This window comes from Lithobates pipiens, unplaced genomic scaffold (assembly GCF_037356315.1).
Source record: "Lithobates pipiens isolate NorthernLeopardFrog02 unplaced genomic scaffold, aLitPip1_a1.2 Scaffold_18, whole genome shotgun sequence".
NCBI classification, from domain to species: Eukaryota; Metazoa; Chordata; class Amphibia; order Anura; family Ranidae; genus Lithobates; species Lithobates pipiens.
Genome location: NW_027507758.1, coordinates 321,850,951 through 322,427,666, shown reverse-complemented (window position 1 = coordinate 322,427,666; position 576,716 = coordinate 321,850,951). Strand labels below are relative to the sequence as shown.

Here is a 576,716-nt window from a genome sequence, read left to right as displayed (position 1 = left end):
TCAGAGGGAGATATGGACCAGCAGATAGGGAGGAGAAGCAGGAATAACTTACATTGCTCAGGAGGGACAAAGCAGACTGCAAATGTATCAGGATGGAGTCATGGACCATGTACGGTCACATCTGGCGCTCCCAGTACACCGGCACATGGCTCCACAGTGTGGTCTTTTTTTAACGTGTCCACTGCTGACAATAGTGTTGCCATCTGCAATCTTTGCAGTCAACGCATTAGTCACGGTAAGCCCAACACTCACCTAGGGACGACCGCCTTAAAAAGGCACATGAGCTGCCATCATCGAGCCCAGTGGGAGCAACGGAACACACAAAGCCACACTCCAGGCTCTCACCGTCCAGCCTCGTCTTTTACTTCTCCTTCTCCTCTCTCCTCACAACTGTCCTCCACTCCACCTTCCATCACGCCAAGCTCACGTTTTTCTGCAAAAAGGCAAGCTTCCGTGGGCCTAATGTTCGAGCGTAAAAAAATTATGACGCCGGATAACCCTCTTGCCCAATGGTTGACGGCTGGCTTGTCAGAACTCATAGCCCGCCAACTACTGCCATATAAACTGGTGGACTCGGAGGCCTTTCGCAAATTTGTGGCCATTGGAACACCACAATGGAAGGTCCCAGAAAGGAAGTATTTCTCAGAGAAGGGCATCCCAGAGCTATATGGCCATGTTCAGCGGCAAGTGAATGTAACTCTGGCACACAGTGTCGGTGCCTAGATACATCTGACCACAGACAGGTGGTCTAGCAAACACGGGCAGGGAAGGTATATCACTTTTACTGCCCACTGGGTGAACCTTCTGACGGCCGTCAAGCATGTAACCCGTGGCACCCATGTAGATTTAGTTTTACCACCACGGATTGCATGCAGGCCTGGCTCTTCTTCTCTTCCTCCTCCTCCTACTCCATCCTCCTCCCTCTCCTCCTCGGCTGACTCCTCCTTTTCCGCTGCTAGCGTCTCTTCCGCTGCGCCGCCCAAGCTCCCCAGAACCTATTTGACATGCCAGGTGAGACGTTGCCATGCCGTGCTGCGTCTGTTGTGCCTGGAAGCCAAGAGCCACACTGGCCCGGCACTCCTTTCAGCTTTGCGTTCACAGGCAGATCAGTGGCTAACACCGCTCAATTTGACAGTTGGTAAAGTGGTGTGTGACAATGGTGCCAATCTGCTTAGCGCATTGAAACAGGGCAAAATTACGCACGTGCCATGCATGGCACACGTCTTAAACTTGGTCATGCAGCGATTCGTTGTCAAATACCCTGGGGTCCAGGACATCTTGCGGCAGGCAAGGAAAATCTCGGCCCATTTCAGAAGATCTTACACGGCCATGGCTTGCCTTGCTGACATTCAGCGGCGACACAATCTGCCGGTCAGACGTCTTATTTGCGATTGCCAGACGCGATGGAACTCAACCTTCTATATGCTTGATAGGCTGCTCCAGCAGAAACGTGCAGTTAATGTCTACCTGTATGAACTCTGCGGAAGAACAGGTTCTGGGGAGCTGGGGTTTTTTTCACCGCACCAGTGGCTGCTCATGCGCGACGCATGCAGACTTCTGCGGTCATTTGAGGAGATCAGCAAACTGGTCAGTCGCAGCCATGGCGCCATCAGTGACATGGTACCTTATGCCTTCTTTATGGAGCATGCATTGCGTCGTGTCATTGATCAAGCTGTGGAGGAGCAGGAGCGGGAAGATGAGGAAGTCGCAATGCTGGATGAATTCCCAGGGGGGGCTACTCTATCTGAGACAAGTGAACAACAGGAGTCTGAAGAGGAGTCAGAGGAGGATGGTGCCGGGGTGGATGAGGAGGAGCAAGAAGAGCATGCTTTAAACCTTTCTGGGATCCCTGTTGTTGTGCGTGGATGGGGAGAGGAGAATGAAGAGGACGACATTATCCTGGATGATGAGCAGGAGCCAGGCCACCACACCGCTTCCAGTTTAGTGCAAATGGGGGACTTCATGCTCCAGTGTTTTAATAGGGACCCCCGTATAAAAAGCATAAGAGTCAAGGACCAGTACTGGGTGGCAACGTACTTAGACCCCCGGTACAAACACAAAATGGCGGAAATGTTACCGCCGTCACAGAGGGCTGTCAGAATGGAGCACTTCCAGGCCTTGCTTCGAGAAATGCTGCATTCTGCTTTTGCGTGCGCTGGCAGAGGAGCAATTCCCACTCCCAGAGAAGGAGTTGCGGGTACCAATCCAACAGCGCCTGCAAGAGGCAGGTTTGAAGATTTATTGGTGACTTCGGATATGAGGTCATTCTTTCAGCCGACCCATCGACAGTTGTCATCCGGATCCAGCATCAGGGAACGCCTAGACCGTCAGGTGTCCGACTACATCGGGTTAACGGCCGATGTGGACTCTCTGAGGAGTGATGAACCCCTGGACTACTGGGTGGGCAGGCTTGACCTCTGGCCAGAGCTTGCCCAATTTGCAATCGAACTGTTGGCTTGCCCCTCGTCCAGTGTCCTGTCCGAAAGGACGTTCAGCGCAGCAGGGGGGATCGTGACCGATAAGCGTACTCGCCTAGCTCACAACAGTGTTAACTACCTCACATTTCTAAAAATGAATGAGGCATGGATCTCGGAGGAATTCAACACATGTGACCAGTAGACCATGTATATGTCTATAAACAATTTTTTTAATCGAGCACACAGACCTTCTTTCTTCATTTGGCTCACTTCCTTGTCCAAAAAAAGCAGACCGTACTATATGCCTGTACCCTCCTCTTTGAAGAGGTTGAGCAGTGTCATATTTCTACTGGGGCTGCTTATTATGAGGGGCTCCCACCATCCCTGTGCTGTGCTGACTTCCTCCTGGGGCTGCTTATTATGAGGGGCTCCCACCATCCCTGTGCTGTGCTGACTTCCTCTTGGGGCTGTACCTCTGCTGTGCATATGATGAGGGGCTCCCACCATCCCTGTGCTATGCTCATTATGAGGGGCTCCCACCATCCCTGTGCTATGCTCATTATGAGGGGCTCCCACCATCCCTGTGCTATGCTGACTTCCTCCTGGGGCTGCTTACGGTGCAGGTGTCAGTGCTGTATATCACGGTGCTGGTGTCAGTGCTGTATATCACGGTGCTGGTGTGAGTGCTTTATGTCACGCTGCTGATGTCAGTGCTCTCTATCACGGTGCTGCTGTAAGTGCTGTATGCCACGGTGCTGGTGTTAGTGCTTTATGTCACGCTGCTGATGTCAGTGCTCTCTATCACGATGCTGTTGTCAGATCACTCTATCACGGTGCAGGTGTCATTGCTGTATGTCACGCTGCTGATGTCAGTGCTCTCTATCACAGTGCTGATGTCAGTGCTGTATATCACGGTGCTGGTGTTAGTGCTTTATGTCACGCTGCTTATGTCAGTGCTCTCTATCACGGTGCTGGTGTTAGATCACTCTATCATGGTGCAGGTGTCATTGCTGTATGTCACGCTGCTGATGTCAGTGCTCTCTATCACGGTGCTGCTGTCAGTGCTGTATATCACGGTGCTGGTGTTAGTGCTTTATGTCACGCTGCTTATGTCAGTGCTCTCTATCACGGTGCTAGTGTCAGATCACTCTATCACGGTGCAGGTGTCATTGCTGTATGTCACGCTGCTGATGTCAGTGCTCTCTATCACGGTGCTGCTGTCAGTGCTGTATGTCAGGGTGCTGGTGTTAGTGCTTTATGTCACGCTGCTGATGTCAGTGCTCTCTATCACGGTGCTGTTGTCAGATCACTCTATCACGGTGCAGGTGTCATTGCTGTATGTCATGCTGCTGATGTCAGTGCTCTCTATCATGGTGCTGCTGTCAGTGCTGTATGTCACGGTGCTGGTGTTAGTGCTTTATGCCACGCTGCTGATGTCAGTGATCTCTATCACGGTGCTGTTGTCAGATCACTCTATCACGGTGCAGGTGTCATTGCTGTATGTCACGCTGCCGATGTCAGTGCTCTCTATCACGGTGCTGCTGTCAGTGCTGTATATCACAGTGCTGGTGTTAGTGCTTTATGTCACGCTGCTGATGTCAGTGCTCTCTATCACGGTGCTGGTGTCAGATGACTCTATCACGGTGCAGGTGTCATTGCTGTATGTCACGCTGCTGATGTCAGTGCTCTCTATCACGGTGCTGGTGTCAGATGACTCTATCATGGTGCAGGTGTCATTGCTGTATGTCACGCTGCTGGTGATCATCTCCTTCACCCTCTTCTTTGCCTACCCTGACCTTCCCTCTCCTCCATTGCCTTCATGCGCTCCACAGTCCTGAATTGTCACAACAATTTCACATATAAAAAAAGAATGCTTGTAGTTGTCGATCCCAGGTTCACCTCATACATGTGTTATGTCATTGGCCATGTGGTGGGACTTTGTTTGCACAGCTATTAATTATTTTGTGGCTGCAAATTTGACCTGTAGGTTTGCAAAGTTCGCCTCCCATTCAAGTCAATGGGGCCCGCCGCGAATGTTACGGTCGGAAGTTCGTCCATCACTAATACTGTCCTCCTAATACAGACATTTCATATTTCCTTAGTATTAAGGAATACTAACTACTACTGCATTTATTGGTATTTTTTGTGAAAGGCCAACACAAAGTGGCACATAATTGAAACATTTGGATATTTTTTTTATAACCTAACCCTGCTTTAAACTTCTCTACAAATGTATCTCTGACCTGTTTGGTGTGTTACTTGGCCTTCATGATGTTGTTTGTTCACTAAGGTTCTCTACCAAACTTCTGAGGGCTTCATAGAACAGCTGTATTTATACTGAGATTAAATTACACACACTCTACTAATTAGGTGACTTCTGAAGGCAATTGGTTCCACTAGATTTTAGTTAGGGGTATCAGAGTAATGGGGGCTGAATACAAACGCACACCACACTTTCAGATATTTATTTGTAAAAAATGTTAAAAATCATTTATCATTTTCCTTCCACTTCACAATAACGTGCCCCTTTCACCTAAAATCCCAATAAAATACATTTACATTTTTGGTTGTAACATGACAAAATGTGGAAAATCTGAAGGGGTATGAATAGTTTTCAAGGCACTGTATCAGTGCATTACTGTACATTTAACACAGTATATATCCATGCCTTACTGTATGTTTAACACAGTATATATCAGTGCATTACTGCAGGTTTAATGCAGTATAGTTGAGTGCCTTACTGCATGTTTAACACAGTATATATCAGTGCGATACTGTATGTTTAAAGCAATATATATCAGTGCGTTACTGCACATTTAATTTGATATATCTGATAGCCTTACTGCAGTTTAACGCAGTATATATCAGTGTGTTACTGTATGTTTAACACAGTATACATCCGTATGTTACTGTATGTTTAACGCAGTATATATCAGTGCATTACTGTACATTTATTACACTATATATCAGTGCATTACGGCACATGTAACGCAGTATATATAAGTGTGTTACTGCATGTTTAACACAGTATATATCAGTGCATTACTGCATGTTCAATGCAGTATATTTAAGTGCAATACTGCATGTTTAACACAGTACATTTCAGTTAGTTACTGCACATTTAATATAGTATATATCAGTGCATTACTGCACATCTAACACAGTATATTTGAGGGCATTACTGTAAGTTTAATGTAGTATATATCTGTGCATTACTGCATGTTTAACGCAGTGTATATACATGGGTTACTGCACGTTTAACGCAGTATATATCAGTGCATTACTGCACATTTAACATATTATATATCAGTGCATTACTGCATCCTTAACACAGTATATATCAGTGCATTACTGCATGCTTAACGCAGTATATATCAGTGCATTACTGCATGCTTAAAGCAGTATATATCAATGTGTTACTGTACATTTACGCAGTATATTTGAGTGCATTATTGCATATTTAATGCAGCATATTTCAGTGCATGAGGGCATGTTTACCACAGTATATTGCAGTTTATTTTAGTGTGTCAGTGGAGTGTGTCTGTGTAGTGAGTACTCACGTTAAAGTGCACCAAACACCACTTTCCATTGATTAAATTGCATCCACGTACACATTTCCACATCTTCATTACATTTTGTTAATATTCCCCCCCCATCATGACTTGGAGGCCAAGAATGAGAGGCAGTTGTTCCTATGACACTGTGAGGGGGCCAGTAGCATATGTGTCCACAGGCATAGGTGGACGTGGTCTGTCCTCAGGCAGGGCATCATTTCCTCTGTTTAGTGATGTTGCCTGTGCCATCCAGCCACAGCATGCAGAGGAGGTGGTGGACTGGCTTACTAAACCATCATTATCCTCCTCATCCTCCGTCACCCAAACAGAGACTAGTGCACACTAATGCAGCTGCCAGAGTGGCTTATTCTGACTCCTTGTCCACAGCTTTTTCTGCCATAGCTCCAGTATCAGGCATGGAGAAGACAGCTGAGTTATTTGAACACAGTATCAGCCACTTGCTCCTTGAAGGTGCACAACCATTACTTGATTCAGATCTTGGTACTGAGGTTGGGAAATGTAGAAACATGAGCCAACAGAAAGGGAAGAACACTGGTAAACAACAAATTGGCAATCATATTCCCCCAGTAGCAGCATATTGCCAAGTTGTCTCCAGTGATAATGAGGATGGAGGGTATGATGATGATGATGATGCAGTCACTGATGTGACTTGGGTGCTGCATCCATCCAGCCATCATGGAAGACTAGAGAGCAGCAACCCTATTCCACCAGATCCCAGTCCAATTCCCATAGCTCAGCTGTTTGTGCCTTTTTTAGCTCATGTGCAGCCAATCGGACTGTTGCAATTTGCAAACTTTGCATCAAGCACTTTAAGCCCTTGTACACACGGTCGGAGAATCTGTCGGAATGAGTCTTATCGGACCGTGTCGTCAGATAATCCGACTGTGTGTGGTATGCATCGGACTGATTCTGTCCGAATCTCCGTCCGATCCAAATTTCCAACATGTTGGAAAGATTTCCCGACCAACTGGGCCGGACGGACCTAATCCGATCATGTGTAGAGCATTTTCATCGGACCAAGTGCCACGCATGCTCAGATCAAATTCCTACATCAAAGCTATTGGCTACTAGCCTGAATGTAGTCCCATCGTAACGAAATTACGTCATCACGTTCTGAAAGATCGGATTTTTGCCAACTTGGCCCGACCGTGTGTATGCAACAGTTTCGGACACAATCCGTCGGACTAAATCCGACGGGCAAAATCCGACGGATTTGGTTGGCAAAATCTCCAACCGTGTGTACGTGGGCTAAGAGTGGCAAAAACACCAGCCATTTAGGTACCACATGCTTGATAAGGCATTTTACCCCCCAACATTCGTTTGCAAGAGCACCTGAAAGCCACACAAAAGGGACGTAATTCTGCTTCTTTTCACTCACCATCTTTCCAGTCTACCCCCGCTATACCTCATGACTTCTCTACAGTCTCCACTTACAGGGATGATGGTATAGCCCAGGGTGTTCCAGGTCCTTGCAGCATGTCTGCCAGTAGTACATCACCAGCTGTAGACAACAGCAGGCACATTTCTCTGCCCCAGCTGCTGCAGCAAGAAAAAGGCCGGCTCAGCATTTTTTTTCCCATGCCAATGGCTGCTGATAAAGGATACATGCACCATTTGAGGAGGCCATAAGCATGGCGAGCCATGACAATGCATGCGTCAGTGACACAATCCCTGTTGTGTTCCTGCTGAAGTAGACTCTGCATGGTATTATGAATAGGGCACTCGAGGCAGTGCAGTAGGAGGAAGAGGAGGACTTCCTTTCCTCCAAAGGCCCACTTTATGCAGACATCACAAAACACACAATAGGAGAGGGAGGAGGATTCTGGTAGCTTTGGAGGAATTGAAGTTGAGCAAGACATACGTCAACACTTAACAGATGTTTTTTTCCATCTCCAGAACCCTTGGGAGTAGTACGTGGCTGGAAGGAGGCAGTTCCAGATACTGTAATCCTCAGTGACCCCCGAGAAATCTGCTTCTCATGCCTTGCAGTGCATGGGCTCCCTCATTCTTCAAAGCCTGCAAAAGAACCTGAGAATATGTGGTATCAAGGAGAAGGTTCACTATTGGTTGGCAACCCTCCTTGACCGCCGTTACAAGGAGAAAGTCTTGGAACTCATCCTGTCCCCCCAGAGTGAGCAGAAGATGAAATTTCTTGAGGACACCTTAAGTAGGAGTTTATGTAATGCCTTTACCGACTCTGGTAGGTTACAGTCTGGTGGAAAACATATTTTCGAGGCTTCTGTTGGTCAGGTGAGGAGCGGTGGAGAAGGGGGCCACCTCAGTGATGCCTTTCAACATTATTCCTCGATGCCCAGGGCTGTCAGCTCCACATGTCAGCAAAGTCTTCATCATATGGTTGGAAATTATCTAGGGGTGAAAACAGATATGGACGATCATGAGAATAGACTACTGTCCTTCATCGTACCTATGATACCCTGATTAGATTGGCCCTATATCAGTGTGGCCACAATGCTCTTCGTATTATGTTCACTCTTATTCTGTGTACTTTTTATCACTTGGTGTGGGCCTGTCCTATTATTGAGGAGTTCTGGACATAGGTGGTGAAGTTTCTACATGACACTATGGGCTCTCCAGTAACTCTACACCATAAGCTGTGTTTATTGGGACTGTTTTACATTCCTAACCTTGACAATTTCACCAAAATTTTCTTACATGAAACCCTTTTTACAGCTAGAAAACTGATTGCAAGATTTTGGATGAGGGCTGTTCCCCCACCCTCAATTTTTGGATTAGTGAAATTAACAATACATTGCCCTATAAGAAATGTATGTACATTCACAGGGGTTGCCCATCCAAATATAACAAGGTCTGAAATCGTTAGTTGCAGTGTACAGTGACACGCAGATGAATGCAATTGATATGGTTATTCGTTCCTCCAAGCATAATGGTGCTATTTGTGAATCATTTTGTCTCACATCATTGTTTATTGTTTCAATTGTTATTAGGAGTCCTATGGGATAAGGCAGAGTTTCTAATATTGGTAAAACCTCTGTCATGTCATTGCTAACCCCATCCATATGCAGTCCTTGCTAGCTTATTGATGTGGGTACTCGGTTATGTTGATTATTACTTTAGGGAATAAGCCTTTGTATTGGTAATTGTAAAATTATTTACTATTCATTGTACTGTTACACTTCACTTTGTTGGGGGATTTATTTACTTGTAATTGTATCTCCTGCATTGATTGCAACTTTTGTATTGTGATCTCCCATGTGTCTATGCTCCAATAAAGATCATGTTTCAATTATAAAAAAAAATATGGCAAGCAATTATAGTTGAGGGGAGGAGAGCAAAGAAGGCATTATCCTAAACTTTCTGGATTTACTGGTACCACGTCCTTTAAAATTACATTTGCCTAAAAAAAAGTCAAAAAATCAAAAAATCTCTCAAAAACACAAGACTAAATAGGACTTTCACAGTACCACACCAAAAAAGCTTTGTTAGATAAAAGTATTCAATTTTTATTATAAAATTCAGTAAAAAAATCACATATAAGGGACTATATTACACATGTAGAGAACACTGAACATACACGTTTACAGTTCCAGAATGATTCAGGTTATCGCAATATCCAAATTTAATAATTACCTCAATAATTGTAATTTCAGAATGTAAAATGCCAGTCGTAGCATCTTGACTGTTTCTTTCACATGTTTCACAGGACAGAGTCTGCTTCTTCAGGAAGAGCAGCTTTAGTAGATAAAACTGTTTAAAAATATGAAAATAAACATATACTAGTTTTACATGAACATCACAGGGTATATGCAAAAAGGGTCTAGGTTGTATATATTGTGTAACAACACTACCTGTCAAGACTGTATACAACTTATGCAAGCATATACGAGGCAATGAAAGACAACATGCCATATGAGCGAGTGGACCCCAAACCAAAGATCTCCTAATAGGTGATATATTAAAGCCATTTGATCCTCTGAAAAAATAAAAGGCACCAAGATATACTTATAATATGATCCATGGAAATGTATTGATAAATACACACCAGATGCAGGGGCAAAAAGATCACCTGTAAGAAGAAACCCCACGTACTAAGGTAAATGAATCATGTCCAGACTCCAAACTTAGTGCCCAAAATATATTACACCTGGATTCATGGGAGGCTGGCAGGCCACTAAGTCCCCTGGCCTTATTGATGAAACTATTCTTACATTGATTGTTACATGAATCTTTTAGCAAAGTTATGTGGTAGGCTAGTTAATCCTACTTCTCAATGGGCTTCCTGTCAAATTGCAATACTATTTTTGTTGTGAGCACCCTGGGAGTCTTCCTAGGAGTTATTCCGCCATTTTTTTGTATATCGTTTACTGTAAAATATTGTATATCTGCTTGTATTATTTAGTAGGGCATGTTTTAAAACTGTGGCAATTGGGTGGGGGGGTTCTATTTTGGATTTTCTTTTGATTTTTGCTAATTTATAAATGTTGATGTTATTTCCAATTTTGGTATAATACTTACCTGATTTACAGTGGTGTGAAAAAGTGTTTGCCCCCTTCCTCATTTCCTGTTCCTTTGCATGTTTGTCACACTTAAGTGTTTCGGAACATCAAACCAATTTAAACAATAGTCAAGGACAACACAAGTAAACACAAAATGCAATTTGTAAATGAAGGTGTTTATTATTAAAGGTGAAAAAAAATCCAAACCATCATGGCCCTGTGTGAAAAAGTGATTGCCCCCTAAACCTAATAACTGGTTGGGCCACCCTTAGCAGCAACAACTGCAACCAAGCGTTTGCGATAACGTGCAATGAGGCTTTTACAGCGTCCTGGAGGAATTTTGGCCCACTCATCTTTACAGAATTGTCCTAATTCAGTTACATTAGAGGGTTTTCGAGCATGAACGGCCTTTTTAAGGTCATACCACAACATCTCAATAGGATTCAGGTCAGGACTTTGGCTAGGCCACTCCAAAGTCTTCATTTTGTTTTTCTTCAGCCATTCGGTGGTGGACTTGCTGGTGTGTTTAGGATCATTGTCCTGCTGCAGAACCCAAGTTCGTTTCAGCTTGAGTACACGAACAGATGGTCGGACATTCTCCTTCAGGATCTCTTGGTAGACAGCAGAATTCATAGTTCCTTTTATCACGGCAAGTCTTCCAGGTCCTGAAGCAGCAAAACAGCCCCAGACCATCACACTACCACCACCATATTTTACTGTTGGTATAATGTTCTTTTTATGAAATGCAGTGTTCCTTCTATGCCAGATATACTTGGACACACACCTTCCAAAGAGTTCCACTTTTGTCTCATCGGTCCACAGAATGTTGTCCCAAAAGTCTTGGGGATCATCAAGATGTGTTGTGGAGAAATTGAGACGAGCTTTGATGTTCTTTTTGCTCAGCAGTGGTTTTCTCCTTACAACTCTGCCATGCAGGCCATTTTTGCCCAGTCTTTTCCTGATGGTGGAGGCATGAACGCTGACCTTAACTGAGGCAAGTGAGGCCTGCAGTTCCTTGGACGTTGTTGTGGGGTCTTTTGTGACCTCTTGGATGAGTCGTCGCTGCGCTCTTGGGGTAATTTTGGGCGGCCGGCCACTCCTGGGAAGGTTCACCACTGTTCCATGTCTTCGCCATTTGTGGATAATGGATCTCACTGTGGTTTGCTGGATTCCCAAAGCTTTGGAAATGGCTTTATAACCCTTTCCAGACTGATAGATCTCAATTACTTTCTTTCTCAATTGTTCCTGAATTTCTTTGGGTCTCGGCATGATGTGTAGCTTTTAAGGATCTTCTGGTGGACCTTACTGTGTCAAGCAGCTCCTATTTAAGTGATGCCTTGATTGTGAACAGGTGTGGCAATGATCAGGCCTGGGTGTGGCTAGAGAAATTGAACTCAGGTGTGGACAACCACAGTTATAGTATGTTTTAACAAGGGGGGCAATCACTTTTTCACACAGGGCCATGATGGTTTGGATTTTTTTTCACCTTTAATAATAAACACCTTCATTTACAAATTGCATTTTGTGTTTACTTGTGTTGTCCTTGACTATTGTTTAAATTGGTTTGATGTTCCGAAACACTTAAGTGTGACAAACATGCAAAGGAACAGGAAATGAGGAAGGGGGCAAACACTTTTTCACACCACTGTATGTATGCAGCATTGTCAGTTGAATAAGTGGACCCCATAATTTCCTTAATATATTATCACTAACAATTGGTTTGGATACAAGATGTTAAGTATGCTGATGTCTCACAGGCTTGGTTCTCCCTTTTGGTTGCCATGGAGATACATTTGGTTTTGATTTGTCTGTGTGGTGTTTGTTTGCGGTGGTGGAGTGATGTGGGCATTCTTCTTATATCCTGCTGCCGGCTATTTTGTTAAGATAATTCTTCCTCTTTCTGTGTCTTTTGCATTTAAGAGGACACACCCAACTATATGGCTCAAACTGCTCACATCATGTTGGACGGTTGTGTGGCTGGATTCGTCTCCTATTTGAATTGCAACAGGCAGATTTTTTTTCCTTTTATTTGGTTGAAATAAAAACAAGTATACTAGGTCTTTTTTTGTCATTTGCTTTCTGTTGCTGATGATATTGTTTGCTAACGCAGATCCCATGGATCTCTGTTATCGTCACCTGCCCTGCCTGTTGGCCCTTCCTCTCTGTTGACACCCCATGTGTTTTTAAGAATTTCTCATAGGCTTTATTCTTACATGTGATTCTTGACTATATTCCTGAGTAAGTGATGAACATAATGTTTAAAATTCCATATTGATATCTGTATTGTAAATGGGTATTGATGAGTGTCCATTTTTGAATTCCAGGATTCCAGGACTGTTCCTGAAGAAGAAATGCATTGGAATTGGAACAACATTATTTGGACCATAACAAATTTCCGAGCCTATGCTGCATTAACGGATTCTGCATTACATCATATGGTCAACTAGCTGAGCTTTTGGTTATTTCTCACATTTTAACTATGAGCCTGTGTTTTCTATGTATTTTTAGCTCAATGTTTAACCACTTGCTTACTGGGCACTTAAACCCCCCCCCCCCCCCCCCTCCTGCCCAGACCAATTTTCAGCTTTCAGCGCTGATGCACTTTGAATGACAATTGCGCGGGCATACAACACTGTACCCAAATGAAATTTTTATCATTTTTTTCCCACAAATAGAGCTTTCTTTTGGTGGTATTTAATTACAGCTGGGAGTTTTATTTTTTGCTAAACAAACAAAAAAAGATGCAAAAAAAAAATGTTTAATAGTTTGTTATAAAATTTTGCAAACAGGTAATTTTTCTCCTTCATTGAAGTGCGCTGATGAGGCGGCACTGATAGGCTGCATTGGTGGGCACTGATAGGCTGCATTGGTGGGCACTGATAGGCTGCACTGGTGGGCACTGATAGGCATAGTTAAGGCGGCACTAATAGGCACAGATAAGGAAGCACCGATGGGCACAGATAAGGCGGCACTGATGGACACAGATAAGATGGCACGGATGGGTGGCACGGATGGGTGGCACTAAGGGGCACTGATAGGTACCACTGATAGATGGGACTGATGGGCACTGATAGGTGGCACTGATAGGTGGCTCTGATAGGTGGCACTGCTGGGCGCTAATGGGCGGCACTGCTGGGCACTGATTGGCACTGGTAGATGACACTGATGGGCATGGATATGTGGCACTGGGGTGCAGCACCTTTGTTGAGGCAGATTGTGGGCACTGCTGGGTGGCACTGTGGGCACTGCTGGGTGGCACTGCTGGGTGGCACTGTGGGCACTGCTGGGTGTCACTGTGGGCACTGCTGGGTGGCACTATGGGCACTGCTGGGTGTCACTGACCGGGGCACTTATTTTTTAATGAGGTGGCACTGGCAGGGGGCAGGTGGGCACTGGCAGGGCTGGCCGTGATCAGGACTGATGTCCCGATCACGGCCGCCGGTGATCGGCTCTTTTTTTTTCTGTCAGCGCGAGGAGGAATAATAGCCGATTACCGGCTCCGTTGTATCACATGATCAGCTGTCATTGGCTGACAGCTGATCACGTGATAAGGGGTCGGGATCGACCCCTTGCTCGGATCAGTGATCAGGCGAGTCTCATAGACTCGCCGATCACAGAGCGCGCCGCGCGCGCCCCTCAGGTGGCACGCAGGCTGCTCGTGCACGGGACGACGTCAATAGATGATGGCTACAGCGCAGGTCTTAAGTGGTTAACTACCTCAATACTGGGAACTTCCACCCCCTTTCTGCCCAGGCCAATTTTCAGCCTTCAGCGTAATCGTACTTTAAATGACAATTGTGCGGTCATGCAATGCTGTAACCAAATACATTTTTTATCATTTCTTCCCACAAATAGAGGTTTCTTTTTGTGGTATTTAATCACTGCTGGGTTTTTAATATTTTTACAAATAAAAAAAAGAAAGGCCAAAAAGTTTGAAAAAATAAATTTTTCTTCGTTTTTTGTCAGAAAATGTGCGCTGATGAGGCTGCACTGATGGGCACTTATGAGGCAACATTGATGGGCACTGCTGAGGTGGCACTGAAGGGCACTGATGGGGTGGCACTAATGAGGAGGCACTAATTTGCAGCACTTATGGGCACTGATAGGTGGCACTGATATTTAGCACTGATGAGCACTGATAGATGGCACTAACGGGCACTGATAGGTGGAATTGATGGGCACTGATAGATGGGACTGATGGATGGCACTATTGGGCGGCACTGATGGGCAGGCACTGATGAGGAGGCACTCAATTGCAGCACTGATGGGCACTGATAAACAATAAAAAAATTTTTTAAACCCCCCTTCCCCTCATGCTCGCTCACAGAAGTGAATGTATATGTATATGTACATTTTTTTTAAACATAGCCTATGGAGATTTTTAAGTACCGAAGTTTGGTGGCATTCCATGAGTGTTTCCAATTTTAAAGTGCGAAATGTTCAGTATCTATTTACTCTGCGTAACATCATCTTTCACATTATACAAAAAAATTGGGGTAAATATTGTGTATTTTTTATTAAAGTGGATGTAAACCCGATTAATGAAATCTGACCACATATATCTGCAGTGCTTACTTATCTCTCTCCAAAGCTCTAAGTTCAGTGTGTTTCTGCTGTTTCATTGCTCTGTTATCAGCATGATAACTTCTGACAAGTTCTCCGTCAACTGAGTTGAAATTTGTGTTGGGGAGGGTTTACTATAAATAGATTAGCAGAGAGATTGTCTTGTCACAGCACAGCTCTGCACATTCCTTCCTTCCTCTACCTATGTGGAGGGGAGGGTGTGTCTTTCATCCAATCAACTGTTACACAGTGTATGCCAAGAATCCCCTCCTACTGCTGAATCAGGAAGTAAAAATTCTAACCCGATGTTAGAATTCTAAAGAATATAGCAAGCTGAAGACAGCAGATATACATTTAAAACTTATGTAGGGAGATTTGTTTCATCCCTGTGTATCATCTGAGGCTGTTCACTTCACTGGGTATATGTGAGGGTTTACATCCACTTTATTATTTTACTTACTGTTTTATTTTCCCAAAAGTTGCATTTGAAATGTTTGGGGGTTCTAAGTAATTTTCTAGCAAAACAAAAACAAAAAATCCATTTACATGTAGGAGAAAAATGCCAGAATCATCTTGGGTGGCAAGTGGTTAAATTGCACAGTGTTTTCTACATGTGCAATCTACTCCCTTGTATGGGATCTTTTTGGTGTTGTGCTGTGAAAGTTCTATTCAGTCTAGTTTTTTGAGGGTTTTTTAATGCAAAAAAAAGTGACACTTACAATCCAGTAGTCAAATCTGAGTTTAAATTTTTTCTTAACTAGGCAGAAAACCTGGTGGGATTAGCATCAGCCTCTGCACTGACCTTTATGAACAAAATAAATATGGAATGTTCAGAGGAATCCCTTCTCAGCTGCCTTCTTCCATAAAGATCTTCCACCAACCTTCTTCCCGGCTATTTTGGGATGGTCTGAAACACATTACTGGTAAGTTGTTAAGAGCATAGTGACCTCTAGTGGCAGAAACAGCCTGTGTGGAATGATAAGCAATTTTGCTGCATAACAGGTGAATAACGTATGCTAGCATTGTAAAACAGTTCTGTGGCAAATGTACAAAACAGGCAGAATAGCAAATATATCTGAAATGACTACATATAAAAGTCATACTGTGTGTGTATTCACACGCAAATATATATTTTTTAAATTCTGAGTAGTTATATTAAACTAAAAACTTAAATCTAACATTTAATCAAATAACAAAAGGGTCTGAATACTGCAGAACATTATTATGAAAACAGACCTCTTCAAGCACAGGTATTATACAACCTAACTATTTGAAGAATGATTGAACTCTGCTTGTCTTTGTTGCATAATCAGCTGAATAAAACATGCTGAATAAAAAGCACTAATTATGTCAAAGCATCTTGAAAAGCAGCCATTAAAATAAGGGTGTCTTGTCTTGTACACACACACACACACACACACACACACACACACACACACACACACACACACACACACACACACACACACACACACACACACACACACACACACACACACACACACACACACACACACACACACACACACACACACACACACACACACACATCTTAGCCTAGCTAAATAGCAGATACCCAATGTACAGTATAGTGCTGTACCTTTCAATGTCTTTCCTGTTACACACTAGAGCATAGAAGTGTTATTTTATTTAGAACACAAGCGTGATTGGTGGCATACTGTAATTTTTCATTGTGATACTGCATTGTTTATTCTGATTATGTTCTTGGAAAAAAAAGTTGAATGACTTTAAGGAAACGTTTGGTTTTTGAGGTTAAAATTAGAGTAGCTGACTCTAATGCACGCACAAACCAGAACACTTTGTGTATACAATCGCTTCAGGATCAACTTGAAACTGCCCATTCCAAATTAGAAGATTTGGAAAACAGAAGCAGACGATACAATTTCCGTATCAGAGGCATCCCCGAATCCACTTTAGATGTGCAGGACTCAGTCAAAGCCTTGATTAAAGATCTTATCCCTGATATTCCTGACCACAGGCTGGAATTGGATAGGGCGCACAGAGCCCTTCAAGCCCCTCGTCAAGATGGCCTCCCCAGGGATATTGTTGTCAAACCCCACTTTTATGGGGTCAAAGAGGAAATCATGAAGCGATCGCGTAATAGAGAGGACATACTTCTGAACGGCAATAAAATCCAGATTTTTGCTGACATCTCTCCGGCTACTATCCAGAAGAGGAGATCCCTCAAACCGCTCCTGGAAGTCCTCTCCCAGAAATTGATTAAATACAGATGGGCCTTCCCCTTTCGCCTGCAATTCCAGTATAAGGAGAAATCCTACAATTTCACAAACTTCCAAAATGGCGAACGACTACTTCTCCAGCTTGGCCTCATCTCCCAGGAGGTCGACCATGACCAGATGGAAACCCGTTCCAGCTCCTCTAAGAGGCCCCCTCCGACCAGCCCGCCTCCCCCGATGTGGATGAAACAAAAGTCGAAGAGACACCGTGACTCCATCCCCCCAAGATGAATCCCTCGGCCTGCGTTCCCTGCTGGGAATGGCCCTAATCCTCTGCCTAGGCCGGCTCTTTCTCTTTTCGTTAAGAATGATCCATCTATACACCCAGACAGGTCCTTTTTTTTTTTTTTTTTTTTTTTTTTTTTTGAACTATTTTGCTTTTTTTTTTGAACATTTTTTACTTTATTTTTTTTTTTTTTTTTTTATGTCATTATCTCTCTTATCATTATATATTGTCTGTTTGAGCCTGTCTGTATAACCCCATTGTTTTGATGGTTCACCTAAATGGTTCGGACCCCTGGAGGTCCCATCGATATTTTGAAATGTGTAATGCCTAACGGCCGGAGCGGTACTCTTTGCCGCTCCCCCTGTTGTAGTCTCGAGGGCTCCTTATTTTCCCTCGGGACACCACCAGGCTTTCATCCCACTGTAGGGATGCCTTCATTCCGTTCCCTATTTTGTTTAGGGAACCGGAGCAGGTGCTGGCCGCCCAGCCCTGCTAACATGCAGCCCAGGATAGTTTCTTTCCTGGACCTGCTCTCTTCTCACCCTTCTCTCTCTCTCCCCCCTTTCTGGCTTTCCCTCCTTTTTTTTGCCCCCTTCTCCCTCTTCCCTCAGGTACCTCCAAGGGGAGCTCCCCACCCGTCTTCCAAGCGGTACCGGGATCGATCCCGCCTGATGACTCCAATGAACTCCTCTCTACTGGATCAGGTGAGACCCTTCAGCTTTTTTTTGCTCCTCCACCCTCGTGTCCATGGCTGATGATCCCCCCACGCTCCAATCCCTCCGGATAGGGACACACAATACGCAGGGCCTGAATTCCCCAATGAAGAGACGCAAAGCCTTTCATAGCTACCACTCGAGAAAACTTGACATTATGCTACTACAAGAGACCCACTTCCCAAAAAGCTTTAACCCTACTTTCTTACATCGTAATTACCCCACCTTTTATCTTGCTAGCGCTGAGGATAATAAGCGAGGTGTGGCCATTCTCATTTCTAAACATATCCCGTTCACCCTTTCCAATATAATAAGAGACAGTGAGGGGAGGTACCTTCTTGTCAAAGGCCATGTGAATGGGACCTTGTTCACCTTCATCTCCTACTATGCTCCTAACAAGGGCCAGACCCGCTTCTTTTCCTCAATGTTAACTTCCCTCTCTCCTCACATAGAAGGTAAGGTGGTCCTAGGAGGCGACTCAAACGTCGCCTTCGACCTCCTTTCTGATAAATCATCCCTCCACAAAACCGTCCTCAAAAGGCCGCCCAAGCAGAGCCTCACTATCGCACGACTCCTCCACTCGATGGGCATGATTGATGCCTGGAGAGAGCTTCACCCCACAACTAGGGATTACACCCACTTTTCTGCCCCACACAACACGTATGCCCGCATCGAACATATCTTCCTACATTCGTCAGACATATCACTGGCCTCTCAGGCTACCATATGCGAGGTCCCCTGGTCTGATCATTCCCTAGTTTCCATTACGCTTTCAGGTCTGTTGAACAAAGCAAGCACCCCTCAATGGCGCCTTGGGGACTCTCTCCTATCCAATACAGCTCACCGCACTATGCTTGAACATGAACTGAAGGATTATTTCCGTCACAATGACACCGATGATACCTCTCCTGGTACTCTTTGGGAAGCCCACAAGGCGGTCATGAGGGGTAAAATCATACAACTTTCTTCACGCCTAAAGCGAGAGAAACGAATAGACATCGTAAAACTAGAGAAAGAATTCCGCTCCATTAGCCAGGCCCACAAAGCTAACCCTTCCCTACCATCTCTCGCACGTCTCGACGCGGCTAGGCTTGCACTTAATACAGCTCTCACCTCCAACGCGGAACAGCATCTGCGGTGGGTAAGCGGTAGATTCTACCTTAATTCTGACAAATTCGGCCCCCACCTCGCGGCTAAACTTTCACCGAAATATAGAGTAAGAGCCTTACCAAAAATCAGATCCCTGTCTGGCTCTCTGACCCAAAATCCCAAACAAATACTGGAGGCCTTCCACAAATTTTACTCCGACCTCTACTCTGGCCCTAACCCAGGTAACGACCAAACGATCGACTCATTTTTTAACAGCATCCCCCTCCCCAAAATCTCTGCTGCTCACCGATCCATCATGGATGCCCCTTTTACTGAGGAGGAGGTCAGTGAGGTGATCAAGTCCCTGAAAAAAAATTCTGCCCCCGGCCCAGACGGATTCTCCAATTGCTATTATAAATCCTTTTCGGAAATCCTCTCCCCCTTCCCTCCCTAGGCCAAAACTCACCCGTTGACCCAGCTTCCAATCTCGCATACATATCTGTCATACCTAAACCTGGCAAGGATCAGAGCCTAGTGAGCAACTACAGACCCATTTCCTTGATCAACAACGACCTCAAAATAATGACAAAAATTCTCTCTAACAGGTTGGGCTCTTTTATAAGTTCCTATGTTCACAAAGATCAGGTAGGCTTTATCCCGGGGAGACAGGGCCCCGACCAGATACGGAGAGCTGTAGACATTATCTCTCTCCTCCAGGCTCGATGGGACGGGAGCCCCCCACAGGAGGGCTTCCTCCTTTCGCTTGACTTACAGAAAGCATTTGACACTATCACTTGGCCCTTTTTATTCCGCACCCTTGAGCACTGGGGCTTCGGTTCTCATTTCAGGACTCTCCTGAGATCCTTATACTCACAGCCCAGGGCTCAAGTCAGGCTCCAGGGACACCTCTCTGACCCGTTCCCGATCTCCAAAGGCACCAGACAGGGTTGTCCCTTATCCCCCCTTCTCTTTGCCATAGGCGTGGAATCGCTTGCGATCGCCATCAGGAATCACCCAGACATCCATGGAGTTCGATGCGGCCAATCCGTACATAAGTGTGCGTTATTCGCCGATGATGTCCTCCTTTTCGTTACCAACCCTATTATATCTACTCCCAATATCCTCCAACTTCTTCTCCACTTCGGGCAAGCCTCAGGGTTACAGGTTAATATGTCCAAATCCTTAGCCCTTAATATCTCCTCCCCCCAAGCCACAGTAGACCGACTAACGGAACGTTTCCCCTTCGCCTGGAGCACCTCCTCCATTCCCTACCTTGGAGTTCACCTCACCCCAAAATTCGACCAACTCTACAAACATAATTATCCCCCTATGTTTAAGAAGCTCAAGACGGATTTAGATCACTGGTCCCTCCACAAATTATCATGGATCGGTAGGGTGAACGCGGTCAAGATGACCCTTCTCCCTAGGATTCTTTACCTATTCCGCTCGCTCCCTATTCTTGTTCCCCAATCTCACATCCGATCACTCCAATTGTCCATTAACCGATTTATTTGGGGGTCCTCCACCCATAGACTCCCCAAGAACACTCTATTCCGTCCCAGACGGAAAGGAGGCTTGGGCTTGCCCAACCTCCGATGGTACTATCACGCTGCTCACCTGAACCAAATTTCGACTGTATACTCGAGAGGACCCAAACCAGATTGGATCGAGATGGAGAGACAGGCAATCCCCAACTTCACCATTGACTTTCTTCTTTGGCGCCCCTCAAAAAGCAGACCCCCGATCATGTCCCCTACTCTCTCCCACTCCTTCGCGATTTGCGACACCCTACATAAGATGAATAATGTTACTTCCAGCTGGCACCCCCTGGCCCACCTCTTTAATAACCCCGCCTTCCCCCCCGGTCTTAATGTTAAAGCTTTTCAATGGTGGCTGGACAAAGGCCTATATAGGATTGGTCACTTCTTTAATATGAATGGTCCTGTCACCTTGAAGCAATGCATCTCCCAACTTGCCATGCCCCCCACGGAGCAGTTCCGCTTTTACCAGATAGCTCATTTCTTACGTACTCTCCTACCCACCAATTCAGATCGCCTCGAGGTCACTCCTTATGAACAGTGGTGTGTCTCGGCCATGGACATGAAGGGGGGAATCTCCCTGATCTACACAGCTCTGTCTACCCCCTCGGAGAAATCCAGTTATATGCTAAGCTGGGAACGAGACCTTGACTTGGAGGGGGACATGGACACTTGGCACTCCTATTTTACGAGAGCCTTCGCAGGGATCCTTAATGTTTCCCTCATTGAGGCAGACATTAAGGTCCTCACTAGGTGGTATTTGGTCCCAACCCGCCTGGCTAAATTCTACCCTCAGACCTCGCCTTTATGTTTTCGAGGCTGTGGTCACATGGGCTCCCTTCTCCATATCCTGTGGGAGTGTCCCCGGGTCAGAAGCTACTGGAACAAGATCTTCTCCCTGATCCGCAAGGTCACTGGCGTTGCGGCCCCCCAAACCCCAGCTATAGCGCTCCTGAACCAGACAATCCCCAAAATTTCTAAATACCAGCAATGTTTGATCCATTACATTCTGATTAGTGCCAAGATGACCATAGCCCGGGCTTGGAAGTCCCCAAGGGTCTCGTACCCAGCAGCTAAACAAAAAATCTCCTGGATTATGTTCCAAGAAAGGACCTCCAGTCTCATCATTGACAAATCTAAAAAATTCAAGAAAATCTGGGATCCCTGGGCTCGCTACGTGGGGGTTCTCCTCTAGCCCTAGAACAGGACATAATTATGACACCCAGTACCACAGCGAGATCCCCGTCTTCCCCTTGGAGCTCCCCCTGGCATAGGTACCTCCCCAACCCACTCCTTTCCCTTCCCCCTTTTCCCTCTTCTGTCCCCTCTGTTTCTGTCCTGTCTTTCTTCTTCTCTTTACTCCGTCCCTCCCCTTGACATCTTTCGTCAGGAGGTGATGGATATTTGGCACAAGTTCAGAGCCTGGACTGAGCAAGATTAATCGCTCCTACCTTTTGGCCTGCATGGGCACTGTTGTCTTGTGGCCCATAGGGCCTACCCCACTCTGGCCCCTCCCTTTGTTTCTTGTTTGGAGGGTCCAGAGTCGGATCACACTATTTATTACGTTATTAGTCACTGAGTTTGTTTGGTTGACATTATTTTCTTTAAGTTGTCCTATGTCAGGCTTGATGCACTCGGTAGTCCTAGGGGGTTAGGGGTTTGGGGGGCTCAGAGCTCCTGACACAGTCTGAGCCCATGTGGGGTGTCTGGAAGCCGGGCTCCCCAAAGGAAATTGAATTCTCCCTTTACCACTGTAAACGTTCCCCTCTCCCCCTCCCCTGGACTTCCTTTTTTAGCAGTGGACTCCCATGTGCATCACTCGCTCCCCCCCAGTTAACATGTGCCCCGCATTCATGGCCATTATCCTTGCGGTTTCTGTTCGCGAGTGCCATTATCTCCCTTTTTATTGTCCTTTGGCATACTGTCTTTTGTTGCTTACCATGTGCCTTACTGCTGACTCTCCTGCGTGAGAGCAATTTGATACATGTATCATCTTTGTTTCAATAAATATCTTTAAACCAAAAAAAAAAAAAAAAAAAAAAAAATTAGAGTAGCTGTTCATGTTTGAGAAAAAACAAAATTTTCCCTGAACGTTACAAATTCTTTTCTAGAAAGCTAGAACCAACATGCGCTAAATGTTGATCACAATGTATAGTTACAGTGAATGCACATAGCTTTAATTATACACATTAAATTGCACATGAAGTTTTTTTTTTTACAGTGGTAAATGATAAACCAGCACAGAGCTAGTTTATAGTTTGGCTATGTATTGTCACCAAAATGATATAGAAAGCCCCCACGCAATAGTAATTAAAAAGAAAAAGCTACATTGTGGGGTTCCCTTCAACTCTTGCTGTCATGGATGTAAGGATTTGGAATAGAACTGCTCGAAACTTGCAGGCTCAGTAACCCTGCAAGTCCTCTGACTTTTCTTCTGCCATAAGCTAATGATTGCATCAGCAACGTCAAATATGTGGCCATGAGCTTATAACAAAAGGGTTCCATAGACCCTTTTTACTAAGGAATAGCTGTAATCAATGGTTGACAAGCTGCTTTTCGCAGTCATTTATTAAAAATTCTCCAGACTATGTATCAGCAATTATCTCCCCTCTATGTATCCTGTGTGCCCTCTGATTCCCCCCTGTTGCTCACCCCTTTTCTGTACCAGCAAAAACAGCTGTTTGTGGGAGGTGGGTAAAAAGGCAATTACAGCAGGTCCCATGATTATGTCACAGTATATCTATAGCAGTTGTTAACAAAGGTCCATAATACAGTAAAACCTTGGATTGGGAGCATAATTACTTTCAGAAACATGCTTGTAATCCAAAGCACTTGTATATAAAAGCCAATTTCCCCATAAGAAGTAATGGAAACCCAAATGATTCGTTCCACAACCATGTATTCATAAGTCCTTTAGGTTAAAGTCCATAAAAAAAAGTTATTGCAATGTGATAGGTTGTGTCTCCATAAAATGGCCATCCACAAATGGCAGCCTCCACAAAGGGATTAGAAGCAAACTCCAGCAGGAGCTACAGAGTATAAGAGAAGGGAGGCATCTCTAAGTGGTTACATTTAATGAAGGTACAACATTTAGCAACTAACATGGTTGATGAATAAAAGAGGTACATCTAAGTATGCAGGCATAGTATGCAGGGTAAAGCTGTCCACATAGACCATCCTCCACACTGCCGACTCTCAACGCTGTCAGTCTGCAATCATGACTGAGAAGATTTCCCTGCAGTAGAGTGATTGAACCGCTCGTGGTGCACAGCGTGGAAGGGATGACATCGATGGTGGTGAGGAGGATGGTCTATGTGGACAGCTGTACCCCGGATGCCTTCATACTTAGAGGTGCCTGTTTTAATCATCAACCATGTGAGTTGCTAAATGTTGTACCTTCATTAAAGGTAACCATATTGCTACACTTAGAGGTGCCTCTCTTCTCTTTTATACTCAATTGTGACATTACTCTACTTGTATATCAAGACATTGCTTGTATATCAAGTCAGAATTTATTAAAAAATTATACATAAAATATAAAAAAAAAATCTATTTTGGTTTTTGTTTTTATCTCTTATTATTATTATTATTATTATTATGGACTTATTATACCCAGAGAAAGCAATGTACTACAGATACTGAGATCCAGAAATGTGGACCGTAGAGATGAAGAGCATAAAGAGCCCTTTCAAAGCGTTTTTTTTTTAATAATGCGACAAAAGCTCAGATTTAACCACTTAACAACCGGCCCATAGCCAATTTACAGCTACAGGGTGGTTGTTTAACTCTGAGAGGCCCCTGGGGAGCGCACTGGGGAGCATTCGGACCCGGCGCATCATGGATCACGGTAAACGGCTGCTCATCGCGGCCGTTTACCATGTGAATGCTCCGTCAAATGACGGAGCGATCACTTGTAAACAAACCGGCATCATGTTATGACGCCGGTTCCTCCCTCCATTTTCTGTACCGATTGGTACATCGCAGGGGGAAGAGAACGGTGTCAGCAGCGCTGTGGGCTGCATCTGCAGTGCCCACAGTGCTGCTCACCAAAATTTAACCCCTCAATTCCCTGCCAATTCTCTGCAATACCCTGCAATACTCTGCAATACCCAATACACTGGCAATACTCTGCAATACTCTGCAATACCCTGGCAATACCTTGCCAATACTCTGCAATACCCTGCCAATACCCTGCCAATACTCTGCAATACTCTACCATACCCCGCCAATACCCTGCAATACCCTGGCAATACTCTGCAATACCCAATACTCTGCAATACCCTGCCAATACTCTGCAATACCCAATACCCTACCAATACTCTGCAATACCTTGCCAATACTCTGCAATACACGCCAATACTCTGCAATACCCAATACCCTGCCAATACTCTGTAATACCGTGGCAATACTCTGCAATACCCAATACCCTACCAATACTCTGCAATACCCTGCCAATACTCTGCAATACCCGCCAATACTCTGCAATACCCTGCCAATACTCTGCAATACCCAATACTCTGCCAATACTCTGCCATACCCTACCAATACTCTGCAATACTCTGCCATACCCTGCCAATACCCTGCCAATACTCTGCAATACCCTGCCAATACTCTGCCATACCCTGCCAATACTCTGCAATATCCAATACCCTGCCAATACTCTGCAATACCCTGCCAATACTCTGCCATACCCTGCCAATACTCTACCATACCCTGCCAATACTCTGCCAATACTCTGCCAATACTCTGCAATACCCAATACCCTGCCAATACTCTACAATACCCTGGCTTTTTTAATTTTATTTCAGGCTTCCCAGCCTAGAGGTGAGATACGGGGTCTTATTGACCCTGTATCTCACTGTAAAGAGGACCTGTCATGCCTATTCCTATTACAAGGGATGTTTACATTCCTTGTAATAGGAATACAAGTGATCAAAAAATTTATTTTTGGGGAAAAAAATGTCGAACTAAAATAAATAAAGTAAAATGAACAATAAAAAAAAAAAATTAAAGCGCCCCTGTCTTCATGTGCTCGCATGCAGAAGCGAAATCATATGTAAGTCCCGCCCACATAGGAAAACGGTGTTCATGCTACACATGTGAGGTATCGCTGCGAACGTTAGAGCGAGAGCAATAATTTTGACCCTAGACCTCCTCTGTAATCAAAACAAGTAACCAGTAAAAAAAAATTAAATCATCGCCTATGGGGATTTTTAAGTAGCGACGTTTGGCCCCATTCCACGAGCGTGTGCACTTTTGAAGGGTATCTATTTACTCAGTGTAACTTCATCTTTCACATTATGCAAAAACATTGGGCTAACTTTACTTTTTTTTTTTTAAAGCACAAAACTGTTTTTTTTTTTAAAAACACATTCGAAAAATTGCTGCGATAAAAAGTTGCAACAACCACCATTGTATTCTCTAGGGTCTTTGCTAAAAAAAACATATATAATGTTTTGGGGTTCTATGTAATTTTCTAGCAAATAAATTATGATTTTTACATGTAGGGGAGAAATGTCAGAATTGGCCTGGGTGCTCCAGAACGCCTGATGGTGCTCCTTGCATGTTGGGCCTCTGTATGTGGTCATGCTGTGTAAAAGTCTCACACATGTGGTATTGCCATACTCGGGAGTAATAGCAGAATGTGTTTTGGGGTGTAATTTGTGGTATGCATATGCTGTGTGTGAGAAATAACCTGATAATATGACAATTTTGTGGGGGGAAAAAAAAGGAAAAAAAATCTTGATTTTGCAAAGAATTGTAGAAAAAAATGACAACTTCAAAAACCTCACCATGCCTCTTACTAAATACCTTGGAATGTCTTCTTTACAAAAAGGAGTCATTTGGGGGGTATTTGTACTTTTCTGGCATGTTAGGGTCTCAAGAAATGAGATAGGCCATCAGTCCTTCTGGTGTGATCAATTTTCAGATATTGGCACCATAGCTTGTGGACTCTATAACTTTCACAAAGACCAAATAATATCCACCAATTTGTACTTATTTTTACCAAAGACATGTAGTAGTATAAATTTTGGCTAAAATTTATGAAGAAAAATTACTAATCTGCTAAATGTTATAACAGAAACGAAAAAAAATTCATCTTTTTACAGAATTTTCGGTCTTTTTTCTTTTATAGCACAAACAATAAAAAACCCAGCGGTGATTAAATACCACCAAAAGAAAGCTCTATTTGTGTGAAAAAAGGACAAAAATTTCATATGGGTATGACTGAGTAATTGTCATTCAAAATGTAAGAGCACCGAAAGCTGAAAATTGGTCTGGCTATTAAGGGTGTTTAAGTGCCCAGTGGTCAAGTGGTTAAAGTAAATACACATCAACCTTTATTTTGTTTGTGGCCTAGTTTAGATAATGGATTTATGTGAAATCTCCTTCAAATGATGTAAATAATATTATAATTAGAAATACATTTTAGTTATATGGAAAAATATTTAATCTATTAAATAAATATTTTAACTATTGAGTGTCATGTTGGTGTAAATAGCTTTCCACTTCAAAGGTCTGTCCTTTTGTTTCCCCTTATCATATAGGTTGTTAAACAGCAGCATTCTTTGAATCCTTCAATTAACCACTTCCCGACCAGCGCACGACGATGTACGTCGACAGAATGGCATGGGCAGGCATATTGGCGTACATGTACGTCCAATATTCGATGCCGCCCTGCCATCGGGAGCGCGCCGCCGTCGGCGCGCTCCCGCGCTGGTCGGGACCCCCGTGAGTCCGGTCGCGGGACCCGCGGACTCGATCGCCGTGGGCATCCCCGCGATCGTCTCACGGAGCGGCCGAATGGAGGAAATGCTGTATAAACAACATTTTTCTATTCTGCCTAGCAACTAGTGACGCTGATCTCTGCTCCATGTGATTGGAGCAGAGATCAGTGTACACTAAATGAAAGCCCAACCCCCCCACAGTTAGTAACACACCCCTAGGAACACTTAACCCCTACACTGCCACCCACTGGTTAACCCTTTCACTGCCAGTGTCATTTACACAGGAATCACTGCATTTATATAGCAGTGATTACTGTATAAATGACAATGGTCCCAAAAATGTGTCAAAAATGTCCGATGGGTCCCCGACAATGTCGCAGTCACAATAAAAATCGCAGATCGCCGCCATTACTAGTAAAAAAAAAAAATAATAAAAAATTATTAATAAAAATGCTATAAAACTATCCCTATTTTGTAAACGCTATAACTTTTGCGCAAACCAATCAATAATCGCTTATTGCGATTTTTTTACCAAAAATATGTAGAAGAATACATATCGGCCTAAATTGAGGGAAAAAAATGTTTTTTTATATATTTTTGGGGGATATTTATTATAACAAAAAGTAAAAAATAATGCGTTTTTTTCAAAATTGTCGCTCTATTTTTGTTTATAGCGCAAAAAATAAAAACCGCAGGGGTGATCAAATACCACCAAAAGAAAGCTCTATTTGTGGGAAAAAAAGGACGTCAATTTTGTTTGGGAGCCACGTCGCACGACCGCGCAATTGTCAGTTAAAGCGACGCAGTGCCGAATCGCAAAAAGTGGTCTGGTCTTTGACCAGCAAATTGGTCCGGTCTGAAAGTGGTTAAGCTGTGTCCAATATACATTTCCTAGGAACATTGACCAATTAGGGAGCATTATACAGTATTAGCCACAGTACAGAAAGGAGAGGGGAATATAATGCCTTTTCACCAAGCTGTGCACTCTCTTTGTGTTGGGACACCCAGCAGTCAGCATGACCAGATCTGAAATTGAGAGGTAAACTAACTTCATACTTGTACATTGTATTTTAAATATGATTATGTGTGTAATATGTAAATACCATATAAGCCATGGACTTATACTGTACATTGTGTTCTAAATACTGTTTAATGTGTAATTTTTATATATTATGTAACCCTATTAATTAATGTGTATTGCAGATGGAAATACCTTTCTTGTGTAAGAACTCTTAGCCATTGTACACACTATCGGAGATTCCGATGACCAAATCCGTCTGAGTTATTCCGATGGATTAATTCTGGACGAGGTCCGGAAGTGATGTTGCATACACACGGTCGGAGCAACTTGTCGGAATTTCCGGTTTCCAAGAACGCGGTGACGTAAGCCGCGTACGGAGGGACTAGAAAAGGGAAGTTCAGCACCACGTCCAGCACCCTTTGGGCTCCTTCTGCTGATCTTGTGTGTATCACGTGTTAGTAGAAGTTTGATGAGAGATGATTCGCGCTTTTCAGATTAGTGATTCAGATCGCTACTGCTCTTCAGTTTCTGCTTATCTTTGCGTATCTGATAATCAGTCCGTGCAGTCAGTAAGTATTTGATTCTCATTGTGGACTATATCTTGGTATAGTACACTTTGATTTGCATTTCTAATTGTCTGCTTGCTTCTGCTATTCAGTTTGTTCTTTCAGGCATTGCTTTTTATCGGTGTTTTCTGTTGTCCGTTCTGACCAGCCGACTGTTTTGAAACCATGTTTCGTCTACGTACTCGTCGTAGAGTTTGTGCTGTGCAGGGGCTTCGTGTTGGGGTTCTTACTTTGACACAAGCCCGGTCCATGAATAGGGAGGGGAAGCGTTCGTGGAGCAAGCTTGGTTGCGCCAGCGTGACCAGTTCTCGCACATGCCTTTGCTCCGTGAGATCCGGGAGAATAATCCTGCTGATTTCAGGAATTATCTCCGGGTGACGGATCCCGTTTTTCAACGTCTACGGGCTTTGCTGACCCCTTATATCAGCAGGCAGGATACCTGCATGCGGCAAGCCATCACTCCAGAGCAGAGGCTCATCGCCACGTTGTGCTACTTGGCGACAGGGAGAAGCCTTCAGGACCTCAAGTTCTCTACAGGCATCTCCCCCCAGGCTCTGGGGATCATTATTCCAGAGACCTGTTCTGCCATCATTCAGGTCCTGCAGAAGGACTATATGAAGGTAAGTTTTATCCTTTAACATCACATTCTATGTATTTCATGATTGCTAATGTCTTGCATTTCTTTCCTCATTCCCTAATTACCATCATTGCAATATGCTCTAATTCATATACTCTGCCCCTTTGTCCTCATGCATATTTGCCTCACTAACTTCCCCACCATGCCCTTCTTGGCCCATAAAACTATAGTCTAGTCACTTACCAATGTCTTTTGTCAGCTCCATAGTATTGCGTTCCCCTAAACACCCCCTAAAATGTCTACAAATGTTATGTGTGTGCTTCAATTCATGCAGAGTGAATTTTTTTTTTCGGTTGTGCCAAACTCATTAGGAACCCCCCTCCCCCAACTGCTAGCTCAGCTGATAGCAATCCTCTATCTGCTGACTTTACCAAACCCAATACACACTATATCTACCTTTTTGATGCTCACATTTATGGATGAATTCACCAAAGCATGTAGTGCAGGGGCTTGCCTCAATACTTTCAAATGCTATATTTTTTTTCCCCCCTATTATTATCTTGATATGTAATAGCAGAATGTCAAAATGTGCTTCCATTTTGGTTTCTTTTTGGTATTATGACACTTCTTACCTGTCCGGTGTGTAAGTAAGGAGGGGCATCCCAAAGTATCACACATTATTTAGGCATTCACCTCTCAATCAAGTGGAGAGGGTTACCTGTCCAAAACATCCCCCCTCATTTTTTAGCAAGGGCCCATCAGATGGGGGGGATTGGGGGATGGAGGGAGGGATAGGGGGTTGATGGGGGGATGGGGGATGGGGGGAGGGATAGGGGGGGTGATGGGGGGAGGGATGGGGGGGTGATGACTCTGATAAGGGGACCTTATACTTTAGGCTTTAAATACTCAGTTCCCAAAATGTTATACTAATCTTGGCCAAAAATGTTGGTGTCTAATCTGCTTGCAATGTTGATTTCTAAAATGACAAATTTTTGGTCTTGTTTCACTCCACAGTGTCCTTCAACGCCACAGGAATGGCAGACTGTGGCCTCCCACTTTACCAGTCGTTGGGACTTTCCCAATTGTGGAGGAGCAATTGATGGGAAGCACGTCCGCATCGTCCCACCACCCAACTCGGGGTCGTACTATTATAATTATAAGGGGTTTCATAGTATCATGATGTTGGCGGTGGTGTCTGCAATCTATGAGTTTTTGTATGTGGACGTGGGGCAAAATGGCCGGATGCCGGATGGTGGAATGTTCTCCCGGACGGAGTTCTACTGGCGTCTCCAGAGTGGCAGTCTGGGCTTGCCACCCTCAGAGGAGAATCAGGAAGGACTCTCGTTCGTCTTTGTCGTGGATGAGGCGTTTGCCCTAGCGCACCATCTGATGTGGCCTTTCCCGATGAGGACCCTCACCCTAGACCAGAGTATTTTTAATTTCTGCCTGTCCAGAGCCTGAAGAGTGGTGGAGAACACCTTTGGAATACTAGCCAGCCGGTTCCGCCTTTTTTTAATGCCAATCCACATGGCGGAATATAAACTCAATCACATATTTCTGGCCTTCTGTGTTCTGCACAATTTTCTAAAAAGACTTTCTGCGAACTATGCAGTCTCAGTTGTCCAACAAGAAGCAGACTTGCTGGAAAATTATAACCTCACTGGCCTTGAACCTGCTCATCCTGGCTTGCCCCCCCCAAAGCGCCAGTGAGGTTAGAACCCAATACATGGACTACTTTGTGGGTAGGGGGGCCATTGATATGCCAGACAATGTCTGAGCGGCATTTTCAGAATACATTTTTCTTTGAAACTCCTTCATTTACTGCTTGGCTTGCTTTTAGGTGTCTCCTATGTAAATTTATGTATTTTCTTGTTGTGCCTTTTTCACCAACAGTGCAAACCCAAGTTCAGAGCGAGATGAGGGGACAGTCTCTTCTTCAGATAAGCTTATTATGTTGTGGGTCTGCTACACACACACACCTTGTTTTTGTTAACTAATGTATGTAGTGCATTACTGACCAAAATCATGCTAATTTTCAGCACCATGGCAGGAAAATGGCATGATTGTCCAAATTAACACATCACTGTGGGTGTTTTTTTTACTAAAGGCACATCCACTATGCACTACAAGTGCACTGCAAAAGTACACCTGAAACTGCACTTGGAGTGCAAAGTGGAGTTACCTTTAGTAAATAACACCCATTCTCACCGCAAACAAAAATTTTACTCCAAATACATCTTTTTGCGCAATGAAAAAGGAAGCCACACATTGTTGATAATTTAACTTTTTAATCCAAGCACATTTGCATGTGCGTTTAGAAAAGGGTTTTACAACAAACCAACAAATTGTGTGTATCAAAAACAGTCTTTTTATACACTTTGTGTTTTTGTGTAAACAGGCATGTATCAAAGCGTAACATACAGAACACAGGAACTTACAAAGTTCAACTTTGAAAAGTGAAGACAATATCAGACATGAGTATGTACAAACTGGGCTGATATTGCCTTCATCACATGGGGTGTCACCTCTGGAAAATCCAAATTTGCAAGATGCACACAGTGTGTCAACATGTGCTATCTCCCATCATGGGGGATCAATGTACATGTTTTGGGGCTGCAACCCCTTCATCTCAGCCACTTTCCACAAAAGGCGTACATTGATCCCATGATGGGAGATAGCGCATGTTTACACACAATCTTCCAAATTTGGATTTTCTAAAAATACAAAAGTTGTGGTTTAAAATACAAAAAATAAAACCCTAGCTAGTTTGGGCTGTTTCACACTCTCCCCAAAACATCAATGATGTTCTTCATTTTATTTTTAACATCATTGATGTTTTGCTGTATATTTTCCAAATCCCGATTGCACCCCATTATCTCCCCAATCAGGATCTGGGCACTTTGACTGGTAAAATGGGATTCTTCTTCCACATCACCTACAAAACAAATCAAAAAAACACACCATGTCTTAAAAATATGGTGATACACATTGATGAGCTTACCGGAAACTGTGTTCTCTGACACTCACCTGTTGTGGTGACAATTTGTCCAACTTCAACGATCTCTCCTTCCTCCTCCTCCTCCTCCTGCTCCTCTGTTTCTGGTTTTGGAATTTCGCCTGCTTTGGGAGGGGTGGGGTCCCTGGTGTCCTCATACTTGCCGAGTCTTCTCTCCCCTATGAGAATGTAAAAAAAGAATAATTAGCACACAGAGGGCAGAAATAGGAATATGAAACATTGCTTGGAAGTGTTGTACAATTGTTTTTTTTGGCCGAGTTCCAAGGTGAGAACATTATTGTGGACACTTTGTTAAGCTGGAATACTTACCTGCAGAACGATGTTTCTTACGAATGAATGAAACCATGAACTTGAAAGTGGCCATTTTAAAATGCACAACATGAAATCAAAGCACATGGAGCATGTATGCAAGCAAGAATAATCATATGAACACATGACAAATACTTACTTTTTTCAAGAACACGCTTGATCCTTATGTACTGCTCGTGCTCCCTCAGTTTCAGGTCTGACCAGCGTTTTCTCAGTTGATCCATGGATCGGCGTACCCAAAAATTCTTATGAAGACTCTTCACAACTTTATTCATGATCTTGGCCTTTCTGATATTTGAGTTTGGGTAAGGTCCATACTTCCCATCATAGTCGGTCCTGTTCAATATGTCCACCATCTCCAACATCTCTCCAAAAGACATATTTGAGGCCTTAAATCTTCTCTTCCTGTATTGGGACGTTTCAGGCTCCGGGCTTTCCTCACCCTCCTCCTCGTGATTGCGCACCTGCGTTCTCTCCGCCATGTGCTCTCCCCACTGCGCCGAAAGTGAAGGAGAGGGGAATAGTCTAGAAGAACGTCAGGGGCGGGTGGAGTTTCACGCATGCGCACTGTATATAAAACGCAACGCGCGTGTGTCGTCCGTACGATCTGTGAACAGAGGGAGAAGCTGAGGCGACGAACGTGCAAACGAAGGTAAAATTTTGAACTTGGTACATCACTAGGCTATACTGCTTCTAGATTGAGGCCTGCATTAGTGGAGTTTAGCCTGACATTAGGGTTTGTCTTGTGTTGTGTCTTGCAGACATTATGGACGGCTTCAATGATCATAGCTTCCTCCCTCTGTTCATTGATAAATACAGAGACATGCCCTGCCTGTGGCAACCAACACACCCTCAATATAGTAACAGACAAAAGAGGCAGGCAGCAATGTTGAAACTAGTTGAGTTTGTGAAGCCGGTGGTCCCCAGGGCAGATGTCAACTATTTAAAAAAGAAAATCGGTGGCCTGAGGAGTACATATCTGAAGGAGAGGACCAAGGTGCTGAAGTCCATGCAATCTGGAGCTTCAGCAGATTACGTTTATGTCCCCAGGCTGTGGTATTATGACAGGATGCAGATGGTCAGAGAATCACTCTCTACTCTTCCTTCCACGCGTCCTATGCTACATTCCACACCCGATGAGTCTTCTGACACCCAACCTGGGCCTTCCACTCAGGAAGAACTGGGGGAGCCCAGCTTGAGCCAGGTATAGTATTGTTCTACATATTTTGGGAGTATAAATGAATGATGTTAACTTGATTTTTGCCCACTAATTGCTGAGTTTAGAAAGTGTTTCACATATCAATAGACAGTACTGGCCAAAACCTTTGGGACAAGAAAGAAAAATGTTGAGCACAGAATGATAGTCTTTTCTATTGGTTAACAATTTGCAACAGTGTTGATGTGAAAATTGTGTGTGTTTGATGAACCAAAAACTAAAACTATGTCCCTTTTTCATACACAGGAAGAACTCAGCCAGGAACAGGAGGGTGTGGAATGCAGCATCCAGGAGGTGGCTGTGGAAAGTGGCAGCCAGGAGAAGGTGGGGGTAAGCGGCAGCCAGGCGGTGGGCGGGCAAAGGAGCCTTACAGAATGCCAGGTCCCTCCCCTCCGCCTTCCATGCAAAAGGGCGAGAAAGGGGGGGAATGTTGAGGAGTCGGCCCTGAGGCTGATTGGTGAGGCATCAGTGGCCCTCCAAGCAAAACCCACCTATCAAGAGGCCTTTGCCACCTTGGTTGCATGCAAGCTTGAGAAAATGTAGGAGGGGCAACAGCTCCTGTGTGAGGAGGTTATTATACACACCCTCAACAAGGGTCTGATGGGCCAAATGACACAAGAAACACACTTGTGTGGTTTGGCCCATGCCCCTCCTCCTCCTCCTCCTTCTGCCACACCTCCAGCACCACAGCCACAGCCTGGAAGGAAGCGTGGAAGGAAGACCAGAGAGTGATGACCTGGGTTTAGTCTGGTCTGACAGAAGATGCAGCCTGTTGTAGTACCACAGCCTGGAAACATAGATTTCATCTGCTGCTGTTCCGGGTTTCATGGACTTCAGGACCAGACTTCTCTCCCTCAGATATGTACTCCTCAGGCCACCAAGTTTTGCCTTTAAATAGTTGATGTGTGCCCTGGGGGCCAAAGACTTCGCTAATCTCCCCAGTTTCTCCATCGCTGCCTCCCTCTTTATCTGTTACTGACACCTAAATAAAGGTTTTTTTTGTTTGAAGAAATACTTGTGTATGTGTTTTACTTCAAAAAGGCCAGTTTATTTGTGAGCAGGCAGGTACATTTCAAAAATACAAAGTTACATGAATAACAAGGGGTACCAACACTAAACAACCTCCTGTAGATTAAAAAAGAAAATCTAAAAAATATAATAATGTTGTTGTGGTAAGTTTACACACAAAACACACCCCAAAAAATGGAAAGATGAGCAAACTGTCAAAAAAGGAGATGTTTAGAAAAAAAAAATGCGTCAAAAAAAAGAATAAACAAAAAATAAAATTGTATTGCCGAAATGAGTAAAAAAGAGTCAGGAAATACGTTCGGGAGAAGTGTGTGTGACTATGGGCATCTAAAGAAGTTCCTTCTTGCAGCATTGTAAAGAACAAGAGAATGCGCTTCATGAAAGAATTTTTAACATTGCAGCGTGACGAATGTGCTATATCAATTACGAGCAGTAGTTTTACCTGAGCGAGCGCTTCCGTTTTGGAATTTGAATGTGAGCATGCGTGGCACCTTGTCCGTCAGAGTAGGCTACACATGATCGGACTATGTCCGATCGGAGCATTTTGTTGGAAAATATTTCCGGAAGGTTGGAAAAGTTGGTCCGACGGATATTCCGACGGAAACAGTCCGATGCAGACCACACATAGTCGGAATATCCGACAAAACGCTCCGATCGGACACATTCTGACGGAATCTCTGACCGTGTGTACAAGGGATTAGATTTAGCTGTGTATATGTAAATACTCCTACTAGAGATGGGCCGAATGCCCCCCTTCGCAGCAGAACTCCCAAGCAGGGGAAAAGTTTGGCCCCAAACCTCGACCTCCATTTAAGTAATTGGTCATAAAAATGGTATTGGGGCCAGGGTACTGCCCTGGGGGACATGTATCAATGCAAAAACATTATTTTAAATGCTGGGTCAGTGATGTGATAGTGATGTGATGTGAATTACCTATTTAAGAACTGTCATACAGCGGAGGAGGCATTTAGCAGTCTGCCTTCAACGAGTGCGGAGCATTTTCTTTTTTCAAATGCAACGGTACAGTGGGCGTCGTGATTGACGATGGATATACATTGGGGAAATTGTTTTTTTTTTTTATCTAAGACTTGTCAGAAACCCTTGTAGACTTTTTTTTTTCAACATCTTTTTTGGGTGAATGAGTAGGGGCACAATGTACCCCTACTCATTCAAATATGTATGAGTTACATTCACATAAAAGGGGCTTCCAGATTCCAATAAGCCCCCTGCCTGCAGACCCCCACAACCACAGCCACCCACCCCCCCATGTTGAGGGCATGTGGCCTGGTGTGGTTCAGGGGGGGCACTCGCTCACCCCCCTTTCTTGCGCATTCTCAGATATATACAATACAATAACTGAAGTGTATACACATAACCTAGTTAATACTGTAGTTGCTATATAGCAAATGGCCAGACTAGTTTGTTGAGTCCAGTAACCGCAAATGATGAATGTAGATGAATGTTTTACATACACAAGACCCATTCCACAGTTAAGTTCCCTAATGTATGAGAGCTGCACTATAAACTCATTGGTGCACATAGAGCTGAGTGTTTCAGTTTTATTTATGTCATGTTTTAAGGGCAACTGGAAAATCAATTCTGAAAAATAAAGAGTATGAACTTTTAAATCTTCAGATGTCTAGAGGCATTTTACTGCAACAAAATGACTTGTTTGTTTCTTTCTTCGTTCCAAGATCTCATCATATGTGATCCTATTTAGTTACTGCTGTAAATGAATAATATAATTTCAGGATAGCCAATAGCATCAGGCCTTAATCACATCACCCAAGATGATAGAAAAATGACAGGTGGCCAGTGTGCCAACCACTTGCTAGCTCTCTGTAGGAGCCAGTGGAGGCAGAACAAAATGTTCTGCCTTTTCACATAGCATCTTAAAAGATACATAGTACACACTGCCAGTTCCCAATGTAATATTTAAAATCCATATTCAGCAAACTGCAGGGAGCATTCCAAAACTAGGCAGATGACATTTAGCCAGTCTGCATGTTTATATAATAAAATAATAACCAGGTACTTGTGCCAATATGAAATACAGTGATGTTGTAATAATGCACATGCCACATTTCAGGATATAGCAACCTTTCATTATGTGTAACAACCCTTAATCAAATTGCTGAAAAGCTGTTATTACCTAAGGTATGTTACGCATACACATACAAAATCATGTTATTTTGTAGTGGTGTAATTACAATGTTTTACATTCATTTAAACAGTGAATGATAAGATTACTAATAGAAATATTGGCTACAAAGTATTGTATACTCATCATATTTGCTGTCAAAAACAATTCTCAAAAAAGTTCTGACAGCAAAATGCATATAAAATCACTTGGGTATTGCTAAAATTATCATTGATACAAATGATAAACTGTAGATATTGGACACATTCCAAATGCCCATGTTTGATAAAACAATTAAAAGCTGAATTATTATTATTGATATTAAAGTGAAAGTTTTGAAAGAAGGCCTAACTGCTCTGTTATAAAGCAGGTATGTACAGTGTCATGTATGCAGTACATACAATTACATATTATAATAGTACTGTAATTAAAGCAATATACTTTTCAGATTTATACCAAAGTAATATTTGTTCATGTAAGTATACATAAATGATTGGAAATAAACATTTATGCTGTAGGCTTCAGTGAAAATGAAAGAATTGTAAAGGTCAAAGCTATTTTATAAAGTGATCAGCACGTAAAAGTTTACAAACAGGGAGAAAATCATCTTCCAAGAAGCAAACAACCCCCAAGAGGGGGGTTGTTGAATCCTTCTTGAAATCCACAACATCTAAACTTAGCAGCAACCCTCAATGAAGTCTACGGGGAGGGGGTGAATATTGATACAAAATTCTTTCTATTTTCTATACAAGCTATTGTTAAAAATTACATGGGGAACTGGGCACTCTCATGGAGAACATTTAACCATGCAAAAAAAAATGCTTTAAAAAATACTGTACAATGGGAAGAGAGTGCTCCTTTTATTATGACTTTGATTGTTAAACAAATCCTTTAAATTAAATTCACTGAAGAAGTCATTAAGCTGTATGTGGTGTTATGGTGTTATGGAACAGTACAGGTTAAGTGCAAGGCTTAAATACAGCAACAGCACCTCAACTTGTAAAAATACATTTTATAGTTTATGCTGCACCACCTATTTTTTTTTTTTATCAGCAGTAATAGGCTTGAATTTAATGGTGTAAGTAGTGCCTTCAACAGATCTAAAAGCTATAGGGAACAAAAAGAAAGAAAGCTAAAGTACTCAGCTTCAAGTAAAATGACCGGTGGCACAACAGTACTACACTGCATTGTCTAAAAGTTTAATAAATTGTCAAAACACTTTTAAAAAACAACCACATTCCTTGAACCTTCTTCCCTTCACAATATCTTCAAATATTAATCAGTATACACTATCTGGAGACAGACTGTGTCACCTCTCCATGACAAAGCCTTCTACTTTTCTATTTTTAATGGATCACAGAATCAAAGGTACTTCGGTCATTGGAGAGGACTCTACAGTGCCACCTTCAGGAACTGTGATAAAGAAGCTATTGCACTGCACCTCTTCAAATTGTCACATTTTGGGCTCACTCTCAGCTTGTAGTGTTAGATTGGTCATTTTACCAATGTATCAGAGATCTAATAGAGTGATGACCCAAATCATAAACTTCCAACATAGGCATTCAAGCATAAGAGACCTCATTAACAAAATGCTTCCTAAACTCCACTTACATAAAATTCCTAGGGTTTAGGAGAAGTACTTCCTATCCTCACCCTCCAGAACTCCAACCCTCTTCTTCTGCCTCCTACTACCACCCCCTGACACATCTCCTCTGCCTTCTTCTGTCTATGCTTTGGAGAGGTGGAGGCCATACACAAAGGATCTTGAGGGTCCTGAGACAGCAACAAGTCACCCTCTTCCTCTTTATGCTGCGCCTCTAGTCCTTGATCTTAATGATTATGGAGTGTGTGCTTCAAAGGGAATATGAGAGGGATTGTATCACTAATCCATCTCTCATCACAGCTCACCATTTTGATTTCTCTTCTAAAGGTGCCAAGATTTTCCACATGTACGGCATGATTAACCATTCATAGAGCTTATACTTATACCATAATCACATAGATACTTTTTATTAGCAGACTTCTGCTGGTGCAGCCTCTGTAGCATGGATGATATTCAGTTCCACCGTGTGGGGGTGTCACAGGTATGCTGCTGGTGCAGCCTCTGTAGCATGGATGATATTCAGTTCCACCGTGTGGGGGTGTCACAGGTAATGTGGTTGTCGGGCAGCTAATCTTGGTACTACACTTCTGCCAGACAAAGAGTGGCCAGTTATGACCACCTAAATTAGCCACAAACGCCTTCTGGCTTAAAGAAGGATCTACTGGAAGCTAGTGTACATCATGTTGAACTGCTGCACAACCAAACTGAGGACATGTGCCTGGCAAGGTACATATAGTATGTGCATTTTTCCTGGCAAAGGTTGGGCAGGTTAGTGTCAGTTACCTCTGGCCTAGTTTGGCTCCTGTCTTCCATGCATATAAGATACAACACAGTAAATGGCTTTGTTTAGCCTAGGGTATTGCCTGTGCTATGCCACAAGCTATTTCGAAGTCAAAGGGTAAGACCAGTGATGAAGTGAAGGTAGAGGTGACTGCTTTGCCACCATCGGACAAAACATATGCCTGTATTATCACCTCCAGCAGTATGTCCATCCTGCATCCTTCCCAGCCAAGCAGAGTGATCGACACTGTGTGCCATGAAAGATATGTAGTGCCCCTGCCCATTCTTACTGGATCAAAAGTTAATGGTCAAATTGACCCTGCTAATGAAAGTGTGATCCACTGTGTGAACACATTACATTTCACATGCTGTTGAAAGGAGAATATAATGAATATATTAAAGGTATAGTGTTTGCATCATACAGTGCAAAATGTCCTGTAAAATGTCATTATATTACTGGCACTCTAAGATCATACAGAGCAATTATTGAACCTAATGGCTTCCACCATCGCTAAAGTTTGTTATATTTTTTTACACAATCGCCTCATGTGCGTGTCTACAAAGTCTTCCATGTTTGAGAATTTAGTTTCTATTTTCTCTCTCCTTTTCTACCTAATTGAATGTTGGCAAGGTGAGGGTCCTCCTTTTGTAACTAATTTAGGGTAGCAAATACCCACCGTTTTGACTTTTACCATATTCCTGTGCATTTGTTGTTTGAACAGTATATAGAGGCATATATAACATATAAATACAAATCATTTGTATACATATTGTGCTTTCTTATAGTAATTTTTCAATCTTGATGCTTGCTCTATCTTAGATATTGGTCAAATTAGAATAATGGCGGAATATGTTGGTGGTGAAAAAAGTAATGAAATGGTGGTGGTAAGAAAACGTGGGGAAAAAAAAGAAGAACCGATTCATACTTGGTTGATTCACATTCAAATGCACAGGTGACCTAGAAAATGGGGGTCCTATCACTTCTATCACTCTATCCTCTACACGGGTACGTGAGCACCCCGTGGGGGTGATACCACCATTATGCAACCTCTTGGTAAACCCACACCAGTGTTTTGTCTTGGCATCAAAGGGGAGCTCTCCTACAAAATGAAAGGAAATTAAACATCAACATAGACCAATATATAACAAGAAGCCCACATGGGACTTGACTCTAAATGTCACGGGTCCCATGGACTCAATTGCAGCGTGGATACCCGCAATCGTCTGATGGGGAGGAAGAACGGGGAGATGCTAATGTAAACAAGCATCTCCCTGTTCTACCTAGTGACAGTGTCACTGATCTCTGCTCCCTGTGATCGGGAGCTGAGATCAGTGATGTGTCACATGTAGCCATGCCCCCCCACATTTAGAAAGGAAAGTGAAAAGTTAGAGATCTTTCCTCACAATGAGGACAATGTATCCCTTTTACAAAAGCAAGCATTAAAAAATCTTCGCTCAGATGACAGTATTATCATTAAGCCATCTGACAAGGGTGGCTTATGAACAAAGCCCAGTATACTGCCATGTATTATAAGATACTTGAAAACCAAGACTGGTATAGGCAGATCCCAGAAGATTTGGTAGATACATGTCAAAAATAATTCTCTACATTAATAGTGGAGGCGTTTTATAAGGGGGTACTGTATAAGAACACATATGAGGCAATCCTGGTGAAACATCCCAGAATCCCAAGATTATACACACTACCTAAGACCTAAAAAGACCTAAAACAACCACCAGATAGACCTATTATCTCTGGCATTGGGGCCCATACAGGGGCCCATACAGAGCTAGCTGGCCGTCTGGTGGATGACTATTTACATCCCCATGTAGTTTCCCATCCCTCCTATATATAGGACACCCCTGATCTCCTACGCTGCTTAGAAAATATCCATGTGCCCCTGGGAACCATCCTGGTGGCGATATATACGATATATACTCTTTGGGTCTCTCTGTAATACAGGAATTCCTAAAAGAAAGGAAACATGGCTCATGGGCATTCAGTCAGCTTATTCTATCTATCCTCAAACAAATACTCACCTGTAATGTGTTTACATTTGATGGCTCCCACTACATCCAGGTGCAGGGGGTTGAGATGGGGACTTGTCGTGCCCCATCGTATGCCAATCTGTGTGCCCTCTGTGTTTGCGACTTTCTCTCCCTCCACTCTAATAGTATAACATAATAGACTCTGAATGAGTATATAGGCTTTCTGGACACTATATGATGTGCTAATTGAGGGATTAAAACTGTTTGTATGTGACCTTTTATCACATGTATATATATATATATATATATATATATATATATATATATATATATATATATATATATATATATATATATATATGTTATTCCGATTCATTTGACATATGTTATGAATCTCTGTGGTGATTGCTCTCCCATCATATTCCTCTTCAGTTGCTGTATCTAGACACTTTCTTGTTTACAATCCCTGTTTGACTTTGATTGATGGAGTGGGCATGCACTTTGCTTGGATGGGCGGACACATGTGTGATATACAATGTTCATCAGTTGTGCTTTTTAGGCTATTTACTCTACATCTCCACCCTTTCTCTTTGGGGTGTATGTGGCCTACGTGAAATGTTCATGCTGCCCCGCCTGAGCCAGTGGTGAGGTCGAGTGAGGTGGGTGGCATTCTCCTGTTCCAGTGGGAGCCATCATGTGCATTTTCTGCTCGTGCATGCATGGTGACATCGAACACATGGTGTTGTGACATCACTGGGGGGGACGAACTCCGCCTGCTGGTATCTCTAATTGAGGCAATTAGGGTATTTAGATGGAGGAGTGAGGAGCTCCCGGCCACAGACTGACCAACTTCAGCACTAGATGTAACATTTGGAAGTAAGGTTTGTTATGTATGGGAGGAGGCTGCTGCAATGCCTTTTGTGGACCTTGATGTACCTACATAGATACATATACTGTATAAGATATGGATGCTTGTTTGTTTCTAGGCTGACCCCTGTTGTTGGGTTGATGGCTGGCTTTAATCTAGGGTCCAGGTATGGGCTGTGTCATGGATGAGCAGTCCAATTGTTGACTCTTGAAGATAGGGATAATACCTAGTGCAGTAATTTGGCTATTTTTGGAGTATGCCAAAAAACACATAGACATGCTATTTGTGCCTCCTTTCTCCTCCTTTGCAGATTTCATACTTATGCCCCTGATATATTTGGACATCTACCCCTGTTCTATGGAACTGGGAGTTTGCTCCAAACACTTTTGATACATCTCTTTCAAGTGTATTTTACCACATCTATGCTTGGTATCAACTAAATATAACATACATTTCATTTCTCCATAGATGCCTCCCCTCCATTACCTTTTTTTACCATCTCTTGGGTAAGATATGAAAGATGAAATGTTTATCCATTATAAGACTACCTGTTTACTAGTTTGGTATGAAATAAGTGAAATACATACCCCCTTTTTTTTCTTCATCCTAGAACACTGTGGTTTAGTCACCCCATTTTCTTACGTCGTATTGGTCCTGTCCCAGGATTAAGAGACACTTGGGCCCTCCAAGTGGCATCCTGCCCTTTGTCTGAGGTGGCCCCTGTGTCCACCCCTGTGATCTGTTTTTGCCCATACTCCTACCCCCAAAGTCGATCAAGCAAGCATTTTTTTGTTTCTAAATCTTTTTCTTTAGGAATGGTGAGATATATATACATAAATGTGCACACAGAATAAATACTAAAAAAAATTTGGTAAATGAAAATTGTACTTTTCAATTTGATAAGATACTTATGTAAAATTTTGTATATTACAAATTTCACCCACCCAATCAGTCCTGAGGAAGCAAGACAATCTTGTGAAAAGCGTTGACATATCAAGCACTAAGCTTAAGAATTATGGATGTGATCCCCCATACCCACCTGGACTTGATCATTCTCTCCATGCTTGGGACTGGGTATCCGTTTCTTGACCTACTGAGTGTAAGGGGTGCTATAACAATTTTATATATGATGATGTTTTAGAAATGTTTGAATAAAGTTTGTTATTTTTTTAACACAATCGCCTCATTTTTGTGCCTACAAAGTCCACCATGGTTTTGAGAATTTTGTTTCTATGTCCTCTCTCCTTTAACACCATCACTAATAGTTACCAATGTTTAGTTTTAGTTTGGTGAAATATCAGGGGTCCAAACAGATCCCTGATGTCTTACTTTTGAGACAGAGAAAGGAACTGAGGACAAAGATTCTCCAGGCCCTTTCTCTGCAGTCTCAGCTGCATTGGACAGTGAATAAATGGGAAGCACTCTGTGCTAAGCGGCTTTCTGTTCATTCACAGAGGGGAGAAAAGGGGAAGGGAAGTACTAAGTAAGCTAAGTAGCTAAGTGTAGTATGCCAGGTACAAGTTTAATGACAGATCATAGAAAAAACACATATACGAGAGTCAAAGGAGCTGCACACCCCAAAAGACTGAAAACATGGAAAAACTCAGAACGGGGATTTTTAGCAGCAAAAATAGACAAATATCTATTGTTAAAAATGAATTATTTTGTTTTGTGAAAAAGATTCAATTGTACAAAGAACTTTAAAATATGAGCTCTGGTCAATACATATAAGGCAGGGTAGCCAAGATTGATGGTGACATTATACATCATAGGAACAATGTGTTACAAGTTAAGTTACACCATGAGATGCATGAGAATACCCCTCAAGTATAATGACAGTGGATAAAAAACACTAACAAGGGATGAGTTAAATGCATGCTCATCTGGTAGATGGACATCTGTCTCTCTACAATCCATCTTGCTGGGCCACTGGCATTGGTTCTGGCTGCTGGAGATTGTGACGGTTGGGCTCAGGAGCCTGGGAGAGCCCCGGAACCCAAACCAACCAGAGTGGAATGCGTGGCAGAAGTGACATCACTGGAAGGATTGGCAGACCAAATGAGGAATAAGCTACATGCTCGGGGCATCTAGCTTTTTCTACAGGCCTAAGAGAGCATTGCTACAAACAACTGTTTATAGTGTAAACTGGAGCCATGACCAGAGGACTACAATAACCAGCGGCTCCAGCCTGTGTACAATGCAAATTGTTAATAAGTAACAAACAATTATACAGGATTTGGATACTATCTGTAAAAACATTACAAATAATAGATATGCATTATGCAAGAAATATAAGTAATATATTAAACAAGGTATTAACCACTTCCCAACCGGCCTATTGCAGAATGACGGCTGGGTGGTGGTTCAGTTATCCTGACTGGGTGTCATATAATGTCCAGCAGGATAACAGCTGCCATGTCCCGAGGGTGCGCACATCGTGGCGATTGGTGGTGTGGTGTGTTAGCCTATCAGTGCCACCCATAAGTACCCATCAATGTACACTTTCAGTGCCCATCAGTGTCGCCTATCAGTGACCATCAGTGCCCACCAGTGTCACCCATGAGTATCCATCAGTGCCACTTATCAATGCCCATTAGTGTTGCATATCAGTGTCACCCATCAGTGCTGCCTATCAGTGCCCATCATCAGTACCCATCAGTGCCACCTGTTTGGTGCCACCTCATCAGTGCTGCCTTATCAGTCCCCATCAGTGAAGAAGATAACTTAATTATTTACAAAATTGTATAACAGAAATCAAAATTCGAAATTTTCAGTCTTTTTTATTTGTTTAACAAAAAAAAAAAAAGACAGAGGTGATCTAATACCACCAAAAGAAAACTCTATTTGTGGGAACAAAAAATTCTGTTTGGGTACAGTGTAGCATGACTGCACAATTGTCATTTAAACAGCGACAGTGCTGAAAGCTGAAAATTGGGAAAATTGGCTTGGGCAGAAAGGGGGTGTAAGTGCCTGGTATTAAAGTGGTTAAACTTATATTTCTTTCATAATACATATTAATTCATTGTAATGTTTTTAGAGATAGTATTTCATTCCTTTATAATTTTTTGTTACTTATTACCAATCTGCATTGTACACACGCTAAAGCAGCTAGTTATTGTAGTCCTCTGGCGGTGGCTCCAGCTTACACTATAAACAGTTGTTAGTAACAATGCTCTCTTAGGCCTGTAGAAGTAGCTAGATGCTCCAAGTCTGTCCCTTATTCGGTCTGCCAATCCTTCCGGTGATGGCACTTACGACATGCATTCCATGTTGCCTGGCATGGACTTCCGCAGCTTTTCTAGGCTCCTGAGCCTGACCATCACCATCTCCAGCAGCCCGAAACTGATTCCAGTGGCCCTGCAGGACAAATTTAGACAGACAGATATCCATCTACCAGATCAGCATACTTTAACTTGTTTCATGTGAGTGTTGCAGCTGATGATGCCTTTTACTTTACTCCAACTGGGGCACTGAATTAAAAAAAAAACCTCGAAGTGAAGTAAAACTTTAATTCTACAAATTTAAAAAACGTTAGAACCCATGAATGATGTTATTCTGGCAATAGCTCCATGGCTGGATAGAAAAGTAAAGCAAATCAGTTAACCGTCGCCCTAACCTCCAAAAAGGCATAAGAAGCCTATGGACAAGTCTAGCCCAAATTGCTGAATGGGATTAAATGCACAAAGCAACTTTTTGGACCACTGAGTGTTCCCAAAGGTAAAAACATAACCATTTGATTTCTAACTTTGTAACCATTCCAAATCAATAATGATTAAATCATCTCACATTGACAAGCAATTACACCAATAAATCACTGCACTTTGAGCTCTGTAATTAGGTAGAGCAGAATGTAATGGGTTCTAATGTACATTGCTGTCATTTATATTCAGTAGTAAAAGTTCACTCCTCTGTTTATGTCAAATGATGGCTATATGAAAGAAGCATGTATGTGGTAAAAAAAAGATAAAAACTCTCAAAAGAGGAACAAATCATCCAACACAATTTCACAGAATGCAGTAATCCTCATGCCTAAGCCGTGCCTGGAGATGTATGTGAAGAAACACTTTGTTTCCATGGAAGACTACCCAATGCTACACTTTGAATGATGCACGTTCATTTCTATGTATGATTATAATACATTTAGGCTGGCAAACCTGTTGGGAAATATAGAACATAAAAATAATTGAAAGCAATTACCATATATTGTATACAAGTTGTTGATACTCCATTAAACTCGCTGTATGATCTCTTACAGATAATGCACAATGTCATTTTCTGCAGCCTACCTTTCATAAAGTGCTCAAATATATGGCAAAGCTTCTCTAAGCATCTATGTAATTAAGATAGCTAAAAATGCCTAGGAGGATGCTGAAATGAACAATGTGCCAATGCACACTTCCCATCAAATGCACAGGAAATGTCACTAAAAGTATCATTAAGTACTAGGTCATACTGTTTCATAGTAAGATTCAAAATATCACTACACCATGGATCTTCAAATAATGTCCAAATCAATCAAGACAATCACATCACTGCAGAAGAATGCTAAGTTTCTGAGCCACATGCATCAGGCCTGATGTCACATGCCCGATGAAGGGGTCCTGTGACTCTGAAAGTTTTCATTCTTTTGCTGTGATGTGGACATCCCCTGGGCAATGCCCTGGGCAATGGCACATACTCCAAATTTTGGTTGTAAATTCTATACATTTTTTTTAGATATGTTATACTTTTCTGCTTTGTACAATGGTATTGCACAGACTATTCCTGAGCCTCCTCTTCTGGGGTCCCCTGCCAATGCTCTCAGCTCATCCTCTTCTCTATACGCCCCCATAGGAAGCCACTACCTATAGTGGCACACCTGTGGGCTTGCTCCCAAGCTGGGCTATGTATATCTATAGACGCACACAGTTTGACTCAACCCTATCACCCACTCCTTCCTCCTCACAGCATTTGATTGACAGCAGCAGGAGCCAATGTCTCCACTGCTGTCTCTGAGCCTGTGAGAGGGCGAAAGAGAACCAGAGCTGCTGCATTCAGGTAAGTGCTGGATCAATATAGGACTAAATACAGGTACAGTAAGTATTTAAAACATTATAAAGTATTGGTTCCAGTATTACCTGACTACCCAAAGGTTATTTTTAGAGGAGCTCCTCTTCTTAAGCTCCAGGTTGCACTGAATATCTTAGATGCCCCTAACAGGGTCTCTTTGTTTCCAAAAATCCAAGGGCCATTTTTCGTGTCGGAATTGTACCTTTTGCTATTGTAATAAAAATAAAGACAGAAATAATTGTCAATTCAAGTCTAATGTCATGGCCCGGGTATATGATATTAACACATTTATTACCTGTACTTCTCAAAATGTCCTTTATCTATTAACTTGTACATGCTGCCAACAGTATGTAGGGCGCACAATGAGAGCGATGACTGTTAGAGTGAAGCAAATATTAAGAAGGGGTTCCCCAAACATAGCGTTTCTCATCATTATTTTGAATGCATAACAAAAATCCATCTGGGACTACGTTTATTGCCATAGATAGCTTTACCCTCCACTGGCGAGGAAGTATGACCAAGAGAGAGATCTCGCGGTTAGAAACTCACTGGATTTATGACCTAAAATGCTATACCCCTTTGGATTAAAAGTAGATTGGGATGTGAACTGTTTTATAAATAACGGTTAATTTTATACAGCCTTTTTAAATGCTTTATACTAGGACATCGTGGTCTATTATTCTTTCTATATAATATATATTTTATTTTAGACTTTTATATGCATTTTTTATTTGTACCAATGATCTGTATTTTTATTGATTGATTATTGACACATGTTATGATCAGTAATACAGCATTGGATTCTATACATTTTATATCTAGCTCTTTAGGTTGTACTTAGGAGAGCCTCCAGCAGAGTCAAATTGTCTCTTCTATTTACTTGGGTTACAATTTTTAACTAATGGTCAATTAAGATTGCCAAATATTTGTATATATTTTAGTGACAGATCACTTGGGAGGGGCTAGTGTTGCATTGTACAGTCTGTGTTTGTTTTTGGCCTGCGATCACTCTCCGCCCACTTCCTGAGCAAGTACCTAGTAGTGGAACGCAAACGTAACTGTGGTGTGCTCCGCTGACTTTATTTTCAGCTGACGCAGCAAATGGAGGGTTCCGCCCTCCAGAAAGCTTGTCATCAGTGATTATGTTTAAAAGGGTGTGCTTGCATCACTAGGACACACCTCTGATGAAATCCCATTGGATGAAACAAGTCAAGGGAGCAGATGCAAGCACGCTGAGAGCTGCAGTTTTACACATCATGATGTCTGTATCCTGTAAATAACTGTAAGTGAACTAAAATAAATTAGCTTTTTATAACTGACGGGCTTCACTATTGCTGCCTTATTCTTTTCATTTGGGTATCGTTGACCTATTATTTGGATAAATTACATCTACCATATCCTTGGAGTTCCTGATATTGATGGCTTTAAGTAAATACGTACCCATTGCAAGCTATATTCTATGATTGGATCAAATCTAATACCATCAGTGTTTGGATAAGCGATGCAGTGACACCTTGTGATTGATGAGTTAATGCCTATTTATTATCTCCTTCTGGTAAGCAGATTGGATTCACATTGGGTGTGGTGTGCTTTTCCATACACACTGAAGCTGGTGAAGGGTCCTTTCATATCTATCCCTTCTTGGAAAGGCCTGTTATTTGAAACAAGCGCTGCATTTTGGACTTTTACAGGTAAGTATTTAATGAGGGGATGAGGGGACAACTAAAGGAAGGTTTTACATCTTAATGCAGGTAACGCTGGTATGTTTTATGTTGCACATGTATAATGCTGCTGTATTAGAGGCATGTCAACTTCTCATACAACTTGCCACACTTTTTGGGGTATTTCAGATGTTTCAGTCCAGCATCTACTTTGTGTGTGTGGTGCTCTGCCACCAGAGGTCCCTCATCTGCTTATTACCCAAGTGCACACATCATTTTGCTATATAAAATTGGTGGGTAGCTCTTGTATTCAGGCTGAGGAAGAGGAGTGATAGCCTCAAAACATGTTTCCACTGCGCATGTGCCACCGATATGTTGGGCGGAGAAAGATTTTCAGCTTGCGGCCTTCCTACCCAAGTTTTGTGTACCATCCACTTTGACTTCTGTGGTCATTGCAGTGCCTGTCTGTCCAGATTTTGTTCATACCCCCTTACCGGTGGCCAAGCCTGGGTGCATACCTTGAGTGAAGGTTATACAGCACGTACAAGCCCATCCACCCATCTGTGCTTGTGAGTGCATTTTATGGTAGTATACTACACAATTAAGTGTTTTCACTGTGTCCTTTCTTTCCAGACGTTCCACTCCCCCTCTAATTATAAAATCGGTTTACAAAAACAAGAATCTCTGAATATATACCTGCCACTGGAATTTGTTAATTGATCATTAAAATAGGTCAATAGGTCATAAAATATTTGGGTACACAAATTCCTGTGAACTCTTCCAATATCTTAGACCTTAGTGTCATGAATCTGCAGTGATGTTCATGTCTGTCTGCTTACCTCTGTAGTCAGCTTAATAGACCGGCCTCCTATTCACCTGTCTGCTTAAGTAATCTTCCCCCAAGCATGGCTCCATCCCAGCCCCTAACTAGGAACACTATATTAACCTGTACACTGCAAGTCAGCCTCGCTGATCAATATTGTGTGTTTGGCTTGCTGTGTGTTTCTTGCTGTGTGCTCTATGTTTGATACTGTTAACCGAACCAGTGTGATCCTTGTTAGTGTTCCAGAGGACCTGCTTTCCTAAACCACCCAGAGCTCCATCTGCAGCAGTCAGCCGTAGGGTCCACAACCTTAGCGGTGCAGTCTTGACCCCAAAGGAGTGCATGTGTCACCAGGCTTCAGGTGACCTGACACTTAATTTTGTCTTCATTTTATGTAAAATGAAAAAATTTTCATCCTGCCAAAAAAATAAAAAATACACTTGTGGGGTGTATATTAGAGTTGGAACCTAGGTGCTGTCCTACAGGAAAGTCTATTACCTCTTGAGTGGTGCGTGGGTGAATGCTGGGCAGCTCTATATAAGTGGGAAGAATGTGTTACTACTGCTTTGACTCCTTCAATTGCATGTGTAGATTTCAACTTGAGCTATTGGAAACGCTAAATTGTTTTACAGGAAATCAGGAAAAGATAGCCTGAACAAATTGTAAAAGGAATATTGGCACAAAATCTTTAAATTATAAAAATGTAAAACATTTTATGTAATATTATAAATTTACCTGAAGAAAAAGAAGAAAAACATCTTTGAACATGTTATTTTGTTCCTAATCCTTATACTGTAAATAAATGCTATGCTATATACTACTTTTAAGAAGACATTCTTTATACTAGTTGTACCATAAGTTACAGTAGGCATAACATGGTCATGCCAAGCTTGATTCCATAAAAAAGGAGAAAAGAGAATTGCTGTGAAGTTCTCTGTAGCAACCAATGTTTAGCTTTTATTAACCTAACTGCGCTAAGCATGTGAAAATAGGATTTTTAGTTGCTTGCAATGAGTTACTGGAAATTCTGTTTTCCTTCATTTTATTGAATACATCTTTATGGGGGTTACAGGTACGGTATATCAGTACATTAAGTAATATATCGGCAATACATGTTTCTTTCATTATCTGTATTTCTGAACAAATACACCAGATAGAAAGTACAATAAAAACAAATAAACATGCCGACGTTCAAGTGTCTCTATCTGTCTGTCCTTGTTCTGGATTGTCAGTGATCATGAAAGAAATCTTTCTTTCAGCTCTGCATTCATTTGTATGAGAGACTTTATTTTATTCAGAGTAGGTGTATAAACTGGCATGGAAAATACATCCAAGAAAACATGTTCAAATTAGTAGAAGTTTTAAAAATGAATGTATTTATTGTTACAATATTATAATTAAATCTTAATGCTCAGTATAATGTATGTTTCCTAATTATTTTTTTTCATTTTGGGGACAACAGGCAACATTGACCTTCAAACAGTGAGACAGGTCAGTTGTGAATTATATAACACTGACAGTATGTATTTGGCAGCTGTTCTTTTGTCCAGGCTCACATTTCAATGATTGCACAGGGTATATGTGAAACAGAAGTACTTACACATACCTGAAGAAGTCAGAGCAGTGAAGCTTCTCCACCTTCCTCTCCCTTCCCATCTGCTTTTCTCAGATGGTGCTATACAGATTTTCAATCAGAAATAGTCTGCAGGCAAACAGATCCTGTTGAGCAATTTCTTTTTTGGAAACCCATAATGTTCTCTTATAGCAGTGTCAACGATGCTCCCTGTATTGAATTCTTGTTTGTAACATAGAATTTTATATGAATAGTATAATTTATATGAATTCATAACATAATCATATAATATAGAACAGTTTAAACTAGAGAGATAAGGAGGCCATTACAGTATATGTCCTGGTGACTACTGTCACCATGACAGAAAGTGAGGGGAAATATAAAATTATGAGTTGTCAAAATGTATCTATCTATCCTATGCATTTAGAGATAGGAATACGGCTACGCTGGGAAGGTTTAGACAGAAAAAAGTTTTCCACAACAAAACATTGAAATATACAGTCATTGACCAAAAACATATAAAGCATGTATCACTTTCTTTGTATTTTCTTTATGTAGTTTACCCTTTCAGGATATGATATAAATGTACACATAGAAGTTCAATACAATTCTACTAGCTAATGTATTAAAAAAAATCTATGGAAAAGCCAGTGCACATGTGCACACCAAGTTCTGCTGTGTAATATACATCTGCTATTGACTGACATGGGGCTTCTTGGGCATGTGTGACAGCCTTCTTTGGCAGCCATTTCTTTGATAAATCTATGTAAAAATCTACTGTCATATGAGAATGTATGTAATGTTCCTTTAACAAGTGTTGAAACAAATGGCGCTGAATATAGTGTATGTCCCACCACTAAATCCTATAACTCTATATCACTAAAGATCAAAATATTTCATGAAGTGTTTAATGATACAAATACAATTAAATAAATAAATAGATCCCTTGTGAAAAAATAACTGATGATTGAGTCGATTGAATGATGAAATATGTCGGGCGTGGCTACTAGGCGAATGAGACAGACATACACGGGACGTTGAACATCCTACATTTATCCCCATCAAGGTGACGGTGAAACAAAGGAGCGGTGAGAGATTGCTTAACAAATCCAGCATGTCCTGAGTCCGCTGTGACCATTAATGCTTTAGCAACCAGCTGTGTAAAAGTGTGGTGTGGCTTGATTTTTGGCGTGGTTACAAGTTTTTAAATGTGAGTGCAATTTGATAAGAGTTTCTCATGTGTGATTAAAAGGTTTTAAATGTTATTACGCTATGGGAGCATTTCTTTTTTATGTTGCATGAGAGCACTTATATGAAATTTCCAAGAAAGTCAGCTCCTTGTCCTCTGAAGTGAAAGATTATACACTCCAGCTTACAGCCCCGCAAAAAGGGTAAAAAAGCATGCTTAGCCAAACACGAGAGTGGGAGGCTTATACAGTCGGTGAGTTGATTCACATGAGGGGAGAGGAATCACATTTCACAGTGGTGTGGTGAAGGGATGTAGATGGGAACTGCCTTCTAGTTCGAGAGACACTGATCATCGTTTTTCTTGTTAAATCTTTTTATTGAATTTCAAGAGAAAAAAAAAGGGAAGTTTACAGATCATAACGAGCATCATATCATGAGTATCGTAAATTAACAATATAGTTATAATCAGGTATTGATCACATAGATTAGGTATGTTATAAGTGAAAGTATAAGTAACATAGAGATTGTATACTATAATATTATAAGTACTGAACTAAATTAGGAACGAACTATATGAGAGAATTAATGAAATATGCCTCCAGACCACCTGTCCACCCCAAATGGGTTCAAGCTGTGAACAGGTGGGGGCAGATATAATTAAAAAGTAAAACTCTTTTCCTGGTTAACTTTAGTTCAGCACAACCAGTATTTAAAGAAAGTTTTGAAGAATAGACCCTCTAAATGAGAGATCGATTCTCTATGTTGATGAGAAATAAACCAACTTTTGAAATATAAAACATAAATAAAAGAAAAAAAGAAGAAGAGGGATAGAAAAGGAGGAAAAGAGAGAAGAAAAGGGATGAGATGAAAACTCTCGAGGTAGTGACCTGGTACATGACATAAATCAATAGCACAACAGCGATACACAAGGATTTTATTGTGGGAACAGCAACGACTGGTCAAAATCAGAAGGAAAGAAATGTTTAACCCATGGTTGCCAAATCATATAAAATTTACTAATATTATTGTTTTCAATAGCTGTCATTTTATCGAAAATGAGAGCTTTGTTCAGTCTGTGTTTGGCTTCCGCCACAATAAAATGTTTGGTTTTCCATGCCTTAGCTATGGTTTGTTTAGCTGCCGTATTAATATAAACAAGTAGTTTGAATTGTGTCCATGTGAGTGAATCTGGTTTGAGATTTAAAAGTGCAATAGCTGGATCTGGGGCAATATAGATATCTAAAGCTTTAAAGGCCATTGCAAATATGTTATTCCAAAATTCTTGCGCCACCGGACAATCCCACCATATATGAAAATGAGTACCAGGAGAGGAGCAACCTCTAAAACAATGATTAGGGTAAGATGGAGAAAATTTTGCAATCCTTGCTGGTACTAGGTACCATCGTGCCAGAACTTTAAAGTTAGCTGATCATCGTTTTTCATTATTTTTATTTGTTATGCGAAGCATGTTTTGAAGATTCATGGACTTTGTAACACTTTATATGTACATTGGGAAATATTGTTGAGAAGTGTAACATTCCCGGAGAAATGATTTATTACATGGTATGGATAATCACTTGGACACAGGGTGATTTCAGTTAACCGATTTATTTAATTAATACTGGATTTGTTTATTTATTTAATTATTTATTTGTATTTGTATCATTAAACACTTAATGAAATATTTTGATCTTTAGTTATATAGAGTTATAGGATTTAGTGGTGGAATATACACTATATTCAGCGCCACTTGTTTCAACACTTGTTAAGGGAACATTACACACATTTTATATATTTTTAAAGTGGTGGCTTAGAGGTGAGGGTGTTTTTAGTGCAGTGGTGAATACACAGGTGACAGGGCGACAGCAAGTGTATTATTGGTTCACATATGAGAACGTAGGCAACAGTTTCTTGGTTTTACTGTAAGTACCTAGACCCTGGAACCTGGGAAGTGCTAAAAAGTGAATCCTGTTATGACCCCTTTAATACTCCTTAAATACCCAGGCACCTACAAACTTTGATTAATACCCTTAGTATGGTTTCCTATGCAAAAAGAATGTTAATCTATGTTATTGTTGAGAAATAGAAGTGTAAATCTGTGTGTACTCCTTATTTAAAGTGATTGTTATTTAAAAAAAAAAAACCTTTACAAACATGTCATACTTACCTGCTCTGTGCAAGGGATCCTCCTTTTCTAGGGTCCCCGAATGGCGCTCCTGTCTCCTCCTCCTCATCGAGTGCCCCCACGGAGTGCCAATTTCCATGGGGCACCCGTGTGGGCACGCTCCAGAGTCCTGTTGCTGCATCCCTTGACACAGACAACAGGACTGGGCCCCACACCTGGCTCCCATGTCACTGGATTTGATTGTCATTATCCAATGAGGACCCAAGACAATGGCTGGAGCTGTTGGGCTTGTGTTCGTCGCTGGAATGATTGGGTTCAGGTAAGAAAAACAGGGGGCAGCTGCAGCACAGAACATTTTTCACTTTTAAGCGGAGTTCCGACTAAAAAAATTAAATAAAATAAAAAAGTCAGCAGCTACAAATACTGCAGCTGCTGACTTTTAATGTATGGGCACTTACTTGTCCAGGGTGCCCGCGATGTCCTCACCTGAAGCGGACCAGTCCCTCAGCTCCGGGGTGGAGGCGCCGGCATCTTAAGTAAGGGAATCAAGAAGTGAAGCCTTGCGGCTTCACAGCCTGGTTCCCTACTGCACATACGTGAGTCGTGCTGTGCGTTCTAATTGGTTCCTGTGGTTTTCTGCTGTCTTCTTCTCCCAGAAGACAGCAGGGGGGATGGAGAAGGGGCCTAGAGGGGGGCCAGATACTGCGGCAATCTTTTGCTGGAAGTGGGATCAAATACCTGTATTAGACAGGTATCTTCTCCACACTGAAAGGTGCGAAATGTAACAGCGGAGGGGGGAGGAATCCAGAAGTTCAAGCTTTAATGCATAGAATGTATTAAGGTGAAAAACCTTGAGGGTTCATTACTCCTTTAAATACTGCTGCTGTCACTATCAGCTGCAGGTCTATATCAACAATCAGGAACAATTTAGCATGGTTTCTAACCAAACAGCTAATCAAGGTAATCACATGTGTTTGTTTACAAATAGTCCTGATAGTTTCAGTTGTCAATAAGCTTTGAGAGAGGCATAGTAACAGATGAAAGCAGCAGACTGCAGCTATCAAAGTATAATATAGTCTGAAAAAAAAATCATGTTTTGCAAATTTAATACAATTTTTATTTATAAAATAAAAATGGGGCTCAGGGGTTCCTCCGACCAACCCCTATATTACTAGAGGATGCATATAATCATTTGTGCTGCTAAATAAATATATATAAATCCATATATTAATAATAAATACAATCAAACTTCAGGTGCAAATGCCACTGTGCAAAATAGCAGGGTGATGAAAAATATGATACAAGTCAACAATATAGTAAAAGTAAAATAGTGAAGCGCAACCACACCCATCTGAGCAGCAGGGTGTATTAATGAGTCATTTAGGTGAAAATAATCAAAAGTGAAAACAATCTATATAATCTAGCAATATGCAAAGAAAATGTCCATATATATATATATATATATATATATATATATATATATATATATATATATATATATATTGTAGCAGAGCGTCCCAGAGAGAGCCAGGAAAAGTCCTGTTCGGGGTTTATACGTCTCCCAGGGTCCTCTCGTACACATTTAGAAATCTGTGATCCATGATCCAGTTCGGGTCTTGGTCCTCTTCTCCAGGCTAATTTAAGCTCACCTGGACAGACAGCCTTTGCTCTGTTGCTAGTAGATTCAAGACGTTAAATCCAAAAGAAAAACTCTTCTCAGTGCACGTGTCTATATCTTCATAAGTGACAAATCCAAAATAAGTGATCAAGCACACAAACGTGTCCTCCACCGGTCTCTATATGTGCTCACCTCACATAAAGACCCACCAAAGGGTCTAATGGCACCTTTCCTCTCTGTTGTTCCTCTATCCTCATAAGAACTCCCAATCACTCATATGCTGTGACTATATCAAGAGGACCTTTTGATATAGTCACAGGTACAGTGAGGAAACACGTTGAAGTGGAGCCTGTGACATAATTACATCCATCTAGGAAGCAGTTCACAAGCCACTGGAGACACAGGGCCGAGGATCTGCGGATCTTTCAGTGATCCAGGGATTGTCCATCTTTATCCTACAAGTGCCTGCATGCACCAGAACAGTACATCTGTAAATATGAGTTCTCTACTGTACCTTTATTAAAAGTTGTTTTTAAACAGTAAAACACTGTGTTGAGTTTTTTCCTGCCCTTATGACATAACTATGAGGAACAGCATCTGAGTGATTGGGAGTTATTATGAGTATAGAAGAAAAACAGATGGATTTTTACCTCTGAGGGAAAGGTACCATTAGATCCTATATTGGATCTTCATGTGAGGTGAGCACATATAGAGACCGGTGGAGGACACGGTGGTGTGCTTGATCACGTATTTTGGATTTTTCACTTATGAAGATATAGACACATGTACTGAGAAGAGTTTTTCATTTGGATTTATCTTTCAAAGGTTTTTTATTTTTTTTTTATTTTTTTATTTTTTTTAATATTTTTTATTGAGAAGACAAGCAGTACAATATACAGTTCAAAACAAGCATAATAAGTATCAATGCACTGAACAATATATTCAATTTGTGGCAAAACCATCAATAAGACTAGTTATAATTTGAGTCATCAAAAAGAACTACAAAATAAAAGTGCCTGACCTCTCATAGATAATTTTTGTGTACATATATTAATCAAATCAGGTTGAGAAACCAAGGTTTTTTATTTTTGAAAAGGCACTTACAAGTACATGGGTACATTAACAAACAATTGGCAGTAGGGCAGGCCTGCTGCCGGTAATCAAGTTTACTACAGGCAAACAATAGTGCAACCATAGACAATAGCAACTAGAAATACAGACATCATCCCTCACAAGGAGGGCTAAAGCCAGATGAGCAACAAAAGGGGGTCGCCCTATCTGGAGCCCATAACTAGAGGCTACCTAAGGGAGAGACCAGGGGTCCCCCCCCCCACACCCCGAATAGGGATCTTGCTGTGTCAGGGTCGGGGTGTAGTCCCCCTGATCCCCCCATCCCCCAGGGAGAGGGTTTTCTTTTGGATTTAATGTTTTGAATCTACTAGTGACAGTCACTATTTATATATGGATATTTTCTTTGTATATTGCTAGGTTATATAGATTGTTTTGACTTTTGATTATTTTCACCTACAGTAATTGACTCATTAATACACCCTGCTCCTCAGCTGGGTGTGGTTGCTCTTCACTATTTTAATTTTGCTATTTATCTTTGTGGGAACACAATCTGTGTTAAGCGGCAACTATTCACATGTGCATTAATTTATATAGTAGTGCAGAAGTAATTTTCGCTTAAGTCCACAATATAAGTGCAAATGCCACAAATGTGCAAAATATAAAAAAGAAAATTATAGAGGGATGAAAAAATATGAGACTTGCTGGATGTTATTATATGCTTTGTTTTTTTTTCTTGGAGTTGCTAGTGACTAATGTGGAGCCATCCTTAAAGGGAAATCACAGAGTGACCTAAGGAACCAGATTATCAGCATATAAGCCCATTTGACCCCTGGGGGTATATGTTAGAGGTGAGCCTGCATTGCAATCGGTGAAGGGAGCACAAGTCATGGAGTGGAGTCACATTGTGTATTCATGAAACATGGTTCAATATTAGAGACTTTTTAGAGCTGTTATCCATTAGAAGATTCTCTTCTATTATTGTGGACTTTTTTCATCATATTTTTTCATCACTCTATATATATTTTTTAAAATATTTTGCACAGTGGCATTTGCACTTATATTGTGGACTTCTTGTATCATATTTTTCATCACCCTGCATATTTTTTCCTATTTTGCACAGTGGCATTTGCACCTGATTGTATATATTATTAATATATGGATTTTTATATATTTATTTAGCAGTGCTACCACATAGATATTTATATCTGCCTTTTTGATCATTGTGGATGTGGGAACACATAGGTAGGAGCAGCAGCTCAATTGAGGCCGCGTACACACGGGCGGACTGTTCGCCCAACTTTGTCCGCTGAACAGTGTTTGGGCGGACAGTCCGCTCGTGTGTGGGCTTTCAGCGGACAGTTTCAGCGGACAGTTTGACGAACAAGGTTTTTCGGAATTTCCGAAAAACTGTCCGCTGAAACCTTGTTTCAGCGAACAGTCCGCTCGTGTGTAGGCTTGTTCGTCAAACTAAGTTCCGCGCATGCTCAGAAAGGATTTACACGCCGAAAGTTATAATGCAGTGTATAGGACGTCGTATTTTTCGTCCCGTCGTACGTGCCGTTCACGTCATCGCGCACGGTTTCAGCAAACTGTTCGTCCGTCGTGTGTGGCCATGTCCGTCCATGCTAAGTTTGAGCGGACTGTTTGCCGAAACTGTTTGACGGACAAAGTTGGGCGAACAGTCCCCGCGTGTGTACGCGGCCTTACACTTTTATTACTGGGGCAGCACACAACCATTCATTTGTGTTTCTATAATAATTTATTGTACTTGGTTTTTAATAAATGTTGTACCCTTTTTTTAACCACTTCAGCCCCAGAAGGATTTGCCCCCTTCACGACCAGGCTATTTTTTGCGATACGGTACTGCACAATTTTAACTGACAATTACATGGTCATATGACATTGAACCCAAACAAAATTGACGTCCTTTTTTTTCCACAAATAGATTTCTTTTGGTGGTATTTGATCACTTTTTTTTATTTTTTGCGCTATAAACAAACAAAGAGCAACAATTTTGAGAATTTTTTTATTTTTTTTATTTTTTTACCTTTTGCTATAATACATATCCAAATAAACTATATAAAAAAAACACATTTATTCATCAGTTTAGGCCGATATATATTCTACATATTTTTGGTAAAAAAATCGCAATAGACATATATTGATTAGTTTTCGCAAAAGTTATTATGTTTACAAACTATTGAATAGATTTAGGGACTTTTTTAAAATATTTTTACTAGTAATGGCAGCGATCTGCGATTTTTAGTGGGACTGCGACATTGGCAACAGACAAATCTGACCCCAAATGACACTTTTTTTAAAATGCACCAGTCAATGTAAAAATTACACTGGCTGGGAAGGGGTTTACACTAGGGGCAATCAATGCAAGGGGTTAAATGTGTTCCCTCAGCATGTTCTAACTGTAGGGAGGGTGGGCTCACTGGGACATGACAGAGATCACTGTTCCTGATCACTAGGAACAGTAGATCTCTGATATGTCCCCTGTCAGAACGGGGATTCGCCTTGTTTACAAAGGTAGATCCCCATTCTGCCTCTGTATTAGGTGATCACGGGTCGCAGGTGGACATCGAGTCTGCCCGACCCGCAGGTGACATCGCATGCATCTCGTGCATGCAACTGTGCAAGCCGCTGTGCAGGTACGGCGATTTGTGCAGGAGAGCCGACTTGCCGCAGTATACAGTGCCTTGCAAATATATTCACCCCTTGGCATTTTTCGTGTTTTGTTGCCTGACAACCTGGAATTAACATGGATTGTTTGAGGATTTGCATCATTTCATTTACAGAACACGGCCACAACTTTGAAGATTTTTGTTATTGTGAAGCAAACAAAAAATAGGACAAAATAACAGAAAAAGTCAATGTGCATAACTATTCACCCCCCTTAAGTCAATACATTGTAGAGCCACCTTTTGTGGCTATTCCAGCTCCAAGTCGCTTTGGATACGTTTCAAAGAGCTTGCCACATCTTACCACTGGGATTTTTTCCCATTCCTCCCTGCAAAACTGCCCCAGCTCCTTCAAATTGGATGGTTTGCGCTTGTGAACAGCAATCTTTAAGTCTGATCACAGATTTTCTATTGGATTGAGGTCTGGGCTTTGATTAGGCCATTGCAACACATTTACATGTTTCCCCTTAAACCACTCAAGTGTTGCTTTAGCAGCGTATTTGGGGTCATTGTCCTGCTGGAAGGTGAACCTCCATCCTAGCCTCAAATCACACACACATATTTTCTCCTCACGCTGTCAGCATGAAGAGAAAAAAAAACGATTATCGAGCTTTTGTTTACACACTGGGATTGGCCCCTTACTCTGATCGGTGATCACCCGAGTCTCGGTGACTTGGTGAACAGAGCGTGTGCCGCACCTGCCCTGCAGGGGGGCGCGCAAAGGGGAGGACGTCCCATGACGACCTCCCGGAAATTTAGGGCCGCGCTGTAGCTGTCATTCAGCTATAGCACGGATGTCAAATGGTTAAAATAAAATCTAGCATTTCATTAAAATGCTGAGGATTATTGCTGGCAATTGTATTTTGTGAGCATCAATATTAGTAGTATTAAAGTGGTTGTATACCCAAATTTTTAACTTTTACCTACAGGAAAGCCTATAATAAGGCTTACCTGTAGGTAAAAAAAATATCTCCTAAACCTGTACGGTTTAGGAGATATTCCCCTCGGTATGCGCCGCTGACTGCAGCGGCGCATGCGCACAAGGGGATTCTCGGCCTGAAAATCCGGCAGTGGCCGGCCGGCCGGAATGAAATCTCCCGCGCGCATGCGCAGGAGTGACGATACCCGGAAGAAACGCAGAGGGAGCATGTCAGCTCCCTTGGCGTGGATCGGGCCAGATGTCGGGGCCTCGTTCTAAGGTAAGTATTTCATAATGAGCTAGTATACGGTGCATACTAGCTCATTATGCATTTTGCTTTGCAGGTTTAAAAAAATAAAATAAAAAAATTGCGGGTTTACTACCGCTTTAATAGTAGTTATAGTAGTATTTCCAGCACTACTATGATAATACTTCTAGTCTCTCCTGTCCTCCCTGTCTTTATTTATGTAGGGCAAAGGGCACAACACATGAACTTGGTGTATCACTAAGTTCAAGCCCCTGCAGTGACACGTAGTGTACTCTCAAAGTCCAGAAATTGCAGAAGTTTTCTATGCACACAGTAAAGTGTTATGCATCTTTTATAGGGTACCTTAGCTAGCCACACTTTTAAAAATGGTAAAGGGTGGGTGGGGGGGGTTAGCATTTGATTTACATCAAAATAAAAAGAAATGCATATGTATTGAATAACACTGTATCCACACAAAAGGGAAATAGTGAGTAGATTTCAAACATAGCATGGCTTAGCTCAGCTTGTCTTATCTGAATGTGACTCATGAATGAAAAAGGTTATAGCCCTCTGCTTTACTGTTTTGACTTCGTGTAAGATCCTGCGGGAAAAATGTTACAATATCACTAACTGCATCTGTATGAAATTTCATATCATAAAGTACTTCAGTTGGAAAAGTAATTCCTGCAAATCCTTATGAATAAAAATGCAGCTGTCTTGGTATGGCCTCAGTTCCAGTCTGCAGAAATAGTGATCTGTAATATATATATATATATATATATATGATAAACCCATAGAAGATTTCTCTTTTTTTTACTAAAAGATTGATAGAAAAATATATTAGCACATTTGATGCCGCATGTCTTGCAATGCATAGACAGTGTAGATTATATGGCAAGTATTTATATTAAGGACCTTTTATATATTCACTACAGAGCTCATTTAGTCTGCCTGCATCCTCCTGTGTGTTCCGGATGCTGTCAAGGTTGAGCAGCAGAGAAATGTAATAGAGAGCTAATCTTAGTCGATGTTCCTAGCTGAATTCTTACATCAATGTTTCCTTAGTGAGCAGACCAGACATAAGTTCCTGGATTCCGAGTAACCACATTAGAGTAAATTGGCCTATATTCAAAACGAGTGGCAAGCTAGTTTGTTTGTTAACTAATTAAAGCTCAAGAAATCTCAGGATTTGCTTGATCCCAGCCAAGATATAAAGTTATTGACTGTCTTAAATATAAAAAAAAGTGTAAAGGTTGAAGGCACTAACCATGCAATGAATATATTCACAATATTGTATCTCTAATTTCTAAAAGGCATACATGTTTTATGTATGATTTTAAAATATAGTTTTTTTTTTATATTAATTCTCCTTTATTTAAACATTTTCATTTATTACAAACAATATCTACATTCCATATTTTATATAGAAACATAGAAATAGACAACAATCAGAAAACATTTATATTTATAAAATAAGTAATCATATATTATATTAACCTGCCGATAGCAGGGGGGGATTTGCCCTGCCTGGCACCCTTCTAATCTTGTTGGAACCCCCCCTTTAAAATATAGTTCACAAGTATTTGATATCTGTAGGACCAGAATGTCTGTACCTTCCCACTATCAATTTCTGTAGTGATTTTTCTCCAGCTGAATTTGGTAACACAGAGCCAATTATAGAGACAGATGGTGACAGTTTTATTGTCCTTTAGCCATGCTCCACAAAGTAAAATACTGGTGGTATAACATGACTGGAAATTGCATTACAATCAATTCCGTAATCAAAGTCACAGTCAATAGGAATCACGTAAGTTACCATTAACACACTTAACTATTACTATCAGTGAACATAAAATGTAGTGCTTGTGATGAACTTGGTAAATCAGTTTGCATATATTTTTTTTTTTTTGCTTTAAACATTTGAGCCCTTTTAAAAGGCACTCATAAACATATACTCATGCTTTGATATATTTGTAATTCCATTTTTGAATGTTAATATATTAGTCTCCCTGATCTGATCAGTTAATGCTAGAAAAAGCCACTTTCTTTTTGGTGTTCTCTGTCCTTTTCTCTATTGGTTATTAATGAAGTGCTCTAAGGCTAGACAAATATGTACAGATTTCTTTTGTTAAGCTTGTTGACCGAACAAAAGAAATCGAATGAATTCCTCCATCCATGCCAAAAAGCATGAATGGAGGCATCCACCCTGCTATTAAATTTACACTATTTAAAAAAAAAACTGTACCATGCTCTAATACCCACAATTTCTAATTATTAAAGAGTATACAAGCCATAACTCAAATTGTAATGATTAAAACAACACAGGTATAAAGTGTATGAAGACATAGAATACATTTGCTATAGTCCAAACAGAAATTGTGCATGTGCTGCTACGCAATTATTATTAATAATAGTCCATTAAAAATGAGCTCACTTTTAAATCAAAGCTGGTTACCTGTAAAGCAGCCTTTGTCAAAATTTTCAACACAGAGGAACCCTTAAAATAGTTCTCCAGTCTCGGGGAACCCCTGCTAAAAATTATAAATCTCAACAACTCATGATACATTGATGTGATGGTCAGTGGGAAGAATGCTCCTTACACTTTTGGTCATTGGGAAGAATTATCTACTTACAGATATTTAAAAAGATCAATGGTGTCGATGGGAACTTATCCAAGAGGCAGAAATGGCCCAATGCTGAAGGAACCCCTAGCAATCTCTGGAGAAATCCTGGTTGAGAATCACTGCTGTAAAGCCTTTTAAACCATCACTTATGAACAGCTTTAGGTACCCTAGTTTGTATTCTATGTTTCATTGCAAGTTTAGTTATGGTTTATATGCACTTTTATTCATTAGTGATTGTGGTTATTAGAGTGCAGTACAGTTTGTTTTTAGTGTGGTAAAGTATATCATTACTTTGTGTACTGCAGCTGGTTTGATTACATCTGGTGTGGAGAGCACAAGAGTCTTTTGGTATCCACGACAGCGGAATCAGCGGGACTGGATCAGCTTGTTGCAGCGGTGTTACATGGCTAGATGAACATTTTTATATCCATTAAATTGTGATTTGCCATGACAAGTGTAGAATAGATAAAATCCAACACTGACCCAAGCCTGCCAGACCATACCTTCCAATCCAAAACTATACAATAAAGGACACAACAAGGTTTTGGAGTAAAAATGGCCATCACAGCTAGACATATGTGGTTTGCTTCATTACGAATAAAAATTCGGATGAATTTCTGTTTTTTACAATAGGCTGAAATAACAAAAAGAAAAAATGGATGAAATTCAAAACGTTTTCTAATTCGAATAGTTTTCAAATTCAAAAATTGTTCGAATTTTAATCGTTTTCCAATTTCCAAAGAGAATAAATAGAATAGAAAGTAAAGGAATAGAATAGAAGACATAATGGATTAAAAAAAATATATAACAGAAAATAAAATAATAGAAAATAATAGAATAAAACAGAAGAAAATATAATAGAAAAGAAGAACATAATAGACTAGAATATAATATAAACAAATAGAAAAGAATAGAGCAACATAGAAAGACTATAACCACCTTCTGAAATTCAAATTTCAAATAGAAGTTGAATACATAACAAAAGAATAGAATAGAAAAAAAGTAATAGAATAGACTATAATTTAATATAATTGAAAAAAATGGAATAGAATAGAAAGAATATAACCATTTCCCAAAATCCAAATAGAATCAACTTGAATTTGAATAGAATAGAAAAAAATAGATTAGAATAGGAAGATGGTTATAATTAGTTCATTCTATTCTGTTGTTTTTTCTATATTATTGTGCTATTTTCTAGTCTACTCTATTCTTTTCTATTCTATTCTAATTTCAGGGAATGGTTACAATCTTTCTATTGAATTCTATTTTTTATTCTATTCTATTCCTTTCTATTCTATTCTATTCTATTATATTCCATTCTGTTCTTTTATTTTATATATTATATTATATTTTCTGTTACATTCTTTTCTATTCTATTCTATTCTATTTTTTCTATTTTATTCCTTTATTTTCTATACTATTTTATTCTCTTTGGAAATTCAAAAACTGTTTGAATTCAAAAACTATTCAAAATTTATTTGAAAACTTTTCGTATCGATCTGAATTTGAAAAATTTTAATCGTTTTGAAAACGTATAAATGAAACGAATTCCGAAAACGAATTAAATAAATGAAACAAGTTTAACGAAACAAATTCATGTAAATAAAGAATCTAAACAAAGTAAACAAAACATTTTTTTTTCATTCTGCACATGTCTAATCGCAGCATTTTATTAAAAAAATAAATAGCTTAAAATTAAATAACATAACATTCTTTAGAAAAGAAACTGAGAAATTAAGCTTGTGGTCTTTGAGGCAACAAAAGACAACCTATTCACTGCGAAAACCTTTTTTTAAACATAGGTCCCCAGCCACGACACACCGGCTCTAAGACAATCCTCATTATGTGCAGTGACCTCCATTTATATATTCAGAGTTAGCCCCTCGTTAACAGGAATGTACCCAAGAATCCCATACCAAGGACAGGTTCCGAACCATTCTATTAACCAGAATTTACTCTTCCTCCAAAGACCCACCACTGCCAGGCTGCCATTAAAACCACAAAGCAAGAACATCTCAACAATGGGGAGGGTAGGTGGGAAGTTTCTTCTCTTCTGTGCTGCAGCCGACTGGACCCTTACAGCTCACCACTCCCCCTAAACTTCCTGTGACCAATCCCTGCTACAGATCACTACCAATCAGGTAAGGCCACAATAAACTTAACTAACCTTTCACCCTTTCCCCGATGTCCTCACTATTCACCCTGTCATGTTTGTCCCTTTTTTTAGAAGGGTGCTGCTCTTCTTTTCTGTTTATTCACACAGTTGACACCCTTTTCGGAAGGAATATTGGAAACAGTGACTGTTTGGCTTACATACTTTTATTCAGGCCCTTTTTTGATTGAAATTTGTCAAGCTGGTGGTGCTGAAAGGGCATTTTTATATAGCAGCAAAGGTATTATTCACCAAACATTTATTTCATGTGTATCAATCGCTGTTCAGGTGTATCAATCACTGTTTAACTTCAAACACATGCACTAGGAACACACATATGCAGTGAATGTTTGGTGAATGTTACATTCACTGCTTTATAAATATAATCCTAAATGCTGTGGAATCTCACGTAGGTAGAGATTTGACTAAATCAAATATATCAGGCAACAGTTTGAATGAAATGCAGAATAACATTCTAAAGTGCAAAGGTTTTTATGCAGAATTCTCACTATTTTTACATTATTTAATTCCCAAATACTGTGATATCAGGCAGGCATCTCCTTGGTGCATGGCTTTCAGACACCCCAGCTAGCAAGGAGACAGCTACTACCTGTCTCTTCCTCCCAGCACTTACACGTGTGAGCCTCACCTCCCTCTGCATTTCTTGCACCATGCTTGCCTCACAAGTGCTGGGAGCTGAAGACAGGTGCTTGCTAACAAAACAGCCACAGTGTTGGGCTGTCATGTGCCAAGAGGTGGCATTCTTTCCAACATCACAACTAGTGTTACAGGGCACCTAGGAAGATGTAGTACTTTGTCCCTTGAGGAACTGAATAATGTAAACAAGTTAAAATTCTCCTTTAATTCCAACTCAAGGCAAAGTTTTTTTTTTGTGTAGGGAAGGGATAGAGCCTCTGTCAGTTTTTTTTTATTACTGTCTGTGTCCTTGCTAGGTAGATTTCCTTACCAGTTCCCATCAACCCAATTTCGACAACCGACGTCCTGCATGACTTCATTGTCACTTGCTTGTAACTTTATTAACAGAAGTCAATACATTATGAAGTTGCCCCAAAGTAGTGCAGGAACCTATTAACTTATCTATTGCAGTTAATGGGTTGCGACTTGTCACGTGACTTTGAACTCTCAATTCGTGTGACAAGTCACGGCAATGTGAACCAAGCCTTGCTTATTGCCAGGACAGTATGTGATAGGAAATCTATTTAATGGAGATTCCAACAGAAACACTTTTGGTACAGTTGGCTGAAATTACTCATAACCTCTGGCAAGCAATCATTATGGCCCAATAGGGGATCTCAGAACCAATGCTTTAAAGCCTTATTGAAATCCCTCAACTATCTGTTCTTGCATGTGGACTGGAGACTGATACTTATATTGCTACAACCCAGAGCAGTCATAGAACAGGATTGTTATATCTCTGGACACGGACTGATGTACTAAGAGTAAATTCTTATACTTACTGGATTGAATTGTACAATTTACTGTGAGATAGATACAATTGTGGCTACATACAGTATACTGTAGGCAGCAATTCAAAAGAGGCTCAATACAAAGCATAAGTGATACATCTTGTAGACAGCGAGTCATTAACTAATGGTGATTTGTTGTACTTAATGGATTGCATTCTTTAAATTATTATTAGAGAGTGTCATTATTGGTTTATATTGTATACTACTACAACCCAAAGAAGTCACAATAACACAAAATTCTGAAATGTTGTGAAAATATCTATAATTAAAGTGTTTGAGTTTTAGTTTATCAATGTTATATTCAATAAAGATAAGATAAGCTATAACAGCAACCAGTGTTCAGTTAAATATCTATCTATATACTTACTAAATGGGAATTTTAACTTACTTAACGAACTTACTTAAAACTAAATTATAGTTAGCACTTCTATTATCTCTGGGAAATTATTCAATAAGTATCAAAATATTTGTATGCACTTGTAGATAATTCCAGTCCAACCATCATTATGTAAGGAAATTAAAATGCTTTTGCACAAGAATCCATTACCTACATTGGAGTCCAACTTTCCTCAAAATGGACAGACCTTTGCACTAGAAACTTCCTTCCACTTATAAAAACTATCCGGCAGGATTTGCAAAAATGGTCCTCGGGACCCTTCTCCTGGTTCGGGAGAGCGGCCATCATTAAAATGAATATCCTTCCCAGAATTATGTATATTATGCAAACTATCACTATAAAACTTCCTAGCCTTCTTTTCTTCATACAAACATTGCACCCATTTCGTGTGGAATAGTAAATGTCTAAGGATAAGATACGATAGGTTACCAATTCCCAAGCTGAAAGGGGCCTTCCAGGTATAAGTAGATACCATTGGGTATGTAATTTGGCAAGAGTGATAGACTGGCAGATCAACTCCAAAACTAGGGCTTGGGTTCATCTCGAACATATGTATTCCCAAATTCCTTTACGGCAATTTCTGGATGGATTGGGTCATCCCACAACTCGATGAGCTGTGTTAACCATCCCTTAATGAGTTGAGTTGAGAGGTATCGTAATATAGCATGGTCTTACCCCGAAGGGTCCCTGAAGCACATAGCAAAGTTCCTGGGAAGAAGAGGGCCCATGGACCAGAAGCAGCACAGAATGACAGAAGGGTAGAAGAGAGAGACTATGCAGGAAAAGCCTGCATGAAAAGCCAAGTCTTCAGAACCCACAGAAGACCGGAATGGTGGGGGCCTCCTGTAGCTCGACAGGGAGGCTATTCCATAATATGGCCCCCTGGTGGGAGAAGGCTCGACCACCACACCGATTCTTCTGTGGCACTGGGATGTAGAGGAGATCTCTGCTGGAAGATCTGAGTGATCTGACAAGAGCTCATTTATGAAAACGAGAGCAGAGATAGCTTGGGGCCCGGCCTCTCATAATCGTAAACATAATACAGTCCACCTTAAATAAGGTGCAATAGTGGACTGGCAGCCAATGCAAGGCACAGAGGACAGGGGTAATATGATCCCTCAACGGGACATCCATAAGTAACCTAGCCGCAGCATTTTGAATAAGTTGAAGCTTTTGCATTAGCATCTTTGGCAAACCCAGATAAAGACAGTTGTAGTAGTCTAGGCAGCTAACTATCGTGGCACAGATGACTGTTTTTTTCTGTCCGAGATATCCAGATATTTAAACAGCCCTCTCAGGAGTTTTAGCTGCCAGTGACATGCACTGATGACCTTATTTACCTGAGGATCCAGAATTAAACCTGAATCTAGAATGAATCCCAGATCACGGACCTGGGGGGCCGCTGCTGGAATAGGACCAAATAAGGGAGGCCAAGGTGGAATATCTGGGGGGGTGGCCAAATCACTAAAGATGATCCCCACAGTTTTGCCCCATTAAGTTTCAGGAAGTTGGCAAACATCCATGTGTTGATGGCCTCCAAACAACTGGCAAGGGTGGCATCAGCCGTCTGGTTCCTAAGAATCTTCAGTTAAACCTGGGTGTCATCCACATAAACATGGTACTGGACGGTGTGGGACTTTAGCAGGTCGGCAAGTGGCCTAATATAGATATTAAACAGCAGGGGTGACAAGACAGAGCCCTGTGGCAATCCGCAATCCAGGGAGGTGTACTTAGAGTAGAAGGGGCCAGTCTTGACTCCCTGAACTCTGCCCTCAAAAAAAGAGGCTCAGTATGTTCGGGTCCAAGGTCGGTTTCTTCAGCAGGGCCAAGACCACGGTCCGCTTCAGAGTGCCCGGGACAATACCTGTCCTGAAGCAGCAGGTGATTATCTCCCCAATGAAGGGGGCCAAAAGGGCAGTCGAACATACGTCTAATGGAGAGGAAGATGGTTTCAAAGAAGCAATTACCTCAACCACCTGTGTAGCCATAACTGGTTGGAAACCAATCAACCCAGGGGCCATCTCTGTGTGGCCAATGTCCTCTTGCACAGTCTCTGGCCTGGAAATGTTGCATCTAATGGTCTGAACCTTAGAGACAAAGAAGTCGGCAAGCTTCTGGTGCCAGTCCTGTGACACCTTTGGAGCAGAGCTGGTAGCTTCGGGATGAGTTAGCTCCGAAGAGATCTTGAAAAGTTTGGCCATGCTGTTGGCTGCCTTCCTAATTTGCTCCCGGAAGTAGATCTTTTTAGCTTCTCTAATCTTAAAGCGGAAGTAAACCCATCCATAAAACAGTTTCATTTCTGGGGCATGCCGGAAATGTAACACTCCCATTGGTTGTGCTCTCAATCAAACTGTTAAACCATCCAATGGCTTGTGTCATGACTGATCACAGTATCAGCTGTATCATGCAGTATCATGGTCGTTTTATATTAAACAGAGGCAAAGATGGCAGCTTCCTTGGCTGAAAACGATAGGGGGGTTTACTTACACTTTAATAGGCCCCAAACTCCAAATTTTCCAGGCAGCATGCTAGAAATAAAATGTGTCCTCCTCTCCAGGACCTCTAACTCCAAGAAAACAGAACCTTGACCTCCCTCTGGCCTTTTAGAATAGTTTCTTACCGATTTCTGATTTGATGCACCTACCAGGGCTGAAAACTTTTTCAATAAAGGCACCTTTTTGACAGGGGCCACCTTGTCCTCCCAAATACTGGTCAGACTTTCCCCTTTTGGACGCACATGCAAATACAACATTTCTTGACTAGCACTAAACCTTTCCCTGTGCGGTCTAGAAATCCCACCCCATTTGAATCAATATGCATGAGAACCAGACCTCAGAGACACCTGATATCTGACCTCTATGCAATTATGCTCTCCAGCAGTGAACCCAAATTGAACAACATTTCTCACTCTCCATATTTGATACTGATTTCCTCTGACACATTGTTTTAGACAAGTATAAGAAGAAATAGCTTACATCCTTAACCACTTCAATACACGGCACTTAAACACCTTCCTGCCCAGTCCAATTTTCAGCTTTCAGCGCTGTCACATTTTGAATGCTACACTGTACCCAAATTAAATGTTTATCATTTTTTTCCCACAAATAGAGATTTCTTTTGGTGGTATTTGATCACCTCTACGGTTTTTATTTTTTGCTAAACAAATAAAAAATTACCGAAAATTTTGAAAAAAAAAATGTTTTTGTTTCAGTTTCAAAACTTTGTAAATAAGTAAGTTTTCTCCTTCACTGATGGGCACTGATGGGGCTACACTGATGGGCACTGATAAGGTGGCACTGATGGGCACCGATGAGGTGGCACCAATGAAGTGGCACTGATGAGTTGGCATTGATGGACACTGATATGTGGCACTTATAGGCGGCACTGATGGGCACTAATAGGCGGCACTGATGGGTGACACGGATGGGCACTGATAGGTAGCACAAATTGGCACTGATAGCTGGCATGGATTGGCATGGATAGGCGGTACGGATGGGCATGGATAGGCGGTACAGATGGGCATGGATAGGCGGCACAGATGGGCATTGATAGGCGGAACAGATGGGCACTGATAGGCGGCACGGATGAGCACTGATAGGCGGCACAGATGGGCAACTGATAGGCGGCACAGACGGGCACCGATGAGGTGGCACCAATGAAGTAGCACTGATGAGTTGGCATTGATGGACACTGATATGTGGCACTTATAGGCGGCACTGATGGGCACTGATAGGCGGCACTGATGGGCGACACGGATGGGCACTGATAGGTAGCACAAATTGGCACTGATAGCTGGCATGGATTGGCATGGATAGGCGGTATGGATGGGCATGGATAGGCGGCACAGATGGGCATTGATAGGCGGAACAGATGGGCACTGATAGGCGGCACGGATGAGCACTGATAGGCGGCACAGATGGGCAACTGATAGGCGGCATAGATGGGCACTGATAGGGGGCATTGTATTGTTTTATACTGTACTAATGGATGCCAATCAGTGCCAAACAATAATGCATACCAATCAGTGATGCCCATTATGGGCACTGATTGGCATCCATTGTGGGCACAGACTGGAATCCCTGGTGGTCTAGGGTGGCATACCTTACGCTGGGCATCCCTGTTGGTCGGGTGGCGTCACTGGTGGTCCAGTGTGGGCATCCTCGGGGGGGGGGGGGCTGTGCTGATAATCGATCAGCACAGATCCCCCCGTCAGAATAGCAGCCGATCGGCTCTCCTCTACTCGCATCTGACAGACGCGAGTGAGGAAAAGCTGATCACCGGCTCTTCCTATTTACACTGTGATCAGCCGTGATTGGACACGGCTGATCACGTGGTAAAGAGTCTCCGTCGGAGACTCTTTACCGAGATTGTAGTTGCAGGGTGTCAGACTGACACCCCGCAACAACGATCGCCACAATGCGTGCCCCCGGGGTATATGACGTCCGGTCAGGATTTTGAAACCACTATGCCGCTGTCCTTTTATTATAAGGCGGGCGGCAAGTGGTTAAGTTCTTTGTACGTCTTCATATAAACAGTTGTCAAGTACTTTGTACTTGTTTGGATGGTCCACCCTGGACTAACCTTTATTGTTGGTGTAATGGTCTCCCCCGTGTTTGTTTTTGTTTGTACTCTTTAACCTCCCTGGCGGTATGATTATTTCGGATTTTAGGTGCTAAAAGCGGTACCATTATTTTGCATGAAAATTTGGCATTTTATATTGTAGTCCTGTAATTCTTAGGAATAACTCTCTTAAATCTGTCCAAACCAGAGTCTAGCAGACATCCTGGGTATGATAAAGTTTGAAAAATGAAATCATAAATTATAATATAATAAATAACTATAAATAATTGTACCAAATAATAATATAACAATAATAAAAATGATTCAATAATGTAATCAAATCAAAAACACTGAAATTTGCTCAGTTGCAGAATAGTCACTGTCATTACTTTTCAGTATTTGATGACGGATCTCCCCACAAATCGCTATCGCTCAATTCTGCGAATGATTACAATTTATTATCGCTGTTTTCTAGCTGGTCTAAAACCATTTTTGATGTAAAATGACAGTTTGGTTGCTATGGACAATCTCCAGTTTCCAGGCATAAAGAACAGATTTTATTATATAAAACTGCATGCAGGGCACTGGGCAGACCACTAGGGACAAAGGGGATGTGACATAATTACATACAGCAATGTAATCTGTAAGATTACATTATACTGTATGTATACTGTGTGTTTCACTTTTTGAATTTGGCGCCGATCTCCGCCCCGTGCGTCGCAACGCTCGCAGGGCACGGAGATCGGCTCCGTGATAGATCGAGCGAGACACGGCTCGCTCGTACAGCGGGGAGACAACGCTGAATCCGAGAGAGAAGGTAAGTAAACCTCCTCCTGGATCCAGCGATGCAGTCCCGAGTCTGGCTCGGGGTTACCGCTCTAGGTATAAAAATTCCACCCCGAGCCAGACTCAGGAATACCGTCAGGGGGTTAAAAATCAATACAATTCTTTGTTACAGCCTTCTGCAAAGTGTATGGGGATGGCACATGGGTAAATCACTTCGTAATGTCCATTGTCCTGAACAGATCAAACAGAAAAGACACATGAAAAAAGAAAATGCAGTAATCTAGAGCCACCACTTTTAATTAACTTTACTGCAGTAGAAGGATTCAGAAAATGTAGTTATGTTCAATTGAAAATAAAATATATTTTAAATGAGGCATAATGTAATTTCCTTTTAAGAAAGGTTATTTAACTTCATTTACCTTGGAGCATTGTCTAAAGTTTCAATTGAAATCACACCAGTGGCCCTTTACATTACTAGAATTATGAGCCCCATACTGTTAAAGCATGAACAGTTTTGTTTATTGGTCACTATTAAAAAACAGCAACGGCTATATAATAATTTATAAACCAGGTATGAGGATAATTCACTTACAGACCTGCATTTAAACTAGGAAGTCTTTGCTCCTTTTTATAAACTATATTTTAGAGATTCTAAATGAATAACTAATTAGTCAAATGTTCTGTGATCTAGCGTAGTTCTGGAATGACCTCCAGCCAGTTTGGTAAAAGGAAAACAGTTTATTTATTTAATCACAGATAAACAAAAGACAGCCTACTTCAGCCAAAGTCAATAAACAGTCAAAATCTTGGTATCACAAAACTAAACTGCAGACTCACCGCCAATCTTTGGTCCCATGCAGGGGTTAGGCTCCTGCATAGTGAGGGTGCCAGGCAGGGCAAACAGGAGGGTTAGCAGCCCGTGTCTCAACTTGTCTAAAAGCTCACACTTGCCGCACAGCTTGTGAGTCTCTCTTCCAGTCACTTCCTTGACATAGGTGCTGATTTCCCTCTGCAGCCTTTCAAGCCTCCATCAACTGGAACTTAACCCCCTTCGAGACCACAGTCCTGGTAGTCAGAGTTTGGAGGCTCTTCCCACCCAAGTCTCTTTAAACCTCCAAAAATCTGGGTCCCTAATACAAATTTAGTAATCCAGAGAGTACTGGAAATCAGTCTTGTCCAGCCAAACTTGACCTGGGACATCTCACTCTGCATTTAATTTTCATTAAATGAGGTTGGTAAGGAGGAAAACACTCCCTACCAACCTACAGTTGAAGAACATTTAATTAACCACTTGCCAACCAGCCACCATCCTTATACGATGCAGGTCGGCTCTACTGCATGAATCGCCATAGCTGTACATTGGCTCACGCAGGTGCAATTGCGGGCGTGCACCACTGGCGGCCTGCTCTCGCTGCATGAGTTAGCCCGCAGGTCAGGCAGACTCAATGTCTGACGGCGAACCGCGATCGCCTAATGTAGAGGCAGAATGGGGATTTGCATTTTTATAGCACTGATCAATGTAATAATGTCACTGCCCATCAAAAAGTGCCAATTGGGGGTCAGATTTGTCTTCTGCAACATCACAGTCCTGCTAAAAATTGCAGATCACCACTATTACTAGTAAAAACAAAAAAATAAGCAAAAGTCCTTGAATCTATTCCATAGTTTGTAGATGCAATAACTTTTGCGCAAACAAATCAATATATGCCTATTGAGATTTTTTTTACCTAAAATATGTAGAAGAATATCTATTGGCCTAAACTGATGAATAAATGTGTTTTTTAACCAGTTGCCGACCGCCGCGCGCCGATGTACGTCGGTACAATGGCACGGGCAGGCATAAGGACATACATGTACGTCCCTTGCCTCCCGCGGGTCGGGGGCCCGATCGGGCCCCCGCCCGGTGCCTGCGGCGGTCGGTATTCGTTCGGGAGCGATCCCGGACGAGGGGACGGCCATTCATTCATGGCCACCCCCTCGCGATCGCTCCCGACGAATAGAAATCCCCGGTGACATCACTTCCTCTCCTGTAATGTAAACACAGGAGAGGAAGTGATGTATTCTCTCCTCCGTGTCGGTATTTTTCGTTCCGACACGGAGGAGAGCGGATCAGTAAGTTGCACCAACACTCTACACACACAGTAGAACATGCCAGGCACACTCACACCCCCCTTTACCCCCCGATCACCCCCCCAATTACCCCTGCCCCCCAGTCACAGTGACACCAATGTCATTTTTTTTTGCATTGGTGTCATTTGTGACTGTAATAACTGTTAGGGCAGTTAGAGTTAGCCCCCTTTAGTTCTAATGTACCCCCCTAACCCCCCCAATAAAGGTTTAACCCCGTGATCACCCCCCGTCGCCAGTGTCACTAAGGCTGGGTTCACATTGCAGCGGTTTATGAGAACGAATGTGATTCGCACCGCACTGCAGTGCAAATCACATCCGATCTCTGTGCGATTCGAGTTCAGCCATTCGCCGCACCCGCCGCACCCGCCACACCCGCCGCACCCGCCGCAAATTCGCACGGGACCCTTTTTTTGGCCCGCAGCAGAATCGGATCGCATGGGTGTTCACACCATGCGATCCGAGTTTGCAGATCGCACTGCGATATGCGAACTGATCTGGGGGTGTCAGTAACATTTCACTGACACTCCCAGCAGTTCGCATAGGGCAGTGTGAACTGCCGCCGGGAGGCATGCGATGCGGGAACCCGCCGCGGATTCGCGGCGTTTCCGCATCGCTCCAGTGTGAACCCAGCCTAATAAGCGATCATTTTTCTGATCGCCGTATTACTGTCACAGGTGACGCTAGTTAGGCAGGTAGGTATTTAGGTTCGCCGCAGCTTTTTATAGCGCCAGGGACCCCCATATACTACCGCATAAAGCCCCCTGATTGCCCCCTAGTTAACCCTTTCACCAGTGATCACCATATAACTGTTACAGGTGACGCTGGTTGGTTAGTTATTTTTTTATAGTTTCAGGGCACCCGCCATTTATTACCTAATAAAGGTTTAACCCCCTGATCACCCGGCGGGTGTCATTTGTGACTAATAACTGTTAGGGCAGTTAGGGTTAGCCCCCTTTAGTTCTAAGGTACCCCCCTAACCCCCCCAATAAAGGTTTAACCCCGTGATCACCCCCCGTCGCCAGTGTCACTAAGGCTGGGTTCACATTGCAGCGGTTTATGAGAACGGATGTGATTCGCACCGCACTGCAGTGCAAATCACATCCGATCTCTGTGCGATTCGAGTTCAGCCATTCGCCGCACCCGCCGCAAATTCGCACGGGACCCTTTTTTTGGCCCGCAGCAGAATCGGATCGCATGGGTGTTCACACCATGCGATCCGAGTTTGCAGATCGCACTGCGATATGCGAACTGATCTGGGGGTGTCAGTAACATTTCACTGACACTCCCAGCAGTTCGCATAGGGCAGTGTGAACTGCCGCCGGGAGGCATGCGATGCGGGAACCCGCCGCGCATTCGTGGCGTTCCCGCATCGCTCCAGTGTGAACCCAGCCTAATAAGCGATCGTTTTTCTGATCGCTGTATTAGTGTCACAGGTGACGCTAGTTAGGCAGGTAGGTATTTAGGTTCGCTGCAGCTTTTTATAGCGCCAGGGACCCCCATATACTACCGCATAAAGCCCCCTAATTGCCCCCTAGTTAACCCTTTCACCAGTGATCACCATATAACTGTTACAGGTGACGCTGGTTGGTTAGTTATTTTTTTATAGTTTCAGGGCACCCGCCATTTATTACCTAGTCTCACTAGTGTACCCCTAAATTTAGGGGTGTCTACTTTCCAAAATGGGGTCATTTGGGGGGGGTTTGTGCCATCTTGGCATTTTATGGCCTTCAAAACTGTAACGCCCTTAGAAAGCCTGAAGGCGGTGCTTGGTTTTCGGGGCCCCGTACGCGGCTAGGCTCCCAAAAAGTCCCACATATGTGGTATCCCCATACTCAGGAGAAGCAGCAGAATTTATTTTGGGGTGTCATTTCACATATGCCCATGGCATGCGTGAGCAATATATCATTTAGTGACAACTTTGTGAAAAAAAAAAAAAAAAGTTTGTAATTTTCCCGCAACTTGTGGCAAAATATAAAATATTCCATGGACTCAACATGCCTCTCAGCAAATAGCTTGGGGTGTCTACTTTCTAAAATGGGGTCATTTGTGGGGGTTTTGTGCCATCTTGGCATTTTATGGCCTTCAAAACTGTAATAGGTAGTGAGGAGTGAAATCAAAAAATTACGCCCTTAGAAAGCCTGAAGGCGGTGCTTGGTTTTCGGGGCCCCGTACGCGGCTAGGCTCCCAAAAAGTCCCACATATGTGGTATCCCCGTACTCAGGAGAAGCAGCAGAATTTATTTTGGGGTGTCATTTCACATATGCCCATGGCATGCATGAGCAATATATCATTTAGTGACAACTTTGTTAAAAAAAAAAAAAAAAAGTTTGTAATTTTCCCGCAACTTGTGGCAAAATATAAAATATTCCATGAACTCAACATGCCTCTCAGCAAATAGCTTGGGGTGTCTACTTTCTAAAATGGGGTCATTTGTGGGGGTTTTGTGCCATCTTGGCATTTTATGGCCTTCAAAACTGTAATAGGTAGTTAGAAGTGAACTCAAAAATTTACGCCCTTAGAAAGCCTGAAGGCGGTGCTTGGTTTTCGGGGCCCCGTACGCGGCTAGGCTCCCAAAAAGTCCCACATATGTGGTATCCCCATACTCAGGAGAAGCAGCAGAATTTATTTTGGGGTGTCATTTCACATACGCCCATAGCATGTGTGAGCAATATATCATTTAGTGACAACTTTGTGTAAAAAAAAAAAAAAAATTATTTTTTTGTCATTATTCAATCGCTTGAGGCAAAAAAATAAAATATTCAATGGGCTCAACATGCCTCTTATCAATTTCCTTAGGGGGTCTACTTTCCAAAATGGGGTCATTTGGGGGGGTTTTGTACTGCCCTGCCATTTTAGCACCTCAAGAAATGAGATAGGCAGTCGTAAACTAAAAGCTGCGTAAATTCCAGAAAACGTACCTTAGTTTGTAGATGTGACAACTTTTGCGCAAACCAATAAATATACAATTATTGACTTTTTTTTTACCAAAGACATGTGGCTGAATACATTTTGGCCTAAATGTATGACTAAAATTGAGTTTATTGGATTTTTCTAATAACAAAAAGTAGAAAATATCATTTTTTTTCAAAATTTGCGGTCTTTTTACGTTTATATCGCAAAAAATAAAAATCGCAGAGGCAATCAAATACCATCAAAAGAAAGCTCTATTTGTGGGAAGAAAAGGACGCAAATTTTGTTTGGGTACAACATTGCATGACCGCGCAATTACCAGTTAAAGCAGCGCAGTGCCAAAGTGTAAAAAGACCTCTGGTCATTTACCAGCAAAATGGTCCGGTCTGAAAGTGGTTAAATATATATATCTGGGATATATATTATAGAAAAAAGTAAAAAAAAATAATTTTTCAAAATTGTTGCTCTGTTTATTTATAGCACAAAAAATAAAAACCGCAGAGGTGATTAAATACCACCAAAACCAAAATAAAGCTCTATTCGTGGGGCTGAGGAGCCAATGCGGGTGCCCGGTAGCCATAATGTCTGCCGGGCACTTGCGATCACTTGTGACAGAGCAGGCACATGGATCTGTGTGTGTAAATACACAGATCCACATCCTGTCAGGGGAGAGGAGACAGATCATGTGCTCCTAGTATATTCCTAGCTGCCATAACCCTGGTATTTTCAAAAACAGGGGCGGTTCTCTTTAAGATAAAAGTGGTCTCTGCAGCATATTCACTGTGGGAGGGGGGCCCACTCCCGCTGTGCTCCGGTCATCTCTGCCACTTACTGGAGCCGTCGGTAGCGATGGAGACGGTTGCATCCTCTCCCCTGACAAGCCTGGAGCCAAGTGAGGGAAAAATGGCCCCCACTCGGCTCCATAACATTAGATGGTGGAAGCAACGTCAAACGCAATGGTCTTAAAGGGAAAAAACATTTTTTTGTCATTTTATTGCATTTAAGTGTAAACGTGAGATCGGAGGTCTTTTTGAACCCAGATCTCACATTTAAAGTGGTAGTAAACTCTCCTATCATTTTCAGCCAAGGAAGCTGCCATCTTTGCCTCTGTTTATTCTACAACTGCCATGATGCTACACATGTGTTCAGTTATGACATCAGCCATTTGACAGTTTGGTTGAGAGCACAACCAATGGGAGTGTTACATTTCTGGCACGTGGATGGGTTTACTTTCACTTTAAGGGGTCCTGTCAAACTTTACATACCTTGTAATAGGAATAAAAGTGACTCATTTTTTTTTTAAAAGGACAGTGTAAAAATAAAAAAATAAAAAGTAAAATTTAAAGCACCCCGTCCCACCAAGCTCACATGTGAGATATCACCACGATTGTTAGCGTAAGAGCAATAATGCTAGCACTAGACCTTCTCTGTAACTCAAAATAGGTAACCAGTTAAAAATTTTAAACATTGCTTATGGAGATTTTTAAGGGTCCATGTTCGTTGTCATTCCACGAGCGGGCATAATTTTGAAGCATGACATGTTGAGTATCAATTTACTTGGTGTAACATTATCAAAAAAAATGGGCTAACTTTACTGCTGTCTTATTTTTTAAGTCAAAAATTTATTTTTCCCAATAAAATGTGCGTGTAAGTATTGCAACGACTGCCATTTTATTCTATAGGGTGTCTGAAAAAAATATATATACTGTTTGGGGGCTCTAAGTAATTTTCTAGCAAAAAAAAGGATTTGAACCCAATAAGTGTCAAAAAGAGGCTCGGTTCTTAAGTGGTTAAGTATGATAGAAAGTTTTAAGCATGCTAAATAATTTTTGGCTACTCCAGAGAGTGAGCCATGCCAACATCTTGCTATCACACATAGAGAGTCTCTAAGTGACACTGCTGATCCTCCCCTTTTTCCAGTAACAAGTTAGTTGTGAGTCTAATGCCCCGTACACACGATTGGACATTCCAACGTTTTTTTTCGAACAGATGTTGGCTCAAACTTGTCTTGCATACAGGTGGTCACGCAAAGTTAGCGGAATTTTCGAATGTCAAGAACACAGTGACGTATAACACATACGATGGGACTAGAAAGAGGAAGTTCAATACTAAGTGTGCCACCCTTTGGGCTCCTTCCACTAATCTCATGTTAGTAGAAGTTTGGTGACAGACAATTCACACTTTTCAGCCACCTGCTTTTACGATCCATACTGCTCTTCAGTTTGTGATTGTGGGTTCATATTTCTATTATGTATTCGATTTTCAGTGCGTTCTTGTCCTCTCGTATCTGACTTTAAGCTAGGGCCTTTCTGTTTTTCAGTGCTTTCTGTTAGTTCGTTCTGACCAGCTGACCGTTTTGAAGCCATGAGGACCCTCATCCCGGACCAGAGGGTTTATAGCTACTGTCTGGCCAGAGGCAGAAGTGTGGTGGAGAATGCTTTTGGGATAATGGGCAGCTGGTTCAACCTATGCCTTACGCCAATCAACATGGTGGAATATAAACCTAACTAGATAATCCTTGAATTCTGCATTCTACATAACTATTTACTATTCAATAAACTATGTGACCTCAGTTGGGCCAGAGGCCGAACTTCAACAAAAAACCCTGACGGCGCTTGAAGCTGGCCGTCCTGGCTTAACCCCAAAGCACCTGCGAAGTAAAACAGAAGTACTTTGTGGGTAGGGGGGCCATTGATATGCCAGAAACTGATTAAATTTTTTTAACCTCTTCCCGCCCGCCCTATAGCTGAATGACGGCCGTAGAGCGGGCGCTTCTGTCCGGGAGGCTGTCCCTGGACGTCCTGTTGTTTACTTCCGCAATGCGCGCCGCCGCGGGTGCGCATCGGAGAAGTTCTGTGTTTGCCGTGTCCCCCGGAGACAGGCAAACACAGATCGCTGTAAACGACCAATCACAGCGGCCGTTAACAGTGCGAATGGCGTGTCCAATGTGAGATGATCTCATATGTAAACATATGAGATCATCTCTCAGCGCCGCTCTCCCTCCTCACACAGACAGCGTGTGAGAGGGGAGAGATGAACGGCTGCAGCGGCCGTAAGTGTAAAAAAAAAGGTTAAAAAAGTGCTATCCGCCCCAGTGCCATCCTCCCCCAGTGCCATCCTCCCCCAGTGCCATCCTGCCCCAGTGCCATCCACCCCAGTGCCATCCTGCCCCAGTGCCATCCACCCCAGTGCCATCCACCCCAGTGCCATCCTGCCCCAGTGCCATTCGCCCCAGTGCCATCCGCCCCAGTGCCATCCACCCCAGTGCTACCTGCCCCCAGTGCCACCTGTTAGTGCTATCTGTCCCCAGTGCCACCTGTTGTCAGTGCCATTTGTCCCCAGTGCCATCTGTCATCAGTGCCACGTATAAGTGCCATCTGTCATCAGTGCCACGTGTAATCAGTGCCACATAGTGCTATCTGTCATCAGTGCCACATATTAGTGCCACCTGTCATCAGTGCCATTTGTCATCAGTGCCACCTGTCAGTGTCACGTGCCATCTGTTGTCAGTGTCATGTGTCATCAATGCCACTTATCAGTGCCATCTGTCATCAGTGTCACGCGTCATCGGTGCCACGTATTAGTGCCATCTGTCATCGGTGGCATGTATTAGTGCCATCTGTCATCAGTGCCACGTATTAGTGCCACGTGTCATCAGTGCCACGTATTAGTGCCACGTTTCATCAGTGCCACGTATAAGTGCCACGTGTCATCAGTGCCATGTATAAGTGCCATCTGTCATCAGTGCCACATATTAGTGCCATCTGTCATCAGTGCCACTTGTCATCAGTGCCACGTATAAGTGTCATCATTGCCATGTATCAGTGCCATCTGTCATCAGTGTCACGTGTCATTGTCCTGGTGCTCCAGGGCCTTCAAAAGTGTAATAGATAGTCAACAAGTTAGATGTGTAATTTATGCTCCTAGAACATGTGACGGCGCTCCCTATATGTTGGGCCTCTCTATGTGGCCAGGCTGTGAAAAAGTCCCACACATGTGGTATTGTAATACTCAGGAGGAGTAGCAGAATTTTTTTTGGGGGTGTCATTTGTGGTATACACATGCCATGTGAGAGAAATAACCTATTACAATGACAATTTTGTGGAAAAAAATAAAAAAAATGAAAAATCTTAATTTTGCAAAGAATTGTGGGAAAAAAATGACAACATCAAAAAGCTCACCATGTCTCTTACTAAATACCTTGGAATGTCTACTTTCCAAAAAGGGGTCATTTGGGGGTATTTGTACTTTCCTGGCTTGTTCGGGTCACAAGAAGCGAGATAGGCCACCAGTACATCAGATGTGATCAATTTTGTGTGATTCGCACCACAGCTTGTAGACTCTCTAACTTTCACAAAGACCAAATAATATCCACTAATTTGGGTTATTTTTACCAAAGATATGTAGCAGTATAAATTGTGACCAAAATGTATGAAGAAAAACTAATAATTTGCATAATTCTGTCACAGAAACAAAGAAATATGTGTTTTTTTTCAAAATTTTCGGTCTTTTTTCATTTATAGAGCAAAAAATAAAAACCCCAGAGGTGATCAAATACCACCAAAAGAAAGCTCTATTTGTGGGAAAAAAAGGATAAAAAATTAATTTGAGTACAGTGTTGCATGACTGAGTAATTCTCATTCAAAGTGCGAGAGCACCGAAAGCTGAAAATTGGTCTGGGCAGGAAGGGTGTTTAAGTGCCCAGTAAGAAAGTGGTTAACTTAAACTGAAAGAATATTTCCTTTGATTTACTGCCTGGGTTTCTTTTAGTTGTCTCCTAGGTTCTCCAATGGGCTTTTCTTTTTGGACATTTTCTTCAATAGTGCAAATGTAATTTATTTGATGCATGAGGTGACAATCTCTTCTAAAGCAAACTATTATTATGTTGTGGGTCTGCTACACAAACCTTGTTTTTGTTGTTAATGTATGTAATGCATTATTGACAAAAATATTCTTAATTTTCAGTACACTAAATTCATTTTGTTGAGTCATGAAAATGGTATGATTGTGGCAAACTAGAAAGTACTGTGGGTGTTATTTACTAATGGCAAATCCACTTTGCACTTCAAGTGCACTTAAAAGTGCACATGAAACTGCACTTGTAGTGCAAAGTGGATTTGCCTTTAGTAATTGCCACTGTAAACACCAACTTTTACTTCAAAAACTGCTTTTGATCATTGAAAGAAGAAGCCACACATCGTTGAGTAGACATTTTTTTACTCAGAGCACATTCACATGTGTGTTTAGAAAAGGGTTATTGAACAAACCAACATCTTTGGTGTATAGCATTATTTTTTGTCACATGAATTAGAAATAGCCTTTTTCAGTTAAACAGCCATGTTTCAAAACATAACATATGCAACTCAGGAACTTACAAAGTTAAAATTTGATAAAGTAAAAACAATATCAGACATTAGTATGTCAAAACTGTGTTAATCTTGCCTTCATCAGATGGGGTGATGTCACCCCTGTAAAAGCCAAATTTTGAAGATGCACACAAATTGGGATTCAAACTAGGGATTTCCCTCCTGATCCCATGCCTAATGTCAACATGTGCTAGCTCCCATCATGGGGGATCAATAGACATGTTTTGGGGGTGCAACCCCTTCCTCTCAGCTACTTTAGTAGCGAGGAAGAGGTTTCACCCCTAATACACGTACATTGATATCCCCTGATGGCAGATAGCACATGTTGACACACTGTTCATCTTCAAAATGTGGCTTTTAAAATACTTTAAAACTTTTTTTTTAAACCCAAAATACACAAAAAAAGGGTTACATTTTTGTGTGTTTTAGATTCTCCCTAAAACATCAATGATGTTCTTAATTTTTTGTTGAACATCATTGATGTTTTGCTTTAGATTTTCAAAATCGCGATTGCACCCCATTCTCTCCCCGATGAGGATTTGGGTAATTTAACTGGTGAAATGAGATTCTTCTTCCACAACATCCACATCACCTAAAAAAAAAAAACACCATGTATTATAAATATGAAGGCACAGATATCTTGCTATGGTCTCAGACACTCACCTGTCGTGGTGACAATTTCACACACTTCCGAAACCTCTTCCTCCTCATCCTCTGCTTGTGTTTTGGTGACTTCCCCTTCTTTCAGAGGTGGGGGGGTCACAGTTTTTTCTCCCCTATGTGAATAAAAAAAAGGTATACTTAGCACACAGATATTGGAGGGCAGAAATTGGAATATGAAACATGCTTGAAAAATACTTGGAAGTGGCATACAATTGTCTGTTTTGGCAGAGTTCCAAGCTGAAGAACATTTTTTTTCTTTTCTAAAGCAGGAACACCTACCTTTTTTGTTAAAGTATCACACATAGAGACAGCGCTGTGTGGGACACCCTAAAAAGTTTGATTCTGATGTCCCACACTAATGCTCCTGCATCCAGATGTGTAAACAGCTGCTGAGCGTCCTCTCCTTACACTGAATTAAGTTTGCATTTCATTCTAGTTACAAACCCATCTAGACAACAAACTAATTTTAATACAAATAGGCATGAACAAATGTAGTTAACCTGTATCTGCCTCAAACATCTTATAAGTAGGTGAACGAACGATGTTTCCAGGACTGATTACTGTGCCGATGAACATGAAAGTTGCTATTTTAAAATGTACAAAGAAAAGGGCATGAAACAGCACGAACGTTAAAAAGAAGAATAGGAACACACAACAAAATACTTTTTTGCAGCACTCTCTTGATTCTTCTGTACTGATCCTGCTCCCTCTTTGCTGCTCTCCTCTGCATGCAGCTGTTGTCTCTCTGCCATGTGCTCTCCCACTGCGCCGAAAGAGAAGGGGCAGAGAATAGACTAGAAAGAACATCAGGGGCAGGCGGAGTTTCAGGCATGCACAGTGTATATAAAGCGGAACATGCGTGTATCACACGTACGATCTGTGAATGGGGTACGAAGTAACGGAAGCGACGATCCTTATAACGAAGGTACAACTTTAAGTTGGTGCATCAGTGGCCTACACTGCTTATAGATTGCCTATATTGGTTCAAGATTAGGAGAGTTTCGTCTGACATTAGGGTTTGTCTTGTATCTTGCAAAGAAAATGGATATATTCAATGATGAGGACTTTATCCCCATATTCATTGATATGTACAGTGAGCTGCCCTGTCTGAGGCAGGTAAAACACCCCTTTTATAACAATAAAACAAAGAGGAAGGAGGCTCTGGATCAATTTCTGGAATTTGTGAAGCCAGTGAATCCCAAGGCAGACATCCCCTATTTGAAGGTCCTAATTGGTGGCATGAGGAGAACTTATATTAGGGAGCTCAAGAAGGTCCAGGATTCCCTAAGATCATGAGCTGCAGCAGATGACATTTATGTACCCAGGCTGTGGTACTATGACAGACTGCATTTTCTGGCAGGCCAGACTGAACCCAGGCCAACACTCTCTGGTCTTCTTTCAAGGCTTCCTTCTCCCCTAGCTGAGGCTTCCAATGACCAACCTGGGCCTTCCAGGCAGCCACATGTGGAGGAGTCCAGCTTGAGTCAGGTATAGCATTCTTCAAAATATTTATGGTTGTCAAATTAAGGATGTTAAATATATATTAGTTTTGATAACTAATTTCTGATTTCCCAAAATGATTTACATATCAATAGACAGTACTGGCCATAAATGATTGTGACAAGAATGAAAAATGTTGGGGTCAGACTGATAGTCTTTTCTATTTATTAACATTCAATTGCAACAGTCATAAGCTGAAAATTGTGTGTGATTGATGAACCCAAAACTAAAACTATGTCCCTTTTTCATACACAGGAAAGCTTCAGCCAGGAGGAGGCTGTGGAAAGTGGCAGCCAGGAGGTGACGGGGTAAGTAACAGCCAGGAGGTGGCCCGGGTCCAGTAGCCTGCCCGAATCTCAGGTCACTCCCTTCGGCCTTCCACAAAAAAGTGCCAGGAAGAGGAGTAACCTGAAGGATGCAGCAATTGGCCTATTTCTGAAGACTACTGTGGCCCTCAGAACCCTCCCAGTGTTCAAGAGGGCTATGCCCACATAACATAGAAACGGAGGTGGGCCAACGCCTCTTATGTGAGGAAGTTATTTTGCAAGCCATAAATAAGGGGTCGAGGAGCAAACTCACAAGCCAAAGCTACATTTGTGAGTTGAACCATGGTCCTCCTCCTCCAGGTCCTCCTCCTCCATTGCCTGCCACACCTCCAACACGAGAGCCACAGCCTGGAAGGAAGCGTGTAAGGAAGACCAGAGAGTGATGGCCTGGGTTCAGACTGGTCTGGCAAAAGATGCAGGCTGTTGTATGACCACAGCCTGGGGACAGATATGTTATCTGCCGCTGTTCCTGATCTCTTTTAGTCCTGGACCGGATTATGCTCACTATAATATGGACTCCTCAGGCCACCAATTTGGACTGTAAAATAATTGATGGGGTAAAAAGGCTTTGCAAATTTCACCAGTTTCTCCAGCGTTGCCTTCATCTTTATTTTGTTAGGACCCAGAATATATGGCTAATTCTTTTTCACAAATACTTGGCTATGTGTTTTAGTACAAAAGGGACAGTTTGTTTGCAAGTAGGCAGGTACATTTCAAAAATACAATGTCAAATTAACAAGGAACACCAACCAACCTCCTTGAGGTTAAAAAATACAAGATAATAATGGTGTTGTGGTAACTTGACACACAAAATTAGAAATAATATTATGGAAAGCACTAGAAAAAAAATGCAGATCTTGATAAAAAAAAAACAAATAAAAAAAAGTATTATGGAGATCTGATGAAATAATTTTTTTTTATTATTCATGAGATCACGAAAATTATAAAGAAAGAAGTTTGCAAAAACTCTGTGTGAATATGAGCAGCAAAACAACTTCATTTTTCTAGCATTCTAAAGAAGAAGAGAATGCGCTGCATTAAAAGATTTCAAAATTTGCAGCGTGCCGAATGTCCATTACGAATGCTAGTTTTACCAGACCGAGTGCTTCTGTTTCGTAATTTATTCTGAGCATGCATGCACTTTGTGCATCGGAATTGTGTACACACGATCGGAAATTTACGCAAACAAATTTTGTTGTGGGAAAATTTAGGAACCAGATCTCAAATTTTGTGTGACGGAAATTCAGATTAAATTTTCTGATGGAGCCTACACATGGTTGGAATTTCCAACAACAAGCTCCGATTGCACATTTGTCATCGTAAAGTCCGACCGTGTGTATGGGGCATAACACTTCTGTCCAACAGCAAATTACTTGTGAACCAGTGGCAAGTATCAACATGTAGGTGTTTATTTCCTTGTCACTGTTATGCTGCGTATATATGGTCAGAATTTCCATCAACAAATGTTTGATGGGAGCTTGTTGTCGGAAATTCCGACCGTGTATAGGCTCCACCTGACATCTTTCATCGGAATTTCTGACAAACAAAATTTGAGATCTGGATCTCAAATTTTCTGACAACAAAATCCGTGGTCAGAAATTCTGATCATGTGTACACAATTCCAACGCACAAAATGTCACACATGCTTAAAATCATGCAGAAAAGCTGCACTGGCTATTGAACTTCAATTTTCTTGGATCGTCATATGTCACTGTGTTCTTAACATTTGGAATTTCTGACAACGTTTTCGTGACCGTGTGTATGCAAGACAAGTTTGAGCCAACATCCGTCAGAAAAAAAACAAGGATTTTGTTTTTTGGAATGTGCGATCGTGTGTACGTGGCATAAGTCTTTTCATTTAAGGAAAGCCTAAAGCCCAGTTCACACGAATGGTCCAATCAGGTCCCCCAGTGACTTTTTTTAGGCGGACCCGGTCAGAACATCTTTTGCCCTCTATGAAGCGGCGGATGTCAATGTATAAAAGCTAAGTAATGGACATTAGTCTGTGCGTAACAACTGTAAAGGGGCAGTCTTTCGTTTTCACTGGCTTTCAGCTGGCTAGTGTTGGGGCCCAGTGGTACCACTGGTGCACTTGAGAACAGGCTACTAGGTGGTTGTGTAGTCAGTTGAGGGCTCAGTCTCTCTGGTAGCAACAAGATATGGCCACAGGGCCCTCTCACTAGACCCAGCGACACATCAGTGGTTCCTATGGTTCAGCGTTCGCTTACTTCTGGGTTGCCTGGGGTGACTCTGGTCCTCAGCCCAGCATGCACTTTACTGTGGCACAGCTCAGTTCCTCAGCACATTGGCACAATAGGTAATCCCTAAATATAGGCACAGCGAAGGGGCTTTCTAGTAGCTCAGTCTCTTTCTCTTTCTGTCCTTTCACTCTTTTGCCCCACACTCCAGTGGACAACCTCTGGTGAATTCTGCTTGAAAAACTCACCATTCTCTTCCTTTTTTTTGCAGGGTAGTCTGGAGATTGCAGTTCAGAGCCCATAGGCTCCAGTGTACATCGCTCCTCTCAGGACTACATGTCCCATGACCCCCCTCCAGCCTCCCCAATTGCTCCACTCTTTGGCTTACCTGGAGGGAGCGGGAGCTGGGGATATTTACATAAGCACTATTTGCTAACACTATCTATTTAATCCAAAGCACCTAGCAAATAACCCTACCATAAACTTATACTCCCATGGCCTTATTAAGATATTCTATGTATAAATGTAGGAAAAGTGTCTTTTGTAAGTGAGGTATTGATGGTCTGCCTACTCTTTTCCTATCTGGAATGATGAATAAATGACCATCATAATCTGTTATGGCACACGACCGGACTTAGGTCCGACAGACTTTGGATGGAGTTCTGACGGAGTTCTGACGGATTTTCCGAATGAACGGACTTGGCCACACACAATCACACCAAAGTCAGACGGATTCGAACGTGATGACTTACGACCGGACTAGAATAAGGAAGTTCATAGCCAGTAGCCAATAGCTGCCCTAGCGTCAGTTTTTGTCCGTCGGACTAGCATACACACGAGCGGATTTCTCTGTAGGAACTGGGTCCGGCGGAGTTCTGGCGGAAAAATTTGAAACATGTTCCATTTCTAAAGTCTGTCAGACTTTTGCAAATCAAAAGTCCGCTGCAGCCCCCACAGGATCGAATAGTCTGCCGGAATTGTTCCGTCAGACCTTTGATGTTGAAAAGTCCAGTCGTGTGTACGCGGCATTAGAGGTGTATCTATTTCCTACAAATTCAGGTCTGCTTTCCACACCAATCAGTATTCCCATGACTGGGCAAGTATAGTAAATGCATAAAATCATTGGCAGTGTTTCCCTGCTACATAACACCAATACAAATGGCCCCTCCGACCACAGTTTGGACAGCAGTAATATAAAAGAGACTATAATCAGAAAATAGTTAAATAAAAAAAATAAAAAATAAACTTCAGGTATGTATACAAGGTTAGAACTGATTCTAGGAAGTAGAATTAGTTATTTATTTGAAACAGTTATGAATCTATTCCTTTACTTTACATGTCCACTTACCCCAGGGGTAGGCAATCTCAGACCTCCAGCTGTTTTGAAACTACAAGTCCCATGAGACATTGAAAGACCCTGACAATCAAAGGCATGACTCCTAGAGACATGATGGGATTTGTAGTTTCACTACCGCTGGTCACATTACTTTATAACTTTTATAGAATATGTTTAAAAAATTATAAAAAAACTGCTTGAGTGATAGGTTTCTTATATAATCTAGAAATGTTATCATCAAAAAATATAAAGTATCTACGTCCAAATTTAGAATTTAAATTTCTCGACGCTCTTTGAAAAGTTATACTCTGGTGCATACTGTGTGACAAAGAATAGGCTAAAAAGGGAAACGAAGATTAAATAAATATGGTCTGCCGCCCATATCTCCAATGACCTACAGCCATCTGGTAAACACAGTACAGTGAACTGCTGTCAAACTAAATTATGAAATCTATTCTGATTGTTGCATGTCAAACCCCTGAGACATAGGCATATGGAAAAAAAAACACTTACTACAATAGCCCAACTGTTGTCTCAGGATAGATATGTAAATGTATTGTTCTCAGGCTTTTTTTATTTTAAATTATTTTACGTTGATACTTTTTTTTAAAAACTGATTTACGTAATCTACAGAAATAAACTGACTAACCTAATATCCTGCTCATCTGCAGTCTTTAAAATTTTAAGTTTAAAATATTGTTGCACATATAGGGGTTGATTTGTTAAAGGCAAATAGGCCATTCACCATGCAAGGAATTGTCCCCTAAAATTAAGCCTAGCACACACAGACTGAATGTTGGGCAGCATTGGCCGGTTCTCAGAGTGCTGACCAGAGTGTTCTGGTAGGGGGGCAATCTCCCTGTCAGAACACAATAGAGCAGCAGGGAAGATTGCTGTACTAATGTTGGATAGTTAGTACAGTAGCTTCTCCTGAGCTGTCACTTCTTTCATTCAGCCCTGCTGGGTTGAGAGAAAAAACTACTAATGTGTTCTAGGCTTTAGTGCAGGGGTTGGGGGTAGGCAACCTTGGTGGGGTTGAGATTTACTTGAACGAGTAGTGCAGTAGAGCCTGTAGTGCACTCTTTTTTTTTAGGAGATAACCTATCCCATTGAAAAGGAAGCTTGGAAAAGTTTAGGGGGAAATAACAAGTATTGCATAGTTCAGGGGTCAGTAGTATGTAACAAGGAGTGCAGAGGTCAGGTCAATAATATATAATGCAGCGTTTGGGGGTCAGTGGTATATGATCAACAGTTGTGGGGTCAGGGGTAAGTAGTATGTAACGCAGGAGGTCAGGAGTAAGTAATGCAGAGCACAAATGTGTGATTTCAAATGAATAAAATAGTGATCAATAATAGTGTCCATAAAATCCAAAAAAATGCAGAGCACAAACATGAGTAGTGCAGAGTTCAGAGGTCAGTAGTATGTGAACCAGAATTCAGAGGTAAGTAATAAGTAACACAGAAATCAGGGTCAGAGGAATGTAACAAACAGCTCAGAGGTCAGTGGTGCGTAAGGGACTGTTCACACTGGAACAGTGATTGTAATTTTTTCCACACTGAAAGAACACTAGTCACTGCTAGGGGCACATAGAAAACAGCTGTGCTCCCTTCTCGCTGTAACACAGCCCAGTGTTACAGCGAGTGTGAGAAAATGCAGACATGGCACTGCATAGAAGGTGAAACACACTGTGCTGCTGTGTGGTGACATGAATGAAGTAAAATAAAAAAATGTGAGCTATGTGACGTGATAAAACTTGCATCGCACGGCTTCCTGGCACACATCACTGCAGCCCAAAATGGACTTCTGTCCGCTCACTCGAACACTGATTTCGTTTGTGGGCAAATGTGAATGGGCCCTAAGCCTTTGTTCACACTATTGCATGCTGTGTGTAGGGCAGCCCATTTATTTCAATGGACAGCCCTACCCGTGAGACACATGTGGAAATAATTCTATGACCCTTCCATAAACTTGCCCTGAAGCAAAGGGTGCTGGGCACCGTGTGCTTTGATGTGTGTGAAAACACACACAGTTTACGATGTGTGGGGGGCAATTAAGAAGTATTGGCACCCTTGTGCATCTGATAAAGAGCATCTTATTTCCTTGCATGTAAGGAACACACACGACTTTGCGTGCATTCCCAACATGCATAGATGTCAGCCAAGAATAACACACAGCAGCTTGTTTTTTTTCTTATCTACAGCCCTAGCCATTTACCTATTTTCCCCTCCAGGCAGCTGCCACAATAATACAAAATAAATGTTGATATTTCTGGCATTGTAAGCAGCAGCCTTTTAAAAACTGCCAACCAAGCACAAAGGACCTGTCATTAGCATGCTGCCTCCTGTGGCACTGACCTCCTGAAGTTACCTGTTTATCAGTGCCTCTTTCCTTAGCCTCTGCTGTGACTGCTTTAACACAGACACAGCTCCAGGATCTGCTGGGCTGGCTGGACGGGGACTCTGCTCACTGATTGGTGTTGTCTCTCCGGTTCCCTTCTGCCCTGCCCCTTACCTAGTACTTGTCTGCCTTGGCTGTAATGTAGAATGCCCCTATGATCTGAGATGTGGCAGGGGTGGTCAGGAGCAGCGGCATGGTACAGTTGCAGTGGCAGTCTACCTATCAGATGGACACTATCAACAAGTTGCTTGTGATTGACAAGTTGTTGACCTGGGCTTTAGTGCATTGGGATAAAAATTCCCTTTGCAAAGAATACCCAATCACTTGCAAGAAAGTAAAAAAAAATCAGCAGCATTTTTGCTCACATATGATCAGTTAATAGACATCACCAGAGCTTCACCTCATTAACTAAGCTCTGGGGAAAATGTGCTTGCAAAGTGTAACTTCCATTGCAACTTGTATTTGCCTTTAGTACATCAACCCCATAGACACAGATGTCTCTATAAAGTATAACCTTGCCAAAGAAATTATAATTAGGAATGAAAAATAAAGAAAAATTAAAGTAGTACTATGGCCTCTATTTAAAAAGTATGAGCTGTATGCTACAGCATCTGTATTTACAGTTTTTCCTTTGCCATCCTTTCAGAGAAGTCCACGTCATGTACAGTACAGTAGCTTACTATGGTGGCGTGACAAGGCAAAAGTAATTAAGGAAAGGGCTAATATATCACAGGGAACCACATTCTAATAGACTATAGCACAAAGAGGAAAGAGCAAGGATTGTACTTTTAAGGTAACCAACAACATTTTATTATTAAAAAATTTATTTTATAATTTACAATTGATAACAAACCATATACAGCATACATTTAAAAAATAAATAAGTATATATGCTTTGCTCCTAAGTGTGAAAACAAGATCTCATTCCCAAGAGTTTACTTGCAGCACCAGTCATTCTAGTCATAAATCTTAAACGGTATTAGTGTGTGCTATATAATCATATAACACTTGATTTAGTTAGGGCTTTAAATTGGGAGTGGTGATAGCTCTCAACTAACAGGTTTCTGCATCCTCAGGAATATGAAAAAGGTATACAAGACAAAGAAAAGAGGAGCAAAAATGCTACAAACTGACCTATCACTTACACATTTCATAATACCACAAAAATCTATCTATAAAATGTTAATCTGCATACATTGCATTCTTGCAATTAATTGCTGGAGTAATGCTACCAATGCCTCAGGGGCAAGCAGTGAGACTGTCAAGAAGCACTATCAGGGAAGAGGGAAACTTAAGTGCAGGAGTCAGCTTCTCAGTTATAGTAATCCACACAAAAAGGTATCCATGAGCAAGTGTGATAATCTTATATAGGTCTAAGTACCAAGGATTTATCAATGGGGACCTAATATCCAGTATACATTATATATAGAAACGTAAAAAGCAGCCCATAAATGCCTGAACCCAGGGAGTAAGAATGTACGCATAATACAATATCATCTGAGTGGCCGAGCCAAACTCTACAAACAAAGGAAACAAGGACAGAATAAATAATTATTTCCCAGAAAATTTCTTTCAAGATATAGTGATAGCAGACAAACTCATCTAGCATTAGAAAAAAGTAACAACCAAAGATATTTAAGGAAAGGTATACCTGCTTGAATACCTTGTATATTTTGGGGTGACAATCCAGCTAATTTCAGAGCAGCAATATCAATCTCATGTAGGCTGTGCAAGATTGCACTACAGTGGGATGAAAAGATATTGCAGAAGGCATGGCTATGAGCAATGTCACTATGATTCACAAGCTCAAAACTTGTCATTCTGTAGCTTGTCAATCAACAGCTGGCCACACCTAACTCTACCCACTACTTCCTGAATTGACCTAACCGCCTATGCTGCAGAACCCCTCCAACTGTGAACTGGACCTAGGTGTAGGCCTAGGGTGGGACTAAAACCGGTGACATCAATACGGCCGTGGAAGAGGCTTGACGGCAAGGCATATTTTTCTATGCGCATGTGATTTGATTTTAATATTTGAGTACCTGTCAGATTTTAATAAATATTTGCTAAGCGGTTTTCACACTATGTGCTCTTTTGCTATCTGGGAGTTTTCTATCTGGGATTTGGTTTGTCTGACCAGTGGAGGAAGACCCCTGGTTACATGCTCTATTAATCTCTATCATCTATGATCCATAACATTAAGCAGCACATTTGTGGTGGAGGGTATTAAGATGGTTTGGAATGTTCCTTGCACCATCTTGCTGATGAGGGTGAATTCAGGAGTCTGCACAACGATTTTGTTTGGTGGATTGACTTTTGAACTTTTTTTAAATTTTTCACAAACATTTTATGTTGGATTGTTCTTATATTAGCACTTAGTTTTGATTTAGTTGATAGTGCACTTCCTGATTATTTGTTATATATTGAATTTATGTATATTCATTTTTTAACTGGTAGAGCACTTGGTCTAGGGGTATATGTTTAGAAAGTCTTTGTATTCAGATTTACTGTATAATTGGTGCAGCTCTGGATTTAGGGTATCACACTGAGAACATAAGAACTTTTTTCATTTAAATATTTGTTTGTGAACTGCATTGCCTGGGAGGTAGAGTTTGTGAAACACAAATTAAGCTGGATTTGGCTCACACAGTGGAGGTAAATCATTTTCTTTTTAGTTTATGAGGCTTGTGCACCACATGTTTAGACTCTCAAACAGGAGCCTCTAAATGCATTTTAAATATTTCTCAGGAAAATTTTAATTATTACACATTAATATTTAGATTGTGTTTTAGCCAGGAGTTGGTGCCCTTGGATTTGGTATACATGTTTAAAATGATCTCCCTGCAGTCTATTAAAGTACCCTGTCATTAACAAAACAAAATAGCTCATACCTGTACTCTTTAGTATTAGAAATATGCTTTTGTATAATCAACACATAAACTAAGTAAATATGTCAGTATTTTAAAATACCTGTGCAACACTCCATATAGATACATGCTATTCTTTACATCAATGTATGTAATCCTACTCTAAAAGACAAAATAATGATTAGCAACTAGAATTAATTTAATTACTCATGACTTACTCATTAATCATGATTGTAAAGATTAAAAAAAAAAAAATCTAAATAAATGTAAAAAGTTCTGTTTCCCTGAAGCCATCTCTAAGGAACGTGTAACTTCATGTTCATGCAAAATTCTCTTTGTCATGTTTTTACCTTCATATCTACCATTACCATCTAGCGTTTGATGCACATCCATCGACAGCTGCTTCCTGAGTCCTGACATTACAAAATTAATTCTGTGAAAGAAAAAAACAAATGACTAAGTATAGAAGGATGTCAGATATGTTTTCCTAGGGGTTCAATATATGTCTTTGATCTTCAATTTTATTTGGTCTGCTGTCAGTAGTAATGTTGATCCTGATAAATTATAGATTTTGAAAAAAATTGTAGGTATGGTGATTACAACCATATTATTAGACTTGTAACTAAAAGGCTCAGAAATGTTTATGTTTTGTCTTGTTTTTTTTTTTATGTATATATGTACTGTATGTATGTATGTATGTATTTATTTCAATTACAAGTTATTTTTCAGAGCAAGCTTCCTAAATATTGACTTCCTTTTTCAAGTCACTACTAGTTTTACCTTATAAAGAGTGGATCTCTAGAAAACTTGCTCTAAAAAATGAAATATTCATTCACATTTCAATTATTAATACAGTTTTGTTTTTGGAAAAACGTTCTGTATAGCATAAACTTTGGAAATATAATGCTGTCCATGTTGTCAACCAAGCTGATAACAAAATTACCGCTGAGGAAATAAACTCTTTTTGTATACCACTAGCAGCTGAAATTAAACTGAATTTGTGTAATTAACAAACATGATTTGTTTTCTGTCCTCATGCATGTTGTAGGAGGAAATATGCAGTATAGTGTGTATTAAAATGTACAGAAATGTACCGAATAAGGACTAGTGTACACAAGTATCAGATCAATGGCTTGCATTTAAAGAATATCTAAACCCAAAAAACAAAAATGTAGTACATTGCAACCTACAAGTTCTTAGATGTGGTAGTTGTATTAGTTAAATTTTTCAGGCTTTTTTCTCTTTACATTTGCCTGGGGATCCTGCAGGTTACACACTCCCTGTCAGCAGCCATTTCTTTATTGTATCAATATATGGAGCCATGGTTGTCACACAGACTGGACTTCAGACCTGTCTGCTTTTGTTCATTTCTATTAGATGGTGGATTGATGGGATTAGCAATTTGCACCAGAAAAATAAAGAAGTTTGTACTTTCTTTTCATTTCACAGCAAGTGACAATGACACTGCATTTCTAGCACCATCAACAGGTATATGACCAGGGCTAATGAATGTGAATACCACTGCCACAAGATTACAGGTGAACCTGACTGGAAAATTACATATTGATTAACTTAATAACCTTTACATGAGTGGTCATCAACCCTGTCCTCACTAACAGGCCAGGTTTGCAAGATAACTGAAATACATCAGGTGATCTCATTTACTGCTCAGTGATTGCCATATTCTAGTCTGCATCTCCCCAAGGTAATAAATAAAACCTGGCCTGTTAGTGGGCCCTGAGGTCAGGGTTGATGACAACTGCTTTGCACTATAATTCAAACCATATAAATACAAAAAGGAGAGCACCATCACTGGATAACAAAAGTCCAAAGATAATTTTAATTGCGGGTTAAAAAAAAACCCTCATAAAAACATCCAATCCATTTCAGAACAACACAACTTCCCATTAGTGACTTCAAAGATCTATATTAGAACCAGTATTTAACTCTACACATGGAGAAACAACCTGACAGCAGTTTCTGAGCAGAATGGTCCATGCTGCACAGCAACTACTGTCAAGTTGTTACTCCATGTTGAGAGTTGAATATTGGCTCTAATATAAATCTGTGAATCACAGTTTTTTTCTTAGTACATCCAAGTTTTATCCTGAGTTGAGCCCTGATGAGGGGGACATGTTGCTCCCAAAACACACTGGCTGTTTTTTATATGACTTTTTTTTTACCAACAATTAGGCCCCTTTCACACTGAATGGCGTGGGCGGTAAATCGGTGCTACGTTTAGCACCACTTTACCGTCGTTTTAGCGGTGGTATTCGCCTGCTATCGGGGAGGTTTTAACCTCCGCTAGCGGCCGAAAAAGAGTTACAACTGCCCGCAAAGCGCCGCTCCCGCTTTCACACTGGAGTGAAAGGGCCCTTTTTTTTCAGGCGCTATACAGGCACTATTTTTATTGCTGTAGCGCCTTAAAACTGCCTCAGTGTGAAAGGGGCCTTAAAGTTATCTATGACTCTTGCCTTCTGTTCTGGTCTGATGCTCCTTTTTGCAGTTCAATGGTTTGAGCTACCATTGCCATTGGTTGCCCATCGAGGGAGCCTTGCTGTGTGGTAGCTGCCTCGTTCACGTTTATGAGCTTGTTTGAAGTTTTCCTTCATCTGACTGCATATGCATGTATAAAAGTTCTTCGGCAGCTCTTTGGGTATGTGATTCTGGGGTCTAAGCGCTATATTATCCCCATGTTGGACTTAACATCTTCAAGAAAATTCTGCTTTTTTATTGGAATGTTTAAGGTGGCAAGAATTGCTCATACTGTATTGAGGTTCAGAAGCAGGGGTGACATTTCCCATTATTGTAAGAGCATATATAGCCAGAGCCCTATACAACAACTTTTTTTCTTACAAAATATTTGAAATCTGACTAAGGAAGAAAAACGAGCCATGCCCTCAGTAGAAGGCACTGTCCTCTGACATTCCTAAAGCCCTTCAGCTTATAAAAATGATTATGATTTTACATTGCAATTTTTAAAATGAGACTCTGAACCAAATAACCAAATTATGCAAAACTCCTGCAATGCCTTAAACACCATTTGGAATATTTAATGCATACCATACTCAAACTAAGCTTTCTATTTTTAAAGGATAATAGATTTTATTTAAAAAAAAGCCCCATGTGTAACAGCCAGGGAAAGGTAAAAGTACTGACTGTGAAATCCCCACTGCCCCTCTCATGCTTAAAAAAGACTGGCAGGGAAAAGATAAAAGTTCATATTTGTCAATGAACACCAGCTGCAGGGAATGAGACAAACAGGTTATATATAATGGTTTTCACATTATGCCAGTTTAGCCCCGTCTCTTATATGAATGCTTAGTGAACAACGATGTAACAGCATCCATTTAAACTTGCATTTTAATCTTTTTATGCCCTACTGAATTATTTTACTTTATAGGACCTCGCCAATAAATTACCACAACACTCAAGCACTAATGGATTGTTCACATATCTTATTATTAGGCATTGTATGTTACCAATAAACATGTGCAATAGCCAAACTTTACAATTGGCCCCTAGAGATCTTAAATATTTCATTATTTATTACATTTAACATTAGCTATCTATATCAGTGATCATATAGAATGACCTATGTCTATTTATTTTATAGCTGTGCACAATGTCAGGATCTTTTAAAACTGGGGCATAGCTGTGCTAATGGATTTTTTATGTTAAAAAGCATAGACATTTTCAGTGTGTTATTCCGATCTCCCTGGAAATGTTTACCTATTATAATATGTTGTCATATTCTGAATTTTCCTAAGTAGACTTTTGGGCTGAATTATAAAAAAAAAAAAAAAGAAAGAAAAGGAAGAAAATAAAATAATCATCAAATAGTATTATTTTTTTTAATTGCACCCAGTAAGGTATCACTTTATATTTTATTAAAACAAATAAAGAAAATGTATGATTGGTTTGACATTTAGTTTATTTCCTTTTTTGCTAGTTTTAATTAATGAATCCCCCTTTTTCAAAAAGAAAAATATAGCAAATCTATGTACTTTTCTTTGTAATTTCCCTGTATTTTCTGTATTTGGTTTCTAAAATGTACTTAAATTAACCTCTTATTGATAAACATAAAAACAAGATATCTTTGAAAAAATATCACATGTCTCTTTTAACCTATGTAGCCCTGGATGGTGGCCAGTTTAGGCCACAACTTAGACCTCCCTGAGGCCACACCACTGAAACTTGTCTCCCCCACCACTATCATAGAACTGTGTGCCAGTGAAAAGAGAAAGGATGATCTTGATTGTCATCATCCATGTTGAGGTTGAACTCCCACCCACTGGATTTAGAAGGGAGCAGAGTGGGCACAGAGAAGAAAGAGGGAGGTTTGGGAAGGAGATGGGAATCTGGGAGGCAAAGAGAGGAGATTGATGCTATACAAAGAGAAAAAGTCTTTGAGAAACTCTGCACCACCAGAGATATATTAGACACCATGGGGGTTCTGATTTAACAGCAAAAGAAGGTAAACATCATAGCCAGCCCTTTACACAAATTCCCACTGACTATCCAACTAGTGACAGAGCCAATGATGCCTCATTCATCCTTATCTAGTCAGAGGACCTATGTAGACACAAGATAAAGGTGCAAACTTGATGACCCTAGTCTTTGCAGGCTACCTCCCACCTGGCTCCCAGAGATGTGTACATAACATGGAGGCATTTAAAAGTGGTCTGTGTTGTGTCTGCCTTTACACAGCCTGTTGGAACAGTGTTCAAGAGATTGACTGCTGAGAGTAGGACTCCTATGTAGCATCAGTTGTAAGGGATCTTTTGGCTACCCATATTTGTAATAAATCTGTTTACTACCGTTAAAACTTTTTTCAATAGAGCTCTGCCTAGGATGCTTTTGGAATATTCCATCCATAGTGCATAGATTACAAATACCTTCACTTTAAGGGTGAGAATTCCAATGCAAGTTCAAGGACTTATTTAATATTCCACTGGCCTGTATGCAGTAGTTAGGCTGCATTGTTATTTGTACTATCTTTCGATGTAAGGGTTTAATTTAAGGGTGTTATGTAACTTGCTACAGTTGGTCTCTTTCTGTCATCCATTGTGTTCTGGTGGGACTGTTTTACCTGGGAGCTAAGTGAACAAATTCCATTTACTTTTCTGCACTTATAATTATATAGTATAATTATTAACTAGTATTTAATGTCATGTTACCCACATTGCTGTTAAAACTGTTTAACAAGTATATCCCTTACAGGGCTCATTCCTGCTTAAACAAAGCATATTCTATCACTACTGGTGCGTCAGTTGGTGAGTCAACACTGGCAATGGCAGTAGCAGCCAACAATCCAGCAGCTACTTAGGGAGTTAGTGCTATACCTATATTATTTAAAACACGTTATTAATAATATAAAATAAAAATGAAAGCACTTATAAATATGCATTTATAAATAAAGTTTGTATGTATATAAAGTCCCTTGAAAAATTATTATTATTATCACACCCCTTGAAATTTTCCACATTTTTTCATGTTCCAACCAAAACCGTTAATGTATTTTATTGGGATTTTATGTGATAGACCAGCACAAAGTGAAACATAATTGTGAAGTGAAAGGAAAATAATAAATGGTTTTCAATTTTTTTTACAAATAACTATCTGAAAAGTGTGGTGTGCATTTGAATTCACCCCATTCTCAAGTCTTTTGCAGATTCTAACAGGTTTTTTTCTAAGATTGCCCTGTATTTGGCTCTATCCATCTTCCCATCAACTCTGACCAGCTTCCCTGTCCCTGCTGTAGAAAAGCATCTCCACAACATGATTCCACCACCATGTTTCACAGTGTGGATGGTGTATTCAGTGCAGTGTTAGTTTTCCACCACATATACCATTTTGCTTTTAGGCCAAAACTGTAATTTTTGGTCTCATCTGACCAGAGCACCTTTTTTTTGTCAGGAAATACTCTGTAGATGGAATCCTGCTGCTGGTGCACATTTGCAAGTGCCAGTGCACGTGCACATGTGAGTCTTGGCGCTAGATGAACTATTTAAACAGGGCTTGTAAACAGAGCCAGTGCCGTCTGATTTGCAGATTTCCTGTGACCCCTGATATCTGTAACATGCTCATAGATCTGTTTCAGTGTTTGATCCGGCTTGCCTTCTACCTGTACCCAATCCCAGCTTGTCCTTGACTTTGATCCTGCCTGCTCCTCTTGTTACCACGCTGACCACATGCTGCCGACCTGGCCTGTACTCCAACCTGTCTTGGCCTCTGCACCTGTCCTGGCTTCTCAAACCTGTGTGTGTCTGTGCCTGTCTGTGCTCCACATCCCTCAGGACTGACCCGCTGAGCTCTGCCGCTAGCATCCAGGTGTGTGATATCCCGATATCCACTGATCCATCTCCACAACTGCCTGCTGTTCTGACTGGTCTTCATCCCTGTGGCATCAAGAATTCTGGAGCAGCTCCTCTGACAACAAACCTGCCAGGCACTCATACCATTCTGCACTTTCAGGTTCCCTGTCTGCTCCATCAGGGGCTGCGAGTCAGATACCTAAGGGAGGCCTTCTTCTGCATTACTGGGCTTATCCACAAGGTACGTGAGAATGCGACACTTTCACATGTTTGCTGTGTCCCCCACATGGCTTCCCACAAACTGCAAACAGACGTCTTATGGCTTTTTTTCAACAATGGCTTTCTTCGTACCACTCCTCCATAAAGGCCAGATTTGTAGAGTGCACGACTAATAGTTCTCATGTGCACAGGTTTTCCCACCTGAGCTGTGGTTCTCTGCAACTCCTCCAGAGTTACCATGGGCCTCTTGGCTGCCTCACTGATTAATGCTCTCCTTGCCCGGCCTGTCAGTTTAGGTGGACACCCATGTCTTGGTAGGTTTGTAGCTGTGCCATACTCTTTCCATTTTCGAATGATGGATTGAACAATGCTCCATGAGATGTTTTTTATTTTATAACCTAAACCTGCTTTAAACTTCTCCACAACTTTATCCATGACCTGTCTGGTGTGGTTCTTGGCCTTCATGATGCTGTTTGTTCACTAAGGTTCTCTAACAAACCTCAGAGGGCTCCACAGAACAGCTGTATTTATACTGAGATTCAATTACACACAGGTGGACTCTATTGACTAATTAGGGGACTTCTGAAGGCAATTGGTTCCACTAGATTTTAGTTAGTGGTATCAGAGTAAAGGGGGCTGAAGACAAATACACGCCACACTTTTCAGATATTTATTTGTAAAAAAAAATTGAAAACCATTTATCATTTTCCTTCCATTTTCCAATTATATGCCACTTTGTGTTGGGCTATCACATAAAATCCCAATAAAATACATTTATGTTTTTGGTTGTAACTAGGTTTGAGCAAACCCAAACTGCAAAGTTCGGGTTCGTACTGGACTTTTGGGTTTTTGGGTCCCAGACCCAAACCTGATCAAGTTACTGTATGTTCGTGTTCGGGTTCGATGTTCGGTAATGTAATGGCCCTTTTTTAACAGCTGCAGGGCAGCCAATTAACATTAATTTAACTTGTGTGCCCTTAGAAGCCATCACCGCCATGCCTACTAATGGCATGGCTGTGATTGGCCGGTGCAGCATGTGACCCAGCCTCTATATAAGCTAGAGGCACATAGCACAGCACGTCTGTTACGTACCTGCCGGATGAGCCTGATGTGCAGTAGGAAGGCTGTCTCGTACAACCCCGGCTCAAGGGCCACAGGTGTTGCAACAGTGGCTGCAAGAGCCTGGTGGTGTGTGGGTTCTTGGTTCATCTTTGGTCTTGTCAGTTCAGCTGGCGCAGCAGGAAACAGGAAGCAGGCTGTTAGGCTGGGGAGACACTGAATATGTACTCAGACAAGCTGGGTTTGGTAACAGATGATCAGATGTAGATATAGATGACAGGCAGAGAATGGTCAGGATACAGGCAAAGTTCGGCAACAGGATATCAAGTAGTGTAGAGCTGAGCGTGGTTACAAGGCAGGCCAGGGTCAGGATAACTGAGATCAATCATAGTCAAACAAGGTCAAACACAGGAAACAGATTGGATCACAGGAACAGGAAGTCACGGGAACAGGTGCAGATCAGACAGCAAAGACACAGTGCTGCTGAGGGGTTTAGATAAGGCAGCCTGTTGCCAATCACTGAAATTAGTCTGCACTTTTTTGACCCCTAGGTGGCAGATCCATGACATTTCCCCCCTCTTACGGGCAACCTCTGGGTACCCAACAGGTCTCTCTTCTGTGGATGTCTGGGCATTAACCAAGTCTCGTGCACATCCTGTTCAGCCTCCCAAGTGTTATCCTCTGGACCATAACCTTTCCACTTAACTAGGTACTGTACCCGATTCCTTCTTTTCCTACAGTCTATGATGGCCTCTACCTCATACTCCTCTTCGCCATTGATGGTCACAGGTTCTGGTGGCCTGGATACTCTATCTGAAAAAGAGTCAGGGACTGCGGGTTTCAAGAGAGAAACATGGAAGACAGGATGTATCTTAAGTGAATCAGGTAAAGATAATTCATAAGCAACCTCATTAAGTTTCTTCTTGACTGGGAATGGTCCCACAAATTTAGGTGCCAGTTTCTTTGAGGGACATGCAACCAGAGATTCATAATAGACAGCCATACCTGGTCTCCAGGGTGGAGAATCAGTTCACCCATTCTTTTCTTGTCAAAAGCCATCTTGCTTGCTGCTTGTGCCTTGGTAAACACATTGCATAGTCCAAAGGGCATCACCAGGTATTCATAGTGGCCGAATCGGGTGCGAAAAGCTGTCTTCCACTCATCCTCTTGATGGATGCGGACTAAATTGTAGGCCCCCCATAGATCTAGTTTGTTGAAAATGGCTGCTGACCTTAATCTCTGAAATACTTTGGGAACTAGAGGGAGAGGATACCGTTTTTTTAACTGTAATTTTGTTGAGCTACCGATAGTCCACACAAGGTCGTAGGAAGTGGTCCTTTTTCTCAACAAAAAATATTCCTGCTCCTGCTGGGGAGGTAGAAGGTCGGATAAACCCCTTTTTCAAGATTTCTTGGATATACTCTTTTAATGCCTCCTGTTCTCGTTCAGCGAGGGGGAATATTCTACCAAAAGGGATTTCAGACCCTGGAATCAGTTCAATTGGGCAGTCGTATGGCCAATGCGGAGGAAGAGTGTCAGCCCCTCGCTTACTAAAGACATCCAGGAACTCATGGTATGGTTCAGGTACGACTTGCTGCACCTCAGACTCAGAGTCCACACAAAGCAGTGTTGTAGAAGAAGCTGGGGATCTTGGAATGCAGTGTTCCTGGCAATAGGCTGAGTGGAAGCCAATTCTCCCTGTGGCCCAGTCAACTTGTGGATTATGCGCCTGCAGCCCGGGTGGGCCCAGAATAACAGGGAATAGTGGGGAAGAGATGACATTGAGGCTTAGGATTTCCTTATGTTGGGAGGAGGCCAAACAGGTAAGGGAAATGTCTCTTGGGTCACAGGTCCGGACTTGATACATGGCCCGTCAGCTAGAAAAACAGAAAGTCCTTGTGCTTTAGGTCTTAAGGGGATACGTTGTTGTGTTGCAAAGGTTAGATCGATGAAGCAACTGCAGGCCCTGGAATCAATGATCATGGTAACTGGCACTTCCCTTTCTAGCAGCTGGACAGAGATGGGAAGGGTTAGGTTGGTGGCGTTGGTAGATGAAGAAATGTTATTAATGGAAGAAAACATCTGCCACTTACGTGTCTTGGTTGGACAGGAACATACCTGGTGGCCCGCTTCCCCACAGTATAGGCAGAGGTTGTTCTGTCCTCAGTGCAGGTGTTCCTCCGGAGACAGAGAGGGGCATATTAGGCCAACTTGCATAGGCTCCGGTGCTTCGGTGGCAATAGTAACAGGAGCTGGCTGAACTGGAGTGAAGCTAACAGGTGCAGTGTGAGTAGGAGTTGGGATTCGGGGCATCATCCAGACCGGACGTGGCTGCTGGGCTGATCTTTCAGATCGTCGCTCACGGAGCAGACGGTCAATTTGAATGGTCAGTGTGATAAGGGCCTCCAGGGTATTTGGGACTCCACCATGTGCCAATTCATCTTTCAGACCTTCTGATAACCCCAAGCGGAACTGGTGTCGCAGGGCTGCGTCATTCCACTGTGTGTCTACACTCCAGCGTCTAAAGTCTGTAACATAATCTCCGGCCGTTCTGCGGCCTTGCTGGAGTGCATGAAGGGCCGCCTCTACTGTGGTGGTTCATTGCGGGTCATCGTATAATTCGGCCATCGCGTCGAAGAAGGCGGACATGGACTGTAACAAGACATTGTTTTTCTCCAACATCCGATCAGCCCAGGACTGGGGCTCACCCTGAAGCATTGATATGATGAATCCTACTTTGGTGGCTTCAAGGGAGAAAGTTCGACGTTGCAGGATGAAGTACAGTTCACATGCGTTAGGAAGGATTGAATTTTTCCCCGGTCACCTAAAACTCTGGGTTCAGGGGGCAACATCACCACTGAGGTTGCTGCAGTGGCAGTCCCTGAAGCAGAAGTGCTTGCTGGTGTAGCTAGAGTCTGTATACGTTGTTCCAGTTGCGTATAACCCTCCTGTAGAGATTTGACTGCTTGGGTAAGGGCTGAAAGGTGCTGACAGATGTCATCCCTGGCCAACTTCCCACTTGCAGGCTCAGACATGGCTGTCTGATACTGTTACGTACCTGCCAGATGAGCCCGATGTGCAGTAGGAAGGCTGTCTTGTACAACCCCCTCTCAAGGGCCACCAGTGTTGCAACAGTGGCCGTAAGAGCCTGGTGGTGTATGGGTGCCTGGTTCGTCTTTGGTCTTGTAAGTACAGCTGGTGCAGCAGGAAACAGGAAGCAGGCTGGTAAGCTGGGGAGACACTGAATATGTAGTCAGACAAGTTGGGTTTGGTAACCGATAATCAGATGTAGATATAGACGACAGGCAGAGAATGGTCAGGATACAGGCAAAGTTCGACAACAGGATATCAAGCAGTGTAGAGCTGAGCATGGTTACAAGGCAGGCCAGGTTCAGGATAACAGAGATCAATCATAGTCAAACAAGCCGGGTCAATCACAGGAAACAGATCGGATCACAGGAACGGGAACAGGTATGAGCTGCAAATCAGACAGCAAAGACACAGTGCTGCTGAGGTGTTTAAATAAGGTAGCCTGTTGCCAATCACTGAAATTAGTCTGCACTATTTTATCCCCTGGGTGGCAGATCCATGACAACGTCCCTCTGCTTTAGATAGTGTAGGGAAAGGTTGCTGCTGCGGCTTTGAGGGAGAGAATTAGATAGGTGTCCTACTTCAGAAATCGAATTACTCAGCGATCTACCTTGATTTTCTTGTGTGTCTTCTTTTTACACTGCCCTGAGCCTGTATCTTTGCGTTAAAATAATTGTGTCAAATGTGAAGGTGGTGGTAAATGTCTTGTAATAGGGGTTAGGGAGACCATCGGGGCCTGGAGCAGAACCTGATTTGAGGTTTTAATGACTTCCTGTTGTACCTCTTCTTCTGAGAAGGGGGCCTCCAGCATATTATTTTTTATTTTTATGTATTTTATGTTATTTTAAGTTATTTGTCTATCCAAATTTTAACAACATTTTACTGCAATTTGCACCCCTCTAGCCCTTTCCATTACTTTTTTAGAGCCATTTTAGTCCTCAAAAGCTCGGGTCCCCATTGACTTCAATGGGGTTCGGGGTCAAGTTCGGGATCTGAACTCAAACTTTTTTGCGAAGTTTGGCCGAACCCGTCGATCCAGGTGTCCGCTCAACCCTAGTTGTAACATGATAAAATGTTGACAATTTCAAGGGGTATGAATTCTTTTTAAAGGCACTGTATGTATTTTTTATTTATCGTTTTTAGATATTTATTAACTCAGCAATAGACCCATTTAGTATGGCTACTGGAATTGCATAGAGGGGATGAAAAAGATATTACTGATATTTTTCTCATTACTACCTGAATTTTTTACCTGAATGTTCTAAAATAAAATATTCGAATAACAACATTGCCTCTTCTATTGTTATAAAAGCCCTGTGCTTTAAATTGGAAAATTTGTGAAACTGAGGCTGTGAGATAGGCTGGCACTGACACTTTAAAGAGATTGTAAACCCCCCCCCCCCAAAAAAAAAAACCTATAAGACAAAGGCATAATGAAATACTTACCTTAGATCGAAGCCCTCCAGTGGTGCCCCTCACACCGCTGAGACAGCTGACATCATCCCTGGTGTTTCTTCCAGGTTTGCGGGCTCCGGTGCGGTGACTGGCCGCAGCCACATACACGCAGGAGATGGCACAAGGCACTGAAAAAAATGGTATGGGCGACCCTTCCTTCAAAGCGCATACATGTCTCAGGAGCAGATCCAAAGTCAGCAGTTTTAAGCAGCTGGTGATAAGACATTAGCCATCAGGAGGAGGCCAATGTTGAGTGCGCTATCCTTACTACTGTACCATGCTGTACTAGGCTATCAACTTCAGCAATAAAAACTGATAAGCATTCTAATCCCTCTGCATTCTATCCCAAACTTTAGTTACTGTATACCTGAAAGACTAAGTTCACCTCAAATTATAAATACATGTATTTTTGCAGGTAAAAAGTGCACAATTATTATTTTTTAAAACAGGAGCCTGGAAAGCATTGCACCCATGATCATTAATCTAAGCATTTCTCCTGTGCCAGTCCATATACTCTGGGGAATTTGGGGGTGAATGCTGTTTCTGAGGAGTCAGAGAATGAGGCCAGTGAGGAGGTACAGGTTACTGCCCTGTAACCATTCAACAAGAGATGTAGCAGCACCACTAGCTCCAGTGGAATGCCCCATCCTGCACCCTTTTCAGCCACCAGAAGATTGACTCAGCATGCCATGAAGGATATATTGTATCCCTTTGCTTATTGGATCAGGTGTCCATGGTCTTAAGTACCCTGCCACTGACAGTTTGGTCTAGAGATGCAGAGAAATTAATACATATAACTGTTTGAGGGCAGAACTTTCTGGGCAAAATAATGTCTGTCAGGTACATGCCACTGTGGTTTAGGACAGGCCCTATACTTATGGAAGGGGGCTGATTTTATGAGCTGGAATAGGAGCAGATACAAAGCCAGTAGTTTTCCCAAGCTAGTGACACTGGACATGAGGATAAGGCCAGTGTTAGGTGCACTATCCTTTCTACTGTACCATACTTTAATAGATGATAAACTTCTTCATACAACAAGCATAATTTAATCAAAGCTATCATATTTGTATTATGAACTCTAAAATAAGGGTTTTAGTCCAGTTTATGATATTACAATAAGATTTTATAAATGATCAAATAAGGAGAATTACCAATTTATCACTTTTTTGTTGTCTATATTATTTGCAAGTAGATTTGCCTAATCTCCAGAAAATCATGTAATTTAGGAAATTCTTAATTCATATGTTTTTATGCAGGTTGGACAAATGTGTATGCCTATTTTCAGGAGATACAAAACGTTTGCAATGTATAGATTCCCAGATTCACTTGGAGTCAAAACTACTGTGGAATTGCTGGATTTCTACTCATAGATGCAGTCTTGTACGCCAATGCTTCCCCTTGAGCTGCTATTTAATTAATTCTATAGAGGTAGTGTTCAAATCTTCACCTCTTATCCCACAAACAAACTTGTCCCTTAGTACAGTTTACAAACTGCTGCCAAAAATTGCAGTACGCTGACATTCTGATATACTTGTGTGGCATACGATTTTTCTGTTACAATAGAAACTCCTTGCAGTTTTAGAACTGTAGCAAGAGACACAAGGGAGATGATATGAAAAGTCTTAGCTTCTATGATATTCAGCTGCATAGCATGCTTGTGAACACCTTATTAGGTTCTAGTAAGAAAACTAGTCTTTCGGCATATGAGTCCCATGCTGATGGTTTGAAAACATCAAACTCCTCTATGGACTCTAGGAAAGCCACACTGGCAACAGTACAGTAACTAATGCTGGGTCTGACTGGTTTAGGTAAACGTGTATACTTCAAATGCTCAGAAAGACCCCTTCCTTGTCTCTCTGTTGTATACTGAGACTGTAGCAGTAGAGGAAGGTTATATCCAGAAGATGTATGAAACAAAATGGATGTAACATAAGGTTAAACAGTTAAACATACTATGCGGCAAGATATGTACATATATTGAATATGTGGCAAGATAGTAATGCAATTCCACACAGTGTACAGAGAAGAGCATCTATTATAACACATTGATATAAGCTGATCAAGAAATATGGCCAATACATAATATAGAATGCATCCAGCAAAAAGAATTCTTCAACACTAAAATAATTCTATGGGGTACTATGAGTATTCTGTATTTTTAAGCACTTAAAATGTTTGTTACCCTAAAAAAAAAGAAAGATCCTGCTCCTTTAAAGCATGTGATACAGCACAGTGCTTGTGCTGTGTAATTTGGCCCCCTGTAACACCTGCAAACTGACCACGGTTTATCATGGCTGCTGAGCCCTGACACCTCTGTCCCCTCTCCCATCCTCTCCCTCCTCCCCTCCCTGCCTGTCAGCTCGTGACATTGCCCGTCCCTTCCCCTCCTGCTGCTGAAATAACTTTTAATGCTTTATATAATCCTGTGTGTTTCCTAATGCTGTGTGCCCCATTCTCTGTACTTTATTAAAAAAATGCTGTCTATACCTGATTTCAAAGCACTCACGTGACAGGCCATCTCTCTCCGCCTCTCCTCCTCCTGACTGATGTCCATGGGGGATTTTCATCCCCACCCACTCTAGCTGTCAGATCGGGAGAGGGGAGAGCCGGCCGGTCACGTGAGCGCTGAGCGACATTCTGAAATCAGGTATAAATGGGATTTTTTAATAAAGCACAGACACTGGGGAACACAGGATTAGAAAATTATATAAATATATGACAGTGGCTTAACAACCACATTAAGCATAATATTTTGTAAGCAGAAAAAGCTAAACAAGTAAACAACATTATCCAAAAGCTCCAACTGCTGTCTACAAGTATAACAACAACATAATAATAATGATAATAATAAATTATAAAATATTGTTATTCATTCTGACCTGACTAAAAGAATGTAACAAAAAATGTATTCTAGCAAAGCATTCAAAGCTAGACAGACAAACCCTTTTACTTTCCTAACCATTTTGATACCCTCATTTTTTTCCCCACATCTTTTGGGGTGTTTTGAATAGAGCCCTTTATTTATAAACATTTTTTTTTCTTCAACTTAGATTTATTGCTATCATAAAGGAGGAGATTTCATTTAAAGAGACATCAGGTTTATATTAGATCTCAAGGGTCACCTCTGCACTTCTTCCCTGGATAAAGCAGCTGGGGTTTTACAGCTCTGAGTCAGATGTGTTTAGAGCTCAGTGCTTCTGGGTGTATACTTCCCAGGGAATATCGGCAAATGGATGTCACGGAAGGGGGGTGTGTGACACATTCCTATGTTTATAGAAGTGGTCACTTCTACTATGTAGCCCGCAGCTATCAAAAAAGTGTCTGGGAGTTTGTTTACATGCTGTCAATGGAATACAACGGCAACAGCAGTAAAATAGTTAAACTCTACCCAGTGTCTAAAAATAAGAATGCATTTATAATAACATGAGATTATGTCTAATAATAACAATAATAATAATAATAATAATACATACTGTAGTTACCTGACAGAAAAGTAAAAAAAAAAAACTATAAACAAATAATGTATTAGGTTAATGTAACTATATTTTAGTAAAAAAAAGCTCCAAATAAGAAAACAAGGTAAAAGTCTGCAAATCAAACAATAAGCAGAAGTGGTGCACTCACAGTTAAATACCTATTAGAATGTCATATCGAACAGATCAAGAAAGTTTTGTATACATTATGGAGTAGGCTTTACAGTGATGTAAGTGCTTGTTATTATTATCGTCTAGCCCCTTATGGTCCAGTCTTTGATTGTAGCACTAGATCAAATCAGCGTAGAGGTAAGATTTATGGCTAATGGAATTAAAATACACAGTAGATTTCAGAAAAAGTAAATGGAATGTTGGATTTCTATTTAAAAAGCAAAAACAAAAAAAACACAGTAGTATATTTTAAATAACTAAACAAATAATTGCTAATCTATAATTTACATGTTAACATTCCTGTTAGTGTTTAGTCAAGCAATTAGAAACAGGTAATTCGTATCGCAAATGTACAGAAATATCAAACTGGTAAATATTGTAAAAGAGTTTACTGATTCTGTTATAGAGGACTTTCCCAGCCTCTTGTGACATTATTTTGTAGACAGGGAAGCTCCACACTGTTTGTCTTTATTCAATTAATTAGATAAAGCAAAGGACATCCAAAGGCTGGGAGAAGGGAATGTTATCTTGCACATATTACCAAACTGCACAGCTGACAGCGAAGTACACAAGGGAAAGGAAGAGTTTAGGTCTGTATATCAGCTGCTATCTATGAATTAACCTTTCAACACTAAAGGGCTTCTCAACAATTATTTGAATATGTTTAGGAAGACATATATATATAAGGTGGATGCTAACAGCATATTAAAAGCAATCAGCACATTGACTTTCAATGTTAGCCAATTAAAGAAAGTCAATGGAATGGAAAATGGCCCAATGTACGATTTATGCTCACAGCTCAACTAAAAAAGCACAAAGACTATACAGTATAATGTGAAATAAGTAAAAGGAGAACTAGGGATCAGGATAAAAATCATCAGGTGATTAACATATGATTTTTAATGCATTTTTAAATTAAGTTTTACAGGCTTCCTTTGGTACAATACAACATGGTACTTTTTATTACATGTACAGTGACAGTTTCACAAGGTAGAACAAACACCCAGATGGACCTTTAAACTGATGGCATAAAGGACAATAAAAATGTACTCCTTCTCTAGTAAGGGTTTAGAGGCTATTTGGTGAGTGAGGATAACATTCACATATCATTTGATTATAAGAACGTAGGGATTTTTTTAACTCACAGCAGACCCTACAGCACTAAAGGTTGGTTTTAGCAGCCCTAGCTGCTGACCGTAGGTTTCTAATTAAGGGAATGTGTCAATGAGAGTATTTTTCTTTGGGAGAAATGTGTAACGCTGAATTGCCTGGAACCCACAAAAATACCGTATATACTCGAGTATAAGCCGAGATTTTCAGCCACTTTTTTGAGGCTGAAAGTGCCCCCCTCGGCTTATACTCGAGTCATCGCCGTCTGCCTGCTCGATCAGCGTGTCGAGCAGACAGACGGCGGACATTCTACTATTCAAAAGCCGCGCCAGTGTTCCGCCTATCACGGACATCCGCTCATCCTCGTACTACGGACGAGGATGAGAGGATGTCCGTGATAGGCGGAACACAGACTGCTGGGAAATTGAGTGTTCCGCCTATCACAGACGGAGGCGCGGCTTTTGAACAGAGGAATGGCCGAAGAGGCGCCGATGAATAGCGGCGATCCTGGAAGGACGGAGGCTCGGCTCGGCACGGGACGGAGGAGGCACGGGACGGAGGAGGCACGGGACGGAGGAGTCATGGGACGACGGAGGCACGGGACGACGGAGGCACGGGACGACGGAGGCACGGGACGGAGGCTCGGGACACAGGTAGGCTGGACACACAAGGCTGCACGGACACACACACAGGGATGGATGGACACACACACATGGATGGACACACACACAGGGATGGATGGATGGACACACACACAGGGATGGACGGACACACAGGGATGGACGGACACACACACAGGGATGGATGGACACACAAGGATGGACGGACACACAGGGATGGACAGGCATGTCTCACCCTCGGCTTATACACGAGTCAATACGTTTTCCAGTTTTTTGGGGGTAAATTGGGGGCCTCGGCTTATATTCGGGTCGGCCTATACTCGAGTATATACGGTAGTACTGTTTGGAGAAAGGTATTATACGTTAAAATAAGCCTAAATTGATACATTATTTTCCTTTTCAAACAGTTTCTCCTAATAATAAACACACTTTAGTTAAAGAGGGATTCCACCAAAAAAAATAAATATTAAAAGCCAGCAGCTATAAATACTACAGCTGCTGACTTTTAATAAATGGACACTCACCTGTCCCGGGTTCCAGCGATGCCGGCAGCCGAGGCCGATCGATCGCTCGGCTCTCGGCTGCTGCAGTCACCATTCTAGGTGAGGGAATCAGGAAGTGAAGCGAATCGGCTTCACTTCCCGGTTCCCTACTGCGCATGCGCGAGCCGCGCCGCGCAATAGGAAATCTCTGCGCTGTCACTGAGACCCGTGTGTGTCCCAGCAGACAGCGCGGCAGGGCAGGAAATGGCGTAGACTCCCACGGGAGTCTATGCCCGGAAGTGGGTGAAAATACCTGTCTTTGACAGGTATCTCCACCCCCCTCCCCCCTGAAAGGTGTCAATTGTGACACCGGAGGGGGGGAGGGATCCGATCAGCGGAGGTTCCACTTTAGGGTGGAATCCCGCTTTAAATTGACTTTTCATAGCTATTACTTTATAAATATTGCTATTTACATGTTAGTTTTTCTATGTCCCTAATGCTACACTTTTTTATTTACATTATTATTATTATTAGACCTTTAAGAAGTTAAAACTTGATGATAGCTTAGATAATAGGGGATTTGCTTGCTACTTAAACAAATGTTTACTGAATTATTGCAACTAGGGATGAGCCAGAGTGAGAGTTTTAATATCCCTTTGATTCTGGAAAAAAAAAACATGAAAAAAACATGAGACTTTGTCAAATTTGCTTATTATGGATAAATACATTGCAACCAATGAAAAGTGTTTTTTAAGTGTGCAGTGGGCATTTAAAGCTCCATAGAGGTTGCTGAAGCTCATTTCAACTATCCTGGTTCACATGTTCAATGTGTTCTTGTCCCAGAAAGCCCTTAATTAGCCTCAAAATGTTACATTAATTTCAAAAAGAAAAACAAAAAGCAAAATAAAAACAATAAATAAAGTGACATTACACACATAACAAATACACAACAATAAAAAAAACACACACATAAGGAATGCTAAATGAAAAAGGCCACACAACCTTAAAATACCACTCTGCCCCATAATTAAAAATAAAAGAAAAGAGAAGGAGCTCAGTGAATGCTTGCTCTTAGTCCCCTTTCACAATGGGGTGGGGGAAGTGTTGGCAGTAAAATGGCGCTATTTTTATCGCTGCTTTACCATCATTTTAGCGGCGGTATTTGGCCACTAGTTGCCAGTTTTACCCCCTGCTAGCGGCCAAAAGATGTTAAAACCACCGCAAAGCGCTACTGCAGCAGTATAGCCACACTGCCTCATTGATTTTAATGGGGAGGAGCAGTGAAGGAGCGGTGTATACACCGCTCCTTCACCACTCCCAAGATGCTGCTAGCAGGACTTTTTTTACCCTCTTGCTAGCGCACAGTTCCAGTGTGAAAGCCCTTGGGGCTTTCACATTGGAGACACAGCAGCGGCTGTTTCAGGGAGCTTTGCAGGCACTATTTTTAGCGCTGTAGTGCCTGCAAAGCTCCCCAGTGCTAAAGGGGTCTGAGGCTAAATATGTAACTTAGGAGCTAGGGAATCTATTCCGATTATTTATTATAATTATTATTTTTTATACCTAGCTTCCCTTGCAGTTAATTGAAGCAGAATAAATTAAAAATACAGGGGGCTGTAAGATAAGAGAAACACAAATCTACCCCAGATTAATCAGTCTCTGAATCAAGTAAATAACTAAATTAGAAGCTATACAAGACCCAATATGTGTAAGTAATATGTATAGGGTACAATATTTGAATGGTGGTGTTACATCCAACTTCTCTATATATGATTGGCTATTCTATGGTCAAATAGATGGAAGATCTGGGCAGGGAGCTCCTTCTTGCATAATTCTGATGAGCCTTTTCACAGAATCACAAAAAGGGACACATATATATATATATATATATATATATATATATATATATATATATATATATATATATATATATATATGAGAACCTAGGACACACAACCTCCACAGACTGACAATGACACTCTGTGCAGAACAAAACAGTAAAGGTTTCTCTTCTCTTTTACTCCTCTGGTGTATCCAGCAGTGGTTCTCCTTGCTGAGCCACCTGAGATGCTGGAAAGCTCCATATCAGATCCTTTGGACATTCTTGTCTTGTCTCATGTTTTTGGTGGACCTTGAACTCTTTGCTCCTCCCATGAACTTCCTGATTTAAGCCACATCACTGCACTTCCTGTTTCCTAGATTATTGTGCTCTCTCTAGCTGATATCTTCCCCCTTTGTGTACCTGCAAGTATCCTTATCTCCACTATAACTCTTTACCAACCATTGGCTTGTTCTGCCTCAGCCAGGAGATTGATAGTAAACAATACCTTCTTTTTCTCAGAAATAAATTCAGCAGGTTTTCATTTGGAAACACTGATTACGGAAACCTCTGTAATGGCGGTGGTCTCCATGGTCTATGCTTCAGCTCAATCTCAACCTGCAACCACTTGTTACTGACCTTCGACTTGTATGACTGACTATGCATCTTCTTGATCTCTACCTGCTACTGGACCCCAGGTTGTTCACCTTCTGGTAGAGCAATCCTGAGGACTGCAACCTGGTACTAACAGTGCTTAGACCCTATACCTCAGATACACCCACGTCATCTGCCAGGGTGACCTGCTTGTTTATTTATCCTGCTTGTCAATGGGAGTCTCTCTTCAACTATAGCTACTGATCTCTGAGCCTGATCCCTGACCATGACAGAATAATCTGGCCCACATATGGAGGCCACTATAGCAATTACTGTGGCACCTTTCAAGCAGCAGATTGAAGAACTGCAAGAGTTTGGTGTTACCTAATGAAAAAAAATGCCAAACTGGAAAGTATAGTGAAAGGACAATATGAGAAAATCTACCCAGCAGAGACAATTTCTGAACTTGCATTCCCGAGTTTATGCTAATGCATATATGCCTCTAATACTCAAGTTCAATAGAGATCGCCACCATTACAGAGGTTTCCTTAATTTATAAGCTAGGGAATCTGCTCAGATTATTTATTATTCTTATTTTTTTTAATATACCTAGCTTCCCTTGCAGTTAATTGAAGCAGAAGAAATTAAAAATAGAGGGAGCTGAATAAGATAACAGAAACACAAATCTACCCCAGATTAATCAGTCTCTGAATCAAGTAGATAAGTAAATTAGAGGCTATACAAGACCCAATATGTGTAAATAATGTGTATAGGGTACAATATTTGAATGGTGGCGTTACACACAGCTTCTCTCTCTAGATTTGTGTATGATTAGTGGCTATTCTTTATGGTCAAATAGATGGAAGATCTGGCCAGGTACATTTTGTGTGCACACTAAAATGATGTGCTTTTAAGACTGAAAGGTTACAGCTGTGCTCTGAGGCTAAGCTCCTTCATGCATAATTCTGATGAGCCTTTTCACAGAATCACAAAAAGGGACATATATATGAGAACCTAGGACACACAACCTCCACAGATTGACAATGACACTCTGTACAGAATGAAACAATAACGGTTTCTCTTCTCGTATACTCCTCTGCCGTGTTCAGCAGTGGTTCTCCTTGCTGAGCCACCACAGGTGCTGGAAAGCTCCATATCTGAACTTTTGGACATTCTTGTCTTGTCTCATGTTTTTGGTGAACCTTGAACTCTTTGCTCCTCCCATGAACTTCCTGAATTAAGCCACATCTCCGCACTTCCTGTTTCCCAGATTATTGTGCTCTCTCTAGCTGATATCTTGCTCCTTTGTGTACCTGCAGGTATCCTTATCTCCACTACAACTCTTTAACAACCATTGACTTGTTCTGTCTCAGCCAGGAGGTTGATAGCAAACAATACCTTCTTTTTCTCAGAAATAAATTCAGCAGGTTTTCATTTGGTAACACTGATTAAGGAAACCTGCAACCACTTGTTACTGACCTTCGACTTATTTACTGACTATACATCTGCTTGATCTCTATGTGCTACTAGACCCCAGGTTGTTCACCTTCTGGTAGAGCAATCCTGAGGACTGCAACCTGGTACTAACAGTGCTTAGACCCTACACCTCAGATACACCCACGTCATCTACCAGGGTGACCTGCTTGTTTATTTATCCTGCTTGTCAATGGGATCCTCTCTTTAACTATAGCTACTGATCTCTGAGCCTGATCCTTGACCATGACAGAATAATCTGGCCCAAATATGGAGGCCACTATAGCAATTACTGTGGCACCTTTCAAGCAGCAAATTGCAGAACTGCAAGAGTTTGGTGTTGCCTAATGAAAAAAAAAATGCCAAACTGGAAAGTGTGGTGAAGGGACAATTTGAGGAAATCTGTGCCCAGCAGAGACAATTTCTGGACTTGCGTTCCCGAGTTTATGCTAATGCACGTATGCCTCTACCACTCAAGTTCAATAGAGACCGCCACCATTACAGTGATTTCCTTAATCTGTGTCTCATATATTTCCAAATGAAACCTGCTGCATGTATTTCTAAAAAAAAGTAAGGTATTTTTTGTTATTAACCTCCTGACTGAAGAAGCCCAGGCTTGGGACAATACAACTCTGAATAATTTTGAGACTGTTGTGACTGCGTTGAATCAAGTTTTTGATGATCCCAATCTTTTCTCTACTGTCGAAGCAAAGTTGCATAGTTTGCAGCAGGGTAGACTTTTCATTGCTGAGTACGTAGCTGAATTCCAAAATTGGATCACAGATACCACTTGGAACCCAGCAGTGCAAAAAAGTCAGTTCCATCAAGGGCTCTCTGAAAAGTAAAAGATGAGCATGTCAGAGTAGAGACTCCTAAGAATCTTGAGGCTTTCATCCAATTATGTGTCTGAATTGATCACAGACTTACAGAAAAGAGGAAGGAAAGACTAGGAATAAATGGAAGTAATGTTGACATGCATTTTTCTGCTAGTCAGTTCATTCAGAAAGATCCAAAGGGTTCTCCAGATTCTAACATTCCCAAACCTATGCAGCTTGAGGTTATTAAAAGATCCATTACTACTAAGGAGAAAGAGAGAAGAAATTCAGAGAAGTTATGTCTATATTGTGGGTAGTGATGGCCGAACGGTTCGCCCGGCGGTCGTTTCGCGGCGAATTTCCGACATTCGCGGTCCGCACGTTCGAACGCCTTTTTCCGTCGTTCGCCGCGGCGGACTTACGTGTTTAATGTATACAAGAACTTTAACCTTTGGTGACACGTTTATCATGTGATACAGGACAGCCAATTGAGACATGACAGCACATGGACACTTGTACATTCCCCCTAACCTATAAATACACCCGATCCGGTGGCCATTTTACATTCTTTCTTCTGTTAAGATAGGGACAGGTTCCTGTGTGGAGTAGGGAGAGATAAACCACTAGCTATTTGGTACACAAAAGTTCTTTTCAGGACTGGTATAGGTGTTAGGTGTTGATAGGTTTGCTGTGCTGCTGATTCTTGCAGCAGCCTGAGTGTCTTTTGTTAGTTTAGAGAAAGGGAAAGGACGGTGTATGCTACAGGGACAGCCAGATTAGTCTTTCATCATCATCATCATCATCATCATCATTAGCTGTTACTATCAAGGTCCACAAAAGAGCTGTTCCAGTAACCACTAATCGTTCTCTTTTTTTGCCAATTTGTATAGGGACAGGAAGGAAGCAGTGTTGTCAGGCAGTGAGGGTAATTTTAAAGACTTGCTGTTATTATTAGTTCCACAAAGGTTCTTTTCAGGACTGGTATCAGTGGTACAGTAATAGGCTTGTACATGTATAATATTCTTTCTTCCAAATATAGAAAGGATATTATACTTGACTGCTGCCCTTCTGCTGCAGTCTGCTAAACATTCACAACTCACTTGTTCCACAAAAGTTCTTATAAGGACTGGTAACTTGGTATAGGGTGCTACGGTACATAGGCTTGAGTGCGGTACAGTCTGCTGTTCTGTAAGGACCGCTATCGGTCCACAATAGATAGGGTTGACGTGCACCACTGCTGACCGCTGCCCTATACTGCAGCAGTCCTTCAGCGGTATAGGGACTGACGTACAGTCTGCTAATCACTAACACACAACCTGCTTGTTCCACAAAAGTTCTTATAAGGACTGGTAACTTGGTATAGGGTGCTACGGTACATAGGCTTGAGTGCGGTACAGTCTGCTGTTCTGTAAGGACCGCTATCGGTCCACAATAGATAGGGTTGACGTGCACCACTGCTGACCGCTGCCCTATACTGCAGCAGTCCTTCAGCGGTATAGGGACTGACGTACAGTCTGCTAAAAACTAATACACAACCTGCTTGGTCCACAAAAGTTCTTATAAGGACTGGTAACTTGGTATAGGGTGCTACGGTACATAGGCTTGAGTGCGGTACAGTCTGCTGTTCTGTAAGGACCGCTATCGGTCCACAATAGATAGGGTTGACGTGCACCACTGCTGACCGCTCACCTATACTGCAGCAGTCCTTCAGCGGTATAGGGACTGACGTACAGTCTGCTAAACACTAATACACAACCTGCTTGTTCCACAAAAGTTCTTATAAGGACTGGTAACTTGGTATAGGGTGCTACGGTACATAGGCTTGAGTGCGGTACAGTCTGCTGTTCTGTAAGGACCGCTATCGGTCCACAATAGATAGGGTTGACGTGCACCACTGCTGACCGCTCACCTATACTGCAGCAGTCCTTCAGCGGTATAGGGACTGACGTACAGTCTGCTAATCACTAACACACAACCTGCTTGTTCCACAAAAGTTCTTATAAGGACTGGTAACTTGGTATAGGGTGCTACGGTACATAGGCTTGAGTGCGGTACAGTCTGCTGTTCTGTAAGGACCGCTATCGGTCCACAATAGATAGGGTTGACGTGCACCACTGCTGACCGCTCACCTATACTGCAGCAGTCCTTCAGCGGTATAGGGACTGACGTACAGTCTGCTAAACACTAATACACAACCTGCTTGTTCCACAAAAGTTCTTATAAGGACTGGTAACTTGGTATAGGGTGCTACGGTACATAGGCTTGAGTGCGGTACAGTCTGCTGTTCTGTAAGGACCGCTATCGGTCCACAATAGATAGGGTTGACGTGCACCACTGCTGACCGCTCACCTATACTGCAGCAGTCCTTCAGCGGTATAGGGACTGACGTACAGTCTGCTAAAAACTAATACACAACCTGCTTGGTCCACAAAAGTTCTTATAAGGACTGGTAACTTGGTATAGGGTGCTACGGTACATAGGCTTGAGTGCGGTACAGTCTGCTGTTCTGTAAGGACCGCTATCGGTCCACAATAGATAGGGTTGACGTGCACCACTGCTGACCGCTCACCTATACTGCAGCAGTCCTTCAGCGGTATAGGGACTGACGTACAGTCTGCTAAACACTAATACACAACCTGCTTGTTCCACAAAAGTTCTTATAAGGACTGGTAACTTGGTATAGGGTGCTACGGTACATAGGCTTGAGTGCGGTACAGTCTGCTGTTCTGTAAGGACCGCTATCGGTCCACAATAGATAGGGTTGACGTGCACCACTGCTGACCGCTCACCTATACTGCAGCAGTCCTTCAGCGGTATAGGGACTGACGTACAGTCTGCTAATCACTAACACACAACCTGCTTGTTCCACAAAAGTTCTTATAAGGACTGGTAACTTGGTATAGGGTGCTACGGTACATAGGCTTGAGTGCGGTACAGTCTGCTGTTCTGTAAGGACCGCTATCGGTCCACAATAGATAGGGTTGACGTGCACCACTGCTGACCGCTCACCTATACTGCAGCAGTCCTTCAGCGGTATAGGGACTGACGTACAGTCTGCTAAACACTAATACACAACCTGCTTGTTCCACAAAAGTTCTTATAAGGACTGGTAACTTGGTATAGGGTGCTACGGTACATAGGCTTGAGTGCGGTACAGTCTGCTGTTCTGTAAGGACCGCTATCGGTCCACAATAGATAGGGTTGACGTGCACCACTGCTGACCGCTCACCTATACTGCAGCAGTCCTTCAGCGGTATAGGGACTGACGTACAGTCTGCTAATCACTAACACACAACCTGCTTGTTCCACAAAAGTTCTTATAAGGACTGGTAACTTGGTATAGGGTGCTACGGTACATAGGCTTGAGTGCGGTACAGTCTGCTGTTCTGTAAGGACCGCTATCGGTCCACAATAGATAGGGTTGACGTGCACCACTGCTGACCGCTCACCTATACTGCAGCAGTCCTTCAGCGGTATAGGGACTGACGTACAGTCTGCTAAACACTAATACACAACCTGCTTGTTCCACAAAAGTTCTTATAAGGACTGGTAACTTGGTATAGGGTGCTACGGTACATAGGCTTGAGTGCGGTACAGTCTGCTGTTCTGTAAGGACCGCTATCGGTCCACAATAGATAGGGTTGACGTGCACCACTGCTGACCGCTGCCCTATACTGCAGCAGTCCTTCAGCGGTATAGGGACTGACGTACAGTCTGCTAAACACTAATACACAACCTGCTTGGTCCACAAAACTTCTTATAAGGACTGGTAACTTGGTATAGGGTGCTACGGTACATAGGCTTGAGTGCGGTACAGTCTGCTGTTCTGTAAGGACCGCTATCGGTCCACAATAGATAGGGTTGACGTGCACCACTGCTGACCGCTCACCTATACTGCAGCAGTCCTTCAGCGGTATAGGGACTGACGTACAGTCTGCTAATCACTAACACACAACCTGCTTGTTCCACAAAAGTTCTTATAAGGACTGGTAACTTGGTATAGGGTGCTACGGTACATAGGCTTGAGTGCGGTACAGTCTGCTGTTCTGTAAGGACCGCTATCGGTCCACAATAGATAGGGTTGACGTGCACCACTGCTGACCGCTGCCCTATACTGCAGCAGTCCTTCAGCGGTATAGGGACTGACGTACAGTCTGCTAAACACTAATACACAACCTGCTTGGTCCACAAAAGTTCTTATAAGGACTGGTAACTTGGTATAGGGTGCTACGGTACATAGGCTTGAGTGCGGTACAGTCTGCTGTTCTGTAAGGACCGCTATCGGTCCACAATAGATAGGGTTGACGTGCACCACTGCTGACCGCTGCCCTATACTGCAGCAGTCCTTCAGCGGTATAGGGACTGACGTACAGTCTGCTAAACACTAATACACAACCTGCTTGGTCCACAAAAGTTCTTATAAGGACTGGTAACTTGGTATAGGGTGCTACGGTACATAGGCTTGAGTGCGGTACAGTCTGCTGTTCTGTAAGGACCGCTATCGGTCCACAATAGATAGGGTTGACGTGCACCACTGCTGACCGCTGCCCTATACTGCAGCAGTCCTTCAGCGGTATAGGGACTGACGTACAGTCTGCTAAACACTAATACACAACCTGCTTGGTCCACAAAAGTTCTTATAAGGACTGGTAACTTGGTATAGGGTGCTACGGTACATAGGCTTGAGTGCGGTACAGTCTGCTGTTCTGTAAGGACCGCTATAGGTCCACAATAGATAGGGTTGACGTGCACCACTGCTGACCGCTCACCTATACTGCAGCAGTCCTTCAGCGGTATAGGGACTAAGAGTTTTGTCACAGGGTCATTTAAAAAATGACATGCAGAGGAAGAGGCAGGCCCTTCCGCAGGGGTGGTAGGGGTAGGGCAGGAGCAACAGGCTTGAGCCAAAGTGGGAAGTTGCAGAAGGTGCGTTCAATTACTTTAAAGGATGCACCAGACTTGGTTGAGTGGCTCGCTCAGCCTTACTCTTCTGCACCCTCCTCATCCTCTCGATCTGCACCCTCTTCTTCACTCTCTGCTATGTGCACCCCCAAAGACACTACCACCAACAACACGACCACCACCACCACCACCACATACCTTCCGCTTGAGTCACTGGAATTATTTTCCGATCCATATCAAGAGGACATTTCTGATGCGCAGCCACTCTTGGTATTGGATCAGGAAGAGGAGGTAGCAACAAGCGCTACTCAGCAGTCTGACGCCAGTACCCAGATCAGCCCAAGGAGGAGGTTGGTCCCCGGTGTTGCTGCCTACTCCGAGATCTCTACTTATAGCGGTGGGGAAGGTGACGTTGATGATGACGTGTCTAGTGATGTCACGTGGGTGCCCACAAGAGAGGAAGAGGAGGGGAGTTCAGAGGGAGATATGGACCAGCAGATAGGGAGGAGAAGCAGCAATGACTTACATTGCACAGCAGGGACAAAGCAGACTGCAAATGTATCAGGAGCGAGTCATCGACCATGTACGGTCACATCTGGCGCTCCCAGGACACCGGCACATGGCTCCGCAGTGTGGGCTTTTTTTAACGTGTCCGCTGCTGACAATAGCGTTGCCATCTGCAATCTTTGCAGTCAACGCGTTAGTCGCGGTAAGCCCAATACTCACCTAGGGACGACCGCCTTAAGAAGGCACATGAGCAGCCATCACCGAGCCCAGTGGGAGCAACGGAACACACAAAGCCACACTGCAGGCTCTCACCGTCCAGCCTCGTCTTCTACTTCTCCTTCTCCTCTCTCCTCACAATTGTCCTCCACTCCACCTTCCATCACGCCAAGCTCACATTTTTCTGCAAAAAGGCAGGCTTCCGTGGGCCTAATGTTTGAGCGTAAAAAAATGATGATGCCGGATAACCCTCTTGCCCAACGGTTGGCGGCTGGCTTGTCAGAACTCATAGCCCGCCAACTACTGCCATATAAACTGGTGGACTCGGAGGCCTTTCGCAAATTTGTGGCCATTGGAACACCACAATGGAAGGTCCCAGGAAGGAAGTATTTCTCAGAGAAGGGCATCCCAGAGCTATATGGCCATGTTCAGCGGCAAGTGAATGTATCTCTGGCACACAGTGTCGGTGCCAAGATACATCTGACCACAGACACGTGGTCTAGCAAACACGGGCAGGGAAGGTATATCAGTTTTACTGCCCACTGGGTGAACCTTCTGACGGCCGTCAAGCATGTAACCCGTGGCACCCGTGTAGATTTGGTTTTACCGCCACGGATTGCATGCAGGCCTGACTCTTCTTCTCCTCCTCCTACTCCATCCTCCTCCCTCTCCTCCTCAGCTGCCTCCTCCTTTTCCGCTGCTAGCGTCTCTTCCACTGCACCGCCCAAGCTCCCCAGAACCTATTCCACATGCCAGGTGAGACGTTGCCATGCCGTGCTGCGTCTGTTGTGCCTGGAAGCAAAGAGCCACACTGGCCCGGCACTCCTTTCAGCTTTGCGTTCACAGGCAGATGAGTGGCTAACACCGCTCAATTTGACAGTTGGTAAAGTGGTGTGTGACAACGGTGCCAATCTGCTTAGCGCATTGAAACAGGGCAAAATCACGCACGTGCCGTGCATGGCACACGTCTTAAACTTGGTCGTGCAGCGATTCCTTGTCAAATACCCTGGGGTCCAGGACATCTTGCGGCAGGCAAGGAAAATCTCGGCCCATTTCAGAAGATCTTACACGGCCATGGCTCGCCTTGCTGACATTCAGCGGCGACACCATCTGCCGGTCAGACGTCTTATTTGCGATTGCCCGACGCGATGGAACTCAACCTTCTATATGCTTGATAGGCTGCTCCAGCAGAAACGTGCAGTTAACGTCTACCTGTATGAACTCTGCGAAAGAAACGGTTCTGGGGAGCTGGGTTTTTTTTCACCGCGCCAGTGGCTGCTCATGCGCGACACATGCAGACTTCTGCGGCCATTTGAGGAGATCACCAAACTGGTCAGTCGCAGCCATGGCGCCATCAGTGACATGGTACCTTATGCCTTCTTTCTGGAGCGTGCATTGCGTCGTGTCATTGATCAGGCTGTGGAGGAGCAGGAGCGGGAAGATGAGGAAGTCGCAATGCTGGATGAATTCCCAGGGGGGGCTACTCTATCTGAGACAAGTCAACAACAGGAGTCTGATGAGGAGTCAGAGGAGGATGGTGCCGGGGCGGATGAGCAGGAGCAAGAAGAGCATGCTTTAAACCTTTCTGGGATCCCTGTTGTGCGAGGATGGGGAGAGGAGAATGAAGAGGACGACATTATCCTGGATGATGAGCAGGAGCCAGGCCACCACACCGCTTCCACTTTAGTGCAAATGGGGGCCTTCATGCTCCAGTGTTTTAATAGGGACCCCCGTATAAAAAGCATGAGGGTCAAGGACCAGTACTGGGTGGCAACGTACTTAGACCCCCGGTACAAACACAAAATGGCGGAAATGTTACCGCCGTCGCAGAGGGCTGTCAGAATGCAGCACTTCCAGGCCTTGCTTCGAGAAATGCTGCATTCTGCTTTTGCGTGCGCTGGCAGAGGAGCAATTCCCACTCCCAGAGAAGGATTTGCGGGTACCAATCCAACAGCGCCTGCAAGAAGAGGCCGGTTTGAAGATGTGTTGGTGACTTCGGATATGAGGTCATTCTTTCAGCCGACCCATCGACAGGTGTCATCCGGATCCAGCATCAGGGAACGCCTAGACCGTCAGGTGTCCGACTACATTGGGTTAACGGCCGATGTGGACGCTCTGAGGAGTGATGAACCCCTAGACTACTGGGTGGGCAGGCTTGACCTCTGGCCAGAGCTTGCCCAATTTGCAATCGAACTGTTGGCTTGCCCCTCATCCAGTGTCCTGTCCGAAAGGACGTTCAGCGCAGCAGGGGGGATTGTGACCGATAAGCGTACTCGCCTAGCTCACCACAGTGTTAACTACCTCACATTTCTAAAAATGAATGAGGCATGGATCTCGGAGGAATTCAACACATGTGACCAGTAGACCATGTATATGTCTATAAACTATTTTTTTAATCAAGCACACAGACCTTCTTAATTCATTTGGCTCACTTCCTTGACCCAAAAAAGCACACCGTACTATATGCCCCTACCCTCCTCTTTGAAGAGGTTGAGCGGTGTCATATTTCTACTGGGGCTGCTTATGATATCCCTGTGCTGTGCTGACTTCCTCCTGGGGGTTCTTATTATGAAGGGATCACACTATCCCTGTGCTGTGCTGACTTCCTCCTGGGGGTTCTTATTATGAGGGGATCACACCATCCCTGTGCTGTGCTGACTTCCTCCTGGGGCTGCTTACGGTGCTGCTGTCAGTGCTGTATGTCACGGTGCTGCTGTCAGCGCTGTATGTCACGGTGCTGCTGTCAGCGCTGTATGTCACGGTGCTGCTGTCAGCGCTGTATGTCACGGTGCTGCTGTCAGCGCTGTATGTCACGGTGCTGCTGTCAGCGCTGTATGTCACGGTGCTGCTGTCAGCGCTGTATGTCACGGTGCTGCTGTCAGCGCTGTATGTCACGGTGCTGCTGTCAGCGCTGTATGTCACGGTGCTGCTGTCAGCGCTGTATGTCACGGTGCTGCTGTCAGCGCTGTATGTCACGGTGCTGCTGTCAGCGCTGTATGTCACGGTGCTGCTGTCAGTGCTCTGTATTACGGTGCTGCTGTCAGATGCCTCTATCACGGTGCATGTGTCATTCCGGTATGTCACGCTGCTGGTGATCATCTCCTGCACCCTCTTCTTTGCCTACCCTGGTCCCTGACCTTCCCTCTCCTCCATTGCCTTCATTAGCTCCATAGTCCTGAATTGTTAGAACAATTTCCCAAATAAAATAAAAATGCTTGTAGTTATCGATCCCAAATTCACCTCATACATGTATTATGTCATTGTCCAGATGGTGGGACTACGTTTTACCCCCTAATAATTACCACGTGGCCGCAAATTCGACATGAAGGTTTGCAAAGTTCGCCTCCCATTGAAGTCAATGGGGCCCGCGGCGAACGGTCGGTTTCGCGAACGTTTGGGTCCGTTCGCATTTCGCGTTCGCGAAACGTCCCGTCGGAAGTTCGTCCATCACTAATTGTGGGGACTCTGGACATTAGTCAGTTAATTGTCCCAACAAAGTTAAAAGAAAAATTAGCTTCCTCTGATGGTATAGTGCCTGTGTATATAAACTCTATTAACCAGTCTATCTCCTCATTATTTCATAAAGATAATAAAGTGAATTCTCATTCTGTTATCCCTATTAAACTCATCACTGAGGGCCGTGAAATTCCTTGCTCTGCCATGCTGGACTCAAGGGATGGGGGGGGACTTTATGGACATAGAATTTCCGCAAAGCAATAATATTCAAACAAGAAACAAATCTGCCCCCACTGATATGGAGTCTGTTGATGGTTCAACTTTATCGTCAGTACCTATTACCCATGAAACCGTTCCTATTGAACTCGAATGTGAAGCTGACTATCATGAGACTATCAGCTTTCAGCTGATTATGCCACCCAAATTTTCTGACTTCCTGGGCATTCCTTGGTTTTCTATTATAATCCCTCCATTAACTGGGGGGATATGGACTATACATTTTACACCCCCCATTGCAAGGAACATTGTAGAGAAACTCGAACTGTCTTCACCATTCAAGGTATCGCAAATTGATGTCGTAACCAACTAGTCATATGACAACCTGCCTCCACAATAACATGAGTTCCGGCATGTCTGTGATAAAATGAATGCAGATTAATTACCTCCTCATCACCCATACAATTGTCCCACTGAGCTGCTCTCAGGCGCATTAACATCATTTGGCTGCCTTTTCAACCTGCCAGAACCTGAATTAAAGGTGCTTAAGGAGTGAATTGATGAGAATTTATAGAAGGGTTTTATTAGATACTTAATGCCTCTTGCAGCAGTATCCCTTTTCTTTGTTGAAAACAAAGTTCTAGTTTTAGGGATGTAAGTACGGATCCCAAAAAGATCAAAGCAGTGATTGATGGACCTGCTCCTTGAAATGTTAAGGAAATACAAGAATTTGATGGATTTTCTAACTTCTACATCCTGCCTAAAGACTTAAAGACTCTTTTCACTTCTGCACAAATATTAGTATAAATCAAGATACAATAATCCATTTAATTGATTTTTATAAATTTATTTGAGGAGGTACAAAATGGAATGATTAAAAACCATAGACAAAGATTCTGTTCATTCAAAGGGACCTATATCAGCAATAGCATCACAATACAGCACAATATGATGGTAAGTATATAATAGCTAAAGAGTAACCCATTCAGGATGAACATTCACATGTATATTCACTGAAATGATGTGCTGATTTAGCATCCCAAGATTATGCCCGACATGTTTCGCGTTTCAATGCCGCTTCTTCTGAGGAGGAGGAGCCCAATAAGCCAGTCTACTAGATGGACTATCGACCAACGAAAAGACTCCCTAAGCGCCTACAGAAAATAAACTGTGGCGCTTACCAGTCGCACAGCGCCCGAAGACCGGCACAGCGCCACCTGCCTGTCATCATCCCTCAAAACAAGCTCATGTTACATACAGATAATCATAATTACACTGAAGCAAGGATAACAATGTTTATCTTGCAAAAAATCGAGTGGACAGGAGAAGAAAACTGCACAATACAAATTAACACTTGGAAACGCCTGCCAAGAATATCCATTGGAATATGATATACCCATTGTATGTCACAATGGGTTAATTTGTATGTATATACATTATAAAGTTTAATACACTGAATTATATGATTAATTTATATTTGTGAAAACCAGAGGGAAATAAACAGAGAGAGAAGAGAGATGTTTATAGGAAGGGTCTGTAGGAGTGGGATTCATTTATTCTGGGGGGAAATGTAGCATTTAATTTTTCAATCCACAGGGTTTCCTTTTTCAAGATGGATTTGTCCCAATCACCCCCACGTGGATTTGGAGGGATTACATCTAATGCAATAAAAGAAATAACTGATGAGTTAAATTTATGATATAAATCAAGATGTCTGCTAATCGAAGTCACAATTTTTCCTCCTGACGAGAAATAGATGTGGTCCTTTATTCGTGCCCTAAATTTTCTGATGGTTTTTCCTATGTAGAAAGCAGAGCATTTACACATCATGAGATAAATAACTCTGCGTGTGTCGCAATTGGCAAAGAATTTGGGGGTAAAAACTTCCCCATTGGGCAGAATAAATGATTGGCCAGTTCTGATCAGGGGACAGAAAGGACATTTTCTGCATCTGAATATGCCACAAGGGGGGCGATTTTGGGCTGTGCAGGTGAAATGGCTTGATGTTAGATGGTCCCGTAGAAACCTAGCTCTACGGAAAGTAATGCTGGGTTTAATATGAATATATTTTGCCACAATAGGATCCTCTCTGAGGAGAGGCCAGTAAGTTTCCAAGGTGTCATGCAAATTTGAGTGATGATTGGAATATCTTGTTATAAATCTCACGATGGGTTTATGTACGGAGTTTTTTTGTTTATATAAAAGGGACATGCGAGACTGACGCAGTGCCCTGTTATATGCTTTGCGTAGGGTAGATTTTCCATACCCCCTAGATTTCAAGCGATCTTGTATATTTTATTATATTTTATTGGATTATTGTATCTTGATTTATACTGGTGCCTTTAAAGTCCCCAAGTCCCGTTTTGCTCTGTATTTGCTATATTCAGTATGGATGGGGGCACCCTCTTTCCCTTTGAACGATTACTCTGAGATATCCACTTCCTACCACGAAGTGTGTCGAATATATCTATTATTTCTCCATTTTTCATTTCTGCACAAATATTGGTACATCCTGATCTTGAACTGCCCTTTATCAGGGAGGTGGATGTGTCAGGCTCTCCCTTGGAAGCTATTGTTTTTCAGTGAAGAGGAGAGAAGATGCAGCTTCATCCTTGTGCTTATTTCTCTCACTTAACATTTTCACCTGAAAAGAATTGTGACATTGGGAATAAAAAGTTGCTGTCAATTAAGGAAGCTTTTTTCCAGAGGCATCTGCTGGATGCTTCTAATCGTCCTGTAACCGTTCTCACTGATCTTAAAAATCTAGGATTAATTTGTTCTGCCAAGAGATTGTCTGTCAGACAAACATGTTGGTCACTGTTCCTTTCCAGGTTAAATTGCAATATTTTGTATTGGCCCGAGTCAAGAAATGGTAAGGCTGATGCCTTATCAAGGATATTATATATGATTCTTATGATCATAATTAATCCTGTCTCTACCGTTCACAGTTACTTTGCTGTGTTCACAATTCTTCATTATCAACGATCAACTAGCTGCAAATATTGACTGTTCTAACAAAGATATAAAAATGTAGAAACCATACTCCCACATTATATATCAATGAAGCATAGCTCAGTGTCAAATTTAAAGGTGAAGAAATATTTTTAACCACTTGCACAACATACTATGGCATGGCTTTCCAGTTCTGGGAGGGCGTCACTGGACGCTCCTACCGAGAACACGCTTCCCATGCACCCTCTGGGGGCATGCTTTGGAAAGTGTCTGTGATCACTGTGTCTCTTGAACAAGGAGGATCAGAGATCTGGGTAAAGAGCCAATCACAGCAGCCCTTTACCATGTGATCAGTGGTGTCCTATCACAGCTGGATATATGTAAACAATCTTGTTGGTTATCGACTCTCCTTTCCTCACATGCTGTCCCTGTGTGAGGAATGAAGAGTCGATAACCAGGACAGGGCACAGTGGGTATAGCATTTATACTGATAATCAGGGCACTGATCATCAATGCCTTGATTATCAGTGCAGTTTCATCAGTGCCTCCTCATCAGTGCCTATCAGTACAGGTTATCAGTTCCCATCAGTGCTACCTCATCAGCGCCCATTAGTGCACACCAGGCAGCTTCTTCAGCACACACCAGTGAAGAAAAAAAACTTACTTATTTGCAAAATGTTATGATAGAAACTGTGAAAAAAGCAATTTTTTAAAAATGTTGTCTTTTTTTATTTATTTAGCAAAAAAGAAAAACCCCAGTGGTGATTAAATACCACTAAAATAAAGCTCTATCTGTCTAAAGAAAAAAATTGTAAAAATTTAATTTGGGTACAGCATTGCATTACCATGCAATTATTATTCAATGTGTGAAAATTGGCCTGGGCAGGAAGGGAGTGAAAATGCCCAGTATTGAGTGGGTTAAAAAAAATGTTGAAGTCTAATTTTTTTTAGTTAAAAATAACAAACATGTTATACTTACCTGTGTTTTTTCTTAGAGCAGCCCAGATCCTCCCCTTTGTGGGTCCCTCTTCAGTGCGCCTGGCCCATTCCTCCTGTTGAGTGCCCCACATTGAGCAGCTTGCTATGGGGGCACTCGAGTCGAGCCACAGCTCCCTCTGTCCATTCAGACACAGGGCTCTGCCATCTTTCTATCCTCATTGGTTGACTGATTTTGATTGACAGCACTGGGAGCCAATAGTGCTTCTGCCTTTACAACCCCTTTAACCACTTCAGCCTCAGAAGGATTTTCCCCCTTAATGTCCAGGTCATTTTTTGCGATATGGCACTGCATCAGTTTAACTGACAATTGCGTGGTGTTGAGAAGTTGTACCCAAACAAAATTGATGTCTTTTTTCCCACTAATAGAGCTTTCTTTTGGTGGTATTTGATCACCTCTGTGATTTTTATTTTGTGCACTATAAACAAAAAATAACCAACAGTTTTGAAAAAAAATAACAATATTTTTTACTTTCTGCCATAATACATATCCCCAAAAAAAAATATTATATATATATATATATATATATATATATATATATATATATATATATATAAACGCATTTATTCATCAGTTTAGGCCAATATGTGTTCATATTTTTGTTTAAAAAAGTCACATTTCGGCAATTCTTATCATCTGCTACTGTAAAACATGGTTACATGGGAAAATTATATGAATAATACTTTAGAATTGAAAGAATGGTATAGACTAGCCCACAATACTTTTAAATCCCTAGTTAAGACTTCAATCATCAAAGCCAATTATAAAGTATCACTGAGGTGGTATATGGTTCCAAAGAGAATAGCTTCCTATGTTCCAGAAACTTCACCATTATCTTTTAGGGGTTGTGGTCAAGAGGGGACGATGTGTCATATTTGGTGGCAATGCCCAAAAGTGAAATGTTTCTGGATTCGAGTTTATGATCTTATTTAGTCCCTCACTCAAATCAATATAATCAAATCCCCTAAACAAGCATTATTATGTAGTGGTAGAAAAAATCCCAATACACTTCAGAGGATTGATTAATTTCCTCTTTATAGTGGCAAAAAATTAGCATAGCTAAATCCTGGAAGACAACATCAATTCCTTTTACTATACTCAAAGCTAAACTATCTTGGATTATGGTCACTTTTAAATGATAGCTTAGCATTATTTCAGGAATCCTGGAAACCCTGGATTGATTATCTGGAGAGCGAATCCAAAGTTGTATCCGTTTAAAGAACTCTCATTCACAGATAAGTTGGCATATAGTATTTTATATCTGTAATTTCTTTCTTCCTTATCTCTCTCTCTCTTCTCTTTCCTATTTCTGTCTTTCGTTATAGAATAATAGGGTCTCAGTTGGGCCCAATGTGACACCTATTTTTCATATTAGGATGGCATATACATACCCATCAATATTTTATTGGATATTTTTTTTGAATTTGTGATCTTAAGTTGATTTGACTTATAGTCATCCTAACCTGTATTTACAATGTATTTGTACATAATAGTTGTTAATGCAACTTTCATGTATTTTTTTATTGAAATTCTGAATAAAAACAAAGAAACAGAGTAAAAAATAAAAAATAAAAATCTTATTTTTTTTATTGTTTTTACTGGTAATGGCGATGATCTGCAATTTTTAGCCAGACTGCAACATTGTGGCAAACAAATCTGACAGTGATCAGTTCTTAAAAAAAATGCACTGATCAACGTATAAATGACACTGGCAGGAAAGGGGTTAACACTAGGGGGCGATCAAGGGGTTAACTGTGTTCCCTTGGTGTGTTCTAACTGTGTGGAGGATGGGCTTACTGGGACCTTATCACAGGGAACAGCAAATCTCAGTATTGTCCTCTTTCAGAAAGGGGATCCGCCTTGTTTACATAAGTAGATCCCTGTTCTGCCTCTCTATACCATGATCGCAGGTGGCTAGCGGGCGTCGAGTCCACTGGACCCACATGTGTGCTCCCACCCACTGTATCTCATGCACGGACCGACGTACAGGTACGTCGGTTCACACAGCCGAGCCGTACTGCCGCAGTATATGTGCGGTGGGCAGTCCGAAAGTGGTTAAGCATGCTGTGTGAATGGGAACACATAAACATATAGAGGGGTTTCTCAAATGTAACTGTAAAAGTGTATATACTTTAAGAAAGGCCTCTGATGCCCACTATCACTCCAGACAGAGATGAAACAGAGTTTAAAATATGGTAGCTTTTTTTAAAGATGTAGTATGTTCTTTATGTTCTTACTTAGAGCTTTGGGAGCAGGGCCATCTTTAATATTTATTGGACCCTGGGCAAACATTTGCTTGCCCCTCCATGCAATTTCTCTCTCCACCTTCTCTGAGACATGCAATAAATAACTACACTCAAAATCAGTTTACTACAGCAGATCAGACAGCAATTGTCATTGGTTGCCAGAGGTTACAACTAATCATTACTAGTCACTGGTTGGTTGCTAGAGGTTATAGCACATCATTACTAGAGGTCGACCGATATATCGGCGCGCCGATATATTGGCCAATATTTGGCCGTTTTTATGAAATCGGCCAAATATTGTGCATACCATGCCGATTTGCAGGTAACGCTATACCCGGCCGTCTGCAGTACAGACCTGTGTCCCCACTGCAGCAGCATGTAAAAATAATCCTCGATCCTTCACCCGTGCGGCCGGCCACTATAGAGCGGAAGGAGAAAGTTTCACTGGCACCGCACCGCCCCGCCCCTCCCTTCCCCAGGCTGTAGCAGAGGAACATCATTACAATATCACAAGCCTCCGGAGGAGATCGCAGCCAGCACTAGCTAAGCTCCTCTTCCTTCCCTGCGGAGGCGGAGCCTGCTGGCTGCTTCTATCTCACTATGTGTTTGGCTGGTCAGCTCATTAGCACGCACCTAGCCTTATCATGTGCATGCAGATAGATGCCAGCTTGTATTATTTAAGATCCTTTTAAAGTGAAACCTGGCTGACAAGCTGGCGTTTAGAAAATGGATGACCCTCCTCCACAGCCACTTCTCTGTACCCCCCCCCCCCTCCACAGTCACCTCTCTATACCCCCCTCCTCCACAGCCACCTCTCTGTACCTCCCCTCCACAGCCACCTCTCTGTACCCCCCCTCCACAGCCACTTCTCTGTACCTCTCCCTCCACAGTCGCCTCTCTGTACCCCCCCTCCACAGCCGCCTCTCTGTACTCCCTCCACAGCCGTCTCTCTGTACCCCCCCTCCACAGCCACCTCTCTGTACCCCCCTCCACAGCCACCTCTCTGTACCCCTCCTCCACAGCCACCTCTCTGTACTTCCCTCCTCCACAGCCACCTCTCTGTACCCCCCTCCACAGCCACCTCTCTGTACCCCCCTCCACAGCCGCCTCTCTGTACCCCCCTCCACAGCCACCTCTCTGTACACCCCCTCCACAGCCACCTCTCTGTACCCCCCTCCTCCACAGCCACCTCCCTGTACCCCCCTCCACAGCCACCTCTCTGTACCCCTCCTCCACAGTCGCCTCTCTGTATCCCCCCACAGCCGCCTCTCTGTACCCCCTTCACAGCCGCCTCTCTGTACCCCCCTCCACAGCCAGCTCTCGGTACCCCCCCTCCACAGCCACCTCTCTGTACCCCCTCCTCCACAGCCACCTCTCTGTACCCCCCTCCACAGCCGCCTCTCTGTATCCCCCCTCCACAGCCGCCTCTCTGTACCCCCCTCCACAGCCACCTCTCTGTACCCCCCTCCTCCACAGCCACCTCTCTGTACCCCCCCTCCACAGCCACCTCTCTGTACCCCCCTCCTCCGCAGCCACCTCTCTGTACCCCCCTCCTCCACAGCCACCTCTTTCTGTACCCCACTCCTCCACGGCCACCTCTCTCTGTACCCCCCTCCACAGTCACCTCTCTGTACCCCCCCTCCACAGCCACTTCTCTGTACCCCAGTGGCAGTGCATCCATAAGGGGCACACGGGCGCCGGCGCCTCTCTCCTGTCACATCTCTTTCACCATAAGTTCATGCATGGTATTTTTTTGGAAGCACCCGATTAGAGCCATAGGCTCTAATAGGCATCCAAAAAGGTGCTGGCCACTCGCTGTTCACTCAGCGCTGTGTTAGGAAACCGATTCATTCGCTTTCCTAACCCTGAACCGCCTCTCAGCCAATCAGGTGCTTGGGTCTGTTACCTGTCACCTGATTGGCTGAAACGACAGTCACTTTGATTGGATGCCTATACAGAGGACAGGAGAAGACATCGAGGATCGTGGAGCACACCGCCGCCGTGACCCGCTGCCTTACCGAGACAAGGTAAGTGCAGGGTGGATGGGGGATGCACACTGGCAACATTTGATGGAGCACAGTGGCTGCGTTTGATGGGGTTTTTTTCAGTTTGTTTGCGCCCCCCAAAAACGTTTGAGCACCAGCCGCCACTGCTGTACCCTCCTTTAAAATGACTAAGATTGTAATTTTAAATTTTTTAATAATTACAGTCTGATGATGGCTGAAAAGAACTCAAACCCAGTATGGCAGTATTTCAGTGAGCCAACATCAGGGAAGGCCAAGTGCAATATCTGCCAGAAATTGCATGGGAGCAGAAAAAGGAAAGGCTAAAAATACCACAAATATCTGGAATCATCTGAAAGTCCACCACCTCCAAGCTTATAAAGATGCACAGAGGGAGAAAGAAGATGCAGCTTCTTCTTCAGCCAACTTTCAGCCCACTGTAGTACAGATGTTTGATTCTAAAAGAAAATGGCAAAATACTGATCCCCAGTCCAAGAAAATTGATACGCTAATTACAGAAATGACTGCCACAGACAACCAGCCCTTTACAGTTGTTGCAGATATTGTCTCCCAATGCTTGCTGGCAACCATAGAACCAAGATATTCAATCAAAAGTGAAAAATACTACAGCACAGACATTCTGGACAGTGTGTACAAGAAGGTTACAGAGCGGATTAAGACACTAATTGCAACAGAGAATGCTGCCCCCTATTTGTCCTTCACAACAGACTGTTGGTCTGGTGAAGCAAAATCACTTATGAGCCTAACATGTCATTTTATAGACAGTAACTGGGAAAAGAAACAGGTAATTCTAAATGTCAAGGCCATGTCTGGCTCCCATACTGGGGACTATATCAGGGAGATGTTCCTTAGCATGCTCAATGATTGGGACATCAACCAAGACAGAGTGGTGCTTGTGCTGCGAGACAGTGGTGCCAACATGATTAAAGGCCTCAGACTCGCAGATATACCATACTTAAGCTGCAGTGCACACACATTACAGCCTGTGGTGAAAGAGAGCATCAGCAGTCAGCGAGTAGTGGGGGACATCATTGCCAAATTAAAGACACTTTAGCCACTCTGTGCTTGCAAAGCAGCGTCTTGGAGCCATCCAAAAAGATCTTGGCCTCCCCCAGCACAGCATCATTCAGGATGTTCCCACCCGCTGGAACTCCACATTACATATGTTGCAGAGGATGCTGGAGCAGCAGCCTGCCCTGAATCTCTATGTAGCAGAACATGGCAAGTTTACCACACCTCCAGCAGAACAATGGGATATCATCTCAAATTTGATAGATACACTGGGCCCTGTTGAGGAAGTGACTTTGGATATCAGCAAGGCAGAGTCCTCCATCTCCTGCATCATCCCATGCATTGCTGTGCTGAAGATGGTGCTTCAGGCAGAGGGTCACACCACAAGGGGATCAAAACCATGTGGCAAAGCTTGGAGAGACGATTCACAAGGATGGAAGATACCAAATGTTTGGTGCTGGCAACACTGCTTGATCCTCGGTACAAGGCTCATGTATTTGCAGGGGACACACTGAGCAAGGCAAAAACTTGGCTGCGAGAAGAGCACGCTATTGTGTCCGAGCAACAAAAAAGAGCCATTAGTGGAGATGAAGGACCAGAACCAAAACTGACCAGGACAAGGGTAGAAGAGAAGGAGAAACCCAGTCCCTCTGGTCTTCTGGAGAAAATGTATGCTAACATTTTGGGGGCTCATGGAACTCCTGCTGAAGAGAGAGATGAGCACTTAATTTCAGAGCAGTTGGAAAAGTACCTCCGTGAGCCACTGATAGACAGACGGACTGGTCTGCCACTGGAATGGTGAAAACAGAATGCATCCCGCCTGTGTCACCGTGCACCACTGGCAAGAAAATTTCTCTGTCCACCAGCCTCTTCTGTTCCCAGTGAAAGAGTGTTCAGTGAGATTGGGATCATCTATGACAAGAAGAGGAGCGGGCTCACAGGAGAAAATGCAGAGAGACTGTGTTTCCTGAAGTACAACCTGAAGCTCTTAAACTGGGAGTACCAAGAGAACTTTTAGGTGATGGATGTGGGTGAAGAAGAGAATCAGGAACTGGAACTGAAGCAAAAAGCATAAAACTAAAGAAAATTTGCACTTTTCTATTGTTTACTATCTATTGCTGTTGATTACGTTGATTTCTTTCAAAAGTTTTGATTACCTCACCTGTTTTGTGTATTTTTAAGATATATAGTTATATTTTTATCTAACTGACATACATGTGCACTGACTGGAGGCTTGTTGTGTACTTCTGTTTAATAAATGGTTAATTTAAGCAATTTTCTGTATCCCTTCTTTATTATTTAACTAAACTGTTAGATTTAATGAAATGAAGGAAAAAAAATAAAAAATTGGCCGCAAAAATCGGCATCATATATCGGCCATCGGCTGCCCCGATTTCTAAATATCGGCAACGGCATCGGCCTGAGGAAAACCCATATTGGTCGACCTCTAATCATTACCATGCACTGATTGTTTGCTAGAGGTAACTGCACATCATTATTGATAACTAATTGGTTGGTAGAGGTTACAGCAGATCACTAATGTTTACTGATTGGTTGCACTGCATCTAGTACCTCTATACTGCACCCACCTACTCCATACTGCACACAGTACTTCTATACTCCACCTACCTCCTCCATACTGCACCAACCTCCATACTGCACCTAGTACCTCTATACTGCACCCACCTCCTCCATACTGCACCTAGTACCTTCATCCTTCATCTAGTATCTCTATACTGGACCTAGTACCTCCATGTTGCACCTATATCCTCTATACGGCACCCACCTCCTATATACTGCACAAACCCCCTCCATACTGCACCTACATCCTCTATACTGTACTCACCTCACCATATTTCACTCACATCTTCCATACTGTGCCTACATCATCTAAACTGCACACTCCTCTTCCCTATGCACCTAATGATTTAACACTTAACTCTGCTGCCACGGAACTAATTTACCTCCCAACCTCTCACAGTCTGCAGCCTTACATGTGCACCAGCAGGACTGAGGCCCATCACATCTGAGTCCCGCCAATGAAAGTGCCTGAACATCTGCTGCTGGGGCAGGGATCTGTTCCCAGTAATCTTTGTTCTCAGGAATTCTGTCTCCAGTAGGCAGCACCCTGCCTGACAGCACACCTGAGCTTGTGTTATGCTTGCCTGGATTTGACGCAGCAAGATCTGTGTATAGTCACCCGCAGCACTGTCTGTGATCAGCTTTGGACTAGTTTGTATCGGGACAGCATTTTTAAAATCCATGACAGTGCGAGCTCAAGGGGCAGCTGCTTTGGGCCCCACAATAATGACTGAACCTGTGGAAATGTCCCCTATTACCCCGCATTAAAGATGGCCTTGATTGGGAGATAAAACTTAAAGTGACACTAAAGTTTTTTTTGTTTTTTTAAATAACAAACATATCATGCTTACCTTCTCTGTGCAGCTCGTTTTGGCCCCAAATCTGCTCTTCTGGGTCCCTTGGTGGCTCTCGCGACTCCTCCTTGCATCAGATAACCCCCAGAAGAAGCGTTCTCCTGGGGGGTTACCTTGCATGTGCACTCCCGAGTCCAGTATTCGTTGTCCATAGACGCCCCCCCCAGAGGTTGGTTTGCGTTGGTTTCCCTTGTTAATTTGACCTTGTATTTTTGAAGTGTACCTGCCTACTCACTAACAAAATGGCCTTTTTTAAGTAAAAAACATAGGCAAGTATTTGTAAAAAAGAAATATCCATTTATTCTGGGTCCTAACACAATAAAGAGGAAGGCAACGCTGGAGAAACTGCTGAAATTGGCGAAGCCTTTGTATCCCAGGGCACACATCAATTATTTTACAGTCAAAATTGGTGGCCTGAGGAGTCCATATAATAGTGAGTACAATCCGGTCCAGGGACAGCAACAGATGACATATCTGTCCCCAGGCTGTGGTCATACACAGCCTGCATCTTTTGCCAGACCATACTGAACCCAGGCCATCACTCTCTGATCTTCCTTACACGCTTCCTTCCAGCCTGTGGCTCTGGTGTTGGAGTTGTGGCAGGAGGAGGAGGAGCATGGTTGAACCCACAAACGTGGCTTTGGATTGTGAGTTCGCCCCTCAACCGCTTATTTAGGGGTTGCAAGATAACTTCCTCACAGAAGAGGAGTTGGCTCTCCTCCATTTCCAGCATTTTTCAGGCTGTTATGTAGGCATAGTCCTCTTGAACACTGAGGGGGGGTTTCTGAGGGCTGCACTAGCCTTTAGAAATAGGCCAATTGCTGCCTCCTTCAGGTTATTCCTCTTCCTGGCACTTTTTTGTGGAAGGCAGAGTGGAGGGAACTGCGATTCAGACAGGCTACTAGGCCCAGGCCACCTCCTGGCTGCCACTTACCTCCCGCCACCTCCTGGCTGCCACTTTCCACGGTTTTCTTGTGTATGAAAAAAGGACAGTTTTAGTTTTTGGTTCATCAATCACACACAATTTTCAGCTCATGACTGTTGCAAATTGAATGTTAATAAATAGAAAAGACTATCATTCTGACCCCAGCATTTTTCATTCTTGTCACAATCATTTGTGGCCACTACTGTCTATTGATATGTAAAACACTTTGTGAAATCAGAAACTAGTTATCAAAACTAACATATATTTAACATCATTCATTTGGCAAAACAGAAATATTTTGAAGAATGCTATACCTGACTCAAGCTGGGCTCCTCCACATGTTCCTGTCTGGAAGGCCCAGGTTGGTCATCAGAAGCTTCAGCTGGGGGGGAAGGAAGCCTTGAAGGAAGATTGGAAAGTGCTGGCCTGGGTTCAGTCTGGCCTGGCAGAAAATGCAGTCTGTCATAGTACCACAGCCTGGGTACATAAATGTCATCTGCTGCTCCTGATCTCAGGGAATCCTGGACCTTCTTGCTCTCCCTATTATAAGTGCTCCTCATGCCATGTCAAGTTGTGAAGAGTCCGCACAGGATTTTTGGGGTATGATGATCCAAGGATCAACTAAGGTAACAATGGTCAGACCTCGAATTGAGGGAGCACGATCAGTATAAGAGTGTGCTGCAAAAAAAGTAAGTATTTTGTCGTATGTTCCTATTCTACTTCTTAACGTTTGTGCTGTTTCATGTGCTTTTCTTTGTACATTTTAAAATGGCAACTTTCATGTTCATGGGCAAAGTAATCTGTCATAGGGAACATCGTTCGTTCGCCCACTTATAAGATGTTTTAGGCAGATACAGGTTAACTACATTTATTCATGCCTATTTGTATTAAAATAAGTTTGCTGTCTAGATAAGTTTGTAACTAGAATGAGATGCAAACTTGATTCAGTGTATGGAGAGGGCACTCAGCAGCTGTTTACACATCTGGATGCAGGAGCACTAGTGTGGGACACTAGAATCAAACTTTTTGGGTTGGATATCTAGTGGATACTATAGGGGTGTCTACATGTGTGATAAGTAAGTAAAGGTAAGTATTTCAGCTTTAGAAAGGAAATAAAAAATTTTCAGCTTGGAGCAATGTTTCATATTCCTATTTCTGCCCTCCAATACCTGTGTGCTAAGTATACCTATTTTTTATTCACATAGGGGAGAAAAGACTCTGGACATCTGAGGACACCAGGTACCCCCACTTCTTAAAGAAGGGAAATCCCTACACCACAAGCAGAGGATGAGGAGGGAGAGCTTTATGAAGTGGGCAAAATTGTCACCACAACAGGTGTGTGTTTGAGACGGTTTCAGATAAGATATGTATCTGTTCCTGCATATTTCTAATGCATGGTGTGTTTTTTTCTTTTTGGTGATGTGGATGTTGTGGAAGAAGAATCCTATCACCAGTGAAAGTGCCCAGATCCTCTTCGGGGAGAAAATGGGGTGCAATCACGATTTAGAAAATATAAAGTTAAACATCAATGATGCTTAAAAAAATGATGTTTTAGGCAGAATCTAAAACACACAAAAATTGCACAGTTTTTTCATGTATTTTTGAATTAAAAAAAAACTTTTAAAGTATTTTAAAAGCCACATTTTGAAGAGGATCACAGTGTGTCAACATGTGCTATCTGCCATCATGGGACCCCTTCCTCCCAACTCAATTAGGTGAGAGGAGGGGTTGCACCCCCAAAACTGGTCCATTGATCCCCCATGATGAGAGCTAGGACATGTTGACATTAGACATGGGATCAGGAGGGAAATCCCCAGTTTGAATTCCAATTTGTGTGCATCTTCAAAATTTGACTTTTACAGGGGTGACATAATCCCATCTGATGAAGGCAAGATCAACACAGTTTGGACATATTCATGTCTGATATTTCCTTCACTTTGTCCATGTTGATTTTTGTAAGTTCCTGAGTTGTGTATGTTATGCTTTGAAACATGCCTGTTTAACCAAAATAGGGATATTTACAATATTTACAATGTGAAACAAAAAAATATACACCAAAGATGTTAGTTTGTTCCAAAACCCTTTTCTAACGCACATGTGAATGTGCTTTGAGGAAAATGTTTTCTACTCAACAATGTGTAGCTTCTTCTTTCAATGCTCAATAGCAATTTTTGAAGTAAGTTGGTGTTTACAGTGACAATGGGAGTTATTTACTAAAGGCAAATACACTTTGCACTACAAGTGCAGTTTCAGTGCAGTTCTATGTGCACTTTTAAGTGCACTTGGAGTGCAATGTGGAATTTTCTTTAGTAAATAACTCCCACAGTGCTTCCTAATTTGCCACAATCACACCATTTTCATGACTCCACAAAATTAATTCATGATGCTGAAAATGCTGAATATTTTTGTCAGTAATGCGTTACATACATAGGTATGTGTGTGTAGCAGACCCACAACATAATAATAGTTTGCTAAAGAAGAGATTGTCACCTCATGTATCAAATAAATTACATTTGCACTATTGAAGAAAATGTCCAAAAAGAAAAGCCCATTGGGGAACCTAGGAGACAGCTAAAAGAAACCCAGGCAGTAAATCAAAGGAAATCTTTTTTCAGTTTAAGTAAAAAAAATTAGGATAAAATAATTCTTAAACAGTTTCTGGCATATCAATGGCCCCTCCCATCCTCAAAGTACTGGGCATACTTCTGTCTTACTTCGTGGGCGCTTTGGGGGGGGCAAGCCAGGATGGCCAGCTTCAGGCGCCATCAGGGTTTCTTGTTGAAGTCAGGCCCAACTGAGGCCACATAGTTCATTGAATTTCTCCTTAAAGAGTTGTGTAGAATGCAGCATGCAAGGATTATATGGTTAGGTCTATATTTCGCAATGTTGCTTGGCGTAAGGAATAGGCGGAACCGCCTGGCCATTATCCGAAAAGCGTTCTCCACCACCACGGTAGTTATAAACCCTCTGTTCCGGGGTGAGGGTTCTCATGGCTTCAAAATGGTCAGCTGGTCAGAACGAACTAACAGAAAGCACTGAAAAACAAAGGCCGGAGCTGAAAATCAGATACAAGCAGACAAGAAAAATCAAATACATAATAGAAATATGAACCCACAAGCACAAAGTGAAGAGCAGTAACGATTGTAAAAGCAGGAGGCTGAAAAGCGTAAATCGTCTGTCACCATCATCTGTCAACTTCTACTAACACAAGATTAGTGGAAGGAGCCCAAAAGGTGGCGCACTTGATGTTGATCTTCCCCTTTCTAGTGCCATCATACGTGTTGTACTTCCCTGCATTCTTGATGTTTGGAAATTCTGACAAATTTGTGCAACCGTGTGTATGCAAGACAAATTTGAGCCAACATCCGTCAGAAGAAATCACATGGATTTTGTTATCAAAATGTGCGATCATGTGTATGCGGCATAACAGAGCAAGTCGGACGGCTCCTAACTCTAACAGATTGGAACTTTGCGTAGTCCATTCTTCCATTGACCTTGACCCTGCTGGCCCAGGCAGTGGACCCCCAACCCACCAGACTGGCATCTGCCATAACAACCACAGTTTCCTGGGGAACGAGAGGGACACCACAGGTTAGATTGCGCAAAATCGTCCACCAAGTTGATGACCAGGCTATTAGACATGGTATGAGAATCTTCTGGTTCAATTGGGGATTCCCCTGGTGAATGAAACTGAATTTAAACTTCCTTCTTTGCCACCTGGCACATGGGATGCTGGAGAATAGAAGGCCTAGGTACTGCATGCATTCTCTCGCCATCAAGCAAGGCCTTCTCATTACTACCCCGAGTCTGGATTTCTGTCCTCTGGGGGAGAAAGATGTATCCCAACACCGAGTCAAATTTAACTCCTAGATACTGTACTCTAGGACCTGAGTTTGTTGTAACTGACTCTTCTGATTATCCACCCAAAGCACTTGAACATGTTGCAAGTTAGAGATATGTGCTCTAACAGAAGAATGCTCAATGGGAGCAATAGAAGGATGTTTATGAAGCAGTGAAATAATTTAAGACCTTTGAATCTCAAAATAGCTACAATAACCAGCAACACCTTTGCGAAAATTTTGGGAGTGGAGCATAGCCAAATGACAAACAGCGATATTGGAAATGCGCTCCTTGTATTGCAAATTTGATAAAGTGATAGTAGGCATATGACAAATCCATGGAGGCCATCTAATCTCCTACTTTCACCACCACACATGGTGGTCTCCAAAGACTCCATCTTGAAAGGAGGAACCTTCATAAAGGAATGCTGATATTTCAGGTCTAGAACCGGTCTAAAGGCTCCTGAGGGCTTGGTCACTAGAAAAAAAGGGAAATATACGCCTTCCCCCCACTATTGTCTTGGCAGTGGAAGAATAGCTTGGGCTGTCAAAAATTATTTTATATTGTATATGCCTGCAAAAAACGCAATCTATCTGATACTGTGGTATCTACAGTGGTGTGAAAAAGTGTTTGCCCCCTTCCTCATTTCCTGTTCCTTTGCATGTTTGTCACACTTAAGTGTTTCGGAACATCAAACCAATTTAAACAATAGTCAAGGACAACACAAGTAAACACAAAATGCAATTTGTAAATGAAGGTGTTTATTATTAAAGGTGAAAAAAAATCCAAACCATCATGGCCCTGTGTGAAAAAGTGATTGCCCCCTTGTTAAAACATACTATAACTGTGGTTATCCACACCTGAGTTCAATTTCTCTAGCCACACCCAGGCCTGATTATTGCCACACCTGTTCACAATCAAGGCATCACTTAAATAGGAGCTGCTTAACACAGTAAGGTCCAGCAGAAGATCCTTAACAGCTACACATCATGCCGAGACCCAAAGAAATTCAGGAACAATTGAGAAAGAAAGTAATTGAGATCTATCAGTCTGGAAAGGGTTATAAAGCCATTTCCAAAGCTTTGGGAATCCAGCGAACCACAGTGAGAGCCATTATCCACAAATGGCGAAGACATGGAACAGTGGTGAACCTTCCCAGGAGTGGCCGGCCGCCCAAAATTACCCCTAGAGCGCAGCCACGACTCATCCAAGAGGTCACAAAAGACCCCACAACAACGTCCAAGGAACTGCAGGCCTCACTTGCCTCAGTTAAGGTCAGCGTTCATGCCTCCACCATCAGGTAAAGACTGGGCAAAAATGGCCTGCATGGCAGAGTTCCAAGGAGAAAACCACTGCTGAGCAAAAAGAACATCAAAGCTCGTCTCAATTTCTCCACAACACATCTTGATGATCCCCAAGACTTTTGGGACAACAGTCTGTGGACCGATGAGACAAAAGTGGAACTCTTTGGAAGGTGTGTGTCCAAGTATATCTGGCGTAGAAACAACACTGCATTTCATAAAAAGAACATTATATCAACAGTAAAATTTGGTGGTGGTAGTGTGATGGTCTGGGGCTGTTTTGCTGCTTCAGGACCTGGAAGACTTGCCGTGATAAAAGGAACTATGAATTCTGCTGTCTACCAAGAGATCCTGAAGGAGAATGTCCGACCATCTGTTCGTGTACTCAAGCTGAAACGAACTTGGGTTCTGCAGCAGGACAATGATCCTAAACACACCAGCAAGTCCACCACCGAATGGCTGAAGAAAAACAAAATTAAGACTTTGGAGTGGCCTAGCCAAAGTCCTGACCTGAATCCTATTGAGATGTTGTGGTATGACCTTAAAAAGGCTGTTCATGCTCGAAAACCCTCTAATGTAACTGAATTAGGACAATTCTGCAAAGATGAGTGGGCCAAAATTCCTCCAGGACGCTGTAAAAGCCTCATTGCACGTTATCGCAAACGCTTGGTTGCAGTTGTTGCTGCTAAGGGTGGCCCAACCAGTTATTAGGTTTAGAGGGCAATCACTTTTTCACACAGGGCCATGATGGTTTGGATTTTTTTTCACCTTTAATAATAAACACCTTCATTTACAAATTGCATTTTGTGTTTACTTGTGTTGTCCTTGACTATTGTTTAAATTGGTTTGATGTTCCGAAACACTTAAGTGTGACAAACATGCAAAGGAACAGGAAATGAGGAAGGGGGCAAACACTTTTTCACACCACTGTATATTTACACAAAATAATTCTGAGGATGTCTTTTTGCAAACTCCAACCGATATCTCTTCTGATGGAATCCAGAATCCATGCATCTTCCAGTTTTTTGGTCCAGGCTTCCCTGAATAGAGCCAGCCTTGCTTCCATGTGTGAGGGCTGCGAGGAGATGCCTTCAGAAGGTCTTGTCGGAAGACTTTACTGCCTGACTTGGCTCCTTTAGGAAACAATGAACTAACATTCTTCAACTGCCTGAAGAATGGACTATCATACCTGTATGAACTGGACTCTATGAAACCATCCTTAGCTTTTCTGAATGAGTGAAAGCAGTGATGCTGCCGTCTCTTTCCTGCAGGGTAAGATGCGACTGGATAGCAATTGAATGACAGCCTCCAAGGTTTTGCTAAAAATTAGCTTCCCATCAAATGGAATTGAGCAAAAGCTATGTTTGGAGGCATTGTCTGCATACCAATGCTTTAGCCATAACGCTCTATGGGCTGTTACTGTGTGAGCCATTATCTTTGCTGACTTCATCCATTGCTGCTTCAGCAATGAAGTTTACTGCCAATCTGAAGAACTGAAAGGGAGACAAATCCATATTCCTTTCTACTTCTCCTGAACCACAGGACTCCATTTCCATCACCCAAACTCTAAGGGCTGCAGCAATTCATGTTAAGGCTATGGTTGGCCCACAGGCTGCTCCCACCACTGTGTACATCCTCTTCAGATCTGTATCAGTCTTGTGATCCACTAGATCCTTAAAATAAGCAAAATCTTCAAGCAGAAACATTATGTGGTGGGCCAATCTCTGTAAAAAGGCATCTAGTTTGGGAACCTTATCCCACAATTCGGCATCCTTTTAACAAAACAGGTATACATTTTCAACTCTGCTATGAACATTTAATCTCTTGCTGCCTCATGGCTTCCTTCACCACCTCCACCAAGGAAGGCACCAGAGAAAAATCAAAGGAATAAGATTCAGGACTGGTGTCTGCTTCAAAAGATCTTCTGTAGACCTGTTTCTCGAGGTAGTCATGGGATCTGAATCCTCCAAAGAGGACCAAGGAACATGCTGCCTGTGAGATGTTATTATTGATGCACTCCGCAATCCTTCCTTCACTATGTCTCTGGTATATGATTTCACTTGCCGCATGTGACAACAGCCCTGTCACATACCACTTTCCTAAGACAGGATGCACACACTAACTTGCCCAGCAAGGCTTGAGCTGAACAGGCCCAAGAAGCCACCACTTCGGTCTGGGCAGGAGAACAGGTTCAGGAAAAGCAAGATGACCTTCTTCTGTGTGAGGACTAATGCTTTTTGTAAGCTTTTCTGTGACTCGATTTTTCCCATCTCGTGTCAGTTTGACACATGGGCAATTGGAGATGGTGTCCTACAACAACCTCTTGGTGGATGTCTAACCCGACTTAGGCTCTTCTGGTAATCGGCTATGCAGATTTCATTCTTTTAAAAAAAAACAGCACAAAAAAAATAATAATAATAATATCAAAAACAAAATCCACAAACCAAGTAAAATACTTTTCCGTCAGAGCTTCAGTGCTTGAAGCTGGCAGTACACTTTAGGAATAGCCTAAAAAGGGGCATAACAAAACCCACATATGCAGGCAATGCAAAACAGTATCAAGAAAAGGCAGAGAGAGAGTAAACCAGCCTTGTCTATAAGGTGGCAGCTTACTGAATCACACAGCCTCACACCAGCTCCATGGTAATCCAGGAAGCCCACCCCTGCAAAACCACTGAGCATGGGAGGTACATGGGCTGCACATCCTTCTCTGCAACCAGGGCAAACACCACCGCCATGTTGTGGGTAAAGGTTCCAGCCAGCTCACAGAGTGCAATCCTGTAACTCCAGCAAGGTGTCAGGGAAATAGGCGCATCCCTATGCGCAACCTCGCAAAGTACGTTCGTGTTAACACGCGTCAGCGCACACGGAGGCGCAATATGTTTCCAAAACAAATCCCCAACGTTACGTCTGATCAAGCGCGCGTACGCGATGGTGGTACGAATGCATAACGTTACACGTCGTAGGCGTACGAACGCTATGGCGCGCACACGACATGACCTAGGCACCTTGCCTATTTAAACGTTCACCTGACAGTGCTGCATCGCTGGATTATCGTCAGCTTCTCCTGTGTACCTGTGTCCATGATTCCTGCTGTCTGATCTCCTGTGTACCGACCCGGCTTGTTTGACCTGCTCCTGTTGTTCTCCTGGCTCTTACTACTGGCTTGTACTCAACGCCCCTTGTCTGCTCCCTGCACCCGATCTCGGCTTGGCTTGGACTCCTATTCTCCGGTCTTCAGCTCAGGACCCGTTGCTCCGACCTCAGGACTGATCTTCTGTGTTTGACCCCCGGCTTGGCCCTTGACCCTGCTATTGGACTTTCGTTTATCCCTCTCTTGGACTTTCCAAGCATGGTTGCCCCCGGAGAACCTGTTTTACTCAGCTCCTGTCATCTGCTGCTGCTACCAGGCAACCTGTGCTACTGTGGGCACTGCATCCCTGTGTCATCTTCAGGGTTGTGCTGCACTCGGCCGCAAGGGGAGCCCTCTCAGCATCTCAGCCTCCCTCCAGATTCTGACAGTATAATACAGCCATGTCAGAGGCGGATAGAGGTGACTCCCCAATGGAGGCCATTCTACAAGAAGTCATGGCCCTTACCCCAGCTATCCAGGAACTCCAAGAAAGGTACCTTTGGCTGAAAGAACATCTGCAGCACTGACCTGAGTCGCCCATCTCCTCCGGCCAAGCTTTTGCTACTGCAATTATGACCTCTCCAGAACCACGAGTTCCAGCCCCAGAGCGCTTTCATGGGGATCAAAGAAAATTTAGATCCTTCAAGAACTCGTGTTATTTATACTTTTCCCTGCAACCTCAGACTTTTGCTTCTGAAGAGACCAAAGTGGGTTTTACCATTTCACTATTAAGGGACGATCCTCAGACGTGGGCCCATGGCCTACTGGAGCAATGTAGCCCTCTCATTAATACTTTGGACCAGTTCTTCAAAGCTATGGCACATCTATATGATGACCCCTTACGGACAGCTACAGCTGAAGCGACTTTGTACTCCCTTCGCCAGGGTGAGCGGCCCGCAGAGGACTATACAGTGGAATTCCACACATGGTCTACAGATTCCGACTGGAATGAAGCAGCACTAAAATATCAATATCGGGTGGGGTTGTCTGAAGTCCTCAAGGATGAGCTAGCCAGATTAGAGGTCCCCCCAACACTTGAGGATCTTATCCAACTCACTATCCAGCTTGACAGGCGATTACGGGAACGCCAGTCTGAACGTGCTCAGGTTCCCTGTCCTATCCAGGCTCCACCTTCGGTCTGCCACCTTAACCTCTGAAGAGAGACTTCGTCGCCGACAGGCGCACCTTTGTTTCTATTGTGGGGAATCAGGACATTTCATAAACAACTGCCCCACAAGACCAAGTAAACCAATCCTCTGTACTCCATTTCACCTTCAAGTAACAAAGCCGGCTTCAGCCCATATCACGCTTCCTGTCACGTTAATGGTAGCGGGCGAAGGAGTTGATCTACAGGCAATACTCGACTCCGGGGCCTGTAGTTGTTTTCTGGATTTAACCCTAGCTAAGAGTCTTGCTCTCCCACTCAATCTCAAGAAACAAAGATTGACTGTCCGTCTGGCCAATGGCTCCTTACCTAGCTCTGGCCATGTCACCAGGGAAACAATACCCATCCTAACGATCACCGATTCAGGTCATTGGGAATTCCTTAAGTTTGATGTCCTGAGTTCTCCCATATTTCCCGTCATCCTAGGGATTCCATGGCTGCAGGCACATAACCCTCGGATTGATTGGCTCAAGAAGGAGATATCCTTCACATCAGCCTATTGCCAGCAACATTGTCTGGACTCCGAATCAAGAGACTTGTCCAGTTGTTTGACCGTACAACCCATACCCAGTCCATTCCCTAATATACCAGCAGTTTACCAGGAATTTAAAGATGTGTTCGACAAAAAGAAGGCAGATACCTTACCTCCACACCGCCCCTATGATTGCACCAACGAGTTATTACCGGGGGCTCCCATTTCCTTTGGCCGGATATTTCCCCTTTCTGAAACTGAACTTGAGAACCTGAGACAATATATTGATGAGAACCTGGCAAAAGGATTCATTCGTCCCTCTTCATCCCCTGCCGGTGCAGGCATCTTCTTTGTGGAAAAAAAGGACAAGACTTTAAGACCATGTGTGGACTACAGGGAATTAAATAATATCACCCTTAAAAACCGTTACCCACTTCCGCTCATCCCTGAACTCTTCCAAAGATTCCGCACTTCACGTATCTTCACCAAACTTGACTTACGTGGAGCTTACAACCTTGTCCGTATCCGGGAGTTGGACGAGTGGAAGACGGCATTCAGAATGAGATTTGGGCATTTAGAGTATTTAGTCATGCCATTCGGATTGTGCAATGCCCCGGCAACTTTTCAGCATTTCATTAATGACATCTTCCGGGAGCATTTAGACCACTTTGTTGTCGCTTATCTTGACGACATTTTATTTTTTCGACCACTCTGGAACTTCACAGAGTGCATGTTAAGAAAGTACTATGTATCCTTAGAACACATGGATTATTTGTTAAGGCCGAAAAGTGCGATTTTGAAAAGGAATCCATTCAATTCTTGGGACTCATCATCACCACAGGTGGAATTACCATGGACCCCCAAAAGGTGAAGTCTATCCTAGACTGGCCCGCTCCTTCTGACAAGAAGGGTGTTCAGAGATTTATTGGTTTTGCAAACTTCTACCGAAGATTCATAAGGAACTTCTCCACCATTGTAGCACCCATTACTCAGACCACTCGTCAATATACCAAATTCCATTGGTCCACAGCAGCGCAGTCCGCCTTTGACCAGCTCAAGACCCTCTTCACTACCGCACCAATCCTGCAGCATCCAGATCCCGCCTTACCCTACGTGCTGGAAGTTGACGCCTCAGAGGTGGCCACAGGAGTGATTCTACCCCAACGTCGAGGCTCCAAGGCATTACTGCATCCCATAGCTTTTTTCTCACGAAAGATTAGTTCCCCAGAGAAAAATTACGATGTGGGGGATCGGGAACTTCTAGCGATTAAAGCTGCTCTCGAAGAATGGAGGTATCATCCTAATTTTTACCGATCATAAAAACTTAGAGTACCTCCACACGGCCAAACATCTGAGACCCCAACAGGCCCGATGGGCTCTATTCTTCTCAAGGTTTAATTTCCACATAACCTATCGTCCAGGATCAAAGAATAGCAAAGCAGATGCTTTGTCCCGAATGTTCCCAGATACCGCGGAAGGAATCCCCGTCCAGCACAATTTTGTCCCCCCAAAATTTCCTACTAATCCAACCCGATCTAAGATCTTCAATTGAGCAGGCCTCTAGCCAGTGTACGGAAGTTGAAGTTTCTTCCCTGAGAAGCCAAGAAGGACTTCTATGGCATCAAGATAAGATTTTTGTTCCCCAGCAAGCCAGGTTACTTGTATTAAAAACTTTTCATGACCATCAACTAGCTGGCCACTTTGGAGTCCGGAAGACAATTGACCTTGTGCAGTGGTCCTTATGGTGGCCTACCCTAACATCAGACTGTAAAAAATACGTTGACTCCTGTACAACCTGCCAGCGTAACAAGGGGCCTAACGCCAGATCCTGGGGCCTGTTAAGGCCACTGCCGGTCCCGGAAAAACCTTGGAAGGAAATCTCCATGGATTTTATTGTAGAGTTACCTCTCTCAGAAGGGTTTACGACCATCTTGGTGGTGGTAGACTGTCTATCCAAAATGGCGCATTTTTTGCCAATGAAAGGAACTCCCTCTGCCTTGGATACAGCAAAAACTTTTATAAAAGAAATTGTCCGATTACACGGAGTACCTGACAACATTGTATCGGATAGGGGGGTACAATTTACCTCCAGGTTTTGGAGAAATCTCTGTAAGTTACTTTCAATTGGAATATGTTTATCCTCGGCCTATCACCCACAGAGTAACGGTCAAACTGAAAGAACCAACCAGACGCTTGAACAATATCTACGATGCTTCTGTTCTTTTTCCCAGGATGATTGGGTTTCCTTGCTACCTTGTGCAGAATTTGCATATAACAACTCAGTGCACGCCTCTACCAACCAATCACCTTTCTGGGCAAATTACGGATTCCATCCTTCATTTTTGCCTAATACCATTCCTGAATCCTCCATCCGCAGTTCAAGACAGAGTGAACCTCATTCAAGCAAACTACCAAATGCTTCAGGATACCATGAAGAAGGCTCAGGCAGAGTACAAGAGACATTACGATAAAAGGAAGAGAGTTAACCCTACCTTTAAGATAGGGGACAAGGTGTGGCTCTCAGCAGTGAATCTTAAACTACCATGTCCATCCCAGAAATTGGGACCTAAATTCCTGGGCCCTTTCGAGGTTAAACGCAAAATTAACCCCATAGCATTTGAACTTGTTTTACCTGAATCTTTCAGAATCCATCCAGTGTTTCATGTTTCTCTTCTTAAACGTGTCATCTTCAGTCCTTTTTCAGGGAGAAAAGAAGCGCCCCCGCCTCCGGTTCAGGTTGGAGATGAAACTGAATTCGAAGTTGAATCTATCCTTGACTGTCGTCAGAGAGGTAGGACAATCCAGTTTCTAATTAAGTGGAAGGGGTATTCTGCTGAAGAGAATTCTTGGGAACCTGCAAGTTATGTACATGCTCCTAGGCTTATTCGCAAGTTTTGCAGCCGTCATCCCGAAAAATGGGCTCGTTTAGGCATCCGGAGGCTGCCCCTTGGGGGGAGGCACTGTCAGGGAAATAGGCGCATCCCTATGCGCAACCTCGCAAGGTACGTTCGTGTTAACGTGCGTCAGCGCACACGGAGGCGCAATATGTTTCTAAAACGAACGCCCGACGTTACGTCTGATCAAGCGTGCGTATGCGATGGTGGTATGAACGCATAACGTTACATGTCATAGGCGTACGAACGCTATGGCGCGCACACGACGTGACCTAGGCGCCTTGCCTATTTAAACGTTCACCTGACAGTGCTGCATCGCTGGATTATCGTCAGCTTCTCCTGTGTACCTGTGTCCGTGATTCCTGCTGTCTGATCTCCTGTGTACCGACCCGGCTTGTTTGACCTGCTCCTGTTGTTCTCCTGGCTCTTACTACTGGCTTGTACCCGACGCCCCTTGTCTGCTCCTTGCACCCGATCTCGGCTTGGCTTGGACTCCTATTCTCCGTTCTTCAGCTCAGGACCTGTTGCTCCGACCTCAGGACTGATCTTCTGTGTTTGACCCCCGGCTTGGCCCTTGACCCTGCTATTGGACTTTCATTTATCCCTCTCTTGGACTTTCCAAGCACGGTTGCCCCCGGAGAACCTGTTTTACTCAGCTCCTGTCATCTGCTGCTGCTACCAGGCAACCTGTGCTACTGTGGGCACTGCATCCCTGTGTCATCTTCAGGGTTGTGCTGCACTCGGCCGCAAGGGGAGCCCTCTCAGCATCTCGGCCTCCCTCCAGATTCTGACACAAGGTTACAAGTATCAGCCAGCCAGAGGTATGCAACCCCACAATACCAGCAGTAATTGTTTACTGCTGCACAGGTAATAATGGACATAAATGCAGAAGAATCGCCTAACTAATGGAAAGTAACTTATACTGCATGCATATAATTCCCACACCAAGGGTACCCACTGCACAGGGAGGTTTACAGTCCAATGGTCCTCTTCCCCAGGAGAGGCTGAACCTGGGAAGGCTACAAGAAAGGAAAGGATTTTCTTTCTTTTTTCAAAATTTCAAAAAGGTGCTCGCAGTGAGAATGAAAAAAGAGCGCTGGTTGAGGGAGGACAGCTGCACTTCATGGGCTAAGAAAGAGGTTGTCCTGGAGGAGTCAGAGGAGATGGAGCTGACCTATTGTAGGCTGGCATGGGGAGGTCCAGGAAAAATATTTACACAAAAAGATATTCCAAAAAAAAACACAATAGCAACAGCAAAACAATGGCATTAAAAAGGAAATGTTTTGCCTGGTCTGTGGTTCCAACGGAGTCCAATATAATGTAACACATGTACAGCTTTATACAGCACCTGAATGTGATTTTCAGAATGGGTGGGTTGTTTCCATTGAAAATTGAGAGTTTCAGCAGCCATTTTTCATAGTTATTGGTTGGTAGTGTTCACTGTTGATTTCTAGGGTTGTGGTGTATGGCTGTTTTTGTTTAAATGTATTAAAATATTTATACCGTGCTTTTCTGTTTTTCTTTTAACTTGAGATTAATCATTTATCTAATCTTCTGGGCTTGTTTCTAAAAGGATAGCTGGTATTTATACTCAACAAGACCATGCAGGAGAGCCAGTCAAGTAATTTCACATAATCAGATTATTCTCCTGTGGTTTTTATTGTGTTCACAGCCCTTCTATTTGCAGTGCTGTAGGACTATTTAAGTCAACATAGAGCAATGCATATTTTAAAGGAAACTGCTGAGCTTTAGAAATTATATAGTAGTAGGAGTTTTTTGTTTTTTTTGTTTACAGTTTCCATACAAAACAAATTACAGGGACAGTACAAAAGAATATAAATTGTCATAGGTTATTAAAGGTATACACAGTCATTGGAGAATGATTTCAACAACATTCTTAATTAAATGGATTTGGTTTGGTTAAAGCCCACGTTATGCATTGATCTCTATGGAAGTTATTTGTTTGAGCTCTGAGTGTGAGTTGAGCTGAGTGTAAGTCCCGCTGAGACAGGTGACTTTCACAAGTAAGCCATTGATTGAAGATTTGATGGTGTCATAATTGTCTTTTAAAGCAGTCTGTACTCATGTAGTGAATCCAGATGCTGTGGGTGGATACATAATGATCCAATTTTTCTCAGAGTTGGGATGAGAGCTCCTCCATGTGTTGCAGGTGAGTGAGTTTGGTAACCCAATTCTTAATAGGAGGGTTATTAGTTCTACAATGTCCCAGAAGATATTACCATTCTTGCCGCTATAAGAAAAAACCTTTCTTGACATTTGTTATTGACCGTGTTGGTCATCTTACTTAGTAGTAATAGAAAAAGTAATTTGTTAAGTTACAAATTACTTCTCCCAAAAAGTAATTGCGTTAGTAACTCAATTACTACATTGGAAAAGTAATTAGTTGCTCAGCAAAGTAACTGTGACTTTTTTAAAATATTCTATAATGCAATTACCTTATATAACATCTTTAATATCAAAGATGCTTATATTAACTGATTGATGAATAAAAACACTATATACAGTATTTTAGAACATTTGGTATTTATTTGAACCCAAATGTTGAGGGGGTGGCAGCGGTGGTACTTGAGGGGTGGCAGCAGTGGTACTTGAGGGGGCGGCAGCGGTGGTACTTGAGGGGTGGCAGCGGTGGTACTTGAGGTGGTGGCAGCGGTGGTACTCGAGGGGGTGGCAGTGGTGGTACTTGGGGAGGTGGCAGAGGTGGTACTTGGGGGGTGACAGCAGTGGTGGTGTACTTGGGGGTTGGCAGCGGTGGTACTTGATGGGGTGGCAGCGGTGGTACTTGGGGGTTGGCAGTGGTGGTGGTGTACTTTGGGGTGGCAGTGATGGTGGTGTACTTGGGGAGGTGGCAGCAGTGGTACTTGGGGGGTGGCAGTGGTGGTGGTGTACAGTACTTGGGGGGTGGCAGCGGTGGTACTTTGGGGGTGGCAGTAGTGGTGTACTTGGGGGGGTGGCAGGCAGCGTGGTACTTGGGGAATGGCAGTGGTGGTGGTGCCTTCCTCTCCCACCACTACCACCTCTGCCTCTTACTGATCCCACTCCCCACCATCACTGATCTCATCCCTACCGTATCCCCCATCACCTCTGTTGTAGAAGTGATGGTGGGTGGATAGGGATGGGATCAGTAAGAAGCAGAGGTGGTGGAGGACTTGGGATGGATCGATTGCACTGCAATTCAAATCATCAGTCACTTACTTGAATGCCTTCAGGGATGCCTTTCCTCATGGGGAGAGAGAGAGACCCTCCCCTTCAATCGATTGGTGTCAGCTGGTCAGCTGACTTAATTTTTCAGTGTCCACCCCACCTCCCCACATTCTCTCTCTCTGGATAGGTGGGGTGGGTGGGGTGGTCCAGACAGTCTCTCTGAGTCTCAGCCTATTCTCAGCTCAGAGGGTAAAAGCCTCCCCTCCCTGCGGTGAAACAAACGGGCAGGCAGCGCGGGCACGACGGGGCCTCCTGGGCAGTAGATGTAATTTAGGTAATGCCACCCATGTACAGTAATGGGAACTGAGTTACCATGAGGGGAAGAGTAATCAGTTAGATTACTTGTTACCCTCTAAAGTAACTGCGTTACGTAACTCCGTTTATTTTAATTCAGTTACTTACATCACTGGTTATTGATCCTAGGACCATAGAGAGGAGGGCAATTGCAGGTGTTCCCATAAGAGAAAGGCTCGCCTCTTGTTCATAGATCATGTAGCCCTGTATCTAGAAGGATGAGATCAAGGGACAGGACCATCAAATGTGTAACATAGGTCCTTTCGCTGTCATGCAATCCAACAGCAATCCGACACTGAGGAAAATATTTCATTACAGAACGCCTTTACTAGTTTGTAAGAATATTATAATTTTTTCTTGTACTCAAGTTACAATGCCAAATTTGTGTGTAAGAATTAAAGTTTTTTTTCGTTTTCAGTTAAATTCCATTTTATGAATAAGTCCTGAGACAGAAGAAAAACATAGAGCTGTGAGATAAGGTGAATAGGGGTCTGGGACTGCAGACTATTACTCTTTTGAGATAAGAGAAGTTACCTTTTGGGTTGCAGATACTGGAGCCAGTAGCAAGGAAGTGGCAGTCTGCTACTAGAATGGCAAAGAGTTCCAGGCCGCAAGCTTGCAGGGGCATTTACAGATAGGGGACAGATTCCTTCATGACCTCTTCAAAAATGTGGTTGCCTCATGACCTAGGGCAAATGCTCGGTTTCCCAAGATGAGGGTCATAGGTTTTATGTAAGGAGAAATTTGAGATATCTTAAATAAAGTATATAAAGTATTACACACATTACTTAAGCAGAATGTGTAATTTATTTTTTTCTTTCTTAGGCTCATTTATGCTTTTTCAGTTTTTGAGTTAGTTAAGTTTTGTATTTTTTTTTAACAGCAGTATAGCCATAATTCCACACTGGGACACATTTAGCCAAATGCTGCTACCCCCTTTAGTGTACGGCGAGGGGTTCTAGTAATTGTAACTGTTATGTAGAAAAACATTTTGTTTTCTCCAATCCTAATACGTTTGGCTTTGTAGTGCTTTGGATGGGATAAAACCTCCAGTCCTTGATACATATTTCCAGTGGCGGCTGGTGCTCAAGATTTTTTGGGAGGGGGGCACAAACAAACTGAAATTTAAAAAAAAATCCCATCAATTGCAGCCTCATTGTACCATCAATCAAAGCCACTGTGCCATCAGTCGCAGCCACTGTGCCAGCAATTGCAGTCACTGTGCCATCAAACGCAGCCACTGTGCCCATCAAACGCAGCCACTGTGCTCCATAAAATGCAGCCACTGTGCCCATCAATTGCTGCCACTGTGCCATCAAAATGCAGACACTGTGCCCATCAATTTCAGCCACTGTGCCCATCAATTTCAGCCACTGTGCCCATCAATTGCTCCCACTGTGCCCATCAATTGCTCCCACTGTGCCCCATCAAACACAGTCATTGTGCCATATCAAATGCTGCCAATGTGCTCCCCGCCGACCCGCTGTCTGCACTTACCTGTTTGGGTAGGACAGCCCCTCGATGTCTTCTTCTCCTCTCTTCCTGTACTCTGCTATGATTGGATGCCTGGCATCCAATCACAGCGCCTGTTGTTTCAGCCAATCAGGTGATGGGTAACGGATCTGAGCACCTGATTAGCAGAGAGGTGGTTTAGTGTTAGGAAAGCGAATATTCATTCGCTTTTGTAACACAGCTGAGTGACCTGTGATCACCCAGCATGGTGCTCGCAGGTCACCTTTTTTGACGCCTATTAGAGCCTATGGCTCTAATTAGGTGCTTCAAAAACACCGCCCACCTTTCTAATTCAGGTGTCCTGCACCCGAAAAGGGGCCGAGCCCCTGGATAGGGGGTGGCAACGGCGTCCATGGATAGATTCATGTAATGCATGAATCTATCTATTGGTGCTAGATGGGGTGGCACTCACATAAGTTTAGTTAGAGACTAGGGATGGGCCGAATGACCTCCTGTCCGGTTCGCACCAGAACTTTATAAAAATGTAGGAACCGAAGAACAAACCCCATTGAAGTCTATGGGACCCAAACTGAAATTTGAAGGCTTATATGCAAGTAATTGGGCATACAATGGTTATGGAGGTCTGGATACTGCCCTGGGGGACATGAATCAATGAAAAAAAGTTTGTAAAACCGTAATTTTTAAATAAGCAGTGATTTACTGATGCTTGAAGTGAAAGCGTGAAAATGAGAAATAACAATACAAATAAAAAAATCCTTTCAATACTGTGTATAGAAGCTGCTGCAGCAATAATTGCATTTATAATGCCAAACAAATGACAATTTTCTATGCAAGCTTTCTTTATTTTGTATGATGAGGCCACAATGTAGTGCACTGGGAACAATATTAGAGATTGTTTGGATAAATTGCGTTCAGGAGAGGAGCCAAAGAGCAGAAAAATGCTTGATGCACCCAAATGCTTGTGCAAAATGTGGCTTTAGGTGTGTTTTCTAAGCAGCTTTTCTTCAAGCTCTTTTGAAGCACAAAGAAAATGGCAAGTCAGAGGACCTTAAATGTAGAGATTGGCGAAAGAAATTTAATTGATAAATTGACATTTTTTTGTAAAAAAATGTGCAATTATTATTTTGGTTTTTAGGAACCTGTAAAGCATTGCACCCATGATAAGCAGATCATGGGTACAGTATCAGGCTCCCACAGACTGTCTGTGTAGCTGTCCAATAGGGCCAGACAGTTACTGAATGACAGGAAGATCATTGAACTACATAGAGTGCTCATCAGTGACCTGGTAGTTCATAGGAAACTACAAGTCGTCAACCACAAAGAATGATGGTACTTGTAGTTCAATAATTCACAGAATTCCGTGAATGAATGATGCAGCCATGTGGGTGCAGTCATATTCTTTATGGATTGTGACGGGCGGAAGAAGATTCCTGGCCTGGTGTCACAAGGAGGGGGGGGGGTCAGAGGCAGAAGCTGGACGTGTTACTTGCTACATCCTAAACTTTAAAATGTTCTTAAGGGTGAAATTATCCATTAATGCAGCAAAAGAAAGACACATGATGTTTACTTCCCTTTGACACAAAAAGATGTCCAGCAGTGCCATCGGCATAGAACTGTCCAAAACCAATGGGACTCAGGTACACCCATCTACTGTCTGGCCAGAAGTATGCAGAAACAAGGCTAAGCAAAAATGCTGATGCGGAAACAAGGCTAAGCAAAAATGCACAAAAAATAGGAACTGGTGTATAGAAAAATGGCAGCAGGTGCTCTGGACTGATGAGTCAAAATTTTAGATTCTTGGTTGTAGCTGGAGACAGTTTGTTTCACAAAGGGCTGGAGAGCACTACAATAATGAGTTCCTACAGGTGGAGCATGTAGAGCAGTGATTCTCAACCATGGTTCCATGGAACCCTAGGGTTCATCCAGAGGTTGCTAGGGGTTCCTTCAGCATTGGGCAATGTCTGCCTCTCAGATAAGTTCCCACTGTTCGCAAGATCCCATTGATCTTTTTAGCTATCTGTAAGGAGGTAAGTCTTCCCAATGACCACAAGTGTAAGGACCAGTCTTCCCACTGACCATCACACTAATTTATCATGAATTGTAGATTTCTCTTAGCAGGGGTTCCCCGAGACCAGAGAACTATTTTCAACGGTTCCTCTGTGTTGAAAAGGATGGAAAAGGCTGATATAGAGGTTCCTTGCAAGTTTGGGGCTGCATTTCTGCAAATAGAGTTGGAGATTTGGTCAGGAAAATGATGTCATTGATTCTGAGAAATATAGGCAGATACTTATCCATCATGCCATGCCACCAGGAAGGTGTGTGAGTGCCCACAAATATATTTTGCAACAGGACAACACCCCCCCCCCCCCCACACCAAATATCCAACTAATGTCATTAAGAACTATCTTCAGCGTAAAGAAGAACAAAAGTCCTGGAAGTGATAGTTTGGCCCCGACAGAGCCCTGATCTCAACATCATCGGGTCTGTCTGGGATTAGATGATGAGACAGAAGTATTTGAGGCAGCCTACATCCTCAGATCTGTGGTTAATTTTCCAAGATGTCTGGAACAACCTACTGTATCTGTCAAGTTCCTTCAAAAACTGTACAGAATTGTACCTAGAGGAATTGATGCTGTTTTGAAGGCAAAAGGTGGTCACACCAAATATTGATTAGAATTTTTCTTCTGTTCATTTACTTTTCATTTTGTTAATTAATAAAAATTAACTATTGACACTTCTATTTCTGAAAGCATTCTTAATTTACAGCATTTTTCACACCAGCCTAAAACTTTTGCACAGCAGAGTATATAAAAATATAAAAAATAGTACACACTTAAAAATAAATCACACACCCCAATGCTCCTATAACTCTTTACCAAAAGTAGCCTCTCAAAATAATCAAAAACCTGATGGGTAATATCCTTTAGAATGCTGCATGCCCTACGATGTCTTTCTTACCCTTAATTAGTGATGGACGAACTTCAGACAGGACGTTTCGCGAACGTGGCCAAAAGTTTGCGAACTGCAAGCGGACCCCATTGACTTTAATGGCAGGCGAACCTTAAAAACCTCCAGGTCATATTTTCAGCCACAAAATACTTACTAGCTGTGCACACATAGTCCCACAACATGGACACTGACATAACAAAAGTATTAAGTGAATCTGGGATCGACAACGACAAGCATTCTTTTTATATCTGTGAAGTTTTGACAATTCAGGAGCGCATGAAGGCTATGGAGGAGAGGCAAGGTCAGGCCAGGCTATGAAGGGGGTGCAGAAGATGATCAGTGCCACAGTCAGGGCAGCGCAGTCCTGTGCCAGTGTCCCAGTGTGTCAACCTGTACTTGAGCCCCTTCCTCTGCCCGGCCCTTACCCCCACCTATGCAGGGCTCCACTGCGGTGGTCCGGAGGTGCCAGTCCAGTGCTGATTCTCAGCCATGGTGCTGGCACTGCCTGCTGATTGGCTTCTCTGCTGCTATCTCCCTCACTGTCTGAAACCAGCACCGCGATAGAGACTGAGCACTGACACCAGCACTATGATAGAGAGCACTGACTGACACCAGCACCGTGATAGAGAGCACTGACACCAGCACCGAGATAGAGAGCACTGACACCGGCACCGAGATAGAGAGCACTGACACATGCACCGGGAGAGCACTGACACCTGCACCGTGAGAGCACTGACACCAGCACCGTGATAGAGAGCACTGACACCGTCACCGAGATAGAGAACACTGACACCAGCACCGTGAGAGCACTGACACCAGCACCGTGATAGAGAGCACTGAGACCACACCAGCACCGAGATAGAGAGCACTGACACCAGCACCGAGATAGAGAGCACTGACACTAGCACCATGATAGAGAGCACTGACACCAGCACCGTGAGAGCACTGACACCAGCATCGTAATAGAGAGCACTGAGACCACACCAGCACCGAGATAGAGAGCACTGACACCAGCACCGAAATAGAGAGCACTGACACCACACCAGCACCGAAATAGAGAGCACTGACACCACACCAGCACCGAGATAGAGAGAACTGACACCAGCACTGATACCAGCAACTCGCTGCGGGACCCAAAAATATGACACTGCTCAACCTCTTCAAACAATAGAGTATGGGCATATAGTACGGTGTGCTTTTTTTGGACAAGGAAGTGAGCCAAAGGTAGTAAAAAGGTCAGTGTGCTAGATAAAATAAATAGTTTATAGACTTATGCATTTACATGGTCTACTAGTCACATGTGTTGAATTCCTCCGAGATCCATGCCTCATTCATTTTTATAAATGTGAGGTAGTCAATACTGTCGTGAGATAGGCGAGTGCGCTTATTGGTCACGATCCATCCCCCCTGCTGCGCTGAACGTCCTTTCGGACAGGACACTGGATGAGGGGCAAGCCAACAGTTCCATTGCAAATTGGGCAAGCTCTGGCCAGAGGTCAAGCCTGCCCACCCACTAGTCCAGGGGTTCATCACTTCTCAGAGCATCCACATCGGCCGTTAACCCGACGTAGTCGGACACCTGTTGGTCTAGGCGTTCCCTGATGCTGGATCTGGATGAGACCTGTCGATGAGTCAACTGAAAGAATGACCTCATATCAGAAGTCACCAACACATCTTCAAACCACTCTCTTCTTGCAGGTGCTGTTGGACTGGTACCGGCAACTCTTTCTCTGGGAATGGAAATTCCTCTTCTGCCAGCGCACACAGCAGAATGCAGCATTTCTCGAAGCAAGGCCTGTAAGGGCTCCATTCTGACAGCCCTCTGTGATGGTGGTAACATTTCCGCCATTTTGTGTTTGTACCGGGGGTCTAAGTACGTTGCCACCCAGTACTGGTCCTTGACCTTTATGCTTTTTATACAGGGGTCCCTGTTAAAACACTGTAGCATGAAGGCCCCCATTTGCACTAAACTGGAAGGCCTGGCTCCTGCTCATCATCCAGGATAATGTGGTCCTCCTCGCTCTCCTCTCCCCATCCACGCACAACAAAAGGGATCCCAGAAAGGTTTAAAGCATGCTCTTCTTGCTCCTCCTCATCTACCCCGACACCATCCTCCTCTGACTCATCTTCAGACTCCTATTGTTGACTTGTCTCAGATAGAGTAGCCCCCCTTGGAATTCATCCATCATTGCGACTTCCTCATCTTCCTGCTCCTGCTCCTCCCCGGCTTGATCAATGACACAATGTACGCTCCATAAAGAAGGCATGAGGTACGATGTCACTGATGGCACCATGGCTGCGACTGACCAGTTTGGTGATCTCATGAAATGGCCGCAGAAGTCTGCATGCGTCGCACATGAGCAGCCACTGGCGCTGGGAAAAAAAACAAGCTCCCCAGAACCTGTTCTGCCGCAGAGTTCTTACAGGTAGTCGTTAACTGCACGTTTCTGCTGGAGCAGCCTATGAAGCATATAGAAGATTGAGTTCCATCACGTCGGGCAATCGCAAATGAGACGTCTGACTGGCAGATTGTGTCGCCGCTGAATGTCAGCAATGCGAGCCATGGCCGTGTAAGATCTTCTAAAATGGGCCGAGATTTTCCTTGCCTGCCGCAATATGTCCTGGACCCCGCGGTATTTGACAACGAATCGCTGCACGACCAAGTTTAAGACGTGTGCCACGCATGGCATGTGTGTAATTTTGCCCTGTTTCAATTCGCTAAGCAGATTGGCACCGTTGTCACACATCACTTTACCAACTGTCAAATTGAGCGGTGTTAGGCACTGATCTGCCTGTGAACGCAAAGCTGAAAGGAGTGCAGGGCCAGTGTGGCTCTTGGCTACCAGGCACAACAGATGCAGCACAGCATGGCAATGTCTCACCTGGCATGTCGAATAGGTTCTGGGGAAGCCTGCCTTTTTCCAGAAAAACATGAGGACAACATGATGGAAGGTGGAGTGGAGGACAATTGTGAGGAGAGAAGAGAAGGAGAAGTAGAAGATGAGGCTGGAGTGTGGCTTTGTAGGTTCCGTTGCTCCCACTGGGCTCAGTGATAGCAGCTCATGTGCCTTCTTAAGGTGGTCATCCCTAGGTGAGTGTTGGGCTTACCGTAACTTATGCGTTGACTGTAAAGATTGCAGATGGCAACACTATTGTCAGAAGTGGACACGTTAAAAAAAGCCCACACTGTGGAGCCATGTGCCGGCATCCTGGGAGCGCCAGATGTGACCGTACATGGTTGATGCCTCGCTCCTGATACATTAGCAGTCTGCTTTGTCCCTCCTGTGCAATGTAAGTTCTTCCTGCTTCTCCTCTCTATCTTCTGGTCCATATCTCCCTCTGAACTCCCCTCCTCTTCCTCTTGTGAGCACCCACATGACATCACTAGACACATTATCATCAACGTCACCTTCCCCACCGCTATAATTAGAGATCTTGGAGAGGCAGCAACACCGGGGACCAACCTCCTCCCTGGGCTGATCTGGGTACTGTCGTCAGACTGCTGAGTGGTGGTTGTTGCTACCTCCTCTTCCTGATCCAATGCCAAGAGTGGCTGTGCATCGGCAATGTCTTGTGATGGATCACAAAATAATTCCTGTGACTCATGCGGAGGGTATATGGTGGTGATGTTGGTGGTAGTGCCTTTGGGAGTGCACACAGCAGAGAGTGAAGAAGAGGGTGCAGATCGAGAGGATGAGGAGGGTGCAGAAGAGTAAGGCTGAGTGAGCCACTCAACCAAGTCTGGTGCATCCTTTGACGTAATCGAAAAGCACCTTCTGCAATTTCCCACTTTGGCTCAAGCCTGTTGCTCCTGCCCTACCCCTACCACCCCTGTGGAAGGGCCTGCCTCTTCCTCTGCCTGTCATTTTTTAAATGACCCTGTGACAAAAGTCTCTAGAGAAGTGCAGTATGTATGTGGAAGAAGGTATATAACACCCCTCTTCATTCTGTCGTTTTGGGGGGCCACTGGTCTATCACACCAGTTATAATACTTTTTTTTAATTGCGTTTGTCACTCTTTGTAGTATCGCTGCAGAACCGCTCAGCAGTCACAATGCTGCACAGTGGAAATGCACTATACTATGCTTTCTATATTTGCAAGTATTTTATTCATGTATTACACCCCTATATACTGCACACCAAATAGTACACCTATACCAGTCCTTAAAAGGACCTTTGTGGACCTAATAGTAGCTAGTGCTAATTTCAGACTGTCCCCGCTCCTACACTGAGAAACGACAGCTGCAGAATCGGTCAGCAGCACAGCAGTGCAGTGCACTATAATATGCTTTCTATATTTGAAAGAAAGTATATTATACGTGTGCAACCCTATATATTGTACACCTATACCAGTCCTTAAAAGGACCTTTGTGGGCCTTGTAGCTAGTGATTTGCAGACTGTCCCTGCTCCAAAACACCAAACTGTCCCTCAGTCCCTACACTGATAAAAGACAGCTGCAGAATCGGTCAGCACTCAGCAGCACAGCAGTCAGCAGTGCACCATAATATAATTTGTATATTTGAAAGAAAGTATATTATACGTGTACAACCCTATATACTGTACTCCAGGGATTTGCAATTAGCGGACCTCTAGCTGTTGCAAAACTACAAGTCCCATGAGGCATAGCAAGACTCTGAGAGCCACAAGTATGATACCCAAAGGTAGAGGCATGATGGGACTTGTAGTTTTGCAACAGCTGGAGGGCCGCTAATTGCATATCCCTACTGTACACCTATACCAGTCCTTAAAAGGACCTTTGTGGACCTAGTAGCTAGTGATTTGCAGACTGTCCCTGCTCCAAAACACCAAACTGTCCCTCAGTCCCTACACTGCTAAAAGACAGGTGCAGAATCGGTCAGCACTCAGCAGCACAGCAGTCAGCAGTGCACCATAATATACTTTGTATATTTGAAAGAAAGTATATTCTAAGTGTATTACAACCCTATATACTGTACACCCTGTACCAGTCCTTAAAAGGACTTTTGTGGACCTAATAGTAATAGCTAGTGATTAAACTGACTGTCCCTGCTCCACACAGTGAGCTTTCCCTACACTGACAAAAGACGGAATGTAAAATGGCCACCAGATCAGGTCTATTTATAAGGTAGGGGGTATGTCCAATTGCCCTGTGCTGAAATGTCTCAATTGGCTGTCCTGTACCCCATGATGGATATGTCATGGGTCAAAGTTCTTCACATTGTAAACGCATTTGTCTGCCTCGTGAACAGTGTCAGCGACCAAAATTCACCGCAAACCGACCGGCGGGCGAACCGCAAGGCCATCTCTAACTTTAATACCTATAATATTTTGCCAGTCTATTTTACCCTCTGCACCACACTAAAATCCTGGGCCATGCACATGACCTGCCACGGGGTGGCATGATATGTCAAATTTCTTTCTATTGCACCCCACACTAACATCCCAGGCCATGCTCATGCCCTGCCACGGGGTGGCATGGTATGTCACATTTCTTTCTATTGCATGCCAAGCAGTATCTCTTGTTGTATCTCAGCTTTTGTTAGTCTTCTGCTGTTCTTTTCCCACCAAACCTGTGCAGACCATGAAAGTTCATCTGTAATTATTGTACACAAAAACTTAAAACTACTTACCATCTTGACCTACTCTCCATACATAACCACTCCTTCCTTCTAAAGTCTATAATCATTTCTTTAGTTTTACTCACATTTTTTTTTTGTAATTGTATTTTTATTAAATTTCAAAGCAAGTACAATCCAATCGAGCAGTGAGATACTCGGTAAGCAGAAGTAAACATAGCAAAAAAAAAAAAAACATAAATGTTAATTAGAGAAGTTAGATAATAATGTCCACAAATGCAGGCACAGAAGTGAACTGCATAACTATAACAGTTAAAATAAATAACAAACAGTTTATGAATGACAAAAAAAAACATCCATGTGGCATTAGGCCGGAGGCCAAAGAAAAACAAAGCAACAAAACATCCATAAGATCGTCATGGAGAATCTCAAAAGGGGGAATGGGCTACCCGGACTACCACATAACGAGGTATAATGGAAGGGGGAAGGGCGAGAGCAGAAGCCAGAAAGGAGGTGCACCTACCGGTGGCTACGGCCGCTAAGTGTGTACAGACGGGGGGCCCAATATTCCGACCAATCCCAGGGTCCCCAGACTTTATCAAACTGGGAAACCAAGTCATGTACCGAGGCCGTCAGGTACTCCATTCTCCGAATCTCGGACACCAATTGGAGAAATCTAGGCCAGGGGGGGGTCGCGCCAGACAACCAGCATAACAGGATAATCCTCTTAGCAGCTAATAGAGTATAGGAGATCAGCCGGTTTGTATTTTTGGGTAGGCCTGGGATAGGGAGACCTAATAAGCAGTGTAGGGGGTCAATCGGAAGGGACACCCCCGTCACCTCCATCACCAACGATCCCACCTCCAACCAAAAGGGACCTATCAGGGGACACCTCCAGAAAATGTGGAAGAGTGACCCGACATTAAGCCCACAACGGCAGCAGCGCGGCGAGACTGAGGGATCAAATTTATGGATGACATCGGGGGTCCTATACCAGAACATGAGAATTTTTATTGCCATTTCCCTTTGCTTGACACACTTAGAGGATTTAAAAGTAGGGGCCCAAATCTTATCCCATGTCTGTAGGGGGATAGGTTTGTCCAACAACTGAGACCATTTACTCATGTACAGGTGTGTAGATTCATTTAAGGGGGTCGACTCATGGAGGATTCAGTGGATAGAGGAGATTAGAAGCAATTGGTGGGGACCCTGGGTGCAAAGGTGTTAAAAGGCCGTGGAGTTGTCAAGGGTTAGGGTCGGAGATTTGGAGCTGAAAAGGTGTCTAATCTGTAGGTAGAAGTAAAAAGAATGCTTGGGGATATTATATTTGTCACGTAAGGCTTCGAAAGCATGAAGCCTACGCGAGATGGGGTGCACCAGATTTCGGAGCTGAAAAAGGGGAGGGTCCAGCCACGTGAAGATCCTACCCAAAGACAGTCCATCAGGGATACTAGGGTTAAACAACACATTCGTGAGGGGGGGGGGGGGTCAGGGCGAGGAAAGGGAGTACTTTTTGTTGCCCTTTTGCCATAAGTCCAGGGTAAAGGACATTGGGGCCTTACATTGACGCCTAAGGTTAGGGTGAAGAGGGGACGGGGCACCCCAGATCAAGGAGCATGGGTGCACCGGATATAGGACCCAGTTTTACTCACATTTAACTGCAGATCATTTCACCATTCCAACAAATTATCTATTTCTGCCTGATATAGAACCTCTTCATTATTTAGAATCCTGTCTACAATAGACGTATTATCCGCAAATGTAATGACATGGATTCCTCATAATAAGCAGCTCAATCAGAGGTACGCACAGTAGATAATAGTGGGCATAACACATACTCCTGTGAAGTACATTACTTAACAATAACACTGAAGAAAACCGTTCACCAATTTAGACTACCTGTGTCCTATTTATTGAAAAATCCAAACTCCAAAAGAAGATTGAGGACCCCAAACTCAAGAGACCAAGCTTACAAACAAAATTTATTGGAGAAATAACAATAAAAGCAAAGCTAAAGTCCACAACCAGTAATCTGACATAACTATTTTTTTCCCTCAAGGTGAGTAAGAGCAGTATGAAGGACTATAGCAATCACATGCTTGGTTGACCTGTTTGATCAAAATGCAAACTGAAAGGGATCTAACCCTACTGATATGCTTACTTTTATATGCTGCAAAACCAATTTTTCAAATAATTTAATTGTGTGTGGTGTAAGTGCCACAGGACCATACCCATCCAAACTGCATACAGTAGATTTCTTAGGAACAGGGACAACTTTTGACATCTTTAACTGCTTTCAATCTGCAAATAGTAGATAAACAGCTGAATGGGAGCAGCACCAAAGAGGAAGAACGTCCTGTACGTCCCCCTGCATTTGACGCTTGTGTGCTCTCCTTAGAGGGCTCAGCGGCATGATCTGTGCTTGCTGTGTCCACCAGTGCTGGGACAAGGTCATCCAGAGCCCAGGGCAAACATGGCAAAATGTGCCCCCCACCCCCAAGGTGCATGAGCATTATGTGTTATCAAAAATCTCCCCCCCCAAAAAAACAAAAAAACTGAGCACTAATCTTTTTCACTCCCCTAAGCATAAATTTCCCCTCCTCCCAGTGGAAATCTGTTCCCCTCCTGAAATCCCCCCTCCCAGCACAAACCTCCCCCATTCCCCAAATCCCCCCAATGCAAGTGCCCCCCCAAATATCCTAGCACATATTATCTACCCTTAAAATTGCCCCTCCCAATAACCCCACTGCAAATCCCCCCTTACAGCACAAAGCGCCCCAATCATCCCTTCTAGCACAAATCATCTTCCTTCTACCCCTAAATTTTAGCATACCCCCCAAATTTCGCCTCCTAGAACAATAATTACTCTCTGATGCCCCCCCAAATCCCCCTTTCCAACACAAATCCCCTCCCCCAATTTCCTTGTGGTGCCCCCCACCTCACATGATACTACAGTGCCCAGGGAAGCCGTCCCTCCTGCCCACCCCTTGTCCCTGCCCTGGTGTCCACCATACACAGTGGAACACTGATCGTTGTATTGAGCTGCTTGGAGAGGCCTTGGTACCATGTGATCGCTGTAGCCAATCAGTTATCACATGGAGAGTAGTAAACATTATGACATTTATTGGCATCCTTGTTTACTACCATATCATCTCTGTGATTGGTCAAATAGATCATATAGTACAGGGTCATTTACAGAAGTTCTGTAGCATGTAATAGCTGTGGCTATTCAGAGCTATCCCAGTATTTCTCAATGGCTGCAGGAATGCAGCTGGAGCAAGAAATGATTGCTTTTTTTCAGCTATAATGGCTGTAAAAGCAATTACAGTGTAAAATCAGTGTAAAAAAATAAAATAATTCTCATCAATCAATCAGAGTCGTAGAGCGTCACTATGGTGGCACTGTACTGCTAGAATTACAGTTTGCAAGAAAAAGAAAAAGTGTACCTTTTTAATATATATATATATATATATATATATATATACATATACATACAGTGGTGTGAAAAAGTGTTTGCCCCCTTCCTCATTTCCTGTTCCTTTGCATGTTTGTCACACTTAAGGGTTTCGGAACATCAAACCAATTTAAACAATAGTCAAGGACAACACAAGTAAACACAAAATGCAATTTGTAAATGAAGGTGTTTATTATTAAAGGTGAAAAAAAATCCAAACCATCATGGCCCTGTGTGAAAAAGTGATTGCCCCCCTTGTTAAAACATACTATAACTGTGGTTGTCCACACCTGAGTTCAATTTCTCTAGCCACACCCAGGCCTGATTATTGCCACACCTGTTCACAATCAAGGCATCACTTAAAAAGGAGCTGCTTGACACAGTAAGGTCCACCAGAAGATCCTTAAAAGCTACACATCATGCCGAGACCCAAAGAAATTCAGGAACAATTGAGAAAGAAAGTAATTGAGATCTATCAGTCTGGAATGGGTTATAAAGCCATTTCCAAAGCTTTGGGAATCCAGCGAACCACAGTGAGAGCCATTATCCACAAATGGCGAAGACATGGAACAGTGGTGAACCTTCCCAGGAGTGGCCGGCCGCCCAAAATTACCCCAAGAGAGCAGCGACGACTCATCCAAGAGGTCACAAAAGACCCCACAACAACGTCCATGGAACTGCAGGCCTCACTTGCCTCAGTTAAGGTCAGCGTTCATGCCTCCACCATCAGGAAAAGACTGGGCAAAAATGGCCTGCATGGCAGAGTTCCAAGGAGAAAACCACTGCTGAGCAAAAAGAACATCAAAGCTCGTCTCAATTTCTCCACAACACATCTTGATGATCCCCAAGACTTTTGGGACAACATTCTGTGGACCGATGAGACAAAAGTGGAACTCTTTGGAAGGTGTGTGTCCAAGTATATCTGGCGTAGAAGGAACACTGCATTTCATAAAAAGAACATTATACCAACAGTAAAAAATGATGGTGGTAGTGTGATGGTCTGGGGCTGTTTTGCTGCTTCAGGACCTGGAAGACTTGCCGTGATAAAAGGAACTATGAATTCTGCTGTCTACCAAGAGATCCTGAAGGAGAATGTCCAACCATCTGTTCGTGTACTCAAGCTGAAACGAACTTGGGTTCTGCAGCAGGACAATGATCCTAAACACACCAGCAAGTCCACCACCGAATGGCTGAAGAAAAACAAATTGAAGACTTTGGAGTGGCCTAGCCAAAGTCCTGACCTGAATCCTATTGAGATGTTGTGGTATGACCTTAAAAAGGCCGTTCATGCTCGAAAACCCTCTAATGTAACTGAATTAGGACAATTCTGCAAAGATGAGTGGGCCAAAATTCCTCCAGGACGCTGTAAAAGCCTCATTGCATGTTATCGCAAACGCTTGGTTGCAGTTGTTGCTGCTAAGGGTGGCCCAACCAGTTATTAGGTTTAGGGGGCAATCACTTTTTCACACAGGGCCATGATGGTTTGGATTTTTTTTCACCTTTAATAATAAACACCTTCATTTACAAATTGCATTTTGTGTTTACTTGTGTTGTCCTTGACTATTGTTTAAATTGGTTTGATGTTCCGAAACACTTAAGTGTGACAAACATGCAAAGGAACAGGAAATGAGGAAGGGGGCAAACACTTTTTCACACCACTGTATATTATACCTTTTCATGTGACAACACTGAAAAAATTACACTTTGCTACAATGTAAAGTAGTGAGTTTACAGCTTGTATAATGATGTAAATTTGCTGTCCCCTCAAAATAACTGAACACACAGCCATTATTGTCTAAACTGCTGGCAACAAAAACGAGTACACCCCTAAGTGAAAATGTCCAAATTGGGCCCAATTAGCTATTTTTTTCTCCCCGGTGTCATGTGTCATTAGTGTTACAAGGTCTCAGGTGTGAATGGGGAGCAGGTGTGTTAAATTTGGTGTTATTGCTCTCACTCTCTCATACTGGTCACTGTAAGTTCAACATGGTACCTCATGGCAAAGAACTCTCTGAAGATCTGAAAAAAAGAATTGTTGCTCTACATAAAGATGGCCTAGGCTATAAGAAGATTGCCAAGACCCTGAAACTGAGCTGCAGCACGGCGACCATACAATGGTTCAACAGGACAGGTTCCACTCAGAACATGCCTCGCCATGGTTGACCAAAGAAGTTATGTGCACGTGCTCAGCGTCATATCCAGGGGTTGTCTTTGGGAAATAGACCTATGAGTGCTGCCAGCATTGCTGCAGAGGTTGAAGGGGTGGGGTGTCAGCCTGTCAGTGCTCAGACTATACGCCACACACTGCATCAAATTGGTCTGCAATTTGTAATTGTACTTCTCAACAACATTTCCCCTTACTTGTTTGGAGAGTTCCTTGGTCTTCATGGCAGTGTTTGATTAGTGGTGCCTCTTGCTTGGGTCTTGCAGTCTCTGGGGCCTTTCAAAAAGGTGTGTATATGTAATGACAGATCATGTGACACTTAGATTGCACACAGGTGGACATAATTTCACTAATTATGTGACTTCTGAAGGTAATTGGTCGCACTAGAGCTTTTTATGGGCTTCATAACAAAGGGGGTGAATATATACACACATGCCAATTATCATTTTTTTATTTCAGAAAAATAGTTTTATGTATGTATTTTTCTAATTTTTCTTCACCACCTTAGACTATTGTGTTCTGATCCATCACATATAATTCAGATAAAAAAAACACATTGAACTAAAGGCTGTAATGTAACAAAATTAAAAGTCAAGGGGGTGAATACTTTTGCAAGGCACTGTATATAAATGTTTAACTCAATGTAGCCAGTCAGTGACCCTAATCATTGCTACCTAGTCAAAGTGTCCCTAATCACCATCACACTGGTTACTATCACTGTTCACTACTATGCCAGTTACAGTGTCTGTGAGCACCGCCACACCAGTTACAGTGTTCATGATCATCACCACACCACTTACAGTGTCTGTGATCAAGGCCACACCAGTTACGGTGTCTGTGATCACTGCAACACGACTCATATTGTCTCTAATCACTGCAGCACCACTCACAATGTCTTTAACTGCTTCCTGTTTGCCCATGGTACGTAAACGGCTGTATGGGAGCAGTTAACTCATTACCTTTGCAAAAAATACTGACTCGTGTGTAAGGTGATTAATGTTAGCTTAGTGACGGAGGGGAGGTTGTGCTAACTTCAATCATCCAGTAATGTGGAAGCACTAATTCTGACTGTTAACCTTACCATAAACAAGTACTAGCCACTAGCGATAATCGCATGGAAAATCTGGCAGGCCGGTTGTACCCAAGTTGAACGATCAATCAACTTGGTACATTCAGCCTCCCCATGCATGGTTCAAATCTCACCTGGTTTCTGCTGAGGTTTGAACAGTCTGTGGTCAGCCTTATGCCGCGTACACACGACTGGACTTTCTGGCAGACTAGGTCCGACGGTTTTCCCGACAGACTTTCGGCGGAGTTCCGACTGACTTTCTGAATGAACTGACTTGGCCACACACAAACGACTTAGTCCGTTCGAAAGTCTGTTCACTTTGAACGTGATGACATAAGACAGGACTAAAAAAGGAAGTTAAATAGCCAGTAGTCGATAGCGTCCCTTGCATCGTATTTGATCTGCCGGACCAGCATACAGGCGAACGGTTTTCCTGATAGGAATTGAGTCCGTCGGACAGATTTGAAACATGTTCTATTTCTAGGTCCGTCTGATTTTTTTAATGAAAAACGATCGGATTAGCCCACACATGATTGGATTGTCCAACGGACTTATTCCGTCTGACCTAGTCTTCCAAAAAGTCCGGTCGTGTGCACGAGGCATAAGAGAAATGCGTTAAAGTGTTTATTTACATATAATATAAGTCTAACAATTTTTGACAAAATAAACTAAAGATAAAGAGAAATAAATGTTGGAGGCGGGGTTGAAGGGACTATGTGAAGTTGAGGGAAGAGGACTTAGGGGCAAAGGAATTGGGGACATATGAGAGGGGGAAATATTCTTGGGCATCATCTTGTTTACATTTAAAATGTTACTGGATCTGCACACGTATGTCTTTAACCACTTGCCGACCGCCTCACGCCGATGTACGTCGGCAGAATGGCACGGGCAGGCATAAGCACGTACATGTACGTGCTTTGCCTCCCGCGGGTCGGGGGCCCGATCGGGCCCCCGCCCGGTGCCTGCGGCGGTCGGTTTTCGTTCGGGAGCGATCCCGGACGAGGGGACGGCCATTCATTCATGGCCACCCCCTCGCGATCGCTCCCGACGAATGGAAATCCCCGGTGACATCACTTCCTCTCCTGTAATGTAAACACAGGAGAGGAAGTGATGTATTCTCTCCTCCGTGTCGGTATTTTTCGTTCCGACACGGAGGAGAGCGGATCAGTGAGTTGCACCAACACATCCCACACACAGTAGAACATGCCAGGCACACTCACACCCCCCCTTTACCCCCCGATCACCCCCCCAATTACCCCTGCCCCCCAGTCACAGTGACACCAATGTCATTTTTTTTTTTTTTTTTTTTTTTTTTGCATTGGTGTCATTTGTGACTGTAATAACTGTTAGGGCAGTTAGGGTTAGCCCCCTTTAGTTCTAATGTACCCCCCTAACCCCCCCAATAAAGGTTTAACCCCGTGATCACCCCCCGTCGCCAGTGTCACTAAGGCTGGGTTCACATTGCAGCGGTTTATGAGAACGAATGTGATTCGCACCGCACTGCAGTGCAAATCACATCCGATCTCTGTGCGATTCGAGTTCAGCCATTCGCCGCACCCGCCGCACCCGCCACACCCGCCGCACCCGCCGCAAATTCGCACGGGACCCTTTTTTTGGCCCGCAGCAGAATCGGATCGCATGGGTGTTCACACCATGCGATCCGAGTTTGCAGATCGCACTGCGATATGCGAACTGATCTGGGGGTGTCAGTAACATTTCACTGACACTCCCAGCAGTTCGCATAGGGCAGTGTGAACTGCCGCCGGGAGGCATGCGATGCGGGAACCCGCCGCGGATTCGCGGCGTTTCCGCATCGCTCCAGTGTGAACCCAGCCTAATAAGCGATCATTTTTCTGATCACTGTATTAGTGTCACAGGTGACGCTAGTTAGGCAGGTAGGTATTTAGGTTCGCCGCAGCTTTTTATAGCGCTAGGGACCCCCATATACTACCGCATAAAGCCCCCTGATTGCCCCCTAGTTAACCCTTTCACCAGTGATCACCATATAACTGTTACAGGTGACGCTGGTTGGTTAGTTATTTTTTTATAGTTTCAGGGCACCCGCCATTTATTACCTAATAAAGGTTTAACCCCCTGATCACCCGGCAGGTGTCATTTGTGACTAATAACTGTTAGGGCAGTTAGGGTTAGCCCCCTTTAGTTCTAAGGTACCCCCCTAACCCCCCCAATAAAGGTTTAACCCCGTGATCACCCCCCGTCGCCAGTGTCACTAAGGCTGGGTTCACATTGCAGCGGTTTATGAGAACGGATGTGATTCGCACCGCACTGCAGTGCAAATCACATCCGATCTCTGTGCGATTCGAGTTCAGCTATACAGATAGTATGGCTGAATTCGTGTCGCACCCGCCGCACCCGCCGCAAACTCGCACGGGACCCTTTTTTTGGTCCGCAGCAGAATCGGATCGCATGGGTGTTCACACCATGCGATCCAAGTTTGCAGATCGCACTGCGATATGCGAACTGATCTGGGGGTGTCATTAACATTTCACTGACACTCCCAGCAGTTCGCATAGGGCAGTGTGAACTGCCGCCGGGAGGCATGCGATGCGGGAACCCGCCGCGCATTCGTGGCGTTCCCGCATCGCTCCAGTGTGAACCCAGCCTAATAAGCGATCGTTTTTCTGATCGCTGTATTAGTGTCACAGGTGACGCTAGTTAGGCAGGTAGGTATTTAGGTTCGCCGCAGCTTTTTATAGCGCCAGGGACCCCCATATACTACCGCATAAAGCCCCCTGATTGCCCCCTAGTTAACCCTTTCACCAGTGATCACCATATAACTGTTACAGGTGACGCTGGTTGGTTAGTTATTTTTTTATAGTTTCAGGGCACCCGCCATTTATTACCTAGTCTCACTAGTGTACCCCTAAATTTAGGGGTGTCTACTTTCTAAAATGGGGTCATTTGGGGGGGGGGGTTTGTGCCATCTTGGCATTTTATGGCCTTCAAAACTGTAACGCCCTTAGAAAGCCTGAAGGCGGTGCTTGGTTTTTGGGGCCCCGTACGCGGCTAGGCTCCCAAAAAGTCCCACATATGTGGTATCCCCGTACTCAGGAGAAGCAGCAGAATTTATTTTGGGGTGTCATTTCACATATGCCCATGGCATGCGTGAGCAATATATCATTTAGTGACAACTTTGTGAAAAAAAAAAAAAGTTTGTAATTTTCCCGCAACTTGTGGCAAAATATAAAATATTCCATGGACTCAACATGCCTCTCAGCAAATAGCTTGGGGTGTCTACTTTCTAAAATGGGGTCATTTGTGGGGGTTTTGTGCCATCTTGGCATTTTATGGCCTTCAAAACTGTAATAGGTAGTGAGAAGTGAACTCAAAAAATTACGCCCTTAGAAAGCCTGAAGGCGGTGCTTGGTTTTCGGGGCCCCGTACGCGGCTAGGCTCCCAAAAAGTCCCACATATGTGGTATCCCCGTACTCAGGAGAAGCAGCAGAATTTATTTTGGGGTGTCATTTCACATATGCCCATGGCATGCATGAGCAATATATCATTTAGTGACAACTTTGTGAAAAAAAAAAAAAAAAAAAAAAAGTTTGTAATTTTCCCGCAACTTGTGGCAAAATATAAAATATTCCATGGACTCAACATGCCTCTCAGCAAATAGCTTGGGGTGTCTACTTTCTAAAATGGGGTCATTTGTGGGGGTTTTGTGCCATCTTGGCATTTTATGGCCTTCAAAACTGTAATAGGTAGTGAGGCGTGAAATCAAAAATTTACGCCCTTAGAAAGCCTGAAGGCGGTGCTTGGTTTTCGGGGCCCTGTACGCGGCTAGGCTCCCAAAAAGTCCCACATATGTGGTATCCCCGTACTCAGGAGAAGCAGCAGAATTTATTTTGGGGTGTCATTTCACATACGCCCATAGCATGTGTGAGCAATATATCATTTAGTGACAACTTTGTGTAAAAAAAAAAAAAAAATTTTTTTTTTGTCATTATTCAATCGCTTGAGGCAAAAAAATAAAATATTCAATGGGCTCAACATGCCTCTTATCAATTTCCTTAGGGGGTCTACTTTCCAAAATGGGGTCATTTGGGGGGGTTTTGTACTGCCCTGTCATTTTAGCACCTCAAGAAATGAGATAGACAGTCGTAAACTAAAAGCTGCGTAAATTCCAGAAAACGTACCTTAGTTTGTAGATGTGACAACTTTTGCGCAAACCAATAAATATACAATTATTGACTTTTTTTTTACCAAAGACATGTGGCTGAATACATTTTGGCCTAAATGTATGACTAAAATTGAGTTTATTGGATTTTTCTAATAACAAAAAGTAGAAAATATCATTTTTTTTCAAAATTTGCGGTCTTTTTACGTTTATATCGCAAAAAATAAAAATCGCAGAGGCAATCAAATACCATCAAAAGAAAGCTCTATTTGTGGGAAGAAAAGGACGCAAATTTTGTTTGGGTACAACATTGCATGACCGCGCAATTACCAGTTAAAGCAGCGCAGTGCCAAAGTGTAAAAAGACCTCTGGTCATTTACCAGCAAAATGGTCCGGTCTGAAAGTGGTTAAAAACATTTCTGAAAATATGTTGTTCTGTTGCAATGTTTTATAGAACATGCTTTGAATATCAAAGATCTACTACATACATCCTTCCATATGTTTCCGAAAACATTCTTATTATTTGTTGTTGGACCACATTCACGAGTTGCAGCATGCCAATGTGTAATTGTTGCAGGTACTCTCACAAAAGAAACAACATTCCTTGGTTCTGTAGTTGGTGGCCCTCCCTAAACACTGCAAGAATTCTCTCTAGGGGGGTCTTGTCAATTCTGGAGATTTAATGAATGGGCTCTTCTGATTCATTACACAAGTAGGTAGCCTGCCTTTCAGAAACTTTTTAATGTCGGTTGAGCACACTCTGGTTATCAGATCCTGTTGCATCCAATCTGGACTAAAAGATAAATAAAATGAATGATGCTGTAAATAATTGTTGGAACTTCACAATTTGACAATATGAACATCAAACAGATATGTATGCCATAACTTTTAGGTACTAAAAATGAAGAATGAACGTGTTTTCCATTGTTAAAGTAACAACACAATTGAGAAATGTTAATCAACACTATTCACTTAAGAAATCAAGCACGCTAATAAAAAAAAAATTCACATTCTAGATCTTTGAATCTCTGCACTTGTCTTACACACACACACAGCACAGGGTAACATCCTATTTCTTCCATCTACATCTAGAGAACACTGCTGTTACTTTATCTTTGATCAAAAACACCATGGTGGAAATTTGTTTTTTAAAATCTTTGGTATCCATTAACAATTCCAGGATGAGGTTCAAGAACTGTGGTGTGACACTCTGCTGAGCATTGATGACAGCATCTGGACGTTGCTTGATTTTGGAGTTCAAATCCCAGCTTGAAGTGAATATCAATGCCAAAAATAATAATGATACCGTATTTGGTTTGGAGTAGAGAAAGCAAGAATTCTTACTACTGTGTGGGTATTACTGCTATCAGGGGATTAGTTACCAGGATTACCAATCACTCCAATGTTCTACTGACAATGGTTTTACCAGAAAGGATATAGGACAAACAGGCAGCAGTAAAATTTTGACAGGAGTGCTGTTTTTCTCCTATTCTACTAAAAAAGTTTTTCTGTATGTGTTACTGTTGGAACGTCTCATTCATCTCCTGAGTGTTACAACATTGTCATCAATACAAGATGTGAGGTTAACGCTAAACTGCTGATAAACGCTAAACTGCTGATAAACACTAAACTGCTGAAAATGCTAAATTGCTGATAACGTTGAACTGCTGATAAATGCTGAACTGCTGATAAATGCTGAACTGCTGTTAAACGCCGAAGTGTTGATAAACGCTGAACTGCTGATAACGCTGAACGGCTGACACCGCTGAACTGCTGACACTGCTGATCTGCTGACACCGCTGTACTGCCGCCACCGCTGTACTGCCGCCACCGCTGTACTGCCGCCACCGCTGTACTGCCGACACCGCTGTACTGCCGACACCGCTGTACTGCCGACACCGCAGTAGTGCCGACACCGCTGTACTGCCGACACCGCAGTAGTGCCGACACCGCTGTACTGCCGACAACGCTGTACTGCCGACACCGCTGTACTGCCGACACCGCTGTACTGCCGACGACGTTGTAGTGATGTCGCTGTTGTAGTGTTGACGCTGTTGTAGTGTTGACACCGCTGAACTGTTGACACAACTGAACTATTGTTACCGCTAAGTTGGTGAAACTAGTTAACCGCGGACCCCGCATAACCACGGATATTGCTGTACTGTTGACACCGCTGCACTGTTGACAACGCTGTATTGTTGACTCAGATGTACTATTGACACCGATGTACTGCTGTCCCCGCTGTACTGTTGCCTCTGCTGTACTGCTGATCCCGCTGTACCATTGACCCCGCTGTACTGCTTCCCGCTGAATAGGGATGAGCCGAACACCCCCCTGTTCGGTTCGCACCAGAACCTGCGAACAGACCTAAACTTCGTGTGAACTTTAGAACCCTATTAAAGTCTATGGGACTCAAACGTTCACAATCTAAAGTGCTCATTTTAAAGGGTAATATGCAGGTTACTGTCCTAAAAAGTGTTTGGGGACCTGGGTCCTGCCCCAGGGGACATGGATCAATGCAAAAAAAAGTTTTAAAAACGGCCGTTTTTTCAGGAGCAGTGATTTTAATAATGGTTAAAGTGAAACAATAAAAGTGTAATATTCCTTTAAATTTCGTAGCTGGGGGGTATCTATAGTATGCCTGTGAAGGGGCGCATGTTTCTGGTGCTTAGAACTGTCCCTGCACAAAGTGTCATTTGTGCAGGAAAAAAAGTCTTTTAAAATCACTTGCGGCTAAATTGTCGGGTCTCCGTAATACAGAGAACACTCAATGAGTGTTCTCTGTATTAGCCGACAATTCATTCATTCATTGATTAAAAAAAAAAAAAGCGTGGGGGTTCCCTTAAATTCAATTACCAGGCCCTGCAGGTCTGACATGGATATTAAGGGGAACCCCGTGTCAAATTTAAAAAAAAAATTGACGTGGGGGTCCCCCCAAATATCCATACCAGACCCTTCAGGTCTGATATGGATATTAAGGGGAACCCCGCATCAAATTAAAAAAAAAATTGACGTGGGGGTCCCCCTAAAAATCCATATCAGACCCTTTATCCGAGCACGCAACCTGGCAGGCCGTAGGAAAAGAGGGGGGGACGAGAGAGCAGCCCCCCCTCCCTCCTGAACCGTACCAGGCCACATACCCTCAACATTGGGAGGATGCTTTGGGGGTCTGTGACAATGCAGAGAGCCCAGCGCTGACGTTTCTTATATTAGGAGGGCTGGGCCACCCGTCACCTGACCCCGCCCCTCTGACGCTGGAGAGGGAAGCCAGGGGTTCCCCAGTGACGTGTGGGTGACCCCGCCCCCTCTGATATAACGCAGGTTTCCGTTACATCAGAGGGGGCAGGGTCACCCACACGTCACTGGGGAACCCCTGGCTCCCTTCACCAGCGTCAGAGGGGCGGGGTCAGGTGACGGGTGGCCCCGCCATCCTAATATAAGAAACGTCAGCGCTGGGCTCTCTGCAGTGTCTCCGGAGTGGAGACAGAAGAAAGATGTATGGACAGCGCTGGACTGAGAGATCCCCCGTCGCTGGATATGATCATCCATCGCTGGACCCCGGAGATCCGTCGCTGGATAGCAAGAGTGGATTAGCACCGCTGGAATCTTTTTTTTATTTTTTTCATTTTTAATAAAGGAATTTTTCAAAAGTGTGTTTGTCTTATTTAACCATTTTGACACTTTCTTTGTGAAATGGTAGGGGTACTTTTGTACCCCCTTACCATTTCAAACAGGGGGGGGGGCCGGGATCTGGGGGTCCCATTGTTCAAGGGGGCTTCCAGATTCTGATAAGCCCCCCGCCCGCAGACCCTCACAACCAACGGCCAGGGTTGTGAGGATGAGGCCCTTGTCCTTATCAACATGGGGACAAGGTGCTTTGAGGGGTCACAGACCCCCAAAGCATCCTCCCAATGTTGAGGGTATGTGGCCTGGTACGGTTCAGGAGGGAGGGGGGCCGCTCTCTCGTCCCCCCCTCTTTTCCTGCGGCCTGCCAGGTTGCGTGCTCGGATAAAGGGTCTGATATGGATTTTTAGGGGGACCCCCACGTCAATTTTTTTTTAAAATTTGATGCGGGGTTCCCCTTAATATCCATATCAGACCTGAAGGGTCTGGTATGGATATTTGGGGGGACCCCCACGTCAATTTTTTTTTTAATTTGACACGGGGTTCCCCTTAATATCCATGTCAGACCTGAAGGGCCTGGTAATTGAATTTAGGGGAACCCCCACGCTTTTTTTTTTTTTTTAATCAATGAATGAATGAATTGTCGGCTAATACAGAGAACACTCATTGAGTGTTCTCTGTATTACGGAGACCCGACAATTTAGCCGCAAGTGATTTTAAAAGACTTTTTTTCCTGCACAAATGACACTTTGTGCAGGGACAGTTCTAAGCACCAGAAACATGCGCCCCTTCACAGGCATACTATAGATACCCCCTAGCTACGAAATTTAAAGGAATATTACACTTTTATTGTTTCACTTTAATCATTATTAAAATCACTGCTCCTGAAAAAACGGCCGTTTTTAAAACTTTTTTTTGCATTGATCCATGTCCCCTGGGGCAGGACCCAGGTCCCCTAACACTTTTTAGAACAGTAACCTGCATATTACCCTTTAAAATGAGCACTTTAGATTTCTCCCATAGACTTGTATAGGGTGTTCCGGCTTTTCGAATTTGCTGCGAACAGCCCAAATTGTTCACTGTTCGCTGAACAGGCGAACAGGCAATGTTCGAGTAGAACATGAGTTCGACTCGAACTCGAAGCTCATCCCTACCGCTGAACTACTGACACCGCTGAACTGCTGACACCGCTGAACTGCTGACACTGCTAAACTGCTGACAGCGCTGAACAGCTGACACCACTGAACTGTTGACACCGCTGAACTGCTGACATTATTGTACAACTGATAGTGCTAAACTACTGAGACCGCTGTACCGCTAAATTATTGATTCCATAATATTAAATTGCTGATACCGTTAAAATGCTGATAACGCTAAACTGCTGATACCACTAAACTGCTGATAGGGTGGAATTGTTGTTATCATAGATATTGTTGACAACATTGTTAATGTTGAATTGCATATATAGCTGACACTATTGGTACCTCTGAATCTGGCGAACACCGATAGTTATCACTGGTTGTACTGGATTATAGATTGTGAGCAATTTAAAACTGTTGATTGTTAGCTGGTTTCTGGATAAGCAGTCTTATCATAAGACACCGAGGTATCAACCTCTGGGACTGTTCATGGGACGAAGGAGGAGGAGGGGAGAGCACAGTAGAGAGTGTATGCCGGTGAGTACTGTGGTGGGTAAACCGGGAATATCTGGGATAGCAGAGTTTTTTCCGGTAGGAGGTCGGACTAGATCACGTACATCGAAGACGATAACAGGGGGAATATCAGCGTCTGCTGATCCGCAGTATTCACAACCATTATTAGCAGAAAAAGCAATATTAACATCAGCATCAATTATAATCAAAAAACCAATGTCACTTCCGAGGGTGTTAGGCTTCTCAGGTCCTGAGACCACTAAAAACTCACAGATAGCGAAAATTGCTTATTCAAATACTATACATAACACAATGGAATCAGTTGTTGAGTCGCATGGATTGATTGAATCTGCGGAATCTGCAGATATCACTGATGTGTCTGATGCCTCTGGGGAGGAACCATGGATGCCCCCCACTACACTCCTCCATCTGTCCCAATGTTAGGGGGGTGTAACTTGGTAAATACATCTGGTAGTGAGGATATAGGAGGGGATTTAAAATGCGATACAATGGGTTCAGAGTTGGGTCGGGAGGTGGGCGATGTGCGAACTTATTTAAGAGCCTTACCCACTCGTCATGAGATGGAAGCTTTTATACAGCGTTTAGAACATGGTTTCCATAAGGAGATTCAATCTGTAAATAAAGAACTACAGGCAACTGGGAAGAAAATATCGGAAGTGGAGCGTTCTGTAGATATTTTGGGAGATAGTGTGCACCTACAGGAGCAGCGTACGGATGCCCAAGAGTCCCATATCTATACATTATTCCAACTATGGGAGGATCAAGACAATCGTAATAGAAGAAATAATATTAGGATAAGGGGACTACCAGAAACGGTCAGAAGTGAAGAGCTAGTTATAACAGTTAATCAAATTTTTACATCATTGTTGGGGAAACCAGAGGAATCGAATTTGGAACTTGATAGAGTACATCGGACAATGGGACCACGTAAATTAGATCCAGATAAACCAAGAGACATCATTTGCCGAGTGCATTTTTATAAGGATAAGGAGGAGATTATGAGAAGAGCAAGAGAGAAGGGATGAATTAATGTTAATGGAGCAAATATACAACTCTTACAAGATCTATGTCAATTCACTTTGGAGAAGAGGAAGGCGTTAAAGCCTTTATTAAAAATGTTGCAAGATCGTAACATTGTATATAGGTGGAATTTTCCCTTCCAACTACAAATTAAGAAAGACGGCAGGTGGTTAAATTTACGCGACCCATCCGATATTCCTGTTATACAATCTGCCTTAGGTTTGCCTGATCTCCCATTAATAATTTGGCCCCAGACTTATACACAGTTTAGGAGAACGGAATATCGGGAGGGTAATAGAATAAACCAAGTAGAAAACCCAAAGCCCAACCTGGCAGATTAATTAGCTATCCTAGTTCAATAATGGATTAAGAAGGGCAAAGTAATGTTTTTTTTTTTTTTTTTTCATTCGATGGCCCATTACTCACCCTTCTCGTGTTTTTCTATACTTATTTTCTATACTTATTATGGTTTATGGCTGAATCATTGATTCATTTATTTGATAATGTTACACAATTTGTATTTTTTTTCCTATATCTCTATTCCTCTGCATTCTGTATTATTACTCTATTTGTTTATGGATGCCCATAGTCACTGCGTAAAGACATCCTCTATGCCCTTCAAGTGTCCCCCTTTGTAGGAACACCGTCCCTCAGGTAGGGCTTGGTGTGTTTTTTGGATTAAATTCCATACTTGGTGGGGGTTTTTTTTATTTTTTATTTTTTCTTTCTCTACTTTTTTTTTTTATTTATTTTTTTTTTGGTAAATTAGTCAACATTTTCCTGAGTAACTCAGGGATCGGGGAGAGGGAGCCTCTCCAATTTTAGTGAACTCAACTTTCAATTTTCTTTTTATATATATATATATATATATATATATATATATATATATATATATATATATATATATATATATATAATTTTTTTTTTTACTTTTTCTTTTCTCTCTCTCTCTCCCTTATAACTCTATATGGCAGCAATTTTTTCCTCTCCAGCGTCACTGAAACTCTGTACTTACAATGTTAAAGGCCTCAATAATAAATCAAAAAGAGGCCAGATTCTATATAATTTACACAAAGCTAAGGTAGATATTATACTCCTTTCAAGAGACCCACTTTCGAAGTGGTAATATCCCAGTGTGTTCACGTAAACATTATTCGCAATGGTTTCATAGTACTATGTCGAGTTCAAAAGCGAGAGGGGTTTCTATCGCTTTCCATAAACACTTACCAGTTCAGAATTTGGAATGTAAAGCTGACGTAAATGGAAGATATCTGTTTCTTAAAATCAGATTGTGGGATAAAATCTTCAAAATTGCAAACTTCTATATTCCAAACCATGATCAAACTATGACAATCGTGCGTTATCTTAGTCTCTTAGCGGACTTTGCAGAAGGCACCGTTTTGGTGGGAGGAGATTTTAATCTAGCCTTGGACCCAATACTAGATACCTCAGCTCAAAGATCAAATATTTCATACTCTCGTTTGAGGGAACTCAAGAATAAACTTTTTGAACATAGGTTGATTGATCTGTGGTGGACCCTAAACCCTAAAGATCGCAATTATACATATTTTTCATCAGCACATAAAACATATAGCAGAATAGATTTTTTTTTAACTGGCCTGAAGGTGTTGGAATGGAACCCTTCTATAGAAATTGGTTCACCAGTATTCTTGACCATAACACCCCCCCAGATTCAGGGTACAAATTGGTCGTGGCGTCTTAATGACACACTTATGTTAGACCCAATATGTCATAAAGCAATTGTAGAGGCGATTGTTAATTTTATTTCTGATCATGAACAGGATGAAACCGCCCTACCCTTAAAATGGGAAGCCTTAAAGGCGGTAGTAAGAGGTTCACGTCTTAAAAAAGAAAAATTTTAAATTATTGAAAATACCTTATTAAAACTTCATACTTTGGAAACTCTACATAAAGCCCATGGTTCTCCAGAAATATCAGCCAATATTTTCTCTACGAGGGTCTCATTATTACAGTTTTTCAAATCGTCCCAGAGTTTATATCAACAAAGACGAGCAGTGGGTAGATATAGATTTGAGAATAGTGGGAAAATGTTGGCTGATATATTACATCCACGTCCATCACAGACTTTCATACCAAGTATAAAAAAAACATCGGGAGAATTGACATCAGATCCACATGTGCTTCAACAAACTTTTAGGGAATATTTTTCGGCCCTTTATAACCTGACCCCTCCATTGATATTGGAGGATAAGGGAGCTGGAGAAAATATTATTAAAGAATATGTGCGGGAAAACGCCATTCCATCAATAGATAATGTCACTAAGGAATCTTTGGATTCTCCATTTTCGCTTGAAGAATTATTGGAAGTAATTGCCAATATTACGACAAATAAGAGTCCAGGCCCAGACGGATTTACATCTAAATTTTATAAAACTTTTAAGGAACATATAGCCCCGTTTATGCTTCAAGTGTTTAATTCAATCTCTTTTAGTAATCAATTTTCAGCACAGACTTTAGAATCTCACATTACTTTGATTCCTAAACCAGAAAAAGATTTAACACTCTGCTCTAGTTACCGACCTATATCTCTGATTGGGGTAGATTTAAAGATATATGCTAAACTGATTGCGCTTCGTCTCCAATCACCTCTCCCAAGCTTAATACATACGGACCAGGTAGGATTTGTTCAAAGTAGAGAAGCACGTGATAACACGATCAAAACTTTCTTATTAATGAATTATGCACAGAGGGCTAAAGTATCTGTATGCCTTCTCTCAGTTGATGCGGAAAAGGCATTTGACCGGGTGGGATGGCTTTTTCTCAAACATTCCCTAATGCAAATAGGACTAGGGCCTAATATACTTCATAAGATTATGGCACTATACACTAAACCGACAGCTAGAATAAAGATTAATGGATCACTGACAACGAGTTTTAATATACAAAACGGTACCCGGCAGGGATGTCCGCTATCCCCTATGCTTTATGTTATAGTAATGGAATATTTAGCAACAGCTATTAGACGGAATCCTTCCATTTCTGGTATACAGATAAAGCAAAAGGAAATAAAATTGGCTTTATTTGCTGATGATCTATTAATTTATATCACTAATCCACATATTGCACTACCTTCTATATTATCTGAATTTCAGCGGTTCGGGATATTGAGCAACTTCAAAATAAACGTATCTAAATCAGAAATCCTTAATGTGTCGCTTATACCTGAACAAGTTGCAATGCTGAGAGCTAATTTTTCATTTAAGATTTGCTCTACAGCTTTAAAATATTTAGGTGTTAAAATCCCCCCAGACCTGAACCACTTATACACAATGAATTATGTTCCTCTCCTGCAACGTACTTTACAAGATTTAAAAAAGTATGATGTCAAGCAACATTCATGGTTTGGGAGGAACAATATATTAAAAATTGATATAATACCGCGATTTTTATATATTTTTCAAACTATCCCTGTTTGTGTCCCTAGACCATTTTTTTCTACTTTACAATCGGCTTTTACAAAATTTATCTGGGGCCATAAAAAACCAAGATTACAAAAGAAATTATTATCACTACCAAAAACTAAAGGAGGTGTGGGTGCACCTGACCTGTATTATTACTAGGTTTTGGCAGTCTTGAATAGACTGGTGGATTGGTTTTATTGTTCGGAAACTAAACAGTGGGTAAAACTAGAACAAGGGTTGAACCAATTAGATTTAAAGGTGTTGCCATGGGTAGATTTATCTGGTAGCAAGCTACATCGAGAGTTATTAGAGAATATGCCCTCTCTTACATCTCATCTGTTGAATATATGAGTTAAGACAGTTATACAATTGGAACTTTCTTCGTACGAAGGACCAATGACACCCCTATTTGGCAACCCTTTTTTCCCCCGGCACTAAATAGGACAAGTTTTCTTATATGGAAAAGGAAATCTCATTATAGATTGAGCAATATTTTATGTCAGGGAACAGTTCCGTCTCTATTAAACCTATTTTCTAGACAGTGTCCATCTTTTGTGCACATGTTGGAACACCGGCAGTTACTCTCATTTTGGTATTCTATTCGTTCGAGTAAGTCTTTGGGTAGAGATTTAACTCAACTTGAAACTCTTTTGACACAAGATCAAAAACCAAAACACGTTTTATCAGCGCTCTACAAGATGTTGATAATTAAAAATTATCCGGAGCCCCCGGGAATATATAAATAAATGGGCTAATGAGATTAATGTTCAAATTGAGGTTGGGGAATGGGAGAAGGCATTTAAGCTATCACATTGTCTATCACCGACAATTAAAGCACAAGAGACGAATTACAAGTTGCTCTCAAGATGGTATTGGAGCCCAGTGACATTACATCGTATATATCCAGAAAAAACGGATATATGTTGGCGGTGCCATACAGAGAGGGGCTCACTGCTCCATATTTGGTGGAAATGCCCCCTAATTTTTTGTTTCTGGGAAAAGGTTATGCAACTATACACATTAGTTACTGGGGAGATAATCCCAAATACACCGCAAATTACCCTTCTCTCTATGTTACCAGGAACATATAAAAATATCAAAAAGAAGCTTCTTGGGCACTGGTTGACTGCAGCAAGAACGGTGATACCGCGTCACTGGCAATCAACTCAGTCTCCTTCGATAAACGAATGGGCCTTAGAAATGGATAATATAGAGAGGATTGAGATATTTATAGCACAAGAATCAGATTCGTACGAAAGGTGCCTCCTGGTTTGGAACCCATGGAGGCAGTATAGGAAATTGGTTAAAAGCTGAAGGTAGAAGGAGGAAAGTAATGGTAGGAAAGACTATGCTGGAGGAGAGAAAAAGGGAAGGGATAGAGGGGAGGGGGGAGGGGAAAGGGGGGGGGGCCCATCTCCCTGTGTTTTTTTTTTCTTCTCTTCCTTTTTCTTTTTCTTTTTCTTATGTGTGTTAAAGTACTTATGATATGTATTCACTATGTATGCAAGTAATGTATATGTTTGAAATTGTTTAAATATGTGTAATGCTTTACAATAATTTGAAATAAATTTAGAATTGACAAGATGTGAGGTTAAATCTGTGTGGCGAAGACCCAAATAGCTGTAAAAACCAAGCAGGTGTTTTTCTGCATGTTATCCAAACAACAAAATGGCCAAATAGACATGGGAAATGGTTATATCTTGAACTTGTTGACAGAAATCAGAAAGCTAAAGGTAGAAAGCCTTTAAGTCTTATGCCCTGTACACACAGTCGGATATTCTGACCAAAAAATCCATCAGATTTTTTTCTGACAGATTTTGGCTGCAATTTGTCTTGCATACATGCGGTCGCACAAAGTTGTCGGAAAATCCGATCGTTCGGAATGAGGTGACGTACAAAACGTACGGCGGGACTACTTAGAGGCCAGTAGCCAATAGCTTTCATCTCGTAATTTTTCCTGAGCATGCGTGGCACTTTGTGCATCGGAATTCTCTACACACGATCAGACATAATCCGATCAGACTTTCTCTGTCGGAATGTCCGACCGCGTGTATGGGGCATTACAGAACTCTCATGCACGTCTACTTTACGTGTATGTGATGCCAATTTCAGGCTGCATGAAAGCCCCAAAAAAATTAAACAACACAATTACCCCAAAGAGATATGTATATCATGAACAATGGAAATCTTTGTAATGGAAACAAAATTTACATTTTGCAGATGGATGCAGAGGCATACAGTAAATGACTCCATTGACAGTTGATAGTCTGCACATTTATCACTGAATTTATCTGGTAGCCACAGATGCTACTGAAAATTGCCAAAGCAGACCATCTGCCCCCAGGGGTGTACATCCCTACACATGGGCATGTTTATGCAAGTACTGGCAAATACCCATATACAACCATTGATTTTAGGTCATACAGCCCAAGGCACTTCTGTTTTTGAAGCCATATCTCTTTCGGGCTCTTTTCTGATTTTTGGGTGTTAGGACTGATTCTGATTAATGACTTATTTAAGGCCTTAGATAAGTAACACAAAAAGACATTTGGCTGGCATTATTTGTGTAAGTTAAAATGTTTGAGAACACAACAAGTTGCTAGGTTTGTTCATGTGAAAAATTAAAAACAATCATTCAATTAATAAAAAGCCTGTGTAACAGAATAAAAGTGAAAGTATGAAAGCAATGTTTTTACAAACAGAAGGGAAAGTAATACTGGGAGTATGCTATATGCCCCTAACCAGAGGAGGCAGAGGCACACCTCCTATTACAATTTGGATTAGTGGCAAGGCTGGAAAGTGTCATCACAATGGGGGATTTTAATTATCCAGACATAGACTGGGTGGAAGGAACCGTGCATTCATCCAAGACTCAACAGTTCCTAAATGTCTTGCAGGACAATTTCATTGGTCAGATGGTAAACGCACCAACTAGAAACTAAGCGTTACTAGACCTACTGATTACCAACAATACAGACCTGATCACGGATGTGGAAATACGGGGCAATTTAGGAAACAGTGATCACGGGTCAATTTGTTTCAGTATAAATCACACAAATAGGAAACATAAGAGGAATACAAAGACACTGAATTTCAAAAGAACCAATTTCCCTAAACTACGATCCTTGCTAGACGATACAAATTGGGATAAAATCTTAGGAACAAAGAACATGGAGGAAAAATGGGTATGCTTTAAGAGCATATTAAAAAAGAGAATTAGCCAGGGCATCCCAATGGGAAATACATTTACATTTACAAGAGCTAATAAAAGTCCTGGGTGGTTTAACTCCAATGTAAAAATGCATATAAGAGCAAAGGCAAAGGCCTTCAAAAAATATAAGGCTCGGGGATCATCATCAGCATTCCAACTTTACAAAGAATGCAACAAGAAGTGTAATGGTGAAATCAGGGCAGCTAAGATAGAACACAAAAGGCACATAGCAGAGGAGAGTAAAAAAAAATCTCAAGAAATTCTTTAAGTACATAAATAGTAAGAAAGGGAGGTCAGATCATATTGGTCCCATAAAGAATGATGGCAGGAATCTGGTTACTAAGTATGGAGAGATGGCAAAGGTATTGCCGTGGAGCCGGCGGTGAACGATGCCCAGAAGTGGGAGCAAATACCTGGAATAGACAGGTATCTGCTCCCGCCTCCCCCCTGAAAGATGCCAAATGTGACACCAGAGAAGGGGAGGAATCCGAAAAGTGGAAGTTCCATTTTTGGGTGGAACTCCGCTTTAAGCTGTCCAGTCCAGATTATCTCTGTCTTCGCCTTGACCACATCTCTAGAGACGCTCTCCTGTATTCCTGTTTAAAGACTTGCTTGGCTGACATTCCTTCTGGCTCCAGATCCTGCTTGCTGTTCTACTACGCTCATCTCTGGCTCCCTGATGTTTAGGCTTGTCTGACTATCTGTTCCAGTTCCTGAACTCTGGCTATGTTTTGACTACGTTAACTTTGTTAACCTTTTTTTATTATTATTAAACAAGTGTGATTTAACTGTACTTCTGCCTCAGTCTGATTCATGGTTTCTGACACAGAGGACAGAATTAGAAATAAACTTGAAAAACTTAACAGTTAGGCCCCTTTCACACGTGATGATCCACTTGCTCAGCGGGGATCGCTCCGTTGTCCCCGCTGAGCCGGTGGCGGACAGGGCGGTCTCCACACACTGTGCAGGGACCACCCTGTCAACTCTCCGCTCTCCTCTATGGGGATCGGATTAGCACGGACCGTCTGTCCGTGTTCATCTGATCCGCTCTGCAGATGGATAGAAAATAGGATTTTCCTCCGTCTGCAGAATCAGACAATAGCAGAGGCGGACAATAGCGGGTGTCTGCAGATGTTCATCCGCAGACACCCGCTATACCATAGGAATGCATGTATGTCCGTATTTCATCCACAAATGGATGGATGAAATACAGACATAATGTCCGCATGTGTGAAAGAGGCCTAATAAGTCACCGGGACTAGATGACTTGCACCCGAAGGCCCTTAAGGAACTCAGTCAAGTAATTGCCAGACCATTGTTCTTAATTTTCATGAACAGTCTACTGACTGGAATGGTACCAGCTGATTGGAGAAAAGCCAATGTAGCACCAATATTTTAAAAAGGGTCAAGATACATGCCTGGGAATTACAGACCAGTTAACATCAATTGTATGCAAGCTGTTGGAGGGGATGATAAGGGACTATATAGAAGATTTTAGTAATGACAATGGTTAGCAGTAACAGTAATCAGCACGGATTCAGGAAGAATCGTTCTGCCAAAACAATCTATTAACCTTCTATGAGGAGGTTAGCTGCCATCCAGATAAAGGAGGGCCCATAGGTGTGGTGTATCTGGATTTTGCAAAAGCATTTCATACAGTTCCCCATAAACGTTTACTGTACTATAAGCAAGATCCATTGGCATGGGCCATAGGATGAGTACATGGATTGAAAACTGACTACAGGGGTGAGTTCAGGGGATAGTAATAAATGGGGAGTACACAGAATGGTCTGGGGTGGAAAGTGGGGTCCTCCGGGGTTCTGTCCTGGGACCAGTCCTATTTAATTTATTCATAAACAACCTGGAGGATGGGGTAAACAGCTTAATCTCTGTATTTGCAGACGATACTAAGCTAAGCAGGGCAATAACTTCTCTGCAGGATGTGATAACCTTGCAAGAAGATATGAACAAATTAATGGGGTGGGCAACTGCATGGCAAATGAGGTTTAATGTGTAAAAATGTAAAATAATACATTTGGGTGGCAAAAATATGAATGCAATCTACTCACTGGGGGAGAACCTAGGATGGAAAAGGACCTGGGGGTCCTAGTAGATGATAGGCTCAGCAATGGCATGCAATGCCAATTTTCTGCAAGCAAAGCAAATAGAATATTGGCATGCATTAAAAAGGGTATTAACTCCAGAGATAAAACAATAATTCTCCCACTCTACAAGACCCAAGGCCGCACATGGAGTATGCTGTCCAGTTCTGGACATCAGTCCTCAGACAGGTTGTGCTGGAACTGGAAAGAGTCCAGGGAAGGGCAACAAAATGAATAAAGGGACTGGAGGACATTAGTTATGAGGAAAGGTTATGAGCACTGAACTTGTTCTCTCTGAAGAAGAGACGCTTGAGAGGGGATATGATTTCAATGTACAAATACTGTACTGGTGACCCCACAATAGGGATGAATAGGGATGAAAGAGAATTTAACAAGACACATGGCCATTCACTAAAATTAGAAGAAAATCTGTTTAACCTTAAACTGCATAGAGGGTTCTTTACTGTAAGGCCGCGTACACACGCGGGGACTGTTCGCCCAACTTTGTCCGTCAAACAGTTTCGGCAAACAGTCCGCTCAAACTTAGCATGGACGGACATGGCCACACACGACGGACGAACAGTTTGCTGAAACCGTGCGCGATGACGTGAACGGCACGTACGACGGGACGAAAAATACGACGTCCTATACACTGCATTATAGCTTTCGGCGTGAAAATCCTTTCTGAGCATGCGCGCAACTTTGTTTGACGAACAAGCCTACACACGAGCGGACTGTTCGCTGAAACAAGGTTTCAGCGGACAGTTTTTCGGAAATTCCGAAAAACCTTGTCCGTCAAACTGTCCGCTGAAACTGTCAGCTGAAAGCCCACACACGAGCGGACTGTCCGCCCAAACACTGTTCAGCGGACAAAGTTGGGCGAACAGTCCGCCCGTGTGTACGCGGCCTAAGAGGGGTAAGGATGTTGAATTCTCTTCCACAGGCAGTTGTTTCAGTGGGGACACATTGATAATTTAAAAAACTATTGGATAAGCACCTGAATGACCACAAAATACAGGGATATACAATGTATTACTAACATAAAATCACACACATAGGTTGGACTTGGTGGACTTGTGTCCATCAAATGAAGTTGACCAAGATGTCATGAATCTCTTTTTGGTTTGTTTTAAAAGTAAAGTAAATTTGGATTTGTGAGGTGATAATTATCCATACACATCTCTGTTTTAGTGCTAGCTGCATGGGTAGGTAATTCATTTATTTAAGGACGTCTGTGTACAGGCACATGCATGGCTTACAATGGCCGATGATAATTTGTTGAACATCATAGTAGACTTAGCAGCAACATCAGTCACTACAGCTGTGTGAGAAGATACCTTTGCGAGTCCTCCTGTTTCTCAATTTTGTCAACCAAATGTCTTTGTCTAGTGAATGTGTTTGGATAGCATGCTGAATAATGATATTTGGACAGATTCAGGCAGAGCAGGGGAGCTAATGTGCACCTGTACAGTCTCAGACAAACAAATAGCACCCATACCAACCTATAACTGGCATTTGCAGCACATGGAAGGGAGCGATACATGTCAAAAAACAACAAGCAAAAATTCCCAGGTCACTGACCAGCCAGCCTGCAATAAACTGAATTAACCATGTCTAACAGCTCATGTTAAAACCAGCGGTTTAGTTTGCACACATTTGTAAATATATGCATAAGATGGACAGGCAATGACACGGTACTTTCTTTATCCCTATTTTCTACTCCCGATCCAGACATCCGCTGTACTGATTGTTTTGTAAGTTCGTAGTTTAGCAATATTCAAGTAAATAAATACACTTATACCGTTTTTGACAAGTCTTTTATTTTAAATAAAGTCCCATAATGTACATCTATGTCTATAAAATTGACTAGCGATGCTCACACCTGAATGACAGTTCCAGCATATGAAGGCTAAGTATAGATAAAGGAGCATGGTCTCCAAGTTGATGACATTGACCAGATATGGCATGTGTATATTTGGTCAATGATGTTACCCAGCAGACCCTGTCACTTTGCTTAGGGGTCTCCCTTGACATCCATACCAGACCCTCAACACAGATAAGTGATAGGTATGTATTTACGTATTAATAAAATCACCACTCCCTGACAGAACAGATTTAATTTGCTTTGGTACACGTTCATCAAGGCAGTGACCAGCCCCCTATGCCATTTGTTTGACAATCCCTTGCCTCTTAGCTTAGAAAATGGGCAGAGCAGTTTTTTCAGATTTGACACAAAGAAGGTTATCTACGAAAGACAAACCCACTTTGCACTGAAAGTGCACTTGGAAGTGCAGTTGCTCTAAATCTAAGGGGTAGATCTGAAATGAGTGGAAGCTCTGCTGATTTTATCATCTAATCATGTGTAAGCTAAAAATGCTGTCCCTTGCATATCCCCTTGGATCTACAGTGACTTACTTCCAAGTACACTTTTAGTGCACTTTCAGTGCAAAGTGGATTTGCCTTTACTAAATAAACCCCAAAATGTCTTTAATGTTCAACAGTCCTGCCTCAAACTAAACTCAGGTACCTTCAGCTCATCCTTGTCATTTATTCATAGAGAAACATTAGATACAAAGAATGTATTCATATTTTAGTCACCTTTGTCAGATTACCATAACAATAATTAGTGTGCAGTGGTAGCAATTTTTTTACAAAAAATATTGGAATGGCTTTTGAGATGGGAATTAAAAAGGTGTGACTCTTTAATAACTTGCTAAAGGGACATGTCCCACATAGTTCAAACCAATATATAAGAATAATTACATGCCTTTCTTATGTATTCATGTATATAATATGAACTTGACTCCACAATTTATATGACAATGTCTAATAGAGCAAATAAGACACAACCTATATTAAATAGGAGTGTAAGGGTATCTGTTGCTAAGAATGTCAATTTCAGTTCCTCAAGGCAGTATTCTTTGTTATGAGTTAATTGAATATAATTACAGTTTCATTTGAAATACTTTGCATGATAATTTCAGAGATTAACAGAAAAAAAGATGTGAAATAAATTAAAAAAGTTCTCAATTGCTTTTACCAAGCTTATCATCAGGCATAAAAAAAGATAAGCAATTCCCTTATTTAATTTTCTCTATGCATGATTGCAGACTGAATGATTTCCGTGACAAGTTATCTTTATTACTGACTTTCTCTAACTTCCTCACTGTGCGGCTGTGAACTCATATGCAATCTTTTTTTTAATTCACTTAAGAGGGTATGTTCATGCAGATGTTAATCTGGGTAGTTTCTCATACACTTATGCTGCGTACACACGATCGCACATTCCGACAACAAAATCCATGGTAATTTGTCCGACGGATGTTGGCTCAAATTTGTCTTGCATACATATGGTGGCACAAATTTGTCGCAATTTCTGAATGTCAAGAACGCAGTGACGAACAACGGCACTAGAAAAAGGAAGTTCAATATCAAGTGCACCACCCTTTGGGCTCCTTCCGCTAATCTCGTGTTAGTAGAAGTTTGGTGACAGATGATTTGCGCTTTTCAGCCTCCCGCTTTTACGATCGTTACTGCTCTTCAGTTTGTGCTTGTGAGTTCGTATTTCTATTACGTATTTGATTTTCAGTGCATTCTTGTCCGCTCGTATCTGATTTTCAGCTCCGGCCTTTGTTTTTCATTGCTTATATTTATGAAATCACAAGAAATAATAAAGAAATCAGTTTCTGAGAACTCTGTGTGAACATGAGCAGCAAAACAACTTAATTCTTCTACCATTATAAATAAGAAAAGAATGTGCTGCATTAAAAGATTTCAAAATTTGCAGCGTGACGAACAGTAGTTTTACCAGACCGAGTGCTTCCGTCTCGTAATTTATTCTGAGCATGCGTGGCACTTTGTACGTCGGAATTGTTTATACATGATCGGAATTTGCACTTATGCGATTTTGTTGGTGGAAAATTTGAAAACTAGATCTCAAAATGTTGTGCAATGGAAATTCCGATGGAAACTGTCTGATGGAGTCTACACATGGTCGGAATTTCTGACAACAAGCTCCGATCACAAGTTCGACCATGTGTACGTGGCATAAGAAACAAATGTAAAAAAAAAAAAAAATAACTATAACATGCTTGCCATAACTTTACAGTCTAACTCCAGTCATAATTATTTTTTTAGTTTCAAAGAGAGTGAGGAAGAGCAAACATTTATGTTGGTTATTTATTCCTGTATGTGATCCCTTTGTGGAGATGCTTCACTCGCTGCCTGTCACTGCAATGCCTGTTCAAGAATTGGAGGAGTATTTGTCAACAGGTCAGAAACGTTGTAGGAGACACAGGTATAACAGCAATTGGGCTGCTACCTTAAAGTGGAGTTCCACTCAAAAAGGGAACTTCCACTCATTTGTCTCCCCCCCCCCCCCCTCTAGTGCCACATTTGTCACCTTTCTTTGACAGGTATCCTGTTCCCACTTCCAGGAGCCAAGGCCATGGCTATTGACGTTACCACTTGGCTCCCTCCTCCCTCCCTGTCACTGGGCCAGTAAGAGAGAGGAGAGGAGCCTCACGCATGTGCAGTAGGGTGCCAGTCATGAAGCCGTAAGGCTACACTGTAGCCGTAAGGCTATACACTGCTGGGTTCCCTTACCCGCAGCAGCATCCGACATTTGATGGAAACATCAGCTGCAGTGCCATCATCATTGGACTCCAGGACAGATAAATGTCCTATTATTAAAAACCAGCAGCTACAGTATGTGTAGATGCAGGCTTTTCATTTTTGCAGCAGTGGGCAGACCTCTGCTTTAATGAGAGAAGTCTCAATTTACACCTCAGAGTCAAAGTGGCACCCACATTCAGCAATAGCTGTTGGCCATAAAATAGCTACCTGCAGCCCATTTAGAAGTGCAATTACAAAAAAAACATTCTATCACTGACTTTCTTTTGCAGCTTACAGCTTTTGAAGATGTTACCTGAATGTATTCAGAGAAATTATTCTTTACATATCTGACCACTGTTCAGTTTTGGTGATTCCTGCCCCCCGCCCCCATCTTCCATTGTCCAGCTCCACAGCTTCCTCTGTCTCCTCTACCCCACAATCCAGTCTTACTGCTTTTTTTCTCTTCTTCCCCATTTACATCTATGTGCGTCCAACAAAATCGGCCAAAATCTATGTGCGTCCAGTAGAACCCTACCTTACATCTGTGTGTGCGCAACAGAGTTCCTTCTTACCTTTCATGTGGCAAAGCAGTGTGGCAAAAGCCAGGCAATGTAGGAGATCTGGACAGCGAATGTTCAATCCACTTGTAAATGCTAGTTGCGAGTCAAACATGTCATCGGTTGCTACACAGCGGACGGTTGGGGAATCTTTACTGGGGACCTTGGGAGGGTCACAGCTGGCTGGCCATGGCAGTGGAAGCACTGTTCTATTGCCATATTGCAATATGCAGAATGGGGTATGGCCAGCAGGGGTATTTTCATAAACGCTTGCTGTAAACAGATACTTTTTTTTTTCGGGTATCTTGTGGTCCTAGGGGACCCCTGCTTTGAATCATGTAGATTTAGCATAACATGTGGGCATTTCCACAGCTTCCTTTTTTCTGGCAATATATATATTATACCCTCCTACACGTTTATATAAAAACCACCGCCCTGTTCTCTATAAACACAGGCGCTCACACAATTATGTGCATAAACTGGGGGCTGTCAAATTTCAAAATCACTATTAATCTACTACAGCAGCCACTTAAAAATTATTCAAAAATTGAATAAAAAACATTTATCATATAAAAAGATCTATAAAAACAAATAGTTATATACAGATCTAGCAGTGCTAATTGCTAATTTAAACTCTGATATATTTTGTGTAACAACTTTCATATCAGGTGTGTATAAAATACTAATTAATCTTAATAACAATAACAGTCAGTTTAGTCCATATTAAATATTGAAAATATAGATATTTATCCACAGATTATATATTGAGCAAGAGTCTCCTTATATTGCAAGATGTATTGCACCACGACCCCTCTATCCAATTCACCTCCACATGTGCAGAAAGAAACACACACAAGGGGATGTGTGACAGATAAGGCTCCCCTTTAGTACTGTTCTTACCAGAACCTGCCAGTATGGCTTCACCCTGACGCGTTTCGTCATTCCGACATCATCTATGATGTCAGAATGATGAAACGCGTCAGTGGGGAGCAATACGACAAGTAGAGAGACGGCAGTGATTGGGGGAGGACGGACTGATGCGCTATCGGCTGCAGCGAGACACCTGGTGTATACTGCAGAGAACGGTAGGACAGTCCTCACATATCTGAACACTAAGCTGAGAATAAGAGAACCAATGCTTCATACACTGTTTCCTTTGTGAGTGTAAAAATTTATTGTTTTACAAGTTTTATTAAATGTTCATATTTTATGGAATTACGCTATGTTTGCCGTTTCTATATATTTTTTAACCGAGATATTGAGAATTTATCTATATAAGATGTGGACGGAGTAGCTAATAAATCGCAGTAGTTTTTGATATGCCTAATTGACCGGCAGGTTCTCTTAAGAACAGTACCAAAGGGGAGCCTTATCTGTCACACATCCCCTTGTGTGTGTTTCTTTCTGCACGTGTGGAGGTGAATTGGATAGAGGGGCCGTGGTGCACTACATCTTGCAATATAAAGAGACTCTTGCTCAATATATAATCTGTGGATAAATATCTATATTTTCAGTATTTCATATGGACTATATGGACTAAACTGACTGTTATTGTTATTAAGATTATTATTAGTATTTTATACACACCTGATATGAAAGTTGTTACACAAAAGATATCAGAGTTTAAATTAGCAATTAGCGCTGCTAGATCTGTATATAACTATTTGTTTTTAGAGATCTTTTTATATGATATACTATACCCTGCTGGATCCCCCCACCAACCATGATCTGTCTTCATTGCACAAAGGTACACAGAGACCTAGTGATGACTTCTTCTAAAAAAAACTAAAACTCCATGCTTCTCTTATAATGGTGGAGAAAGGAGTCACCAGAGAAGGCAAAACATAGGAAACTGAATCATAGGGGTGCTTTGTGATGGTAGGATGGTATTTTATTTGTATTATATTGTATTTAGGTGGGTTTATGACATTTTTACAGACTAGCTCAAACAACAGTTCATTGTTTACAATATGTTTAATAACCTCCTTCATTTTTTTAGCACATGCAACATGTATATGCAATCAGGTATTTCACAATTTTCTTTAAGAAAGTACCAACTTTTCACTATTGTCACCGATCTCTGTGGCCAACTTTGTGTGATATATTTTAACCCACAAGAAAATATCCCTACCATGAAAAGGTTATTTTCAGTTATTTTAAGTTCCCGGTCCTCCCCCTACATTATATAATATGTATTGTTAAAAAAGTATTCAAGCACTACTGACCATTCAACAAGTGACTTATACAGTCTTCCTATTTCCTATTTGTGGGACCTTTCATCCCATGATAACGCTGTAAGTGCCCTGTCAGTTTGTTTTCTTGTAAGTGTTGTGGTATTTATCTGATCGTTGAGTTGATAACATTCAGAATTTCTTAGCGTATGAGTTATCAGAGCACAGTCCTGACAACTGACAAATAACATCTCAGCTGTACAGGCACTGTAATGTTTTCCCTTGACACGCTGCATTGTTGCTTGACGGCTAGTACACAAAAACTTAACATAATAGAAATGTCAGCTTCTTGTTTCAGCATGTCAATAGGTATATGGAATAAATGTTAAAATGCTGATCATAACATTGTTTCCTCTGATGACAGTACTGTTGAGTCAGATAACACTGGTATAGTAAATAATATTGTATTTATGGATTGCTGTAGAATAGACATAACACCATGGTGTTGATGTCTTATCCACTAATGTATTCTGATATTCCACAGCAGGCTTTGTTTCTCCAGCTTTATAGAGGGCATCAAAGATTTAACTGCAGACACTGAATACAGTTGCAAAATGTATTGGCACAAAGCTATTTAACAGGTTATGGTATCATCCAGACACTGATAACCAGTTGTAAATTACTATTCTAAACAGAAAACAACCCGAGCATTTAATAATTTTTTTTCTGCTTGCCATCATTATGTGCAACAATCTCCTCAAAACATTTATTTTATTGCACAGAACAAAACAGATTATGATATGAAAAGAATGCGAAAATAAATTATTGACTCTTATAGAAAGATAGAAATCCCATAGGAGCGGAATAGAGAAAGTCATTAAACATAGGAAATGTTTTCCTGCAGCTTCAATTTAGACAAAAGAAACCCTTATCCATAAATCGAAATCTTCCAGATATTTTGTGTAATAGATTCCAGACTTTCATAGGCATTTAAATCAGGAAAGGTTACATTTATAGGACAACTCCACTTTCACATTATGGTAAAAACTTTTAGTACAATAATGATATTCCTTTGCCACAGCTGCTCATCACTTCTTCAAAATGTGTTACTTATTGGGAGATTTCCTTAAAAAAATAACACAGCTGGTATTAAATCCCAGTGATTGTCTAAATTTAATGCATCTACCTCTCCAGGTTGTGGGAGAAACTGCGGTTCTGCCGGCTCACTATTATGTCCCATACACACTATCAGATTTTCTGCTGATTTTTATCTTCAGATTTACAGAAACCATGTTGTGCAAGGGCCTGTCTGATTGCAAACAAATTGAAACTCCCAAGGTTTGACCTCATATTATATGGTTTTGATAAATCTGAAGGAAAAACTCAGCATAAAAACTGATAGTGTGTATGGGGCTTTACACATCTGGTGGTCCTGCCCCAACATATTCCAGATTTGGAAATATGTATTATCTTTCTTTTCTGCAGTACTCCATACCCCATTAGCTGAAACTCCGCTATAGCACTTCTTCTCTTACAGTCCATCATGAATCCTGGGATCCTGTCCACAGACTTTTTTATAGTTCATGGTTTAATTGCAGCTAGGAAAGCCATTGCTATGGCTTGGAAACAAATGGATCCTCCTGACAGAATGACCTAGCTCCAAAATCTCAACATACAAACACAATATGAGATCATGTTTACAAAGAAAAATGGAGCACCGGCAATTTTCTGGAAGCAATGGAATACATGGTTGCACCCATGGCCGTCATCAGGGGGTACAGCTGTCACAACTGTAAGGGGCCCCAGCCCGGGCCAGAAGAAGGCAGGACGGATGAAGGGGAGCTGTGCTGTGCAGTATAGAAACTATCTCAGCTGATTCTGCTCAGACATTGAACTCTTTACTGCCACCTCTGGCTACTATGTGCATGTGCACCCCTCTGTGATTTTGTACTGTGCTTCTCAGCAACATGTCAGCTTTGTGAAAATGTGCTGGGACTATGTAGGAACACCTTCTTTACAAGTAGGGGCTGTGAGGGAAAGGGAGGGGTCAGAGCCTTCTGTGTTTACAGGTTTATGTATGTGTATATATACAGGTTTGTTTATGTGAGGGGCTGGCATATATACAGGTGTTTGGGGGGGCTGGCATATATACAAGTGTGTGTGCGGAGGTGGCTGGCATATATGCAAGTGTATGTGGGGGGTTGATATATATACAGGTGTGTCGGGGGCTGACATATATATAGATGTGTAGGGGGGCTGACATATATACAGGTGTGTGGGGGGGCTGACATATATACAGGTGTGTGTGTGTGTGTGTGTGTGTGTGAGGGGACGGCATATATACAAGCAAGTGTGTGTGGGGGCTAACATATATACAGGTGTGTGGGGGGGCTGACATATATACAGGTGTGTGGGGGGCTGACATATATATAGGTGTGTGTGTGTGTGTGAGGGGACGGGCATATATACAAGCATGTGTGTGTGGGGGCTGACATATATACAGGTGTGTGGGGGGGGGGTTGACATATATACAGGTGTGTGGGGGGCAGACATATATACAGGTATGAGGGAGGCTGACATATACAGTATTGCGGGGAAGCTAAGTGCGTACAGGTGAGGTGGCCGATGTGCAGATTCCGTAGGATGGCCCGTGGGCAAGCCCTGGGGAACATTGGTGGCCAGGCTCGGGGGGGGGGGGGGGTTGGGGGGCCTAAAGCTGTGTAAGGGGCCCAAGAATTTCTGATGGCTGCCCCATCCATTATGTACTGTCATCATCTTCCTTATTCTTACTAGTTTTACCATTTATAGAGGTTCCAAGAGGGGGTTTCATAATCTCTCGATCGCTACATTATATTCTAACCAGTCTTATATTTCAGGTTGTACAGTCATACTTGCTATTCCTGCTTTTATATTGCTTTTAGGTTTTCTTAACCATAACCATAGTGTTTTTTTTTCTATTCCTTACTATTTCATATTTCTTGGGAATGCCTATATTCCCCACATTGGTTTTTGTTATCACTGATAAATACCCGATCGGTGTACTTGAGCAGAAAAATGTCTTATGCTGTTAAATATTGTGCTTGCTCTGCTACTGTATGAATTTTGTAACTTTTTGCTTTTTTAGCATTCAGAATAAAATTCTAGTGAAAAAACACACAAAAAAAACACATTTGCATTTTATTCTGCTTCCTTAGCAATCATTGACAGCAAGGAATCTGTCATTTATAGCAGCAATATTGCTACTATACAGGATGTTCAGCTTCAACCCAATAAGTAAAAACTTGTGTTTGAACAGAACGTTGAGCTTATCACTAGCCTGAATCTGGATATTAGACATGTGCAATTATTTTTTAGATGAAATTGAACAAGTTCATTTGGAAATATTTGAATTAACGAAAAATCCGTAACAAATTTTTTTGAAAACCAAAATTTGAAAATTTGAAAAATGTGAGAGAACGAAAATCTGAAAATTAGAAAATCTGAAATAACTAACTAAAAATATCTATTACTAACTATTAAATTGTAGGTATTGGAATTTCCTTTCAAATTTGACTGTTAGGGTCCTTTCACACGGGGCGGATCAGTTCTGATCCGCCCCGTGGATGTCCGTTTGCTCAGCGGGGATCACTCCGCCGATCCCCGCTGAGCAGGGAGATGACAGGTCTGCCTCCGCACACTGTGCAGGGACGGACCTGTCACAGCGCCGCTCTCCCCTATGGGAGATCGGATGACGACGGACCGCAGTGCCCGTCGTCATCCGATCCGATCCGCAGACGGATGGAAAAATAGCTTTTTCCTCCGTCACACTTTTTCGGATCGGAGCGGGTCGGATGTCAGCGGACATGTCACCGCTGACATCCGACGCTCCATAGAGCTCTATGGAGCACCCGTTCAGGTCCGCCTGAAAAACTGACAGGCGGGCCTGAACGGGACGTTAGTGTGAAAGGGGCCTAAGTGAATGTAACGAATACAAATATATCTGAAATTATGAATTATCCGAAATAATGAATGCTGCATCTAAACTAATGACATTTTGAGAATTAATAATAATAATAATAATAATAAAACTTTTTATTATTAATAATTTGTTACTTTAGATGCGACATTCGTTAATTAATTTAAATAATTTATAATTTCCAATAAATTCGTAATCGTTATGTTCATTAACAGCCAAATTTGAAAGAAAATTCCAATACCTATAATTTATTAGTTAGTTACGGTAGCTATTGTTTCAGATTTTTGACTCTGAATTTTCAAATCTTTGAATTTCCAAATTCGAATTTTTCTGAAGTTACAAACTAATTCAAAATAACGAATTCGATCCTAATGAATGATCAAAAAAAAACAGAGAAAGAAACGAAAACGTATGAATTTTTTGGCAGTGCGTGTCTATTTGGAGATTCTGTGTATATATATACATATATATATATATATATACATATATATATATATATATATATATATATATATATATATATATATATATATATATATATATATATATATATATATATATATATACATATATATATATATATATATATACATATATATATATATATATATATATACATATATATATATATATATATATATATATATATATATATATATATATATATATATATATATATATATATATATATATATATACATATACACACATACATACAGTATCTTATAAAAGTGAGTACACCTCTCACATTTTTTAAATATTTTATTCTTTCTATGTAAAGTAGTGAGTGTACAGCTTTTATGACCGTGTAAATTTGCTGTCCCCTCAAAATAACTCAACAGACAGCCATTAATGTCTAAACCACTGGAAACAAAAGTGAGTACACTCTTAAGTGAAAATGTCCAAACTGGGCCCAAAGCGTCAATATTTTGTGTGGCTACCATTATTTTACAGCGCTGCCTTAAACCTCTTCGGCATGGAGTTCACCAGAGTTTCACAGGTTGCCACTGGAGTCCTCTTCCGCTCCTCCCTGAGGACATCACGGAGCTATTAAATATTAGAGACCTTGCGCTCCTCCACCTTCTGTTTGAAGATGCCCCACAGATGGTTTAGGGATAGGGTTTAGGTCTGGAGACATGCTTGGCCAGTTCATCCCCTTTACCCTCAGCTTCTTTAGCAAGGCAGTGGTCATCTTGGAGGTGTGTTTGGGGTCATTATCATGTTGGAATACTGCCCTGCAGCCCAATCTCCTAAGGGAGGGGATCATGCTCTGCTTCAGTATGTCACAGTATATGTTGGCATTCATGGTTCCCTCAATGAACTGTAGCTCCCCAGTGCCGGCAGCACTCATGCAGCCCCAGACCATGACACTCCCATCACCATGCTTGACTGTAGGCAAGATAAACTTGCCTTTGTACTCCTCACATGGTTGGCGCCACATACGCTTGACACCATCTGAACCGAATACATGTATCTTGGCCTCATCAGACCACAGGACATGGTTCCAGTAATCCATGTCCTTAGTCTGCTTGTCTTCAGCAAACTGATTTCTTGTGCATCATTTTTAGAAGAGTCTTCCTTCTGGGACAACAGTCATGCAGACCAATTTGATGCAGTGTGCAGCGTATGGTCTAAGCACTGACAGGCTGACTCCCCCACCCCTTCAACCTCTGCAGCAATGCTGGCAGCACTCATACATCTATTTCCCAAAGACAACCTCTGGATATGATGCTGAGCATGTGCACTCAACTTTGGTTGACCATGGTGAGGCCTGTTCTGAGTGGAACCTGCCCTGTTAACCTGCTGTATGGTCTTGGCCACCATGCTGCAGCTCAGCTTCAAGGCTTTGGCAATCTTCGTATAGCCTAGGCCATCTTTATGTAGAGCAACACTTTTTTTCAGATCCTCAGAGAGTTCTTTGCCATGCGGTGCCGTGTTGAACTTCCAGTGACCAGTATGAGAGAGTGAGAGTGATAACACCAAATTTAGCACACCCGCTCCCCATTCACACCTGAGACCTTGTAACACTAATGAGTCACATGACACCGGGATGGAAAATGGCTAATTGGGCCCAATATGGACATTTTCACTTAGGGGTATACTCACTTTTGTTGCCAGCAGTTTAGACATTAATGGCTGCGTGTTGAGTTATTTTGAGGGGACAGCAAATGTACATTGTTATACAAGCTGTACACTCACTAAATTACATTGTAGCAAAGTGTAATGTCTTCAGTGTTGTCACATGAAAATATTTCCAAAAAATGTGAGCGGTGTACTTTTGTGAGATACTGTATATAGGTACTATACAGTATATATATACAGTACATAAACAATATATATATATATATATATATATATATATATATATATATCCTAAAAATGTATTGACATGTTCTCCCTACAGATTAATTGCAGGGTTTTAACAATGATGTTGGATGATCTGGATGACATTTGCATTCACTGCGCAGGCATCAAATGTTCACTGAGCTGTTTTGTGCCCTCTTCAACCTGACCAACTCTCGTCCTAGTGACCCCAACAATTTACAATTTGTTATATATGCATTGCACTGTAGCATCTAAAAGGGAATTAGGTAAACACATGAGCTTTAAGACCCCTTTCACACAGAGCCGACCCGGGTGTCAGCGGTAAAGCGGTGCTATTTTTAGCGCCGCTTTACCATCGTATTAGCAGCGCTATTCGGCTGATAGTGGAGCAGTTTAACCCCCCCGCTAGCGGCCAAAAAGGGGTTAAATCTGCCTGCAAAATGCCACAGCAGTGGCACTTTGCTGGCGCCATAGCGGCGCTGCCCCATTGTTTTAAATGGGCAGGAGCAGTGGAGGAGCTACTAGAAGGTGGGTGTAATGAGGAGCAATCAGGTTCGGAACAACAAAAAGCAAGGATAAAATAAACCACATATTAACAGCAGATTATGGGGTTATCTGCAGGGGAAGGGAGGGAAGGGAAAGGAGGAGGAGGGAGGGGGGAAAAAGGGGAGTAGCAGAAATACATCTGAGCAAGGTTAACTATAGGGAACATAACTGTATATACAGTGTATACAGACACTGTCAGGCAAATAACAGTCCTGCCAGGGGGTGAAGCTGAGGGCGGGGGGGTATCCCAGTTAGCCATTGAAAGGGCTAATGGGACCCAATACTTTGAGACCAGAGGTTCAATGAGTTAACCCATAACCAAATGTGTGTAGGACAGGCCACTACAGAAAGGAGTGGGGCATACATGCAGCCCAAAAAGTAAGGATAAAATATCCCATCAGGGATTCAAGGGAGAGCAGTTCATCTCGGGGTGAGAGTCTTGGCATTTCATTGGTAGCTGCTTGTTTCATAACTGGGTCAGCGGGCTGCCCGGAATGGGTCGATTCGAGAACCTTGGCTTGGCTGCTGGTTGCTGAGGTACCAATTCTTGGGAAATAAATACTAGTTGTAACAGCAGGCGTTCGCCATATTGAAAGTTGGTAAATCCATATAATTTGTCTCTAAATTGAAACTGGAGATGGAAGGGGAAAGACCATCGGTATTTGATGGATTTCTGTGCAAGAATTTCAAGGAGAGGTTTGAAAGATCTCCGCTTTTGGATAGTGGTAGGGGAGATATCAGCAAAAATTTGGATTTTGTTTCCCTGGAAGGAGAGGTTATCCAGATTACGAGTTCTTCTTTAACACCATAATAGTGCCACAGACAGGCAGCGTGAGGGAGGTATGCTGGGGGCCTGCTAGGCTTAGGGGGAGTTCATCATGGGAGTTTGGAGGAGATTCCCCATTATCTTACTCAGAAGGGATTCGGTAGACAGGCTGCTGGTGTGGTGGTGGTGGATCAGCAATGGAGTCCTGATCTTCTAGGCCTCCTCGTGTCTGCACCGCAGCTGCTATTTTGGATGGGGTAGGGGGTGCCAGGCTGAAGTCTAGCTGGCAGCTGTCTTCTTTCTTGAGGTGGTCACTTGGCATGTGGGTCGGTTCCCTGAGTCTTCCGGGAGGTGTAGGGGTCGGGGTGAGGTGGGTCCCACTCGATCTGATGGTTTGGGGGCTGAGAAAGCCCAGAGTGGTGCGGAGCTCTTGGCCTGACACCTTTGTAGCTAAACCCATACATGTACCCTGTACTATCCCTAGGATTCTAGATGCAGGCGATCTACATACCTCTACTGAAACTATATTGAAAGCTTTATTACAATTTTATACTGACTTGTATGCTTCTCGAGCAACAAATCATTTTGAAGCTCTCACGGACTATTTCATTCGGCTTTCTACTTTATCTCTAGATAACTGGCAATTTTTTGACAGTTCGATTACATCAGAGCAGATTGATAAAACCCATACCACGTTTACCAAACATAAAACTCCTGGCCTGGATGGTTTTCCCATCAAATGATATGTGGCTTATCGAGACTACCTTGTACCTCGATTAAAGATCTTATACTAAGCTATATTGGAGGACAAGTTACTCCCCCATCAATGCAAAAGGTGTTAATAGTTTTAATGCCTAAACCTAATAAGGATCTCACTCTTTGTGAAGTTGGAGATGTATATCACAACCAGGGATGAGTCAAAACCCCCCGTTCCATTTGCATCAGAACATGCAAACAGACAAAAAATGTTGTCAGAACACAAGAACACCGTTAAAGTCTATGGGACATGAACATGAAAAATCAAAAGTGCTAATTTTAAAGGCTTATATGCAAGTTATTGTCATAAAAAGTGGAACATATATCAATGCAAATTTTTGTTTTCAAAACTGCTGTTTTGTCAGGAGCAGTGATTTTTTTAATGCTTAAAGTGAAACAATAAAAATGAAATATTCCTTTAAATATCATGCCGGGGGGGGGGGGGGGGGGGAGTGTCTATAGTATGCCTGTAAAGTGGCACAGTTTTCCCATGTTTAGAACAATACCACAGCAAAATGACATTTATAAAGGAAAAATTGTCATTTAAAACTGATTGCAATGAATTGTCGGGTCTCAGCAATACACAGTAGATAAAACTCATTGAAAAAAAAACATGGGTTCCCCCCCAGTCCATTGCCAAACCCTTTGGGTCTGGTATGAATATTAAGGGGAATCCGAACCAAAATGTAAAAAAATTGCCTGGGGGTCCCCCTAAAATCCATACCGGCCCTTCAGGTCAGATATGGAATTTAAGGGGAGCCCTGTACCAACTTTTTTTTAAATGGCATAGGGGTGCCCCCCAAAATCCATACCAGACCCTTTAGGTCTGATATGGATTTTAAGGGGAACCCTGCGGCAAAATAAAAAAATGGCATGGGGTCCCCCAAAATCCATACCAGACCCTTATCCTATGGTGGCCTCCTGTGGACTCACTTTCCCTAGTGGAAAGAAAGGAGGTGGTGTTGGAATCCTCCTATCCCCTAAAAGCACTTTTCAGGTTCTTCATCCACCCCCCTCTCTGTCCCTCTGTTCATTTGAAGCTCACTGTATTCGTTTATTTTATCCAGTTTCATTGAGAATTGCTGTGATCTATCAGCCCCTGGACCGGATCAAACTTCCTTGACGACTTCTCCGCCTGGCTACTCTACTTTCTCTCCTCTGAAATTCCAACAATCATTCTTGGTGACTTCAACATCCCTGTTAATCTTAACACTCCTGCTACTTCTAAGCTGCTGAGCCTAATCTCCTATTTTGATCTAAAACAATGGACAAGTGCTTACACTCACTCTGTTGGCAACTGCCTTGACCTCATATTCTCCTAGCTATGCACTCTGCACACCCTCTCCAATATTCCTTTTCTTCTATCTGATCACCACCTTATTAGTTTCACTCTCTCCTTTTCTGCCTCCTCCTTGCCTTCCAACTACCAAACTATTACCCATAGAAACCTTTGCCATCTTAACCCTTCTCTTCTTTTTTTTCTGCTACAGATTGTCTCTATGATAACATATCATCCTTGTCCTGCCCCAACTTGGCTACTTCTGTCTACAACAGTTCACTGTCATCCTCCCTGGATAACTTTGCCCCCCTCACTACGCAAAGAATCAAGCCCGACTGCTACAACCCTGGCAGACAATACCAGAAGCCTCAAAAAATGTAGCCTTGCTCTTGTGCGTCTGTGGCATATAACTAAGTCACAGCAAGATTTCAGCCAATATAAATCTGCCCTCCAAAAATAACATTCCTGCCTGCACACTGCCAAACAGACCTACTTTATCACTCTCATTAACATCCTCTCACGCAGTCAACATCAACACTTTTCTACCTCTACCACTCGACTTCGTCCTCCATTACCCCCACCCACTAACTTACTCACTGCCCAGGAGATTGCTTATCACTTCAAAAACAAGATTGAGACGATTCGTCTCGAGATCTCCGCTCTATAGACATCTCCCTCACCTTACACTCCTTACCCTCCTGCACAGTCAATACTTCCCTCTTTTAACCCAGCTACTATAGAGGAAGACTAAACTTTTTTCTAATGCCCACCTAACCTCCTGCCCCCTTGACCCTGTTCCTTCTCAAATAATACGGTCACCATCTGACTCAATCCTACACTCCTTAACTCATATCTTCAACCTCTCACTCTCTACTGGCATCTTCCCCAACCCTCTAAAACATGCACTAGTCACCCCCATACCAAAATATACTGTATAATAATAATAATAATATAACATACACACACACACATATATACACAAACGTTTGCCTTGCATTTCTAATTAAGGCAAATTGTGGGTTGTTTAAGGTTGCACATAATCTTTAAAATAAATACTGTTTTAAGTATAATCTTCCTTTTTACTCTACCACAGCTTTGGTGAATTCAGTATGAGTACTATATAAACCAACCTACCTTGTGCTCAGATGTACCATAAAGACCCCTGCTGTTGCTGACACAACACTCCCTAGTGTTTTCAAATAGCAAAAGCAACAAACCTGTGCTACAGTGAATTTAAACAATATAGTGTAAAAAGTGCTAAGATCCAACCATCTCAACAATAACAATTCTGGTCCAAAACTTTCTCCATGAAGAATGTTCTTCAAATGAATAGAGTTGGCTTACCAGAATTGTTTGACTCCATATTTCTAAGTGAGTCATACAATGCTTTTTTCAATACAATCCCAGTCTGTGGTGTATTTTCCAAGAACACTCCTTGTGTCCTCAGGTAGGTAGTATAACCACTTTCCACTGTATTTTTATAAAGAAAAATACATTCCCATAGTGTAGTATGTTCTACTTCATACATAAAAGTTAGAATAAACACAACTCACAAATCATTAGTTAATCATACCCCTTTTACAGTCATAAGCAGACAGGTAGGACACTCACCAGAACTCTAAGCCCACGTACACACGGTCGGAGATTTTGGCAACCAAATCCGTCTGATTTTGCCCGTCGGATTTAGTCCGACGGATTGTGTTCGAAACTGTTGCATACACACGGTCGGGCCAAGTTGTCTGATTTCGCGGTTGCCAAGAACGCGGTGACGTAAGCCGTGTACGGCGGGACTAGAAAAAGGAAGTTCAGCACCACGTCCGGCACCCTTTGTGCTCCTTCTGCTGATCTCGTGTTTTAGTAGAAGTTTGGTGAAAGACGATTCGCGCTTTTCAAATTGGTGATTCAGATCGCTACTGCTCTTCAGTTTGTGCTTGTCTTTGCGTATCTGATAATCAGTGCGTGCAGTCATTAAGTATTTGCTTCTCATTGTGGACTCTATCTTGGTATAGTACGCTTTGAAAGGCATTTTTTATTGTCTGCTTGCTTCTGCTATTCAGGTCGTCCTTTTAGGTCTTGCTGTTTAGCATTGCTTTCTGGTGTCCGTTCTGACCAGCCGACCGTTTTCCAAACATGTTTCGTCTACGTACTCATGGTACAGTTTGTGCTGTGCAGGGGTTCTTACTTTGACTTTGACACAAGCCAAAGGGCTTGTGTCAAAGTCAAAGTAAGAACCCCTGCACAGCACAAACTGTACGATGAGTATGTAGACGAAACTTGTTTGGACGACCAAGAATTGGTTGCGCCAGCGTCACCAGTTCTCCCACATGCCTTTGCTCCGTGAGATCCGCGAGAATAATCCTGATCATTTCTGGATTATTCTCAGGATGACGGACCCCGTTTTTCACCGTCTGCTGGCTTTGCTGACCCCGTATATCACCAGGCAGGATACCTGCATGTGGCAAGCCATCACTCCGGAGCAGAGGCTCATCGCCACGTTGCGCTACTTGGCGACAGGGAGAAGCCTTCAGGACATCAAGTTCTCTACAGGCATCTCCCCCCAGGCTCTGGGGATCATTATTCCAGAGACCTGTTCTGCCATCATCCAGCTCCTGCAGAAGGACTATATTATGCTAAGTTTTATCCTTAAACATCACATTCTATGTATTTCATGATTGCTAATGTCTTGCATTTCTTTCCTCATTCCCTAATTACCATCATTGCAATATGCTCTAATTCATATGCTCTGCCCCTTTGTCCTCATGCAGATTTGCCTCACTAACTTCCCCACCATGCTCTTCTTGGCCCATAAAACTATAGTCTAGTCACTTGACAATGTCTTTTGTCAGCTCCATAGTATTGCTTTCCCCTAAACACCCCCTAAAATCTCTACAAATGTGATGTGTGTTCTTCAATTCATGCAAAGTGACCTTTTTAGTGTTTTTTGGACTCATTAGGAACCCCCCTCTCCCCAACTGCTACCTCAGCTGATATCAATCCTCTATCTGATGACTTGACCCAACCCAATACACACTCTAAATACCAGTATTTAAATGAGGGTGTGTATCTATCACAAGGTGGTGTCTGTGGATACACTGAAAGGTCAAAAAATTTGAATGCCACGTCCTAGTTATAACTTTGCAGAAAAAAATGTAAAAAAAAAAAAATAGGACATTTTTGGGGATAAAAAATAAAAAATGAAAATGAAGGAACCTTCCCACAAAAGACCTCAAAGAAAAGTGTAGGTTCAATTGGACTTTTTAGGCAAAAGGGACAGTTGTAGAAACAACCGACATATTCAAAAATATTATTTATTTAAAAAAGAGAGAATTAATATTATTGTAAACAATCAGAATTTAAAAGAAAACAAAGAATTTTCTCCTTATAAATATACATTAAGTCTCATTTGATATCCTGTCAGGATTAATACAGTCTAGACAAAATTCATATTAATTTCTATATAAATCTAAGAATTAACAGTTTGTACATATGTAAAACGTAGAGGATATCAAATATATAACCGAAACTTAAAGCGGAGGTCCACCCTAAAATGGACCTCCGCTCATCGGAATCCCCCCCCCTCCGGCGCCACAATCGGCACCTTTCAGGGGGGAGGGGGGTGCAGTTACCTGGATAATCCAGGTAACTGCACCCACTTTCGGGCTAGCTCTCTGCGGAAAGGAGCGTACGTTACGCCCCTTTCCACAAGCGCCCGCCCCCTTCAGCAAGTGCCCCGCTGCCTGCTGGGAAACACACAGCTCCCAGAGGCAGCGGGGACCGTCCGGATTGCGCATGCGCAGTAGGGAACCGGGAAATGAAGCCGAAAGGCTCCATTTCCTGATTCCCATACCCAAGATGGCGGCGGCAGGACCCGATAGACGAGCGAGCGATCGGCTTCGGGTGCCGACATCGCGGGCGCGCTGGACAGGTAAGTGTCACTATTTAAAAGTCAGCAGCTGCAGTATTTGTAGCTGCTGGCTTTTAAAAAAAACAAAAAAACGCGGAGTCCCGGTGGACTCCCGCTTTAAGTATGTTCTGGTGCTCTACATGTTTCGCGTTTTTTTGAATAACGCTTCTTCAGGAGCTTTAGCAATATTCTACAATATAAAGAGAAAAGAAGAAAAATGTATACAGTGTATCACTAAAAACCAACCATAAATTATTACATATATATTCATTTATACATTACATATATAATTTATACAATCTATCGAGATGCTAAAATGTTCTGCGGGAAAAAAAAAAAAAAAGGGGGAGGTTTTTTCTTTGTGGAGAAACTCATGAGTAGAAAAACAATATGGGAACGGGTATGACGTTTTTATTTTGTACATCTTAATATTCATATAAATTTACTTACATTTCTTCGTGGATATGCCCCAGAAGAGGACAGAACCAAAGGGGAAACAGGAGGATTGAAAAGAGGGGGAATATTTTCCCGAGGGGATTAAAGTGATACAGGTTCAATTAGTGAAACCACTTCAATTTATGTTGAGCCCTAAAACTTCACATAGGAGTTTCAGATAAATATTTGTGATATGTTGTAGCCAAAAATCACATAGTAGTAGAGATTCTGGTGCCCCGTGCACTGTATAGAGAAATAAGGATATTTTTAGAATTTTTATAGATAAATATGTATAAGAAATTGTGTATCTAATATAGAGATATAACCTAGTTTATTCAGTAGGTAGTCCATTATTTAAGACAGCATTTATTGGTGAATATCAGAAAATATATAGTGAGGAGCTTTGGAAAAATTATAGTGCATACATGGTAATGATTGCAAACAAAAGTGGTGGTGCCTAAAAAAGTAATGATAGTGGTAGAGAATTGGAAAGCATATGATTAGAGATAAGATAAAGTAAAACAATACATAGATGTGATGTTCCGTCACCTTTAAATGAAGTGGTCACTTCCAGCGATTTCCTAGTACAAGTAAGTACATCAATCAGTTTCCCACAGTTATGCAGAGTGAAAAAGAGGGGGAGGAAAAACCCTGTTCGCCCCTATGGTAGTTATTGGTAGTTACACTAGGCGGAAATGACGTTCATCTACCCGACCACGTCTCCTCTGGTACTCCCGGCCGACCAAGACATCGCGGACCGGAAGTGCGATGTCCTCGCATTCAGCGCGTGCAGTGGACATGGGCTGTTCAATCGTTCCGCACATTATTCAGATACATGCACCAGATCAGAGAGGAACACCACGTGATGCTCCTCCCCGATCGGCGGGGGGGGCCCTGACCTGGGTGTCTCGAGGGAAAACATCACGGGAGACCGTGAATAACCACAGTCCCCCATGACCTAGCGCCACCCCACAGGTCCCGAGTGGAAAACAACGGGGCCATTGTGGGCGGCGCTTGCGTGGTCGCACATTGTATTTTCATCAATGAGAATACAACACACAAAAAAAAAGGGGGGGGGAAGAAACATCCTTCCCATATTTGAACACTTGAACACCAAGACAGCAACAATCACCATTATTACAAATTACATCAATTACAGATAAAATTATTTTTTTTAAAAAAAAAAGAAAAAAAAGAATTATGAATAAAAAAAAAAAAAAACATAAACAACAGTAAATATTAAATCCCGATGGAATGCATAATTTAATAGAATTCAAAGACATTATCCAAATGTCTATATGTCTAAATTTACATCAGGATATTTAGTAGGCGAGAAAAAAAAAAAAAAACCAAAGGGGGAGAGGAGAGGAATGAAAGGATTTTACAGGAACGATTTGTATGATTGAGTCTCATTCAAACCTGGGGCTTGAGTGGCATTGAGTCTCTCAATCCAAATCGCCTCTCGTTGTAGGATGCGTTTGTCCCAGTTTCCCCCACGTGGGTCCCTTGATATGATCTCCAAGACACTGAACATGACGCAGGTTGCATCAAACGCATGGCATAGATCAATGTGTCTACTGATTGTTGTTAACATTTTTCCATTTGAGGATACATATACATGATCTTTAATGCGTTGCCACAAACATCTCATAGTCTTTCCGACATAGAAGGCTCCGCATATACAGGTCATTAAGTATACTACACCTTGCGTTTTGCAATCTGCTCTGGCTTTCAAATGGAGGGTCTCTCCATTCGGGAGTGTGGTTTCTGCACCCTGTTTAATCCAGGGGCAGAAGTCGCAGTTTCCACATTTATATAGACCAGTACACTTTTTTGTCTCTTGTCCTTTAGGTAAATAAAAACTTGATACCAAATGGTCCCGTAGTGAGGTGGTACGTCTAAATGTTAACTGAGGTCTTGCTCCTATATGTTTTTTGATTATTGAATCTTGATGTAGGATATGCCAGTGATTTGTAAGGATGCTGCAGACCTCTTCATGTTGGGATGAGAAACGTGTAACCAGTCTTATGTTGGTTTCTGTCTCAGAGTTATGTTTTTTCTTAGAGTATAATAAGGTATTTCTCGGTTTTCTACATGCTCTATTGTATGCCCTCTCTAAATACCTTTTTCATGATAACATTTATGGACAAATTCACCAAAGCATGTAGTGTAAGGGCCTGCCTCAATACTTTCAAATGATATTTAGATTTTTTTAACACATTAATTTTCTTGCTATGTAATAGCAGAATGTCAAAATGTCCTTCCATTTTGTTATTCTGACACTTCTTACCTGTCCGGTGGGCTGCCAATAGTGTAACTAAGGAGGGGCTTCACAAAGTATCACACATTATTTAGGCATTCAGCTCTCAATCAAGTGGAGAGGGTTACCTGTCCTAAACATCCCCCCTAATTTTTTATCAAGGGCCCATCAGATGGGGGGGGGATGGGGGGGGGGGTTAGGACTCTCATAAGGGGACCTTATACTTTAGGCTTTAAATACTCAGTTAAAAAAATGTTATACTAATTTTGTCAAAAAATGTGGGTGTCTAATCTGCATGCAATGTTGATTTGTAAAATTACTATTTTTTTTTCTTGTGTCACTACACAGTGTCCTTCAACGCAACAGGAATGGCAGACTGTGGCCTCCCACTTTGCCTTTTTTATTTAAGTTGTGCCTTTTTCACCAACAGTGCAAACCCAAGTTCAGAGTGAAATGAGGGGACAGTCTCTTCTCCAGATAATCTTATTATGTTGTGGGTCTGCTACACACACACACCTTCTTTTTGTTAACTAATGTGTAGTGCATTACTGATCAAAATCATGCTCATTTTCAGCACCATGGCAGGAAAATGGCATGATTGTCCAAATTTACACCTCACTGTGGGTGCTTTTTACTAAAGGCACATCCACTATGCACTACAAGTGCACTGCAAGAGTACACCTGAAACTGCACTTGGAGTGCAAAGGGGAGTTGCCTTTATTAAATCACACTCCTTCTCAGCACAAACTCAAATTTCACTACAAATACATTTTAAGCCCAATGAAAAAGGAAGCCACACATTGTTGAGAATTCAACATTTTAATACAAGCACATTCATATGTGCGTTTAGTAAAGGTTTTTACAACAAACCAAGATATTTTGGGTATCCAAAACCGAGTTTAATCATATTTATTTTTTACTTGTTTTTTTGTGCAAACAGGCATGTATCAAAGCGTAAAATACTGAACACAGGAACTTACAAAGTTCAACTTGGAAAACTGAAGACAATATCAGACATGAGTATGTACAAACTGGGCTGATATTGCCTTCATCACATGGGGTGTGACCCCTGAAAAATACTAATTTGGAAGATGGGCACAGTGTGTCAACATGTGCTATCTCCTATCATGGGGGATCAATGTACATGCTTTGGGGCTGCAACCCCTTCATCTCAGGCCGCGTACACACGCGCGGACTGTTCGCCCAACTTTGTCCGTCCAACAGTTTCGGCAAACAGTCCGCTCAAACTTAGCATGGACGGACATGGCCACACACGACGGACGAACAGTTTGCTGAAACCGTGCGCGATGACGTTTCGGCACGCACGACGGATCGAAAATTTCGACGTCCAATACACTGCAATGCAACCTTCCGACGTGGAAATCCTTTCTGAGCATGCGCGAGACTTAGTTGGCCGAACAAGCCTACACACGAGCGAACAGTCCGCTGAAACCTTGTTTCAGCGGACAGTTTTTCGGAATTTCCGTAAGACCTTGTTCGGCCAACTGTCCGCTGAAACTGTCCGCTGAAGCCCCACACACGAGCGGACTGTCCGCCCAAACACTGTTCAGCGGACAAGGTTGGGCGAACAGTCCGCCCGTGTGTACGCGGCCTTAGACACTTTCCACCAAACATGTACATTGATCCCCCATGATGTGAGATAGCGCATGTTTACACACTCTGTGCATCTTCCAAATTTGGAATTATGCAAAATACAACTTTTTTTAAAAAAAAGCAAAAATAAAACCCTATCTAGTTTTTTCATTTTCACACTCTCCCCAAAACATCAATGATGTTCTTCATTTTATTTTTAACATCATTGATGTTTTGTTGTACAATTTCCAAATCCCTATTGCACCCCATTATCTCCCCGATCAAGATCTGGACACTTTCACTGGTAAAACGGGAATCTTCCTCCACATCACCTAGAAAAAAACAAAACAAACACATCATGTAATCCAAATATGGTGATATACATTGATGAGCTTACCGGAAACTGCGTTCTCCGACACTCACCTGTTGTGGTGACAATTTGGCCAACCTCCACAATCTCTCCTTCTTCCTCCTCCTGCTCCTGCTCCTGCTCCTGCTCCTGCTCCTCTGTTTCTTCTTTTGGAAGTTGCCCTTCTTTTTGGAGGGGTGTGGTCCCTGGTGTCCTCATGGTCCCTGGTGTCCTCATACTTGCTCTCCCCTATGAGAATGTAAACAAAGATTAATTAGCACACAGAGGGCAGAAATAGGTATCTGAAACATTGCTTGGAAGTGTTGTACAATTGTGTTTTTGGGCCGAGTTACAAGGTGAGAACATTATTGGGGCCACTTTGTTAAGCTGGAATACTTCCCTGCAGAACGATGTTTCATACGAACGAACGAAACCATGACCTTGAAAGTGGCCATTTAAAATGGACAACATGAAATCAAAGCACATGGAGCATGTATGCAAGCAAGAATAATCATATGAACACACAACGACTTACTTTTTTTAAGAACACACTTGATCCTTAGGTACTGCTCGTGCTCCCTAAGTTTCAGGTCTGACCAGCGTTTTCTCAGTTGATCCTTGGATTGGCGTACCCCAAAATTCTTCAGAAGACTCTTCACAACTTTGTTCATGATCTTGGCCTTTCTGATATTTGGGTTTGGGTAAGGTCCATACTTCCCATCATAGTCGGTCCTGTTCAATATGTCGACCATCTCCAACATCTCTCCAAAAGACATATTTGAGGCCTTAAATCTTGTCTTCCTGGATCGGGACGTTTCAGGCTCCGGGCTTTCCTCACCCTCCTCCTCGTTAGTGGAACTATTATTGCGCACCTGCGTTCTCTCCGCCATGTGCTCTCCCCCACTGCGCGGGAAGCGAAGGGGCGGGGAATAGTCTGGAAAGAACGCCAGGGGCGGGCTGAGTTTCACGCATGCGCACTGTATATAAAACGCCACACATGTGTATCGTCCGTACAATCTGGGAGGAGAGTGTGAGTCACGGACGCGGCGAACGTGGAAACGAAGGTAACATTTTTAACTTTGTGCTTCACTAGACTAGACTGCTTGTATCTAGGCCGCTGTTGGGACAAGATTAGGAGGGATTTTAATTGCATTATTAGTATTTGAGGGTTTGTCTTGTGTTGTGTCTTGCAGACAAAATGGACCCATTCAACAATGCCAACTTTATGGGGCTATTCCTCGAGCTCTACATGGAGATGCCCTGCCTGTGGCAGTTCCACAACAAGTTTTATTATGACAGATCAAAGAGGAACGCAGCACTGGAGAAACTGCTTGCTTTGGTGCAGATCAGGGTCCCCACGGCAGACATGACATATCTGAATCGCAAAATTGTGGCCATGAAGCTTACATATTTCAGGGAGAGAAAGAAGCACCTGGAGTCCTTGAGAGCAGGAGATCCAGATGCTGTTTATTACCCCAGGATGGTGCACTTTGACAGGCTGCATTTTCTGGTAGACCAAGGGGTACCCAGGCCACCACTCAGGCCACCACTCTCCAGGCTTCCTCCAAGGCATCCTTCACCCCCAGATGAGGCTTCTGATGTAGAACCTGGGCCTTCCAGGCAGCACCATGTGGTGGGGCCCAGCTTGAGAGCTTGAGCTTGAGAGCTTGAGCATTGTTGAACATATTTCTTTTGTTACATTTAATGATGTTAACTAGATGTTCTTATTGATCAGTAAGTTGAGATTTCTCCAAGTGGTTTACATCTCAATAGACAGCAGTGACCAAAAATGATTGGGACGGGAAAGAAAAATGCTGGGCTCAGAATGATAGTCTGTTCTATTTGGTAACAGTCAAATAGCAAAAGCCAGGAGCACAAAATGTTGTGATTGATGATCAAAAAACTAAAACTATGTCCCCTTTTCATACACAGGAAGACCTCAGTCGGGGGGAGGCTGTGGCAAGTGGCAGCCAGGAGGTCCACCAACGCCCTCCTTCTCCTCCTGCCCCAGCTACAGGAGCCCAGCCACAGCCTGGGATGGTGGGAAGTCACAAAGGAAGACCAGAGAGTGATGGCCTGGGATGAGTCTGGTGTGCCAGAAGATGCAGCCTCTTGAAGATCACCATCCTGGGGACAGAAATGGCATCTGAATTTCCTGCTCTCTAGGACTTCAGGAGCAGACTTCCCTCCCTGAGATATGTACTCCTCAGGCCACCAATTTTTTTATATCTCATTTAGTCATGTCTGCCCTGGGGGCCAAAGGCTGCACCAAAGTTAAGAAGTTTCTCCAGTGCTGCGTTCCTAGTTTTATTTTCGAGCAAACAAAATACATTTTATTTTTGTTTGATGAAATACTTGTGTAATGTGTTTTCCTTCAAAAAGTAGAGTTTATTTGTGAGCAGGCAGGTACATTTCCAAAATACAAAGTGAACTAAAGAACAAGGGGTACCAACACTAAACAACCTCCTGTAGATTAAAAAAGAAAAAGAAAAAATACAATAATGTTGTTGTTGTAAGTTTACACCCAAAAAAAAAAGTAAAAAAAAAAGGAGAAATGAGCAGTGTCTTTAAAGGAGATTTTTAGGGACCCCCCCCCCCCCCAAAAAATCCCAAAAATAAAAAAAATAAAAAAACATTGTGTAGATGTGACGCAAACTCAAATTGTTTTGCTGAAATGGTTAAAAAAGAGTAATGAAATCCGTTCGGGAGAAGTGTGTGTGACTATGAGCATCAAAAGAAGTTGGTTCTTGCAGCATTGTAAAGAACAAGAGAATGCGTTTGATTAATGATTTTTTAACATTGCAGCGTGACGAATGTGCTATATCGCTTACGAGCAGTAGTTTTACCTGAACGAGCGCTTCCGTGTCGGAATTTTTCAATGTGAGCATGCGTGGCACTTGGTCCGATGAAAATGCTCTACACATGATCGGATTAGGTCCGTCCGGCCCAGTTGGTCGGGAAATCTTTCCAACATGTTGGAAAATTGGGTCGGACGGAGATTCAGACGGAATCAGTCCGATGCATACCACACACAGTCGGATTATCTGATGACACGGTCCGATAAGACTCATTCCGACAGATTCTCCGACCGTGTGTACAAGGGCTAACACCTCCTAAACATGTTTAGGTCTAAAATGAATCATATATAGGTGACATCATCTATTTATTAATTCTTAGTGTGGGTCAGAAGCACGTCCTTATACATATTCAAGTTGGTTGAACTCCCACTTTGTAAAACTCTTGCGTAAACCCATCCACTATTAATCTCTTCTCATCATTACCCAATAATGTTATTGAACCACAACAAAATCAAAACAAAACAGAGAATGAGATTGGTACCCTTAAAGGAACGGTATAGGGGTTATTATGTAGGTGCAAATAGTGCATGTAATAGTTAATCGAGTGAAGACATATTACACGATTTTCCTTTTTGTAACAATTTTTACTTATAATCATATGTAACGGTATAAAAAATGATTTTCTCTACTAAACTCAATCCACAAAACTAACACACAACATTAAGGATCCCTACATTCAAAGAAGTAGACATGTGCAGAGTAAAATATTTCGTTTCGGAATTTCGTTTTCGTCTGAAAACTTAATTTATTTAGTTACTCCCGAAATTCGTTTTTATTTATTTTGTTTTTCGTTCAAAAATTGCATTCGTCCGAAAATCCACATAAATTACGGTCGAATCTGTCTTTGAAGGCTTATGGTGTCTGTCGAATGTATAAAGAAGATTCGACGGAGCTAGTATATAGCATACTTTAGAACCCTATTAAAGTCTATGGGACTCCAACGTTCAAAATCTAAAGTGCTAATTTTAAAGGCTAATTTGCAAGTTACTGTCCTAAAAAGTGTTTGGGGACCCGGGTCCTGCCCCAGGGGACATGTATCAATGCAAAAAAAAGTTTTAAAAACGGCCGTTTTTTCGGGAGCAGTGATTTTAATAATGATTAAAGTGAAACAATAAAAGTGTAATATTCCTTTAAATTTCGTAGGGGGGGGTTGTCTATAGTATGCCTGTGAAGGGGCGCATGTTTCCCGTGCTTAGAATTGTCCCTGCACAAAGTGTCATTTATGCAGGAAAAAAAGTCCTTTAAAATCACTCGCAGCTATAATGAATTGTCGGCTCCCGTAATACAGAGAACACTCATTGAAAGTCATTGATAAATAAATAAATAAATAAATAAATAAAAAAAGCGTGGGGGTCCCCCAAATTCAATTACCAGGCCCTTCAGGTCTGGTATGGATATTAAGGAGAACCCTGCCTCAAATTTAAGAAAAAATTTGACGTGGGGTTCCCCCTAAATATCCACAACCAGACCCTTCAGGTCTGGTATGGATATTAAGGGGAACCCCGCGTCAAATTAAAAAAAAAATTGACGTGGGGTTCCCCCTAAAAATCCATACCAGACCCTTTATCCGAGCACGCAACCTGGCAGGCCGCAGGAAAAGAGGGGGGGACGAGAGAGCGGCCCCCCCTCCCTCCTGAACCGTACCAGGCCACATGCCCTCAACATTGGGAGGATGCTTTGGGGGTCCGTGACCCCTCAAAGCACCTTGTCCCCATGTTGATGAGGACAAGGGCCTCATCCCCACAACCCTGGCCGGTGGTTGTGGAGGTCTGCGGGCGGGGGGCTTATCAGAATCTGGAAGCCCCCTTTAACAAGGGGACCCCCAGATCCCGCCCCCCCCCCTGTTTGAAATGGTAAGGGGGTACAAAAGTACCCCTACCATTTCACAAAGAAAGTGTAAAAAATGTTTAAATAAAACAAACACACTTTTTAAAAATTCCTTTATTAAAAATAAAAAAAAAGATTCCAGCGGCGGTAATCCACTCTTGCTATCCAGCGACGGACGGTCATCTCTCCAGCGATGTCTAATGTCATCCAGCGCAGCGCAGCATCCTTCTTCTGTCTCCTCCACGGAGACACTGCAGGCATTCCGGCGGATGACGTTTCTTATATACGGAGGGCGGGGCCACCCGTCACCTGACCCCGCCCCCCTCTGACGCAAGGGGAAACCCGGGGTTCCCCGTGACGTATGGGTGACCCCGCCCCCCTCTGATGGAACGGAAACCTGCCTGTGTTACATCAGAGGGGTGCGGGTCACCCCTACGTCACAGGGAACCCCGGGTTTCCCCTTGCGTCAGAGGGGGGCGGGGTCAGGTGACGGGTGGCCCCGCCCTCCGTATATAAGAAACGTCATCCGCCGGAATCCTTGCAGTGTCTCCTCCACGGAGACAGAAGGACGGAGGATTCGCTGCGCTGGATGACATGAGACATCGCTGGAGAGATGATCGTCGGTCGCTGGATAGCAAGAGTGGATTACCGCCGCTGGAATCTTTTTTTTATTTTTTTATTTTTAATAAAGGAATTTTTCAAAAGTGTGTTTGTTTTATTTAACCATTTTTTACACTTTCTTTGTGAAATGGTAGGGATACTTTTGTACCCCCTTACCATTTCAAACAGGGGGGGGGGCCGGGATCTGGGGGTCCCCTTGTTAAAGGGGGCTTCCAGATTCTGATAAGCCCCCCGCCCGCAGACCTCCACAACCACCGGCCAGGGTTGTGGGGATGAGGCCCTTGTCCTCATCAACATGGGGACAAGGTGCTTTGAGGGGTCACGGACCCCCAAAGCATCCTCCCAATGTTGAGGGCATGTGGCCTGGTACGGTTCAGGAGGGAGGGGTGGCCGCTCTCTCGTCCCCCCCTCTTTTCCTGCGGCCTGCCAGGTTGCGTGCTCGGATAAAGGGTCTGGTATGGATTTTTAGGGGGAACCCCATGTCAAATTTTTTTTTAATTTGATGCGGGGTTCCCCTTAATATCCATACCAGACCTGAAGGGTCTGGTTATGGATATTTAGGGGGAACCCCACGTCAAATTTTTTCTTAAATTTGAGGCAGAGTTCCCCTTAATATCCATACCAGACCTGAAGGGCCTGGTAATTGAATTTGGGGGACCCCCACGCTTTTTTTTTAATTTATTTATTTATTTTTTTATCAATGACTTTCAATGAGTGTTCTCTGTATTACGGGAGCCGACAATTCATAATAGCTGCGAGTGATTTTAAAGGACTTTTTTTCCTGCATAAATGACACTTTGTGCAGGGACAATTCTAAGCACGGGAAACATGCGCCCCTTCACAGGCATACTATAGACAACCCCCCCTACGAAATTTAAAGGAATATTACACTTTTATTGTTTCACTTTAATCATTATTAAAATAACTGCTCCCGAAAAAACGGCCGTTTTTAAAACTTTTTTTTGCATTGATACATGTCCCCTGGGGCAGGACCCGGGTCCCCAAACACTTTTTAGGACAGTAACTTGCAGAATCTTTTCTCTCTGTCAAATCTTTTTTCTCTGTCGAATATTTTCTCTATATAATCTTGGACTAATAGAGGTAAGGTTAAGCACATTCGACCACAGGTTCTATAGACACAGATTGTTGTCAGAGTCATGTCGAATCTCCTATTCTATATCGAACTGTTGTAACAATGAAAACGAAAATAAAGCATTTATTTATGTCGGATCTTTCGTTTTTCGGATTTTGTGCTTTCGTTATCGTTTGTCAAAACGAAAACGAAAATAGCTGAAATTCGGACGAAAATGCATTCGGACGAAAACGAATGCACATGTCTACAAAGAAGTGACAGTTGTTTCAGTTGAGTTAAATGAGATTGGAAATTTACATTACCATGGTTTAAAGTAGATCTACAAGTAAACCTTTTTTTTTTTCATTTAAGTTTTTTTTTTTTTTTTCAGTAACAGGGCAGTTATAACTCCTGTCATTTTTTTTTTGCCATCCGTATCCCATTAAGGAGATTTACATTCACTTCTTGTCCCATAGCAAAAACATAAAATGAAAAAAAAATAAGATAATTTCTTGGGGACCCCCAGGACTAATGTCTCAGTTGGAAGATTTCTCCTCTATTACTTTTCCCAACATTTTCTTTTTCTTTCACTTTCAATGATAATGTTAAACAGGACAAATAGAGAGGGTGAATAGGCAGCAATAAAAACCTGACAGGTGTTCTAATCCATCTCCTCCCTGTCCAAAACTTTAAAAAGTATAAATAAAAATCCAAATATATGTGTTCAATAATTGTGAAATTAGGTTTTTGTGTCAAAAAGGCAACAGCCCTTTATAAACCCATTTTTACTTTTTATATGTGTTTTTTTACTGTACTGATATTCCAAAATATATTATAAAATTGCCATGTATTAGATTAGTGCCAGTAAAATGCCACTGAAACTCCTTTTTGCGTTAGATTGCTTCTGTCATAGCTGATCTCTGCCAGCTGATCTGTGTCCCTTATATTATTTTCAGCTTATGTGGTGTGTAACTGTTTGCTGTTGCAAGGCCAGTTCACTATTCTAATTAGGAATGAGCTTCAGATCTGGGTCAAACTCATGCCATTGGCAGTTTGGTAATATGGTGGCTGTTTGCTGCTATAAAGTAAACACCAACAAAATATTCCCAACGTTACCAACCAGTGAATTCAATAACAAAAGAATATTTGGTTAGTGCTGCTATACGCTGTTATGTGTTCCCACATATCAAATCAGTGACATGTTTTTTTATATAGTGCAATGCAACAATTTAAATTAAAATGATTCATGTGTACAAAAACCCTGTAACACCCAACCAATAATGGATTACATGTATACTTTAACCACCAAATATTATGATGACATGCTGTAAACGCTGAATAAATACTTTAAATCATCAAGAAGTATGTTTATTTAGTCTGTAGTGACAATCCTAAATACAGTAATCAAACTAACATACATTAATTATGTGTCTGTGAAAAACATGTGTTCAGGGGGAAAATGCGCGGTGGCTGAGGGAGCAGACATGTTTCCTTAGAGCTCTGCTCCCGAACTGGACTGACCAGAGAACCACAGACACCAGCCGCTCTAAGAAGCACACTCGACACTGCCTTTCCGCTCACGGAACTTACCGGCACCGTTATCATGGTCCTGAGGACCCCTAGACCGAAGTTTAAAATTGGTATTTCCAAGGAAGCGCAGTCTAGGCCGTCCTCTAAGATAGCGGTGCCAGCTACCTCATAGACCAGCACACCTTGCGCTCTCAAAGCCCTGTCACACAGCCTGAAGCTGCAGGATTATGCTGGTGAGTCTGATTCATATTCTGGTGGTTCACAGACTACAATTCACACTAAATTGTTTAAACAATTTGAACGAATGTTACAGAAAGCCCTGAAATAAAAATGTCTGGCCACATTACTGACAAATTAACAGGAGAAATTAGAGAACTGGGGTAGAGAACAGCTGAATTAGAAGTGAGAGTGGATGAAATAGAGAACCATTCACAACATTATGTCTCTGAATTTGAACATCTTAATGATGAGAATCTTATATTACAGTCCCGCATTGAGGATCAAGAAACAGGGACAGTCGTTCCAATTTGAGGATCAGAGGGATTCCTGAAAGTATTGTGGATATCCAGGCCACCATGTTAGCTCTCTTTCAGGACCTCCCAGGGACATAATAGTTAAGCAACATTATTATCGCAGCAAGGAACAATTGCTGGCTGCAGCCAGAGGGAAGGACCCACTTAATTTCCAGGGTCACACTTATCAGCTCTTCGCAGATCTATCCCCTCTTACAATAGCACTCATGCACTCCGAAATCTGCAAACTGCAGGAGCCTTCCCCCTACTCGGCCGAGCGGGGGTGCCCCTTCACAAGGAAGCTTTTGGGCTCTGATTGGCAGGCTTTCGCCCCCAAGTCTTTTTCTGCCCCTGGGCCCAGCCTTGAGCCTTTCCTGTAGGGGGAGGTTGGGAAGGCCGTTGCCACTGCTTAGAGCTTGATGCTCCGGGAGAGAGAGAACGGAGAGTAGATTTACCCCCTGAAATTCTTTGGACGAACTTGTCTAATTCTTCTCCAAATAAACGTTCCCCCTTAAACGGGAACCCAATCAAATGCTTCTTGCATGATAGCTCAGCTGCCCAATTTTTTAGCCATAGGGCCCTTCGCATGTGTACCAAAAGGAGAGACAAACGAGATGCTTGTTGGACAGAATCCAAAATTGCATCAATCATAAAACACAGAATTTGAGGTATTTCTGCATAGTTCTCCACTTCCTCACTGGGAAGGAGGCCAAGCATCTGCTTAACTTGTTCCTTGAGGAACTGACACAACCCCATGGCTGCGACTGTAGGTTGCACTACTGCGCCAGTCATGGAAAAGGAGGCTTTCAATAAGGTTTCCAGCTTCTTATCAGTTGGATCCTTAAATACCTGAGCATTATCCAAGGACAGGTCAGGTTTCTATTCACGCAAGAAACAGCCGCATCGACAGATGGGACCCCCCATTTCTTGGCGAAACTTTCCTCCAGAGGATAAAGCATAGAAAACCTTTTAGGAGGAGCACACAGTTTATCAGGATGTCCCCAATCCTCATACAACAATTTATCCATTAAGGGATGAATTGTAAAGGAAAGGCAGTCTGTGGGATTTTCCTGACTCCCAGGGAAGAAACAGAGGACGTAGCGACCTCAACAGCAGGCATTCTGAATGTGGTACGCACCAATTCAGTATAATATTGCACCTGTTTTCTGAGCGCCTGGGAGGAGGGGACTCTCTCCTTGTCCTCTGATTCATCCGACTGCTCATGATCCCTGTCCCAAGATAGGGATCTCTCCTCATTGTCAGGGGTGTCATCTGAAAGAGGAATCTCAGCAGAGGGAGGGGATCTACCCCTTTTCCTGCTATCTTTTAGGGAATCTGAAATAAAATTCATGATTCTCCCTTCAAAACCCTCCAATGTAGCCCTAAGGGAGTCCTCAGTGACATATATCGGGGCTGAAATATTAGGAGAGGCTGCAAAACGTGACAGGGGCACTGACTCATCCTGTGAGGCTGGCTCCAGTCTTGCGGGGGGGGGGGGGGGGATGGTAACCTACAGGCATTTTTAGAATCCCTAGACATAGGCAGTGATTTACCAGTGCCTTTGTTACCTCCCCCTGAGACCCTCTTACGAGGAGACATAGTCCTAAGCTACAAAGCAGAGGTACTAGTACAAAGTGCAATCACTGTTGTGCTCAAAGTCTCACAATAAATATATATGCTTAAACTGCACAACCTGATGCTGAGTAGGTGTCTTAGGTTTGCCTGGATCCAATCCCTTGGGATGCTTACTGCCCACAGCTCCTGTGTCTCCACTAACAGCCCCCTGGCGCTCTGGGCTTTTTTAAAATTGCCGCCTGGTGCCTGCGCAGTACAGCGCCGTGCACACCAACGTGCACGGCTCGCAACCACACCCCCCCGACTTCATTAGCACGGGAGCGTGCTTAACGGATATGCACGAGGACCACCAGACATCCAGGGGGTAAGGGGACCACCATCGGACCCCCAGACTACGTGGGACCCCTGTATTACCTTTATTGTGGCAGAGAGTGCAGTGGAAACGTGAGTCATCTGGAGGAACCATGCTTCACTGAGCGTGTGTATCTGAAAGGCATGTAAGTATGCATCAGGCTACTCTTACTCCCTCTAGTGGTGGAAACCAGGTAAGACATACAACTACTCAATAAAGAAATCCATAAAATACATTTATATAGGATTAACTTCCCTTACCTGTCCTCGCCGCAGAAATTGCTGAAAACAGACAGATTCCAGCCTTCACCCATCACGGCAGGCAGAGTTGTGCCAACCTTCAGGTTTTTTTGGGGTTCCTTCACAGAAGAACCTCCTACCTGGACCTTGTAAAAGACTCTGCCAGAAACTTTCGTGCCACTATGTAAATAGTACACCAAGTCTGGTTTTCCCAGAGCCCAGTCTTCCAATAGTAGAGGACTTACAGGCAAAACCTAGTTTCTTCGGATGACGAGGCCCTGGTACCATACCATCTTGGGAGTCAAAGTATCGGCCCGAGATATGGATCTGGTTTGTTGTAGCCCTTAGACCCCCACAGGGACCTGCACAGAGCTTTCTTCAGAGCACATGTTTTACGTGACCAACCACCATAGACACTGGCGAAAAAACTGAGGTGCCTCCCATATGGGAGGGGTTATATAGGGGAGGAATTCTCCTTAATTGGGGGTTAACCAGTGTCCAATCACCAGAGGTGCCTATATAACCCACTATGCAATGAAGCTCCTGTGTCCCGTGATGTATGATCAAGAAAAACAGTTTGCTCCCACACTGATACCTATATTAACCAGAGCCTTCAATACTATACTTAATGGACACACGTTTAAAATGGAAACATTGACTTCCATAATAACTATGCTCCCTAAATCCAGATCAGACTCCACCTCTTGGACCAGTTTCCATCCCATATCTCTACTGAATTGGGACATTAAACTTTTAGCTAAAATTATAGCATATCGTATCAATCCCATTATAGGCCACTTAATCCATCGTGATCAAACAGGATTCATGCCCACACGACAAGCGGGAGAGAATCTTAGACAGGCCCTCTTACTCAATCATGCAGCTAAAAATAAACACATTCCAACCTGCCTCCTCTGTTTAGATGTCAAGAAGGCATTTGACTCTGCCACTTGGCCATGCATGCAATACATTCTACATAAATTGAGTTTTGGGAATCATTTTCTGACCTGGGTCTCCTTTCTATATGATAATCCAAGGGCATATGTTAAATATGCTGGCTACAAATCAGCAATGATAGATATTAGGAGAGGTACGAGGCAAGGTTGTCCCCTCTCCCCGTTGATTTTTGCTCTTCTAAAGCCGCGTACACATGGGCGGACTGTCTGGCCAACTAAGTCCGTCAGACAATCCGACGGACAGTCCGTCCTACTTTCGAATGAACGGACTTGACCACACACGATGAACAAACAGTCCGTTGAAAGCTTGCGCGATGACGTGTACAGCACGTACGACGGGACTAGAAATCGGAAGTCCAATACACAGCAATGCAACCTTTCGCCGTGTAAATCCTTTCTGAGCATGCGCCATACTTAGTCCGTCCAACTAGCCTACTCACGAGCGGACTGTTCGCTGAAACCAAAGTTGGACGGACAATATTACGGAAAGTCCGCCAGACTGCACGCTGAAAAAGTCCGCTGAAGCCCACACACGGACGGACTGTCCACTGAAATGTGTTTTGGCGGACTAAGTTGGACAGACAGTCCGCCCGTGTGTACGCGGCTTTATAGAACCCCTGGCCCTATTAATCAGAGCCAACCCTGATATTAAATGTATTGAGTTAGGAGGATTACAACATAAGATCTGTCTATTTGTAGATGATGTTCTAATTTTCATCCACATGTGTCTGCTTCGAATCTACTAGACTTATTAGCCCTTGTACACACGGTCCGTTGGATTTTGTCCGACTGATTTTTTCCAACGGATTTTGTCCGAAACTGTTGCATACACATGGTTGGACAAAGTTGTCAGAAAATCCGATCGTTCGAACATTTTCTGTCGGAATGTCCGACCGTGTGTACAAGGGCTTAGATAGATTTGCTCATATTTCCAGACTGTTTGTCAATCCTACAAAATCGAATGCATTTAATATTTCTTTAACGCATATTGAACTAATGCAAGCTAAATCCTCTTTACCTTTTAACTGGGTATCTCACCAACTTTTACATTTAGGAGTCCAACTTACACTTTCCTTGACGAACCTCTTTGCAGCTAACTACCTTCCATTATTGAAACAAACCATGAATGAAACAGCAGTCTTCTCTCCCCTTGTCGTGGTTAGGGCGAATCAATGCTATAAAAATGACGATATTACCGAAATTGCTGTACTTATTTAGAGTACTTCCCATTTCATTACCGTTATATTTCTTAAGACTGGTACAAAGAAGGGTTATGTCATTTATATGGGGACCTACCAAACCCTGCATACTTCTTGCAACACTCTATATTCCTAAAAATAAAGGGGGTTGGGAGTGCCGAACTTTTCTTCCTACTACTACTACGCAGCTTAATTATCACAGATTCCTAAGTATCATGCTACTAGAGAAATCCCTTTGTGGGTAGCTAACAAATCCATTGACAGCGACCCCATTTTCGTGGCTAATCTGCTGTGGCTTCAACCCAAAGATAGAGCCCACCTTTCCAATCCCATTACTAAACATTCCTTTTGGCTATATGGGACAAATTAAACATTTCTCATTATCTCCAATCTTCACATAATCCCCTCCTTTCTTTCCTCAAGAATCCAGCTTTCTACCCTGCCTGGAAATTACCAAAGTCTTTTGCAGCATGGTCAACTATAAATTTGACCCGGCTATACAAATTGGCCTCTTCAGCTGATTTTCATACATTCCCTACACCTTGTGAAACATTTGGGCTTCCTAGGACTGAACTTTTTCATTATTTACAAATCAAGAATTTTTAGGCACCTCTCATTAGTACAGGTTCAATATATAACCAAATGTCGCAATTTGAAGATATTTGCCAGAGTGGCCCACATATTAGAGGACTGATTTCACTCTTATATCAACATCTCACCGCTATATCCAATGACTCATTTTCCTCATATGCTCCTAAATGCTTTGTGCCCATTAGGGGTGGATGGGTGGTCTGGAGGCATGTTCCATTAAAAACGCCAACATTTTAGGGGCTCTAATTTTGGTTCTTTAAGTGAATCTACTTTGTTATAAGTCTTGTTTTCAGATATGATCCTTGTTGATCATACAGTGACATCTATACCCATATTTATTATCCATGATTTTGACTGTTTCCCTTGTATAAGCCTACAGATTGTTCTGTTTTTCTCATGTAAATCTCAATAAAAATATTGAACAGAAAAACATGTGTTAATTTTTTCAATAATGAGTACTGAAAAAAAACAAGCCAATACTCATAACCCTATTAGGCTCCGGCTGGCCAATGGCACCCATACAAGTAACCCTGTCAAAGTACTCTCTGAATTTTGCAAACGTCTTGCTAATCTATATGAAGGGAAGGGGTCTCTTCCTTCCAATGAAGCAGAGACACTCTTTCAGAACCTGTCTATACCCAAGTTGGCAGATGCTAGCCGTGAGTCTATAGATAAACCAGTCTCGGTAGATGAGGTCCTCGGCGCCATAAAAACCCTCAAACCCCACAAGCGTCCTGGTCCAGATGGTCTTCCTGGTATATACTATAAGAAATTTGTGGCCATCCTGGCCCCACTTCTTGCTAATTCTTTCAACGCCCTACTAAATCAACATTCCCTTGGTCGCGACACATTGACTACTATCATTGCCATGCACCCTAAACCCAACACAGACCACACCCTCTGGTCCAACTATAGACCCATCTCCCTCCTAAATTTGGATGTGAAAATCCTAGCCAAAATCCTCGCCCTGAGGCTTAACCCAATTATTATATAAAAACTGAGTTTGTCTTATTTAACCATTTTTAAACTTCCTTCCTTAAACTTCCTTTGTGAAATGGTAGGGGTACTTTTGTACGCCCTTACCATTTCAAACGGGGGGGCGGGATCTGGGGGTCCCCTTGTTAAAGGGGGCTTCCAGATTCTGATAATCATTATTAAAATCACTACTCCTGAAAAAACTGCAGTTTTTAAAACTTTTTTTGCATTGATCCATGTCCCCTGGGGCAGGACCCGGGTCCCCAAACACTTTTTAGGACAATAACTTGCATATTAGCCTTTAAAATTAGCACTTTAGATTGTGAATGTTCGAGTCCCATAGACTTTAATAGGGTCCTAAAGTTCACACGAAGTTTAGGTCTGTTCGCAGGTTCTGGTGCGAACCGAACAGGGGGGTGTTCGGCTCATCCTTACGCTTACACAGGTGATCCGGCATCAGGAAGGTCCCAGTGTGTTATAGGTGCCCAAAAAAATATTCTAATCTATCAAGGATTATATATTCCGTAGTGACAATCCTAAATGTAGTGATCAAAATAACATATATTATTCACCATACAACTTCAGACATGCATCCATGAAAAAAATGCATTATTTTTTTTTTAATAAAAAGCCCTGAATAAAATCAACCAACTGATGTATGTCATCATGCAGCAGCCACAAAATAGAATAGTATGCCCTATGAAAGTAAGGTGGAATTGTGACCGGGAGGGCCCTATAAAGGCAGAGCAACTTAGGTAACAAGGAAATTTTTACAGCTGCAATTCGCCCGAGCCAGGAGGTGTGGAGGGGCAGCCAGGCATCGAGTAGTGAGGAGAAGTGTTTTAGCATTGGAAGGTAATTCGATTGGAACAGGTGGGTGGGGTCGCTAGTCAGTTTGATTCCTAAGTAAGGGATTGAAGAGGAGGACCATAGAAAGGGAAAATTCATCTGTACAAGTTTAAGTTCAGCTAAGGGAAGGGCTGGGCCTTAGATTTTGCCTGACTGACCTCTAATCCGGAGACCCTTGCAAACTTAGCTAATAGTTGTAGAAGGTTGGGCAGAGTGATATGTGGAGAGGTAACAAATAATAGTGCGTCGTCAGCGAAGAGGCAAAGTTTATGGGAAGTAGAAGCTATTTCTAGGCCATGGATATTTGGGTTTGTTCTAATTAAAGCCGCAAGGGGTTCAATTACTAAGGCAAATATTAGCGGGGATAAGGGGCAGCCCTGTCTCGTTCCTCTTTGTATTGGGAAGCACTCTGAGCTAAAACCGGAGTATTTCACATATGCCTGTGGATGCGCATATAGGGCACTCATCCATTGTAAAAAGTTGGGACCGAAGCCCCAGCGTCTTAAAATGTAGTGGAGATAGGAAACCCAAGACGTCTTGAACTGCAGGTGAAATGTAGGAACTAGTTCCTCCTTAGGACACCCTAGTGCTTCCAGCCTTCCCCTCTCAAGAACCAGGCCCTCAACTGAAGGTGAGCCGGACATGGATGGAGAATCGAGCCTTGGGAGAGCAGGTCCTGTCTGGATGGAAGAGGAACTGCGTCCCGAAAACTGAGGAGGGTTAGGAGAGGAAACCAAGGCCTGTTGGGCCAATGCGGAATTATTGCCAACACCTCCACTTCCTCCCATCTGAGTCTCTTCAGGAACTGAAAGATAATTGGAATTGGAGGGAAGGCGTATGCCTTGTGGAACCACCACTGCTCTGTTAGGGCATCTATCCCGTAGGCCTGCGGATCCTTGAACCTCGAATAGAATCTCGTTAGCTTCCTGTTGAAACGGGAGGCGAAGAGATCCACTTCTGGAGAAATCCCCAGGGATAGAACCCACTGAAACACATCTTCGTGAAGGGTCCACTCGTTGTTGTCCAAGTGGACTCGTGAGAGAAAGTCCGCTTGGACGTTGAGAACTCCAGGCACATAGGCTGCTGTTAGGTTGGCCAGATTCTTCTGGGCCCAACGCATTATTGGATCCACTTCCCGCAGCAGAGGCCAACTTCTGGTGCCCCCTTGCTTCTTTACGTATGCGACTGCAGTCGTATTGTCCAGCCTGAGGACTACGAATGCTCCCACTATCAGATGCGGAAATGCCAAAAACTCTAGGAAGGCTGCTCGTAGTTCTAGCACATTTGACACTATTCCCCGAGAGGAAAAGTCCCAAATGCCCTAAGCCACTTCCGATAGACTATGCGCCCCCCAGCCCTTGTTGCTGGCATCTGACGTCACTGTGATCCATTTGATTGGAAGAAGGGAGTGCCAATTCAACAGGTTCTCCCGACGAAGCCACCAGAGGAGGGAACCTCTCATGGTCTGAGTAATCTCGATGGACTGGACCTTTTCTCCCGACCATTGGCGAAGAAAACCCATTTGAAAGGGGCGCATCCTCCACTATGCCCACTTCACCATCGGTATGGTGGACACAATGGTGCCTATGATCTTTAGGCAATGAAGAGCACTGAGACGAGACGAAGAGAGGGCCAGGTGGATCCTGTCCCATACTACTGCAACCTTCTCCTCGGGCAGAGAGATGGTACCTTTTGCCGTATTGAACAGAGCACCGAGGAACACGAGAGACTGTGTAGGAACTAACTGGCTCTTCTCCAAATTCAGGAGCCACCCGAATTCCTTGAGGGTTGCGATAACTTGATCCCTGTGTTTCAAGAGACAATCCTTGTCCTGAGCCAGAAGAAGCAAATCGTCCAGATAATGATGAATCCGGATTTTCCTCACTCTCAACAATGCTACAACTGCTAGAAGGACCTTCGAGAATGTGCAAGGGGAGGTTGACAGATCGAAAGGAAGGCAGGTAAACTGTAAATGAAGCTGGCCAATGGAGAAACGAAGAAACTTTTGGAACTCTGTGGCCACCGGGACGTGAAAATAGGCGTCTTTGAGGTCTATTGAGACATGCCAGTCCCCTGGCTGCACTGATTGTTGAATCGTGGACAGAGTTTCCATTTTGAATTTCTCCTTTCTTATGAAGCGATTTAGACGCGTCAAGTCTATTACGGGTCTCCACGTACTATTCTTTTTCTGGACCAGGAAAAGAGGGGAATACATTCCCATGCCGCGTTGGTTGTCTGGAACAAGAATAGCGGCGCCTTGATCCAACAAAGATTTTATGCAGGCTAAAAGAATTTGTCTTTTTTCTTCCTACCTTGGAATGGATGTGGGAACACACTTGAGTTTGGGGACACTGCTGAACGACCAAGTGTGCCCGAAGGAGACCGTCTTGACGGTCCAAAAATCCTGGATCGAGGCTGCACAGACGTGCCGAAAGTGGAACAAACGAGCTCCCACCTGGACCGCCTGGAGGGGCCCGATCTCAAAAGGACTTAGTAGGCTCCTTTTCCCCCATCGAACTGCCCTTTGCAGATTTTTTGAGAGATGTCTGTCTGGACCTCCAAGATCTGGAAAATTCCCGTCTAGGCCTGTAAGTGTGTGCCTCCCTTGCACGGTCTTGACCCTGCTTTCTTGGGAACGATCTCCTTTGACTCTGCAGGCGCCTATCCTGGGGGAGAAACCCTGACTTACCCCCGGTGGCCCGAGTTATAGCACTATCCAGCTTATTGCCGAAAAGGGAAGAACCATCAAAGGGAATACGGCACCAAACCTGCTTAGAAGCGGGATTGGCTAGCCAAGGACGGAGCCACAGGGCACGCTTGGCAGTTACAGATGAGAGCATAACTCGAGCCACCAGTCGGATAATATCGATCGAGGCCTCTCCCAAGAAAGCCAAAGCCAGCCTTAGTTCTTGAATGGGAGAACCCTTGGCAAGATCTTCTGAGATGTTTCTGAGTGTTTCATCAACACTATCAGACCAAACTTCCATCTCTCTAGACAGGCAATGCCAGACGTAAGATAGATCCTCTTCAGGTCAGAATCAATTCTCCTGTCCAGAGCATCCTTAAAAGAGACTATGTCCTCAAGAGGAAGGGTCACATGTCTGACCAGTCTCATCACAGCCGCATCCACCAGAGGGGAAGACTCCACATTTTTAACTTCTTCCTCCTTAAAAGGGTAGAGTCTCTAGATCTTAGATAGAAGAGAATTCTTTTTCTCTACCTTGCTCCACTCATCCGAGATCACTTCTCCCAACTCTGAGAGGAAAGGGAAGCTAATACGCTCCTTCATTAATTGTTTAAAAAACTTTCTTTGCTTCGCCTGAGCCACTACCAGCTCTTCCCAGTTCAGCGTTTCCTTGATGGCTTTGACCAAAGGAGGAAGCAAGGCAAAGTCAAAACCCGAACCAGACTCTTCTTCCTCAGATTCACTATCTGAGAGGACAGCAGACGGATGGCTAGGCAAAGAGGGATCCCATGTGTCCTGGGCCTGAGCATCCCTCCCCGGAGACCTTGGAGACTCTATGGGAGACAAATGGGGGCTTCAAATTTCTTTAGACTGTCCTTGACCAATCTTTCCACCATAGACTTCAGCTGTTGGTCCGAGTCACTCCTTTCACCCGTCGCTTTAACATAACAGGCATCACAAAGGGACTTGTCAGCAGGAACCTGCGTCCTGCACCCCCAGCATAAACCTTCAGCTGTGTGACTTGGGCAAGCTGTAGAAGGGCGGGAAGATTCCCGGCTACGGAGACTGGTTCTCGCAGGAGAATCATGATGTCTGGATGTGTAGAGGAATGTCGGCGGTGGGACTTAGACGAATCACTTCCTCGGTGAGAACTCTGGCGTTGAGTAGACCTAGAAGGGCTGAAAAAGGGAAAAACCGGCAGTGTTAGCGGAACATCCCCTAATGTTCCACTGTCCCCCCCCGGCAGGTAACCCAAAAAAGAAGTACCTGCTCCGAGAGGGCTGGCCACTAGCAGGCGGTGAGGCATCCAAAGGATCCATCAGGGCTAATGCTGAAGAAACCAGGGCTCAGGAATGGCACTGCAGGCTTTACAAGCATCCCAGAGGCTCTGCAAGCTGTTCTCTGTTTTTAAAACTGCCGCCTTAATGACGTCACGAATTACGCCATGAAAACACTAGTGCGCATGCGCGAAGCCCGCAACGCGCATGCGCGAACCAAGCCTCGTCCTTGCGCCGGTCTTGCGCATGCGCAGAACAACCGAGCGGCGAACAAAGAAGTAGCTGGAACGCAAGGAAACCAGCCGCCCAGCCTGCCAGATACATCGCACAGCGCTGTATGGGGGAAAAAAAAGACACACGCACTAAAACAAGAACACACAGAAAATGACACAGAAAGGCTGCCATGGACAAACATAAAGCTCACCACTCTTGTACACGGACACCAGCCGAGGTAGGTCCCCAAACACATGCCGGACTTCTGGAGGAGGGGGGGCAATAGTCACCTGCTAGTAGCTAGGCTCACGACTAACACACGGCTTCACCTGTCAGTGACAAGGCATTCACCTCTTCAGCGTCTCTTCCATATGCCCCTTTTCCATACTCCGCTAGTAGCTAGAGCTTATTGGAAATATGCGACTCCAAGTCGCTCGGCCGGTCCGTATCGCAGAAAAAAAATGCAAGTCTTCAGGGTAAAAAGACACATGCTAGGTCCTATGGAGGAGGTCAAAAAAAGAACACGGCCTCTGGCAGGGAGAAAAGATTTATGGGAGTATCATCCTATAGGGTAATGGAGGTGGGACTAAACCCACACGTTGGCTGCCATGGAGTCTGTCAGGAAAACCCTTCTCATTTGTATTTCATAATAAAACCTGTTTTGTATTTCCCTTTTATACTGCAGCCCACTATACCACTTCAATATTATTTCTTTGAAATAATACTCTCTAATTTTATTTGTATTTGTAAACCTACCTTGTCTCTCTCTTAAAAAATGCAGCCTAGAAACATTGCTTACATACTATGCAGCATGTCTATACACCATTTATGGCTGTTGTACACTCTGATTTTTATTTCATGCTTTAACTGGCCTGGTCTCTTCTTCTTAAACTGTGACTTACCAAAGTTGGTTATATTCACAGAGTCTGAACATATACCAAGTCTCCACTGAGTCTGTTCACAGAGTGTGTATAATTTTTATGCATTTTTTTTCTGTGAAGTAATGTGAAATAATGAACTCTAATGCCGTGTACACATGATCAGATTATCCGGCGGACTTGGTCCGTCCGTGTGTGGGCTCCAGTGGACTTTTTTCCCCAAAAGTCCGGCGGACTTAGAAAGTAGTTTTAACTCAAAAATTGCCCGCCGGACTCGCAGGAGACACTGTGGGGATCCCAGCGCTAACGTTTCTTATATTAGGAGGGCAGGGACAATCCGGCCGTCTGTGTGCTAGTCCGCCGGACTTTTGAAATGAACGGACTTTCCCGCACACGGAGAAAAGTTCGTTAATTTTGAACGCAGATCCAGGTAGCCGGGACTAGCAAAGGAAGTCAATGTCGCCGCCTTCGGCGGCGAGATTGACACCTCGCTGCCCCGTCACCTGGTATGGACTTAAAGGGGAAGCCCTACGCCAAAAAAAGGTTAAGACCCTTATCCGAGCTTGCAGACCGGCCGGTCAGGAAAGGGGATGGGGACGAGCGAGCGGCCCACCTCCTGAGCCGTACCTGGCCGCGCGCCCTCAACATGGGGGGTGCTGCGGTCCCCCACCCCAAAGCACTTTGTCCCCATGTCGATGAGGACAACGGCCTCTTCCCAACAACCCTGGCCGTTTGTTGTCGGGGTCAGTGGGCGGGGGGCATATCAGAATCCAGGAGCCCCCCACCCTATGTGAAGGAGCATGGGGTACAATGTACCCCTACCCATTCACCTGGTGAAAAAAATGTAAAAAAAAACACCACACAAGGGTTTAAAATAATTTATTGCACAGCTCCGGGGGTCTTCTTCTGTCTTGGGGGGTCTTCTCACCGCACTCCTCCTCCTGGCTTTCTTCTTTGTGTGGCTTGGACATAGCAGAGTGAAGATGCTCATAAGAGCTCTTGACCCTTTCATCTAGGCTGATATGCCCAAATTCAAACCCTTTCTCACTGGCCATGAGCTACCATGGCCAGTGAGAAAGGTAAGACCAGGGGATCATCTAAAGCGGCTTCAGCAGCCAAAATCAATTGTTTCTTTCAAAAACTGTCCAGAGCAGTCCTGGAGGCTCTTTCTGAAGAGACATGAGGTGCCCCAAGGCCTCCAACTCCGCACTCCTCATCAATGGTGCCCTTATAAACCTCTTTGCCCCACTCCTTGTTGGGACTTCCGGCTCTCCTAGTTCCCTCGTCTGGCCTTGAGCTTTCCCTACACCTATCTTAGGATGATGCAGATATCCAAGCCCTGTTGCAGGCTCTCCCTACCAATTCAGACATGTAGGTGCTGGTGCTGAGGGTGGAGGAACAACACCGCTGGGACCTCAAGCAGATTCGATCAGAAGTGCACGGCTTGGACAACAGACTGACCATGGATGAATTAGTGGTGTTTGCTCTGGAAACCCATGTTACCCAGATGGAACAAGCACACTCACGGTACCAAGACCAGTTGGCGGAGGTACAGCTCCATGCAGAGGACCTAGAGAACCACAGCCACTGCAACAATATGAGGCTCAGAGGGCTTACAGAGTCAACTGGACGATCTAGCAGAGACTGTCCTAGCAATCCTGCATAAAGTCCAACAAGTCCAACTCCCTTCTCCCCCTTTTTTTTGTGGGTGCACCCTCCGGTCCCTACATTCACCATGGGTCAATCAGAGAATCTTTGTCTCGTGTCTATCAATGTGAAGGGGATGAACACCCAAGAGAAGCGCTCTATAGTGGTCTCCAACTTGAAAAATATGAAAGCTCACATTTGCTTCCTTCAGGAAACTCATTTTTAAGCCGATAAAATACCGAGACTCCATGATCATTTCTCCCCGGCAGCCTACCACATGTGCTCTTCCAAAACCAGGTCCAAGGGGGTAAGTATTTCTCTTCTAATGTGAACTCCGATAACGCTCCCCTGATGGTTTTGGAAGCTCACAAGAGCTACGTCAGAGGCATCTTGATCAAGTTTGGATCCCGTCTCAAGAAGGCTAGAACCCAGCAAACCCACAATTTATTGGACAAGATCAGAGCCTTGGAGGCCACTCATAAAAAATTTCTAGCAGCTCAGGCTTTGGTGGACCGTACTATCCTGAGAACCCAGCTGAGATCTCTGGCCCTAGTCAGGGCCAAGACAGTTAATGCTAAATGTAAACGTATGTTCTACAAGCATAGCAACAAGTGTGGAAAATTACTAGCAAGGGCTCTGAGAACACAACGGGCTTGAGCATTTATCCCTGAACTCCTGGGTGACAATAATACCAAGGTACATACTACGGAGGAGATTGCTGTCTTGTTCCGAAAATACTACACTTCCCTGTACAACTTACCGCGTCAAACCTCTGTAAGGGATATATCATTAAAACGTGAGGCCATACAGGAATACATTCAAAAGTCGGGCCTGCCCCGTCTGTCTGACGAGCTGTTGACAACTTTAGATACACATATCTCTGGGGATGAGGTAACTCTGGTGATAGCATGAATGCAAAATGGCAGGGCACCGGGCCCAGATGGATACTCCCTCCTATATTATAAGGCCTTCGGGATCTTTTGATTGCACATTTTCGAGGTGCATATAATGATGCAGGGAAAGGAGTGCTCCCCCCTACGGACACTTTGCGGGCTTTCATTACGGTGCTCCCCAAAGAGGGCAAAGACCCCCTACATTGGATCTTAAAATCTTCACCAAAGTCCTCTCAATGCGCTTAATGGAGTGGATTCTGCAACTGGTTCACTCGGATCAGGTTGGTTTTGTGCCCTCCAGGGAAGCACGTGGCAACACTATGAAGGTGCTTAACCTGATCCATGCAGCTCGGACGCGGGGGACACCCATGCTGCTCCTCTCAACCGACGCCAAGAAGGCATTCAATAGGGTGCACTGGCCCTTTTTGTTAGAGACCCTTTGACTTGTGGGATTAGGACACCGGATGATAAACTGGATACGATCTACTTTCACCATCGGCCCAAGTAAAGGTTAATGTCTACCTCTGTTCCCCATTCGCGATAGCAAAAGGGATGAGACAGGGATGCTGTCTCCCCTGATATTTATTCTAACCCTTTCTCCAAATGGTTAGCAACAACCCCCGACATCTCAGGCCTTCGTTTAGATGATACGTTGTCCCCAAAAATCATGGAGTTTGCCGACGACCTTATATTCATGGTAACTAACCCCCTGGTATCTATTCCAAACCTGCTGGTGGAATTGAAAAAGCACGGGGCACTATCCATTTTCAAGATTAACTACCATAAATCAGAGGTGCTCAACATATCCATGCTGGCATCTCTCGATACATTATTCTTGGTAGATTTCCCTTTCAAATGGGCAGAGACCTCCATCAAATACCTGGGCATTCTTCTGCCCAGTAGGTTGCCAAAACTGATGGGCGGAATGGCCTTGTCAGACGTTAATCTTTACCACATGGCCTGTCACCTGACATGAATCTTAGACTGGTGTCGCATGGCCGGCTTAAACAGTGGAACAACTCTTGACTGAAACTCAGCTAAACTCGGTGCCCTGGTGCCAGGCAAATCTGCCAAGCCAAGTTCTAAACCACTCCACTGTGGAAGAAACGTGGAGGATTGCTCAAAAAGCATTCCAGGATTTCTCAGTCACACATACCCCCTCGCTGCTCACCCCGGCCGTTGGGAACACGGCCTTCAGTCCGGGAAAGCATCATAGAGGACCCATCCTTAATGGGTCTGTCCTTTTGGCAAAAACTCCAGCTAGCTCACTTCATAGGGTCGCAACCTCTCCCAGTGCCCTTCAGAAGGACCTTAACTACATTTGAACAACTATGCCTGAAACAGTCTCCTGTGCAACATACAGTTTTGATGACCTATCAATTTGCTCATATTGCCTCCCAAGGATTTCAGACCCCTCTACATTTTTAAGTGGGAGCAGGATCTGGGACTCCAATTCACTGAGTGACAAGTGGAACGACTTCTCCTCTTTTCAAGTAAAACTTCAGTGTGTGCTAACCACCAGGAGGCAGGGTTCAAAGTGTTGACTCGGTGGTACTATACACCAGAGAGGATCCACAAGATGTTCCCTCAGAGCTCTGATTTGTGCTGGAGATGTGGGGAGGAACTGGGTTCTCTCCTCCATGTCTTCTGATCCTGCCATCTTTTGGTTCCTTATTGGACTGAGGTACACTGCATTATCCAGAAGTTCACCGATAGGAAATTGCCTCTGACCCCCATGTTCTTCCTCCTACATCATCACAAGATTCCGAGCAAGATCTGGAGGAGATCCATTCTACCTCTCCTGCTTACAGCGGCAAAAAGTTGCATCCCTTGATTCTGGAAGTGGACACAGATGCAGGGGGTGATCGTCTGGTTGAAAAGAATAGCCAAAATCAATGAAATAGAGGACTTGGTGGCCACAGATAAGGACCTCAGAGATAAGTACCTCAAGAAATGGTTGTATTGGCACGAGTTTGCTTACTCTGAGGAACATAAGCCTATGATCTAACTCCCTTGGGAGTGGAGACACCTGAGATAGCTCCCTGGTCACTGATGGAGGGACTGGAAGACGGTCCCCCTCCCTCTTTTCTTTATCTCTTATTTCTCTGGCTTCTCTTTGATGCTTGACCGCAGGGTCACAGCCATCTCTCTTTTCATCTAAAAAAAAAACAGTGTATACTGTAAAAAATGGATGTGGATACCTCCTTGGCCTCAAGGACCACTGTCTGGTCCGCAAATATATGTTATATTATGTGCTTTATTGTGAAGTTTGTATACGTGGTCTAGCATGTGGGGGTGAAATGCATTTCAGAATTCAATCTTTCCTTAGGGGTATATGCTTCAACTTCTACAATGAAGCAAAAGGGGATATATATATATATATATATATATATATACAGTATATATATATATATATATATATATATATATATATATATATATATATATATATATATACAGTATCTCACAAAAGTGAATACATCCCTCACATTTTTTGTAAATATTTTATTATATCTTTTCATGTGACAACGTTTAAGAAATTACACTTTGCTACAATGTAAATTAGTGAGTGCACAGCTAGTATAACAGTGTAAATTTGCTGTCCCCTCAAAATAACTCAATACACAGCCATTAATGTCTAAACCGCTAGCAACAAAAGTGAGTACACCCCTTAGTTAAAATGTCCAAATTGGGCCCAAAGTGTCAATATTTTGTGTGGCCACCATTATTTTCCAGCTCTGATTTAACTCTCTTGGGAGTTCACCAGAGCTTCACAGGTTGCCACTGGAATCCTCTTCCAATCCTCCATGACGACATTATGGATCTGGTGGATGTTAGAGACCTTGCGCTCCCCCATCTTCCATTTGAGGATGCCCCACAGATGCTCAATAGGGTTTAGGTCTGGTGACATACTTGGCCAGTCCATCACCTTTACCCACAACTTCTTTAGCAAGGCAGTTGTCGTCTTGGAGGTGTGTTTGGGGTTGTTATCATGTTGGAATACTGCCCATTCTCCGAAGGGAGGGGATCATGCTCTACTTCAGTATGTCACAGTACATGTTGGCATCCATGGTTCCCTCAATGAACTGTAGCTCCCCAGTGCCGGCAGCACTCATGCAGCCCCAGACCATGACACTCCCACCACCATGCTTGGCTGTAGGCAAGATACACTTGTCTTTGTACTCCTTACCTGGTTGCCGCAACACACGCTTGACACCATCCGAACCAAATAAGTTTACCTTGGTCTCATCAGACCACAGAACATGGTTCCAGTAATCCATGTCCTTAGTCTGCTTGTCTTCCGTAAACTGTTTGCGGGCTTTCTTGTGCATCATCTTTAGAAGAGCCTTCCTTCTGGAATGACAGCCATGCAGACCAATTTAATGCAGTGTACTCATACATCGATTTCCCCAAGAAAACCTCTGGCTATGATGCTGAGCACATGCACTCAACTTCTTTGGTCTACCATGGTGAGGCCTGTTCTGAGTGGAATCTATCCTGTTAAACCACTGTATGATCTTGACCCCCATGCTGCAGCTCAGTTTCAGGGTCTTGCCAATGTTCTGATAGCTTGGGCCATCTTTATGTAGAGTAATATTTTTTTTTTCAGATCCTCAGAGAGTTCTTTGCCATGAGGTGCCATGATGAACTTCCAGTGACCAGTATGAGAGAGTGAGACTGATAACACCTAATGTAACACACCTGCTCCCCATTCACACCTGAGACCTTGTAACACTAACGAGCCACATGACATCGGGGAGGGAAAATGTCTAATTGGGCCCAATTTGGACATTTTCACTTAGGGGTATACTCACTTTTGTTGCCAGCGATTTAGACATTTATGACTGTGTGTTGAGTTATATTAAGGGGACAGAAAATGTGCACTGTTCTACAAGCTGTACACTCACTACTTTACATTGTAGCAAAGTGTCATTTCTTCAGTGTTGTCACATGAAAAGATATAATAAAATATTTACAAAAATGTGAGAGGTGTACTCATTTTTGTGAGATAATGTGTATATATATATATATATATATATATATATATATATATATATATATATATATATATATATATATTGCTGTAGGCTGATTCTGACATTGCTAAAGAATCTACTCACACAGTGAAACATATCGTGTTATAACTGAGGAGGATGTACATAAGAGTAAAAGAAAAAAATGCCACAGACAGGGGAAATCAAAATAAAATTATATAGCCATGCCCAGATACAAATAATGACATAGAACCATCTAAAGTACTACTAAATATATGACATATATTAGGCCAGGCTAGAATGTTAGTATAAACCAGATAGAAAAATGGTAATAAAATGTTTTACCACGCATACTGTATGAGAAGTTTCAAAGAAGTCCCAGACGGTGCAGAGTGGCGCACGTCCCGGCCCCTGAGTTGGGGAGATAAATCGTGGGATGCTGGGAGGGACCGCACTATATATATACCCAGCTAGTAAGAGAAAGCCCGCCAGTGCAGCCTCATTAGTGCCACCTCATCAGTGCATATCAGTGCTGACTCATCAGTGCCCATCAGTGCAGCATATCAGTGCCCATAAGTGCCACATATCAGTGCCCATCGGTGCAGCTTCATCAGCGCACATAAGTGAAGGAGAAAATGTACTTATTTTTTAACAGAAACAAATAAAACCTTTTTTGTTTTTAAAGTTTTTTTTAAATTGCTTAGCAAAAAATAAAGAACCCAGTGGTGATTAAATACCACCAAATCTCTATATGTCTAAAAAAAGATAAAAATTTAATTTGGGTACAGTATTGCAATTGCCATTCAAAGTTCGACAGCACTAAAAGCTAAAAACTGGCCTGGGCAAGAAGGGGGTGATAGTGCCTTGCATTAAAGTGGTTAACCCCTTGCTGTCTAGGGCATTTTTAGAAAACAAATTCACACATGTTGAAAGCAGAGGCCTTGGAGAATAAAACGGTGCCTATTGCATTTTTTTCCAAATTATTTGAAAAAAATTAAATAATTTTAGTGTACAAAAACACAATATTAATTATTAACTTTTTTTGTTAAAATATAATGTTTTAAAAGTAAATACCATAGATATAAATAGAGTAAATAGATACCAGTCATGTGAAGACTCAAAATACCACACACCCGTGAAATGGCGACAAACTACTGTACCTAGAATTTTTCATAGGTGATGCTTTGAAAACATTTACAGGTTATCAGTGTAGAGTTAATAAGTTAAGACCCTACAATTATTGTTCATATACATTGACATTTACAGAGACACCTCATATGTGTGGTGCCATTGCTGTTTATCTATGTTCCCTTTTATGCTGTCTACTCTGTTTCAAGGATGTCTTGTTTTACTATCTCGTACATTACTCCATCCTGGGGCCCTTTGAATGTGGTGGGGCACTGTGGAAGTACTTGATGGACCCTGTTGCATATTTAATAAGGTGTAGTCCTTTTTGTAAGTATGTTTAGGATTTTTATAATTTAAACTTTTTCAATCTTTACTCTTATGTCCCGGAGTCATGTTATACCATGCTGTTTTCCTTGACCCATTATGATATTATCTTTGAGATTACACTGCTTGTCTATGTGTATTTATGCTGATATATTGTCATTATATTACCAGAAAATACAGTCTGTTATGATCATACATTCTGTTATGATCATACCCTGAAAAAGCAATTTGCTATATTCCAAAACATGTTGGGATCTTCCAGTTGATTGCCTGCGGTTTGATGTTCCACCATGTCAACCAAACTGCATACCTTGAATGTCAGCCTTGTATTGTATTGTGATCCATATGTATTTCATCATTTTGATATGCATGTCTACTCCTCTCACTTTTTATATTTGTAATAAAATGTATATTTTTTATCATACTTACTCTTCTACTCTTCTGCTTAGTGTGATCTTTGCCTACAAACAAGGATTTTTTTGTCTTTATCTGTGTGTAGGGACCTATGAGCCCATTTGCATGCACATGGGGGAGGGTGGTGCTGTTCAAACGTTTTAAATAGTTTTTATTTATTATATTACTTTTTTTACATGAATGGTTTTTTTTCCAGTTAACTTTATTGCTGTCACAAGGGGATAACAAGCCCCATATGCAAGAGCTTTGGGCGGGTGACAGGTAATCTTTATGGAGATATCAGGGGTCTATTAGACTTCCAATGTCTCTCATACCCTCCAAAGCAGCCAATCAAACACAGATTGTGCCAGGGTATGACAGCTCTGAAACTGGAGGTGACAAAATCATCATTGCTTCCGGTTTCATTAGTCACAAGGGAGAAGTTATTCCAACTGTTTACCATGGTCCTGAGCTCCCTAGAGGAATGGGAGAGCCTGGAAAATACTGCAGGCAGCAACTGGAAGGAAAAGCTACCCAGATCACTTAAACAGCTGATCACCAGCTGTAAAAAATTGCACCATAATCATGGTTTCAGCTGCAGCCATCAGCTTGGTATAACCACTTGCTGACAGGAAGTATATCTATGAAAGGGGGTTAGCAAGTGGTTAAAGGCCTCTTCCAAGCATCCAATAAAATGTTTAGTTGATTTTCCCATGTCACCCTTGAAGTTACATTTAAAAGTGGACCCTTATCTTGCTGTTTGTTTGCATTGTTAGTACCGTTCTCTCCATGGCCTTTGTTTCATGATCTCTTCCCCATGAGCTTTGAAAATAGCCAGCATTAATTTTTAATACTTGCTCCCCAGAGAATTTAATAAAGTTTTGATTAAAGTTCACAATTTCCGGACTTTGGGCGAACCAACCAAACCCAAGACAATTCACTCATCCTTAATTCTAATTAGATTCAAATAAATCTTGGAAAATGAGTCAAGTGTAACTTCCTTTTATTCTCTATGGCAAACAAGAGGGAACTCATTTACAATCAAACTGAGCAAATGATGGATTTTTTAATGTGCTTAGAGTGTTCCAACATTATTTTGTTATTTCATAAGAAAGAGTTTGAATTCCTTTAAACTAAATATTTCCATTCTCCATCTGCCAACAGTTGTGATGCTTGACTCAATTGTATTTTTTCAACAGCCCACTGTCAGCCCTTCCTATTTCAAATTATCGCTTATCACACACACAAAAATTTGGAATTTCAAATAAAACACGAAAGCTCAGCTAGTTGCATTTCTATATCACCATTAAATTGGGTGACATTTAGGAAAAAAGCATCCAGAGAATTTGATTTGCAAAAACGAAACATCAAAAGGTTGCGTGGAAGCTGCAAAATCTGACCTTACTAACATTTGCATTTCCATGCAATCAAGCGAGTAATATACCAGAACGGAACAACGGCAAGGTCCTTTCAACTATTTTGTTTTTGAAGTGACAATTCCATTTACGCTGGCTGTTATTCAAAGTTATTTTATAAGAAGACAAAATGAATAACCCTAAAAAATTTCTTACGAATTTCCACATAATGGGAGTTCTGTAGCTTTCCGTGCAGGAGAAACAACAATTGTGATTTTGTACTGTCTTTTTAATTAAACGATCACAACAAAGCTCAGATTATTTCATGCTTTAAGTAACATTGAGAAGTATATGCTAAGGTTTTTATTTTGAGAAGGGAAGATATCTGAGATACAGCTATTATTACAGGCAACAATAATCAGGACACACAAAAGATTTCCTGTTGAGTAATCTAATTAAATGACACAGCAGGAAGCCTCTCCTCGGTCCCTACTCAGAATGTGAAATATTGAAGTTCCTTTTATGGTATGGGATTTTTTTTAAATATGAGTGTTTTATTAAGTTAAGCAACATGCATTTAGATTTGTTTTGGAATCTTGCATAGGATTATCTGACTGAGACAAGACCATTAGTCTCTTTGGAAAGCAGCCATTGTATGATGTCCAAGCATCATTCTTATTCTGGCATTGTGGACAAACACAAGGTGTAAAGGCAACTCTCAGAGAACAGATCGTAAATGGGTAATATCACAATCAAAATGAGATTTAGCAGATGGTGGCTGGAAGAAACACCATACCAGTGTAGACGGGTGGTCACTGGCTAGAGGAGTGGTTTGGGTCTTTCTGTCTTCTCCACCTCTTCCACCACTGTTGCCAGATGAGAGCAGCACCGGACTATGTGTCTTCCAGCAAGACTCTCTCCCCTCGCTTACCTCGCTTCTTTGCAGTATAGGTAATCATCATATTATAGGCAAGTGTTCGCCCTACTTAGTTCAGCATCCTCAAACAAATTCTGATGCCTGTCTACTGTTTTATGCATTGTGTTGACTACTTTTTTGTATCTACCATCCAGTTATTTCTTTCTGTGCACTATTATAGAGTGGTAGCATACTAATGCTTAAGTTAATCAGGTGCAAGCAACCTTCAACTATAACCAGGTGAAGGGATGAGCCAAACACCCCCCGGTTCGGTTCGCACCAGAACTTTCAAACGGACCGAAAATTCGTACAAACTTTAGAACCCCATTGAAGTCAATGGGACTCCAACATTTGAAATGAAAAGTGCTAATTTTAATGGCTAATATGCAAGATATTGTCCTAAAAAGGGTTTGGGGACCTGACTCCTGCCCCAGGGGACATGGATCAATGCCATTTTTTTTTTAAATGGACGTTTTTTCGGGAGCAAAAGTGAAATATTCCTTTAAATATTGTGCCTGGGGGGTGTCTATAGTATGCCTGTGAAGTGGCACATGCTTCCTGTGTTTAGAGCAGTCCCTGCACAAAATAACATTTAACAGAAAAAAAGTAATTTAAAACTGCTTGCAGTTTTAATGTAATGTCTGGTTCCGGCAATACGAAAATCATTGAGAAGAAAATGGCATGGGTATCCCCCCCTGCCCATTACCAGCCCCTTTGGGTCTTGTACGGATATTAAGGGGAACCCCGCACCCAAATTAAAAAAAGAAAGGCGTGGGCCCCCAGGCCCTATATACTCAGAACAGCAGTATACAGGCGGTGCAAACAAGACAGGGACTGTGTAGGTTTGTTGTGTTAAGTAGAATCTGTGTGTAATTTTGAACTGGTACATTTTTAAAGTGTAGCTCCAGTCAAAAAATCTATTTTTAAGCTTTTTGGAAAACATAGGGAAGGGTTATCACCCCTGTATAATTTTGTTGGGCCGTCCGTCTTTTTTACTTTCACTTCCTGTTGTCTCCTTCCGTTTGCAAGTAGGAGACGTTTGTAAGTTGGATGTTTGAAAGTGGGGGCCTGCCCTATATGCTCTGCAGCAATGTGGGCCTAAGGTGTTGGTGTTGCCACAACACTGTAAGCCCTCAAAGTGACTCTTGGTGTGCGCTGGAGCACCCTGCTGTGAACAATTATACCAAGAATTGTAATTACATGCCATTGTTGAACAGTGGTAGAAAAATTGGGCCTTTGTTGGTGGTGCTGGTGCCACAACACTATAAGTCCTCACAGTTACTCTCGGTGGGCACAGGAACGGGCCCTGCTGTGAAATATTATATCAAGAATTTTAATTACATGCCCCTGTTAAACAGGGGCTGAAAAATTGGGCCTTAGGCACTGGTGCTGGTGCCATGACACTGCAATCTCTCCCAGATACTCTAGTTGGAGTGCAGGAATGAGCCCTGCTGCAAAGTATTGCATCAAAAATTGGAATTACATGTGGCTGAAAAATTGGGCCTTAGGCACTGGTGCTGGTGCCACAACACTGCAACTTCTCCCAGATACTCTAGTTGGAGTGCAGGAATGAGCCCTGCTGCAAAGCATTGCATCAAAAATTTTAATTACACGCCCCTGTTAAACAGGGGCTGAAAAATTGGGCCTTAGCCACTGGTGGTGTCACCCAGAACTAAAAATGTTCTTCCAAGCTATCAGCAGGATCATTGAGGAGGAAGAAGATAGTCAGTTAACATAATAGGACAGTCACTCAGCATCAGCATAGGCAGTCTTGAAGGATGTGACATTTCAAATTAAATTATTCAGTTACATCAGCTTCAGGGGCTTGGTAACTGGTGGTGATCCAAGACTGATTCATCTTTATGAAGGTCATATGTTGCAGATAACAACGGTGCGATCTGATGCACTCGTCTCAAAAAAGGCCCACACCAAAGAACTTTTGGAATAATGCGCCCCGGAACAGGCGGAGCTCTGCGGTGTGATTCAGTAGGTGTGCTGCCCCTAAGCTGGCCCCCAGAGGGCATCCTGCCTCGTTGGAGATCATCCCCTCCCTCTTCATCACTGGAGCAAACCTGAAAGACTGCTGTCCTTCTTGAGCATCCCCTCTCTCTACGCTCACGCTACTGCCTTCCTCTAGCTGGGTATCATTATCAGAGCCTTCAAAACGCTGGGCATCCTCCTGGAGCATGTACCCAACACTGTGCTCAAACAGTTCGGGGGACTCCTCAGGAGGACATGGTGGGTCTAGGGAAGGAGTGACTGATAACATTGAGACGAGGGAAGAGGACGCGTTGGCAGCTGCTTTGCTAGAACCCTGAGCCTGGGTGAGAGAGGATGAGGAGGATGGGGAGGGCTTGGTCATCCACTCAACCAAGTCTTCGGCATGATGCGGCTCAACACATCCAGCTGCCAAAAATAAGGACAAGCGTGTCCCATGGCCACATGCTGATGACGATGCACCGCATCCACGACCAGCACTGTTGTCTCTAGACACAGAGCCTGCTTACCCTCTTTTATTGGCTTGTGACTGTCTGCCTCTCCATGTTGGCCTTCCAGACATAGTAATGGCGTGCAGGGAGATGGGAAAACCAGCAATTGGGTAGCTTTAGGTGCACACTGAGCAGATGACACAGTACACCGTCTGTAATTACTGCAGCTGCCTGCCTGTGTTACAGAAACAGAACAACACCAGCAATAAGGGGTATCTTCAGGTGTATACTGTGCTGGAGGCACACAACACCCACTTTAACTGCTGCAGATGCCTGTATTAGAGAACACCAGTAATAAAGGGTATCTTTGGGTGTATACTGTGCTGGAGGCACACAACACCCACTTTAACTGTTGCAGATGCCTGTATTTCAGAACACCAGCAATACGGGGTATCTTCAGGTGTATACTGTGCTGGAGGCATCCAACACCCACTTTAACTGCTGCAGATGCCTGTATTACAGAACACCAGTAATAAAGGGTAGCTGCAGGTGTATACTGTGCTGGAGGCACACAACTCCCACTTTAACTGCTGCAGATGCCTGTATTACAGAACACCAGCAATAAGGGGTATCTTCAGGTGTATACTGTGCTGGAGGCACACAACACCCAATTTAACTGCTGCAGATGCCTGTATTACAGAACAACAGCAATAAGGGGTATCTTCAGGTGTATACTGTGCTGGAGGCACACAACACCCACTTTAACTGCTGCAGATGCCTGTATTACAGAACACCAGCAATAAGGGGTATCTTCAGGTGTATACTGTGCGTGTGGCACACAGCACCCACTTTAACTGCAGCAGATGCCTGTATTACAGAACACCGGTAATAAAGAGTAGCTTTAGGTGTATACTGTGCTGGAGGCACACAATACCCACGTTAACTGCTGCAGATGCCTGTATTACAGAACACCAGTAATAAAGGGTAGCTTCAGGTGTATACTGTGCTGGAGGCACACAACACCCACTTTAACTGCTGCAGATGCCTGTATTTCAGAGCACCAGCAATACGGGGTATCTTCAGGTGTATACTGTGCTGGAGGCATCCAACACGCACTTTAACTGCTGCAGATGCCTGAATTACAGAACACCAGTAATAAAGGGTAGCTGCAGGTGTATACTGTGCTGGAGGCACACAACTCCCAATTTAACTGCTACAGATGCCTGTATTACAGAACAACAGCAATAAGGGGTATCTTCAGGTGTATACTGTGCTGGAGGCACACAACACCCACTTTAACTGCTGCAGATGCCTGTATTACAGAACACCAGCAATAAGGGGTATCTTCAGGTGTATACTGTGCTTGTGGCACACAGCACCCACTTTAACTGCAGCAGATGCCTGTATTACAGAACACCGGTAATAAAGAGTAGCTTCAGGTGTATACTGTGCTGGAGGCACACAATACCCACGTTAACTGCTGCAGATGCCTGTATTACAGAACACCAGTAATAAAGGGTAGCTTCAGGTGTATACTGTGCTAGAGGCACACAACACCCACTTTAACTGCTGCAGATGCCTGTATTTCAGAACACCAGCAATACGGGGTATCTTCAGCTGTATACTGTGCTGGAGGCATCCAACACGCACTTTAACTGCTGCAGATGCCTGAATTAAAGAACACCAGTAATAAAGGGTAGCTGCAGGTGTATACTGTGCTGGAGGCACACAACTCCCAATTTAACTGCTGCAGATGCCTGTATTACAGAACAACAGCAATAAGGGGTATCTTCAGGTGTATACTGTGCTGGAGGCACACAACACCCCCTTTAACTGCTGCAGATGCCTGTATTACAGAACACCAGCAATAAGGGGTATCTTCAGGTGTATACTGTGCTTGTGGCACACAGCACCCACTTTAACTGCAGCAGATGCCTGTATTACCGAACACCGGTAATAAAGAGTAGCTTCAGGTGTATACTATGCTGGAGGCACACAATACCCACGTTAACTGCTGCAGATGCCTGTATTACAGAACACCAGTAATAAAGGGTAGCTTCAGGTGTATACTGTGCTGGAGGCACACAACACCCACTTTAACTGTTGCAGATGCCTGTATTTCAGAACACCAGCAATACGGGGTATCTTCAGGTGTATACTGTGCTGGAGGCATCCAACACCCACTTTAACTGCTGCAGATGCCTGAATTACAGAACACCAGTAATAAAGGGTAGCTGCAGGTGTATACTGTGCCGGAGGCACACAACTCCCACTTTAACTGCTGCAGATGCCTGTATTACAGAACACCAGCAATAAGGGGTATCTTCAGGTGTATACTGTGCTGGAGTCACACAACACCCACTTTAACTGCTGCAGATGCCTGTATTAGAGAACACCAGCAATAAGGGGAATCTTCAGGTGTATACTGTGCTGGAGGCACACAACACCCACTTTAACTGCTGCAGATGCCTGTATTACAGAACACCAGTAATAAAGGGTAGCTGCAGGTGTATACTGTGCTGGAGGCACACAACTCCCACTTTAACTGCTGCAGATGCCTGTATTACAGAACACCAGCAATAAGGGGTATCTTCAGGTGTATACTGTGCTGGAGGCACACAACACCCACTTTAACTGCTGCAGATGCCTGTATTACAGAACACCAGCAATAAGGGGTATCTTCAGGTGTATACTGTGCTTGTGGCACACAGCACCCACTTTAACTGCAGCAGATGCCTGTATTACAGAACACCGGTAATAAAGAGTAGCTTCAGGTGTATACTGTGCTGGAGGCACACAACACCCACGTTAACTGCTGCAGATGCCTATATTACAGAACACCAGTAATAAAGGGTAGCTTCAGGTGTATACTGTGCTGGAGGCACACAACACCCACTTTAACTGCTGCAGATGCCTGTATTAGAGAACACCAGCAATAAGGGGAATCTTCAGGTGTATACTGTGCTGGAGGCACACAACACCCACTTTAACTGCTGCAGATGCCTGTATTACAGAACACCAGCAATAAGGGGAATCTTCAGGTGTATACTGTGCTGGAGGCACACAACACCCAATTTAACTGCTGCAGATGCCTGTATTACAGAACATCAGTAATAAAGGGTAGCTTCAGGTGTATACTGTGCTGGAGGCACACAACACCCACTTTAACTGCTGCAGATGCCTGTATTAGAGAACACCAGCAATAAGGGGAATCTTCAGGTGTATACTGTGCTGGAGGCACACAACACCCACTTTAACTGCTGCAGATGCCTGTATTACAGAACACCAGTAATAAAGGGTAGCTGCAGGTGTATACTGTGCTGGAGGCACACAACTCCCACTTTAACTGCTGCAGATGCCTGTATTACAGAACACCAGCAATAAGGGGTATCTTCAGGTGTATACTGTGCTGGAGGCACACAACACCCAATTTAACTACTGCAGATGCCTGTATTACAGAACAACAGCAATAAGGGGTATCTTCAGGTGTATACTGTGCTTGTGGCACACAGCACCCACTTTAACTGCAGCAGATGCCTGTATTACAGAACACCGGTAATAAAGAGTAGCTTCAGGTGTATACTGTGCTGGAGGCACACAACACCCACGTTAACTGCTGCAGATGCCTATATTACAGAACACCAGTAATAAAGGGTAGCTTCAGGTGTATACTGTGCTGGAGGCACACAACACCCACTTTAACTGCTGCAGATGCCTGTATTAGAGAACACCAGCAATAAGGGGAATCTTCAGGTGTATACTGTGCTGGAGGCACACAACACCCACTTTAACTGCTGCAGATGCCTGTATTACAGAACACCAGCAATAAGGGGAATCTTCAGGTGTATACTGTGCTTGTGGCACACAGCATCCACTTTAACTGCAGCAGATGCCTGTATTACCGAACACCGGTAATAAAGAGTAGCATCAGGTGTATACTATGCTGGAGGCACACATTACCCACGTTAACTGCTGCAGATGCCTGTATTACAGAACACCAGTAATAAAGGGTAGCTTCAGGTGTATATTGTGCTGGAGGCACACAACACCCACTTTAACTGTTGCAGATGCCTGTATTTCAGAACACCAGCAATACGGGGTATCTTCAGGTGTATACTGTGCTGGAGGCATCCAACACCCACTTTAACTGCTGCAGATGCCTGAATTACAGAACACCAGTAATAAAGGGTAGCTGCAGGTGTATACTGTGCTGGAGGCACACAACTCCCACTTTAACTGCTGCAGATGCCTGTATTACAGAACACCAGCAATAAGGGGTATCTTCAGGTGTATACTGTGCTGGAGGCACACAACACCCAATTTAACTACTGCAGATGCCTGTATTACAGAACACCAGCAATAAGGGGTATCTTCAGGTGTATACTGTGCTTGTGGCACACAGCACCCACTTTAACTGCAGCAGATGCCTGTATTACAGAACACCGGTAATAAAGAGTAGCTTCAGGTGTATACTGTGCTGGAGGCACACAACACCCACGTTAACTGCTGCAGATGCCTATATTACAGAACACCAGAAATAAAGGGTAACATCAGGTGTATACTGTGCTGGAGGCACACAACACCCACTTTAACTGCTGCAGATGCCTGTATTAGAGAACACCAGCAATAAGGGGAATCTTCAGGTGTATACTGTGCTGGAGGCACACAACACCCACTTTAACTGCTGCAGATGCCTGTATTACAGAACACCAGCAATAAGGGGAATCTTCAGGTGTATACTGTGCTGGAGGCACACAACACCCAATTTAACTGCTGCAGATGCCTGTATTAGAGAACACCAGCAATAAGGGGAATCTTCAGGTGTATACTGTGCTGGAGGCACACAACACCCACTTTAACTGCTGCAGATGCCTGTATTACAGAACACCAGCAATAAGGGGTATCTTCAGGTGTATACTGTGCTTGTGGCACACAGCACCCACTTTAACTGCAGCAGATGCCTGTATTACAGAACACCGGTAATAAAGAGTAGCTTCAGGGGGTATACTGTGCTGGAGGCACACAATACCCACGTTAACTGCTGCAGATGCCTGTATTACAGAACACCAGTAATAAAGAGTAGCTTCAGGTGTATACTGTGCTAGAGGCACACAACACCCACTTTAACTGCTGCAGATGCCTGTATTTCAGAACACCAGCAATACGGGGTATCTTCAGGTGTATACTGTGCTGGAGGCATCCAACACGCACTTTAACTGCTGTAGATGCCTGAATTAAAGAACACCGGTAATAAAGGGTAGCTTCAGGTGTATACTGTGCTGGAGGCACACAACACCCACTTTAACTGCTGCAGATGCCTGTATTACAGAACACCAGCAATAAGGGGAATCTTCAGGTGTATACTGTGCTGGAGGCACACAACACCCACTTTAACTGCTGCAGATGCCTGTATTAGAGAACACCAGCAATAAGGGGAATCTTCAGGTGTATAATGTGCTGGAGGCACACAACACCCACTTTAACTGCTGCAGATGCCTGTATTACAGAACACCAGCAATAAGGGGTATCTTCAGGTGTATACTGTGCTTGTGGCACACAGCACCCACTTTAACTGCAGCAGATGCCTGTATTACAGAACACCGGTAATAAAGAGTAGCTTCAGGGGGTATACTGTGCTGGAGGCACACAATACCCACGTTAACTGCTGCAGATGCCTGTATTACAGAACACCAGTAATAAAGGGTAGCTTCAGGTGTATACTGTGCTAGAGGCACACAACACCCACTTTAACTGCTGTAGATGCCTGAATTAAAGAACACCGGTAATAAAGGGTAGCTTCAGGTGTATACTGTGCTGGAGGCACACAACACCCACTTTAACTGCTGCAGATGCCTGTATTACAGAACACCAGCAATAAGGGGTATCTTCAGGTGTATGCTGTGCTGGAAGCACATAACACCCACTTTAACTGCTGCAGATGCCTGTATTACAGATCACCAGTCATAAAGTGTAGCTTCAGGTGTATACTGTGCTGGAGGCACACAATACCCACTTTACTGCTGCAGGTGCCTGTATTAGAGAACACCAGTAATAAAGGGTATCTTTGGGTGTATACTGTGCTGGAGGCACACAACACCCACTTTAACTGCTGCAGATGCCTGAATTACAGAACACCAGTAATAAAGGGTAGCTGCAGGTGTATACTGTGCTGGAGGCACACAACTCCCACTTTAACTGCTGCAGATGCCTGTATTACAGAACACCAGCAATAAGGGGTATCTTCAGGTGTATACTGTGCTGGAGGCACACAACACCCACTTTAACTGCTGCAGATGCCTGTATTACAGAACACCAGCAATAAGGGGTATCTTCAGGTGTATACTGTGCTGGAGGCGCAAAACACCCACTTTAACTGCTGCAGATGCCTGTATTACAGAACACCAGCAATAAGGGGTATCTTCAGGTGTATACTGTGCTTGTGGCACACAGCAGCCACTTTAACTGCAGCAGATGCCTGTATTACCGAACACCGGTAATAAAGAGTAGCTTCAGGTGTATACTGTGCTGGAGGCACACAATACCCATGTTAACTGCTGCAGATGCCTGTATTACAGAACACCAGTAATAAAGGGTAGCTTCAGGTGTATACTGTGCTAGAGGCACACAACACCCACTTTAACTGCTGCAGATGCCTGTATTTCAGAACACCAGCAATACGGGGTATCTTCAGGTGTATACTGTGCTGGAGGCATCCAACACCCACTTTAACTGCTGCAGATGCCTGAATTAAAGAACACCAGTAATAAAGGGTAGCTGCAGGTGTATACTGTGCTGGAGGCACACAACTCCCAATTTAACTGCTGCAGATGCCTGTATTACAGAACAACAGCAATAAGGGGTATCTTCAGGTGTATACTGTGCTGGAGGCACACAACACCCACTTTAACTGCTGCAGATGCCTGTATTACAGAACACCAGCAATAAGGGGTATCTTCAGGTGTATACTGTGCTTGTGGCACACAGCACCCACTTTAACTGCAGCAGATGCCTGTATTACCGAACACCGGTAATAAAGAGTAGCTTCAGGTGTATACTGTGCTGGAGGCACACAATACCCACGTTAACTGCTGCAGATGCCTGTATTACAGAACACTAGTAATAAAGGGTAGCTTCAGGTGTATACTGTGCTTGTGGCACACAACACCCACTTTAACTGCTGCAGATGCCTGTATTTCAGAACACCAGCAGTACGGGGTATCTTCAGGTGTATACTGTGCTGGAGGCATCCAACACGCACTTTAACTGCTGCAGATGCCTGAATTACAGAACACCAGTAATAAAGGGTAGCTGCAGGTGTATACTGTGCTGGAGGCACACAACTCCCAATTTAACTGCTGCAGATGCCTGTATTACAGAACAACAGCAATAAGGGGTATCTTCAGGTGTACTGTGCTGGAGGCACACAACACCCACTTTAACTGCTGCAGATGCCTGTATTACAGAACACCAGCAATAAGGGGTATCTTCAGGTGTATACTGTGCTTGTGGCAGACAGCACCCACTTTAACTGCAGCAGATGCCTGTATTACAGAACACCGGTAATAAAGAGTAGCTTCAGGTGTATACTGTGCTGGAGGCACACAATACCCACGTTAACTGCTGCAGATGCCTGTATTACAGAACACCAGTAATAAAGGGTAGCTTCAGGTGTATACTGTGCTGGAGGCACACAACACCCACTTTAACTGTTGCAGATGCCTGTATTTCAGAACACCAGCAATACGGGGTATCTTCAGGTGTATACTGTGCTGGAGGCATCCAACACCCACTTTAACTGCTGCAGATGCCTTAATTACAGAACACCAGTAATAAAGGGTAGCTGCAGGTGTATACTGTGCTGGAGGCACACAACTCCCACTTTAACTGCTGCAGATGTCTGTATTACAGAACACCAGCAATAAGGGGTATCTTCAGGTGTATACTGTGCTGGAGGCACACAACACCCAATTTAACTACTGCAGATGCCTGTATTACAGAACAACAGCAATAAGGGGTATCTTCAGGTGTATACTGTGCTGGAGGCACACAACACCCACTTTAACTGATGCAGATGCCTGTATTACAGAACACCAGCAATAAGGGGTATCTTCAGGTGTATACTGTGCTTGTGGCACACAGCACCGACTTTAACTGCAGCAGATGCCTGTATTACAGAACACCGGTAATAAAGAGTAGCTTCAGGTGTATACTGTGCTGGAGGCACACAACACCCACGTTAACTGCTGCAGATGCCTATATTACAGAACACCAGTAATAAAGGGTAGCTTCAGGTGTATACTGTGCTGGAGGCACACAACACCCACTTTAACTGCTACAGATGCCTGTATTACAGAACACCAGCAATAAGGGGAATCTTCAGGTGTATACTGTGCTGGAGGCACACAACACCCTATTTAACTGCTGCAGATGCCTGTATTACAGAACATCAGTAATAAAGGGTAGCTTCAGGTGTATACTGTGCTGGAGACACACAACACCCACTTTAACTGCTGCAGATGCCTGTATTACAGAACACTAGTAATAAAGGGTAGCTTCAGGTGTATACTGTGCTGGAGGCACACAACACCCACTTTACTGCTGCAGGTGCCTGTATTAGAGAACACCAGTAATAAAGGGTATCTTTGGGTGTATACTGTGCTGGAGGCACACAACACCCACTTTAACTGCTGCAGATGCCTGAATTACAGAACACCAGTAATAAAGGGTAGCTGCAGGTGTATACTGTGCTGGAGGCACACAACTCTCACTTTAACTGCTGCAGATGCCTGTATTACAGAACACCAGCAATAAGGGGTATCTTCAGGTGTATACTGTGCTGGAGGCAAACAACACCCAATTTAACTGCTGCAGATGCCTGTATTACAGAACACCAGCAATAAGGGGTATCTTCAGGTGTATACTGTGCTGGAGGCACAAAACACCCACTTTAACTGCTGCAGATGCCTGTATTACAGAACACCAGCAATAAGGGGTATCTTCAGGTGTATACTGTGCTTGTGGCACACAGCACCCACTTTAACTGCAGCAGATGCCTGTATTACCGAACACCGGTAATAAAGAGTAGCTTCAGGTGTATACTGTGCTGGAGACACACAATACCCACATTAACTGCTGCAGATGCCTGTATTACAGAACACCAGTAATAAAGGGTAGCTTCAGGTGTATACTGTGCTGGAGGCACACAACACCCACTTTAACTGCTGCAGATGCCTGTATTACAGAACACCAGCAATAAGTGGAATCTTCAGGTGTATACTGTGCTGGAGGCACACAACACCCAATTTAACTGCTGCAGATGCCTGTATTACAGAACATCAGTAATAAAGGGTAGCTTCAGGTGTATACTGTGCTGGAGGCACACAACACCCACTTTAACTGCTGCAGATGCCTGTATTACAGAACACCAGCAATAAGGGGTATCTTCAGGTGTATGCTGTGCTGGAAGCACATAACACCCACTTTAACTGCTGCAGATGCCTGTATTACAGAACACCAGTCATAAAGGGTAGCTTCAGGTGTATACTGTGCTGGAGGCACACAGCACCCACTTTACTGCTGCAGGTGCCTGTATTAGAGAACACCAGTAATAAAGGGTATCTTTGGGTGTATACTGTGCTGGAGGCACACAACACCCACTTTAACTGCTGCAGATGCCTGAATGACAGAACACCAGTAATAAAGGGTAGCTGCAGGTGTATACTGTGCTGGAGGCACACAACTCTCACTTTAACTGCTGCAGATGCCTGTATTACAGAACACCAGCAATAAGGGGTATCTTCAGGTGTATACTGTGCTGGAGGCACACAACACCCAATTTAACTGCGGCAGATGCCTGTATTACAGAACACCAGCAATAAGGGGTATCTTCAGGTGTATACTGTGCTGGAGGTACAAAACACCCACTTTAACTGCTGCAGATGCCTGTATTACAGAACACCAGCAATAAGGGGTATCTTCAGGTGTATACTGTGCTTGTGGCACACAGCAGCCACTTTAACTGCAGCAGATGCCTGTATTACCGAACACCGGTAATAAAGAGTAGCTTCAGGTGTATACTGTGCTGGAGGCACACAATACCCACGTTAACTGCTGCAGATGCCTGTATTACAGAACACCAGTAATAAAGGGTAGCTTCAGGTGTATACTGTGCTGGAGGCACACAACACCCACTTTAACTGCTGCAGATGCCTGTATTACAGAACGCCAGTCATAAAGGGTAGCTTCAGGTGTATACTGTGCTTGTGGCACACAGCACCCACTTTAACTGCAGCAGATGCCTGTATTACAGAACACCGGAAATAAAGAGTAGCTTCAGGTGTATACTGTGCTGGAGGCACACAATACCCACGTTAACTGCTGCAGATGCCTGTATTACAGAACACCAGTAATAAAGGGTATCTTCAGGTGTATACTGTGCTGGAGGCACACAACACCCACTTTAACTGCTGCAGATGCCTGTATTTCAGAACACCAGCAATAAGGGGTATCTTCAGTTGTATACTGTGCTTGTGGCACACAGCACCCACTTTAACTGCAGCAGATGCCTGTATTACAGAACACCAGCAATAAGTGGAATCTTCAGGTGTATACTGTGCTGGAGGCACACAACACCCAATTTAACTGCTGCAGATGCCTGTATTACAGAACATCAGTAATAAAGGGTAGCTTCAGGTGTATACTGTGCTGGAGGCACACAACACCCACTTTAACTGCTGCAGATGCCTGTATTACAGAACACCAGCAATAAGGGGTATCTTCAGGTGTATGCTGTGCTGGAAGCACATAACACCCACTTTAACTGCTGCAGATGCCTGTATTACAGAACACCAGTCATAAAGGGTAGCTTCAGGTGTATACTGTGCTGGAGGCACACAGCACCCACTTTACTGCTGCAGGTGCCTGTATTAGAGAACACCAGTAATAAAGGGTATCTTTGGGTGTATACTGTGCTGGAGGCACACAACACCCACTTTAACTGCTGCAGATGCCTGAATTACAGAACACCAGTAATAAAGGGTAGCTGCAGGTGTATACTGTGCTGGAGGCACACAACTCCCACTTTAACTGCTGCAGATGCCTGTATTACAGAACACCAGCAATAAGGGGTATCTTCAGGTGTATACTGTGCTGGAGGCACACAACACCCAATTTAACTGCTGCAGATGCCTGTATTACAGAACACCAGCAATAAGGGGTATCTTCAGGTGTATACTGTGCTGGAGGCGCAAAACACCCACTTTAACTGCTGCAGATGCCTGTATTACAGAACACCAGCAATAAGGGGTATCTTCAGGTGTATACTGTGCTTGTGGCACACAGCAGCCACTTTAACTGCAGCAGATGCCTGTATTACCGAACACCGCTAATAAAGAGTAGCTTCAGGTGTATACTGTGCTGGAGGCACACAATACCCACGTTAACTGCTGCAGATGCCTGTATTACAGAACACCAGTAATAAAGGGTAGCTTCAGGTGTATACTGTGCTGGAGGCACACAACACCCCCTTTAACTGCTGCAGATGCCTGTATTACAGAACGCCAGTCATAAAGGGTAGCTTCAGGTGTATACTGTGCTTGTGGCACACAGCACCCACTTTAACTGCAGCAGATGCCTGTATTACAGAACACCGGAAATAAAGAGTAGCTTCAGGTGTATACTGTGCTGGAGGCACACAATACCCACGTTAACTGCTGCAGATGCCTGTATTACAGAACACCAGTAATAAGGGGTATCTTCAGGTGTATACTGTATTGGAACAAAAGAAAGCTATATTTGTGGAAAAAAAATGATTTGGGTACAGCATTGCATGATTGTCCAACTACCAGTTAAATTAGCTCGGTGCTGAATAGCAAGCGATGACCTGGTCATGAAGAGATTAAAACCTTCCGGAACTCAAGTGTTTAAAGTTGTTACTTGCAACCTGTTTCCCCAAGCAGCTCTTCCTTAAAGGGGTTGCAAACCCTCAGGTTTATTCACCTTAATGCATCCTAGGCATTTAAATGAAAAAAACACCTGGCAGTGACCAGCCCACTAGCCCCCCCATTTTATTTACCTGAGCCCCCTATTTCCCTTGTTGGGGACATGCTGTCTCTATCTCCATGGGGTCCTGGCTCTTTTTTTGGTTAGATTGATAGCAGCGCAGCCATTGGCTTCCGCTGCTGTCAATCAAATCCAATGATGCGGGTGCTGGGGGCCAGGGCCGAGTCTGACTATCGTGTCTATGGAGCGCGCCCGCAAGGTAACCCCTCCGGTAAAGCGCTTCTACTATGGGGTTATCTGATGTGGGGAGGAGCCGCGAGAGCCACCGACGGACCCCAGAATAGAATGCCCTGGACCACTCTGTGCAAAACGTGCTGCACAGTGGAGGTAAATATGATATGTTTGTTATTTAAAAAAAAAAAGAAAATGAGCCTTTACAATCAATTTAACCACTTCAATACTGGGCACTTATACACCTTCCTGTCCAGACCAATTTTTAGCTTTCCACAAACTATGGTATATATCAGGGCTATGCAATTAGCAGACCTCCAGCTGTTGCAATGCTACAAGTCCCATCATGCCTCTGCTTCTGGGTGTCATGCTTGTGGCTGTCAAAGTCTTGCTATGCCTCATAGGACTTGTAGTTCTGCAACAGCTGGAGATCCGCTAATTGCATATTCCTGGCATATATAGTATATAGAAGTTGTATTATTTTTGTCACAGTTGTTTGGAAAATGAAGATTGGTCCAGTGTGTGATTGGTCCAGTCTCTACAAATCACAGAGATCAACACAATAGTACGCAATGAATGGCTATGAATGGAAGACTGACAAAAGACATTTATTTCCTGCCATTTTTTTTAAAGAAAAAAATTCATGCAATTACATATTAATTACATTTAATAATAAGGAGGCCCTTAGATACCAGCCCACCTACATGAATGAATATAGGGTACATAGAACCCCTACTCATTCACAAAAAAAATTAAATAAAAACGTTTGAAATGTCTTTTTGAATTTTTATTTTTTTGCTTTCTGTGGCTTCCTGACCATGTGATAGAACCTCACAACTTCTTGTAGTCATCACAGGGATTAGGAACAACCAAAAATCTCCCCAGTGGGGTCACATAATGAAATAAACATCTCACTGAAATTATATAAGGTACAGATTCTACTGTAAAATACAGTAGAAAACAGTAGAATAGCAAACCATGAAGGGATCGCCACAGTGATTTAACATTACTTTTTCTTTACTTAGATCTGAAAACCAATAATAATAATTTGAACAAGAATGAATCAAATGATATCTTTGTTTCTTCTGTGTTTTAATATATCATTTGATGGAAAATGCCAATGAGAATTACTGACAACCTTTAGTAAGTGCAAGGTGGCATATCATTTTAGCTTATTGTTGTCAGACTTCAGTACCAACAGTGAATGCTGGCATAAATATTAGATCTTAGGGTGGTGAGGCAGAGGTCTGATTCCATCAAGTGCTTATTGTAGCCATGACTTTTAAATGTATCTGTGACATTTGAGCTGGTTCTCCCTTGAGGAACTTGTCACATCTAACTAATCTGAATTCTTTATGACATTTAACGTTAATCCAAATGAGAAGAAGAGGCTGTCAAATATGGTGTTTTATTGTATGTACTGTGCATGTGTTTAAAGTGGAAATGCAGCTAACCAACTTAAAATCTGTCAGCCATTATAAAAGTAAAAGTCCCATCTAAGAGGAAACACCATGTGATACCTACTTTTCCCCACCTTTCTTGCAAAAGGACAGGCATTACTTTATTCATAGTTAAGTTCCACCAACTTCCATACCTTTACATCCAAATATATTCTCCCTAGATTGACAGTCTGATTTCCAAAGGTGTCTCTGTTGCTCCACCATCCAGAATAGAGACACCCTAAGACAGGAAGTGTGTTACTGGAAATATCATCAGGTGCAAATAAAGGAAAAAATGCAAACAGCAAACTAATGCAGCCACCATGTTAAGGATTGGCAAGCTGCAATCTGTAATTAATATCACTTTAAAGGCTAAAGTTTACTATTGTAAAAAATAAAATAATGAATGCACATATTTTTGCAGGAAAACAAATGTGCATTTAATAATAATATTAATAATAAAAAATATTTATTTTAATAGGAGTCTGCATTAGACCTAAAATCAGTGGATCACTTGTACACTTTCAAGCTTCTGTGGACACTTCCTACAGCTCTCTGTCCATACCGCCATATGGGCTTTCAGTTGCAGAGCTGTCAGAAGTATCAATGGACTACAAGACCATCTGCCATGGTGGCAGATCTCTGTGAATGAATGACATGGTTATGCGGGCAGAGCCCTGCACAGCCTCCCTGACTTTAAATATGACACCGGCTGCAGGCGAAAAGAACCCTTGCATGCTATCACAGGGATGGAGGCTCTGGGGGTGGGAGGCAGGTGCTTAGAAGATGTTAAATGTCACACCTTTAATAAGGTTGTAATACAGTATCTCACAAAAGTGAGTACACCCCTCACATTTTTGTAAATATTTTATTATATATTTTCATGCAACAACACTAAAGAAATTACACTTTGCTACAATGCAAAGAGGTGAGTGTACAGCTTGTATAACATTGTACATTTGCGGTCCCCTCAAAGTAACTCAAACCACAGCCATTAATATCTAAACTGCTGGCAACAAAAGTGAGTACACCCCTAAGCGGAAGTGTCCAAATTGGGCCCAAAGTGTCAATATTTTGTGTGGCCACCATTATTTTTCAGCACTTCCTTAACCCTATTGGGCATGGAGTTCACCAGAGCTTCATAGGTTGCCACTGGAGTCTTCTTCCACTCCTCCATGACGACATCAAGGAGCTGGTGGATATTAGAGACCTTGCGCTCCTCCACCTTCCGTTTCAGGATGCGCCACAGATGTTCAATAGGGTTTAGATCTGGAGACATGCTTGAGCAGTCCATCACCTTTACACTCAGTTACTTTAGCAAGGCAGTGGTCATCTTGGAGGTGTGTTTGGGGTCATTATCATGTTGGAATACTAACCTGTGGCCCAGCCTTCCAAAGGGAGGGGATCATGCTCTGCTTCAGTATGTCACAGTTCATGTTGGCATTCATGGTTCCCTCAATGAACTGTAGCCTCTCAGTGATGGCAGCACTCAAACAGCCCAGACCATGACACTACCACCACCATACTTGACAGTAAGCAAGACGCACTTGTCTTTGCACTCCTCACCTAGTTGCCACCACACATGCTTGACACCATCTAAGTTTATCTATGTCTCATCAGACCACAGACATGGTTCCAGTAATCCATGTCCTTAGTCTGCTTGTCTTCAGCAAACTGTTTTTGGGCTTTATTGTGTATATTCTTAAGAAGAGGCTTCCTTCTGGGATGACAACTATGCAGACCAATTTCATGCAGTGTGAGGCATATGATCTGAGCACTGACAGGCTGACCCCCCACTCCTTCAACCTCTGCAGAAATGCTGGCAGCACTTATACACCTATTTCCCAAAGATAACCTCTGGATATGATGTTGAGCATGCGCACTCAACTTCTTTGGTCAACCATGACGAGGACTGTTCTGAGTGGAACTTGTCCTGTTAAACAGCTGTATGGTCTTGGCCACTGTGCTCAGCTCAGTTTCAGGGTATTTGCAATCTCCTTATAGCCTAGACCATCTTTATGTGGAGCAACAATTATTTTTTTCAGATCCTCAGAGAGTTCTTGGCCATAAGGTGCCATGTTGAACTTCCAGTGACCAGTATGAGAGTGAGAGCGATAACACACTAAATTTAACACCCCTGCTTCCCATTCACACCTGAGACCTTGTAACACGAATGAGTCACCTGACACCAGGGAGGGAAAATGTCTAATTGGGCCCAATTTGGACATTTTCACTTAGGGGTGTACTCACTTTTGTTGCCAGAGGTTTAGACATTAATGGCTATGAGTTGAGTTATTTTGAGGTGACAGCAAATTTACACTGTTATATAAGCTGTACACTCACTACTTTACATTGTAGCAAATTGTCATTCTTCAGTGTTGTCACATGAAAAGATATAAAATATTTACAAAAATGTGAGGGGTGTGCTCACTTTTGTGAGATACTGTACGTAACACGTTCCTAAAGGTTAACCTAGCCTTTAAGTATTACAAGTTGTCTTCGTAAAGAGGCAAAAAATAATCTGGGGTTGCTGCTGTGTCATTATTTTTCATGTAGGGAATTTCTTAAAAGAAAACTATTATGCTTGTGGGAATTAAAAAAAAAAAAAAATTCTATCAAACTATATACGTTTAAACTGATGCTTAACATCATTGATATGTTTGTTTCACACAGGGTGCAAACAAGACAGTGGTTTACAGAGCATTATGATTTCTGATGAAAGAGTGCAGCAAAGCTGTTTGTCTGAATGTTGATCTTACACTGTAAATGCAAGGTCTGCTTTGTTTTTTTTTCACAGCCACACCCATGCCAAAAAATGTAAAGTAGGGGTAAAAAGTCTGTGAGGGAAAAAGTTAGTTGAAATGAACGTGCCCAGATCATGCACACTAAAGTATGCAGATATTCTGAAAAAATCTTTGTGAAAGAAAATAATAATATTATTAATAATATTTAAAGTTCACAGCACATCCTTTAAAAATCTGATGGGGCACAAGCAGCAGAGAAAGAAGTGTCCACACCAGAGTCCACACTTCCCCATCTACTGCACCTATCACAACGAAGGGTGCATGGCTGAGTAATCTTGTACTGGGGTGGGCAGATCCTGATGATGAATTAAAAGACTAGTTCCAGATCTGGTCTGCTTTACTTTAGATTGACAGCACATGGCAGTGGGTATTCAGTCAATAGCTGTTTTTAAATCTGCCCTCTGGTATGTGCATTCAAACAAAAGTAAAGGGAATCTGATAGGGAACTAGTCCCCAGTTTCCTTTAAGGCTCTGCCCACCCAAAATCAAGTCATTTTTCGCATCATCTGTATCCCCATTTATATTTAGCTTTCAGCCAGGGAATCTCTTAGTTAACACCTTAATTGGATTGGGGCATAGCTCTGTGTTGGAAGCTGTCACATGCATGAAAGCCTCCCAACACAGACATGGCCAGCATTGGTACTGGTTGCCCATAACCCATACCCCAGACGACGTCACCATATGACGAAACGCGCGTCGGGTGGTCCAGATGTGCTGACGCAATTACGTTGACCTTCTGAACAGGTGTTCGAATGCCGGCCGGCATTTCATGCTTTTATACTGCTATGTTTGTGAGTATATTTTGTTTATTTAAATAAAAATATCCTGTCTGGTTTACGCTATGGGAGGCTTTATTTGTGTTTTCCGAGTTACCATCTAAACCATTGCCTCTTATGTGGAAATCTCCATGGTCCATTCGAAAGTGTTTCCGCTGTAGGAGTCAGGATTGGTGCAGTTTGAGTGACAAATTCAATAAGCGTTTACATACCGTTTTCTGGTAAGCGTGCATTCCCATTGTTGACTCATGGGTTTCTGGCTTGGTGAAAGTGGATCGCACGGCTGACTGGCACCCTCTTAAAGAGATATCTCTTCCATTATAAAGACTTTTTGTTTGGACTTTTTCTCATTGGTTGCGGTTCACTGGTTCACAGTTTTTATGGATATAATTTTTTATTAATTTGTCACTGGGTTTTTATCTTATTTAATTATAATTAATAATCACTGTATTTATTTATAATTATTTATTTATTGATTATAATTAATTTATATTAGTTTACTTATAGTCAATAATTAATGAATTTATTTATTCATTTATAATTATTTATTCACTTTTTGAATATAATCAACTGTTATTAATCACTATATTAATTTAATCATATTCAATTTTTGAGCATTTATCACTTAATTTTGATTGTATATGAATTGTTCTAGCTGATTTCACTTAATCTATTGGAATTATCTGATTAATTTTAATTTCCTTGCACAAACAGTAATAGCCTCAGTGGGGGTAGGTAGCACAGCTAATTTTGGTCTTTATATGCACTGGTTGCCCTTATTTACCACCCATTTCCTAATCTGGTGGTAATTCTTTAAGAATGTGTTGTTGCCATAGGAACAGATTCTTAAAGTGGTGATAGTAAAAACTACCTGAATTTGCCACACGTACCAGCAATGTTACTGACACTGATGCAAATGCTTGCCTTAACTAGGTGCATTTACTTCTTAGGGATCTACCACCAGAAAATTGTTGCTTTGAGATGTTTTGAGTTTCCCCACTGAGTTTTTCTATGAAAACAGATCTTGGCAGGCTGCCAGCCCTCTAATGCAAGCAAACAGCAGGTGTTTCTAAGTTCTTATACTGAATCCCAACTTTGCAGAGAAAAGAGCTTGTACTAATGTAGAATCCAGTGATTCACAACAAACCGGGCAGTAAGACACCAGACCAAGGACACCCGCAGCATGTAACAGCAGTGTGTAGCAGAGAAGGCATTAGCTATGCTGACAGCATCTGTCTTGAGGGGTGGATTGCTTCCCGGCCAGTCCAAACCCAATTGGGGAGGTTTCCAGAAGGATGGCATTTCCTTTTTCTACTCGACTGGAACCTCTCCCTGCCAATAATCACTGTCCCTGTCAGATGGGTGACCTGTCCCTACACTACCCACATATGAAATGCATGCCAAGCCTGGGAGCCAGGGTCTTAAATTGGCTCTGTCTGATCCAATATGGCTGCTAGAGTCAAATGGGGCTGCAGCATTGTATAACTTCCCCAGTGACCCTGGAAACCCAAGAGGAACCATGCTCCTCTTGCCTTCCTCTCCCCCTGCAATGCCACTGTGACTGAGCACCACCTGCAATGGGGAAAGTAGGCTGCACCAGTCTACATATATATATATATATAGATAGATATATATAGATATATATATCATAAGCCTTGTCACACCTGCACCAAAGTGCATTGCTCTTTAGCAGACGTGCCGGAGGTGCCATTAACTTTTAATGGCATCCACATGCATCAAGAAGCACTGCACGTTTTTGTGTGCATGAAACTGCATGGCACCAAAGGACTATGTGGTTCCATCCAAAAAAAAATGGCCAGTGACATTTCCCTCTAGGAAATGCAGGTACAGCAGCCTATTCAGTAGAATAGACTGCTGTGCTCGTGAAAATGCGAGCCACACCACCGCACAGATATGAATCTAAACTAAGGCCTCATGTACATGACCGATTAGGGCAGTAGGAGGAGAGTTACACTTCAAAAATGAATTTGAAAGTACAAAATGTTAATTGCAAAATTTCATATGTACAAGAAATTAATATAAAAATACAGCACTATACACATAAATAAACAATAGCAGACAGCATTACAATCTTAACAAAAATTGTGTGAATGAATAAAGTGAAAACAGTGCAGCGCTAAGAATCAATTTGATTCTTAGCGCTGCACTGTTTTCACTTTAAAATTTCATATGCACATGAATTAAACATTAGTAAACACTGTATAAATTTTATTTTCTACTCCTGCCCATACAAAATTAAAAAAATATGTACAACGCCAAAATCCATTCACCTTCAAGCTCATTGGCAACGTAATGGCCTTTTCCAGAAGGGTATTTAGCAAATGAGTAAGCATGACCAGGTAAGCAACAAATAAAGAATCATGTATGAGAACAGAAGGGAAGTAGGACTGCAGCCTTTACCAACTAATTAATATTTAGCTTTTATTCTATAATTCACAATGTTAAACAAAACAAAACAAAAACAAAAACAACAACAGCAACAACAACAAAAAACTATGGTGATTCTGAGTAATACCCCAACTTTTATTTGATGCATATTTCATATGCTCCAAATGAATATTGTTACACTAAAATAAACTTTCACCAACAATTTTTTTAAGCAACACTCCAGTGGTATAAGTAGCTTAGATGAGCTGTGAAAATAATTGCAGTTTAATTTAATATAATGTAATAATTGTTAAACTACAAAGTTAAAATCTAAATTAAATATAGAAAATATTGTGAGGCATTCATAAAATAATTGTTTTGCTGTTAATAACCTTCAAAATATATTTTTCCAAATTTTTTTCAATGCTCATTTAAGATGAGTGTAGCTGATCTGCTCATGTCTGAAATGTAGAATATTTTTTATGGCACTTTCAGCTAATAAGCTATGATTATTCACTTTATATATGAATAGTTTAAAATGTGTTTTTATCTTGAAAGTTATGAAAGCTTGAGTTTCTAAATAACACAAAAATAATATATTATATTTTATTTTTTAAGTAACTTTTCCTTTTGAAAATGCTAGTTATCTGCCTGTGACGCTAATTATTTGGCTTTAATATATATGTCACTGACCTGAAATAAGTATGAATAGGGAATTCCAACTATTCCTCAGCTTGTACTTGATCCATACTTTGTTGTTGGTCAGTGGCTATTAGGTTGATTTACTAAAACAGGAGAGTGCAAAATCTGGTACAACTCTGCATGGAAACCAATCATATTCCAGGTTTTGTTTTTTGTGAAAGCTTAATTGAACAAGCTGAATTTAGAAGCTGAATGGCTACCATACATAGCTGCACCAGATTTTGAACTCTCCTGTTTTAGTAAATCAACTCCCATATGTCTATGTGCCTCATGACACAGCTGCGAAGCTAGAACATTCAGTGTGAATATTGGCTGCCTTTATAGATAGGTGTCCATAGGAATGCAAAACCCGCTTAAACCCACTTAAACCAGGTCAAATGCAGGCCAGGAAGAGGTCAACGACATCACTGTCATCAAAAAATATGTTTCATTTTTTTACTCGAAGCTTGCAAAAAAGTTTGCAAATGCCTTAGGCCGCGTACACACGGGCGGACTGTCTGTCCAACTTAGTCCGCTGAAACGTGTTTCAGCGGACAGTCCGCTCGTGTGTGGGCTTTAGTGGACTTTTTCAGCGGACAGTCTGGCGGACTAAGTTTTTCGGAATTTCCGTAATATTGTCCGTCCAACTTTGGTTTCAGCGGACAGTCCGCTCGTGAGTAGGCAAGTTGGACAGACTAAGTATGACGCATGCCCAGAAAGGATTTACAGGGCGGAAGCGCTCGGTCTTGTAAAACTAGTGTTCGTATTGAAGCTAGCATATTCGTCATGCTGCTAATTTTGTGTTTTTTTAATATAGCCCGTTCTTTTCTTCTTCATAATGCAAGAAAAATGAAGTAGCTTTGCTGCTTATATTCACACAGAGTTATCCCAAATGTTTTTATTCATCCTCATCCTATGATTAATATTCCAATTTTATAAAATTAAAAAAAAAAAAAAAATATATATATATATATATATATATTTATATATATATATATATATATATATATATATATATATATATATATTAAAAAAAAAAATTATATAATTTATATATTACTATATATTTTTGGAACTACTATTGTCAGTTTTTTATTTTTTTTGTGAAACAAGATGGACTTGTGTTTTTTTTGGCCAAGCAGGACTATGTAAGTAGAGATAGATAGATAGATAGATAGATAGATAGATAGATAGATAGATAGATAGATAGATAGATAGATAGATAGATAGATACCCAAACCAGCATTTTAGCTTACACATGATTGAATGTTCAAAATCAGCAGAGCTTCCCCTCATTTCAAATGTTAAGCCCCAAATTTACAGCGACTGCACTTCCAAGTGCACTTGCAGTGCTTTAAAAATTGCACTCGAAGTTAGCATATTTCTATTAACATGAACGTGTGTTTTGTAAATAACCCCCAGAGTCTTTTGACATGTACCTGCCTACTCACAAATAAACTCAGTTTTTTTAAGCCAAAATAACAAAAAAAAAACATACAATATTTTTGGAAATAATAAGTATTTATTTTTCGTCAGAACAAAACTAAATCAAGAGGGAGGCAACACTGGAGACAATTTTGAAGTTTGTGAAGCCTTTTGTCCCCCAGGCACACATCAAGTGAGTGGCCACCAAAATTCAGAACCTGTGTAACATGTAAATAGGGAGCACAACATGGTCCTAGAATCCCAAAGACCAGGAACAGCAGCAGATGAGATCTATGTCCCCAGACTGTGGTACTACAACAGCTTGCGTCTTCTGTCAGAACAGACTGAAGCCAGGCAGTCACTTCCGACTCTTCCGTCTAGCCTTCCCTCCACGCTTCGCTGGAGGCTGTGCCTCTGGTGGTGGACTTGTGGTAGGAGGAGGAGGAGGAGGAGGAGGAGGAGGAGGAGCAGTAGGGTCTGTGTTATACAGTCTGGTGGTCGGTGTTAGCTCACCCTCCAGACCCCGTTGAATCGCATAAAAAAAAATGGCTTTGCACAAGTTGCGCTGTGCCTTCTCCATTTCTAGCAACTTGCTTGCCAAATATGTACCGTAGGCCTCCTCAGGATTGGGGGGTTTGCTCAGCACTTGGGTGGCTTGGCGTATAAGTGCCAATGACTCCTCCTCTGTCCGTGTCATCCTCCTGGGCCTTTTGCTGGCTAGGCGGAGGGAAGGGACCTGGCTTTCGGTCCGACTCCTGCTGGGCCCAGCTAGCTCCTGTGTGTGGCTGGTCCCGGCCTCCTCCTCCATACCACTGGTCCCGGCCTCCTCCTGGGTGAGCTCATCCTGTGTAAAAAACAAAGAAATCAATAACTAAAATATGTCTATATTTTGAAATCATCAATCACTAACAATTTTACAGTTCTCACTTGCAAATACATTTGTCTTGAAATACAAAAGGCTATCATTTTGACACCATCATTTTTCCATCAGTTCACCAAGATTTGAGCCACATTTGTGGAAACTACTGTATCCTTATATCTAATTTAATTTGTATATAATATTTGAGCAATCCTAACTTTAGAAACTAAAATATACCTGGCTCCAGCTGGGCGCATCAACTTCGTCCAGCAAGGAAGGGTCTGGATCTTCCAGGGATGGCTCACCTGAGGTGGAGGGAAGGGTGGAGGGAAGGGTAGACGGAAGAGTGGAAAGTGACTGCCTGGCTTCTGACGTGTCATCCAGAAAACGCAGCCTGTCGTAATACCACAGCCTAGGTACATAGATCTGACCTGCTGCTGCTCCTGATGTTTGGGTGTCTAGGACCTTTTTGCGCTCCCGCCTATACACGTTACGCAGGTTCTGAATTTTGGAGCTCACAAAGTCAATGTCTGCCTGGGGGAGTCGGGTTTTCACAAACGTCAAAATTGTCTCCAGTGTCTTCCTCCGGCCAGGACGGCTGGAATATTGTGGGTGTTTGGAATCCCACAGGCTCCTGTGCGACTCTATTATATCGATAAATGTGGAGAGGAAGGCCTCCTCCTTAAAGGGGTCTGGGGTATACTTTTGCATTTTGATTTCTGAGAAAAAAATAAAAAAAATAATGCCAGACCAAATGCACACTATTTATATTGTGACAATGTAGGCGAGACCCACACTACACCCACGCACACACTACCGCACACGCTACCCCCCCACACACACACTACCCCCCCCACACACCCACACTACCCCCACACACTACCCCACACACACACACACACTACCCCCCCACACCCACACTGCCCCCACACACTACCCCCCACACTCACACACTACCCCCCCACACCCACACTACCCCACACACTACCCCCCCACACACACACACTACCCCCCCACACACACACTACCCCCCCACACACACACTACCCCCCATACACACACACACTACCCCCCCACACACACTACCCCCCCATACACCCACCCCCACCCCCCCACACACACACACACACACACACTACCCCCCCATACACCCACCCCCACCCCCACACTACCACACAAAACACCAACCCCACTCAACCACCAACCCACATAAAAATCAATTAACCATCAACAAGGTGAAATCTCACTATATACATTCCTAACGCAGGCTTAAAATTAAAATAAAATAAAAAGATAACCATCTTACCGTTGCGTGTAGCACTCGCTGCTTCCGTTCGGACAAGCGTACGGCCTCGCGGTAACGCTTTATATACAGCGCATGCGTTCAAGCTCCGCCTGCGTCGCCCACGTTGCCCGCTCCTGACGTTCCGTGTGACCGTATTTCCCCGCCCCTTTTACCCTCGTTCCGCTGTGGGAGATTGATAGGTGTAAATGGCGGACGGAATTTCAGTGAGCAGCGCGGAGGAAAGCCCTGAACCCCATGCTTCCGGAGCAAGGAAGAGATATAAGGCCACAAACATGGCCTTTGAAGAGATGGTGGAGATGGTGGATATATTGAGAAGGGAGGATTACGATGGGGAAAATGGCCCGTATCCCAAACCCAATATCCGCAAAAACGGCATCATGGATATAGTTGTCGAAACTTTGCACAGCAAATTTGGGGTCCGAAGAGGCAAGGATCAGATCCGGAAACGATGGTCCGACATCAAATCCAGGGAGCCGGACCAATACCATCGAATCAAAAAGGCCCTGAAAAAAAAGTGAGTAAACTCCGCGTTTATCGTGACTGTCGGACATAATCGTTCGTATAGGTATACGATATATTTGTAAATCTGGCGAATTTGATCGTTCGTGTGGTTAATAGTTCATGTAATGAGCGAATATGCTTGTTCGTATATGTGGACGTAAATAGCATGGATTTGTATATGGTGTAAATTTATCTGGTGTTTGATTAGATTTTAATTAGTTATTAATTTTTTGGTATTGTTCATGATAAACTGAATTGTCACACTCAGTTTAGGATATAAATTTTTAATAAAGTTTCATAAATTTATTCAGTGTAATGTAGTCTCAATAAAAAAATGAGATAGATAGATAGATAGATAGATAGATAGATAGATAGATAGATAGATAGATAGATATATAGATAGATAAAATGCTGGTTCAACATCTGGACTGGGAATCATTTAGTGTAGTTTGGGACATCATAGAACATTTTTTGACATAATCACACACAGGTACTCCAGGGGATGATTCGAGTGTGTCCGTCTGTGAAACTTGGACAAAAGATATAAAGTATCACAGTTTGGTTAAAGGCTAGGTTCACATTGCTGCAATGTAGGAGATCGAATGTGATTTGCACCGCACTGCAGTGCAAATCACATGTGATCTCTGTGTGATGCGATTTCAGCCATACATATAGTATGGCTGAATTCGCATCGCACCCGGCCCAAAATTGTACATGGCCCTTTTTTTAGTCCACAGCCGAATCGGATCACATGGGTGTTCACACCATGTGGTCCGATTCCTGTCCGAGTTTAAAGATTGCACTGTGATATGAGAAATAATTTGGAGGTGTCAATAAAACTTTACACTGATACTCCCAGCAGGTCACATAGGGCAGTGCGAACTGCCTCCGGGAGGCATGCGATGCGTGAAACCACAGTAGATTTGCAGCGTTCGCACATCGCAGCAGTCTGAACACAGCCTAACTAAAAAAATGTCATTTTAATGATGTATTAAACTAGGATCTTGTAATAACCAGCTAATAATTGTACACCACTTCAAACCAATGTTTCAGATTCCAATTTCTGAAATCAAATATCACTATGCTTAAAAGTATACCTTTTTTTTTTTTTTCATTCTCATAGGGGAACAAAGACTCAGACAAGAGGCGGAGCAGCCCAGGACCCCCCGACCTCACCAGCCTGATTGGGCAGTTAGCCCAAGCCCCGTGTCCGTGATGGAGCTGCCCAGCCCAGTGTCAGAGCTGGAGCAGCCCAGCCCAGGGCTAGATGTGGAGGAGGAAGAGGTGGTGGAGATACGCACCCCACAAAGTGAGTGTCTGACAACCCAGCTTAAGGTAAACAATTAATGGCTGTATATTTTAACCAATTTTTTATCTACACATGTTTTTAGGTAATGATCTGGTTGTGGAAGGACAAGCCGCGGAGCCATTTACGACTGATAGTGCCCAGAGACTCATTGGTCAGATCATGGCCTGGAATGGCAATATTGATTTGATGGAGAACAACATCCATGCCATGCAACAACAACTGGACACTATGAGGCAGGAAATGAAGAACATGATCGATGTTTTAGGGAGAATCTAAGCCCCTTTTCCCTAAAACGAAAGATCATGTTCTTAATTTCCTTGACAAAAAGTTTTTAATGTTTTTAGAACATTGTTTTTAGAGGCCAAATTTTGAAGATGCACACGGTGTGTCAACATGCTCTATGTGCCATCAGAGGATCGCAATGTACGCATTTGGTGTTTGCAAACCCTTCCTCATTCTAGTATGTGAGAGGAAGGGATTGCACCCACCAAACACGTCCATTGATCACTCATGATGGTACATAGCACATGTTGACATTACCAATTTTTGGTGTGCATCTTCAAAATTTGGCTTTACCCCTTGTTTTCTGTAAATAGTTAAAAATTTGATTTTATGTATTTTTTTTTATAATTTTTATTATATATATATATATATATATATATAGATATATCTATATATTTATATGTTTCCAAAAAAAAAAAAAAATTACAAAAAAAACAAAAAAACAAAAAGAAAAATATCTAAAAAAGAGGCACTGGTTGGAATGTGCACTATCAAAAATTCCAAAAAAAAAGATGTGTGTGTGTGTGTGTCTACTTCTTTCAATACTCAATACCAGTTTGGGAAGTCATTTTGTGTTTTCTGTCACAAAGGGCCTTATTTACTATTGGCAAAAACCACTTTGCAATACAAATGCACTAGGACAGGAATATGCAATTAGTGGAAATCCAGCTGTTGCAGAACTACAATTCCAATGAAGCATAGCAAGACTGACAGCCACAAGCATGAGACCCAGAGGCATGATTGACTTGTAGTTTTGCACCAGCTGGAGGTTGGCCAATTGCATATCCCTGAATTAGGAGAATGTAGGAGACAAGCACCATTAAAAGCAAACAAGAACCAAACTTAAAAATTTGAACAGACAATACATATTTCAAGAAAAATAAATTTTTATTGGTCAGCTGGCATTGGAATAGCCCCCCTACCATTAAAATAGCTGACATACCGGTCACGCACCTCACGTGCTGTTTGGGGGGCTAAGCCAGGAAGGGCATGATCCAGCCCTGTGAGTTCAGGTAATATTAGTCCGGCCTCAGGCCCAATAGGTTGCAGGTACTGGTTTCCTGAAAGTTTGCGGAGAAAATTGTGCAAAATGCAGCAGCAAAGAATCACATAGTTCAGTTTATACTCTGCTAAGTTGATCACTATCATTAACAGACGGAACCGGCTGGCCATAATAGCCGGTAATTAAAAACACTCCTCTCCGGGGTGAGGGTCCTTTGGGGGAAGGGTTTCATCAGATGGTCACTCAGACCGAACGCTTCATCAGCTAGAAACACAAACGGTAGACCCTCCACATTCTCGGCATCTGGTGGCAAGTCCAGGCCACCAGTGATGAGACGGTGGCAGAACTCGGTCTGCCTAAGGACTCCTCCGTCAGACATCCGGCCGTTCTTCCCCACATCCACATACAGAAAGTCTCATTGTGCTGACACCACCGCCATTAGCACCACACTATGGAACCCCTTATAATTCCAATAGTAGGACCCCGAATGGGGTGGGGGCACAATTCTCACATGTTTCCCGTCGATCGCCCCTCCGCAGTTGGGAAAGTCCCAACGGGCAGCGAATTGGGAAGCCACAGTCTGCCATTCCTGTGGCGTGGAAGGAAACTGGGGAGTCAAACACAGGGAAAAAAAAATTAGTCATTAAATCAAAACAATTCATAACAAATAAAACTCAAAAACATTTTGAAACAACAGTTAAACAGAAATATTGAAAAAAAATTTCTGCCAAAAAAAAAAATAGACAGCCCAATTCACAGATTACTCAGCCCTCTGATGGACCAGGGGACATAAGTTAGGTGGGTGAGTGGGGTGGGGGACTAATTAATGAGTAGACAATACCTGCAACCAATTTGAGTGGGGTCGGGGGACTAATTAATGAGTAGACAATACCTGCAACCAATTTGAGTGGGGTGGGGGACTAATTAATGAGTAGACAATACCTGCAACCAATTTGAGTGGGGTGGGGGGACTAATTAATGAGTAGACAATACCTGCAACCAATTTGAGTGGGGTGGGGGGACTAATTAATGAGTAGACAATACCTGCAACCAATTTGAGTGGGGTGGGGGGACTAATTAATGAGTAGACAATACCTGCAACCAATTTGAGTGGGGTGGGGGGACTAATTAATGAGTAGACAATACCTGCAACCAATTTGAGGGGGGTGGGGGGACTAATTAATGAGTAGACAATACCTGCAACCAATTTGAGTGGGGTGGGGGGACTAATTAATGAGTAGACAATACCTGCAACCAATTTGAGTGGGGTGGGGGGACTAATTAATGAGTAGACAATACCTGCAACCAATTTGAGTGGGGGACTAATTAATGAGTATGCAATCCATACATATATATATATATATATATATATATATATATATATATATATATATATATATACACAGGGTGTATACAAAGAGTATACAAAGGGTGGGGGGGCAGTAAAATAGTACAATGGAGCTGACAATATGAATTATAGAGAAAAACAGTCTCGGCTGTGGGTGTATAGGGGCCCAGGATTGCATGCTGAGGACGTTAGTGAAAGCAAATATGCACGTGGGACACAAAAAGGTAAAAAGCTCCAAAAAAATGACACAAAAAAAACCATCAAAAAAAAAAAAATGCATGCATTCATATAAAGGGGACATTCACATCATATTCCTGTCATGGATATTAAAAGTCATGATGAAATGAATACAAACATACAATGCATATAATGCAATATTAAAAGAACAAACTTACCTTCATATATTCCTTCTGCAGGACCCGAATAATGGCAGAACAGGTCTCTGGAATAATGATCCCCAGAGCCTGGGGGGAGATGCCTGTCGAGAACTTGAGGTCCTGAAGGCTTCTCCCTGTCGCCAAGTAGCGCAACGTGGCGACGAGCCTCTGCTCCGGAGTGATGGCTTGCCGCATGCAGGCATCCTGCCTGCTGATATAAGGGGCCAGCAAAGCCAGCAGATGGTGAAAAACGGGGTCCGTCATCCTGAGATAATTCCTGAAATCATCAGGATTATTCTCACGGATCTCACGGAGTAAAGGCATATGCGAGAATTGGTCACGCTGGCGCAACCAATTCTTTGTCCATGAACTCCTCCTCACCCTGTTCACAGACTGGGCTCGGGTCAAAGTATTAACCCCAACACCAAGCCCCAATATAGCACAAACTCGTTCCCGAGTACGTCCACTCTCCATGGCTTTGAAACGGTCGGCTGGACAAACGAGCTCAACTGAACACACTGAAGAACAGCCAGACCTATGAAGAACGACCTGAAACCCAGAAACGAGCGGACCAGAAGCGCCTAACAACAGGTATCAACTGATCCACGCGTACCAAAAGACAGATACAAACCTCACAGGTAGACTGCGCCGCAGTAAACGGACAAATTAAGCTGAAGTCTGAAAAGCGCGAATCGTCTCTAACCAAACTTCTACTAACGCAAAGTCAGCAGAAGGAGCCCAAAGGGTGCTTTGCTGTGTCTTGGACTTCCTATTTCTAGTCCCGTCGTACGTGCTGTACGTCATCGCGCAAGCTTTCGGCAGACTGTCTGTTCATCGTGTGTGGTCAAGTCCGTTCATTCGAAAGTAGGACGGACTGTCTGTCGGATTGTCTGACGGACTTAGTTGGCCAGACAGTCCGCCCGTGTGTACGCGGCCTTACAAAAACCTGCTGTACACACTGCTTCTAAGCAAGCTAAAGCCCATGTGAACAAAGCCTAACAGAATTTCCACTAAAAGCAATGATTGTTTGATAAGAAATTAAAAAGTACCTCCCTTATAAATGTGGAAACATCCAACTCTTTTTTTAAACAATCTACTGAGCTGGTTACAACTATTTCCTGAGAGAGTCTATTCGACATGTTACAGCTCTTGCTTTGAAGAAGCTTTTCCATATGTGGAGTTAAAATCTATTTTCCTTCAGATGCCCCCTTGTCCTTTGTAGTGACTTACTTCTGCACCAAGTTTACTATATGAACCACATATATATTTAAACACAGGCGATCATATCCCCCTTAATTGTCTTTTCTCAAGAGAGAACAAATTCAATTCAACCAATCTAACCTTATGGCCAAAGTCCTTCATGCCTCTTTTTATCAGTTTGGTTGTCCTTCTCTGCACTTTCTCCAGTTCCCCAGTTCTTTTTTGTGAACCAATGACCAAAACTGAACTGCAGATTCCAAATGAGGTCTTGCTAATGTTTTGTACAGGGCAAACTTACATCTCTCTCTATCTTTCTGTAAAATAGGCTATACTACTTTTATTATAAAATAAAGCATTTTGCTTGCTTTAGCATTGCGTGCTATTAAGTGTATGATCTACCAGAGAATAGGAGAAAATGGATTTGAGAAATTAATTTGTGTGAATTAGACTGCCATTATCCTAAATCGCATTATAGAAAATATGCAACAATTGCATTTGGGAGATGCCCCTTTGGACTTTTTATATGGCAGAATAAGGAGTATATATAAATCAGATAGTTAATTAAAAGGCATATTTACTGCCAACTTTATTAATATACACAATAAAAATAAAAAAGTAAACAGTGCATATAGCATACAAATATCTAACAATCATAAATTGCAATAATACATCAATGAGTAGACATATATAAAGTATCAAAAACTAACCCAAGCTTGCAATTCCAAAGTGCCATCCACAACAGTAAGGTCAGCAGATTGGATATTCAACCATAAACCCAACATGTTTCGGAAATTATTGCATTGTTGTGCATTTTCCTTCTTCAGGGGTGGCTTATTATAAAGAAAGGTTGGGATATTGTTTTCTTATCTGTAATGTAAATATGATAATTGTATAATAGTGGCAGCATTATGATATACTGCGATATTAGAAAAAAAAAACGCACAATCCATTATAAAACAATTTTCACCTCAAAGATACTCACATATCAGACTCATTGGAAACGGTAAAAACAATAATACTACAGATGACACAGTAAATGCTGGTCGCACGACTCCTCATAACCGTGCACTAAAGGTGGTACCACATGGATCCCCAGCTCAGGCGCCAAATCGCATCTACAAAAGATGCCAGATAAGTGCCGCAAAAGAAAATTCATATTGTGAAGACAATCATATAAGGCTGGGTTCACACTGCTGCGGGGGGAGATCCGGATGTGATTCGCACCGCAAATCACATCCGATCTCCGTAGCGCTGTGAGTTCAGCCATACAGATAGTATGGCTGAACTCGCAGCGGTCCCGCAGCAAACTCGCACGGGACCCTTTTTTTCGTCCGCAACAGAATCGGATCGCATGGGCGTTCACACCATGCGATCCGATTCTTGTGCGAGTCGGCAGATCGCACTGCGATATGCGATCGGATCTGGGGGTGTCATTAACATATCATTGACACTCCCAGCCGTTCGCATAGGGCAGTGTGAACTGCCGGCGGGAGTCGTGCGATGCGGGAAAACGCCGCGGATTCGCGGCGTTCCCGCATCGCAGCGGTGTGAACCCAGCCTTAAGGGAAAAGATAACTTCTTTTTGGTAAATAAATGAATCCCTAAAAGCACAACTATATAAATATATAGTGTATAGTGTTGCAACTTCAATACAAGGGGGTCTGCCACATGTTTAAACATTCCCCAGTATATTTTGTATGAAGAGAAAGAAGGTAGTGAGGATGGTAGTAATAAAATATCTAGAGTGTTACCTTTAAATTCACAGAGGTGTGGACGTCGGGACATCAGCCGGCAAACTGACACTACCCTTTTAACTATCCTTTTAACTATCTGATTTATATATACTCTTTATTCTGCCATATAAAAAGTCCAAAGGGGCATCTCCCAAACACAATCGTTGCATATTTTCTATAATCTACCAGAGATTGATCATTCTTGATCATTGAATCCCCCTGTTGTTTTCCCCCTAGAACGTATGCAGCATGCATGTTTTAAGCCCCACAGGTGCATAAGTGTCTGGACTTGGATCACCTGCTGGTGGTACTGTGCTTCCCAGAGTGGAAAGTTGTTGTTCCAGTGTCCACCAGTGAAAAATGTAACAGAAGTGCTTCTCTGCATAAAGTGACAGAAGTGCTTTAATGCATAAAGTGACTCTGATTTTGCTTCTTTCACCAATATGCACTCACCATAAATGGCATAATGACAAAATATCCTTTGAGAGTTCCCAGCAATCATCAAGTGTCTCTTCCACAGGTGAAACGGTCTCCCACACTGAGACTTTATCAAAAAGGTGCTCACCACACGGAACCTGAGAAAAAGTCTGTGGTGTAGTTATATATTACAAAATGAATGCCAAGTAAAAGGAAGGATGTACATCCAGTATAAAAACATAAACGGCCAAACTTAGATCAAAAGCTGCCAATCCCAAACTAGGACATGGGCTTAGTGTCAGCATGCAATATATCTGGATCTAAAATGTAGATGGACCCCCCTGATGACGTGCATGCGCACAAAATGTGCAGGGAGGATCTTCACATTCTGATGCCACACCGCCATGCCCAATAAAATTCTATAAAATTTGAAATCTTGTAATAGATTTATATGTTTTTGCTCTTTCACTGTTCCAACAGTGCATTACTCCAGTCAATTTTAAGGTAGTTATAATCTCCCATTATTATTTTGTTTTATGGTCCTTTCTAATTGGTCATGCGACACTATACCCAATTGAATTTTATAAAAAAAAAAATGTGAAAAAAATATTTGAAAAAAAAACAGTGTGGGGTCCCCCCCCGACCACACCAGGCCCTCCGGGTCTGGCACAGACCCTAAGGGAAACTCCATACCAAAATTTGAAACAAAGAAAAAATGTTGTGGGGCCCCTTCAAAAGCCACGGCAGATCCCAGCCAGAGCACGCAGCCTGGCAAGGTGGGCGAATGAGTGCACCCCTGCAAGAACCACACCCGGCCACATGCCCCCAACTGTGTCCTCACAACGATGGGAATAAGGCCCCCTCACAACCCTGGCCAGTGTTTAAGACAGTAAGACAGATAAAGCTTTCTTTTAAACATCACTGGAAACTTTTCAAATAGGCAATCTTTCTTCATACGTTTAGGCCAAAATATATTCTACAACATCAGTTTATGAATAAAAAACATAAATAAGTGTATATTAATAGTATTGGGCGAATGGTTCGGCCCGAACATTTGCCTGTTTGACGAACACCTGAATTTGCAAACTATGGTATTTATTGTTTGAGATTTATCAACCCTGATACACTGTATATCAATTATTTTTTGAGGCCTTAACATGCCAGGACAGTGTGTGTGTGTGTGTAGCACCGGCTACACACACACAGGCTGGCTCCTGAAGAACACACGCAATGTGTTTTTCAAATTTAAGGTTACACCTGAACTACAGTTTGGTTTGGGTACAATTGTCTAAATTTGGACTTTAGCATCAGTCTGACTGGACTATGAGATGTTCAGCCTAACCACAGGGGGCACTGTCTCTTCTGGCAGGCATGGAACTATGGTCTGGTTGGGTGCTTAAGTTCTCTCTCTCGGAGCCCCCCCAGTGAGAGTGGCTTTCTGGGAGAGGGTATTTAAGATACGGATGTCACATGATTCGGGGTTCCGGTCCAGAAGGATGTACTGACTTCATGGTCCTGGTCCTCCTGACCAGCCCCCAGGAAGGCTATTGCCTGGGGTGCAGATCCACCCAATCTTGTTGTCTCGGGGCTGGCTAGCCTGAGGCAAGGAAACTAAAGGAGGATTCTGAGGTGTTTGGGTGCCGTCTCTGGTTTGGGAGAGACCCAGTGACTTCATGCTATCCAGGGGAGGACTCTTCAGAAGAAGGCCACGTACAGGTTGGTTTCTTAGCAAGAGCCTGGAGGAGCTAAAGTACCCAAGGGAATCTGGTCTCGTGGATATCGCCAAGCTGGCCAAAAGATCCAGGTATCACATGAGAGTTCTACAAGTTTAGTTTTCCTACGTGTTCTACAACAACGTCTGTGGCAGAGACTTATCCTTGTATGTTCTACAACAACGTCTGTGGCAGAGACTTGTTCCTGAGTAAGCACCCTGGTGGCTGCTAGGCCTTGTGAGAGAGGGACTGTCCAACTTGAGTGAACATCCAGTTGCGAATGGCTATTCTCTGGATGCAGTCAAAGTAAGCAAGTTCTTCAACATTGACTTTGACACTAAGAGTACCTGAACTTCCTTTCCAACCCGCTGATCCCATTTTATGAGACTGTTCATTGTCTAAGTTTTTTTGCAACCAAAATCTATTTAAGTGGATCTGTCGTCAGTCTCTCTAGTTACTGGGCCATCTACCATGGGACACCCCTGGATGTGAAATGAGGAGAAAGAAGGTAACGGTAAGCCCAATCTAACCAGCAGCTCCTTCGGGGGTTAGTACTATATGTGTAAACATCAAAATATGATGGATGGTGGCAAGCAATCAAACTGTGGTCCCACAAAGTAAAATTAAAGGGGTTGTAAAGGTTCGTGTTTTTTCACCTTAATGCATCCTATGCATTAAGGTGAAAAAACACCTGTCAGTGACTAGCCCCCAGTCCCCCTCGTTTTACTTACCTGAACCCTCAAACTTGTCCCACGGAGACGTGCCTTCTCTCTGCTAGGGGATTCTCGGCTGTTGATTGCATAGATTAATAGCAGCGCAGCCATTGGCTCCCGCTGCTGCCAATCAAATCCAATGACGTGGCCGCCAGGGAGCGGGGCCAATTCCTGCATTCAGCATCTATGGACGCCGAATACTGGAGTTGGGAGCGCACCCGCAAGGTAACCCCCCAGGAGAGCACTTCTCCCAGGGGGTTATCTGATGTGGGGAGGAGCTGCGGCCATCTGGGACTCTCCCTCGGGATTGGCTGAGACACAGCAGTGGTGCCATTGGCTCCCGCTGCTGTTAATCAAAGTCAGCTAACCCATCAGGGGAAAGAGGGGGCCAAATCGCAACTCCATATCTGAATGGATACAGGGAGCTGCAGCTTGGCTCAGGTTCCTCCATAGCAATCTGCTTGCTATGGGGGCACTCAACAGGATGGAGGGGCCAGGAGCACCGAAGAGGGACCCGAGAAGGGGAGGATCCAGGCTGCTCTGTGCAAAATCATTTTTTCACAGAGCAAAAATGGCTGTTTTTGGTTGTTTCTTATGTAAAAACCATCCTATCCACTATTTAGCAACCAATCCCATTTCCTGCTGGTGTCTCCATGGGCTCTACCATCCCACTGGCTTACCACAGAGCTCATTGAGGACCGGAAGGTCCCAGAAAGAACACCATGATATAGGAAACGAGAAGCAACAAGCATTTTCATCACTTCCGCTTTCCCAGATGTAAACCAAGCCTTTTTTTACATTTGGAAAGTATCTGATCATACTGAACTTGGTGTGATCAAATGCTTTAAAGGGAAGAGGAGACACCTGGGGTCTACTAGACCCCAGCCCTTCCCATAAAGAGTACTTGGCACTGCCTATTGCCAAGGATGTTTACATTCCTTGTGACAGCAATAAAAGTGATCAAAATTATTACTTTTTAAATAAAATAAAACATTTATTTAAAGTGCCCCTGTCCCTTCATGCTTGCACGAATGCAGATGTTAGTCTCCCAAGCATACGTAAACAGCAATTGCACCACACATATGAGGTATTGCGTTGAATGTCAGAGTAAGCCCTTGTACACACGGTCGGATATTCCGACAGAAAATTTCCGATCGGACTATGTTGTCGGATAATCCGACCATGTGTGGGCTTCATCAGACTGTTTCCATTGGAATATCTGACCGACCAAGTTTGAAAGCTGGCTATAAAATTTTCCGACAACATGATCCAATGTGCGTCAGTTCCGATCGTGTGTAGCCTAGTCCGACGGACAAGGTGCCACGCATGCTCAGAATAAATTCTGAGACTGAAGCGCTCGGTCAGGTAAAACTACCGTTCGTAATCAATATAGCACATTCGTCACGCTGCAATGTTAAAAATTCTTTAATGCAGCTCATTCTCTTTTTCTTTATAATGCTACAAGAATTAAATTGTTTTGCTGCTCATATTCACACACACTTCTCCAAAACGTATTTCTTTTTTCTTTTTCCTCATTTCATGAATACAATATTTTAATTTGTCACATCTTCCCAATCATTTTTTTTTGTTTTCAATTTCGGGGTTGGTTTTTTTAACCACTTGAGATCCACGCTATATACAAATGATGGCTACAGCGCGGATCTCCTTTTCCGGGACTACGTCTATTGACGTAGTCCCGTGTACGAGCGGCCTGCGCGCCCCCTGAGGGGCGTGCGCGGTGCGCTCTGTGATCGGCGAGTCCATGAGACTCGCCTGATCACCGATCCGTGCAAGGGGTCGATCCCGACCCCTTATCACGTGATCAGCTGTCAGCCAATGACAGCTGATCAGGTGACATAACGGAGCCGGTAATCGGCTAGTATTCCTCCTCGCGCTGACAGCGCAAGGAGAAAAAAAAAAGCCGATCACCGGCGGCTGTGATCGGGATATCAGTCCCGATCACGGCCAGCAATGCAAGCGCCCACCTGCCCCCTGCCAGTGCCCACCTGCCCCCTGCAGTGCCACCCTAATAAAAAGTAAGTGCCTCCGTCAGTGCCACCCAGCAGTGCCCATAGTGCCACCCAGCAGTGCCCACAGTGCCACCCAGCAGTGCCACCCACAGTGCCCACAATCTGCCTCAAAGGTGCTGCACCCCAGTGCCGCCCATCAGTGCCCAGCAGTGCCGCCCATCAGTGCCCAGCAGTGCCACCTATCAGAGCCACCTATCAGAGCCACCTATCAGTGCCCATCAGTCCCATCTATCAGTGGTACCTATCAGTGCCCATCCGTGCCACCCATCCGTGCCATCTTATCTGTGCCCATCTTTGCCCATCAGTGCCGCCTTATCTGTGCCCATCGGTGCCGCCTTATCTGTGCCTATTAGTGCCGCCTTAACTATGCCTATCAGTGCCCACCAGTGCAGCCTATCAGTGCCCACCAATGCAGCCTATCAGTGCCCACCAATGCAGCCCATCAGTGCCCACCAATGCAGCCTATCAGTGCCGCCTAATCAGCGCACTTCAATGAAGGAGAAAAATGACCCGTTTGCAAAATTTTATAACAAACTATTAAAACATGATTTTTTATTTTTTTTTGCATCTTTTTTTGTTTGTTTAGCAAAAAACAAAACTCCGAGCTGTAACTAAATACCACCAAAAGAAAGCTCTATTTGTGGGAAAAAAATGATAAAAATTTCATTTGGGTACAGTGTTGTATGCCCGCGCAATTGTCATTCAAAGTGCATCAGCGCTGAAAGCTGAAAATTGGTCTGGGACTGAGGGGGTTTAAGTGCCCAGTAAGCAAGTGGTTAATCAAGATCTCCTTTTTTGACAGTTTGCTCATCTTCGTAATTTTTTTAGTGTGTTTTGTGTGTCAACTTACCACAACACCATTATTATAATTTTATTTTATTGTTTTCTTTTTTAATCTTTGGGAGGTTGTTTGGTGTTGTTGCCCCTTGTTATTAATTTGACTTTGTATTTTTGAAATGTACCTGCCTACTCACAAATAAACAGCCCTTTTTGAAGTAAAACACATAGGCAAGTATTTCTTGAACCAAAAAAAAAAACGTTATTTAGGTGTCAAACAAATAAACAGGAAGGCAACGCTGGAGAAACTGGTCAATTTGGCAAAGCCTTTGGCCCCCAGGGCAGACATGAAATATTTTTTAAATGCAAAATTGGTGGCCTGATGAGTACATATCTGAGGGAGAACAGTCTGGTCCAGAAGTTCAAGAGATCAGGAAGAGCAGATGACATCTATGTGCCCAGGCTGTGGTCATACAAGAGCCTGCATCTTCTGTCAGACCAGACTGAACCCAGGCCATCACTCTCTGGTCTTCCTTAGGCACTTCCCTACAGGCTTCCTTCAAGGCTGTGGCTCTGCTCTTGTAGTTATGGCAGGAGGAGGAGGAGGGCAATGGTCGACCTCCCGGCTGCCACTTGCCACAGCCTCCTCCCAGCTGTTTTTTTTAATCAAGATCTCCTTTTTTGACAGTTTGTTCATCTTCGTAATTTTTTTTGTGTGTTTTGTGTGTCAACTTACCACAACACCATTATTATCTTTTTATTTTATTGTTTTCTTTTTTAATCTTTAGGAGGTTGTTTGGTGTTGGTGCCCCTTGTTATTAATTTGACTTTGTATTTTTGAAATGTACCTGCCTACTCACAAATAAACTGTCCTTTTTGAAGTAAAACACATAGGCAAGTATTTCTTGAACCAAAAAAAAACTTTATTTAGATGTCAAACAAATAAACAGGAAGGCAACGCTAGAGAAACTGGTCAATTTGGCAAAGCCTTTGGCCCCCAGGGCAGACATGAAATATTTTTTAAATGCAAAATTGGTGGCCTGATGAGTACATATCTGAGGGAGAACAGTCTGGTCCAGAAGTTCAAGAGATCAGGAAGAGCAGATGACATCTATGTGCCCAGGCTGTGGTCATACAAGAGCCTGCATATTCTGTCAGACCAGACTGAACCCAGGCCATCACTCTCTGGTCTTCCTTAGGCACTTCCCTACAGGCTTCCTTCCAGGCTGTGGCTCTGCTCTTGTAGTTGTGGCAGGAGGAGGAGGAGGGCAATGGTCGACCTCCCGGCTGCCACTTGCCGCAGCCTCCTCCCGGATGCCACTTGCCACAGCCTCCTCCCAGCTGAGGTCTTCCGGTGTATGAAAATGGGACATAGTTTTAGTTTTTTTGGTCATCAATCACACAATTTTGTGCTCATGACTGTTGCAAATTGAATGTTACCAAATAGAACAGACTATCATTCTGAGCCCAGCATTTTTCATTCTTGTCCCAATCATATTTGGTCACTACTGTCTATTGATATGTAAACCACTTTGTTAAATCACAACTTACTGATCAATAATAACATCTAGTTAACATCATTAAATGTACGACAATAAATATGTTGAACAATGCTATACCTGTCTCAAGCTAGGCCCCTCCACATGTTGCTGCCTGGAAGGCCCAGGTTGGACATTGGAAGCCTCAGCTGGGGGTGAAGGAAGCCTTGAAGGAAGACTGTAGAATGGTGGCCTGGGTTCCCTCTGGTCTGCCAGAAAATGCAGCCTCTCGTAGTACAACATCCTGGGGACATAAATGTCATCTGGACCTTCTGATCTCAGTGAATCCTGGAACTTCTTGCGCTCCCTCAGAAATGTACTCCTTAGGGCACCAACTTTGGCAATCACATAGGTCATGTCTGCCGTGGGGAGCATGATCTTCACTAAACCAAGCAGTTTCTCCAGGGCTGCCTTCCTGTTTCTTCTTAGGTCCTTAGAAAGGGGGTTGTTCATCTGCCACCGGCAGGGCAGCTCCCTGAGCATATCAATAATTTGCTCCAGAAAATGTGGTTCCTTGAAGGGATCCATCTTCTCTGCAAGACAGAACACAAGACAAACCCTAATAATGTCAGGCTAAACTCTCCTAATCTTGTCCCAATATAGGCCTCAATCTAGAAGCAGTATAGGCTAGTGATATACCAAGTTAAAATGGTACCTTCGTTCGGCGCGTCAGCTCCTCACTCTGCTCACAGATCGTACGTACAACACACGCGTGTTGCGTTTTAAATACAGTGCGCATTCGTGATGGATTTTGTGGTCAGAATGTCCGACCGTGTGTACAAGGGCTAAGAGCAATAATTCTAGCACGAGACCTCCCCTGTAACTCTAAACTGGTAACCAGGAAAGCGTAGTCTATGCTAATGTACTTTGTTACCCTTTCCACGAACGTGCTAAATTTTAAAACATGAAATGTTAGATAACCATTTACTCTGAGTACCACCATCTTTAATATTTTATTAAAAGTTGGGTATTGTATTGTATTTGTGTGCATTAAAATGCAGTAAAATTAATTTTTTTCCAAAAAATATATATAATGTTTGGGGGTTCCAAGTAATTTTATAGCAAAAAATACTGATTTTTTTTTATCTAAAAAGAACTTTATTAAAGATTACTGAAAATAGGTGTGACCTGTCTCAACCTGAAACTAACATCAGCATGCCTCCATCCCTGGACATATGCGAGAAAAATTGAAGGCTAGGGTTGGGACTTTACATGAGGCATGTTGATGTATATGATAATAAATGAAATAATTCTAAATAAATTGGATGTCACAATCCCCTAAGGGACAACCTTATTATGTTAATAATGATATATTATATTATTATAGAATTATTATAGTAATAATAAAAAACATAATTAACCAATAGAGTAAGAGGTAACAAGATATAATCATAAAAAATCAACATAATTGACATAATAATAATATATTTAATAATGAATAATTCATTATTGGACATGATTTGTGACAAGCAATATAACTCATACAAAGTCAAATACATACAGATACTGGATACATGATTTACATGATATATACAGACAATGTCAAGTAGCTGGTCAGAGGCCGAAGTGCCGAAAGGGCTCCTCTTGTGGCTAAGTGCAGTACACCCCTGAAGATGGTACAAAAGGTGTAGTGCCCAAAGAAGCACAGGGTACCAGATAGATACAGGAAAGTAGAGCCGGTGGTCATCTGAAGTGTACCAGATAATGCAGGATACACAGCTGGGCCAAAGTCTCTTGGAATCCTCAGTAACACTTGGCCATGGTGTGTACAGGAGACAGTAGTGGAAGCCAGGCCAGGGGTCAAATACTGTAGCTCCAACAGGAGGAAGAGGCAGGTAGGAGGAACAGGGTCAAATCAAGGTCAAATACAGGAAGGCAGGCCAGGAATAGGCAGCAGTAGCAAAGTCTGTGAAGTAGACTGGGATCAGACACTGGAGATAGCATAAAAGTCAGTAAAGCAAGCCAGGGGGTCAAACCAGGAGAGCAGATCACACAGGTCAGGAGCACAGCAGAATATCCAAGTAGAATATGCACAGAGACTCAGGAACATGAGAAGGCTGACTACAATCCAGCAATGTGATGGGCTCAACAGCCGTTTTATATAGGCCAGTAAGTGGCCACGTCTGCCAGGTTGTGCATCCGCCAACTAGCGCCATCACGCATGCGCGTTTGCATGTTAGCATCATTGCGGACCTTCATATACCTTCCGTTTAATGCAGTATATTTCAGTGTGTAACTGCAAGTTTAACGCTGTCTATTTCAGTGCATTACATGCCGTTTAATGCAGTATCTTTCTGTACGTTAGTGCACATTTAACACAGTATATTTCAGTGCGTTACTGCAAGTTTAACACTATATATTTTAGTGCGTTACCTTCCATTTAACGCAGTAAATTCCTGTGCGTTATTGCATGTTTAATGCAGTATTTTTCTGTGCGCTAATGCAAATTTAACGTTGTATATTTTTGTGAAGTATGTGCCATTTAACGCAGTATATTTCTGTGCATTAGTGCATGTTTAATGCAGAATAGTTCAGTGCGTTAGGGCACGCTTAACGCAGTATATTTCAATGCTTTACTACAAGTTTAACACCATATATTTCAGTGTGTTACGTGCCATTTAATGCAGTATATTTCAGTGTGTTTCTGCAAGTTTAACACTGTATATTTCAGTGCATTGTGTGGCGTTTAATGTGGTATTTTTTTATATATGTTTGTTAGTGCATGTTTAATGTTATATTTCTGTGCGTTACCTTCCGTTAAACGCAGTATAGTTCAGTGCGTTATTGGTTACTGTAAGTTTAACACTATATATTTCAGTGCATTATGTGCCGTTTAACACACTATATTTCAGTGGATTACTGCAAGTTTATTGCCATATATTAGACATGTGCAGAGTAAAATATTTAGTTTTCGTCCGAAAAATTAATTTATTTAGTTACTCCCGAAATTCGTTTTTATTTATTTTGTTTTTCATTCAAAAATTACATTCGTTCGAAAATCCACATGAATTACGGTCGAATCTGTCTTTGAAGGCTTATGGTGTCTGTCAAAAGTATAAAGAAGATTCGACGGAGCTAGTATATAGCATACTTCGTGTGAACTTTAGAACCCTATTAAAGTCTATGGGACTCCAACGTTCAAAATCTAAAGTGCTAATTTTAAAGGCTAATATGCAAGTTACTGTCCTAAAAAGTGTTTGGGGACCTGGGTCCTGCCCCAGGGGACATGTATCAATGCAAAAAAAAGTTTTAAAAACGTCAGTTTTTTCGGGAGCAGTGATTTTAATAATGATTAAAGTGAAACAATAAAAGTGTAATATTCCTTTAAATGTCATACCTGGGGGGTGTCTATAGTATGCCTGTGAAGGGACGCATGTTTCCCATGCTTAGAACTGTCCCTGCACAAAGTGTCATTTATGCAGGAAAAAAAGTCCTTTAAAATCACTCGCAGCTATTATGAATTGTCGGCTCCATAATACAGAGAACACTCATTGAAAGTCATTGATAAAAAAATTTAAAAAATTAAAAAAAAAGCGTGGGGGTCCCCCAAATTCAATTACCAGGCCCTTCAGGTCTGGTATGGATATTAAGGGGAACCCTGCATCAAATTAAAAAAAAAAATTGACGTGGGGTTCCCCCTAAATATCCATACCAGACCCTCCAGCGATGGTTGATCTGATCCAGCGCAGCAAATCCATCCATCTTCTGTCTCCACTGAGGAGACACTATGGGATCCCGGCGGCCTGACGTTTGTTATATGCGGAGGGCGGGGCCACCTGTCACCTGACCCCGCCCCCTCTGACGCAAGGAGAAACCCGGGTTTCCCCGTGACGTATGGGTGACCCGCCCCTCTGTGTTACATCAGAGGGGGGCGGGGTCACCCATACGTCACGGGTGTGTCTCCTCCGTGGAGACAGACGATGGATGGATTCGCTGCGCTGGATCAGATCATCCATCGCTGGACCCTGGAGATCTGTCGCTGGATAGCAAGAGTGGATAACCACCGCTGGAATCTTTTTTTTATTTTTTTTATTTTTAATAAAGGAATTTTTCAAAAGTGTGTTTGTCTTATTTAACAATTTTTTACACTTTCTTTGTGAAATGGTAGGGGTCCTTTTGTGCAGGGGGGGCGGGATCTGGGGGTCTCCTTGTTAAAGGGGGCTTCCAGATTCTGATAAGCCCCCCGCCCGCAGACCCCCACAACCACCGGCCACGGTTGTGGCGGATGAGGCCCTTCTCCACATCAACATGGGGACAAGGTGCTTTGAGGGGTCATAGACCCCCAAAGCATCCTCCCAATGTTGAGGGCATGTGGCCTGGTACAGTTCAGGAGGGAGGGGGGCCGCTCTCTCGTCCCCCCCTCTTTTCCTGCGGCCTGCCAGATTGCGTGCTTGGATAAAGGGTCTGGTGTGGATTTTTAGGGGGAACCCCACGTCAATTTTTTTTAATTTGACGCAGGGTTCCCCTTAATATCCATACCAGACCTGAAGGGTCTGGTATGGATATTTAGGGGGAACCCCACGTCAAATTTTTTCTTAAATTTGACGCAGGGTTCCCCTTAATAACCATACCAGACCTGAAGGGCCTGGTAATTGAATTTGGGGGACTCCCACGCTTTTATTTATTTATTTTTTTTATCAATAACTTTCAATGAGTGTTCTCTGTATTACGGAGCCGACAATTCATAATAGCTGCGAGTGATTTTAAAGGACTTTTTTTCTTGCATAAATGACACTTTGTGCAGGGACAGTTCTAAGCACCAGAAACATGCCCCCCTTCACAGGCATACTATAGACCCCCCCCCCCCCTACGAAATTTAAAGGAATATTATACTTTTATTGTTTCACTTCAATCATTATTAAAATCACCGCTCCCGAAAAAACGGCCGTTTTTAAAACTTTTTTTTGCATTGATACATGTCCCCTGGGGCAGGACCCGGGTCCCCAAACACTTTTTAGGACAGTAACTTGCAGAATCTTTTTTTCTCTGTCTAATATTTTCTCTGTATAATCTTGGACTAATAGAGTTAAGGTTAGGCACATTCGACCACGGGTTCTATAGACACAGATTGTTATTGTCAGAGTCACGTCGAATCTCCTATTCTATATCGAACTGTTGTAACTAGGGATGAGCTTCGTGTTCGAGTCGAACGTACGTTCGACTCGAACATTGGCTGTTCGTGCGTTCGGCGAATTCCGAACGTTTTGGCCGTTCGCGTCAAAATTCGAGTGACGCGCACGCGGACCACAATGCACTGCGTTGGCGCAGTGCATTGCTGCCCGATGATTGGCCAAGCATGCACTGTGACCCCGCATGCTTGGCCAATCGCAGTGCCGGCAGCGAGGAGAGCCATGATTGGCCACAGGCATCCTGCCTGTGGCCAATCATAGCTCAGGCTGTGTAGTGCACGCCCCACACTATATAAGGCCGCCTTTAAGGCGGCCTCCTGTAGTGTGTTACTTTGCATCTGAAGCAGTGGGTGTTCTGTGTACCTTCAACACAATACACACCAATCGTTTTTGGCTGATTTCCTATCTTGCTGCTGTGTAGTGGTTGTTGTCTGTGCCCTGACTGCAGTATACACCACTATATTCACCTCACCTATATAGCTAGTGATCTAGCTTTAACCACTTAACAACTGCCCATTGCCGATTAACGGCTTCAGGGCGGTTGTTTAACTCATAGAGGCCGTTAATTAACGGCCTCCCAGAATTCTGCTCTCGCGTGCCCCGAGGTGTGCGCACTCGAGAGCATCCGTGACCGCCGGGTCCATAGGACCCAGCGCATCACGGTAAACGGCCGCTCATAGCGGCCGTTTACCACATGATTGCTCCGTCAAATGACGGAGTGATCACTTGGAAACAAACCGGCGTCATGTTATGACGCCTGTTCCTCCCTCCCCTTTCTGTACCGATCGGTACAGCGGAGGGGAAAGAGATCGGTGTCAGCAGCGATGTGGGCTGCATCTGCAGTGCCCACATCGCTGCTCACCGAATTTAACCCCTCAATTCCCTGCCAATACTCTGCAATACCAGTGCATACTCTGCAGTACCCTGCCATTACTCTGCAGTACCCCGCCATTACTCTGCAGTACCCCGCCATTACTCTGCAGTGCAGTACCCCGCCATTACTCTGCAGTGCAGTACCCTGCCATTACTCTGCAGTACCCCGCCATTACTCTGCAGTACCCCGCCATTACTCTGCAGTACCCCGCCATTACTCTGCAGTGCAGTACCCTGCCATTACTCTGCAGTGCAGTACCCTGCCATTACTCTGCAGTACCCCGCCATTACTCTGCAGTACCCCCCATTACTCTGCAGTAACCCCCATTACTCTGCAGTACCCCCCAATACTCTGCAGTACCCGCCATTACTCTGCAGTACCCCCAATACTCTGCAGTACCCTGCTATTACTCTGTAGTACCCCGCCAATACCCCGCCAATACTCTGTAATACCCTGCCATAAATTGCCATACCCAGCCATACTCAGAGATACCCAGCCATACTCGGTGATACCCTGAAATACCCAGCCATAGACGCCCCCCCACCCCTCACCGCCCTCCGGTGCTTCTACCAACTCGCCAGTACAATCAAAGCCAGAATCTTTTTTTTATTTTTTATTTCAGGCTTCCCAGCCTAGAGGTGAGATGTGGGGTCATATTGACCCCCCAGATTTCACTGTAAAGAGGACCTGTCACCCCATATTCCTATTACAAGGGATGTTTACATTTCTTGTAATAGGAATAAAAGTGATCAAAAATATATTTTTGGGGAAAAAAATGTCAAACTAAAATAAATAAAGTAAAATGAACAATAAAAAAATAAAATAAAAATTAAATCGCCCATGTCCCCATGTGCTCGCATGTGCCACACATGTGAGGTATCGCCGAGAATGTTAGAGCGAGAGCAATAATTCTAGTCCTAGACCTCCTCTGCAACTCAAAACATGTAACCAGTAAAAAAAAATTAAAGCGTCGCCTATGGGGATTTTTTAAGTAGCGACGTTTGGCGCCATTCCACGGGCATGTGCAATTTTGAAGAGTGACATGTTGGATATCTATTTACTCAGCATAACTTCATCTTTCACTTTATGCAAACATTGGGCTAACAAGTGGTTAATAATAGAGATTGCAGTCAGTAGTGTTAGGAGATAGTGCGTGCTGTCTGCGTGCTCTGTACCCAGTACATACCGCTATAATATAGGGCAGGCCCCTACTTTCAAACATCCAACTTACAAACATCTCCTACTTGCAAACGCAAGGAGACAGCAGCAAGTGAGATGAAAAAAGATGGACGACAAAACAAATTATACAGGGGTGATAACCCTTCCCTATGTTTTCCAAAAAGCTTAAAGATATTTTTTTTGACTGGAGCTACACTTTAAAAATGTACCGGTTGAAAATGACAAACAGATTCAACTTAACACAACAAACCTACACAGTCCCTGTCTTGTTTGCACCGCCTGTATACTGCTGTTCTGAGTATATAGGGCCTGGGGGCCACACGCATTTCCTTTTTTTAATATGGGTACGGGGTTCCCCTTAATATGTGTACAAGACCCAAATAGACTGGTAATGGGCAGGGAGGGCTACCCATGCCATTTTTCTGAATGATTTTCAACCATATTGCAGGAACCAGATATAACATTAAAACCGCAAGCAGTTTTAAATGGTGTTATTTCCATTTAATGTCATTTTGTGCAGGGACTGTTCTAAACACAGGAAACACGTGGCACTTCACAGGCATACTATAGACACCCCCCAGGCACCATATTTAAAGGAATATTTCACTTTTTTTTTCACTTTAATCGTCATTAAAATCAGTGCTCCCGCCAAAACGGTAGTTTTTAAAACTTTTTTTTGCAGTGACCCATGTCCCCTGAGGCAGGAGGCAGGTCGCCAAACCCTTTTTAGGACACTATCTTGCATATTAGCCGTTAAAATCAGCACTTTCCAATTCGAACGTTCGAGTCCCATAGACTTCAATGGGGTTCTAACGTTCGTATCGAACGCGGGGGTCGTTCGTAAGTTCTGGTGCGAACCGAACCGGGGGGGTGTTCGGCTCATCCCTAGTTGTAACAACTAAAACGAAAATAAAGCATTTATTTATGTCGGATCTTTCGTTTTTCGGATTCTGTGCTTTCGTTATCGTTTGTCAAAACTAAAACGAAAATAGCTGAAATTCGGACGAAAATGCATTCGGACGAAAACAAATGCACATGTCTACCGTATATTTCAGTGCATTACATGCCGCTTAACACAGTAGCTTTCTGTGCATTAGTGCATGTTTAAAGGGATTGTAAAGTGAATTTATTTTTTAAATAACAAACATGTTATACTTACCTCCACTGTGCAGCTCGTTTTGCACAGAGTGACCCCGAACCTGCTCTTCTGGGGTCCCTCGGCGGCTGTCTCGGCTTCCTCCCGCAGGTGCTTCTTACGTTCATGCGAGCTCCCTCGCATGGTGAGAAGCATCTGCGGGCGCGCTCCCGTGATACAGCCGGCGGCTATAGCCGCTCGCTGTTTCACACGGCACCGCCCCCCAGCGCTCCGCATTAGTGGATGGGATTGACAGCAGCGTGAGCCAATGGCTGTGCTGCTTTCCATCCATCCACTCCAGCCAATTAGCGGCCAGGCTGAACGGTGGAAAGGACGTTGGGGGACGAGCGCGGGACTTTCGAGGGGTGAGGTAAGTAAAACGGGGGGGCTGGGGGTGCAGGCACTGTCAGATGTTTTTTACCTTTACAACCCCTTTAACGCAATATATTTCAGTGCATTACGTGCCATTTAATGCAGTATATTTCTGTGCATTAGTGCACGTTTAACGCAGTATATTTCTGTGCTTTACTGTAAATTTAACGTCATATATTTCAGTGTGTTACATTCCACTTAAGGCAGTATATTTCAGTGTGTTACTGCAAGTTTAACACTGTATATTTCAGTGCATTCTGTGCCATTTAATGCAGTATATTTCTGTTCGTTAGTGCACGCTTAACGCAGTGTGTTTCAGTGCATTACCTTCTGTTAAACGCAGTATAGTTCAATGCGTTACTGCTTACTGTAAGTTTAATGCTATATATTTCAGTGCATTATGTGTTGTTAATTACACTATCAGTGCATTACTGCAAGTTTATTTCTGTATATTTCAGTGCATTACGTGACGTTTAACGCAGTATCTTTCTGTGTGCTAGTGCAGGTTTAATACAGTATATTTCAGTGCATTACTGCAAGATTAACACTGTATATTTCAGCGCGTTGCGTAACGTTTAATGCCATATATTTCTGTTCGTTAGTGCACATTTGACACAGTATATTTCGGTGTTTTATGTTCCATTGAACGCGGTATATTTCAATGCGCTATGTGCCCTTGAGCGCACTATATTTCAGTGCATTACTGCAAGTTTATTGCCGTATATTTCAGTGTGTTACATGCTGTTTAACGCATTATCTTTCTGTGCATTAGTGCACATTTAACACAGTATATTTCAGTGTGTTAGTGCATATTTAATGCAGACTTCTTTCAGTGCATTACTGAAAGTTTAACGCATATATTTCAGTGCATTACCTTCCATTTAATGCAGTATAGTTCAGTGCATTAGTGTGCGTTTAACGCGGTATCTTTCTGTGTGTTAGTGCACATTTAATGCAGTATATTTCACTGCATTACATGCCATTTAACACAGTGTATTTCAGTGCATTCCTGCAAGTTCAACACCGTATATTTCAGTGCATTCCATCTTGTTTAATGCAGTATATTTCTGTTCATTGGTGCACGTTTAACACAGTATATTTCAGTGAGTTACCTTCCGTTATACGCAGTATAGTTCAGTGTGTTACTGCTTACTGTAAGTTTAACGCTAGATATTTCAGTGCGTTATGTGTCATTAAACTCACTATTCTTTACTGCGTTACTGCAAGTTTATTGCTGTATATTTCAGTGTGTTACATGCCTTTTAACGCAGTATCTTTCTGTGTGTTAGTGCACATTTAATGCAGTATATTTCAGTGTGTTACTGCAAGTTTAATGCTGTATATTTAAGTGCGTTACCTTCCATTTAAGGCAGTATATTTCAGTGTGTTACTGCAAGTTTAACACTGTATATTTCAGTGCATTCCATGCCATTTAATGCAGTATATTTCTGTTCATTAGTGCACGTTTAACGCAGTATATTTCAGTGCATTACATTCTGTTAAACGCAGTATAGTTCAATGTGTTACTGTTTACTGCAAGTTTAACGCCATTAATGCAGTATCTTTCTGTGTGTTAGTGCACATTTAACGCAGTTACTGCAAGATTAACATTGCATATTTCAGTGTGTTGCCTTCCATTTAACACAATATAAGTTCAGTGTGTTACGTGTCATTTAACACAGTATATTTCAGAGCTTTACTGCAAGTTTAATGCCGTATATTTCAGTGCATTCGTGCCGTTTAATGTAGTATACTTCAGTGCGTTACCTTCTGTTAAACGCAGTATAGTTCAGTGCATCACTGGTTACTGTACGTTTAACGTTGTATATTTCAGTGCGTTATGTGCCGTTAAACACACTATATTTCAATGCATTACTGCAAGTTTATTGATGTATATTTCAGTGTGTTACGTGACGTTTAACACACAGTATTTTTATGTGCGTTAGTGCACGTTTAACGCAGTACATTTCAGTGCGTTACTGCAAGCTTAACACTGTAAATTTCAGTGTGTTAGCTTACATTTAACAAATGTAAATTTATGTGCGTTGGTGCAAGTTTAATGCAGTATATTTATGTGCGTTAATGCACGTTTAGCGCCATGTATTTTAGTGCATTCTGAGCCATTTAACACAGTATATTTTTGTGCGTTAGTGCATGTTTAACATAGAATATTTCAGTGCGTTACTGCAAGTTTAAAACTGTATATTTCAGTGCGTAACCTTACATTTAACACAGTATAGTTCAGTGCACTAGTGCGCATTTAATGCAGTCAATTTCAGCGCTTTACTGCAAGTTTAATGCTGTATTTTTCAGTATGTTACTGCAAGTTTAATGCCATATATTTCAGTGTGTTACGTGCCGTTTACTGTAGTATATTTCTGTTTGTTAATGCATGTTTAAGGCAATATATTTCAGTGCGTTACCTTCCATTTAATGCAGTATAGTTTAGTGCATTACTGTAAGGTTAACGCTGTATATTTCATTGCGTTACATGGCATTGAACACCGTATATTTCAGTGCATTACTGCAAGTCATAAAGGATACATGCACTGTACTGTCAACATTTGAGGAGGACACAAGGATGGTGAGCCGTGATAGTGCATGCATCAGTAACACAATCCATGTTGTGTTCCTGCTGGAGCAGACTCTGTATGGCCTTATGCACAGGGCACTCAAGGCAGATCAGCAGGAGGAAGAGGTGGACTTCCTTTACGCTCAAGGCCTACTTTATGCAGACACCATTGTTCCTACACATCAAACAGTAAGAGATGGTTTTCCATTCCCAGAATCCTTGGGAGTAGTATGTGGCTGGGAGGAAACAGTTCCAGATACTATAATCCTCAGTGACCACGAGGAGTCTGTTTCTCATGCCTCAGCAAATTTGTGGTGCATGGGCTCCCTCATGCTTCCCAGCCTGCGAAAGAACCCAATAATATGTGGCATAAAGGAGAAGGATCACTATTAGTTAGCAACACTCCTTGACCACTGTTACAAAGGGAACACCTTAGAATTCATCCTGTCCCCACAGACAGTGCAGAAGATGAAATCTCTTGAGGGCACCTTAAAGAAGAGTTTATCTAATGCTTTTCCTTACTCTGGTAGGTTATGGTGTCGTGCAAAATGTAGTTTTGAGGCTTCTGTTGGTCAAGAGAGGAGCGGTGGAGATCACATAATCACCTAAGTGATGCATTTCACAATTTCTTAGTCCTCGCCACCCATGGCTGTCATCTTCCACATCCCTTCGACACTGTCTGCATCACATTGTGGACAATTGTCTAGGGGTGAAAACAGATGTGGCTTTCCAGTTGACGATCCACTGGGTTACTGGGTCATGCAAATAGACCACTGGCCAGAACATGCCCAGTATGCAATTGAGCTGATCTGGGCTACGGTGCATCCAGAGTGCTTTCCGATTGGGAATTTAGTGCTGCTTGAGGTTTTGTTACTGATCATAGAACGCGTCTGTCCACAGACTCTGTGGACCCTCTAACATTTGTCAAAATGAATCAGTCCTGGATTACCAGCAGCTACAAGGCCCCCAATACCAATGTCACTGATTAAGTGTTTTGGGATGTGGAATCTCTGCAGGTCTTTTAGGCTGCCTAATGTTATGGGTGTTGATTTCCTCTGTAAGAATCTTTTTTGGTGTTGGTTTCATGGGCACAATTAACACCCAAAGACTAATTTTTCCACACCTGCTTGACAGATGCATATAATTTCAATTTTTGTCAGCAAGGCCAATTCCTATTTTCATCAAGAGTACCTCTTTAGGGTTACAGTGTAAAGATGCCACCAACACCCAAAGAGCAATTTTTCCACACCTTTTTGACGGGTGCATATCATTTCAGCTTTTGACAGCAAAGCCATTTCTAATTTTCATCCAGAGTATCTCTGTAGGGTTATGGTGTGAAGACGCCACTGACACCCAAAGACCAATTTTTTACACATCAAGAGTACCTCTATAGGGTCTATTAGGGTTATAGAGGGTCTATTAGGGTTATAGAGCTGCCAGTGTTAACTTTCCATACTACTAAGCTGGTGATTGGTTCAAGAGCATATTCCAAAATCCAAGAAGCACCTTTAGACTCTCAAGGTGTATAAATTATGCATTTCAATTCTTGACTATCTATTACATTTGCAGGGGCCCTGGAGCACTAGGACAATGGAAACACCCATAAAATTACCACATTTTGAAAATCAAACTCCCCAATGTATTTTCTAAAAGGCATGTTCACTCTTTTGATGATTTCATTTTTTCACCACAAGTTTAAAAAAAATGTGGAATGAAAATGAAAATGTATGTTTTTACACAATGTTGTGAATTTAATAAGATATTTCCCATAAACAGCAAGGGTATACATTTACAATTACACCCCAGAAGACATTCTGGTATTCTTCTCTAGTATTGGGATAACGCATTTGTAAAATTTGGCAATGTTTGGACAGATTATGTACATAATATTGTAGCTTGTGCATCACAAAAATCAACCAATATTGTATCAAAAACAGTGTACTGTAATGCTCACCTGTATGAGTGGTCAGAGAATATTACTTACTGTAGCTTCACATATAGCAGTCCCCGTTTCTAAAAGCCAAGCAGGTCTAGCCTACTGGTTCATTGCTGCCCCCTGGGAATTATACACAATTTTAAGTTCACTGGCCAGGAACTACAGGAGACTGAACAAAGGGTTAACAAAAGAGCACCTGTGGTTCCCAGACTCATAATGTTTGGAGAAGATGCCTGGGGCTGGTGTCTTGCAGAAACATAACCAGTGGGTGAATTCAGGTGGCGCGCAGAGACATTGTTAGCAAACAGGCAAAGTTTTGGTCCAGGTGGCAGACAGAAACATTGGTGATAAACAGGCCAGGGACAGTTCAGTTGGCAGGCAGAAATGTGGCTAGTGTGCAGGCAAATGACCAGTCCAGGTGGCAGACAAAAATGTGTTTGATAGGGCCAGAGTCAGTTCAGGTGGCAGACAAAAGTGACACTGTATTGGTGTTACCAGGTACACTGTGGATGGCTTCAAGGGTCTGGCGACACTGTGACCAGCGATCAGGTACACTATGGCTTGCTTATACTATGCTTTGTTTGACACTGTACTGGTGTGGCTAGGGATCGGGGACACTGTGGCTGGCTTACACTTGTGTGGTGACACTGTACTGATTTTTCTAGTGATCAGAGAGCACAAAAAAGCTGCTGTTAATCACTGTAGAAAACACTCTGGTTTCTCCCCTGGCTAGGGATCGGGGACACTGTGGCTGGCTTACACTTGTGTGGTGACACTGTACTGATTTTTCATTGCTGCCCCCTGGGAATTATACACAATTTTAAGTTCACTGGCCAGGAACTACAGGAGACTGAACAAAGGGTTAACAAAAGAGCACCTGTGGTTCCCAGACTCATAATGTTTGGAGAAGATGCCTGGGGCTGGTGTCTTGCAGAAACATAACCAGTGGGTGAATTCAGGTGGCGCGCAGAGACATTGTTAGCAAACAGGCAAAGTTTTGGTCCAGGTGGCAGACAGAAACATTGGTGATAAACAGGCCAGGGACAGTTCAGTTGGCAGGCAGAAATGTGGCTAGTGTGCAGGCAAATGACCAGTCCAGGTGGCAGACAAAAATGTGTTTGATAGGGCCAGAGTCAGTTCAGGTGGCAGACAAAAGTGACACTGTATTGGTGTTACCAGGTACACTGTGGATGGCTTCAAGGGTCTGGCGACACTGTGACCAGCGATCAGGTACACTATGGCTTGCTTATACTATGCTTTGTTTGACACTGTACTGGTGTGGCTAGGGATCGGGGACACTGTGGCTGGCTTACACTTGTGTGGTGACACTGTACTGATTTTTCTAGTGATCAGAGAGCACAAAAAAGCTGCTGTTAATCACTGTAGAAAACACTCTGGTTTCTCCCCTGGTGGATAAGTGTGAGAGGACACAAATTGGTAGCTTCATAATACAGTCTTCGTTTACAGTTTACATTTATGATTGCTGTAATTGGTTACGACACTCACGTGGTAAAGGGCTGTTCCCTACTCTATAATTTTCCATGTTTGATGGGCACAGCGGCCACAGAGTTTGCTTTTACATATGCTAGACAAAGCGCACGTGCACCACAAAGGGAAGAACATTTTAACCACTTCAGCCCCGGACCATTTGAATTTTGAAAAAAACACAATATTTTTTTATTTTTACTATAATAAATATCCCCAAAAAATATATAAAAAATGTTTTTCCTCAGTTTAGGCCAATACATAGTCTTCTACATATTTTTGGTAACAAAAAATCACAATAAGCGTATATTGATTGGTTTGCACAAACGTTATAGCGTCTACAAAATCGGGGATAGTTTTTTATTAATATTTTTTTACTAGTAATGACAGCGATTTGTATTTTTTATCATGACTGAGACATGATGGCGGACAGACCGGAAACTTTGTCGCTATTTTGGGACCATTCACATTTATACAGTGATCAGTGCGATTAAAAATGTACTAATTACTGTGTAAATGTGACTGCCAGTGAAGGGGTTAACCACTAGGGGGAGCTGCAGGGGTTAAGTGTGTCCTAGGGAGTGTGTTCTAACTGTGGGGGGGATGGGCTGCGTTTGACATGACACTGATCATCGTTCCCGATCACAGGGAGCTGTGATCAGTGTCCTGTCACTAGGAAGAATGGGGAAATGCTTTTTTACATCAGAATTTCCCTGTTCTTCCTCTCCGTGAGATGATTGCAGGTATCCCTGCAGACATTGAATATGCGGGACCCACGATCACACTCACAGGGCTCGCGGCGAACACGCCCACGATGCAGCGTCTTAAAGGGCAGCGTACAAGTACATTAATATGCCTGTACGTGCCCTTCTGCTGACGTATATTGGCGTGAGCCAGTCGGCAAGGGGTTAAAACATACTCACACCTTCTGAAAGTAGCAGTGGTTAAACACAAAAAATAGATGGGCAAAACAAATATTAAAATAACAACAAAAAAATCCAAACCCCAACCCTAAAACACCAAAGCAAAATAAAAACCCCTTTTTGTAATTTATTTTAATTAACATGTGGAAATAAAAAAAATGGATAGGAATATGCACTAAAATGAACCCCCCCCTAAAAACAAAACAAAAAAAGGGGGGACAGCAGCAACAAATCTTGTTGCTGACACAAACATGAGAAAAAAAAATGTAGTCTTAAAATGGGATGTTAGGAGAATGAGTAACTCCCTAGTACTGATGGGACTTTAAGGGCAACCTAAATCAAAAGGAGATAAATGGTATTGTATAAAACAAATGATTTTTATTTTAATATTCATAAAAATGTGTATACAGCACCAATTATATAAAAAAAGTAATCAAATGATGAAACAGATGATTTATATGGGTATTTACAATACAGTGAACCCTGTCTTCTCTGTGTACCCAATGTGTTTCAGGAAGGGTTCAAGCCTTTCTTCAGGGGTGTTAGGTGAAGGTCACATACAGTATTGAATTCATCCACATGAACAGCATGTCTAGATCATCACAGATGTATAGAGCAGTATAGTGCAACAACTCGAGGTGTCTCAGGTGTGCCCAAAAGGACAGCCAGGGCCCCACACATTCCACACAAGGATCTCCCCTATGTATACCACTAAGCATAGCCGTAGTTGGTGGGATAAGTGTACAGAAAGAGGAAGATGGAAACAATCAGGGGATCTTAAAGTTCAGTGTGGAGGGGTAAAGTGTCAGTCCCAGTATCACAGGCAGCAGTGCCCACAGCACTGTGTCACCAGGGCTGACACTTTGCACCTCCACACTGAACGGAGCAGAGACTATGACCAAATGCCTTCAATGACCAAGGTATTGCACCTGATCAGAGGTTACCATGCACCACATTGCATTATGGGACATAGCTAAACATTCCTAAGAGTTCATATTTTGGTGAACTTTGAACATATAACATTTGGACCTAATTGGAGTTTGGTTTGAACTGGAACCTCATCCTCACTGACTTGGCAAAATTTGCTATTTTGCTATAGAAAATCACTCTGCAGCTATTAAAATGCTATTTAATACAAACTAGTTTTTTTAGATTTAATTTTCATCTATGGAAGGATAATCACAAGAGCTCTGCTCTTTTCAAACATAATATCAAAGTGCTAATTGGCTAAAGTGATTGAGTGTCCTTGTGATTCCATCAACCCTTTTCACAATCTGGCTCATTAGTGATCTTACTGTCCATTATTCTTCAGTCATTCACTTTTCTATGTCTTTCATACTTGTCAAAAAGTAAAAGCACTTAAAATATTAACCTTCAAAATGTGGAACATAAAAACACATAAGATGTATTTTATACATTCCAGTATGCAAATGAATGCAGTAAAATTTTTAAAATATAACTATAATTAAAGTAACTGATATACTTTTGGGAAAAGTGTTGAAGAAATGCAAGCATATTTTAGTAATGGCATGTTCTAAAGAAATGCTTTGGTTTAACTATGCTAAAAAACGTTTAAACTTTAAAAACTAACATGAAACATGAGTTTCCAATCTCTTGTATGATTATAAATAGTAAAGTAAAAGCAACAAGGTGGGTATGAATCTTCAAAACCACTGAATCAGCATAGTAAAATATTTGTAATGGGGGTCCTAGAAAAACAAGATTTGGTGAAATAAATCTGGCAACAGACTGCGGTATAAACTGTATGTAATTTCTGATTTTGCTCATAGTTCCACTTTAAATTTGGTTATAGCTAGAAAGAAATATTTTGCAGTTGGACACGGGAGTCTTCTTTTTTTTCTCTCACTGATGCATCCAACTGAATGTCTGTGGAATTCATTTGATTAGCAAATAGCATTTTGTTGAATATGTTAATTCATTTCCATTTTTGAATTTATGTTTTTGCATAAAGTATTTTTATTTCTACTCTGTTTTTAAGATCATAATTATACCCATTTTATATTTGCAGTTTTTACAAGTGGGTACATATGCATTTACTCTTTAACAAAATAGTTTACACAAAAAGCTAATTTTAACATTTTCATAGCTAAATGCATTTTCTATTGAACATAAGAGGTAATACACTTTACTTAGACCAGGCTGCTTTGCCTGACTTCAACTTAATTGCAATTGAATCAGTCTTTAAAGGGAACATGTCAGCACAGTCATTATAGAAAATAATGCTGGTATGAAATGGGTCCCAGTTGTGTCTCAGTTCCGATTAGTACATACACCACAACTATCTATATCCCATGAGACTTTGATCGAGTCACAACACCAAGGTAAAATATAAGAAAATGTATTACATGAAAAAATACATATATTATAAAAAACATGTATAGCAACCGTGAAAAAACATCATCAAATGTCATTCAAAATCATTCAAGTTTGAAAAGACCTGGCATCAACATATGACAACTGACCTGATACTGTCCACCAATCAAGATGGTCTGTGCTTAAAGCGGAGTTCCACCCAAAAGTAGAACTTCTGCTCATTGTACTCCTTTCCCCCTCTGGTGCCAGATTTGCACCTTTCAGGGGAGAGGGGGAATAGCATACCTGTCTTTCACAGGTATGCTTTCACCACTTCTGGGAGCCTCAGCCGCGAAGATTGATGTCACAGCTGGGGCTCCCTCCTCCTCCCTCCTCCGCCGGTGAAATTTTCCAAAAAAGTGCTCCGATCGGACATACTCCGATCATGTGTAGCCTACTCCGACGGACAAAGTGCCACGCATGCTCAGATCAAATTCCTAGACCAAAGCTATTGGCTACTAGCCTGAACGTAGTCCCGTCGTAACGAAAATACGTCATCACGTTATGTACAATCGCATTTTCCGACAACTTGGTCCGACCGTGTGTATGCAACATCACTTCCGGACCTCTTCCGGAATTAATCCGTCGGAATAACTCTGACGGATTTGGTTGTCGGAATCTCCGACCGTGTGTACAAGGGCTAAGAGTTTGCGCTAGTTGTATGCATGACTCAAAGAATATGTGGTCTACCTTAGACTACATTGCTTTATGTAGTTGGGCAATGACAACCTCCCGCATTTAATGGAGGCTCTCAGCATTAAAAGTTATGACTGTGCTGACATACACCACAACTATCTATAGCCCATGGGACTTTTATCAAGTCACAACACCAAGATAAAATATAAGAAAATGTATTACATGAAAAAATATATTTCTCCTGGTTGTTTGACACTCCCAGTGAAAGTTCAGTTCATTAAAAGCAAGCACTTTTTTAATAGTAACTTCATGCATGCTGCTTGTTGATGCTGATTGTTATTTGACATCTTTCAGGGATGCTATCCAAGTAAAAAAATATTAGGTGAAGTTAGTAGGAGTTTGCAGTTATCAACAGCGTATTTGCACTTTAACAATCAAATTTGTTTGTTATGTGATTACATTCACAAGGGTAACTTCCAAATTTAATTAGGCTAATGACAGTTTATTTTACTTTACGTTTGGTACTTGTCATTTGTCTTTTTAAAAAAAACATACTTTCAGTACGCTGGGCTCCTTTCCTTTGCATTACCTATGTGGAGAACATCTGTCAACGGGGGGAAGCTGTATACTTACCATAAAGGTGTAGGAAGACTTGTGGATGAACTTACAGCCATTTATTCCTGATCTTATACACACAAGCCTTTTTGACACATTGCTAAAAACAAGGGATCAACTCCATCAGGGGAGTGAGATGTGAATCCATGTGAATTGTCTTTCCTTGGAGGAACATTCCTTTGTGGAAGATTTTTTCTTCTTCTTTGAAGAACTATATTGTGTCATGTTTGTCATTGGAGTAATCACAATCACATGGACACTTGTTTTGTGGACTTTTATATGTGGTAGTTTTGCACTTATATTATGTGACATATAGGCAGTGCTCTACATTTTTGTTTTATTTTCACTGATGTATAATATAATGCAGTAATACAGTAGCTACCTAAAAAAGGTGTATTTTATTTTTACCATAGAACTCGGGTATTCATAGTTAACAAGATCTGAACAGTTCATTGAAGTAAGCTTCTGCCGGGACAGTTGGGGCCCTTTAACATTGGCGAGCAAAAACAGTGCAATGTTTCAACAGCATGAAATAAAAAAACTGTGAAATGAGGAGTTAGACTCAGACAGTGGGTATGCCCCTTAAAGGCGACTAGGTAAACAGGGGAATTATGCAGTAAGTAGTGGTCACTGGAATGGGCCCTGTTTGGTTTGCACCATAATTTTGAACACCACAAAAGTGTGGACCCCAATAACAAACCCCATTAAAGTTAATGGGTCCCGAACCTCAAAAATGAAAAGTGCCCATTTTGAAGGCTTATATGCAAGTAACTGGGCATACAATGGTTATAGGGGTCTGGGTTCTACCCTGGAGGACATGTATCAATTAAAAAAAGTTTGTGAAAATGAGCAGTGATTTTTTTGATTTTTAAAGTGAAAACATAAAAATGAAAAATTCCTTTCAATATAGGGCCTGGGGGTCCCCTTAGTCTACCTGTAAAGTGACAGATCTGTACCATGTCTAGAATCTTCTGCAGCAATAATTGCATTTATAAAGCCAAAAACGTTTTAATGTTCCTTGCGAGCTGCCTTTATTTTGCTCAGCAACAGCTGGGGAGCCAGTTTGTTGGATGAGGCCACAATGTAGTGCACTGGGAACAAGATTAGAGATTTTTTGGATACATTCTGGTGTCACTTTGAATAGAAGCAATAGGTGCATAAAAATTGGTCTTTGCGTGTCGGTGGCACCATCACCCTATAGACACCATAACCCTAGAGAGGTAATCTTGATGAAAGCAAGAATTTTGCCTTGCTGTAAAAAATTGCAATGATATGCACCTAACAAACAGGTGCAGAAAAATTGGTCCTTGACATATTAGTGCATTTCCTTGCAAGTTTTACTGTTTCTGGTATCCCTATGTTAGAATATCAAAATCTGTACCTAAGAACCTTCATTTTATGATACCGTGTAAATCCTGATGCAATGTGTATATTGTATGTCTTTTACATATTCTTAAAACAATAAAAACTATTGATTAAAAAAAATTGGTCTTTAGGTGATAGTGGCGCCTTCCCACTGTAACCCCATAGAGGTTCTTGAAAGCAAGAATTGGCCTTTCTGTAAAAAATTGCAATGATGTGCACCTGTCAAACAGGTGCAGAAAAATGACTCTTTGGATGTCGGGGGCGCTTTCCCACCGTAAACCTATAGAGGTATTCTTGATGAATGCAAGAATTGGCCTTGCTGTAAAAAAATTCCAATTATATGCACTTATCAAACAGGTACAGAAAAATTGGTCTTTGGGTGTCAGGGGCGCCTTGATACCCTATAGAGGTATCAGGGGCTTCATAGCTGGTAATCCAAGACTGATTCATTTTTATAAAAGTCAAACGGCCCATGGAGTCTGTGGACAGACGCATTCTGTGATCAGTAATGAAACCTTCTTCAGCACTGAATGCCTGTACTGAAAGCCAGTGTTCTATTCTCATGACCCAGTAAGTCAGTGGTTCGTCAGCTGGAAAGCTCTCCATCTCTGTTTTGGCCATGAGGTAATCGTCCACCATGTGATGCAGATGGTGCTGATAGGATGTGGAAGCTGACAGCCCTGGGCGACGAGGACTAAAAAAATTGTGAAATGCTTCACTTAGGTGGATACCTTCTCCAACACTTCTCTCTTGACCAACAGAAGCCTCAAAACTACATTTTCCACAACACTGTAACCTACTGATCCTCTTTAATGTGTCCTTAAGGGATTTTATAGATTGCATTCTCTGTGGGGACAGGATGAGTTCTGAGACAGTGACCAGCTAGACTAAATGTTTTGTTACTAAATGTGCCTATAGTTGAGAATGATGATCAATAAAGGCTGTTTGTACTTCCGAAAAACCTGTAATCACTGATGGAATGGTTTGTTTCACAGTCTCCACTTGATTATGAAAGCAATGAATACCTAAACCTGTACTTAGATTGTTATACCCAGCATGAACTCTGTTTATTTGTCATATTATATGTGTGTTGAGAAAATGATTCCTGCCACTTGTGATGCTACAAAGACTACTATATTCCACACAAAAATTCATAGAAAGACATAGGATATCACCTAATGCACCTACAAATCAAGGCTGGATACCCTTTTACCTGTCAACATCCTAATTCCCCTAATAAATTCCTACAAATATGGCAATGTTGGCTAATATCCAGGGTCATGCTCCAGCGCAGTTTTGTATGCACTCAAAATGTTGCACAATACATGTGGGGATACTCCATGCTTCAGGAAGCCTGTTTTAATGTTCTTTATGCTCTCCTGAATTCTGACAAATAGGGGCCTTGTGGTTCACCCTACGTACTGTTTTTAGCAGGGGCATTCAATGACATACATAACATGTGTATTGGTACATGTTATTAATTCCTTGATTTTATATTCTCTCCCAGTGGTAATTGACCTAAAGGACTCCTATTTTACGTTCAGTTTTTTTGGGCCAGTGTTTCTTTAGAACTTTTTCCACTAGTTTATGTTGTCTGTTATAACCAGTGAGAAAGGCCATTTCATTGTACTGATTTTTCTTCTTATCTTTTTTGTTGTTCTCTATCATAGTATATCTATCTATTGTTCTGACCCTTTCTTTTAGGATTTCCAGATTTCCTCTTTTGTACCCTTTTTTCTAGAAATCTATCAATAAGTGTGTTGGATTGAATCTCATAATCTTGGAGATTGCTGCAATTGCGATGTATGCACATCAGTTGCCTTTTGGTATATTCCCCACCCATTTGGGGTGGTGGCAGCTGCTCATTGGAATATATCCATTGCGGTCAGTTTTCTTGAAAAACTTTTTGGTATGTAGCTCTACGTTTTCTTTAAAAAATTGTAGATTAGGTAGTCAATGCTTTGTTTATTCCATCCTCCTATAAATGAAATACCATAGATGTTTTTTTTTTTGTGCCCCTCCATATTATTATTATGTCGTCAATGTACCATCTTTATAATTTTAGATTGGTTCTTCTGACGCCATATATTTGTTCTTCTTCCCATCTGTTTAGGAATAGGTTTGTTACACTGGGGGCATATTTAGCCCCCATAGCTACTCCTTTAGTTTGGATATAATACTCTCCTTTGTACTAGAAAAAGTTGTGGCTCATGGCCATTCTTAAACCTTCTAAGATGTAAGTGATTTGGTCCTGTTGTAAATTTGTTTGGGTTTGTAATGCCCACTCTGCACTGCTTTTGCAATCTTCCTGTATAATGTTGGTATACAGGGAATTCACGTCAATCGTGACAAAAAAATTTCCATTTGCTTTTAATGAATCACATAGAATGGAACTGTTTACATGAATCTGCCATCTAGTTTCTTGGTCTCACAGTTTTTCCACAGGACAACAGTGGCATGGACAGGAGTAATAAGGACAGAAGTGGTGTGGATGTCAACAGGAAACATTAAGCTCTGCAAAGCAAACAGAAGTTTGATACTCTAGAAGTACAGTTGACCCAGCAGACTTCAGGGACAATTTCCACTTTAACAAAGGGATGTTCGGTAGTGCAGGGGACAGGACAGATTTGTATTTACACTTTTTTTTAGGCGCAGCTGATCAACAAGTTTAATTTTAGGACAATATCAAGTGAATATATTTGTAGTCAGAGTCTTCAAGCGGGAAATGCGATACTCCTAAGAACCCAGGCCTGAGGTGTGCCTTGGCCTAGCTGGTCAGTATGCCTGAGAAGAGGGCATACCCTGAATGTAAGAATAAGAACAAAATACTATGAGAATGTATGAAAACTGGGGAACGGGTGGGTGGGAACCCAGAAATCCTAACCACACTGGCCCTGACAGAGGAGGAGGTTTAAATAGCCCTCTCAGGCTCCTCCCATAAATACAGGCTGGCCTACGGCCAGCCTTCAACTTGTAGTCTTCAAGTGGGAAATGCGATACTCCTAAGAACCAAGGCCTGAGGTGTGCCTTGGCCTAGCTGGTCAGTATGCCTCAGAAGAGGGCAAAAAGACACAAAATTTAGGTGAAGAAGGGAAGGTAATGAACCATCACGGATAAAGGTGTGCTCCTGGATGGCAGCAGTACGTATCCAGCAAATAACCGGAAAGTGTTCGCAGTGGCAAAAGAACACACCGACTTCTGACTTGGCGATGAGAAGTAACCCCCTATCGAACCTGTGACACTACCCTGAACCCAACTGAACATCCCCTGAAAGATTGAATTGAGCCGGATGCCCGCAACACCCAGACCTGAGAATAAACTGCTTGTGAAATGAGAGGATGCGTGAGGGGAAAGGAACAAGGCCTGGCCCGAGGAACCCCTGCAAATGATGCCAAAAATACTACAATGAACACCAGTGAAATAGCCCAGAGACATACCCCCCTCTGAAAAACTCTGAGACTGAACACCAAGGCTGAAATACTATGACAGACAAGCTGGCAGCAACACAAAGACAGAAAACGCTGAGACAGAAAACGCTGAGACAGAAAACGCTGAGACAGAAAACGCAGAGACAGAAACACAACAAGCCATGATGAAAAACACCATGACAGAAAATGCTGAAACTTAATGCTGATGCAGAAACCTAATGACAGAACCAGAGGCAAAACGCAATGACAGCAACAACCAAGACTGAAACGCTGAGGCATAAATGAAATGCCAGAAATTCTGGGCCAGAAATGCTATAACAGAAAAACTGAGACAGCGACGCAACAGCAGAATCCTGGCCAGAAATGCAAAGCCCGAAAACACGCTGAGACTGAACGCTGAGACAGAAATGCAAAGACAGAAATCCTGCCTGGTTCAGAACGCCATGACAGAAATCCTTGTTCAGAACGCCATGACAGAAACCCTGGTTCAGAATGCCATGACAGAAATCCTGGTTCAGAACGCTATGACAACAGTACAGGGGTAGAACGCTATGACAGCAGTCCAGGGGCAGAACGATATGACAGCAGTCCAGGGGCAGAAATGCTGGACAGACCGCTGTGACAGGAAAAACTGGACAGAACGCTATGACAGTAACGCTGGACAGACCGCTGTGACAGGAAAAACTGGACAGAACGCTATGACAGGAAACTGGACAGAACGCTATGACAGGAAAACTGGACAGAACGCTGAGACGGAAATGCTGCACAGAATGCTGAGACGGAAATGCTGCCCAGAACGCTGTGACGGAAATGCTGCACAGAATGCTGTGACGGAAATGCTGCACAGAACGCTGTGACGGAAATGCTGCACCGAATGCTGTGACGGAGATGCTGCACAGAAACGCTGGGACGGAGATGCTGCACAGAAACGCTGTGACGGAGATGCTGCACAGAAACGCTGTGACGGAAATGCTGGACTGAACGCTATGACGGAAAAGCTGGACAGAACGCCGTGACAGAACGCCGTGACAGAAATGCTGGACTGAGCTCTGTACCTGAAATGCTGGACTGAGCGCTGTGACTGAAATGCTGGACTGAGCACTATGACATAAATGTCACGTGGGTCTCAGGCGGGGGGGCAGACCCGCCATGTGGAGCTCAGGCAGGTGGGGAGACCCGCCACGTGGAGCTCAGGCGGGTGGGGGACCAACCACGTGGAGCTCAGGAGGGGGGTGGGGAGACCCACCACGTGAAGCTCAGGAGGGGGGGTGGGGAGACCCACCACGTGGAGCTCAGGAGGGGGGGTGGGGAGACCCACCATGTGGAGCTCAGGAGGGGGGGGTGGGGAGACCCACCACGTGGAGCTCAGGAGGGGGGACCACCACGTGGAGCTCAGGAGGGGGACCCACCATGTGGAGCTCAGGAGGGGGGGACCCACCACGTGGAGCTCAGGTGGGGGGACCCACCACGTGGAGCTCAGGAGGGGGGACCCACCACGTGGAGCTCAGGAGGGGGGGCCTACCCCCCAACCACTACCCTGTTGTGGAAAGAAGTGGTCAGTTGCACCTTCACCTTCTCCTGCTGGGCTCTCTGAACTGGGCTTGCCTTCAGACCAGTAATAAACTGGTTCATCAATGTGTGATCTGAATCTGTAATGTTAGTACAGCTGCGAACATCCCACTTTTCCAGGTGCCTCCAGAGGTTCTGCATGCCTGCTGCTTAGTGGGGGAGGCTCTCATCCTCCTGTCGTTTCCTTAGGAAAAATGTTTCCCACAGCTCAAGCAGTGCTAGATTCTCTCCAAACAGGCACTCTAAATGTGACCCAAATTTGTTCCAGAGTAGCTTTCTCGTTTTCTAGTCTCTAGAGCATTAACATCCAGCTCCGCCACCAGGTGGGCTAGAACCTGATACAGGTGCACCAATCCTAGATGAGCCATGCTAGAGCCCTATCTTCCTTTCGCACTCAATGCAAGGGACGTATGCTGCTGACTACGCCAAGTGTAGGTGGGGTGTACAATAGTGTGGCAGCAATAATTTACACGGACAGGTTCAACAGACGCTTCTATACAAGTAATGCAGCGACAGAGGGACGCCTGGCCAATTGGGTACACTCACGGTTTCCAATGATATGATAATGATAGTTGTAGATGGCCGGACGAAAACGCCTATGTGAGGGGGGGGGGGGGGAGCCGGTGGCGGCCGATTACCTCCCCCCACCAGGAGAATCGGCGGGTGCTCTGCATATGTGAGGGAGGAGGGGGAGGGGGAGCCGGCGCGGCCGATCACCTCCCCCTCCCCCCCACGAAGAGAAATGGCGGGAGCTCCGTACCTGCGAGAGGAGAAGGGGAGCCGGCGGCTCCCGTCACCAGGAGAATCGGCGGGCGGAGCAAAAGGTACAATTGGGAGAGAGGAGCCGGAGCCAGCCGACCCCCCTCTCCCCACAATGGGAGAAAAGCCACGAGGAGCCATGTACATGGGGAGAGGGCGGGCGGGGAGAGAAAGGAGAACGTGGGCGGACAGCCCAATGCACATGGGGGAGAGAGAAGCCAGCCGATAGCTAGCTCCTCTGTGTTGGCCCACGCAGCTTTAGGGGAGAGGAGGGAGCACCATCAATAGAAGGGTCTTTGAAGCCTATGGGTCACATCAACATGCCAGGCTTTACTAGCCATTGTCAGAGCACTCTCTTCTTCCCTGCCTCAGACACTGTTTGAGGCAGGGGAGATCATGTCACTGGACCAGAAAGGCCTGAAAATATGCATGTATATACATCAAGATAGCATAGGTGTTAGTAGGGGGGAGGGAACTGTTTTAAGGCTAGATGTAGATGCTAGATGGCTAGGTGTATTTCCAGTATTCAACTTAAACCACTTCCGTCCAGACATTACAAGTGGAAGCTTCCTTGTTTTGGGAGGACATATTAGTATTTCCTCCTGTTCTGGGCACTCATGCAGCCTTGCGATCTGTTATTACTGTGTCTCTAGGACACAGTGGATCACAGATCAGAGTTTTCATTGGCCCTGTACCATGTCATAGTGTGACAAATCACAGTGATCACACATGTAGACAAAGGCTGACATGCTGCAGCCTTTGAATTCACTCTTCTCACAATGATTCGCTGTGAGAGGAGAGAACACTGAAGAAGTAAAAAATAAATAAATAAATACAATCTGCCACTGATCACTGTCACTAGAGCAGTGCAATTGCAGCATACTGTGTCTCTGATCATTGGCAAGAGCAGTACAATGTCAGCATAATGGCACTTCACTTCTCTGGTGATAATGATCTTTTTTTAATGTAAAAAAAATAAAAATAAAAACTTTAAAAAAATAATTAGGGGCTCTTTCACAAGTACAGTGCAAAGCCAGTCACAGGGGGAGAGCTACTAAAACTGGCACACACAGAATCCGGTGCAGCTGTTCATAGTAATCAATCACGTTCCAGGTTTTATTGGCAAGCTTCATTGAGCAAGCTGAAGTTAGAAGCTGATTGGTTACTATGCTCAGCTGCAACAGATTCTATGTGCACAAGCTTTAGCAAATCTTCCCCACGGTGTCCCAGATCGCTGCCACACCAATCCCAGTGTCAACATAAGGCCTTATTCATACAAGGCTTATCAATGCATACTCTGTGCGAAGGCATCCCAATATAGGCAGTCTATTATCATCTGTGCAGATTCAGATAAAAGGCTTCAGATGCAGTTGCAAGGCCCAGACAGTGTGACCAGTAAGTCAGTTTCACAGATCACCATCACATTAGTCACAGTGTCGCAGACCAGTGTAGCCAGCAACAGTTTTTACTGATCACCGCCACACCAGTATCACTTTCATGAAAGCTAGTGCAGTTAGTATCAGTGTGCATGATCACCACCAATCCAGTGCAGTGTTGCCTCTGCCTGCTGCTTGTGCTGACTCTGGCCTGTTTGTTGACCATATCTCTGCCTGCTATCTGGATCAATCCTTTGCCCTGTTTATTGACCATTTCTCTGCCTGCCTCCTAAACTGACCCATCTGCATGCCCCACTGACTACTGGGAGACACCTATCCCAGCAGCCCCTGTGGACAACTGCACTACTGGAACCACAGCAACTCTTTTTTTGACCCCTTGTTCAGTCTCTTGTACCCCCTTGCCCATAGGCTTATAGGAATGGGGACTGCTATAAGTGATGTCAGGGAAGGCTTGCCAATAGTGCAGACTTAGTGTCCTTAGTTGCATAGGCTTTCTCAGGCATGAGCCAATAAGTGAGAATAGGTGTTCACATATGTGTGTGCATGTGCGTGCATGTGCACATGCCTGGATGAACATACCTTTCACTAATACTGGCTCCAAATGGGCTATTTAAACAGGGCTGATGCACTGGCTCATTGCTGTTTGATCAACAGGCTTCAATGTATTCGGTTGACTGTTCCTGTGATTAAATTCTGCTCCTGACCCAGCTTGCCTCTGACCACGCTTGATCACTACTTTCCCTGACCTCAGCTTGTTCCTGGAATCTGCCTTGCCTGATCTGCCTCACCATTGCTGACCTTGGCCTATGTTCCAACTTCTCTTCTGCCTGCTGTTTATGCCTGATCTGATTGACTGTTACTGAACCAATATGCCTGACCCTGCATCCTGCTCATCCTGTCTGGCTTGTCACCATCTGACCAGTACACTTCTTTCATGGTTCCTGTCTGCCTGATCAGCATCAGCCACCTGTGACCACCCAGTCAAACACATGCCAGTCTGATACCTGCCAGCCCTGGATCTGCTGTATCCATCCCCTGTCAGCTGCTACTGTCTTCTGGCTCCTCCCTGGTGAAGCATTATCTACTTTCCTGTGCAATCTACTGAAATTACTACAGGCACTCATACCTCACCGTGCTGTCATGGCCATGCTCTCAATCCCAGTTGTCCCTGAGCCAGAGCTGTAAGGGCACTTTCACACTGAGGTGGTGGGGGGGCATCAGCAGTAAACCATCGCTATTTTTAGTGGTGATTTTCTGTCATTTTAGCAGAGCTTTTCAACTGCTAGCAGGGAGCTTTTAACCCCCGCTAGTGGCCGGTGTAGGGGTTTATATCGCCTGTGCAGCACTGTTGTGGAAACACTTTTCAGGCGCTTCAGCGGGGCTGCCCATTGATTTCAATGGGCAGGGGTGTTTTAAAAGCGGTGTATACACCACTCCTAAAGCACCCCAAAGATGCTGCTTGCAGGACTCTATTTAACATCCCGCAAGTACACCGCTCCAGCTTGAAAGCACTCAGGCTTTTACAAAGTAGTGACAGGAGAGACACATTACGCGAGCATACGCTATTTTTAGCACTAAAATTATTGTAAAGTGCCTCAGTGTGAAAGTAGCCTAAGAGAGGCTTCCCTCTTCAGGTCAGGCTCTACAACCAGATACATGACTGGTGATGCTACACTAAGCTATATTCCCTGATGTCTCCTACGGAGGTGACCATTACAGTATGCTAGTTTTGATACAATTGGATGATTTTTGTGATACACAAGATGCAATGTCCAGTACATAATCAGTCCAAACACTACAAAATTGTCACACATGTGGTATCTCCATACTAGAGAGGAGCATCAGAATGTGTTTTGGGGTGTAATTCTAAGTATGTCCATGTTATATGTAAAAATATATCTTATAAAACTGACAACTTTGTGTCCAAAAATGTGAAAAGTAGTCAAGGACCCCTCTATGTGGTTAAGCTGTGTTAAATGCTGTGGTATCACCACATTCAGAAGGAGTAGTAGAATCTGTTTTGGGTTGTAATTTTAAGTATACCTATGATGTGTTTGAAATATCTTAATAATTGTCAACTTTATGTAAAAAAATACATTTTCTTTTTCTTTTTGTATTTTCCAAAAATGTATGGGGAAAAAAAAAAAAACATTTTAAAAGACTCAATATGCCCTAAGAAAATACCCTGGGGTGTTTCCTTTCCATAATGTGGTAATTTTGTGGATGTGTCTACCGTCTTGGTTCTTCAGGGGCTTCATAAATGTGATAGAAGTTAGGAAATTAGAGAAATAATTTATGTCCCAGAACACCTGTGAGAAATAATTTATTCAAATGTATTTTTATTTAATTTCTTAATTTTCCAGAAAAAAAGTGGCAAAAAAATACAACTTAAATAAATTCAATATGCCTCTTAATAAATACCTTGAAATGTCTACTTTCCAAAAAGGGTAATTTTGTAGACATTTGGACTGTCTTGGTATTTTAGGACCTCAAGAAATTAGATAGACAGTCAGAACACCAAGATTGATCAATTTTCAAATATTTACAGTATACCATAGTTTGTAGACTCTATAATTTCCACATAGACGAAATCATATAGACTAATTTGGTTTATATTTACCAAAGATATGTAATAGAATACATTTTGGTGTAAATTTATGAAGAAAGAATATTGGTTTGCAATATTGTGTAACGGGAACTAAATAATACTGTATTTTTTTTTTTTCTTTCTTTAACATAGAAAAAAAGTGATTAAATACTACCAAAGAAAAGCTTTGTCTGTCTAAAAAAAAGATATACAATTAATTTGGGTAGAGTGTTGCATGACTGAGCAATTGTGATTCAAAATTTTACAGTGCTGAATTCTTAAAAATGGCCTGGGCAGGGAGGTGGTGAAAACAGTTCAGTCTTGAAGTGGTTAAGTCTTTTGCTACTCATACACTCATGGTTGGTATTATCCAATCTTGTAATTTTCCCCTGATATCTATAGAACTGGAAATTCTCAGTTGGAGAAATTAATCCACCAGTTTGGAAAACTTGGAAAAACTTGTCTTGATCACAATTTTTTTCTCCCTGTAATAAGCAGTCGGGAGCCGAGTTGCTCTACTCTTTCTTTAGCTGTATTTTAGAAATAATTTTTTTTCATAGTCCATTCACACACATAGAGGCTAAGGCCAACATTTGGGGTTTACATTCTGTTATAGTAGCAGCAGTTTACTGGCAAAGTAGTACAGTATTTTAATCCTGTGAAATAGGTAGTTTGCCTGGAGCAAACTCACAAAGTAGTAGATAAAATCTAATCCTATATAAAATCATACAAAGTTTTGTAAGTTATGCTGTATGTGCTGGCACTATCACAATATCAGTCAGTCATATAACAAGGTATGAAGAGATAGTGACCACATGCTGCTACCCAATTACTCATGAAAGGTTGACAAAAGCTTTGATTCCTGTGTGTATCATCTTTATGTTTCAATTTGGCATGGCTTTTTTCATATTTCTTTTTTCTGCTTTTTATTTTCAGCCATACATAACTCTGCAGGAAACGGAAATAGCATCCAGATATTTTTGTCTGAAACATATTAATATAATTAATTTAATTCTTGGAAGAAATGTAATGAACAGAGTTCTGCAGCTCCAAACAGTCATGCTTAATTTTCTATATTTTATCTTCCAATGCTTTTTATTATTTATTTCAAAATAAGTACAAAGAATGTAAACAATATTACATATGGTAACATTTGACATTTGCTGTACACAAAGAAGTAAAAAAGGAACACCAAAAAATATAATAAGTATGGTACTTCCATGGTGCAACACAGGAAACATAAATTTGGAATATATAGGATATTCAAACATGAACTTAATACTACTCTGCACCTTTGTTAATATTACATATATAAGGAGGACAACAATATACAGTGAAACCTTGGTTTGCAAGCATAATCCATTCCAGAAACATGCTTGCAATCCAAAGCACTCTTATATCAAAGCAAATTTCCCCATAGGAAATAATGGAAACTCCAATGATTCGTTACACAAAAAATACAGTATAAAGTGTACTGTAAACCTAAAACAAATAAAACTGCACTTCAAAATACAGTACTGTACAGTAGTAAGAATACTGTACTGTACCTCTGTGTTGCAAAAGTTTTAAGGTAAAAAAAAGAAAGTGCACAGTGGCAATGTTAAAGCCACTGTGTATACTGTATGTAGAGTAAAGCCGCTGGTGTACACAGCTCTGTATGTGGCCAGAGGTTGGTACTCATCTATTTAAAGCCACTCTGTATACAGTACTTTATATTCATTAAAGCTGCTGGTGTACAGTACACCGCTGTATGTGGCCACAGGTTCAGCTTCCTAGAGAACTCTGGAACTGTTGTTGACATCACTTCCGGGTACGCCCGCTCCTGCTGGGAGTGCCTGAGTGTCTCCAGGAAGCACTGGGAGCCACCATCGCCTGCAGATTTCTGGCCACATACAAAGCTGTACTGTATGCTGTACGCCAGTCCTTGCTTCATTGTACATATACACAGCAGCTTTCTATGGATGAGCAGCAGACTCCTTCACATTGTGAGTGTAGTTCTTTTTTTACATTGAAAAAAAAACTAAAAAATGCTCTTCTATCAAGACAGAGCTTGCAGATCAAGGCAAATAAAATAAAAAAGTTGCTCATCTTTCAAACCGCATTACTCATAAACCAAGGTGTCACTGTATTACAGCAATATCACCTACTTGGGTCCATCCTTCACAATAGGTGAGCAGTAGGTTAAAGGCAGAGTATGCTTCATCTATAGATGTCCAAGCATGTGAAACAGCTTTGTTGGTTTGCTCCAAACAAGCACAGACTTAAGTTTGACGTGTTCTCCACGTGCTATCATCTCTAAGGACCATGGGGTAAAAGTAAAAAAATTAAATTAAATTAAATTAGTTGAAAAGAAAGTGAAATCCATCCCATCCAGATATGTACTGTCCTAGGTACCTCAAGAGGCTCCTGAGATGTATTTAACCACTTCAGCCCCAGAAAGGATTTACCCCCCCCCCCTCCAATGACCACTCCATTTTTTGAGATAGAGCACTGCATTACTTTACCTGACAATTGCACGGTTGTGCGACATTGTACCGAAAGAAAATTTATGTCTTTTTTTTTCCACAAGAAAGAGCTTTCTTTTGGTGATATTTGGTCACCTCTGCATTTTTTATTGTTTGTGCTATAAACCAAAAAAGAGTAACAATTAAACAAATATATTTTTTTACTTTCTGCTATAAAACATATTCAATAAAAATCTGTAAAAAATCTAATTTCTTCATTAATTTATGCCAATTTGTATTCTGCTACATATTTTTGGTTAAAAAAATCCAAATTAGCGTATATTGATTGGTTTGCGCAAAAGTTATCGTGTCTACAGACTATGGGATAGATTTAGGGACTTTATTTATACTAGTTATGGTGTTGACCAGTGATTTTTAGCAGGACAGCGACATTGCAGCGGACAAATTCAACACTAAAGTGACACTTTTTGGGGACCAGTGACACCAATACAGTGATTAGGGCTTAAAAAAGCACTGTCCCAGTATAAATGTGAAAAGGGGTTAACATCAGGGGCAATAAAAGGTTAAATGTGCTCCCTGGGAGTGCTTTCTAACTGTGTGGTGGATGCTGACACTAGACAGAGAGAGAGATCTGTGTTCTTGATTAGTAGGAATCACAGATCTCTCTCTCTCTCCCTGTCTGATAGAGCGGTCTGCTTTGTTTACATTCTGTCATTCCTCAGAGCGATCGCAGGTGGTTGGTGGCTGTCACAGCCGCTGGACCCATTGATTGGCTCTTGCTGTGTCCAATCACAGTGGGAGAGGGTCACCAACAATGCATGCACGCCCCAGACCAGGGAGCACAGACAACCTACAGGTACATTGTTTCTTGCAGCCAGGCTGCCCTGCCGCAGTATATGTGATCGAGATACGAGATCACAGATTTTCTTGATTAATGCAAATTTATTGTGTAAAATAGCCAAAAGGCATTGATTAACCATGATCCATGACAGTTTAGTCTTCAACAGGTTAAATCGGATTGTTGGAGATTTCTATGACCTAGCTACAGAGATTCTAGCTGCTACAAAAATAAAAGCAATTAATCTCCTCGTGTGTCCCAGTGTCCCATCCACTGGATGGCCCAGTTGTCACGTACCTGCTTGGAGGCTGAAGTGCTGAGAGGGCTTCCCTTGTGGCTAAGTGCAGAGTGCCCCTGAAGGTGATAACAGGGAGGAAGGTTTGTCTCACAACCCAGATGAAAGGTACTTTTAAGTGGGGCAAACATTTCCCCCAGGGTGATACACCTGGAACATTATTAGTTCACCAACGTTTAGGCTTTCACAAAACAATCAGTTAATCCTTCAGGGTTTTTTCTTTATTTTATGCACATTTTTACCAACACCCACCTCAGTTCAGGAGGAAGGACTTACAACTATCAAGAAAGATATATAGTATTATTGGATGTAGACTTTTCAGGAGTTCGAGTTCATATCAATATAACATAATTAAAAAACATGAAAGTAACCAGGTAAAGGTACAGTACATCAGATATAAAGCATTTTATATCCATATTCTTTATTAATCGTGATATTAAAATTATGAACAAAATGTTAACGATCGTGCAATTAAATTGCACAACCGTTAAAATCAGATGAGGAAGGCAATAGACCTATTTTCTGCTGTTCAACCCAAGTTGGATTCTTTCTTTAAAAGAAAAGCTATGGTTCAATTATTGATTTATATAAATCTTGAGAGCCTTTCCACTTCTATAAGTTCTTTATGATACCCCAATAGCTCATATTTTCTTCTGAAGGGATTCCTATCCTCATCTTTTAATATTTACAAAAAAACTCGGCAGGGATGTCTCCTGTCTTCTATTATTTGTATTAGCTATATATCTTCTAGCACCTGTTGTATATATAGTCATCCTAATTTACAGGGCAGTGCAAGTGCACATTATGTGAATGATGTTTTAACCCTTTCATGACTAAGCCTATTTTTGGAATTTGGTGTTTACAAGTTAAAATCCATATTTTTTGCCAGAAAATTACTTGGAACCCCCAAACATTATATATATATTTTTAGCAGAGACTCTAGAGAATAAAACGGCGATTGTTGCAATATTTTATGTCACACGGTATTTGCGCAGCGATGTTTTAAACGCAACTTTTTGGGAAAAGGGACACTTTCATGAATAAAAAAAAAACAAAACAGTAAAATTAGCCCAATTTTTTTTGTGTAATGTGAAAGATAATGTTACGCCAAGTAAATAGATACCAAACATGTCACACTTTATAATTGCGCGCACTTGTAGATTGACGACAAAGTACGGTACCTAAAAATCTCAATAGGCGACGCTTTAATTTTTTTTTTACGGTTACCAGGTTAGCGTTACAGAGGAGGTCTAGTGCTAGAATTATTGCTCTCGCTCTGACGATTGCGGTGATACCTCACATGTGTGATTTGAACACCGTTTACATACGCGGGCGCGACTTCCGTATGCGTTTTCTTTGCTTCGCGAGCTCGCGGGGATGGCGGGCGCTTTAAAAAATTTGTTTTATTTTTATTTATTTTATTTATTTTAAAATGACTAAATTGTTTAAAAAAAAAAAAAAAATTGATCACTTTTATTGCTGTCACAAGGAATGTAAACATCCCTTGTGACAGTAATAGGTGGTGACAGGTCCTCTTTATGGAGGGATCGGGGGTCTAAAAGACCCCCCACCCCTCCTTTACACTTCAATGTATTCAGATCGCTGAAAACGGCGATTCTGAATACCGGATATTTTTTTTAAACTGGCGCCATTGGCAGCCGAGTAAACGGGAAGTGACGTCATGACGTCGCTTCCGTGTTTACGATAAGGAGCAGCCAGAGGCGTCGGATCACGAATTGGTGCTCCTGATCGAGCGGGAGCACCGGTAACAGCGGCGGGAGGCGGCGGGAGGCGGCGGGAGGGGGGACGTCCCCTCCCGCTCCTCCGGCATAACAGCCGAGCGGCTTTTAGCCGCATCGGTTGTTATGCCTGGATAGCCAATCGCCTGCTGCAAAAAACGGTACCGGGATGATGCCTGCAGGTGCGGGCATCATCCCGGTATAACCCCCGGAAGCCGAGTACGCATATCTGCGTACGCTCGGCGGGAAAGGGTTAATGTTTAAAGTGAAGCCCATTATTATACTCTCTATAACTTATTTAAGATTTGAAATAACTGTCTAGGCCACGAGTAGGAGAGTCAAATTCCAGACCTTAAATCTCTTGTTGCCTATAGAGAAGGTAGATAATCTGAACCCCGCCCCTTCAACTGCTACAGCAATGCTGGCAGCACTCATACATCTATTTCCAAAGATCTGGATATGACACTAAACATATGCACTCAACTTCTTTGGTCGATCATGGCGAGGCCTGTTCTGAGTGGAACCTGTCCTGTTAAACAGCTGTATGGTCTTGGACACTGCTGCAGCTCAGTTTCATGGTCTTGGCAATCTTCTTATAGCCTAGGTCATCTTTATGTAAAGCAACAATTCTTTTTTTCAGATCCTCAGAGAGTTCTTTACCATGAGGTGCCATGCTGAACTTCCAGTGACCAGTATGAGAGAGTGAGAGCAATAACACCAAATTGAGCACACCTGTACCCCATTAACACCTGAGACCTTGTAACACTAACGAGTCACATGAGGATGGAAAATGGCTAACTGGGCCAAATTTGGATATTTTCATTTAGGGGTATACTTCCTCCTTTTGTTGCCAGTGGTTTAGACATGAATGGCTGTGTGTTGAGTTATTTTGAGGGGAGAGAACATTTACACTGTTATAGCTATATAACATATATAATATGTTATATAAACTGTACACTCACTACCTTACATTGTAGCAAAGTGTCATTTCTTCAGTGTTGTCACATAAAAAGATATAATAAAATATTTACAAAAATGTGAGGGGAGTACTCACTTTTGTGAGATTCTGAGTACCGTATTTATCGGCGTATAACACGCTCCGGCATATAACATGCACCCCAAGTTTAGGAGGGAATTTTAAGGAAAATAACTTTTAGGAGGGAAGTTACTTACAGAAACTTACATTTATATGCCCATCAGTGTCATCTGTCCACCATTGCAGCCTTGTCCACCATTGCAGTCTTATGCAGCCTTGTCCACCATTGCAGCCTTATGCAGCCTTGTCCACCAGTGCAGTCTTGTCCCCCATTGCAGCCTTATGCAGTCTTGTCCCCCATTGCAGTCTTGTCCCCCATTGCAGCCGTGTCTATTTTATTTTTTTTAAATGCCGCCGCCGAGATACAGAGCCGGATGTGTATCTCGGCAGTGTGCGGTAGTTCTCAGCGGGCCTCTGGCCGCCTTCGGCTCTTCTCGGGCAGCTTTCGGCCGTTCTCGGAAGCTTCCCACAACTCTCACCTTAAAAAGGCTATAACAAAGCCTTATGATTGTAGTATCTGCCTTGGCTCTGTTCCAGGATTTCTAGGGTTCTCCAGGTAATCCTAAGTATTGGTCCTTTTAAAGTTCCTAAGTATTGGTCCTTTTAAAGTTCAGTAAAGAAAGTAATCCTCCATCGTGTAGTAGTTAAAAGTATCAATAATTTATTAAAATAGCAACTGTTACAGTTAAAAACACTGTACTCTGTGTAGATACAGTGACTTTCCAGTCTCTTGCATTACTTCCGGTCTGGAATGACCTGTGCGTTACGTCACTGCATGTCACTTCATCAGGGAGCTCCTGATTGTGCAATTGATACTTTTTACTACTATACTATGAAGGATTACTTTCTTAAGCCTTAACATATTGGGCATGGGAGCGTGAACGTTAAAGGTACCAATACTTAGGATTACCTGGAGACCCCTGGAAGTCCTGGTTCAGAGCCAAGACGGAAACTACAATCATAAGGCTTTATTATAGCCTTTTTAAGGTGAGAGTTGTGGGAGCACAAAGGTGGCACAAGAAGCACATCATTTTGGTTATAAGTGCACTAATACAGCACTTTAGTGGGAGAACACTACGTTTGATAAATCATCACTGGAAGAATTAACTATTATTTGATTTCCATTTACATATTATTTTAATATATATTATATATTGAAAATTTTTACTGCTCATTATGGAATATTATATACATATATGTTTTGATTCTCATTTATTTTGGTTGATATAATATAATATAATATGTGAAACTTCTTTTTTGCAACACTTAACCTGCGCGACACCAATCAACACTATAGTTAATTGTTAACCATTGTTTGCGTTGCAGGAACACCATTCAGCTGCAGCAATGATCTGTTTATTCTGACAGCAGTAGAGTGTGCTTTAATAATACATGTCAGTGATTGCAACATTGTAGGAGGAGATTTCTCATCCACTATTAACAAAAATAATGTATATTGCCAAATATGGGGGCCTAGGATGGTCAGTGGGCGGATCGCACGTATGCTTCAGCATATATTGTTTTCACTTTTTTTGCCCATCGTTAGAAGTGGGTGGATGCAGGGTAGTATATTCTAATGGTGGGCATACCACACAGTTTTTCTGCCAATGATTTCTTCATCCAAATTGATTCGTGTGAATTGAGGAATCTGACTGTTCACTTTTTTGTTCAGCCCACAGGCTGCATGAAAAAGAAAGAACATTATATATACTGTATGCCCAACAAGGACCAGAAAAGTACTGGTATGTCACTGGTTATACTAGGATGATAAATGCAGGCGTAGGCATCATCTTGGTAATGTTTTTTTTTCAGCTGGCAGTCGGCTTTCATGTAAGAGCAATACTATATTGCTTTTACAAGCAGTGGGAGTGGACATCCCCACCCCCTTGGCTTCCATGGTCTTCTCAGGTTCTCCTGTCTCATGGGGAACCCGAGAATGCAGCTGGAAGTTCCATCACCTGACCATAGAGCTGATCAGAGACCGAAAAGACTCCAATCATCTCTATGGTCTAAGAAACTGGAAGCTACGAGCATTTAACAACTTTGGTTTCACGGAATATTAACAATGCCATTTTAAAATTTGGAAAACATCTAAACACACAAATCTTAGTAGTCAGATGATTTAAGGATAAAGGAGAGATCTAGAGTCTAATAGACCTCAGATTTTTCAGAAAAGAGTACCTGTCACCGCCTATTGCTATCACAGGGGATAATTACATTCCTGTGATGATTGACAATAAAAGAGATTAAAAAAATTATAGGGGCAGTGTAAAAATATAATAAAAAAAATGAAATCACCCCCATCCCCCGTGCTCACATACAAAGGTGCAATCATCTGTCTCATGTCGGTATGTAAACAGAAATTGTACCATGCACCTGTGAACTGTAAGTCTATTGATATTAAAAATGTATGTAGTTTGTTGCCGTTGCACTGGTGTGCGCCTATCTGCTCAGCATAAGATCATCTTTTATATTGAACAACCAATTGGGCAATACATTGTGTTTTTTACATTAAAATTTTAAAAAGTGTATATTTTCCAAAATGTTTGCATTTAAAAACTGCAAATACTGTGTGACATAAAAATTGCAACACCCACCATTTAGGGCCTCTGCTTTAAAAAATATATAATGTTTGGGGGTTCAAAGTAATTTTCTAACAAAATTTTTTTTTATTTTTTATTATTTAAACAAAAAGTATCAGGAAAGGCTTGATCTTCAATTGGTTAGAAAAGTGGGTGATCTATGTGCCAGGACAGTTTAAACACCCCCCAAATGACCCCTTTTTGGAAAGTAGACACCCCAATCTATTTGCTGAGAGGCATGTTGAGTGCAAGGAATATTTTATTTTATTTTTTGACATAAGTTTCTGGGAAATTACAAAAAAATATATTTTTTACACAAAGTTGTCATTTAAATGATATATTGCTCACACATGCCATTGGTACATGTGGGATTATACCCCAGAATATATTCTGCTACTTCTCCTGAGTATGGGGATACCAAATGTGAGAGACTTTAAGGCAGTCTAGCCACATATAGAACCCGGAAATCTAATAAGCACCCTCCGCTTTTTAATGGCCATTATTGCCTCATTACACTTCCTGACTATCTATCACAGTTTCAAAGGACCGGAAATACCAGGATAGTACAAATCAACCCCAAATTACACATTTTTTTGGAAAGTAGATACTCCAAGGTATGTGCTAAGAGGCATGGGGAGTATTTTGCAGATCTCATTTGTTGTCACAAGGGTTTGGGAAATTAATATAGAAAATGAAAATACATCCCAATGGCATGTGTGAGCAATATATAATTTAACCAGTTGCCGACCGCCGCACGCCGATGTACGTCGGTGCAATGGCACGGGCAGGCATAAGGACATACATGTACGTCCCTTGCCTCCCGCGGGTCGGGGGCCCGATCGGGCCCCCGCCCGGTGCCTGCGGCGGTCGGTATTCGTTCGGGAGCGATCCCGGACGAGGGGACGGCCATTCATTCATGGCCACCCCCTCGCGATCGCTCCCGACGAATAGAAATCCCCGGTGACATCACTTCCTCTCCTGTAATGTAAACACAGGAGAGGAAGTGATGTATTCTCTCCTCCGTGTCGGTATTTTTCGTTCCGACACGGAGGAGAGCGGATCAGTAAGTTGCACCAACACTCTACACACACAGTAGAACATGCCAGGCACACTCACACCCCCCCTTTACCCCCCGATCACCCCCCCAATTACCCCTGCCCCCCAGTCACAGTGACACCAATGTCATTTTTTTTTTTTTTTTTTTTTTTTTTGCATTGGTGTCATTTGTGACTGTAATAACTGTTAGGGCAGTTAGAGTTAGCCCCCTTTAGTTCTAATGTACCCCCCTAACCCCCCCAATAAAGATTTAACCCCGTGATCACCCCCCGTCGCCAGTGTCACTAAGGCTGGGTTCACATTGCAGCGGTTTATGAGAACGAATGTGATTCGCACCGCACTGCAGTGCAAATCACATCCGATCTCTGTGCGATTCGAGTTCAGCCATTCGCCGCACCCGCCACACCCGCCGCACCCGCCGCAAATTCGCACGGGACCCTTTTTTTGGCCCGCAGCAGAATCGGATCGCATGGGTGTTCACACCATGCGATCCGAGTTTGCAGATCGCACTGCGATATGCGAACTGATCTGTGGGTGTCAGTAACATTTCACTGACACTCCCAGCAGTTCGCATAGGGCAGTGTGAACTGCCGCCGGGAGGCATGCGATGCGGGAACCCGCCGCGGATTCGCGGCGTTTCCGCATCGCTCCAGTGTGAACCCAGCCTAATAAGCGATCATTTTTCTGATCGCCGTATTAGTGTCACAGGTGACGCTAGTTAGGCAGGTAGGTATTTAGGTTCGCCGCAGCTTTTTATAGCGCCAGGGACCCCCATATACTACCGCATAAAGCCCCCTGATTGCCCCCTAGTTAACCCTTTCACCAGTGATCACCATATAACTGTTACAGGTGACGCTGGTTGGTTAGTTATTTTTTTATAGTTTCAGGGCACCCGCCATTTATTACCTAATAAAGGTTTAACCCCCTGATCACCCGGCGGGTGTCATTTGTGACTAATAACTGTTAGGGCAGTTAGGGTTAGCCCCCTTTAGTTCTAAGGTACCCCCCTAACCCCCCCAATAAAGGTTTAACCCCGTGATCACCCCCCGTCGCCAGTGTCACTAAGGCTGGGTTCACATTGCAGCGGTTTATGAGAACGGATGTGATTCGCACCGCACTGCAGTGCAAATCACATCCGATCTCTGTGCGATTCGAGTTCAGCCATTCGCCGCACCCGCCGCACCCGCCGCAAATTTGCACGGGACCCTTTTTTTGGCCCGCAGCAGAATCGGATCGCATGGGTGTTCACACCATGCGATCCGAGTTTGCAGATCGCACTGCGATATGCGAACTGATCTGGGGGTGTCAGTAACATTTCACTGACACTCCGAGCAGTTCGCATAGGGCAGTGTGAACTGCCGCCGGGAGGCATGCGATGCGGGAACCCGCCGCGCATTCGTGGCGTTCCCGCATCGCTCCAGTGTGAACCCAGCCTAATAAGCGATCGTTTTTCTGATCGCTGTATTAGTGTCACAGGTGACGCTAGTTAGGCAGGTAGGTATTTAGGTTCGCTGCAGCTTTTTATAGCGCCAGGGACCCCCATATACTACCGCATAAAGCCCCCTAATTGCCCCCTAGTTAACCCTTTCACCAGTGATCACCATATAACTGTTACAGGTGACGCTGGTTGGTTAGTTATTTTTTTATAGTTTCAGGGAACCCGCCATTTATTACCTAGTCTCACTAGTGTACCCCTAAATTTAGGGGTGTCTACTTTCCAAAATGGGGTCATTTGGGGGGGGGTTTGTGCCATCTTGGCATTTTATGGCCTTCAAACTGTAACGCCCTTAGAAAGCCTGAAGGCGGTGCTTGGTTTTCGGGGCCCCGTACGCGGCTAGGCTCCCAAAAAGTCCCACATATGTGGTATCCCCATACTCAGGAGAAGCAGCAGAATTTATTTTGGGGTGTCATTTCACATATGCCCATGGCATGCGTGAGCAATATATCATTTAGTGACAACTTTGTGAAAAAAAAAAAAAAAAAAAAAAAGTTTGTAATTTTCCCGCAACTTGTGGCAAAATATAAAATATTCCATGGACTCAACATGCCTCTCAGCAAATAGCTTGGGGTGTCTACTTTCTAAAATGGGGTCATTTGTGGGGGTTTTGTGCCATCTTGGCATTTTATGGCCTTCAAAACTGTAATAGGTAGTGAGACGTGAACTCAAAAATTTACGCCCTTAGAAAGCCTGAAGGCGGTGCTTGGTTTTCGGGGCCCCGTACGCGGCTAGGCTCCCAAAAAGTCCCACATATGTGGTATCCCCATACTCAGGAGAAGCAGCAGAATTTATTTTGGGGTGTCATTTCACATACGCCCATAGCATGTGTGAGCAATATATCATTTAGTGACAACTTTGTGTAAAAAAAAAAAAAAATTTTTTTTTTTGTCATTATTCAATCGCTTGAGGCAAAAAAATAAAATATTCAATGGGCTCAACATGCCTCTTATCAATTTCCTTAGGGGGTCTACTTTCCAAAATGGGGTCATTTGGGGGGGTTTTGTACTGCCCTGCCATTTTAGCACCTCAAGAAATGAGATAGGCAGTCGTAAACTAAAAGCTGCGTAAATTCCAGAAAACGTACCTTAGTTTGTAGATGTGACAACTTTTGCGCAAACCAATAAATATACAATTATTGACTTTTTTTTTACCAAAGACATGTGGCTGAATACATTTTGGCCTAAATGTATGACTAAAATTGAGTTTATTGGATTTTTCTAATAACAAAAAGTAGAAAATATCATTTTTTTTCAAAATTTGCGGTCTTTTTACGTTTATATCGCAAAAAATAAAAATCGCAGAGGCAATCAAATACCATCAAAAGAAAGCTCTATTTGTGGGAAGAAAAGGACGCAAATTTTGTTTGGGTACAACATTGCATGACCGCGCAATTACCAGTTAAAGCAGCGCAGTGCCAAAGTGTAAAAAGACCTCTGGTCATTTACCAGCAAAATGGTCCGGTCTGAAAGTGGTTAAGTGACAACTTTGTGTAAAAAAGAAAAATAAATTTTCCAGAAACATGTGTCAAAAATTAAAATAGTCCATGGACTCAACATGCCTCTCAGTAAAAAGATTGGTGTATTTACTCTAAAAAAAGAGGTAATGGGGGGGGTTACTGCCCTGGCATTTTAGCACCTCAAGAAATGTGATAGGCAGTCAGAAGGTAAAAGCTGCGTAAATTCCAGTATATATACCACAATTTGTAGACACTATAACTTTCACATAGACCAGTCAATATACATTTATTGAGATTTTTACCAAAGACATGTAGCAGAATACATTTTGTTCTAAATTTATGATGAAATTTGTGTTTTTTGATTCTTCTTATGACTTTAGAGAATTATTATACAATGGTTAATATGAATGCCCTCTAAGTTTTAAATATGTTTAGAATGTGCTTTTGACATCACCTTTCATCCTTCTTTGGGCTTTAGAAAAAGCTGTAAAACCTAGCAGTAATATGGCTTGGGGGATTTGGTGGTGTAGGGTGTACAGTTTGGTTGTATGATACATGGTTTGGATGCAAACATAGATGTTTTCTGTAGTTTTTTAAGACTTGTGTGATAAAAATGTATGGCTTATACAGTATATTATTATGTGCGCTGTACTATATGATCTCCTGTGAGGCATAATTAGAGTCCCAAATAAACCTTTTGTTCTCTAGTTATGTATTTGCGATGTGGATGATGCCTACAGAAGATCATCATTCATAATAACTTTTACATTTTCCACTTTCTCTTTTGTCCCCCTTGTTTTGGAGACTCTCTTATGGGGAATTGTCTCCTCGCACTCATTCATGCATCATAGCTATTCTGGATGTGCTGGCACCCCCTGTAATAATATTTTACCTTACTTAATTGGAGGTTTCCCTATCTACATTTTCCACCAAGATATGATGTTTATAGCAGTGATCACCTTTAATAGGGAAATGGGATGTGCAGCTACTGACAGCAAGTGTAGAGATTTGCTCTCACAGACTCACACATGATTTTATTTGCACACATGCAGACATAAGGTATGCAGCTTTATTTGATTTTAATTCTCAGACAGAGATACCACCATGTAGAGGGTGCCCCAAGGTGGCTGTCATCAATATGCAGGATACAGGTTATGGTGTGCCAAGTACTGGAGTTGTCTCGATGTTCCAGCATGCAGTACTGAAAGAAACCTAAAGTTACAGCAAGGCACCCTATTAGACACCTGTCAGGAAACCAATGCTCTGCTAATGTTAATTTGCATGTGACAGCACACAGACTCTTGACAACCAGTGTGCACAGAGATATCAGCAGAGATATCAGCGCATCCCTCTGTGCCAGCACGCATAGGCACAAATGTCCACATCCTTAGGCACATGCCAGTGCATGTCCGATCCTGGGAATAGTGCCAAGTTGCCTATTTAAAGGAGGGTAGTACTATTTGCAATCACTAATGTCCATTGTTGGTGTGGATGTTATTTTTACAGCCAGTCACTGCCCACCAATATTTATGACCAAAGTATGTACTGTATTGTGTCAACAGTTGCTGATTTCCACGTAGTCACTGACTATTTTATGAAGTTCTATTTTAAAGCAAATGTAGTGGAAGAAATTATTGTTTTAAAAAATAATTTTCTGAATGTTGTAAGTCTCACTTGTGGAACAGTGATCAAGGCATATTGTGTGGGCACAAAGACTGCGGAATATGTATACAGTGAATAGTGCCATATTTTATATAACCATGGCCCTTTAAGACCCTACCACTGCAATTTGGTCACACCTGTCATTTGTCTCAGCACACTGCACAGGCTTCTTTACTACTGTCCTCTTGGGAACCAGAGGTGGGTTCTTGAGGATTGTTACTCAAAATAATATTGAAGTATGGAGGGGTTAAGATAGTATCTATCCCAGGTGCCAGATATATTAGGTATGCCACTGGGCTTAAGTAAACCAAAAGAAATGTGATGGTGCTTTGGTCTTTCATAACTGCTCTCATAAGGACATAATAAAATAAAAAAAGGTACAAAACATATTTGTAGATGACTGAAGTTGCAACGATATATTAAAGAAGCTAATGTCATTTAAAGGGCACCTTTTTTTTATTTAAAAGAAGAATATTTAATGTCTGAGACCATAATCCTTGTGTCAACCTTTGTTTATTAAGTACCTATTTTTTAAATTAATTTGTACAGTTTTTGTGTAACTAAATCAACAATTTCAAATGCAAGACAATCCCATCTAATATAAAAGTAATGGGCTGCAATTTTACTTGTGTTTGTTTTTAATATAGAATGATGAAAACTGCTAAAGCCACAGTTGCATCTATCCTTAATGTTGCTGTAGGAAAATGTGAGTTAAAGCAGATTTATTGCTCTTATGACCATTCAGATTCCTTATTTAATTTCCATTAAAGAGGAAGTAAAGGCAGTTAAAAAAAATGCAACCTGCAAGGCAAAGGCATAATGAGCTTGCATGCATACCATCTTTTGGGTGACCCTTAATATGATTGGCTAAACAAAATTCGACCCCTCGTAAATTATTTTAAAGACTTCAATACAGGGCACTTAAACACCTTCCTGCCCAGACCAATTTTGAGCTTTCAGCACTGTCGCACTTTGAATGACAATTGCGCGGTCATGCTACACTGTACCCAAATTAAATTTTTATCATTTTTTTCCCACAAATAGAGCTTTCTTTTGGTGGTATTTGATCACCTCTACGATTTTTATTTTTTGCGCTACAAATAAAAAAATACAGAAAATTTTGAAAAAAAAAATGTTTTTTTTGTTTCAGTTTCAAAACTTTGTAAATAAGTACGTTTTCTCCTTCACTGATGGGCACTGATGGGGCTACACTGATGGGCACTGATAAGGCGGCACTGATGGGCACCAATGATGTGGCACCAATGAAGTGGCACTGATGAGGTGGCATTGATGGACACTGATATGTGGCACTGATAGACGGCACTGATAGGCGGCACTGATGGGCGACACGGATGGGCGACACAGATGGGCGACACGGATGGACACTGATAGGTGGCACAAATTGACACTGATAGCTGGCACGGATTGGCATGGATGGGCGGCACAGATGGGCATGGATAGGCGGCACAGATGGGCATGGGTGGGCACTGATAGGCGGCACAGGTGGGCACTGATAGGCGGCACAGGTGGGCACTGATAGGCGGCACAGGTGGGCACTCATAGGCGGCACAGGTGGGCACTCATAGGCGGCATTGGTGTTATACTGTACTAATGGATGCCAATCAGTGCCAAACAATAATGCATGCCAATCAGTGATGCCCATTGTGGGCACTGATTGGCATCCATTATGGGCACTGATTGGCATCCATTGTGCTAACTGGCATCCCTGGTGGTCTAGGGAGGATTACCTTTTCCCTGGTGGTCTTGTGGCGTCCCTGGTGGTCCAGTGTGGGCATCCTCGGGGGGGCTGTGCTGATAATCAATCAGCACAGACCCCCCCTGTCAGAGGAGCAGCCGATCGGCTCTCCTCTACTCGCGTCTGACACGGCTGATCACGTGGTAAAGAGTCTCCGTCGGAGACTCTTTACCGAGATCGTAGTTGCCGGGTGTCAGACTGACACCCCGCAACAACGATCGCCCGGGGCGCGCAGCAGCTCATAATCCTGATCACATCATATGACGTCCGATCAGGATTATGAAACCACTTTGCCACCGTCAATTGCCTATAGGGTGGGCGGCAAGTGGTTAAACAAAAATTTGCAGCCTTGCATACTCCCCAACAAGTTGTCTGCGTAGATGAGTCCCTCTCTAATTTTTTTGGCCAACTTGCTTTAAAAAGTTTCTCCCCCGCAAGCATGCCAGATATGAGATCAAAATGTATAAGCTCTGTGAGAGGGCAACAGGCTATACATGAAGATCTCTTGTTTGTGAGGGAAAAGATTGTCACATGGAGCCCCACAACTGCCTAGACTACACAGGGAGTAATGGCGAGATTGTTTGGAACTTGGTGTCACCCTTATTCCGAAAGGGGTGCCACTTGTACGTCCCTAATTACTGGGGCTTCCCCCAACGGCTTGTAAATTCCTGAATTAGGTGGGGGAAGAGAGCCTGCTTGAAATGTAATACATTGCTTGCAGTGAAGTGGAAAGACAAATGGGATGTTTTTGTCCTGTCTTCCATTCAGACAGATATGGCAGTCCAAATTGCAATGGTGACTGGTGTTGTTGAGAAGCCCCTATCTATTCATAACTACACGCTTAACCATTGTTTGCTTCACAGGTATGATATTCAGATGCAGCACTGATCTGTTTATTCTGACAGCAACAAAGTTTACTTTCACAATGCATAAATCAGTGACTACAGTGCTGTAGAAGGTGATTTCACACCCACAGTTAAAAGAAAGAGCATATATGCAGAAGCATAGGGGCTGGGGTGGAAGGAGGACAGATCTCCCCTATGCTTAGGCATATATATTTACACTTTTCTTGGCAGAGATTTCATCATCCACATCAATTGATGTGAATGGAAGAATCTGTTAGGTTTGTAATGGAAATTTGTAGGTTCTGTATATAATTGTATTCTATTTTATATGTATTGCACAATGCCCTCACTGTGCACACGGCACTACCAATGTTTTCAGTACATGTTTTGCATTCTTTCAAGTCCTGATTAGAATTAGCCTGCCTATGTAATGCCCCTTGTTACCATAAACGTACAATTGTAATATTAATGTGATACCTACGTAATCATGTGTATAAAAACCTTCAAATGCGTCATAATAAAGGAGAACGGTTATTTGGAAAGATGCTGAGCGTATCTTTTGTGTCTGTTCCCTACTGCAGTAGTTATTATTAATTTGGAACCACTAATCAATAAGAGTATAGGAGTTGCCTATCATCAAAATATCCATTTCAGGTGGCGAGCCAGCCAGGAGGGGTTATCAGGTGACCCTGAGTATCCGAAACGAGGAGCTTGAGACGATCTGGAAAATTTCTGATAATCAGCCGGCAGAGGTAAGCCTTTTGCTTACATTTGAGTTATCAGACTTCCTTGATCGGTAAGGCATTTGTGGGACAAAGGGTACCTATTTTACTCCCCTTAATCGAACTGTATTGATTGGTGGTTATATGTAGTGATGGTCGAACTTCCGACGGGACATTTCGCGAATGCGAAACGCGGACGCGGCTCGAAAGTTCACGAACCGCAAAGTTTGTGGCGGGTCCCATTGAATTCAATGGCAGGCATACTTTACAAACCTACAGGTCATATTTGCAGCCACAAAATAATTACTAGCTGTGCACACATAGTCCCACCACATGGCCACTGACATAACAAATGTATGAGGTGAATCTGGGATCGGCAACTACAAGCATTCTTTTTTTATATGTGAAATTCTGACAATTCAGGACTCAGGAGCACATGAAAGCAATGGAGGAGAGGGAAGGTCAGGGTAGGCAAAGAAGAGGGTGCAGGAGATGATCACCAGCACCGTGATATAGAGCACTGACACCTTCACCGTGATAGAGTGATCTGACACCAGCACTGTGATAGAGAGCACTGAGATCAGCAGCGTGACATAAAGCACTGACAGCAGCACCGTGATATAGAGCACTGACACCTGCACCGTGATAGAGTGATCTGACACCAGCACCGTGATAGAGAGCACTGGCATCAGCAGCGTGACATAAAGCACTGACACCAGCACCGTGATATAGAGCACTGACACCTGCACCATGATAGAGTGATCTGACACCAGCACCGTGATAGAGAGCACTGACACCAGCAACGTGATATAGAGCACTGACACCTGCACTGTGATAGAGTGATCTTACACCTGCACCGTGATAGAGTGATCTGACACCAGCACCGTGATAGAGAGCACTGAAATTAGCAGCGTGACATAAAGCACTGACACCAGCCCCGTGATATAGAGTACTGACACCTGCACCGTGATAGAGTGATCTGACACCAGCACCATGATATAGAGCACTGACACCTGCACCATGATAGAGTGCACTGACACCAGCACTGAGATAGAGAGCACTGACATCAGCAGCGTGACATAAAGCACTGACACCAGCACCGTGATATAGAGCACTGACACCTGCACCGTGATAGAGTGCACTAACACCAGCACAGTGATAGAGAGCACTGGCATCAGCAGATTGACATAAAGCACTGACACCAGCAGCGTGATATAGAGCACTGACATCTGCACCGTGATAGAGTGCACTGACACCAGCACCGTGATAGAGAGCACTGACATCATCAGCGTGACATAAAGCAATGACACCAGCACCATGATATAGAGCACTGACACCTGCACCATGATAGAGTGATCTGACACCAGCACCGTGATAGAGAGCACTGACATCAGCACCGTGACATAAAGCACTGACACCAGCACCGTGATATAGAGCACTGACACCTGCACTGTGATAGAGTGCACTGACACCAGCACTGAGATAGAAAGCACTGACATCAGCAGCGTGACATAAAGCACTGACACCAGCACCATGATATAGAGCACTGACACCTGCACCGTGATAGAGTGTACTGACACCAGCACCGTGATAGAGAGCACTGATATCAGCAGCATGACATAAAGCACTGACACCAGCACCGTGATATAGAGCACTGACACCTGCACCGTGATAGAGTGCACTGACACCAGCACCGTGATAGAGAGCACTGACATCAGCAGCGTGACATAAAGCACTGACACCAGCACCGTGATATAGAGCACTGACACCTGCACCGTGATAGAGTGATCTGACACCAGCACCGTGATAGAGAGCACTGACATCAGTAGCGTGACATAAAGCACTGACACCAGCACCATGATATAGAGCACTGACACCTGCACCGTGATAGAGTGATCTGACACCAGCACCATGATAGAGAGCACTGACATCAGCACCATGACATAAAGCACTGACACCAGCACCGTGATATAGAGCACTGACACCCGCACCGTGATAGAGTGATCTGACACCTTCACCGTGATAGAGTGATCTGACACCAGCACCGTGATATAGAGCACTGACACCTGCACCGTGATAGAGTGATCTGACACCAGCACCGTGATAGAGAGCACTGACATCAGTAGCGTGACATAAAGCACTGACACCAGCACCATGATATAGAGCACTGACACCTGCACCGTGATAGAGTGATCTGACACCAGCACCATGATAGAGAGCACTGACATCAGCACCATGACATAAAGCACTGACACCAGCACCGTGATATAGAGCACTGACACCCGCACCGTGATAGAGTGATCTGACACCTTCACCGTGATAGAGTGATCTGACACCAGCACCGTGATAGAGAGCACTGACATCAGCAGCGGGACATAAAGCACTGACACCAGCACCGTGATATAGAGCACTGACACCTGCACCGTGATATAGAGCACTGGCACCTGCACCGTGATAGAGTGATCTGACACCAGCACCGTGATATAGAGCACTGACACCTGCACCGTGATAGAGTGCACTGACACCAGCACCGTGATAGAGAGCACTGACATCAGCAGCGTGACATAAAGCACTGACACCAGCACCGTGATATAGAGCACTGACACCAGCACCATGATAGAGAGCACTGACATCAGCAGCGTGACATAAAGCACTGACACCAGCACCGTGATATAGAGCACTGACACCTGCACCGTGATAGAGTGCACTGACACCAGCACCGAGATAGAGAGCACTAACAGCAGCACTGATACCAGCAACTTGCTGCTGAGCCCCAAAAATATGACACCGCTCAACCTCTTCAAACAGGAGGGTACGGGCATATAGTACGGTGTGCTTTTTTTGGACAAGGAAGTGAGCCAAATGAAGAAAGAAGGTCTGTGTGCTCAATTAAAAAAATCGTTTATAGACATATACATGGTCTACTGGTCACATGTGTTGAATTCCTCCGAGATCCATGCCTCATTCATTTTTAAAAATGTGAGGTAGTTAACACTGTCGTGAGCTAGGCGAGTACGCCTTTCGGACAGGACACTGGACAAGGGGCAAGCCAACAGTTCGATTGCAAATTGGGCAAGCTCTGGCCAGAGGTCAAGCCTGCCTACCCAGTAGTCCAGGGGTTCATCACTCCTCAGAGCGTCCACATCGGCCGTTAACCCGATGTAGTCGGACACCTGTCGGTCTAGGCGTTCCCTGATGCTGGATCCGGATGACACCTGTCGATGGGTCGGCTGAAAGAATGACCTCATATCAGAAGTCACCAACACATCTTCAAACCGGCCTCTTTTTGCAAGCGCTGTTGGATTGGTACCCGCAACTCCTTCTCTAGGAGTGGGAATTGCTCCTCTGCCAGCGCACGCAAAAGCAGAATGCAGCATTTCTCAAAGCAAGGCCTGGAAGTGCTCCATTCTGACAGCCCTCTGTGACTGCGGTAACATTTTTGCCATTTTGTGTTTGTACCGGGGGTCTAAGTACGTTGCCACCCAGTACTGATCCTTGACCCTTATGCTTTTTATACGGGGGTCCCTGTTAAAACACTGGAGCATGAAGGCCCCCATTTGCACTAAACTGGAAGCGGTGTGGTGGCCTGGCTCCTGCTCATCATCCAGGATAATGTCGTCCTCTTCATTCTCCTCTCCCCATCCATGCACAACAACAGGGATCCCAGAAAGGTTTAAAGCATGCTCTTCTTGCTCCTCCTCATCCGCCCGGGCACCATCCTCCTCTGACTCCTCTTCAGACTCCTGTTGTTGACTTGTCTCAGATAGAGTAGCCCCCCCTGGGAATTCATCCAGCATTGCGACTTCCTCATCTTCCCGCTCCTGCTCCTCCACAGCTTGATCAATGACACGACGCAATGCACACTCCATAAAGAAGGCATAAGGTACCATGTCACTGATGGCGCCATGGCTGCGACTGACCAGTTTGGTGATCTCCTCAAAAAAACCCAGCTCCCCAGAACCTGTTCTGCTGCAGAGTTCATACAGGTAGACGTTAACTGCACGTTTCTGCTGGAGCAGTCTATCAAGCATAAAGAAGGTTGAGTTCCATTGCGTCGGGCAATCACAATTAAGACGTCTGACCGGCAGATTGTGTCGCCGCTGAATGTCAGCAAGGCGAGCCATGGCCGTGTAAGATCTTCTGAAATGGGCCGAGATTTTCCTTGCCTGCCGCAAGATGTCCTGGACCTCAGGGTATTTGACAACGAATCGCTGCACGACCAAGTTTAAGACGCGTGCCATGCATGGCACGTGCGTAATTTTGCCCTGTTTCAATGCGCTAAGCAGATTGGCACCGTTGTCACACACCACTTTACCAACTGTCAAATTGAGCGGTGTTAGCCACTGATCTGCCTGGGAACGCAAAGCTGAAAGGAGTGCCGGGCCAGTGTGGCTCTTGGCTTCCAGGCACAACAGACGCAGCATAGCATGGCAACGTCTCACCTGGCATGTCGAATAGGTTCTGGGGAGCTTGGGTGGTGCAGCGGAAGAGACGCTAGCAGCGGAAAAGGAGGAGTCAGCCGAGGAGGAGAGGGAGGAGGATGGAGTAGGAGGAGGAGGAGAAGAAGAGCCAGGCCTGCATGCAATCCGTGGCGGTAAAACCAAATCTACACGGGTGCCACGGGTTACATGCTTGACAGCCGTCAGAAGGTTCACCCAGTGGACAGTAAAAGTGATATACCTTCCCTGCCCGTGTTTGCTAGACCACGTGTCTGTGGTCAGATGTATCTTGGCACCAACACTTTGTGCCAGAGATACATTCACTTGCCGCTCAACATGGCCATATAGCTCTGGGATGCCCTTCTGTGAGAAATACTTCCTTCCTGGGACCTTCCATTGTGGTGTTCCAATGGCCACAAATTTTTAAAAGGCCTCAGAGTCCACCAGTTTATATGGCAGTAGTTGGCGGGCTATCAGTTCTGACAAGCCAGCCGTCAACCGTTGGGCAAGAGGGTTATCCGGCGTCATCATTTTTTTACGCTCGAACATTAGTCCCACAGAAGCCTGCCTTTTTTCAGAAAAACTTGAGCTTGGCATGATGGAAGGTGGAGTGGAGGGCAATTGTGAGGAGAGAGGAGAAGAAGTAGAAGACGAGGCTGGATGGTGAGAGCCTGGAGTGTGGCTTTGTGTGTTCCGTTGCTCCCACTGGGCTCGGTGATGGCAGCTCATGTGCCTTCTTAAGGCGGTCATCCCTAGGTGAGTGTTGGGCTTACCGCGACTAATACGTTGACTGCAAAGATTGCAGATGGCAACACTATTGTCAGCAGCGGACACGTTAAAAAAAGCCCACACTGCGGAGCCATGTGCCAGCGCCCTGGGAGCGCCAGATGTGACCGTACATGGTCGATGCCTCGCTCCTGATACATTAGCAGTCTGCTTTTTCCCTCCTGGTGCAATGTAAGTTATTCCTGCTTCTCCTCCCTATCTGCTGGTCCATATCTCCATCTGAACTCCCCTCCTCTTCCTCTCTTGTGGGCACCCACATGACATCACTAGACACGTCATCATCAACGTCACCTTCCCCACTGCTATAATTAGAGATCTCGGAGTAAGCAGCAACACCGGGGACCAAACTCCTCCTTGGGCTGATCTGGGTACTGTCGTCAGACTGCTGAGTGGCGGTTGTTGCTACCTCCTCTTCCTGATCCAATGCCAAGAGTGGCTGCACATCAGAGATGTCTTGATATGGATCGGAAAATAATTCCTGTGACTCAATCGGAAGGTATGTGGTGGTGGTGGTGTTGGTGGTAGTGTCTTTGGGGGTGCACATAGCAGAGAGTGAAGAAGAGGGTGCAGATCAAGAGGATGAGGAGGGTGCAGAAGAGTAAGGCTGAGTGAGCCACTCAACCAAGTCTGGTGCTTCCTTTGACGTAATCGCACGCACCTTTTGCAATTTCCCACTTCGGCTCAAGCCTGTTGCTCCTGCCCTACCCCTACCACCCCTGCGGAAGGGCCTGCCTCTTCCTCTGCCTGTCATTTTTTAAATGACCCTGTGACAAAAGTCTCTAGAGAAGTGCAGTGGAAGAAGGTATATAACACCCCGCTTCAATCTGTTGTTTTTGGGGGCCACTGGTCTATCACACCAGTTACAATACTTTTTTTTTTTTAATTGTGTTTGTCACTCTGTGTAGTATCGCTGCAGAACCACTCAGCAGTCACAATGCTGCACAGTGGAAACGCACTATACTATGCTTTCTATATGTGCAAGTATTTTATACGTGTATTACACAACTATATACTGCACACCACACAAATAGTACACATATACCAGTGCTTAAGGACTTTTGTGGAACTAGTAGCTAGGGATTAGCAGACTGTACCTCACTCAACCCTATATACTGTACTACGCTATACCATACCAGTCCTTATAAGGACCTTTGTGGAACTAGTAGGTTGTGATTAGCAGACTGTACCTCAGTCCCTAAACTGATAAAGGACTGCTGCAGAATAGAGCAGCAGTCAGCAGTAGTGCACCTCAACCCTATATATTGTGGACCTATACCAGTCCTTAAGGATTAGCAGACTGTACCTCACTCAACCCTATATACTGTACTACGCTATACCGATACCAGTCCTTATAAGGACCTTTGTGGAACTAGTAGTTTGTGATTTGCAGACTGTACCTCACTCAACCCTATATACTGTACTACGCTATACCATACCAGTCCTTATAAGGACCTTTGTGGAACTAGTAGGTTGTGATTAGCAGACTGTACCTCAGTCCCCATACTGATAAAGGACTGCTGCAGAATAGGGCAGCAGTCAGCAGTAGTGCACCTCAACCCTATATATTGTGGACCTATACCAGTCCTTAAGGATTAGCAGACTGTACCTCACTCAACCCTATATACTATACTACACTATACCGATACCAGTCCTTATAAGGACCTTTGTGGAACTAGTAGGTTGTGATTAGCAGACTGTACCTCACTCAACCCTATATACTGTACTATGCTATACCATACCAGTCCTTATAAGGACCTTTGTGGAACTAGTAGGTTGTGATTAGCAGACTGTACCTCAGTCCCTATACTGATAAAGGACTCCTGCAGAATAGAGCAGCAGTCAGCAGTAGTGCACCTCAACCCTATATATTGTGGACCTATACCAGTCCTTAAGGATTAGCAGACTGTACCTCACTCAACCCTATATACTGTACTACGCTATACCGATAACAGTCCTTATAAGGACCTTTGTGGAACTAGTAGGTTGTGATTAGCAGACTGTACCTCAGTCCCTAAACTGATAAAGGACTGCTGCAGAATAGAGCAGCAGTCAGCAGTAGTGCACCTCAACCCTATATATTGTGGACCTATACCAGTCCTTAAGGATTAGCAGACTGTACCTCACTCAACCCTATATACTGTACTACGCTATACCGATACCAGTCCTTATAAGGACCTTTGTGGAACTAGTAGGTTGTGATTTGCAGACTGTACCTCACTCAACCCTATATACTGTACTACGCTATACCATACCAGTCGTTATAAGGACCTTTGTGGAACTAGTAGGTTGTGATTAACAGACTGTACCTCAGTCCCCATACTGATAAAGGACTGCTGCAGAATAGGGCAGCAGTCAGCAGTAGTGCACCTCAACCCTATATATTGTGGGCCTATACCAGTCCTTAAGGATTAGCAGACTGTACCTCACTCAACCCTATATACTATACTACGCTATACCGATACCAGTCCTTATAAGGACCTTTGTGGAACTAGTAGGTTGTGATTAGCAGACTGTACCTCAGTCCCTATACTGATAAAGGACTGCTGCAGAATAGGGCAGCAGTCAGCAGTAGTGCACCACAACCCTATATATTGTGGACCTATACCAGTCCTTAAGGATTAGCAGACTGTACCTCACTCAACCCTATATACTGTACTACGCTATACCGATACCAGTCCTTATAAGGACCTTTGTGGAACTAGTAGGTTGTGATTAGCAGACTGTACCTCACTCAACCCTATATACTGTAATACGCTATACCATACCAGTCCTTAAAAGGACCTTTGTGGAACTAGTAGCTAGTGATTAGCAGACTGTACCTCAGTCCCTATACTGATAAAGGACTGCTGCAGCATAAGGGCAGCAGTCAAGTATAATATTCTTTCTATATTTGGAAGAAAGAATATTATATGTGTACAACCCTATATACTGTCCAACTCCTATACCATACCAGTCCTGAAAAGGACTTTTGTGGACCTAATAGTAACAGCTAATGATTAAACTGACTGTCCCTCCCTGCTACACACAGCGTCCTGTCTGTTCCTGTCTACACTGACAAAAGACAGGCTGATGCAACAATCACTTGAATAGCAGTGCACTCAAACCTATATCCTGCACTACACCTACACCATACCAGTCCTGAAAAGGACTTTTGTGGACCTAATAGTAACAGCTAATGATTAAACTGACTGTCCCTCCCTGCTACACACAGTGTCCTGTCTGTCCCTCTCTACACTGACAAAAGACAATCTGCTGCAACAATCACTTGCATAGCAGTGCACTCAAACCTATATCCTGTACTACACCTACACCATACCAGTCCTTAAAAGGACTTTTGTGGACCTAATAGCTAGCGATTTGGGTCACTGCAGTCTCTCCCTGCTCCACACAGCAACCTCTCCCTATATTGACAGAAGAAAGAATGTAAAATGGCCGCCAGATTGGGTCTATTTATAAGTTAGGGGAATGTCCAATTGTCCATGTGCTGAAATGTCTCAATTGGCTTTCCTGTACCCCATGATGGATGTGTCATCATAGGTCAAAGTTCTTTCACACAGTAAACACGTAAGTCCGCCGGGCGAACAGCGGCAATAGTCCGCCTATCGGGCGAATCGCGAACAGCCGAAATTCGCCACGAACCGACCGCCGGGCGAACATTTCGGCCATCCCTAGTTATATGTTATGTTTTCACTGTCTACTGTCCATCGGAGTGTTATAGAGAAAGGGAAGAATAGTGCTGTTCACAGGTATATGTAGTACATCTGCTAGATAAAGTAGTTTAGGGGCAAAAGGGTATAGGCACACATAGAGAAGACTGGCCAGTCATTGGCATTAAATTAAGTAAAGGAATGACGGGTAAGAGACCCTCAAAAATGCCCAGCGCAAGAGGAGCGCTATATATGAACCGAAGGTGCGGTTCCGCTTATACTGAGCCCCTAGATTAATGGTTAAAGTGGACAGGGATCCACAAAGGGTAACTGGGTTACCACCAAAGTCCACAGGGACAAAGAATCATGCAGAGTATACAGCTAGAGAAACGGCTATCTATGTGAGCAGGATGGATCAACAGTGACATTAACAGAAGACAGAAAGGGACATTTTGATGTTAAGTTGTGGGATGAATTTGGGGTCAGGCATTACAACTAGTAAAGTCAAGAAACAGTAATGATAGTTAAAACAGAATGCTTTATATGTTGTCAGAGAGGGAAGATGGGATGAGCATTATAGCTGCCCGTCTGATCATAGAAGATACAGTATGTGAAGTATGGTATTACAATTCATTGGATGCAAAGGATATCAGAACAAAATAAAGAAAGCAGAAGTTTAAACAAGGAAGTATTAAAAAGCGTTAAAATAAAATGAGAGAATGATATGCATGTGTTGTGTACAAATGGGAATAATGTAAGCAATTTTAGAGATATATTTGTGTATGTTTGTGAATGCTGGAACCTTTAGTTCTATCGCTTGTATGTGTCATGTACTCAGATGTGACCCCCTCCTTTGTGCTCTCCTGAAAGAATGTAGCTGGGATGAGAGGTTGGTGATAAGCTGGAAGGACACCATGCCAATTTCATTTTTTTAGACAAAACATTTATAACAAAATGTGCCGGGTTTAACGAATCTAATGATAAACAATGTGATCACAATTATTTTTGAATCTGTTTTCCAAACATGGTGAAATGAAGGTTACAGTTAACCGTGTCTTACACAAATTGAATATCCTTTGATAGTGGAAACAGTGCATTTAAAAAAGGAAAATTAAGTAAAATTAAGTAATATGTCCCCCTTCAAGGACATTTATCTGTGCATATATATTAGTGTGTGATATTGAAATTATCATATGAGTATTCAATTCCACTATGATTTTAACAATTTTATTGATAAATATAGATATATTGAAACTCGTTTAGACAACCTTTGGTTGGAAATAAAATCCAGGTTAATGGGGAAATTGGTAAAAATGGGATTAGTTTAGATTAAGATAACAATTTTGTAATTTTACATTTATTGAGTGGAAAGGAAAAAAGATTAAGATGAGGTTGTTAATTTGAATACAGCTGCAATAATGTTTAACAAAGCCAAGATGAATGGGATACATAAGGAAGTTTTTCTACAGAAATTAAATCTTAAAGTCTGATAATAACTTGATGTGCGGTCCATGATGTGAGAGTAATAATAAATAACATTTAAATATAACAGACCCATCACATCAAGGCCACAAACCCTGTTAGGATAGATGCTGCCTGCACCCAGTTTTATAGTTTTTGATGTGGCAGAGCACTTTGTTTTTATGTATTTTTATTTTTGAAATCCAAAGCAGAATGTGTGGATTGTGAAATGGTGTGCCCCTTTTCCTTGTAAGTGCAGTGGGTATAAGTAGAAGAATATTTAGGGTTTATGGACATCTCTGCATGACTGCAGGGTATTCTTATCATTTATCATAATATTGCCAGGAAAAAGTTGTCCTTTTGAAACATGAAACTTGAGTTCTTACTCAAACAGCATGATAGAAAACAAGCCATAGTTATATTTATGCAAGCTGGACCCAGTAATGAAGGGTTCACTCTGATATATCAGAGCTGTAGCTTTATGCAAAATTGCTATTAAAGTTACAGACATTATTTTGGTTGAATATTTAATTTTAAATGGTCCGACATTCTGCACAGCAAATATATAGCTGTTTGTCTAATGAAAGGTTCAAAATATGAATTTGTTTTGTTTGTTTATGTACAAATCTAACAATGAAAAATGCGTACATTTGAATCCAGCCACCTTATTGCCTCTATTGGAGGAGGCTGGAGACAAAGAAAAAACACATGTGTTAAATTGATGACGTAGGAATCAGCTGCTGTGAGCCCAGTGGAGGACACACTCCCTGAAGACCCGAGTATTTACTTTTTTGTAGTGTTATTCCTGGTTTTATACCGAGGATGAAGTTTATCACCCAGAAGGATTCTCTGTATTCAGAGTCATTGGATCCTTTTTCCCCAACTCAAGAAGCAGAGCTCCATGTTTTAGCAAAGCCCATGAGCTATAAAAAGAGCATATATTTATATATATAGTCAAGATATAGAGAGCTTTTGGTTTCATTTGAAGGGTCAGAAGTTTGTTTTTACTTTGGCGGGTAAACCAATCAAGCATGCCAAGTTAATTTGATCGGCTGTTTTCAGCCTTCCAGGTTCTTGCTGAGGTAGCCATACTAACAGTAAAACTCACATATGGAAGCAGACCAGGCGACTCTAAGGATGCTGTATTTACAGCCCCGGACACTTGCTGGGTCTGTGCAACTCACAGATTCCACCCTAGTTCTGGCCCAGTATAGCTGGGATTAATAATTCAACTTTAAGGACCCCAGAACGAGAAGCACAAGTGATCCACAGAGGGCAACTTCTTACGAAATAAGACTTTGGAAAAGGTGATCATTTCTGTCTGCCAGACACTCTTTTCCCTTCAGCTTGACACGTGGATCGTGGCATCAGTCACAAGTAGTTATGGCTGCCTTAGTAAATGAGTGTGGGATAGAGCCAGGGTTCTCCACAGTTGTTTTTATAACATACCACTTCTTGTTTTACCTGTTACCAAAGGTGTTGCCAAAAGCTGCACATCCTTTCCAGAGATAACTAAAAGATATATCCAGATGCCCAAGTCAGGATCTTATCGAGTATGTATTTTGTTTGTACGGACATGTTTTCTGGATGTCCAGTGGCAAATGCTACTGCAAAGGCCACAGTAAAAAGTATTATCAGAAGTATATTGTAAGTACAGAGTGCATAATCTACAGAGAGTAACAGAGGAAATCATTTTTATAGGAGAGTCCTTACTAGAAGTTTTGAGGTTTTATTTTTACACCCCCTACTGTCTACAATGTAGCGGACAAAGTAGAGTAAGAAACTAGAAAACCTTTGCCTGAATGTTTTATTATATTTTATCAAGCACGTAAGGGGATGTTGGACTCTCTCCCTATGGGATTTGGTTTGGGAGTGTGTTACTCACTTGCTTATATTTTGTCTCAGCAGCTGAAGTCCTCCATTCGGATCTCACAGAGAATGTTGCTGATTTTTTTAAGGTTTTTGACAAACTTATTTATGTGTTTTCTCCCCAATTCCAGATCCTAAAAGTTTGGAAGGATCTAAAACTAAAGCCAGGTGACTTGTGGATTACTAAGAGACATTTATATATAAGGAAATGTTTGGAGACTCAATACAGCATCTATTTCATGTACAGTTTTGCAAAACTTGAAGGAAAGGTCACCTGGATCCACACCAGACACTGCAAAAATGTCAAATTGAAAGAAATCTCTGTGTTTGATTTGTTTCCCTCTTGCGATAACAGTCTAGGGTAATTTTTGATTCAAATACTTTAATTGTAAGGGATATATATATTTGAAAAGTAGTTTAGCCATGTTGAAGTCATATTTGTCTTTTGTACCGCTTCCATTTTATGTAGAATTGTCTGTGTTTACATGTACTGATAATTCAGCATACCAGCAATTAAGCTAGAAGGCCATTCTGGCCACAGGAGTGTACAGCCAGTACTCTGTAAATATGTCTTATCAATCATTTGTTTTTCACAGTGAAAAGTCATATTGTAATGAAAAAAGCTGCTCAGCTATTATTTTCTCCACAATGGAGTTTTTGCCTCTTTGGCCAGGACTACCTCCACCTAAGCGTGTGGAGGTTCCAGGTTAAAGATGATAGCAGGTATGGTTAGTGATTAAAATATTGATCAAGACGGGCGCATGCGCGGCAGCTCGATGGACGGTCGCAGGTCCTGAGAGCTCCGTACACTCCGATCGTGATTTCCCGCTGCTGAGCCATACGGAGAAGAGCTCCTCACCGCCACATCGCCCTCACACTCAAGCGGATCGGTGACACTTACCCGGCGAACGGTTACCACGGCGAGACGCAGTCTAACCTGGCAGTTAGATCCGGAGATCCAGGCCGCATCCACCGCCATGATGGCGGACAATGCCTCTCAAGCACAAGGCCGGAATCTTAATCCGATGCCATCCATCGCAGATCGGATCTCGTCTGACCCACAATCCAAGGATCTTCCTCCGCATAATGTGAGTTTCCCGCAGATGTCTTTATCATCCCCAGCATCTACGGAATCATTGCTGGGGAGATTCCATGGGGGATCTCCTCTCACTCCTATGGAAGATTATCTCTCCTCTCCTGCAGCGCGTGGGGCTACCCCATCTGCCCACACTAATCCCACTGATATGCCTGCTCTGCTTGAAACATTCTCCCAAATGCTATCGAGAGGCCTTGCTCAGAATGCTTCCCATATTACCTCAATTATTCAAGCTGACCTACAGCTCCTTGGGGCCAGGATTGAGGCAATTGAAATGAAAACTGATCAGACTGTAGCCAGGACCATACAGAATACTGACAGGATCTCTGAACTACAGGAGCAGTTGGACACTGCTTATTCTAAATTAGATGACCTTGAAAACAGGAATCGACGCTACAACTTTAGGCTCAGAGGCCTACCTGAATCTTTTAAAGATACAGATACGGTGGTACGCGCCTTCATCTCGTCTCTCTTACCAGATCTGCCGGAACATCGTCTAGAGCTAGACCGCGCACACCGAGCTCTTCAACCTCCTCGCCAAGATGGGTTACCTAGAGACATTGTGGTCAAACCCCACTTCTTTAAAACTAAGGAAGAAGTCATGCGAAAGGCCAGAGAGACTGAAAATCTTTCCTTTCAAGGTCATCCAGTCCAAATCTTTTCGGATCTATCCCCGTACACGATCCAATTGCGGAGATCCTTAAAACCACTTCTACAAGTCCTAACGCAGAATTCTATAACTTATCGTTGGGCATTCCCATTCAGGCTACATTTTACACATGCAAACAAGTCGTATGGTTTTTCTAACTTCTCTTATGGCGAATGCCTACTCCTTCAACTGGGCATTATCTCTCATTCTCCTACAGACCCTGCAGACCCCAAGTCCTCAAGTTCCGCGAAGAGACCACCCCCAGCGAGCCCAGACAAGCCCCTCTGGCAGAAGCAGAAGGCTAAACGGTCTAAAGATGGTCGTCCTACCTGAGCGGGAACAATCCTGGATGAGTCTTCTATGTGAAACTTCATTGACACTACCTTTTGCTTTTTCACGCTTTGGTAAAGGCGCTTAATTTGCGCATTTTCAATTGTTTCCCCATTTTCGGGATGCGAGAGTATATCTCCTCAGACGGGTGCGATCCGCACTGCCACGAACTTCCTACATGACTTTTGACTCTTTTTATTTTATACGTTTTTGTTTTCGGTTTTTTCCCTTTCTACACTACAGCCCTAGCTGGGCTTTGCCACTATGAGCAGCAGCTCTTCTCCACATGGCATTTGTCAACTATCGCAAGCTTAAGGCTCTCCCAATTTTTGTTTGGTTTAAAATTATTGTTTCATGTTTTGTGCTAGTTTTTTGTTTCTTTTTTCTCATTAAGGGGACTGCAGAAGCTCCCCATTTCTTTTGATTGGGTATTGGGCCTCGGGTGGGATCCGGTCGGGGTGGTTTGCACTGCGCCCCCTCCAGTCTCCGAGTGACGGACTGTTCATTCCTCTCACTCAGAGACTCCCACACTTTCCCCTTCACTGGGAATTTCTCCCGAGACTTAGACTCTCGGGCCCTACATGCAGGGGACTGACATGTGTCCACCTCCCCTGCATTTAGTTCTATGTATTATACGTGTTATTATAGTCTATGTTCACTCACAGTTCACCAAAGTTCACAGGTGGTTTATGTCGCTTTTGTTTTATCTCCGCAGGATTAGTCATCTCCTCCCTATCCCTTCTTCCCCACCCCTCCTTTCCCGGGTCTACCAGGGCATCACTTCGCTGACAACCTCTCTGCCTTGGCCGGTTGCTTTCCTAACCTGGGATGATCCCTATCGCCGTAGGGGCATGGTAAGAAACCCCTCTATAACGTTTTTGTTAATCTCTTTGACTCGTAATGCCTGACCACAGACATCCCCCCTCTTTTTGTATAGCTACACATAACGTGCAGGGGATGAACTCTCCCATCAAACGGAGGAAATTATTTCAATTTTACCAAGCCCAAAAGATAGATGTGATTTTCATGCAGGAAACTCACTTTAAATCCACTTACAATCCCTCCTTTCTACATAGTCGTTTTCCTCAATTCTTTCTGTCTAATGCCAAAAACAAAACAAAGGGAGTAGCAATCTGTATTTCTAAGAACCTTAGATTTACCTCTTCGGAAATATTCAGAGACAAAGACGGTAGGTTTATTATGGTTAAGGGATCCCTGGAAGGAACTATCTACTCTTTTGTGTCATATTATGCCCCCAACAAGGGACAATCGGCTTTCTTTCACTCCATGATGTCCACTTTAGACCCCCTATTAGAGGGTAAGATAATAATGGGGGGAGATACCAACCTCCCATTTGACCGCACCCTGGATAAAGCAAGTAATAGATCAGCACACAACCGAAAACCTCCTAAACAGAGCACTAAGATTGCGACTACTCTAAACGCGAGAGGTTTGGTGGACATCTGGAGGGAAAAAAAACCCACTAGTAAAGACTATACGCATTACTCAGCCCCCCATCAGGTACATGCCAGAATTGATCACATTTTTGTACAATCACACACTATTCCATTAGCCATAACAGCAGAAATCAGGGACACGGCACTATCTGACCACTCGCTTGTGCTCCTTCGACTTCAGTCCTCGCACAACTCCTGCACTAGATTCACTTGGAGACTTAATGAGGGTCTCCTTAGTGATCCCGCAAATAGTGCAGAAATCTCAAACGCCATCAAAGAATACTTCTCCCTTAACAAGGAACCCCATACTGCACCGGACATTGTCTGGGCTGCTCATAAAGCTGTCATCAGGGAGAAAATCATTCAACTCGCCTCTCAACTAAAAAAATGGCGGAAGGCTCACATAGACTCTCTATCCAAGGAATTCCGCTTGCTAAGTAAAGCGCATAAGCGTAATCCCACTAGAGAATCCATGGAAGCCATGCACACAGCCAGGACTGCCCTCAATCTGGCTCTTACTACTGAAGCGGAGAAGCACTTGCGATGGTCAGGGGCACGGTTTTACTATCAGAAGGACAAGATAGGGGCTAAACTCGCAGCCAAATTATCCCCGAGGCTACGTTCTTATGCGTTCCCGAAAATCAGAGACCAAGATGGGACCCTAACACAGAATCCCCTCCGCATTATGTCCTCCTTCCACAAATTTTACACCTCCTTATATAAGGACGATAAAGATATTCAGCGGACTCCAGTGGCTCAATTTTTGGACTCTGTCTCCCTTCCAAAGCTGTCCCCAGATCATTCTACCCTATTAGAAGAACCAATTTCGGTGCCTGAAGTCCTAGAGGTGATCAAACGACTCAAGAGCAATTCTGCCCCGGGGCCTGATGGGTTCTCTGTGGGATACTATAAAAAATTCGCCCCGATCCTTGCCCCCTCTATGGTTGCTTTCTTCAACTCCACCCGGTCTGGCTCTCCCCTGGATAAAGCCCTGAATTTAGCCTATGTTTCTGTCATCCCTAAACCTGGCAAAGATGCATCCCTGGTACAAAATTATCGCCCGATTTCACTTATCAATAACGATCTAAAAATCTTAACTAAGGTGCTTTCTAATAGAATCTCAACATTTATTTCCCGATATATTCACAAGGACCAGGTGGGCTTTATCCCGGGGAGACAAGGACCGGACCAAATTAGGCGAGCAGTGGACATCATTTCTATCCTTAACTCTCATTGGGATGGCGGTCCCTCTCAGGAAGGCTTTTTGTTGTCTATTGACCTGCAAAAGGCTTTTGATACGCTGACATGGCCTTTTCTATTTCAAGTCCTGGAAAGATGGGGCTTCGGTCCACTCTTTCTGGGGACCCTCCGAGCTTTGTATTCTACACTGAGCGCTCAAGTTCGTTTGCAAGGTTGTTATTCGGAGACTTTTAATATCGAAAAAGGCACCAGACAGGGGTGTCCGCTCTCACCCCTGCTGTTCGCTATAGCAATAGAGACCCTTGCCATTGCCATTAGAGCTCACCCTGACATTAGAGGAGTGCGTTGTGGTCAACAAGAACATAGATGTGCCCTATTCGCGGATGATCTCCTCCTCTTTATTCCTTCCCCTCTGATCTCCACCCCTAATATATTTGCACTTCTGGACGCGTTCGGATTGGCCTCGGGCTTAACAATGAATGCTTCGAAGTCCTTAGCTTTAAATGTCTCGGTGCCCCTGACTATGGTTAATACACTACAAATTCACTTCCCTTTTACATGGTGCCCCACTTCGTTGCCTTATTTGGGCATTTACCTAACGCCTACTGTTAATACTCTCTACTCGGCTAATTATCCCTCAGCCTTTACAAAATTGTATGCAGATTTACTAAACTGGTCCCATCTTGGTCTCTCATGGCTAGGTCGCATTTTCGCGATCAAGATGACGCTCCTGCCCCGCATCTTGTACCTGTTCAGATCCCTTCCAATACCTGTTAAGAAAGCCCAAATTCAGCCACTTCAATCAAAAATCCTCCAACTCATCTGGGGATCCAAGGGTTGTAGAGGATCAAGACAATTATTATATAGACTCAAAAAACAGGGAGGTTTAGCGCTACCCAACATTTGGTGGTATTACCAAGCGGCACAATTGACGCAGATTTCTGTGGTTTATTCCAGGGGTCCCAAACCTGACTGGGTTACTATTGAAAGACAGGCTGTCCCCCATCACACCATCGACTACCTCATCTGGGCTCCTCCCAGAAACAGACCCCCTATCATGTCTCCCACCCTCTCTCATTCGCTTGCCCTATGTGATCGGCTGCACAAAAATACTGCATTGATCTCGGAACTACGCCCGTTAACGCATGTTTTCCATAACCCTGACTTCCCGCCAGGCATGAATATTTTGGCATTTAGTTGGTGGCTCAACAAAGGTCTTCTGAGGATTGGCAACTTTTTCAACGCCTCTGGCCCAATTTCTCTTTCATACTGTTTGAAGAAACTTGAGATGCCCCGCACCGAACATTTTAGATATTCCCAACTAGCACATTTCCTTCACTCCAGATGGCCCAATAAACCAGAACCCCCTTCTGTCACGGCATATGAGTCTTGGTGTTCAGACATTGCGAGTCAAAGGGGAGGGATATCCACGATATATACGTCTCTAGCTTCTGCAAGGTCCAAACCTACCTATGCGATAGCCTGGGAAAATGACCTCAATATTTCATGGGATAGTGACCTCTGGTTCTCTTGTTTCCAGAGATCCTTTACTGGGATCCTCAGTGTATCCCTGATTGAAGCTAGCATCAAAATTATTACCAGGTTGTACAGGGTTCCCGCTCGACTTGCCCAGATCTTTCCGGAGGCGTCCCCTCTGTGTTTCCGTGGTTGCGGTCACGTAGGTTCACTACTCCACATATGGTGGGGTTGCCCATATATTAGGGGCCTTTGGAATAGGGTATTTGCACTCCTTCGCAAACTGGTATCAGTCCCGATTCCCCAAAGTCCTGAAGTGGCTCTCCTTAACCTCAAAGTGGAAAAAGCTAACAAATCATCCCAGGCACTCATATTTTTTATCCTTTTGGGCACCAAAATCACCATAGCTGCTCACTGGAAACAGCGTTCAGTCCCATTCAGGGCTGTCAAACAAAAGATCTCATGGATTATGGCTCAAGAGAAGCTGGTCAGTCGTATACTGGACAAAGCCTCTTTCTTTGAGAAAGTCTGGGAACCCTGGGCCACATTCCACAAAATCCCACTTTTTCCGGGACTATAAACGTGATTTGTTTTTTTTTTGTTTTTTATCTCCAATACCCTGGTAGACCCCCCCCCCCCCACCCCTCCCTGATTCCCCTTCACCCTCCTCCCCTCCCCCCTCTTTTACACCTCTTTTTTAAACCATTTTTGGTTCTGACTTGAGTTGACTATTCCTGTATTCTTCATGTTATATGACCATCTATTTGTTTTTTATAACCACCGTATGGTTTTAACGGCCTTTTAATTTCTATGATCGGAACAGGGGGTAACGGTAACTATACTCTAGATTGGTCTTAGTTACTGAGTTCATAACGAGCACGACGCAGCCTGGGTTTCCTGGGTTTATCTAGGGTACTCAGTCTTCGGTGCTATTTTTGGCTTATAGGTTTGATCCAAAAATTTTATGTATTCTGTCCAAACTCTAACGGACTATCCAGGTCTGGGTTGGGTGGGGGGGTTCCCTTCCACAGCATGAGCCCTTTTCGGGGTGGTGGGGGGCCTTCGGCCACTTTGCCCAGGTCCGCTCGCAATAGGGTGCAGGTGTGAGATGCACCCCCAATAACAATACTGAGTAATGACAATTGGCTATCCAAGTGATCTCTAACGGTCCAACCTATCTGGATGGCTGGGATCCATACATGGTCGTTATCCTTGAAGTTGTTACTTTTTTTTTTTCCTTTTTGTGTTATTCCAAATTGGTCTACTGATATACCTACCCAGATCCTGACCACTGTTCCATTCATGTACGGTTTTGTTACCCCATTTGTTTTCCGTATATGATTCAAATTATAAAGGGTTTATATTTTCCGACACCATACGCCTCTTGTTAGACAGTCTTAATTTACTATCAATAGTCTAATGTATCACAGCTTGATATTGTACGCCTGACTTGTCATGTTATTCTACTGTTTTGTTTTGCATAAAATCAATAAAAACATTGAAAATAAAATATTGATCAAAAGAGAGGAGACTGTAATGGAAACTTGTAGGTTCTGTATATAATTGTATTCTATTTTATATGTATTGCACGATGCCCTCACTGTGCACACGCCACTAACAATGTTTTCAGTACATGTTTTGCATTCTTTCAAGTCCTGATTAGAATTAGCCTGCCTATGTAACGCTCCTTGTTACCATAAACGTACAATTGTAATATTAATGTGATACCTACGTAATCATGTGTATAAAAACCTTCAAATGCGTCATAATAAAGGAGAACGGTTATTTGGAAAGATGCTGAGCGTATCTTTTGCGTCTGTTCCCTACTGCAGTAGTTATTATTAATTTGGAACCACTAATCAATATGAGGATAGGAGTTGCCTATCATCAAAATATCAATTTCAGGTTCTTATTCTTTTGTTCAGCCCACAGGCTGCATGAAATAAAAGAATGTTACAATATATGCCCAAAAAGGACCAGCAATGCACTGGTATGTCGCTGGACCTTAAGTGGTTAAACCAGGATGATGCCTGCAGGTTTAGGCATCATTTTGGTACCTTTTTTAGCCAGTGGTCTGCTTTCATGTAAAAGCAATCCTAGTGGCTAATTAGTCACTAGACTGCTTTTACAAGCAGTGGGAGAGGTATGTAGTTTGTCACAGCTGCACGGGCATACGCAATTTTAAAGTATGTCGTGTTTGGTATCTATGTACTCGGCATATGATCATCTTATATTCTTCCAAACAATTGGACAATATATTGTGTTTTTGTGCATTAAAATTGCACAGTTGGAAGATCACTGTGCAAATACTGCGTGGCCCACAAAATTGCAATGCCCTACCATTTTTTCTGTAGGCCCTCTGCTGGAGTGTCTACTTTCCGAAAAGGGGTAATTTGGGAGGGCGGAGGGGGGTTGTGCTATCTTTGCCTAAAGGCGGTGATTGGTTTTCAGGGTCCTGTAAGCGACTAGACTGCTAAAAAGTGTTTATCCCCATACTCAGGAGAAGCAGCCGAATGTATTTTGGGGTGTAATTCCACATATATCCATGGCATGTGAGGGCAATATATCATTTAAGGGAAATAGCTTGGGTTGTGCACTTTCTGAAAAGGGGTAATTTTGGGGAATTGTGCTATCTTGGCATTTCAGGACCTCCGCAACTCTGATAGGTAGTGAGGAAGTGAAATGAGCAATTTCCGCCCTTTGAAATCACCAATTGGTGATTGGTTTTTGGCATCCCTGTATGCAGCTAGGCTCCCAAAAAGTCTCACACATGTGGTATCCCTGGAATTAGCAGAAGCAGCAGAATGTATTTTGTGGTGTAATTCCCTATATACCCATGGCATGTGTGAGCAATATGTAATTTCACTGACAACATTGACACATTGAACAGTGATTTTGTGTTTTTTTTTTTTGTAATTTTCAAACACTTATGACAAAAAAAAATGATTCAATGAATTCAACATGCCTCCTAGCAAATTTCTTGGGATGTCTACTTTCCCAAAGGGGGTAATTTTGGGGGGCTTGTACTGTCCTGCCATTTTAGAACCTCAAGAAATTACACAGGCAGTCAGAAAGCAAAAGCTGTGCAAATTCCAGTATATTTACCATAGTTTATAGACACTATAACCTCTGCACAAATCAATAAATATACACTTATTGGGATTTTTTTACCAAAGGCATGTAGCTGAGTACATTTTGGCCTAAATCTATGACAACAATTGAGATTATTGGATATTTTTATAACAAAAAGTAGAAAAAATGTATTTTATTTATATCACAAAAAACACAAAATAAATTTACAGCTTGTACTCTGTGTTGCCACTACTTTCTATAATACTGTGACCACCTTAGATTTTTTTTTTTTTTTTTGTTTGCGTGTTGTGTTAGATAGAAGCAATACTTAATGACATGGAAAGGCAAACAAAAATATCCAAAAATTATGTTGCAGTATGAGGAAAAAAACACTCTATTATGCATCAATGGCATCATGTACAAATTTTTTTTTTTAATAAAAAACAGCCACCAGCACCAGCAGAGGAAATACACTAATACATCAAGCCAGTTTGTTTAAAACGAAACCTAAAAACTATTAGAATTACAAAAAATCAATCAAGACCCATTGGTTTCAATGCTGTAAGCCTTACAAATTGTGCTACTACTCCTGCAGAAATGTGACCTGATTGTGACATAAACTCTTAAAAACTGATTTGCATTACTGACATAAAATTCAGAGCAGCTCGGGGCGCATGCGCGGCGTGGTGAGGAGAGGACGCATGGAGTGAGAGCTCCGTGAGCCGGTGAGATAAAAATCACTCCCCGAGGGGATTTCAGCCCGCGAACCCGATCCTTTGCAGCCTATACCCCTTGGGGACTCAGAGGTGCATGCCGACACACAAAGCCCGCCGTGGGAAAGCTACACAGAAGTCCCTAATAACTTACCTTCTCCAGACGAGGGAACAGTGCGGGATGTCGCGAAATGGCGCCCAGCCTCCGCACGCTCAAGCAGCCACGCCAAGCCCAAGTCCCCCTCCAGTGTCCTCAACACCATCAAGTGAGTACGCTGTGCACCTCACTAAAGCAGAGCTGGATGCTAGCCTCTCTGCAATGTATGAAAAACTGGCCAATAAGTTCCAAGTGGAACTTCACAAGTCCACTAATATGCTGACACAGGAACTGGCAGCGCTGGGGGGGAGAACAGACTTATTGGAGGCTAAGCACGATGAACTGCACCTGGCATATTCAGACCTGCGCAGGGATTATGACTCCATTTCTGACACTGTCACTCAGTTACAGTCTAATCTCGAAGATTTGGACAACCGAAATAGGCGCAATAACCTCAGGGTGAGAGGGGTCCCGGAGCAGACCACAGATTTGCTTCCAGCAATAAAGAGGCTGTTTATGTCCCTTTTACTGGACTCCCCGGAAAGCGCGTTTGCCTGTGATAGGATACATAGGGCTTTGCGGCCCAAACCCCCTGATGACAAGCCGCCCAGAGACATTGTATTGTGTCTTAAGGACTTTCTTATTAAGGAGGAAATCCTGCGTGCATCCCGCAATACCCCTAACATTCAACTGGATGGAGTGAGAGTCCAAATCTTCCCTGATCTATCCCCAGCTACCTTGGAAAAGCGGAGGAACCTCAAGGAAGTTACCTCTGCCCTGCAAATGGCGAGAATCAGATATCGCTGGGGATTTCCTTTTAAATTGCAGGTCCCTCACAACGGAACAACCCACACGGTCACCACGTTACAAGGTGGAAAGGAATTGCTTATCAAACTCGGTCTTTTGGCTCCCGAACACCCGCAGAGGCTTCCATCCACCCCTCGCCCTTCGCCTATTTGGGCTACTCCATCACCTCAGAGGGACCGCAGGCGACAGCGTCAAGAGCTCCGTGACCTACAACTGTGAACATCATTGAAGATCTCCTTGAGGGGCAAGCTACCTCCTCCTCATTTCTTTGTGGTCCTTCCAGGAATATGATCGAGACTCCCACTATTTTATAAATATATTTTCTTTTTTATATATCTGAATCACTTTTTTCATATGGTTTTACGCTGTCGGCGTCATCTACACCTGTACTGTTCTCACTGCTCCCGCTTAAGTGTCCCCCTGCTCTACATTATCAGTGACTGGTTGCCCCAGTCTCTACCGTTTTCAGGACTCGGGTCCCGGATTTTGGGCCCTGGGTTCTGGGACTGCACTGCTTTCTAGTTTAACAGTGCCTCATTTCTAGAGCATTGGACTTTAGAGTCCGTTTGACTTATGACTGTTTGTTTTTCTGTCGGGGGTACCAACAAGTTGTATTTTGGTTCCGGTATACCCCCGAAGCCATGTTATTTTACTACTGATCTGTTTTCTTTCCTCTTTAGTTTCATTATCTGTTTATTTTGTTTATTACCACAAGGGAATATATGGTATGATTTGTATTGGGTGCCCTGCCACTCTGGGGTGTATCGCTCTGTGCCCCTAACTTGCTTTTTATCGCCTGTACGCTTTATGGGATATGTGCTTAACTCTGTGGGGGGGACTTTGTTTGCATGTTCTCCCCCTGTAGGCCTTACTACCCTGGGACCTAGTCCATACTTATATAAAGGCTCTTACCACATGCTAGCGTTTATCGTCATTCTATCATGGGACTCAAAATAGTTTCACATAATGTGGAGGGCTTTAATGCTCCCCACAAACGCAGGAAAGCATTTCGACATTATAGACATGTCGGGGGAGATATATTGTTTCTTCAAGAAACGCACTTTTCAGAAGCGAACCACCCACGATTTTTTGACCGCCATTATAGGCAACATTATTTTACCACATTTAGTTCAAAATCCAGAGGGGTTGCTATTTTCTTCAGAAACTCGGTACAGTTTGAGGTTAAACACTTATATAAGGATCCCTCTAGTAGGTTTATCATCCTTCAGGGTTTGCTGAATGGGAAGGGGATCACATTGGCTAATGTATATGCTCCCAATGCCTCGCAGGCTTCTTTTTTTGCTTCTTTTTTCAGATTTTGGACAGGTACCTTTCTCCCCATTTGTTGCTCGGTGGTGACTTCAACTTGGTGGCGCATTCTAAACTGGACAGAAGCCGAGTGGTGAGTACTGCTAATGCCTTTCCGAGATCCCTTGTCCGTCTGCTCAGTTCCCATCAACTACTTGACACGTGGCGAGCCCACAATGTGGGAGCCAGAGACTATACGTTCTACTCCCACCCCCATGACAGCTATTCCAGACTAGACTATATTTTCAGTACCCCAGTTCTGTTAGCTAATTCATCTAATGCTTGCATTCTCCCATGCCCCTGGTCGGATCACCAAGTGGTGACGTTCTCTGTAGCATACATAGGTATCGCACCGACCCATGCCTCCTGGTGCCTTAACGACTCCATGCTCTCTGACCCGGCCCTGGTGAAAGAGATTGCCGACCACATTGACGAATACTTTTCATTAAACGCCACTGATGACATCTCCCCTTCTACTTTGTGGGCCGCCCATAAAGTGGTTATCAGGGGTCGTCTGATTTCTTTGGCAGCCACGCAGAAAAGACAGAGACTACATGATATCTCCAGACTCACTGAGGAATTGGCGAAACTATATCACGCGCATGGCCTCTCACATTCCCCAGACATGTTTGCATTGATCTTGACGAAACGAGCGGAACTCGACACACTTCTCTCTGAGCAGACGGAGAAGGCGCTAAGATGGTCAAGGGCTAAATTCTTATTGCACAGTAACTCGGCTTCTGCGATGTTTGCCAGGAAGTTGAACGCCAATATGAGACCGCCTCACACATATAAACTCAGAAATGGTAAGGGAGAAATGGTTACCCATCCTACTGAAGTCTTGGGACTGTTTTCCAAATTTTACCGTGACTTGTTGGCGGCTCCGACTCCCATGCCTGGTCCTTCCGCAAAGGATTGGCTGGATAGCCTTCCCCTCCCCTCGCTTACGGTGGAGCAAACTTTGTCTTTGAATGCCCCTTGCAACGTAGAGGAGCTCCAGACAATAATTTCTTCACTGAAGCCCTCCAGGGCCCCAGGACCGGACGGATTTACTTCCACATATTATAAAAAATTCTCACCCCAACTACTTCCCTATTTAGTGAAAATGTTTAATTATGTTTTAAAAGGCCACACTTTCCCTGAGGACATGCTTCTCGCGAACATGTCCTTAATTCCCAAACCGAATAAAGATCACTCCCTCCCCCAAAATTATAGACCAATTTCTGTTATTAATAACGATTTGAAATTATTCGGCCGCCTACTAGCAAATAGACTTTCTAATATTATCCCCAATCTGATTTCCCCTGACCAAACAGGCTTTATCCCCTCTCGCCAAATTACAGACAATATCCGTTTAACCACCAATATTATTCAGGGCGCCAATCTATTCTCCAAAAAAGTATTAATGTTAAGCTTGGATATTCACAAGGCTTTTGATAGCGTTACCTGGCCATACCTAGAATCCGTCCTGTCCAGATTTGGGTTTGGGGGGGCTTTTGTGCACGGCTTTAGGGCTCTGTACCATCGCCCCCGCACCCGAATTAAACTCCCGGGGTGCTCCTCGGAATATTTTCCGCTTGGTAGGGGGACCAGGCAGGGATGCCCTCTTTCCCCCCTGCTCTTCGCTCTGGCGGTGGAGCCGCTGGCTAGGGTGATATGTCTGCACCCGGACATTAAGGGATATACTAAGGGTGAACAGGTTTTTACTTTGAGTATGTACGCTGACGATGTACTTTTATTTTTATCTGACCCTGTAGTCTCACTGCCAAACCTAATCCCACTGTTGAACTCCTTCCATGGCTTGTCTGGCCTAGGGGTCAACCTTGCTAAATGTGCGGCCCTTCCAATCAATATCCCCGATGATACTCTTGCAGGCATACAGGCGAGCTTTGGATTCACATTATGCAGCGACTCATTACCATACTTGGGTATTAAGTTGGCCACCTCCCTCCCAAAACTATATTATGCGAATTATCCCAAAGCCTTTACATACATTAAACAGTTATTGCGGACGTGGGACAGGTATCAGATTTCTTTTTTGGGCAGGATTCAGGCTATCAAAATGTCTATCCTTCCGAAACTTTTTTTTTTTTTTAGAGCCCTTCCCTTATATGTCTCCCGTAATACGATCGATGGTATCCAGAAGGAGATCAATCGGTTCGTTTGGCGGAACAAAAAACTTAGATTGCACAAGACGCTTCTTTTCAGGCCAGCAGACCGTGGGGGTCTGGGGCTCCCCCATCTGTGGTTATACTACCTTGCGGCTAGGCTGGTGCAGTTGGCTCAGTGGCATTATCCCCCGGTTACGGTTCCATGGATCCAATTTGAGAGATCCTCGGTGAGTCCATTTTACCTCCCGGGCCTCTTGTGGATTGATGAGGTTCGCCCCAAACAATTAGCCACATTGAATGGAGTAGTGGCACAATCCCTCCAACTTTGGTCTCTATACAAAAAAAGATATGCCCTGTGTCCATCTTGCGCCGGCCTGGCCTCTTTTATGGGTGACCCCAGATTCCCACCAGCATTTTCATCACCTGAGAGCTTTGAAGGCTGGTCTCAGAGGGACCTTGTTACCCTAGAGGCATTATCCCAGGAGCCCCCTTTAGCTCTTTTGCTTATCTACAGGAACAGTTTGGGTTGCCCAGGGGGGACTTTTATAAATATTTACAGGTTCGGCACTTCTACACCTCTCATTACCTGACGAAGAGACTTCCCCCTCCTAACGCCTTTGAAAGGGTCTGCAGGTCCTCGTCCAGGGATCGGGGCACCATCTCTTGGTTGTACCGGTCTCTCGGTGAGGTGCAGCTCCCGGCTAAATCTCATGCCATGCTGGGTTGGGAGAGGGAATTTGGTTTTGAAATATCCCCAGAGGAGTGGGTGGATATGATTACAAATATGCGAAAATGTACGAAATCTCTGGCAGTCAGGGAAACTGCTTTAAAACTGCACACAAGATGGTATTACACCCCCTCTAGATTACACAAATTTAGCCCGCTGGTCCCGGGGAGTTGCTTTCGTGGATGTCCAGAGGCTGGTACTTTCATCCATATCTTTTGGAGCTGTGGAGTACTCCAGCCCATTTGGCAGCAGGTGGCAGAAAAATTGCTCCAGGTTACGGGAGCTAGTATTGATATCACATGCCGGATGAGCCTCTTATTCGCCGACATCCCGGGACTAGCTCCCCCGGCCCAGAAATTAGCCCATACACTTGTCAGTGCTGTTCACTGGACAGTAGCATTACACTGGCGATCCCCAGTAGTCCCCTGGGAACAAGTTCTGCAACGCATGGAGTCGATCAAACTCATGGAGCGTTTACACCACACTTTGATGGATTCCATGCATATTTTTGATAGCAAATGGGCCGCTTGGTCGTCTCTTCAATGGACGGCCCCCAGACCTGACAGTTTGGTTGGGCACACGGCCTAATGGCAGGGTCTGTGAACATGACTGGTAGCACTAGAGGCGATTCAGTTCGCATTGTGCGCTATACAAGTATTTCATTCATTCATTCATTCATTCATTCACTTGTGGTAGAGTTTTGGTTATCTTTTGGTTTTTCTTTTCTCTTCCTACTTTTCTCTCTCTTTTGTTTTTTTTCTCAATGATGTACCTCTGCCCACTATGCTTTTTTATATCACCAGGATGAGTTTAGCATTTCAGCTTTCTTATGCGTTCATAGCTTTACTGAAGTGTCTTTGTATGCTATTCTCTATGTAAACATTTGTACACATTGGCCCTTTTCTTGTACATGTCTTTATCTCTTCTAATAAAAACGTTTGTAAACAAACAAAAAAAAAAATTCAGAGCAGCTCACACAAAGGGCCTAAATACGATACTAGTTCAGGCACCTTGCGCAGTTAAGGAGATGCACAACAAAGGTTTGCTTACCTCGAAGAGTGTTCCAACTATCAGGACATTTCATCATAGTGTAAGAACAAAGAGCTAGAAATAAACAGATCTCTGTTTAATATGCATCTGCTTGATTTGCTGGAGGCAGATGTTTAGCAAATATATGACAGTACTGTACACATAAAAATATTCACTACATTTAATCTTCATTTGTGCAGTTGACAAGTGGTGGTCTCTCAAAAAATTCAAAGCATTGAAAGGGTTCCCTGTGTTTACTTGGTTTTTGAAACAGTTAGTCAGACAAATCGATGTGTATAAAGTGATTGTAAACTATTACCTTTTAAAACAACCCATTCGGTTTAAAATAGAATTGAAAGGCAAAACATTTTTGTATAGATATATAAATATATTATAAATACCTTTTTTCTCTTTTTCATAAGTGATAACATTCCCTCTCTTCTCAGCTGCATAAGAGCTTGGGGAGGAGAAGCAGCAGCACACTGAGCTTCCCAGTGAAGGCTGTGGAGCGGGGTGGGGTGGGTCAGAACAAGTCTGATCATTAGTGGAGAGCATACGGAGTTCACAGCATAGCTAGAGAACTGGTGTGTTCTCTTGCTTAGTGTGGTCAGTTTTTGTAATAGGAAAGCAGAGGAACTGGCAGGAACACCAGGTAACTCACAAAAAGTAAGCAATACAAAGAGAACAGAATACTTTCTTATACAAGTGCATGGTGCAGCAGGAATATATCAGGAATATGAAGTTTTAGGGTAACAAATGCTGTAAACTAGCTAATTTATTTAAAAGCACTACAGAACAGCACAGTGGTTTAGTGGGTAGCACTCTCACCTAGCAGTAAAAAAGGTCACTGGTTCAAATCCCAACCATGACACTACCTACCTGGAGTTTGCATGTTCTCCCTGTGCCTGGGTGGGTTTCCTCCAGGTACTCCGGTTTCCTCCCACCTTCCAAAGACATGCTGGTAGTTTAGTTGGCTTCTGTCCAAAAAAATGGCTCTAGTATATGAATGGGAGTTGGCGACCTTGGATTGTGGGCTTCTTGAGGGTAGGGACTGATATGTGTGTGCGATGTATGATGTGGAGCGCTGTGTAAATTGAAGGCACTATATGGGTACCTTAAATAAAATAATATAATAGATGAGCATCTTAATGAGACACAATGTACATGGATAGGGACAATTGTAGACACTCACTCAGGATGGACTGGTGTCTTTATTCAACCTTACTACCTATGCAACAAAATGGCTGCCATTTTCTATTGTGCCTTTTCTTGAGTACAAATACTATCAAGAAGAGTTTGTCACAAGTGTCTTGTACTACAGTCTTGCATGGGGTGCAACAGTTATGCCAAACACAAAGGGGAATAGAGGAAGGTAGACAGGTAGGGTCTTGTCAGTATGATCAGTACAAGTAGAACTGAGATATAAGTAGAACATTAATATACCTGCTCTTTGTTTATTATCTACATGGCCAAAAGGTATCATTTTTATCACTTGAAAATTATCAACACTGACAGTTTTACGTTATCAGAGTAACACAACTTGTTTATTGCAAAACTTTTTATAAAGTGCCTAATTGATTTTTTTTAGCCCAAACTGAGAGTTCTTGCAGTATGTAAATGGCTGTTTTATTTTATTTGCAAATACAGTATTCTTATTACTCCATAAAATAAAGTATAACTGTCTTACTGTCTGGTTCTGAAGGTCACAAAATAATAGAAATATGTTGTGTCATATTTATTGGTTTGCAAAGAAGTTTAAAAGAATGTACCCAGTCAAACTCTACAATATATTATTATTTACAATTTATATAGAGCCAACAGTTAATGCAGCTCTTTACAATGTAGAGGCGGGACAACATAATACAGAAGGGACAGGAGGGCCCTGCTTGTAGAGCTTACATTCTAAAGGGAGGGGTGGTGGTACAAAAGGTAATAGATGCGGGGAATGATTTGATGGGGTTGTTAGGTGGGTGTGGGATAGGCTTCCCTGATTAAGTGAGTTTTCAAAGATCTCCTAAAGGTGGACAGGTTAGGGGCTGATCGGATATACTGGGGCAGGGAATTCCAGAGGATGGGAGAGGCTCTGAAGAAGTCCTTAAGACAAGCATGAGAGGAGGTAACAAGGGAGCTAGAGAGCAGGAGGTTCTGGGAGGAGCGGAGGGGATGATTGGGGCAATATCTGCAGATAAGGTTGGTGATATAGATGGGGGCAATGTTGTGAATGGCCTTGTATGTTGTGGTTAACATTTTGAATGTTATACAGTGGAGTAGGGCAAGCCAGTGAAGGGATTGGCAGAGAGGGGCAGCAGTCACAGATTGATTAGTGAGGTGTATTAGTCTAGCAGCAGCATTCATAATAGACTGAAGAGGGGATAGCCTGCGTAAGGGTAGACCATTAAGGAGAGCGTTGCAGTAGTCAAGGCGGGAAATAATCAAGGAATGAATAAGTTGCTTTGTGGTGTCATTAGTCAGGAAGGGTCGAATTATGGAGATGTTGTGGAGGTTAAGGTGGCAGGATTTAGCCAGTGATTGGATGTGGGGGCTGAAAGAGAGGTCAGAGTCAAGGATTACACCCAGCACCCTGGTATGTGCGGAGAGACCAATGGTTGTGCTGTTGATCTTAATGGTAAAGTCATGGGGGGGGACCAGGAAGGAGGAAATATTATAAGCTCAGGTTTAGAAAGATTGAGTTTTAGAAAGTGGTGTGACATCCATACCGAGATGTCATTCAGTAAGTTTGAGATCCATGAAGAGATCGAGGGGGTGAGTTGAGGAGTGTAAAGATAGATCTGGGTGTCATAGGCGTAGAGGTGGTATTGGAAGTCATGGTAGGTTATCAACTGGCCCTGTATATACACCAGCATGGCATGTGTGAATATGTGTGGATGATCTGAGCATCAGCGCGTGTGTGTGCGCTGGTGTGCACCTCAGGCACGTGCACATTCACGACGGGTGTGCACACAATGGGCATGCACACATTCGCGCTAGCTCCGTTTGGCGCCAATGACCCTTTAAGAGAATCAAAGCTACACTTGTGCAGAGCTGTTCATCTGCAGCTCTGTGCCCAAGTTCTTGATTTCTGCTTGTTTGATCCTGTGATTACCGACCTGGCTCCTGTCTAACCGCTCTGACCTCTCCTGTTCCAATCCCGGCTTGCCTGACCCAGCTTTTCTGCCTGACCTCTGTTGCCGAACCCCTGCCTGCCATCTGACCTTGCTCCAGCCTACTGCACCTGTCTGCTTCTTTACCCATTCTGATCCAGCCTGCATGACTATTCTTTTGCCTTGCTTTGAATGTGCTGTATCCTATCCCGGTCCTGTAGCAGCTGCTCCGGCATCCACCAGTCCTCTGGTCACTGATCTGCTGTCATTTCCTGCAGTTCCAATCTTCCTGGAGAATCTTCACCCTGCTTCACGACAGCTGCTGCAACCTGCTCAGACACTCCTACCCCGCTGTGCTCATGGGACCACTGTCTCCATTCCAGTGGCCCCTGAACCAGAGTCGTAAGAAAGGTCTTCTCCTACCAAGTCAGGCTCATCACCAGGTACCTAACAGACCCAGGGAATAGGTATATAGTGAGAATAGGAGGGATCCAAGGACAGGGTAATGGACATTGGTTTTAGCAGTTAGTAGGTCATTGGTGAGTTTTAGTAGGGCCGTTTCAGTAGAATGTTTTGTACAGAAGCCAGACTGTAGGGGGTCGAAGGGTAGTGAAGGTTTTTTTAATTATGGGGGTAACCAGTGCATGCTTGAGCAGGGAAGGAAAGGTGCCAGAGGAGGGGGAGAAGTTGAAGATGTGAGTGAGAGAGTTTAAAATAGAGTGGGAAGGTGGTCACAGTAATTGTGAGGGGACAGATGATGAGGTGTTTATCAACTTCATTGGTGGTAACTGGGCAGAAGGAGGAGAGTATTGAGTGTGGTATTTAACCTGATGTGTTGGGTAGGGGAGGAAGTTGAATGCTGGATATCTCCTTGCGAATGGTGTTGATTTTGCTTTTGAAATGGTTGGCAATCTGTTGAGTGGTAAGCAAGTTTGTGGGTGAAGTAAAGAATTAAGGGTAGAAAAGAGTTGACAAGGTTTTGATGAGAGGGTTTTGATGAGAGTGTTGCAGTGGCTTTGTTTAGCAGCGTGGAGGCAGGAGTTGTATTTGAGAAGGGCAGATTTGTAGAGGGTAAAATCTTGCAGGGACTTAGATTTACGCTATGCTTGCTCAAGAGCACGGATGCGTCTCTTGAGACTTCTGGTGTTGTCTTTTTGCCAGGGTTGTGGCTTGGATCTGCATGTAGAAAGAGGAGAAAGTACATCTAGGAAGGATGACAACGTGTTGTTATAGATGGAAGTGGTTAGGTCTGGGCAGGATAGGGGTGTGATTTTGTCGTAAAGGCCATCAGTAGCAGAATGAAGAAGGGAAGGGTTGAGGTTGTGAAGGTTCCTGCGGGTAGTGGTTTGTGGGTTGGCAGCTGGGAGGTAGGAGACAAGGAGAGTGTGAAACGGATAAGGTTGTGATCAGAGAGAGGAAAGGGAGTGTTAGAGAGGTTGCAGGGAGTGCAACAATGGGAGAATACGAGGTTGAGAGTATTGCCGTTGGAGTGAGTGGTGGTTTGTGTCCATTGTGTTAGGTTAAAAGGGGAGGTTAGTTTGAGCAGTTGAGAAGTGGTTGCAGTATTAACATTGAATGGAATGTTAAAGTCACCTAGGATGATGGCAGATACTTCAGAGGAGAGAAAGTAGGGTAGCCATGCAGAGAAGTCATCCAGAAAGTGTGACACTGGTCCAGGAGGCTGATAAATTACTGCGACCCTCAGACAAGCTGGAGAGAAAAGACGAATGCAGTGCACTTCGAAGGAGCAGGGGAAAGAGAGGGAGGTGTGGGAAGAACCTGGAAGGTGCATTGTGGGGAGAGGAGAAGTCCGATATCACCTCCTTTTCATCCACTGGGTCTGGTGGAGTCAGTCCAGAGGAGGCCACTGTGGGACAGGGCAGCTGGAGAGGTAGTGTTGAATTCCTGGAGCCAGATTTCGGTGCTTTTATTTTTAAGGGATTAACTTTACCTTATAGGAAATGCAATGAAATATGAGCTTCATCTAAACAGGGTGGCATTGGAACTGATAAATAACCTTCCATGCCAATGGAGGTGCCATTTCTAAACTTGTAGCAAAGTACCAGCATTCTAATCAATACAAACCACACCTTAGGCATCGTCAGATACTGAGCAATTCTTTCATCTTTCCACCCCAGAGTGTCAATCTCTGCTAGTTTATACTTTCATATTTTTCTTTCAAGAAGTAGTGACACAAGTGTTTTTACCTGGGTCTACTCAAGCTATAGCTCAGTAAAAAGGTTTATATGAGGACACTTAATCTTTATGGTGTCCTAAGGAGTTGAAGGTGCTATGGGTGTAGTTGTAGCATTGGGAAAATCCTGGGTGAGAGTGTGCAAAGAGCCAAAACTACAGCTTGCTTTGGTGCCTCTGAATCTGAATCAAGTGGTGATCATTAATAGTGATGGACGAACTTCCAACGGGACGTTTCGCAAACTTTTGAACCACGAACACAGCCAAAAGTTTGCGAACCGCAAAGTTTGCGGCAGACCTCATTGACTTTAATGGCAGGCGAACCTTAAAAACCTCCAGGTCATATTTTCAGCCACAAAATACTTACTAGCTGTGCACACATAGTCCCACAACATGGACACTGACATAACAAAAGTATTAAGTGAATCTGGGATCGACAACAACAAGCATTCTTTTTTTATCTGTGAAATTTTGACAATTCAGGAGCGCATGAAGGCCATGGAGGAGAAGCAAGGTCAGGGCAGGCTATGAAGGTGGTGCAGGAGATGATCAGTGCCACAGTCAGGGCAGCGCAGTCCTGTGCCAGTGTCCCTGTGTGCCAACCTGTGCTTGAGCCCCTCCCTCAGCCCGGCCCTTACCCCCACCTATGCAGGGCTCCACTGTGGTGGTCCGGAGGTGCTAGTCAAGTGCTTAACCTCACTATTATCCCCAAGGAAGGAAAAGACACCTCTTTATGTTCTAGCTACCGGCCTATCTCCCTACTGAACGCTGATGTAAAATTGTTTGCAAAGATATTAGCGAACCGAATGAAGTCGGTAATGAATGACCTGGTCCATACGGACCAAGTGGGATTCGTCCCTGGTAGGGAGAGTAAGGATAATGGCATTAGAACTCTTTTGGCTATACACAAACTGAAAGAGAGTGGATCCCCAGGGCTACTACTGTCGATAGACGCCCAGAAAGCGTTTGACAGAGTGGACTTTGGATTCATGCAAAACTCTCTGGAGGTAATAGGGGTGGGCCATAAGATGTTAAAGTGGATATTCGCACTATATAAATATCCCACTGCGGGGGTTAAAAAAATTGGTCTCTATCGTGCCCCTTCGAAATGTTCAATGGGACGTGACAGGGTTGTCCCTTGTCCCCTCTACTATTTATTTTAACAATGGAACCTTTGTTGGCCAGGATAAGATCGAACCCCAATATTATGGGAGTGCAAATCGACGATGACGTACACAAAATAGCGGCATATGCCGATGATATCTTGTTTTATGTTTCTAGACCTACGACAACCCTTCCCAACTTAATGCATATTTTAAAAATGTATGGCGAAGTTTCAAACTTTAAGATGAACCCCTCAAAATTAGTAGGCTTTCCCATTTATCTGGAGAGACAAGGAAATTAAGTATTTGGGGGTTAAAATAACATCTACATACGAATTGATGTACCAACATAATTTTATTCCATTAATGAATGATATAAAACTGAGTTAAATATTATCACCTCCAGACAAAGATCCTGGATTAACAGGATACATTGTCTGAATATGATAACACTACCTAAAATATTATATAAAATACAAATGATGCCAATCCTGATCCCTGAATTATATTTTAAAAAACGAAATCTGCTATTTCGTGGATTTATTTGGAAACATAGAAAGCCACAAATAAGTCTGGGAATTCTGTCAAGAGACAAGACGCAAGGGGGCTTGGGGGTGCCCGATATTAGATCTTATTATCATTCAATATTATTGGCATGTGTGGTGGAATGGGTAAAAAATAATAAAGAAAAAAGATGGGTTAAGTTAGAAAATGAGGTCAGTAAAGCCTTTTTGAGTAAAATGATATGGATCCCACCACATTTCAGAGAATTAGATGGACACATATACCCGACCATTCGGACAGCAATCACAATATGGGACAGGGTCCATAAAAACAAAATTGGGAGTATAATTCCCCACTGATACCATTATGTGACACAGATTATTTTGCACTGGGGAAAGAAAGTATTCAGGGGGGGGGGGGGGCGGGGGGGTGATGGTTTAGGAAAAAGGACGCACAATTAAAATACATTATAAGTAAAGGCAAAATATGCACTTTTCAGGAGCTCAGGAGAAAAAAAGAGGTGTTAGACATAAATTGGTGGAGGTATGCACAGTTGAAACACTTTGTGGAATCTTTCCCCTCTCCGATCAGGTTGGCAGGCAGTCTGTGTCCATTGAAGTGGCTGTGTGTGGCGACAGACGGAAGAAGAGGGATTTCGAAGATATACAAAATCCTGATGGGATTTAAAATATTGGAGCCCCCTCCCATATATAAAAAAATGGGATGAAGAGATTGGGACAAGTAGCACAGAGACACAAGTGCATAAAATACAAAGGATGCCGCACGCAATTTCACCAGATTGCAGAGTTCTGGAAATGAACTATAAATATATGGCTCGGTGGTATTTAACCCCAGACAAGACAAACCATTTTCAAAAAGGAGGACTCTAATTTATATTGGCGAAGATGTTCAGAAATAGGATCCATGATCCATATATGGTGGACATGCCCCAAAATTAGAGAATTTTGAAAAGAGGTAATATTAACAACTGAGGAAATTATGGGCTTAAAAATACCAGAAGAGCCAAGGTTATGTTTGCTACATGGAGGTACGTCGCCCATTAATCAATACAAGAAACCTTGTATGCAGCAAAGAGCAAACCTTTAAATGCAGCAAAGAGTTTAATTCCCCAGATGTGGAAAAACCCCAAAAGTCCCTCTCTGATAAGTTGGTTTTGTAATATAAATAAAATCTACAACTTAGAGTATGTAAATTCTAGTGGAGAAATAGGTGAAGTGGGGTTCGTAAAGAGATGGAAAGATTGGGAAAAATTGAAGCTATCATCGAGATATGCTGAAAGGATGGCGGTTGCATAACAGGACCCAGGGCTGAAAGAGAAAGAGTAGGATTTTTTATTTTAGATATTTGGAGAGACCCAAGGTGGGTGTGGGTGGGGAGATGGGTTAGATGGGATATTACTTGGTAACAGTGTATACGGTGAAATGTTTACTTTTTGATGCCCATGGGCAAAGAAAAAAAAACACACTCAGTGGATATATTTTGTTTTTGCTATGATGATGTGGAAATGAGTTGAGACTAAGATGAACGTAAGAGTTGATTTAAGTCTCCCAAATGAAATCACTGAGGTGGCAAAAAAAAACAGCACACAGCAGGGAACACAGACATTCCACAATCCCAGAAGTGTAGGAATTTACTAGAATTTACAAGTGTAAAATCTACTAAAGGCAAATGGTCTGTTCACCTTGAAAAGTAGAATTACAATTTGGAAAAGGCAAATGTGGTGAATACCGCTCCAAAGGCTGTTCCATGAGATCTTCAGCTAGCAAATAATCCTGGGTGCCTGCCTGGGTTCGCAAACCCCATGTGCAGGTAGAAAACAAAGAGATGGCGGCACTTTCAGAGAATAAAAACAGTTCCTTTTATTGTGCACAAATAGAAATGAGAGACATGCCACACACACTCAATCCAAGGAGGTTCAGCAGATGTGTTTCACACTCCTAATAGTGTGAAATCCTTGAATTACACTTTGCAAAGGAACTTGCACCAAAGCTTATGAATGAAGTGAAGCTCTGATGAGCTATCATCCAATCACGTGCATGCAAAAATGCAGTTTCTATTTTTTTCCTAATATAAATAATTGGTGCTGCAATTATTTATATTTATATTGATTGCTTTGAAATTGCATATATCATTTCATTTGTTAGAAGTCTTAAACTGCTATTAGTGCAGATATTTTGAATTGTTTTATTTTCATTGCATGTGATTGAGTAATCTTTGCAAAGGGAACCTAAGCTCTTGAACAAATTCCATTGAAAAATGGATAGCCTATTTACCTTTAGTAAAATAGCTCCAAAGAGTCAGAAAGAGAGGGCATAGCCAGCATAACAGTGGGTATTGCAGCAATTCTATCACAAGAAAAAAGAAAAATTTCCTTAGCTTCTTCTCTAAAAGACATGGTTTTTTTCTTCTATCAAATCAAAAAAAATTTTTTAACAGGTACAAGAAATATTTCTGCAACACTTGAAGTTTTATGAAGTTGATGATGACAACAACAATGCAGATTGTTTCTCCAGTGCCATGTGTGCTAGATTTTTAAGGATGGCTAGTGAGCTTTCACACTTTTGAACCCACAATTATGTTTTATAATGGTAATCTTGTTTGCATGCTGATAGATGATCTCTATTTTAGGCTCCTGTAAAGTCTTCAAGAAAGGAGTTATTTTGAAATCTCAACAAATCAACAGATCCTCTAACGTGTGTAGTAAGATGCTTCAAGCAAATGTTATAGAAAGACAAAAAATGGTATCAAATTATAAAAATATATCATACACATCCTATAGTTTCTGTTAAAACAAAATGGAATAATCCTGATTCAGTGGATTTGGATACATTACTGCTAAGCTGTTGTTCTCAAGTTTATTTTTACATTAAACCAAGGGGAAGACCTTTTGGTTGCAATATTGTCTCCTGAAAATCGATTGCCACTCATTGCCTATAGCTTATGTGAGTTTAAAATAGCGCTGCACCAACAAAAGTTTTTTTTTTCCATTACATTTTAATGACTTTGATGAAGTTTGAGGATTTGCAGTTAAACATTGTCTAGATGAATGTTGGCATTACAGCCAAGAATGGTTGATTGGTTAGTTGAACTAGTGACTATTATCATTTTTGCCCTGACCATGTTAGACAGGGCAATGTGTGAGACAGATTAGTCTAGTATTTTTGCAACTAAGACAGTTATTTCAATCTAGTATTCCTTTTCATCATCTACTGAAAATGATTTTATTTATTCATGCCAGTTCACACATAAGGAAAATGGCAACACAGATGTGTTAATTAGCTGTCCATAGTTGAAGAGAAGTCTCATCGTGCATTTTAGTAGATAATGGAAACAAATGGTGCTATTGAAGTTCATTAATTGTAACAGCTTCAGTCTGTTCTCTACAATCATTTTGTAGAGTTCAATTTGAGCAATGGGCAATTTCCAGGGAATTACAAATTGTTTTGGACCAATCAGAAAGCTGAAATTCAGATGAGTATTCTGTTTAGCTGAATATAATCCATTAATGTTGATGGTTCACAAAGTCCTTAAGAATACAAATAGGACGTTGTTTTCTTTCGGTTCTTTGTATATGACCCTTGTAAAACATCTGAATTATACAAGTCAAAATGGTATTTCACTGGGATATTTGCAGCTGCTGTAAGAAAAATTAATTAAAATATTTTTATTTACCATTAAAATTAGCAATCAGCTAACACAATTAAATGAGGGAGAGTGCAGTCATTTGTTGGATCAGCTGTGCAAAACTGACTGATTTCTTTGTACAAGAATAAAGTGATCTAAAACAATATTATTATTATTAATAATATTATTCACGATTTATATAGTGCCAACAGTTTATGCAGTGTTTTACAATGTATGGGGGGGACAACACAATTACAGTTATTGATGGCCTTGCGGTTCGCCCGGCGGTCAGTTCGCAGTGAATTTTGCGTGTTCGTGATTCGCCAAACCGGCAAACTTCTGACGCTGTTTGTGCAGCAGACATATGCGTTTACATTGTGAAAGAACTTTGGCTCATGATGACACATCCATCATGGGATACAGGGCAGCCAATTGAGACATTTCAGCACATGGAAAATTGGACATTCCCCCTACCTTATAAATAGACCTGTTCTGGCGGCCATTTTACATTCTGTCTTTTGTCAGTGTAGGGAGAGTTTGCTGTGTGGAGCAGGGACAGACTGTAGTGACACAAATCACTAGCTATTAGGTCCACAAAAGTCCTTTTAAGGACTGGTATAGGTGTACAGTATATAGGGTTCTGGTGCACTGATGCTGACTGCTGTGCTGCTGATTGCTGAGTGCACTGCTGACCGATTCTGCAGCTGCCTTTTGTCAGTGTAGGGATAGGATGCTGTGTGGAGCAGGGACAGTCAGTTTAATCACTAGCTTTTACTATTAGGTCCACAAAGGACTGGTATAGGTGTACAGTATATAGGGTTGTACATGTATAAAATACTTCCTTTCAAATATAGAAAGCCTATTATACTTGACTGCTGACTGATTCTGCAGCTGTCTTTTATCAGTGTAGGGACTGAGGGACAGTCTGCAAATCACTAGCTACTAGGTCCACAAAGGTCCTTTTAAGGACTGGTATAGGTGTACTATTTGGTGTGCAGTATATAGGGGTGTAATACATGTATAAAATCAAACAGATGGTGTTGCGCTACCTGAACTAGATATAAATATAAAGAGCCTAATACTGGAAGAAATAAAATCTAGCTATAAATCAACTAGCCTATCTTAAATAAAAATTAAAGTGCCTTGTGCTATGAAAAATAGTAACCAGTGTATTAAAAACTTAAATTCCAGAAATCATGTGTTTATATATCAACATAAGTAACTCTAAGTAAAAGGGGAAAAATATTCCATAAAGTGCAAATGTCTTATATTAAAACGTGCAATTCATAGTGCATGATTACAAAAAGTTGGTAAAATACAGTCTTTAGTGAAATTAAATAAAGTGCCAGTGATTATTAGTTCCGTAATCTTCTTAATAATAAAAAAAAATTAAATATTCTTAATAATAAGAAAAAATTAAATATGTATATAAGACAGTCTATATATAAGCTGAAATAAGTGCTCAGTGACTTGTTCAGTGCTTCTCAAAAAGAAAAACAGGTGCCAGCAATCGTGTTGTAATTTCTGTGTCTCCAGTATACACGGCACACTAGGTAAAATGGCCCCTTACCTTACTGCTGTAAGGTAAACAGCAAATCAAGCAGCAAAAACAAGGGTCCAGGGATTCTATCCCAATTCCTAGCAGGTGGATATTGGTCCCCTCAGGTAGGTATTTTTTTCTCAGATAGTTTCCATATAGATCTTTGGCTTCAGTATAACTCCCAGAGGTTTGGATGTCTTCTCTCCTCGGGCACCGGAACGAAAAGCTTTTCGTTCCGGTGCCCGAGGAGAGAAGACATCCAAACCTCTGGGAGTTATACTGAAGCCAAAGATCTATATGGAAACTATCTGAGAAAAAAATACCTACCTGAGGGGACCAATATCCACCTGCTAGGAATTGGGATAGAATCCCTGGACCCTTGTTTTTGCTGCTTGATTTGCTGTTTACCTTACAGCAGTAAGACCTCTGGGAGTTATACTGAAGCCAAAGATCTATATGGAAACTATCTGAGAAAAAAATACCTACCTGAGGGGACCAATATCCACCTGCTAGGAATTGGGATAGAATCCCTGGACCCTTGTTTTTGCTGCTTGATTTGCTGTTTACCTTACAGCAGTAAGGTAAGGGGCCATTTTACCTAGTGTGCCGTGTATACTGGAGACACAGAAATTACAACACGATTGCTGGCACCTGTTTTTCTTTTTGAGAAGCACTGAACAAGTCACTGAGCACTTATTTCAGCTTATATATAGACTGTCTTATATACATATTTAATTTTTTCTTATTATTAAGAATATTTAATTTTTTTTTATTATTAAGAAGATTACGGAACTAATAATCACTGGCACTTTATTTAATTTCACTAAAGACTGTATTTTACCAACTTTTTGTAATCATGCACTATGAATTGCACGTTTTAATATAAGACATTTGCACTTTATGGAATATTTTTCCCCTTTTACTTAGAGTTACTTATGTTGATATATAAACACATGATTTCTGGAATTTAAGTTTTTAATACACTGGTTACTATTTTTCATAGCACAAGGCACTTTAATTTTTATTTAAGATAGGCTAGTTGATTTATAGCTAGATTTTATTTCTTCCAGTATTAGGCTCTTTATATTTATATCTAGTTCAGGTAGCGCAACACCATCTGTTTGATTTTCACTTTTATTATCTGGGGGTTAGGGTTCATACCCCTGTCGGTAGTTTGCTGCAACCTATCCTTTTAAATAGCTTAGGCCCTTGACGACAGCGCGGGGATACCTTAACCCAAATTACATGTATAAAATACTTGCACATATAGAATGCATAGTATAGTGCATTTCCACTGTGCAGAATTGTGACTGCTGAGCAGTTCTGCAGCGATACTACAAAGAGTGACAAACGCAATTTAAAAAAAAAGTATTATAACTGGTGTGATAGACCAGTGGCCCCCAAAAACGACAAATTGAAGCGGAGTGTTATATACCTTCTTCCACATACATACTGCACTTCTCTAGAGACTTTTGTCACAGGGTCATTTAAAAAATGACAGGCAGAGGAAGAGGCAGGCCCTTCCGCAGGGGTGGTAGGGGTAGGGCAGGAGCAACAGACTTGAGCCAAAGTGGCAAATTGCAGAAGGTGCGTGCGATTACGTCAAAGGACGCATCAGACTTGGTTGAGTGGCTCACTCAGCCTTACTCTTCTGCACCCTCCTCATCCTCTCGATCTGCACCCTCTTCACTCTCTGCTGTGTGCACCCCCAAAGACACTACCACCAACAGTGCTCTCTATCATGGTGCTGGTGCCAGTGCTCTCTATCACGGTGCTGGTGTGGTGTCAGTGCTCTCTATCTCGGTGCTGGTGTCAGTGTTCTCTATCTCGGTGCTGGTGTCAGTGCTCTCTATCACTTTGCTGGTGTCAGTGCTCTCTATCACGGTGCTGGTGTCAGTGCTCTCTATCAAGGTGCTGGTGTGGTGTCAGTGCTCTCTATCTCGGTGCTGGTGTCAGTGCTCTCTATCACGGTGCTGGTGTCAGTGCTCTCTATCACTGTGCTGGTGTCAGTGCTCTCTATCTCGGTGCTGGTGTCAGTGCTCTCTATCACGGTGCTGGTGTGGTGTCAGTTCTCTCTATCTCGGTGCTGGTGTCAGTGCTCTCTATCTCGGTGCTGGTGTCAGTGCTCTATATCACGGTGCTGGTGTCAGTGCTCTCTATCTCGGTGCTGGTGTCAGTGCTCTCTATCTCGGTGCTGGTGTCAGTGCTCTCTATCATGGTGCTGGTGTCAGTGCTCAGTCTCTATCGCGGTGCTGGTTTCAGACAGTGAGGGAGATAGCAGCAGAAAAGCCAATCAGCAGGCAGTGCCAGCACCTCTTCACTCTTTGCTGTGTGCACCCCCAAAGACACTACCCCCAACAGTGCTCTCTATCACGGTGCTGGTGTCAGTGCTCTCTATCACGGTGCTGGTGTGGTGTCAGTGCTCTCTATCTCTGTGCTGGTGTCAGTGCTCTCTATCACTTTGCTGGTGTCAGTGCTCTCTATCAAGGTGCTGGTGTCAGTGATTTCTATCACGGTGCTGGTGTGGTGTCAGTGCTCTCTATCTCAGTGCTGGTGTCAGTGCTCTCTATCTCATGCTGGTGTCAGTGCTCTCTATCACGGTGCCGGTGTCAGTGCTCTCTATCACGGTGCTGGTGTGGTGCCAGTTCTCTCTATCTCGGTGCTGGTGTCAGTGCTCTCTATCTCGGTGCTGGTGTGGTGTCAGTGCTCTCTATCTCTGTGCTGGTGTCAGTGCTCTCTATCACTTTGCTGGTGTCAGTGCTCTCTATCAAGGTGCTGGTGTCAGTGATTTCTATCACGGTGCTGGTGTGGTGTCAGTGCTCTCTATCTCAGTGCTGGTGTCAGTGCTCTCTATCTCATGCTGGTGTCAGTGCTCTCTATCACGGTGCTGGTGTCAGTGCTCTCTATCACGGTGCTGGTGTGGTGCCAGTTCTCTCTATCTCGGTGCTGGTGTCAGTGCTCTCTATCTCGGTGCTGGTGTCAGTGCACTCTATCACGGTGCTGGTGTCAGTGCTCTCTATCTCGGTGCTGGTGTCAGTGCTCTCTATCTCGGTGCTGGTGTCAGTCCTCTCTATCTCGGTGCTGGTGTCAGTGCTCTCTATCATGGTGCTGGTGTCAGTGCTCAGTCTCTATCGCGGTGCTAGTTTCAGACAGTGAGGGAGATAGCAGCGGAAAGCCAATCAGCAGGCAGTGCCAGCACCATGGCTGAGGATCAGCACTTGATCAGTACTTGACTGGCACCTCCGGACCACCGCAGTGGAGCCCTGCATAGGTGGGGGTAAGGGCCGGGCTGAGGTTGGCCACGCACAGGTTGGCACACTGGGACACTGGCACAGGACTGCGCTGCCCTGACTGTAGCACTGATCATCTCCTGCACCCCTTCATAGCTTGCCCTGACCTTGTCTCTCCTCCATGGCCTTCATGCGCTCCTGAATTGTCAAAGTTTCACAGATAAAAAAAGAATGCTTGTCGTTGTCGATCCCGGATTCACTTAATACTTTTGTTATGTCAGTGTCCATGTGGTGGGACTATATGTGTAGGTTTTTAAGGTTCGCCTGCCATTAAAGTCAATGGGGTCCACCGCAAACTTTGCGGTTCACAAACTTTTGGCCGCGTTCACGGTTCCCGTTCCCGAAACGTCCCTTCAGAAGTTCGTCCATCACTAATTACAGTAAAATACAAAAGGTACAGAGGGGCCCTGCTCATAGAGCTTACATTCTAAAGGGAGGGGGTGGTAGTACAAAAGGTAATAGCTGCAGAGAATGATTTGATGGGATGGCTCGGGGACAGTTGTTAGGGGGGTGTGGGATAGGCTTCCCTGAATAAATTAGTTTTCAGGGATCTCCTAAAGGTTGACAGGGTACGGGATGATCGGACAGACTGAGGCAGGGAGTTCAAGAGGATGGGAGAGGCTCTGGAGAAGTCTTGAAGGCAAGCATGAGAGGAGGTAACAAGGGAGCTAGAAAGCAGGAGGTCCTGGGAGGAGCAGAGAGGATGATTTGGGTATATCTGCAGATGAGGTTGGTGATGTAAATGGGAGCGATGTTGTGGATGGCTTTGAATGTTATGGTTAGCATTTTTTATTTTACACGGTGGGGAAGGGGAAGGGATTGGCAGAGAGGGGAGGCAGTCACGGATCGATTAGTGAGGTGTATTAGTCTAGCAGCAGCATTCATAATAGACTGAAGGGGGGATAGCCTGCTTAAGGGTAGGCCATTAAAGAGAGAGTTGCAGTAGTCAAGGCGGGAAATGATCAAGGAGTGAATAAGTTGCTTTGTGGTGTCATTAGTCAGGAAGGGTCGAATTCTGGAGATGTTGTGGAGGTTAAGTTGGCAGGATTTAGCCAGTGATTGGATGTGGGGGCTGAAAGAGAGGTCAGAGTCAAGGATTACACCCAGCACCCTGGTATGTCTGGAGGGATCAATGGTTGTGCTGTTGATCTTAATGGTAAAGTCATGGGGGTACCGGGAAGGAGGAAATATTATAAGCTCAGGTTTAGAAAGATTGAGTTTTAGAAAGTGGTGTGACATCCATACTGATATGTCATTAAGTAAGTTTGAGATCTGTGAGGAGATCGAGGGGGTGAGTATGGCTTCATAAAAATGTATCTTTTTTTTTTATGTGTGACATAGCAACAATATGAATAATACATTTTTTTTCCCAAAATGCATTTTTCAAGATGTAAGAGTAAGGTAATCTTGGAATTAAAGTGGTTCTAAAGCTTAAACACGTTTTACCCTAATGCATTTCTTGCATTAAAGTAAAACATGTTTAGACATCAGCATCCCACCTTACCCCCGCTTCCCCTTTAACTTACCTGAGCCCTCATTTGATCCAGTGCTGTGCATGTTTTCAGCTCTTCTCTCCTCTCACGTCCGGGTTTCACTGGCTTTTCTGGGGGACCGAGAGCCATTGGCTCCTGTGAATCAAAGCCAGTGATGAGCCAGCAGGAGGCAAGGCTGAGTTCCAATGTCTGTGTCAATGGATGCAGTGGCGGGGCTCAGGAGCAAGCATGCACAAAGCCGCTTCCAATGGGGGCACTGGACAATGAGGAGGGGCCAGGAGTGCTGGGATTTGAGAAGAGGCGCTTCACGGGTGCCCGTGCAATTACCTGGCACATAGGAGTTATAGTATAGTATAGAGATGTTTATTTTATTTCAATTTTTTTTAATGTTTACCTTTACAATCTATTTAGGGTCAAAATGGTATTTCAGTATGTCACTGAATAAGCATGACTAATCCTTTATAGAATTGTTCAAGTGCAGTGCTTAAAGTAATACTAAAGTCTTGGGGGGTTTTTTTGGTTTCAAAATAACACACTTGCCATACTTAACTGCTCTGTCCAGTGGTTTTGAAAAGAGCAGCCCAGATCCTCCTCTTCTTGGGTCCCTCACCGGTGCTCCTGGCCCCTCCCTTCTGCCAGGTGTCCCCCACAACAAGCAGCTTGCTATGGGGGCACTTGAGCCAAGCTCTGTGTGTCCATTTAGACACAGTTCCATGACTCGCCCCCACCTCCTCTCTCTCCTCATTGGCTCAATTAATTTGATTTACAGCAGTGGAAGCCAATGGTGCCTGCTGCTGCATCTCAGCCAATCAGGAAGGGGAGTCCCAGACAGCCGAGTCCCACGTGCAACTTCATTGGATCCAGATGGGCCTCAGGTAAGTATTAAGGGGGCTGAGGGGGGCTGCTGCACACAGGAGGTTTCTTATCTTAATGCGTAAAATGCATAGAATGTATTAAGATGAAAAACCTTCTGCCTTTAGACCCACTTTAAGTAAAGTGCCTACATATTTGTGTAAAACATAAATATGCAGAAAACAGTGTCCACTGCCATTTATATTTAAATAAATAATAATTATTATTTTTAAATAATATTTGTGTGTTGCAGCATCAGAATGCAGTAAACATACAATATAACATAAAGCCGGAGAAGACAAATGAAAGCACTTTTTTATTTTATTGCTGATGGTTTCTGACAAAGTAGTGTAGCTATACAATATACAGTATAGGTTACAATTATTTGGGAATAGAGGAATATACCTCACTGACATGATTAATAATAATAATAATAACAAAGTAGTACATAGTGTTAGAGCTATATAAATGTTTTAATAAAAATATATAATAAATTGGTAATATTGATCAGTTAACTCAATAATCTAAATGTTTTGGACTTATTCCCATTGAAAGGAATATCCGGCTTCTACACTTAAGTATTTTATAAAGAGAACAAAAGTTTATGTAGTAAAAAAGAAAAGACCCAATGGTGATTAAAACCACCAGAGAAAGCTCTATCCATCTCACAAAAATGATAAAAATTTCAGTTGGGTACAGTGTTGCATCATTTATATCTATAAATACGCAGTGGCTTCAGTGAGTCAGCATCCCCAGATGATGACTTATTAAGGCGAAACGTGTCGGAAGAGGTTTGCTGATGCCACTGCGTTGCCAGAATTTTAATTTACATGCCTTTTTTGTCTTCTCACATGTGAGTACCCATTTTTTATTGAATAAACCTTTTTTATATAATGGTAATACACTATGTGGTTACATTTCCTCCTTTTTTTTGGTATATGTAACCTGGGAGAGACTCAGAGTGTATACCTGGCTACTATATTTTGGATCACTTTACAATTCACATATGGAAGAGTCTAATTCAAACGTCTGATGTGTATGGATATTTGGAGATATAACATCCCCAGGTGTGATTACACCATGAAGCCTTAATGGCTCAGTGGGCATAAGCCTAGTTGGGTCCATCGCTTCCGGTAAGCCTCATTCCATAAGGTGGTGGTTATCTTCAGACAAATCACAAATCACTTGTTTTTCCAGTATCTACAGCACTCTTTGGACTCCTATTCTCCTATTCTTATAGGATTTTATTTATTATTTTTTTTGCACCATTGCTTCTATTACGGTGGATAGTTTTAGTGTCACCACCCACTTTTTGAGTTTTTACAACACTTATTTGGAATTTCTGTGTACAGATGGGACTTTATATTCTTTGCACAATATATATATATATATATCATTATTTATTATTATCACTGTTTATATTTACACAGATACTTTGTTTATTTGGATTATCACAGTATATATTTATACAGATACTTTGTTATTGCATACAGTCTTTTATTGGTTGTAGCGCTTTACCTATATTTCATTAACAGCGCCTCACTTGACCATCACTTTATATTGCTTTTACCACATAGATTTTCCGTTGTGCAGTCAGCTAATTACGGTTGTGTTTTTAGACAGCGCGGTTTTGTCTTTTTACTTTTTCTCTTACAGTGTTGCATGACTAAGTAATTGTCATTGAAAATGTGACAGCGCTGAAATCTGAAAACTGGCCTGGTCATGAAGGAGGTAAATGTGTAAAAGTAAGGTAAATATATTTAGGTGGTTAGGTTCCAATATCTGTTCATAACAATTTATTGAAAGCTAGCTCTTCAATTCGTGAAGCAGTTGTTGCTCACAGGCAATTTACATTGGAGTTCATTTACTAAAACTGGAGAGGGCAAAGTCTGGTGCAACTGTGCATACAAAGCAATTAGCTTCCAGATTTTGTTGTCAAAGCTTAATTGAACATGCTGACGTTAGAAGCCAATTGGCTACTGTGCACAGCTGCACCAGATTTCACACGCTACGGTTTTAGTAAATCAACCCTATTACCTTGTGCATAATGCGAACACGGAAATGGCGCTGCTGAAAAGTGATATGATATCCTCTCTGATCCTAGGAGGAAAACAGACAAAGGTGGGTAAATAAAATCTTAATAAAATAAAAATCTAAATTCCAAACACTTCTTAACAAAAAACATAAATCAAATAAAATTATAAAAAATCATCAAGTGATAAGTGAATCCTTAATTCAATATAAAGTGTCTAGAATGATTAATTAATAAAAGATCTGTGAGTAACTGATTAAAGTATTATATATGAAACATATATGACACTGTAAAGAAACAAGTCCATATACAGTAGTAGTATAAAAAATCCTTTCAATGTCCCATGTGCATATTTCCAAAAAAGTGCTGTTTTGCTAATATCCAAAAAATATCTAAAGAATATATCACAACTTTATGTCCTCTTCCATGCAGAATAAAGTGACTTCTTGTGCATAAAATAAAGTGACCAAATGCATCCAAATAAGGTGACTTCTTGTGCTCCTCCTCAAGTATATAAACTCACCATAAGCCCTCAACCCTGCAGGGGTAAAGAGCGTATAATGAGTTGCTTGACCGATCCGCATGTTCCCAGAGTGTAATGAACTCTACTAATGCGGACCAAAGTATATGCAGACCGGCATCCACATGCAATCAACAATGGGAATCCATAGCATAAATCCAATATATAATATAATTTTATATTGATACTACTATGGTTTAAAAAGGGCTAAAAACACTCTGCCCCATCAGCAAGAATGGCTATAATGTGACCAGTTCCTCAGTCGCGTGCGTTCCACAGACCACAGTGCCGTGCGTTCCACAGACCATATCAGGCAAAACGGAAGTAGCCGGAAGTGACGTTGACATCAATGTGTACTAAGTCCCGCCTTACGTGTTTCATCACCAGACGTCAGCTGAGGTGTAGCCATCTTGGTAAACCTCAAGTCAATATATAGTAGCAGGTGGAGGCGTCAGCACAGGCTGGAAACCAATAATGCTAATAGCAATCACAAAGGCCCACAACTAACAGACTGATGTGTAATGTGGGTGTGTGTAATGGCCATAAACATGTAATAAGAAAGGTTTGTGGGACAATACCAAACAGGCTATCTGAAGATATCAGAGCCCCCTAGCATTCAGAAATGTATATACCATGGTAACCTCCACTTGCTATGGCAACCAAGATATTAACCGCTTGCCCACAAACTGCCATCATTTCACTGTGGCAGGTCGGCCTGATCCCGTGAACCATCATAGCTATATGTCGGCTTGCGGAATCGGGATAGTGCGCCGCATTCGCTGCACAGTGGGAGTGCCGATGCTCATAGCCGACGGCTGCCGACTGCTGGCCATGAGCAATCGCGAGCAGGAGTCACAGAACAGGGAGGAGTGTGTGTAAACACACACTTCCCTGTTCTGTTCTGAGAGGAGTGACAGATCGTGTGTTCCTATTAGCAAGGAACCACGATCCATCACTTCCTCTAGTCAGTTCCATCCCCCTTCAGTTATAATCACCTCACAGGGAACACAGTTAACCCCTTGATCACCCCTAGTGTTAACTCCATTCCCCGCCAGTGACATTTTCACAGTAATCAATGCATTTTTATAGCACTGATCGCTGTATAAATGCCAATGGTCCCAAAAATGTGCCAAAATTGTCCGATGTGTCTGCCATAATGTGGCAGTCATGATAAAAATTGCAGATCGCCGCCAATATGAGCCAAATCTTCCAGAGCTGAAGTGGATAACAGGTTAATGAGTCTAGAAAATGATTAATATTAAAATGGGCCAGGCAACTGCAAATATACAGAGAATAATATACAATATTATACCCAACCCATGGGTCTTTAATTAAAAGTACACAGCAAATGTAAAATGTCCCATGCATATATAAGGGGTTAGAGCCCCAGGCATATATAATGGGTTGAAGCCCCACTTGAACACCACATATATGAGGTGCTCATTTGAAATACCAGATAATGCATATATAAGGGATTGGAGCCCCCAAAGAGTTGTATATATTGGAGGTGCTCATTTAAACTACCATAATCATATAAACAATAAACCACAGGATATATACATTCAGGATAAATATGACACAGATGGGAAAAGGGTAATTAGAAATGTATTCTACCCACAAAATCAGAATTAAAAAATATATTCTTAAAAAACTGAACAAAATAGATAAAAAGCAATTTATATCAATGTCGAAATTTAAGTATATATAGACTTACAACATTTTTTACGAAGATTAAACATTAAAAAACATTTTGCACTGAATGAAAGTAAGAAATTATTTTTGGTATAATAAAAGCTATTTTTTTCAAACTAAGGGGGGTAGTCATGAGGGCACGTTATGCCCCCAGTGTGGCAAATCTATTCATCAACATGTGGGAAGAGAAGTATATCTATAAGAAAACACGTCCGAAGATGAAATGTTATCGAAGATATATTGATGACATGATTATGATTATAGTGTGGGAAGGGACTGTAGAATCGTTTCAGAGATTCCTGAGTGACATGAATCAGAATAAGTATGGAATCTCTTTTACTGGAAAAATTGATAAACAACGGATCGATTATCTAGATTTACAAGTCTTCAAGAAGAATGGTGAATTACATACCAGGACATTTTTAACCTCCCTGACGGTATGATTATGTCTGGAATTAGGTGCTGAAAGCGGTACAATTATTTTGCATGGAAATCTGGCGTTTTATTTTGTAGTCCTGTAATTCTTAGGAATAACGCTCTTAAATCTCTTCAAACCAGAGTCTAGCAGACATTCCGGGTATGATAACGTTTATAATATAATAAAGAATAATAAAAATGATTCAATAATGTAATTAAATCCTAAAACACTGAAAAAGGGACACGTTTTGGTTGCTATGGACAATCTCCAAATTCCAGGCAGAAAAAACAGTATTTATAATATAAAAGTGCATGCAGGGCATTGCACAGACCACTAGGGACAAAGGGGGTGTGTATTTTGTAATACAGCACTGTAATCTGTACAGTCTTCTGGAGCCAGGCTCCAGAAGACGTCACTCTGACGAAACGTGTAGGGCGTGGCTACGTTGCGTGCACCCTTTCCATGGCTAGAGGCGGCCGGGGGAGCTTTATGTTAATTGTTTTTAGAGTATGAATTTTCTGATTGTGTTTCTTTTTTTGCTTTGAGGTTTTTACCATACGGCACGTATATTAATTTGACACAGCAGATTTAGCATGCATTTGCACTTTAATCTTATATGGTTCAACTAGTATTTATCACACCACCGAGTTTGTAGACAGGTCACTAAGAATATATCTATACACATAAGTTAAGTATATCATTTTGAGTTTAGCGCCATAACCTATTAGCCTTATCTTTTCGCAACGGCTATATACCTACTACCAGTTGTCACCATCCAGAACAGCCAAACAAAAAGTTAGTTTGAATATGAAAACTCCATTAAAGTCTATGGGACACAAAAATGAAAAGTGCTAATTTTATAGGCTTCAATGCAAGTTTTTGCCCTAAAAAGTATTTGGGGACCAACGGTCGTTTTTTCCGGAGCAGTGATTTTAAGAACGCTTAAAGTGAAACAATAAAGATTAAATATTCCTTTAAATATCGTGCCTGGGGGTGTCTATAGTATGCCTGTAAAATTGCACAGTTTTCCTGTGTTTAGAACAATACTACAGCAAAATGACATTTCTAAAAGAAAAAAGTCATTTAAAACTGCTTGCAGCTGTAATGTATTGTCGAGTCCTGGCAATACACATGAAAATTATTGAGAAAAATGGCATGGGTCCACCCAGCTCATTACAAGGATCTTTGGGTCTGGTATGGATATTAAGGTGAACACCCACCCAAATTTAAAAAACAAATAGCATTGGGGGGCTCCCAGGCACTATATACTCTGAACAGAAGTATGTAGAATATATGGCCTGCCCTAAATACTCTGCAGAAAATTGGGCCTTAGTTGTTGGTGGTGCCAGAACACTGTAACCCCTCATGCTTGTTGGGTGCAGGAACGGGCCCTGCTATGAAATATTATATCAAGAATTGTAATTACATGCCCCTGTTAAACAGGGGCAGAAAAATTGGGCCTTAGGCAGTAGTGTTGCCAGAACACTCTAATACCTTACAGTTACGCTTCTTGGGGCGCAGGGACAGGCCCTACTATGAAATATTTGATCAAAAATTGTAATTACATGCCCCTGTTAAACAGGGGCAGAATAATTGGGCCTTAGGCAGTGGTGGTGGTGCCAGAACACTGTAACTCCTCACAGTTATGCTTGTTGGGCACAGGAACAGGCCCTGCTGTGAAATATTTGACCAAAAATTGTAATAGTTGTTGTTGGTGGTGCCAGAACACTGTAACCCCTCATGCTTGTTGGGTGCAGGAACGGGCCCTACTATGAAATATTTGATCAAAAATTGTAATTACATGCCCCTGTTAAACAGGGGCAGAAAAATTGGGCCTTAGCCTGTGGTGGTGGTGCCCTACAGCAAAAATATTGTTGGTCAGCTAGCATCATCAAGATTGAGGAGGAATATGATAGTCACTCAGCATAGGTAGTCTTCAAGGGATCCCACATCCATAGAAAAATCAATCAGTTATATCAGAATCAGGTGATTGATAGCTGCTGCTGATCCAAGACTGATTCATTTTTATGAATATGAGCCTATCAACGGAGTCTGTGGACAGGTGCACTCTATGATCCGTTACAAACCATCCAGCAGCACTGAATGTGCGTTCAGAAAGAACGCCGGATGCAGGACAGGCCAGTAGCTCAATTGCATATTGAGAAAGTTCTGGCCAGTTGTCCATCCTCAAGACCCAGTAACCCAATGGATGGTCTATTGGAAAGGTCTCCAAGTCTGCTCTTGCCCCAAGATATTCCTGCACCATGTAATGCAGACGTTGGCGATGGTTTCTTGAACCTATCAGACCTTGGCGCTGAGAACTAAAAAATTGTCTAAAGGCATCGGTCAGCCAGCCACCTTCTCCACAACTCTTCCTCTGACTGACCGAAGTCTCAGCAACACATTGTCTAGCACCAGGAAATTGTAACCTCCCAGGGTCTGGAAACACATTGCATAAACTATTCTTCATGGCCTCCTGAAGATGTTTGATCCTCTGCTCCCTCTGCGAAGGCAGGATGAATTCTCCAACCATAACCTTGTAACGTGGATCAAGAAGGGTTGCCAGCCAGTAATGATCCTCTCCTTAATACCACAAATCCTAGGGTCCTTTGCAGAATCAGGGAGGCCATGCAGTGTAAGTTAGCAGACACATTCAATTGTGAGTCCTCTGGGTCACTGAGGAAATGACCTCCTCCCAGCCACGGACAGCTCCTTAGGTTTCTGGGGACTGAAAACCATCCCTTGAAGACTGCTGCTGAGTGTTATCCTCTACATCCATGCTGACATAATCCTCCTCCTCCTCCTCTTCCTGTGTGTTTAGTGGGCCCACAGGAATTCTATCCAGATAACGGGGGCCTTGACAGGTAAGGATGTCCTCCTCTTCCTCCCGCTGTTCTGCCTTAAGTGCCCTGTCCATTATTCCATGAAGCGTGTGCTCCAAGAGGAAGACAAGAGGGACAGTATCACTGATGCATGCATTGTTTCTGCTCACCAGCCTCATGGCCTCCTCAAATGGTGACAGGACAGGGCATGCATCCTTGATCAGTAGCCACTGGCATGGCGAAAAAAAGCCAAGCTCCCCTGACCCTGTCCTGGTGCCATACTCACACAAGTACTCATTGATGGCCCTCTGCTGCGAGTGCAGCCGCTGCAGCATTGCCAATGTTGAGTTCCACCTGGTGGGCATGTCACAAATGAGGCAGTTGGTGGGCAGGTTGCATTCCCTTTGAATGTCAGCCAGCCGAGCACTGGCATTGTATAACCAGTGGAAATGACCACAGACTTTTCTTGCCAGTCTCAGTTGATCATGTAAGCCTGGGTACCTGCTCAAGAACTGCTGCACCACCAAATTCAGGATGCCAAACATGGGATATGGGTCAAGTGTCCCTGTCGGAGGGCAAAGAGAAGGTTGGTACCATTGTCACAAACAATCATTCCCGGCTGAAGCTGGAGTGGCATCAACCACCTCTGAGCCTGCCCTGCAAAGCTGACATAATCTCTGCCCCAGTGTGGCTCCTGTCCCCTACGCAGACCAACTCAAGCACCGCATGGCATCTTTTTGCTTGAGTGCTTGCGTAGGCCCTTGACCATTTACAGAGCACCACTGGTTCAGAGGAGAAATCAGAAGAAGAGGCCATAGAGGAAGAAGAAGAGGAGGGAGTAGGGGAGAGAGTTGTGGCAGAATGACCACTAGCATTTTGGAGGCATGGTGGTGGAACAAGCTCCAACAATACTGAACCCTTTCCTGCATCGTTCCCAGCTGCCAGCAGAGTTACCCAGTGTGCCATGAAGGAAAAGTAACATTCCTGCCCATGCCTGCTGGACCATGAATCAGTGGTAATATGCACCTTTCTGCTGACCACCCTATCCAACGAGGCCAAAACATTGCCTTCCACATGCCGGTAGAGAGCCGGAATGGCCTTCCGTGAAAAGAAATGGTGTTATGGAACCTGCCACTGAAGTACATTGCATTCCACAAAGGGGGCAGAGACTACCAGCTGAAAAGGCACCAATTGCAGTGCTAGCAATTTGGCCAAGCTAGCTTTCAGACGCTGAGAATGTGGGTGTCTGGAACCGAATTTCTTTTTCCAGATGGAGGAGTACTGATTGGCTGCAAGTACTTGGGACACCTATTGCTATACCTTCATTCCTCTCAGTGCAGGTATTGAGAGGACTGGAGGTATAGTGGGGTTGGAGATCCCAAATGAGGAGCAAAGAGAAATCAGCCTTTTTCTTCAATGTGGGGCTTTCACATGCTGTTGTCAACAGACTACATGGGAGGTCGTCATATGTCTGGTCAAGCATGTGGTGCCCAAGCGGCTGCTGTCCTGGCTATGTTTTATCTCCTTCAGACATATGTTGCAAACAGCAACGGTGTGATCTGTTGCACACATTTTAAAAAAGGCCCACACCAAGGAACTTCAAAACCAGTAGGGAGTTTATTAGCACCCTGAACCTGCAGAGCTCTGTGGTGTGATGCAGTAGGGTGGCTGCCCTTCAGCTGCCCCCTAGAGGACATCCTGCCTTGTTGGAGTTGTGCCTCCTCCTCTCTTCCTCCCTCCTCCTCCAAAAAAGTGGCTGCTCTTTGCCTTTAAAGAGTAGAGTAGTATAAGAAAATGGCATATTAGTAGCACTTGCAGACAAGTGATTGTTCTGTGCCTTTGAGGAGGAGAAAAGGCTCATTAGCCTTTGGCTAGGTGAAAAAAACTGCTTAGAAATATAGGAAAATGAAGACAAGAGGAAAATGATCCACATGAAGGTAAAGGACATGATGGATCTTTAGACAGATGTATGGTGGGATTGGAGGAAACAGACCAGGAGGGGGACGTGGTAGAAGAGGAGATTGAGGTGGGAATGAAGGAGAAAACAATGGTGGAGCATATATATATATATATATATATATATATATATATATATATATATATATATATATATATATATATATATTGTAAGTGATACAGTGTTTTTTGTGAAACCAATGTATGTATACATACACATAGGATTGTATAGTAAAAAACAATAAGACATAACACATTTGGTGGGGTTATTGAAAGTTCATTTTCCCAAAGTCATAAATCTGTTACCCTTGAAGCCTTATCAGGACGATCTGTTACTCTTGAAGTTGTTCAAGCCTTATCAGGACGAGGAGGGTTGATTTAACACAGCTGAGTGCCATACTGTCTCTACACAGGTGTTTTTAATTGGACAAAACCAGTTATAAATCACTTTAATGAACATATAGGAATTCTGGGAATAAATAAGTTTGTATGGTTGTAGAACAGGTCATTTTTATGGATAGTTACATTGATTTAGATTTTATTTATTTATTTTTACATTGATTTATATTTTAGCAACCAATCATATCTTAGCCCCTGTACACATGGTCGGAGATTCTGCCAACCAAATCCGTCGGATTTTGTCCGTCAGATCTGACGGATTGTGTCCGAAACTGTTGCATACACACGGTGGGACTAAGTTGTCGAAAAATCCGATCTTTCAGAACGTGATGACGTAATTTCGTTACGATGGGACTACATTCAGGCTAGTAGCCAATAGCTTTGATGTAGGAATTTCATCTAAGCATGCGTGGCACTTGGTCCGATCAAAATTCTCTACACATGATCGGATTACGTCCGACCGGCCCAGTTGGTCGGGAAATATTTCCAACATGTTGGAAAATTGGGTCCGACGGAGATTCGGATGGAATCAGTCCGATGCATACCACACACAGTCGGATTATCTGACGACACGGTCCGATAAGACGCATTCTGACGGATTCTCCGACCGTGTGTACAAGGCATAAGAGATAAGGCTTCTAAAGGTATATAAATGCTTGTTTCACAATTGTTACACAGACAAGTCCAGATAGGCGTCTATTAGGCTCACTGCTATATATGCATCCCTATCTCATGGGTTATAGTGGTGAGAACCAATAGGCAAATATCTGTTCTTTTGTTGTAACTTTTCTCCTCGTACGAGTAAAATAAAGAAAACGTATTAACTTGATCCAGAGTGTGGTCTCAAGTGAATTTCGCTCTCATGTGTAGTACATATAAAATCGTTTTAATTAAATAAATCCACACTTACATATTAGAAGACAATTTCGCATGTAAACAACGGAACTTCCGGTCTCGACCGCGACCGGAAATGACGACTAAAACACCTGGCTGATGCGTTGCGTCGCACACACGTGACTTTTTCAAAGGCCTTTCATTAAAAAGATTTTATATGTAATACACATGAGAGCCCCCTTTCTTCTTATCTTTTCTACAACTGAGAAATTGTTATTACTGAGGGGCAGGACACACGAGGAGGAGAGGAGAGGAAGTGTGGGATTATCATCAATTTATACAAAGCGTCCTATGACCCTGGGTGGTCTGAGATTGAGGTGAGAGGCTGGGGGAAACGGGGGGTGCACAAGTGTAACACTGAAGTATCCAGATATTGGTGGACTGTCACAAGTGTGGAGTTATATGCACCTTCAATACACTGCATGGATATTGTGAACTTTCGCTATTGGACACTGGTTTTTTGAATAGCACCTTTTGTCATTTTGGATCACTGGATTTGTATCATATGGACTTTTTTTCTTATTATTATTTGCACTTTAATTGTGAAATGCATGGATGAAATTTTTGCACATATTTATCTAAGTGTGGTTAATATTGCACTTTATGCGTGATTTTGTACTCTAGTTATTTCATCAGTATTCGTTTGCACATTGCTGTATTTTGCACATATATTTATTTAATATATTGATTATTTATTGTAGGCTATTGTGATATATTTTTTAGTAGATATTGCCATGGGAATGATGTACCAAGATAATGAATTCTAAAAGCATGTTTACAGTTGCAGGGTTTCCAGTAAAGACAGGCATGTAATAGAAATGAATCCTTAGGATGAGGGAACACTGGAGTAGAATGCAAGCACCGTCAGTCTGTATCAGCCACGACTGTGAGAGCCAGGAGTCAGGAGGACACTAGCTGGTTCACTTGATAGCAGGGGGAAGCTGCAGCTGTCAGATCATGGTAACGCCTGTAAGAGTTCTGGCCAATAAGAATGCATTTCGGAGGCTCTGCGCCTTCTTCATCAGTCTCTGAAGTTACTCTAGGAGAGCTGGACAGGGCTGTAGAAGGCCCTTAACCCATCAGTAGGATCGATACATGCTCCTTTGTGCAAGAAGGAACAGGATGTGCACTGCCAGAGCCCTACAAAATGACCTCCAGCAGGCCGCTGTTGGGAATGTCTCTGACCAAACAATCTGAAAAAAACTTCATGAGGGTGGCCTGAGGGCCCGACGTCCTCTAGTGGGCTCTGTGCTCACTGCCCAGCACCATAGAGCTCAATCTGCACTTTTCATTGGACACCAGAATTGGCAGGTCAATCACTGCCCTGTTGTCCTGTGCTTTTCACAGATGAGAGCAGGTTCACCCTGAGCACATGTGACAGATGTGAAAGGGTCTGTAAAAGCCATAGAGAATGTTATGCTGCCTGTAACATCATTCAGCATGACTGGTTTGGTGGTGGGTCAGTGATGATCTGCGGAGTCAAATCCATGGAGAAATGGAATTATGAGTATTCCCGTGCTGCTAAGGAGAACTAATGATAATTAATCTATGGTGCAGCAGACATTGCGAGGGTCAAACACTGCCCACAGGAGAAAATATGTAAAAATCGATAGAGGGTGTTGTGCTCCAAATAAATAAAATACTGATAAAATACAACAATGGCTTATGTATCCCAAGTGATATGCATAATATGAGACTTTCAGGTTTCATATATAAGAATACACAATGCATCGATAGGTAAAAAACACAATTCAATGGTTTTAAGTGCAAAGGTGCAAAATAAAGTGACTGCAGTGAATAAAATATATAACCTTCAGGAATTAATGTGTAAAAGCACACAATCCATAAGCATTACATTGGTAGTTCATATAATTAAATAAAAGTGCAAAGAGTACAGATGAATTACAGTCTGAAAGAACTAATTTCTTCCAAACACAAAAAGTGCAGAGTGTAAACTCAAAGCTGGTGTGTAGCATCAATAGGCATGCATACAAGCATGTGGGGGCCATACAAACTATGCAATTTTTTTGAGTTGCTGCAATGAAATTTCAGCAAAATCAACTAGCCTGCATCATTTTTCACTTTGATTTTCGGGGTGTCTTTGAATTTGGCCATCTGTACGTTGATAATTTTCATTTCCATCATACGATGTGGCATCCTTTCATTCCTAATGCCGCGTACATACGAGCGGAATGCCCAACAGAAAAAGTCTGACAGAAGCTTTTCATTGTATATTCCAATCGTGTGTATGCCTCATCTGACTTTTTTAATGAAAACTCTGAGGGACCTAGAAATAGAACATGTTTTAAATATTTCCGACGGAACCAATTCCTGTCGGGAAAACCGTTCGTCTGTATGCTGTTCTGATGGACCAAAAACAACGCATGCTCTGAAGCAAGTACGAGACGGAAGCTATTGGCTATTGAACGCTCTTTTTCTAGTCCCGTCGTACATGCTGTACGTCACTGCGTTCTTAACGATCGGACTTTGGTGTGATCGTGTGTATGCACAACAGTTTCATCAGAACTCCGTCGGAAAAACCTTCAGAGTTTATTCTGGTGGGAAAACCGGTTGTGTGTACGTGGCTTAACACATTATCCAGTCCATAACAGTATACCTATCCAGCATGATATTTTTTCCGATTGATCCGATGTGTTTTCAAAGTGTTCCTTTCATTTTTTGAGCAGTGTACATTCAAAATAATAAAGAATTAATACATACCGTATATACTCGAGTATAAGCCGAGATTTTCAGCCTCTTTTTTGAGGCTGAAAGTGCCCCCCTCGGCTTATACTCGAGTCATCGCCGTCTGACTGCTCGATCAGCGTATCGAGCAGACAGACGGCGGACATACTACAATTCGAAAGCCGCGCCTCCGCCTCCGCCTCCGCCTGTGATAGGCGGAACACTGAATTTCCCAGCAGCCTGTGTTCCGCCTATCACGGACATCGTCTCATCCTCGTCCGTAGTACGAGGATGAGACGATGTCCGTGATAGGCGGAACACAGGCTGCTGGGAAATTCAGTGTTCTGCCTATCACAGGCGAAGGCGGAGGCGCGGCTTTCGAATTGTAGTATGTCCGCCGAGGCGCCGACGAAGAGCGGCGATCCTGGCAAGGCACGGGACGGAGGCAAGGCAAGGCACGGCACGGGACGGGACGGAGGCAAGGCACGACACGGGACGGAGGCAAGGCACGGCACGGGACGGAGGCAAGGAGGCAAGGCACGGCACGGGACGGAGGCAAGGAGGCAAGGCACGGCACGGGACGGAGGCAAGGCACGGGACGGAGGCTCGGGACACAGGTAGGCTGGACACACACACACACACACACACACACACACGGACACACACACACAGGGATGGATGGATGGAGACACACACACACAGGGATGGATGGATGGATGGAGACACACACACACAGGGATGGATGGATGGATGGAGACACACACACACAGGGATGGATGGATGGATGGACACACACACACACAGGGATGGATGGATGGATGGACACACACACACACAGGGATGGACGGACACACAGGGATGGACGGACACACAGGGACGGACACACACACAGGGATGGACAGGCATGTCTCACCCTCGGCTTATACACGAGTCAATAAGTTTGCCAGTTTTTTGGGGGGTAAATTGGGGGCCTCGGCTTATATTCGGGTCGGCCTATACTCGAGTATATACGGTAAATACAGTTACTACATTACGTATAAGGTTAACTATAAAGTGGATTCAAATTTTGGTGTCGATTTTAACTCTATGGCTGCAGTTGAAGCAGTTTTACAGTCCCACAACTGCTCCTGTTTTATCAGTAAAAATTATCCCAGCTGTCGTGACTCAACTAAATAGGTGCCCTGCAAACCCTCTGCAACCTCTAGGGCAGGAATTAACACTTCCTTACTGCCTATCAAATGCAGAGTGCTATTATGGTGAAAATACTTCATTTGTCCCTGTAGCTCAATCTTTGACAATCATTGGATACGATTTAAAATTGGGCATTGCGTGTTCATCCCTACAGAAACATTACTTTTATTGCATACTCGTTTATACTGTGTACGGTATTTATAAAAATAAAATGTATATTCAATTTTGTTTTTCCCTCATCCCAAAACATAACAATAATATACAATATGCAATAGCTTTAGAAGACATTGGAGTCAAATTTTCAGTTCAGACATAGGACTCCATTTTGAAATGTCTTGAAGATCTTTAGTGCAAACATTTTAATACACAAGAAATCAAGAGTTTGCTTTGCTGTAACTTCTCCCTGGCTGTCTACCACTGCAAGTTAATCATGTTAGCCTCAAAGGATGGCTGCCCTAATGGTCTTTTTTTCAATGCAAATAACAGTGAGTGATGGCATTAATGCATTCCAATTCTGTGTTCTGTTAGAATTCTCTGATTTATCACAGTGATTTGCTCAGGCAGGGCTTATGAAAAGTAGACTAGCTGTGGAATATTTTTTTTCTTGTTGAGTGAACATAGTCTTGTCTCTTTCATGACAATGTTTTGTTGTCCCAGGTACCAACATTTGCATATGACTCATGCTGGATGACCCAAGGGAACATTTAAATGTCTTATTCCACAACAGTATATCTTGGCTGCTAGAGATATTACCTAGAAACGTATTTATTGTTTAGTGATGTAATCTCTTTTTTTTGCTGTTATTTAGTTTAAAATCGATTCCCTTTTTCATGGAATTGTTATTATCTATCTTGAAATACTGAATAATTAATAACATTTGTCATAATCTATTATGGGGCTCACAGGAAAAAATAAAAAGAGTTGCATTGCATTTCTTCTTAACTTTATGCTTTCAAAGACAACCTATGTTTGCTCAGCTTCTTTAATAATTTGGTTTGAAATATACAAACATAACTATGGTAACTTTTCTTAAAACATAATTATAACGATATTTACTAGAATTTTTTTTTTTGTTAATTAAAACAAATTCTACTTAATTAGTCTACAGTCAGCTAATATTTTCTAAAAGTAGCAAAAAATAAAAATGCCTTTTTTTTTATTTTGGAACACACTGTTAGTATACAGAATTTCTACAGAAATATAACTGCTTGTGTGATCAGTTCCCTGCTGTTTGTTTGTTATTACAACACAAAGAATGGTCATGTAACTGTAACAGAGACAAACTTACTAAGTATTCAGAAAATGCAAATAGCAGCAGCTAGAACTGGTCGATGAAATTTGAAAACAAAAATTGTAACGTAAATAACTAACCAAGGGAGAATTCTTCATTTGTCATAAAATGCAAAGTCACACTTCAATAATTAATTCAATAAAATTAGCAAACAAATATGTCAATTTGTTTAGGGGTGGTGCAGTAATGTGGTTTGCCTTGGGGCCATGCCATTTAAGGTGTGTGGCAGCTTCCTGGGACAGCAGTCAGATGTTCATAGCAGCAGTGGGAGCATGGCATCCATGTGGGGATGAAGCGTCCCACGTTCAGTGCTCAGGATGGTTCCAGCTTCCTGTCTTGTGAGCAGTGCCATGGCAACAGAAGGAGAAAGCACAGATTTGCTTGGATGGACAGGAGGTGGGCAAGGCCAAGCACCTGACTGGTAGTGATGTCAGTACTGGGAATGAGGGGCAAACCCTGAGGGACAGAGGCCATTCCATTATTCATCACTTGAATATCTGTAACCAGTCCAATCCAATCCATTATTTGCAGCCGTTCCTTTGTGTGTGGGCAGCCTATTGTTTGCAGCCATCCTATTGTGGATCCTTTATTTGCAGCCATTTCAGACAATATCATCTTTTGACCGCATAAAAACTACAGCCTATTCATCTGTTTGTATCCTGTCATCCGCTGTAACCTGATGTTCAGAATAAAAGCAACTCTGTGGATGTAATAAGTATTTGTTTAGTTCAAGCTATCTGATGAGGATTGTCCTCAGTGATTATATTTAACACAGGCCAAGCATAGAGGTCTCACAAGGGATAACTCGCTTCCCAACAATTGGAGTCAGAATATTGGTGGTCCAGCCCACTTTTGGACAAGAGACCTTGGCAGATAATCATAGCAAAAGAAAAGAGAGGAGTTTAGGGAAAAGTAAGCACATTTAACTGCAAAAATCTCTCCCTCCACCCCTGGTGTAGCATTAATTTGGGGTTTATGGGGTTTGTTGAAATATGATGTAGTTCCCTTTGACCTTTAAAGCCCCAAAAGTCCCCTGGGTGCTATGCATGCTGGTGGTATTCAGGCAGCACACAGTTTCTTCCAGAATATGGTGTAGTCGAACTGCCTCACAGCACTGGAAACTATGCAGACATGAGGGCTAGTGGGAGACAATGTGTGGGCTTGATACTCCTCTCTTGTCATGCATCAGGGAAATATTAGGCCCCTTTCACAGTGGGGCGGTGTGGCCGTCGGCGGGGTGGTTTTAACCCCCACTAGCGGCCGAAAAAGGATTAAAACTGCTTCAGCGGCGGTATAGCCGCGCTGTCCCATTGATTTTAATGGGTAGGAGCGGTTTAGGAGAGGTGAATACACCGCTCCTTTCAGCACTCCAAAAATGCAGCTAGCAGGACTTTTTTTACCGTCCTGCTAGCCCACCACTCCAGTGTGAAAGCCTTCGGGCTTTGACACTGGAGTGAAAGGGGCCGGTTTTTTCAGGCACTACACAGGTGCTATTTTTAGCGCTGTAGCGCCTGAAAACCGCCCCAGTGTGAAAGGGGCCTTAGTCACTAAAACCAGAATTCTGGAGTTGTGGGTATACCAGGTGCATGCAAGGCAAGGGAATTGTATGGACAGCCCCCCACATGCAGTTGCTATGGGGGTTTTCAGATGGGCCAGAGGACCAAGGGTTCCTTAACATATAGTATGGCTGCCAAGCATGGCAAATGGATGTGAATGCATTGTGGACTTTGTTTTGTCAGTGGTGGAGCCAGCAGCCAAGGTACACAGACCAGTAGGCTAGAATAGCTGGGGCAGGCAGCAGGGACAGTGCAACCATGTGCAATAACTGGCTATGAAGTGGATACTGTGGTACTGCTGTTTCACGTTGAATGCTGGAAAAGCACAGGAGATGCGAGGGACCACCACGAGTGACACAGAACATAAATAGCCCATATAGGGCAATAAGAAGTAATGGGAGGTGCTAATTAAATGCAGCAGCTGAAACAGAATCAGATAAATCTGCCAGCAATCCACAAGCAAAATACCAGTATTTAATTTAATTCAATAAACACTTGGTTTTACCTTTCATGTTTAATAAAGAAAATTTGTTTTAATTAAATTATATGTGTCTATCTCAGTGACAACCTCACATTCATTAAAGTCCCGCTGGCGCATAAGGGGATTTCCCTTCTTTGGAATCTGTGCTTTACATTAAATAGGATATGGATGTGATTAGTTGTCCCTAGAACTGGAAAACCTTTAATTTACCCCCCCCCCCCCCCCCAAGTTTCACATGCATCAAAAGGATATTTTAATATTTTTAATCAACAGTTCATAGTGACAATGTTCCTATGCAGCCTAAATGTGGCAACACATGTATCACTTCCTAGCTTGGAAAATAATAGTATCCACTTGCTACTAATTGATCTGTAGGGCAGCGGTCCCCAACCTTTTTGGAATCAAGGACTGATTTTGGATCTAGATGATTCCAGCATTTATTGCACTTTTTTTCTGAAAAGCAAGCAGCCAGTTAATTCAGAGCACTTCTGTCCTACCAGAATGAATGACTCCATGTATTTTTTCAGATTACAGTTTGGACACCAGTGTTAGCTCTGACATTGGAGCTGATGTGTGCACACACAATGCCTGAATAGGGGTCCATGGCAGTGTCCCATTTCCTTGTCCTGGAAGACACATGGCCACAAGATTAATCGTTCCTTTCAAATCTCAGACTCTGTCCTCTTCAGCCAATGTACCACAATTACCAGGTTTGAAAGCTTCTGGGCAGGACACTGGAGTGGGGGTGGAGAATGATGCCAGACACTGAAGCAGCTGGTATAAAAGGAGGCGGGTCTGTGCGGTGATCATTCATGTATTGTACACAGACTCTTCCCCTGCCATCTGCCCCGTTTCCCCTGTGTCAGCAAACGGCTGTAAACAAACATGAAGCCGCTTTGCTCACCAGTCACTCACCTTCTGTAGTAAATCACTACAGCCTGTTTACAAACAGGCTACAGACTGGTAGCGGTCCATGCCCTGGGGGTTGGAGACCCCTGCTGTAGAGCATGTTTCAACCTGCTTCCGTTTAGTCATTATAATGTTCCTAATAAGACAGATCACAAACCACCAGATAGGGGCTAGACTGACTGGAGAGTAGGGTGCCAAAACCTGTAAGGTATATCTTTTTGGGATATTGAAAATATAAAATAAGACTGACGAGCCAACAGATAATGTCCAGAAGTGATTCTAAATGGATTTTTGAACTGGGCATCATTGCTCTTTTGTAAACACAATAATCAGTACTTCGCTAATGCCAGGAGTGAACTGCACATAGAAGGGTTCAAAAGTTCAAAAGTGTTCCAGCTTTGAAGGGGTTATTCTTCTCTAGCAACACAACCTTGCTACTCTCATTACCAGTGGGCAGTGGAAACTTGAAATACACAAGCAGAGAAAACAGAGCACAGGCTCTGGTGCAATATCCTTTAGTAGGTATAAAAAAGTAAAATCAATACACTCACAAACAAAAGTTGAAACAGCAGAAAGAAAAAAGATGGTGCTATACTTCAAAATGGTGCAAACAAGGAGCTGCCAACATACAAACCAACAAAGTCCTAAATCATATACAAACAAAAAATGTGGCGCTAAAATCTGTGCACATTAAAATAAAAGCATAGGTGCGCATGCGCTGGGGTCGCAAGATGGCAGCGATTGCCTAGAGCTCCGCTGCCTCGCGGAACACCGGGACCCACAGCACGTGGCACAGTACACCAACCAGCTCTAAACTGCCCTGACAGCTCCCCAACACCCCCAGGCACATTACCGGATGATCGGGGGACAGGCAAAGAGAAAGTTTGGGCCGCTTTTTGAATCGGGGGGACATCCAAGATGGCCACCGCAGCACAGCCCTTGTCACAGGAACACCGCTCCACAGGCCTGGTGTGCTACAGGTCAGAGCCAGCCCACACTTCTATCCACACTACTCCGAGCAGTCGCAGGGGTCCCCCTCAGGACACCACTCCATCCCAAGCATCCACTGAATCCCTGTTGGAGAGAACTCTGCAGGACTTTTCACCATCTTCTATAGGGCCTTACTCTGCAGCTCATGCTGGCCTCCCCTCACAGGATGGCCCCTACAGAGACCCTGTATCCCACATGGATGCTTTATTCCACAAATTCTCTGAGCTCTTGGAGAAAGGCTTATCTAAGACAGCAATGAAAATTACAGGGGAACTGAAAGCTGATTTTATTAATCTGGGATCACAGATCGAAACGTTTGAACACAAAAGGGAGGACACAATAGCCTTAACCAACCAGAATTCCAGGCACATTTACTCGGTGCATGAACAACTTGACCTGGCCATGGCTCGCATCGACGGCCTCGAAAATAGGTCGCGGATGTACAACATCAGAATTCGCGGCCTCCCTGAGTCGGTAACAGACGTGGCTGGTGCGATTCAAGATCTTATCACGCTGCTAATACCTGACATTTCCACTCCACGCTTGGAACTGGACAGGGCCCATAGAGCTCTTGGACCTCCCAGAAGAGACTGCACCCCAAGAGATGTGATTCCCAAGCCCCATCATTACTCGGTCAAGGAGGAAGTAATGAAATGAGCCAGGTCTACCCAAAAAGTGCTCTGCCAGGGCCACCAGGTGCAGATCTTTGCAGATCTCTCCCCCTCCACAATCCACAATTTAGGGGCGCAAAAACCCTTTCTTCATGCGCTGACACTGAGAGATATAAAATATAAATGGGCCTTTCCATTTGCTGTTAAGCTCTCTAATAAAGGGAAGCACTATACATTCTCAACCTTTCCTGAGGGGGAGAAACTACTTCTTCACCTGAAAATCATCGCCCAAGAAGCTGAGATGGATACATCCATCACCGGGCACAGCTCCAACAAAAGACCAACACCAACCAGCCCGCAATCCCCTCTGTGGACATCAGGAAGAGCTAAGATGGTCAAGGATGGTGCACCTACCTGAAGTGAGATCAAGCCTGGACTGCCTTTCACACTTTTGTGATTACCTTCCCGGTGTCCTGGAAGGGCCCGGAAGATTGTCCCCCTAATATTGGGGGGTAGGTCCTCACACTGACTCGGCTCCCTACACTTCCCAGGATCAATGTACGCCGGGTTTGTTCAGGTTTACTATCGGTCCTTACCCCAGTTCATGAAGCTTCCCTGATGGTTTGTTTCACCTTATCCCCTGCCCTGGGCTGAAGCTGGTCCCACACTTTCCCACTGCACTATTTCAGCTTACCCTAATGAAAGCTCTGCTGTTAATGTGGGGGGCTGAACAGCCTCGAAGATCTCTCAACTTAGAGGCTGTTCACTTTATACACATAATCATCTGTTGGGGTTATACCCCTCTTGGGGTACCCGGTTCCGTGAGGGACCTCTTGCGTAACTCCCCCACCCTTAGACTCTTTTGGACGCCTGAGGGTTGGGACGTCTGACCCTACATGGGTCGGATGCCACTAGTTTGCTCTTCATGGGCTTCACCTAAAATAAGAATACACACCATGTATTAAAAATATGCAGGCAAACATCTATTACTTGAATCTGTGGTGTCTGACACTGACCTGTTGTGGTGCCAAATTGCAGCACTTCTTCCACCTCTCTTTCCTCCACATCCTGAGGTACCACAAAACTCTGCTCCCCTTCTTGAGGAGGTGGGGGGTTCATGTTGTCCTCCGACGCAGCAAGTCTTTTCTCCCCTATGAGAATGAAACAAAAGGTATACTTAGCACACAGATATTTGTGCCAGAAATATGAATGTGAAACACTGCTTGGAAGTGGTGCACTATTGCCTGTTTGGGCAGAGTTTCAAGTTGAATATGTGATTAATTCCCTTAACCAAGCTGGAATACTTACCTTTTTTGGACAAGTTTCACACATGGAGACACCCCAAGTATCCACTGGAGCACCTGTGTGGGTCACCCTAAAAAATGTGCTCTGGTGTCCCACACAAGTGCTCCAGAGTCCAGATGTGTAAACAGCTGCTGAGTGTCCCCTCCTTACATTACACTGAAACAAGTTTGCAATTCATTCTAGTTTCAAAGACATCTAGACAACAATGTCCTAAACTTATTTTAATACAAATTATCATGACCAAATATAGTTAACCCTGTATCAGCTAAAAACATTGTATTTAGTTGGCAAACAAACAATTTTTCTTACGAACGATTACTGTGCCCATGAGCATGAAAGTAGCCATTTTAAACTGTACAACAGTAAAGAAAAGCACGTGGAGCAGCATGTAAGTTAATAATCATAATAGGAACACACAACAAGTACTTAATTTTTTGAAGCACTTTATTTATCCTTCTGTACTGATCCTGCTCCCTTAATTTTAGGTCTGACCAGCGTTTTCTTAATTGCTCCTTGAATCATCGTATCCCAAATTTCTGCCGCAGACTCTTCACCAATTTCATCATGATTTTAGCCTTTTGCTGATTGGGGTTTGGGTACGGTCCATTCTTGCCATCATAGTCAGCCCTCTTCAATATGTGGACCATCTCCACCATCTCTTCAAAGGACATATTGGAGGCCTTAAAACTCCTCCTGGATAGGGATGTTTCGGCCTCCGGGCTTTCCTCCTCCTTACTACTAGTAGTAGTGACCACCTGCTGTGTCTCCACCATGTCCCTCTCCCACATGAAAGAGACGCGGCGAGGAATATTATAGAAAGAATGTCAGAGGCAGTCGACATGGGCGGAGTTTAACTCATGCGCAGTGTATATAATGTTAAGACGCATGTGTCGTACGTACGCTCAGTGTGCTGAGGAAGGAGGACTAACGTTCTAACGAAGGTAACATCTTAACTTTGGTACATCAGTGGCCTATACTAATTCTAGATTGAGGCCTATATTGGGATAAGATTAGGAGAGTTTAGCCTGATATTTAGTGTTTTTGTCTTGTGTTTTGTCTTACAGCAAATATGAAACAATTCAAAGACCCTGAATTCGTGGGCCACTTCATAGACAAATACAGGGATATGTGAAATTTGTGGGAGGTTAAAAACCACTTATATCGAAATAAACCAGCTAGGAAGGCATCGCTGGAGAAACTGCTGGAATATGTGAAGACGCAGGTCCCCGATGCAGACATGGAGTTTGTGGAGAGGAAAATTGTTAGCTTGAGAAGCACATATAGGAAGGAGCTTAATAAGATCCAGGTTTCCATGAGATCAGGAGCTGCAGCAGAGGATGTGTATGTACCCAGTCTGTGGTACTACAGCAGGATGAGGTTTCTGGAAGACCAGATGGAAGCCAATGAATCACTTTCTACACTTCCATCCATCCTTCCCTCAACCCCAGCTGAGGCTTTTGAGGACCAACCTGGGCCTTCCATCCTGGAAGAAGTTGAGGAACCCATCTGGTATTTTTTAACATATTTATTGTCCAAAAATGATTGTTAACTAGATGTTATTCTTGCTAACAAATTAATTATTTAACAAAAAGTGTTTAACATATCAATTAACAGTAGGGGCCAAAAACGAGTGTGACAAGAATGAAAAATGCTGGGGTCAGAATGATAGTCTTTTCTATTTGCAACAGTCATGAGCTGAAATTTGGGTATGATTGATGAACCAAAAACTAAAAGTAATGGTTTCATACACAGGAAGACCTCAGCCAGGACGAAGCTCTGGAATGTGGCAGACAGGAGGAGGTTGGGGTAAGTGTCAGCCAGGAGGAGACGGGGGTAAGTATCAGCCAGGAGGTGGCAGGGCCCTGTAGCCTCACCCAATCCCAGGTACCTCCCCTCCGCCTTCCAACAAAAAGGGCCAGGAAGGGGAGTAACGTGGAGCAGGCAGCATTGGGCCTCATTAAGGATGCTAATGTGGCCCTGAAAAGCCCCCCCAACGTTGAAGAGGCCTATGACTGCTATGAAGCTGCTAATTTGCAGCAAATGGAGGAGGGCCAATGCCACAGGTGCGAGAAATTTGTTTTTGAGGCCATTCAGAAGGGGATTAGTGGCCAAATAAGTGATAATATGTACTTGTGTATGCTCACCCATCCTCTTCCTCCTCCTTATGATACAAGTCCCCCTCCAGAGCCACAGCCTCCAAGGAAGGCTGCAAGGAAGGCTGCAGGGAAAGCTGCAAGGAAGACAAGAAAGTGATGGCCTGGGTTCTGTCTGGTCTGATAGAAGATGCAGGCTGTTGCAGTACCATGGCCTGGGGACATATATGTCATCTGCTGCTGTTCATGATCTCTGGGAGTCCTAGACCAGATTGTGCTCCCCATTATATGAACTTCTCAAGCTACCAATTTTATTTTTTAAAATAATTGATGTGTGCCCAGGGGTAGAAAGGCTTTGCAAAATCCAGCAGTTTATCCAGCGCTGCCTTCTTTATTTTGTTATCAGCCAGAATAAATTGAGTTTTTCTTTTTGAAAATACTTTCCTATGTGTTTTTCTTCAAATAGGACATTTTTTTGTGTGAGTAGACAGGTACATTTCAAAAATACAATGTCAAATTAACAAGGGACACCAACCAACCTCCTTGAGCTTTAAAAAGACAAGATAATAATGTTGTTGTGTAAACTTGACACACACAAAAAAGAAAAAAATGATGGAGATGAATAGAAATAATTTAAAAATTTTCCAAAAAAAGGATTTCTTGATTAAAAAAAAACACAAAACAAAAATCCAGACATTGTTATGAAGATATGGCTTTAAAATAAAAAAAAGATTATTCATAACTAATGAGATCGGGAGAAATAATAAAGAAAGAAGTTTGTGAGAACAACTTCATTCTTCTAGCATTGTAAAGAAAAAGAGAATGCATTAAACTATTAAAACAAATTCAGCGTGGAGAATGTGCTATGTCCATTACAAATGGTAGTTTTACCAGACCGATCGCTTCCATCTCATAGTTGAATCTGAGCATGCGTGAGTTTTTGCGCATCTGAATTGCATACACACAAACGGATTTACAGATAGGAACTTTTTGTGGCCAAAAAATTGAGAACATGCTCTTAATCTTTTGCTGGCCGAAATTCAGCCAGAAAAAGTCAGATGGAGCATACACATGATCACATTTTCTGACCAAAAGCTCTCATCAGTCTTTTGCTGGTTGAATTTCTGATCGTGTGTACGCAGCATAAGTGTTTTATTTTTATTTTTGTCATGTTTTTATTATAATTGAAAATATACAGAGAGCACTATTTTTCCTTTGTAGTATATTTTACATATACCACTTATAGGTTATGAGGAGAGAGTCAAGTGATACCTCTGGGAAGTTGTTCATGTTCCCTGTCCCATTGGAGGTTCTTTAATTCAGCAGATTACCCAAAAGAGCTATTTGACCTTAGTCTAATAGAGGGATCATATAAGGAAGTGAGCAGACACTTTTTGCACAAGGCTTTGCATGCTTGTGTGTATATTAAGGAATAGGACATTGTTTTCATTACACATTGGTCTTTGGAGGACAGTGGAAATGACTAGTTTATGGACATTTGCTGTATTTTTTATCTTGCGCCGCACTATTGTTCTGGTTAGGGTATTCCCTGACATGGCCAGGGGTTTGGGGTCTAATTCTGGGCAATATTGTTTGTTCGGACATGGCCCAGTGCACAGGAAGAGGTGGTTCTGATGAGGAAATTTACAGACAGACATAAGTAGTGTTGCATATATGATAAACAAATTGTCAGCAAGGTCAGAGGAAATGTTAAGGGCTGCTTGGAAGCCCTGATGTTGAGATGCATGCAGGAATCTTGTTAAGCATGTCCTGGGGTCAATAATATCAAAGCAGAAACATTGTCTAGGATTTAAAAGCTAGTCCACTTATGCAGTTCATACAATATGCAATTTTATTTCCTTCAACAATACGTGACGTGTAAAGGGTAAAGTGAGGTATCAATATGTAGAGTGACAGAATTGCTGTCAGTTATATCTCTTTTTTAAGGTTATCCAGTGAGTATGATCCCACAAGGTGATTCACAATTATGTGGATGCTGAAAGGGTGCGCCAGAATTCAGCTAAAACCTGGAAGGAGAAGGGAGCCTATAGATGAAAAGCACCTAGCGCTAGTACTATATATCTCAACAAAGAGGTACTATTTGAAGCTAACATCTTGATGGCTTTTGCAGAAACATTTAAGATTGAAGAATTGGTGGCCCCAATAGGAGAGGCGGCTCAGGATTACAGGATGATGAGATGTCCATATCAATGGAAGCAATCCTATGCTGGAGTTGAAAACTGGCCAGTTGGGCAAGGGGTTTTGGGTGACCTGGGACAGAAGATATGACATGTTGTGTTAGGGCTGCAGATAAATATCTGGGAATCACAGGAGGAGCACAGGTTTTGAGATATAATAGTGGGACCACTTTGTCAATGTTTTAATTTGCTCCAACATTCTCAAAGTACCTGAAGTAGGTTTGAAAATGTTGGCCCCTATTCATTCAAGTTTTAGATGGCCACTGTGTGGGAAGCCATGGACAGGCCAGTGGAGGAAATTAAGGTTGCTTGGAGATAAACATTCAGAGCTTAAGTGGCTTATATATAAGGGGGTGTCAATGCATGAGCTGATGCTCAATCAAATGTATTGGGTGGGTTAGTCTTTTGGGAGGTTTTTGGAGAGTTGGTCTTTGGTCTGAAAGAGCTAAAAAAAAAATCTTATTTCAGTCTCAAAGGAAGTATGTGGATTTTGGGTCATTCCTTTGTCTACTGAATGTAGCAGAGGGCCAAAATTAGAAGTTATGGCATCCACCTGGATGTAGAGTGGAAATGCCTGAAAGTCCAATGGCTCTATAAAAGAGGTTTGGAGTGCTATGGAGTGGGGCTCCCTGTCTGCCGGCATCTTTTGCTTTGTTTGTCAGCCTGGCTAGTAGAAAGTATCTGGATCTGTTATTTGATACAAAAGTGTATGTTTATAAGGCTTTAGTGTGGTGGCCAAGCATCAAGATATTTTGGTTCCGAGGCCAAGGGGGGGAGCAGCAATGCACACAACTATTGAGAGGGCTGGGAAGAAAGCAAATGAGGTGATAGATCATTTTGTCAGAAGACTGGGTGGAGGTGTTATCTGATTGCTCACTGTGGGGAATGTCCAGGTCTCAACAGAGGAGACAGGTGCACCAATCTTATGTGGGCCTGCTGGGGAGACGGGAACAGGTTGCAGGTAAGTGGGGTAAACAAAGTAGGTGTCAGTTAACCACTTCAGCCCCAGACCATTTTGCAGGCCAAAGACCAGAGCACATTTTGTGATTCGCCACTGTGTCGCTTTAACTGACAATTGCGTGTTCGTGCAACGTGGCTCCCAAACAAAATTAAAATTTTTTTCAGACAAATAGAGCTTTCTTTTGGTGGTATTTGATCACCCCTCCGCTTTTTATTTTTTGCGCCATAAGCAAAAAAGGGTGACAATTTTAAAAAAAGCATTATTTTTTACATTTTGCTATAATAAATATCCCCCAAAAATATATAAAAAAAATGTTTTTCCTCAGTTTAGGCCGATACTTATTCTTCTACATATTTTTGGTAAAAAAATCACAATAAGCGAAGGCGCATGCGCGGCAGCTCCGAAGATGGCCGCAAAGACCCGGAGCTCCGTCCCGCCCTGGCAGACCGGGACTGATAATGGCGCCCAGAGAGCTAACGTTCGCTCAGCGACACATCCGCAGAGTAGCGGATTCATCAGGAATCTCCCCAATGTACTCCGGGGCTGTCAGGAGAAACCTCGAACCCACTTTCGAGGCAATCCGTTCTTCTCAGGCAGAGGCGAAAATGGCGGCCGCACCTCACCGCTCGGATGCGGCCTACTCGGCCGGGACACAGCTGGCAGTCTCTCCCTCTCCTGCCCTGCAACGACAGACAGGTACCGATCGCTCTGACATGGCTTCCCCAGCCTCCACAGTGTCCCTTCTGGAGCAATCCTTCCCAGACATGGATTTTCTGCCCTTAGGAGCTAACCTCCCCCAACCCCAACTCCTAACACAGCCTGGGGATTTGGGCCTACTGCAGCCGATCAACATGACTGAACTCTTTGCTAAATTTGCAGACCTCTTGGATAGGGGCTTACAGAATACAGCTACCAAAATCACAAATGACATTAAGGCAGACCTCCAGAACATTGGCTCTCGCATTGAAACGATTGAATCCAATCTGGATGCAACGATCTCCAGAACAAATCAAAACTCTGCTTGCTTACAAGTTTTACAAGAGCAGCTGGAAACTGCCAATGCCAAAATAGATGACCTTGAAAATAGAAATAGGAGGTGCAACTTTAGAGTCAGGGGACTCCCTGAATCCTACAAGGATGTTCCTGAGACAATACAGGCCTTCATTAAAGAACTGCTTCCTGACATCCCACAACACCATCTAGAGCTTGATAGGGCTCACAGGGCCCTCAGGCCCCCCAGGGATGATGGCCTGCCCCGAGATATTGTAGTGAAGCCCCACCACTTCACAGTGAAAGAAGCAGTCATGAAGAAATCCAGATCCCTGTCCAAGATCATCTTTCAAGGACACCAAATACAAGTCTTTGCTGATATCTCTCCCTCCACCATCCAAAAGAGATGCACCTTGAAGCCGCTACTTCAAATTTTAATGAATAAGGACATTAAATATTGGTGGCTCTTTCCATTCCAACTGAAGATGCTATTCAATGGCAAACCCTACACCTTCAGTTCACTTCCAGAAGGGGAACAGCTTTTCCTGCGACTCGGCCTCATCTCTCATGATCCAATCGCTATGCAACAGGAGCCCTCTCCTCACTCGGCTAAAAGGCAACTTCCTTCCAGTCCCTCCAGTCCACTGAACACGATGTGGAAATCTGCAAGACACAAGAAGTCGAAGGACAACGTCCCTCCCTGATTCATTATGAACTGTTTTATGTATAAGTTTTGGGACTTTAGGGGGGTACTAGTCCCCTCTCGGGGGCCTTGAGCGGGGGAAACGCCTAGAAACTATCTTCCCATATAGGTGGAAGCGGCCCTCAAGGTCTCCCTCTGTGATGGGGGGAGCTGGTTACCCCTTTTCTTCCATCTTTACGTTGCCCTACTCAAGTGTTTTTCCTCTCCTGTTTTGTTTTTTATTCTCTCCTGGACATTGGGGAGGTTTGGACAATTTCTCACGTTAACGTTGGTCCTGGGGCCTTATTTGACAGTTACATATTGTTCAGAACTTCTTAGATGGTCCTTTCTGCTAGGGTGGTGCTCATGCACCCCATCCTGCCTAGTGAACTTGGTTTTGACCCTTCACTGGTCAGGATTACTCTCTATCTTTATCCCCCTTTGGGATTGAGATTAGGGAGGATTTAGTATTTTTTTTTGCGGGTGGTATTTTATTCCGCCCGCATCAGGGGTCATGATTGTCCCCTTCTTCTCTTCTCTGTACCTCTCTATCCCCTTCTCTTGCTCATCCTCTATTCTTTCTTACCTCTAGAAGTCGTCCGGAGAATGAGTGCATGGTCTCCATACATACACGCTGAAGTCACATGCCAGTCTGATGTTGTCCTAGCCTATGAGTCTACTAAGGGTAAGTGCCTTTGTTTATCGGGGTATTCTCACTCCTCTGCTCAATGGCGGTAACTGACCCAGACAAAACGCCCCTTAAGCTAATCTCTCATAATGCCCAAGGCCTAAACTCCCCGGCTAAACGTCGGAAAATATTTCAACATTTTCACTCCCAAAAAGTTGATGTAGCACTTCTGCAAGAAACCCATTTCCCTAAACGCTTCCATCCTTACTTTATCCACTCTAAATTCCCTTATTTCTCACTGGCTAATGCAGATGATAAGACAAAGGGGGTGGGTATTTTTTTTTCCAACAGATGTAAATTCTCTCTCAAGTCAGAACTTAAAGACCCAGAAGGTAGATTTATCCTAGTGATTGGAGAGCTGGATGGACATCTTTATTCATTCATTTCATATTATGCTCCCAACAGAGGACAATATGCCTTCTTTAAGTATCTACTGGACACCGTGTCGCCTTTATTGGAGGGGACTGTAGTTTTTGGGGGTGACTCGAATACGGCCTTTGACGTAGGTATGGACAAGGCACGCCCCCTGGGTAAACGCCTTGTTCGACCCACTAAACAAAGTCTGCGCATAGCCAAACTAATCTCTCAACATGGGCTGATTGATATCTGGAGAGAAATGAATCCATCCCTGAGGGACTTCACCCATTTCTCCAGTCCCCACCAATCTTTCTCGAGAATAGATCACATATGGGTCACTTCCCATACCATTCCGTTAACAAACAGAGCTTTCATTAAAGACGTAGTCTGGTCAGACCATTCTATGGTGGTAGTAACCTTCCAACGCCCTGGAGTGGTTCGACCCGGTAGGAAATGGCGCCTTAATGAATCTATTTTGAGCGATCCAGGCAGAAAAGTGGAGATTGACCTCAAACTTAAAACTTATTTTCAAATTAACGACACCCCAGAGGTTGGACCCTCATGCCTTTGGGCTGCTCATAAGGCGGTTCTCAGAGGACACCTTATCCAAATTGCTTCTCAAATTAACAAAGCACAAAAATCTGACATTGTCAGATTGGATCAGGAATTTGCGGCCCTATCCAAAAGGCATAAGGCTCACCCCTCTGAGGTTCCCATCTCGGACCTGGATGCAGCTCGTACTTCCCTAAACTTGGCACTCACTACTAGAGCTGAAAAATGGATCCGCTGGAATCAATCCCGATTTTACTGCCAGGGAGATCGGACAGGCACATTTTTAGCACGTAGACTTTCCCAGAAAAGCAAACACACTGCTCTTCATAAAATTAAAATAAATGGTAGTACCCTCTCCCAAAACCCACAACGCATAATGGAACAATTTCATTCCTTCTTCCAATCCCTCTATAGTAACAAGGACTGCCCGACGCAAGCGCAGGTCGATCAGTTCCTCAACACGGTACAAAACCCAATATTGAAATCTTCCCATCGCCAGATTTTAGATGCTCCTATCTCACAGGAAGAAGTCTGTGCAGTGATCAAAAAATTAAAGCCCCATTCTGCTCCTGGCCCGGACGGTTTCTCTATACCCTATTACAAATCCTTCTCCACCACTGTAACCCCATACCTTGCTTGTTATTTCAATGAGCTTCGGAGAGGGGGTCCCTTAGAAGCTTCCTCTAATATGGCATATGTAACGGTTATCCCTAAACCAGACAAGGACCCTAGCGCAGTTTCCAACTATAGACCAATTTCCCTCATCAATAATGATCTAAAGATTCTGACTAAAATCCTTGCAGACCGCCTGGCCTCTTTCATTAGTTTGTATATCCATAAAGATCAGGTTGGCTTCATACCAGGTCGACAAGGTTCTGACCAGACACGTAGAGCCATTGACCTGATTTCTATCCTAAACTCCAACTGGGACAAAGGAGCTCCTAGACAAGGCTGTTTGCTTTCTTTGGACCTGCAAAAGGCGTTTGACTCTATTAACTGGTCGTTCATTTTTTCAACTTTACAGCGTTGGGGATTTGGAGAACATTTTCTCAATGTTCTGAGGGCTCTCTACTCAACTCCTTCAGCCCAGGTGCGTCTGCAGGGATTTTACTCTGAATCTTTCCCCATTTTAAGGGGGACGAGACAAGGATGTCCTTTATCCCCTCTTATCTTCGCCATAGCGATTGAATCTTTAGCAATTTCTATTAGGAACGATCCTAATATCAAGGGCATATCTTGTGACTCCCAAACTCACAAATGCGCATTATTTGCGGATGACATCTTACTTTTTGTATCCTCTCCCCTCACATCGCTCCCTAACAATTGTCGCCTCCTAGATGACTTTGGCTTGGTATCTGGCCTCAAGGTCAACTACAACAAATCTCAAGCACTTAACATTAATCTTGCAGACTCACTCATCTCTAGGCTCCGAGATAGCTTTAGATTCTCCTGGAACGACTCGTTTATTACATACCTGGGGATAAATCTGACACCAAGGGTGGATCTCCTCTACCAAGCTAATTACCCGCCGCTATACAAAAAACTAGAGAGAGACCTCTTAAAGTGGTCGGGGCTTCCCATGACCTGGCTAGGTAAGATCAATGCAATCAAAATGACATTACTCCCACGTATACTTTACTATTTTAGAACCCTTCCGATACCAATAAACAAAAGCCACCTTGGGCTCTTCCAAGCCAGGGTCATCAAATTTATTTGGGGGAAGGGTGGTCGTAGATTGGCCAAGTCGGTCCTATATAGATCTAGGACAGAGGGGGGACTGGGTCTGCCAAATTTGCTCTGGTATTTCCAAGCAGCACAACTTTCACAGCTCTCCAGAATCTACTCACGCTGGGAACACCCTGACTGGATACACATTGAAAGACTGGCAGTCCCACTTCATACCCTTGATTTCCTCCTATGGAGCTCCAGAAGATCCAGACCCCCGATTATGTCGCCGACGCTGTCCCACTCATTTATTTTATGGGACTCCCTCAGGGGCAACACACACCTAATCTCCCCCTTAGAACCCTTGAAACACTTATTTCACAACCCAGACTTCTACCCGGGCCTAGACATCAAAGCATTCCAGTGGTGGCTAGACAAAGGGCTCTACAGAATTGGACACTTTCTCAGACCTTTAGGCCCCCTAACGAAGGCCTTTTGTGTGAGTAAACTGGATATGCCCAGATCTGAATTCTTCAGATTCACACAGATTTCCGCGTTTCTTCACAAAAAATGCAGGCCTTTCCCGGATGGACCGCAAATTACCCCTTATAAACAATGGTGTGGGCAGGGCATCAAGCAGAGGGGTGGGATCTCACTGATTTATAGGGCACTCTCGGGCAAACATTCCAAAACCTCTTACATGTTGGCTTGGGAAGATGATTTAGCCCAATCTTGGAACCTGGAGACTTGGCAACGGAATTTTTCCTACTCATACAAGGGCATCATGAATACCGGTCTCATAGAAGCGAGCATAAAAGTATTTACCAGGTGGTACTTAGTACCCACAAAACTAGCTCACATCTTCCCGTCAGCATCTCCTCTCTGTTTCAGGGGCTGTAACCTTAGGGGTGACATGCTTCATGTTTGGTGGCCCTGTCCCAGGATCCGTCATTTCTGGCGTAAAATTTTCTCCTGGATAAGCATAATCACCTCACGGCCTATCTTACCATCCCCCCTCATTGCACTTCTCAACTTCCCGGTCACGGGAGCACCCAAGATTACACAACGCCTCATCCACTTTATTTTACTGGGTGCCAAACTTACCCTGGCAAAATGTTATGTGTCACCCAGATTAGCTAAGAAAAAAATTTCTTGGATCATGAATCAGGAAAAAATGGCCGGTGTAATCTTGGATCGCTCCGAGAAATTCTATCATACTTGGGAACCTTGGGCATCTTTTGTTGGAATCATCCTTCCACACTGAAATATCTGTACTCCTGGCTGTCGCTCACTTCTCCGGAAGACCTTTTCCACCTCCCTTCTACCTTCTTTTACACTCCTTTACGCTAATTTTCTCTTTCCTCCTCTTTGCTTTCCCTTTTCTTATTTTTCTTTGTCTATCCCCTTTTCCCCCTTTACTCTTCTTCCCCTCCCTGTAGGGGGCGCTCCCTTTGGCTGCTAATACCCTTTGGGATTAGTTAATATTTCACTTATTGGATTTCTTAATCTATACGCTGAAAGGAAATCTTCATTTGTTCTACTGTGTTCTTTATTGTTCTTCCTCCCAGATAATGTGTACATATCACCTGTGCTTCACTCAGTCGCACAACTCCTAGTTCTCACTTGCTATACTTCGAATGCATAAACAGCGTAGGTGGCTGACCTGACCCTTTTGCTGGGGGGTGGGGGGCTCTGGGGAGTTGCCCAGTCGCAGTGTGCTCCCATTCGGGGCGGCTGGGCGATCTTCTCTGGGCCCATCTCGACCCCGGGTGGAGGGTGTTAAGGAAGGGTCTCCGGGTACCCACAAATCGGGGGGGCCCCGTTGCCCCCTTTTTCTTGAATGTATTGAAGCTGCCACACGCTCTCATTCTCAGACTGGTCGGGGATTATTCTCTTGCCTTCTATATTGCAACCATGGTCTGGGGGGGTTTTGTTTCTTTTTTGTTTTTCTTTTATATGCTCTCCCAGTGTGATGCATTTGTCTTTAAGGGGGCGTCTCGCCCTGCTGGAACTTATTATTGATATGTTTTGTAAACTGCTGTGCTGTATAAGAATAAAAAATCGCAATAAGCGATTATTGATTGGTTTGCGCAAAAGTTATAGCATTTACAAAATAGGGGATAGTTTTATGTCATTTTTATTAATCATTTTTTTTTTACTAGTAATGGCAAGGATCAGCGATTTTTATCATGACTGCAACATTATGGCAGACACATCAGGCATTTTTGACACATTTTTGGGACCATTGTCATTTATACAGCAATCAGTGCTATACAAATGCACTGATTCCTGTGTAAATGACACTGGCAGTGAAGGGGTTAACCACTAGGTGGCAGTGTAGGGGTTAAGTGAGCCCTGGGGAGTGTTTCTAACTGTGGGGGGGCGTGGCTGTGTATGACAAGTCACTGATCTCTGCTCCGATCACAGGGAGCAGAGATCAGTGACACTTATACTAGTCAGAAAGGGGAGATGCTTGTTTATATTAGCATCTCCCCACTCTTCCTCCCTATGAGATGATCGCGGGTATCCCCGCGGCGATACCCGCGGCGATCGAGTCCGCGGGACCCACAATTGGACTCACAGAGGTCTGGACCGGTGCGCTGGCACGTGATGGCATGGACGGCAAATTTAAAGGGACGTACCTGTACGCCCATTTGCCTGTCTGGGCCATTCTGCTGATGTATATCGGCGTGCACCGGTTGGCATGTGGTTAAGATAAAATGTATAAGAAAGTTGAGGTAAATATTATCTGCTTGTATAGGCAAACATCCCTCAAATGCATGAAAAACAATGTTTTCCCCTGAAAAATTGGACTTTAAAGGCAAAGGGGTGTAGCAAAATAGTTTAAAATAGAATTTTAATAGTATCAAAAATACATATAATGAAACAATAATGTGTGAAGACAAAATATAGATAAAACTACTGGGCAATCAACAATGAAGTAGCAAGATTAAACACACAATGGAAGTTTAAAATTGAACCATGTGTGTCACAGCATGAAAGCAATGTAATTGAATGGAGATCTGCATGGACAGTTTCAATGCGTTTCAGAGTACCCTTAATTCCTTCCTCATGGATAGTCCATTTTTCAATTTAAATATCAATAGCATCTAAAAGATAGAAAACCAATTACAAACATGTCATATAACAAATGGCTACTCATGTGGCAATGAATGAAGCAGGTAAAATGATAGTCATGCTGCCCAAGGATCCAAAACTATAGCCAGTTAGCACATAAAAACAGGGTTGAAAATAGTGTGAGTAGCTGCCAAGGACCACATGTGGGGCATGTGGTGGACAAGCACTCAAGATGGGGAAATAGTATACAGAAAGACAAATCTCAAAGAATTGGGCAGGGAACCAGAGCCATACACGCTGGGACCAAATGGCATCCCTGAGGGGAAAGAACAAATGGGTTTGTGAGTATATTAATGGTGAATGTGATTAAAACTATATGATTTAACCATTTTGTGCCTCCACATATACACGTACCCAGGATGTAATAGCTAAAGCTGGGGGTCCAGGTTCAATTTTGAATAGTGGCCTCAAAATAATGGTTAATTTGATGAATCAGATAGGGATCAGCTGAAGAAGCCTGCCTGGAAGTCCCTACTGGATAAAGGGGAGTATGAAGTAAGTATGCATTGGATCATTACATCTATATAGTATGACCCTGCATCAGCATCGTACCAACACAAGCCAATATATATATATGTATGTATAATTACCTACCTAAAAAAGTCCAAATGTCAGTGTGTTTACAAAAAAGCTGTAAAACAGTTTAATGGAATCCAAAGAGAAGTAACCTTCTCCAACAGAGGTGGAAAATGAGCTCCACATGTGAAATTGAGGAGCTTTCCGGATCTGCCATGGTGGGAGGTCCCTGGGTGCGCGACGCACAGCGTCACCCCATGCCCACAACCAAGGTGGTGGTGCGGGCAGCAGTGACCTCATGTGTCGTGCTCCTACTGACACGCAAGCACAGGTCCGTAAGTCAACGCCCAGCACGCCAGAGGGAGGGTGTGGGATGTGTGGAACAAAACCAGGATGTAAAAGCCCATCCCTGGCTGAGAAGATCAACGCGTGTGTCATGAGACGCAAAATCGCCTGTCTCCATGATGACTGGTGTGGCTGGCTGGAAAGGAAGGAAGAAACTCCTGGGGTATTCATATCCTGGAGGACCCGCATGAGAATTACTGATCGTCCAGAGGTCTAGGGGTGGACAGAACGTGTCAGCTACCCCTGGACCGTGGGCCAAACGCCCCATGCGTGCCTGGCATGCATGCGACCGGGCCTACCCCAAATGAGACCTGGAACGGAGACAAAACAAGGGATGAAAAAATGGAGAAAAAAAAAGGCTAGGGGAGAGAAAGTGAGTTTGGCCAACTGGTGAAAGCATGGAAAATAGGCACTGTGGTAAACTGCACATTTAGATGCAAGGTCTACATCAAAGAATTGGACAGCTAGTGGACATATAGCATATATGTAGGGTATATCAATGTACAAAATATACATGGTTAAGACACATACTAATATATGTCCATATACAGAGCAGAACAAGTAGAAAGAGTGGGCTGAAGAGACAAGGGCCGAATTCCAAAGGATTCTATTATTTTTGCATACCATATTTTTCCATACCCCCAGAGGTCCCGCTAAAAAGGATTTTTAGTTGACTGCTTCACTGTGGCCTGGAAAGCATGTAGCCTTAAGGAGATATATCCACTTCTGAAGGAGGATTTTTTTCCAATTTGCTCCTCTTGAATTGGGAAATTGTTCATTGTGCAGGGTAGTCACATGTCTACCCAATGGTAGATCAGGATTGCAACCCTTCATACTGCAGGCATGTTTGGATATCCTAGTATGGAATTCAACCTTATTACACATAAAAAAAACACAGTCACAGAACATTAGATAGACCATGCCATATTGTTTACAATTGGCAAAGTGCTGCACCCTAAAAGTTTGACCATTGGGTAAATTGCATGAAGGACCCATCAAAAAGTATCTGCAAAAATTGCAGCCCCCACATGCACAGTATATGTTCCATTGAGTCTACCAGGATTACATCTTCCCTCCCTTTATATTTTCTCTAGATTAGGGATGAGCCGAACACCCCCCAGTTTAGTTCGCACCAGAACCTTCGAACAGACCGAAAATTCATACGAACTTTAGAACCCCATTAAAGTCTATGGGACTCAAACGTTCAAAATCAAAAGTGCTAATTTTAAAGGCTAATATGCAAGTTATCGTCCTAAAAAAGGGTTTGGGGACCCGACTCCTGCCCCAGGGGACATGCATCAATGCAAAAAAAGTTTTAAAAACAGCCGTATTTTTGGGAGCACTGATTTTAATGACGCTTAAAGTGAAAAAAAAAGTGAAATATTCCTTTAAATATCGTGCCGGGGGGGGGGTCTATAGTATTCCTGTGAAGTGGCACGTGTTCCCCTTGTTTAGAACAGTCCCTGCACAAAATTATAATTCTTACGGAAAAAAGTAATTTAAAACTGCTTGCGGTTTTATTGTAATGTCTGGTTGCAGCAATATGGATTAAAATCATTGAGAAAAATGGCATGGGTAGCCCCCCTGTCCATTACCAGCCCCTTTGGGTCTTGTACGGATATTAAGGGGAACCCCGTACCCAAATTAAAAATGGAAATGCGTGAGGCCCCCAGGCCCTATATACTCAGAACAGCAGTATACAGGCGGTGCAAACAAGACAGGAACTGTGTAGGTTTGTTGTATTAAGTAGAATCTGTTTGTAATTTTGAACTGGTACATTTTTAAAGTGTAGCTCCAGTCAAAAAATCTATTTTTAAGATTTTTGGAAAACATAGGGAAGGGTTATCATCCCTGTATAATTTTATTTTGCCGTCCGTCTTTTTTCATCTCCCGTCCTGTTGTCTCCTTTCATTTGCAAGTAGGAGACGTTTGTAAGTTGGATGTTTGAAAGTAGGGGCCTGCCCTATATGCTCTGCATAAATTTGGGCCTAAGGTGTTGGTGTTGCCACAACACTGTAAGCCCTCAAAGTGACTATTGGTGGGCGCTGAAATGCCCTACTGTGAACTATTATATTAAGAATTGTAATTACATGCCATTGTTGAACAGTGGTAGAAAAATTGGGCCTTTGGTGGTTGTGGTGGTGGTGCTGGTGCCATAACACTGAAAGTCCTCACAATTACTCTCGGTGGGCGCTGGAACGGGCCCTGCTGTGAAATATTATATCAAGAATTGTAATTACATGCACCTGTTAAACAGGGGCCTTTGGCACTGGTGCCACAACACTGCAACACCTCACAGAAGCTCTGGTTGGAGAGCAGGATTGAGCCCTCCTGCAAAGTATTGCATCAAAATTGTAATTACACTCCCCTGTTAAACAGGGGCTGAAAAATTGGGCCTTAGGCACTGGTGCTGGTGTCACAACACTGCAATCACTCACAAATATTGTAGTTGAGCGCAGCAACGAACCCTCCTGCAAAATATTGCATAAAAAATTGTAATTATACGCCCCTGTTAAACAGGGGCTGAAAAATTGGGCCTTAGGCACTGGTGCTAGTGCCACAACACTGCAACCTCTCCCAGATACTCTAGTTGGAGTCCAGGAATGAGCCCTGCTGCAAAGTATTGCATCAAATATTGTAATTACATGCCCCTGTTAAACAGGGGCTGAAAAATTGGGCCTTAGGCACTGGTGCTGGTGCCACGACACTGCAACCTCTCCCAGATACTCTAGTTGGAGTCCAGGAATGAGCCCTGCTGCAAAGCATTGCATCAAAAATTTTAATTACACGCCCCTGTTAAACAGGGGATGAAAAATTGGGCCTTAGGCACTGGTGCTGGTGCCACGACACTGCAACCTCTCCCAGATACTCTAGTTGGAGTCCAGGAATGAGCCCTGCTGCAAAGTATTGCATCAAATATTGTAATTACATGCCCCTGTTAAACAGGGGCTGAAAAATTGGGCCTTAGGCACTGGTGCTGGTGCCACGACACTGCAACCTCTCCCAGATACTCTAGTTGGAGTCCAGGAATGAGCCCTGCTGCAAAGCATTGCATCAAAAATTTTAATTACACGCCCCTGTTAAACAGGGGATGAAAAATTGGGCCTTAGGCACTGGTGCTGGTGCCACGACACTGCAACCTCTCCCAGATACTCTAGTTGGAGTCCAGGAATGAGCCCTGCTGCAAAGTATTGCATCAAATATTGTAATTACATGCCCCTGTTAAACAGGGGCTGAAAAATTGGGCCTTAGGCACTGGTGCTGGTGCCACGACACTGCAACCTCTCCCAGATACTCTAGTTGGAGTCCAGGAATGAGCCCTGCTGCAAAGTATTGCATCAAATATTGTAATTACATGCCCCTGTTAAACAGGGGCTGAAAAATTGGGCCTTAGGCACTGGTGCTGGTGCCACGACACTGCAACCTCTCACAGAAGCTCTAGTTGAAGTGCAGGAATGAGCTCTGCTGCAAAGCATTGCATCAAAAATTGTAATTACACGCCCCTGTTAAACAGAGGCTGAAAAATTGGGCCTTAGCCACTGCTGACAGTGCCCAGAACCAAAAATGTTTTTCCAAGCTATCAGCAGGATCATTGAGGAGGAAGAGGATAGTCAGTCAACATAACAGGATAGTAACTCAGCATCAGCATAGGCAGTCTTGAAGGGATGGGACATTTAAAAAAAAATTATTCGGTTAAATCCGCTTCTGGTGCTTGGTAGCTGGTGGTGATCTAAGGCCGCGTACACACGGGCGGACTGTTCGCCCAACTTTGTTCGTCAAACAATCCGACAAACAGTCTGCTCAAAATTTGCATGAACAGTCCGCTGAAAGCGTGCGCGATGACGTGAACGGCACGTATGACGGGACGAGAAATTCGACGTCCAATACACTGCAATGCAACCTTCGCCGTGTAAATCCTTTCTGAGCATGCGCGAAACTTAGTTTGTCGAACAAGCCTACACACGAGCGGACTGTCCGCTGAAACCAAGTTTCAGCGGACTGTCTTACGGAAATTCCGAAAAACTTTGTTCGACAGACTGTCTGCTGAAACTGTCCGCTGAAGCCCACACACGAGCGGACTGTCCGCTGAAACACTGTTCAGCGGACAAAGTTGGGCGAACAGTCCGCCCGTGTGTACGCGGCCTAAGACTGATTCATCTTTATGAAGGTCAGTCGATCAAACGAGTCAATGGACAGGCGCACCCTGTGATTGGTTACAAAGCCTCCAGCAGCACTGAATGTAAGTTCCGAAAGAACACTGGATGCAGGACAGGCCAGTAGCTCAAGTAGGTTAGCTGAGGCATTCGGTCCGGAGTCCACTGGGTCACTAAGGATGACATGATCCGCAGCCACCTCCTCCCAGCCACGTACAAGTCCACGGGTTTCTTGGGACTGTAAATCATCCCTAAAAGACAGCTGCTGCTGCTGATGCTGAGCACCAGGCTCCACCTCCATGCTGACACAATCCTCCTCCTCTTCCTGTGTGATCGGCGGGACAGTGGGAACACTGTCTGGATAAAAGGGGCCTTGAGAGGCAAGGAAGTCCTCCTTTTCCTGCCTCTGTTCTGCCTCAAGTGCCCTGTCCATTTTTTCCCTGCAGCGTGTGCTCCAACAGGTGGACAAGAGGTGCAGTGTCACTGATGCATGCACTGTCACTGCTCACCATCCTCATGGCCTCCTCAAATGGTGACCGGACAGGGCATGCATCCCCGATCATGGCCCATGAAAAAAAATATGAGCTCCCCTTACCCTGTCCTGGTGCCGTAGTCGCACAGGTACTCATTGATGGCCCTCTGCTGCATGTGCAGCTACAGCAGCATGGCCAATGTTGAGTTCCAGCTGGTGGGCATGTAGGCACAGATAAGGCGGTTCTTGGGCAGGTTCAACTCCTTTTGGAGTTCAGCCACCTGAGCACTGGCATTATATGACTGGCGAAAATGAACACAGACTTTCCTGGTCTGCCTCAGGACATCCTGTAAGCCCAGGTACCTGCCCAAGAACCTCTGCACCACCAAGTTAACCACGTGAGCCACACAAGGCACATGGGTCAGTTGTCCCTGTCGGAGGGCGGAGAGGAGGTTGGTGCCATTGTCGCAAACCACCATTCCTGGCTTAAGCTGGCATGGCGTCAATCCCCTTTTAGCCTGCTCCTGCAGAGCTGACAAAATATCTGCCCCAGTGTGGCTCCTGTCCCCCAAGCACACCAGTGCAAGCACAGCACGGCATCTTTTTGCCTGCGTACTTGCGTAGCCCCTTGAACCCCTATTGAGCACGGCTGGTTCTGAGGACAAAGCACAGAGAGAGGCTATGGAGGAAGAAGAAGAGGAGGGGGTGAAGAAGAGAGGTGTGTCACAACCAGTAGTAGCATTTTGGAGGCGTAGTGGTGGAACAACCTCCAACACTACTGCACCTTGTCCTGCATCCTTCCCAGCTGCCCAAAGAGTGACTCAATGCTCTGTGAAAGATAGGTAACGTCCCTGTCCATGCCTGCTGGACCATGAGTCAGCGGTAATATGCACCTTACCGCTGACCGCCCTGTCCAGCAAGGCATGGACATTGCCTTCCACATGCTGGTAGAGAGCCGGAATCGCCTTCCTTGAGAAAAAGTGGCATTTGGGAACCAGCCACTGAGGAACCGCCCATTGCACAAACTCATGGAATGGGGCAGAGTCTACCAACTGAAAAGGCAGCATTTGAAGTGCTAGCAATTTAGCCAAGCTAGCATTCAACCACTGGGCATGTGGATGGCTGGGAGTGAACTTCTTTTGACAGTCCAGCAGCTGGGGCAGGGAAATTTGCCTGGTACAATCGGATTTCGGTGTACTACTAGCAGAGTGTCCGCAAGTACTTGGCTGTGACACACCTAATTCTACACCTTCATTCCTCTCAGTGCAGGTTTCAGAGAGGACTGAAGGTTGGAGATCCCAGCTGATGAGGAGCAAGGAGAGGTCCGCTTTGCTCTTTGGTGAGGGTCTTTAAGGTACACTTGCCAACGAACTGCATGGCAGGTCAACATATGTCTGGTCAAGCATGTGGTGCCCAAGCGGCTGATCTTTTGGCCACGCGAGATATACGCTTGAGACATATGTTGCAAATGGCAGCGGTGCGATCTGATGCACTCGTGTCAAAAAAGCCCACACCAGTGAACTTTTGGAATAACGTGCAGAGGCAGTGTCCTGCACAGACGGAGCTCTGTGTGATTCAGTCGGTCTGCTGCCCTTAAGCTGGCCCCTGGAGGGCATCCTGCATCCTGCCTCATTGGAGATGTGCCTCCTCCTCTCTCCTATCAGGCACCAACATGGAGTCAGTGACCTCATTATTCCCTCCCTCTTCATCAATTGCAAACCTGGCAGTATGCTGCAGCTGGCAGATTGCTGTTCTTCTTGAGCATCCCGTCTCTCGCTCACGCTACTAGCTTCAGGTGTATACTGTGCAGGGGCTACAATTCACCGACTGTAACTGCTACAGATGCCTATGGTTTAGGACCAGAACAACACCAGCAATTGGGGTAGTTTCAGGTGGACACTGTGCAGGGGGCACAATACACCGACTGTAACTGCGCAACACACTACACAAGGCCATCACACAGGGCATTTCGACTCAAACACCGAGCTCATCCCTACTCTTGATGATGTCATCTTTAACCGCTTGCTGACCAGCCACCACCATTATACTGTGGCAGGTCAGCACGATCCTGTGAGCTGTCGTAGCTATACATTTACCTATACCTTTAAGCAGTATAGCAGGCACACTTGGGCCACCAGAGGTACATGCACTAACGTGTTCTGTTAGGAGAGACAGATTGTGAATTCTTAATAGCAAGGAACCACAATCTGTCATCCCCTCTAGTCATTCTCCTTTCCCCAGAGTTAGAACACACAGTCAGGGAACACAGTTAACCCCTTGATTGCCCCTAGTGTTAACCCCTTCCCTGCCAGTGACATTTATACAGTAATCAGTGCATTTTTTTAGCACAGATCGCTGTATAATTGTCAATCATCCCAAAAATGTGTCAAAGGTGTCTGATGTGTACGGCATAATGTCACAGTCATGATAAAAATTGCAGATCACCACCATTACTAGTAAAAAAAAAAATTATAATAAAAGTGGCATAAATCTATCCCCTATTTTGTAGACGTTATAACCTTTGTGCAAACCAATCAATATATGCTTATTGTGATTTATTGTAGCAAAAAGTACAAAATATTGTGATTTTTTCAAAATTGTCGCTCTTTTTTTGTTTATATCGCAAAAAATTTAAACCACAGAGATGATCAAATGCCACCAAAAGAAAGCTCTATTTGTGGGGAAGAAAAAGAACATCAATTTTATTTGGGTACAGCGTTGCATGACCGTGCAATTATCAGTTAAAGCAACGCAGTGTAGAATCGCAAAAAATGCTCTGGTCAAGTGGTTAATTGAGGTGCCATGTCTAAAGGTTATGGATGGCATTTTGGATATAAATCTACCAACATGGTGATCCATCGATAGTAGAGGCCAGTACTTCTGTATGACATTTCGTATTTTTGTTAATTCAAATATTTCTGTTCAAAATTTCTTATTGGTAACAATCAATAAATAGTAACAAAAATCAGTATATGGTATTGAAAGATAATTAAAAATTACAAGGGTCTATTAGTAATGTAATACATTGAACAGTGTGTTTGTTACAGAGGTACAAAGTTGAATAAGATAAAGTAAACAGCAATATCTTGATTGATTCTGGGTAGAACAAGCCATTTAGAGTGGAAAATCTACTGTAGCGTTAAATAAGGGATGTGAGTATTATTCTGTAGGAAGAGAATGAGGCAACAGATAGATGCGATTCACAAATTGATTACGTCATCAATGGTATAGGTAGGGTAAGAGAAGGGGAAAGAGTGAGGGGAGGAAAAACAGATTAGTTTAAGAGGTAAGGGGGGGGGGGGGCAATAAAGATTTACTATGTTAATTTTTTGTGTCCTTGTCTGTGGGTGTATAATCGAATGCTTCTAAGTGGTTATCTGTGAGTTTGTCAATTTGTTTCCCTTTGTAGTGTTGGGAATTGGGCGTTTCTGAGTTTGTGTGGTATTTGCTGGTTCTGTTTCAACATGGAATTTTTGGCCACCTGGTCCTGTTTTTCGCCGTGTTTCTTTGTCTTTTGGAGCATCAATTGGTTCCATATTTAAAGGAAGACTGTGATTGAGAAAAAGAGACGTTAGAGGAAATATTAGTAGCATTAGTAGCATTACCTCTAGATATGTTACCATGTGTTTTTTGTCTATTTCTTACGGAATTCCATCTGTATGCTTTTTCTTCCCTAAATGCATTTCTATCTCTCATCATTTTCTTTATTATTTTTAATAAGAACACCCTTGTCAAAATGTTTTAGGCATTGAGTCAGTAATTTCTCCTTTTCATTATATGATGTTGATTCTTTAGGGGTTGGAGTAACACATTTATTTGGCCTAGATCCTTGTCTAGATCATTAATTTGTTTTTTATATGCTGCTATTAACAGCAGCATCATCTCTTTAGAGCATTTGTATAGTGTTTTTTCCCACTTTTTTTTAAATAAACATCTTCTGTCTCAAAAGTTTGAAATATTTGCACTCTAAGACCAAAGGGATTTGTGTCTTCCTTGATATAATTTTCAAATGATTGTATATGCCAGTGTAATGATGAAAACAGAAGGGTGAGATCAAATTCCAACCACGCGCTTTGTCCAAAATTCTTTCAATAGCCTGCCATCCGATTGTCCCACTCCTTGCCTATAAAGCCAGCCATTGTAATGTATGACACAAGGGACATAAATGCAATTAAAAAAATATAAAAAATCTAGATAATTTCGCAGATAACCTCCTATGATGAACGGGGAAGGGAACCTGTTCCTGGATATCCTGGGTACATGTATATGTGGAGGCACAAAATGGTTATATCATATAGTTGAAATCACATTCACCATACTCACAAACTTGTTTGTTCTTTCCCCTCAGGGACACCATGTGGTCCCAGCGTGTATGACTCTAGTTACCTGTCCAATTCTTTGAGACTTGTCTTTCTGTATACTATTTCTCTATCTTGGGTGTTTGTTCACCCCATGCCCCGTGTGTGATCCTTGGTGGCTACTCACACTATTTTCAACCCTGTTTTTATGTGCTATCTGGCTATAGTTTTGGATCCTTGGGCAGTGTATCATTTTAACTGCTTCATTAATTGCCACATTAGATTCTATATGATATTTAAACTGCAAAGCTGACTATCCATGAGGAAGGAGTTAAGGGTATTCCAAATCGTGTGGGAAATGTCTATGCAGATCTCCATTCAATTACATTGCTATCATGCCATGACACACATGGTTCAATTTTGTACTTCCATTGTGTGTTTAGTCTTGCTAATTCATTGTTGACAGCCCAATACTTTTATCTCTATTTTGTCTTCACACATTTTTGTTTCATTTTATGTATGATGTATTTTGATACTAGTAAAATTATATTTTAAACTATTTTGCTACTTCCCTGTGCCTTTAAAGTCAATCTTTTCGGGGAGAAAATTTGGACTCCAATTTTAAGATAAAATTGGAGTCCAAAGCCCAACTTTTACAGTGGTAGATCACAGCATCTCACTACCAGGATTTAACACCATCTCAAGGCTGCATGTGGGAACAAGATCTGTGGTGGAGTTCAGGGCTGGACTGGGACAGAAATTTGGCCCTGGACTTCATCCAGACTGGCCCACTTACATTTTGAGTGTCCCATCAGCACTCCCTTACATCAGAGTGTCCCATCACCAGCCCCCTTACAACAGAGTGTCCTATTACCAGCCCCCTTATATCAGAGTGTCCATTACCAGCCCCCTTACATCAGAGTATCCCATCAGCACCCCTTTACATCAGAGTGTCCCATCAGCTCCCCCTTACATCAGAGTGTCCCATCAGCAGCCCCCTTACATCAGACTGGCCCATTACCAGCCCCCTTACATCAGAGTGTCCCATTACCAGCCCCCTTACATCAGAGTGTCCCATCAGCAGCCCCCTTACATCAGAGTGGCCCACTGAGCCATCGGCCCACCGGGAAACTCCCGGTAGTCCCGATGGCCAGTACATGGCTGGTGGAGTTCTATTACTGCAAGCACAACAAATGGGAGGGGTGGTGGAGACTTTGCAGGCATGGCACAATGTAAGTTACCCAAAGAGGGCATATCAAACCTCCTCCACAAACAGTTGATTTCAAGTGGGGCTTAACTGCTTGATGGGTAAACCAGGAATAAGGGTTGGGTCTCTGGATTATGTGTGCATGCTGGCCTCAGCAGGGTCTGAATGGACTCAACTGAGGGTGTCTCTAGTTGTAGGATGGTGGGTGGGGTGACATGATCTGCAGCAGGGCTCCCTTGTATTTCAATGTCTAAAATGTTTCAACTAAACTGAGATCCCACAGATTTTTTGCCATTGAGTTGTTATGTCATTTATGAGGTAACACCTTAGGGAAAGGGCCGCAGTGGAACATTTTGATCTTACATGTTCTGGTTACTGTCACTTGCCATGTTACTGATCTGAAGAAAGTGAAGAAAAAACAAAAATTTATTTTCATGCCAGCAGCTCAATTACTATGGAACTCCATCTTCCCATGGTAGAGTTTAATCTTACAAATATGTTCAATATAGTATGCACCATGAATACATTCAGCTGACTCTCCACGCTTCCTTTACTGTATTCCAATCATTTCCATACTTAGCTACCTCTTTTCATAGACATGAAACATCAAAAGTGCTTTTGTTTTGGACACAAGCCCTACACATTAAAAATAACAAAAGTAGAGCAGTCACCATATTTTGCATATTTTTTTATGGACACTTTTCTCAGTGCTGTTCATTGAAGGCTTCTCTTTGTCATCATCACCTTATCAATGTCACCAAGACAAACTGCCAGTGCTCACTGCTAACTGTCACTAATTCTCCTAACTTCATGCCAGAAACAATCATCATCTTTCATTGCAGTCACAGATAATGCATTTCCTAAATTGCCAATGTTAACTACAAGCTGTCAGTAATTCTTCTCACTTTGTCTCAGTCCTCGTATGCCATACAACTGTCATATAGTAGACTAGCAGACATTGTGCAGACATTATTCAGGGATAGATTTGGGGAAAGAATCAGAGTTAGAGAGCAAAACTGGAATTTATAAAACCCCTAACCATTGAAGGAACAATCTAGTATAGGGTCTCTTGGAAAGTGACTAACCCGAGTGTGTCAGGTCACCTAGAGCCCAGGTGACAGATGCACACCGTAGGGCTTAGGAGTGTACCGCAAGGTTGTGGAACCTACGGCTGACTGCTGCAGACGAGGGGTAGATCCCACTGGGGTTAGAGCGTAAGATTCCCTGGGGCGCGGAGTCTAAGAGCCAGCAGGTGTTCATCAGCGCCTCTAGTAAAGAGGATGGACTTGGCTGCAACTGGCTCCAGGTCGCGACCCCCAGGGTCCCCCAGCTCACACCCACTGTTATGATCTTCAGATAGTGAGTCTGACTTAGTGGAAGGGGACCTCTCTTACGGCTCTGGTTCTGGTCTCACTGGAATGGGAACAGGGAGACCGGAGCGCAGCGGGGTAGGAGAGTCCAGCCAGGTGCAGCAGCAGATGCCAGGTAGATGAGGATCCTCTTGGAGCGGGAGCTCTCTGTAGCAAGAAGGCAGCTGGGAGAAGACCACGGACCGTGGAATCAGGATGGCTGGATCTCAGGATGAGGAAGTAGCAGACACAGGAACAAGCAGGAGCCAGCAGAGGAATCAGGTACAAGCAGAGGTTCGGCAACAAAAATCAGTCCAAGAAGGGTCAAACAAGCCGGGGTCGGAGCAGGAGAGAACAGCAAGGTCAGACGGAGCCGGGTCAGGTATCAGATAAGGTTCAAGCAGAATAGCAGGTAACTTTGGGTACAAGCTGCAGACGAGACAGCACAGAACCCCTGCAGCTGTGCCTTTTAAAAGGGCCACTGGCGCCAATCGTGCTAACGCTCGCCCGTGCGTGCGTGTACCGCGCGCACATACGAACGACGTGCACCCGCGCGCGTCGGAAGACGCTCGTGCCCACGATGACCCGCGGCACGAGCGCGCATGCGCGTACGGAGAGCCGATTGCACGGAACGGGCGGATTCCTGACACCCACAGTAGGCAACAGGAGGATAGGGGTGGTCAGGGACAAAGCCAAGGTCGGGGTCACAAGCAGACAAGAATGGTTGGGTACGGGGGGCGTGGCCAGCGCACGAGCTGAATGGAAGCTTTGTGAGAGAGCTCCGTGACACGAACGGGCATATTAGCGACAATTCACAGCGAATATCGGTAAAAAAGATACGAACAGAAGACGGAAGAGTTCCTGAATCCGAAGGTGATGTCGAAAAAGCGGAAAGACTAACGGCATTCTCCTCTCAGTCAGCGGGCGGGAGAAAAAAGATGGCGCAGATCCTCTCACAGCTGCTATACCAGCAAAAGCCTCCTCAGGGAGAGCGCACTACACTGACATGCCTGAAGCTGCTCTAGAAGAATCACCTCACAAAACACATCTGGAATCTCCTCATGAGGAAGATTGCCTCAGCCCTACATGTCGCAGCCCGGCTAAAACTCGTATCAAACTGGATTTCACAGGCCAGGAGGTAAGCCATAAAATACCTCATATTAGTCAAGATAACACAGTCATAACTCCTATAGCTTCGCCTATAGCCGCATTCCCCACTAATAACCAGCCTATTCTGGACACCCAATTAAAATAAATGCTATTAACTTTACATACTTCACTTCATACGGATATTTTACAACTAACAAATCAATTCTCCAAAGCAGTGAACTCCTTAGGTGAAAGAGTACACACTATTGAGAACTCTATGGGAGACATGACCAATACTATTAATGACTTAAGAAGAAAATAAAGCTGAAAAAGAGTGGCTTAAGTTTAAAATCGCAGATTTAGAAGACCGCTCAAGGAAGAACAATCTCAAAATCAGGGGTATCCCTGAAAATATACAGCAGTCTTATCTTAAAAAATATGCCACTGACTTATTCTCCAACTTGCTGCCAGCTATACCAGCCTTAGAGCTCACAATTGATCGTATCCATCGGATTCCGAAACCGTCATTTCTCCCTCCACAGATACCACGTGATGTACTACTTAGAGTACACTTCTACCATGTTAAAGAACAAATCCTATTTAAAGTGCGACATCTAGGACAACTTCCACAACCATATAATACAATCCAGATTTATACTGACTTGTCTAAACATACTCTAGATATGAGAAGACAACTTTCCACGATTACAAAAGCTCTGCGTAATCATAAAATTGAATACCGTTGGAAACAACCATCTAAACTACTGATACAGAAGAACGACACCTACCATACAATCACTTCTGTGGAACAAGGCATTAAGTTACTTCACGCATGGGGTATTATCCCCGAACCAACTCCACCTATCGGAGCTAAGAAGAATCCGGAGAAACTTACGCCACAATGGCATTAGCTTTCATTGACTAGATCCGGTCAAAATACAATCCTATCTATAGAAAACCGATCTATCAGCTTGCCCGCCGTGCCGTGCGATACTAAATCTTTGGAACAGCTGACCTTTGAACTAATTCCCCATTCTAATGTTGCAGTATACATTGAAATGTTTACCACTGCAAGTTAAGTTTAATGTTTGGTTATATTTTTGTTTGTGCTTTTACTTTTATTTTTTTCTTCACAGTATCCTATACACAACTCATAGCATTCAAAGGGACAGGTATGTTGTGAACCTACAAAATTTGAATCAAAACTTTTCAGTCACAATATTTTTGGACATTTATAGTCATTTCAGACTAGAGATTGTTCACATGGAAGTAGAATTTAAAGCTATTATCAGGCTAGTATGTACTTACTTTTTCCATCTTATTAATATCCTTTTATGAGTATAAAGTTAATATCTTTAAATACTAATGGTCTTAACCATCCAGCAAAAAGAGCGTCGATGTGGCAAATGGCTAACACCCAGCGATGTCAAATATTGTGTATACAAGAAACCCATTTCAAAACAGGCGCTATTCCCACTTGCACCCATAAGAACTTTCCTCACATATTTACAGCATCAGGCCAACAGAAAAAAAGAGGAGTACTTATTGCCATACATCATTCAGTTCATTTTCAATTACATGAATCTATTGTAGATACCAATGGACGATACCTCATATTAATATGTACCATTGATAATACACTTACTACATTGGTAAATGTGTATGCGCCTAATAAAAGGCAATCACATTTTCTGAATGGCCTGATGAGAAAAATAAGTAAATGCCGAAAAGGTGCCTTAATAATTTGTGGAGACTTCAACACAATACATGAACAAGAACTAGACACTTTTAATCCCAAAACCAGAACCAACTGTGCACTTAAAATTTTTTTGAATAAAAGCGATCTCTATGATGTATGGAGATGCCATCATCCTGGAGATCGTGAATACACATATCATTCCCTGGTACATAATACCTATACTCGTATCGATTATATTTTTACGGATAAGTGGTTATTGCAGCGGGGGAGGGAGTCTGACATTGCACCCATCACTTTGACTGATCATGCCCCAATTAGTATGACTATTCTACCTAAACACTCTCAAACGACCCATTTTCTATGGAGAACAAATGCATATCTTATCAAAATGCCTACCTATGCTACAGCGATACAAAACCAGATAACTGAATTCTTTAAATATAATGTGGGATTGGTGTCAGACTCCGCCACCCTATGGGGTGCTCATAAAGCATTTAGTAGGGGAATCCTAATGCAACTGAATGCTCAATTCAGGAAAAATAAAACAAAACTCATTGAGAAACTAAATGCTGACATTAAAACATTAGATTCCCAAAACCAATGTCACCCATCACAACAACTGAAAACTAAACTACAAATATTACGACAGGAACTCAGAACGACTTTATTGGATACATTTGAAAAACATACTAGAAAACTTAAAGCTAAATATTACCATACTAGCAACAAAGCAGGAAAAAACATGGCACTTCGGATCAAAGGCAGATATTCCAAATCAAAGATTCCATATCTATACTACCCTATTACTAGAGAAAAATTGCAAGACCCCCAAGACATAGCGAATGCATTTAGCTGTTATTATAGCTCCCTTTACAATCTTAAAGATGATTCTCAAACTCCCACACCTACCCCAAAGATAATAAGTGATTTCTTAGATACTATTAGTCTCCCATCATTAACTACTGATCAAATCTCTGAACTTAATGTCCCATTTTCAGTGGAAGAAATTGCTAGAACTATAGACTCCCTGCCCAACAATAAATCTCCGGGCCCAGACGGAATGATAGGAGAATACTATAAATTACTTCGAGATATACTGGCTCCCCACTTATGCTCACTTTTTAACGAAGCGGCATCCAAATCAGAATTTCCGGCTGAGATGCTTCAGGCCTTGATCATAACACTGCCGAAACCAGGCAAAGATCCCAACGCTCCCCAAAATTTCAGACCGATTTCATTATTGAACATTGACATCAAAATATATGCCAAAGCAATAGTGAATCGACTGATGAACTACATACCACACCTCATTCACAAAGATCAATCTGGCTTTACTAAAGGTCGACAATCTTCAGATGCAACTAGACGTCTGATTGATATTATACACTTCACTGAGAGACATCAAACGCCTTCTCTGCTCCTTTCTTTGGATGCAGAGAAGGTGTTTGATAGGGTCCATTGGGGCTATTTACAGTCAGTGCTTTTAAAATTCGGCTTTCATGGAAATATTTTATCGGCAATTTTTGCACTGTATAAGGGCCTCTCAGCGAGAGTATACACAAATGATATGATGTCTAGGCCCTTTGGCATCTCGAATGGAACACGACAAGGTTGCCCCTTATCTCCTTTAATATTTAATTTAGCCATTGAACCTCTAGCAGAATGTATACGATCTGACACAAAACTATCTGGTATAAAAATTGGGCAAATAGATAATAAAATAAGTCTGTTCGCAGATGACATAGTGCTTATAGTGTCTGATCCTATTTCATCTCTCCCGAATCTCCAAAATATACTAACGACATTTGGAGCAGCATCATATTATAAAATCAATGAAACCAAGTCCCATATTTTAGACCTAGGATTAGATAACACAACCAGGCAGTTATTGTCTAATAAATACTCCTACCACTGGAAAGACGAGGGGATTTCTTACTTAGGAATCACTCTCACTAACAAAACAAAACAGTTATTTAAAACAAACTTTTTACCATTTAAGAAACATTTTGAAACAGATCTGACAACACTTAGTAAATTCGAATTTACATGGGCTGGTCGCCTGGCAGCTTTCAAAATGATGACCTTACCAAAATTATTATATCAACTCAGGTACCTTCCAATATGTATCCCTAAATACTACTTTAAATCCTTACAAAGCAGTTTGGGAAAATATCTATGGAATGGCAAAAAATCCTGTTGTGCATACCATATACTAATTAAACATAGAAATATAGGTGGTGCGACCGTACCTGATCTACAGGATTATTATGACGCAACTCTTTTGACCCAATTGCAAGAATGGTTCTTGCCTACTCCTAAAACTTTATGGGGACAAATTAAGAAAGACATCACACGACAGCCTAATATGCAATTCTGGTTACTTAGTAGGAAAATTAAGTCCACAATTACAGCTCAATACCCACCAACGGTGAAAGCGACGCTACACTCTTGGCAGAGAATCATCACATACAAATGGGATAAAACTCCAATCACGGTGTTAAACCCTCCCCTAACAATCATACCAACATTAATTCCTGGCGTACAAATACACGACTGGAATTTGGGTCGGGATATCAAACTTGGTTCCTTCTTCCAACAGGGCTCATTAAAGTATTTTCCTCAGTTAAGTAATGAATTACAGCTTCCGAATTCTGAGCGATCTACATATATTCAAATAGAAAAGTGTCTGCTACACAATCCACAACTCAGAGCTTCAATCCCGGTTAAAATATGGTCTTTCCTCAATAACCATGCCACCTCACAGAAAGGAGTAGCTACAATATACCCAATTCTAGGGGAAAAAAACATACCCAGCAAACTACCTTCCTTCCTTAAATGGGAACAAGATTTGGGGCAAGACTTTTCAATTAAACAATGGATGGCTTCCCTACGAAGCATATATAGGGCCACTGCATGTGTTACACTATGGGAATTGTTACAAAAAATTGTTCAAAGACAATACCTGACTCCACATATCCTAGCAAAATTCAAGGGGAACTCGTCACCTAATTGCTGAAGAAATTGTACCCAATTGGGGACCCTATTTCATATTATGTGGGACTGCCCAAGCTTACATAACTACTGGCAGGCAATCTCCCATTTACTCACTTCCATAACAGGTATTGTCTTTCACCAGAACTAGCCATTCTGAATATGAATTTACATAACGTTTCCCAAACAATATCGTAACGTAGTAACACATATACTTTTAGCTGTGAGACTATCCATAACTAGAAAATGGAAAACTGACTCTCTTCCTACTATGACAGAAGTTATAGAATTAACCCAACTCCACCACTCCTACGAATTGTTATTTCCTAATGACAAATCCCTATATATTAAGGAACAACAACTATGGGAACCTTGGAGTACATGGTACAAAAATTATACTTCCACAATTTAGATAATGCTGATTCTTTAATCATATAGAAGAAAGAACTCCTGTGCGTTTTAATATTTTTTGGATGGCTTTAAAAATAATTTCATAACAAAGTGACAAATATACCACATGTCTGTTTATCTGAATTGAGCTGCGGAGTAAGAATAGATCTTTATTTTCCTTCATAAAAGATAACTACTGTGTTTGAATTTCCTCTAGGATGTTGGCCTAGGTACTCCAAGACACAGATAGATCCCTGTGAGGGGTGTCTTGAGGTCCAGAAGTGGCCATTATCCATATCGCTATTTATAAATCTTACAATAATTATATTATGGACTTTATTATACAAGTTCTAAGAGACTTACTCTTGTTCGAGTCCCTTTATGACTATGAATATTAGATACTTGGGAATACTACTTTATTCTTTATTGTGGACTATTTGTTTCTATGCTATATTGTGCTGAGAAAACCCTGTCACTACATTATACTGTGTTATGTTACTTTTATTACTATATATTATTTTTTTTTGTTTTGTAACCCTTGTTGTAACTAACTCTGCTAAAAATCTCAATAAAAACATTTGAAAAGAAAAGAATAGTCGGGTACACGCCAAAAGGTCAGGATCACAGGCCAACAGGGATAGTCAAGACACGCCAAAGTCGGTAACGGAAAACAGTAGCAGAGCACACGGCAGGAAACCGGAAGCTAACACACAAAGGTTGATCAGCATGATTGGCTAGCAGTGCACAGGTTAATATAGAGTAGTCTGATAGGAGCTAGGGTGGAGCCATGCCAGAGGATGGATTATAAAAGCAGTCAGGTGAGGTTCAGCTGGTCTCTAGAAATGAACACATGGAGACAGGTAAGCAGACGAACTCTATTGCATAACCATGACAGTACCCCCCTCTTACGAGGCCTCCCCCTTCCCTGCCTGGGACCAGGTTTAGAAGGAAACTTCAAATGAAACTTCCTCAACAGATGAGGTGCAAAGAATCTGTCGTACAAAAATGGGAACCAAGGCAGGGGCAGAAGGGAGACCAGGAAGAGGAACAAAATGAGCCATCTTGGAGAACCGATCGATTTCTACCCAAATGGCCATATTATTCTCTGACAGTGGAAGATCAGTGATAAAATCCATGGCGATATGAGACCAGGGCTCCTTAGGAATGGGCAAGGGCATGGGAAGACCAGCAGGGGCTTGAGTGGAAGATTTAGACTGAGCACAGACGTGACAAGCCTTAACATAGTCTTTAACATCCGAGCGGAGATTAGGCCACCAGTAGTGACGACTGATGAGCAGGAAGGATCGGAGGAACCCAGCATGACCTGCCACCTTGGAATCATGTCCCCAATGAAGCATCTTAGTTCTTCGTGGGAACAAAGGTCTTACCAGGAGGAATTTTTGATTCCAGGGTGGTAGAATGGGCAACAATGCATGAGGTAGGAATGATCGGCTCAGGATCAGGGTTGGACTCCTCGTCCAAAGTGTCAAATGACCTAAAGAGCGCATAAGCTCGACCGTTGCAGGAACCAGGTTTGTACGTAATCGTGAATTTAAAACGAGAAAAGAAGAGACTCCACCTGGCCTGTCTGGGGTTCAGACGTTTAGCATTCTGTAGGTACTGTAGATTCTTATGATCAGTAAAGATCGTTATGGAGTGAGGGGAACCTTCCAAGAGATGACGCCACTCCTCCAACTCCAATTTAATTGCAAGAAGTTCCCGATCACCAATGGCATAATTTCTCTCTGCCTGAGAATTTTTTTTGGAGAAGAACGCACATGGTTGACGTTTCTTCTCAAAGTCCTGAAGAAGCACAGCTCCCACCCCCATCGAAAAAGCGTCTACTTCAATAAAAAATGGGTACTCAGGATTTGGTCTCCTCAAGAGGGGTCCAGAGACAAAGGCCTATTCAGATCGTGAATCGCAGAGACAGCCTCGGGAGGCCAGTCTTTAGCATTCGCACCCTTCTTGGTCAAAGCGATAATAGGCGCAGCAATGGAAGAGTAATTCCTTATGAACTGCCTATAATAATTTGTGAAGCCAAAAAAGCGCTGTGTGGCCTTGAGGCTAGCGGGAAGGGGCCAGTTGGTAATGGCTGAGACCTTTCTGGGATCCATGCAGAGACCCGCACTAGAAACAAAACATCCCAGAAACAGGATCTCGGAACATTCAAAGGAACATTTCTCCATCTTGGCATAGAGATTGTTCTCTCTAAGGCGCTGAAGTACGGTGCATACATGGTTTCTGTGAGCAGGCAGATTTTCGGGAAAAGATGAGAATATCATCCAGATAGATGACAACAAACTGGTACAGTAGATCCCTGAATATTTCATTGACAAAGTTCTGGAACACAGCTGGAGCATTACACAAACCAAAAGGCATAACCAGGTATTCGTAATGTCCGTCCCTAGTGTTAAACGCGGTCTTCCATTCGTCACCTTCCCGTATTCGAATGAGATTGTATGCACCTCTGAGATCCAACTTAGTGAAAATGGAAGCCCCCTTCAACCTGTCAAATAGCTCAGATATTAGAGGTAAGGGGTAACGGTTTTTAATAGTCACAGCGTTTAAACCTCTATAGTCGATGCAGGGTCTGAGGGTACCATCCTTTTTGGCAACGAAAAAGAACCCTGCTCCTGCAGGCGATGAGGATTTCCGGATGAAACCTCTCTCCAGATTCTCTGCGACATACTCAGACATGGCCTGGGTCTCTGGAATGGACAAAGGGTATGTACGACCCCTGGGCAGGGTTGCTCCAGGGACAAGGTCAATAGCACAGTCAAAAGATCTGTGGGGAGGAAGCACCTCAGCAGACTTCTTGCAGAACACATCCTGGAAATCGCTGTATGCCGCGGGAAGATCGGACGATACAGATGTGGTAGCAATGGAAAGTTTCCTCTTGGGGGTCACCTTGGGAAGACAGGATGAGAAACACGAAGGACCCCAGGCCAGGATCTGCCCAGAGACCCAGTCCACATGTGGCGAGTGGAGCTGTAGCCAAGGAAGGCCCAATACAATGGGGGTAGAGGCCTTGGGAAGGATGAGGAAGGAGATCCACTCCTGGTGGAGTATCCCTACCGACATCCTAATAGGTAGCGTCTGGAAACGGATAGGGCCCCCTGGGAGCACAGTGCCATCAACTGCCGAGACTACTAGTGGAGTAGCGAGGGGAGAAAGGGTAAGTTTCATTGAAGAAGCAGTTCTCCAGTCCATAAAATTGCCGGCAGCCCCAGAGTCCAGATATGCTAGGACCGATTGGGGAGAAGTGCCTACATGGAGGAGCACCGGAAGAAGGAGATGAGAAGGTGATGTTTCTGGGTCCAATACTCCACCTACCAAATGTATTAGACCCGAGAGTTTTCGAAAATGACCCTTGCCCCCACAATAAAGACACACGCCCAGAGTTCTACAGGGGGTTAGTCTGGTCCGGCCCAGCTGCATGGGTTCCTCAGCAGACAGAGGATGATCCACAGGGCGACGGGGAAAAAGCTCAGGCTGACTAGGACCTAGGGGGCTCTGGCGTCTTTTTTCTAAGGACCTCTCCTTGAAACGAATGTCAATCTGATTACATAAGGAAATTACATCGTCCAGACTGGCGGGGATAGCTCTTCCTGCTAATTCGTCCTTCACTTGGTCAAAGAGGCCATGTAAAAAGGTTGCGACCAGGGCCTCATTGTTCCAGCTCAATTCCGCTGTAAGGATACGGAACTGAAGTGCATATTGGCCCACTGAACAAGATTCTTGGCGAAGGCATAAAAGGGCACTAGCCACAGAAGAAACCCGAGCTGGCTCCTCGAAGATGTTACGAAAGAGCTTCAAGAAGTTGGACAGGCTGGAAACCACTGGATCATTTTTCTCCCACAGGGGAGCAGCCCAGGCTAAAGCTTCACCGGAGAGGAGGGAAATTATATAAGCTACCTTTGCCCGATCAGACAGAAAGTTTTGAGGCTGGATCTCAAAATGAATGGTGCATTGGCTGAGGAAGCCCCTGCAGGCCTTGGAGTCCCCAGAGAAATGGGACGGAGCTGGCAGTAATAATGAATGCATGGATGCAACTGGTGCGATAGGTGCAGTCGCAGACTGTACTTGAGGCTGCAGGTTCGGGGTTCCCAAGGAAGCCTGTAGCTGCTCAAAGCGGGAAGCCAGATCCTGAAGGAATCGCATCACCTGAGTCTGATTAGATTCCTGGGTTTCGAATCTCCGCACTATGCCCTGCAATGGATCAACTGCAGGGAGCGGCACGTCAGCCGGGTCCATGGCTGATCAAACTGTCAGGTCACCTAGAGCCCAGGTGACAGATGCACACCGTAGGGCTTAGGAGTGCGCCGCAAGGTTGTGGACCCTACGGCTGACTGCTGCAGACGAGGGATAGATCCCACTGGGTTTAGAGCGTAAGATTCCCTGGGGCGCGGAGTCTAAGAGCCAGCAGGTGTTCCCCAGCGCCTCTAGTGGTGAGGATGGACTTGGCTGCAACTGGCTCCAGGTCGCGACCCCAAGGGTCCCCCAGCTCACACCCACAGTAGGCAACAGGAGGATAGGGATGGTGAGGGACAAAACCAAGGTCGGGGCCACAAGCAGACAAGAATAGTCGGGTACACGCCAAAAGGTCAGGATCACAGGCAAACAGGCATAGTCAAGGGAATAGAGAAAGAGACGGCGCCCTCTAAGTGCAGCAATAAAGTTGCTAAAATGTATTAAAAATGGTTAAAAAACACTCACATTAAATTAGTGGTGTACAGGCACATCAGGGATGTAATGTTTCATCCGTATGTCCATGGGGGCGACTCGCAGGGCTGTAAGGCAGGGTTTCAGGCATCTGACTTTATGACCGATGGTTGGTGTTTTGGTCTATTCCTTGTGTTCCTCGGAATGGTCAGAGCAGACAGGGTAGTGCTGGTAGCTGTAGTGCCTTTAGTCCGATGTTCAAGGAGTCGGTGTCCTCAGGAGATGGGCTGGGCAAAGCGGCGCTTCGGAGCATGCATGCTCCTTCATCAGGCATAGTCAAGACACGCCAAAGTCGGTAACGGAAAACAGTAGCAGAGCACACGGCAGGAAACTGGAAGCTAACACACAAAGGTTGATCAGCAGAATTGGCTAGCAGTGCACATGTTAATATAGAGTAGTCTGATAGGAGCTAGGGTGGAGCCATGCCAGAGGATAGATTATAAAAGCAGTCAGGTGAGGCTCGGCTGGTCTCTAGAAATGAACACATGGAGACAGGTAAGCAGACGAACTCTATTGCATAACCATGACAGAGTGCACATATATTTTTTGACTTTTCTACCTGGGAAATGATCAACAACAAGCATATATTTATAGTACTGTATTCCAATTGCATAAGTTTTACCTTTCAGGTAGAAAAATATTACTCCTGCGGTATTATTTGTGAAGGTCTCTTATCTTCAATGCATGCTTTGTCAAGTAAGAACACATAATAAATAAATATATGTATGTATACATTAAAGGATCATAACCATTGGGAGGGCATCACACCCCTATAGAGAAGATACCAACATGCTTTGCATAATTTCAGCAGCCATACTAAGCCAATATGGGACTTTGTTATTACCACGTCACACCATTCTTTTTTGTAAAATCAAATAAGTTTATTTTGTATTTCATAAAATATCAAGCTTTAAAATACCCAGGCTGGTACAGATGTATTATTATATAGTATAAATTAGGGATTTGCTGAACAACCACTGGTTTGGTTCGCACCAGAACACCGCAAACAGACAAAAAGTTCTAGCGAACATGCAAACCCTATCAAAATTTATGGGACACAAACATGAAAAATGAAAGGCTTGTATGCAAGTTATTGCCATATAAAGGAAAAAATTTAATTTAAACTTGCTTGTAGCTAAAAATGTATTGCCATTGCCAGGCAATATAGATGAAAAATCAGGGAAACAAAATGGCGTAGGGTCCCCCCCCCCTCAGTCCATACCAGTCCCTTCAGGTCTGGTATGGATTTTAAGTGGAACTCCACACCAAAATGTAAAAAACAATTGGCGTGGGTGTCCCCTCCCCAAAATCTATACCAGACCCTTATCCAAGCATGTAGCCTAGAGGTCAGGATAGGGGAGATGAGTGAGCAACACCCCACCTGAACTGTACCAGGCCACATGTCCTCAACATGGGGAGGGTGCTTTGAAGCCCCCCTCAAAGCACCTTGTCCCCATGTTGATGGGGACAAGAGCCTCTTCTCGACAACCCTGGCCATTGGTTGTCAGGGTCTCTGGGTGGGGGGATTATTTGAATCTGGAAGCCCACACATCCTGCCCCCTATGTGAATGGGTATCTGGTAAATTGTACCCCTAACCATTCTCCAAAAAAGTGTCAAAAAGTAAAAACCACACCAGACTGTTTTTGACACTACCTTTATTTAAAAAAAAAAAAGTGTCCTGCAATGTCTATCCATCTTTAATCACTCTGCCCAATGTACCTAAAAAACTGAAAAAACCCCGCCTGCTTGGGAGGCCTCCCGGTGACTGCTGTCTTTTTTTGCTTTGATAGCTCTTATATAGGCAAAGACGGGGCTACCCGCTGATGTAACCAGATGACCCTGCCCCCTCTGATCTCATGTCACATGAAATCACATGATGTCAGAAGGAGGTGGGATCAATCAGTTATATCACCAGGTGGCCCAGCCCTTGCCTAAATAACAGCTGTCAAAGCCAAGAAACAGCAGTCGGCGGGAGGCCTCCTATCGAGGTAAAGCTTTTTCATTTTGTTCTATTTTTTGGGTCCATCGAGGGGCATGATTGAAGGTGGATGGACATTGTAGGACACCTTTTTTTTTAATAAAGGAATTGTCAAAAACTGTCTGTTGTGGCTTTTTCTTTTTGACAATTTTTTGGTGAATGGCTAGGGGTACAATGTACCGATACCCAATCACATAGGGGGGCCGGGATTTGGGGGTTGTTGGGACCATGTTGAGGGCAAGGGGCCTCGCATGGTTCAGAAGGGGGTCTCATTCGTCCATCCCCCCTTTCCTGGCCTGGTGAATTTTAGAACAATCAATTGGAACAATTTATAAACTCTCAGGTATATACAGGCCAGAACAGGTGACAGAACAGTGCATGCATCCTTTATCAGTAGCCACTGGTGTGACTAAAATAAGTCAAGCTCACATGACCATGTCCTGGTACCATACTCACACAGGTACTCATTGATGGCCCTCTGCTGTGTGTGCAGCCGCTGTAGCATTGCCAATGTTGAGTTCCATCTGGTTGACATGGCACAAATGAGACGCTGGGTGGGCAGGTTGAATTTCCATTGAATGTCAGCCAGCCAAGCGCCGGTATTGTATGATCTCTGGAAATGCCTACAGACTTTTCTGGCCTGCCTCTGCAGATCTTGTAAGCCTGGGTACCTGGTCAAGAAACACTGCACCACCATATTTTTTGCCATTGTCACATGCAACCATTCCTGGCTCAAGCTGCCAAGGAGCCAACCACCTTTGAGCCTGCCCCTGCAGAGCTGACAGAATCTCTGCTCCAGTGTGGCTCATGTCTCCTAGAAAGACCAACTGAAGTGCCGAAAGCCAACTTTTAGCCTAACTGCTTGTGTAGCTCCTTGAACGCTGGTTAAGAGGACAATTCAGCAGAAGAAGAAGAGGAGTGGAATCACCACCAGCTTTTTGGAGGCATGGTGGGGGAACAAGCTCCAACAAGGAGGGGAACGGTGCGATCTACTGCACATGTGTTGAACAAAGCCCATGCCAATGACATTTTGGAAGAAAGCGGGGAGTCAGCAGCACCCTGCACCAGTGCAGCTCTGTGGTGTGATGCAATAGGGTGGCTGCCCTTTAGCTGGCCCCTGGAGGACATCCTGCCTTGTTGGAGTTGTACCTCCTCCTCACTTTCCTCCTCTCTTCTCTCAGGCACCCAAGTACAGTCAGTGACCTCATAATTCCCTCCCTCCTCATCACTGGAGCAAACTTGGCAGAATGCTGCAGCTGGTGGAACATGACTGTTAGTTTCTTTGTCCTTCTGTGGCACCCCCTCTCTCTAGTCTCATGTTACTCCCTTCCTCAACCTGGGAACCAACATCGGAGCATTCAAATTTCTGTGTATCCTCCAGCAGCATGTAAACAACACTATGGTCGAATAATTCTGGTGACTCCTCTGTACATGATGGTGGGGCTATGGAAGGAGTAACTGTGGAAAAGGAACTGCTTTGGCAGCTACGTTGAAATGCAAACTAGAATGAGCCTGGGTGACAAAGCATGAGGAGGATGAGGACGGCTTAGTTATCCACTCCACCGACTCAATAACATGGCCAGCAGCAGAAAAAAAGGACCAGCATGCCCCATCTGCAGAGGATGTCCATGACCACCACTTTTCACTGTAGACAAAGAGGCTGCGTGCTCTCTTTTAGTGGCCTGTGAGCACCTGCCTCTTCTTTGTGGCCTTCTGGACATGATAAGGGTTTTTTTTTCACACCGCACTACACTGTGTTATATACTGTACACCGCCTGCACTGTATTATATACTGTACATGACTGCACTGTTTTATATATTGTACACCACCTTAATTGTATTATGTACTGTAAACAGACTGCAATGTAGTATATACTGTACACCGACTGCACTCAATTATAAACTGTACAGCACCTAAAGTGTATTATACACTGTACACACTGTATTATATACTGTGTACACAGCCTGAAGTGCATTATATACTGTACAACACCTGCACTGTATTATATACTGTACACTGACTGCAATGTATTATATATTATACACAAGGTATTAAATACTGTGTGCACTGCCTGAAGTATATTTTATACTGTGTACTGCCTGCACTGTTATATAGTATATAACCGCTTGCATTGTATTATTTACTGTACAGCGCCTGCACTATATTGTTTACTGTACACTGACTGCAATGCATTATATATTGTACGCACTGTATTATATACTGTGTACACAGCCTGCACTGTAATATATACTGTACACCACCTGTACTTTATTATATACTGTACACTGTCGGCACTGTATTATATACTGTAACAGCCTACCTTGTATTATTTACTGTACACCGCCTGCACTATATTACTATATATACAATAATATACTATAATAAACTATATTACTGAGTGCAATGTATTATATATTGTACACCGCCTGCACTGTATTATATACTACACTCTGCCTGTTCTGTAATATATACTGTACCCTGCCTGCACTGTATTATATACTGTACCATGCCTGCACTGTAATATATACTGTACCTTGCTGCACTCTATCCACTAACTAATCTGCCTAATCTAATCTAAAATTCTCTACACAACACACTACATACGGCCCCGTGTAAGCAGCCTGATATACAGTGGTGTGAAAAAGTGTTTGCCCCCTTCCTCATTTCCTGTTCCTTTGCATGTTTGTCACACTTAAGTGTTTCGGAACATCAAACCAATTTAAACAATAGTCAAGGACAATACAAGTAAACACAAAATGCAATTTGTAAATGAAGGTGTTTATTATTAAAGGTGAAAAAAAATCCAAACCATCATGGCCCTGTGTGAAAAAGTGATTGCCCCCCTTGTTAAAACATACTATAACTGTGGTTGTCCACACCTGAGTTCAATTTCTCTAGCCACACCCAGGCCTGATTATTGCCACACCTGTTCACAATCAAGGCATCACTTAAATAGGAGCTGCTTGACACAGTAAGGTCCACCAGAAGATCCTTAAAAGCTACACATCATGCCGAGACCCAAAGAAATTCAGGAACAATTGAGAAAGAAAGTAATTGAGATCTATCAGTCTGGAAAGGGTTATAAAGCCATTTCCAAAGCTTTGGGAATCCAGCGAACCACAGTGAGAGCCATTATCCACAAATGGCAAAGACATGGAACAGTGGTGAACCTTCCCAGGAGTGGCCGGCCGCCCAAAATTACCCCAAGAGCGCAGTGACGACTCATCCAAGAGGTCACAAAAGACCCCACAACAACGTCAAAGGAACTGCAGGCCTCACTTGCCTCAGTTAAGGTCAGTATTCATGCCTCCACCATCAGGAAAAGACTGGGCAAAAATGGCCTGCATGGCAGAGTTCCAAGGAGAAAACCACTGCTGAGCAAAAAGAACATCAAAGCTCGTCTCAATTTCTCCACAACACAGCTTGATGATCCCCAAGACTTTTGGGACAACATTCTGTGGGCCGATGAGACAAAAGTGGAACTCTTTGGAAGGTGTGTGTCCAAGTATATCTGGCGTAGAAGGAACACTGCATTTCATAAAAAGAACATTATACCAACAGTAAAATATGGTGGTGGTAGTGTGATGGTCTGGGGCTGTTTTGCTGCTTCAGGACCTGGAAGACTTGCCGTGATAAAAGGAACTATGAATTCTGCTGTCTACCAAGAGATCCCGAAGGAGAATGTCCGACCATCTGTTCGTGTACTCAAGCTGAAACGAACTTGGTTTCTGCAGCAGGACAATGATCCTAAACACACCAGCAAGTCCACCACCGAATGGCTGAAGAAAAACAAAATGAAGACTTTGGAGTGACCTAGCCAAAGTCCTGACCTGAATCCTATTGAGATGTTGTGGTATGACCTTAAAAAGGCCGTTCATGCTCGAAAACCCTCTAATGTAACTGAATTAGGACAATTCTGCAAAGATGAGTGGGCCAAAATTTCTCCAGGACGCTGTAAAAGCCTCATTGCACGTTATCGCAAACGCTTGGTTGCAGTTGTTGCTGCTAAGGGTGGCCCAACCAGTTATTAGGTTTAGGGGGCAATCACTTTTTCACACAGGGCCATGATGGTTTGGATTTTTTTTCACCTGTAATAATAAACACCTTCATTTACAAATTGCATTTTGTGTTTACTTGTGTTGTCCTTGACTATTGTTTAAATTGGTTTGATGTTCCGAAACACTTAAGTGTGACAAGCATGCAAAGGAACAGGAAATGAGGAAGGGGGCAAACACTTTTTCACACCACTGTAGTGTGAGGCGTGGACTTAGCTCCTAAACCACGATTGGCCAAAAGCACCCTGCCATTGATCAATCATAGCTCTCACAGCACATTATGCTGTGATTGGCCAAAGAATGCCGGTCGGGTGCGATCTCACAGTGCATTATTGTGCACTCCATGGCGCTCAAATTTGCCATGAACGCCCCATATGTTTGTTTGTTCTGCAAACAAATTAACCTCCGATGTTTGAGTCAAACTTACATTCGACTCAAACATCAGGGCCATCCCTACCATAAATAGATTGCATCCCCTACATCTTCCATCCTTTATGTATCCTTTGTATTGTGGGACTATACTATCCCCAAATATGTCATATCAGCACAGGAGGATATAACTGTATCTGCCACTTCCTCAGGAGATTGGTAGGGTATGTCTCTATAAGCATAAAAATAGGAATTATAAAGATATACAAGATATTGAAAATGCTATAAGATTAAAATTAGCCAGCCATGTTAAAAACAATACATGGTATACAGTATGCCCAACATGATGCGCACCTGAAACACCCCAAGCCAGCAAATCTTAAAGCAGAACTCCTGGCAAAAACTTTTTTACGTGTCCTTGTTGCTGATCTCCTACCTTCACCAACGTTGCCATCCATGTTCTTCTGAGCTCTGTAGTTCCTCTGCAATAGCCTGCTGATCTTGCTGAAAAACCATTATAGCCTGCTGACATCCTGTTTGTAAGACCCTTGGCTTCTATCCCTCTCTTAAGCTCAGCCAGCAGTCTGACACTCCCACTTGTAGTTCAATTCCCAGCGAGCAGGGAGTTCTATTTTCTGTAGTGGGCGGAGGGGTCTCATAGCCCCCAGTCTGTGGCACACATGGAGGTGGTGTCCTCCTCCTCCTCTCTCCTCCCTCCTCATCTGCTCCTTGCCAGTCTCTGCCCCTCCACTCCGCCCCCCCCCCTGCTGACCGCCCATTCGCTATCTCTGTGCATAGCCTGATTGTTATCAGATGACTGGATGACACAGCATGGATCTCTGGCTGTGACAGGTATTGTATGCGAGAACACCGATCACTGTCATCTCCGGCATTGTGATTGATAGTGCACTGTGCCAATCCAGTGGGAGATTACAGTGATTGGTGTTCTTGCATACAATACCTCTCATAGCCAGAGATCCCTGCTGTGTCATCTGGTGATTTGCGCTAACGATCCCGCCATGCACTGGTAGGTCATTGATGAGTTGCACTGGGGGCCACTGATGAGATGCACTGGGGAGCCACTGATGAGCTGCACTGGGGGCCACTGATGAGCTGCACTGGGGAGCCACTGATGAGCTGCACTGGGGGGCCACTGATGAGCTGCATTAGGGGCCATTGATGAGCTGCACTGGTGGCCACTGATGAGCTGCATTGGCAGCCACTGATGAGCTGCACTGGGGGCTACTGATGAGCTTCATTGGGAGCCACTGATGAGCTACACTGGGGGCCACTGATAAGCTGCACTGGGGGGCACTGATGAGCTGCACTGGGGCCACTAATCAGCTGCACTGGGGCAACTTTTGAGCTACACTGGGGGCCACTGATGAGCTGCACTGGGGGCCACTGATGAGCTACACTGGGTGCCACTGATGAGCTGCACTGGGGGCCACTAATCAGCTACACTAGGGGCCACTGATGAGCGTTTACTGGGAGCCTGCGATTAGCTTATTGCTGTTAGAATGATCTCAAAGCTGTAGCAGGAGCAATATTTCTAATTCTGAATTACAGCAGAGTACAGTGTGTATAATATATAATTATGGGATGTGTCTACATTTCACTAATGATTACATAAAGTAAGTAAAGGCAACACGATTATCTCCTGTTGTGGCTGGAGGGGAGAGAACAGGCATGCTTTACATTTATAAGACTGTAACCTAGCATACCGTGTGTTATGTATGGCTTGCTGGCTGCAGAATGAGGGGTGTGATTTATGTTGAAGTGGGCGAGTTCACATTTACATGTGTAAGCCTCCTTTACCTCCCACATTCATTATAATTTGCAAAGCATGATGGGGAATGTAGTCTGATTACAGTGTAAAGAGAAGAGAGAGGATATGATGCAATCCCTGTTCTAATCCTCCCGGCTAGAAAAGATGATGCATTTTTTGAATAACAGAGCTGACTTCCTGAAAATTAAATCAGACATATCTCTTAAACTGTAATGCCGTATACACATGATCGGAATTTTGGTCGGAAAAAGCTCTGATGGTTTTCCTGACAGAATTCCGGCGGGATTTTGCTCAAGCTGTCTTGCATACACATGGTCACACCAAATTCCGACCTTCAAGAACGTGGTGATGTACAACAAGTATGACGGGACTAGAAAAAGGAAGTTCAATACCCAGTAGCCAATAACTTTCATCTCGTAGTTGAATCTGAGCATGCGTGAGTTTTTGCGTGCCGGAATTACATACACACGATCGGAATTTCCAAAAGTTTTTCTGTCGGGAAAATTGAGAATATGTTCTCAAATTTTTGCTGGCTGGAATTCGGCCAGCTAAATTCCGATGGAGCATACACACGGTCACATTTTCCAATAAAAAGCTCTCATCTGTCTTTTGCTGGCCAAAATTCTGATCTCGTGTACGCGGCATAAGAAATTTCACAAATGTAATAATTGTTTAGTGTTTTGTGTGTGTGTGTGGGGGGGGGGGGGGGTTGTACTAATGGGGAATTTTTTGAAAATCCCATTGTTCTGCTTTAAGGTATGATAGCACAACTTGGTATCTGTAATTATGTATATTAGGTGCAACCCTTTGGTTAAATATTAACCAATTCCTGTGCATGGGACATACCCGTACATCCTTGGATGGGAAGGGTGATATCTCGGTTATCACTGCAGCAATTTTTTAAGTTATCATTTTTTTGATCCAGTGAATCTGTAAAGTAAGGATGGGATCATCAGCATCTGCTTCCTGGGACACAGTTGTTGCTGATGTTGTTCCTCCCCCTGTCTGATGTCAGAAACCGTAAGCGACGAAGATTTTGTCACTTCCGATTTTGGTATCATGTATACAAGCTGTTACCAACTTGCGAAAGCCTCTGATCAAACCAATCTTGGTTTGATCACATGCTTTTGAGGCCAGAGAAGATATCTGGGGTTTAATAGACCCAAGATCTATCCATAAAGACGACCTGTCATAGCCCATGATGTTGTTCATCCCTTGTGATAGCAATAAAAGTGATAATCATTTAAAAAATACATGAACAAATTTATAAGTGTAAAAAAAAAGTAAAATGCCCCCGTGCAAACACGAATGCCGGTCCCATGCGTATATGTAAACAGAGATTGCATCACACATGTCAGATATCATAGCAAATATCAGATCAGAAGAGCAATAATTTTGGCACCAGATCTCCTCTGTTATGCCGCGTACACACGGGCGGACTGTATGGCGTACTTAGTCCGTCGAAACACATTTCAGCGGACAGTCCGCTCGTGTGTGGGCTTCAGCGGACTTTTTCAGCGTGCAGTCTGGCGTACTAAGTATTTCGGATTTTCCGTAATTCTGTCCGTCATACTTTGGTTTCAGCGGACAATACGGTCGTCAGTGTGCTAGTTGGACGGACTAAGAATGGCGCATGCCCAGAAAGGATTTACACGGCGGAAGGGTGCTTTGCTGTGTATTGGACTTCCTATTTCTAGTCCCGTCGTACGTGCTGTACACGTCATTGCGCAAGCTTTCGAGGGACTGTTCGTGTATCCGTGTGTGGTCAAGTCCGTTCAGTGGAAAGTATGACGGACTGTCCGTCGGATTGTATGACGGACTAAGTACGCCATACAGTCCGCTCGTGTGTACGCGGCATTACTCTAAACTGGTAACCTGTAAAGGCTTTTAAAGTATCCCTATGGACATTTTTAGGTACCATTGTTCGGCACCATTCCATAGACATATGCAATTTTAAAGTGTGTTTGGTATCTATTTACTATGTTTACATTTTACCTACCAGTTGGGTATTATTTTGTGTTCTTGTGCATTAAAATTAATTAGGGTATATTTTTTCCAAAAAGGTTGCATTTGAAAAACCTCTGCGCAATATTGTGTAGCATAAAAGTATGCAACGACCCCCATTTTATTCTCTAGGGACTAAATGCTGATTTTTACAAGTAAGTAATTGGCCTGGACTGGAACTGTTAATCCAAATTCCTCAAATTCTCTAGATAATCTGTATCCATACTGGGAGGAGGAGACATAACTACCCCATATAGATAATATATATCTCAACTATTACAGGTAATCCTTCTATATCCACTTTCCGACTGTGAGTCCAATCATGGGTCCTATGGACTCAATCGCCATGGGGATACCCGCGATCATCTCACGGGCAGGCTGAATGGAGAGATGCCGATCTAAACAGCATCTCCCCGTTCTGCCTAGCAACAAGTGACACTAATCTCTACTCCATGTGATTGGAGCAGAGATCAGTGTTCACTATCACACAGCCCAGGCCCCCACGGTTAGTAACACGCCCCAAGGACACACTTAAACCCTACACTGCCACCCCTGGTTAACCCCATTCACTGCCAGTGTCATTTACACAGGAATCAGTGCATTTGTAAAGCACTGATTGCTGTATAAATGACAATGGTCCCAAAAATGTGTCAAAAATGTCTGATGTGTCCGCCATAATTTCACAGTCACAATAAAAATTGCAGATCGCCGCCATTACTAGTAAAAATAAAATTATTAATAAAAATGCCATAAAACTATTTTGTAAACGCTAAAAATGTTGCGCAAACCAATCAATAATCGCGTATTGGGATTTTTTTAACCAACAGTATGTAGAAGAATATGTATCAGCCTAAACTGAGGAAAACAATGTTTTTTTATATATTTTTGGGGGATATTTATTATAGCAAAAAATAAACAATAATGTTTTTTTTTTTTAATTGTCGCTCTATTTTTGTTTAGAGCGCAAAAAATAAAAAACGCGCGGGAGATCAAATACCACCAAAAGAAAGCTCTATTTGTGGGGAAAAATTTTTTTGTTTGGGAGCCATGTCGCACGACCGTGCAATTGTCAGTTAAAGCGACATTGTGCCGAATCGCAAAAAGTGGTCTGGACTTAAGCCAGCAAAATGGTCCGGTCTGAAAGTGAATATGGACCTCAAAAAAATGCCTCTAGATACTTCAATGGGGAGGTGAATCTGGCAGTATATAAATGAGAAATATAATCTTAGCCCATAGGCTTGTGTTACCACAACTATCTGAGGCGTAAGTTAAAAAAAAATCCATACATACAGCGGTTGCTGAAAAGCTGACAGGTGTTCTAATCTCCAAGCTATCCAGAATTTAAAAATATGTAGTTATAATTTATGCTAATCCACAGCAGGCATGTAGCATGTAAAGACAGGTAAAATAATTGCTAAAAAGATCAGGTCCACCAGTCTACCCAAGGCTAACATCTATCTTGAGCTTTAATAGTGAAAAAATATTTTATATCTATATATATATTTTTATATACCGTATATGCCGTTGTATAAGACGACCGGGCATATAAGACGACCCCCTAATCTTACTGTTAATCTTACATTTTTTTCTTGTACTTACCGTATAAGACGACCCCCTTCCAAGGCTTCCGACGCTTGATATTCCGTCCTTCTTGCTGGAGCAGGAGCTGGCGCCATATCCTTCTTCCTGCTTTTGCTGGAACCAATCACAGCGAGCGATGTATTCTATTAATGAATACAAAGCCTGCTTGGATTGGCAGAGGCTGTATCATCATCAGCCCGCGCCTCTCTGACTCTCAAAGCCAATCCGAGCAGGCTACAGAGTAGCCTGCTCGGATTGGCAGAGGTTGTTGCTCCAATCCGAGCAGGCTCTGTATTCATTTGAATACATGGCTCGCTGGGATTGGCTCAGCGGTATATACTGTATGTAGCCGAAGCTACATACAGTATTACCGAACCCTCAGCAGGCATCGGAGGGGCTGATCCAGCGTATAAGACGACCCCCGATTTTCGGCCAGTTTTTTTAAGTGTAAAAGGTCGTCTTATACGCCGGCAAATACGGTATTTTTTATTTTTTTATATTTTTCTTATTTTTTTATAATAATTTTTTTCTATGCATTTTTAGGCATTTCTATAATTATTCAGAATTTATTGGTAAGGCACGCCAATTTTTGTACTAATATCTTTTTATTAATATGTAAACCGCATCTAAGAAACATTAGTTTCGTTTTAATGTTCTTGCTTAATATATTTGAACTTTGAAATCGCTCTATTCGATATAATCTGAATCTATTGCGGTCCATATATATATATATATATATATATATATATATATATATATATATATATATATATATATATATATATATATATATATATATGTGGACATTGAAAATCACACTATATATTTGTGGACATCGAAATCACGCTATTCTATTTACTTTGAACGAACTGTAGTCTTTGTATCGATATAGTGTTCTTCTTTATCGAATACAGTTGTTAATATCGAAATTCATTTTACTTAGAATCAACTGTTTCCTATCACTATAATGTTTCTCGCCGAGAGTACCAAGATGGCGGAACCTATACTTCCGGTTTGTATTTGTTTTCCGGAATTACCATGACTAAGATGGCCTAGTTGGTACTTCCTGTTATGGTGTATTTAAGGAATCTGATAGCGGCCAATCACAATCCCCTGAAGAAGTCACGTGATTGACGCAACGCGTAGGGAGTGGCCGTGACGTTGTACCGGAAGTGAAGTAGGACTGGCGGAAAACGCCAGGATACCATTTTACTATGTGTGCTGTTTTATTGTTTAAGATGTGAGAGTCCGATTTATATATTTATTATTGATTAAACTTTATATTTTTAATTAAATACTACACTATCAGAGCCTTTCCTCTCTCTCCATGTTAATATTTTTTTGAGCTGCATACTCCTGTGGAAACCACCTTCGTAGTTACAAGACAGTCTACAGAGTGATATATGGCCCCCTTGTGGCCCAGTGTGGAGATTATTGTTCCCTAGTCGGCCGTGGCTGAGGACCCCCTGGTGGCTGATTACGAGAATGGAGGTTGTTTGCTTTGCTTGATGTGCCTACTTTTCTACAGTTGGAGGTGAGAGTTCTGGGAGCCCTTAGTCCCCCGTGTTTTAGAAGTACCGTTTGCCTGCTGTTTTCCTAAATTATTTTTTGAATACTTCTGGTGCCATTGAACAATAATTTGAGATCTATTATATGGACTTTGGTTTTACCTGCTTTCTATATACTCAATAATTTATATTATTATTTCTGTTTAAAGCACATAGCACTTTATTTATGATTATGGTTGATTTGCGCAGGACCACTTTTCACTTTTTATTTATCTTGAGCTTTAACATCACATAAATAACTTAAGAAGCCCTGCCACAGCCTCCACTCCCCACTGAGTGTTTTTTTTTTGTTTTGTTACATAGGTTGTTTTAAAAAAAAGGTGCAAAAAAGGCATACAGATAGCACATTGAAAATATGTAGAGACAATTAACTGGAGGCTTATATTGGGGTTTTTAGGGATATTCAACTGTTATCCGTTTCTTAACATAGAACAGTAACATACACCAAAAAAAATTAAGCAGGATATGTTAAAAATAAAACACAACAAAAAATACCTAAAATAAAAAAAAAGTTACTTATTGTTGGTGTATGTTGAATCCAAATCACTTAAAAAAATTGAAAAAGTGAAATACTTAAAACAATTTCATACCCTTTTCTCACCTATTATTTAAAATGTTTTAAGTAACAATAAACTACGCCCAAAACAAAAAGGCACAGCAATGTGCTTTATAGGCATGATTGGCACTATTAAATGAATGGAGCATGGTTTAAAGAAAGAAAAAAAAAACTGGGAGATCTAGGTCATCTGACCCATCAAAGTCACCTGATCATCTCTCCTTGAATAATGAAACTCTCTCTGCTGTGTTAAATAGAAATAACTCAACGGGGCTATGCAGACTACACACTACAGTCTGCATTTTATTAATGTGACTTGCATACAGCTTGGGGTTTTGCTGGTGCCTACTAGTGAAATTTAACACAGCCATACCAGCTGTTTGTTAGAAAAGGTGGCACTTTGTTTTTACAGTTTTTGTTTTTACCAGCATCGTTTGTTTATTATATTTTTTAACATATATGCTTATGTTCACCATTTTCAACTTTCTTCCTCAAAGGACTGCTGGCAAAGCAAATTTTCCAGGCTTCAAGGCTTTTGCACAGCTATGTTAATTTGTCATTGTTAAAAAGAAGTACACTAGTAAGACCACGGACCACCAGACTCAAGCCTATGATGCAGGCTAATTCAACAATCCTCAGGCTAAATAATGTCAGAGTAATACATAAATATGTATTCTTACAGGTGCATGCTACTGTGAAAAGGACCAGATTAGGCAGCTGAAGAAACCTGATAGTAAACCCAATGTTTTAGAAAACACTGCATTGATGCATTTCTGTACTTTTTTTAGCAGGTATAAGCAAAGTAGTTAAAATAGTTATTACTTTATGTTTCACTCTTTTTTTCTTTCTGTGATAAAAACCTAAATAATAAGTCTAAACATAAAAGTAACCTTGCGAGCACCTATTCAACAGTTATTTCTGACAGTTGTAGACACTACCACATTCCTATATTACTGTGCTACATACATTGTTATAAATAATATGCTGTGCTTATCTTAATCAAATTAATATTGAATATAATACAAATATGTGAATATACAAGTAAAGTGCCGCGAAAAATTTAAAATTACAATATAATAGTGCTATCCCCACCTGGGATATTAATTGTGTTCACCAAATGGAAAAAAATCCACTATAGAATAAGAAAGTGCCAAAGGAGATGAATACTTTACAGTGGTGTGAAAAAGTGTTTGCCCCCTTCCTCATTTCCTGTTCCTTTGCATGTTTGTCACACTTAAGTGTTTCGGAACATCAAACCAATTTAAACAATAGTCAAGGACAACACAAGTAAACACAAAATGCAATTTGTAAATGAAGGTGTTTATTATTAAAGGTGAAAAAAAATCCAAACCATCATAGCCCTGTGTGAAAAAGTGATTGCCCCCCTTGTTAAAACATACTATAACTGTGGTTGTCCACACCTGAGTTCAATTTCTCTAGCCACACCCAGGCCTGATTATTGCCATACCTGTTCACAATCAAGGCATCACTTAAATAGGAGCTGCTTGACACAGTAAGGTCCACCAGAAGATCCTTAAAAGCTACACATCATGCCGAGACCCACAGAAATTCAGGAACAATTGAGAAAGAAAGTAATTGAGATCTATCAGTCTGGAAAGGGTTATAAAGCTATTTCCAAAGCTTTGGGAATCCAGCGAACCACAGTGAGAGCCATTATCCACAAATGGCGAAGACATGGAACAGTGGTGAACCTTCCCAGGAGTGGCCGGCCGCCCAAAATTACCCCAAGAGCGCAGCGACGACTCATCCAAGAGGTCACAAAAGACCCCACAACAACGTCCAAGGAACTGCAGGCCTCACTTGCCTCAGTTAAGGTCAGCGTTCATGCCTCCACCATCAGGAAAAGACTGGGCAAAAATGGCCTGCATGGCAGAGTTCCAAGGAGAAAACCACTGCTGAGCAAAAAGAACATCAAAGCTCGTCTCAATTTCTCCACAACACATCTTGATGATCCCCAAGACTTTTGGGACAACATTCTGTGGACCGATGAGACAAAAGTGGAACTCTTTGGAAGGTGTGTGTCCAAGTATATCTGGCGTAGAAGGAACACTGCATTTCATAAAAAGAACATTATACCAACAGTAAAATATGGTGGTGGTAGTGTGATGGTCTGGGGCTGTTTTGCTGCTTCAGGACCTGGAAGACTTGCCGTGATAAAAGGAACTATGAATTCTGCTGTCTACCAAGAGATCCTGAAGGAGAATGTCCGACCATCTGTTCGTGTACTCAAGCTGAAACGAACTTGGGTTCTGCAGCAGGACAATGATCCTAAACACACCAGCAAGTCCACCACCGAATGGCTGAAGAAAAACAAAATGAAGACTTTGGAGTGGCCTAGCCAAAGTCCTGACCTGAATCCTATTGAGATGTTGTGGTATGACCTTAAAAAGGCCGTTCATGCTCGAAAACCCTCTAATGTAACTGAATTAGGACAATTCTGCAAAGATGAGTGGGCCAAAATTCTTCCAGGACGCTGTAAAAGCCTCATTGCACGTTATCGCAAACGCTTGGTTGCAGTTGTTGCTGTTAAGGGTGGCCCAACCAGTTATTAGGTTTAGGGGGCAATCACTTTTTCACACAGGGCCATGATGGTTTGGATTTTTTTTCACCTTTAATAATAAACACCTTCATTTACAAATTGCATTTTGTGTTTACTTGTGTTGTCCTTGACTATTGTTTAAATTGGTTTGATGTTCCGAAACACTTAAGTTTGACAAACATGCAAAGGAACAGGAAATGAGGAAGGGGGCAAACACTTTTTCACACCACTGTATGTGTAAAAAAAATACAAAAGTCTTTTTTTCTATCCCCACTGGGATTACAAATAATAATCTATCTATATGTATTGCCAAATTTTCATTTATAGGACTCTTCCTTGTGCTCTTTCTCCTTGTGAAAAAACGTGCCTCACTCCACATCACCCATGCTCACCCATCAGATGTAATCTCACCTGGTATCAAGCGACCCCGCAGTTGAGCAAGGCCAGACAGTGCTATTAATCCCACTAGACTCAGCAGTAGAGATCTATGAACACATGTCCTTCCTTCTGATTGTAGCTTCTTGCATTTCCCCATAGTAATCATGCAAAGGAAAAATTACAATAGTACTTATATCTTAAAATACATCCCTTTATTAATTATCCACACACTACTCACATTTAACAGGTGCCTAGAGTGCATCACTCTGCTTCTGTACAAATTGTGACATTGCTACAGTGCAGCCATGTAAACAAGAGTAATTAGTCTGGATCTGAGTGCCGTGACGTCGGTTTGCCCCTCCCCTATGTGTTACGGCACAGGGTCAAGTGGCTTCCTCAGTGGGGATTTACACAAATTTTGGAGCACTTTACTTGTATATTCACATTTTGTATTGTGTAAACCACTTTCTGAGATTTGTTGTTTACAAGCTAAAAACAGTTTTTTATGCTAGAAAATTACTTAGAACCCAAAATATTATAATTTTTTTTTCTAACACCGTAAAAAGCTCCTGAAAAGCGCCTGAAAACTGGTTCCCATTAATTTCAATGGATGCTTTCACATCGGGGCGCTGCACTTGCGGTGCGGTGCAAAAAGTCCCACAAGCAGTATCTTTGGGGCATTTAACTGAATTTGCATTTCCAAAGCGCTTCAAAAGCGTTGCAAAAGTGCCACAAAATGGCTCATTTATCTTTTTTTAAGGTCATGTTATCGTGTGACCTTAAAAAAAGGGCACCGCTCAGTGCGCATGCGCGGGAGCTCTGTGATGGACGCTTGATTCCGGAGCTCCGCATTACGCTGGCCCGCCGGAACACACAGCACCCAGCACAGCCCAGCGATCCGCTCCGCAGGCAGTGGCAGGCATAGGGGAGACACCCGGGCACCCCCGCATGCCGGGAACAAACGCCAGACACGACCTCGGGCCGCAATTCGCCCAGGACCGGCAGATAGGGTGTACCAAGATGGCCACCGTCACACAGACACATGCGGCCGGTGAGGAGAGGAGTCCTGAGCAGAGGCAAGTGATCCTCCCAGCCACCCTAACCTATTCCCAAGTGACCCAGGGAACTCCACGTCCCCCCCCCCGGCTCCTTCTTCGGCCACACTTCTGGGACACACAATGGATGATTACTCCCTCTCCCCCATGGGGCCTGACCTTTCCCGCCAGCATGCTACTCCATCCCCAGGCTTTCAGGCCCAAGACCAGGCCGCTCTGCAGCAGGATCTATTCCTCAAATTGTCAGAGTTACTGGAAAGGGGGCTAGCCAATACTGCTGATAAAATCACTAGTGAACTCAAATCTGACTTCACCAACTTAGGCTCCAGAATGGTAGCCATTGAGCATAAACTGGACTTAACGGTCGCATCGACCAATCAAAATGCAGCACACATCCAAGTGCTTCAGGACCAGCTAGATGTCGCTCCCTCAAGGATTGATGACCTCGAGAACCGATCCAGGAGATACAACTTTAGAATCCGCGGCCTCCCTTAATCGATTACCGATACCCATCAAGCAGTTCAGGGCCTGCTCAAAGAGCTGATACCCAACATAACCCCTCATCGACTCTAGCTGGACAGAGCCCATAGAGCCCTTGGGGCCCCCAGGAAGGACGGTTCCCCGAGAGACGTTATCGTCAAACCGCATTTCTACAATGTAAAAGAGGAGGTCATGTGACAGGCTCACGCAAAATCTAAAGTACTGTGCCTGGGACACCAGATACAAGTTTTCACAGATCTCTCACCCACTACCATCCAGAAAAGGAGATCTCTAAAACCGCTCCTTTCAGCTCTAACGCAACAAGACATCAAGTACAGATGGGCCTTCCGATTCACGGTCAAATTCTCTATTCAAGGTAAACCGCACTCCTTTTCCACTTTACCAGAGGGGGGAAAGCTTCTCTTACGTCTCAAACTGATATCCCAAGAAGCCCCTATGGACTGCAATAACGTTCAGCCGACTTCCTCCAAACGCCCAACCCCAACAAGCCCGGTCTCTTCCCTCTGGGACAATGGAAGGTTCAAGAAATCCAAAGATGGAAGACCACCCTAAAATAAAGGACTTTGCCTTCTTATCCTTTGCCCCTCTCTGGGTGCCTTCCTCGCCGACCAATAGAATCTGCGATCCACCCTGTTGAAGGAGCTTGTTGCTCCCAACCACTGTTGCCAATTTGTTAACTGGCCTTTTACAGTTGCTCTTCGAGATTACACTACTCCGGAGGAGACCGACGAGATGAAGAATGTTATGGAGTCTCCCAAACATCTGCATACCCACAAATGAGGACATTCCTGACACAGAAAATTGTCCCTTTTTTTTTGTGCAGGAACTTACTGTTCTTAAACTGCTCAAACGCTAGGCCCAATCTCGGTGGACATACCGGGACGCTGAGGTATCCTGAGCGGCTCCATTTCCCTGCTGTGCTAGAGGCGGGTGGGTCCCCTTGGCGTTGCCCGGAGCATCATCCCAGGTGCATTCCCTGGGACGGGGCCCCAGGAGACGCCGAGGCGGACGAGGCTGAATATTCGCTGTGGTTGTACTCTACTATGTGTTTTACAGTTATTCAAGTTTAACTTTTTTTACATGTCATAATGCTGTGTTTCATCACCTTTTTTGGTACGAAGTGTAAGCCAGGCCCGGGGTGACACCCTGCGTCTCCTACCCTCGCTTGGATCCTGGTTTCGGCATCTAAGAGACGGGATGTCAGCCCCCTCATAGAGGCGGTGGACGGAAAGTGTTAGGAGTCCGGCAGACCAAGTCTGCGCCGGACCCGATAGGTCTTTTAGAAGCACCCTGGTTTTATTTCCCCCCCTTTTTTTCCTTTCTTCTTTCTAACTCTCTTCTTTTCTCATGCCACTCAGTGGATCGGAAGGACCCAGGACTCCCAATTCATCCTGGGAATTCAGAATTCTCTGACCACCGTCAACACAAGGGGAGGCCGGCTCAAGGTAAGGGACGACGGGCTTGGCGGCATTCCTCCTCTCTATTCCGATGATTAATCCACACCAAGTAGGCTCTGAGCTTAGAATTGCATCTCACAACGTTCAGGCCTTGAACTCCCCCAATAAACGAAGGAAAGCGCTTGACAATTACCGATCCCTCAAATTAGATATCATTATGCTACAGGAAACACACTTTCCAGCCCGGTACAGCCCTAAATTCCTTCATGCACCCTTCCCAACCTTCTTTTTGGGCAACACGGAGGGCAAGACCAAGAGGGTAGCGATAATAATCTCCAGTTTACACTGAAATCCGAGTATAAAGATCCGGAGGGTAGATTCATTTTGATTAAGGGCACTGTGGCAGGCAAGCTGTACTCCCTCCTCTTCTATTACACTCCTAACAAGGGACAATACTAATTTTTTCAACAACTGTTTCGAACCGTAAACCCCCTACTGGAGGGCTCAGTCATCTTGAGAGGTGATTCAAACTTAGCCTTTGACCAAGGGCTGGATAAATCCAGACCCTCAGCATCTCAACTCACTCGTCCCACTAAGACCAGCTTGAACGTAGCAAAACTGATTAACTCTCAAGGCCTTATGGATATTTGGAGGGAACTCAATCCCTCCAAGAGGGATTACACCCACTACTCCTTCCCCCACCAGCTTTATGCCAGGATAGACCACATTATGGTAGCTCCACCCACCATACCCTTGGCTCGTAAAGCCTCTATAATTGACATTGCTTGGTCGGATCACTCTCTGGTCCTCCTAACCGTACAAAACTTCAACACCAGACCACCCCTATCGCACTGGCGCCTTAACGAATCACTCCTTAGCATCCCCACTATTACCAAAGACATAGAGGACGCTCTCAAGGAATACTTTTTACTGAATGACCAAGGAGACATTTCCCCTGAAGCACTCTGGGCAGCCCACAAAGCTACCATTAGAGGCACCTTGATCAAAATGGCATCCCAAATTAAAAAGGAGAGGCAGATTGACATACTGAATTTAGAAAAAACCTACACATCCTTGAAAGCAACTCATAAGAAAAACCCCTCGAATGCCCTCCTAGATAAAGTTGACGTGGCCAGACTGGAGCTCAATCTGGCCCTGACTGCCAAGGCAGAAAAACATATTAGATGGAGTGGAGCTAAATTTTACTCACATAGGGACAAGATGGGCTCCATGTCGGCGGCTAGGCTTGCTCCCAAACAGAGGACCTACACACTACCCAGAATTAAGAGGCCTGGCCACCCCTCCACCTCAAATCCTGAGAAAATACTTATTATTTTTCATGACTTCTACTCTAAACCTCCTCCCACCAGGAAGCGGGGTCACGGATCTCAGACTTCCTACGAGACTTACCCATACCGACTCTTTCCACAGAACACAAAAACATAATGGAAGATCCCTTTTCGGTCCATGAAATTAAAGACATGATTAGAAATCTCAAAAATGGCTCTGCTCCAGGCTGTGACGGCTTGTCTGTTCCTTACTATAAGGCCTTCGTGGATACCCTAGCCCCCCACATGGCCAAATTCTTTAACGCAAAGACTGCAGGCTCCCCACTAGACCCCTATCTTAACACTGCTTTCATCACAGTGATCCCCAACCCGAACACAAACTCAGAGGAAGTTGAAAGCTACAGACTCATATCCCTCATAAATAATGATTTAAAGATTTTAACGAAAATATTAGCCAATTGTCTCTCCTCCTTTATAGGCAGATACATCCACAAGGACCAGGTAGGGTTTATCCCTGGCAGACAGGGACCAGACCAAACTAGAAGGGCTATAGACATAATTTCTATTCTTCAATCCAACTGGACTGAAGGGTCCTAAACAGGAAGGGATGCTGTTGTTCTTAGACTTGCACAAAGTGTTCGACTCGGTGGAATGGAGGTACATATTTTCTATCATGGAACGCTGGGGATTTGACCACCGTTTTATGGGACTGCTTTGATCCCTCTACTCATCTCCGAGGGCTTTGATATGACTACAAGGACAATACTCGCATCCTCTCAGGATCGAAAAAGGCACCAGGCTGTCCCCTCTAATTTTTGCTATCGCTATTGAAACTCTAGCAATCGTAATACGCTCTAATCCTAATATCCAAGGTGTCTCTTGTGGTTCACAAACACACAAATGCGGCCTCTTCGCAGATGACATGCTACTATTTATCACCTCCCCGATCACCTCCCTTCCCAATCTTTGCAAACTGCTTTCTGAATTTGCGGCGGTGTTGGGCCTTAGGGTGAATTACACCAAATCCCATGCCCTTAACATCTCCCTAAAGCCAGAGATGGTTTCCTCCTTACAAAGTGCCTTTGATTTTAAATGGAGCAGCTCTTCCATAGAGTACTTGGGAATAGCCCTTTCGTCAAAAATTGAACTATTATACCCATGCAACTTTATCCCGGCATATAAAAAGCTTGAATCCAACCTGCTTCTCTGGGCCAGGGGGGAACTCTCTTGGCTGGGGAGAATACACGCCATAAAGATGAACCTCTTTCCTAGGCTTTTGTACCTCTTTAGGGCCTTACCGATCCAAATCAGACACGACCACCTGAAGGCCTTGCAACAGAAGGTCAACAGATCTGTCTGGGGCGGGTCAGACCACAGATTGCCGCAAAACACCCTTTACAGACTTAGGTCCAGGGGCGGCCTGGGCCTTTCCAGACTACTTTGGTACTACCAAGCTGCCAGAATTTTCCAACTTTCAATAGTTCATGCTAAGACAGAAAAGTCGGATTGGATACAGATAGACAGGCAGGCGACCCCATTACACACGCTCGATTACCTTCTAGGGTCCTCTCCCAGGACGAGACCCCCAATCCTCTCCCTCATTCTCTCCCAGTCTCTTTCACTCTGGGACAGATTGAGAAACAGCCCCACCTTAATTTCTGAATGTCAACCCCTCGCCCACATTTTCAACAACCCAAATTGTACCCCGGGTCTTGACATCAAAGCATTTCAGTGGTGGCTGGACAAGGGGCTTTACCGGATCGGACACTTTTTCACTGCTACAGGGCGAATCACTCTGAAATTTTGTAGAAAACAGCTAGGCCCCCCCTAGTTTTACATCCTATGAATAGAATTTCCATCATCTACCATCTACCAGGGGGGAATTTCCATCATCTACCAGTCGTTAGCCCGATCAAATGCCAAATCTCCATATATGACATCCTGGGAGAACGATTTTCAAATTAACTGGCCTTTGGAGCAATGGGAGACCTCCTTTTCTAGGGCATTTAAAGGAATACAAAATATATCTCTGATAGAATCTAATGTGAAAGTGATGACCAGATGGTATCTCATGCCGGCCAAATTGGCCCTCATATATCCCACAGCCAGCCCTCTGTGCTTCAGGGGATGCCAACTCACGGGCTCTATGGCTCACACGTGGTGGGATTGCCCTAGAATACGATCGTATTGATCCAAGGTGTTTACCATGCTCCAAACGGTCACAAATCATCAAATTCCAAAAACTCCAGAAGTTGCTCTTCTGAACTCCTCTCTTCCCAGGATACCTAAAGCCACACGTAAACTTGTACATTTTATCTACTGGGGGCGAAGCTGACGATAGCTAAGTCCTGGAAAAAGCTGAGGGTCTCCCTTCCAGCCGCCAAATGGAAAATCTCTTGGATTATGTCTCAGGAGAAACTTACAAGCGTTCTCAATGATAGAACCCAGGCTTTTGAGGCGGTCTGGGAACCTTGGGTCAAATATGTGGGCATCTCCCTTATACCTGGGATTTGGGCTTAACAAACTGGTAATGGTACTTCCACTCCGCTGAGATGCAACTCGTCCCTCAGCAATTCGCTAAATTCTCCTGCCCCAGCTTTGCGCTGGCCTCCTCTCCACCCCAGTGGCATGTCCTTACTCCTCTTTCCTCATAATCTTCTTCTTTTTTCTTTTCTTTCCCCTCTCTCGCAGGCCTTTTGCAAGCTCTTTATATCCACGGTTTACATTGAACAACCTCCCCGACTAGGGGTGGACCCATTGTCTAAATGAAGATAGGAATGAACTCTACTTTGTTCCCCTCTTCTGAAGATAGACGTGGCAACAAGACAGTTACACAATTTTTGTTCTTCTCTCCTTGTACTGCTGCTTTGTGGTCCGGGGTTTTTACCAGCATACAGTTTTGGGAGGGATTGGAGAGTCGGTCTCGGTGCACAGCAAGTTCCCCTAAAGGGGTGCCCAGGCTGCCCTTTGCTCTCTCTCATAGATCCCTTCAGAAAGGGATGAGCTATATAGGCCACGTAATCAAAACAATGTAGGGTTTACAACCCAGGTATATGTTTGTACCATTTATACTTGTTCTCTGTATCCTGATGATACATCAATAATCATCCTTCTTTTGCTTATACTGTAATTGTCTCACACTAACTGTTTATTTTTGAAAATACAATAAAAATCTTTGAAAGAAAAAAAGGGCACCGCTAAAGCTGCAAAAGTGCAAAAACATTGCTAAAGGGCTGCAAAAGCACCTAAAAATGTTTTTTGGGTGGTTTTTGAGCGCCTCAGTGTGAAAGGGGTCTTAAATTTCCATTTTCTATTGACTCTATCTTGTCAAAATTTCCCCATAAAGCCTCAGTTGCACTCATTCCTATTGTTGATCTTACAAGCTTATTACTTCCCACAAGGTTTATTTTTCTAACACACTAAACTAATTACAATGAGATTCAGAGCCCATTCACACAGGGGCAACTCCTGATCCGACTTCAGGTCGCCCCTAGTCGCCTCAGGTCGCCTCAGGTCGGACAACATTTAAAAAGCAATGTAAGTGAATGAGAGCCGTCTTAATGCACACTACTGAAGTCGCTCCGACTTCAGAAAAGGTTCCTGTACTACTTCTATCCGACTTGTAGGCGACTGGTACCCATTGATTTCAATGGAGATCGCCTCCAAGTCGGATCTCCGTTTATACGGAGGCGACTTTGACAGAATTATCAGCTCTCAAGAGGGAACTCCACGGCAAATTTCTGAAAAAAATTTGGCGTGGGTTCCCCCTCCGAGAGCATACCAGGCCCTTAGGTCTGGTATGGATTCCAAGGGGAACCCCCTACGCCGAAAAAACGGCGTGGGGGTCCCCCCCAGATCCACACCAGACCCTTATCCGAGCACGCTACCCGGCCGGCCAGGAAAGGGGGTGGGGACGAGCGGGCGCCCCCCCCTCCTGAGCTGTACCAGGCCGCGTGCCCTCAACATGGGGGGGTGCCTTTGGGGAGGGGGGGCGTGTGGCCCCCCCACCCCAAAGCACCTTGTCCCCATGTCGATGAGGACAAGGGCCTCTTCCCGACAACCCTGGCCGTTGGTTGTCGGGGTCTGCGGGCGGGGGGCTTATCGGAATCCGGGAGCCCCCTTTAATAAGGGGGCCCCCGGATACCGGCCCCCCACCCTATGTGAATGAGTATGGGGTACAATGTACCCCTACCCATTCACCTGTGGAAAAAAAGTACAAAAAAAAAACACAACACAGGGAAAAAATATTTTATTGCACAGCTCCGGGGGTCTTCCGTCTTCGGGGGTCTTCTCGCCGGACTCCTCCGCTATCTTCTTGTAGCTCTTTTACTAGCGGAGGAGTCCGGCTTTCTTCCTCCCCGCCGCCGGCCTCTTCTCCCGACTTCGGGGGTCTTGTCCCCCTCTTCGGTTCTTCTGCTGGGCCACCGCGCCTTCTTATAGCTCTTTTACAGGCGGTGGCCCGGTCTTCTGTCGTCGCCGCCGCCGCCGCCGCCGCCTTCCGTTCTTCTTCTTCTTCTTCTCCAGGAGATGTTGACACGACGCTCTCTCCGGCCGGAATGCCAGAGCCGCCCTGCGCTGCCACTTATATAGGGACAATGGGGCGGTGTCACATGGGTTGATGTCACATGGGTTGGTCACATGGGTTGATGTCACATGGTGACCCCGCCCCCTTACCATGTGACATCAACCCATGTGACCAACCCATGTGACATCAACCCATGTGACACCGCCCCATTGTCCCTATATAAGTGGCAGCGCCGGGCGGCTCTGGCATTCCGGCCGGAGAGAGCGTCATGTCAACATCTCCTGGAGAAGAAGAAGAAGAAGAACGGAAGGCGGCGGCGGCGGCGACGACAGAAGACCGGGCCACCGCCTGTAAAAGAGCTATAAGAAGGCGCGGTGGCCCGGCAGAAGAACCGAAGAGGGGGACAAGACCCCCGAAGTCGGGAGAAGAGGCCGGCGGCGGGGAGGAAGAAAGCCGGACTCCTCCGCTAGTAAAAGAGCTACAAGAAGATAGCGGAGGAGTCCGGCGAGAAGACCCCCGAAGACGGAAGACCCCCGGAGCTGTGCAATAAAATATTTTTTCCCTGTGTTGTGTTTTTTTTTTGTACTTTTTTTCCACAGGTGAATGGGTAGGGGTACATTGTACCCCATACTCATTCACATAGGGTGGGGGGCCGGTATCCGGGGGCCCCCTTATTAAAGGGGGCTCCCGGATTCCGATAAGCCCCCCGCCCGCAGACCCCGACAACCAACGGCCAGGGTTGTCGGGAAGAGGCCCTTGTCCTCATCGACATGGGGACAAGGTGCTTTGGGGTGGGGGGGCCGCACGCCCCCCCTCCCCCAAGGCACCCCCCCATGTTGAGGGCACGCGGCCTGGTACGGCTCAGGAGGGGGGGGGCCGCCCGCTCGTCCCCACCCCCTTTCCTGGCCGGCCGGGTAGCGTGCTCGGATAAGGGTCTGGTGTGGATCTGGGGGGACCCCCACGCCGTTTTTTCGGCGTAGGGGGTTCCCCTTGGAATCCATACCAGACCTAAGGGCCTGGTATGCTCTCGGAGGGGGAACCCACGCCAAATTTTTTTCAGAAATTTGCCGTGGAGTTCCCCCTTGAGCTCATTCTCTGCTTGGCCTCGGCAAAAGTCGCCTGGCCTGGGGCGACTTGTAAGTCGTCCCAAGTCGGGCTTGAAGTCATCACAAGTCGTTTTGAAGTCGTCCCAAGTCGCGCTGTGATCTTAACTCAAGTCGTGTCCAAGTTGCCTGACTCAAGTCGCCTACAAGTCGTGTTGCCCCTGTGTGAATGGGCTCTCAGAGCAAGGAGTAGCACTGAAATAATTTAAACTTCAGTTAGTAGATTATAGGAGGGAAAGGCTATCTACTGGTTTGGATTTTTCCTGTTGATAGATTATTGATTAATCAATATAACACTGGCTCTTTTGATATATGTCTAATGATTTATTGCAGGAGACCAAGTTAATATAATTTGGTAGCTTCCAAGAAATTTAACACTATAAGCCAAAATTATAACATGCCATAAAAAACAAACAATACAACTATATTGAAATTTAGAGTTTAGGCATATAAAAACATTTAATGCAAATGTATTGACAGTCAGCTAGCATTCCTACTAAATAACAAATGCTATCCTATTTTGTTCAAGAAAATAAATACATTTTAAGTAAATCTAGATCTAAACCTTTATGGAACTAGATTTACTCTAGACCCAAGGGTATAGAAACCATATTTTAATATACTGTACTTAAATTCAGATAACTTTTAAAAGATTTGCGTCTATAACCCAACCCTGATTTCACCGGAAAATTCTTCTTCAAGAGATAAATCGAGAATCAATAATATACACATATCCAGATATAGGTGTAAATAAGCAATTTTGACCTGTATGTCTGTATTCCCTGAAGAAGCCTTTTTAGGCAAAAGCTGAGTCAGGATAACATGGTGCTCATAGCTGTAACCTGAATATGAGCATATTCCATTTTTTTGTTTATTTACCTGTAAGTCTGCACTTTTGCTGGAGGCCTTTGTGTCCATGCACCAGAGAAGGAGCCTGAGACTGGATGTGTTGCTGAGATTGTGGCTGCGCTGACAGCATATTAATGCACAGATTTTTTATTCCATTGTGTAAGTTTGCAGTGAGAGCTCACTGGGTGCAATTTATTTTCAAGCAGGAAGTTTCAGCTAATCTCAGGCCAGGAAAACCTTATCCCTTACTGGTAAGACACAATATATTTACCTGCATAAGAGGATTCTCTTCTGACAGCAGTCCGTGTGTAAAATCTATATTTCTGCAGACTTATTTCCGTCTGTTACAACTAAACACTTTAAATACATCACAAGCTTGTAACTGCAGTATCTATGAGACTTTAGTATCAACGTGACTGTGTTTGTGGAAAATAGTTGATACTATAAACAGTTTGATCCAAGGTGGAAAATGTGGTGATTTTTATGATATATGTTTTATTTAAGGTGCATTTGGTTGCACTCTATGCACCTGCTGCTGGTAACACAATGTTGCTCCATACATATTAGTGAACCCTTTTAAACCAGCTGCATATATGACTGGTTAATTTATTTACAGTACAGTCTATTTCCACCAAATATGATGAGCTGTATTTTGAAAATAAAGACCAGGATTTTTTTATCCTATTCTACCCTCCTTGCCTAGCCATAATGGCCACTAAAGATAACAGAGGACCTCATGAACAAATAAAGAGGCACATTTTTTTATTGCAATAATGTTTATAGTTGTTATTATTATTATTATTATTAAGCTGTGTCCAATTGCCATAATTATTACCAAAAGATAGAATAGTATTCTGCTCATGTATTTGCCATATGTAGAATAAACACATTTCTAAATACACTGAGAAACTGAGAGAAACTGGTATTGTTGTTATGCGTTTGTGGGTGAATCTGGAAATAAACTATTACTGTATGATAAATCTAACCAATGGAATCCACAAAAGATATAAAAAGCTAAGGGGCAATTTAACATACCTGTATCCATCAACACTTAAATACCCATTTTAAGGACAGCTGGCCTTTAATACATACTGTATATATTTTAACCCTTTAGTTGCCAGGCACTGAGCTCAACTTTTAAACTCTTTAAACTCAGCTGGCCGGACTATTTTTGCAACTTTTCCTTTGCTTTTTTTTATAGCTTTCAGAGTTTGCAAAAGACCTCCCACATGGGGGGAGTGACATCTGAGCAAGGAGATGGCCTCTTGATCTAGTAGCTCCACTCTGCCATCAGGGACAATCACAGCTATTGGGACCTCTACTGCCCACAGAGGACATCAGATCACTCCCCCCTTTCCCCCCACCTCCATGCCATGCCAAGGTGCCGCAAAGACCTGCTGCAGCTTCACAAGCTGCCATTTTTTTCCAGCAGTCACAACGTGGTCTCCAACAAAATGGCGCAGTCTGTGGCTGCTCCAGCCACACAGAGCTACCAACAGCTCACAGCAGAGCCACAATGCAGCACTGAATAAAAAAATAGGAAACCCGGACAACGGAGGGTCTTCTGGTGCTTCTACCCCCTCCACTAGAAGCCCTGTAAAATGAAAGCCATGCCTGAACTCTCCACAGAGACCAGAACAGGACCCTGACAGGGAGGTGAGTGCAGCACAGGCTTCCTCCACTGGGCCTCCCCCAGCCATCCCTGATCCCATTGATGCCTTACCTACACTGGGCCAACCTATCTCTGATATCACTCTAAAGGAGATGTTAATCTCTCTAAGATCCTCCCTGCATTCCAACCTAATGTCCTGTATGAAACAATTAGGAACCAAGGTGCAGAATCTGGGAGATAGACTAGACCATGTAGAATCTTCTATGGGAGATTATGCGACATCCTTCAACACCTTAGTTGATGCACAGAAGAAATTATGTGGCTTAAAGCGAAAGTGGAGGACGTGGGGACAGGTCAACAAAAACTTCTGAAACTATATATTGAAAGCACAGGACCAGTAGAATAATAAGAAGGTGCTACTGATTTTCAGGGCCCACGATATATGGGCAAATATTTATCAAAACAAAATTTTCGCTAAAAATACACTAAAACCATTATGAGCAGGTAAAATCACAGCTCATTTTACAAAATTCCTGCTACAGTCCTACTAAATATAACAGACTAGGGGGTTTGCTTCAAGGGCCTCTGACAGTACCCTCAGCACTCCATCTCTATCTTCAACACGACTCCCCTGCTGGCATGAATCATTCATATTTAAGGGCTTACTTAATCCCCTGCCAGGCCCACCGATCTGGAGATTTGCAAAACTCGTCTAAATATGGAGAACAACCCTTCTAGCCTCTGTTCTTCAGCTTCTAGAATGTTCTCCAACTTTCCATAACTAGGAGGAGGCACCAGATAGCTGCCCACATGAGTCATCCGGCCCTGAACTCTAATATCCCTGACCCAGATTAAGACTCACGGGTTTTAAACAGGAATCAGTGTAAATGTTACACTTAGTTAACTCCTTAGTGTTTTTGTTAATTATGAATGTTTTTAGCTAAGGCATTTAAAAGAAAAGAAAAAAAAAATCAAAACACCTTATTTTATTGGTAAATAACATTGACATGCTTTATAGTAGAATCAGTATTTTGATGTCAATATTAAAGGACAACTTATTCAATAAATGTATCATTTTATATACTCAGTTAATATACTTCTACTTAAATTTTGATTTAAAATTATAACTTGTCTAACTGAAAAACTTACTTTTTTCTATTTACTACTGTATGCCTCCCACGATCGGACTTTCCGACAAAAAAAAACATGGAATTTGTCCAAATTTGTCTGCAGAATCGGAGGAGACAACGTGTTATTTATTATTAGCCTTGGAGTTATTCCTTTGACACAATTGTTTTGGTTGAATAATGATTTGCATGCACTTTTTGGTTAAGTTCTATTGGTAGATAGCATATCTAATTTTATTTGTTTTATTTTTTTAAATGCACAATAAAAAAAAAAATTGGAGAATAATACTTGGCTATGTGTTTTTCTTCAAATGACAGTTTGGGAGTAGGTTGTTACATTTAAAAAAAATACAAAGTAAAATTGACAAGGGACACCAACAGTTGTATCTTTGATCTTAAAAACGACAGGATAATGGTATTGTGGTAACTTGCCCAAATACAAAAAAAAGCATAATAATATTATTCTTGATATCACTAGAAAAAAAGCCTTTGAAAATTCATTTGCAATAACTCCATCAGTATCACCAGCAAAGCAGCTTCATTATTATCCCATTAACGAAGAAGAGAATTGTGTGCTGCATTTGGAGATTTCATAACTTGCCACGTCACAAATGTTAATTCTCCATTACGAAAACTAGTTTACAAGATCGACCGATTCTGGCTCGTCCTTGCTTCCAAGAATGCATGTTTTTACTTTAGACTTTTGTCAGACTTATGTACACACGCTTGGAAAATCCGACAACACACATTTGCTGGCGCAAAATTTGGAGACATGCTAGCCAACATTTGTTGGCGGAAAGTCCAACAACAATTGTCCAATGGAGCATACACACGGTCGGATTTTCCACCAACAGCCTGACATTGAACATTTCCCATCAGAAATTCCGATCGTGTATACGGGGCTTAACTCTCTTGGAAGACAAAATCACCACAAGAAAGCCTCCTTTTTTCCCAACATAATTTATACCTCACTTCTGTACCTTAAAGTAGTAACAAAAGCATTGGTGCATTAATAAGCCCATAGCTGAAAAACAAAAATGGCTGTGCTAATTAAGCAAGGCTATATTTTGGTTAAGAGTAAATAAATACAGCATCTCACAAATGTGAGTACACTCCTCCCATTTATGCAAATATTTTCTTCTATCTTTTCATGTGACAACACTGAAGAAATGACACTTTGCTACAATGTAAATTAGTGAGTGTACAGCTTGTATAACAGTGTAAATTTGCTGTCCCCTTAAAATAACTCAACACACAGCCACTCTTTCGCTTACAAGTCCGTAAGTCATATGGGCCTAACGGCGGGGGGTATTGCACACAATCCAGTGGCTGTAGAAACTGGGATTGTGTGTGAAACTGAAGGCAGTCTCCTGACGATAAGGTAAGAGCAGTACTGGCTCCCCCCGCGCATGCTTCCTTCATGCTTACCGGGCTCCGCTTGCCCATTGGCGGGCCCAGGACAGTAATAGCAGGGGCTGGTGGGTAGGGTGGAAGGAGAAGAGCGGATACATGCCTGCTCTCCTCCCCTTTTTGCAGTGACCCGGAAAGTGACATCTCTGACGTCACTTCCCTGTCACGTTCTCGGTGTGTCCCCGACTCGTTTTGCAGAGAAAATATGTTTTGCACTGCGATCTGCATGGCAAAACATTTAGTGGAATACAGGGGAGACATGCAGGGTCTTTTAGACCCTGAATATCTCAATAAAGAGAACTATGAAAATATAAGGTACTGAAGTTTGACGCCATTTTACGGGTGCAAATAGGTAAGGTTTGGCATGTAGGGTATCTATTTATAACCTTATCTTTTATATTTTACCAAAAATGTGGGTAATGTATTGCATTTGTTGGCCCTAAAATTCACGTTAGTGTGTTTTTTACTAAAATATTGAGTTTCCTAGACCTTTGTGGTAAAATCGTGTCACATAAAAAATTGTAACTGCCACTATTTTATTCTCTAAGGCAGGGATCTCAAACTGGCGGCCCTCCAGCTGTTGCAAAACTACAAGTCCCATGAGGCATTGCAGGGCTGACAGTTACAAGCATGACTCCCACAGGCAAAAGCATGATGGGACTTGTAGATTTGCAACAGCTGGAGGGCCACAAGTTTGAGACCCCTGCTCTAAGGTGTCTGCTCTCAGAAAATATATAATGTTTGGGGTTTTGTATAATCTTCAGGCCTAAAATTATTTTTTAAACATGTGTGCAAAAAAGCACAAAAACGGACCTGGCAGTGAAAGGGTTAATGTCTAAACAACTGCAACAAAATTGAGTACACCCCTAAGTGAAAATGCCCAAATTTGGCCCAAAGTGTCATTATTTTGTGTGGCCCCCATTATTTTCTAGCACTGCCTTAACTATCTTGGACATGGAGTTCACAAGAGCTTCACAGGTTGCCACTGGAGTCCTCTTCCACTCCTCCATGAGGACATCACAGAGCTGGTAGATGTTAGAGACCTAGCACTTTTCCACCTTCCATTTGAAGATGCCCCACATATGCTCAATAGGGTTTAGGTCTGAAGCCATGCTTGGCCAGTCCATCACCTTTACCCTCAGCTTCTTTAACAAGGCAGTGGTCATCTTGGAGGTGTGTTTGGGGTTGTGATTATGTTGAAATACTGCCCTGCAGCCCAGTCTCCAAAGGGAGGGGTTCATGCTCTGCTTCAGTATGTCATAGTACATGTTGGCATTCACAGTTCCCTCAATGAACTGTAGCTCCCCAGTGTCGGTGTTCTGTCGAGACATGCCCCCCATCGAATAGTGGCAGTGCATGCGCAGGACGGAGCCGCACTTCAGCTAATTTGCCAATCAGCTGGAGTGACGTGACTAGAGTGCAAGCGCACATCATAGGGGGCATCTCTCAATGGGAGATACCATTTCACAGCCACAATTGAAACCTATACAAACAGCGGGGGGAGACCGTAGTTCTCACATTATGCCTCGCTGTTGCGGAGTGGCTTTACAGTGTGATGATAGTCCGGTTTTGTCTGTGTTGCAGGGTGGGTTTGCTGTGTTGAATGGCCGATTTTGTCTGTGTGAAAGGGCGGGTCTCAACACAGACAAAACCAGTTCTACAACACAGCCACTAGCTACCCTCCAGCAACAGCGATGCACAGTCTGAGAACTACGGTCTCCCCCGCTGCTTGTATAGGTTTAAATTGTGCCTGTGAAATGGTATCTTCCATCGAGAGATACCTCCTACCATGTGCGCATGAATCCTGGTTACGTCAGCCCAGCTGATCGGCAAATCAGCTGTTGCACTGTTCCATACGGCGCATGAGCAGTACATACCGGGTGCTTCTCGATAGCGGGCACTTCTCAACAGAACACCGGCAGCAGCACTCATGCAGCCCCAGACCATAAAACTCCCACCACCATGCTTGACTGTAGGCAAAACACACTTGTCTTTGTACTCCTCACCTGGTTGCCATCACACAAGCTTGACACCATCTGAACCAAATAAGTTTATCTTAGTCTCATCAAACCACAGGACATGGTTCCAGTAATCCATGTCCTTAGTCTGCTTGTTTTCAGCAAAATGTTTGTGGGCTTTCATCATCTTTAGAAGAGGCTTTCTTATGGGATGACAGCTATGCATACCAATTTGATGCAGTGTGTGACATATGGTCTGAGCACTGACACCTCTGCAACAATGCTGGCAGCACTCATACGTCCATTTCCCAAAGACAACCTCTGGCTATGATGCTGAGCATGTGCACTCAACTACTGTGGTCGACCATGGCGAGGCTTGTTCTGAGTGGAACCTGTCCTGTTAAACCACTGTATGGTCTTGGCCACCGTGATGCAGCTCAGTTTCAGGGTCTTTCCAATCTTCTTATAGCCTAGGCTGTCTTTATGTTGAGCAACCATTCTTTTTTTCAGATCCTCAGAGCGTTCTTTGCCATGAGGTGCCATGTTGAACTTCCAGTGACCAGTAGGAGGGAGTGAGAGCAATAATACCATTACCGGGAGGGAAAATAGCTAATTGGGCCCAATTGGGGCATTTTCACTTAGTGGTATACTCACTTTTGTTGCCAGCGGTTTAGACATTAATAGCTGTGTGTTGAGTTATTTTTAGGGGACAGCAAATATACACTGTTATACAAGCTGTACACTCACTACTTTACATTGTAGCAAAGTGTAATTTATTCAGTGTTGACACATAAAAAGTTATAATAAAATATTTACAAAAATGTGAGGGGTGTACTCACTTTTGGGAGATACTGTTACTATAACTATTTAAGTTGGGATAAATTATTTTTTTGAGTGTGATAAGTGTATATATATGCAGTATAAGTTATTTGTGCCAATAATTTATGTGTAGTGCCAAGATTCCATGCCAAAAACAAAGATGCCAATTTTCAGAAGCTGAAAACTAACGTACCGACAAATTGTTTGGCAGGTAGGACTGTACCATTCACTAGAATGCAGGTTAATAAAACCAGCATCTGTTCTGAAATATGTAAGTGTTGCCTTTATCTAACATAATTTGTCACCAAAAATAAGGATAAATTCACAGCTCACAGCTGTTTGGACAAGTATTTTTTACCACTAATTTATTTTTTTCCCTGCCATATATCTTGTGCCATTACAAAAAAATAGCTCATGTTTTAAAAATACTTTCTTACTTTATTCCTTGTTAATCATATTTTATTGCAAATGTGAACTTGATATACAGCTACCCTGGTAGAAAAAAACTGACAATTCAAATGGGAATTACAGAACATCACATAATTAAAATAAAAAAAGCTATCTGCTCTAAGAAAACAAACTAAGATGGTCATGAATTTCAAACAGAAGTAAGACAAAAAAGACAATTAATTCTTGTGTTACAGAAGGGCTGGTTAGGGCTCGTGTTTGCAGATTCTTAATTAGTGTAAGTGTTTAAGGGTACATCTCTGGAGATATGTCAGTAAACTATTGTGCTTCTATCCCATTTTCAATTCAAGTCTCTGCTAGCCATTAACATGCATTTTGGCCAACTCTGAATATTACAGTGATTTATTTACTTAAACTCAAACTTTTTGAAAAATGCTTAGCATATGGAAACTAGTAATAAGTTCCCTCAAGGTGATATTGCATGTTGTCTAAACAGAGAAGATTTTTGTTTGCTGAAAATACTTTTTTTAACTTTCTGATGAATCTGTGGGCAGTAGGGAGGCCAAGTTTCAGATTTTACCTGAGTCTCTTTGCATTATGACTCAATAATTTTATATTTAGACAGATACCTCTGGCAATACTATGTATAATAATAATGCTGTTTTTTAGGGATTAACAGACAAAAAGAAGATGGCACATTTTGGATAGTATTGCCATCGTTTAATCATTGTATATTTGAAGCATTTCTATATAATATAAAGTATATATACAGTACATGTATTTCCTTAGGAGGGCATGATTGGTCATAAGGGTAGGCATAACCAGCTGTGGGCAATGGGACAATGCCTGAATCAAAGGTTCCTGATGGTCCTTGTAGTGCAGTATAGTGTTCATTTTAGGACATCAGATTGTTTATCCTGCATCTAACTCAACCAGACATAACATCAACAATAATGCATCGCATCCTAATCACTTTTTCCATTTAACTTCAACTTGTATTCATTATCTTTCATCCTGCACCAAGCATTATCTCACCCTCTGTTCAACACAACCTAATCACATTTCTGATGAGACTTACAGTATATTATATGCACCTTCTGACACAACTTAATTTTTCAATCATTGAGTTCTCATGTGACATTTTTATGATCATCCTTTATCTGATAAATTCTTACACATTATCTGACATAAAATATTAACTAGAGGGCACTTCAACAACAACATTCCATGTTAATATTCCATGCTTGATGCTGTCATCTCATCCTGTATTATTCATTTTTCTAAACCATGGCTTTTTACAATAATTATACAGTATATATTTTTTCTAAAAACTTTATCAAAGCTGATACATTGCTATTGATTCATCCACTACAGGAAAAAGTAAAATGTATTTACATGCATTTCTATCAAATAGCCTTTCTCAGACTACTTTCTCCAGGTAGTTAGAAAGTAATCATTTCATAAAGATCAAGTTGACAAGGGTGTAATCATTTGTACCTCCAACCCTAGTTCCCCTGTATCTGATAACAGGGGGTGCACAAGCAGCAAAGTGACTTAAAGCGGAGCTCATCCCTAAAGTGGAACTTCCGCTCATTGGAACCCTCCCCCCTCCGGCGCCACATTTGGCACCTTTCAGGGGGGAGGGGGTGCGGATACCTGTACAGTACAGGTATCTGCACCCACTTCCGGCATAGATATCCGCAGAATCTGCGGATATTTACGCCACTTCCTGCAGGTCCCCCGCTGTCTGCTGGGAAACACACGGATCCCAGAGACAGCGGGGACCATCCTTATTGCGCAGCGCGATTTGCGCATGTGCAGTAGGGAACCGGGAAATGAAGCCACAAGGCTCCACTTCCTGATTGCCATACCCAAGATGGCGGCGGCAGTACCCGAGAGACGATTGAGAGATCGGCTTCGGGTGCCGACATCGGGGGCGCACTGGGCGGGTAAGTGTCCTTATTTTAAAAGTCAGCAGCTGCAGTATTTGTAGCTGCTGACTTTAAAAAAAAAAAACGGCGGAACTCCCGCTTTAAGTGCTTGAAGTATGTTGCAGGGATCATTGAATCCTGTTTTTTTCTGAGTATGCTGGTGCAGATCAAAATCAGAACACTGCCGATATAGAGTTGATGGTCAGCAGGGATGAGCTTTGGGTTATAATCAAATATGCATTCAACCCAAACTCAGCCTGTTTTCAGTTTTGCAAACCACTGAGCAAACAGTCCCTGTTTTCTTAGTTTGCCTTTCCAAATCCCTGGTTACTGACATCACCCAGGATCCCTGAAATCTGTTAATATTCTAGCAGCAGCACTGAAGATTTGGATATTTGTGATGGAGGTAGCAGTGGGGCAACACTGGTATTAGGGGGGTTGTTGTGATGGTTGGGAAACCTCAGCAGGCAGCAGGTCTTCATAACTGGCAATGAATCTTCATTGCTAGATGACATGATTGATGATGGATTTACATTAGGACATTGGTTACATTTTTTAAATAAAGGGCCTTCCACTGTATCAGTATCTTTCTTTACCTTTAATGGCTCGTGGGAGTGTGTAAATGTTGGAAGAGATTGGCCGAATGACCCCCTATTCAGTTCGCGCCAGAACTCTTGAACATCGCAAAAGTTAGGAACCAAATAACGAACCCCATTGAAGTCTATGGAACCAGAACTGAAAAAATCTAAAGTGACTATTTTAAAGGCTTATATGCAAGTAATTGGGCATACAATGGGGGTCTGGGTACTGCCCTGAGCAACATTTATCAATGACATAAAAGCTTTCTAAAAACATAATTTTTAAATTAGCAGTGATTTACTAATGCTTAAAATGAAACCATCAAAAGAAATAACAGTAAAAATGAAAAATTCCTTTAAATATGATGCCTAGGGGGTCCCCTTAGCCTGCCTGTAAGGTGGCACAGCTGTACCATGTATAGAGCCTGCTGCAGCAATAATGACATTTATAAAATCAAAACAATGTTTTTTCCATTGAAGCTTCCTTTATTTTATAAACAACGCCTTGGGGGGCCAGTCTGTATGATGAGGCCCCAATTTAGTACACTCAGAACAAGAGTAGCATTTTAATGGATCCATTTTGATCCATTTTTGCAGACTTTGGATAGAAGTTACAGGTGCAGAAAAATGGGGCTTTGGGTGTTGGTGGTACCTTGCTGTCAGAAATTGAAATAATATGCATCAGTCAAACAGGTGTGCATAAATTGGTCTTTGGGTGTCAGTGGTGTCTTCACACCATAACCCTATAGAGATACTTTTGATGAAAGCAAGAATTGGCCTTGCTGTCAAAAATTGCAATGAGATGCACCTGTCAAACAGGTGCAGAAAAATTGATCTTTGGGTGTAGTGGTGTCTTCACACTGTAACCCTACAGAGGTACTCTTGATGAAAGCATGAATTGGCCTTGCTGTCAAAAATTGCATTGATATGCACCTGTTTGTTCAAACAGGTGCGGAAAAATTGGTCCTTGGGTATTAATTGTGCCAGTAAAACATACACCAAAAAATTTCCTCCAGATGAAATCAACGCCAACAAAGCTAGGCAGCCTAAACAATCTTTCAGAGATTCTAGAGCAGCAAAAAAATTCCATAAAGTGCTTCTACCCAGGTATATATCTTAGTGTAAATGTGGGAGAAAACTGAAGTCTCTCAGAATACATGATTAATTACAGCCTCTATAGTTCCATGAATAAAAGGTGGTTTATTAAAACATCAATGTGGTAACACTTACATGAGGTCTGCCAACACAGTGAACCAGTCTATATCCATGAGTCCCTGTGGCTGTATTTACATGCCTATCCTCAGTTGAAAGGGTCCTGGATGTGTCTCTGTGCCTGTCAATATCACCATCAGTGATGGCGGCTCGATGGATCTGGAAGCAGAGATGAATAAATCAGGTGGGGAAGCTACATGCTGTACCGGAGGAGATGGTTGCAGTCAATCAGGGGCTGTAGCGGATCTCCACACAGTGATATTATGCAGGGGCAGGGACTGATGATGACGTCACTCACTGCACCAGAGGACAGAGCAAAAGCCGATGGAGAAGGTGGAGAAAAGGACACAAGGAGAGAAGGTCAATAGCGTGGTACGGTCATCATGATGACATGTTTCATGCTCCTGCACTTTGTCAAGTCATGTGACGGGATGCACCAGCGTGGATTAAAAAGCAAAAAAAATGTGATTGGCTGCGGATACATCTTTGACACTATTAGAATGCTAGCTCCATATGGGTGGCAGTGACTGTATTTTTTTTTCGCTGCAGCAGATGGGGTAGAGAAATTTGCCTCCTGTAGTCTAGAGCTGCTGGTGTGCTAGTGGCGGATGTGCTGTAGAGACCTGGGGCATCCTGCGCTATAGCATCATCCCTATCATTTAAGGCTGCTGACAGGTTATGAGGTATAGCAGGGATAGACCGGAAAAGGTGTGCAGTGAGGAGGAGCAGAATTGCATCCCTTTTATGTGGCTTTCAGGTGCTCTTGCCAATAGGTTGAGTAGTGGGAGGTTAAATGTTTGTCAAGCATGTGGTACCAAAATGATGGGTGTTTTTCCCACACTTGAGGAGCTTGAGGAAAAATGAGCAAATTGCACATGTGCTGAAAAAGGCCCAAGCAGCTGAACTATGGGAAGTGGGCAGGGAGAAAACAGCTCCACAATTTGGTAGAATAGGGTGGCTGTTTTCTACTCTTCCATGATGGCTGCCTCTTTGGGGTTGTGCCTCACCCTCACTTTCCTGCTCTGTTCTATCCGGCACCACATCAGTGACCTCATCATCATCCCCTCCATCCTCATTATCACTAGAGACAACTTGGCAAGACTGCTAATTTGTTGTTTACCAGTGTTCTCCCCTCCCTGTAGGCTCATGTTCCTACCTTCCTCAACCTCAGAACCAAGATCTGAATCAAGTAATGGCTGTGTATCATCAAGGTGCAAGTGGCTGATATGGTTTTCAAATAACTCAGCTGACTCCTCCATGCCTGATGCTATAGCTATGGCAGGAATATCTGTGGACAAGGAGGCAGAATAAACCACTCTGGCAGCTGCAGTAGACTGCGCACTAGTCTCTGCTTTGGTGACAGAGGATGAGTAGGCTGATGGTGTTTAGTAAGCCAGTCCATCATCTTCTCTGCATGCTGTGGCTGGATGGCACAAGCAACATCACTAAACAGAGGAGATGATGCCCTGTTTGAGAATGGACCATGTCCATCTTTGCCAGTGGACACAAATGCTGCTGGCTCCCTCAGTGCTATGGTAATATTTGACTCTCCTTGTTAGTCTCCCAGACATGATGGGGGGCCCTTATTAACAAAATATGATAAAGATGTGGAATTGTGTGGAATGCACTTTAATCAATGGAAAGTGATGTTTGGTGCACTTTAACTTGAGTACTCACAACACAGACACACTCCACTGACACACTACAATATACTGCCGTAAAACTGCACTGATACAAAGCATAATACTGTGGTAAATGTGCACTAATGCACTGAAATATACTGAATTAGAAGTGCAGTAATGTACTCAAATATATTGCGTTAAACATACAGTAATGCACTGATATACTGTATTAAAGTACAGTAACCTACTCATATATACTGCATTAAACGTGCAGTAATGCACTGATATATACTGCATTAAACGTGCAGTAACACACAGAAATATACTGTGTTAAATGTGCAGTAATGCACTAATATATACTGCAGGAAACTTGCCCTGACAAATTAACCTGGCACTAAATGAATGGTCACACTACACTCACAAAACTGACACAAAATTACAAATGAATTGTCACACTACACTCACACTGAACTATCACTAGATTCACTCTAAACTGCTATTCTACACACACAATAGAAGCACAATAGCACACTATTGCACACTAACTCGCTAGCAGCACTGAACAGAGCCCTGTTCAATCTCTCCACGCTAATATCACACAGCAAATCGCTGCTATGTGGAGAAGATTTTTATAGTGTGGGGCAGGACTAAGAGCAATGAGCCATGATTGGATAGAGTCATCACTTTCTCCAATCATGGCTCTGACAGTGCTCTGTGCCTTGATTGAGAAAAGTTTTATTGCTTCAGCCAATCAGGTCTTCCAATGTACTGTGTGACGGTGCAGTGCGATGTGGTCCTTCGGTGGCAAACTCATTCTCGGGCCGAACCGTTTGCCAAACTCTATTACTAATATCCCCCTGTATTCACTTGCCTAGGGGACCAGGATATCTGGGTTATTCTTATTAAAAAGGCAGTTTCCAGATTCCTTTATGCCCTCCTTCAAACCCTCACATCCCCTAGGGCTTTGGATTTGGGGAAAAGGTACTTGTCCCTCAACATTGGTATAAGGTATCTTGAAAAGGGAGAGGGATCGCCTCCCCCTCTTACAATGTGCTCAAAATGTGGCCTGATTCTGTTTAGGAGAGGGTGTACATTCACTGGCCTAGGAGACTGGTGGAAATTAAGGGGAAACTCACATCTTTGTTTTTTTTGTTTTTTGTTTTTTTTATACAACAGTACACACTCAAAAGAAATGGTTTTGTTTTCCTGTTAAAGCGTTTGTTAACCCAACAAAAAAAAAAAGATGTTGTCCCTTGTTATACAGCATAGTGCTTGTGCTGTGTCATTTGGCCCATCGTATCACCTGAAATACCTGGCTGATCTTGCCTGGCTATGCCCCCCCTCTGTAAACGGGGAGAGGAGAAAGCCAGCCGAACATGTGAACACTGAGAAGAGCTGTGAAATGAGGTAAAGCAGGCTTTTTTTTTATAAATTACTCACACAGGGGCACACAGGATTAGAACACTGAAGGGATGGTATGAAGATGTGGAAGTGGCTTAACAACCACTTTAACCACTTAAGCCCCAGAAGATTTTACCCCTTAATGGCCACATCCTTTTTTGCAATACAGCACTGTACCCAACTAAAATGTATGTCCTTCTTTTCCCACAAATAGAGCTTTTTTTTGGTGGTATTTGCTCACCTCTGTGTTTTTTGTTTTTTTTCGCTATGAACAAAAAAACAATATTTTTTACTTTCTGCTATAAAGCATATCCAATAAAAAACAATCAATCAATTTAGGCCAATATGTATTCAGCTACATATTTTTGTTAAAAAAAATCCCAATAAGTGTATATTGATTGGGTTGCACAAAACTTAGAGCATCTATAAACAATCGAGTATTGTTATGGAATATTTTTTTTTACCAGTAATGGCGGCAATCAGTGTTTTTAGCTGAACTGCGACATTGCAGCGGACAAATCGGACACCCAACTGACACTTTTGACACACTTTTTTTGGGACCAGTGACACTAATACAGTGATCAGTGCTAAAAATATGCACTGTTACTGTATTAATAACACTAAGCCCCTGTACACACGGTCGGAGATTCTGCCAACCAAATCCGTCGGATTTTGCCCGTCGGATTTAGTCCGACGGATTGTGTCCGAAACTGTTGCATACACACGGTCGGGCCAAGTTGGCGAAAAATCAGATCTTTCAGAACGTGATGACGTAATTTCGTTACGATGGGACTACATTCAGGCTAGTAGCCAATAGCTTTGATGTAGGAATTTGATCTGAGAATGCGTGGCACTTGGTCCGATCAAAATGCTATACACATGATCGGATTAGGTCCGACCGGCCCAGTTGGTCAGGAAATATTTCCAACATGTTGGAAAATTGGGTCGGACGGAGACTCGGACGGAATCAGTCCGATGCATACCACACACAGTCGGATTATCTGACGACACGGTCCGATAAGACGCATTCCGACAGATTCTCTGACCGTGTGTACAGGGCTTAACAGGGATGGGGTTGAAGGGATTGTAAAATCAGACGGTTTTCTTTATCTTAATGAATTCTATGCATTAAGATGAGTGTGCAGCAGGCCCCTCAGCCCCCCCTAACACTTACCTGAAGTCCCTCTCTGTCCAGCGATGTATACGAGTGTCTCAGCCACCCGAGATTCTTCCTCTTGATTAGCTGAGACACAGCAGCAGTTCCATTGGCTGCCACTGCTGTCAAAGTCAGCTAGCCAATCAGGGGAGAGAGGGGGAGGGGCTGGGTCAGAGCTCCATGTCTAAATTGACACAGGAAGCTGTAACTCGGCTCAAGTGCTCCCATAGCATGCTGTGGGGGCTTGGAAAAGGAGAGAGGGGCCAGGAGCACAGAAGAGGGATGCGAAAAGAGGTGGGTCTGGGCTGCTCTTTGCAAATCCACTGCAAAAGAGCAGGTAAGTATAACATGTTTGTTATTTTTAGAGAAAAAAAACAAGACTTTACAATCACTTTAGGTGTGTCCCTAGGGGGTGCTTGCTAACTGTGTGTGGGTTGCTCTGTCTGGATAAAGAAAGAAATCTCCATCTTCTTCACTGTCAGAGGGGGTGACCTGCATTGTTTACATCTCTGTTCTGCCTCTCCCGGGAACAATCGCATGTGGCTGGTGTACATTGGTTCAGCCGGCCCACTGACTGGCATTCCCTGTGTTCAATCAGCATGTGATTGTGCATCTGGTGGCTATTGCATGAAATTACGTACAGGTACATGAGCAATAGAGCCAACCGGCCACAGTAAGGCAGTTGGCAAGTGGTTAAAACCCTAACCAGGACCTTATCCAGACATGCACTGTAGCCAATGAGTGTGCTCTTGCTCCCCCCCAAACCATATCCAAGGCACATGGCTTTCAACATTGGAGGGGGAACCCTTCAAGGGAAGGTGAAAAAAGCATCTTGCCAATTTTTCAGAGGCAAGTGCCTCTTCCCCACTTCCAATCCTCTTAAAGGGATGTGGATGTTTACAGGAGGGCTTGTATGAATTTATAAGGAAGCCCCCCTTTACAATAAGGGGCCTGCAGGAGAATGAGTATGGAGTGCAGTAGTACCTGTTATCTATTCCCCAAAAAGTGTGAATAGCAAATAAAGACACTGAAACATCAAAAAGTACTTTATTGAAAAAATGTAAACACCCTCTCTCTGCTGAATGAATTTAAGAATTTTTTTGCATTGTACGTGTCCCTCATGGCAGTGCCCAGATTTGCATGCCTTTTTTAACATTAGCTTGCATTCGCTTGCAAATTAGCCTTGAGAAATATTAGGGATGTGTTGTTTTTTATTTTTATTGATAAAGCCTTTATTTATTTTAAGGTAAACTACTTTTTGTTTTTTGCTTAGAAAAAAGTTGGCTTCTGTTTCAGAATTGGTATTTTTGTATTTTCATGTTGCGGAATTTTCTATTTTTATCTTTTGTCAATGGGGCTTTTATTAAGTTTGAGCTGTGGAACATTCACTAGTTAATAACTATCTGTTCTTTGAGCTGCTTTTTGCTCACAAAAAAGTGTGTATCAAAACCACCTCACATTATAACGCGCACACGTTAACTCTCACTCCTCATACACCTCCTACCCCCATAGATAAATGAAAAGTTAGGCAAACACCAGTTAGTCCTACTGTCCCCAAAACTGCCCTTCAGGCCAATTATGCAATTCTGTATACTCTGCATACTAATTATTGTAGTAAAGTCCCAGGTTGTTCTCTTTGTTTCTAATTTGGGTCTAGCCTTGCTCATTAAAATTGTCCTGCTTCTGACAACTTCTACACTACTGTATCATCTTTGATCTCTTATTTTTATTCTTATAGTACAACACCTGCTTGTATTGTACTGTCTCTAGTACATCTTAGCAAATTATTTCTGATTAAAATTCCTACTGGCCAATTTTACACTGTGGTACTCTCTTTTTTTTTATTCTTTTTTTTTTCTTTAAATATTAATATACACATGTATTACAATCGAAGTATCAAAACATTTTTACAGAAAAGGAAAGGAAAATAAAAACATAAACTCGAGCAATTTCCTTGGTACTATCAATCTATAAACTGCCATTCAATGCGTTGCACACATTAATAATACCTTCCTTCGCCCCTTACCCTATTTTTTCCCATCCCCCCTTCATCTCGCACCCCCCCCGCTATCTCAGCATCATGTACACCTAATTTATGCCTCGTTTTCGAATCTGAGTTTATTCACCTGTTATTAATAGACTTGTGGGGAAAAGCGAGAGGAAGTAGCTAGAAAAGAAGAAGAAAAGAAGAAGAAGAAGAAAGGAGAAGAGGAAAAAAAAAGAAAAAAAAGGAGAAAAAAAGGATTTCAGATACGTTTCAAATAAAAAAGGTAAGTTTAATATTTATAACTAATACTAATACCTCGTCTCAACCTAACAGGGGGGTCCTAGTTTCCCCAACCAAGGTCCCCACATTCTTATAAACTTATTATTGTTGCCCTGTTTAATAAAAAACACCCTCTTGTTACCAATTGTTGATTTTATATTCACCAAACAAGTCTCAACTAGCGGGGGAAGATGCGACTGCCATTGTTGAGCAATTAACTTTCTTGCTTGGAATAGACATCTTAAAACAGGTTCAAGAGTATCTCTCAGGATATTACACCCCTCGAACAAGCCCAGGAGGCAAGACTTGACCGTCATTTCTAATGTTATCTTAAAAGTTTTATTGATCTCATCTATAATGTTTGTCCAGTATCTAAATAACTTCGGGCACCTCCAAAGCATATGGATAAAATCTCCAGGTGACCCACATCTAGGACACTGGTCATTGTCCCGCCATCCCAGTCTACACATTCTCTTAGGGGTGTAATATACTCGATAGATAAAATAAAGATGCAATACTCTCTGGGAAGGGGCAATAGAAACTAACATTCCCTGTTTGAGAACCTGATCCCATTCCATCACAGACAACGGCCTCACATCATATTCCCATTTCTTCTTGTTCTTGATCGGGCCTCCCCGATCTATCATTCTATCCCCAAGCCTGGCATATAGTCGGGAAATTACTCCCTTAGTCAACCCTGTAGACATTATTTGTGTCAAAACAGGATTTTGGGTCCACTGTATTGTTTGAGATCTAAATTGAGTCTGGACTGCATGCTTGACCTGGAGATAGTTATAAAACGAACTATTAGACAAATTAAATTCCTGTCTCAAATTAGCAAAAGATTTGATAACATTACCTGCAAATAATTGACAGAGGCGATTAATCCCTTGATTATCCCATTCCCTAGATCTTTCAATTTTAGCTAGTTCAACTAGGTTCCTTATGTCCCATAGGGCAGCTATTTCTGATATCCCCTGATATCCTAAAATGGCCTTCGTTGTGTGCCAGACTTTAACAATTTGGTTTATCGTTGGAAAGCGTATGGCAAACGAATTTGCCTCTAGAGCCCCAATGAGTGTACTATGGGGACATCCTGTCATCATCAGCCTACCACTGTAATTACCCCCATTTAATACTCCTCCTCCTACTAGGTGCTGTAGCTGGGTAGCTCAAGTAATAAAGTCTAGGATGTGGAACCGCCATCCCCCCTCCTCCAATGGGAGCTGTAACGTCTGCAAGCAAATCCTGGACTGGCCTCTTCTCCAGATTCTCTAAATAGAGATTCTATTCTTTTAAACCACTTCAGGCCTATCCATAGTGGGGCATTGTGGAGGAGATATAAGATTTGGGGCAGCCATATCATCTTGACAAGGTTACAATGTCCTGCCACCGATAGGGGGAGGCGGCTCCAAATGTCTACCTTGTGTTTCAACTTTACTAAGAGAAGGGCTAAATTGTCCCTAAGATACAGGTTTACATCTTTCGCTATCCAGACCCCCAAATACTTCAATTTTTCTATAGGTTGGGAATAGGTGGGGAATATTGTATGGTATATCTCTAGCTCGAGTATCTAACGAAAGTAATGCCGATTTATCCTAGTTGATGACCAATCCTGACGTTTGACCAAATTTTCCAACAAGTCTTATCACGGCTTTTAATGAGGTTTGGATATCTCCTAGGAAAAACAAAACATTGTCGGCAAACAATGCTATCTTATCCTCCTCCATTCCCCTCCTAAATCATTGTATATCCGAGTTAGCTCTAGTTGCTATTGCCAACGGCTCTATTGCAAGAGAAAAAAGTAAAGGAGAACTGTGGTATTCTCTACATTATAACAATTCTTGTAGTAAAACCTCTGCTTTTGCTACTTGTCTATAACAAATTTGAGCCTAGCCACGCAATTTTAAATTGTTCTACTGGTAGCCAAATTTTAACTGCTGTGTCATCTATGGTCTCTTAACTCTTGTATTAAAACACACATTTAAGCCAAATATCCCTCATTAAAATGCCCTGCTGCTGGCTATTTTAAACTGCTGTTACATCTTCACTCTCTCCAAATTCTTTATGAGAGTTTGATAAAAAACTGGTCAGCAGCAGGACAGCTTTCTATCAGTAACAGCCTCGGTGACTCAGTGAACTTCTGGCTAATTTTCATATCCCAGCCAACAAAGGTCTATTAGCATTTGATGAAAAAGCATGTATCACAGATTAAGCTACCCATAGAAAACTTAAAAAAACTGAAATAGATGAGATTGGGTTTCCAAGCTAATTTCCAAGAAAAATAAATCTATTTAAATTATACAGCCAAATGTGCACTGCCAATGCACACTGTTGTTGTTACTGTTAATGAAAATGGTACTGTTCTATAACACCAAAAACAGCTTTAAGGCATCCATCGAGTATATTATTTGAATATTTGTGTATTTTTTTTTTTTGTTTACAAATGATTTTTATTTGGTACATAGGGGAAGTACAGAGAGTGTTGTCCTCAAAGCCACTTGAACAGACATTTTCCTTTATGGTATTTTTAATTTTCTTTTTGTGTTAGTGCATGTTCCCCTTGAAAGTATTCAGGTTTCCATGTATTTTTTGACATAACTTTGTTTATTAGCCCTAAAAATGACCAGAATTTCAATTTACCAATGTTATTTCCCACCTGTAGACTTCAATGAGATTCACCTCAGTTCAGGTTTGCTGAATTGTGATCAAGGTTCATCAAACTCTTGGGAGATTGAACCCCTTCACTAGTCTGGTAGTCTTCTTTAGGTTTCTTCTCTTCACATAGAGAACAACACTGAGCACTAATGCTCACACAAATGTATGGCATCACTTCTTAAATGGTGTCTCACCAGTGACACTTTTTCTTTATGCTGCCCTTTAATATCTAGCTGAAACCTTCTGAAAACTTGGCTGACAAAACTGTAGAGTTACTTTCTCCTGTCTCTGCAGTGGTATCAACTGTCAAATATGACCTTTATTGTAAAACACTTCTTCCCAACTGCTGTCCAGAGTGGCCAGGAATTGCTCAGGTTGGCTCTCAGAGATGCTTCATCAATATTAACATAACATAACCTACAGTATGCAATTAGCAAATATATAAACAATAACAACATAATTTAAATAGAACATTAAATAATGCCATAGCGGATTCATTTCCTTTATATGAATATCAAAAGATTAACATCTTTTAAAATGATTTGAATAAGAAGGGTGCAAACTATCTGCTAAGTAATTACATTTTAAACACTGTGATCATGAAGATGATTGTATTTTAATAACAGTGGTTTGTATATACATAAATTGTATTCATTATACAAATTCCTTTACCTATATTACATTTTTCTAGTAGGGATGCATAATACAATTTTTTTTACAAAGAGCACGCATATAAATACTTTTTAGTGCTGGTCGATACCAATTACCGATACCAATTACCGATACCTACGCCAAGTTTTGTTTACACTTCAGCTGTCAGTAATGATACAAAGCATTGAAAAGTTATTTACAAATGAAATAATTGTTTTTCAATTTTGCACTTTTTTCAATGTGAAACATGTAAAAATAAAAGTGTAAAAATATTACCGAACAAAGCAAACAAAATACGTTTTAATTATTAATTGCTTGTAAAGTGAAATGAACAAAAAAAATCATCAGGAAAATAATAAAAAAATGGAGAAGGAGAATAATGAGTAACTAGGGCCGATAAGAGTAAATTAAGGGTTAATAAGAGGTTAAACGGAGGAACATTAAAATAAAAAAAAAACAACAACTTTTTTTTTACTTGACAGGTTGCTTTAACCACTTCAATACAGGATAACTTTTTTTTTACTTGACAGGTTGCTTTAACCACTTCAATACAGGGCACTTATACCCCCTTCCTTTCCAGACCAATTTTCAGCTTTCTGTGCACTTTGAATGACAATTACTCAGTCATGCAACACTTTACCCAAACCAAATGTTTCAATTTTTTTTCACACAAGTATAAATTTATTTTGGTGGTATTTAATAACCACTGAGTTTTTTTATTTTTTGTGACATAAGTGAAAAAAGAGCGAACATAAAAAAAAAAAACACTTTTTTTTAGTTTCTATGATAAAAGTTAGCAAATAAGTAATTTTTATTCATAAATTTGGGCCAAAATTTATACTACTACTTATCTTTGGTAAAAGTAACACAAATTAGTGGATATTGTTTAGTCTGTGTGAAAGTTACAGAGTCTACAAGCTATGGTGGCAATCATTGAAAACTGATCACACCTGATGAACTGACAGCCTATTTCATTTATTGGGGCCCTGAAACGTCAAGACAGTACAAATACCTCCCAAATTACCCATTTTTGAAAAGTAGAAAGGCCAAGGTATTTAGTAAGAGGCATGGAGAGTTTTTTGAAGTTGTAATTTTTTTCCCAAAATTCTTGGGAAAATTAACAAATTATTATTTTTTATTTTGTTTTACACAAAATTGTTATAATAACAAGTTGAAAACATAATTTTTTTTGCCAATTTGTCAATTTATAAGATTTTTCTAACACATAGCATGTACATAGCAATTAAACCCCAAAATATATTCTGCTACTCCTCCTGAGTATGGTGATACCACATTTCTGAGACTTTTACAGCTTGGCCACATACAGAGGCCCAACAGGCAGGGAGCACCATCGGGCATTCTAGGAGCATAAATTACACATCTAACTTCATTCCTACCTTTCACGCTTTTGAAGGTCCTGAAGCACCAGGACAGTGGAATTATCAACAGAATGACTCCATTTTGGAAAACAACCCCCTCCTAAGGTATATTCTATGAGGCATGAGCTACAGATAGGTATTCGGGTACTCTAATGGGAGGGAGACAGGTACTCGGGTAAGCTGATGGGCTGCAGATAGGTACTCGGGTACTCTGATGGACTGCAGATAGATACTTAGGTACTCTAATGGGCTGGAGACAGGTACTCTGGTACTCTGATGTGCTGCAGATAGGTACTTGGGTACTCTGGGCTGGAGACAGGTACTTGGGTACTCTGATGATCTGGAGACAGGTATACTGGTAATCTGATGGGCTGCAGATAGGTACTTGGATACTCTGTTGAGCTGGAGACAGGTACTCAGATAATCTGATGGGCTGCAGATATTTACTTGGGTACTCTAATTGGGTGCAGATAGGTACTTGGGTACTTTAATGGACTGGAGACAGGTATTCTGATGTAGGTACTCTGGGCTGGAGATAGGTACTTTGGTACTCTGATGGTCTGCAGATAAGTACTCGGACACTCTGGGCTGGAGATAGGTACTTGGGTACTCTGGTCTGGAGACAGGTACCCGGGTACTCTGATGAGCTGGAGACAGGCACTCGGATACTCTGATGGGCTGGAGATAGGTAGTTGGGTACTCTGATGAGCTGGAGATAGGTACTCGGGTAATCTGGGTTGGAGACAGGTACTAGGGAACTCGGGTGGGCCAAAGACAGTTACTCTGGTGCTCTGATGGTCTGCAGATATGTACTCATGTATTCTGGGCTGGGGACAGGTACTCGGGTACTCTGATGGGCTGCAGACAGGTACTCGAGGACAGTAAATGTTACCGGCTGTGATTGGACACAGCCGATAACTTGGTAAAGAGCCATTTTTATCGGCTTTTTACACTGATCATGGATGGGCTGTATCCTAAGGGACATGCCTCATCCCCAATCATCACAATGCAGGCCCCTGGGGGCCCACAGGAGCGGCGAGCACTGGAGGACATCACATGATGCCTGCCAGAATAATTTTATTATGGCCCAGTATGGAAGTGGTTAAACTGACTTCATCAGCAGATTGAAGTTCATCCCTTTGATTTGTAGATTTAAAAATAGAAAGATACAAAATTAAACAACGTTTTTTTTAACTTTCTGTTTTGGGAGCTGAGCAACGTTGTTGATAAACATTGTGAGGCTGCTTTTTTTTTATAACTTTAATTGCCGGGACTTTTTTTACACTTCAGATGTCAACAGGGGAACCCCACTGACAGCTTACTGAGTCATTGGTTGTTAAGGCAGCAGTGGCCCAGACTTTTTTTTTTTTTACATTTGAGCTGTCAGTTTGGGAATCCCACTGACATCTGAAAGAGTCACGCCTAAAAGTATCGGATTCAGGTATCTGAGCAATTGCACGAGTACCGATAGTCATGCAAAAGCTTAGTATTGGCACCGATACCTATACCTGTAGTTTACAGTTATATTTTTCTCCATGTACACATACAGTTAGGTCCATATACAGTATATTTGGACACAGGCACAATTTTCATACTTTTGGCTCTGTATGCTACCAGAATAAAATTAAAATGAAACAATCCAAATTAATTTGAAGTGCAGACTTTCAGCTTTAGTTCAAGGGGTTGAACATATATATCAGGTACAAATTTTAGGAACTGCAACCATTTTTATACACAGCCCCCCATTTTCAGGAGTTCACATGTAATTGGACAAATTAATATAATCATAAATAAAATGTTAATTTTTAATATTTTGCTGAGAATCCTTTACTGGCAATGACTGCCTGAAGTCTGGAACCCATGGACATTACCAAAGACTGGGTTTCCTCCTTTCTGATGCTTTTCCAGCCACTAACTGCAGCTGTCTTCAGTTGTTCTTTGTTTGTGGGTCTTTCTGCCTTTAGTGTTGCCTTCAGCAAGTAAAATGCATGCTCATTGGGTTGATATCAGGTGATTGACTCGGCCATTGCAAAATACTCCACTTCACTTTAAAGTGGTAGTAAAGTGACACGGCACCGTCCCTTGGAAGTTTGCCCCCTCTGCTTTCTTTGCTGCTGGGTCAATTTGAAAGCAGAGCGTGCTTCAAGCATGCGCAGTACGGAACCATCTGCTATGCTGAAAAGCTTCACTACCAGTTTCCCTTAGTGGAGATGGCGGCGGCACCCGACAGCCGTGCTGGAATTGCGGGCTTTCTGGACAGGTAAGTGTCTATATATTAAAGGTCAGCAGCTACAGTATTTCTAGCTGCTGACTTTTTTTCCCCAGGCTGGGACACCTCTTCAAAGTGGAAGTAAAGTCTTTAAAAAAAATACTTTCCCCCAATGTGCTAGTATGCACTGCATACTAGCATATTTTGACAGACTTATCTGTAAATGGACCCCTCCAGCACTGCGCTGTCACCACTGACAGGGCTTCCACCTTTACCCAGTTTTCCTTCCAGGTTCACGGGCTCCAGATCTTTAAATGACCAAGCTACAAACAGAAAGATACAAAATTAAACAATGTTTCTTTTTAACTTTTTGTTTTAGTGGCCGAGCAATGTGGTTGATAAACACTGTCAGGCTGCATTGATTTATTTTTTTGATAGCTTTAATTGCCGGGACTTTTTTTTACACTTCAGCTGCCAATAGGGAAATCCCACTGACAGTCATTGGTTGTTAAGGAAACATCAGGCCAGACATTTTTTTTTACATTTCAGCTTTCAGTGGGGGAATCCCACTGACAGCTGAACGAACCGAGCCTGAAAGTATCAGTTTCAGGTATCGGAGCATTTGCACGAATACCTATAATCATGTTTATGTACAAGTACCGATTGTTTATGTTTATGTACCAGTATTGGTGCAACTCTAGTTTCTAGTTTTATTTTTCTCGATGTACACATATGTATAAGGATAATATTCAGTAATATTTCCTCTATTTCACAAGCTTTTAGATATTTTTCTCTATATACTGTATAAATGCAGCCCAAGCTGTCCAGAAAAAAATGCAGCAACATGGGTTGGACTGAATAGTAACATTTACAGGGAAGCTTAAAGTGTTAGTAAAGACTTAAAAAAAATACTGTCCCCCAATTTTCTAGTATGCACTGCACACTAGCACACTTTGACAGACTTATCTGTAAAAGGGATTCCTCCAGCAGCAGGCTGTCACCACTGACAGGTCTTCCATCTTTACCTGGTCTTCCTTCCAGGTTCACAGGTTCCCGACTTTTACAGTGCCTTGCAAGAGTATTCACCCCCCCCCCCCCACCCTTGGAATTTTTCGTGTTTTGTTGCCTTACAACCTGAAATTAACATGGATTGTTTGAGGATTTGTATAATTTAATTTACAGAACATGCCCACAACTTGGAAGATTTTTTTTTTTATTATTGTGAAGCAAACAACAAATATGACAAAATAACAGAAAAAGTCAATTTCATAACTATTCACCCCCCTAAAGTCAATAATTTATAGAGCCACATTTTGCGGCTATCACAGCTCCAAGTCATTTTGGATAAGTCTCTATAAGCTTGCCACATCTTACCACTGGGATTTTTGTCCATTCCCCCTTGCAAAACTGCTCCAACTCCTTCAAGTTGGATGGTTTGCGCTTGTGAACAGCAATTTTTAAGTCTGACCACAGATTTTCAATTGAAATGATGTCTGGGCTTTGACTAGTCCATTCCAACATATTTACAAGTTTCCTCTTAAAAAGTGTTGCTTTAGCAGTGTGTTTGGGGTTATTGTCCTGCTGGAAGGTGAACCTCCATCCTAGTGTCAAATCACACACGGATTGGTACAGGTTTTGCTCAAGAATATCCCTGTATTTAGCACCATCCATCTTTTCCTCAACTCGGACCAGTTTCCCAGTCCCAACTGCTGAAAAACATGCCCACAGCATGAAGCTGCCACCACCATGTTTCACTATGGGGATGGTGTTCTTTGGATGATGTGATGTGTTGGGTTTGCTCCAGACATAGCATTTTCTTTAATGGCCAAAAAATTCAATTTTAGTCTCACCAGACCAGAGCACCTTCCTCCATAGATTTTGGGAGTCTCCCACATGCCTTTTTTGCAAACTTTAAACATGCCATTTTGTTTTTTGCTGAAAGTAATGGCTTTCTTCTGGCCACTCTGCCATAAAGCTCAACTCTATGGAGCATACGGCTTATCGCCATCCTATGTACAGATACTCCAGTCTCTGCTGTGGAACTCTGCAGCTCCTCTAGGGTTACTTTAGTTTTCTGTTCTGCCTCTCTGATTAATGCCCTCCTTGCCCGGTCCATGAGTTTTGGTGTGCGGCCATCTCTTGGAAGATTTGCTGTTGTGCCACGTTTTTTTCATTTTGGTTATGATAGATTTGATGGTGCTCCTAAGAATCATCAAAGATTTGGTTATTTTTGTATAACCTAACCCTGACTTGTACTTCTCAACGACATTCTCCCTTAATTGTTTGGAGAGTATTTGATCTTCATGGTAGTATTTGGTTAGTTCTGGGGCCTCTTGCTTAGGTGTTGCAGCCTCTAGGGCCTTTCAAAAAGGTATGTACGGTATATGTAATGACAGGTCACGTGGCACTTAGATTGCACACAGGTGGACATCATTTCCCAAATTAAGTGACTTTTGAAGGTAATTTATTGCACCACAGCTTTTTATGGGCTTCCTAACAAAGGGGGTGAATACATACGTACATGCCAATTATCATTTTTTTATTTCTGAAAAATTGTTTTATGTATATATTTTTCTAATTTTACTTCACCAACTTAGACCATTGTGTTCTGATCCATCACATATAATTCAGATTAAAAAAACATTGAACTAAAGGTTGCAATGTAACAAAATAGGTAAAAAGTCAAGGGGGTGAATACTTTTGCAAGGCACTGTAAATGACTAAGCTACAATGATGTCACTCCCGCGCATGTGCACGAGAGTCATGGCCATGGCACACTCCTCTGGATTGACGGCACAGTGTGCCCACAATTCAGAGCACATTGCAAATGCACTGGTGACGTCTCTGGCTGCAGAAATTGTGAATATCTCCTAAATAGTGCATGTTTAGGAAATATTCATTGTACATACAGCACAGTTAAGCTTTATTATACGCTTAACTATAGGTACAAGTGACCAAAAGGTTTCTACTACTGCTTTAAGCAACAGTTTTATTGTTTTTTTATTTTTTGGAAATTAGGTTGAACCATGTAAATGAATATAGTTAACTGTTGTAAGCTCCGTGACAAAGATATTGTTAGTCGCAACACTTGTCGCTGTTACCTCTACTGATCTCCATGTAAAAATGGAGAAATATAAATAATGGCAAGTGAAAAAAAAATGCAGTTATTATACTGAATACTATCATTGCAATTATTTTTCATATACAGATACATATCGGAATACAGGCATTTTTCTTTTTACAATAGTAGTCCTTCAGAATCACAGAGCCATCTGTCTGACTTGTTGGACTTACTAACCGAAAATTTAGCAGGAGCTCTTTTGATTATAAATACTATTAGAAACTGTTGTTTATGTAATTCCTACTATCTAATTATGTTTATAGGAATTTCTTTCTTGTAAGAAAATGTGAATATATCAAATATGTTTGTCATTTAGAACCAGTATGTGATTTAATTTCAAAATTATTTACCTGACACTGTATGGTAGCCTAAGTAAATCATTTTGGGCAGATCATAAAAAACGTACTCCTGGTTAAAAAAAAGTATGAGACACGTGTTAGTGTCAGGGGTAACATAACTTTAGGCCTTCCTTCCTTTTTACTAATTATCTGACATGATGAAACAACAGCAGATGTCTCTACCTCCTCTGGCTGTTAAGATAAAAAAAACAGTCAAGACAGCCACAAGCTGCCTCTCATTTCATGATAATTACTGAGGAATATATACTTGAGAACATTTCCTGGATTACTGGAGGCATGCCATGATTTCATTCTTATCTTGCTCGTGATATTTTAAAGGGAAATTAGATTATTTACATGTAATGTTGTTACTGAAAAATTGTACACATTAATTTATTCCTGCAAACAGTCACATAAAATGTTTACAAATGGACAATTACATTTATTTAGCTTTTAGATTATGTTGTTTAAGTAAAGCCTACCAATAAAATCACCAAAATATTAGTCAGAAGAGATACGCAGATTGGTCAACAGAACTTGAAACACTCTATATACCTGAATATGTGCGAGATTGCAAAATGTTTACCCACTCTCTGAAATAAAACCACCAAAAGCACAACAAGACCGATTTAGTGCCATGAAGGACAAGGCCTTTTAATGAGCAGCACAGTGGCTAAGTGCGGTCAGCACAGTGGCTAAGTGGTTAGCACTTCTACCTAGCAGCACTAGTGTCTTTGGTTTCCCAACCCTGCCACTACCTGCCTGTAGTTTGCATGTTCTTGTGCCTGCGCGGGTTTCCTCCAGGTACTGCAGCTTCCTGAATAAAGAGAAAACTGGCCGCACACCCCCACAGGACTGAAGCAAATAAAATAATTTATTATCTTCAAAGTCTGAGAAGCAAAACAGGACACTGTTGATGTGTTTCACACTCAAATCATGTGCTTAATCATAATTATGGTTGTGGTTGTGCTTAGGCATGTGATTTCAGTGTGAAATGCATCAACAGTTGTCCTGTTTTGCTTCTCTGATTGTGAGAACAGTACAGTATTTTATTTGCATCAGTCTTGTGGTGGTGTGCGACAAGTTTTCTCTTCATTCTGGATGTTTGCGGTGGTGAGCTGGGGCAGGCACCCATGCTTGACTGCAATCAGGTGCTCATCTGAGAGGTATGCACACCCTCTTTGAAAGACTCCAGCTTCCACCCACACTCCAAAAGACATGCTGGTAGGTTAATTGTATCTTAGTTAAATTGGCCCTTGTATGTGAATGTATGAATGTGGGTAAGGGACTTTAGATTGTAAGCTCTTGAGAGCAGGGATTGATGTTAATGTACAATATATATGTAAAGTGTCATTCTGTAACTATATATTTACCTATAATAAATAAAAAGTAAAGGAACACTAAACTATGGTTTAAAATATATTATACTGAAATATGCATTCTTAAATCAAAAAATACCTTCTATTGCTCTCAGCATCCTCCAAATCTCTCCCTTTTTTTTGGTTTCTATGATCTGTCTTTCTGTTAGAAGGTGGCTATGCTTGTGCTCCATAGCTCCTCTGTACATATAATTGAGCTATGGTGCCAATATCTGAAAATTGATCACACCTGAAGTACTGACGGCCTATTTCAATTCTTGAGACCCTAAGGCTGCTTTCACACTGGGGCTGTATTCAGGCGTTACAGCGCTAAAAATAGCGCCTGTGTAACGCCTGAAAAAAACCGGCCCCTTTAACTCCAGTGTGAAAGCCGGAGGGCTTTCACACTGGAGCGATGCGCTGGCAGGACGGTGAAAAAAGTCCTGCTAGCCGCATCTTTGCAGCGGTGAAGGAGCGGTGTATTCACCGCTCCTATACCGCTCCTACCCATTGAAATCAATGGGACACCGCGGCAATACCGCCGGCAAAGCGCCGCTGCAGCGGCGCTTTGCGGGCGGGTTTAACCCCTTTTCGGCCGCTAGCGGGGGTTAAAACCACCCCGCTAGCGCCCGCACACCGCCGCTAAAACGACGGTAAAGCGCCACTAAAAATAGCGGCGCTTTACCGCCGACGCTGCTCCCGCCCCAGTGTGAAAGCAGCCTTAGTAAAAAAAAAAGTACAAATACACCCCAAATGACCCCTTTTTGGAAAGAAGACATTCCAAGGTATTTAGTAAGAGGCTTGATGAGTTTTTTGAAGTTGTCATTTTTTCCCACAATTCTTTGCAAAATCAAGATTTTTTTTCCTTTTTTTTCCCCACAAAATTGTCATAATATCAGTTTATTTCTCACACACAGCATATGCATACCACAAATTACACCCCAAAACACATTCTGCTATTACTCCCGAGTACGGCGATACCACATGTGTGAGATTTTTACACAGCGTGGCCACATACAGAGGCCCAACATGCAGGGAGCGCCATCAGGCGTTCTGGAGCACCCAGGACAATTCTGACATTTCTCTTCTACATGTAAAAATCATCATTTATTTGCTAGAAAATTACACAGAACCCCAACATTATATATTTTTGTTTAGCAAAGACCCTGGAGAATACAATGGTGGTCATTGCAAATTTTTATCTCACACGGTATTTGCTCAGCAATTTTTCGAACGCGTTTTTTTGGGGGGAAAAACTGTTTTGTGCTTAAAAAAAAAAAACAGTAAAGTTAGCCCAATTTTTGCATAAAGTGAAAGATAAAGTTATGCTGAGTAAATAGATATCGAACATGTCACTCTTCAAAATTGCACATACCCGTGGAATGTCGCCAAACGTCGCTACTTAAAAATCCCCATAGGCGATTTTTTTTACTGGTTACATGTTTTGAGTTACAGAGGAGGTCTAGGGCTAGAATTATTGCTCTCACTCTAACGTTCACGGCGATACCTCACATGTGTGGTTTGAACACCGTTTTCATATGTGGGCGGGGCTTACATATGCGTTCGCTTCTGCATGCGAGCACATGGGGACAGGGGCGATTTAAAATTTTTTTTTTTCTTTATTGTTCATTTTACTTTATTTATTTTAGTTTTACATTTTTTTCCCCAAAAATACATTTTTGATCACTTTTATTCCTATTACAAGGCAATTTATATGGCAATTTATGGCATGGTATTGCAGAGTATTGGCGGGTATTGCAGAGTATTGGCAGGTATTGCAGAGTATTGGCAGGTATTGGGGGGTGTTGCAGAGTATTGGGGGTATTGCAGAGTATTGGCAGGTATTGCGGGGTATTGGGGGGTATTGCAGAGTATTGCGGGGTATTGGGGGGTATTGCAGAGTATTGGGGGATATTGCAGAGTATTGGGGGGTATTACAGAGTATTGGGGGGTACTGCAGAGTAATGGCAGGGTACTGCGAAGTATTGGGGGGTACTGCAGTCATGGCAGGGTACTGCAGAGTAATGGCAGGGTACTGCAGAGTAATGGCAGGGTATTGCAGAGTAATGGGGGGTACAGCAGAGTAATGGCAGGGTACTGCAGAGTAATGGCAGGTACTGCAGAGTAATGGCAGGGTATTGCAGAGTAATGGGGGGTACTGTAGAGTAATGGAAGGGTATTGCAGAGTAATGGGGGTACTGCAGAGTAATGGCAGGTACTGCAGAGTAATGGCAGGGTACTGCAGAGTATTGGCTGGTATTGCAGAGTATTTGCAGGGAATTGAGGGGTTAAATTTGGTGAGCAGCGATGTGGGCACTGCAGATGCAGCCCACAGTGCTGCTAACACCGATCTCTTTCCCCTCCGCTGTACTGATCGGTACAGAGAGGGGAGGGAGGAACCGGCGTCATAACATGACACCGGTTTGTTTACAAGTGATCACTCCGTCATTTGACGGAGCGATCACGTGGTAAACGGCTGCGACGAGCGGCTGTTTACCGTGATCCGAGATACGCCGGGTAATTAACGGCCTCTCAGAGTTAAACAACCGCCCTGAAGCCGTTAATCGGCTATGGGCGGTTGTTAAGTGGTTAAATTTAACAGGTACGATGCTCGGTGGGTGTGGAGAGGCGACTTGTTGTACATCTTGCGGCATGTATGCCTTCCTTGATCATCCGATCGAGGCTAAATATTGCTGTGCAAAATGTACGTGCATTGTTTCCCTGGAAGCCCAGGTTCTGAATCTGTCAGTACTGAGAAGCCCCTCCATACTAAAAGAGAGCCAGGAACATACACGGCAGGTGCCGGTAGGGGACAACAAAGAGGTGGGGGAGACAAAGAGGTGCAGACACTAGCAAAGAGTAGATGGGTGACAGTCAGGAAGGGTAGAGGGGGAAGTGCCAGGGAGGCCGATCCAGGCTTGGAGCATCCCAATAAGTGTGCTCCATTGAGTGACATTGGTGAAACCAGTCAGGGACCAGCACTGCTGGAGCTGAGGGACTCTCCTAGCTGGACCTCCAAGGTAGTATTCTCAGGAATACTACAGGTACATCGAGCCACACCAGAAAGGCAGAGGGAGATTAAGGAAGTAAACAAGTGGGTGAAGAGCTGGCATAGTAAGGAGGGGTTTGGGTTCCTGGAGGACTAGGCCGACTTCTCAGTCGATGACCAGTATTATAGAAGGAACAGACTGCACCTAAATGAGGAGGGTGCAGATCAGCTGGAAATGAAGATGGCCAAAAAGTTAGAAGGGTTTTTAAACTAGGTGATGGGAGGAGAGTACAGAGGTAGAGAACATATTCCAGAGGGTAGTATTGGGGGCATTAGTGGTAGGTTGACCAAAGCACATAAACCCAAGGTAAGTATAGTAGCAAGTCCTAGTTGCAATCTTGGAACACCCAAGAAGAGGATAATATGCGACCAGTCTAAACTATGTGGCATGTTCACCAATGCCAGGAGCCTGGCAGACAAGATGGGTGAACTAGAGATATTCTTGTACGAGGAGGATTTGGATTTTGTGGGAATTTCAGAGACTCAGTTCAACAGCTCTCATGATTGGCTGGCAAACATTCAAGGGTATACCCATTTTTGCAAGGATAGAGAGGGTAAAAAAGGGGCAGGGGTATGCCTATATATCAAGAATAATGTACAAGTGAATGTGAGAGATGACATCACTAAGGGAGCTAGGGAGGAGGTGGAATCCTTATGGGTAGAGCTCCAAAGAGATGAAGCTAAGGGGAAAATAATACTGAGAGTATGCTATAGCCCCCCTAACCTGAGGGAGGAAGGGGAGACAGATCTCCTATCACAATTTGGATTAGCAGCAAGGATGGGAAGGGTTATCATAATGGGGGACTTTAACTATCCAGACATAGACTGGGTGGAGGGAACCACGCATTCATCTAAGGCTCACCAGTTCCTAAATGTCTTGCAGGACAATTTTATGGGTCAGATGGTAGACGCACCAACTAGAAATAAAGCTTTACTGGATCTACTGATTAATAACAATACAGACCTGATCATGGATGTGGAAATACAGTGAAATTTAGGTAATAGCGATCACAGGTCAATTGGCTTCAGTATAAATCACACAAATAGGAAACATAAGGGGAATATAAAGACACTGAATTTCAAAAAAGCCAACTTATCTAAGCTACAAACCTTGATAGAAGGCATACATTGGGATAAAATCTTAGAAACAAAGAACACAGCGGAGAGATGGGTTTGCTTTAAGAGCATAATAAATAAGGGCATTAGCCAATGCATCCCATTGGATAATACGTTTAAAATAGCGAACAAAAGTCCTGGGTGGCTTATCTCCAATGCAAAAATGCATATAAAAGCAAAGGAGAAGGCCTCCAAAAAATACAAGATTGAGGGATCATCATCAGCATTCAGACTTTATAAAGAATGCAACAAGAAATGTAAGGGTGCAATAAGGACAGCTAAGATAGACCATAGCGAAGGAGAGCAAAAAAATTCCCAAGATATTCTTTAAGTATGTAAACAGTAAAAAAGGGAGGACAGACCACATTGGCCCCATAAAGAATGAGGAAGGACATATGGTTACAAAGGATGGGGAGATGGCGAAGGAATTGCATTTATTCTTCTCCTCAGTCTTCACAAGGGAATCGGGGAGATTCAGTAACCAAAACTGCAGTGTTTATCCTCATGACACATCACAGGAAGCACCTCCATGGTTAACAGAGGACAGAATTAAAATTAGACTTGGGAAACTTAACATTAATAAATCCCCGGGACCAGATGGCTTGCACCCGAGGGTACTTAGGGAACTCAGTCAAGTAATTGCCAGACCATTGTTACTAATTTTTACTGACAGTCTGCTGACTGGAATTGTACCAGCTGATTGGAGAAAAGCCAATGTAGCACCAATATTTAAAAAGGGCCCAAAATACATCCCTGGGAATTACAGACCAGTTAGCCTAAGTATGCCTTAGGCCGCGTACACACGGGCGGACTGTCTGGCCAACTAAGTCCGTCAGACAATCCGACAGACAGTCCGTCCTACTTTTGAATGAACGGACTTGACCACACACGATGAACAGACATTCCGCTGAAAGCTTGCGCGATGACGTGTGCAGCACGTACGACGGGACTAGAAATACGACGTCCAATACACTGCAATGCAACCTTTGGCCGTGTAAATCCTTTCTGAGCATGCGCCATACTTAGTCCGGCCAACTTGCCTACACACGAGCGGACTGTCCGCTGAAACCAAAGTTGGACGGACAATATTACGGAAATTCCGAAAGACTTAGTCCGCCAGACTGTCCGCTGAAAAAGTCTGCTGAAGCCCACACACAAGCGGACTGTCCGCTGAAACACGTTTCAGCGGACCAAGTCCGTCAGACAGTCCGCCCGTGTGTACGCGGCCTTAGTATGTAAACTCTTGTAGGGGATGATAAGGGACTATATACAAGATTTTAGCAATGAGTATGGTATCATTAGCAGTTATCAGCATGGATTCATGAAGAATTGTTCTTGCCAAACCAATCTACACACCTTCTATGAGGAAGTGAGTTGTCAGCTAGATGAAGGAAGGCCTGTAGACATGATGTATCTGGATTTTGACACAGTTCCCCATAAACATTTACTGTACAAAATAAGGTCCGTTGGCAAGGACCATAGGGTAAGTACATGGATTGAAAACTGGCTACAAGGGCAAGTTCAGAGTGTGGTGATAAATGGGGACTACTCTGAATTAGTAAGAGGTGGGTAGTGGGGTCCCCCAGGGTTCTGTGCTGGGACCAATCCTATTTAATTTGTTCATAAATGACCTGGAGGATGGTGTAAACAGTTGAATCTCTGTATTTGCAGACAATACTAAGCTTAGCAGGGCAATGAATTCTCCACAGGATATGGAAACAATGTAGAAAAATGTAAAATAATGCATTTGGGTGGAAAAATATATAATCTATACATTGGGGGGAGAACCTCTGGGGGAATCTAAGATGGAAAAGGACCTGGGGGTCCTAGTAGATGATAGGCTCAACAATAGCATGTGATGCCAAGCTGTTGCCAACAAAGCAAACAAAATATTGGCATGCATTAAAAAGGGGATCAACTCCAGAGATAAAATTATAATTCTCCCGCTCTACAAGACTCTGGTCCCGCTGCACCTAGAGTATGCTGTCCAGTTCTGGGCACCAGTCCTCAGGAAGGATGTACTGGAAATGGAGTGAGTACAAAGAAGGGCAACAAAGCTAATAAAGGGTCTGGAAGATATTAATTATGAGGAAAGGTTGTGAGCACTGAACTTGTTATCTCTGGAGAAGAGACACTTGAGAGGGAATATGAGTTCAATATACAAATATCATACTGGTGACCCCACAATAGAGATAAAACTTTTTCGCAGAAGGGAGTTTAACAAAACTCGTGGCCACTCATTGAAATGAGAAGAAAACAGGTTTAACCTTAAACTACGTAGAGCATTCTTTATTGTAAGAGCGGCAATTATGTGGAATTCCCTTCCACAGGTGGTGGTCTCAGCAGGGAGCATCGATAGTTTCAAGAAGCTATTAGATAAGCACCTGAACAACCGCAACATATATAAGGATGGATATACAATGTAATACATATAATCAGACACATAGGTTGGACTTGATGGACTTGTGTCTTTTCTCAACCTCACCTACTATGTAACTATGTAACGTGAAGGGGAAAAGTGGAGGTTCAAGAGTTCACAGGATGTTATAAGAAAGCAGAATAGCACAGTTAGAAAAATGTCATGAAATATAGACTAGCAGCCCAATAAATTGTCAATGTGAATTGATTTTTTTTTTTTGGAGAAGGATATCATTCAGTGTCACTTTAATATCAACTTGGTGAAAGCACTGTATAAGCCTTGGTCTATGGTGCAGGGCCCTCCCAAGGTACAAATTAACTGATCTGAAAACAAGTGCTAGCAGTTCTTGCAATTTACAAGTGAAGTCAGTTTATATGCTTTGGCGTACAAGTCAAGTTTTTTTAGTTATTCATTCAAGCTGCTACTATATTACATGTAACTGCTTTGAAATTATTTGAGTAAGTATTACTGTATAGTTGCATTGTGCAAGTGTTCTAATTTTGATTTTGGAGCAGGAGGAGGCAGAAGGGCAGCACTGAGGGGAAACAATAGAATTTAGACTAGGTTTTCTTCTTTTCTGCTATTACAGTTAACTGCTTAAGGACCGCCTCCTGCACATATACGTCGGCAGAATGGCACGGCCGGGCACAATCACGTACCTGTACGTGGCTCTTTAACCACTTTCAGACCGGACCATTTTGCTGGTAAATGACCAGAGGTCTTTTTACACTTTGGCACTGCGCTGCTTTAACTGGTAATTGCGCGGTCATGCAATGTTGTACCCAAACGAAATTTGCGTCCTTTTCTTCCCACAAATAGAGCTTTCTTTTAAAGGTATTTGACTGACTCTGCGATTTTTATTTTTTGCGATATAAACGTAAAAAGACCGCAAATTTTGAAAAAAAATGATATTTTCTACTTTTTGTTATTAGAAAAATCCAATAAACTCAATTTTAGTCATACATTTAGGCCAAAATGTATTCAGCCACATGTCTTTGGTAAAAAAAAAGTCAATAACTGTATATTTATTGGTTTGCGCAAAAGTTGTCACATCTACAAACTAAGGTACGTTTTCTGGAATTTACGCAGCTTTTAGTTTACGACTGCCTATCTCATTTCTTGAGGTGCTAAAATGGCAGGGCAGTACAAAACCCCCCCAAATGACCCCAGTTTGGAAAGTAGACCCCCTAAGAAAATTGATAAGTGGCATGTTGAGCCCATTGAATATTTTATTTTTTTGCCTCAAGCGATTGAATAATGACAAAAAAAAATTTTTATTTTTTTTTTACACAAAGTTGTCACTAAATGATATATTGCTCACACATGCTATGGGCATATGTGAAATGACACCCCAAAATAAATTCTTCTGCTTCTCCTGAGTACGGGGATACCACATATGTGGGACTTTTTGGGAGCCTAGCCGCGTACGGGGCCCCGAAAGCCAAGAACCGCCTTCAGGCTTTCTAAGGGCGTAAATTTTTGATTTCACTTCTCACTACCTATTACAGTTTTGAAGGCCATAAAATGCCAAGATGGCACAAAATCCCCACAAATGACCCCATTTTAGAAAGTAGACACCCCAAGCTATTTGCTGAGAGGCATGTTGAGTTCATGGAATATTTTTACAAACTTTAATTTTTTTTTATTTTTTTTTCACAAAGTTGTCACTAAATGATATATTGCTCACGCATGCCATGGGCATATGTGAAATGACACCCCAAAATAAATTCTGCTGCTTCTCCTGAGTACGGGGATACCACATATGTGGGACTTTTTGGGAGCCTAGCCGCGTACGGGGCCCCGAAAGCCAAGAACCGCCTTCAGGTTTTCTAAGGGCGTAAATATTTGACTTCACTCCTCACTACCTATTACAGTTTTGAAGGCCATAAAATGCCAAGATGGCACAAAACCCCCACAAATGACCCCATTTTAGAAAGTAGACACCCCAAGCTATTTGCTGAGAGGCATGTTGAGTCCATGGAATATTTTATATTTTGCCACAAGTTGCGGGAAAATTACAAACTTTTTTTTTTTTTTTTCACAAAGTTGTCACTAAATGATATATTGCTCACGCATGCCATGGGCATATGTGAGATGACACCCCAAAATAAATTCTGCTGCTTCTCCTGAGTACGGGGATATCACATATGTGGGACTCTTTGGGAGCCTAGCCGCGTACGGGGCCCCGAAAACCAAGCACCGCCTTCAGGCTTTCTAAGGGCGTTACAGTTTTGAAGGCCATAAAATGCCAAGATGGCACAAACCCCCCCAAATGACCCCATTTTGGAAAGTAGACACCCCTAAATTTAGGGATACACTAGTGAGACTAGGTAATAAATGGCGGGTGCCCTGAAACTATAAAAAAATAACTAACCAACCAGCGTCACCTGTAACAGTTATATGGTGATCACTGGTGAAAGGGTTAACTAGGGGGCAATCAGGGGGCTTTATGCGGTAGTATATGGGGGTCCCTGGCGCTATAAAAAGCTGCGGCGAACCTAAATACCTACCTGCCTAACTAGCGTCACCTGTGACACTAATACAGCGATCAGAAAAACGATCGCTTATTAGGCTGGGTTCACACTGGAGCAATGCGGGAACGCCACGAATCTGCGGCGGGTTCCCGCATCGCATGCCTCCCGGCGGCAGTTCACACTGCCCTATGCGAACTGCTGGGAGTGTCAGTGAAATGTTAATGACACCCCCAGATCAGTTCGCATATCGCAGTGCGATCTGCAAACTCGGATCGCATGGTGTGAACACCCATGCGATCCGATTCTGCTGCGGACCAAAAAAATGGTCCCATTGCGAGTTTGCGGCGGGTGCGGCGCGAATTCAGCCATACTATCTGTATGGCTGAACTCGAATCGCACAGAGATCGGATGTGATTTGCACTGCAGTGCGGTGCGAATCACATCCGTTCTCATAAACCGCTGCAATGTGAACCCAGCCTTAGTGACACTGGCGACGGGGGGTGATCACGGGGTTAAACCTTTATTGGGGGGGTTAGGGGGGTACCTTAGAACTAAAGGGGGCTAGCCCTAACTGCCCTAACAGTTATTACAGTCACAAATGACACCCGCCGGGTGATCAGGGGGTTAAACCTTTATTATTAGGTAATAAATGGCGGGTGCCCTGAAACTATAAAAAAATAACTAACCAACCAGCGTCACCTGTAACAGTTATATGGTGATCACTGGTGAAAGGGTTAACTAGGGGGCAATCAGGGGGCTTTATGCGGTAGTATATGGGGGTCCCCGGCGCTATAAAAAGTTGCGGCGAACCTAAATACCTACCTGCCTAACTAGCGTCACCTGTGACACTAATACAGCGATCAGAAAAATGATCGCTTATTAGGCTGGGTTCACACTGGAGCGATGCGGGAACGCCACGAATCCGCGGCGGGTTCCCGCATCGCATGCCTCCCGGCGGCAGTTCACACTGCCCTATGCGAACTGCTGGGAGTGTCAGTGAAATGTTAATGACACCCCCAGATCAGTTCGCATATCGCAGTGCGATCTGCAAACTCGGATCGCATGGTGTGAACACCCATGCGATCCGATTCTGCTGCGGACCAAAAAAAGGGTCCCGTGCGAATTTGCGGCGGGTGCGGCGGGAATTCAGCCATACTATCTGTATGGCTGAACTCGAATCGCACAGAGATCGGATGTGATTTGCACTGCAGTGCGGTGCGAATCACATTCGTTCTCATAAACCGCTGCAATGTGAACCCAGCCTTAGTGACACTGGCGACGGGGGGTGATCACGGGGTTAAACCTTTATTGGGGGGGTTAGGGGGGCACATTAGAACTAAAGGGGGCTAACCCTAACTGCCCTAACAGTTATTACAGTCACAAATGACACCAATGCAAAAAAAAAAAAAAAAAAATGCAATTGGTGTCACTGTTACTGGGGGGGGGCAGGGGTAATTGGGGGGGTGATCGGGGGTAAAGGGGGGTGTGAGTGTGCCTGGCATGTTCTACTGTACGTGTGGTGTGTTGGTGCAACTCACCGATCCTCTCTCCTCGGTGCCGGAACGAAAAATACCGACACGGAGGAGAGATTACATCACTTCCTCTCCTGTGAGGAGAGGAAGTGATGTCGTGGAGCATTTCTATTCGTCGGGAGCGATCGCGAGGGGGTGGCCATGAATGAATGGCTGCCCCCTCATCCCGGATCGCTCCCGAACGAATGCCGACCGCCGCAGGCACCGGGGGGGGCCCGATCGGGCCCCCCACCCGCGGGAAGGCAGGGACTTATATATACGCCCTTATGCCTGCCCGTGCCATTCTGCCGAGGTATATCGTCGTGCGGCGGTCCGCAAGTGGTTAAGTGCCCAGCCGTGGGTCGTGAGCGCTCCGCCGGTGGCAAGCTCGCAACCCAGTCCTGAGCTCCGTGACCGTGGCTGCTGGACCTGCGGACCCAATTGCCGCTGGTGTCCCGCGATCGGGTCACAGAGCTGAAGAACGAGGAGAGGTCTATGTAAATAAACCTCTCCCTGTGCTTCCTACTGTGGCTGTCACCGATCGTTTGTTCCCTGTTATAGGGAAAGACGATCAGTGATGTCACATGCCAGGCCACACCCCTACAATAAAAAAAAACATAACGTCACACATAACCCCTCCTCGCCTCCTAGTGGTTAACTCCTTCACTGCCAGTGTCATTTACACAGGAATTAGTACATTTAAATAGCACTGATTGCTGTTTAAACGACAATGGTCCCAAAAATGTGTCAAAAATGTCCGATGTGTCCGCCATAATGTCGCAGTCACAATAAAAATCGCTGATCGCCACCATTACTAGTAAAAAAATTTTTTTTAATAAAAATGCTATAAAAGTATCCCCTATTTTGTAAACGCTATAACTTTTGTACAAACCAATCAATAATCGCTAATTGCATTTTTTTTACCAAAAATATGTAGAAGAATACGTATCGGCCTAAACTGAGGAAAAAAATGTTTTTTTATATATTTTTGGGGATTTTTATTATAGCAAAAAGTAAAAAATACTGCATTTTTTTCAAAATTGTCGCCCTATTTTTGTTTACAGCTCAAAAAAAAAAACGCAGAGTTGACCAAATCCCACCAAAAGAAAGCTCTGTTTGTGGGGAAAAAAAGGACACCAATTTTGTTTGGGAGCCATGTCGCATGACCGCGCAATTGTCAGTTAAAGCGACGCAGTGCCAAATCGCAAAAAGGGGTTTGGTCCTTTGGCTGCAAATTGGTCCGGGGCTTAAGTGGTTAAGAACCCTATACACAGTTTAAGGATAAACCTCTATTCTTCCCATTTTAGTGAATGGCCGTGTGTCTTATTAAATTCCCTTTCATGGAAAAGTTCTATCCCTATTGTGGGGTCACCAGTAGGGTATTTGTACATTGAAATCGTATCCCCTCTCAAGTGTTTCCTCTCCAGAGAGAACAAGTTCAGTGCTCGTAACCTTTCCTCATAACTAAGGCCCCCTGTCCCTTTATTGTTTTTTTTACCTTCTCTGGACCAGTTCCAGCACATCCTTTCTGAGGACTGGTGTCCAGAACTAGACAGCATACTCCAGGTGTGGCCAGGCCAGAGTCTTGTGGGAGAATTATTGTTTTATCTCTGTAGTTAATCCCCTTATTAACCACTTGCAAACCCATGTCGGCATATATACGTTGGCAGAATGGCACGGCTGGGCAAAGTAACATACCCGTACTTTACTTTGAATTTCCCACTGCGTGCCAGGCGCGAGCTCCATGACAGTGCCCGCAGGACTCGCGGACTTGAACGCCACGGGGATACCCACAATCGTGTCATGGAGCTCAAGAACGGGGAGATGCTAATGAAAACAGCACGCCCAAGATGATAGGGGCCACAGATTGTCATGGAGACCACGGAATGGGCAACTGGCAAATGGCGCAATATAGTGGAGTCCAAGGAAGTCCAAGGAAATGGACAACACAAAAAAAGACATCCTGTCCTTCCATATGGTCACCTAATCCAGATCCAATCCCCAATAAATCAATTTATACAATCAGATAACTGTATATAAAAAGTCTCAAGGTATGAGAAACAATATTTCTCATAATTTGAGACTTTTTATATACAGTTATCTGTTTGTATAAATTCATCATGGCGCCGGTTCCATGTTTTTATGTGACGCCATTAGGGCTCCGAGGCCGGCGTTGTTTTACCACTGATGTCCGAAGTCCTTGAAGCTTGATGTTTCACACGTCTGTCATCATTTCCAGTGTGGGACATCAGGCATCTTTGACGCTATCGTCTTTGACTTTTGACGTAATTTCCGGCGCGTCCTCAACTTTTGATGTAATTTCCATTTTTTCAAAATTGTGGCTCTTTTTCGTTTATAGCGCAAAAAATTCAACCACAGAGGTTATCAAATACCACCAAAAGAAAGCTCTGTTTGTGGGAAAAAATGGACATCAATTTTGTTTGGGAGCCCCGTCGCAGGACCGCGCAATTGTCAGTTAAAGCAACTCAGTGCTAAATCGCAAAAAGTGGTCTGATTTTTGCCAGCCAAATGGTTCGAGGATTAAGTGGTTACATTTTCATCAGTAATATACACAAATATTTGATTAATTGCTTACCACTACCCTGGTAATTGCAGGGGTACCAACAAATCTCCCCCACAGCAGACATAAAGGGCAGGAAATGTTCCCTGTCCCTGTGTAATGTGTCCCATGTAGTGTGCCCTGATCCCATTTAATGTGCCCCGCTGTCTTGTAATGTGCTCTGCCACCATGGTTTGTACCCTGCCCTTCAGCCCAGTATACTTTGCTTTCCTAACCCCCTGTGTTCTGTCCTGCTGACCCCTTGTACCTCACCCTGCTGCTCCCTGTACAATATGTATCTCAGGTTAGACATCTGTGCAGAAAAAAGTAAACAAGATTTCCCATTATATAGATACGTTTTAATATTGATTCTGTTATTTAACTTCTTCTGCCCCGGAAGATTTTCTCCCCTTCCTGACCAGAGCACTTTTAAAATTTTGGCACTGGGTCGCTTTAACTGACAATTACGCGGTCGTTCGACACTGTAAATTTTGTAATCATGAATGGACGACGGCGACCGTGCCCGGCGTCCACACGCATCAGGTCCCCCACTGGGCAGTGGGTGCGCGTGCCCTCTGGTGGCCGAAAAGCAGAAGGATGTACCCTACGGGATTATGTAGTATGTCTGAGTGAGACGGTCGGGAACTGGTAAATGATATTTCTAAAAATACTTGATGTTATAATAACTTCTCACTGATCACATCAATGTTCCAAGAGCTGTAGATGTGAATATTATTTCAGGGGTTCCCTGAGATCTCAGAGTTTTTGTCAAGGGTTCCTCCAAGGTAAAATGGTTGAGCACCCCTGCTTTACACAAAACTTGGCTTATGTGTACTGAAAGTAACAATGCTAAATGCATGTAGAGCAGATCACAGTTCAGAGGACTGATTTGCATATAGCATTCACTATCAGATGAGCTATAAGAACATCATTATAAATTAATGAAATATAACAATATTATGAGTAAATGCATACTATAATCTGGTATTTCCAATTCCCTTAGTGTAACTCATATTAGTAAATAAGTACTATAAGTGAATGTGCACTGGACTATCCAGGGATCATAGAACCATAAATAAATAATATGCCTTGCAGGATATTTCAGAGTTTAATTAGGACATACTCTGACACTCAGTTATAATGTTTGACATATTACTTTTATTTAACTCTGATTGTTTTTTGGTTAAAAAGTAAACTCATAGAGCCAAAATCAATGCAAGTATGAATTTGAATATTGGTCCTGGGTAATTAAACCCTTTAGTTCTCTGAAATAAAAATGGGTTTTGATTTGGAATTTTGGTAAATACAGAATGATCATCTAAAATTAAATTTTACAAGTGCCACCAGGTGCCTAGTGGAATGCATAGTTTTTAATGAGGACTGGTCACAGTTCATAGGTAGAAATATGTGATGACAAGAAAAACAGAAATGGAAGGCACGCACACCTCGTGCATTACCAAAGATAATTTAATAATAAGAAATTTTTATATAAAAGCGGGTAATTACAGAATGCAACTGACAAAAGGCCATAAACACAGTGCATGGACATGTACAGAACACGGCTTACAGCTAATGCGTTTTGGGGGGCGCGCACTCCCTTCCTCAGAACTAGGCCCCAATATGTAATGCATAGGGGTTAGGTAGGGGGTAGGATAGGTACTTTTCTGTGTCCAGACAGAATAAAGATTATAAGTTCATCTCATTGTATGAATGTTATGAACACTAGCCATTTATTGTTGTATTGTAAAATGCACCAGTACCTGCAATGAATACAAGTACAGTATTTTGTAGAATGAGGAAGGTTCAATGTGGAATTGAATTGTATGCTACGGCTAGCTTGTATCCATAACACCTAGTAGGACACTGCATAGGACAATCTTATTTCTTGCTGCAGACATGAAAAATGTATTAATAGAAAAAACATAAAATGGAAATCAGAAAACCGCTATTTACTTTGCATGCATTTTAATAAAACATTGATTTTGCCAGAAGCTCTTGCTTTGGTAGTGAAATTAACCTAATAATAATCCCTAGCATTCCTTTGCCCCAAAAACATGTTTCCTGCCTCTTTAAGAAACCAATCATCAAGATTGCATATTGCATATTGCATATTAGCATAGCAGCATTGCATAGTAGCATATTGCAACATCATAAATCCTAACAAACAGTCATTTACTGTGTTCTGTGTAAAGATAATGGTGGCTGAATGTAATGTGACTTGGTAGACTAAAGTTTACTGTGAAAAAACCCTGTAAGCTGCATTGCTTAGTCATCTAACATTACCTTTTGTCATTTTTATTTTAAAACCCCATGCAGTCTGCATTAGCATCACATATTAGTTTTCAGTGACCAAAGTAAGGTATGAAAGTTTATAAGGAGAGGAGAGAGATGGGACTTTGAGTGAAGCACACAGCAGTAAATGGATTGGTCAAGTGACTAAGAAAATTACCTGGGGGCTTCACATTGCGGTCTTTTTTTGGCGATCCTCGATGCCACCCAGATGGTGTGCGGATGCAAATGTAAGTTGGATGCACAGTTTTTTTTTTTTTCCATATGGGCCAACACCCATTTTTAGCTCTTTTTTTCATTATGTCTCCTTTCATTATTTTTTGCTATTTTTCTTTTTTAGATCTATTCCATGGTACCTGCTCCTGATGAGCGGCTATAGTGCCGTGAAACGCGTAGAGCCTTGAATTATTACCTTCTTTTTATTGCAATCATGGAATATCAAGTTTTTATATAATCTGAATTTTTGGTTAATTTACTTACTAGCTAAGGTCTTAAAACTACTCAATACATGTTTATTTATTTATTGAACTGTGATTTATACTGTACGAGGCATGTTGCCCCAAGTATTTTTTAGAGGCCTGTTGCCCAAAATACTTGCAAACAATGTATGATTTGTGAAATATAAATAAATTACATTTTCTTAGTCACTTGACCAATCCATTTACTGCTGTGTGCTTCACTCAAAGTCCCATCTCTCTCCTCTCCTTATAAACTACTGACAGGGATGGATGCTGGCGTCCCTTTGATGCTGGCCTCATTTAAAGTCCCAAAATGCACTTTTCCTATATTTATATTTGAATCAGGGATGGAAGCACACAGCAGTAGTCCATTATTGTAGTACCTGTGACTATACATATTATTGTCTTTAAATAATGACCTAATAATACCTACTGTCTAGTTTATTTTATTAGATTTTTGAAATGGATAAAGCTTTTTTCTTCTCTTTTTTATCTTTTTTCAGTGTTTTTTCTCATTTTTATTTTTAAAGAAAAAACTTGTTATTTTTATATTTTTTTTTATTTTGTCAATTGGTTTATTGTCACTGTGCCCTGCTTTCATGGCTTTGGTGCGCCTCTGGTTGGATGTCTGGTCCCGCCGATCGGTCCGTTTGTGTTCACCCCCACTGGCTGTGGTTTGACTGTGGGTCTCCTCCCCCATCCTGCCCCCTTTTGATGTAGGAGGGGTGGGGAGATGTTCCCTGCTTGCCGGAGCCTCGTTATAAGGGTCGGACGGATGGCGTCCTCGTGGCGCCGCATTGCCGACCAAATTTGATCTCTAGGCATGCACAGTGTGGGGATGGCCAGGCGCTAATCGCCAGACGGCTGAGCCGTCTAGGTGACTGCTTTTCCTCCCTCCACTGTTGCATGCACCTGCGTGGCTCTGGTGATGGGACGTAGATGGTGCGTCTGCCCAGGCATCTCCTGTTGTAGGTTCACACATTCCACCTTTCTCTTTCACTAGTATGATCACACTTACGTGGATCGACTTTGGTCCTTTTCAGTCGACATAGGTACACAACATGTTTTCTTTTCTTTTTTCATTTGAATTGCTCCCTTTTTTTTTTTTTTCTTGCACCATCCATCCATCACTACTGCAACACTTGTTTACAATTCATATTTTTATACTTTATTTCACTTAGGTCCCCTTTGGGGTTTCTTTCAATCATTAAGTTTACATCACACCCATTGCACTCACCGACTCTGGAGGTGTTCTTGGCGGTTGCGACCATCCATGCAGGCTACTGTGCTACCTGGGGGCTTCACATTGCGGTATTTTTTTGGCGATCCTCGATGCCACCCAGATGGTGTGCGGATGCAAATGTAAGTTGGATGCACAGTTTTTTTTTTTTGTTGTTTTTTTTCCATATGGGCCAACACCCATTTTTAGCTCTTTTTTTCATTATGTCTCCTTTCATTATTATTTGCTATTTTTCTTTTTTAGATCTATTCCATGGTACCTGCTCCTGATGAGCGGCTATAGTGCTGTGAAACGCGTAGAGCCTTGAATTATTACCTTCTTTTTATTGCAATCATGGAATATCAAGTTTTTATATAATCTGAATTTTTGGTTAATTTACTTACTAGCTAAGGTCTTAAAACTACTCAATACATGTTTATTTATTTATTGAACTGTGATTTATACTGTACGAGGCATGTTGCCCCAAGTATTTTTTAGAGGCCTGTTGCCCAAAATACTTGCAAACAATGTATGATTTGTGAAATATAAATAAATTACATTTTCTTAGTCACTTGACCAATCCATTTACTGCTGTGTGCTTCACTCAAAGTCCCATCTCTCTCCTCTCCTTATAAACTACTGACAGGGATGGAGGCTGGCGTCCCTTTGATGCTGGCCTCATTTAAAGTCCCAAAATGCACTTTTCCTATATTTATAAGGTATGAACGTGTTTGCAGGACTCTCAGACACAAGGAGGTTTATTTACTAAGGCAAATCCACTGTTCTCTACAAGTGCATGTGCACTTGGTAGTGCAGTCACTGTAGATCTGAGAGGGGCATGCAAGGAGGGGGACATGCAAGGAAAATAAAAAACAGGATTTTTGCATGATTGGATGATATAAATCAGCAGAGCTTCCCCTCATTTCAGATCTTCCCATCAGATCTACAGTGACTGCCCTTCCAAGTGCACTTGTAGTGCACAGTGGATTTGACTTTAGTAAACCAGCCCAGTTATCCCTTTTCTTGTTACTTGGTTAAAATGTTGGCAAATTTCCTAAGACCAGAGTATCAGTTTGCGTTTGTCGTATTTTGTTACTTGGCTAAAAAGCAAATCTTTCATTTTCTGATGCATATGTAAAGTATGTTTTTCTCCAAAAGGGTTGCTGTAATGCTAGTGACAAAAGTATATTGTACAGAGCCTAAACCAGATAAATTAATTCCGTAGATGCCGTTCATGATCTTACAGGGTAAAATAGAAAAATCTGTAAATAATTTAAGCAAAACCAAAACAACATTTAAAAAATTGTGATGGCTGCTTAAAAATGTTAATGTGTGACTACCCAGTCCATGAACTGGGCTCATTTCACAGGTTCTTCATCATATGCGATCTAGTATGATACTATTTTTCCCATATAACCCCAGCCCCCAGAGACTCTCTTCAAGCTATAAATCGCATAAAAGGAGAAGGAGGTGGCGGAAAAAGTGGTGGAGGAGGAGGAGGTGAAAGTAGAGAAGGCGTAGAGGTAGGATAGGTTAGAGGAGGGTGAGGAGAGTTTCTATGTTCAAATTTTCAGCTGTCTACCCTCTGGCTGTAGAATTTTCCCCACCTCCATTTGGTGCTGTCTGCCCTTCCCTTTGTATTGTGGACTGGATGAAGGCTATGGCTGTAAGTTTTCCCATTGAACATATGACTCAAGTGACCTGACAATTATGAAATAAATATTTTTAAAACGTGACTGTCAAGTGCCTGGAAGGACGCATATAAGGCTGTGAAAGCAAAGGAGTTGCTGATGTGCCTCTGCTGTGTGCTTCCTAATAAAATAATAAAGAAACAAATCTGATATAAATAAAAATGAAATACTAAATAAAAATAAAAATAAATACTAACAAGTGAAAAAAATGGAGGCTGGGAAATGTCTACTGTGGGGCCACCCAAGTCAGAAACTTTCTGCTATAATGCACATTGTATATGGGAGAGGTGCAATACAAAGAGCTTGGTCAAAGTGGGAATTAAACCACCAGACTTGGGAACGCCTAAAATGTAGCTTATTTTGCAGGGTTTTTTAGCAGCTGAGGCTTGTTTCCATTTGAAGCTGCACTGTACAGTCACTGTAAGATATTTGTAGTTACTGTCTCTAAAAAATACACTTCAATTTCCATTTCAAGAAAAAATCCTGCGCCATCCCTTCCTCTTATATTGCAGCCTAACCAATCTGTTTACAGCCACTAAACAATATCTGTAGCTATTTTGTTTACTGCCTATTAAAGTGATTATGTACTGTCCTGACACTAGTCAGTTTGTAACAAACAAATATCTAAATTGTATTATTATAATAACAAGAATGTATATGTCCAAGCTTGAGGGGCCTGGGGTGGTCAGTGGGAGGATCACTACTATGCTTCGGCATATAAGTTTTTCACTTTTTTCCTGGCAGAGATTTCTTGATCCACATCGGTCAATGTAAATGAAGGAATCAGTTATGCTCTCTTTTTTCATTCAGCCCACAGGCTGCATGGAAAAATAAAACATTACATATATGCCTAACAAAGACCAGTGACATACTGGTTCATTTCTGGATTTTGAATGGTTATACTGGGATGATGCCTGCAGCTGCAGATATCATCCCAGTATTGTTTTTTGAAGCCGGCGGTTGACTTTCTTGTAAAAGCAATCCTAACAGCTAATTAGCCATGGATTGCTTTTTTTTCCAAGCAGTGGGAGGGGACATTCCTACCATCTTCCATGGCTTTCTCTGGCTCTCTGCCTTACCAGGGAACCCAAGAATGCACCTGGTGGGTTCAGCTAACCATAAAGCTGACTGTCACTTTAATAAGCTATTTGTCACACATGCCACCGGTATATGTGGAATTACAACAACACATTCTGCTACTTCTATGGGGATACCCCATGTAAGTGACTTTTGGCAGCCTAGCCACATACAGGAGCCCAAAATCCAACAACCACCTTCAGGCTTTCAAAGGGCGTTATTTCCTCATTTCACTTTCTGACTACCTATCACAGTTTCAGAGGCCCAGTAATGCCAGGGTAGTTGAAAACACCCCCCAAATTACAACTTTTTGGAAAGAAAACACTCCAAGGTATTTGCTAACAGGCATGGCAAGTATTTTGCAGATACGATTTGTTGCCACATGTTTTTGGAATTACGAAAGAAGACGAAAATTTATTTTTTCTATTTTTTTCATTTTTCTAAACCTTGTGACAAAAAAAAATAGATTTGCAATATATCTTATCAATTTCTTGGAGTGTCTACTTTCCACAAATGGGTCATTTGGGGGGGGGGGGGTTGTTTATACTATACTGGCATTTCAGTGCCTTTGAAACTATAATAGGCAGTGAGAAAGAGACATGAGAAAATACAACCTTTGAAAGCCTGAAGGTAGAAGGATTTTGGGGGCTTGTGCCTGGCTAGGTTGCCAAAAAGTCTCTCACATATGGTATCCTCATACTCAGGAGAAGTGTCAGAATGTGTTTGGGGTGCAATTCCACATATATCCATGGTATGTGTGAGAAAGATCTCATTAAACTTACAATTTTGTGTAAAAAAAAAAAAATTACTTGTCATACTCCTAAAAACCTGTGCCAAAAAATAAAATCTTCCATGCACTCAACATGCCTCTCAGCGAAAAAGTGTTTTTCTTTGTTTTTATCAAAGACATGTAGCAAAATATATTTTGAACTAAATTCATGACAACATTGTATTTTATTTGATAGTTTTATAACAGAAAGTAGAAAATATTGTTGTTTTTTTTTTTTAATTCTTCAGTTTTTTTAGTTTATAGCTCAAAATATAAAAAACCCTATGGTGACCAAAAGAAAGCTCTATTTGTGTGAAACAAATGTTATAAATTTTATTTGGGTACATAGTTGCCAAGTAATTACCAGCTAAAGTAGTGCAGTGCTGAATAGCAAAAAATGCTCTGATCATGCAGGGGGTAAATCCTTCCAGAGTTTAAGTGGTTAAATGATTGGTGTTTTTTCCATGTTGTTCTTGAAATTAAATTAACCACTTAAGGACCTCCTGCTCGCAATGTACTGCGGACAGGCAGCCTGTACAGTCACAGCGATGTATTGTTACATCGCTGCCTGTTTCCCAGGTTAGGGCACAAGTATGCGCGCCCCCTTGGCCAACACCCACTTTGATTGTACACAGCAGGAGCCAATGATTCATGGCTGTGACCTGCTGACCAGCTGTGTCTAATCACAACTCTCTGTGTTGACAATCAGCACAGCAACCCTTCATTGCCCTAGATTAAACCCTTCTCAGCCAGTGTCATTAGTACAGTGTATAGTATTATCACTGATCACTGTATTAGTGTCATTGGTGATGGGAATTTTTTTTTTACTTTGTTAAATGTCTCCCATGGTAGTGCCCAGCTCTCCTTGCCCTTTTTTGACAATAGCTTAGCATATTAGCCTTTAATATGGGCAGAATTATTTATCAGGACTGCCCCTCCCCCTATACATTTCTGTGGGGTTTAATGCTAACTTTGGGTTTTGTTTGTAATCCCTTGAGATACTCGCTGGGTTACATAGATGATGACGGTATATCTAAGAATATGGAAACCTTCCTGCAAATTGTCCTGTTTTATGTAAAGGAGATGATAACTATGCATTGGAAATCTCAATCCTTGCCTAATATAGCATTCTGGCTCACTATAGTCAACTAAGCTATACCCCTATACAAATTGACGTATGAGGCCAGAAGATGGCCAAAAAAATGTTATAAGATTTGGAGCCCGTGGGTTGGTTCAGATCAAACCATACCACCTGCTCCTTGATTTCTCAAAATGCATAGGTTGACTCTTCGTCGTCACACTGGAACTCACAAGGCAAATATGAGACTCCTCTATTAATATGTACTCACTGATTGGATACCATGTAAATGTACTTTATTAATGATTGAGCACTGTTTGCTCCAATAATGACACTTGCAAATGTGTGTATTTGTTTGTTTGTATGTAAACAATAAAATTATACCTTTAAAAAAAAAAAGTTTGGGTTTTGTTGATTTCTAGCAGGATTCGATAAACTTCATGCAGATAGAAACCAAGCAGATTCATTAATCCCTACTGAACAGAATGGCATAGTTCTTTGCTTCATAGTTCCTAAAAACACATCCGATTACTACATAGAGTCTGAACTCTGGACAATTTGCTGTGGTCCAGTTGGTCCAGTTGCTTTGGTCCAGTTCTTATTACAGGTGCTAGACCATCTACTCTTCATTGTGCTTCTTCAAGAGAGTCGCTTCATCTCTGAAAAACAAACCACAATGTTACATGTAAGCATCAAGAGGTTTTGTCCCTCAAAATTAATAAGCTAACATTTTCTGTGATCATCTGTGATCATCTGTGATGACAACTATAGCTACATCACTCTTACCTCCATTGTCATTGATTCAAATGACCACTAACCAATATTACAATTACCTGACGAAAAAGTGACTCTATCATCCATAGCTGCTATCAGCAGTGCCATCACCACTAGTCTCTGATTTCTTACATAACCACCTCCACCTCCACTTTGTCATTCTACCACAATATCTTTTATCAAACTCACCCTCAACGCCTCATTTTTCTAGTATGGCTTTTTGCTAAGTTTATATTTTGCAAATCATTAGCAGATTACATTCTGAATACTTCACACTATCTATTGTCAGCAACAGCAACCTATATACTTTTCTCCTGATAGTTTATCTTTAACATATGAAATTACTGACTGACTGTTCTCCCACTGACTGTAGAATACAAAAATATGTCAATGAACAGTCTGCAAGTTATACATTTAAATAACTAGGCCACATCATGTAATTAATTTCAATGTAATTTAGGCTGGCTACACAATAATTACTTGGATCAATTACTTTACTACCATTAATCAAATACTGTAGGTGACACAAACTAACTGACAGTATTCAGGCAAATCCCTGAAATGTGATAACCTGTCATCCCTGGGAAAACTGAGCTGTTCTTTTACTGCTTTTTCAAATGTAGCACTGCATGAGTTTTAAGAGAATGTAAAAATTCAAAGTGTTTTACTAAAAATTCAGATTTTTTTACTAAAAACTCTAATTCTATTTGTTGTTTACAAAAAATTCAATTTTTTTTTACTAAAAACTACAGGGCATAAAACCTATTGCATAAAAACATGCTAGTTGATTTTTTTTATGTGGCACGATATTATCATAACTGTTTATTAACTTTATATTTTCAGTAAAAAATACATTCATATAACATTTAGTGCACATAGACACAATACGTTTTTACATTTTTTGTTACTTTTAAACAAGATAAATAGATGCCAAATGTGTTAAGATTAAAAATCAAATGTGGCCATTCTATGGAAACAAGCTACAATACCTTACATTTTTCCATAGGCGATGTTATAAAAACTTTTACAGATCGGTTTAGAGTTAACTATAAATATTGACCCTAGAAGCCAGGATCAAACAGCTTTTAATTCATAAGAGGGCTTTCACACTGCACCGCCTATAGCGTTGGCGGTAAAACGCGCTATTTTTAGCGGTGTTTTACTGTCGGATTTGTGGCGTATTTTGGCAGCTAGCGGGGCGCTTTTACTCCCCACTAGCAGCTGAGAAAGGGTTAGAACCGCCCGCAATATGCTGCAATAGCGGCGTTTTGCCGGCGGTATTGCAGTGCTACCCCATTGATTTCAATCGGGAGCAGTGGTGGAGGAGCGGTAAACACACCGCTCCTTCACCGTTCCAAAGAAGCTGCTGCCAGCACTTTTCCTGACGTCCTGCCAGCACACCGCTCCAGTGTGAAAGCTTGAGGGCTTTCACACTGGAGACAATGGTGTATCAGTTTGAGGGGGGATTGCAGACGCTATTTCTAACGCTATAGCACCTGCAAAATGCCCTCAGTGTGAAAGGGGTCTAAGTGTTCAGAGTTGAGCACTTCTGGATTTAGTGCCTCTAGCAGGGATTAGCTGAGTGTTTAAGCAAACACTTGCTGTTCAGACATTTGTCAAAATCCTGAAGTTTGGGCATGGAAAAAAATGGTGGCTTTCAGCTGTCAAAGGTTGCTAAAGAAGTAGCAGGTACTTGCACCCGCCACGTTCTTACCAACCACTGATGTCACCTGGTCTATTCACTTAATCACTAACCAGGACTTCCTGACCATGTAAGCAAAGAGGCAGAGAAACGAGGATGTCATCATATAATGGAATTCCAAGCCGCTTCGTTTATAAACAGAATAATGCCACCGGGAGATGTTATTTTACCAGAAATGTAATAATACTTCTTAGTAGAGATTGGTGTTGCTGCAGTAGGCTGTATACTTTGCACAGATGCTCCACTTTACAGACATGGTGAGGGCATCCCTCAGGCATGTTATTTAATGGAGGTGTGCATTGTTATTATTTCACTTTAGGCATTGCTAAAATCACTGCTTTCAGGCAAACAAACATGTTAAAACTATTTATTTATTTTTGCTTTGGAACTTGTCCCCCAAGGCAGTGCCCAGCCCTCTGGGCAATTTTTTGACAATCTCCTGCCAATGTCAGCTCCTAATGAATTCATTGGGGTTCAGTTTCAGTACGTTCCTCTAACACTGTTTAAATTGAAATCAGGTGTGTTCAGCCCATTACTAGCCTCTAGAGGAAATTAATAAATTGATGTTTCTTGTCTCCCCGTAACCCTAAATCCCGTAGGGTTTTAACAAGTTTAGGCTGGGTACACACCGGCTGAAAATCGTTCAAAAATGGTCAGTTTGCAGGAACCAGCCAACTTCTCCGTCTGACAGAATCCAGCTATGAAAATGGCTTCTGTTGAATGGACATGCTGGAAAACCATCAATTGATCAGTGTTTTCTGGTGGTGGTGGGAGGGGGGTAGTCCCTCTGTCAGAATACAATAGCTCAGCGGGGTAGATCAACGCACTAACAGTGCTTGTGTTAGTGCGGCGATCTGTACGTTTTTTTCATTCATCCTGTTGGGTTAAATGAAAATCACTTATAGTGAGTACCCTGCATTAAAAACAGCTGCTGTTTTTTTTACATTAGAGGCTGCCAGAAATAATATAGGATTTCAATGCCTGTGTTGAGAAATTTTAAATTAATTTCACTACAATGCGTTGTTTTAAAGTGCTTTTACTGCTCATTCAGAGTATGTAAATGTTTTTATTATGCTTTTATTATATAGGTTCACTAAGGTTATACATTTGGGTGGAATTAAACATTAAACAGTAAATGTTTACCAATTATAACTGCTTACAAATCATTTTTTCTTGATGTACTTTTTTAAAAACAAGAAATGCTTCAATACCTTTTGGCTCTGTAGCATGAAATATACACTTGTCTGCACCACAGCACTGGTCCTGTATGTTCTAAACACAAGCTATACATTACACATAATGTAGATTCTTTTTTTAATTTATGAACCTGCATTCCATCTGGGTAATGATGTGTACTAAATTCTTAGTTCAGAAGCTTTTGCCAATAACAATCACAAAAGAATTACAATTAATTGCAATTACAAAGAAAGAATTACAAATAATATATAACCTGTGTACTTTATTGACATTTCAATCCTGGATGGTGTTTTTCTTTAAGTTTTATATATGTCCCTATTAAACGTGTTGCTCACTTTTTAATTAGGTGAAGAGTAAAATGCAAGCCATCTATTTTGTGCAAGTTATGTTTTGTTTTTTTCTGCATGCTGCAGTTGTATTAAGAACATACATAATTTATACGTTTTGAAGTACAGTATCGGGAAATAGATTTGGTCTGTGAGATCCAAACATATAAACATAGCTAACAAAGAGATAAAAGCCTCTATATCACCTCCATATAGTGGGTAATATAAAAGGAAATAGCCTCTGCTTTTGTTGCTTGTATTCAGGGTTTTGCATATATAATCCTCTTTTGCCAGGCTGGAACTAGATTTGCTACTTCTTTCTTCCATAATGTTATTTTTGCTAGTGTTTTCCTGAAGATTTTAGCGAGATGCTATAATTTTTCTAGCTTGAATGACGAGTTGTTTGGTTGTATCAGTCAAAGGCTGCCCAATTATGCTAGCAGAAGTGGAACTAAACAAGAAAAGCTAGACTGTAATTATTTACAGTGTAGAGGGTGTTTCAGTATAGGAGCAGGGACGGTACTATGGTCTTGTTACTTTTTTCTCGTTTCTTTGCAGTAGCAGTTTTTTATTGCCTGTGTTTATTTCTCTGATACCCCTCACCATATGTGTAATATGTGATTTTCATTATCCGGATGGATGTGTTGTATTTTTTGTAAGGCTGAGTTGCAAAGTAGGTAGTCATTACAACAGATAGAATAATGAGATGAAAGCACGTAGTCATTACAGCAGCTAGAATAATGAGATGATGAGTTATGCACTAAATAAAATTATAACATTTGGTTTTCTGCTTAATAAAATTAGAAACTTGTTTTGTGTACAAATTTACAGAAGGACAGTGTTGTTTCCGAATTTTAAGCAAAACAGAGAGGAATGGCTTGCTTTAGGCTTCACGTAGACCCTACCTACATTTACAGCGGCCACAGGAAAATACAAAATGTGGCAAACTGGAGGCAAAATCATGGCGCAATTTTGCTGAGGCTATTTTCCTGTGGCCGGGGGTCAAGACCCAATAGTTCCCCATTCAGGAGACAGAGGTTAATGCTCACATAACCACGCCAGCTCCTAAGTTTACTAAAAGCCTATGTATACATTGACACATAGGCTTTTATGAAGTCGAGTTCGGGAACTTTGGCAAAAAAATGCCAAAAGCTCCTAAACTCAAACTTCATTAAGTTTGATGATCACCCCAAAAACGACAAAATCTGGGGGTCCACCTTACCCACCTCCTGCCCGCTGTATAGACTAATGATGGGGGGGCGGGATGCTCTCTCATTCTGGGATGACATCATATGACGTCTCCCAGTTTCACCGCACTTGTGCGGTGATCACAGACGCGCTGTGTCCCTGGGACATGGCACAACCCCGATCTCAGTAAAGAGCCGATGATGGGACTCTTTACCCATGTGATCAGCTGTGTCCAATCACAGCTGATCACATGTAAACAAAGAAATGCCAGTTATCAGATAGAGTGTGGGGAAAGGAGAACCGATCAGCAGGAACTCCTCACAGTGGAGACCTGTGCAAATAATTAGGGCAATGATCATCAAGTGCCCTGATTATCAGTGCAGCCCCAACAGTGCCCAGCAGTGATGCTAGCCAGTGCCCATCGGTATTGCCAATTTGTGCCCATCTGTGATTTCAATCTGTGCCCATCAGTGATGTCAGTCAGTGCTGCCTATCAGTGCCCATCAGTGTCTGCTCATCAGTACTGCCCATTCAGTGTCCATCAGTGCTGCCCATCAGTGCCACCTATCAGCGCCCATCAGTATGGCATTTTAGTGCCTCCTCATCAGTGCCACCTCATCAGTGTTTTTCAGTGCTGTCTCATCCATGCCCATCAATGCAGCTGCATCAGTGTGCATCAGTGAAGGAGAAAAATTACTTATTTACAACATTTTCTGACAGAAAAACTTTATTTTTTCAAACTTTTCAGTCTTTCTTATTTTTTTTTAGCAAAACATGAAAAGCCCAGTGGTGATTAAATACCACCAAAATGTAGTTCTATTTGTGTGAAAAAAATGATAAAAATGTTATTTGAGTACAGCGTTGCATGACTGCACAGCGTTGAAATCTGAAAATTGGCCTCGGCAGGAAGGGGGTAAAAGTGCCCAGTATTGAAGCGGTTAAAGACTGTGGGATTCATTCACTAAAGCAGCATCAACACACATTTTCGAGAAATATCACTTGCGATCCTGAAACTGTCAATTCACTATGCTGTTTTGCGGTATTTACCTCTGAAGAAGCCCCATTAAGTGAAACATGTTGGGATTGTTTACCTGTGTACCGCTGTGGAAATAAAGACAACAAGGCCATGTGAATACATTTTAATTTGGAAGGTTTTTAAACATTGTAATTCAATAAATTGTGAATTTTCTTATGAATATGGTCTGGTACTTTCTATTTCCTGCAGCTTAAATGCCCCAATTATCTTTTCATAAAATGTCTTGAGCTTAAAATCAATAAGGAAGACCCACAGCTACCAGGTATTAGCTATCTATACATTGACCATAGTCTTTACCTGCTTTTAGCAAAATTACCATACAATATTCAGGAAAAATGGGCAACATCTGGTTTCAAGTACAAGCAGCATCCCCAAGTGTCCTTTCCATTTTCATGTTCTTCAAGTTCATAAAAAGTCTAAAGCTAGCCATAAATAGATCAAAATTCAATTGGTTAATATAAATCGAGGCATCCATTGGGTAGACACAACAATGGACAATACCCGACTTTCTCTGAATTGAACAGATTATATGATATACCTGTCTCAGAGTACTGTAGGTATATCCGAATCTCTCAGTTTCTATTACATAATCCTCTACCTAAATCCTATGAAATTTCTTCACTTCCCCTTCACCTCCCACAAAAGGAATCTCCCTCTTTCATAATATTTTTCTAAAAAAAACTTGTGTTTTCTAAATCTACTCCCCCACTAAAATGGGAGGAGAATCTATGTTGTTCCTATACAACCTCCCACAGTGCCTTGAAACAGTATTCATACCCCTTGGCATATTTTGTGTTTTGTTGCCTCGCAACCTGGAATTAACATGGATTGTTTGAGGATTTGCAACATTTAATTTACAGAACATGCCCACAACTTTGAAGATTTTTTATTTATTTATTGTGAAGCAAACAACAAATAGGACAAATAGTCCATGTGCATAACTATTCACCCCTCTAAATTCAATACTTTGTAGAGCCACCTTTTGCGGCTATCACAGCTCCAAGTCATTTTGGATAAGTCTCTATGAGCTTGCCAAATTTTACCACTGGGATTTTTGCCCATTCCGCCTTGAAAAACTTTTCAAGCTCCTTCAAGTTGGATGGTTTGGGCTTGTGAACAGCAATCTTTAAGTCTGACCATAGATTTTCTATTGTATTGAGGTCTGGGCTTTGACTAGGCCATTCCAACACATTTGCATGTTTCCCCTTAAACCCCACAAGTGTTGCTTTAGCAGTATGTATGGGGATCATTCTCCTGCTGGAAGGTGTCCTAGCCTCAAATCACACACAGATTGGTACAGGTTTTGCTCAAGAATATCCCTGTATTTAGCACCATCCATCTTTCCCTCAACTATGACCAGTTTCCCAGTCGCAACTGCTGAAAAATATCCCCACAGCATGATGCTGCCACTTCCATGTTTCACTATGAGGATGGTGTTCTTTGGGTAATGTGATGTGTTGGGTTTGCACCAGACATAGCGTTTTCTTTGATGGCCAAAAAGTTAAATTTTAGTCTCATTAGACAAGAGCACCTTCCTCCATGCATTTTGTGGGTCTCCCACATGCCTTTTCGCAAACTCAAAATGTGCCATTTTGTTTTTTGCTGAAAGTAATGATTTTCTTCTGGCCATTCTGCCATAAAGCCCAATTATATGGAGCGTACAGCTTATTGTCGTCCTATGTACACATACTCCAATCTCTGCTGTGAAACTCTGCAGCTCCTCCAGGGTTAACTTAGGTCTCTGTGCTGCCTCTCTGATTAATCCCCTCCTTGCCCCGTCTGTGAGTTTTGGTGTGTGGCCGTCTCTTGGAAGGTTTTCTGTCATGCCATGTTCTTTCCATTTGGTTATGATAGATTTGATACTGCTCCTAGGGATCAACAAAGATTTTGATATTTTTTTTTAACCTAACCCTGACTTTTACTTCTCAACAACATTGTCCCTTACTTGTTTGGAGAGTTATTTGGTCTTCATGGTAGTGTTTGGTTAGTGGTGCCTCTTGCTTAGGTGTTGCAGTCTATGTTACTTCCATGTTCTTTCCATTTGGTTATGATAGATTTGATACTGCTCCTAGGGATCAACAAAGATTTTGATATTTTTTTATAACCTAACCCTGACTTTTACTTCTCAACAACATTGTCCCTTACTTGTTTGGAGAGTTATTTGGTCTTCATGGTAGTGTTTGGTTAGTGGTGCCTCTTGCTTAGGTGTTGCAGTCGATGTTACTTCTGAAGATAATTGGTTGTACCAGATCTTTTTATGGGCTTCATAACAAAGGGGGTGAGTACATACGCACATGTCATCTTTTTTTTAGTTCTGAAAAATAGATTTATGTATATATTTTTCTAAGTTTACTTCACCAGCTTAGACTATTGTGTTTTGATCCATCACATATAATGAATATATATAGTTAATATATATATATAATTAACTTAGACTATTGTGTTCTGATCTATCACATATAATTAAGATTAAAAAAAATTGAACTAAAGGCTGTAATGTAACAAAATAGGTAAAAAGCCAAGGGAGTGAATACTTTTGCAAGGCATTGTATGTGGTCTTGTTAACACATATTACTTTGATTTATTGTTTATTGTTTTCCTGTACGTTCTGTTGAAATCGTCAATAAAAATGATTGACTTAAAACATTCAACTAGTTAAAAGAGAAGTTTAGGAAGAGAAAAAATGAAAAAACCCTATTCACCTAGATGGCTGCAGCACCAATCCCGATGGCTATCCCCCGCCGACTTTACGCTGAGAACTGAGTGATCCAAAATCACTAATGATTTAGTTATTAGTATTCAGTATTCAGTCATGGCTTTCTGCTCTACCCTCCAGTACTTACTGGGGTGTTGGGCTATGGAGGGGACAGGAGTGGCTGGCTCAGCCTCTCAGCAGCATGCCGAGAGACTGAGCCAGCTAATCCTTCAGGTACTTTTCCTTTCTATGGCACTCTGCTTTCTTCAGGAATGTGCACTGACATTTATAAAGCATACTGCTGTGTTTTATAAATGTGCATTTTTTTTTTTTTTTTTAGCAGTGGAATGACTACTGTAAGGCCATACCCCTGTTTTATAAATAAAGCCATACATTGTGAAGTCAGAAAATCATAAGGGCAGCTATGAGAATAGCAGTTTCCGGACTTACTAAAAAATGGCAGCATGGGCATTTGTCTCCCAATAAGCAATTTTCAGTCAGCGAAGAAGGGATCTGGGTTATAGGTTTATCTAACTCATGTGTTATAAGCTTTTTTTGTTTCCCATAGATGCAGCCATTAATTACACTTCACAGCAAGGTGGTAACAATTGTTTGACTTTAAATCAGCATTTGAAATATGTAACACATAAAAAATTAGGTAGAAAATTGTACATATTGCATAAAACATAAATACTGTCAGCTTTAAAACAGATACCCTCTGCTGTTATGCTATATTCTCTTGGCATAAACAGTGCTACATGGCATAGTTCTGACTCACTGAGAAAAAGAATCACTAATATTAGCCTCCATGTATAGTGAAATCATTCTCTATAAATACATTTATCTCTTATCATGGAAAATGCTCCATACGCTCCATTTCAATGTATCTGCATTGTGCTTCAAAGTAGCTAGCATTAACATTAGAGTTTACATTTAAATTTTCAGCAGGCTCAATTCACAAGCTTTAATACCAACCCATGGCACTCTGTTTTTAGCCATTATTTACAAATTGTATTGGACCCAAGGATACATATCCTGGTGTGTTATCTTTGTGAATTGAGCCTATTGTGTGAAACAAACAAAAAAAAGGTTTATCCAGCTGCCAATAACACCAGCTTTATTTTGTTTACAATGGTTCTGCACGAAAAAAAATGCAGTTTACCACCAAAACACATAGATAACAATGGTTTTCTATGTGCAATACAGTGTAGTACCGAAAAATGCAGGCATACTACATTTGCAATGCACAGTGTTGTTCTATGAAGACATGAATGAAGTGTCATGAAATTAAAATAAAACATAGACATACATCACACTGCCACCTGTGAGATCTTAGCCCACGTATACATGGTCGGAGATTTTGCCAACCAAATCCGTCGGATTTTGCCCGTCGGATTTAGTCCGACGGATTGTGTCCGAAACTGTTGCATACACACGGTCGGGCCAAGTTGGCGAAAAATCCGATCTTTCAGAACGTGAAGACGTAATTTCGTTACGATGGGACTACATTCAGGCTAATAGCCAATAGCTTTGATGTAGGAATTTGATCTGAGCATGCGTGGCACTTGGTCCGATGAAAATGCTCTACACATGATCGGATTAGGTCCGTCCGGCCCAGTTGGTCGGGAAATATTTCCAACATGTTGAAAAATTGGGTCGGACGGAGAATCGGACGGAATCAGTCCGATGCATACCACACACAGTCGGATTATCTGACGACACGGTCCGATAAGACTCATTCCGACAGATTCTCCGACCGTGTGTACAAGGGCTAAGACATATCCTAGGCAGCATATAAACGAGCCCAACAAAACACCTTATCTATGTCATCACCCAGTGCACCCAAATCAGAATTAAATCAACAAATGTAACTGTTGTGAGCATATGTCAGCTCCTAAAATATTTTTTAAGCCCTCAAATTGCTGGTGTCATAACTGAACACATAAATGATCACGTATGTAGCACATATGCAAGGCAAAAATGGCACCCCTATGGGCACATAGCAAGGTTTAGTTCTGCTTTAACTGCCAAACAAACATAGGTGCATGATACCTATAAACAGCCAAACATTTGTAATTTTTAGCAGAGTGTTCTTATATGTATTTAGAGAGAGAGAAAGGTTGCACCATCCACTAGTTTTCAGTCAGGTCAGAATGTTTATATGTTTTCAAACTGTTGACCAGTCAAGGTGAGTTGCCATAAGTGATCACTATTGTTTCCACTGAGACAATCAGCACAGCAGCACATCCCTATAACTCTATAATCACAAAATTTTGCTGATGAAAAATTTGCAAATTTCTAAAGTTAGGAATTTTGTTCAGCAGCTGGGTCATGCTGTTTCTTTAATACCTATAGGTAGATTTACCAACATTGTCTGCAAATCAAGACACCTTATCTGCATGCATAAAAAAAATTCATGAAAAAAAACCTGTTCCTACCTGTATATGCTTATAGTTCAGGTTGGAGAGCAGACGATTATATTTGTATGTGGTCTTCTGTAGGATGGAACATCACAATAAAGTGCACTCCATCCAAAGACAGGAAGGGAGTTCCAAATAGCGTAAATTCCTGCAAAGACCATGCGTGGTCCAGCATTTCCTGTAGTTACTGCCCTATTAGGATCTAGCTGTGTTTCTAGATGACAGGAGGCACTGGCTACAACAGTAGAGGGAAGGAGGAAAAATAAATGTACAAATGAAATAGAAAATCAGAATACTATAAATAAATGTGAGGGCCATAATATGTAGGAAAGGAACCAAGTAGGGCAAGGAAAGAGCTACCAACAGGAAACTAGTGTAAAAAGTGGTGAGCCCAATATATAAGTAAATAGACTAATACATAGTAAAGAAAGAAAAGTAAAAAGGGTGAAAATTAAAATTTCAAGAATTTAAAGAATTTCAAGGGAGAAAATGAAAAAAGGACCAAAAAAGTGTGGTTATGTGCACAGGATAAAAATCAGAGCAAAAGCATGCAGAAGATGGTGATGTAAAACACCAGGGCTTTTTTTCTGGTGGAACACGCCGGAACGCAGTTCCGCCACCTATGCCAGACACAGACATTGAAACAGGCATGAATGGGAGACTGCATAAGCCAGCGATTGTATATAGTTCCAGCTGCAGCATGCCTGAGACAATGGAGAGCAGAGTGATATCATCTGCACTCTTCCTATCCCTGCAGACTGAATGTTCTTTTCGGCGGCAGCTTCTCTTGGATCTGTGTGAAGAGAGAGATAGCAATCGTGCAACACGTGTAGCCTGACTGCAGAGAAGCTGTGCAGCCTTTCTTGGTAAAGTATTCATTTAGGATGGGGCTTTTTTAATGCTGCTTGGATGTGGGTCTGTGAGTGTTTCTGAGGTGAAAAAGGTTGTCTCTATGCTGGATATGATATGGGCCTGTCTCTTTGCTGTATACAGAACTGCCTCTTTGCTGCTCATGGGGCTGTCTGTAGGATATGAAGCTGTCTATTTGCTGAATATGTAGCTGTCTCTTTCCTGGTTATAGGGCTGTCTATTTGCTGGCTATGTAGCTGTCTCTTTCCTGCTTATGGGGCTGTCTCTTTTCTGGATATGGAGCTGTCTCTTTCCTGGTTATGGAGCTGTCTCTTTCCTGGATATGGAGCTGTCTCTTTGCTGGCTATGTAGCAGACTCTTTCCTGGATTTGTAGCTGTCTCCTTGCTGGATATTTAGCTGTCTCCTTGCTGGATTTGTATCTGTCTCTTTGCTGGATTTGTAGCAGTCTCTTGAGTGATATGATGGTGTCTCTCTGCTGGATATGGATCGGCTGAAATAATCTGCAAGTGCCTCTGCGTTTTACTAAAAGCTGGATATTTCGAGTGGGTTGTGCATTTTACTACATTGCTTTTTATTTTTAACAAATTTTATACAAATTGTATAGCCCCCAAAGTATACCTGTTCTCTAAAGGCATAGCTCCCAACTGACCCTGATTTCAAGAGACTGTCCCTGATTTGGAACAATGTCCCTTTGTCCCTCATTGCTCCTCATTTGTCCCTCATTTTGGCCTGACCTATATAGTTGGATATGAAATTCACTTTTTATCTATCAAAAAGTATGTTCCAGTGCGAAACCTTTCATATGATTTCTAAATTGCTGCATTTGTAAGTTCCAAAAGACAATATAAAGGAATAGTAGTGGTAAAAAAAGCACTTGTGAGTTTAACCAATCTTGTTTTTTTTTGTACAATTCTCCTTTAAGGGGGCGTGGCAAGGGGTGTGTCGTATGCCTGCATACTTTCGCTGATGGGTGTCCCTCATTCCCATCTCAAAAAGTTGGGAAGCATGCTAAAGGGGGTGGTTCTATGAGGGGTGGAGACACAGGATGATTCTAGGGGTGGGTAGGGGCCAGAGACAGGGAAGGGGGGTGAGTTCCTGCACCCTTTCTCTGAGAAAAAAAAGCCCTGTATAGCCCTGTATAACACCATAACCAATCAACCAAGCAAATAGTTATAAAAACACAATACAGTGCATGCAAATAAAAAGCATGACGAAGAATAATTACCCAGGAACCTGAATAAGGAAAATTATTGTTCATACCAGTAACAGGTTGGTTAAAGTGTGAGCCAAAATGGACTCTTGTTGGAGTAGGAAACTGTCTGTCACCACCCCTATGGGGTTTATGGATATGATCTATCACCATACCCCATAATTTGTGTGTCTGGTGCTGTGCTTCCACAATCAGCAATCGGTTTGTCATGATTGATAGGGGTTTGTTCAAACTGTGAAAACTGAAGGCCACACATATGCCACTGTGGTGTTTCTGGAACCAGAATTTGAAGTGAGCTGAATATACACCAGGGAACAGGAGAATTGTAATAGATTTACACAAAGTTCAGTGTTATCAACCTAATACTCATAAATTAAATATTTAAATCTTCAATGTGGGTGTAACGAAAATGATCCACAAATGATTATTAGCACTAAATACATTTTCAAAGTGACAGCTGTGGCACCTTTTCTTTTACCAGTGTATGATGCTCTGACTTCCTTTAATTATTTGGTGAATAATACAGTCAAGCTTGTTTAAAGTGAGTTTTGGATTGATAGTTTTTGTTTTGTATTACTAGCAAACTCAGAGGATTCGGTGGATTGGATCAAAAAAATGTGTTCGGCTAATTTCTAAAAGCACAAAATGTTGAACTAGATCATAAAACAGTGTGCCCTAACTCAATATTTATGCAGCTAGATCTTAGCTTAGATGAGACACACCTCTTATTTGTTTGATAACAAATGTGGTAGTTCACTAGCATGAAAACTACAAACTACACCAGAATAACAACTGCTTTCAATTCCGCTATACGCATTAAACTTAGCTCCAAAACCTATAAATTATGTGAAATCTCACAAGCTTTTAGAACATTTTTCTCTGGCATATACCAATTTAAAGGTACAGTAAATACTCTGATCTCCCTCCTGATCACCTACAAACTTGAATTGAGGTTTATGTTCTAGAAACAGCCCTGCCTACACTAACTCCTCAGATGAGAGCAGAACTAGACTTATCATTTACTCCGGGCCTTCTACACTGTGTTCAACACTAAGCCATTCTCCACCCAAATGCTGGTGTCAGACATCACTTTAATTCCAAAACCAGGGAAGAACCCAACTAGTTGCTGCAAACTTATATCCCTCACTATTATAGACGCAATAATTGATAGCAAATCTCCCTCAATCTTTTCTCCCCAAATTAATACAATAGTGATAAGTGAGTTTCATACAGAACAAATAAGCTAGAGACACATCCCACTTAATTAACTTAATTGATCCTGTGCAATAAAAAAAAATTGCACTGTGCCTTTTGGCTGTAAATAGCTGACCCTTTCTAGAAGCTATGTTACATCAACGTGGTTTGGGAGCGATGCTTCATCATAAAATCATTGCATTTTACAATACCACATTTGCACAGATCAGATTGTATGGTATCCTCTCTGACTCATTCTATATTTTCAACTGCACATGCCAGACTTGCCCATTATACCCATTATTATATGTACTTGGAAAAAAATTGCACTGCATGTTATGAAGAGGTCTCACATTCTTAATAATATCATTTTAATGGAGACACTAGTGGCTGAAGACAGTGTTGACATTGAAAAAACTCATTCACTAAGGACTTGTTGGTGAGTCCACAGGGGCTCTGATAGTTTTCTTACTTAATTCACGGTTACCTTTCATTGTTGTACTAAATTAATCCTATTTTCTCAGGGTACTAAGTCAAATACATGCTGTCTCCTTATCTACAGGGACCTTCCTTCCCTCTTGACCACTGTTTTCTACACATTTGAAGCGTTAAAATTGTTAACAATAAGTATATTGATCATAAGAATAACTTTCTTGTAATTGGAAACCTTTTGAAAAAAAATATATTTTAACTAAAATCACAAAATATAGATTGATATATACATACGCAGTATATGTAATACATAATATATATTGTCTTATGTGTGTGTGACAGTGCTGGACTGATGGAAGTGAAAGTTAGTTCCAATGGGTCTACCATAAAGTGATATTTTCTTCAAAGAAGCAAATCCGTGGTTGAAATATAGTATAGGTGGTTCTTTTTTTTTTTCTCCACCTAAGTGATTCCTTTTGGGAGACTTAATTCAACTTTTACGTTCATCTTAGTCTCAACCGGATTCAACATCATCGTAGCAAAAATATATCTCTTGAGTGTGGTATTTTCTCACTTTTTTTTTGGCCCTTGGGCAGCAGAATAAACATTTCACCTTATACAATGTTATTAAGTAATATCCCATCTAGCCCATGTCCCCACCCACTACCAGCCATCGGTCTCACCCAATATCAAAAATACTACCCTTTCGGCGCTGGATCATGTTATGCATCCACCATCTTTTCGGCATATCTCACTGATTGCTTATATTTTTCCCACTCTTTCCATCTTGTTATAAACCCCACTTCACCTCTTTCTCCTCTGAACTGTAAATACTCTAAGTTGTACATATTATTTATGTTGCAGAACCAACTTTTCAAAGAGGGACTTTTTGGGTTTTTCCACATCCGAGGAATTAAACTCTTTGCTGCATTTAAAAAGCAAGGTATACGTGTTTTCTTGTATTGTTTAACGGGCAACGTAACTCTGTGTAACAAACATGCCCTTGGCTCTTCTGATATTTTTAAGCCCGTAATTTCCTTGGTTATTAATATTACCTCTTTCCAGATTTCTCTAATTTTGGGGCATGTCCACCATATATGGATCATATATCCTATTTCTGAACATCCTCGCCAACATAAATTAGAAGCCTCTCTTTGAAAGTGGTGTGCTTTTTCTGGGGTTAAATACCACTGAGCCATATATTTATAATTAATTTCCAAAACACTACAATTTGGTGAAATTGCATGCAGCATCCTTAGTATTTTATGCACTTCTGCCCCTGTGCTGCCTGTCCCAATCTCTTCATCCCATTTTTTTATATATGGGGGTGGCTCCGATATTTTAAATCCCATCAGGATTTTATATATCTTCGAAATCCCTCTTCTTCCGTCCTTCGCCACACACAGCCGCTCAAATGGACACAGGCTGTCTGCCGACCTGATCGGATAGGGGAGAGATTCCACAAAGTGTTTCAGCTGTGCATACCTCCACCAATTTATAGCTAACACCTCTTCTTTACTCCTGAGTTCCTGAAAAGTGCATATTTTACCATTACTTATGATGTCTTTTAATTGTGCATCCTTATTCCTAAACCACCCTCCCTGGGAACATTCTTTCCCCCGGTGTCACATAATGGTATCAGTGGGGCGTTATAATCCCAATTTTGTTTTTGTGTACCCTATCCCATATTGTGATTTCTATCCGAGTGATCTCGTGGATGTGTCCTTCTAATTCTATGAAATGTGGTGGGATCCATATCATTTTAGCCATGGAGGCTTTACTAATCCCATTTTCTAACTTAACCCATCTTTTTCTTTATTCTTTTTTACCCATTCCACCACACGTGCCAATAAAATTGAGTGATAGTAAGATCTAATGTCGGGCACCCCCAAACCCCCTTGCATCTTGTCTCTTGACAGAGTTCCCAGACTTATTTGTAGTTTTCTATGCTTCCAAATAAACCTACGGAGTAACAGATTAAATTTTTTTAAATATAATTCAGGGATGGGGATTGGAATCAGTTGTATTTTATATAATATTTTAGGTAGTGAATAGGAAAACAAAAGCTCAAATGGTGGTAACTCCAGAGGGTACCTTTGAGCAAAAAAGGATGGGGGACTATGGGGACTAGGTAGTATTATCATCTTCAGACAATTTATCCTGTTGATCCAGAATCTTTGCCTGGAGGCAATAATGTTTAACTCGGTTTTTATGTTGTTCATTAATGGAATAAAATGCTGTATGTAGATGTTATTTTAATCCCCAGATACTTTATTTCCTCGTCCCTCCAGATAAATGGGAAAACCTGTTTAAGCCTACTTACTTCCTTTGGAGTGACATTTATATTTAAAATTTATGATTTTGAGGGATTTATCTTGAAATTTGAAACCTCACTTCACTTCACTTTTAATATGAGCATTAAGTTGGGAAGGGTTGTTGTGGGACTGGAAACGTAAAAAACAAAATATCATATATCAAATATCAACGTCATCATCGATCTGCACTCCCGTAATAACGGGGTTCGATCTTATCCTGGCCAACAAAGGTTCCAGTGTTAAGATAAATAATAGAGGGGATAGGGGGCAACCCTGCCGCATCCCAATACACATTTTGAAAGGGGGCGAAAAAAGACCCGTCTATTTTAACACTCGCAGTGGGATGTCTATATAGGGCATATATCCACCTTAACATCTTAGGGCCCACCCCCATTTTGCATGAATCCCCAGTCTACTCTGTCAAACGCTTTCTGGGTGTCTATAGACAGTAGTAGCCCTGGGGATCAACTCTCTTTCAGTTTGTGTATAGCCAAAAGAGTTCTAATGCCATTGTCCCTGCTCTCCCTTCCAGGGAAGAATCCCACTTGGTCTGGTAGGTGGACTCTGTTCTTGACCTAGGTTGCTACGTCTCTGATAGTGACAAAGGAAGTACTTGCCATATGGTTAATTCTGTTTACTGAGGAGTGCCTATTACAAAAATTCATCTCACTTGAAAGATTTTTTGTAACATTTAATGAGTAAAAGCATTAAATACAGCCACCATGTTTGGGGGGAAAGCCTCCACTTCTTTCAGGGCCCATGATCTAACATTCATGGTGATACCTTATGATACATGTGTGGAACGATCACTGTTTGTGTGCAGGACCAAAGGGGGCAAGTTAAATTTTTTTAATTATTTTTTATTTTTATTTTTACACTGTCACTTTAATTTTCTCTTTATCACTTTTATTGCTGTCACAGGGAATAGGCATGTGACAGGTACTCTTTATAGATGCTAGATCCCTCCTCTCCTTAAAAGCATTTGATCACACCAAGATTGATGTTATCAAATGCTTTTAATCTATAAAAATGGCGCTGTTTAGATCTGTGTAGGTGATGTCATCGCTACCGAATTACTATATCATAGAGCCGCACAAAACCAATCCAATCTTTGTTTGGCTTTTGATCATCTGGCAGCCCACTGCTTGTAAAGAAATCCAGTGCCTGGTTAGCTGCTTGGATTGCTGGTACAAGACAGCTGATCATAGGCTCTAAAAAACAGTACTGGGATGATGCCTGCATATGCAGGCATCACCCCGGTATAACCACTTGAAGTTCAGTGATGTCGGCAAGTGGTTAAAGTAGATCTAAACCAAGTTGCTAAAATGTTGTATAGTCTATAGGATATTGATGGGATTTCAAAAATCAATCTTTTTAGAGCTGCATAATTATTAAAATACTACAGTATCGAGGTCCTTTATTTTATGGGGTAACAACATTCTTTCTCTTTCTTTCACTTGATCTCCTGTTTTGTCACCATGTCACGTGGGCTGCTGGAAGAGACTATACACAGCCTCCTTGTGTCGCCATGATCCACATGTTGATTTCTTCTATAGTTTATTCTGATTGCTCACACAGATGCTGCTGACTAATAACTCTCCTAGTCCAGCAATTAACTTCCCCACATAGATTCATTGAGAAAACCCCTTTTTTGAGTCTATTCAATCTTTGTTTTTAACTGATACCTTATGTCAGGGTACACACTAGCTGCGGCCCAAGGCTCTCAGCAATGGTGCATCCCTGTTCTCTATTTCAGGGGCGAATCACGTCAGAATTTTTGCCTGAATTTGGACCTGAAACAGAGCCAAAGACACACAGGACCCTGTTCCAGTGCGGACCACAGATACCCTGGAGGTTTGTGAACTGGCTCTATTGAGAGCCAGGCACACTCTCCTGTCATGCAAATTGAATTCAAGGATACCTTCATTCAACTTGCATAAGTGTGAACCCAGCCTAATAAAGGGTGGGTGTTTTCTGGCCCCCAAAACACAGATGTTTTTTAATGCAAACCTATTAATTAATTTGGACTCTTTTACCATTTATTCTTGTGCTCCTTTTATCGGGGCATGTTTTTTCCAAAGTTTTCAATGTTAGAGAGCTGGTGTAGAGCAATCACATGCAGCCATCTCTAAAGTGAGTGCATGAAGACAGAAAGTGGTTGCAACAAGGCTGCAAAAATTCAGCAGCACTGAAAAGCAAAAAAGAATGAAGAAAATGTGAAACAATATATTTTCCAAAGTATAAAAAATTACAATTGCATGTAATACATATTGCTTTAGCAAATGGAATGCCATCCAGTTAGGGTTAACATCAACTTTTTTGTATGGAACTAGAACGGTTCCCTTTTGACATATGTGAAAATATTACCAGTCATTATTTTCATGTACAGTAAACTGAGTTGTTCCAGGAAATGTGTGTAATCAGATATTCTTCTTCACTGTAAACCATAATTATTTTCAGACTTTAAAGGGATATTATATCTCTAGCATCAATACACAAAGTATTTTCTGCAAATGATGACAGACAGGGCATTTATGAGGTCAAGGACATGCAGAACCCTAATCTAAATTAATTATTAAGTGCTCAGAAAATCACACTGTGTTTGGTTCTGAGAATACATTGTTTTTATTTCATGTCCTGCGCATTAAGGCTTACCTGCATAGGAACAGCTGTAGAATGTATTCATGCATTTGTTTACTTTTGATTTGATGACATGAAAATTCTTCCATGATCAGTGTTCTTTTGATTTACATAGAAACATATTTAACTAAGAATAAACACACAAGAAGAACAGGCATTTGGCTTAGTGGAAAATTGATTGAAGTTTTCATTCCATTCCTGTAGAAGAAAAGGGCAACTCAGAAAGGAATGGGTCAGTAAAAAAAAGTTAGGAGTTCTGGCAGAATACCACTTTAGGGAAATGATCAAGATGAAACAGTTGAGAAACTAGAGGTGATCTGTAAATAGGTGATCTGTATATAGGTGATCTACATTTTCTGTTGAAGAACCAAAGGAAAAAAGATACAAGAGTACTAAAATTGTAAAGTAGATCTGTCACAAATCTGACTAATGGAAATTGAGAATATGAGAAAAATACTTGTGCAACTATTATTTTTAGTGAAGACTGCATGTCAGAATGACCAGTAAATTCTGAGAAATGGCAGCTGTAGTTATACAGAAATTACATTTAAAGCGGGAGTCCCGCAAATTTTTTTTTTAAAAGTCAGCAGCTACAAATACAGTTGCTGACTTTTAAAATAAGGACACTCACCTGTCCCAGGGTCCAATGATGTTGGCGCCCGAGGCCAAACCGTCCCTCGGTCCTTGGATGCTGCCACCATCATCTTCGGTAAGAGAATCAGGAAATGAAGCGTTGCGGCTTCCCTTCCCGGTTCCCTACAGCGCAGGTGTGAGTCGCACGCAGCACACTTCGAATGGTCCCTGCTGTCTCTGGGACGCGTGTGTGTCCCAGTAGAAAGCTTGGCGGCACAGGAAGAGGCATAGACTCCCGTGGGAGTCTGTGCCGGAAGTGTCTTAGATGGGTATCTGCACCCCTCACCCCCTGAAAGGTGCCAAATGTGACACCGGAGGGAGGGAGGGTTCCGAAAAGAGGTTTAATTTTTGTGTGAACCTCCGCTTTAAGGTCAAGCTTGGCCACACACTTTCTCATAAGCAGTACATTCCTGTTGGTCAAGGAGACCACTTATAATATAGGTGAAAAAAAGGTAGCAAAGGTGTCCACAAAAGGGAGCCAGCTAAGTTTGGCTTTCACAGGAAAAGAAAAAATGTGCATATTACTTAAACTGTCTATATCTCTGGATCTACTAACTTTTGACATGCTCTTTAACTGAAGGTAATCTCTGCTCATTTATTTTGCCCTCATATGCTCTGCTTGAGTTACCTATGTTTGTAATAGGTTTACTTTAACGCGGCAACGTGCAGCATCTTGACAATCCCTAAATGTTGCAGGTGCTTTAGTTTTCCTCTTTAGGTTTTTTTCCCTTTATTTTCATCTGGTAATTTGGCCAGTCCTGTATTAGGCCTCATTTACTCTTGGGGTTTTGGGGAGAAGGTAAAAACATATTGATGAGCCACGTATTTATGTCACCTTAACTGCTCCCCTTAAGCTGCAATTATGCCTCCTGTCATGCTCTGGGGCAGTACAGCCTGCTTAACATGACCCATTCACCTGAATGGATCCACACCACAAAGACCCTCTGAAGAAAAATGAATCGCAGATTGCTCCTTGAGAAGGCATCACAATTGCCCTTAGAGTCTTCACTCAGGATTGGAGGAACAAGGGAGTCACCTTTGAACAGCAGCATTGTCAGTTTGGGAAGAGTGTAGTATTAGACTAGCACATTTAATTGACTTGACTAACCAACTAAATCCAAACTCCAACACTTTTTAAGTACTTTTTTCTTCTTCTTTTGGGATAAAAAATTTACGTAAGCAAATAAAAGCTGGCCATTGGAAGCACCACTGTCAGTGCTAAATGGTTTGTTTCAACCCTGCAAGTTTTGCTGGACAGTTTCTTCTGTTTAAAAATAACAGACTTACTATGAGAGTTTAGAGTTGAGTTGGGTTGAGTTGAGAGGTATCTTGATATATCGCGGTCTTACCCCAAAGGGTTCCGACGTGCTTGGCGGAGTCCCTGGAGAATTCCAGGTGTGGCTCCATTTAGGTGAATGGGTCATGTTAGGCAGTCTGTACTGCCCCAGAGAATTCCAGGGACTAGGAGGAGACAGCAACAGAAAAGCAGCATGAAAAATGAAACTAGAAAGGCTACGCAGGAAAGGCTTGTGTGAAGAGCCAAGTCTTCAATTTCCAGGATGGTAGGGGCCTCCTGGAGCTCGGCAGGGAGGCTATTCCATAGCATGGCACCCTGGTGGGAGAAAGCTTGACCACCACATTGGGTCTTCTTAGGCACAGAGATGTGGAGGAGGTCTCTTCTGCTAGATCTAAGTGATCTGCCCAGAACTCATTTGTGGAAAAGTGAACAGAGGTAACTCAGAGCAAGGCTTCTCATGATTTTAAACATGATGCAACCGTATTTAAACAGAGTACGCTGGTAAACCGGCAGCCAGTGCAAGGCACAAAGAACGGGGCTGATGTGATCCCTGAAAGAGACGCCCATAAGCAGCCTTGTTGCAGCATTCTGTATGAGCTGAAGCCTCTGCACTATTTTCTTTGGCAATCCCAAATATAAGCATGGCTCAGATGATGGTTTTCTTGTCCAGAAGATCCAGGTATTTGAACAACACCCTCAGGAGTTTTAGCTGCCAGGATTAAGATATGAAAGGAAAGGAAAAATCCTAACAGAAAGAAAACAAACGCAGCCACCACATCTAAGAATTGGTAAGCTGCATTATAATACATCTTGTTTTTTGGTATAATACCTCTTAGAGCCGTGTATTACCCAAAGAGAATATTTTCTACATGTTGTGTTTTTTTTTTTTTACATGTCACCAATACAGTCCTTTACCTTGTTTCCTATGTATTTCAGAGTGGTGTCTGAATGCTGTTTCACTGGATAGCTCCCCGTAACAGTCCATCCAATATCTGCACAATACAATGAAGTACAAAACGGGAAGTTTCAGGGCTTATACCCAATGGGCTTTCCTAAAATGGCAGACCTACTGTTTAGCATTACATTAAATGTTTAGTAGGAGCAGTAAGAAGGTTAGGTCTATTGAATGTTGTGAAAATGATACCTATACCAATGAAAAATAAAGAAAGGAGTTAGAAGGAATAAAGCCAATATTTGTTTATACTGACTCAATGCATTATGGGTTGATTTACTAAAACTGGAGAGATCAAAATCTGGTGTAGCATTAGAATCCAAGCAGCTTCCAGTTTTTTTTTCTGTCAAAGCTTAATTGAATAAACTGAAGTTAGAAACTGATTGGCTACCGTGTACAGCTGCACCAGATTTTACACTCTCCAGTTATAGTAAATCAACCCCTATAAATCTTTTTTTTTTTTAGCTTATATGCATTGGTCATATTAAAACATTCTCTTTACCCTGATTGATCAAATTTAGTTGCTTTTTATACTGAAGTTGTAACACCATACATATCATCTAGTTAGACAGCTTGACGGAACAACAGTAATACCCTTTAGTGCTGTAGGTTAAATAAATGCATTCGATCACCCTCACCCCTGGTTCCCATGATAGCTGAGTGTACAAAGATAAGACACCAAAGCTTTCAATTTTTCATGATGTCCACATACCTCGGCATATTTATTAAAGGGAATGTGTATATGAAATGTCAGTCATTAGAGAAAAATGGAAATGAGAAGCAAACTCACATCTGCTGTAACTCAACTATAGCAGGACTAGTATCTCCACCAGCCTAAGATGCTTAAAATTCCCCCCAAAAATTAAATAATATGCTATGTCTCCATTTATTATCAATTATTTTAAATGTTTTATAATTTCCCAAAATCTCAACTTTACAAAATCCAAATGAGGTAATACCCTTGTTTGAAATAAGTTTGTCAAAAAATGACTAAAGTCTATTTGTATTATTTCTCAGTATTACCCATGCTTCGCTACAAAACAGCCGTTGATAACGCTATGCCTACATGTGCTCAGGCAGACCAGATTTCAAGAAGTACACTTGAAAGGACCTTGTATTGTGAATGTAATTTTAGTGCTAGCTATGATAAGAAAGTTCCTGAACAGAGGAGAATGTTATTTTTTGAGTCTAATACATTCACATGGTTTTCTATGCTGTGTTTTGCAAATGTCTTCTGGGAACTTCAGGCTCCCATTGTCACAGGCTTTGTGATTGATCTATAATAGAGGAACCTTTATTAAGAGAGATGTGTCCTTGCTCTGCTGTTCTTCAATGGACTGGATGCAGAGCTGTAATTTCCTTCTTCTGCACAGATGTCTGTTTTCTTCTCTGCGTTTATTTTTAACAAACACAGCTTTTTCTAATGTTGTGTTGGTAGACAAATTGTGTCCAAATGCTTTCTCCTTTTTTTGGATTCCAAAAAAGAATTATGTTTTTGCTTTGACAAGGGTAATAAAGCCTTGTTTTCCAGAAATCACACGCAAGACTTTATGAGTTAGTGTTATATAAAGGAAGACAAGTATAGATGTATTTACAATAGTAATGTTTGGCTTTTCTTATAAGTAGTTGCTAGTTCAGTTTGTGCAGAGCTGGTATGATATATAGGAAATAGTAGTCAACAAACTCCATCATTGCTTTAAAAGAGAAGTATGTGGTTTACAAAGAAAAGAAAACCTTATACTCACCTAGGTGGATGCAGCATCTGTCCCTCACCAGCCTCTGCATCAAGAATAGCGATCAAAGACCTCTGGTCTCTCAATTGTTCCCTCTGCTCTGAGCAGAGAGTGGTGACTGTCAGTCACTGGCTCTCTACTCTGCTCCTCCAGCACTCACTGGACCACTGGGCTGGGGAGGGGTGGGAGCAGCTCACTCAGTGTCCCAGCAGCACAGCTGAGAGGCTGAGTCAGCTGCTGGTCCATGCATCTGGGTGGATCTCGACTGTAAAGTCAAGATCTTTCCCCTACCTGAACCAGTTGAATGACGTCAGCCTACAGTGGGCTTTCTCCCACAGTAAACTGAAAATAGGTCACAGGAGTGCAGAACAAACTGCACTCCTGTGATCTATAGGAGAAGTAGAGCCAAAAATGTTTTTGGCATATTTCTCTTTTTTTTCCTATTAGGGTTCCACAATATCACAGTGTGCATGCTGCTTGCTGGCAATGGCAGTAGGGTTTAACACCAACCTTTAAAAAAAAAACTTTAAGGGAGAACTTGTTTGTGAGAATTTACTGAAAATGTTGGTGTTTGACCAAGGATTGGCATTGTAAACTGTAGGAGGATACCTTCATGTGTTACATAATGATTGCTGGCTAATAACCTAGGGGTGGCATCATAGTTGTGGATCAGCTGCTTGAGAAAAACTTTAAATAAAGCTTTTCATACAACTTAACAGAAACATAGCAAAGAGGGGGGGATTTCTGGACTTTGACTGAGGTGGGTGGGAGTGGCTAAATGATAAGCTGGTTTTGAAAAGGATAGCTTTTCAAAGGATGCCTTTGAAAAGCTATCCTTTTCAAAACTGACTTATCATTAGCCACTCCCACCTACCTCATTCAAAGTCCTGGAAATCTCCCCTTTTTGCAACAATATAGGGATGGAGACGTGTTTCCTAATGTTTCACTCAAAGTTCCACATTTTTTCTCTTGTATTAACAGAGACATACTTGACAGAAATTAAGGTTTCAATGCAGGTGCTACTAAAGCCTTATAAACAAAGTTGCAGGACATCATATCATGTTTGCCACCAGGTGTTCTGTGAATGGCATCAGGATTGAGGAATTACTGCTGTAGCACACCTCTGTGAGTTACAAGATACATAACCACTGTTGGCCTGAGGATGACATAAAGTTTTAGTCACTGATGTCGGAGCACTTCTCTGCCTTTTACATCATGCTTGCCACCTTTTGTTCTGGGAATTGCAGCAGGACTGCTGGATTACATCTCTCAGTGTTACACCATGCCTGCTATCTATTGACCTGTGGATGGCATCAGGATTGGGCCATTAACCTGGGGATAGTACTTAGACTGGCACACTACTGCTAAAGAGAGTATGGGTGTGTTATTTCATGCTTCCTACTTTCATACATGGGGATGGAATTGGGATTATGGCACTGTTAATGGGAAAAATGTATGTGCATTATATCATACTTGCAAATAGTTGGCCTGGAGATGGCACCAGGATTGGGTCACTGCTGCTTGAGAGCATTTATGTTTTACATGATGCATGTTACCTTTTAAACCTAGGAATGATGTCCAAACTAGGGCACAGCTGCTGCTGGACATATCTGCATTATATAACCTTTGTTACCTGTGGCCTGGGTATGGAATCAGAATTTAAAAACGGTCACTAGAAGATATCACTATATTATATCATGTCCAAGGATGGCTTTAGGATTTGGACACTACTATCTGAGAACACTTCCATTATGAGCTGTATTATTGCTTGTATTGAATCTCCTCCAAGTTTAAAAGTGTTTCCAAATAGCAGAAGTGTGACAGTATGTTTACCAATTATACAGATAGTAGTAATTAGGGGAGTTTAACGTATAATATCTTACCCAACACTAAAGCATTAAAGTAAATGCTCCATTTGCTCACAGTGGCAAGGAGAATGAACCCTGTGTATGGCTTAGGCATCAGAATCATAGGGTTAAAGACTGCCATTCCTTCCTACTGGAATGTAGTACTTTTGGTGCCTGGTATTTGGCCATTCAGGCACCTAAGGCTTCATCATGGAGAAGGAAGATGGTAGTGTGTTACACTACTTTCCCTTACCAATAAATACCAGGTATTTCTTTACTTAAATTGTCCAAATGGAGAGGCAGAGGAGCAACGGGAAGGTGAGTATATGCAAGGGAGATGGGTGGGCATTTGAAGCCCATTTTCAGTTATAGCCTAAAATACAGCTTTCTCTGAAATACTCACCTGCTCACAGTTCTAAGCAACTGGGCTTTAAGTAAACCTGTTTCTCAAAGTAAACAAAGCACATGATTACTTTAAGTTTAAAAGTAGCAACTGGCCACAAAATTGGGCAATTAAAACAATGGCAATTAGGTTGATCACTTTGCAATAGAATGTGCACTTTGCTAGTGAGTTTTCCCTTAGCATAGTGATAAAAATGTAATTTGAAAAAGAATCTCAGATCATGTATAGCAGATAAAATAGAGGGGTGTTAATGACAGACGAGGTTTGATTTTGAAAAATGTAAAGCAATGCACTTGGCAAGTAAGGCTGGCAAATTATTACCATACATCAAAAAAAGGTATCTACTGAAGAAATATAACTATACTTCTGCCACTTTACAAAACGCTGGTAAGGCCACACCTTGAGAATGTGGTCCAATTCTGGTGACCAATCCTCAGAAAGAATGTTCTTGAACTGTAGAGAGTCCAGAGAGGAAGAATAATGGCAACAAAACTCCTAAGGTGGCTGGAGGACCTCAGTTATGCAGAGCAACTACAGATATTAAACATATTCTCAATGGAGAAGAGACGCTTAAGAAGTGATATAATCACAATATAGAAACCTTTGAATAGTGACACATTGAGAGAAAACTATTTAATTCTAGGTCACTAAAGAAGACATGCAGCCATTTACTGTTAGCCCTTGTACACACGGTCGGACATTCCGACAACCAAATCCGTCGGATTTTGTCCGAAACTGTTGCATACACACAGTCGGACAAAGTTGTCAGAAAATCCGATCGTACTCAACGTGATGACGTTATTTCATTAGGACGGGACTATGTTCAGGCTCATAGCCAATAGCTTTGGTCTAGGAATATAAACTGAGCATGCGTGGCACTTTGTCCGTTCGGAATTCTCTACACATGATCGGACAAAGTCCGATCGGATCATGTTGTCAGAAAATTTTATAGCCCGGCTTCAAAACTTGGTCTGTCGGATACTCCGATGGAAACAGTCCGATGGAGCCCACACACTGTCGGATTATCCGACAACACGGTCCTATCGGACATTGTCCATCGGAATATCCAACCGTGTGTACAAGGGCTTAGAGTTGTAAGGATGTGGAACTCCCTTTCACAGCTTGTGGTGTTGGGGGGTGTATAGACAAATTCACAAAACGTTTATATCTACTTTAGATTTAGATTCTTAGCGAACGCAATGTACGGGGATATTGAAAGTGGGAGCGACATACAAACACATACACTCAGGTTGAACTGGATGAACTGGGTTCTTTATTAAACTCTACCAACTATCTATGTGAAAGTTAAAAAAATATTTTTGCTTACACATTATTGAATGATAGAAGTCAGCAGAAATGTTACCAGATTCACTAAGGTAAGGGAAAATGTCATTGCAATGTGTAAATTCCCTTTCAAAGCAAGGCCCATTTGTCTTTAGTAAATCAACCTCAGAATATATTCAGTGACAGATTAGCTTCAAAAACAGCCCATGTGGAGCTATAAACTGCTTAAGATACTTTCAAATCTCAAATTTTCTTGCGCACATAAAGATTATGTCCCGTCCTCTTTCTTCCCATATTCTACTGATTCTTTAATGTGATTTACAATCTTAATGACCAATATGAGATGAAGAGACCATTATTTCACTGAAGGTGACCAATGCTTATTTTTTTTATCATATGCAGGGTTGTAATTGTTCAGGCCTGTCACAAATTTACTTTATCCCTTACTCTATTTCCCTGAATAGCTGCAGTGTCACATTTTGCAGACAAAGGCTTTTGTGTTATGTGTTATTGTAACATAAAAATAGAACATCCTATCTGTCAAATTGAGAAACTACTGTGCACTGCTTTTAACACAAAGTTTTGGACTGCTCATTGCAAACTAATTGCAGGTAGACTTCTGATTATGTCAGTGTACTATGATACACATGATATACCTAAAGATTTTATTTACACTGTGCAAAAGATAAGTTACATTATACATAGAAACTGAGAATAATCCATCATTTCAGTTTTTGTAATTACATGAGATTGATGACAGATTTGCTACAGATTGTTACTCATTTAGACTTATTGATTACAAATCACAGTGCTGAAGTGCAAATGCAGTAACACATAGCAAAAAACTATATTTAATATTATACTCAAAGAACAATGGTGATATGTTGCACATTATCTAATAGAATGAGCCTGGTTATTTACTTAAGCATTATACTTTTCAAACGTTCCCCAGATGACGTCATTTGTAGATGAAACGTACATCGGGAAGTTGACGTGCTGACGGCATTGTGACCTGTATGTGAACGGGTGTATGCAAGCCGGCCGGAGAACTGCTTCCAATGGATGCCATTTTTCACTTATTTCTTTTAAGTGCAATTTTTTATATCTAATAAATTTGTCTATATATATGGATTCACACTATGGTTGGCTTTCTTCCATCCCTATGAGCCCGTGATTGGTGTGTGCTCCATGTACCTGCTGAATCCCTGGCTTACCCTTGGTGCTGACTACAGAGAGGTGACGTTGCTGTTTTGATGTCTGGATGTTAATCCATCATACAGGCTTATCCAAGCTTGCCTTCTGGTAAATGTGTTATTCATGTAGTGGTGGCACACATCAGGTGGTGTCTGTTTATCGAGCATTTCTACTCACACTTCACTTGGATTCATTGGATTTTTTCTTTTATTTGACTATCTAATTTTTACTGAGTTTTGTTATACAGGCATACTTTTAAGTACACAATGGGGTTTATTTACTAAAGCTAGAAAGTGCAAAATCAGGTTCACTTCTGCATAGAAACCAATGAGCTTCTAACCCCAGCTTGTTCAATTAATCTTTGATAATAAAACTTGGAAGCGCATTGGTTTCTATGCAGACATGAACCTGATTTTGCACTTTCTAGCTTTAGTAAATAAACCCCATTGTGTACTTAAACGTGGGGTATGCCTGTATACACTTTTTTGTCCTGGAACCAGGTTGATTCATCACTAATATTGTTTAGTTAATTTTTGTTTAATTTGCACAGCTTTTTCTCTATTTTGTTTTGTTTTCCGTGTATATCTCACATAATTGAGCTGCTGCCATTAGGGCTTTTCCATTTTTATACTTTTCAAAATGCCATAATAGTTAATTGTGATATATCACTCATTGTGGCTGTTCTTTTTTTTTTAACTGCAGAAAAAAAAATTGTCTGTGTTACCTTAAGCCTAGGGTTCCTAAACAAATTTCTAGCCAAATGGACAGTTCACTGTCCTTCAGATTTTAGGGGACCAGATTGTGACAGTAAAAAATGCTTTGGCATCAGTGGCTAGTGGGAGTAAATATTTATTCAAGCTTAGCGGTCAGTGGGAGTAAAGGAATTACCTAGTGCTTTTGGTCAGTGACAGGAGGAATAATGTCCTATCATTGGGATCAATCTACGGAAGAGTGCCCTATTGTTGATGTCACTGGCAGGAATAATGCCCCATTGTGTCATTGGCAGGAATAATGCCCCATTGTTGGTGTAGAAATAAATTACGCTCCATATTTTTGTCAGTGGAAATATCTTATCATTGGTATCAATGGGAGTCCAGCCTGCAGGTCACAGTTTAGGGACCATTGCTCTAAGCAATAACTCAAATTAGGAGAAGTTTTAATCTAAGTTTTAGATTTTCCTTTTCTTTAACCACTTCAGGTCCGCCCTATAGCAGTTTTCCTGCTACAGGGCGGGACCAGTGCACCAAATCCTGTATATTTACATGATCTGACACTTTGGGGTAGAGGGAGCACATGTGTCGTGCCGGCGGCTCGCTTCCTCTGTGATTACACACAGTGGAAGCGGATCACAGGGTGCATTGGTAACTGATGTCCTCCAGCACTCCCCAATCATGAGGCAGAGAGACAGAATGGTAATCTGCCTATTTAAATAAGGCAGATCGCCATTCTGATAGGAGGAAATGGATGGAATATGTGTCCCTGCAAAGCACTGACACACATTCTATCTCTTCCTCTAGTAAAAGCACCTCACACAGTATAGTAAACACTATCTAGGCACACAGTTAACCCTTTGATTGCCCCTGTTTATTCCTTTCCTAAGCAGTGCCATTAGTAGAGTGACAGTGCATATTTTTTTAGCACTGATCAATGTATTAGTGTCACCGGTCCCCAAAAAGTGTCAAAAGTGTTAGAAGGTCCACAATATCGCAGTCCCACTATAAGTCGTTGATCACTGCCATTACTAGTAAAAATATAAAACTATCCCATAGTTTATAGACGCTATAGCATATGCACAAACCAATCAATATACACTTATGTAATCAAGCAGAATACATATTAGCCTCATGAAGAAATTCTTTTTTTTTTTCATTTTTTTTTTCAGATTTTAAGGAAGAAAGTAAAAAATATTGTTTCTTTTGCAAAGTTGTCAGTTTTTTTTTTTTTGTTTTGTTTTGTTTATAGTGCAAAAAAAAACAGATGTGATCAAATACCACAAAAAAAAGCTCCATTTATGAGGAAAAAAAGGACATACATTTTTTTTTGGGTACAGTATTTCATGACTGCACAATTGTCAGTTAAAGTAACGCAGTGCAGTTTCGCTAAGCATGGCCTGGTCATTAAGGAGGGTAAGTCTTCCAGAGGTCAAGTGGTTAAAAATGTTATATACCTTCTTTCCTGCTTAAATGAGATGTTCATGCAAATTGTACACTTTGTATGCTTTTGGGCACTTGCAGTGTAGTGTAATCTATTAGTTCTCAACCCTTTCCTCAAGTACCCCCAACAGGCCATGTTTGCAGGTTTTCCTTTATCTTGCACAGGTGATTTAAATCCGAGTCAATGGCTTGGTATTTTGGACAGATTTTTTATCTAAGAGAAATTCCCAAAACACGGCCTTTGGGGGTACTTGAGGACAGGGTTGAAAAAGTCTGGTGTAATCAATATGTCTGTCCTTCCATAACTTTTGCTTGTAGCCTGTTCTGAGAGCAATAGTTCCCGGATTTTGGCTGGTGCAATCTTGTAAATTCAGGTGTAACCACAAAATACAATTACTTTCTGATGGAGCCACGGTATATAACTGTTTGAACATCAGTCAGACACTAAACAGCAATACAATGGGAATGTGTTGCTCAAACAAATAGGGGTCTTCATATTTTCTTAATAAACCTTTCTGAAATTCAGCTGTTCTGATTATTTATTGTGCATTCTGAAGTGCCACTGCTGCTTTCAATCAAAATACTAATAACCCACAGACAAGCATAATTACACGAGAATAACACAGTGATCATATGTTTCAAAGAACAGTTTAATTACAGAGTATAAATAAAATATGGTATGGTAGTCTTATATTGGAAATATTACAGAAATACACTTTCCTACAGAGAGTGAAAATACTTTAAAAGACAATTATACTAGTACTTTTGTGTACATTTTTGAAACAGATTACTGAACAAAAGATATTGTAGCAGAAACACGGGGAGTTACCAGCTGAACAAACATCAAAATACACAATATTCTTCTCTTAGGAAGTTCAATGTTTGAATCACAGACAATATTGAATAATCTCCATTAATTACTGAGAGCAAAGCAAGGTATCACAAACCAGCTGTGCACTAGCTGATGTACAGAGCATGACTGAGATCTGATACTGGGCTTTGACTCTTAATGAACCTCACTCAATGTACCTAGCTGTGAAAATGGAAATAAACTTGGGCTATTTTGATTTTCTACTTCTATTGGTTGAAAGAACAGGCTTTTTAAGTATGTTTTAGCAGGCCTATATGACTCAGCTAGTCTGCAGACAGCATCAACGCTTATCTATTCCACCATAAAACTGGAGATAATTTTTACTCAGCTTCTCAAGAGTTTCCAACAAAACATATTTATCATATTTACATACATTCAGCCCTGTTAGAGCAGATATATTTTCCGTTCATCTTCAACCATTCCAACAGTTTTATTAAAAGGCCAGTGTAAGAAAGCATGTACAGCAATTGCAACAACAAGATCATTTCTGTATGATACAAATTTACAAGTTTTTGTTTTTCTTCAGATACATATTTATAGAGTGTATGAACATTTTTTTAATAGACAATCAACACAAGATTAGACTGAACAGTTACTATTACAGTTCATACAAGTCAAGATAAGAGATGGAAGTATATGAACGCATTGGGGCAGATTTACTAAAAGTGGAACACACAGCATCTGGTGCAGCTGTGCATAGTAACCAATCAGCCTCTTACTTCAGCTTGTTCAATTAAGCTTAGACAATATAACCTAGCTGATTGGTTACTATGCACAGGTGCACTACAGTCTGTGTGCTCCAGTTTTAGTAAATCCCCCCCCCCCCCCATTGAGACATATTAGAAAGGTGCACTCAGTCTTACTGTTTAATTACAATAATATAGTAGCTTTCTATCTTGTAAGGCACCATTCAGCTTATTCGAAAAAATAAGTTAATAAAAGCAATGTAATCATTTTTGAGAATACCAAACTCTGTGGGATATATATATTAATAACAATCATGTGCAGTTACCATGAGCAGTTTTCAACTGGGTTGTGAAGACAAGGCATGTTTTTGATTAGTTTGAAAAGATGACTGAGCTTGCCTTAGTTTTATTTTACATAAGGTATGTTTTTATTATAACGAATTTTAGGAATTTTAGTTGTAAAGTTAATAATTGCCTAGAAAAGATTGTAATAGTTAGACACGTTCAACTGGACCAATGTCCTGCATAATTTAGAACCTTCACAGATGAGTGGATGGACTACAAACAAGATATAAATGGCTAACAAGAAAATTACTTGTTGGTCATTGTACTTGTTGTTTCTGGCTGTCACTTCTGCAAAGGAGGACCAAAATTGAAACAAGGATTCGGAGGATTGTTGGCAACAAATGTTTTTATTGTTAGCACAATTTCCAATATATTTTTGCTTGTGTTGCTTACATTCTGGTATATATGTGATAAATAATCATAGTGTCTGGTAACTGTAAAGTTCAATGTTCTAAGTTTAAATATATCATTCAGTGACTGTATAATGTCTTTTTTTACGATTTAGCCATAAGTATATAGGCTAAATATGTTATTTAAAAAGCTCTAATGTAAGAGTCTAAACCACACAATTAGCACCTATAGGGGCCCAGATCTCACTTTCTTAGATAATAGATTAAGCCCATTAAGGCAGGGTTTGTATAGTCCTTCAGGATCAATAAAGGTTGTTTGAGATGCTGGATTATATAGAGCGTGCCATGTTCACCTTTGATTACATTGAAAGTGCAGTTTACCTTCTTGCCTATTTGCTGTCACAATGTTGTCTGGCCTTTATCAATATAAATGTAATAATGTCTCATTAAAATGTATCAATATATTCTATTTATAAAAAGTGCTGAGTAAAGCATGTGTATACGGAACCTATTAATTCTTTGTTTCAGCTAGTAAATTAAACTAATAATAGTTATATGTATGTGTTTCATTAGCAAAAACATTGAGATGGTCCTCAGAACTAGCTTTGCATATCCAGTTATACATGTCCATCACATTCATACATTTCTTGTGCCAGAAGCAGTCATTGCTATGTTCATGAGAATATACATAATCAGCTAACCTAAAATTGTGTCATTGTCTTTTAGCACATCAGTTCAATGGACGGTATCATTAAGTTTTTCTTTAAAAATGTATGAGCGATCCATTTGCTTGCCTGTGAGACTTATGAGTAATCTTTATAACACAGAAATCTACTATGTTATATGTGTGATGAAAGCCAAGGCAACAAATAGCAGTTTATGTAAAAAAAAATGCTAAGCCAATGTCACAGCATTCACATGGCTGTAACGAGTATTCACTGTAATGTGCCTAATATGTTAATTTCCTATGACTGTCAGCACCATGGGGCAGCACAGTGGTGTAGTGGTTAGCACTTTCACCTAGCAGCAATAGGGTTGCTGGTTCAAATCCCGACCACAACACTATCTGCCTGGAGTTTGCATGTTCTCCCTGTGCCTGCGTGGGTTTCCTCCGGGTACTCCGGTTTCCTCCCACACTCCAAAGACATGCTGGTAGGTTAATTAGACCTTGTCCAAAAAAGAATTGGCCATAATATGTGTATGTGTATGTCAATGTTGTAAGTGTGTCGGGACTCTACAGGTTAAAGGACCGCATAAATAGCTGCAGATGGACACCGGTGGCAAGAAAAAGCGCCCTGAGGCGATTCAGTTCGTATAGGTAGCGCTATATAAGTCATTCATTCATTCATTCATTCATCTAGGGGTCATAATGCAATATTTACCTGACTGAAATATTTTGGGAAAATACTGCATTATGGACACTAGATGGAGCTGTCAAATATAGGAAATAAACATATTAAACACATAATTGGGATTAATCACAAAGGCTGTGCAAATGCTTTGACATTCATACATCATTTTATTTTATTGTATTAGCATAGACCACTCAGTTCTCTTTAAAATATCTTTAGTTGAATGCATGCTTCAAAAATAACTGCACATTTATGTAAGGTAAATTGAGTTGTTAAGTAAAAGTAAAAATGAGCACACATTTCTCAAATGCTATGTCACATGTTCCAAGTGCTTTTAAGCTGACATATAAATATTACTTAAAAGTAAGAGAAAAAAAAAGTAAAAGCCTAAAATGTATATACAAGAGGTTTCATAAGGCCCTGTTATAAAAATAAAATCACACTGCAGATTTGCTTCTTAGCACACTACACAGTAAATACAGAACATTGGAACTGTGATTCAGGTAGCTTATTTCTTTAAACTAACTTAGCCCCAGTAGGCTTGGCATGGAAATGAATAATGAATGAATGTCACAAACTTGTACACGATATGATTTGTCATATGAACAAGCACTAGTTTTAGTGCCAGACAGCCCCATTGTCCCGCGATTTATTTAAGTCTTGATAGTATAAAACAACCTGTAAAAGTTTTTGTTGCATGTACAAGAATACAGTTTCAAAAATGGCTCTTGTATGCATCTGTTTATTTTCACTTCAGCTCATTTTTCATTTGATCGAATATTTATTATTACATTTCAGCATACCATTGGCAAATGCCAGCGCTAAATGACTAAAAATCTCTCAAGTGCAAAATTATTTATTAGTTATTTAACTGGCCTTTATTCTGATGTATTGTGCTTTTGAATGCTGTGTAAGAATATAAAAAATGTGTTTCTTCCTGCACTGATTACATTGGAAATGGCCTAAGGGATGTTGTATATTGTTTTAACTAGTCTTAAGCATATTTAATAACCTTATTTCTAATGAAACGTAATGCGTCCTTAATACCTAGAAGACACTGAGACAAGCTGTTCTACTTAATTTACTGGCATAAAATATTAATGTGCTACTTTTTTTAAACTATTCTCCAAGCCTTCATGCTAGAAGACTAGCAATGGAATGGAAAATGTGTTTTCAGGTGTAAATGTTTCTTATAGAGACTTAAGGAGAATAATTTACTAAAGAAGATGCTGTTCAACTATCATAGTGAATGTGTTTGTTGACTTTGCAAAGTGAATGATAGTAAGTATGGTGAAGCTGTACTCATTCATGTGCAAAGGAGATAAAAAACAGGATTTTCACTAACACATTATTGGGTATTAAAGAAACAGAGCTTTACCTAACTCTAGAACTATAAGCTCAAAGTAAAATTCACTTTGTTAGGTAAACAACCTCTGGGTATTAAAATTAACACTGGTTTACTGGGCTAAGTGAACCTTCTACTACTTTAGGAAAATCAACTCCAATGTCTACTGTGGAAACATTTTTGGTATACTAATAAAGAACTGGTTGGTTACTTGAATTTAGATGGTTTGTGGTTTCTCTCATTTTGTCAACATTAAAAAAAACCTTTAAAAAAATCACTAAACTTTATTTTGCTATTAATAAAGAAAAGATGCATCTTATACTTTTGTATACTGTCCACAGTTTCCCATGGGGTTCAGTAATTCCTACTGCATTAATTGTGCAACAGTAGTCTAATAGAACTCAAATTGAATGTATGCATGCCTAAAACTATATTCATGACCCTTATGTTACAAAGGTGAAGCAGTACGTCCTGCCCAATTAGCAAGTGTATGTAAAGTTGGGTATACACGTTGAGGTTCTTTTTTTCATTCAAGCAGCAGGTTGAACGAAAAAAAAAACCTCTACACCAACACAAGCCATTCTGATGCAGGGATCAATCCCTCTGTGTCTTTGTATTCTGACAGTGGGTACTCCCATTCCCATCAGAATACACTAATCAACACTGCAGACATTGACTGTAAAAGCTGATTGAATGCTGGTTTTCCAGTATGACCTTTTGACAGGAGCCAATCTTCAGACAGCTTCTGTTGAACAGACAGCAGTACACATGGTTTCTGCTGAACCGGTCAAATTTTTGTACAATAATATCCTGCTTAAATGAAGCAACTCTTCACTAACAATGAGCTTCAGCAGGACAATTCAGATAACTTTTTTTTTGTCTCATAAGACAATGTAAAGGATCCTGCAACAGTATGGATCTTATACTAGTAGAGAATACCTGATCTGCTTAAAACTTTTATTAGTTTATCTGTTATTTAATGAATACCTGCAAAATATGATGCTCAAGAATATCTGCAGGCTGTTTTTTTTGTTGATTCTAAAACTGTGTCCTATTTGGTGGCAGTAAGTTGGTCAAAACTGCTCTCTTTTTTCATGTTTTTTTCCCTAAAAATGATGGCATATGATGACATAGGGGTTTTAAGCTGTTTAGGAAGAACACTTAATTTAGAGAGTGAATTATGAATTCAACTGACTTGGTTCATATAAAACTGTAAGAAAAATACCTTCAAAATTGTCCTTAGAACTATCAGTAGCATGCAAAAATTCATTTTGTTTTGGCACTTTTTATTTTCTATGAAAATAAAGAATATATCATATTTATAACATGATATTTTTTAACCTAACCTTCCTTACCCCTTGCTATGTATAAGCATACAATTATAAACTTTATTTTACAGTTAACTTCTCCAAAAATGTATAGCGTAATTTCACATGTAAAGTAGTTTATGACCCTGTTATCTTTTTAAAATGTATATAAATGAGGATATCATAACATGAGTAATTATTTTATAGCAGTATATTGCCAAAATCAACTGTTATGTTTATTTTATTTTTAATATCTTTCATGAATCATATATCAATTCAATGAATAGTTAAAATGATAATATGCCCCAAAACCAATGGTCTCACCAGTGGAACAATAAGCTATGGAGTCTAGACATGAGGCTCTCAGTTTATAACACATATCCTTCATATTTGCAGTGCTTCCTCCTTTCAAGATAGTTTTTTCCTTTATTAAGCTACACAATAGTTCCCAGATATTCTTTTTGTATTCAAATTATATGCTCTATGTTAATGAAATGCATGCCAGTGGAGTCAGTTTATCAACTTGTTGGTAAATTCAGGAACATTTGCCTTCCTTTATTTGTACTGATTCATTACACATTAAGAAGCAACATACAGTATTCAGGAATGTGCCTATTAGAATTTATAAAGTGTGCCATGTCAAATTAGTTAATTTCTAATCAACAAATTCTATCAAAATTAAGCAGTGGCAGCAGTTAATGAATGACTCAGACATGACCCAGTGGCTAAATGACATCCTGACAGAGACAAATCATTAAATAATTTTCCCTTAATAAATAGGCCCTAAATAATAATAATAATTAGAATACATGTTATTACAACCAAAATAAAAGTGCCTACATAAAGGGAACATTGGTCCTCTTTTTTTACTTTAATAGCTGATTTCCATATTAAAGTTACCCTGATATGACATATTTTGTTGTAGTAGTAAAAATGTTTTGTACTTCACAAAAATAAAACGTTGCACATCAATAAACATTACATTAGTCATATGGGATATAATATCCTTTTAAAGTATTACTTTAACAAAGTCATTAGCATGACTTCATTACTTATAAATGGTGAGCTGTCAATATTCAGTGTGGTGTATATTTCCTGGCTTCAAATGTAATTTTTATATGCAGTACTTGTTTATGATATTAGCATGCCATTTCATGGGAAGAATTTGATCATTTTGTGCTTTTCTAGAAGAGGCAATTTTTTAAAACGAATTAATGATTTAGTATTTCATCTTAGCTAATAGCTGTAGTCTCATCACATATCTGTTAATACTTTATAGACAAAAAGTATATTTTAGTTCTCAACTAATTCAATAATACTATGGTAGAACTCAACTTTAGAAACTGAATTCATGTGCAAATAGTGCAACAAGAGCTATATTATACTTAATCATAGTTGTTGGTCATTTTTTAATAAGATGACCTATTTCGTTATTTACAAACAGACATGCACATTACATTGACTAACACAAAGGAAATACATTAAATTGTAACATTACATTAAAACTTATTAAAAGTTTTTAGATAACTTTTTTTAACTTGATATATGTATGATCCTGTACATTTAAAACATATAGGATATCAGTAGTTTAGATCACTGACTTCAACCTACGTCTATGTATGGTTAAGTACATTAAATTCACAACAGTATTGTTATACACTGTCAATCTTTGAACAAACAGCTGATAGCACACCAATGCCCTTGTTTACAGAAGCCATTGTTTCCATTCCATTTTGTCACAAAATGTTACAAGACATCCCTGGTCTTTAAGGTTTAAAAGAGATGTCAGTCCTACATTATGTTAAATAAACGTTATTATTCAACAGTAGGACCTTGCATAAATGTAATGTCTACTGTTCTTTACTGAATGTCATATACAATTCCATTTTACCACAATCAATTCAAGCACATGTTAAGATCTCAAAGTCTGTGCAAGTAAAGCAAACCATAGTCAATCTTTCAGTGTCAAACTTGTAGAATAAATTTCTCTGCAATTTGCAAACCAGAAGATTACCTCTAATTTCTAGAACTATTTTAGGCAAAACTTTCATCATAGTGATGTGAGGTATTAAAAAGTCTTCCAGTTTTTCTTTGTTTGCATGTCTTGACAAACACAATACATAAGATAAAGGTCCGAATGGACAACACAGAATACTTCAAAGACTACAAACAATACTTTAAAAAATTTAAATCTATATCAGATTTGTTCAATTCTTTTTTTCAAAATAAATTAAACTATATAATTAAAAAATATTCTCGTATAATAAAATTAGTACTCTTTTTTGTATTCTAAACTAAGGATTTTAACAGAGTAAAACTTTTTGTGTGAAATATTAATTTTTCTTACTGCCTTAATTTTGTATGAATAGTAGGGATACTAGTTGCAGTTTTTCTCTCAATATACTTAACTGAGATTAAGAGGGGCACACTCTGCTTTCCTTTCTATCAGCAAGACGGACTTACACTGCTTCAGCAGATGTATCTGTAGATACTGACATGGTCACTTTGGCGATCTTTACCGTGCTTTTAATGCAGCTTTCAGCTGCTCGGTGGACGTTACTATTATGTGCATGTCTGTTCTGACAGTCAGACTCCATGCTGTTATCAAGAGGCTGCGCAGTCCCTTCACAACTAGGGAACATGCTACAAAATGCACTTCTTAAGTCTTTGCTTCGAAGAGCGTAGATGATGGGATTCACAGTTGAATTAAGCAAGCAAAGCATGCTGCAGAAGGCAAACACTGTCTTTACGGTCTTGTTCATCTTTCCAAAGACATCATAAACCATAATGGCGAGGAGAGGACCCCAACAAATGATTAACACCACTAAAATGAGGACCAGGGTTTTTGCTAACCTGATATCCATACGAGTCTGGTCCGGTCTAGTGATGTGCACTTTGCCATCTTCTGATGTGTGAACTATGATGCTCTTTTGAGTGCCCCGTTGCAACATTCTCACAGCGTGGGTGTGAGCTTTCCACAATATATACATATATGCATACACTATAAATAACAAAAGAACACTGGTTACCCCAATCCAAAACATCAGATAGGTCTCATCAATAAGAGGGAAAATATCTGAGCATACGGATTTTAGCTTCTTGCAATTCCATCCTAGCAGAGGAAGCACTGCAATGACAATAGCTATCGTCCACATCATACAGAATGCAATGACAGCTTTTGTCCTTGTGACTATTCTTTTATATGACAATGGCCTGTGTATGGAGATGTACCTGTCTATTGCAGTTAAGAACAGACTGCCAACTGAGGCTGTGAATGAAGCTGTGACACCCCCTAGTTTGAACAGAAAAACATTTGGAGTGTCTATCCGATGAAAAACATGGAAATCAACAAAACTGTAGACAAAAATCACACTGCCTAGAAAATCAGCAACTGCCAAGCTGCCAATAAAATGGTAGGAGGGTCTGCATCTCAAAGTGCGAGACTGCAAGATGACACACAGCACAAGCATGTTCTCTAACACAGTAAAAGTACCCAGGGTTATGGAAAGAGCAGCAACAACTAGCTGTTGGCTTGGGGTAAGAATCATAAAGCATTCCATGTCCATGAAGTTGTTTCCACATTGTATTTTGCCATCACCATCTTTAAAGGTAGTGAATGACTTGTTGTAAAATTCAGTTGCATTAAACGAATCCAGATGTAGAGTACTTTGACCGTCTATTATTTTTTCTTGATAGGAGGATAAAGGTAGCTTCTGTGGGTAATAGCCCAGTTTAGAAAGATCACTCTTTGTGTCTTCATACTGGACTTCATTTGGTCCCATATAGAGAAGGTCAGTAGTAATTGTTCTGAATGTGGTGTCTGCTAGGCCATCCAGGACAGACTTCATTACCCCAAGTTTCTGTTAAATATATTCCCAGTGGAAAATACAGACTGTTGGCTTCAAACCTGCAGCAGAGTAAACAACATAGGAATGGTAAACAGGCAAAATTAAATTCATTATATGTCTAATCAAGATGAATTATGTGCTTCAAATAAAAGTCGATGTGTTTATCTACAAAATTATAAGATTAAAACAATAATAAACTAAAATATTTTGATGAAAAAAAAAATCAAGCAATATGAAACTGCTATGTATCAAATATGAAAATAGACACAAGTACGTTCAAATACTCTTGGCATATTAAAAAAATGTTTTATGTTGTAACTATGTTTACGCTCAGCTAGATTTTTGCAACTGAGGGTTTTTTTCACTTACAGAAATACAACAATGCTTCAGACTGTATGTCTAACATACATATGTTTATATAAATATCTTGCTGAAATGCATCTTACGATCATCAGATATGAGATATCATCATCACCAGAATTCACAGTTCTGCCTAGCTCCTGTAGCTACTGAAAAGCAAAACAAAGATGTAAGGCTTTTCTGAAGGATTATCGATAATGTAGCATTCACTAGTATTTGGGGAGCCTCTATGGGAGGGACATTAATATTAAAAACTAAAGAAAGAAAATTGTGTCATTCAAGAAATGTGACAAGATTTATTCAACACACTGGTACCCATCCAAAGCTAATATACATCAATGAGTATAGCTTGTTTGGTTAAAATGAAAGGCTCAGTTCACCTTCTTTTTTTTCCAGCTCCCCTATGCACCAATATACCGTTAATGTACTTCTTTTGCAAAAATAGCAGACAATTGCTTGGCAGGAGGGATTCCCCTGTCAGCACTGTCTCTGTCGATGGGGGAATTGTGCAAATTTCTTTCCTACAACCTTTATTTAAAATTATTCTGTTACCCCCTGTCAGGGCTGGCTTAGCCCTTCCTTCTCTGGGCTGGCTGCTCAGCTGTCGGCTAATTGCCAGCTTCCATCTCTCTCCACAGTTGCCAGCTGTCCCTGATCGTGCTTGTCTGACCTGCCTACTTAAAGCTGTCCAGCTCACTTCATCGCTGCCTTCGCCTTGGTCACATCACAAGAAACCATCTCCTGCAGTTCTGTTTAAAGACTGGCTTGCTGACATCCCTTCTGGCTCCTTATCCTGCTTGCTGTTGCTCCACTTGGATCCTTGACTTCTGGCCTGGCTGATTACCCGATCTGGTTATTGAACTCTGGACTGGCTGACTACTCGATCTGGTTACTGGACTCTGGCTATGCTTTGACTACACTTACTCTATCTACCTTTTTATTTTATATTAATAAACAAGTGTGATTTAATTGTAATTCTCTCTCGGTCTGGTTCATGGTTTCTGACACCGCCCCCCCCCCCCCCCCCCCAACAGCCAGTCTATCACAGCATAGTAAAGACTAAGATTTCAAACTACAATTAAATATTTCTGTTGAAGTTAATGAGCTGAAGGTTATAAATAATTGATCAGTCTCCCTCTCTGAGTAAGTAAAAACATTTTAACTCCTTCTTGGAAAGCCTCAGTGAATTTCAGACAGAAATAAGCCTTGGATTTATTATACATTACACTAGAACAACTAGAGTACTACAATGCAGAACACAGTAATTACTTTGAAAGCTAAAAACTCTATGTTACTGAAATATTCATAAAGTTGTCTTAGACCAAACCAGCATCCCAAAAATCCAATCATCAAATAATATTTTGCAAGAAACACTCTTTTTAAATTTTGTTCAGAAAAATGAAAAGTATCTGATCTAAGGTATCTAGTTTCTTTCAAATGATTTACAATTCATATGGGTTCTCTGCTTTTACTAACCTTTCACTTCTATGAATGCTTGTTGTTCCTTTTTAGCAGTTGTTGACCTAAGGCATCCTACATATTCCCAAAAAAACTTCACAGGAGGTACAAAAGGCATAGTTGACATGTCCTGCCCCCTCCTTTCATTGCTGCTGATCACTTTGGCACTCTTACCAGCAATTGCCCACTGTCAAAAATGACACCTCGGACTTGCTGAGCAACACAACAGTGGCTGCATTCATTGCTGACACAAGCAGAACCTCTCAACAGTGTTTCCCAAATGATCTTCTAGGACAGCACATGAGATATGGGCACCTCCTCCACCAGGAACCAGAAATGCATCACCAAAGAAACTTTCAAAGGAAGTTCTTTTGTCAAACTGCTCAGTTTTTATTTGAGATGATGCATCACCTGGAACTTGGTTGAGGGAGGTCTCTGCTATTTTGACTGTCCTTTTGTTCAACCCCCTCCTTTACCTACCTAGCTTCCCTAAGATGATCTGGTAGGGTTCTCTGCCAGATTACCCTTCAGTATTGGAAGGAGATGGCTTGGTTCCCCTTCTCCTTCTGTGCCTGGTGAAGACTGTGTCACACTCCCTTGACAGAGACCAGCAAGGGCAGTGGAAGTTACCTATCTGGGTGTTTGCACTGTAGGGCACTTTGTGGAGGGGGCTCATGTAGTTGGTGCATTGGGTGTGTGGCATGAATGTGTTCCTGTTTGACCAGGTGATAATCCTTGGCAGAGCGAAGTAATTCCAGTAGCTAGAGGTTCTGATTCCAAGCCTCTTTCTCAGCACAGGGGAAGGGCCAGCTGGTGCCTTAATGGGGGTTCTTTCCAGCAATGGCTACCAGGACCTTAAATGCAAGCTGCAGCTCAGGTGGATATAGGCATCTTTGGCACCAGGGAGACAAAGCTAAGCTGAAGGTCAATGCAGCTATTTGCTTTCACCTGTGTTTGTTTCTAGATTTTCACTCAGCCTGTAATCTATCACCTGGGGCCCCTTTGAGTTGGATTTACTGTGGCAGGGTAATGTTGATCTTTCCCTATCTAGGGCTTCTTAGAAGGAGTTTAGGGTTCCTGGCTGATTCTATTTCTTGACTGGTTCACTTTAAGACAGCTCCTGAGAGAGGACTAGGAATCTGCCAGTACCTGTAGCAGCCATCCAGTGCCTGTAGCAGTGGGAGTTGGCCTCCACTTTCCAATGTTTTAGTAGATATGAGACCACTGCCCATCCTGATATGTTCCCAGATCCTCAACTCTTGTTCTCTCAACTGTAGGGTTTCCGCACTACTCCTTCCCATCTGGATTAACCTAGCCAGTAAGTCAAGTGGAAGTAAACATTCTCTACTTTAAAGGGAGAGGATGGTGATTATTTCTGTGGGCATAATAATGCAAATTCTCTAGCAAAAGGGGAACATAGTAGATTTTTTTTTTCAGTACACTGTAGGCTCACATAACCCAATCTTAATTGTTTCTAATAACTGCTATCTGGGTGTGACTGGCTTCCTGCACATGGTACAAATCTCCAGACTGTTAACACACCCGAAGCTGTCAAAAATTTCTCCTCCACTTATCACACAGAACTTTCTATTCCCACTAGAGCAGAGCTTGGGAGGCTGAATTATAAAAGTTCTCAGCTCTTGTTGACTGCCTTGTTACCTGATATACTATGATCTTCATTTACTTGAGATTGGACTGTAAAGATCTCATATACTGTAAATATTTCAGTTGTTTTATGGAGCTACATTCAGATCCTTGCTATACACGACTCTTATAGAGATCTGTCACTTGGGATAGGTCTACAGCCTTGCCACAAGCCTGTCTTTTTTCAGCTTCAGGTATTATGTTACACTTCACAACTGGGGCCTGAAGTGGAGTAACCATGTTGTGCTACTCAGGTAGTTTTTTGCATGTGGAGTCACACTATATCTACATGGGATTCATATGCTTAAATTATTGGCAGGACTTTAGGTTGTTTTGGTCCAAGTTTATTAAGCAATGCTTTTTATTGCCTCCAAGTTGAGTAACTAACATTCTTTTTCCACTTGTGGTAGAGACCTCCAGATTCAAAGACTAGTATTGCAAGTGGGTGGTTATATTGGCAGGTCAGACATTCCACTTCTCTGATGTTATGCATTGTGCAGTGGATGTTTTCTGGATGTATTTTCATGCCTTACATTTGTATTGGATCTTTGTTAGACTAATTTGCCTGTATTTGTTAGGGGGTCTTATTATGTATTGTCTCTTTAGAAATAAAACAAATAATATAGATCATTTTCTCCACAGTAAACTTTCTCAGAGTTTTTATTGTGAAAACTAAGAAAGGCAAAGAGGAGTGAGAATCGCCAAGCCCATCCTTAACCAGCATACAAATGTATTCAGTATGTAAGCTAAAAACACTAGAATCTTGCATGAACAATGTGGATGCATATACAGAGTGCTAAAGAGAGAGGGAACTTCCACATGCAGTGTCACAGGAGGAATGGCAGGAGATCTCTGTGGAGGGATCCACGAGCACCGTATGTCAGCTGCAGCTGAAGCTTCGATAAGCCTTGGTGAGACACCTGCTGTGTGTCTGTGTGCAAGTGATCCAGAGCCGTCAAATTATGGAGCCGCCCATCAGTATCTGCCCAATCAGAACGCATTTAGAAGGCACAGCCATGCCTTCTTCATCAGCTGATCCTCTGACATTCACATCACATTTATATAGAGGATACAATTAACCCACTCTGAGCCACAAATAGCGGTATCATGATAATGACTAAAAAACGGTATGCTGCGATTCATAAAAAAAAAGAATTGTACAACTTAGAGACATAATTTAAACTGTGTAAAATCCACACATGTAAAAGATAGATGTGAAATTATATATATATATATTTATATACACGCACACACATATATATTATGAAAAAATTGTATCTATGCACACACACACACCTACATACATATATATATATATATATATATATATATATATATATATATATATATGAAAAAAGGGGGATATATACATACATACATACATACATACATATATACATACACACACACACATAATATATATATGCACACATACCTACACATGCACACATCGCTGCAGGGAAATAACCATACCAATAGGTAGACGGTTACAGTAATGAGTATACATGTCACTTAAGATAATGGTTGGTTTGCCATTCTAATGAGAAGATAATAATTGTTGGAGAATTCATAAGGGTCCATAGAATATACAAAAAATACCAAGAAGAGGTAAATTTTAAAGATTGTATGTAAAGTAAAATGTATAGTTGATTACAGGCATACCCCACTTTTAAGTACCCAATTATTATTATTTTTTTAATAAAGCTGGAAAGTGTAAAATCAGGCTCACTTCTACATAGAAACTAATGAGCTTTCAGGTTTTATTACCAAAGCTTAATTGAACAAGCCGGGGTTAGAACTCATTGTTTTCTATGCAGACGTGAGCCTGATTTTTCACTTTCCAGCTTTATTAAAAAAAAAAAAACATTGGGTACTTAAAAGTGGGCTATGCCTATATAGGTGTATGGTTACAAATGGGCAACAGTTGAAAAATGCTGAAAAAAATTTAAATTGAAGATGTTAAAAAATTATTTAGAAAATAAATTAATAATGATCTTGTGTAACATGAAATAAAATGAATAAAATAAAAATAAAATAATAATAATAAAAAATAAAATAAAAAATTGAAAAAACAAAAACAAAGTGAAAATGTAAATATTACAATAACTTGATGGCATAATTGGAATGTTATATATACAAAAAAAATAGTAATGTGGGAAAAGTAACATAGTAGATTGATATTACCAGATAATTGAGTATACAATATAATTAATTCAGATGAAAAACATTGTTTAAAATGACTTATAGTATAATGATATGGTGATAGCAGCCATAGATAAATGAATGAATGAGTAAGTTAATAAATAATAATAATAATAATAATAATAATAATAATAATAATAATAATAATAAATCGATTAGTACGTACCCATGAAAGAATATATATATACATCTGTGGTTACGAACCAGATACCCTATGCGCATAACAATAAGTATGCATGTAAGAATGCCCTGGGTGGGTTACGCTAGTGGCAGCATGGACTGGGGAGGGAGGCTTGGAGGGGGAGGGAAAGGAAGAGATAGGAGGGGGGAGGGTCCTCAGGATTATCCAATGGAAGAGAGGTCCTTTAGATGATGGTGTTGACTTCAAACTCATCATTCAGGCCTTCAGGTGAGAGAGACTATTGAGTTTGAATATCCAATAAGTCTCTTGGGCACACAGTTTTTTAAATATTTCTCCATCAGGTAGGGAGTGGGCAATAGATTGAATGGCTGTGACCTTCAGTAATGCAGGGTTTCTGTAATGGTGGGCTAAAAAGTGTATTGGGATACTGCATTTTGGGTAAAGTTCTTTCAAGCTTCTCCTGTGTTCCCCAAATCTAGTAGGAAGCGATATAATAGTACGCCCTACTTAGCACATGGGCAAGTGATAAGGCAGACCGTAAAGTTATTTGCACATGATAGGAATTCATCTATGGCAAGGGTCTTGCCTTTTTGGTCGGAAGGGTCTTTTGTCCACTCTGTGTAATGACTAAAGACACAAATTGCCTCTAAACCTAAACTGGTATTCAAAAGTGCTAACAATGTCAAAAAAATCATAGCTCCCAGTAAATTGTTATATAAAATTAACAAGTAGCAGTAACAAGAAACCCCTTCTGGACTCCATTCCCAAAATGTTTTCACCTATTGGAATTTATAAGTGTCACAAAAGATAATGTCTTACTTGTGCACATGTGACCCATGGACAAAAGCAATTGTGTATGCCATATTAACTTTTTTTATTTGATACCCTTTAACTCCCTATTAATCCTTAATACTATTTAGACTTTTTTTGCATTGTATTCGTTTTTTTTGTTAGGGACATTAAAAAAGTTTAAAAAAATTGATTTCATTCATAAATAGCTTTGTAATAGAATATAAATTATAAAATAAAATGTACACTTTTTATATACAGTAAAAGTAGATAAATAACGAACAAATACAAAAAATTCATTTTCTTATTCTTTATTAATTTTGTCTACAACAATATCACCAAAATAAGACATTGTTTGTCTTGAAAAATCAATATATTTTCTACTTTGTTATACCGCTTCCCCGCCACTCCCCCTCCCTTCTCGAGCTGACTACGTCAGCCTCTGGTGTTAGGGTGTTGTGCACGCAGTCCATTTTTGGTGCATGCGCACAGCCGTCAGAGAGCGCCGTAATGACGCTCTAATACACCCGGGTTGGGGGCCTATATGGCGCCCGTCAGGGCGCACTATTCAGGGCGGCATCAGCTGGGAATAGATGTTTAATATCCGTATGACAGGTAAAGTGCTCAGTGTTGTGAGGCTATTTTTGCTTTCCTACTAATCCTTAGCTGTAAATGGTGATCGATTGGCAGTGATTGGGTCTTACACTGGCTTTGGTGCATTTAGCCTTGCTTCTCTTTGTTATTATAAATCCATCATGTATATTTTATTAGTACTTTATTAATGTCAATAGCTGATTTCATTTATTTACATGGTCTCTATTTTTCATTCATGTTGGATACCCCCGATTGACCTTTGAGATGTGTTTGGTCGATCTTGGGGGCATCTATCACTAGAGGACTTGTCCTTTCCTGGCTGGTATTTGAGTTTTAGACCCTCTGTTGGGTACGTGAGTGATAATGTTGACTACCATCTCTAATCACTATCCATTTTGACCTATGGACTCCACTGGTGCATTCTATTGGTCTGCAGCGTTTGGATTACCTTTGAACTATTTCTATTCTCCACCTGTCTATGGCTAATCCTCTAGGTATTGTTATCCATCATGAAATTGAATATAGTTATCATTGTATATCTGCCCCCCGTGTTTGCCCCCAGGGGGGCACTCAGTCGCAGGGTGCCTCAGATAGTGCCGCCTCTGCTACCAGGGATTTATTTTCTGTGAGTCACTGGGTTCTTTTTGTAACACTCCAGTTGTAAAATGCCTTGGGAAACAATGATGTATATGTTATTTGATATGTACTATTTATTGTAGTATGAAATATTGTTGCAATGTTTCTAAAGATTTTAAATTTTTTGGTAGATACTGTGGGTGATGCCTCTTGAGGAAGCAGCTCATTGCCACAAAACCGGTCGAGGAATACGTTTAACCCACTACCAATGGCTCTTCACCTACCTGTGAGGTGCCTGGAACAACTGTAAACCCCGCCATTCTGTATTGAATGTTTGTCTATTGTTGTGTTCCTTTTGATGGTTTTAAAATATTGTCATTGTTGCACTGATATGTTGAATAAATATGAATCAAATTTTTATTAACTGTGTTTTGGTGGAGTTACCCTTATCTGAGCTATTTTTGTTATTTCTACACTCTTTTGGGATGATGGTACCGACACTAAATTGTGGTTATAAACATTGTGTGAGGCGATATCACTTTAAATTTGTTATGCAATGCAAAGTAAGGGCATTGTGAAGTGATTGTGAGGTGAAAATGTACTATGCTCCATATCTTGGTTCTACTGGGATTAAGATCATTTAAACCATAATAGAACAACATAGATGAAAAAAGTTGACAGGTGGCCTATAACTAGATATGTGATTATTTGAGTAAATATTAGGAAATGTTTACATATTAAGTTCGTTTGTTAAATATTCAACATATTATTCAGAGATCAGTGATAGGTTTTTGTGCTGGTTGACCCTGTAATGTGCATCATGTGACAAATGTTATTTTTTCTTTCCTAAAGGTCTTCAGCAGGGAAATAAAATGTAGTCATCTTTATTTGCAAAATATCAGCATCTAAAAACCTGGATGCAAACAAAGCCAAGATCTGTATAAATTGTCTACACATCCAAAGTATACAATATATTTTTTTGTATTTTTTAGTGAAGTTGAAATTAGGTTGACATATTGTATAAATGTTTGCTGTCACAAAACAATATACATAAATGGTAGATATTTCAACTTAAACATTTTCACTTACAATGCATGATATGAGTTTCTGTACTTTGTTCTGTCTGTCTGCACTTTAGAGTTTAAAGGATAATTTCACCTTTTGTCATGTTACACCCATATTCAGGTTGTAACATGTTACAGATAGGGATGACCTGAAGACCGCCAGGTTTGGTCTGCACCAGAACACAGCGAACAGGCAAAAAATGTGTCTGAACATGGAAGCACCATTAAAGTCAATGGGACACAAATGTGAAAAATCAAAAGTGTTAATTTTAAAGGCTTATATGCAAGTTATTGCCATAAAAAAAGTGTATGGGGATCTGGGTACTGCCCCAGGGGACATATATCAATGCAAAAAAAAGTTTTTAAAATGCCCATTTTTTCAGTAGCAGTGATTTTAAGAATGCTTAAAATTAAACAATAAAAATTAAATATTCCTTTAAATATCGTGCCTGGGGGTCCCCTTAGTCTGCATGTAAAGTGGTGCATCTGTCTCACGTTAGGGTCTGGCATGGGTTTTAAGGGGAACTCCATGCCAAAAAATTTTTTTAAATGGCGTGGGATCACCCCAAAATCCATACTGGACCCTTATCCAAAGCAAGCAGCCTGGCAGGCCAGGAAAGGGGGGATGAGCGAGCCCCCCTCCTAAACCATACCAGGCCGCTTGCCCTCATCCCCACAACCCTTGCCCGCTGGTTGGGGTGGTCTGCGGGTGGGGGGGCTTATCAGAATCTGGAAGGGGGCCCCCAGATCCCACCCCCCATGTGATGGGTTATGGAGTATATTGTACCCCTACCCATTCACCAAAAAAGGTGTAAAAATGAAAAACCACAATACACAGTTTGACAATTCCTTTCTTAAAAAAAGAAAAAAAAGTGTCCCGTGATGTTCACCCATCTTCTATCACTGCGCAGACAGACCTGAAAAATAGAGAAAAATGAAAATATTCCACCTCCATGGGAGGCCTCCCGGTGACTGCTGTCTTTTCGCTGTGACAGCTGTTATATATGCAAGGACGGGGCCACACACTGACCCCGCTCCTCCCCTCTGACAGTACATGATATCAAAAGGGGCTGGGTCACTTGATCATGTCATTGGGTGGCCCCGTTCTTGTCTATATAAAAGCTGTTACAGCCAAGAGACAGCAGTCGGCGAGATGCTTCCCATCGAGGCAGAGATTTTTTTCTTCTATTTTTCAGGTCTGTCAGCTCCAAGATTGAAGATGGATTGACAACACGGGACACTTTTTTTTCAATAAAGGAATTGTCAAAAACTGTGTATTGTGGTTTTTACTTTGAAAATTTTTTGGTAAATAGGTAGGGGTACAATAAGCCCTCTGACTGCAGACCCCCACAACCACAGGGAAAGGGTTGTGGGGATGAGGCCCTTGTCCCCGTCAACATCGATCTCGCAGTGCATTATGGGGCATTCCACAGTGCTCGAATTTCCAAACGGGTGAACACCTGATGTTTGAGTTGAACTTATGTTCGACTCGAACATTGGGCTCATCCCTAGTTACAGATGTACTGGCCCCTGCACCCCCTGAACCCCTGGTCTGACAGCTAGCGGGAGGAAGAACATCCCCCAAATCTAGTGGGGGACTCAATGAACCACCATGGCACTGTTGAGCACTGTGGTAGTTCATTAACCACTTTCAGACCGGACCAATTTGCTGGTCAAAGACCAGACCACTTTTTGCGATTCGGCACTGCGTCGCTTTAACTGACAATTGCGCGGTCGTGCAACGTGGCTCCCAAACAAAATTGACGTCCTTTTTTTCCCACAAATAGAGCTTTCTTTTGGTGGTATTTGATCACCCCTGCGGTTTTTATTTTTTGCGCTATAAAGAAAAATAGAGCAACAATTTTGAAAAAAACGCATTCTTTTTTACTTTTGTTATAATAAATATCCCCCAAAAATATATAAAAAAACATTTTTTTCCCTCAGTTTAGGCCAATACGTATTCTTCTACATATTTTTGGTAAAAAAAATCGCAATAAGCGATTATTGATTGGTTTGCGCAAAAGTTATAGCGTTTACAAAATAGGGATAGTTTTATAGCATTTTTATTAATAATTTTTTATTATTTTTTTTTTTACTAGTAATGGCGGCGATCAGCGATTTTTATTGTGACTGCGACATTAAAGGTGAACTTATCCTTTAAAGAGGTCAAGTGATTTCATTCAGGACTAAGCGAAAAGTTTGCTGAGTAGCAGGTGTCCTAAGGATCCTGTATTTACCTTCTGTGTTCTTCTCCATTATCTTGTTCACCTGCTAAACCTTCTAGGTATGCAAAGACCCATGACTCACAGTATAGCACTTGAAACCACATGGCTACTCACTAGGCCTGAGCAGCACTATCAAATGATGGCAAGCCTTAGCCTGGTTCTTAGTCCATTGTAAGCTCCCCGCTATTAATAGTCAACTATTAGTGAAATATTTGGGTAGGTAAGGATCAAGCAGAAAAAAATAGAGTGCGTAATTGTGGAAGGCAATTTGAAGTTCCTTTCTATGCTCAAATGGGCAGACTGCATGTTTACTTTACTTGTGTATTGCACCCATATTTCTCAGCGACTGTGGCTAACACTAGCAAGTCCCTCTAGTTCTAACTCTACTTACTTTAATAAGCCGCAAGATTTTATTGGTTTTCAGGTGTCACCTGTACAGGCAATGGTCTGTCAATAACAAAAGTGAAAGTTAAGCAGTTTAGGCGATGTCAAGCTCAGAGCTACAGTAAGACATGAGAGGGCTGAGCCTATGTAGAACTGCAAAATTATGTAAAGAAGACTAGTCTTCATAAGATATAGATCAGTTCATTCCCTCATTTATTTAGAATTTTTAAAATAGAAGTCAATCCTCACTATATCCAAAAAGAAAAATATAGTTTTGGGTGGAGTTTCAATTTGTTATCAGTATATTTTACTATGCAAATGAATTACAATCAAGACACTGCAATATATTTTTGTATAAAATAAAAACTGAACACAATTTTTCTGTCTGTGACTTCACTGGAATGATTTTTCTTCACTTCTTGAACCTATGATGCCCTGGCAAGAAATAGTAAGTGCAGGCATCATCAGGACAAAAAGAGACAAAAGCAATAAAAACCATCTGCAAAACTTTCAATTCTTCCCCACTTTGTTTGGTCTGAGTCCCTGTTGAAAAGACTTTCTATATGTGAGTAAAAATCTCCCTCAGGGACAATAAAAACCCCACAGAGGTTGACATGCACCATGTCTGATGAGTAAGCACTAAAACGTCAGCAAAAAAAAAGTAAATATCACATGTTTGTATTAAAGGAGAAGTATGGCCAAAGCTTTTTTGCCCATGCTTCCATGCACTACAGTCCATTCTGTGAAATTATATATTATATACACACACACACACTATATATATATATATATATATATATATATATATACATATATATACATATATATACATATATACATATATATATATATATATATATATATATATATATATATATATATATATATATATATATATATACACATATATACATATACATATATATATGTGCAGCATCACTATAATAATGTGCTGCATCACTATAATAGATAAATATGGTGCAATAAACAAAAAAGCCAAAACAATCATCATACTTAAACCAATCATATAAAGAAAAAAAGTCCCAAATCCAAAGTTGAAATATTGTGCAAAGGTAATGAAGAGAAGATTTAGCACCTTCACATGTGAAAATAATCCTTCTAAGAAAGTGTTCAGAGGGTCAGCCACCACCCCCCTGTGAAATCAACACCAAAGGCTGCCATACACCTGTGACTTTAATGCCGCGTACACACGATCAAACAAGCGGGTGGAAAAGTCCGGCAAACTCAAGTCCGCCGGACAATCCCCCCGTGTGTAGGCTCCGGCATACTTTTTTGACCCGAAAGTACGGCGGACTTAGAAAGTAGTTTTGCACTCCAATCTTCCCGCCGGACTCGCATTTCGGCCGTGTGTGTGCCAGTCCGCCGTACTTTTGAAATGAACGGACTCTTCCCGCCCAGAGAAAAGTCCGCTCATTTTGAGCGGGTCTCCAGGTAGGCGGGGCCCGCGAAGGAGACGCCGCTGGCCCCGCCACCTGGTATGGACTTAAAGGGGAACCCCAACGCCGAAAAAAAAGCTCTCTCCGGCCGCAAGGCCAGGGACGCGCTGCACGGTGACTTATATAGGGACAAGGGGCGGGGTCATCGGTTGATGTCACATGGGTTGATGTCACGTGGCGACAGTCCCAGCATCCGCCAGGACTGTGACATCGTAAGGGGGCGGAGTCACCCTTATTAGAGGGGGCTCCCGGATTCCGATAAGCCCCTCGCCCGCAGGCCCTTGTCCTCATCAACATGGGGACAAGGTGCTTTGGGGTGGGGGGGCCACGCGGCCCCCCTTCCCCAAGGCACCCCCCATGTTGAGGGCACGCGGCCTGGTACAGCTCACTCGTCCCCCCTTTCCTGGCCGGCCGGGTAGCGTGCTCGGACAAGGGTCTGATGTGGACCTGGGGGGACCCCCACGCAGATTTTTTTACACCATTGGGGTTCCCCTTTAAGTCCATACCAGGCAGTGGGGCCTGCGACGTCTCCTTCGCGGGCCCCCGTCTACCTGGAGACGCGCTCGAAATGAGGGCGAGTCCGTTAAGTAGGGGGGATAGTACGGCGGACTTAGTACGCCGTATTAGTCCGCTGAAAAAGTGCCGTGTGTGGGCAAGTAGCCCATTCGGAAAGTCTGGTGGACAGTCTGGCGGGAAGTCTGGCGGGAAGTCTGGCGGGAAGTCCGCCAGACTAAGTCCGTCGGATAGACGGCTACGTGTGTGCGCGGCATTATTCAAACATCCACAGCAAGCATGAACACTTTGTCCAATAACTGGATCAAAAGGCATCTCTCATAGGAGTAAAGCTGGGATAAATAAAGCTCCCCAGGGGCCAAAAAAGTTCTAATAGTGTAGTATTTAATGTGAAAGCATAACAAGGATGAATAAAGCAGCAAATCTCTTACATAAAAAGCCACTGCCGACCCGTGATTGTAGAGTGGTGTAACGTCAGCACTAGCAGCTCCTCCCTGACATGTTTGTCCAATAAGACATTATCAAGGAAAGCTTTATTTATCCCAGCTTTACTCCATCAAAAGGCACCTCTCGATGAAGTTATTGGGTGAAGTTTTCTAACTTGCTGTGGATGTATGACTTAAAGTCACAGGAGTATATGCTGTTGTAATGGCAGCCATCGGTTCTGGTGAGTGTTGATTTCACAGAGAGGTGGTGGCTGGCCTCTGAACACTTTCTAAGAAAGTATTAATTTCAGATGTGAAGGTGATACATTTTCTCTTCATGACCTTTGCACAAGATTTCATCATCAGATTGGAAGTTTTTTGCCATAGGTTTGGTTTAATTATTGATGAACACTTTCCACATGTA

General features: G+C 42.4%; 1 protein-coding gene and 1 pseudogene across 1 annotated transcript in view; one reads left to right on the top strand and one right to left on the bottom strand.

The window, feature by feature from the left end:
* Positions 1 to 135,847: 135,847 nt before the first annotated feature.
* Positions 135,848 to 137,596, top strand: LOC143986710 (zinc finger BED domain-containing protein 4-like; annotated as a pseudogene).
* A 415,391-nt stretch (positions 137,597 to 552,987) lies between these two features.
* CNR1 (cannabinoid receptor 1) overlaps positions 552,988 to 576,716 on the bottom strand; it is a 131,109-nt gene continuing 107,380 nt past the window's right edge. The window contains exon 3 of the mRNA XM_077487270.1: positions 552,988 to 562,518. Within this exon, the coding sequence (XP_077343396.1) occupies positions 561,071 to 562,459 (1,389 nt within the window). The 5' untranslated portion in view covers positions 562,460 to 562,518 and the 3' untranslated portion in view covers positions 552,988 to 561,070. The remainder of the gene's footprint in view (positions 562,519 to 576,716) is intronic.